This window comes from Triturus cristatus, chromosome 3_2 (assembly GCF_964204655.1).
Source record: "Triturus cristatus chromosome 3_2, aTriCri1.1, whole genome shotgun sequence".
Lineage (NCBI taxonomy): Eukaryota > Metazoa > Chordata > Amphibia > Caudata > Salamandridae > Triturus > Triturus cristatus.
In genome coordinates, this window is record NC_140584.1 from 183052686 (window position 1) to 183629401 (window position 576716).

Consider the following 576716-nt stretch of genomic DNA (forward strand, 5'->3'; position numbering starts at 1 on the left):
AAGCAACACATCACCAAACCACTTCAGACATGAGTGCTAACTGAATTCCAAAACAGTATGAATTTATTAACATTTAACCAAATAAACTACCCTAAACTGACACTAAGCACTACTACAACTAACCTAATCTAAACTTACTATGACAAAGTGAATAATAAATGTAACTATCTACCTCTAGTAATACTAAACACGCAACAACATATCTGAGACATCAACCCCCCTACCACCCTTAAAGCACATCAGAAGACAGGACAAATATATCTTATCTAAACATAAACTAACTACAAAGATATCATACACAAATATATATATATATATTTTTTTAAATATTTCTTTGAAGAACAAAGACATCAACCCCCCACCTTAAGGAAAAGGAAACGTATCCACAAATACTACAAGATAATATATATACAACTATGCTAAAATCTAACATTACCGATCACTACACTACAACTACACTACCTAACAATTTAAACACTAACCTATCACTAACTACTAAGTATAAATCACATTGGGGTAACATAGGAAAGGGGATGGGTCTCCATTGGCCCCTTCAAAATTGGAGACCCAGGGCAGCCTTTAAGTCCTGCGTGTGTTTGGTCTGCTCAGCCATCTAACGTTCTAAACGTGCCAACCTGACATTAGTGTCCATTATAGCACGGCGTTCCCGCACGGTAAACGGGACCACCTGGTGAGATCCTGCTGCTGCCAATGTAGCTTGTTCTTGGGTCTGTGAGGGGGCACCAGAATGTGTTCCAGAGACTGATGTTGCAGCCTGTCTCTGTGTTCTTCCAGGGGGATGTGCAGATCCCTGCCCATGTTGGGACCCACGCCTGTCGCCAGAAGTGCCCGGTCTGGCCTGTCTCACACTCTAGCTGTGTCCTTGGCCTACATTGGGCACCAATTTTAACCTACCAGCTGCTCGGTCAGCTCAATACCTCCTTGACATGTTTCGGTATCCCTTCGCCACCTTGCGGATGTGTAGATACCGGTCCTTCCTGACCTTGAATGCATGGGCCTCCTCTGGCGACATGTTGTCTGTCAAAGAAGAGCAATGAGCAAATGTGAGTCATGAGGACTATGTAAATTCTCTCCATTGAACACAGAAACACTGGGTCAGTTGAACATGGGAGCCTACACTCCAACAAAAGATTGTAAAGTTTGAAAAGAACATGTACAATGCAATGTAGAATCAATGATCAGTTACAACATGCTGGCAACACTGACATGACAGTGCATGGCATGTGACTGGTAGTGTTACAACCCCATGACCCTGTCAGGGGCGTATGTGCATCGCCACGATAACATCACTTCCGGTGACATTATTGTGGAGAAAGGGGCTGCACATTATGTACAAGGCAGCATTAAGACACGTAACGTGGCTTAACGCTGCCTTGTACATCAGGCACCCTTTCACACTATGGTTAGTGTGAAAGGTGCGTCCAGTGGGTGTTGTGTGGGTCGTTCCAGCGCAACACCCATTGTATTTGACGCTGTCCCCTATGTACAAGGCTGGACTACATATGAGGCAGCACCAGAAATAAGACCTTGAGAATCCAGGTCCAAAATAGTCAAAAGGAGGATAACCAATGCATTCCTCATTGTATTTGATTATTCAATGTGTGCAGCCTTGTGCAGCACAATGCAATATGCAAAAAGCCATGTTTTGTATATGTACACGAAGGTGTGCCTTCCTGTACATGAACAACGGGGGATATGTACTAGGAAGTGGCATAGCGTGTTGTTAGCCTCCTTGGCTCAACGACACTCTCCACCACTTTTGAAATGCAAGGCAGCACCTTATTCCCAAGCATATGGTGCAGCCTTGCCTTTCATCCTGCGATGATGCTAGGTTTAACTACTTTGCCTCAACGCAGGCACCCTTGCACCAGAGTGCAAGGGTGTCTGTGTGCATGTGACGATTGTTCATGGGTAGGAAGGTGTCCCTCCATGCACATGAACAATCATGGAGAAGCCCTACTTTCAATTTCACTGGTGCTGCATCGAGCATCACACATGGCAAAACAACATTTGGTGTATGAACACTGACTTGTACATGAGGCGCAGCCCCTCTCGCCACCACTACCTCACAATAGGTGACGTAGTGGTGGTGATCGGGACCAACGTGATTTAATCAACATCTTTGACCCTGCTGAAATTTCAAAATTCAGGACTGTAGACCACTAAATGTTACAAGACATTCCCAAAAGTCATGCCCCCCTCTTAGTCAGAATAGTAATTGAGATTTAATGGGGAATGAGTTGTAAAGAATTGTGTTTTAAAGCCAGCGTTGTAAAAGGTATTGTGTGTTAAAACATGTGTATTAGAAGCATGCCTGGAAAATGCATGTGGGGTAACGTCACAGATTCTGCAAGAGTGGCTTGTACATTAGACCTTGAGTCAAATGAGGGGGATGAGTCCAAGGAGACAGCTTTACAACACCATTACAGTGACAAAACATGCCAATTACATACATAGGCCCATCTTTGCTAGTTGGTGGGTGAACGTGCCATTGGAAGACTTGGCTTTAAGCAATGCCATATAAAACTTTTAAAGCTGTTATGCAGCATACATACAATAGTACTGTGCAGACTTGAATCTGACACGGCACAGTCAGGAAAACACTACCTACTAGTGCATAATCTGGCACACTTGTACAGTCATCTCAGCCAAGGATGTACAGCCATTCCATGTCAGGTCATACTCATCACCAAAACCACTCACATGTCCCCTCTCCTGTCTGTACACTCTGGATTCAGCATGCATGTGCTGTATAGGCAGAACACATTGATATTTCTTGACTGGGTATCAGTGACTGGGGATGTGCAAACATACATCTGGAAGACATATGCATTCCTCCATCTTCACTTACTAATTTTTACACCCTTCACATTTTTACCAAAGCCCATCACACTGGAGTCAATGTACATGTGATACCCACACATACTGCCTGGTACTTAGGACATGATTTGATCCTGACATTCATCACATCTCACATTGGCAACATTTAATGGGTGTACTCACCAGTGGCGTGTGGGTCCCTGAAGGTGTCAATATCCCCCTGTGTGATGAGTGGTCTTCTGGCTGTGAGACATAAAACAAAATGTGTGTTGGTAACCAAAAATATAATTCACACGTGACCGAGTCATCATCCAATTCATCACCTTCAATGTAAATACTCTGTTACTGTACTTTTGCAGTTCATGTGGCATACATGATTGTGTTGATTTTGCCTGTTATTCCAACAAGACATGATAATGCCCAGTGAGGGCAAACAAGACAATCATGCTTGCACATTCACACATTTTGCACAGGCGACTTGTGTGACACATTGCCAAGGCCCTGTTTGGCCAAACATAACCATGTCCTACATGCTTTTCTGACAATAACATCGATGGAGAATGCACAAGAGTGTGTCAAAACTATTGATGGTGTATGTCACTCTTGAGAAGTCATATGCTGAAAATTTATCTTTCATATCTCATACAATGGTACTCTAGCCAGAGGTACAAGGGCAGCGTACATTGTAGACTGCACCAACATGGGATGTTAGTGAATAGCTGTTCCTATCTCAGCAAAACTCAGAGAAAAGCATTAATCCTTATTTTGTATTAACTTTACATGTGTGCTGGCTTGTGCTGGCTTGTGCAGCACACATGGAATGATCATAAATAATGCATTGGATTGTTAAAGTCAAGTAAGGTCACACTTCATGTACATGAACAATACTTTCCCTGCACGCAGACACACTTGCACTATGGTACAAGGGTGCCTGGGTTGGCACTACACTGCAGCTTTTTTGCACCAGCGCTGGTGGAAACGCAAGCCTGCACCATATGCTTGTAAACATGGTGCAGCGTTGTGTCTCTGCAGTGGGAAAGTTAGGCCTGAAGGCATGATGTAGAACGCCTCACTCTGCAAAATACCTGCACATATACCCCACTGTGTTACAGACAGCACTTTTTATTAGTAACAACATTGTTCATTCAACTATTTTGAGGTTGTACTTACCACCTTGTTGGCCAATGAGGACTCCAAGGTGGTCCAACATCTCACCCTCACGGCCAACGCAATGCTGCCATTGATGTTTCCACTGTTGGACAGTCCTGTCCACACCGAAGTCCCCGCAGCATCTGGCTTCTCACATTCTCACACCTCACCTTCCTCACACGTACTGCGTAGCCCTGCAGGATCCGACCACCACTTTCTATCATCAAGGGCAGGTAGTGCTTTACCAGTCAGAGAAAGCCCCCCAATGCCCCTCCGATAACCTGCCCTCCCCACCCACACCAACATCTCCCAGCACACACCTAAACCCACTACCAAAAAATTAAAACCTCAATATATACCCCAACAACGATCAATAATTTAAAATACCCCTTGGACAAACACCTGACAAAATATAGTACTAGACGCAAAAAACAAGTAAGGACAACTACACAAGACTTCACAGGGACACTAGGGACAGTTCACATGACACAACCACACTCTTGAAACCAAATTCAGCAGCACAGAACACCAGAAACCTCCAACACTCTCCCCAATCACAAGAAGTGTGCTCAAAAGTGAAAGTGCGCAGTACTCCTCCAGACAACAGGATGCATGCTGACATCACTTCCTGTGTGTTTGCGGCCCGTTTTTTGAGTTTGCAATTATTTTCTGCATGCAAAATGGATTTTGATGTACTATTTAATGTTTTCACATGTATTTAGCTATATTTTCCTATCGCGGTTATGAAACAATTGTCGCGTTAGCGTTAAAGTTTTACCTCAGATGAACTCTGTTTGCTGTTATTTCATCTCTGACCCCAAAAGACACCCTAAATTTAATCTCTGACCCCAAAAGACACACTAAATTTCATCTCTGACCCCAAAAAACACGCTAAATATCACTATGACCCCAAAAACACATACCCACCCACAAACATACAATTCAACAATAATAAACGCACATGGTTAAACTTTCTCTTGTCAGTGTCAAATGTATGTACTCATGCAGAGTATGTACACAAGGTTTTTGTGTTGTGATGTTTTTTTTGAAGAACTATGCTCAGGTGCATTTTTCACAGTCTAAACAAAGAAAGTCTTGTCATATTTTTACATGGTCATGTGAAATAATTGTGGATTATTCTGTTCCTTTGTGCTGTTCCTGCAGCCATGGCTGGGGGGTGTGCATCAACTGTCTTCGTCATCATCAGGATTGTCCGGTTGATCTAGAACTTCTATCCATGATGCATTGTTGTGGATAAATATGTTTTGCAGCACACAACATGCCCCGATGATCTTGCAGACTATTTCAGGGCTATACAGCAGTCTGCCGCCTGAGATGTTGAGGCACCTGAACCGTGACTTGAATACACCAAATGTTCTCTCCACAGTGGACCTGGTGCGTCCAAGTGCGACATTGTAATGTCTCTGTGCCTGGGTGTTTGTGGCTCTGAGGGTTGTCATCAGCCATGGAGGTAGTGCATATTCTTGATCACCTGTAACATGAAATGGAGAGATGTGTCCATTAGTACATGTGCATGCTGTGTTTGCAGTGTTCCTATTTTTGTGTGTGTGATTTGTGCTACTTAGGTAAATTAGCTTTGCCATGTGTAGATTTAGACAATTGTCCAGCATCAATGCAAATTACATTGCTTCCCAGCTGCTCGTCCATCCCCTCTACCCTATGTAATGGCGGCGGCTGCACATTACCACCACTGGTGCACCAAAGGCACACAATAAGCAAGCACATCTGCGTCCGTCCGTGACCCAGACACAACCTGCGCCAGGGACCCTGGATCTCATCACGTCTACCTCTATGACTCATCCGCCATTGTCGCACTCAACCCCAGAAGGAAGTACAACAGACAACAGGCCACAATAAACCCCACCCACGGCCAGCTATCATGCCTCCCCTGCCGCAATACCTTCACCACCGCCACGGCCACCAACACCGCCAATGCACTAAGATGCATCCTCATCAACATGCACTCCCTGCACAGACAGACCGTGGACATCTGGTACCTCCGGGACACACTATCACCCAACATCGCCTTCTTTTTGGACAGCTGGACCACCAACTCCTCTGCCCCTGACATCGACCATCACAATCCCAGATGAGACAAGATCCGGAGGGAGGACTATCCCCAACACCCGGCAGGAGTCCTCACCATTGTGCATGAAAAAGTCTCTCTGCCTCTCCACCTCCAGCAACACATTTGCTGCCACAGAAGACATGCACTCTCAGGTCCAGCCCAGCCCAGAGTCCACACTCTGCGGCACACTTGCCTACAGACACCTGGACACATGGACTGCTTTGTCAACACCATCAAGACCTCTGTGCACCCCACGCCATCACCTCCATGGACTACCTAGTCATCTAAGACCTAAACTTCCACCTCAACATCCCCAAAGACACCAACACTGGATGAAGAGCTCACCAACATGTGAATGACACAACTCTTACACACACCGACCCACAAGGCAGGAGACACCCTCAGCCCCTCCTTTGCAGGAGGAAACAGCGTACCCTTCAACTAGGGGTGGGCGGAATTTGCGAAATTAACTTTCGCAAATTATCGCGAAAATGTTTAAAATTATCGCAAACAAGCGGAAATATCGCGAAGATGCAGAAGTTTTTTTCCGGCATGTTCGCGAGATTTTCTGCATGGTTGCGGGTCGCCAACTTACCCATGTGGTTGCTTGCGGGCGCGGCCATCTTGTTTTGAGTTGTCTCGCGGTGCATGTTCGCGAGAAAAAGACGTGATCGCGCTACGCATGACGTCACTGCGGGCGCGAACTGTCGCGAGACAGCGCAAATGGCTAAAAACAATACATCTCATGGAGAACGCGACCGGATCAAGAAAACTTGTCGGCGAACGCAGGGATTCAGGTAAGGCGATCGCGCGCGCGCGAGAATGTATTATTTTACAGCACGAGCAAGAAACAAATTATCGCCAAGCTGCGGAAACCGGAAATTTTGACATTTTCGCGCTCTCCGCGGAACGCGAAAATGTCAAATTATCGCAATTTCCGCGAACGGAACAAAATTTTCGCCCAGGCCTACCTTCAACCACACCACACAGCACCCATGAACCAACCATCACTCCATACACTTGCTTGGCAACATAACCAAGCCGGACACACCTACACATCGTGCAACGCAATAATACTGGAGCTGAGTCACCGATGAGCAGATATAATCAACCCTCAACTGCAACTCCCCCAACACTGCAGCAGACGCCAAACGAATCCCACACATGAATCTCCAAATGTGCAGACTGTTCCCATGAGGCACAGGGTCAGACTGATTTGCATCTGGCCATGTCTGAACTGGGGTGGCAGAGTGGGCTAAAGAACGGTGATGGATTAAACCCAGATCAGTTGACTGGGGGTGAGTGCTTGCAATGTTCAACACTCTGTCCATCATTTCCTTTGGTTTTTGCTTTGTTCGCCATAAGTTGGCAGGGTATGCTCAGACGTGAGTCCCTTGCTCACTTTGCCACTGGATTCAAGCAAGCCTGGCTGAAGACGGCTGAAATGTCAGAAACCGGTGCTAGGAAGCTTGTTTCCGGTCCAGGGAGACATGGCTTGGCAGTTCGGGCTGGACTGTTCCCATGAGGCACAGGGTCAGACTGATTTGCATATGGCCATGTCTGAACTGGGGTGGCAGAGTGGGCTAAAGAACGGTGATGGATTAAACCCAGATCAGTTGACTGGGGGTGAGTGCTTGCAATGTTCAACACTCCGTCCATCATTTCCTTTGGTTTTTGCGCAGTCATTGGGGGGGCGCCAACAGACATTGTCGCACAGGGCGCCACCAGCGCTAAAGCCGGCCCTGGGTAGAGGCACAACCAATGTTGGGTTTTTTTTGGTATATTTATTTATAAATTTTTCAAAAAGAATACAAAATAAGCAAAAAAAACACCATGCAATCACATACGAAAAGATATATGCAGGTCACATACAATATACATTATACAACATCAGTCTGACTGAAAAAACTAAAGAGAAGAGAGGGCTATTGGTACACAGTGGTATCGGCTACATAAACACTGCAGGCGCATCTCCCAGGGAGCTATGATCTTTTTAGGGAAACAATCACGTCTCACAGACGCGGAATTGGGGGATAACAGCCATGTCACAAAAGTGGAACGACAGGAAGACATTAAACAATATAACCACACGTTTTAGTCATCATGCATTTCTACCTCATTACGATTTGACTCCTGATATTTAGCAAAGAGGCCCCAAAAGCTTAATGGACGAGAGGTTGGAGGGAGCAGCTCATTATATCTATCTGACTGCGTTTTACAATACACCATATCTCTTTTCCACTCAGCCACAGTTGGTAGAGGCCCCCGCATCCATCTCATAGCTAGCCTACGCTTAGCTAAGAGGAGGCCCATGGCAATTAACTTACGCATATTTTTCCGCAGGGTTTTTGTGTAGCCTAGCAACGCTAACATTGATCGGGTGTGATGGGGATACCCACAATGTCAGTCAGAGTTTTAAAGATTTGACTCCAAAAATCAGCCACAGGGGGACACTGCCATGTCAAATGGTAAAAGCCAGCTCCCAGACTTTCGCAACGTTCACAGCAGTCTGAGTCTCGCAACCCATACCTATGTAGATGTTCTGGTGTATAGTGAACCCTATTCAGAAACTAAAAATGTGCCAGTCTATGCCTGACATTTAGAGAGATTTTACGGGTGAACTTGCAGCAATAAAACCATATGTCATCCGAAAGATGCTCCCCAATATCAGCCTGCCAGGCCAATCGGGCTTTCGTGTATGGGAAAATCTTAGTCTGTATGGCTGAAGCATACAATTTAGAGACCAACTTGATTGGGAACTGGGAGCAGAGTAAAATGGATAAAGGAGGGGTGTCCATAGGTTCTGTCAACTCATCTCCCACACCTCTCGAAGAGCGTGCTTTGTGCGAAAGAACTGAAACTGCGTCAGTGCAAAGGGCTGTTCCTTATTAGCAATCACAGCATCCCAAGTGACCATCTTACTATTTTTAAAAAGATCACCCATTTCAGACATACCGAGACTATGCAGTGATCAGAGCATGCCTTTTTCAGAGCTAAAGACGAACCAGTGGCACCATTCGATGCGCATTCGAGGTGAGTACAATCGGGCACCGGCAAACAAACCAAGGAGGACGTGCCACGCATGCGTCACGGAATTCATTCAATCTAGGACCCCACAACGTCTAATCGGAGCTTTGGCTATTAGCCAAGGTAATGGTTCGGGATCAGCAGCGACTCTCTCTATGTGAAGATGTGGGAGGTTTTGGGGGCCGTGAACCCAAGCATGTGCATGTGACGCCTGTGCTACCCTATAATAGAGCTCGAAATCTGGAGCTCCCAGACCACCAGCAGAGCATGGCAGCATAAGAGTGTCCATAGAAACAGGCAGCGATTTACCCACCCATGCTAGTCTGATCATCAACACACACAATTCCCTAAACAGGTGACAAGGGACTACAATGGGATAGTTAACAAACAGAAAGAGAAGGCCGGCAGCACCACCATCTTCATCAATTAAACATCAATTAAACTCTCCCTACTAGCGACAACGGTAGACTAATCCAACGGTCAACATCCTCACTTAATTTTGCTATTGCTCTGCCGTAATTTGCACGGATCACAAGTTCAGCATCTGAATGGACATGGATCCCCAGGTATCGAAGTGGATCAGAGGTCCACTGCAGAGGGAAGTCAAGCTGCAAGGGAGTCATGCAAGGTGTCAACAGGAAAATCAAAGACTTATCCCAATTAATTTTCAGTCCCTATAACCCACCAAATTGCAACACCTCACGTATAACAGGAGGGAGATGTACTTCCGGGTCTCTAATGTACAAGAGCGTGTCATCAGTATAGGCTGACACTATCAAATTATAGTTAGAGAAATGGAGGCCTCTACGGCCATGATATTCCCTCAACGCTCTCAACAAGGGCTCAGCCGCTAGTGTGTATAGGAGCGGGGATAGGGGGCATCCCTGCCTGGTACCTCTCGAAATGGCAATAGGGTCAGAAATTGTGTCTCTAACACGGATACAAGCCACCAGCAAATTATACAGGACCCCAACCAACTACAAGAATACTTCCCCAACCCCCTTATGGCACAAAACAGCATAATGAAATGGCCACTCAATAGAATCAAACGCCTTTTCGACATCTAAGACGACTGCCGCAGCAGGGACATCCGGGCGGGTATGCTGAAGAGCTCCAAACACCGTCCAAAGATTGTGTGAGAGCGTACAGCCCTGAATAAATCCAGCCTGCTCAGGACCAATTAACTGGGGTAATAATGGGGAGAGGCGGTTAGCAAGAACCTTAGCAAATACCTTAGTGTCCACATTCAACAAAGATAGCAGGTGATAGGAAGAGCATGTGTGGGGGTCCTTATCTGGCTTCAGTAAGGTAACAATCAGGGCTTCCCTCATTGTCTGCGGCATAATCCCGACAGCGCCAATCTCCTGGAACAGTGTGGCCGAATGAGGAATTAGCAGATCACTAAAAGCTTTATAAAACGCAACCGTGAGGCCGTCCTGGCCAGAGGCACTACCCTCTCTCACAGAATTTAATGCTAATCTTATCTCCGGAAGCTCTATAGGGCGCATCAAAAACTCCCTATGCCAGTTTTGTAACCAAGCAAAAGACACACAATTTATGGACGGAATGCAGAACAAATCAAAACATTCACCCCCAGTCAAGAGATCTGGGTTAAATCCATCATTCTTTTGCTCACCATGCCACCCAAGTTTAGACCTGGCCATATGCAAATCAGTCTTGACCCTGTGCCTCATGGGAACAGTCCAGCCCGAACTGCCAAGCCAGGTCTTCCCTGGACCGGAAACCAGCATCCTAGGACCGGTTTCGGGGTTTCACCCCTCTTCAGCCAGGATAGCTTGATTCCAGTGACACAGTGAGCCCAGGACTCACGTCTGAGCATACCTGGTGAACTTAGGGCGAGAAAGGAAAAGACACAATTGATGGAGATGTACGGAATGCAGAACAAATCAAAATATTCACCCCCAGTCAAGAGATCTGGGTTAAATCCATCATTCTTTTGCTCACCATGCCACCCCAGTTTAGACCTGGCCATATGCAAATCAGTCTTGACCCTGTGCCTCATGGGAACAGTGCAGCCCGAACTGCCAAGCCAGGACCTCGATGGACCGGAAACAAGCATCCTAGGACCGGTTTCGGGGTTTCGAGTGGGACGGGTATGCCCAGACATGGGTCCCGTGCTCTCCATGACACTGGAATCAAGCTATCCTGGCTGAAGAGGGGTGGAACCCCGAAACCGGTCCTAGGATGCTTGTTTCCAGTCTAGGGAGGACCTGGCTTGGCAGTTCGGGCTGGACTGTTCCCATGAGGCACAGGGTCAAGACTGATTTGCATATGGCTGGGTTCAGGTTGGAATGGCATGGTGAGCAAAAAAATGATGGATTTAGGCCCAGATCTCTGTACTGGGGAGAATGTATGACATTGTTCTGCATTCTGTCCATCAACTGTTGTTTTTGCACTTGTCACCCCAAGTGGGACGGGTATGCCCAGACGTGGGTCCCGCGCTCTCCATGCCACTGGAATCAAGTTATCCTGGCTGAAGAGGGGTGAAACCCCGAAACCGGTCCTAGGATGCTTGTTTCCAGTCTAGGGAGGACCTGGCTTGGCAGTTCGGGCTGGACTGTTCCCATGAGGCACAGGGTCAAGACTGATTTGCATATGGCTGGGTTCAGGTTGGAATGGCATGGTGAGCAAAAAATGATGGATTTAGGCCCAGATCTCTGTACTGGGGTGAATATATGACATTGTTCTGCATTCTGTCCATCAACTGTTGTTTTTGCACTTGTCACCCCAAGTGGGTCGGATATGCCCAGACGTGGGTCCCGTGCTCTCCATGCCACTGGAATCAAGCTATCCTGGCTGAAGAGGGGTGAAACCCCGAAACCGGTCCTAGGATGCTTGTTTCCAGTCTAGGGAGCACCTGGCTTGGCAGTTCAGGCTGGAGTGTTCCCATGAGGCACAGAGTCAAGACTGATTTGCATATGGCTGGGTTCAGGTTGGAATGGCTTGGTGAGCAAAACAATGATGGATTTAGGCCCAGATCTCTGTACTGGGGTGAATGTATGACATTGTTCTGCATTCTGTCCATCAACTGTTGTTTTTGCACTTGTCACCCCAAGTGGGTCGGATATGCCCAGACGTGGGTCCCGTGCTCTCCATGCAACTGGAATCAAGCTATCCTGGCTGAAGAGGGGTGAAACCCCGAAACCGGTCCTAGGATGCTTGTTTCCAGTCTCGGGAGGACCTGGCTTGGCAGTTCGGGCTGGACTGTTCCCATGAGGCACAGGGTCAAGACTGATTTGCATATGGCTGGGTTCAGGTTGGAATGGCATGGTGAGCAAAAAAATGATGGATTTAGGCCCAGATCTCTGTACTGGGGTGAATATATGACATTGTTCTGCATTCTGTCCATCAACTGTTGTTTTTGCACTTGTCACCCCAAGTGGGTCGGATATGCCCAGACGTGGGTCCCGTGCTGTCCATGCCACTGGAATCAAGCTATCCTGGCTGAAGAGGGGTGAAACCCCGAAACCGGTCCTAGGATGCTTGTTTCCAGTCTAGGGAGGACCTGGCTTGGCAGTTCGGGCTGGACTGTTCCCATGAGGCACAGGGTCAAGACTGATTTGCATATGGCTGGGTTCAGGTTGGAATGGCATGGTGAGCAGAAAATGATGGATTTAGGCCCAGATCTCTGTACTGGGGTGAATATATGACATTGTTCTGCATTCTGTCCATCAACTGTTGTTTTTGCACTTGTCACCCCAAGTGGGTCGGATATGCCCAGACGTGGGTCCCGTGCTCTCCATGCCACTGGAATCAAGCTATCCTGGCTGAAGAGGGGTGAAACCCCGAAACCGGTCCTAGGATGCTTGTTTCCAGTCTAGGGAGCACCTGGCTTGGCAGTTCGGGCTGGAGTGTTCCCATGAGGCACAGAGTCAAGATTGATTTGCATATGGCTGGGTTCAGGTTGGAATGGCTTGGTGAGCAAACAAATGATGGATTTAGGCCCAGATCTCTGTACTGGGGTGAATGTATGACATTGTTCTGCATTCTGTCCATCAACTGTTGTTTTTGCACTTGTCACCCCAAGTGGGTCGGATATGCCCAGACGTGGGTCCCGTGCTCTCCATGCCACTGGAATCAAGCTATCCTGGCTGAAGAGGGGTGAAACCCCGAAACCGGTCCTAGGATGCTTGTTTCCAGTCTAGGGAGGACAAGGCTTGGCAGTTCGGGCTGGACTGTTCCCATGAGGCACAGGGTCAAGACTGATTTGCATATGGCTGGGTTCAGGTTGGAATGGCATGGTGAGCAAAAAAATGATGGATTTAGGCCCAGATCTCTGTACTGGGGTGAATATATGACATTGTTCTGCATTCTGTCCATCAACTGTTGTTTTTGCACTTGTCACCCCAGGTGGGTCGGATATGCCCAGACGTGGGTCCCGTGCTGTCCATGCCACTGGAATCAAGCTATCCTGGCTGAAGAGGGGTGAAACCCCGAAACCGGTCCTAGGATGCTTGTTTCCAGTCTAGGGAGGACCTGGCTTGGCAGTTCGGGCTGGACTGTTCCCATGAGGCACAGGGTCAAGACTGATTTGCATATGGCTGGGTTCAGGTTGGAATGGCATGGTGAGCAAAAAATGATGGATTTAGGCCCAGATCTCTGTACTGGGGTGAATATATGACATTGTTCTGCATTCTGTCCATCAACTGTTGTTTTTGCACTTGTCACCCCAAGTGGGTCGGATATGCCCAGACATGGGTCCCGTGCTCTCCATGCCACTGGAATCAAGCTATCCCGGCTGAAGAGGGGTGAAACCCCGAAACCGGTCCTAGGATGCTTGTTTCCAGTCTAGGGAGCACCTGGCTTGGCAGTTCGGGCTGGAGTGTTCCCATGAGGCACAGAGTCAAGACTGATTTGCATATGGCTGGGTTCAGGTTGGAATGGCTTGGTGAGCAAAAAAATGATGGATTTAGGCCCAGATCTCTGTACTGGGGTGAATGTATGACATTGTTCTGCATTCTGTCCATCAACTGTTGTTTTTGCACTTGTCACCCCAAGTGGGTCGGATATGCCCAGACGTGGGTCCCGTGCTCTCCATGCAACTGGAATCAAGCTATCCTGGCTGAAGAGGGGTGAAACCCCGAAACCGGTCCTAGGATGCTTGTTTCCAGTCTAGGGGGGACCTGGCTTGGCAGTTCGGGCTGGACTGTTCCCATGAGGCACAGGGTCAAGACTGATTTGCATATGGCTGGGTTCAGGTTGGAATGGCATGGTGAGCAAAAAAATGATGGATTTAGGCCCAGATCTCTGTACTGGGGTGAATATATGACATTGTTCTGCATTCTGTCCATCAACTGTTGTTTTTGCACTTGTCACCCCAAGTGGGTCGGATATGCCCAGACGTGGGTCCCGTGCTGTCCATGCCACTGGAATCAAGCTATCCTGGCTGAAGAGGGGTGAAACCCCGAAACCGGTCCTAGGATGCTTGTTTCCAGACTAGGGAGCACCTGGCTTGGCAGTTCGGGCTGGAGTGTTCCCATGAGGCACAGAGTCAAGATTGATTTGCATATGGCTGGGTTCAGGTTGGAATGGCTTGGTGAGCAAACAAATGATGGATTTAGGCCCAGATCTCTGTACTGGGGTGAATGTATGACATTGTTCTGCATTCTGTCCATCAACTGTTGTTTTTGCACTTGTCACCCCAAGTGGGTCGGATATGCCCAGACGTGGGTCCCGTGCTCTCCATGCAACTGGAATCAAGCTATCCTGGCTGAAGAGGGGTGAAACCCCGAAACCGGTCCTAGGATGCTTGTTTCCAGTCTAGGGAGGACCTGGCTTGGCAGTTCGGGCTGGACTGTTCCCATGAGGCACAGGGTCAAGACTGATTTGCATATGGCTGGGTTCAGGTTGGAATGGCATGGTGAGCAAAAAAATGATGGATTTAGGCCCAGATCTCTGTACTGGGGTGAATATATGACATTCTTCTGCATTCTGTCCATCAACTGTTGTTTTTGCACTTGTCACCCCAAGTGGGTCGGATATGCCCAGACGTGGGTCCCGTGCTGTCCATGCCACTGGAATCAAGCTATCCTGGCTGAAGAGGGGTGAAACCCCGAAACCGGTCCTAGGATGCTTGTTTCCAGTCTAGGGAGGACCTGGCTTGGCAGTTCGGGCTGGACTGTTCCCATGAGGCACAGGGTCAAGACTGATTTGCATATGGCTGGGTTCAGGTTGGAATGGCATGGTGAGCAAAAAATGATGGATTTAGGCCCAGATCTCTGTACTGGGGTGAATATATGACATTGTTCTGCATTCTGTCCATCAACTGTTGTTTTTGCACTTGTCACCCCAAGTGGGTCGGATATGCCCAGACATGGGTCCTGTGCTCTCCATGCCACTGGAATCAAGCTATCCTGGCTGAAGAGGGGTGAAACCCCGAAACCGGTCCTAGGATGCTTGTTTCCAGTCTAGGGAGCACCTGGCTTGGCAGTTCGGGCTGGAGTGTTTCCATGCGGCACAGAGTCAAGACTGATTTGCATATGGCTGGGTTCAGGTTGGAATGGCTTGGTGAGCAAAAAAATGATGGATTTAGGCCCAGATCTCTGTACTGGCGTGAATGTATGACATTGTTCTGCATTCTGTCCATCAACTGTTGTTTTTGCACTTGTCACCCCAAGTGGGTCGGATATGCCCAGACGTGGGTCCCGTGCTCTCCATGCCACTGGAATCAAGCTATCCTGGCTGAAGAGGGGTGAAACCCCGAAACCGGTCCTAGGATGCTTGTTTCCAGTCCAGGGAGGACCTGGCTTGGCAGTTCGGGCTGGACTGTTCCCATGAGGCACAGGGTCAAGACTGATTTGCATATGGCTGGGTTCAGGTTGGAATGGCATGGTGAGCAAAAAAATGATGGATTTAGGCCCAGATCTCTGTACTGGGGTGAATATATGACATTGTTCTGCATTCTGTCCATCAACTATTGTTTTTGAGTTTTGTCACCAAGGCAGTTCGATATATTCTAGATAGTGTAGTATATCCTCGTCACTAGGGGAAACATTTGAGCTATAAAGCTCTTGATAATAATTCCGGAACTGATTAGTAATAGCGATCGGATCTGACCAAGTTGAGCCAGCAGTATCTGATAAGATTGGAACACCACTGGACTCTAGCCTGCGCTTTGCCATGGCTGCCAGAACCGAACCCGGTCGATCCGCCTCCCCATAGACCCTAGCGGTTGCATATTTTCCCATGTGTTTTACCTCCCTGTCAGCCTCTGTGTTAAACTCAGCTAACGTGGTTTTCAAGAGTTCAAGCAGTTGTGGTGAGGTTCCTCGAGACAGATCATCCTCCAAGGCAGCTACCCGGGTTTCCAAGAGTGACAGCCTATCCAGGATTTAACGGAGTAGTCCCATGTGTTTACTGATGGCCATACCCCTAATATAGGCCTTAAAGGATTCCCACATGGTAGCAAAAGAATCCACCGTGCCAATATCAATTGAAAAAAACCTCAGAGATAGCCTCGTGCAGCACCGCCTTAAAAACTGCGTCTAGCAACGAGTAGGGAGGGAACCGCCACAAGAAGGGAGGGGGCCTGCGCGGAGGTATGGAAATACTCAACAATATAGGTGAGTGGTCAGAGAACGTTCGTGCTAATACTTCACAATCCTGGACTGTGGTCATCAAGGTTTGGAAGATGAACCAATAATCTATATGTGTATTTATGTAATGAGGAGCTGAATAGTGCGTGAACCCTCCCATAACTTTTGAACGAGCCCTCCACATGTCCACCACTTGCAACTGCACAGACACATCAACAATCGCTCTTGCAGCTCCAGAAGGAGGTCTCAGTGGTCCCCTAGAGCGGTCTAACATTGGATCCACACCACAGACAACGGGGAATATGTTTTAATCGCCCAGGGGAGAGAGTAATAGAACTGCGGGTCATCGTAATTCAGGCCATAGGAATTAACTACATGTATATCCATAGAGGAATTGTAACAGCAAGTGATTACATATCTTCCGGAAGGGTCTGCTTCACAACCTTCTATCCGGAGCTTCGTGCTAGGATTAACCCAGGTCAAAACTCCCCTGGCGTGGGAAGTGAAGCAAGTGGCATGAAAACTCCCCAACAGACGACTCATCGTCAATAAACTGCAGCTTGGATGCAGCTGCGTTTTCTGCAATAAAGCTATATCTACCTCTTTCCTCTTTAAATAAGCCAGAATTTTACGCACCTTTCTATGGTCGTTGAGACCTCTTACATTCCACGTCAATAGTGTCAACCGCTTCCCATTACCCATATTGGCTCGAAATCAGTATGCAGCGTAAAAAGGTGTCCACCACTGAGTGACTGTACCACTCCCCCATTTCAAGGAATTAAAACACCGACATGTGACCTGCAAAAAGAGAAGACCATATACTTTTAAAAGAAATTCCCAGATACCCACCCACCTCCCACGCCTTGCATACCCCAAGTGTGCAGAGGCGACACTCAGCCCTCCCAATTTCAGCAACAACACATCATTCTCATAAAAGAATAAAAAAAACAAAAATAAGACTCCAAAGCATTATCAAGAACAGCGGGTAACGCCTAGGGGCAGATGTTACCCGGCAACTACAAACTACACTCTTCAACGCCATGCCACCTTAAGCAGATAATAAGCTTCAATAACACAGGATATACGTCTGAGGATGATCAGGTCCAACTATGGTACTGCAGAGAGCGTTACTCTAAAAGTATCCTACTGAATAACAATACAGCTGCTGTCTAACATCTTCTATCGCAGGGAAGAAATCCCTCCTCAGCAACAGGGAAAATAAGTAAGTGACAATACATTAACTGGCACTGCAAAATACAATGGGAAGAACAACTTGGGCTTGGTTCCTTGCGCTCAGTCATTGTCATTAAGGGTATGCGGCGAGGCAGCACCCCCAGCCTCTTCACCATGTTCTCTCCTTTATTTACCAGCTACCTCCCAGGACTTCAGAGCCTTCTGTAGAGACTGTGGATCAGAGAAAATTCTAGATTTGCCATCAAAGAGAACTTTCAACCTCGCTGGGTACAGCATAGCATACTCAATGTGATGATTTTGCAGCTTGCGCTTTAGGGGGACAAACTGCCTCCGGGCTTCCTGTATTTTCATGGTAAAGTCAGGGAAAAGAGAGGGAGGGGCCCTCATATTACAAGGTGCCCAGTTCTCTCTCGCTTTGCGAAGTGCTGCGTCCCTGTCATGATAGTTGAGGAGCTTAGCCCTAATGGGCCACAAGGGAGCACCAGACTGAGGTCTTGGGCCCAACAAACGACGTGCCCTCTCTACTACAAACATAGCAGAGAAGGTTTCAGCCCCAAGCAGTTTTTTGAGAAGCTGTTCGATGAAAACTTCCATGGGGCCCGTAGCTGTAGATTCAGGCAGGCCCGTGATACGAAGATTACACTGCCTCGACCTCGCTTCCAAATCTTCTGCACGATCCTGCAGCGTAACCAAAGCCATCTCTACTTGGCACTGGGTATTAGCGGTGTCAGTTTGGGCCTCTTCCGCTTCGGTGATAGGGCGCTCCGCCATATCAATGCGCTCCGCATGCTTGTCAACTCTTTCAGCCATTCTGTCCATTCTGTAGACCAACGTGTCTATCTTGGCGTCTATGGCTGTCAGACCACGCTGCATGGATGCAATTATTTGTTTAATGTCACTCACAGGGTCATCAGCAAGGTTATCAGTGTTGCCCAACGCTGAATCCGCCGCCTCCTCATGGTGCTTCGATTTGTGCTGCTCAAAGTTTAGCTTTGGCTGTGATTTATCCGGCTTGCCCATAATTGCACTTGTGGTATTTGCTACCTCCGCAGTAGATGTAGGACTAGGGCTGCGAAGCACCACTCACCAGTTCATATGCAAAACGGGCCAGGAGACCAAAGGGGGCCGAGGAGAAAAGGGCAGACTCGCAGTCAGGTCAGACAAACGACACCTTAGTAGAGGATAGGCACCCAAACAGGCGATTGCAATGATGTCAGCAGGACGCTCTATCACGCTCAGTGAAACAAGGCCTCTATCCGCCAACGGAGGACCAGCGCAGAGTTACAGTAAATCCACCCCCAAGGACTACGGGATCTGACACCGCAAAGTTGCGTGGGGCAGGTATCTCGGATTAGCAATGTTCCAGATCAATGCAGTCAGCAGCGGGGTATCAAATCAGCGCCAATTAGCAGGACAGCTAAACAGGTAGCAGGAGCGTGCCCGCCCAACTGCAGCTTCCCCCTTGTTCCATGGGTTAATGTTCCCCAGAGAACCCAGCTCACCCGCAGATCCTCACTGCCCAGGTTCATATCGACGGTCAACCCCGGATCCATGATGTCAGCGAGACAGCGCCGGATGACCACAGCTCTTCTGCCGGTCTCGGCCACGGGCGACTCCTACGGGACACTGCAGCACACACGCCGGCCATGTTTCTAGGCCGCGCGCCGGTGCGAAAAGTGGTGGCACAGATCTTCGGAGTCAATGGCGCCAAACTAGGCTGGGTCACCTCGGTCGATTCAGCGGGCAGTCAGGAGCTCCACAGTGGTATTCGCGCTCCTCCGTCTGGGCTGCAGAAGCTGTAAATTATGCTGGATAGTTACGGTGGATGGCGGAGCTCATTCACCGAGCGGCCATCTTGTAGTCAGGCAAGCTGCGCCCCCCACAACCAATGTTTTTAGAGAGTGTTTGGGTATCAGCCAAAGTTGTAACCACACCCCAGAATTTGTGCCCAGAAAGCTTGCCCTAGTTGAGTATAGTGTCGCAGAGTGGAGTGGCATAGAGTGTGGTAGAGTGAGGAGGCATAACGCAGAGTGGAATGGCATAGAGACAGTTGCATAGAGTGGAGTAGAGTGTTGTAGAATAGCATTGAGCGGACTAGATTTTTGTAGAGTGGAGTGGCATAGAGAGGAGAAGTATAGTAGAGTGGAATGGCATTGAATGAAGTAGAATGAAGTGACATAGATTAAAGTTGAGTATCATAGAGTGGAGTGGCATAGACTAATGTGGTAACTGGCACAGAGTGGAGTGGCATGGAATCAAGTGGAGTAGTGTGTCATAGAATAGAGTGAGGTAAAGTGGCTTGGAGTGACATAAAGGGAGTTGCATAGAGCGTCGCAGAGTGGAGTAGAGTGTCGTAGAATGGCACAGGTTGGAGTAGATTGTCATAGAGTGGAGTAGAGTTTAATGGGGCAGAGGAGAGTGGCGGAGAGTGCAGTGTTACAGAGTAGAGGGTCATAGAGTGTAGTGGTGTAGAGTGACATAGCGAGCAGTGGCATAAAGTGCAGTGATGCAGAGTAGAATAAAGTGGTGAAAATTGCAGTGGCATAGAGTAGAGTGTTGCAGAGTAGAGCATAGAGGCGTAGAGTTCTATGGTGCAGAGGAATGGCGTGGAGTGCAGTAGCGTAGAGTGTTGCAGAGTAAAGTGCAGTTGTGTAGAGTAGAACAGAGCACATACTGTAAAGTGACGTAGATTGCAGTGACGTAGGGTACATTAGAGTGGCGCAGGGTAGATTGGAGTTGCACAGGGCAGAGTGGAGTGGCAAAGAGTAGAGTGGCTATGAGTGCAGTGGTGTAGAGTAGCCTGCTTCAGAGTAGACTGAAGTGGCTTAGAGTAGAGTGGTGCAGGGTAGAGTGCAGTGGCACAGTGTAGAGTGGTGTAGAGTGCAGTATCGTAGTATAGAATTGTGTAGAGTTTAGTGTCACAGAGTGCAGTGGTACAGAGTAATTTAGAGTAGCATAGAATGTAGTGGCATAGAGTTCAGTGGCACAGAGTGGTGCAAAATAGAGTGCAGTGTCATAGAGTGCAGTGGTGTATAGTAGAGTGGCCTTGATTACATTACATACAGTGCATTGGCACAGAGTAGAGTGGTGTAGAGTAGAGTTGCTTAGAGAGCAGTGCCGTAGAGTACAGTGGTGCAGAGGAAAATAGTGTAGAGTAGAGTGCAGTCTTACAGAGTAAGTTGGCATAGAGTGCAATGGCACATACTGCATTGGTTTTTAGTGAAGTGGTGTAGAGTGCATTGGCATAGAGGAAAGTGGTGTAGAGTGCATTGGTTAGAGTAGAGTGGAAAAGAGTGCAGTTGCGTAGTTTAGAGTGGTGCAGAGTAGAGTGAAGTGGTGCAGTATAGAGTGGACTGGCATAGCGTAGAGTGGCACAGAGTGGCGCAGAGTGTAGTGGCATAGAGCAGATTGTTTCAGAGTACAGTGAAGTGCAGATGACTGGAATGGTGCAGGCTGGAGTGCAGGGGCATAGAGTGTAGTGTTGCAGAATGGAGTGGCATAGAGTAGAATGGTGCAGAGTAGAGTCCAGTGGTCTAGACTGGAGTGGTGTAGAGTGCAGTAGCGAAGAGTGCAGTGGTGCAGAGTAGAGTTGAGTGGAGTAGAGTGCATTGGCATAAATTAAAGCGGTGCAAACTAGAGTAGTGAGGCATAAAGTAGAGATACCTGGAGTGGCTTAGGGGGAGTGGCGTACAGTGTAATGGTGTAGAGTTGAGTGTAGTGACATGTAGTGGTACAGATTAGAGTGGAGTAGCATAAAGTGGAGTATGCATGGTGTAGTAGCACATTGCCATTACAGACAACTCGTCTTCAGTTGAAATGACCATTACATTTGCACAGACATACAGCATTACTCATAAAAGTATACACAAACGATAATGTGTGGAAATGTCATCACCTAGTTTATTGATTTGTTTTGATCCTATTAAAATATTTGTTTTTTCAAACTTCAGAATTACCACTACATTTGCTTTATTAGTGCTTTCCTAATTTTGATATATTCTTAAATATCTGTGAGGTACATTTACAGGCATTTATATTTTGTTGTGTGCTAGAAAAAGCATTCTACAGCCTCCCTCCAGCACACCCCCAGTAGTCCACATGATTGTGGCAGAAATTCTCTCACTATGAAGTCAGAAAAAGAAAGGTAAACACCACGCTCCCTCCAAAGCTAGAGCTTGACATTTGACCACTCTCTTTGAACGCACAGCAAATGTAACAAGATAAGAACAAGATTTAACCCGTTGTGTGCTCATGACAAGCTCAGTTCGTCATGAGCCACAGTGGAGCTGTGCTCATGACGAGCTGAGCTCGTCATAACGGCCGTGGCCCGCCCACGTGTGATTAATTCCCCGCCTGTGCGGGAGAATTAATGAGTGGTCGGGGTCGTGACGAGCTCAGCTCGTCATAACCACAGCTCCACTGTGAGTCATGACGAGCTGAACTCGTCACAAGCACAGTGGCGCGGAGGCCAACCCTCCGCACCACGGGGGAATTACCCCCGCAGGGAAGAGGTTACAGGCCTGTTTACAACAATCAAACACTGGTGGAAGGATCTAATAAAAAGGAAAACTTTACAGGGGAGACAATCTCAATCTGGACAGCCTAGAACAAATAAAGTCAACAAGTAGAAACCAAGCAAATGTGAGTTACAAAGCACAAAGCCAATGGTAAGCAATAGGTGGAATGCATTCCTAGAGAAGCTTTCCAAATGTCCCCAAGATGTCTTTAGCAAACCAGTAAGGTGCGCTCTCTGGTAGGTTTCAACCAAAAAAAGACTCTCACCAAAGCTACAGTATAATGCTTTACGGACAATGATAGTATTGACAACTAAATATTGTATATTTCAAATAATGTTATTGGAAGATAGTACCATCATAAGTGAGTTCAATTGCGTTGCAGTAATTTTGTATGATTTATTTCTACTTTTTTGATGTGGTGAGCCCTGACAATGCCAGTAGGCATGTGTTTTGATAGCAAGACACCCTTCTATTAGTTTAGTATAGATGGGGTGCCATGGTCTTAGGATTCTGGGCTTTCTGGGAATGAGAACTATTCTGAAGGTGTCACCGTGATATTTCCATCTGCTTACTTGTTGATATTTGTAAATTTGTGCAAACTATTCAGTAGTGTGTGCGTAATAAAGTAAATTTTCTTTTCAGAAGAAAAAGCACTGACTGGACAATGATTTATTGAGTGTTGTTTGTTGCGTTCCAGCTAATTGGGGTACTAGCCCACACTATCTCGCCTGAGTAGCCATTGAACTGCTCTGCCCTGCTGCCATGACAGAGTCAAGTGCTAGAACAGAGTTGACGGTGCCCAGTAAAGCAAGGGTACAGACGTATTATTTGTGACAGACTAACATTCTTTGAAACTCATAACCCACTTTCTTAAACTAGCTCACCAGCTACCTTGAATATTATCAAATGCAGATTACAATACGTTCAGAAAATCAAATCAAGAACGTGATTCAAAGTCTTTAGAAAGAATGTGAGATTTCCACTCTGCAGATGAAAAAAAAACCTTAGTTCAATAGCGTCTATAATAAAAATATACAACGTTCTTATATCGGCTATGTATTTGGGATGTTTGAAGCACTTATTGATATTGTGGGGACTGTGGAGATGCTAATACATAGCCGGGCTGTTTTTAAATATTGAAATTTGTAAATTTTCCCCTTTGATATGTGTGTACAGTGTTAAGGATGTAAACTTCTTTAAAAAAATTGTGAACATTTTTGTGGAACTTTAGTTTTAGTTTCAAATTAATATTATCATGTCTGTTCTAGACAAAGGGTGAAACCCTTTTTTATATATATAGTTCTACATTTTCATTCTTTTTTGCCCTAGGTACATAAAGAATCAAATGTTTGTACCATTTGTTGTAACGGAAGGAGTGAATCAAACCTTTTGTCCTGAAGAAGGTGGCTTGATCGAGGCTACGCCACCGAAATGCATTGACGCCTAAAACTTTGTTAAATTTGTTAAAAGACAGCAATAACAGAAAGACAGGAAAGTAATCATCCTGCACAGTGCTGTCTATTATCTCAAATTAGCAGTGACAAGACAAATATAACTGTCTCATTTTGTCCTTTCCAAGGAGTGAATAATGCAATGAATTTGAACAACTGTGATACATAGTTTTTTTTTTAAATATGTTATGTATGTCTTTTTATATCGCTCAGTTACACATAATTTTAATGTATTATTGAAGTACTGTGAATTGAAGTATTAATTAATTGAAATATCTTTATAAGTGCTTTCGTGTCAGAACTATTCAGAATCCTCTATTCCAGGGCCTTTCCAACTGCTCAATGGTAGTGAAGGGTAAACTGAGTAGAGTGCGTGGTCATTACTTACCGAGATTGCTAAAACGGAGGATATCCAAGATGGCTGCCAGGGAGTGACCATTGAGTCAGCAGTCTAGTTTACCAGAGCTTGAGGGCAATCAGGAATGTACAGGTGAAGCGCCCGCTGAAGTGCGCACTTCACCTGAAGACATCGCGGAAGAAGGGGTGTCGGTTCTTAGCGGCGCGAAAGTCAGTCAGGGACCTTCCGTGGCGCTATCTCTCGACGAGTCTCTGGTTCGGGAAGTTGTTTCCAGACCCGTATATTGCACTAGAGGAGCGCAAGTCAGTAAGCCAAGCAGTTTTGGGGAGAGATTTGTTTTTGAGTAATTTATCAGGTGCGGACCGCGTGCACTGTTGTCTTTACTGAATTTACAGTTTTTTTTAATATTTAGGCAAGTGTAACTTTGTTGCGAGGTCACTGTTCTTATTTAGGAGACACTTAGTCTTTTCTGCAAGGTGTTGCACGGAAGATACATTGTTGCTGAGTTTCTATTTAGCTGGCTTAGAGCAACCCCAGTGGCAAAGAGTTTGTTTCCACACGCTAGAATTTAATGTTGCTGTCGACTCAGGCACTGCACCCTCACTAGACAAATAGGAAGTTAGGTAGAGGGATATTTCATTTTCTATCTCATTACCTGAAAACTAGCTGTGGGGTCCACGAGGCGCTAGCTTGCGCAGTTATTATTTTTTAGTGAAGTTTTCTTACAAACTATTATTATTCACAAAACGATAGAATCCTAGTAAGAAAAGGAAGAATAACTTACCTGCTATCGATAGTTGAATTCCATAAGAGCCATCTGTACACATCGTAGGTAAGAGTTTGGAAGGAGAGAGCGAGTTGAATTTAACAAGGATTGGGAAGAACTATTGTTAACAGCACTTTAATTAACAGTTACAGCTAAGGCTACCATTACACACCCGAGAAGAAAGAAGAGAGGCACATGTCACCAGAGAATTGGGTAGGTGTAAGTGAAATATGTAATAAGACATTTGTTTAACTATGTAACGAGAAAGAAGTGTTTGGCACTAACAAAACGTTTATTGCAGTTCCAATTAAAAACTACACAGGGCAAGAACTAGAAGATAGCGGGTGAAGAGAAGACCCAGAAAAGGAACCAGAATTCGAAGTGTGGCAGTCTCTTCTCTGTCACCATCCCCTTTTCCCCCTGTGGATTCATTGGCAGTTCATGTGCTAGTGAACGTGCTGCTGCGAAGCTGTAGTGGGGCATTGGGAATATCACGTTGTTCTGCTCCTGTGCATCTGAGGTAAAGGACCTTCTGACATATAGCATCCTGAGTGGAGTATTTACGATTCCTAGTGTGAAAGTGAATGCCTGTGGTGAATAAGTGTATAGACAATATAATGAGCATTTCCAAAGGGAACACTTGTTTTTAACTTTACATTAGTGAGCACACTGTTTATTACACTGGATCCATGTTGCTAAACACATACACCATAAACGTTGTTGTGGTTAAAATATTGTGCGGCAGCAGGGGAACTAGATTTACAAGACATTGATGGCCACAACATGTATTCTGTTCATTCCCAAGAACAAAGATTTGAAATGTGGTGGGCAATCTTTTTCAGTATGTGCAGCCGCCCTTCGGAACTCCCTCCCACAAAGCGTGAGGGAGATGTTTAACCACAAGCTGAAAACATCCCTATTCCATAGTTTTACCTTTAGGTCCAACCATCAAAATGCACTCCATGTCTTTACCTTGCCAAAGGTTCTGTATGGTTCTTTCATTCTCACTCAGTGCCAAAATAGTGCCTCAGCATGTGTACATTGCACTTTATAAACCTCCGCTGTATACCAATGCATGACTACAGGTTCCAGAATGAAAAGAAAATACTTGGACTGGATAAACTGCTCACATGTAGAATCTGGAAACTTGACACTGTGGAAGGTAAGAATTGAGAGAATTTGAGTGACTCAATGTCTCCAAACTTCCTAAGGTTGAGGGGACCAGGGGCTGCTTGGTGGATGGAAGTGACTGAATAGGAACAAGGGGTGGAGGACTTGTTGATTCAAGAGGGTGCAATGGACTTAGGGATCGGTGTCATGAAATAATGTATTAGCAATCTGATACTTTGACCTATGATATTAAAAAAGCATGTGGGTTTGATATGTTATATAGCCACTAAGTCATCCTCAGAACACGTATTTATGTCACTAGCATCTCCAAGAAAAATCTTTTAATGAGGTTACATCCAAACTGAGAGGGAGAGGGAGTAAATGAGTGTACTTGCATGTGCAAAACAAATTGTTTCTAGACTCTGACAATTCTAGATTGGCATGGCAACTTTGTTTATACATAATTTCTAAGTCATAGCTTTGATTAGCCCAATGTCTAGGAGCGGCCTGTGCAGGAAGAGCGGTGGGGCAGGCTGGGGGTGCGCGGCTCAATAGATGACGAGGAAAAATTAAATAAATAATTAATTTTCCCTCGTCGTCTGCCGAGTTCCCTCCACCCCTCCCCACAACCCCACCACTCTTACCTGCATGGGCCTTTCCTGTCAATATCAGGGGGGTGACTTTCAAATTCCCTTTGTATTTTCAGCCAACAACATTGTGTATGCTGGATGCTATAGATTCACTTGTCCTATTGCAATAATGTTCTCACAATTTCCAGCATATTTTGTGAAGTCACTTTTATGCCCAGTCACCTTCGCCTACAGTTGACGGCAATGCCAAATCTCCCCACATCATATATGAGAACTTCAGACAGTCCTGGGTTTTTAGCAAATGGTCTTTTGCCAGCTGGGATGTTCTAGCTAATAAGTACAATAGAAAAAGCACAACTAACAGGCAAACAAAACAAAGTGGTGTTGCCTAAACATGAAAGCACTCTACATTTGAAATAGGTCAAATATAAATGCCAAATCAAATAATGTGGTCACATCCATTAAATAGCAGAATGAGTTTACGTACTAGTTCTCTGAGAAGGGTAGAAAAACCACTGTGTGTTTCCTGACCAAGTTATTTCCAGTCCAGTGTTTTCATTTCACACTCTAATATATTGTGCGAGTGAGTCTTGCTTTTATTTTATTGAACAAATTAAACTAATGCACAGATCATTAGTTATATAATAAGATAGGACTAGAAATGTGGCCCAAATTTACAAAAGGTTTGCATCAGGTTTGCATTAATTTTCCAACACAAACCCAATGCAAAGCTCTCCAGTGTAATTTACAATGTCACACAAATCGTGATTTGCACTAAATTGTAACCCAAAGTAAAACAAAGCTGTGAAATGTGCTGCCCTGTGTTACTTTGTGTCAGGGGGGCATTCCATGGGCGTTCCTATAAAACCACCCTTGATTTTTACACAAATTCCTATCTACAAATAATTGCAGAAAGGGGTTTGTGCCAAAATCCTCCGCCTATTCAAGGCAGGCATAAAGAGGCAAAATGTTCTAATTTCTCCCCTTTTTTCCCAATTTGCATGTGGGCTGCAATGTACAAATGTGGTAAAAGCCCTAACGCATAGTTTTTGTACCGAAGGAACACCCTTCAGTAGAAAAATGATGCTTCAGACAACAGAAACACCCTTGAGCTACAGTGCAAGGGTTTATGTGTTGGTGCATGGCTGCCTAAAGTGCGCCAGGGCAGAGAGGGAGCAGACTAACGCCACATTTAGTAGATATGGCTCTGTTCTAATCTCTCCCATTCATGCAATGCAGGTCAGCATCTTAACATGCTTCCCTGCGTTGGGTGACTTCTATATATGGGCCCTGGAATCCTGAAGACACGCAGCTAAGTAACAACCATGATAAACTGTGCAGGGGAGACAGCAAGAGATGTGCCCTACCAAAGAAGGAGGTGAGAACAAGGGAGGCTCAATGCAATGGTGCCAATGCCCTAGACATCAATTTATTAGGCAAATTATCATTTTCTATTAGAATATTTTAAAAAGTCACCCTGGTCAACAGGGCTACATATATCTCGCATCTCCATAGACTGTGAAAGTTGTGGCAAAACTTGTGGCTGCTTCACAAATTCTGTTGTGATGAGGGCATTTATAGATGGAAAGTGGCCCTATTTCATGGGTTACACTTTCACCAGTCCAAATCTCTTCAGCCAATGGCACACTGCAAGCACGTTTTTTATGCTTGTGCTATATGATGATGGGCACTGGTGCCTGATTGCCTGAAAGAAACATAAATGTGCCCAACTTGTCACTCTGAAAATGTGAAGACTGCTTGAAGTCGGTTTTGGCTTTAATTGATGCTGGCACTTGAAACTTCCAGGTAACACAGATTTATTCTGCTCCAGTGGTTTTGCAACAGTGTTACCAGCTGAACTGTGAAGTGCATGCTTTTAATGGACAGTTACAAAAAAAATGCACTACCTACAGTCTCGGTATTACTAAAATCTTAGAAGCATTTATTTATTGCATACCTTTTTTGCATATTTTGTAGCAGCCTATCTTATACCGTGTAATGCAAGTTTAAAATAATTACTTATATTTTCACAGTGCATTATGTAACGGACTGGAACCTCATAGCACTAAACAAACACAAGTCACTAGTCTCCACTCTTTAACCAGGATTCATTTCTGTGGCTCACTGGTTACAGACACAGACCTGTGTAGTTCATTAACTAATAGAGGTTTCCAAATGTACAACAGTGGATTAATATTGATCAAATTAACTTGCATCCTCTTGCTCCAGATTTTTTTGTGACTTAAATTTGCAAACTATGCAATAGATGGCAATTATGTGGAAAATGCACCGAAATCGCAGACGCCAGAGTATCACATAATTTCCTTGGCCCTGCTTATTATGCTAGTAAGGAAACAAGTGAACTCACTAAAAACACAGGTGTGACACAAGGGGCTGTTTGCCAGCTATGTTCTTGTTATTAATCACCAGTGTCGAATATGACTTCTTAGAAGCTATCTGAAGAGAACATTTTCATACAACAAAATAACAATGTGGCTATGTTTCATTTAAGGCAGAGAACTCCGTTTGGACGTTGGTATGTGTTCAGTCGGTGTTATTTCTCTGCGCGCTGGTTTCCTCCTTTTGCTTATCACTACACAAAAGCAGAACTGCAAAAGGACGGTGCGTTTTCGTATCTAGTGCATGTTGAGGTATCTCCTGTATATGACACTTTTGGACATGTGAAAAGCCCGTTTGTCTTCTTAACAGACCCTTTTTTATTTGATACAATATTGATGTTCAACAAGAACTAGCTCTCTTAAGTGATGATTTAGAATATTACATAAAGATAATTTCTTTGGGTCCCAGTGGGTCTTACTCGTCTGCGCGGTTCCCCTTGCACGGTGAGTGGTGGTGCTTTCAGGGAGACACCCCTGCCCGGCTGCGCCTCCCATTCGCCTGTCTGCGTTGCTCTCTGGTTCGATGGAGGGGAGGGTGCGTCGGCAGCAGCAGCCGGAGGTGTCTGCTCCCCGCACGGCTCCACAGCAGAGCCCCTCATCCAGCGCACGCTGACCACTTGAGCAGCATTTCCATAAATAAAGACGATGGATGGCAGTCAGCGCGCTCTTCCGACACGGGCTTCCTTTCTCCCCAAAGCTTTGAAATGGAAATACAGGACACCCAGAACCATCGTCTGCCTGCATTTCAGGCGCCGAACGCCCCCGGACTATGAACAGAGTACTGCGAGGAGCGCCACCGGGGGAGGACGGGAGCCGTAACTTGGATACCCTGAGAAGACCCGCGCGCGCCTGAGGAGGGAGTGGGATGAACAGCGAGGTTAGGTGCGAGATCTGAGGGAGAGGGTAGCCGGAGCCCGGCTCCTCTGAGAGGACCCACGCGCACCTGAGGAGGATTGGAGGGAGTGGATAAACGGGCTGAACAGCGAGGTTAGGTGCGAGACCTGAGGGAGAGGGTAGCCGGAGCCCCGCTCCTCTGAGAGGACCCACGCGCACCTGAGGAGGATTGGAGGGAGTGGGGTGAACGGGCTGAACAGCGAGGTTAGGTGCGACACCTGAGGGAGAGGGTAGCCGGAGCCCGGCTCCTCTGAGAGGACCCACGCGCACCTGAGGACTGGAGGGAGTGGGATGAACGGGCTGAACAGCGAGGTTAGGTGCAACACCTGAGGGACAGGGTAGCCGGAGCCCAGCTCCTCTGAGAGGACCCACGCGCACCTGACGGACAGGGCAGGGCGCATTTGGATACCCAAGGACAGGTGCGGCCTCCGAGGAGGATGGCAGACTGAAGTTCGCTGCACTGCGAAGCACACAGCATGACGAGGAAGGTTGAACTTCGCAGCTCGGCGAGGAAGTTTCAGCGTCACGGGAAGTGAGAAAGCTGCATTTGGCTGCTTTGTGTGAAACAGCACTTAAGGAAAAGGCGAGCCTAGTTTTGGAAGGACTGCCTGGCCAGCACCAGCGCAGGGGATGCCTGCACGTTGGCGCACCACGCAACACTGCCAGGAAAAGGCAATGCCTGAACTTTGCCTCACTGAGAGGAAAAGAACCTGTTGAGGGAGGAGGCAGAACTACCCTGTGAAGCGAGGACCATTACCTGCAGCTGATACTGACTGCACAGCACCGAACAGCCCTTGAGATCAGAAAGAGGAAATCTTGAACTTGGCTGCACTGCTTGGAACACCACCCGAGTGAAGGGTACGTCGGAACATTGTTGCACCGCGAGGAGCAGCTCCGGAAGAGGAAGATCCTTGCACTGGCTGCAGTGAGTGGTCAGCACCACATCCAGACCAAAGATAGTGGGCAGCCGGGGCTTAGGGCACCAAGGGCACAGCACCAGGGGAAGGAGGAGCTCGTCAGCCGCACTTTGAGGATCAGGTCTGCACTTGATGGAGGGGGGAGTCTGCACTTGGCTGCGCTAGCAACAGGGCAGACAGATATAGAAGCCTGGACCTGACTGCACTGTGGGCACTGTCACTCACCTGAAGAATCTTTACCTGTATCCAGTCTGGGAACTACGGAATAGAGGAAAGAGATTCCTAAATGTATTGCTGTAGGGGCCCTGCCCAATAACTGGTCTGCATTGCCTGTAATCTGTAACATCCCGTGGAAGGAAAAAATCCTAGCTCTTTGTGTGGGTAGCATCACCTGCGGTAGAAGGACACACAGCTTTGCTGCAATGATGTGGCATTCACACTTGGAAGAGTAACTCCTTTCCTGGGTTACCCTGCGGAGACCAGGATTTATGGAAGAAATAAAATTAATCTCAGCTTCATTGTGTGATCTTGGTCCTAGAAAAGTTGGGAACTTTAACTTGACTACCACTGATGGACCAAAGTAATGCGAGGAAGGCAGCTTGAATCTGTCTTCAACAGAGATGCTCTTGCTCGGATGTGAAGGAACCTCCACTGGACTATGCTTTTGGGATCCGACAGATTGGGGCATGACCTCCGAGGTGTAAGAATCTCTCCAGTGAACGAGTTGAATAATGCATGACAGTAACTACAGAGAAAAATCTAGAGCATGTGGCAAAGGAACCTGCGGAGCCACTGCCCCGTCACAACCAGGACTTGGTAAAAGGATTATAATGGGGAAAAAGTTGAAAGGTGACCGCAGTTCATGTCCACGTCTGGAGAAGAACAGAGTCTTGCACTGACCACAACATGGAATTGAGCAATGTGAGTAATGTGTTACATTCACTCCATTGATGTGACAAGAAATAGTTGAAACTTGTAATATTAATTTATTGCCAGACTTGGATGAGCAGGAGGAAATGTAGCTTAGTTTGTAGGGTGCACCAGTGCTTCTTGGAGATGGAATCCTAAGCAGAGATCACAATTGAAGCTACCGGGCTAGAAAGAATGGATCCATAGCTTGTCTCCAATTTTGGGGCAAGTGCCATGAACAACAGAACAAAAATAATTTTCCTGTATTGAGTGAGCTGTCTTCGGGGAAGAAATCTGTTGCTTAACTGCAGCGTGAAATTAGCTTTGGAAAAAGGGTTCTCTGACCACCTTCTCAGCTGTCAAGTTGGACCACCACCTACCGAAGAGAACGTAGGCATGCAAGAATGAAGCCCTTTTGAGCACCCTTGGTAGGGTCAGCATCTATTGATGACACTCTTGCTTGATTGACATATGAGGACGAGCACATGCCAATACTTCCACTTGGTAAATTCTACTTTAGCCTAAATGATGTTATAGCAAAAGTCAGAGGAAGGGCACTTGAGGTTTATCAAAGTCACTGGACCAAATTCTCAGTACGGGCATTCTAGCTTGACTCCTCTACTGGGCAAACAACTGGGGAAAACTCTTTAACTTGACTACTCTTTTGGTGTCAGTTCCTAGGGAGGATGGTCTAATTTATCGTCAAGTGAGGTTAGAGGGTTAAAGATGAAGACAGGCCTAGGGGGAAGTACACTCAAGACTGAAGTTTAACTGTCACTCCAGAGCCAGCTCTTAGGGATCAATGCCCTAGTTTGTTTTCTGTTTGTAAGCAACCCTAGGACTGTGGGGATACGCACATGCGTAGAAGGACACTAATCTGTGTGCTCAAAAAGGGCACTTTGGTGCCATTGATATGAAGATATACAAATATCAAAGGACTCCGTACCTCAAATGTTATTATAAGAGCTTGTATCGGTGGAAAGACTGTCTTCAGAAGGACTCAAATGCATGCTGAAGTGAACACCAAAAACACAGATTGTTCGGATACTTTCGCCTTATGGTGTGTGCTTGTTCTGATTATAAGGGGTGGATAAGCAATGCTACTGCACAGCCTTTTGTTATCATGGGGAATAAAAGAAATGTACCATGACAGCAACCACCTGGGTGACATCCCCACCAATCAGCTGAACTGTAGAGGATGAATGTGTTCAAAGCTATGGCCACAGCTGTGGACAGTATCAATGTGTCCGTGGTCAGCGTTAACCACAGCTCTGAGGACAACGTCCTGAAGAGGGGCAACTTCTCTATCTTCAGTATTCTCATTCTCACCCTGCTAGTCATCCTCATCATCGCCACCTTCCTGTGGAACCTGCTCATCTTGGTCACCATCCTGCGGGTGAAGACCTTCCACCGTGTGCCCCACAATCTGGTGGCATCTACAGCCGTGTCAGATGTGATGGTGGCGGCACTGGTCATGCCACTGAGCCTGGTGAACGAGCTCTCTGGCCGGCGGTGGCGGCTCGGCCATCACCTGTGCCACATATGGATCTCCTTTGATGTACTGTGTTGCACCGCCAGCATATGGAACGTAACAGCCATTGCCCTGGACCGGTACTGGTCCATCACAAGACACTTGGAGTACACCTTGAAAACCCGCAAGCGCATCTCCAACATCATGATTGCACTCACCTGGGCGCTCTCTGGCATCATCTCTTTCTCCCCACTCTTTGGCTGGGGGGAGGTTTACATCCCGGATCAGGAGAACTGCCACGTCAGCCAGGAGCCCTCCTACACAATCTTCTCCACCTTCGGGGCCTTTTACCTTCCGCTGTGTGTGGTGCTCTTTGTGTACTGGAAAATCTACAAGGCCGCCAAGTTCCGGATTGGGGGACGCAGGAGAAATGCAGTCATGCCTCTCCCTGAAATAGTGCAGGTAAGGACAAGTGGTATGTGGGCACCTGGGCTGATGGATGTTATCCCCGGCTCTTCAAATAAAATTGATGTGGTACAGCCTGGACATCCGCTTCAAATTCCAAATTAATAAAAACTGTGTCGTACCCTGGAGTAGCAAGGTTGCCATGAGCTCTGATGCAAGCAAGCAAAATAAGTTATGAGGCAGTCATAAGTCCCGGTGCCACTACACCTGTTGCACCAATGATAACGACCCCTGTATTTGTCATGTTACTGTTGTGGTAGACAACAGCCTTTCTAATATTTGAGTTGTATGCGTACCTGCTGTGATACTCTGTTTGCACCACATTTGTAGCAATGATGTTGGAATGTTTTACTGTAGCAAATTTGTACAGCGCCCAGATGCCCTTTGGCAGCCTAGTGCTGCTCACTCTAAAACTCATAATAATTTTAAATAAAGTTACTCCAGCAACCTATAAAAAATGTGTTGCAAGTGCAACATACATCACAGGTGTGTGCTGTGTCGGATTCCCGTACCTAAGCTAAACATCTGTGTACACTGGGTAACCTTTCACGTATATGTGAGCGGTTTCCTGATCCTGCCTGGTAGTAGATGCAAATCTTAACTAAGTATGCCAAAGTGGTGAGCAGTACTTGTGTATAGAAACAGCACCTCGCACATATGTGTAATAATAGAACCGACGTTGAATGTTAAGTTTTGAGAGAGCATGCTCTTGTAACCCTTGTCCAGTGGCTGAACCCCTCTGCTTTCTTCAGAGGCAATTTTACTGCAGCTTCGATTTACTGCTTGATAATCCCCAGCGTTCAGCCCGACGAGCAGCAGAAGTAACTGCGGTTTTGTTTTCGCTTTCTCCAGCCGGCAGTCACTGGAACCGCCAGAGCAGAACTCTTTTTCAATCCAGTTCTTTAGATCCCGCAAATAACTCTACCTCTAATAGGAATATTAAAGTGCACAGAGTTCTGGGGCGTAGCAGAAGCCCCTCCTGCGCAGGGGCCACCGACCCTTCAGAGGACTCTCAACGCTGGAGGGGCTCGCCTACACTCAGCCCAATGCCCATGAATAGCTGTGCGATATGGGAGACTCGGGGGGCCGCTCTTCACATTCGTTGGGGGGGGGGGGGGGGGCATTCTTTTTCATTAAGCCACTGACAGAACTCTACTGTATTGTAATTGGATTTATATGACGGTCTGTTGAGAATCTGTGGAGTAGCGATCCAAAGAACTCTAACTCTGTGGCACAGATTTTTTATTTGTTTGCAGTTTTGTATAGCAAGAACTCGACCCGCAGGTACTGGAGCGCGTTACATATGCACCTGTTAGGTTGCACAAGAACACATTCACTTTTGGTAGGCATGGGGAGATTGAGTGATTTGCCTAGAATCACAGGATGTTGACCTGACACCCAGCCTCGAATTGGTTTCCCAGGTCCAACGTCGCAGCTCTGACCGTTACGCCACATCCTCTCCCCTTTTCACATAGCATTGCAATCAAAATTGCTGTGGCATGTCGAGCAAGTGTGAAAACATTTAATAGCCACCTTTATTAAGTTCGGCCTGCTGCTGGTGTCATGCACAGTGCTTGGGCACTAATTAGGCTGTCTTGTATGATAAGCACAGCCCCGTACCCAGTGCACTGTCTAGCTTAGGATTTGTACTGGAAGTATACACTTGCAGTGAAAACTCCAATGCCTACGTAAACATAGGATCCCACTTACTGATGTGTACTGTGCACTTCAGCACATAAGCAATACAGCAGGTTTTTGGAGAAATTAATACATGTTTCTTTGTTAGCTTCTGCTTCAGTGAGGTGTTCTTTTGTGCTGCAGAACTTGGTCTGGCTGTTGCATTTACATTTTTTTTTTACAGAGTTTTGTATAGATCAAACTTGACCCGAAGATGTCGGGTATCAGAACGCTTTACATGAGCACCACTTGTGTTACATGAGGACACACTCATTAGGTCTCGCCTATGCAGCGCGCATGCGCTGCTTAGGAAAAAGACCTTTAGAAATCGATTCAGTTTTGCAGTAAAAAACGTGCACGCATTGCATTGCTTTGAATGGCAACGCATGCACGTTTGGCGATTCCCTTGCGGGAGCGAGCTTTCAAACCATCTATTTGTAATTAACTTTCAAACAGATGGTGCCCCTTGCTCTCTCCGAAAGGGAAACAGGTGCAGGCCCCCTCCTCTCTCCCCTACCCCTGCTGCCTCCTCCTCTCCTAGTCAAACTTGTTTGAAGTAGATCCGTAGATAAAGCTGAAGTGATGTTTAATCGCACCGGGCGCAAACAGTATCAGAAGTAAGTAACTCGAATCTCCAGGTTAAGTGCATTGTGTCCACCGCTAGCGTCTGGAAGAGGTACTATTTGTACCCCTGAATGGCAGTTGCATGACAGCGTCCCACCGAGACTTGAAGTTCCTCCTCGACTTCAAAGCCTTCAGAGTCGGCGCTCTACTTTCATTTTATTTCCACCATAATCAAAGCCTGGAAAATGATTATTACTGTCACTTTAGTTGAATACACCAAGGCTTGTGAATCAGGCAGTCCACACAGTCAAAAGCAGAGAGCTCTGCCAGGTCCCTGAAGCCCAGAGTTCCATGTAATGTGAGGTCTTCGCAGCCCCTTCAATGGCTCGCTCTCTTCTGTTTACTGCCAATTGTTTGACCCTTCTTTAATAAGCATGTTTTGCCCACTGAACAGAAAGAGAGTTTGGTGACCTTGTTATGAAGAAAAAAACATGACCAGCTTCGGTTATCATAAGGCTTTTTATCTGCGGCTCCTCCCCCTGCCCGCGCACAGGCGTTCCTAGTAACCACCACAAATCTGCATTTGTCAGGCAAGTGAGGGATAACTCCAGCTGGGCACATCTGTTGCCAGCTGTTCAAAGCATGCGTGGTTATCAGAGGGGTATTAGCCCCACCTGTTAATGTCTCTGGAAGGTGCGTTTTAAACTGGGACCTTGTTCACTAGTATTTGCTGGAGGTTTTTTTTACTGTCCCGAACTCAAGTGACGCGTCTTCTTTGTTGACATGAACCCTCTGTAGAGTGTGAGTGTGGTAACAGACTGAGTGTATGAATTTGGATGACGGTCGCACTCCTTATTACTCTTGCAATTCAAAAAAAGTAATCCGTTTTGTTCACTTTGGGTGCTGTGGGATCTTATCCCCTGTCCAAAGGGATGTGGCTTATGTAAATAACTGAATTCCCTCTGCAGTAGAAGGTATATCCCAATATGCACTCCTTTAAATTTCACACTTTAAAAACACATACTCCAATTTGTCTCTGTAGTTGTAACTGTTTTAATTTCACAGTGTTTAATGTTTTTCTTCAACGAATAATTTTCATTTTGCACAGATTCTACTGGTCAATGTTGAAAACATCAGTATTCGGGTCATAGATTTCAATCCCAGGTACTCGGGTCACAGGGTATTAATCCCAATGCATTTCGGGGTCCACCCTTCCTCAGGGGATACTTCCTATGAAAAATTGTATAGTCTATTAGTGGTATTGATGCCAGAACGTGCATTAAGAACAAGATAACAGAAATGCAAGCAAAGTGTGTGTTAGTCATGTTTTCGGTAGAATTCCAGTAGGATACTCCATACGGCGTGTTTAAGATTTCTAATATTAGCTCGACTGTACGTGATTCGTGAATAACTCAATAAGGATGTAAAGTAAGTGAACGGTGCTCGGTATACCGTTGTGCCTAACTCACTCGTGAAAGTTGTGCTGAATGCGGTATTGGCTTCACGAACGTGCGTGAACTGTGCTTAAGTTTCGAGGTGAAAAAAGTCGTGCTCGATTTACCGTTGTGATTGACTCGCTCGTGAAAGTAATTCTGAATGCGGTAGTGACTGTGTGGGTTTAAAGATCGTGATAAAAATTGTTCGCCCTAACTTAAAACGCTGTGCTCAATTGAATCTTAAACTGAAGTGCATACCTGTTTCAACCCGCCATTCGGCTATATCTCCTCCGCGTTCTGTGTTCATCGGAATCGGAAATGTGACTAGTGTGCCCCGGAAGTAAATAAGGAAACGTGCGTGGGCGTTATAGATGAATATAGAAGAAAGACTCTACCTCGACAAAATAGTTGTGACAAATATCATCGTAAAGTGCTTTTGTACCCTTATTCTACCATAATCATAAACTTTGAATTCATTCGTATGAGGTGTAATACTACACTAAAAAATATTGCGAAAAAAAGGCTAAACATTTCTTAAACAAATAATATGGAGAAAGGCTCCAATTTCGTTAAACAAACAAAAATAAAAATATACAGATAATTAAATCTAGGTTACATTGTCAGTACATTGATACTGGAATTTATAGGTGACAATTATACTCCACCCGGTCATTCAGCCCTTTTGGGTGTAGAGAGTCCAATTTAAAGATCCAATACAGTTCTCTTTGTAAAAGAAATTTCTTGTTGTCCCGCCCATTTTGTTGCTGAATTTGTTCGAGTATGAGAAATCGAAGCTGGCTGATATTATGTGAGAATTTGTTAAAGTGTGTGGCAATGACAGACTTAGGATTGTTTATTCGTATATTACTCTTATGTTCCGTGATACGAATTTTTATTTTTCGTTCTGTTTTGCCCACGTAAGTGAGACCACATGGGCACTTGAGGAGGTACACCACAAAACTGGAATCACAGGTCGCTGTTACACGTAATTTAATTGAAGTACCCTGGGTAGGGTGTGGTATTGTATTCCCTTTGATGATATTATTGCAGCTTCCGCAATTCAGGCAAGGGGTAGTGCCTTTGTATGTCTCTGTTGTATTGGTCTTGTATTGTTTCAACAGTTGTTGTAAATTCGTAGTGCGCTGGTATGCAAATATGGGATTTTGATTGAAAATGCCATTAAAATCCGTTTCAGCTTGGAGCATTGGCCAGTATTTTTTGATAGTTTGTTTGATCTTTTGGCTTCTTGTTGAGTATTTGGATACAAATACATTGCGTTCTTGACTTTCTCTCAAGTTTTTCATCATGAGTAGTTCGTGTCTACTTTTCTTGTTCGCTCTTTCATTTGCTTGTTGTAGCACCGATTCAGGATATGCTCTCTGTTTGAATTTCGTCAACATTTTGTCTTTATTTATTTGATATAGCTCTTCAGTTGATGATATCCTTTTGACTCTGAGCAGTTGGGAATATGGTAAATGCTGTTTAAGGCTCATTTGATGGAAACTTGAGAAATGTAACAGATTGTTTCTGTCTGTACTTTTGATGTGTAATGAAGTTACCAGTTCATGATCTTTTATCATTACTTCCACATCTAGAAAAGAGAGTTTTTGTTTGTCTATGGTATGTGTAAATTGAACCCGATGGTCAGCTTGGTTCAATTTTTGTATTGCGTTCAGTAGTTCCACTTCTGCTCCTTTCCAAATAAGAAAGATGTCATCAATGTATCGGGTGAATAAGACGGTGTTGTCCATCCATTGACCTTGCGATAAAATGTGATTGATTTCAAAATGATGCATGAACAAATTTGCATACGCAGGAGCTGCGCAATTACCCATTGAGGTACCGTTCAATTGTGTGTAGTATTGGTCTTTCCATGTGAAATAGCTATGATATAGCGTAAAGTGCATTAACTCCATTAGAAAAACACTGAGATTGTCGTCTTTGTCACTTCTTAAAAGGAAGTATTCAAGTGCCTCTAGTCCTAAGTTGTGTGGGATAGAGGTATATAATGCCTGTACATCCATGGTGCAAAGTGTGTAATCAATGTTTTCTGCCAGTTCAATTTTGTCTAATTTCATTAGGAAATCGGTGGTGTCCTGAATGTATGTTGTCATTTGCCGTACAATAGGTTGCAGATGCCGATCTATGTATTTACCAATTGGTTCGTGAATAGAGTTCCGAGTGCTCACAATTGGTCTGACTGGGGGGTGTCGTAAGTTTTTATGAATTTTCGGTATCATATATAGATACGGTATGCTAGGATTTTGTTTGATGAGAATTTTTTTGTCTCTCTCGTTGATTGTTCCTAGTTGTAGAGCTTTATCTATGATACATAACAAAACTTGTTTGAAAGAAGAAGTCGGATCAGTTAGCAATTGCATGTATACCTTGGTGTCTGAAACATGTAAATCCACACTGTTTTCGTAAAAAATTGTATCCAAAATTACTAACGCTCCACCTTTGTCGGCTTTACAGCATGTAATTGCCTGATTGTTAGCTAGTGCAGAAATGGCAGATCTTTTTTTCGTTGTCAAATTGCTGACTTTTGATGTTTTAGATTGAAATATATCATGAAGTTCTTTGCGTACAATTGTCTCAAAGTTGTCAAGTATTTTGTGACTCACAGGTGCTTGGAACGTACTTTCAGGCTTAAGATCCATTAGAGTTCCTTGATTTGTTGATTCCGTGAAAGTACTGACATTCTTGAAGAAATGTTTGAGGCGTAAGTTCCTCATAAATTTGAACAAGCTAATTTGTGACTCTAATTCGTTGCTTTGGTAGGTGCTTACATATGATGTTCCCTTTTGGAGCGTCTTAATTTGAAAATTGGATAACTCAGTAGTTGAAATGTTGATTACTAAGTTTTCTGGCTCCTTGTTGATTTGGCAATCGGTGTGGTGTTTTGTCCGCCTGGATCTCCGGGTGGGCCTTGGCTTTTTCCTAAAAAAGAACTAGATGTTGAAGGTGTTGTGCCACCATCTCTTAAAGTGGTTGATCGTTTGTCTTGGTTGCTTACTGGAACATTTTTGGATTGTAAATTGGGTTGTGATCTCTGTTGAGAATCTTCTGACGATGAAGTGTCTTCCATGGAGCGGTTATCAAACTTCCGTCGTTGTCTACGTATAGCGTATTCTTCTGCCCAGCTATACACTTCGCCCAACTTGTAATCCACTGTATCTCTCTTAAATTTACGTAATTTCCTCTCATTTATTTCCGTCGTGTATTTGTCGAGTTGCATGTTAATATCCTCTAAGGTCTTTTGCCAATCTTCTGCAGGCATCTTATCGCTTATGTCTTGTTTCAGTTGAACGACTTCTTTTTCAAGTTCTTCTAATGTTTTTGAAAGCTCCTCGATTATTAATAGTATAAGGTCTAATGAACACTTATTAAGAATACCATACCAACGTTCTGTGAAACGTACATTATTCTTACAAAGTGTGGATTTGAGTGGTATTCTCAAGCCTCTTGGTATTCTTTGTACCTTGTGGTAACATATCAATGTGCTGGCGTGTAACCTTTGGTTAATCTCTATTTTGGCAGCGAATAATGGTTGTCTTATGTTAGATTGTATGTATCCTGTACTGGTCGAAATGCATTCTGGCTCCTGGATAAGAGAATATATTCGATTGGTGTCTTCAGTGGTAAAATCGAAAGTGTCGGCTTTGTTTCCTGTAATGTTCGCAATATCTTCATATGACATGTTGTCACTGGGTGCTGACTCGTTTGGATCAAAAAATTGAATAAATGAATTTGGATCTAACATAAGACAACTATTATTCGCTGCCAAAAGAGAGATTAACCAAAGGTTACACGCCAGCACATTGATACGTTACGTCACAGAACGTTGGTATGGTATTCTTAATAAGTGTTCATTAGACCTTATACTATTAATAATCGAGGAGCTTTCAAAAACATTAGAAGAACTTGAAAAAGAAGTCGTTCAACTGAAACAAGACATAAGCGATAAGATGCCTGCAGAAGATTGGCAAAAGACCTTAGAGGATATTAACATGCAACTCGACAAATACACGACGGAAATAAATGAGAGGAAATTACGTAAATTTAAGAGAGATACAGTGGATTACAAGTTGGGCGAAGTGTATAGCTGGGCAGAAGAATACGCTATACGTAGACAACGACGGAAGTTTGATAACCGCTCCATGGAAGACACTTCATCGTCAGAAGATTCTCAACAGAGATCACAACCCAATTTACAATCCAAAAATGTTCCAGTAAGCAACCAAGACAAACGATCAACCACTTTAAGAGATGGTGGCACAACACCTTCAACATCTAGTTCTTTTTTAGGAAAAAGCCAAGGCCCACCCGGAGATCCAGGCGGACAAAACACCACACCGATTGCCAAATCAACAAGGAGCCAGAAAACTTAGTAATCAACATTTCAACTACTGAGTTATCCAATTTTCAAATTAAGACGCTCCAAAAGGGAACATCATATGTAAGCACCTACCAAAGCAACGAATTAGAGTCACAAATTAGCTTGTTCAAATTTATGAGGAACTTACGCCTCAAACATTTCTTCAAGAATGTCAGTACTTTCACGGAATCAACAAATCAAGGAACTCTAATGGATCTTAAGCCTGAAAGTACGTTCCAAGCACCTGTGAGTCACAAAATACTTGACAACTTTGAGACAATTGTACGCAAAGAACTTCATGATATATTTCAATCTAAAACATCAAAAGTCAGCAATTTGACAACGAAAGAAAGATCTGCCATTTCTGCACTAGCTAACAATCAGGCAATTACATGCTGTAAAGCCGACAAAGGTGGAGCGTTAGTAATTTTGGATACAATTTTTTACGAAAACAGTGTGGATTTACATGTTTCAGACACCAAGGTATACATGCAATTGCTAACTGATCCGACTTCTTCTTTCAAACAAGTTTTGTTATGTATCATAGATAAAGCTCTACAACTAGGAACAATCAACGAGAGAGACAAAAAATTTCTCATCAAACAAAATCCTAGCATACCGTATCTATATATGATACCGAAAATTCATAAAAACTTACGACACCCCCCATTCAGACCAATTGTGAGCACTCGGAACTCTATTCACGAACCAATTGGTAAATACATAGATCGGCATCTGCAACCTATTGTACGGCAAATGACAACATACATTCAGGACACCACCGATTTCCTAATGAAATTAGACAAAATTGAACTGGCAGAAAACATTGATTACACACTTTGCACCATGGATGTACAGGCATTATATACCTCTATCCCACACAACTTAGGACTAGAGGCACTTGAATACTTCCTTTTAAGAAGTGACAAAGACGACAATCTCAGTGTTTTTCTAATGGAGTTAATGCACTTTACGCTATATCATAGCTATTTCACATGGAAAGACCAATACTACACACAATTGAACGGTACCTCAATGGGTAATTGCGCAGCTCCTGCGTATGCAAATTTGTTCATGCATCATTTTGAAATCAATCACATTTTATCGCAAGGTCAATGGATGGACAACACCGTCTTATTCACCCGATACATTGATGACATCTTTCTTATTTGGAAAGGAGCAGAAGTGGAACTACTGAACGCAATACAAAAATTGAACCAAGCTGACCATCGGGTTCAATTTACACATACCATAGACAAACAAAAACTCTCTTTTCTAGATGTGGAAGTAATGATAAAAGATCATGAACTGGTAACTTCATTACACATCAAAAGTACAGACAGAAACAATCTGTTACATTTCTCAAGTTTCCATCAAATGAGCCTTAAACAGCATTTACCATATTCCCAACTGCTCAGAGTCAAAAGGATATCATCAACTGAAGAGCTATATCAAATAAATAAAGACAAAATGTTGACGAAATTCAAACAGAGAGCATATCCTGCATCGGTGCTACAACAAGCAAATGAAAGAGCGAACAAGAAAAGTAGACACGAACTACTCATGATGAAAAACTTGAGAGAAAGTCAAGAACGCAATGTATTTGTATCCAAATACTCAAGAAGAAGCCAAAAGATCATACAAACTATCAAAAAATACTGGCCAATGCTCCAAGCTGAAACGGATTTTAATGGCATTTTCTATCAAAATCCCATATTTGCATACCAGCGCACTACGAATTTACAACAACTGTTGAAACAATACAAGACCAATACAACAGAGACATACAAAGGCACTACCCCTTGCCTGAATTGCGGAAGCTGCAATAATATCATCAAAGGGAATACAATACCACACCCTACTCAGGGTACTTCAATTAAATTACGTGTAACAGCGACCTGTGATTCCAGTTTTGTGGTATACCTCCTCAAGTGCCCATGTGGTCTCACTTACGTGGGCAAAACAGAACGAAAAATAAAAATTCCTAACACGGAACATAAGAGTAATATACGAATAAACAATCCTAAGTCTGTCATTGCCACACACTTTAACAAATTCTCACATAATATCAGCCAGCTTCGATTTCTCATTCTCGAACAAATTCAGCAACAAAATGGGCGGGACAACAAGAAATTTCTTTTACAAAGAGAACTGTATTGGATCTTTAAATTGGACTCTCTACACCCAAAAGGGCTGAATGACCGGGTGGAGTATAATTGTCACCTATAAATTCCAGTATCAATGTACTGACAATGTAACCTAGATTTAATTATCTGTATATTTTTATTTTTGTTTATTTAACGAAATTGGAGCCTTTCTCCATATTATTTGTTTAAGAAATGTTTAGCCTTTTTTTCGCAATATTTTTTAGTGTAGTATTACACCTCATACGAATGAATTCAAAGTTTATGATTATGGTAGAATAAGGGTACAAAAGCACTTTACGATGATATTTGTCACAACTATTTTGTCGAGGTAGAGTCTTTCTTCTATATTCATCTATAACGCCCACGCACGTTTCCTTATTTACTTCCGGGGCACACTAGTCACATTTCCGATTCCGATGAACACAGAACGCGGAGGAGATATAGCCGAATGGCGGGTTGAAACAGGTATGCACTTCAGTTTAAGATTCAATTGAGCACAGCGTTTTAAGTTAGGGCGAACAATTTTTATCACGATCTTTAAACCCACACAGTCACTACCGCATTCAGAATTACTTTCACGAGCGAGTCAATCACAACGGTAAATCGAGCACGACTTTTTTCACCTCGAAACTTAAGCACAGTTCACGCACGTTCGTGAAGCCAATACCGCATTCAGCACAACTTTCACGAGTGAGTTAGGCACAACGGTAAACCGAGCACCGTTCACTTACTTTACATCCTTATTGAGTTATTCACGAATCACGTACAGTCGAGCTAATATTAGAAATCTTAAACACGCCGTATGGAGTATCCTACTGGAATTCTACCGAAAACATGACTAACACACACTTTGCTCGCATTTCTGTTATCTTGTTCTTAATGCACGTTCTGGCATCAATACCACTAATAGACTATACAATTTTTCATAGGGAGTATCCCCTGAGGAAGGGTGGACCCCGAAATGCATTGGGATTAATACCCTGTGACCCCAGTACCTGGGATTGAAATCTATGACCCGAATACTGATGTTTTCAACCTTGACCAGTAGAATCTGTGCAAAATGAAAATTATTCGTTGAAGAAAAACATTAAACACTGTGAAATTAAAACAGTTACAACTACAGAGACAAATTGGAGTATGTGTTTTTAAAGTGTGAAATTTAAAGGAGTGCATATTGGGATATACCTTCTACTGCAGAGGGAATTCAGTTATTAACAGACTGAGTGTAACAGCGGAGTGAGTGACTCCAGGCGTCGGCGAGGCGAGGGGTCACGTAAAAGAATAGCTTGTGTCACGGACTGAAAACCCACGCACTGTCGGTGACACCTTTACCTGCTGACATCTGCTTCTTTAACATCATTCATGGCCTCAGTTTTTTTTTCCCCCTGGCTGCCGCCCAACCTGTCCAGACTTTAGTTGCTGATACATTTAAACCCAGGCCTTGCTGTGTGTGAGTCCCTGCCCCAGATTACATCTGTTCCCTCGGTTCTCTCCCTTGCAAGGAGGGCTCGGCCTGGGGCCTTCCACGCTGCTAAACACCGATTTATTTTCACTTGACGCCTTTATTTGCCCCGGAGCACCCCTCCCGCTGTGTGTGGTGCCCACTGCCCAGTGACCCATGCACTCTCCATGCTGCCCACCCAGCACGTCGAAGGGTAGGTACAAAGCGCTCGACGATGCCAGGGGGACTGGGGTGAAAGTTTGGGATGGTAAACCTCTCTGGAGAGACGAGCCCCATCTCCGTGGCTTCTCTTTGCTCAGCTTCTCCAAGTGTTTTTCTGCAGACAGCCGTCCCAGGAGGGAGGGATCGCCACCTTTAGCTTTGCATGTTCGCCACCTACATTGCCCGCATTTACATGTTCACACCTGACAGCTTGTTTATATCTGCCCCAGCAGCTGGCAGCGGGCATGGCCACTGCACCCAGCCTTCCCAGAATCCTTTTGATGCTCACAGGCTCATTGAAGTGCAGTGACCTGCCCCAGCTCCAGTGCAGGGCGAGGCCTACTGTATACAGCGCTGCAGGTGGGGCCTGCAGCTTCGTGGAGCTTCGAAGCACAGCCCTGTGACCGCTGCACACCCAATGCTCCGATCTCCGTGCAGCGGGTAAGGTTAGTAAAGGTGTGTTCGGGTGGTGTTGGAGGGGCAGTTTCATGACCGGGGTAGAAGAGCCTCGTTATAGTAGAGAGGGGTAACGTGCAGGCGCACCGCGGATCAACTGCTGGGCGACGTAAAAAACACATCGGCAAAGCCAATACATTTGGCATAGGTGTAACCTTCTGGCTTTGCTAATTCTTGTTTTTGTCTGCTGGTGTCATTTAAAACTGTATACTTGTAGATTATAAAACGACGTTTTTTAACACCTCCCTCGATCAAGATTAACCCCTTCGCTGCCAGGCCTTTTCCCCCTCCTGTGCAACGCCCTTTTTTGGCTATTTGGGGTAGTGCGCGCTGAGGCCCCTGTAACTTTTTGACCACATAAGGTATCCACGCCAAATTTGCGTCCTTTTCTTCCAGCATCATGGGGATTCGGAAGGTACTTAGGGTTTGTGGATTCCCCTGGAGGGTCACAGAAATGAGCCAAAATACAGCAAAATTTAGTTTTTTGGGGGGAAAATGGGAAAAACGGGCTACAAATGAAAGCATCTGGGTTTTTCCCTGCAAATGTTATAAAAAAGGGTTTGTGGGGCTGAAATCACCATTTTCCCAGGTTTTAGGGGATACCAGACTTTTGTTAGAAACCCAACATTTTTTACACAGTTTTGGCATTTTTCTAGGACATAGCCTATTTTTGCTATTTTTTGTGCTTTCGACCTCCTTCCAGTTAATGGTAGAAATGGGTACAAAAGTAATAATGGATCCTGGAAAGCCATACATTTTAGAGAAGTAGACATAATTCTGAATTTAGCAAGGGGTCATTTGTGTAGATCCATCAAGGTTTCTTTGTAGAAACTAACAGTTAAATATAGGATAAATTGAAAATTAGTTGAAAAAACAGCCTTTTGTGTCAACGTTTTCACCTGTAACTTCTTCTAATTATGACAGCTTTTTGAAAGCAGTATACCGCTACATCCGCTTGACATTACTGGTTGTGGGGATATATAGGACGTGTAGGTTCACCAAGAACCCGACGAACCCAGAGCCAAAAACTGAGCAGCAACTTGCAATGGTTTTTTATTATGTACCAGGTATATAGTAGTTGTTCTGTAAAAATGTGTACATGGAAAAATCGGTATGAAAGACATCTATGTATTTCTGAAATGGGAACAAAATATAGAGTTTAGAAACAATAGATATTTGCACATTTCCGAAATTGGGAATACTCATACTAGCATGAGAATTAGCAGTCATTTTTTAGAATGACTTCTTTTTTACACAATGTCTTTCATTTGGAAGGCAGAAATGCATCGAAAGTCAATAGGTAATAACAGTTCCTTTACAAATATGAATTACCCTAAGTCTCCCGATAAAAATGGTACCTCACTTGTAGGGGTAGGCATACTGCCCACGACAGGAAATGGCTCAAAACCCAACGTGAACACACCACATTTTCACCATGCAAAATTACCCTTTTTTTGCAAAGTGCCTAGCTTTAGTTTTTTAACCCTAGCTCTGCCGGCACCTAGGGAAACCTAGCAAACCTATACATGTTTGAAAACTAGACACCCAGGGGAATCCAGGATGGGGTGACTTGACTGCCTCCCACCAGGTTCTGTTACCCAGAATCCCTTGCAAACATAAATAATTGCCAAAAAAACCACTTTTCCCCCACATTTCTCTGGTGGAAAGTTCTGGAATTTGCGTGGATCCACAAATTTCCACCCACCCCGCGTTCCTCAAAAGCTTCCGAGAAAAATGGTCCCTCACTTGTGTGGGTCAGCCTAGTGCCCTCGACAGGAAACGGCGCAAAACGTAACGTGGATACACCTCAATTTCGTAGTGAAAAATGACCCTTTTTTTGGCAAAGTGCCTAGCTGTAGTTTTAGAACCATAGCTCTTCCTGTACCTAGGGAAACCTAGCAAACCTATACATTTTTGAAAACTAGACACCCAGGGGAATCCAGGATGGGGTGACTTGACTGCCTCCCACCAGGGTCTGTTACCCAGAATCCCTTGCAAACCTAAACAATTGCCAAAAAAAACACATTTTCCCCATATTTCTGTGATGGAAAGTTCTGGAATCTACTTGGATCCACAAATTTCCACCCACCCAGTGTCCCCAAAGTCTTCCGAGAAAAATGGTGCCTCACTTGTGTGGGTCGGCCTAGTGCCCGCGACAGGAAACGGCACAAAACGCAACGTGGACACACCTCAATTTCACTGTGAAAAATGACCCTTTTTTGGCAAAGTGCCTAGCTGTAGTTTTTGAACCATAGCTCTGCCGGCACCTAGGGAAACCTAGCAAACCTATACATTTTTTAAAACTAGACACCTAGGGGAATCCAGGATGGGGTGACTTGACTGCCTCCCTCCAGGTTCTGTTACTCAGAATCCCTTGCAAACCTAAAAAATTGCCAAAAAAACGCATTTTCCCCACATTTCTCTGGTGGAAAGTTCTGGAATCTGTGTGGATCCACAAATTTCCACCCACCCCGCGTTCCCCAAAGTCTTCCGAGAAAAATAGTACCTCACTTGTGTGGGTCGGCCTAGTGCCCATGACAGGAAACGGCGCAAAACGCAACGTGGACACACCTCGATTTTGCTGTGAAAAATGACCCTTTTTTGGCAAAGTGCCTAGCTGTAGTTTTTTAACCATAGCTCTGCCGGCACCTAGGGAAACGTAGCAAACCTATACATTTTTGAAAACTAGACACCCAGGGGAATCCAGGATGGGGTGACTTGACTGCCTTCCACCAGGTTCTGCTACCCAGAATCCCTTGCAAACCTAAACAATTGCCAAAAAAACACATTTTCCCCACATTTCTGTGGTGGAAAGTTCTGGAATCTGCGTGGATCCACAAATTTCCACCCACCCCGTGTTCCCCAAAGTCTTCCAAAAAAAATGGTACCTCACTTGTGTGGGTCGGCCTAGTGCCCGCAACAGGAAACGGTGCAAAACGCATCGTGGACACACCTCAATTTCGCAGTGAAAAATGAACCTTTTTTGGCAAAGTGCCTAGCTGTAGTTTTTGAACACTAGCTCTGCCGGCACCTAGGGAACCCTACCAAACCTACACATTTCTGAAAACTAGACACCCGGGGAATTCCAGGGAGGTATGGCTTGCGTGGATCCCCCAACGTTTACTTACCCAGAATGCCCTGCAAACCTCAAATTTAGCTGAAAAAATCACCTTTTTCATACATTTTTGTGGGGGAAAGTTGTGGCATCACGGGGCTGACACAAATTTCCTACCACCAAGCGTTCCCCCGGGTCTCCTGATAAAAACGGTGCCTCACTCGTGTGGGAGGCCCAAGTACCCGCGACAGGCAAGGGCCCACAACGTAGTGAGGCGACATGAAAATTGCCTACCTCAAAACGACCTGGTTTTGCAAGGGGAGTCACCTGGGTTTTTGGCCCGGTGCTCGGCAGCCACCTAGGGGAACCTACCAAACCCACACATTTCTGAAAACTAGACACCCGGGGATTGCAGGGAGGTATGGTTTGCGTGGATCCCCCAACGTTTCCTTACCCAGAATGCCCTGCAAACCTCAAATTTAGCTGAAAAAATCACCTTTTTCACACATTTTTGTGTGGGAAAGTTGTGGCATCACCGGGCTGACACAAATTTCCTACCACCCAGTGTTCCCCCGGGTCTCCCAATAAAAACGGTGCCTCACTCATGTGGGAGGCCCAAGTACCCGCGACAGGCAAGGACCCAAAACGTATTGAGGCAAAATGAAAATTGCCTACCTCAAAACGACCTGGTTTTGCAAGGGGGGTCACCTGGGTTTTTGGCCCAGTGCTCGGTGGCCACCTAGGGGAACCTACCAAACCCACACATTTCTGAAAACTAGACACCCGGGGGATTCCAGGGAGGTATGGCTTGCGTGGATCCCCCAATGTTTCCTTACCCAGAATGCCCTGCAAACCTCAAATTTAGCTGAAAAAATCACCTTTTTCATACATTTTTGTGTGGGAAAGTTGTGGCATCACCGGGCTGACACAAATTTCCTACCACCCAGCGTTCCCCCGGGTCTCCCGATAAAACCGGTGCCTCACTCTTGTGGGAGGCCTAAGTACCCGCGACAGGCAAGGGCCCAAAACGTATTGAGGCGACATGAAAATTGCCTACCTCAAAACGACCTGGTTTTGCAAGGGGGGTCACCTGGGTTTTTGGCCCGGTGCTCGGCGGCCACCATGGGGAACCTACCAAACTCACACATTTCTGAAAACTAGACACCCGGGGGATTCCAGGGAGGTATTGCTTGCATGGATCCCCCAACGTTTCCTTACCCAGAATGCCCTGCAAACCTCAAATTTAGCTGAAAAAATCACCTTTTTCACACATTTTTATGTGGGAAAGTTGTTGCATCACCGGGCTGACACAAATTTCCTACCACCCAGCGTTCCCCCGGGTCTTCTGATAAAAACGGTGCCTCACTCGTGTGGGAGGCCCAAGTACCCGCGACAGGCAAGGGCTCAAAACGTATTGAGGCGACATGAAAATTGCCTACCTCAAAACGACCTGGTTTTGCAAGGGGGGTCACTTGGGTTTTTGGCCCGGTGCTCGGCGGCCACCTAGGGAAACCTATGAAACCCACACATTTCTGAAAACTAAACAGCCGGGTGATTCCAGGGAGGTATGGCTTGCGTGGATCCCCCAACGTTTCCTTACCCAGAATGCCCTGCAAACCTCAAAGTTAGCTGAAAAAATCACCTTTTTCACACATTTTTGTGTGGGAAAGTTGTGGCATCACGGGGCTGAAACAAATTTCCTACCACCCAGCGTTCCCCCGGGTTTCATGATAAAAACGGTGCCTCACTCTTGTGGGAGGCCTAAGGACCCGCCACGGGCAAGGGCCCAAAACGTAGTGAGGCGCACTACGTTTAGGACCCTTGCCTGTTGAGGCGCACTACGTTTTGGACCCTTGCCTGTCGCGGGTACTTGAGCCTCCCACACGAGTGAGGCTCCGTTTTTATCGGGAGACCCGGGGGAATGGTGGGTCGTAGGAAATTTGTGTCAGCCCGGTGATGCCACAACTTTCCCACACAAAAATGTGTGAAAAATTTGATTTTTTCCAGCTAAATTTGAGGTTTGCAGGGCTTTCTGGGTAAGGAAACGTTGGGGGATCCATGCAAGCCATACCTCCCTGGAAATCCCCAGGTGTCTAGTTTTCAGGAATGTGAGGGTTTGGTAGGTTTCCCTAGGTGGCCGCCGAGCACCGGGCCAAAAACTCAAGTGACCCCCCCTTGCAAAACCAGGTCCTTTTGAGATAGGCAATTTTCATGTCGCCTCACTACGTTGTGGGCCCTTGCCTGTCGCGGGTACTTGGGCCTCCCACACGAGTGAGGCACCGTTTTTATCGGGAGACCCGGGGGAACGCTGGGTGGTAGGAAATTTGTGTCAGCCCGGTGATGCCACAACTTTCCCCCACAAAAATGTGTGAAAAAGGTGATTTTTTTCAGCTAAATTTGAGGTTTGCAGGGCATTCTGGGTAAGGAAATGTTGGGGGATCCACGCAAGCCATACCTCCCTGGAATTCCCCGGGTGTCTAGTTTTCAGAAATGTGTGGGTTTGGTAGATTCCCCTAGGTGGCTGTCGAGCACCGGGCCAAAAACCCAGGTGACCCCCCTTGCAAAACCAGGTCGTTTTGAGGTAGGCAATTTTCATGTCGCCTCACTACGTTGTGGGCCCTTGCCTGTCGCGGGTACTTGAGCCTCCCACACGAGTGAGGCACCGTTTTTATTGGGAGACCCGGGGAAATGCTGGGTGGTAGGAAACTTGTGTCAGCCCGGTGATGCCACAACTTTCCCACACAAAAATGTGTGAAAAAGGTGATTTTTTTCAGCTAAATTTGAGGTTTGCAGGGCATTCTGGGTAAGGAAACGTTGGGGGATCCACGCAAGCCATACCTCCCTGGAATCCCCCGGGTGTCTAGTTTTTAGAAATGTGTGGGTTTGGTAGGTTCCCCTAGGTGGCCGTCGAGCATCGGGCCAAAAACCCAGGTGACCCTCCTTGCAAAACCAGGTCATTTTGAGGTAGGCTATTTTCATGTCGCCTCACTACGTTGTGGGCCCTTGCCTGCCGCGGGTACTTGGGCCTCCCACACGAGTGAGGCACCGTTTTTATCGGGAGACCCGGGGGAACGCTGGGTGGTAGGAAATTTGTGTCAGCCCGGTGATGCCACAACTTTCCCACACAAAAATGTGTGAAAAAGGTGATTTTTTCAGCTAAATTTGAGGTTTGCAGAGGATTCTGGGTAAGGAAACGTTGGGGGATCCATGCAAGCCATACCTCCCTGGAATCCCCCAGACGTCTAGATTTCAGAAATGTGTCGGTTTGGTAGGTTCCCCTAGGTGGCCGCCGAGCACCGGGCCAAAAACCCAGGTGACCCCCCTTGCAAAACCAGGTCGTTATGAGGTAGGCAATTTTCATGTCGCCTCACTACGTTGTGGGCCCTTGCCTGTCGTGGGTACTTGGGCCTCCCACACGAGTGAGGCACCGTTTTTATCAGGAGACCCGGGGGAACGCTGGGTGGTAGGAAATTTGTGTCAGTCCGTTGATGCCACAACTTTCCAACACGAAAATGTGTGAAAAAGGTGATTTTTTTCAGCTAAATTTGAGGTTTGCAGGGCATTCTGGGTAAGGAAACGTTGGGGGATCCACGCAAGCCATACCTCCCTGGAATCCCCCGGGTGTCTAGTTTTCAGAAATGTGTGGGTTTGGTAGGTTTCCCTAGGTGGCCGCTGAGCACCGGGCCAAAAACCCAAGTGACCCCCCTTGCAAAACCAGGTCGTTTTGAGATAGGCAAATTTCATGTCGCCTCACTACGTTGTGGGCCCTTGCCTGTCGCGGGTACTTGGGCCTCCCACACGAGTGAGGCCCCGTTTTTATCGGGAGACCCGGGGGAACGCTGGGTGGTAGGAAATTTGTGTCAGCCCGGTGATGCCACAACTTTCCCACACAAAAATGTGTGAAAAAGATGATTTTTTCCAGCTAAATTTGAGGTTTGCAGGGCATTCTAGGTAAGGAAACGTTGGGGGATCCAGGCAAGCCATACCTCCCTGGAATCCCCCGGGTGTCTAGTTTTCAGAAATGTGTGGGTTTGGTAGGTTTCCCTAGATGGCCGCCAATCCCGGGGCCAAAAACTCATGGGACCCCTTTTGCAAAACTAGGTTGTTTTGTGATAGGTAATTTTGATGTCTCCTCAATAGGTTTTGGGCCCTTGCCTGACGCGGGCACTAGGCCTACCCATGCAAGTGAGTACCATTTTTCTCTGAAGACTTTGGGGAACGCAGGGTGGGTGGAATTTTGTGGACCCACGCAGATTCCAGAACTTTCCACCACAGAAATGTGAGGAAAATGTGTTATTTTGGACACATTTTTAGGTTTGCAATGGATTCTGGGTAACAGAATATGGCGAGAGCCAGTGAAGTCACCCCATCCTGGATTCCCCTCGGTGTCTAGCTTTCAAAAATGTACAGGTTTGCTAGGTTTGCCTACGTGCCAACTGTGCTAGGGCCCAAAATCCACAGGTATGCACATTGCTAAAAAAAATTCTGAGCTTTCTGCCGCCCTGGGGGGGAATCGGGGAAGGGGGTTTCATCCCGATATGCCCCTAAAGGGGCAGAAAGACTGTGGCTATTTTTTGTGGGGGTGGGGGCATTGGTATGACCATTTTGGGCAGCCCCCACACCCACACATAAAAAAAGCCTATGTACTCGCTGGTGCCTAGTGGGCTTTCTGCCCCCCCAGGGGGCAGATCAGGGGCCACTGCCACAATCTGCCCTCCCGGGGGGGGGGGGGGGGCAGAACGACTGGAATTTCTCTGTGGGTGTGGTGGGGTATTGTCATGCTCATTTTGGGGAGCCCCTACCCCTACACTAATAAAACAAAAAAATCCATGGTTTCTAGTGGGCATTCTGCGCCCCCCAGGGGGGACCAGATTGGGGGCTAAAGCTCCCATCTGCCTCCTGGGGGGCAGAAAGACTGTCATTTTTGTGGGGGGAGGGTGGGGGCATTGGCGTGCCCGTTTCGGGCAGCCCACACCCTAAAAACTATTGCGCAAAAAAAATCCCTGGTGGATAGTGGGCTTTCTGCCCCTCCTGGGGGGGGCAGATTGGGGGCTACTGCCCCATCTGCCCCCGGGGGGCAGAAAGGCTGTAATAGTGGCGGGGGTGGGGGCATTGGCGTGCCCGTTTCGGGCAGCCTCCACCCTAAATAAAATCCATCACCCTAAATAAAATTGCGCAAAAAAAATCCCTGGATCAAGTGGGCGTTGCGCCCTCCCGAAGGGGCAGATTAGGGGCCAATGCCCCATCTCCCCCCAGGGGGGGTAGAAAGGCTGTAATGGTGGCGGGTGGGTGGGGGCATTGGCGTGCCCGTTTCAGGCAGCCCCCACCCTAAAATAAACCTGAAAACAAATCCCTGGTGTATAGTGGGCTTTCTGCCCCACCGAAGGGGCAGATTAGGGGCCAATGCCCCATCTGCCCCCCGGGGGGGGGGCAGAAAGACTGTGATAATTGGGGGGTGGGGTGGGGGCATGGGCCTGCCCGTTTTGGGCAGCCCCCACCCCTATTTTTTTTTTTTTTTAATTCCCTGGTGTCTAGTGGGCTTTTTGCCCCCCCCCCCCGGGGGGGCAGATTGGGGGCTACTGCCCCCATCTGCCCCCCGGGAGGGAAAAAAGACTAAATTATGCCAAAAGTTTTTGGGGGGAGCAAAGGCCCTTGCCCAAGGGGCCGCTCCCCCCTCCCTGGTGTCTAGTGGGTGGCTCCCTGCTTGGGGATCGCCCTCCTGTGGCGATCCCCAAGCAGGGATCCACTGGGGAGGGGTACCATTGGAAAGGGGAGATTCTCCCCTTTCCAACGATACCTCTCCCGTTTTTCTGCGTGCTCAGGGGGCTGAGATAGCCCCCTGAGCACGTAGAAAGTGAAACTGAAATGTGCCTCTTGGCTCATTTCAGTTTCAGTTTCAGTGTAATGACGTTGGCGCGACGTGCGCGCCGATCGTCATTACACTGAAAGCATGGGGGGGGCCTCAGGAGCTGGGGAAGCTCTTCCCCAGCTCCCGAGGCTATTTTCAGTGAAAGGGAATCCCTCTGGTGCCCGCACCAGAGGGATTCCCCAGGGAATGCCTCATGACGAGGTGGACTCGTCATGGGCACAGCGCAACTGTGCTCCATGACGAGTCCAGCTCCTCATGGGCACAGAAGGGGTTAAAAACAAACAAGCATTGGCATGGCCAATAGGTGTCGCCTTTGGGACCTTATAAGTGTTTAGCCATGCAACAGTTCATGTTGTTGCACCAAGGATATTGTGCTGCATAACTAAATACTTATAAGGTGCAAAAAGCGAGACCTATTGGCTACGCCAATGCTTGTTTTTTGTTAGGCACGGCGAGAATAAGTGATTTGCCCAGAATCACAGGATGATGTGCGTCCTTGCAAGACTCGAACCCTGTTCCCCATATTTGAGGTCGACCGCCCAGCCATTAGGCCAACTAGATCAGGATTTGTGTTAAAACCTATAAGTGCAGATGCAGAAATGTAACGCACCAGTACCTGCCCCTTGGCAAGATCGATCGAAAGCAGCATAAATTGTTTTTTGTGACGAGAAAAAGGCAACATTTGAGGGCAAAACAACCTTTGCACTGCAAATTAAATACCCTTGAGAGACTGCATGGCAAACCCTTAGTAAATATGGTCCTTCCTGTAGTATGTGCCTAGGGCAGTGCTCTGAATATGTGCTATATCTGTACACATACAATGCAACATGTAGTGTGTGCAGATCTCTGATGCCGACGTGCACATCATTCTGATGAGGACATGTGGATGAAATAGACAAACAGAAGTAAATGTATAAACTTGATGTGTACAGAGCTCTGAGAGTGTCCACAGTTAATGTATATGGAGCCCAGATGAGATTCTGCGTGCTTAAGTTCTAAAGGACCCAAATAATGTATTCAGGAACCGCACACAGAGATCAGGTTAGAATTTCTACTGTAATCAGAGCTCGGATGATATTTACAGTCAATTTAGACAGAACCCCGATGAGGGTGTACACAGACAGCCAGGTAGAGCCGTGAGAATTTGTACTCTGATGAGAATGTGTGCAATAAACTATATTAGTCTCAGGATGAGGTGTACATCAACTGGGTCTGGTGGATTAGTGGACTAATGCATCCACTGTAGAGTCTTGTGTTGGACCTCATGGTCACTGGTTCAAATACCAGTGGGTCCACTCAACCTTTCATAAAATGAGTACCATTGAGTTGGGTAACAATATGCATATTTTATTCAACGTCAAGATGCCCACAGGTAAACATGTGCTTTACAAATACATGTTAGAATGGAGTAAACGTATATAGAGCTTTGAGGGAATGGCGTACATCACATGTATGCAGAGCTCTGATGAGTATGAGTCCGATAAATGCAGACAGGGCTCCAACGAGAGTGTACTTGTAGAAAGCTTTGGAGAATATATGTACAGTAAAGGCTTACAGAGCTCCGATGCCAATGTGCTTAGTCTATATATAGGGAGCTCTGATAGATATATGCCCAGCGGTATAGTTTGCTAGAACTGTGGCGGTCATGTATGTAGCATAGTTCTAAAGAATGTGGACAGAGATGTGCACACATAATGCTTCTAGAATGCAGATGGGGGCGTGAATAATAGAAGTTTCCAAATCAGGTGCCTGAACAGCTTAGACAAATGTGCATAGGAGAGACAGACCGAGAGCTCTGTCGGCTGGATACGGTCAATATTTAATGAACTCTGTTGGGAATGTCTGCAATTTGTGTGTAAAGAACTCTGATGGGAAATGTACACAGTATACACATATAAGGCTGTTAGGAGGCTCTGTGAACAGAGCTGTATGTACCTTCCATGGGAATGTGAAGTGAGAGTATCCCATAGAGGTCTGATGAGTGCACTCAATAAGCATCCATGGAGCTCTTTCGCAGTCTGTGCACTATGTATGTACCGAGCTCAGTGAATGTGCACGACTGGTCAGGTCTTAAATTGTAAAATAATAAGTTGCAGCGTCCAACGATTTCCGAAAAACTATCCTCTGATGCTGCTCAATGTCTGAGTTGCTGAATACCAAAGCTGCATGGTCTTGATTCAACCACATGCCTCTTTCATCCACCACCAGACACTCTCAGCCTCTTTATCTTATTTTTGCAGGTTCTTTTTCATCCCTGCTTTCTCCTTTTGTCACTGTTGTTCTGTCTATTTTCCTGCTTCTTTCCCGTTTCTGTGTTTTTCTCTCTCTTGCACTGAGTCAAAGTATTTAGAGGAAAAAGTAAGTGCTGCCCCCCCCCAAAAATGTGTGCTGGTGGGGCCTACCTGCAACCACTGGCTCAAATTAAGCGCTGCAGTAGGCGCCAGTTGAGACCCGTGTTGATTAAAAACCCTGATTTCCCAATACCCTGGTGTTTCACCTATGATCCAAGACCAGTGCCTATCCATACAGCATAATTATTACTGAACACTATTTCACAGGCACACGTTGATCTCAAAATACGAACATTCTTTCTTTAGTTAGGGCTTTCCCTTCAACCATACAAGAGCAACCTCACTACCTGTGTCCCATTGTCGTAGGGTACTCGCCACTGTGTGCACAACCCTCTGTTGCCCTACGCTTTACAAGTGATCTACAAACAGACCTCCCAGGACAAACATGCTTACATATGCAGGTATCTTTTTAGTGAACATCTGAATATTATCAGTTTGCACATATAGCAAAGCTTGCATTGTAAACGTATCTAGAGTTTTATCGTAGATTATTGCAGACATAATGTTAATGACAGATTACGCTCCGTACAAAATCAAAATAGCAATCATTTCGTGTTTAACTGGTGCGATATAAGCTGAATAGAACCAGAGCATGTGTTTCTGGATATTGTGAATATGATTACAGTAGGAATGTGTGTAAGCTGCAGGCTAATTCGGGACCATGCTAAAATGTGAGTAGAGAATATTCATGTTTATCTGTAAACTATGTGTGAACAGTTGCAGTGGCCCATTGAGCTGCTAAAAAGATGTTTTTCTGTCGCTTGCTTTGAACTTTTTTAACGTATTATCCCCACGCCTGTCCTGTTTCTAAGATTCTTCTGAACCCACACAACCCACCCACACACTCTTGTCTTTCTGCTTAATTGGCAGGAGGCCACTATTGTGCTGGCTATTAAGGTAAAACTCAATTTTGAAACACATTTCCCTTGGAAATAATAACAAGCATTTGCAATGCAATAGGTCTCGCATTTGCGAGAATTTAAGCTATTGGCATTGTAAATAACAATGCCTATTATTTATGTATTAATTACTTTCTAGCCACCCTTCCCCATGTACACTTATGGCATGGCGCCGTTGGGCTGGGCAAAGGCCCTTACAGTTGGGACCCCTTCAAAGCAAGGGATCCGTTATTACTTTGGTTGCGGGGTCAAAGGGCTACAACACTGTGCTCAAATGCAAGCCTTCCACGGCGTCCAGGAAGGACCCGGGCATGCCCAGCTGTTCAGACTCCTGGCCACAATGCTAACACTTGTTAAATAGTCCAAATTAACCATTGACGAAATCCTAGGCCAGCCTCTGAGCTCGAGCGCTATGCTAAATGGCCCCTTGGTCCACTCTATAGGTCCAGTGCACCAACAAGAAGAGAGTTTCATCTAAATTGATGAGTCTCCTAGTAAGTTCACTTAGGTCAAAGAGGCCTTAATGCTTACCCCAGAATGTAAGACTTATATATTTGTAAGGGCTGATCTGAGATGTGATTGACAATGTCTGGAAGAATAGTCCCAATCCAAAGAAGTCAATGGATGAAGGAGCATGAATCATAGCGTATGTGTAAATTGCAATATGTTCACCATGAATAATGCGAGTACCATTATAAGTCAAACCTAAAAAAGCCAGGTAAATCTAACCATTCACATGCCAAGCATTGTTTTCTCAGGTCTGCTGTTCAACATTTGTATGCCCATATAAGCCTTTACAGCAGTACCAGGTTAAATTCCAAATGTACACTGATAACATCCAAGCCTATTTCTGGATGTGAAAACATACACAGGAGCACATTTAACATAATCTCTTGCCTAGACTGTGTGTTCCACTTTATCAATGAGAGCTTCTGCTACATGAACAGAGCCAAAACCAAGATTCTACTATTAGTAGGAAAAGAGACAAATTCACTCCCTTTCGACTGGTCTTCAGATCTACTCCATTAACCTCACTGTGAAAAGCTCGGTGTACTCTGACTCAGACTGACCATAGGGTGGAGCTTAAGAGTGCCCTTGTCTGGCACAACCTGACTACTGTAAAACCATCTGCAAATTTCTCGAAAAAAACATATTCCTAGCCTCAGAGCCTGCAAAACTAGACACACAAAATTGCCTTAAACCTTTAAAAGTGTGAACATAGCTTACTGGGGGTATAATCCCGGATTACCTGTAGAATGCATAACATTAATTCAATAACTGCACACTTGATCAACCAAGGATGCATCATTGGTCTTAAACAGGGCAGCAGATCCTTGAGAAATCAAAGTGAAAAACTGTGGAATTCCCTATATTCAAACATGAGAGCGGAACCAAAACAACAACCGGCTCAAAGATATTATGACAACTGAACTTTTCACACTCACATTCAACTGACTTTTGTACGGAGCAGGGCCATAAATGGAGAATATTATACATGGTGCTCACCTTATCTAAATGGAGTATATTTTCTCCTATCACTTCATAAAGCTTTTTGTGAAATAAAGGAAGTGAGAAGTAACGCATACAGCTATGTAAATCTATTAACATTTAACACTGTCCAATAGTACCAGCACCTCATTAAAGGCTCTCAGTATGAAACAAAAATACAGTATTCGTGTGTGCTTAAAGCCTTTAGCAGGAAATATGCAAATTATCAGATTAGTTAATGCTTAGCCTTTCTTCTGTAGTGTCCTCCAGTAAACTAATTAGTTTCTATTTGGGAAAAACATTACCTGCATTTCTTTCTTAGACTCCCCCCTCCTCCTTTTTATAATGGCTTTCTTGCTCCTCTTTCCAAACAAAAGCAGACTGCATAAATTATTCACCCTAGTTATGGGACAAAACAATTTCCATTCTGTTCTCGGATTTGTGGGGCGGCTAATCACTCCTGGGGGGCTCTAGGTGCTGTTCCTAGGCACGGGGTGGTTATGTGATTTGCCCAGAATCACAGGCTGTTGAGCAGACGCCGAGACTGAAGCCTGGATCGCCAGCTCCAAAGTGGGCGGCTCTGGCGTTACGCTACACCTTCGACTCTCAGCCCTTGCCCAATCCCAAGTTTTCAATCTTCTTTTCTGAGCACAATATGCTGGTGGCTAATCTTATGATACCACCAGCATTGCTTACATTGAGGCACTACCACAACCCCACCACATCAAACTAGAAGTCTCACATGCAGGTTGGTATGTATTATTTGTGTACAGAAGAGTTAATTGCTACTTTACATGCATCTCTTGTTATTATTATATTACGTTTTTAATTGTAATCGTGTAATAACTTTTGGAACATAATTTGCGAATTCAGTTGCAATGCTTTTTGGGAGATGTTCTGTTGTTGCCTCGAATCCATGATCAAAACCAGTAAAAAGAGCCTAGTCAAAACTGGAATCGAGAACAAGCAATGTAATATTAGATTGGTTTACATATACAATACAGCTCTCATCTAATTCCAATGAGTAGGAGTGTTTACAAAGAACATTTGATGGTAGAAAGAGCTTTTCAGACATTAGTTGGTGTGCATGAACAATATGGTGTATGTATAGCCTGATTGTGACCGGTTTATAGAAACCTGGGTGGAATTAAAGGGGACCGTAGCTGAAATAGTACTAGCCTATGTTATATACTAATTTTCTCCTTCACATTTACAGAATACGCAAGTACAGTTTAAAAAGGCGAAGAGAGCATACAGTTGACCCGCACTTACAGTGCAAGTGCCAAAACAGGAATTGGTATCCTGGTTCCATCATTAAAAATTGTGCCATATTTCCACCCTTCAGTGTAGACTTGTGCAACTCCAAACACATAAAATACTGTGTGAAAAAAGTAACGGAGAGTCTAGCAGTGTGATTTCATCTGATTACGGTATGGCAGAAAGCAAAACAATAAATGAAAACTGCGGCGGGCATGAGACAATTAAAACAGGGACGGGCTTGGCAAACACGGCGTGGAAGCTGGAGCCTGGTAACTGACTGCAAGAGAGGAGGAGGGGGGAGTGAGAGCAGAGAGAGTGGGGGGAGTGAGAGCAGAGCGAGTGGGGTGGAGGAGCAGGGAAAGGGACACAACAACGAAAGCATAACCAGCGCGGTGCGCGCTGATAGAGCTCATACCTCGAGTTGTTCAGGGAGATCAGAGCCAATCAATGGCTGTGGCAGCTGCGAGGAGCAGGGCAGGCACAAAGAGCACTGCCCCCTGCTCTGAGGCAAGCAGCACTCTGTCTCGTCCGCCAGCCGGCTCTGCTCTGGAGTTGGGAAAACAACCCAACAGTTAAAGCAAAACCAGTGTGGCGCTCTTGAAATGGGTGCTGCGCTGAGATGGCGCAGAGTGAAAGGGATCAGTGAGAAGGAAAGCAGACCTGGGAAAAGCAAAGAGGTAGAGGGGACGGGTTTGAAACACACACTCGAAGAGAAGAGGAACGGGGGAGAGACAAGATACAGACACAGGCGCATGAGAAGGCAGGCTTTGGAATCCCAGAGAACCAAATAGTGCTCACCCACCAGACAAGCACCGGTTTGCGGTGGTGGGACACGACAGAAGCCTCTCAGAGAAGGGGGGCTTGTGCGTGAGGCAAGGACCCAATGCACGCATGATGAGCAACAGATGATGGGTGGGCGGGCCCTAAGGGAGACAGGGCGTGCACCAACCCCACTTCCAAAGAAGCCAGACAGAAAACCAACAACAATAGATCTCGCAAGCGAGCAGCGCATGTGCTGCAACGCAGGCGAGACCCAACAAGCGAGGAGCGCATGCGCTGCAACGCAGGCAAGACCTAAAAATGAAGGGACACTTTAAAGGTACTCAATAGAAAACTTCATCTGAATCTAATTTAATATTTTATTTATCTGCTAAGTATCAGTGACAGAAACTCTGAAGAGCTTCCATTACCTTGTATGTGGTTAGGCATTACTTCTGTAAGGGAGAGAGTGTTGTGGAGGGAAATATTGCAGATTGGAGTAGCCGCTGAGCAAATAGGGTGACGTTGTCTCACAATAGTGTCCTTATAGGCCTAATTTATGACACTTTGCTGTAGGGCAGGGCCACAAGCTTTACTGCTGTGCTACCCTACTCCAAAAGAAAAGGGCAGGAATGCACTGTATCTATCAGATACGGCGCATTCCTGTCCTTTTCCCCTGTGCAGGCGCACAATGGACTGCTGTGCATTAACGCAGGCACCTTTTCACCATGGTGCACGGGTGCCTGCGTTGTAGGGATGATTGTTTTTGTGCAGGAAGGGATACCTTCCTGCAAAAAACAATCACAGGAGGCTTTATCGACTTTCTATGTGTGCTACAGAATGCAGCACACATAGAAATAGGAAAAACAAGGAGTATTAAAGACAATTTCTCCTCATTGTGCCTCCCTTACGCCTCCCCTGGAGAAGCGTACATTTTTGGCCCTGTTTCAGAGTTACGATTTCTCATAAATCTGGGGCAGTATCAAAAAGCCATTGATGTTGCTGGGAATGCCCCCAGCAAAACACCCACTGCACACCCCTTTAATGCAAAAAACTGTGTTAAAGGGAACAATATTTAAGAGGTAGCATTAAGCCGAAAAAAGTGGCTTACTGATGCCTTGTAAATATATGGAGCAGGCTCCTGCGCCACGGAATATCACAAAAAGTGCCGATCCGGCAGTGCAAGGGGCCTTATAAATGAGGCTCCTAGAGTTTTGCAGAGCACGAGCCCCAATCTAAATTTGAAGTGGTCCAGGTCCACCCTCATTCATTTTAGTTAGTACAAGAAGTGCTGAGTTTACATCGGTGTAGCCTCCGCTCAGCCAGTGTAAAGCTCTTAATCCATCGCAGGGTGTCACAGTCACGATCGCCCCTTTCACAAGGTATGGCAGTCACGGGTAGGGAAAAAGCAGAATGGTCAGCACACACCAGGGTCGGACTGGCTACCAGGCGTTTCAATCTAAATAAACAATGCAAAAACAAAGGGTTTTAAAAGTATCCTTTAAGCACGGTTTAACACCATTTGTTTAAGCATAGTATATTTAGGAGCGCTGGAAATTGGAACGTGGCCGGCAAATCCCCAGCAACAAAACTGGCCCCCACGGCAGTGAAACCGCCCCCTACCCTGCCAGCCACCAAAATGCCCAGTAGCCAGTCCAGCCCTGCAGGGCCGGACTGGGAACCAAAACAGGCCCTGGCAAAGTGCTTGGCTGGCCCCCCGGGGCTTGGGGGTGCCGCCGAGCGCTTTACCAGGGCCGGTTTTCGTCCGATTTTGTTACAGGGCCGATTTTACAGCTATGCTGCAAAAACGGCCCTGTAACTAAAACGGCCCCCAGGGGCCCAAAACCGGCCCCCACCCGTGCGGTGCACCGGGGGATTGCCACACAGAGGGAGAAATCCACCTTGCACTTTGGGACATTATTGATCTATTTTCCAGAGTCAGATCGCGCTTTGAGAGTTTGTTTTCAGAAAACAAAATACTTTGCGAATCAGAGGCTCAACTGAAGACTAAGAGATCCCTGCTTGGCTGGTGGCGGTCTCTAAATATGGGGAGAAGTCTTCCAATATGAGAGTAAAGGCCACACCTCTGCAAACATGGCAGGCTAGCTGGAAAACCACCATACTTTAAATGAGTTCTTTAATGCCCGGTAAATCCACACTAGGGCTGCACCTTAAAACCTGTATGAAGGGCTCCCCCACTAAGACATTCTTTCTTCCAGAAGTCTGAGCAGCTAGATCAATGAGCCCCCGCTCGCTACAGTCCTCCCCAGCCCTCCATACCTCTGCTTTCTTTTTCAGTATTGAAACTGCGGGAAGTGGCATGAGAGGTCTTACCGTAAACACTATTTGGCGGAGGCTGTCGTCTGAGTCCAGTGACTCTCTCTGGCCTGTACCATTATCTGTCGGTGTGCCATGATTTCTAACCCACTGCCATTGGCTGCCTGATTTACCAGACTGTTACCTTTTGCCCACACAACTTCTGACGTCCGCCTACTTCCTTAGCCTTTTCTCTTTTGCCTTCTCCTGCTTTCCTCTGACCTCTTCTCATCCACTGCCCTGTACCTTCGCTGCTTCTTTTCTCTGACCATGCTAGTCAGACGTCTATGCGAGGCAGTGCACAACACTATTGCTATGTGCAATGTGATATTAGCATTTTGAGGAAATCCACTCCATGGGATGTCTTCCTTATTCCCTCTTTCATGTCACTTCCTCTTTATTTCTTCTCTTCTGCCTCCTTTCTCTATTTTCAGGTGACCTTATGGTGATCTGAAATGGTGTACAAACAATTAACAAATAATATAACAGATGCTACGTCAAGTTTTATATATTGGAGTCCGGAGTACAGACAGGGGTGGTGGGGGGAGCAAAATATTTCAAAAACATGATGCTGTTCAGGATGGGGTGGGCCGGCCCGCTGTAAGGCATTTGCAATATGAGCTGGTGCCAAAGGTGTTGACAATGGGTCAGGGCCGGACTGGAGACCGTGAGCACCTTCGACAAACAAGTTCAAACCTGCCCTGCTTCGTTCTTTGCATCACTTTCTCTCTTTCCACCCATCCATTCTGTCTCTCTCCTTCCTATTCCTACTTCTTTCTTTCCTTCTGTTCTCTCTCTCTCTCACACACACACATACACACCCTATCACTCCCTTCTGAAGCCTCCCCCCCCATTCTTGTTGTGCCTGCTACAATAAACTATAGGAAACTGGAAAAGTGCCAGCAGTGCCAGTGGTGGCCCTTGGCATTTAAAAAAATCGGCCGCTAGTGGCTCCTGGTCCACAGACAATTCCAGATTGGATAAATGGCCAGTCTGTCCCTTCAAAGGGTGTATTTGTAAGCTTGTTGGAATGTTAATATTGGCAACAACCTTGTAGGATTTGAAGGCCTATTTAAGGAGGGCCCATAGATTCCCCTTCAGTAGTTTTCGCGTGCCCTGTCTCCTTTGGTCTTGTGTGCTGTCCTGTTGTAATTATGTCACTGTTCTGCGGTGAGCCCTTTGCTAGTGGAAAGTGAGTGTGTTTTGATATTGCAACACTGACTGTACAGACCACAGATGAAGATTGGCTAAGCTGGTGACAACACACCTCCCTCTGGAGGGCAATGCTATATACTTAACTTGCAACTGAACCTAGGCTTCTTGAAATAAAGCTTTCTAAAGTGCCTCTCTTGAGAAAGTAAAAACGCTAATGATTTTATTTAGGAAAGTCAAAAAATGCATTCATAAGCACAGTAGACCAGTAACATTTTCCACATTTACAAGGGGATTTGGGAGTTTTCCCACCAAAATGTTTGTCAAAAAAGTATCTGTAAATGCTGCATTCATAGTGCATTACGCAGTGACATTCGGCAGTCACTTTGGACAAACTCAGATATGAAGACTACTGGAAGTCTTAAAACAGGTGCCTGCAGCCTGCTGATCCATTCCTTGCCAGAGGATATTCTCAGGACGCTGGTCCTTGGAGAAGGCATTGTACAAATTTCACCAACAGCAAACAGCCAAGAAGTACATTGGTCAAGTGCAGGACATGTAGTTGCAGCATGTAGCACATCACATGCCATTTATGAAAAAGGCTTAAAAATGTCTAGCCCCTTCCTTTCTAGTGAGAGGAGAGTCTAATGTCAAAGTATGCCATTGGATGTGAATGTTTATTATATACTCAGTGGGTGGAGAAGACATCAACAGTTGCAATTCTGGAGAAAATGAGACTCCTTGAATGAAGGGAATGGCTGTTTGAAGGTCGAGAGGAACTGGGAGGGAAGAAAAACTTAATCAAACAAAGCGCAGTCGTTAAGGGTGTTAAGGCAAGGTTAGATTCGCAATTGAAATGAAAAGCTTGGGTTGTAGAGAGAGATGGATGGTACAAGTGATAGTGGGGCACGGTCATGAATTGATGTGAATAGTGGAATTAAAAACTTGCACGAGAACCTGTGCTATACCTTTAGCTAGACTGCCTGATGTCTATGCAGGAGGTAGTGAGCTTCTAGGACAATTGTACAGGGTGAAGGTGGTGCATCTGAAGACTTTTCAGGGGGTGTGTAGGAGTAACAGGGATGTAATGGATGAGACTTTCCCAGTATTAATCAGGATCTTTGCATGAATAGAATGAGAGGTTGGGTCATTTTTGGGGATGTTTGGGATATTGAGCTGGTGGGAGTGAAGGCGATATGGATATAGACCCTCATAGTGCTGCTGAATAATATTATAAGGTTGCAGTCCAACAGAAATGGGAGAATTGGGTGTGGTGTTGCAGTGACAATATGAAAGAATTTGGGCGCACAGATTAAAGGAAAGTAGAGTGTTTTATGGATTTGAGCAATAATTAACATGTAGTCACTTCTTACTAGAAGAGAAATATGGCCGATGCACTCTCACAAGTTTTTAATGCACCTTGAAAGGAGGGGGAGAAGATATGAGCCTTATCAGAAAAGATACGGTAGCAGAGCCTGAACGTTGAGATTATATCTCTGAAAGAAATTATTGATGGGAAGAACAGACTTGGGTATACCATAGCATAGCAGTGCAGCTTTCGGATCAGTCAGTAATGAGCAGCACAAGTAATACCAAGCTTAATATATGGATAGTAACAACTGTGTGTCATAATGACCAACAGTACCAAAGGTGGCAGAGATATCAAGGATGAGGATGGAGGATATATGGCTCTAGGTGGGCAAAGGGTGAAATAGAGCAATGCAGGACTCCTTTCTTGTTGAAGAGCTTTTGTTAGAACCACGGTGTCAAGAAAAACAAAAGCTGCTAGGACTTTAGAGAAGCCGAGGATTTGGTGGTTGTGGGGGTCAAGAAAGCTTTTTTCGATTCCAAAATTACCACAGTAACTTTCAAACATAGAAGGGAGGTACCAGAAATTAAGGCTCAGTTGTTTAAGCAACATAGTCAGGGAAATGTGAGCGAGTAGAGGGGTTTTAGGATCAGAGAGTGAAAGACGCGAGACCACAGAAGAATTAGCTGATTATTGAATAGGCAAGTTCATCTGGTGATGTGTGATACAATGCAAATAGGTATGACTGGGTTTAGTCAGAAAATTATAGGGTGAGGTTGTAGAATGGAGCGATAGAATTAGGCCATTCTTTTGGATTTCCTCTAACAAGGCTGGTCAGTCATTTGCAGGAACCAGAGACACTGTGATGGATATGATGGTGGTAATAAGGGTTAGTGCATATTGATAGAGAGCTGACATGTGTGCGTGGCATGTGTGTGTGTGTGTGTGTGTGTGTGTGTGTGTTTGGGTCTGTGGTTAGAGAGAGCAAGAGAGATCACATGGAGAACATGAGTGACTAGAAGTGGACGAATTTGTCAAATTCAGAAATATGGTTACGCAAGTGTGGCCATTTTTCTCTATAAAAACACTTGCATTGACACAACATTATTGTATAGTCACGCTCATGCTATTTGTAGAGAGAAATTACGTTTATTCATGTTTGGATTTATTATAGCTAATGTAGGCCTGAATTTCAAAATTAATTAACGTTGGTTCCCTTTTTTGCTATGCCACCTGATCATTTTATTTATAGTGAAGTTTAAGATCAAATGTTGTTGAAAACAATATTCTTTTTCCTTCTTTCCCATGTGAAGAAATGCTATTTTTCTTTGTAGTTATCGTGGATTGTTGCTTTAAGGAATATACTATTCAAGAGACACCTGCAGTGTGCAGATTAGTCCATGTATAATAACTTGTTACAGATAATGTAAGTTTGATGATGTGGAGAGAAGTTTGTTTAGTGAGAAGCCTTGGGAATCCATCAAGAATGCAATTGTATCATTTCACTTTAACCTGATTCATCGGTCTCTTTGAAAAAAGCATGTAACTGTGTTAAAATGTTACACTTTTTGTGTCTATAGGTCAGAACAGAATAGGAGATTTTTGAGTGCTTCTTAAAGCGAGAACTGACTTTCTCTTGTCCTTGTCCTTCACTGCAAGTCCTCTGATTTCTAAGACTTCAATTTAAATTGATTACATATTAATTGAAGCGCACACATTCTGATTACAATGTGCTGGAAACTAACCCTGGGCAGAGTATGCGGAGTGGTGCTCCGCGTAGTTCCACGGAGTTAAAAAAAACTCAGTGGAACTACGCTCCGCTCCACCTCGGGCCCACGAAAAGGGTTAAATAAAAAAAAAAAAATACTTACCTTCCCTTCTGCCTGCCATACTCCTCGCCGCGGTGTCTCCTTCCGTCGTCCTCCTCCTCGCGTCCCTGTACGTATTACGTCTTGCGTGAACTGCGCATGCGCTGTTCATGCAAGACATAATAAATACAGGAATGCTAGGAGGAGGACGATGGACTGAGGGAGACACCTTGGCAAGGAGGAGGGCAGGCAGAAGAGAAGGTAAGTATTTTTTATTTTTATTATTAAGGGGCTGGCCTCATACTCCGCTCCGCCACAGAGTCGGAGTTTTGCAGTAACTTCGCGTTCCCAGCGGAGCGGAGTACTCGGCCTGGGGTTACTGGAAACCTTATTTTGCCTTCTTTAAAACATTAACTTCAATAAATCTTAATGGTTTTAGTCTCTTTCCTTTTTGTGGAGTCTAATGTGCTTCACATATTATTGAATGCATTTAATTTGTTGACCAGGCTCAAGTGTGGAGCACGCAAATCCGTAGGAGATTCACACCGCTCTCGGTCCATCCAGAGAAGCACTTTAGGTCCTCCGAATGTGCCACTAAGAAAATAGCTGACACAGGAAAGTTGTAAGAAGTAAGCAGGTCATGGGAGTATATCTTTTGCTATTTGCTGCAAGGTATTTTTGGTAGGTTTTCACTTAATATATGGCAAAAGAGAATACAAAGTAATCTGCATGAACAGACTTTTAAATAATGTTTTGATTGTGAATAAATAACAAGTTAATGCATGAATAAAGTGACCAGAAGAAAACACATACTTAAGTCTGCTTTACAAACTATTTGCAGGTATCCACAGTGGGTGTCGGTTGACTGATTCGAGACCACAAGTTAAAAGTATTCACTCCAGTCCTATCAATTTGACTGAAGGGTCCCCTCTCCTATTATAGCATGCGAGAACGAAATCAAGAGCATAGTAGCAACCTGATTTTTATATAACTAGTCACCAAACTTCAATAGAGGTAGAAAAAAGAAAATGCATTCATTGAATAGATGGGCTGTGTTTGGTAAGAGATTGAATATGAATCTGCCTGTGTTCCTCTGTGAGCAGTGTATGTAAGATCCGAACCAAAAAACATGATATCTTCAAAAATTATTTATACATTTTCCCTACAAACATTCAGATGTATGCACAAACATGCAGTCTGACACACACACAGTTCGTTTACCATATTTGTATCACTGCAGATGAGCATTGTATATCATCTGATTTTTTTCCCTTTCACAAAATCCCACCTGATAGTCACATTTTGAATAAAAGTAGCACTTGACTCTCCATTTCTTTATCAGTCAGTGTACTTTATTAAGAGGATGGTATATTCTTAATAAACAACCATAAAAAATAATGATGGCTGTTAACTCGCATATGAAATTAAAAAATTAAATAGTATTTAAACATTACAATGTAGGAACCGAAAAACTTACCTAAATACGAAACATAGTTCCAAGAAAGAAGTCACTATTCTGGTGGTTGAAACGCGTATAATACGGAAAGAGCAGCATACTGCTTGTTCTCATAGTGAGATGAACCATGTTTCTATGCAGCACCTATGGCCAACATGTGATGATATGGATTTAATTTAGGGCCAGATGTACGACCACTCCATTTAGCTGGTCACAAATTGTGATTTTTTGCGACTCGCAAAACAGAATGTACTAATGTGTCACAGACACTTTTAGCATTTCCCAAAATGGTCGCAAATGACCTCCTCATCAATATTCATAAGGCAGGTCGCAATTTGTGACCCATCGTGAATGGCCTGCACTCAGCGATAGTGGCCTTTTGAAATAAAGCAGTTTTAAAGAAAAATGCATGCCGAAATCCAGGATCCATATAAAAAAGAAAAATGAAATGTTTCTGTTTAATTTTAAAGAGCAGGCAGTGGTCCCTGGGATCTGTCTGCTCTTAAAAAACGTTTCACTACCAGTCACAAAGGGGAAGGGTCCCCTCTGGACTCCTTCCCCTTTGCAAAATGGCTTACCACCTTCTTGAAATAGGTGGTAAACTGCGATTGTTTTGCGAACGCATTTGTGGTCGCAAAACAATTGTACATGGCCTTGCAACTTGCTATTATGAAGGGACGCCCTTGGAACGCCCCTTCCTAATATCGACCCTCAAACCGTATTTTGCGAGTCGGTAATAGGTTATCGACTCGCAAAATAGGGTTAGTACATGCTACATCCCTTTTTAGCTGTCGCAAATGGGCCGATTTTCCTTTGTGCCCGCTAAAAATGGTCGCACATCTGGCCCTTAGTTCGTTATTTAACATTATGGTGCCGATTCCGATCCTGTAAAACCCGGATACGAATGGTGGGACGGAAGCATTTTTGCCGTCCGAATGGTACCCGGGAAAAACACCTTACAAACTCGCAAGTACGATTTGCACAGAAATACCATTACCGCCCGAGTCGAAAAAAACCCCGACCGGCAAAATTTGTACATACGAATCACTGTCGGGACGGCGCACATGCGACGTCCAGACGGAGTCAGGCAGCGTTTCACGGACCAGCAAGTACGATTCGTGCCGACGTCACTCCACACGCTGCAGGTTTTACGGGAGCCAAAAACTGCCGGGAAAGTGAGGACACCGCGAACAAGGAGCCCCGGCACGCCAGGGACAGCGATGGACTCCAACCTATGCGTCGTCCCGGCCCTACCAGCCTACCACCTCGTATACAGAAACCGACGCAGACGCCGCAGAAGGTCAGAACAACCCCCAGGGGCAAAGGGGGGGTGTGTGTGTGCAAGGGCCAGGAATCATAACCCACACCCCGCAAATAACTACAACAGCATGCACAGCAATTGCCACCATGGACTGGTCACTTCGGGGGGCGTGTCCACCAATCCCACGTCCCACCATAACGGAAGTGGACGTGGACACGTACCCGTCACCACCACAATGGTGGTACGGCACATACCAGGCCCACCCCTACGTCACACCAACTACGCCGGTACAGCCGCACCCACGTCCCAAAGGCATGTGTATGGGCCGCACCCCCAAAGTTGGGGTGCCCTAGGGGCACGGGCCCCACCCAGACCATCAGCGCGTGGTTACGGCACATACCACGCCCACACCTACGTCACACGAACTACGCCGGTACGGCCGCACCCACGTCTCAAAGGCATGGGTACGGGCCGCACCCCCAAAGTTGGGGTGCCCTAGGGGCACGGGCCCCACCCAGGCCATCAGTGCGTGGTTACGGCACATACCACGCCCACCCCTACGTCACACGAACTACGCTGGTACGGCTGCACCCACGTCCCAAAGGCATGCGTACAGGCCGCACCCCCAAAGTTGGGGCGCCCTAGGGGCACGGGCCCCACCCAGGCCATCAGCGCGTGGTTACGGCACATACCACGCCCACCCCTACGTCACACCAACTACGCCGGTACGGCCGCACCCACGTCCCAAAGGCATGTGTACGGGCTGCACCCCCAAAGTTGGGGCGCCCTAGGGGCACAGGCCCCACCCAGGCCATCAGCGCGTGGTTACGGCACATACCACGCCCACCTCTACGTCACACCAATTACGCCGGTACGGCCGCACCCACGTCTCAAAGGCAAGGGTACGGGCCGCACCCCCAAAGTTGGGGTGCCATAGGGGCACGGGCCCCACCCAGGCCATCAGCGCGTGGTTACGGCACATACCACGCCCACCCCTACGTCACACTAACTACGCCGGTACGGCCGCACCCACGTCTCAAATGCATGGGTACGGGCCGCACCCCCAAAGTTGGGGTGCCCTAGGGGCACGGGCCCCACCCAGGCCATCAACGCGTGGTTACGGCACATACCACGCCCACCCTTACATCACACGAACTACGCCGGTACGGCCGCACCCACGTAAAATAAATGTAAATGTAAATGTTGTAGACTTGTAAAGCGCACAGCTACCCCAGCAACGGGGCGTCCCGGCGCTGTAGACCGCTGTGGAACCCGTCCTGGCTATCCCTGTGAGATGGTCCCTTTCTGGGTATCTCCCAGGTGAAACCAGGCATCCCTGGCGTCTGTGGGGGGCCGTTGTAGAGATGAGGCAAGCTTAATGCCCAGAGTTGCCGAGTGTGTTCCTGGTTAGAGTAGGTACCGAGGCGAGAATTATCGAGTCCGTTTTGACCCTGGTCCACGACCCTGCCGCGTCGGGAATTGAACCCTGGTCCCTGGCCGATTCTCTGATTACGGGTCTGCCACCTCTAACTAGTGAGCCACACCTCTCCACGTCCCAAAGGCATGTGTACGGGCCGCACCCCCAAAGTTGGGGCGCCCTAGGGGCACGGGCCCCACCCAAGCCATCAGCGCGTGGTTACGGCACATACTACGACAGTGGACAGATACATAGGGGTGTGTGCCTATCACTCCCAGCAGTGCCCAGACATATGAGGGGTGGGTGCCATCACTCCCAGCAGTGCCCAGACATATGAGGGGTGGGTGCCATCACTCCCAGCAGTGCCCAGACATATGAGGGGTGGGTGCCGAGGACCCCCAGCAATGGACAGAGACATGGGGGGGGCAACATCATTATCAGATGACCACAGCTCCATGGGTGAATGTACGTATCCCTAACTCAGGACAATGACGATAGTGCCATAACAACACATCACTGACAGCAGTGTCCCACTCCCAGGAGGATGGTCTGTCTACCCCCACTGCATGACACACCACATGTGGGTGTGAGGACAAATTACACATGCATACCCACCCCTGGCGGAGGCAGCACAATACACACACTGAGATTTTGCCACAAGACTGCACCCTCATGTCAAACACCACTAAACAATGCGAGCCAAAGGGAACACACACTGTCACGCACAGTCCACGAATGAGAGGAATGCACGGGTGCCGGGGCAGCCAACAAGTAGTTGCCCCCCATAGAAGTGAAAGGGTGGAGTACACACAGATACAATGCCCACAATTGTCAGGCAGGTGCCCAAATACCCTGCAGAACACGCAACACGTGTGTGAGGCAGGGAGTACACACATGCAAAGTGCGGAAAACGGAAAATGTCCACATGAAGTCATGTCAGTATACGCCATACACAAGTACAGTGACCAGCAAGGATGCCCCAAACGATGCAGGTGGAGACATTGCAGAGCATGCATGGCCAAAGTCGAAGGGATGTGTCACACACCAAGGCAATGTTGACACAGCTCAGCACAACAATTGGGAAACACCATGCAGGGAAGATGACAGGTGCCACAGAGGAAGGAACACACCTTGGGACAATGTCACCATGCAGTAAGAGCCAACATGACCTACGAATATATGCAGACACCATGTGACGGCATGCAGATACCAGGGTCCACCCCATGAGCAGGACACAACAACATTTACCAGACACCCAACACATCATCACCACCCCAACTCAGGGAGCAGCAGCACCAGCAGCAACAGCAGAATAGAAATAGTGTGCAAACGAGAAAATAACAACCACATTCAGCACCTCGAAGGAAAGTAGCCACAGTACACCATTCCACAAGCCCATAGGCCACACCAGATGCGAAGCACCGGGGGGGGACACGTAGGGACGCGTCTCCCCAGGCTCGACTGCACAGTACACTGTACCATATTATCCACAGAAGTGGGGGCATCATGTGGGGGGAAGAACCAGGCACCGCAGGGACAGGAGGGGCATGGGTAGGTGTCGTGGCTGCAGGGACGGACAACCCCACCACAGGGGGTGCGGTGCCTGGCACGAAGGAGACATGTTTGGCGTACCACAAACTCCCCTCAGAACCCAGAACCCCACATCCGACTAGCTAAGTGTCCCATTCGATATCCGAGGTTGGGCCCGGCAGTCCCAATGTATAGACAAGCCAGAACAAGCGACATACAACATCCCCATGAATGGTGTGAATCAGACATAGCTGTGCGTCATGATTCACAGATCAGTCCACAACAGAATAGACACAGACAAGGTAAAGTTTAATGAGTACATTCAATGAACCTCGCGTCCTAAGATGCAGGACTGTGGCCAACATAAGCAGACAAATGGTTAAGGCCAGAAACATCAGCATTGTTGCAATATCATAGACATTGAAAGGAGCAATCATAGAAACTGACAGAGGAAACAGCAACCTTCCTGTCGGCAGTAAACTAATAGTAGTATCATTCGACTAATAGCAGGTCCCTAAGCTAGAAGGGGGGACCCCCCACCGCACAGATCAGCTCAGTGGTATCACATCACAGGATCATCTAGTCCCATCTCCTGCAAAAGTCCTACATCCATTAGGGGCGCTAATTTGAGAACGCAGAGTTCAAGTTTGATAGAACGGAACCAAGGGCATGAACTGGAAGTCCATAGCAGGGAAGCGAAAAAGTCAGAAAAGAAATGTCAAACCTGAACAATGTTGCAGGGAAATCAATCATGTAAAAGGGGAGGAAAATATCACATCGTCGTATGCATCATGAAATGAGCAGGGCTAAAGTTAATCCATCAAGGCATAGGCACTATAAGTTGCAACAGCTTCCAAGAGGAAATCATCTGCACGTTCCGAAAAATTGTCTGCCATCCAGTTCAGCAGGGGGAAAGAACACACATGTTCCTCAACAATCGGGCCATCCAGCACAACTTGTGGACAACAGGTGGGGACATCAAGATAACTCCTGGTTAAGAACTCATTTGCTGCTGTTCCGATGTCCCAATTCCCCAGGACCCCATGTGCAGCAGCACAGGCCATGACACTGACGCCAGAACAGTCCAACTCATGAGCCACTAAGGGGCACATCAGTCCATCCAAATCCGGGTCAGGAGGCACCGAGTTACACAGGCACACATCCAGAGCCCATTCGAATGGACAGTCTAGGCAATGAAAGACAGGTTGCACGCAGGGAAAGAAGGGAAACCGGAAGGACAATCCATAGTCACTGCTTAAGGTCGCCAGCGGCAGAGTGCCGTACAATTCAAGCATCATGTTCCGAAGATAGAGCAGCCGGTGCATGCTGTCTTGTAACGCAAGAGGTGAAGCCACAGCGTAGTACGCTGATCTATTATGGCACCCCAGCTACGAGGGCGAGAAGCAAAGGGACACCTCCGAAGACGGTAGACAAAATCGAATGATGAAATGCGGGGAGCACACCAAACAGAGTTTGAAAGGAGGTCACGAGGCCGGAGACCACAATGTAAAAAAATACAGCCAGGCCACCTGTTGACGAGGCATGAAAGATAGTCTGAATCCGAGTCCCAAATATGTAGTGGGAGATCAGTGTTAAAAAGCCTCTTGCACCTCTGTGGGCATGTGATCTTCGTGAAGGCCAAATGTTTCTCGGGAAGAAGTCAACACGACTTGTGTTTGAGACAATGGAGCCCTTATACTGCTCATCTTGTTGAACTCCGCTTTCAAGGTTGCAATGGGAGGCCAGATGGATACATCCAGCCGGACATGCGGGGGTGGGAAAAGTCCGAAATGACAGAAAACCACTCGTAGTGATACAGTCACGATCTCAGGAATTGCCGGAAGCATCCCACAGCAAGCTTCTGCATTGAATAGCACATAATTGCCGTTAGCGAGCAGCGCACAAGATGGGGTCATGACTGGCACACAAATCCACTTCAGTATACAAGCTACATCATGAGCGTGCATGTAACAAGCACCATGCACTTAAATGTGCCTACACACCACAGAATGATCCGGAGTGGAAGTGCACCCTTCACCCCTTAAATACACCTCCTTGCCGTCTCTCACACACCTGTTGTCGCCTAGCACAGACACAAGGGACCCGAGCAACTGGGGGTCGGTGATGAGAATGGAGGGTGCGGCGAGGGATGGAGTGCTGCCTTCAGCACTGGGGGCAGCCTCCGCCCCCTCTGGGGGCTCAGCCTCGGACCAGTCAGCGTCATAGTCGGTGTTGGGACTGGACAGGTCCTCCGCCTGACTCCCCTCGGCCTCCGTGCCACATGCTGCGCCAGACTCCCCAGCACTGGTGGCCCCGGTGCTGGCTACCTCCCCCACGTCCGTGCCAGTTTCCCCCGACGATGCTGTGGCCAAGGTGAAGAGACAGGAAATGACCAGACACCTGTATACACATGACACATGAGTCCAATCTACATAGGACACAGCGCATGGCATTAACACCAACATGAGTTACAGCTACAAAACTATAAACATAAGTAGGTCCTGCACCACACAGTTGGTTTACCCACCATGCCACTGGGAAACAATGGGGAGCATGACACAACAGAAATGTACTTGTCCTAAATCGATACAGAGGAGCTACTCACTGGGGACAGTCGAGCACTGCATCACTGGCATGGCACGGTCACCTACACCCGCAACTGTCAGGGACACGGTTAATGACACCTCAAATGTTACTACCGGCGTTGCACGTTGTGACTATGTCATGTGAGTGTCATGTGATCCCATGAGCTAGCTGTATGAGTTCCGTGACATGCATCTGCATTTGCTGCATCCAACATGTGTGTGCGTGTCGATGGGCATGACACACTATTACGCACACCAGGCCACATGTGGAATCAGACGTAACGGGTGTATGTGTGCATCGCACATGCACTTGCGAGACAAGGACTATTCTGCGTAGTCTCAATGTATTTGTCATCATACCTGACATGTTCCCCTTCCTGCCAAGGTGTGGGGACTGTCCTGTTTCAAGGACATGCGACCTGTGCCTCTAGTGTCCCGCAACCGGTCTGTGTGATAATACATCCTTCTTATGCACATATGTGGATGTCTGTCACTCCTGTTATGCGTCAGCCTCTTCACTTACACTAGCCCACAGCTAGTTCCATGTCATGTCATGTTGACCTTGCGCACCCACGTGTGTAGCTGACTGTTGTTAGGGGTGTTACCTGGCTGGCATACGTGTCCTGGATGCATTGCACAGTACAGACTCTGTATGTAGCATATGTGTATTAGCTGTTGAACATGTGCTCAGTTCATCGACAGTGGTGTATTGCCGTACTCAGTCTTCGTTATTCCTTCCAAATTTCTGCAGGGCACCGCCTCTCCCCCGACCAATGCCAGACTTGGCTGCCATGAGGGAACGTGACTGTATACGCCGCTACCGCTTCACCCAACCGTTGATTGACGACTTGACCACAAGGCTCGAGCCACACCTCCAACCGCTACACAGGTATCCTACTGCCCTGACACCCAAGATGAAGGTGATGGCAGCCCTACATTTCTTTGCCACCGGTACGTTTCAATTGACTATAGCTGATGTAGGTGGCATGTCCCAGACCATGTTCAGCCGTGTCCTGCATGATGTGTTAGAGGCCATGTTGGTACACCTTGATGAATTCATTGCCTTTGCAACTCGTGAGCAGTTGACAGGTGTCAAGGGTGAGTTCTATGCCCTGGGTGGGATGCCCCATGTCATTGGGGCCATTGATGGGACACATGTGGCTTTGGTGCCACCACACGCACATGAGGTAGCCTTCCGTAACCGCAAGCATTACCACTCCATCAATGCCTTTGTGGTATGTCTTGCCAACATGATGATATCCCATGTCTGTTCACATTTTCAAGGATCAGCACACGATGCCTACATCATGAGGCGTAGCAGGGTGCCTGAAATGATGCTGCAGCTGCGCAACGAACGTGCATGTCTTGGTGGGTATGATCTGTTAGTCCTGTATTTAGCCGTTTCTTCATGTCTTACTGCTTCTCCTGACCCACTTCTGTCCATGATGTTTCCATGTAGGGGTCGCTGGCTATCCCAACATGCCATGGCTGATGGCTGATGACGCCTCTCCGCAACCCCAGAATAGCCGCAGAACACCGGTACAACGACACCCATGGGCAGACGAGGCGCGTGATTGAGAGGACGTTTGGACTCCTGAAGAGCAGATTCAGGTGCCTCCACAAGACCGGCGGCGCCCTCCCATATGCCCCGGTGAAGGTCTGCAAAATCTTCCTTGTGTGCTGCATGCTGCACAACATGGCAGTGGAGAAGGCCGTGCCACTCATCCTGGATCCTGATGAGCAAGATCATCCACCCGTGGAGGATGAAGGGCTTGGGCACGGGGCAAGTGAGGATGAGGATGAGGATGAGGATATCCGGAGTCAGCTGATCCGCAACTTCTTCTCATAATGGTGAGTTCCGGTGTCTGAGTGTGCACGCCTAGTGCCTTGTGTGGCATATGTTGCAGTGTGTGTGTCGAGCTGACTGTGTGCCAAGTGACTTGGAGGTGTATTCTGATGTGTCATACAAGTGCAAATGTCATTCCCCATATTTGTGCAGGAACACAAAAATCATTATTCCCATGGTGACAACATCAATCCTGTAGGGTGCATGTACATGTGTGCGGATTACTAGCTCCTCGCTGACTTGTTGTGTGTCTGTCCTCCCCAGGTTCCTGCGGCTGTCGTCTGCTCATGTCATCATTGCACTCCTGCTATTCCTCATGATTTTTCCAACGTGTGCTGGATCAGAGTTACATGCACAGAGATGGTGAGAAGTCTTTTTTGGTAAGGAGTGCAGCAAGGCCTTTTGTGGGTGGTACGAGTTTGTGATATGTGGGTACTGCTCCTGTGCATGTTGTGTTACCATGCATACATGTCGACTCACCATGGGCCATGTGACGTGTTGCATGGCTCCCATTAATTGATAGTCAACCTTCCTGACAGTCATCTGTCATGGATTGTGGATTCTAATGAAGGCATCAATGTGTGTCTAACGTCCCTCAGGAACATACGGGATGTCATGCTGGACATGGTGTGGTACATCCCCATATGAGGCTCAATGTGGAATTGTAGACTCGACGTGTGCAGCAAGGGGTGTGAGGTCAACCCCTTCACTTGTGTGCCAGCTCAGTAGGATTTACCACATCTGTGTGTTGCAGGGGGTGTCCAGTGTGGGTCACACATGTTCAGCCGAATGACCTGTGATTCTGTTCCAATGGATGCAACTCCATTAGTATGAGGCTGAGTAATAAAGGTGTTCGTCATACTCCAAGGTGCCTCGTCTCTGTCAATGCTAGTCTCTTGCCACTTGGCATGCGGCATCTCTGGAATACTTGCTGTAGATAATGCATAGGAGTCCTTGTGTAGTTTAGCGACATGCGTGCAGTTGCTCATGGATTTGGCTCCCTATTGGGCATGTAGTACATGGTCATGTATGTTTTTTAGCGAGGTCAACCACACAATGGGCCATCACCAGTTGCTGAGGGTGTGTCTCCAGTGCGCAGGTTGACCTTCAGTTTCCTGATCCTGTGTAATGGTTCTTTGGGGATTGGGCATGCATTGTCTCTGGGTGTGCCATGTGACACTGGACACTCCTCACTTTACACACGCGCCTGTTGCAGTTGTCCTTCTGACATCCTAGTGTTTGTGTGCAAGATGGGCCATTTGGCAGGGAGATGGCGCCTGCTGCTGCAGGCCCTGCACAGGCACACAGTGGCCACACTTACAAGATGTTGTGCATCATGTTTTGCTCGCTCACATTTGCCATGCTAGTCCACAGCATCTGTACCCCATGCTGCAACGCACTCTGCATCATACACATGATCCACAGATAGATCCACTCCAAGTTACGACAGACCATCCCCCAGGTCCATGACGACATCCATCTCATATACTGCCCTGCCCTCTACGGAGCAAGTACATCCACACTCCAAGGACACTGGTCCACTTCCAGGGGGCATCTGCACACCTCAGCTTCTACACCCTGCGCCCCAGCCACCTCACCATCCACCATAGCTGGCTGCAATGGATCACTGTCTGCTGCAGGATGTCCTCCGCACACCCCACCCACACTCAGGAGGCAGTCCACAAACCCGACCCCACACCAACCTTGTACGTCTGTCATCCTAGATCCCGTTGGTCCATCTCCGTGCATCCAACCTTTCCCTGGCCCCCTTTCTTCTCATCCACCGTACTCCAGCATACAGGACATAGTTCTCCCACCTGGCCACAAATCCCTGGGACTCCCTCCCCGGGTACCTCCACATGGGCCATGACCTCTACGCCTTGATGATGATCTCCCAAATAGGTCTGTCCGCACAGTTTAGCAAGCCCCCCCTCAGCAGCCAGAGGCCATCACAGGTGAGTGTTGTGCTCCATGCCTACATTGACTGATACTTGTGACCCATGTGTGTCCTGTACCAGACTCTGTTCCCAGGGGATGGATGGCTGGAGTTGGTTCAACACTCACGCATAGTTAGACATTTCCACACACATATGTCGTAGAATAATGCTAAATGACATCAACATCTCATGTGCAGAACAATGTGACTTTGTTTTTGGTGGGGTGCGTCTTTTGGTAGATGTGCTAAGGTGCACTACCGGGGGAATAGAATCCAAAGTTCACTGGGGGAGATGGCATCCTTGGCGTTGGAAGTCCTCAGAGTCCAGACCACAGTGTTGGTCATCATTGGTCAGACTGGGACCAGCAAGTCCATGTGGCAGAGAATGTCATTGGGTGAGGTGCTGCTGTTGCGCCCGAGGGCCAGGTGCCAGGCCAGGTGACCTGGGAGATGGGGATGGTCCGCTGACTCTCACGGTCTTTTACGTGGACGACCCACTTTCCTCCGGGGACATTCAGATGCAGGCCTTGACGATGCTAGGGACGCTCCGTCAGATGAATCCTCCTCCTCCTCCCTCCCTGTGTCTGGTGCTGGTCTACGCCTGGTGGCACAGGGAGGGTTTGCCAGACTTTGGGCGATCTGACGGAGTGATTGGCTCACGTCCCTGTGCACCGCCAGGAGCTCAGCCAGTCTTGCCTCCATCCGTCCTTGTTGTTGTTGGTGACTGGCATGATGCTCGACCTGCAGGTTCTTGATCTCATCAAGGGTCCCCTGCATCCCGGAAAGTATGACCACGACCTGGTCGATGCCTCTGGTGTCACACCGGTATGAGTCCAGGATGTTGCATAGGTGGGCCATACCGGGGTCCTGAGCTGGCTGTTCAGGTTCGCGCCTCAGCCTGCCTCCACTCCCGCCACCCCTGCCCACACGAGCCTGGCCTGCTGTTGTGAGCACATTGGGTCTACGGGACCCCTGAGGGATGGCATCGGCAGGGTTGTCTGCCTCCTCCTGGGTGCCCGCAGAACGTTGTCCCTCCTGGTCAGACTGGCTGTGTTGTTCAGTGCGAGCAGGGATCCTGGGTGTGTCCTGGGATGTGGCGGGAATGGGGGTGGGGGTTGGCACAGATGTACCTGATGCAGGTGCTGCAGGTGCTTGTACACCAGAGGGGCCAGGTTGGTCGGGGTCATCCACGGAGTGGTGAGAGTCGTCGCTGCCGGTGGGATCGTCGTCACGCGGTGCCTGGGACTGTGAATCTTTCCCCCCAGTGTTGGGGGGAGATCGTCGACGTCGCCCTGTGTGTGAGAGAGGGACAATGTTAATGCTGTTTCATGCCACATCCATGTTTCATACATATTCAAGTTGACACAGTTCCCCCAGGTATTTGGATGTCCCTGGCATTCCTCTCAGTGTCCACTTGGGGATGGGTATGTTGCGGGGGACAGATTGGGATGTTCTCCGGAGTGTGTGGCCTGTAGATAGTTGGCTCTGATCAGGCGCGCAACACCCATTGGGCTAACCAGGCTTCTGCCCCCCCGTCATGTGTGTCAGCCCGGCTGAGACAGCCTCGCGGGCTGGCATCCGTCTAATTGCATCCGGACCCGAGCACTTCACAGGTGTATGGTAGACCATTTACTCGTAAATTCGGCTTTTGTTGTGTTTTCACCATTCTTACAGCCACTCTGCCTAGGGCTGGTTGATTTGCCCCCCCCCCAATCTTTTACTGCCACCCCCGGAAGTTGGCTGTAGTTGCCCACCTGGCTCTGATGCTTACTTGGCTCCGGATTGGTCTTGTTGTGTCACATGTCCATTGTGGGAGTGGGTGTATCTGTTGCCTGCCCCGGGGGTGTGTGCTTGTGGGGGGGTGACCTGGTGAGCTGTGGTGTGTTGTGTGAGTCGTCATTGGGTCTCCCAGGTGATGTGTGTGTCCCCTTGTGGAAATATGGATTTTTATGGTCGGTTATGTCCCCTATCTTGGACCCCAACGGTTTCATGTATAAGTCACAAGTACATGTATGTTCCCTCCAGTTCCAGTTATGAAGACGCAAATACATGTGCGTCCACCGTCAACATGTCCTCTTTCAGATCCGCCATGAATGGGCCGGATATTCTATTCCTAAGTATGAAAGGCCACCGGCTTTATATGGTTCACTTCCCACATTTCTACAGATTCAGGCGAGTAGGCCCGAATTCTGTCATCAAGCCTTTTCTGCCTTCTGCCTCTGAAAGCTCCAGTCTGAGCCTGCATCTGTGACCATGAACTTTGTCTTACTCCCTGCGCGGCTAACGGTGCCTGATCCAGCCCGTCGCCTGCCAAAACTGTATTTCACCTTCGAGATTATCTCCTTCGCTCCTCATCCGATGCATTCCTGTCTAGTAGTTTAGGTAAACATTCCTCCAGCTACCGTGCAAAGGGCCAGGCTTCGCTGCCCTCATGCCAGTAATTCATAGCCCTGTTACCATGGAATATTCCTACCCCCTCGCATCTAGTGTAGACACTTAGACGCTTGTACACGCACTAACAGTCAGTATAGTCAGTATAGAATAAGATTCTATCCTAAGAGACCTCTCTTTTTGGATAACACAGTTCTTTAAACATAGGATATTAGATATGATTTGGGATTAGGTTGACATAACCCCAGACTTTTGTCTCCACATGTAGAGCTAAATGTCAAGTCCCATTCTCCCTCTAGTTGCATGTCAACTCACACGTCATGCTGCTGCGCGCGCATCTCTGCCAAGTATTTTTGCTGACATTGCGAAATTCTTTCATGGAACCATCCATTTGTGACATCATACCTAATGACGTTCTTTAGTTACGCCTAGTTACACCCATTTTGGTTACGCATGTATGCCTTTATCTCTGTTATCAACTGTTACGCCTCCTGCATCTGTTTCACTGTAATGCCTCTTCTATAAAAATGATTACCTGTCAATAATGTATTGTTCCTTCCTTCCTGAACTTTCGTGGTGATGGAATAGAAGGCCCATAATTCGAATTATGTTCCTTTGTATAGGAATAAAGCCCGTTCCGAACCTCTAATACCACGGATTCTGCCTCTTATTTTATTGAGCTATTCTTATTAATGTTCCGCATCAAATTAAGTTCCGGTAATTAAATTATTTACCACATATATGGCGCCCGAACAGGGACACTTTCTCATCTCACGCGCCGGAGGTGCGTTGCAGGCCCGGTCTCCTGCCACAGCTGGACGGACAACAACGCGTACCCACAGGATTTCCTGTATCTCCCTCCTGCCGAGCTGGGGTAACTGAGGCTGCGATCAACACCCAGACGAGGCGGTGAGAAGTGCGAAGTATCCCGACCAGAGCTTAGCTGAGAGAGCAAGATCCGAGGTATACAGAGGCCCACCAGGTTCCGAAGTTCCGAAGTTTCGAGTCGAGTCCAGTTCGGTCCAAGTCCAGTTCAGTTCAGTTCCGAGGCCTTCCGTTCCGAGCTACCCGGTGAGTACCATTGCCGGGGAGGCGTTCTGACGTGCACATTAGGTTGTGCCGGTCAAGACGGGTTTGGGTACACAAATCCGGTCTGCACTGTTTCAGCAGTGTATCTGTACTGTTCAGCAGTATATCTAGTATGTCTAGTATATAATTCAGAATTACCTAGTTAGTGCCGAGTATTATGCTTAGTGACTAGTTCCCTAAATGGCCATCATTGTTGTTCATTATTATGTTAAATGTTAGATGTTTTAAATACGTTCTGCATATTGTGGTGTGAATGACTGTTCATTATTGTGTTTTGTTGTATTAAACGTGTTCAAAATTAGGTATCAGATCAGTTCTCAATATGCCGCTCTTTTCGAAATTAAGACAGATCAAAACTAGAAAAGGGGTACTCGAAGAAGCTGTTCCCATTCCTCCTAGGGACACTCCAGGGTACTTCATGTATCATAAACATGGCCTAGACGCCATATTATTTCTTGATTTATGGGTAGACTACACCAAGGAATTACCAGAAAGTCAGAGGTGGCCCGCAGCTGGGACCTGGGATGCAGATTGCATCATGAAAGTAGAGGAAGAATTATGGAAAAAGAAAGCTAGACAATCACAGAAAGATGCCATTGAATTATGGCGTAAAGAATCGTATAGACGTACAGAAAAAGCACGCAGACAGGAAGAGAAGAGTAAGGAGAATTCAAATAAAGTCCGAGAAAATCTATTAATTGAAGAAGGTACCCGAACAAAAGCAGAACAAGTAGACAGACAAAGAAATGCCCTTATGAATGGTATGTATCCTCTTTTGGCCGAAGGGTTACCTAAGGCTACTCTGGAGATACCCAAAGACTTGCCACCTCCATTGTTTCCGATGAAAGCACATCCCAAAGGGCATCCCAGAACCGCAGAAGATGTTTTCCTTTCCTCTTATTTAGACGACGCAGCTCCCGAGTATGCTAATACTGCACCATATAGACCGCCTGCCGAGGGGGTTCAACGCCAAGACCCTCCGTCTGTACCTCCACAACAACAAACTCCGATACAAGTTCCGGCAAGCACATCTGTTTCTACAGCTGTACCCACACCTATGGTTGCTATATCACGTTCAACGAATCCTTTCACATCCAGCACCCCAGGCGGTGCTACAGGAGGTACAACAAACATTTTTTCCACGCCACCCAGAGTAAATAAACTTTCCTTCCAAGAATTAGCCCACCAACGTACGCCCAAACTAGTAACTCCCGACATGCTTAAGGAACTTCTAGTAGATTGTAGATATGACCCTGTGCCCGGCAAAAAGGATGAAATGCTGCTGGCCTCATTACGTATCCGACGAGCTGCAATATATTTAGGTAGGCTACCAGGAATGACTACACATTTAGAAAATATATATCATTTTATCCAGTCAGGGCGAGATTCTGAAAGTATTAATAGAGCCATGGAGTACCAGAAAGTGGAGATACAGGGGGAACTGTTACGTTTCCTCATAAATTGTGTGGTCAGAAATCAAGACCGACCAGGGGTAAATCCGGAAGAAATGCGAATTCTTACCACATGGAGTCGGAATATATCAGAGGGGAGACATGATAAACTACTAAGTATAGTAGCTATGTGCCGAAAGATCCGCAAAGAAGTAGAACGAATACACGAAGAAAGATTAGCGGTAGACCAGCCTGAACAAAACGAGGAGGAGGAAGAATTAGAACTGCCCACAGGACAGTTAGAAACTATGGCCTATGTAAGTAAAGGAAGACCCCATAATAATACCAGAGGCTTTACTGATCCGATACGTCCGATACGTCCAGAAAATAACAGAAATTTCCAAACCCCTATAATAAATATAAGGTCCCCCGAACATTCGTTCCAAGCCGCTGACAAATTACTCCGAGAACGAAGGGGTTATCATATACTCGATTCTATGGACGAACAAGAATTAGCCAGGTCAGCCGTTCACTGGGTTGACAGTGCCGGAAAATATAGTGATGATACACTAGCACACACGTTTTTGAACCTCACCCCAGATGAACAGCGTTTAGCTGGTATCTACATGATTCAACAACTCCTTATATTATATAAAAGCCAACACTCCGATCCTGGTCCCTTACCTGATATGTTAACCGAATTACTCGCGAATAAATGGAGAGGTTCAGGTACTGAGTTAATTAGAGAAATACTAGAATACAGAAAGCAGTACATTCTTTTTGTATGCCCCGAACATGTCTCACTGCCCATCAAGGAAAGAACGACGTATTATATGGATAGACAGAATCCCTTACGCGAAGTGCATCCGATAAAAGGTGATGACAATCAGTTTAAACGTGTGTTTGTATACACACCCATATCTAAAATGGAACTATTAGAAATGAAGAAAGTGGTACCCAGTCATGACAAAGACCCAGCGGGTTTCCACCGTGAAATTAAAGACATGTTGCTCATGGGAGAGTATACCTATCCCGACATTATGAAAATATTAAAGGTATTAATGCCTGCGGGCATTTATGAAAAACTCAAAGAAAAGGATTGGGAGGTGGGAGACCAAAAGATAGATTGGACAGCATTAGAAAACGAAGAAACAGCTCGAGGTCCAGGTTTAGGGCTTGGGGAAAAGACCAAAATACTACCAGGTTTACTAGTACAGGTACTGCCACGTTTATTAACTACGAAAAAGGAAGACTGGGGTGCAATCTCAGCCTGTAAACAAAAGCAAGATGAAGACACTAGTGACTTTTATGCCCGATTCGAAAAATGTTTTGGTATAAATAGTGGAATAAAAGCAAGTAGCGAATCTTATCCACATCTGTTTGTGACAAAATTAGTTGAAAATGCCTTGCCCCAAGTTAAGAATAGAGTATTGAAATTCGAGAGTACCTGGCAAGGTAACACTCCGTCACAAATGTTACAAATGCTACAGTACCATCACAATAGAATTAGAGAGGAACAAGAACATGAACAAAGACGCATGAAAGACACGAAAATGAAAATGCTAGTTTCCCAGACAGTTCCAGCTGACGGTCATAAAAAGGGTATGACACAGTCCAGTGTTTCAGCAGGTTCTGTAAAAGGGACATGCAACTATTGTAAACAGCCAGGTCATTATGTACACGATTGTCCGGTTTTAAAACATAATATCGCCATAGGTAATACAAAAGAAAGACCACGGCCACTTAGACAGGATCAGAACCAACAAGGAGCCCCGCAGCATGCACAGGCCATGCCAGCTCCGCAACAGTCTATGCCAGCTCCACCACCGCAGCCTATTGCTGCCACACCAACAACGACACGACAGATGTACCAGACCGCACAGTATGACTACCCTGATTATCAACGATACTCATGAAACAGCCTAGAGAGGGAAGTTGGTTTACCCCTTATCGAGGTCCCTGTAGATCAAGAAGGACCTTATGTACACAGTGAACTATTAGGCCAAAATAGAAAATTTTTACTTGATACAGGGGCAAGCCGAACAACCATAAAACGTAGTGAAGTTCCAGGGGCACCCCTCTCAGGCTCACAGAATATTTCCCTTGGTTTTTCAGGAAAACCTATCATTAACGAAGTATCACAGCCTCTTCCACTTACGATTGGTCCCTTGACACGAACTACAGATTTATTGCTTACTAAATCATGTCCAGAAAACCTGTTAGGTATAAAAACATTGAAAGCTCTAGGAGCTATAATGTGTTGTTCTCCGGAAGGAGTAAGATTGTTTTTACGTGATTTCAAAGGGCACTATGTGTCCCGAGACATGGATCACCGACTGCAGACTTTACCCACACATTTATGGGCACAAGGCCCTACAGACGTTGGTTGCATGAACATTACACCATATCGAGTCACACTAAAGACAGGAGTGGTACTACCACGAATGCGACAATACAAGTTACCCCCAGATGCTGTAGTGGCTTTACTGCAAATCATTGACGAGCTTATTACCCAAGGAGTGGTTGTGGAAACGGACTCCAATGTATGTAATTCCCCGATAATTCCGATTCTTAAACGAACTGATCCAAAAGCCCCGCCAGTATATCGATTGGTTATTGATCTGCGCGAATTAAATAAATGTATTGTACCACAATACCCCGTAGTTCCAGACATTTCTTCATTACTGACAGCCATTGATTCCGAAGCAACATTCTTTTCTGTAATTGATCTCAAGAATGCCTTTTTCAGCGTCCCAATAGATCCGGAAAGCCAATACTTGTTCGGATTTAGTTTAAATGGACGAAGCTTTAAATTCACACGCGCACCTCAAGGATTCACAGAAAGCCCCAGCATCTATAGCCAAGCACTGAAACGAGAACTTGACAGTATCCACATGCCAGTCAATACTGCCCTGCTTCAATATGTCGATGATCTGTTGATCACCGCTAGAAGCGAACCTGAATGTGAAAAAGCCTCACTGACGGTGTTACAATTTTTGGCCGAAAAGGGGCACAAGGTGTCCCCTTCTAAGCTGCAATTCTGTGTCCAGCGAGTTGTTTACCTTGGGCACTCGCTGTCCAAGGAGGGAAGGCAGCTTACGTCAGATCGCATCCAGTTAATTGCTAACATGCCAATACCCAAGACACAAAAGGAGGTACGGGATTTTATAGGCCTCACTTCATATTGTAGGCAGTGGATCCCTCAATATGCATTTCTAGCAAAACCACTCATTCAGTTGACAACACAGGAGGCGGCCACATCGACTGTCCTCCCTTGGACTCAGGAACATACACAAGCTTTTGAAAGCCTAAAGAAAGCTTTATGTCAAGCACCAGTCCTAGCAACACCATGTTACAGTAAACAGTTTACACTCTTTGTTACAGAACGCGAAGGTACTGCTTTATCAGTACTCACTCAGGAACAAGCAGGATCACATAAACCATGTGCTTATTTCTCTAGTACTTTAGATCCAGTAGCTCAGGCTCTGCCAGCGTGCCTGAAATCAGTGGCAGCAACAGCTTTAGCAATCAGACAAAGCGATGCCATAGTGTTAGGACACCAACTGACAGTACAAGTACCACACGCAGTAGAAGTTCTCTTGAACCGCACACAGACACAACACTTGACTATAGCGAGACTTACCGGTTACGAATTGACATTGTTTCAGCCACACATAGAAATCAGACGTTGTAGTACATTGAATCCTGCCACACTTTTGCCAGTAAACGGAACAGACCCACTAACACATGATTGTATTGAAGTTATTACTATCACGACGAAACCCAGACAAGACTTAACAGACGTCCCATTGTCAGATCCAGACCTGACGTTGTATGTAGACGGTTCATGCATGAGAACAAGTACAGGAGAGTTAGTGGCCGCTTATGCAGTCACAACAGAAACTGAAGTTATTGAAACAAATTGTATTAACACCTTGTCAGCTCAAGCAGCAGAGCTCATCGCTCTGACACAAGCCTGTATTCAAGCCACAAATAAGAAAGTCAACATATACACTGATTCACGTTATGCATTCGGAGTTGTACATGACTTCGGCGTGCTGTGGCGAGAGAGAGGTTATTTAACTTCTCACGGTGCCCACATTCAGCACGGACCCCTCATTCATGCCTTATTAGATGCAATACATCTACCTACTGCAATATCAATTATGAAATGTAAAGCTCATACGAAAGTTACTGATATCATTTCCCAAGGCAATGACCTAGCTGACAGAACAGCTAAACAGACTGCTCAGAATAAAACTCACACATCTGACATGACAAAGACAATAGTTCTGACACCAACACATTGCATGACGGTTAAGGATCCCGCTCTTGACGTAATCGACATACAGACACATGCTACACCAGATGAAATAAAGAAATGGACTGAATTAGGAGGGATCCAAACAGATCAGGGATGGATGACGAAGGAAAAATCTATATGGTTTCTTCCCGACTCAATGGTCCAAGTCATCATTAACACTATACATAGTCCAGCGCATCTAGGAGAAAAGGCTATGCTAGACAGCATTCAACACATTTGGTTCAACAAACATTTGCGAGCCGCAGCTAAACAAAAAGTTCGTACCTGTATGATCTGTTGTCAGTTTAACCCAGGTAAAAGCATTCCCGTGGAACAGGGTGGATTTCAGCCTCCTGATCACCCTTTTGAAGTCCTCCAGATGGATTATATCCAGATGGAACGATGTCGAGGATTCAAATATGTTCTCGTAGTTGTCTGTGCTCTTTCCCGTTGGACAGAAGCATACCCGGTTTCAGATTACACTGCCCCGACTACTGCCAAACAGTTAGTTCGAGAATTCTTCCCACGGTACGGTTTACCACGTGTTGTCTACTCAGATAACGGCCAGCCGTTCTCATCCGAACTAATGAAACCCGTTTCACTTTTGTTAGGCTATCAATGGAGATTTCACTGTGTCCGACACCCCGAGGCAGCAGGTCTCGTGGAACGACATAATCAAACTCTGAAAATTAGATTGTCCAAAATATGTAGACAGAAAGGTGTCGATTGGGTAGTAGCCTTACCAGTTGCACTCTTTTACATGAGAATGGTAGCACATTCTCGAACAGGGCTATCCCCGTATGAGGTGATCTTCGGTAGACTACCAAATATGTGGGGGACGCCTATACCACGCAAAATAACTGATGTTGACTGTAATATGCTGACAGATTACCTGGCTTCCTTGATGTCTGCACTACAATCTTGTCGTTCACAGGTAGCTGCAGCCTTTCCCGACAACACCGAGGTGAAACCCCATGACGTAGTTCCCGGGGACCTGGTGTTAGTGCGTAATTTTGACCGGAAGACTCAGCTGGATCCTAGGTGGAAATCGCCTCAACTTGTACTGCTCACCACGAGGACAGCCGTGAAGATCGAAGGTCGCAAAGGTTGGATACATTCAAGTCATATCAAGAAATTTTATGGACTACCATCCGATATAGAGACTAAACCCTGTATTCCCTCAAAGACAGACTCAAAGCTCCCCTTGGTTGAGCAATCGAACTCAGAACTATATAGACTAAAATTGAGGTCCAGTCAGTCAGACAATTTGATTGTTTAAGTCCTCCCCAAGGTGAATCGGTTGAATTTGTCTCTGACATGTATCCTCTGGACCGGAATAGAGAAAGAAATAATCGAATGCTGCTCAAGAAGCAAGCGTACTGTAAATCACTGCGTAGTCATTGCACAGTGACGTTGTTAATTTTGTTTTTCTTATGTCTTTTAATAATCGCTGCAAGTATATTGTTGCACATATATTATCCTATTTCTAAACATGTTTACAATGTTACTGCTGAACATTCTTTTAGTGAATTACCCCCGCATGAGTTGTCATATAGATTTGCGCTGCGCAACAACACTTTTATTAGTATGTTACATCATTCCCATCAGACTAGCAATGCTACAAATTGTTGGATATGTGGCCGACTCCCTCCCTATCAGAACTATAAGGGAGTTTTGCCCCTCTTTCCATATCCATTCACACACAATGGCTCCTGTGGAGCATGGTTTAGTTTAATTAATTCCTTGGATTCAAACTCAGCAGTTTATCAAGACAACTGGGTATGGGGAAACCTGAACTTAGTTTTGCTTAAAGTCTGCTACCCTAACAAGGAGGGACTTCCCAAAAGAACAGGAACTGATCTAGAAAATGAAGTATATGGATTAGGTAACTTTACACTTAACCTCATGATCCTGAACGTTGAATCTGAAGCTACACCAATCTTGCCCGCCATGTCAGTATTCCCAGTAAAGGGGGAATTATGTATAAGAAAGAATGGCTCCATACACATGGGCCATAGTAAATGCACCACTGTGATAAAATTCAGTGATCAAGGCAAGTCTACATTTAGAGCTTCTCGTCATTTCTACTTTATATGTGGCCAGACCGCATATATACGCCTACCTTTAGATTGGGATGGTACCTGTTACATAGCATTCCTCCTACCACCTGTTTTCCTAGCTCCTCCTGATTATCATAGAAACACTCATTTAGTACACAATAGGCAGCAGAGAGATCTCCCAATCGTCGATTACACTGAAACAGCATGGGAAAAATACACAGATTTCAATAAAGGTTTCTTTCCTTATATAGGTACAGTTACTAATAGTAAGCTAATACGTAGATTAACCAGAACCCTCGAAGCAGTAGTGAACGAAACTATTTCCGCCTTAGGCAATTTAACAGAAGAACAGTCTGCTATGCGGATTGTTGTGCTTCAAAATCGTCTTGTCCTTGACGTCATCCTGGCCGATAGGGGCGGAGCTTGTAGGGTCATCGGATCAAGTTGTTGCATTTTCATACCAGAAAATTCGCCGTCAGTATATAAAGCCATAACCCGCCTTCATAAGATTGTAAGCCAGATACACCAGAGTCCAGGCACCTGGACTTGGTCCGGTTGGTTCTGGGGCGTGTTGTCAGCCTGGGGATGGAGAATCCTATCCTTCCTAGGTATTGGCTTTCTCATACTATTCAGTTGCTGCTTATGTCTACAATGTGGGCCAGCGATTTGTGGTCTGTGTGCCACCTCGTGTATCCCACATCCAAGTTTTCGTTCGAGATCCCGGAAGAAGAAAGAAGAACAAATGATGTTATATGAACAGATCGATGGATTGATGAAGATTGATATCTCCTAAGGGCAAGTAGGGGACAAGGAGGGAATGTGGAAATATGGATTTTTATGGTCGGTTATGTCCCCTATCTTGGACCCCAACGGTTTCATGTATAAGTCACAAGTACATGTATGTTCCCTCCAGTTCCAGTTATGAAGACGCAAATACATGTGCGTCCACCGTCAACATGTCCTCTTTCAGATCCGCCATGAATGGGCCGGATATTCTATTCCTAAGTATGAAAGGCCACCGGCTTTATATGGTTCACTTCCCACATTTCTACAGATTCAGGCGAGTAGGCCCGAATTCTGTCATCAAGCCTTTTCTGCCTTCTGCCTCTGAAAGCTCCAGTCTGAGCCTGCATCTGTGACCATGAACTTTGTCTTACTCCCTGCGCGGCTAACGGTGCCTGATCCAGCCCGTCGCCTGCCAAAACTGTATTTCACCTTCGAGATTATCTCCTTCGCTCCTCATCCGATGCATTCCTGTCTAGTAGTTTAGGTAAACATTCCTCCAGCTACCGTGCAAAGGGCCAGGCTTCGCTGCCCTCATGCCAGTAATTCATAGCCCTGTTACCATGGAATATTCCTACCCCCTCGCATCTAGTGTAGACACTTAGACGCTTGTACACGCACTAACAGTCAGTATAGTCAGTATAGAATAAGATTCTATCCTAAGAGACCTCTCTTTTTGGATAACACAGTTCTTTAAACATAGGATATTAGATATGATTTGGGATTAGGTTGACATAACCCCAGACTTTTGTCTCCACATGTAGAGCTAAATGTCAAGTCCCATTCTCCCTCTAGTTGCATGTCAACTCACACGTCATGCTGCTGCGCGCGCATCTCTGCCAAGTATTTTTGCTGACATTGCGAAATTCTTTCATGGAACCATCCATTTGTGACATCATACCTAATGACGTTCTTTAGTTACGCCTAGTTACACCCATTTTGGTTACGCATGTATGCCTTTATCTCTGTTATCAACTGTTACGCCTCCTGCATCTGTTTCACTGTAATGCCTCTTCTATAAAAATGATTACCTGTCAATAATGTATTGTTCCTTCCTTCCTGAACTTTCGTGGTGATGGAATAGAAGGCCCATAATTCGAATTGTGTTCCTTTGTATAGGAATAAAGCCCGTTCCGAACCTCTAATACCACGGATTCTGCCTCTTATTTTATTGAGCTATTCTTATTAATGTTCCGCATCAAATTAAGTTCCGGTAATTAAATTATTTACCACACCCTCATGGTGTGTGCTGGCATGACAGTGTGTGTGGGTTCCTGTGCTGGATGCCTGTGCTTGTGGATTTGGTGTTTGAGTGTTCAGTGGTCCCAGGAGGGCCTTGTGCTGCATACAGCAGGGCCCAGTGTCAGCGACCTTGTTAGTAGTTTGCCAGTCCCTGTGCATTGTGCATGGGTATGTCCCTATGCCATATGGGCTGGGACATTGGTGTCTGCGTCTCATTTTCACGATGTGTTGTGTGGGGCCCACCCTCCCAGCCTCCCGGACATCCTGTCTTGTGTTTGTGGTTGTTGTGGGCTTGGACATGGCCTTGCCTTGATTTGTGAAGGGTGAATGGTGACGTTCGTGGCATGGCCATGGTTATTGAGTGTGGTTGTGTGCGGTGAGTGCTTGGGGGTGGGTGCGTGCATTTGTTGTGGTTGGCAGGCGCGCAACACCCATTGGACTCACAGGGCTTCAGCCCCACCTCCGTCGTCTGTGGCAGCTCGGGATGAGACAGCTTCCCGGTGCACTCACAGCCGCACCCGAACACTTCACAGGTCTTTCAGAGGCCATTTGCGTGTTAATGAGGCCTCGCGGTTGTTTCACCCCTTTGACAGCCCCTGCAGCTCCACTCTGCCTATGGCTTACAAGATTCATCCCCCGACGGCAATTTTTCTTAGCCTCCCCCGAAATTTTGCTATAGTTGCACCTCTGGTGGTTGGGGTGTGGATGCTATTCCCCCAAGTTACATGAGTTGTTTGTGTACTCACCAGGATCTGCGACTCCGTCCACTCCGTGTAGTCCCACCGGCGGTAGCATGGCCATCACCTTCTCCTCCCAGGGATGGTACTGTACGCGTCTGCGGGGCGGCCCACCTCCAGTGATGTTGGTCTGGGCATGTTCTTCATTCATCTTCCTCTTGACCGCCCTGCCCAGATCGTACCACCTGGCTTGGCATTCATGCCTGGTCCTTCGAACGGGCGCAACAGCATTCACCTTGTCGACGATCCTCTGCCACATGGCAGATTTTTCGGCTATGCTGGTCTGTCTGACCATTGTTCCAAACAGCTGTGGCTCGACTCTGATGACTTCGTCGACGAGGAGCTCCAGCTCCGCCGTAGTGAACTTTGGATTCTTGTCTGTGGGCATGGTGTGGGGTGTGGGCGGTTGTGGGTGTGTGGGTGTGAATGTGTGTTTGTGTGACTGTGAAGAGGGGGATGTTTGTGGGGGAGGTTGTGTGAAGGTGTGTGAGTGGCGGGGTAGCAAAGGTATGAGTTCTGTGGGGTGGTTTGTGTGTGAGCTCTTTCCGCAGTAGGTCTGTTGCAAGGGCTCATGGTTTGTGTGTGTGGGCCCTTTTTATTGGTCCATTTTTGGGTGTGGCTGTGTTTGAATTTTGGTGGGTGTGTTATAAGAGGTGGTTGTGTTTGGGGCCTCTGTTGGCCAGTTTGGATGTGGCAGGTCAGTCATTGAGTTGTGTTTTTTAGTGTGAACGGGTTTTGTGTGTTTGTGCGAGTCGCTTTGGACCTCCTTGTGCTGTTTTCCACTGTCCTGGTTCTGTATGTGTAATTTTCGCGTAGGTAGGAGCCGTACATTCGCGATGGTGTGAGGGTGCTGGGGTTCGGTGTTGGTGTGCTGCAAGTTAATGCGGTGGGGGGACTGGGGGTACAGTGCGGACAGGGTGGTGTACGGTGCAGACGTATTGGGGGGTCTGTGCGGCTCATACACGAGCATGAGTTTACCCGTGTACTTGTGTGCTTCAGCGTTGGCTCCGTACGGGCCTTTTTCCGTGCGATTGGGTTTTCGGACGGGCGGTCGGGATCGTACTTGCGCGCTCGGACTTGTGTTTTACGATTTGTAAGTGGAACTGTCCGGATCACTTTCGTACACTTTTCCAGACGATATTCGGACGTGGTCACTTTCCGACGCACGCTCGTAGACTTTTCCCAACACTATTCGTAGTTATTTTTCATGTCCCAATCGTACTTGCCAGTTTGTACGGTACTTGTGCGACTCGTACGTAAAAAAATACGGATGCGAGTCGTACGGTATTTTTTTTTACCGGATCGGAATCTACACCTATATGTTGCATGCACCCCAGAGAATAGTAGGGTGCTTTACATAGAACTTATTTGGAACTAGAAATGAATTTACATTGCAACAAACATGAGTAAACATCAAAACTAATTTATGGTATTAGTACAAAAACAGGTTTTACTGAGTAATAAAAATTAGGTAATAAATTGAGGGGCAGATTTACAAGAAAGTGACGCATCTGTAGTGAGGTAATTCAGTTTCCGATCTCGTTCGTATTTAGCCACCATTTTGTGTCTTTCTGCCATTTTGTGTTGCCCTCACTCAGGCGGCACGGTGAACGAAGAGTTGTTTTTCCTCATCCTACTGCAACGTGTCAAATAACCTCCTGCATCTGTTTATAGCTGGTGTCAGGGTCCGGCCGACTCCACTAATCCTCGTCTGGTCTGACTGATCCCTGTTTCAACTATTCGTTGGTTCGCACCATTCTTTCCTGACTTTATCTTATCCTCTGGCCTTCGCTATTCTTTACTCGTATTCTCTCATTTCACAACTGTCCTCTAGGCCATACAAATGTGTCCTGCCACCTGCAAGTCGACTTATAAACACTACCACTGATTAACTTGTGGGGAAGGGTGACAAACACTGTTGGGAGAGGGGCTTATTTGAGTTACTCAATATCTTGTTTTCACATTCTTCTCATTAGTTGACCCTGTATGCATTGGGAGTGTTCTTTGTGAATATGTATGTTATAAAAGATTGTGCGCCACGAAGTAAAGTGGCAGTCTCCTAAGAACATACCGAGTGTACTTCTGGGACAACTGTACTTAGCTGCAGCTAATAAACCTTATCTTCTACGCCTAATGGAGTGTCCCGTGTCTCTGTTCGACAAAGCAGGTGGACTCAGGAGATTAAAGCGTACCCTGCGCCGTCAGGCCCCTAAGGTCTTGGTTCTTCAATTGGCGCCCGAACGTGGGCCGGCTTCAGAGGTAGCAGTTCTTGCCTGAGGATCGTGAGGAGCCCTGCAGGAAAATTCTGGAGGAATCGCGAACCACGTCAAGCGACCCCTGTATGTCGAAGTGGTCCGAAGGTCTTTTGCAGCGCGGTTTCTCCTTTCTGACGGCTGCTGATGACTGCTGCCCTGACTGCCGCCCTGCTTTGGTCCCTTTGATGATGTTTGGTATCGCGAGACATTAGACGGGCCTCTGTTGGTGTAAGAAGACACTTAGTTAAGTATTGGTGGGTAGCTCCCACTATTTTTGTTTTGATTTGGGTCTTTGATTCGGCTATTGCAAAAGCCGAAGCCGAGGGGTGAGTACGTTTGTGCTATAGTATTTGATTTAACCCCTTGATGTTTGTAAACAGTCCAGTGAAATAACGGTGCCTGGTCGGAATAAGTTTAAGAAGTTTGTTTGCTTTGGTTGTAATAGGGATTCCCGGCTAAAGGACGCTTGTCTGATTCCTCCGGTTGGAACTCCCACCTATGAGCTTTATGCAAAACATGGTGTCGGCCCCATTGCCTTTAATAAGGCATGGATCCGATACACGAAGAACGATGGCGTTCTACAGTGGCCACTAAATGGTAGTTTTGAGCCTGACATATTAGACAATTTGGAGGCGATATTGTTCAAAAAACAAGCCTGGCCGGCAATGTTTGACTCTTTTCGCCTCTGGCGTAAGGAAGCCAAACAGAAAGAAATTAAGCCGGCAAAACGAGATAAGAAAGCACAAAATATGACGATTATACAGGCTGCACAGCAGTTTAAAGATAATGATATTGATAATGCCATGGAAATTTCAGAGAGACAGCATCGTATGGCAATAGATAGATGCTATCCGGTGTTGCCTAATTCCCCTTCTGATAAAAGTAAGGATCTGGAGGAAGACCCTTTGATGTCTCACCTATTTAGATTGCCTCCACCCTATGTACAAGGTGCTAATGCACCCCCGTTGTTACAACCTGTTCAGCTACCTGTTGTTCCCCCACCTGTTCCGGTTCTTCCACAATTGCCTCTTCCGGTATTGCCACCCCCACCTCTCGTGCCACCGATTCCTTTGTCTCCATCTCCTGAACCTCAATCTTCTTTGCCCTCGGCTCCCCTTATAACTGCCAGTTCCTCTCCTGTATTGCCTAATACCTTGTCCCCTGTCCTTATGTCTAATTCTCCTACTGTGCGCAAACGAATATCTGGTTTCTTGTCCCCTTTCTTTGAGACTCTAAACATGTCTCCGGCTTTTTCTCGAAGACAGTCTCGTAGTCAACTTCCAGGTTCCGACGAACGGGTGGTATTGGACACTCTCGCTCGCAAATGGATCGAGAAGGGTCCCCAGTATAGTGTGAAAGATATCATGGCCGCCTTTCATCAGTGGGAAGCGCCCACGCAGAGATATGTATTTAATGTTATGTGTGACACTCTCGCTAAAGAATGGGAGGATATGGGTTTACTTCCCCAGGGTTTGTTGGATGTTCAGGCTAATTTCGATAAAGGACTCATTGTGGGTTCTAAGATTGAGGACGCTGTAAGGACACTTGTTACCTTTAGGTCGTTATTTTATTCACAAACTTTTCTTGATTCTGATCCTGCTGTTCGGCAGACATTAAAACATTACCCAATGAGAAAGGTTCCTCCGATATGGAGGGAAGAGGTTGCGCAAGCAGGTAATAATCCAGCTATTCCCGCTCATTTCCAGCATATATGGGTACATGTGCCCTGGAAGAGATCTGATGTTTTGGCCCTCAAACAATCTTTACCGGATCCCCATAAAAACCCTGCTGGTTATTATAAAGAATTGTCTCAGACTGTTGATGCCTGTATTATGAACTTAGCGGATATTGACATGCTGATGGGAAATGTAGTCCCACAAGCGTTATGGGCTCGGATTAGAAGAGAGGATCACGTTCAAGAATTGGGTGGTACATGGGATGCTATAACTGCCTCGGATAGAGCACAAGTGGGTGGTGCTAAGCCTGATGTTTTGATCACAGAACTCCTTGGTAGGATTATTAGTTTAATGAAAACAATGATGCCCGCCTTACGAGTTAATTGGGATAAATTAGCCGCGTGTAAACAGAAGAAAGATGAGAGTGTCTCCGATTTCTTCACTCATTTTGAGGAGACGTTTATTGATCACAGTGGTCAGGATATGACTACGGAGGGTGGACAGCGATTATTTGTATATAAATTCGTATTCAATTTGCTTCCCGAGTTGTCACATAAGTTAAAAGACTCTGAAAGTTCATGGGCTGTTTCTTCTTCGGCTCAGATATTGGCTACTGCTCAATATTACGAAAACAGGGACAAAGAGGAAAAAGACAAACAAGAGAAAAAGACTAAAGAATTAAAAATGAAGGTTCTTCTGCAACAAGCTTATCCTCCTCGCTCTGCTCAGCGCCAGTTTCAACAGCCTCCCCAGTTTCAGAGGGTGTTTCAAAAACCTGAGCCCTATATTCCGCGGCCTTTGTTAGGTCCCAACCAATGCGCCTATTGTAGGGAGGAAGGTCATTTTAAGAATAGCTGCCCGGTTTTATTACAGCGTAATGGAGGACTATCTACTCAACGAGGTTGTGGTGGTTCCCAGTTAGCACCCAGGGGTAGAGGTCGAGGTATGTCGCCCCAGACACAGCGTTCCCCTCCACATTCTATGAACTACTTTGATCAACAAAATACTCAGTCTACACAGTATTACAATGATGATCACTATGTTGAAGGTGAGAATGACGGTCTTCACGCTAACTAGGACAGCCATAGACAAAGTAAGGGAGTTGTATCGATTCCAGTAGATCAGAATGGGCCTTATGTTAATGTCACTACAATGGGTGTTTCAGAGCCATTTCTTTTAGATACTGGTGCGATGAGAAGTTCTATTATTCACTCCAAACTCCCTGGGGCACCTTTGTCTGGCTTAACAAACGTATCGGTAGGATTTTCTGGCGCCCCAGTTCATAGCCCGGTCTCTTGTCCTCTGCCTATTTCAATTGGTTCTTATGATTTGGAAGCTCCGCTTCTTCTAACGACTGGTTGCGGCGAAAATCTGTTGGGTTTGGATTTATTGAAAAGACTGCATGCAACGATATATTGTTCTCCTTCTGGTGTACATCTTGTTTGGGGGCAGAAACTGACCTCCCCAATGTATTTGTATAAAGATCAATTTCCACAGGAATTGCTCTCTCTCCCTGCAACACTTTGGGCTATGGGTTCAAATGATGTTGGTTGTCTTGAGATCCCACCCTATGTTGTTACCCTCAAGCCCAATGCTAAATTGCCACGCATCCCTCAATACAAAATTCCCAATGATGGTGAAAGAGCACTTTTTGCTATTATTTATGATTTGGTTCAGAAGGGTGTGGTCGAGGAGACAAGGAGAAATGTATGCAACAGTCCTGTTCTTCCGGTTCTTAAACGCACCGATCCTTCTCAGCCTCCTGTTTATCGCTTTGCTATTGATCTCCGGGAGGTTAATAAAATTGTTGTACCGCAGTTTCCTGTTGTTCCAGATATCACTGCCCTGTTAACTATGATACTTGCCTCGGCAGCTTGGTTTTCTGTTATCGATCTGAAAAATGCTTTCTTCAGCATCCCCATTGCTGAAGAGAGTAGGGATATTTTTGGCTTCTCTTTAGGAGGCCGAAGGTTCCGGTTCAAGCGCGCACCCCAAGGCTATTGTGAAAGTCCCTCCATCTATAGCCAAGCTCTGAAATCCCAGCTTGATGCTTTTCCTTTGCCGTCAGGTGCTACCCTTATTCAGTATGTAGATGATTTATTAAATGCTGCTGATTCAGAGGATATTTGCAAAAACGTGACTATTGCACTACTGCGTCACTTGTCTGACCTTCACCATAAGGTTTCACCTTCTAAATTACAATATTCCCGCCAAGAGGTTACCTATCTAGGTCATCTCTTGTCGAAGGAGGGAAGGCGACTGACCCCAGAATGTATTCAAGCAATTGCACAAATGTCTGTGCCATCCACACAAAGAGAAGTGCGTGCCTTTCTGGGCATTACCTCTTATTGTAGACAATGGATTCCAAATTTATTTTTGTTGGCTAGACCTTTGTTGGCACTCACTTTGAAAGACACACCCCAACCCCTTCCTTGGACTGATGAATGTCCGAAGAGTTTTTCTCATTTACGTGCTGCTCTGTGCTCTGCTCCTGTGTTGGGTACCCCGGATTACAGTAAGCCCTTCACGCTCTATGTCCATGAAAGAGAGGGTTGTGCGTTGTCAGTCTTAACACAACGATTTGGAGACAAGCAGCGGCCATGTGCCTACTTTCGGCTACATTAGATCCAGTAGCCAAGGCATTGCCTAGTTGTCTTAAAGCTACAGCAGCAATTTCTATTCGTCAATCTGCTGGAGTGGTGCTTGATAACACTCTTATTGTCATGGTACCACATGCAGTGGATACCTTGCTAAATAGGACAAAAACGCAGCATCTTACAAGCGCCCGCTTGTCTGGGTATGAACTGACGCTCTTGGCTAGTCACGTGCACATCAAACGATGTAACACTTTAAATCCAGCCACATTGTTACCTCTTGCAGAAGAGAAAGGTATTCAGGAACAACATGATTGTTTTCTACGTACTGAGGAGGAGACAAAAGGTAGGATTGATTTGAAAGATACACCACTAATGGACCCGGATGGGATCCTATGGGTGGATGGTTCTTGTTTTAAACTCCCTAATGGTGAAACAACTTCCGCTTACGCTGTTACCACCTTGCATACAATTGTGGAGACAGCACGCATCAGACATAATTCAGCTCAGGCGGCTGAACTGATAGCTTTGACCAGAGCATGTGTGTTATCTAAGGGGAAGAGAGTGAATGTATATACCGACAGCCAGTATGCGTTTGGTGTGGCACATAGCTTTGGATGTTTGTGGAAGGAAAGAGGATTATTTACCTCCCACGGTACCAAAATACAGCATGGTCAGTTGGTAACTGATCTTCTTGAGTCACTTGCTTTGCCTACCCAGATAGCAATCATAAAGTGTAGTGCGCATAAGAGGATTACTGATGATGTTGGTCGCGGGAATGCTTTTGCGGATGAGGTAGCGAAAGAAACAGCCAGAGATGCTATGAGTCGCATGTATGTTGCAGGCCCTGCAAATTGGGTCAAGGAAAAAGGAATGTGTGAGGATACTATAGAAAGTGTGAGATCGATTCAAGAAGAGGCTACAGAGAAAGAGTTGAGTAAGTGGAAAGAGAGTACAGGAATGTTAGACGCGATGGGATGTTGGATAGAATTGTCAGAACATCAGCGTTGGCTGTTACCAGATGCCTATGTACTGCCTGTAGTTGCTATGGCACATGGTCCAGCCCACATCAGTGCGAAAGGAATATTTAGGCTTCTGGCTCCAGTGTGGCTAAACAAAGGGATTCCAAAATGTGCAGATAATTTAGTGAAGCATTGTATTGTTTGCTTGGTGCATAATCCAGGAAAGGGAACCCCAACTCCGGCAAGTCATTTTGCTCCCCCAACATATCCTTTTGAGGTGTTGCAAATTGATTATATTCACATGGAACAATGCAACAATCTCAAATATGCTTTGGTGGTGGTGTGTGCCTTCTCCAGATGGATAGAGGCCTACCCCCTGAAAGACAACACTGCTTTGTCCACTGCCAAAGTTCTTCTGAAAGAGTTCTTCCCTAGGTTTAGTTTGCCGCGCATTGTCTGGAGTGACAATGGAAGTGAATTTGTGGGCCAAATTATGAAAAAGGTGTGTGCCGGCCTTGGGATCGTCCAGAAATTCCATGCGGCGAACCATCCCCAATCAGCGGGTTTGGTAGAGTGCTATAACGGCACTCTCAAACTTAAGCTTGCAAAGGTACAGGCTAGCACGGGACTTGCCTGGCCCGATGCTTTACCTTTGGCTCTCCTATCCACTAGAACAGCTGTACATTCTCGTTTGGGACTCAGCCCATACGAGGGTGTTTTTGGGCGCCCGGCTAATGTTTGGGGAGTCCCTCACCCTAAAAAGTATTCTGACATACAGTATCCAATGCTGATTGATTATTTGCATGACCTCACCACTAAATTACGTGTTCTCCACCAACAGGTTCGAGACGCTTTACCAGAGGCCTCCACAGACCCAGGTCATTCTATCCAACCGGGAGACTGGGTCTGTGTGAAAAATTTTCAGAGGACAAGGAATTTGGAGCCTCGTTGGAGGGCGCCTCGACAGGTCCTTCTAGTCACGCGTACAGCAGTGAAGGTCGAAGGGAAAAAGAACTGGATCCATGGCGTGTACTGCAAAAAGGTGCCTTTGCCCTTGCCTTTTGACCAGTGGGTCCGTAAGGGTGTAGGTGATTTTGAAGGCGAAAGGGTCCCTCGGTTTGTACCTTTCAGTAGTGCACACCTAGATGGAGCTCGGTCTGAAAAAGAAGATGACGATGTTTTACAAGAAGCAGTACCGCCACATCTTCGATTGAACACGACAGATCCACAGACACTATTTCAGGACCAAACTGTACTGAACAGAACTCGATATAATTTAAGGCCTAGACTGGTCAAGGACACCTGAAATTTTCATCTCTTTCATGACATGTATCATCTGTCCAGGTTGCAGGGTCACGGTAGGAGTCTTGGTTTGTGACCTGTATAGTGGCTAGGCCCCCAGGACTTGCAGTGTCATAGGACGGCTAATAATCACAGCCAAGTGAGTAAGGAAGATAGCCGTGAGCAACAATTTTAGAGGATGGATGTCAAATTGCAGAAGAATAACAAGAAGGAAGAGATGAAAAAGAAATATTGTAAATTAGTGTACAGTCAATGTGGCATAACATTGTGTGTTCTTATGTTTTTTAGTATCTTATTGGCTTGTATAGGTTGGATTGTTCATGTTATGCAGCACAAATCTGTTCCTACTTCTATTTCCTTGCCTTTTCATTCTACTATCTCCCCACATCAATTATATACGCTTCCCCAACATGAACTAATCAGGAGAACAGAATATTTTAACAATTCATTTGTCCAGTTATTGCACCAACACCAATTGGTAGTCAACACAACCGACTGTTGGGTGTGTGGACTTATGCCTCATACCACAGAAAAAGGGATGCCATATTTAGCCCTTCCATTTTCCTACGAATGTTCCGCTTGGGCCTATTTTGTAATGTTTTCAAATGCATATCAGAACCGGTTTAGACGTCCAGTTGGTTCATATGGTAGTGGACAAGATTTTAGTCATAGTTCTCTGATAAAAGGAATAGTGGCAATGGCTAGAATCGTGGAGAATGGTAAGATTCCCGTTGATGAGAAACGGGCATACGATGCTTGGAACGTGACTCGTTACGCCACTAGCCTTACAGATAGGAGTAGACAGGGAAAATCTCCACCAATTTGGACTGTGCCTCATCGAGGTAACTTTTGTCTACAAATAAATGGCCAGACTACTGACACTGGACAAGGAAAGAGTGTTTGTTCCCATATGTACATTCACACATCTCAGAATTCACCACCGTTAGTGCCATCCCAGGGCACGTATTTTGTCTGCCACGATAGAGCCTACACGTGGCTACCGACGGATTTTTCACGAACATGCTATATAGCCTTTCTTCTCCCCCCTACATATACTGCTCCTTCGGGACGTCACAGAAACAGATATGGCAGAGGGATTATTGATTCTAAAGACACGGCAGGACAAGAGGGAGGTGATTTCCTTAAAGGATTTCTTCCTTTTTGGGGCCCAATGGCCAACAGTAGAAACATGAGACAATTGGTTTGTGTTGTTGAGACTACCATAGATGTCACTGTGGGAGCCTTGAGCAATCTCACAGCTGAACTTCAGGGGGATCGTCTCATGACATTGCAGAACCGGAATGCTTTGGATGTTATTCTTTCAGATCGTGGTGGAGTTTGTAAATTGATCGGATCTAGCTGTTGTATTTATATACCTGACGACGCCCCTATGGTATACCAAGCCATCTCCAAATTACATGTGATCTCCGAATCGATTCATCAGGATGAAGGAGATTGGTCTTTATTGGAATGGTTTTGGGGATTACTGTCCAAATGGGGATGGAAGGTATTAACATTCCTTGGAGTGATTTTGGCCATCATTTTTTCCTGTTGTCTCTGTATGCACTGTGGCCCCGCCATCTGTGGTCTTTGCGCCACTATGTGTGACCCAAGGCCTGTGCCACGGAAGACGGAGAGCATTAAAATGATGTTGCATCAACAGCTTGATGACCTCATGGCCATTGACGTCGACTCAGATTAAAATGAGTCTGTGTGTCTTGCCTGAGTAATGGCAAAAGGAGGGTCTGAGGTAATTCACTTTCCGATCTCATTCGTATTTAGCCACCATTTTGTGTCTTTCTGCCATTTTGTGTTGCCCTCACTCAGGCGGCACGGTGAACGAGGAGTTGTTTTTCCTCATCCTACTGCAACGTGTCAAATAACCTCCTGCCTTTGTTTATAGCTGGTGTCAGGGTCCAGCCGACTCCACTAATCCTCATCTGGTCTGACTGATCCCTGTTTCAACTATTCGTTGGTTCGCACCATTCTTTGCTGACTTTATCTTATCCTCTGGCCTTCGCTATTCTTTACTCGTATTCTCTCATTTCACAACTGTCCTCTAGGCCATACAAATGTGTCCTGCCACCTGCAAGTCGACTTATAAACACTACCACTGATTAACTTGTGGGGAAGGGTGACAAACACTGTTGGGAGAGGGGCTTATTTGAGTTACTCAATATCTTGTTTTCACATTCTTCTCATTGGTTGACCCTGTATGCATTGGGAGTGTACTTTGTGAATATGTATGTTATAAAAGATTGTGCGCCACGAAGTAAAGTGGCAGTCTCCTAAGAACATACCGAGTGTACTTCTGGGACAACTGTACTTAGCTGCAGCTAATAAACCTTATCTTCTACGCCTAACGGAGTGTCCCATGTCTCTGTTCAGCAAAGCAGGTGAACTCAGGAGATTAAGACGTACCCTGCGCCACCAGGCCCCTAAGGTCTTGGTTCTTCAGTAGAAATGCGTCACTTTCCCAGCGCCACCCTGAGAAACCCTTGCGCCACCATGGATGCGCCTTATTTATAATGCGGCGCACCATGGCTCATGGATTGACAGTCCACTTCTATTTAAGTGAATAGTCAGATTGGGTCAGAACGAAGCCCGTCACTCACAGTGCATATAAGAGAGAAAGTGGCTGAATTAGGCTGCTCCATTGCCCCTTGCTGTATGCAACATGAGAGAAGCAAAATGTGAATGACAGTTGAACAAACAGACCAATGGAAGTATGTATATTTCATTTATTATTTATTTTTATTGTATGAGGCTAACAAATCCGCTAAGCTGTGACTATGCCTACAAAGGACAGAATGAAGAGCTATGCTGAGGGATTTAAAGTGTTTATGATTAATTCAAGCACATCCAAACATCAGAGTTTTAGTATGTATCTTTGTCTCCCCAAGGGAGAGCACTATGCCCAGATATAGATGCTTGTTTAATGTTCTCCAAATGGTGCATTCCGTATGTCCAAATCCCCCCTCCCGTCCCTTCCCTTCCTTAGGTTTATTCACTGGAATCTTCAGGTAGAGCTTATTTAGAATGTTGAAGTCCTGTCAGACAAGATGGGAAAATACTGTTGACAAACCTGGAGACATTTGAGTGTTTACTCTGAGTAAAGACTTAAACTTCATCTTCGCTTCAGAATCATCTTTTCATTTGGTGATGAGGATGGAATCCTGTGGAGGGGGCAGCAAAACATCTCCACACCTGTGAAATTAATCTTACCAAATCTGAGGCGCAGCCAGATGTCATTGAGGCATTTCAGATGAACCCATATGTAGCAGGTGGCCCAGGATGATTGTGGTGCTTGTGAGACGATGAGGTTGAATGACCTCATGGGACACCTCTATCTGCTTAGGGTCTGACTTACATTCTATTCAAGTGCATGTCATTGGAATGGCTTTGTATGCTTCTGCTCACTTTGGGAGCATATTTCAAACACATACAAGTTGGAAGTGTTGACGGCTGGCAAGTACTTTAGCAACGTGGTAAGGTGTGAAACTCAATTTAATATAGTGTTTTACTTTTGTGTATGTTTCAAGCTACAGAAGTTGGTGGCCAGCCAAAGATGTATGATTCAGCAGCCAGTGTGCACTGTTTCAGTGGAGATCTGTGGATGCAGTGGCAGCTGGTGCACTTTGAGAGTGGTTAGGCACAAGCCCAACTAAATACCTTTGGCATGTGATTGAGCATAGTAAGCAAGCCAAACATTTCTCAGAGGGATACAGGGAAATTCTCCCTCAAGAAAAAAATCTAAAACTGGTGTAAAAGGATGCATTCTCCAGTGCAATTTCTTCACTACAGTGACAAGTCACCCCACTCATCCAAGGCATTTGGTGTGTGGGGAATGGATTGGACCAGGCTTAGGTGCTTTAACTGCTCCTGAAATGTTTGTCTGAAGAGGAGAGCTGGTGTCAATTGGCCTCTTTAGGTTGCTAATGGAGTGCTGGCATAGCTGGTGAAATACAAAAACAACAACACTTGTATGCTTTGTTGCACTGTGTAGTATCTTGGTTATTATGCTGTTCATGTCATCCATTGCTCCACCAGTGGAACCCTCTAGATATGATGTAACATAGAATGTTGGTGTATGAAATACACAGTTGGAGAAGGGTTTTAGTCCCGTCATTACAGTGCAATTGTCCTTACCTCCACACGAGGTGTCTCGCAAGGGTTTTTGTCCTGCTACTCTAGTGCACAACATTGACCTCTCCATGAGGTATTTGTCTCTTTTGTTTCAGTGCACACTTATCAAGGTTCACACGTTGCGTAGCTTCTCTCCTGCATTTTCAATTACACCAGGTGTTGTGCGGACTGTTGTCCAGCATCTACAATGCACAATCTCTTGACCTCTCCGGAGGTATGTTTGTTGGGTCTCCCCATCATCTTGTGCATAACATTGTACCTCCAGTCGAGGTGCGTCCTTACACGGACATGACATTATACATGTCATTACATGACTTATACCTTCACTGCAGTACACTTCCTACCTTACTTAAGGTGTCTAGTGTGGGTTGTTTGTTTTATTCTACAGTGCACAATATTTAGATCGCCACTCGAGGTCATTCCTGCACACGCTTATTCTTACCCTTACTGGGTGCATAGTTTGGGTTCTTCTTGTCCTATTTCTATGGTGCAGGGTTTCAGTACACTGGGTGTTATGTTTATCCTCTACGTATTGCTTCTTGTTTTAGTAGAGTGTTTCACCCAGTGCTGTTAACATTTTGTTATCTTAATATTTTTATTACAGGGAAGCATGAGTAATCCTTTGTATTTCTCTTCTTCTCTGTCATCTTGTTTCTTCCTGATGTGGATTGCTCTCACGCATACTTACCTGGCCAGTTGGTGTACAGAGAGTACTCATTGATGGTTTCTCTTTCTTTTCTTTATTTTTTTCTCTCATTTATAGAAAGGAGGTTGGGAAACAGGTTTTGTTTATCAGTTTCTATAAGATTTTTGGTTGCTTTCTTTCCTTCTACCTCTGCTTTGTTTCTCTCTAGTACTCTCCTCTCTATTTTGTTCTTTTAGCTTCTACATCTGATTCTATATTTCTTTTTTCTGTTTTCTTTCTGGAAGAAAGGAGGATATGTAGTATCTTGGTTATTATGCTGTTCATGTCATCCACTGCTCCACCAGTGGAACCCTCTAGATATGATGTAACATAGAATGTTGGTGTATGAAATACACAGTTAGAGAAGGGCTGAGCGCCTTGCTGGCTGCTCCTGGTGGGGCTGAATACTACTGTTCTACTCATCTGTAATCAAGTTGAATAAATCCTCTTGAAACATCACAATCAGCCTGGAATTGATTACTACACAGTGGTTCCATGAGGTGACAAACGCATTGCGTGATGTGTCCATGTCCAGTGAATTCTCAGACTGCCTCTTTCAGCCTTCCTTCCACAGTATATTCTGCTTTTTGGTGTCTTGGCGAGCAAGAAGTGGGCCGGAAACCTTGATGGATTGGCCAGCACTGCGTTTGCATCCCAAGGAGCCTATTTACCATCAGTCCTTAATTCCCCCTTCAGACAAACATTTTAGGCGCAACTAAAATGCCTAAGCCTGGTGCAATCAACTCACCCCAGATTAGAGTCATTCTGTGAGAGGGGGGGCTGCCAGAAAATGTGGACATATAGTGTTTAATGTAAAACAAGTGCTTCCTAAATATGTATTTTTGGTAGTCAATCAGATTGTCCCTGGTGCACACCTTTTATAGAACATATTCCCAAACTCTGCGGCTAACATCCTTGCATTATCTCTACTTCTTTGACTTCATCAATTAAAGCCATACACATATTGGTTCCCAAGCAGCCTTTGGATTTGCTAATTAGCCAACTGCACACATGGCTAGTTTCTTCTTTCACTTTTTGGCTCTCCTATGACTTGACAGTTCCAAAGACCTCATATAATTTCCTTTTCAGCAAGAGGCACCTCAAGGTCATCATTAAATTATACATTGGGTACTACAATTTTAAAACAATGACTTGCGTATTCACAGCACTTTTAGTCACAGACTTGGACTTAAAAACACGAAACAATGCATGTCACTATTACTCCCTACGCTGGGCAAAACACAATATAGTTCTGAGACTGACTAATTACAGAGACTGACACATGCACTGATCACATTAACTGACTGAGCTGCTATAAAGTATGACTGCAATTCCAAAAGTTTTTTTAAGTTGCATGTATTTTTCATTTTAGGTGTTTGTTTTAAATGTTGTTACCTAGAAGTGAAAGGCCAACAAAATAGCTGCAGAATATTGTGTCCTTTTTATTATATCTGAGACCACATCACCATAGTCAAGCAGTCCGTACTCAACCATCCCTTCCTCCCTAGCTCCCATACTTATTTGAATATACCTGGATGTGAGCTACTGGCAGAGCTTGCTGCCTGCCCAAGGCTTGCCTATGAAGGTGAGAGTCAAGCCGACGCCAGGCAATGGTAGTCTTCTGCTCCAAGTTTTGTGTCGTCCCTTTCCCATGGTGAGGGGTTGATGGCTTGCTGATACAACCTGACTGGGTGACGCTGATGCTAGGGGTCCGACAGGTATCTCGATAAATTAGTTGCAGTCCAATCCGAAACTCCCAACTGCTCAATATGAACTTCTCTAAATAGATACGTGTTTGCTCACACAAGCATTCACAGTGTATCTGATTGCAAGGTGCTGTCACACATGAAAATGAAGAAAAAAGAGGCAGGGGGAATAAAGTATTCGCTTAGGACCACGCAGTTTGTTAAAACAAGGAAGGTGGATTGAGGCCAGGGTTTCAGGTTTTACCTTGTGCAATACAGCCCATAGAAGTGTATGCCTTGATCAAAGGTTATTGCTTTATGTTTAATTCATTATGTATAAGGTGACAGGCAGAACGCCCATTTTTGACAGTTTTGCATAGCAGAAACCTGGTACAAGGGTGCTTCACAACAGACTACCTAACACTTTTTTTTGGCACATAGATAAGGTAATTACATGATGCTGATGTGAGGCTGAGATTCACTCTTGCCACTAGGAACAATCGATTGATTTGGGATTGTGTTTCCCAGAGGACCTTTAGTTGAGCCAGGCATCTGTCTCGAGCTTTCAGTAGCTAGCCATCTCTATTTTTTGTGTATTGATCTGTTAGTATTTTTACTCTGATAATTGCTTTCATGTGAGCAACCACCTTAAAGAACGTTCTTGAAACCAAATAAAAAGGACTGCTGACTGAATTATTTTTTTCCCGAGCCATTCAGTGTGCGAAAGCAAAACTGTATTAGGTACAATCTATTGTGCACTGTGTTTGCCCAAACATTTTTGCTGATTACTTATTTTCAGAAATTTTATTCATGTTTAAATTTCTGTCAACAATCCAAAGACATCCCGCCTGGATGCTGATGCTGATTTAGCACTTATTACGTGAACATGTTTTCAGTGCAGATATTTGAGTTAAAAAATGTTGAAAGCATTTAACTTTTTTGTAGTTTTATATAGCCCAAAGTCGACCAAAGGTATTGGAGAGCTTTACATGAGCGCCAATTACATTACATAAGGCCACACACATTTTTGTGTATTAGGCACGGAGAGATTAAGTGATTTTGAGCCGGCACCGGGATTCAAACCTTATTGCACTGCTCCAAAGTATGCAGTTCTGGCTGTTACACCACATTCTCGTCTGCATTCCATCTGGACGGCCTGTTGTTTGCTTCTAATGAGTCTATCAGGAAGGAGTTTCTGAATTTCATGACTGAAGTTTGGTTATTTAGAGACTAACAGGCTATTGTTCCAGCTTCACCTCCCATCATATCACTTGCTCACCTGCCTCTACCCACCGCCTCTACATAGGTAGCCTACGTGCACTCACTGTAATCCCACCCTTTCCCAACGCGTCACAGTGTGGGGTCAATGATGTTTGCTCATAAACACCCCATTCACCCTAGGATGACAGGAAAGGGTGGGAGGTAGCAGCAATGACTGATTAGCAGCCAGAGGCATTACCGAGCTGTTGCTGAAAATGCTCTAGGCTGCCTTAAAGAGCAGGGTTCCCCATGTCATATGGGGGTGGACCCCAAAGACCCCTGATCGTGGCAGGCATGGGCTGGTGTAGGTAAGCCCTTCGGTCTCAGCAATGTATGGCACATACACACTAGTGCACGTGTCTGGTTACTACCTGACCCTCACATAAGCAAGGATCAGAGCGTGACAGCAAGGCACAGGAAAAGCAATCGACACAAAGTGAATTGAAATTATTTAATAATATCACAAATGTGGATCCAGATGTTACATAATTACATAAAGGTTTTACGTGCCATCCGGATCGACATTTGTGGTAATAAATTTGAAAGTACACAATTTCCACGCTCAAAGTCATCAGCCGCCCCTCGGTGAGCACCTCCTATTGGTGGTATATAGTAATGCTCAAATTCCGTAATCTCTCTGAACCGCCATATCTGACTTGCCGATTTGGAGTCTGTAGGAACAAAGTGTGTGCAACCACATGAGCGCTGCTGATGGTGAGGGAAGGTGGAGTGCAAACCTCTGAGTCCTAACTGGCGATCTGGATCTCAGAATGCCTCAAGTAAAACCATAGGATTGCTGCTAGAAGGAAATAAGCGTGCAGCCTGCCCCGGTAGCACAGCGCTGCCAAAATGGAACAATCCTTCTGACAAGCCGGTGTCAGAAGATGTAGCCGGTGAATTTCGCACCAGCAAAGGTGTTTGGTTAGAGTGCGGTTTAGGAAGATACACAGCAGCCACACGATTTGTCTCCATGATACCTTCATTCTCGGAGTACCATTACAAGTAATAAAGAAGTCCAACTCTCCTTTATGGTGAGGGAGCTTATGGTATTGATGACTATTGTGGATGGCAGCTCTGGTTTCCACAGCAAGCATTACGGAGGAGCAGGCATCTTAGACATCAAACAAGCATAATTTCCACCTCTCAGCTTGAAACATTTCCCAGGTATCCAAGAGAGAAACTCCTCCCACTCTCTTTCATAGGGACTAAGAGAGGACTAATACTTACTGCTCTCCGTTAACTTTCTGTTAAACAAAAAAATATTGAAGCTTTTCTGAATTTGTGTTCCAATTTGTCCTGCTTGTATGTGGCATAGTGGTAATTTAAAATGTTATCTCGGTCTTTCTAATCTCAAATATGGCAGCAGCTAATATGAACAACTGCCTTCTTTTTTTTAATGAAGCAAGAGAACCTAAAATACCATAGGATAGGTGGCTAAAAATATCCAACTCATATTTAATTGCAATAGGTGGTGAGATATTGTCTTCTGTACATAAACAGCATATTTTGCTACATATTTAGTATTACAAGGAAGGAAAGTGTATGAGGATATAGCAGAACGTGATTCTAATGTAGCCAGTGGGGAGGAGAACATTGAGGAAGATGTTTTGGAGGCTACACAAAAGAAATTAGAAAATCACTTCAAAGATAGAATTAATGTAGTACTAGAAATGCATAGGTTCTTTAATAGAATGCAAACAAGGAAGGAAAGGTGACTACATATGTAGCTGTTTTAAGAGTCGTATCCACTACTTGTGATTTTGGTCCTCTCAAAGAATCCATAATCAGAGATAAACTAGGTTGCTGCACTACTGATGATAAGGTTCAGAAAAAATTATTAACTCAAAATCCTGATCTAATAGAGGCCATACATATTGAAGGGAAATTTAACATACTGCTTTTTATGTCAGAGAGATGAAATTATCTAATGGGACTCACAAGGACAATGAGGAGGTAAAGGCTTTCACTAGTGAGGAAAGTGTTTGCAACATTAACTAAAGAACAGCAGTGAAACCTAAAACCAAAAATGAGAATCTGAAAAGCTATATATGTGGGAACTACAACCATCTGGCCAATAATCTCAAATGCCATGCATGTGGATTTCTAGGTAGGAAATGCAACAAAAGCAGTCACTTTACCAAAGTTTGCAAAGTTCCTGAGAAAAATGTACATGTAATAATCAATATAGAAGGATTTCAGGATAAAAAACTTGATATTCCAAATTAACACTCCAGAAAAGGAAGAAAAATAAACTATTCCACCTGTGACATACTATGGGATGGCATAAGCATTAAAGCATATTCTGACTCTTGTTCCCATACACTTTAATTGACAGTAAAATATTTCACAACATTCCAAAAGAGGAGTACCAATTAGAAGTTCATGAATTTCAACCAGGGGGGTATACCTGATAACCCATTCACCTAGAGAGAATGATACAAAGGCATATTTCCTTCAAAGACAGATACACAGTAGGAAAAATGTATGTCACCAAACAAGGGTCCAACTTATTGAGATGAAAACACCAAAAAGATTTAGGGATTACACTCGATCCCAACAATGACAACATGTGCTTTTAGTTGACAGATCTTTAGTGTGTACAAACATATTTGAAGAATGTCCTGATGGTTTTACAGAAAACATGGGACTGCTAAACAACTACATACATACAATAAACTTAAAAGCCAAGGCCATTCCAGTGATTTACAAAATAAGGCCGATTCCTTTGCTGTTGAAGAGGCCTTTAAAAGAAGAATTACAGAAATGTGTAATGCAAGTTTTCATTGAAGAGATAGATTGTTCTGAAAGGATGCCCCCATAGACATCACACCAAAAGATGAAGGAAAAAATAGTCATCTTTTTGTGGACTTAAGAGATTTAAACACCAACATATGGGTGGATCGTCAACCCCTCCCTACGATACATGAAATGTTGAGCATCATAAATGAGGCTAAACATTACAGTGTCCTAGACTTATCCTCAGCATACCATCAAATATCACTCCATCCTGAATCACAAATGCTAACAGCCTTTTCTACACTGTTTGGTGTATATTAATTCCCCAGAATGCCATTTGGCTTGGCCTTAGCAGCCTCAGCATTCCAGAGGATAATGCAACATATTTTGAAGTAGTCTAAGAAAGCAATGTGCTTTCAAGATGGCATATTGGTTTACGGGTCAAATGAAGAAGAACATATTAGGAATTTCAGATCTGTATTGGGCAAGTTAAGAGACACAGGGCTCACTATTAACAAAAGTAAATTTGAAATAGGGGTCACTTCTGTGGAATAGCTTGGACAAACAGGGCCTCATTTTCAAAAAATTATGCAGCTCAGTGCTGCAATCCATTTTGCTGCGCCGAGCTGCATCATTTTAAAAGCACAGTGATTCATCGTATTAATTACAATATGATGGATCCATGTGGTTTCCCCTGTGCTGGCACACAATTGGCTGCCATGTGCCAGCGCAGGCATCCTTGTCATGTTGCAAGGATGCTTGCGTTGCAGGGATGATTGCTTTGTGCAGGAAGGGACACCTTCCTGCACAAAAACAATAATTGATTACATTTTCCTTTTTCTGTAGCACGCATAGAAAAAGGAAAGAAATAAGGAGAAATAAAAGTATTTTTGCTCACTGTGCCACTTCTATGCCTCCACTGGGACGCATAGGATTCTAACGCTTTCCCAGCTTTACAAAACTTTGTAAATCTGGGAATGTGTTAGGTTCCGTGGATGTTGTGTTGGAAAACCCACAGCAACACCCATGGAATGCACCTTTCACGTAGAGTAATGCATGAAATGGGCCTATTTGATTTGATTTATTATGTGTAAAGCGCTTAAATCACCCCCCAAGGGTTATCTCCGCGCTGTCGGATTGCTACTGCCAGCCACATAAAAGAGACAGATTAGAACAGTAAGGTTTTGAGGAGCCTTCTAAACTGTAGGTGATCTGAGCATTGTCGCAAGTGGACAGAGAGTGTGTTCCAAGAGAATGGGGCCAGGTGGGAGAAAGCTTTACCAGCTAAGCACGCTTTTTTATAACGAGGAACAACAAGGAGAGATTTGGACAGTGATCGAAGAGACCTGGGCGGCATGTATTTGGTAAATTTATCTGCTAAGTAACTGGGACCTTTTCCATTCAGAGATTTGCGCATAATGCAACAGATCTTGAACCTAATCCGCATCCACACCGGGAGCCAATGTAGCTGTCGCAGAAGGGTGAGGGAGGCTGTTCGAGGGGGGACATTGGATACCAGGCAAGCTGCTGTGTTCTGGCCTACTTGCATCCTGTTTAAGGATGATTCATTTGCTGAACTCAGCAGGGCATTGCAATAGTCCAGGCGGCTTAACACTAGAGCCTCTAAGTGTTTTCCACGTGGTTAGAGGCAAAAAGGGAAATACCTTACTGAAGAAGACTAAGCAAATGAAAACATGACCCAACAGTTGATGTGGCGTGCTCCTTCATTGTCAGTTTCTGGTCCAGACGGACGCCCAGATTTTAAACCACTAGTTTGGGAGTCGGTGTAATTCCCAATTCCTCTGGCCACCACCTAGGGGACCACTTCGACAATGCCTCTCCAAACAGCATGATCTCAGTTTTCCCCGCATTAAGCTGGAGGAAGTTGTTTCTTATCTAGCCAGCGATGGTCATCATACCCTCCAAAAAAGTAGACTGTGCATTTGGATTGTTCTTATAAAAGGAGAGTAGGAGCTGAGTATCATCAGCATAAGACATTGGAACAAATCTTACATTCCTTAGTAATCCAGCTAAGGGAGCAACATAGATGTTAAATAAGGTGGGGCTCAAACAGGAGCCCTGCGGTACTCCCTTAGTCAGTTTGGTAGTCTTTGAACGGAAAGGGCCAAGATTGATAGTTTGGGATCTGTCAGACAGAAAACACGTCATCCATTGCAGAGAGCAACCTTGGAGGCCAATTTCCCCGAGTCTCCTGAGCAGAATCTGGTGGGAGATCGTGACGAAGGCTGCTGATAAGTCAAGCACCACCAGAAGCACTGCTTGTCCTTTGTCCAGGGACAGTCTAATGTTGTCAGTAACCTCAATCAAAGCAGACTCCATACTGTGCCTGGGTCGGAAGCCTGACTGAGATGGTTCAAAACAGTTCGAATCTTAGGACAAATCAGACAGATGTTTATTGATATGTTTTTCTAATACCTTGCTCAGGAGAGGTAGCAAAGAAATGGGTCGATAATTGGATAAATCTTCCATAGGGGCTTTAGCATTTTTGCGGATGGGGATTATTTGTGCCACTTTCCAAACGCAGGGGAGGAGACCCTTTTCTATAGAACAGTTCAGGATTGAACAAATAGGGGCAGCAAGTTGTTTGGCAAGCAGTGTGGTGGTTTTGGCTGGATTGATGTCGAGCGGGGAGCCTGATTTTATAGTTTTTACACGAAAAGTCATGCAGTGTGACTTTACATTGCCTTGTAAATATGGGCAGGCATACTGCGCACCGGTGAATCAAAATAGTGACGCACTGGAGGCGCAATGGCCTTTGTAAATAAGGCCCACAATTTCTAATGAAGGTATTAAAAACCAAAATGGATTTTGTAGGATCAGTTTGCAAAGCTGCCACACCAACAAATAAAGATGAGGTTAAGATTTTCTTTGGATTGACGGATTATATGTCCAAATTCATGAAGAATTTTGCTGATTTGGTCCAACCCATTAGGGTCTTACTCAAAAAACATACACCATTTGAATGGGGTGATGAACACGTTAATACATTTGTCAAAAAAATGAATGCCACTGCCAGTGCTTCAAATATTGATAATTTCAATGTAAACCTGAAAACCATCTTGACTACTGATGTGAGCAATAAAGGAATGGGTGCCACATTATCGCAAGTTGTTGAAGGCAAGGAAAGAATAGCTGCACTCGTATCAAGAACACTTCATGACTCAGAATTAAACAATTCTACTGTAGAGAAAGGAGCCCTACCTTGTTTTGGGGCAATTAGCCACTTTAAGTTGTACCTCTGGGGTTTACCTTTTGTGTTGAGAACAGACCACAAACCCTTGCTATCTGTCCTGTGTAAGGAGGACATACAGAAAACCACACAAAGGATATCCAAATGGATTTTGAGCCTCCATGTTTACAATTATAAGGTAGAATATGTAGCAAAAAACTTTGCAGCAGATTTTTTGTCCAGATTACCTATTAAAAACAAATCCGACATCAGTGACCCAGAATTTCCCATCCCAGGTCTATTTTTCGAAGCCATTTTACAATTAAAATCGACAGACTACATGAGTAAAGATAAAACTTGGAACTCAGTTATACAAAAAGTCATAGAGGGTTGGCCCAAAAATGTAATAAACTTCAAACGGACTTGCAACCATACTGGAATGTTAGGTATGATTTGTCCATGGAGAGAAACCTAATTTTAAAGTCAGGTAAAATTGTGCCCCTATGGATTTAAGGGAACGCATCACTAACATTGCCAATGAGGGCCACTTATGAAGAAAACTCACAAAAACTAAAGTAAGAGCAGATTACTGTTTTCCCTACATGGATTCTATATAGAAGACAAAGTCCAGGACTGTCAGGCATGCAGCTTAAGTGACAAAACTAAGAATACCAGGAAAAGTCCACGCATCCCCATTAAGGTACCTGTTAGAAATGGGATTTCTGGTTGGCTAGGGCTTGCGCCAAAGCCAGGCAGAAACCACCACTCTAGTCAGGGCTGGGGAGTTACACGCCAAAGATAACCCCTGCTCACCCCCTTGGTAGCTTGGCACGAGCAGTCAGGCTTATCCCGGAGGCGATGTGTAAAGCGTTTGCGCGCGCACCCAGCAACAACACCCAAGGCCCACCACAAAAGAAACTCCACACAAGGTATTGTATAAAAATAACCTTTGTATTATACCACTACACATTAGATAAAAACACACACTCTACAATGTGCCAACAGGCAGGGGCAGAATTTACAAGGGATTATATGTACAGGGGACAGGGCCACATGGACCACTGTCAGGAATTAGCACTTTTGGAAATTAGCACAAATCACCAATAGTAAATGTAGAACATAACACAAAGTAACTGTAGAGCACAACCAGTAACTACTGGCGCAATAATGACCTCAGCGTCATCACACTAGCATCAGGTATAAAACCTATCCTGCATCTATCACAGGGGCATAAATCACATTATGCAATTCTCATTGGTCTAACGCATTAGACCTAACCACCTAAGTATAACTATACTAGGGGCGCACATCGCACAGGGAAGTACATTCTCCCTACCATCAACCTAAGCAGGTAAAACAACCTTCTAGGCAGAAATAACCACATTTAGAGGTATCAGACACAGGGTGCGCCAAACATACTATACACAGCACATTTCCTAGCACCAAAAGCATGAACACAGGGTGCGCAAAAACATACTACACAGTACATTTCCTAGCACCAAAATCACATTATAGTCCAGGTTGCGCCAAAACCTAAACGTAGCAGCTGCCCACTACTTGCTGGGCAGCTGGGGACAAAGCAGGGCCTAAACGCTGCAGCTGGCACTAAGTGCTGTGCAGCTGGGGAAGGCAAATAGGAGGCATGGGCTCTCACTGGCCCATGAACACATTATCCAAAACGCTGGAGCCACCTGGCTCAGAAAATAACATGTCCCCCTTGGAGTCCCTCTGGACTCTAGACAAATGATGCCCACTTCGTTGGAGCGCACGAGCGCTCTAAAACAAATATGCCCCCACCGTTGGAGCCAGCTGGCTCTGGGAATAATTGGCCCCCCAAGTCCCCCTGGGACTTCTAACTATCGAATGGCCCCCAAAGCTGGAGCCGTCTGGGGCTCAGAAATTCATTATGCCCCCATAGCGTTGGGGCCTCTCTGGCCTCCAAGATAACCATCATGCTCACGTTGGAGCTACGGGGCTTTTAAACAAACATGCCCCTGTACGTTGGAGCGGAGGGGCGCTCCACAACCATGCCTGCCTCGGTGGAGCGGCCCGCTGCCAGACGGGCCGCTCTGACCCTGCCTCCCCCCGACCCGGACTCTCTCGCACACTCACCGGCTGGGGGGCGGAGGCAGGACTCGGTCTCCGGAGCTGCGCTTTCCATGCGGGGCTCTCTCACTCCTGAGAGCCTCGCGGCATCGGCGGCCTTCGCCCGGGCCCCCTCCTGGGACCCGGGACTTAACTCGCGGAGGCGGGGTGGGCTCCCGTCCTCCGCATCGAAACCCTCTCTCGCGCTCTCCGGTGGCGGGCGGGACTTCCTGGCACAGCTTCCGGTCCTGCCGCCGGCCCCGCCCAGAAGCAGGCGATCCTGGCCTGGCTTCCGGGTCGGCGGCCATTACTCGGATCGCGGCGGTGATTTTCCTTCAATAATCGCGGGGTGGGCAGTGGGCACCCGAAATAATATAAACATAAGCGGGGTGGTACCCGCAAGATAAGCATAAGGCGGGGTGGGCTCCCGCTCACCAGGAAATCAATCAAAGAGGCACAAGCGCGGGGTGGGCTCCCGTTAAAGCACGCATCATGGGGGAATCCCTACGTCGGGATTCCCTCGGCGGAGATCGCAGCCCAGCGCTGCAAAGATCACACGCATTCCCCTTTCCTTGGGGGAAACCAGAAAAAAGCGCTCTCCAGGCGCTATGTTGAGGACCAGAAAAGCACCTTGCTGCAAGGAAAATAAAGCGCTCCCAGGGCGCTGGGCCAGCATCAAGCCTTGGCAAGGTAAAAGGAAAGTCACAAGGGTCCAGAAGGTCCAGAAGGCATCCAGGGGGCAAGGTACGGCCCAGGGGCCAGCACACAGGGCCCTCCAGCAGGGTGGTAGCCCCCATGGCGGTCCCTCCTGGGCCCCACCAGCAGCACGCCCCTGGTAGATTCAAGACAGAGCAAGAACATTTTGTAAGGGGACACAGCCCCTTTTTATACACAGGTTCCTTTGTCTGGGTTCAGGGTGAGGGGGAGAACCAGTCGCAGCTGGTTGGGGAGCACCCTTGATGTGCTCAGCCCCTCACTCTATTCACTGGCAGGGCTAGGGTCGTCAGTCACACCACAGGGGGCGGAGCCAGCATTGTGTGGGGGAAAGCCCTGCCCTATTCAGGTCGAAGGTGCACTCCTCCCCAGCCATCAGCATGCTAATCTCACACTCACCACTGGGGCAGACCCAACCAGACTCCTGGAGCCAGGCTCACCAGCCAGCTCCAGCCAATCACACGCCAGACACACTTTACACTAATATGCCAACTCCTAGAAGTGGCACTTCCGCACATGACATAATCACGCATCATACATCATTGCGAAGCATTCGATCACACTAGTCCGCACATACCAAACTCGGGCCTGCACACCCCACGCATCAGGAACTACTAGGGACACATACATTCCCCATGCATTCCTATGGGAGGGCAGGCCTATCTCGCCACACGCACTCAGAATGCGCACGCACTTTACCCTGGGACACAGGGAAAGTGCGCAGAAACCAAAAACCACTACCACCATGTCGTCAATAAAAGCAAAAAGTTTCAGAGGTGAACCTGCCAGAAGGGCCAAGTCCAACAGTACCCTTTATCACTTGGGAAAAATTAGGACTCAACATTGTAAGTCCCATTCATGCTCTGGGATTCCAAACCAAGTACAAAGTAATACTCAATGATTATTTCTCTCATTGGATATCTATGAAATTTGTAAACACCATCAAAACTATATCCCTCATCAACTTCTTATGCAACATGTTCACTTCTGAAGGCATTCACAGCACCCTAATTACAGATAATGGGGTCTAATTTGCATCTGAGGAAATTAAGGAATTAATTTTTGATCATACAACGAAACATTAAAAATAACCCTGTATTGTCCAAAAGTCAACAGAATGGTGGAAAGGGCTAATAGAAGGATCAAAGAGGTGGTACAGCTAGCTATTGCTAGGATATGCGTTGGTCTTATCATACCAGACCCAATAGTGTCATAGTTTTGTCACCATTTGTTCTGCTCAGAGACAAAAAACCTGAACCTAAATTGACACCTAATTGACTGTTCGAAAACAAAAGTATTACGATGAATAAAGACGAGTTGAGGGAAAAGTTCATAAAGCATAAAAACAAATGCAAAGAGTGGTATGATAAAAAAAACGGGGAGTGAGAAAACAAGAGTGGAAAGTTGGACAATTGGTTTTGGTTAAAAAACCTTTCCATAGCCAAAACACATTTGATCACAAACCATAAAGAATCAAAGAAGTGAAAAAACAATGTGGTGGTCATGGAATATGGTTGTATGTGTAGTATGGATAGATTAACACAATGTCCCAGAATGATGTAACAAGATGTTGATCCTTTTGAAAAATTAGAAGATTTTAAACAGAGCCACAGAAGCACCAGAAGGGAAAAAAAGGGAAATATAGCCCCATTGTGGCACATAGAATATCAAGTTAATTACCTTTAACCTTTAAGTGTTAAGGATGAATCATATTGATTAATTGTGCGAATACAAAAACATGAATATAGTCATATAAATGCAATACCTTGAATGGAATAATAAACAGAAAAAAAGAGAAGAAGAAAAAGAGTTTCTCTATGTCATATTCAGTTTTTCTCTCTATTATCTCTATGTTGTTCCTCGCATAATATTTTGTTATAATACTCCTTGGGAGGCAGTTTTGTTTCTCTATTATCAAAGGGAGATGTATTGTAATGTTCTTCCTAATAGTGTATCTCATTTGTCTAAATGCCCCTCGCTCCCCTTCTCTTGATTTATTCCCTGGAATATTCAGGTAGAGCATATTTAGAAGGTTAAAGTCCTTTCACAGAAGCTGAGAAAGTACTGTTGGCAAAACTGGAGACATTTAAGTGTTTACTCTGAAAAAAGACAATCATTGTTTTCACTTCAGAGTTATCTTTGTCTCCCTCACTGAGAGAGGTATGCCCAAATATAGATGCTCTTTGATGATAAAGTGTAAAAAACATGAAAATGTGAGTTGAAATAAAAAGTGTTCAGAACCTTTCTGTTTCTCTGTTGTGTTTAATCTTTTGTTTGTTTATCCATTAGCTTACTTTCCAGGACAGCTAAGTTCACCTCTCGCAAAGACATGTTGCAGCAGCCAGAAAAAACATGTATTGGCAAAGCCGGTTGGTCTGCAAACACAGGCATGTGCCAACTTTACTTTGCAAGCATTAGTGCAATAAAGACAGACCTATTGTTTTTGCCAACACTTTTAAAATGCAGAGCAGAATCAAACTGCAACAGTGCTTTAGATGCAGCATTTTGTTATTTTTAAATAGTTAAGAAATGTTCAAATTTTCACAAAAAGCCTCTAAGTTTTTTCAATGCTTTTTTTCTCCTTTGTTTCTGTTTTAGCTGAAGGGTTCTGTAAGCAAAATGAGAAACAAGCAGAGTTTCAAAAATGTTTTTTAGTGTGCTGCGTGTTTTTAGTGGTGTATTGACTTGCGATCACTGACTCAGAGCCATATTTTCTGGCATTCATTGAACTACATTGCTGACTTGCAAACACTAACTGAGTGACATATTTTCAGGCATTTATTGAACTACATTGTTGCACAAGATAATATCAAATAGTTTAATTTTGGGTTGTATGTAAATCACTTTTTTCTACATATAGGTGCCGATCACTATCCTGCAAAAACCGGGTACGAACCGTCGGACGGAGCACAATCTCCGCCCGACGCGTACCCGGTCGTCAATTTTCACAAACAAGGAATTACGATTCGCACGGGTACACCATTACCGTACGAATCGTAAAAAAGCCCGACCGAACAAAAAAACACCTACCAATGCGATCCGGGAAAGCGCCGACCTGACGTCGGGACGCTCGCAGCCAGCCATTCACGACCCAGGAATCACGATTCGCACCGACGTCACCCCGCACGGTGAATATTTTGCGGCAGCCAAAAACTGCCGGGAAATCAGGACGACGCGAACAAGGACCACCAGTACGCGACGGACAGACGACGACGCGAACAAGGAGGACCAGTACGTGACGGACACACAGGACGACGCCACCAAGGAGGACTCGTACGCGACAGGACGACGCGATCAAGGAGGACCCGTACGCGACAGGACGACGCGAGCAAGGAGTACCAGTACGCGACGGACAGACATGGACCCGAACCTACGAGTCATCCCTGCCCTCATAGCAGTACACCTCCTCTACAGGTTACGACGCAGACGCCGCAGAAGGTCAGAATAACTAAGGGAGGGGGGAAAGTGGGGTGGGGTGGGGGTGGCACGACCAGGGCAGGCCACAAAACAACCACATAAGTCACACACCACACATGGCCTAGACATACCTGACTCCCATGCCCTGGTCACCACGAGGGGGTGGGGGCGTGTCCTGATAAGCCAGCGACCGCCACAACGGAAGTCCGTCACCACGCGAACCGGCAACACAACCAGACAGGTACGTCCCGTACCCACGCCTGAAGAGCGTGGGTACGAGTCGGACCACGCCCACACACGTCACCCCAACAATGGCGGGACGGATCGCACCCACGTGGCAAAGGCCTGGGTACGGGCCGCACAAACATCACATAGCGTGGGGACGGACATGTACGGACCCTACCCCCACCCCGTATGCAAGGAGCGTACCCCCCAGCCCAACAGTGTAAGTACGACCCGTACCCCCACCCGCGTATGCATGGAGCGTACCCCCCAGCCCAACAGTGTAAGTACGACCCGTACCCCCACCCGCGTATGCATGGAGCGTACCCCCCATGCCAACAGTGTAAGTACGACTCGAACCCTCACCCGCGTATGCAAGGAGCGTACCCCCCAGCCCAACAGTGTAAGTACGACCCGTACCCCCACCCGCGTATGCATGGAGCGTACCCCCCAGCCCAACAGTGTAAGTACGACCCGTACCCCCACCCGCGTATGCATGGAGCGTACCCGCCATGCCAACAGTGTAAGTACGACTCGAACCCTCACCCGCGTATGCAAGGAGCGTACCCCCCAGCCCAACAGTGTAAGTACGACCCGTACCCCCACCCGCGTATGCATGGAGCGTACCCCTCATGCCAACAGTGTAAGTACGACTCGAACCCTCACCCGCGTATGCAAGGAGCGTACCCCCCAGACCAACAGTGTAAGTACGACCCGTACCCCCACCCGCGTATGCATGGAGCGTACCCCCCAGCCCAACAGTGTAAGTACGACCCGTACCCCCACCCGCGTATGCATGGAGCGTACCCCCCATGCCAACAGTGTAAGTACGACTCGAACCCTCACCCGCGTATGCAAGGAGCGTACCCCCCAGCCCAACAGTGTAAGTACGACCCGTACCCCCACCCGCGTATGCATGGAGCGTACCCCCCAGCCCAACAGTGTAAGTACGACCCGTACCCCCACCCGCGTATGCATGGAGCGTACCCCCACCACACCAGTGTAAGTACGACCCGTACCCCCACCCGCGTATGCATGGAGCGTACCCCCCAGCCCAACAGTGTAAGTACGACCCGTACCCCCACCCGCGTATGCATGGAGCGTACCCCCACCACACCAGTGTAAGTAGACTCGTACCCTCACCTCGAATGCATTGAGCGTACCCCCACCGTGTATGTTCCAAGCGTACATATCCTGAAATCGGAGGTGTTTGTGCAGAGTCCACCCAGCAGTGCCCTGAGACAGGAGGGGTGTGTGCAGAGTCCTCCCAGCAGTGCCCTGAGACAGGAGGGGTGGGTGCCTATCACTCCCAGCAGTGCCCTGAGACAGGAGGGGTGGGTGCAGAGTCCTCCCAGCAGTGCCCTGAGACAGGAGGGGTGGGTGTGGAGTCCTCCTAGCAGTGCCCTGAGACAGGAGGGGTGGGTGTGGAGTCCTCCCAGCAGTGCCCTGAGACAGGAGGGGTGGGTGCCTATCACTCCCAGCAGTGCCCTGAGACAGGAGGGGTGTGTGCAGAGTCCTCCCAGCAGTGCCCTGAGACAGGAGGGGTGTGTGTGGAGTCCTCCCAGCAGTGCCCTGAGACAGGAGGGGTGGGTGCAGAGTCCTCCCAGCAGTGCCCTGAGACAGGAGGGGTGTGTGCAGAGTCCTCCTAGCAGTGCCCTGAGACAGGAGGGGTGGGTGTGGAGTCCTCCCAGCAGTGCCCTGAGACAGGAGGGGTGGGTGCCTATCACTCCCAGCAGTGCCCTGAGACAGGAGGGGTGTGTGCAGAGTCCTCCCAGCAGTGCCCTGAGACAGGAGGGGTGGGTGTGGAGTCCTCCCAGCAGTGCCCTGAGACAGGAGGGGTGGGTGCAGAGTCCTCCCAGCAGTGCCCTGAGACAGGAGGGGTGTGTGCAGAGTCCTCCCAGCAGTGCCCTGAGACAGGAGGGGTGGGTGCCTATCACTCCCAGCAGTGCCCTGAGACAGGAGGGGTGTGTGCAGAGTCCTCCCAGCAGTGCCCTGAGACAGGAGGGGTGGGTGCCTATCACTCCCAGCAGTGCCCTGAGACAGGAGGGGTGTGTGCAGAGTCCTCCCAGCAGTGCCCTGAGACAGGAGAGGTGGGTGCCTATCACTCCCAGCAGTGCCCTGAGACCGGAGGGGTGGGTGCAGAGTCCTCCCAGCAGTGCCCTGAGACAGGAGGGGTGTGTGTGGAGTCCTCCCAGCAGTGCCCTGAGACAGGAGGGGTGGGTGTGGAGTCCTCCCAGCAGTGCCCTGAGACAGGAGGGGTGGGTGCCTATCACTCCCAGCAGTGCCCTGAGACAGGAGGGGTGTGTGCAGAGTCCTCCCAGCAGTGCCCTGAGACAGGAGGGGTGTGTGTGGAGTCCTCCCAGCAGTGCCCTGAGACAGGAGGGGTGGGTGTGGAGTCCTCCCAGCAGTGCCCTGAGACAGGAGGGGTGGGTGCCTATCACTCCCAGCAGTGCCCTGAGACAGGAGGGGTGTGTGCAGAGTCCTCCCAGCAGTGCCCTGAGACAGGAGGGGTGGGTGTGGAGTCCTCCCAGCAGTGCCCTGAGACAGGAGGGGTGGGTGCAGAGTCCTCCCAGCAGTGCCCTGAGACAGGAGGGGTGTGTGCAGAGTCCTCCCAGCAGTGCCCTGAGACAGGAGGGGTGGGTGCCTATCACTCCCAGCAGTGCCCTGAGACAGGAGGGGTGTGTGCAGAGTCCTCCCAGCAGTGCCCTGAGACAGGAGGGGTGGGTGCCTATCACTCCCAGCAGTGCCCTGAGACAGGAGGGGTGTGTGCAGAGTCCTCCCAGCAGTGCCCTGAGACAGGAGGGGTGTGTGTGGAGTCCTCCCAGCAGTGCCCTGAGACAGGAGGGGTGGGTGTGGAGTCCTCCCAGCAGTGCCCTGAGACAGGAGGGGTGGGTGCATATCACTCCCAGCATTGCCCTGAGACAGGAGGGGTGTGTGCAGAGTCCTCCCAGCAGTGCCCTGAGACAGGAGGGGTGGGTGTGGAGTCCTCCCAGCAGTTGCCTGAGACAGGAGGGGTGTGTGTGGAGTCCTCCCAGCAGTGCCCTGAGACAGGAGGGGTGTGTGCAGAGTCCTCCCAGCAGTGCCCTGAGACAGGAGGGGTGGGTGTGGAGTCCTCCCAGCAGTGCCCTGAGACAGGAGGGGTGTGTGTGGAGTCCTCCCAGCAGTGCCCTGAGACAGGAGGGGTGTGTGTGGAGTCCTCCCAGCAGTGCCCTGAGACAGGAGGGGTGTAACACATGTGTGTGAGGCCAGAATTATCCACATGCATACTGGCTACAAGGGAACATGTCCCCATGAACTCATGTCAACAGACTCCACACACAAGTACAGTGATCACCAAGGATGCCACGATTGTTGCAGGTGGAGACATGGCCCTGCATGCATGGCCAAAGTAGAAGGGCTCCGTCACACACACAGCTCATGTAGACACAGCTCTGCGCTAAACATTGGGAACACCCTGCAGGGAAGAAAGCTGGGTACACAGAGGAAGGAATACACCCTGGGACAAGTGCACCATGCAGTAACTGCTTACATGAACAAAGAAAGTTAGCCAACACCTTGTGATGGCACACAGATCCCAGGGTCCCACCAATGAGCAGTACACTACTACACATCCCACACACCCAAACCCTTACACACCACCCAAAACCATGTAGCAGCCCCACCAACACCAATACCAGCATAGCAGTAGTGTGATAATGAAAAAAAATTAAGCTTTATTCAGCATGAGCACAATGTCCGTGGATCGCAGGCAGTTCAATCTTCACAAAGCCCATAGGGCAGTCAATGATTCTCAGCTGGATGGGGGACACAGTGGGATGCGTGTCCCCTACCTTGCCTGCACAGTCAAATGGCATCGTCTTCCACACTGGTGAGGGCATCAGGGGGGGGGGGAAGCAACAGGCACCGCAGGGACATCAGGGCAAAGGGGCGGCGTTGTGGGTGCAGGGATGGAGGACTCCACCACAGGGGGTGGGGCAGGGCCAAAGGCGGAGGCCAGGATGGCACTACACACCTTTGCAAGGTCCTCCAGGGAGTCCCCTGCACCCGAAGGGACCTCAGGCCCCAAGGAGGGGGGGGGGTCAGAGGGATGGGTCGCAGCGCCACTGGGGGAGGGTGGAGACAGGGGGGGAGACTCAACCACCCTGACCGGGGACCTCCTTGACCGCTTGCGTGGTGGTGTAACCGTGGGGCTCAGGGACAGAGCGGCCATGAAGGAGTCCTTGGGGGAGATGTGGCCAGGAGAGCTGAGGGGAGGGGATTTGGAGGGAGTGGACTGGGTGGAATGCGGACTCCCACTATGGCTGCGTGTCACACGTTTGCCCCCCGACCCAGTGGGTGTGCCTACCTCACCCTGTGTGTGCGTGTCAGGAGGAGTGCGGTGGACCTTCCCTGCTGGTGTGGTGCCCGTGTCCGTTGATGTGGGTGCATGCCGACGTCTGGGTGTACGTGGGACAGGCATGGGAGTGGGAAGTGTGGATGGGGCAGGGGTAGGTGGGGGAAGGTCGCGCTGCAGGAGACCCACTGCTGCAGTCAGTGTGGAGTCTATGGACCTCAGCAAGTTGCGTTGGTCAGCCTGCGATGAATGAATGCCCTCCAAGAAAGCCTCGATGTTGGTGAGGGTTTTGCCGTGGGCATGGAGGACATTAAGGATCGCAGCCTGACCAACCTGCAGTTGCCGCTGGATGTCCACAGACTCTGCATTGGCGGCAGCAGTGGAGACAGGGGCAGGGGGTGCGGTGCCTGGCAGGAAGGAGACATGCTGTGACCGGGCACGCTGGGAAGGGACACGAGCAAGTGGGAGGCGGCTGATGGAAACTGAGGGGGCGGTGCGAGGTGTTGTTCCGCTGTCAGCTGCTGGTGCAGCCTCCGCCCACTCTGAGACATCCTCCTCGGACCTGTCAGCTTCGTAGTCTGATGTGCCAGTCGACAGGTCCTCGGCCACACTCTCCTCCGCCTCTGTCCCACTCGATGTGCCAGACCCGATGTCACGGCTGGCACTGGTGCTCGGTCCCTCCGCCTGGTCTGTGTCCATGTCTCCCTCTGTGTCCCCCGACGATGCTGTGGGCAGGGTGGAGAGACAGAAATTAATCAGACACCTGTACACATCTGTCACATGAGTCCAATCTACATAGGTAACATTGCATAGCCTGAAAAGGAAGATCCCTAACATCTACTGAACAGGGTACCGATGTAGGGCATGAAACACACAGTTGGTTGAGCCACCATGCCACTGAAATACCATGGAGAGCATGAGACAATAGCTAAAGACAGGAAACGGAGTCTGACATAGCACCCAGGCCCTGGGGACAATCCAGCACTGCATCTGCACCACACAGCGTTGGCGAAAATACCGATGACCAGGGACCATATCCATGAACTTGAGACACATGCTGCATAGGTAATGCTGAAAACATGCCCAACATGACTCGGTCACTGCACATTGCGTGTGTGTCCAGACACATCACACACTGCCCAGACCCAGCAAGTGGAAATCAGGATTTGACACATAGGCATTGCCCGCCCCAACAAGACCCTACACGAGGCAAATTGTTGAGACACAGGTGGCACCAACATCTCATAGTCTGGGTGATACACACAGGGGCAGGCAAAAAGCAAGATTGGACGCCAAACAGCCAAGGTGCGCCTGTACAAATAATGAGGTACCAGTGCCCATCCTCAGATGAGTATAACAAGACACACAGGCACTGGCAACTGTGAGTATGAAGAAGGACAATCAGGTCAGGCTGCACAGTGGACACCTGTACAAAATAGCACGTCAATATACATGGTGACAGGGGACAATGGCACAGAGCACAACCTACGCTGTAGACACTGAGATTGGCCACGTTTATGATGACACATACACCACTGAGGAAGAGCTGCCCCAGGGGACAGTAGTGGGCACACAACTACATGCTACTGAATGGTAATGACTGCAACACACGTCACCATCCCTGCAATATGTGTATCGCACACTCATGCACATCATGTCACAGGCCACTACATAGGACATGCGCGCTGTAAGGCATGACACATGAGAGACCAACTCCCATGTCTGGAGTCAGCATCAGTGCCAACTGACATGGAACCCACATGCAGTGAACTTGACAGTGCACAGGCAAGGTCCCACAACCTGTTACACACCACCCCCACACATGATGCTACAGTCATTGTTCTCGTGGACAAAGCGCCAGCCTACATTACCTTGTGAAGGAGTGACTACACACAGACCAGGGAACACATTGCAAGGAGGGGAAGGGTGGCAGGGGCACAGCGCTATACTGGGGCAAACAGGATCTGCACAGCACCTTTAAACACTGCCAGTGAATTCATGCTACTGTGCCCTTACAAATGCCGGTGACACACAACAAACACACATGTACCTACCCCCTTCCGGCTGCTGCATCGCCTGTAAGCGCCTCTCCAGGTCTGGAAAGACCACCGGCAGCACACGCCTGTGGAGGTGGCTCAGACGGCGGCGGCCGCGGTTCTTGTGGCTCTCAGGTGAGTCCCCCAGCAGGAGCCATGCAATCCTCCGCGTCCAGCACCGGATATCCTGCCAGCGTTTCCTCACCTGGGGCAGGCTCCGCCTCCGACCATCCACACCCCTCACGGCACTGACGGCGGTCAGCCAGATCTGCTCCTTGGCAGTGGCGCCTACCTGTGAGGAGGAACAAGTGACACCACATCAATACACCAGCCACATGTCACAGAGAGACATATGGGTACAAATTAGCTGGTTACAACAAGGCATGTCATGCAGCCAACGCATTGCACCTTTGTCATAGGGACATGATCCTCTGGGGAGGGAAAAAGCAGTACGTGCCACAGTGGGTACACAGGTGGAATGATGGCAATGTCACAATCAATGATCAAGGCTCACACTGTGCATCACACCCACCCCTCCTGTCTCAGGGCACTGCTGTGAGTGATAGGCCCCCACCCCTCCTGTCTCAGGGCACTGCTGTGAGTGATAGATCCCCACCCCTCCTGTCTCAGGGCACTGCTGTGAGTGATAGGCCCCCACCCCTCCTGTCTCAGGGCACTGCTGGGAGTGATAGGCCCCCACCCCTCCTGTCTCAGGGCACTGCTGGGAGTGATAGGCCCCCACCCCTCCTGTCTCAGGGCACTGCTGTGAGTGATAGGCCCCCACCCCTCCTGTCTCAGGGCACTGCTGTGAGTGATAGGCCCCCACCCCTCCTGTCTCAGGGCACTGCTGGGAGTGATAGGCCCCCACCCCTCCTGTCTCAGGGCACTGCTGTGAGTGATAGGCCCCCACCCCTCCTGTCTCAGGGCACTGCTGGGAGACATCAGGCACCCCCCCCCTGGGACCCCCCCGACAGTACATGGCATGTGTGTTACACCTGGACGCAATGGCAGAAGTCACAGTCACAACATAGGGACAGTCTGTGGCAGTGGCCTATGCACTCACCTGATACCCTGGTCGCCCATACAGCATGGAGTACTGTGGGAGGATCACATCCAGCAGAGCCATGTTCTCCTCCAGGGTGAATGGCTGTGTCCTCTCCACAGCCCTTGACATGGTTCCAGGGAATCAGTAGCAGCAGCTGGGTCGACGAATGCAAAGATGTGCAGGCAAGTGCTCCCTCATGGGACCTGGCTGCCTTATATGTGCCCTTCTGCCCAGTCTCATGCACAGGAGTACAGAGTGATTGGTCACTCACATTTGCATCCTATGTTTCCACCAATCCCTTCAAACCTAGCAGTCTGTGGGTTCTCTATCGGTTTCATTCTCCTGCATGATGTCAGCCCCACAAACACATTGCAACAAAGTAGAAGAATTCCAACTGACTTCTGCTGTGCACCTTCCAGAACAATTTCGAATTTTGAACTTGGTCTCCATGACAACCAGCATGCATGTAGGCCTTAATACTTGTCCCCTATGTAATTTGGAGCATCACACACAGGTACGGTGCGTTTCGGGGCCCTAGGGCACCCCAAATGCATGGCAACGGCCCGTACATGCATGCCTACGCTCACTATCACTATGGGTCTGCACGCGTATGCGTACCCGTAGTGGTACGGACCGTACACACGCATGTACGCTCACTATCACTATGGGTCTGCACGCGTATGCGTACCCGTAGTGGTACGGACCGTACACACGCATGTACGCTCACTATCACTATGGGTCTGCACGCGTATGCGTACCCGTAGTGCTACGGACCGTACACACGCATGTACGCTCTCTATCACTATGGGTCTGCACGCGTATGCGTACCCGTAGTGTTACGGACCGTACACACGCATGTACGCTCTATATCACTATGGGTCTGCACGCGTATGCGTACTCCTAGTGATAGTGAGCGTACATGCGAGTGTACGGTCCGTACCACTACGGGTACGCATACGCGTGCAGACCCATAGTGATAGTGAGCGTACATGCGTGTGTACGGTCCGTACCACTACGGGTACGCATACGCGTGCAGACCCATAGTGATAGGGCCGTACACACGCATCTACGCTCACTATCACTATGGGTCTGCACGCGTATGCGTACCCGTAGTGGTACGGAACGTACACACGCATCTACGCTCACTATCACTATGGGTCTGCACGCGTATGCGTACCCGTAGTGGTACGGACCGTACACACGCATCTACGCTCACTATCACTATGGGTCTGCACGCGTATGCGTACCCGTAGTGGTACGGACCGTACACACGCATGTACGCTCACTATCACTATGGGTCTGCACGCGTATGCGTACCCGTAGTGCTACGGACCGTACAAATGCCTGTACGCTCGCCATCACGATGGGTACACATACGGCAGCACTCCCACAGTGATTTGGGAACATGCACAGGCCCTCTCAGCAGCAGTACGGCGGTTTTTACACATCACTGTGGTGATAGGCGACACACATGTAGGAATAGGGCGGACATACTTGTCCATGGATGGACATACTTGTCCAGGAATGGACATCAAGGCATCGTCTGTGCATTACTACATGTGTGGGGCACAGGTGTCACAGGCTGTGATGTGGAACATGCCTCCTGAGTGGAGAAGGCACCAGATGTATGATGAGATGTGTACATGTGTACTGTGTGAGGGTGCAATGTGTGCCAGGCATGCCCTTGACTCCTTTGACATGTGTGCATGTGGGACTGCGCACTTAGGGTGAGCGTCACTGGCATGGCACGGACACCAACACACGGAAGTGTCCCATGATGCCCGGTACAGGGGTCATGACACATGACTTGTCACTACCCACAGTGCACAATGTGACTATGTCATATATGTGTCCGGGATTTACATCAGGTTGATGTTGTAGCACCCTCAAAAGCTGCAGCCGTTGCAGCAACCAACATGTGGCTGTGTGTAGATTGTCATTGCACACTGTTCCCAACACCATGCCACATGTGTTATCGGATGTGAGGTGCACATGTATGCATGGGACACGGAGTAGCGTGACAAGGCCATGTCAGCAAACTCACAAGGAATGTGTGGTGAGTCATGACATGTGCACCTTCATGGCAAGGTGTGTGGGCTGGACTAGTGTAATGTCATGTGACCTGTGGCTCCAGTGTTCCCCTACCAGTCTCTGCAATCGGCATCACACTTCTGCTGATGTGTGGGTGTATGTCACTCCTGTCTTGCATCGGGCAGTGCACTTGCACTGGGACACAGCTATTTCCATGGCGTGGCATGGGGAGGTTCTCAATCACCGTGTGTAGCTGGGTCTTGGAAGGAGTGTCACCTTGCATCCATACGTGTCCTGGGCATGTGGCACATGCCTGACTCCCTATGTGGCATGTGTGTATTGCCAGATTTACATGTGCTCAGTAGACATGAGTTGTTCTCGTAGTGCACTCACTCTTCCTTGTCACTTCCAAATTACTGCAGAGCGCCTCCTGTTGCCCGAAGAATTCCAGACTTGGCTACCATGCAGGAGAATGACAGGATCCGGCTCTACCGCTTCACCCAACCGTTGATTCTGGAGCTGACGGCGAGACTGGCACCACACCTGCAACCGCAGCACAGGTATCCTACGGCACTGACACCCCAGCTGAAGGTAATGGCTGCCCTACATTTTCTGGCCACGGGTACCTTCCAAAATACCATAGCTCATGTTGGTGGCATGTCCCAGAGCATGTTCAGCGGTGTGCTGCATGATTTCTTGGAGGCCATGTTGATTCACCTGGATGACTTCATCAAGTTCCCAACCCCTGAACAGATGACTGAGGTCAAGCGTGGATTCTATGCCCTGGGAGGGATGCCCCATGTCATTGGGTCCATAGATGGGACACATGTAGGTTTGGTACCACCACACGCACGGGAGGTGGCGTACCGCAATCGGAAGCACTACCACTCCATCAATGCCCTTGTGGTGTGTCTGTCCAATATGGTGATTTCACATGTCTGTGCTCGTTTCCCAGGATCAGCACACGATGCCTACATCATGAGGCGTAGCGGGATGCCTGATATGATGATGCAGCTGCGCAACGAACGGGCATGTGTTGTTGGTGGGTACACTCTGTCTGTCCTGTATTCTGTATAGCCGACCAGCACGACCGCTACACCAGTTCTAACGATGTCCATGTGCTTCCCATGTAGGGGACGCTGGCTATCCCAACATGCCTTGGCTGCTGACACCTCTCCGCAACCCCATCACGCCGGCCCAGCTCCGCTATAACACCGCCCATGGCCGGACAACGCGAGTGATAGAGAGGACGTTTGGCATGCTGAAGAGCCGATTCCGGTGCCTCCACAAGACCGGCGGTGCACTCCCTTATGCCCCGGCGAAGGTCTGCAAGATCTTCATGGTCTGCTGCATGCTGCACAACATGGCAGTTGAAAGAGCTGTGCCACTCATCCTGAATCAACATGACGAGGACCATCCACCCGTGGAGGACGAAGGGCTTGGCAATGGGGCTAGTGATGTGGAGGATGTGGAGCCGCAAGAGGACATCCGGACTCGGCTCATACGCGACTTCTTTGCTTAGTGGTGAGTACCAGGGTCTGAGTGTGCACGCATTGGTCCCCGTGTGGCATGCGTTGTGATGTGTGTCTCCACCTGCATGTATGGCACGTGGGTCAGAGGTGTGTGTGGGTGTGTCACTGGAGTGATGGTGGCAGTGATGGTAGTATTTCCCCAGTCATAATTGTGACCTAGCATGTTGTCATCCATACATGTGTCGAGTAACTGCACATGCAAGTGGCTGTGCTTTTTGTGGCTGACTTCTTGTGTGTCTCTCTTCCCCAGGTACCTGCGCATGCCGTTTGCTGGTTGCATTGTTGTGGCACTGCTATTCCTCATGGACATGACATCGTGGGCTGACTCAGCGTTACAGGCACGGACACGTTTGGAAGTCTCCATGGGGTAAGGGATGCATCTGGGGTGTATTGGGTGTGGCAGTTGTTCACGATGTGTGCACACTGCCCCGGTCGGGGTTTGGTTCCTCTGCAGACATGTGGCATCCCCATGGGACACGACATGCAGCTGGGTACACCTGAATAGATGGGCTGCCTGGTTGTCAGTCATCAGTGATGGGATAGTGGATTGTGATGATGGCATCAATGTGTGTGACACTGCCCTCGGACACATACGGTTAACATTGTCTTGACATGGCGTGGGACTTCCACATCAGCGGATGTATGGTGTATGGCAGGCTCTCCGTGAGCAGCTGTGGGTGTTTAGCTGTTAGCCGACGCTTGTGTGCCAGTTCCATGGCTATCACGCATTTGTGCTGCAGAAGGGGGGTGCCAGTGTTGGAGCCACATGTTACTCCACATGATGTGTTCATGTGTACTTCAAGTTGCCTCTGCAATCCCAAAAACATGACTAATAAAGGTGTCCCTATGCCTCCAAGGTGCCTCTTCTCAGTCAATGCTGGTGTGTTGGCACGGTGCATCCTGCATGTCTGGCATGGTATTCCCTGATTGTGGCTCTGTGTCAATGTGTCGAGTGGCAAGATGCAAGCTGTGTGTGTGTGCTGAGACTGTGTATTGGGCATGATGTCCATGACTGTGTGGGTATTGTGACATGTGCCATCCCCATGCATCCAACGTTGTCCATGACCCCATTCTCTGCATCCACCGGACTCAAGCTTGCAGGACATGGTTCTGCCACCTGTCTACACATACCTGGGTGCCCCCCAGGACACGGGCCAGGATCCCTGACCTCTGCGCATGACTGTTGCTGTACTCAATGTGTCTGTCAGCACGGTTGTTCGGCCACCCCCTCAGCTGGTTCTGACCATCACGGGTGTGTATGGTGCTCCATGTCTGTCTTGCCTAATAAACTGTGACCCATGTGTCCTGTGCCAGACTCAGGCCCCAGGGTGTGGATGGTTGAAGTGAACAGATGACTCAGGCATGTTTAGACTGTACAAGACACATGTTAGGTAATAATGCTACCAGCAGGCATCTACTCTTAATAGTGTGATTTATTATTGGGGGGGGGGGGACAAAGTGAGGGGCTTTCCGGGATTAGGGAATCCAAAGTTCAGTAGGGGAGTTGGTGTCCTTGCCATTGGAAATCCTCAGAGTCCATGCCACAGTCTTTGTCAACATTGGTCAGCCAGTGACCAGCAGGGCCATGTGGCAGAGAATGTCTCTTGATGCTGTGATGCTGTTGCTCCAGTGGGCCAGGTGCCAGGCCAGGTGTCCTGGGAGATGGTGATGTAGCAGCCACCCTCACGGTCCTTTCCGTGGACGACCCGGCTTCCTGCGGGGAACCTCAGCAGCAGGCCGTGACGACGTCTGGGATGCTCCGTCGGATGTTTCCTCCTCCTCCTCATGATCCCTCCCTGTGGGTGGTGATGTTCTCCGCCTTCTGGCACAGGGAGGGTCGGCCATGGTGTCGGCCATCCGACGGAGTTCAGCGTGAATCCCCTGGGACGCCGTCACTTGCTCAGCCTGTCTGTCCTCCATCCTCCGTTGGTGTACCTGTAGACAGGCTATTAGCTCCGCATGTTGCTGGGCCTGCTGGACCTTGATCCCCTCGAGGACGGACACAACCTGGGCCATGCCCGTGGTGTCCTGCCGGTATGAGTCCAGGATGTTACGGACATGGGAAAATACCGGATCCCCAGCCAACTGGTCAGGCTCGCGCCTCCGCCGTCCTCCACTCCCACCACCCCTGCCCACTTGCGTCTGGCCTGCACTTGTGGGAACATCGGGTCTCCGGGACCCCTGAGGGGTGACATTGGCGTTGTCGCCTGCCTCCTCCTGGGTGCCCGGGACACCGTGTCCCTCCTGGCGAGCCTGGCTGCATTGTGGTGTTGGGGCAGGGATCCTGGGTGTCTCCTGGGATGTGGCAGGAGTGGGGGTGGTGGTTGGCACGGTTGTACCTGACGCAGGTGCTGCAGGTGGTTGGACACCAGAGGGGCCAGGTCGGTCGGGGTCGTCCGCAGAGTGGTGAGAGTGGTCGCTGCCGGTGGGATCGGTCTCCTGCAGATCCGGGTCCTGTGAGTGTTCCCCCCCAGTGTTGGGGGGTGCAGCACGACGTTGACCTGTGTGTGAGAGAGAAAATGTTAATTTTGATCCATGCAACATCCATGTTTCATCCGTTACAAAGTTGGCACATTTCCTCTTGGAATTAGGATCTGTCTTGCATTCCACTCACAGTGCACTTGTGCATGGGTGTGTCCCTTGGGCACCAATTTGGCCCCTTTAACTATGTGTGGCACAGTCTTACTTGCTGCGTCAAGTGTGACTGCAGTCAGCAGTGGAGTGTGCATGTGTGGCGAGCCATGCATTTGCGCCTTCCTTGTAGCACTGTACATGTGCACATGGAGTGGATCCACACACTTATATGATGCAGGTGGCTGTCCTTGTGCTCGTGTACAGGTTGTGACATGGCCCTGCGTTTTGCCATGATGAAGAGGGGGGGTTCTGGCACTGGCCACCCTTGTCTACATGCACGCAGTCCACCTGCTGACGAGCAGACATTCCCACACACCAAAGGACTGATTTGCTCTCCCTGTGTCTCCCTCCTTCTCTGTCCCCCTCTCCCTCCCTCTCTGTCCCCCTCTCCCTCCCTCTGTGTGTCAGCCTCCTCCCTCTGTCCATCTTCCTGTGTCTCCCTCCCTCTCTGTCCCCCTCTCCCTCCCTCTCTGTCCCCCTCTCCCTCCCTCTGTGTGTCAGCCTCCTCCCTCTGTCCGTCTCCCTCCCTCAGTCCCCCTCTCCCTCCCTCTGTGTCCCCCTCTCCCTACCTCTCTGTCCCCCTCTCCCTCCCTCTCTGTCCCCCTCTCCCTCCCTCTCTGTCCCCCTCTCCCTCCCTCCGTGTGTCAGCCTCCTCCCTCTGTCCGTCTCCCTCCCTCTCTGTCCCCCTCTCCCTCCCTCTCTGTCCCCCTCTCCCTCCATCTCTGTCCCCCTCTCCCTCCCTCTGTCCCCCTCTCCCTCCCTCTCTGTCCCCCTCTCCCTCCCTCCGTGTGTCACCCTCTGTCACCTTGGCCCAGCTTCCTGGGCACACACTGTTGGCAGATCTTTGAGTGGCCCTTGGCCTGTTGATGTGAGTTTGTTTCTGATCTCCAGGCACCCATTTTGTCTGCTGTGTGTCTGTGCGCTGCTGCTGTGGTGGTGTGTGCTGCCACTCTTTCACAATGTTGGCTGTTCATTAGCTGCTGTCATGTGCAAAACAGTGCCTTCACCCCCATGTGTTGATGCAAGGCGTCCGCCATTTGCTGGCAAGTCATTCCTGTGTTGGGACACAGTGTTTGTCTGGCTGTGACCTAGGCCATATGGGCAGAGGGCATTGTTGTCTGCTTTGGAGTCGCACTATGTGATTTTTTGTGCCCAGCCTCCCGCCATCCGGGTTACCGTGTCATGTGTTGTTGTCTTCTGTGGCCTGTGACTTGACATTGTCCAGCTGGGTGCATGGGGCATGGTGGCAGCAGTGGCATGTGCCTGCTCATGGAGTGTGGTTGAGTCATGCTATGGCTTGTGGTGGTTGCGTGCCTGTTAGTAATTTTGGTTGTGGTTGCAGTTCCCCCCATGTGAGGTGCGTTGTTTGTGTACTCACCCGGGTCTCGGAGTCCTTCTACTCCTTCAACTGCCTCCACCGGCAGTATGGCCATCACCCTCTCCTCCCAGGGATGGTACTGTACGGGTCTGCGGGAGGGCCCTCCTCCGGTGGCGTTGGCCTGGTCGTGTTCCTCCTGCCTCTTGGCTCTGACCCTCCTCCGCAGATCGTACCACCTGTTCTGGCAATCCTGCTTGGTCCTCCTGGTGTCCGCAACGGCATTCACAGCATCGACGATTGTTGGACCTGGCCTCGTGGCGTGGTCCTTAACCCCCTAGATTGTGGCCGCTCCCCGCCCCAGCCGTCACGGGCCACCCGTCTGGACTGCACCAAGGCCCTTCACCCGGAGCTGCACGTGGTCGCATACTCCTCGTGGCTCCGCCGTCTTGTTGGCATCCACGTCACACCGTGCCCCAGCCGGCGCGACCCCGCTCAACCCAGCCTCGACCCCAGCGAAGCCCCGACATCGAGGCACCACGAACTGGCCAGGGGGTGCCGCAGGAACCATTCATCGCCCCGGCGGAGGACAGTATCGATGGGACCCCCAACTGTCCTCCCCTCTCGAGGTGTGATCGCCCTGCAACTCCCATGGGCCTGGCGCCTCTCCTGCTGGGCGTCTGGCCACCTCCACCCGGCCACGCCGCCCCCTCGGGCGCATAGGTCCGGACATCAAAGGGCTCCAGACCTATATCTGGGGCGACCCCACCACAGCTCGGCAGTTGTATCCCGGAGTCGAGAGCCCTGCTGATTGAATCGCGGCTGACCCTACGGAGAAGAACTCTTGTCGGAACCATCACGAGCCCTGCTGACTGCGTCGCGGCTCCTTCTTGTGAACCCTTTCTGAACCACCTGGAACATCGGAGCCCTGCTGACGCTGTCGCGGCCCAACCTCGCTGAAACCTTCCCCGGAGCCCTGCTGACGACGTCGCGGCTCGAGCCGAGCAGAAACCATCTTGAGAGCCCTGCTGATTGAATCGCGGCTCTCCACGAACTGTACGCCAGAGCCCTGCTGACGCCGTCGCGGCTCGACCCCTCCGAGATCGGAGGTCCTCCAGCTTGAGGATAAGAACTGGGCCCCAGGTACCCTCGTACCGCACTCCTGCCAAAGACTGACCCGCTACCCCTACCCTTCCAAAGAGACATTGAGACTTTTGGTGGATCCCTCGATCCCTTCGTGTAAATATTGAACTCGTAACTTTTTTATTGATGATAAAGAATTGCTTGTCTTGAGACAACCTCCTTGAGTCCGGTGTGGTGGTGTTACTGTGCTAGTACGGGATAGGAGAAGGATCTCTCAGGAGACTTCTCGGCAGCGCTCGGCTACTTCGTGCAGTGAGAGGGCCCCCCCCCTTGGTGGTCTCACCGACTCCTCGGGGTCCGCCTTCCAACATTTGGTGGCCAGCGACGGGATCCGAGCCGAACGCAGTACGTACCAGCCAGTACCCACTAGCTACCCATCCAAACGAATAGCATCATGAGCAGCCAGGAAAACAACGCGACAATGGAGTTCCAGCCCGAACGGCTGGAAGAATATACGCACAAAGAATTAAAACAGTTCTGCAGAGACAAAGGCATTGCAACCACCAGCCTCGGTACCAAGGAAGAGATGCAGAAAGCTCTGAGGGCATGGTTGGAGGCTGGGGCAGGCCCCTCCCAGGAAGAAGGGCCCTTGCCCCTGACGGAGACCACAGCAACCGCACTGACCCCGGCAACCGGAGGAAGAAAGAGCCTAGAAACCGGCCTCTCCGAGGAAGAAATACGAGAGCGGGAAAAGGTCCGGAGCCACGAGCTAGAGCTCGCCCGACTGCGACTGGACGGCGAACTCCAGCTGGCAGAAAAGAAACTGGCCCTCGAGCAGCTACGCCTTCAAGAAGAAATAGAAGAGAAAAGACGACACCGGGAGTTGGAGGAAAAGAAACTAACTCTTGAGCACGAGCGCAGTCTCAAGGAGCTCGAGATCAAGGCCAAGAACGGAGGGACCAACACCCCCAGTACTAGAGACACTCTACCACCCCCCGAGGCCAAGGTGCATATCCCGAAGGAGGTCGTCAAGGAGTATTACAAGAATGACGATATCCAACAATGGTTCAAGGCCTACGAGGTGGCCATGACCTCCCATCGAGTGCCCCGAAAAGACTGGGGCGCAGGCCTGTGGGGTCGATTCCTGAGTGAAGGGCGGGACACGCTGCTCCAGCTACCGGAGGAGGTGATGACCTCCTACGATCACATGAAGGAGGCCCTGCTCACCCGCTACGGGCTAACAGCGGAGATGTACCGCCAGCGGTTCCGAGACTGCAAGAAAATCCCGGGTACCACATGGGTGGAATATGTGGACTTTTTCAGTCGGGCCCTAGAAGGGTGGATCAAAGGCAGCAAAGTAACCACCTACGGGCAACTGGTCGACCTCATCGTCTGGGAACATCTTTCCAACAATTGCTTCGTGGAACTGAGACAGCACCTCCTCGACAGCAAAATGACCGACCCGCGAAAACTTGCCGTCGAAGCCGATCGATGGGTCAACTCCCGGGTCCCCCGGAGCTCAATGGGGGAGTACCAGAGGAACCCCAACGGACCCCCACGCCAGCGCGGTGGGGGGGGAGGGCCGAACAGGAACCGAGACCCTCCCGCTGGGGTCCCCAGGAGCCCCCCTCGAGGGCCACCGCAGCCACATCTCTCCCCGAGCCTAGCGCGAAGGGTGGGCCCGGCCCGACCCGGACCACGGCCACCAGTGACCTGCTATGGCTGCCAACAAACCGGACACTTTGCCAGCGACCCGGCCTGCCCCCTGAACCGAAGAAACGGGGCCGGCGGGCCCCCGCCCCGGCAGCTGACAGCCGCCGCCTTGGGGGGAGAGGAGGAAGAAGAGGCCCTCGACCGAGAAAACACTGAGTGGGAGCCGGCAGCCATGTCCCTGGTCTGCCTGGGTAGCCGAGAGATGGTACCCTGCACCCCCATCCCAACCAACACCCAGAAGTACCGGCAGCAGGTCACGGTCAACGGACAACGGGCCGAAGCCCTTCGCGACACCGGCGCCAGTATCACCGCTGTCCGCTGCCACCTGGTGACCCCTGAACAGATTCTACCGAATGTGCTGTGCCCTGTGCGGACGGCCGACAACAGTGAAAGCCTATGCCAGATGGCCCTGGTCCCCTTCGAGTGGGTAGGGGTGACGGGCCTGCTGAAGGTGACAGTGCGCGACGACGCCCCGGTCGACTGCCTCCTGGGGAACGACTTGGAGAGTTCCCCCTGGGCTCAAGTAGAACGACGAGAGCACCTCCGAATGTTGGGACTGGCTGATTGGGCCTGCGCCATCACCCGGTCCATGACCGCCCAGGCCCCCCGCTCATCCTCGACCTCCGGGACTGCCCGACCCGAGGGGCTCACACCCCCTCCCGCCAGCAGCGAGGAGGAGGCGGACACCGACCCCGGGCCCAGCGAATCCTCCCCCGAAGAGATGGCTTCTCTGAGCGCCCTACCAGAACTGACGCAATGGCAACATGAAGGGGGCCCCACCCGAGAGCAGTTCCAGCAAGAGCAACAGTCCTGTCCCTCTCTCGAAGGGGTCCGACAGCAGGCGACCGCGCAAGCCAACGGTGACCAGACCGGCACCCACTGGATCTACTGGGCCGAGGGCCTGTTGTACAGTGAACAGAAAGTGGCAGAACTCGGGGCCGGCCGCGTGTTGGTGGTCCCCCTCCGCTTCCGGGAGTTCCTTCTCAACCTGGCCCATGATGTGCCCCTCGCCGGACACTTGGGGCAAGACAAAACGTACAGTCGTCTGGTGACCCACTTCTACTGGCCCCGGATGCGGAGAGATGTGGACAACCACTGCCGGTCCTGCCAGACCTGCCAAGCCAGCGGAAAGACGGGGGGTCGGGTCAAGGCCCCCCTCCAGCCCTTTCCCGCCGTCAGCACTAGGCCTGGGCGGCAAATTCCGTTCCGCTCGCGGAATTTGCGTAATTTGCGTAATTTCATGTTCCGCGGAGAACGCAAAATTGCTCAAAAGTCTGCTTTCCGCGATTTCGCGAAATTTTTGCTTGTTCGCGTTCTCAAAATGCATGTTCGCGAGATATTTCTCCTCGAGCACGCAAGCAGCAATTGCGAACAGGAAAAAAGCATCGCGAACAAGCAATTCCGCGTGTTCGCGGAATTTCTGCGTGTTCGCGGAGATTTTTTACCGTTTCGCGGAGATTTGCGTAACGCAATTACGCAAATTCCGCCCACCCCTAGTCAGCACCCCGTTTGAACGAGTCGGAATCGACATTGTGGGACCCCTGGACCCCCAAACCGCCCTGGGCCACCGCTTCATCCTGGTCCTCGTGGACCACGCCACCAGGTACCCGGAGGCGGTCCCGCTCAGAACTATAACGGCCCCTGTGGTAGGCCGGGCCTTGATGGGGATCTTCTCCCGAGTGGGATTCCCCAGCGAAGTGGTGAGCGACCGTGGCACGAACTTTATCTCCAGGTACATGCGGTCCCTGTGGCAACAGTGCGGGGTCACATACAAGTTCACGACCCCATATCACCCTCAGGGGAACGGACTGGTTGAGCGGTTCAACCGAACATTGAAAGGGATGATCCAGGGCCTGGAAGAACCCCTCAGGCGGAAATGGGATTTCCTGCTGCCCTGCCTCCTGTTTGCCTATCGGGAGGTCCCGCAGAAGTCCCTGGGGTTCAGCCCGTTTGAACTATTGTATGGACACCCGGTCCGCGGACCACTCAGCCTGGTCAAGGAGGGCTGGGAGATGAAGCCCCGAGGCGCCCCTCCTGACGTCTACCGATACCTCCTGACCCTCCGAAACCAGACCCGCAAGTTCCGAGCCATAGCCGAAGCCAACCTCGAGGCCAGCCAGGAGGACATGAAGCGGTGGTACGATCGCAACACTTCTACGGTAGAATTCGAGCCAGGTCAGAAAGTATGGGTCATGGCCCCGGTCGAACCCGGCGCCCTCCAGGACAAATGGACCGGGCCCTTCAAGGTGGTGGAGAAGAAAAGTCCCGTCACCTACCTGGTCGATCTGGAGTCCCCCCGGAACCCCCTCCGGGTCCTACATGCGAACAGGCTAAAACCCCACTTCGCCCGGACCGAACTGAGCCTGCTGCTGGCGACCGACGAGGGGGGCGAGGACGACTCCGAGCCCTTGCCCGACCTCTTGCAATCCGACATTCACGATGGATCGATCGAAGGGGTCCAACTCGCCTCGTCCCTGACCCCGGAGCAGCGCAACGACTGCCAGCGATTACTGCGGGACTACGCAGCCCTCTTCTCTCTCACCCCGGGGGTGACCCACTGGTGCGTCCACGACGTCGACACCGGGGAGAACCCCCCCCATACGACACAGAGCCTACCGGGTGCCTGACCGAGTGCGGGCCTGCATCCAGGCCGAAGTAGCGAAGATGCTGGCCCTGGGGGTCATCGAGCCTTCCGACAGCCCGTGGGCCAGCCCTGTCGTCCTGGTGCCCAAGGCCGCAGCTCCCGGTCACCCCCCGGAGTTGCGATTCTGCGTGGACTACCGAGCCCTGAATGTAGTAACCAAGACGGACGCACACCCGATACCCCGGGCCGACGAACTGATCGACCGCCTAGGGGCCGCTCGCTACTTGAGCACGCTGGACCTCACCGCCGGGTACTGGCAAATCCAGCTCACCCCCGGCGCCCAAGAAAGATCCGCCTTTTCGACTCCGGATGGGCATTACCACATTCGGGTGATGCCCTTCGGAATGAAGAACGCCCCGGCCACCTTCCAAAGACTGGTGAACAAGGTTTTGGCCGGGCTTGAGGCCTTCAGTGCGGCCTACTTAGATGACATTGCCGTGTACAGCAACCACTGGGCCGAGCACCTCCTCCACCTGGAGGCCGTCCTGGCCGCCCTCCAGCGGGCCGGGCTCACAATCAAGGCCAGCAAATGCCAAATCGGCCACGGATCCGTGACCTACCTGGGCCATCAAGTGGGGAGCGGGCAGGTGGCCCCCCTCCAAGCGAAGATAGATGCCATCCAGACCTGGGAACCCCCCACTACCCAGACCGCTGTCCGGGCCTTCCTGGGCCTCACCGGATACTACCGGCGGTTTATCCGGGACTATGGGAGCATTGTTGGCCCCCTCACAGAGTTAACGTCCAAAAAACAGCCCAAGAAGGTACACTGGACACCCCGCTGCCAAACAGCCTTCGACACCCTCAAAACGGCCATGTGTACTGCGCCGGTGCTGCAAGCCCCGGACTACCAGAAGGAGTTTGTGGTACAGACGGACGCCTCCGAGTATGGGATCGGGGCCGTCCTCTCCCAAACTGACGAAAGGGGGCTCGACAGACCAGTGGCCTTCATCAGCCGGCGACTACTGCCCCGGGAGCAACGCTGGAGCACTATTGAGCGCGAGGCCTTCGCTGTGGTGTGGGCCCTCAAGAAGCTCCGGCCCTACCTCTTTGGCGCCCACTTCCGGGTCCAGACCGACCACCGGCCCTTGCAATGGTTAATGCGAATGCGGGGCGAGAACCCCAAGCTGCTGCGATGGTCCATCTCGCTACAAGGGATGGACTTTGACGTCGAACACCGGCCCGGCAATGACCACGCCAACGCCGACGGCCTGTCCCGCTTCTTCCGCCTTGACGAGGAGAATCCCCAAGGAGATGGGTGACTCTCCATGCCTTCGGCTGGGGGGGACGCCTGTTGGACCTGGCCTCGTGGCGTGGTCCTTAACCCCCTAGATTGTGGCCGCTCCCCGCCCCGGCCGTCACGGGCCACCCGTCTGGACTGCACCAAGGCCCTTCACCCGGAGCTGCACGTGGTCGCATACTCCTCGTGGCTCCGCCGTCTTGTTGGCATCCACGTCACACCGTGCCCCAGCCGGCGCGACCCCGCTCAACCCAGCCTCGACCCCAGCGAAGCCCCGACATCGAGGCACCACGAACTGGCCAGGGGGTGCCGCAGGAACCATTCATCGCCCCGGCGGAGGACAGTATCGATGGGACCCCCAACTGTCCTCCCCTCTCGAGGTGTGATCGCCCTGCAACTCCCATGGGCCTGGCGCCTCTCCTGCTGGGCGTCTGGCCACCTCCACCCGGCCACGCCGCCCCCTCGGGCGCATAGGTCCGGACATCAAAGGGCTCCAGACCTATATCTGGGGCGACCCCACCACAGCTCGGCAGTTGTATCCCGGAGTCGAGAGCCCTGCTGATTGAATCGCGGCTGACCCTACGGAGAAGAACTCTTGTCGGAACCATCACGAGCCCTGCTGACTGCGTCGCGGCTCCTTCTTGTGAACCCTTTCTGAACCACCTGGAACATCGGAGCCCTGCTGACGCTGTCGCGGCCCAACCTCGCTGAAACCTTCCTCGGAGCCCTGCTGACGACGTCGCGGCTCGAGCCGAGCTGAAACCATCTTGAGAGCCCTGCTGATTGAATCGCGGCTCTCCACGAACTGTACGCCAGAGCCCTGCTGACGCCGTCGCGGCTCGACCCCTCCGAGATCGGAGGTCCTCCAGCTTGAGGATAAGAACTGGGCCCCAGGTACCCTCGTACCGCACTCCTGCCAAAGACTGACCCGCTACCCCTACCCTTCCAAAGAGACATTGAGACTTTTGGTGGATCCCTCGATCCCTTCGTGTAAATATTGAACTCGTAACCTTTTTATTGATGATAAAGAATTGCTTGTCTTGAGACAACCTCCTTGAGTCCGGTGTGGTGGTGTTACTGTGCTAGTACGGGATAGGAGAAGGATCTCTCAGGAGACTTCTCGGCAGCGCTCGGCTACTTCGTGCAGTGAGAGGGCCCCCCCCTTGGTGGTCTCACCGACTCCTCGGGGTCCGCCTTCCAACAACGATGGTCTGCCACATGGCTGTTTTGGCTGCCTGGCTGGTGCTTCTGACCAATGTTCCAAAGATCTGTGGCTCAACTCTGAGGATTTGATCAACAAGGACCTCCAACTCTCGGTGACTGAACTTTGGGTTCTTGGTAGTGGGCATGGTGAGGGGTGTGGGTGGGGATGGTGTGGGTGTGGGTGTGGGGGGGGTGTGGATGTTGGGGGGGGGTGTGGATGGTTCTGTGTGTGTGTGAATGTGATGAGAGGGTGTTTGTGAGGGTGGTCGTGTGAAGGTGTGCAAGTGTAAGGTGTGGTGTAGCTTGTAGTCTGGTTCTGTGGTGTCTGGCAGCAGTGAGTCTGTTGCAAAGGCTCATGGTTTGTGTGTGTGGGCCCTTTTTATTGGTCCATGGGTGGGTGTGGCAGTGTTTGAATTTTGGGTGGGTGTGTTATAAGGAGTGGTGGTGTATTGGGCCTCTGTTTGTTTTTGACAGTTGCAGGTCAGTGATTGTGTTATTTTAGTGGTTGTTGGCCATGTTTAGTGGCTGTGTGCCTTTCGAATGGTGTATTCTTGTGTTGTTTTGTTTTGTCCTTGTTGTGTACGTGCGTTTTGAGCGTGTGTACGGTGTGTACATGGGCCATTTGGTTGTACGATTATGTCCTTGTGTGTGGCTTTGTACGACTCGTACATGCGGTTGTGATGTTGGGGCATGGGGTGCGCTCCGTACTTAGGAGGTTGTGTTGGGGGTGCGCCAGGAACGTACTGGGGTGTAGGTACACGGGGGGTATGACACGTACTGGGGTGGGGGTGTGGCTCGAACGTACTGGGGTGTAGGTACACGGGGGGTATGACACGTACTGGGGTGGGGGTGTGGCTCGAACGTACCCCAGTACGTTCGAGCCACACCCCCACCCCAGTATGTGTCATACCCCCCGTAGGTTCACGGTGGTACGACACGTACTGGGGTGGGGGTACGACTGGAACGTACTGGGGTGTACATGGACGGTGGTACGACACGTACTGGGGTGGGGGGGTGTACATTGACGGTGGTACGACACGTACTGGGGTGGGGGTATGACTCGAACGTACTGGGGTGTAGGTTCACGGTGGTACGACACGTCCAGGGGTGGGGTTACGACTGGAACGTACTGGGGTGTACATAGACGGTGGTACGACACGTACAGGGGTGGGGGGGTGTACATTGACGGTGGTACGACACGTACTGGGGTGGGGGTACGACTGGAACGTACTGGGGTGTAGGTACACGGGGGTATGACACGTACTGGGGTGGGGGTGTGGCTCGAACGTACTGGGGTGTAGGTACACGGTGGTACGACACGTACTGGGGTGGGGGTACGACTGGAACGTACTGGGGTGTCCATAGACGGTGGTACGACACGTACAGGGGTGGGGGGGTGTACATTGACGGTGGTACGACACGTACTGGGGTGGGGGTACGACTGGAACGTACTGGGGTGTCCATAGACGGTGGTACGACACGTACAGGGGTGGGGGGGTGTACATTGACGGTGGTACGACACGTACTGGGGTGGGGGTACGACTGGAACGTACTGGGGTGTACATAGACGGTGGTACGACACGTACAGGGGTGGGGGGGTGTACATTGACGGTGGTACGACACGTACTGGGGTGGGGGTACGACTGGAACGTACTGGGGTGTACATAGACGGTGGTACGACACGTACAGGGGTGGGGGGGTGTACATTGACGGTGGTACGACACGTACTGGGGTGGGGGTACGACTGGAACGTACTGGGGTGTGGGTAGACGGGGCTATGACACGTACTGGGGTGGGGGTGGGGCTCGAACGTACTGGGGTGTAGGTTCACGGTGGTACGACACGTACTGGGGTGGGGGTACGACTGGAACGTACTGGGGTGTACATAGACGGTGGTACGACACGTACAGGGGTGGGGGGGTGTACATTGACGGTGGTGCGACAGGTACTGGGGTGGGGGTACGACTGGAACGTACTGGGGTGTACATAGACGGGTGGGGGTATACATATACGGGGGGTACGTGTCGGACGTACGGGGGCTGGGGGGAGTGTTGGGCGCGTATGCGGGCACATGTCTCCATGGTTGCTGTAGGAGTTCGGTGCGGACGGTGTTTTTTCCATACGGTTGTAACCTCGGACGCACGGGATGGATCGTGATTCCTCGGTCGGACTTGGCTTTTCACGTTTGTAAGGTAAATCGTCCGAGGACATGTCGGACACATTTTCCGACCCGAGGACGTGTGGGGAATGATTCCCAGTGCGGTTCGTATGGACTTTTTACCATGCGAATCGTGATTGCCAGTTCGTACGGCACTTGTACGATTCGTACGGGAAAAAGACCCGATACGAGTCGCACGGGGGAATTTTTTACGGGATCGTGATCGGCACCATATTGTTCTCGTTGTGTTTTTACAGCTGTTCTAGTTCTAGTGATAACAATTTAGCCACATGCTAATAAAGATTCAGGGCCTGATTTAGAGTTTGGTGGAGGTTTACTCCATCACAAACGTGACAGATATCCTGTCTGCCAAAATTCTAATAGGATATAATGAGCTTCTAATAAACAGACAGGATATCTTCCATGTTTGCAATGGAGTAAGTCACCCATCAAATCCTAAATCAGGCACTAAGATACTTTTTTTTAAGTTAAAAAGAGAATTAATTAAATACATTTCATCAATTAGTAGACAGTCCTTTAATGATAATAAAAAAGAACATTTTAATTATTCTTGATATAACAAACAATTGTAATATGATACTACAAGGATAAATATCAATTTGAAGATAGAGTAAGAGAAAAAAGGAAGAAGAGAAAGGAATATCAAACAATAAATGAAGAGTGTAATAAGAAAAATGAACAAAGAAAAGATTGAGATAATTGTAAAGAGGTGTATAAAATATACCTATAATATAAGAACAAATTTAAATTTTACAATCATATAATCTAACCAATAAGTAACATTTCTTGGGAATTTGGGAACTTCTTCAGTTAAAGTATAGTGAGAAGTAAGATTTTGTAAGGTTGAGTCTAAAACGTTGGTATTGATGGCCAAATAATTTCTTTTTTGTTTTAAAGTGTAATGGGATTGATATGTGCTCTGTAGAATCTATGATTGTAATATATACCATACCACCAAGCTTGAAAGGAGATATGTGAAGAGTTTATCATATTTTTAGTAATCTGGTGAAAAGCAATCAATAAATCAACTAAATTAATATTGAGTGGCCAACAATTCCAAACATCTGAAAGAATACCTAAACATTATTTGTCAAAGAAAAAGGCACAATAAGGTAAAAAATATAATCAATTTCCACTAAAATGTTTATGTGTAGGGACAGGAAAATATAATATGTTAAAGTGGTGGAGATCATTTTTTTGTTTAAGGCAACTGGGGTAATCATGAGCCTGTTATAAATAAAAATAGGCTTCTAATGCTTTGCTAACTGAAAATGTAACTTTTAATGTACAGTTGCTTACTACCACTTACACCACGTAGTAAGCAGCAAATGTACAACATACTAATTCAAAGTAATAGCCTGTGAACCATCTTCTCACACACCTTGTTCAAATCAGACAAACTGTCACATTCTCATACACTCATAAAGCATCTAACTCACCTGTTAATAAACATATAAAGCCACTCACAAACCACTCATACATTACCTCATATAGCTTCAACTTTTTCTCAAAAATATTTGATATTCTCTTATAACATTTTCACACACACATGTACATTTTCAATAATTTTTTTCTCCAAATAAAATGTAATTCACATAACTCAAAATTGAGGTTGTTGATCAAATATTATTTTTGGGTCTCACCAAATAGATAACATACTGTCATGAAATATAAAAACTAAGCATAAGAATGGCAAACCACTCTCACACAAAGCAACCATAAATGGTAGGATTTTCAAATTTGCAACTTTTGATAGTGTGGAAGGCAGTAAATAAAAACATATTTTTTTTTTTTATTGTGTTACTCCATTCCTGAATGGTTAGTGTGTGTTAGCCCTTTCATGCACTTTTATAAAGACGCCCAATATGTGTGGGTGTTTTGCACACTTCTGACTTTGGGCTATATTTTGGGCTACATGTGGGGGATATTTGCACTACATTTGGGCTCTTTTCTCTCTAGTGGCTATCTTGGGAGACTTACTTGTTATGAAGCTCCCTAATCTCCTCTTTACTGCAGTATCCTCAGTAGAAAATGCTTTCAGTTTACCACTTCGATTCCATCAAGATGGCAGTCAGATGTGCCACACTTTTGGCATAAATTCATAATGTTAGCACTCTAGTTGCTCATCAGAACACTGTAGTAAACATCAGATCATCAGGAAGTTAACTGGCAGTTTGCTGCTGGTGTTAAAAGTACAGGCTTCAATCTACATGTCAGAATGTTTTAATAAAATAGAAGAGGACTATATTTGAGAACTCACTTAAAACGTGTCGTAATTATGCTCTCTACAGCACTAACCGTAATTTATATGATGTATTGATACCCCTCATTTTGTTCCTTTCTAAATCAAATGTTTTAAGTTTTAGCAGTTTGATTCAATCAAGATGGCTTCAGGTGTGCAATACCGTTGTCTTAAGTAAGACTGTTAGTGCTCTAGTAGCTGTTTAGAACACGCAGTAGAGCACAAGGGAAACAACTGTTGGAACGACATGTTTTACTGAGAATGTCAGATTTCATTCTCATGTGGCTGAGAAACATAGTGTCAATTTACAGAAAATATGCTCTCATTTTTGCTTCTGGAGCACCTTCTATAATCTCTATGAGAAAATCGTGATTGGCTGTTAACACTTCAACAAGGAAGTGTTGGCAGCCATCTTGTGGCTCGGATTCAGCTGAGTCCAACAAACAAATATAAAAAGAAAAAAGAGAAATGGTCTGGGTAGGAATACCCTGACACCCCTAGGCCTCTTTGGAAACAAATTCATAACTTTTTTAATTTTTGGCGGGAGAGACGCAGGATCCACGGCTCCTGGTAAAAAAGAGAAGCACTGGCTCCCTTGCCCCTGCAATGTTGAGCCCCTGGGTGGGCGAGTTCCCAGGGGCATGAGCAATTATGTAAAGGAGGGGAGAACACAGGCCCCTCCTTTACTTATGAAAGCCAAAGGGACCGCCACCTCCTTGGGGTAAGTTAAATTAATGCGGGGGGCCCACATTGCCCCTCCACAGCCACAGAGACTGCCAACCCCCCAGGGCACTATAAAAAATATATAGATGGGCATGCACCAGGGACCACCACCTCCCAGGGGCAAAACACATCAAATTAATGCAGGGAGCCACATGGTCCCCGCAACTCCAGGAAATGCCATCTCCCCAGGGCAATTTGTTGAATTTAAGGAGTGTCCATGTGACTCCCCCTTAGTTCCGGGGATTGCCACTTCCCCAGGGCTGAAATAAATTAATGTAGGGGGTCTGTCGCGGCATTGAGGCAAAGTTTTACCAATGGTATGCAGCCTCCCTCATGGAGCTATTTATGGCCCTGGAGACTGCCAGGCCCCAGGGCCGGCTTCGGCTACCTCCAGAAGTGCCCACCCACAGAAGGTAACTGTTTGTTTGATTAATGGGAGCTGACAGCACCCACCAAGCAAAAGCAAAGAAAACATAACTTCACTTTCTGCACGCTGGAGCTGTCAGCTTGCAGAAAGCAGAGTGTTCATCTGTTTCATTGCACGTACATTGGTGTGCAATGAAACAGATGAAAACATTGGTCCCACATGTAGGGAACTGCCATTTAAAGCAGCTCCCTGCTTGTGGAAGCAGTGTCGGCTCCCGCTGTAGATGTGAGCCAGCTGGGATCGCGGGGGGTTTGAGGCTTACCCCTGCGGTCCCCATATGCTTTAATGGGTGCCCTTGGCACTATTATATATATTGCTGGGCCCCAGGGGATGGGGTTCCCGGTGTTGAAATTGGCCTAGGGAGGGGGGCCTGGGGCCCCCTTCTTTAGAAAAAAGTATTAGGCCGCAGTGAGGTGGTGGGGCCTGGGGGGCTTCTGGCCCCCCTTAAAGTTTTTGAAGTAGCCCCCGGGAGATGGTGGTCTCTGGGGCCTTGAGGGGTCCACTTTTCCCCTCACATACTTATAAAATGTAGCCCCATGGAGCCAGTGGTCCCTGTGGGGTCCATGCGCCCCATTATATTTTTAGATATCCTATGGAGGTGGTGGTCCCTGGGACACCGGGGGGGTCTAAGAGGCCCCTAATTGTTTTTACTATGAAGCCGGGCAGATGGTGATTCTCAGGGGTCATGTGGCCCCTCCATATATTTTTTGCTGTTGTCCTGGGGAGGTGGTGGTTCACGAGATGGGAGGGTGGTCTGTGCGCCTCCCTAAGTTTTTTCATTTTGTAGCCACAGGGTTGTGGTGGTCCCTAGGGCCCCAGGGTCCATGCAGCCCCCTAAATATAAATATATATATATTTATCTATTTAATGTTGCCCCCGTTAAGCTACAATTCCCTTTGGCCATGCATGTAGTTTGTAGTTTAAATGGGATGAACTGCATGGCCTGGCCACAGGGCAGGCACTGTGGATAACCCCTACAACGCATGGTGGATGGGCATGCATGGTGTTGGATTGGGAGGTTATAGGAGGGTGGTTCCAAAGCTGACCTGCTGCAAACCCCGGCTGTGCACAACTAAAGGCTGTACATGGTGTGAGGTTGGATGGTTATATGAGGTTGACCGAACGCCGTCTGCTGCGGTGGTTGGACACATACAGCAGTGGTTGGATTAATTTATAGTAATTAAAATTACCTTGCATTAAAAAAACATAGAAATTCACTGAAAAAAACAAAGGTTACAGGGACGTTATTGTTAGGAAATAGAATTTAAAAAATCTTAGAAGTTCACTTAAAACAACAAATGTGACAGGAATTTTATAGTTAGGTTCACAATTTGCTCGTGCAAAACCAGAGAAATTCAGCAGGTGCTTGAGCTAACTATAACTTATGCCCCTGCAATGCACTTTTTATGACCTCACATATTACTTCACTCATGACATGGTCAGTGACATCACTGATTACATAATTGATGACATCTCAAATGACATCTCTGAAGACATCATCCACAGAACTACTCACACCCCATATAACCTCTCATTCACCCACTCACACAACCACTCACATACCCATACAACTACTGACACACACTCACTCACTCATGCAGCCACTCACACAACCACTCACTCCCCCATACAGCCACTCTCACAGCCACTCACAGACCCATACAGCCCCTCACACATCCACAAAACCACTCACACACCCACTCACAGACCCATACAGCTAACCACACACTCATTCAAACAGCCAAACAAGCGCTTGCTTGCCCATTCACACATCCACACAGCCATGTACATAACCACTCACTCAGACAAGTCTTTAGAGCCTTCCTGAACTTCAAAAGGTTAGACTATTGAAGCAAAGCAAGATGGCAGTAAGTTTTATCTCATTGTAGTCACCACAGAAATAGCCCAACTACCCAGGGACTTCTGGTGAAATCTGAGTACCTCAATAAGAAATTAGCCCCCTGATCTCAATCAATGTCTGGCATTGCACCACTTAAGATAGTGATAAGGGGAAACGGTCTTGTATGTAATACAGCTTTGTGCACAAAGCAAAGAGATTTAAACACAACATGTGTCAGTGGCTGGATGTGAAGGCACTTATCTTGGCTTGACCTGGTATGTCTGAGGTAAGGACAACACCCTCCAGAGGCCGCTTTGCTCAACAGTAAATCATTCATATGTAAGAGCTGGTGCCTGCAGAAGAGAATCTAAATAATTAAGGAAAAAGCAGATAGGACCCCAAGGGCAAGACAGGCCCAAATTTCAACCCTCTAGGCTTCATTGGAGAAGTCAGAGAAGGTGGCTGTAGGTGAAAACCATTAAAAAAGCAACAATTGGCCTGAAGAAAAGAGGGCAGAGAGTACCTTAAAAAAAGCTTGAAAGGAGCAAAAAAATAGCTACAAATATGTAGGTGTGGAAGGAGTGATGAACCCATTGAAAAATAACACTTCAACAGTGTTGCAGCGCAGAGAACTGGTCTTCACCTCCTTATACTCCAAAACAAGATCAGGAAGCTGGGAACTGGAAATTAGAAGACATGTTGGATTGAGAAAAATTAAATAGAACAAATGGAAACATTGTTGATAAATATCATGTGGAATGTTCTGGAAGTCCCAGTAATTTCCATACTACCTGTGAAAGAAAAGGAATTTTTAAGGAACGCTCATGATGTTCTGTTGCTGAATTGTAGGTCTGGAGGTGGCTATGGCTCAGGAGATCCATGTCAAGGATCAACTCTCCCAGAGAAGAAAACATGACCCGCCTTACTCTAGGAAGGCCTTCCTGCTCAAGCCATTCCTTGAAATTGCTGGAAAGGATGCAATCCTGTCACCGAACCTGTAACGCTTATCAACCCCACCCGGGTAAGGGTGATGAATTGCCGGTGGAGTGCGTATCAGTGCATCTGACAGTACGTTCCTCAACCAGTAACATGTGCGTAGTGGCCAGAATAGGAGAAATATAGGGCACAATTATGAGTTTAGTGGTTCGACCCCATGACTGTTGTTGCAGTGGTCAGGAAAACGCGGCCAAGTGGGCGGCTTCCTGACCGCCGTATTACAATTTCTCTGCCAGGCTGGCAATTTTGTGTCAGCGGTGTCACAGCGGTAGCATGCTTCCGTTCATAGAGAGCCTGAAGCATATGCCGCAGCTGCGGCATCGCCAATTGCACATCGGGTGCACTGTGTACCAAGCGCCATGTTGTGCATGGCACAAAGTGTACTCACATCACTGCAATAAAAGGAGGCACAACATGTGCCCCCATGCACTTTGCCCAATGGGGAATAATCACCCTGGTGCCCTGTTTGGGGACCCTTCCCTGCCTTTCTGCCAAATTTTAATGGCAGGGTCCCCACAATGAAAAGGTCGGCAGAAAGGCAGGTTGTGATTGGGATTGCAGTGCCAGCATCGGCACTGCCTCCCATCCTCACCACTTTACCCACTGCCATGGGATCCAGGATCCAGGCAGTGGCGGCGGTCTTGTGGCAGTCCGACCCCCATGGTCATAATAGCGCTGTTGGACCACTGAGGAGGTGGCGGTTGAACCACCACTGCGAGTGCATCGGTCTTCCGACCCCGGTACTCATAATCAGACCCACAATGTCTAACCTTCAAACCCAATGCTAACCTGGCAACATAATCTTGCATCAACTATTGCTTGGGAACCGCATATTAAGATACATACACCAAGTTGCAATACTTCAGATGCGCTGAAATAAAAGCTTACAGAATTTGCACTTCATGAGAAAAGGAAAGAATTGTGGTACCATAGAAAGTGGCCTTCTACTAGCCCTATTGTTTTCAGTACAGCCCCCTTTCCTAAAGGTATGAGTAGCTGTGTGGGTGGAAGTCTCTGGATTTCTGGTGCTACAGCTTTAAATGCCCATGGTTTATAGGTGGCACATTCCTCGTAAATGGCTACACCCAAGAGCCATTGTGAAAATAGTTATATAGAGGGATGGAGGATTGTGCCCTCTTAATATGTCAAAATGAGTCTGGATAAATCATCAAACGTCTTCTTATGTTATTCGCGCTTGGTTTTTCTTAGACTTTTTTCGTGAAGATGAAACAGACTATTGAAAGATAGCCGACACGTGTTTCACTCTAGTGGTCCATTGACCGTGGGCTTTTTCAAGGCTAAACAGTTGAAAGTTAGAATGGAAGGCGATTAAGGGTGATGACAGTATCGTAGGAGATATAGAAAGTGTGGAGGTCACAGAATAAGAGGTCATAGGATAGTTATTAGTGGACGATTAGTCATTAAAAGTCAGAGAGTGACGTGATGGAAGCCAAGTATATATGGGAGGGGGCGGGGCAGGGTGGGAGAGAAATGGAAAAGTGAAGGACGAGAGAGATAGAAGCAAAATATGAAAAGGGATAGTGAGGGGATGGGGAGGGAGAAGTTAACATAGATGTGTTAGATGAATATATAGTAACAGAGGGTAATCTGTAATAATCACGAGTATAAAGCAACCAGAAGTAAACTGTTACAATAATAAAGCGATATAGACATTTTAAGTAAAAGGAAAAAATTTGGTAATCACAATGAGACCATGTGCATAGAGACAACAAAGGTAAACGGGTACAGTTGCAAAGGCGTCCGCGTAATAGGAATATATATACAGATTCTATTTATCAAGGTGGATTAATCATTGTATGCATATGTATATATGTGCAGGTACGTCAGCTGGGAGGCATTTTCATAGAAAGATATAAACATATAAACATTGTCTCATGTAGTAATTTTAGTTTAAACATTTGAAACATAAAACATGGAAATGAGAAAGTTAGAAGAAGTTGGAAAAAGAAATAGGCAGAGAGAATGTAGGAAATATGTGTGATAGAATGGTTGCTTACCGAAGCGTGGTTATAAGCAGAAGTATTCTTCGTGTTTCTAAAATTGATAAAATGGAAAGAGAGGGACACTGTGGGTGGTTGAGGTTAAGGATACGAAATTACCAAAAATTCCTGAGAATAGGGGGAAACCAGGATGCAATTTGTTACAAATCCAAAGAGAGAACAGAAATAGAGCATTGCGCCAATCAGAGCAAGATTAACGGTGGAAAACTGGCCACGGAGATAAAGTTAAATTAAATTGGAACAAGTGCTCATAGCATTAAAAATATGAACGAGGACGACATGGAAGCACTCGTGAAAGGAGCAATGGCTTGACAGATCATGAGGCAAAGGGCAGACAGAGGTCGTGCTTACGGGGCCTAGGAGGCATAAACAAAATTGAAGATACAAGTTGGCTATTGCCGGTTAAAAGCATACCGGAGAGATTTCAGGATGCTGAAATTAAATAAAGGAAGGCCAAGAAGGTGCTGGGAGAGGCGTGTGGGATTAGGACACAAGCTCTCTAAAGGGGAAAAGGATCTCTCTTACCCCAGGAAAGGAAGTTGATTTAGTCTCTGCAGTCACGGAACAAAATGAGTTCTGTCAGGCGCCGTTATTTATGACCTGACATCAGAGTCAGCACAAGCAAAAAAGGAAGAGGGCGTGCTTTAGAGAGTGAATGCCAATGAAAAGTTACTATTGATGGTTGCAGAAAGCGAGGGATTTTAAAATGGCATGATACCAAGCTTCGGTAAGCAACCATCCTATCTCACATATTTCCTACATTCTCTCTGCCTATTTCTTTTTCCAACTTCTTCTAACTTTCTCTAAAATTGGATGCTTTACATGAGTCTCTGTTGCTGCCGTGACACCGCCGCCAGCTACGCGAGGACGCACGCCGCATCGCATCGGCTCTAGCTCTGCCCACCGACGGAACGAGGAACGCGAGGAGAGTGCTGTGCTGCAGCGAGCCAGCGATCTGGGATGCCAGCTTTTGTACTTCGATTTTTTTAAAAAACGTCGATAAAACGTTTTTTTAATCTTTGGATGATGCAGCAGACCCAGTGAAGTACTGCCACTTGGAAAGTATACTGTGGGACCGGGAGGTGGAGGCAAGAGCGGGAGAAAAAAAAAAGGCTCCAGGAGGAAAGTCCGGGGGGCAGATGGAAAAACGGTGATTGTCCCCAAAAAATAGACTTACCACAGCCTACGATTGCCTTCTACCACTGGCGCTGGCGCTGTGAGTGGGGGTGACGAGGCAAGTGGGTGAGGAGCAAGAGGCAGAGAGGTGAAACGTCGGAGGGACCTCCCCGGAAAGGAAGGGGGGACTGGTGAGGTTCCACGGACCGCTAATAAAAACAAAAAAAAAAGGGGTTTCAAAGGCGAGCTGGCTGGCAAGGCGTGAAAAACGGCACAACAGAGGTAAGATTTATGGACAGTTTTATGGTTTATAGTTTTTCTTAACAGCCTATCCGCCCCATTAAGCCCCTTTAAGTATTTTATAAGTATAAAATTTGAGTGGGCTGGGAGTAGAAAAGAAAAGAAAAAAAGAAAAAAAAGAGAATTAGGAAGCAGGAAAGTCAGCTGAAACATCCCACAAAATTGGAGTACATATTCCTATAGGAAAAAGGGACATATCTGTGACTCTTCCTACCTCAAAGTCAATGGCACCAAAAAGGAATCAAAAACCCCGTTGGGGGTTACGGAGCAGAACGGGGGAAGAAAGGATTGCTCCGGGGAGATTGTGGTCTCAGAAGAGAGCCGGGAGAGCCAAGTAAGCTCTAAAGAAAGGCCAGAAGCAGGAACAGGAACCCAAAAGAGGAAAAGTAAGAAAGCAATCAAAAGGAATCTGCAAAAAATCCAGGGAAATATGTCCGCTTCTAAGTCCATAAAGGATTTTTTAGGAAAACACTTTAAACAGCCAGAGCAAGTAATAACGTCAATGGAAATAGAGCAGTAAAATGAGTTTGACATGGCAGAACTCCCAGAAGGAACATTGGAGGCATCGCTTTCAATAGATCCTAGGACCTAGGAATAGCACCACGACTGTCTTCATCGCCAAAACTACTCTCGCTGCAAGTACAGGAACAAGAGACTCCAGGCCAAGCGGAGAATATTAGTCAAGTTTCAAGAGAAGATTGGGGGGACGTACAAAATATGTCAGGTCTACTAGTAAACGAAAGCAAAATTCAGACTCAACTCGAAATACCAAGTGCGGAAAGAATAGAGGACCCCGAGAGAAATAGTCGCCGGGAACTCGATTTTTCCGCAACTCCCTCATCTTCTATGATGGACCTATTGTTGATGCTACAGAAAACCCTCCAGGGAATCTTAGAAGTTACATTGCTAAATAATGAAGTCCAGAAAACGCAAAAGTTACATCTAAAAAACATTGAGGTGGAACTGCAAGGCATTAGAGGGCAACTGCCACATATGTTGAGACCTGTAGCAGACCTCCAGCCTACGTTACAGAGAGAATGCGCAGGCTTGGAAGATAATTCACACAGTGTATATATATCTAAATGCCCTATGTTGATAAAAAGAAGAGGGGACTATTCGAGATATAGCCTCCGGAACAATAGAGGTCAACCAAAAAGAAAGGCAGGAAGAGACTGCTGTAAAACCCCCTTTGAAGAAATCATTACCAGTAAAGATTCCAAGAGTTGAGAGTAAAAGAAAGGACTATAATAGTCAAGCAAAGGAACTAAGTGGTAAAAACCAGAGAAAGAGGACACTATAAACAAAACCTGATCTAGAAATAGATAAATCGGGATATAAAATACATTCCCAGAAGAACCAAGAGCAGGAAATAGAAATTCGGCAATCAGGTGAAATAGAAGGAAAAAACAAATAGGGGATTGCTAAGTGGGAAAACATCGAGCAACTAGGAATAGAATTCCCTAAGATAGAGGTAGAGGGGGGAAGGAACAAATGGCTGTATTTCGAACCTGACCAACTAGGAAAAAAGGGAAAGAAACCAAGGAAGCTTAAACCCTTAAATAGGTCTCAACTCCTATTTTCATTCTCTAAATGTCCAAGTTTGAGGGGAATAGGAACAAAAGATTTGAGACAGGTGGGTTTTATGGAAAACAGGAATGGAAAGGAGATTACAAGTGTTCTTTTTCACTTGGAGCTGGTAAAAACAGCAATTGGGAAGGCAGTGAGGGAGATAGAGCAGGAGGGTATCCGCCTAATCCCAGAGACAGAATTAAAGGGAAACGGACACCTTGGTAGTAATTTCTTAGACTGTCATGCAGGCCTGGGAAAGAGACAGGTGAGGTTACTGGATGAAAAAGACGAAGGGGGAAGTAATTTGAAGGTAGTTGTCAACAACTCAGCAATTGAGAATCCCTGGGGTATATAGAATCAAAGAAGTAGCTCAGCAGATCATTCCCAGTGGGATAAGGTTGATACGGATGAAGAGGGGGGCCAGAGTGAGGTGGAATAGGATGGAGGGGAGTCGCATAGCCTAAATTTTTTATCTTGGAATATAAATGGACTCGGAGATATAACAAAACAAGAATGTATAATTAAGATAGTAAATAATATCGAAATTATTTGCTTACAAGAAACTTGGCTATGCGACAAAACCCCGAAATTTGATGGGCTCCTCCAACTCCACCGTCCAGCCAGGAAAAAAAGATTTGGTCGTCCGGCTGGGGGGGGTTATGACGCTACTGTCTACAAAAGTAGCAAAGAATGTGAACTTGCTAAAAGTAAAATGTAAATGGCTCTTGGTATGTAGATCACTGTTGCCAATAATGGATAAAAAGTATGAAAATGTCATTATTATAAACGTGTATATGCAGTGGGATAATGTTGTAGAGTATGAAACAGAGATGGCACTTTTTAAAGAAGACATAGACTATCTATGTGGAAAGTACGAGGCAGATATAATTTTTATTATGGGTGATTTTAATCATAAATTGCATCCGAAAAAGGTGGACCTTTGGCACAGGGAAATTCTGAAAGCATATGGAGTGAAACAAGCAATTTTTCCAAGCTGTGAATCCCTGAAAAGAGATCAAGTCCTGGGGAATTATCTAGGGACGAAGGGCCTTTTCTGTCTGAATGGCAGAACTGAATTAGATCGCCCAGCAAAGAAAAGCTTTAATAAATGTACACAAAATTGCCCAATAGATTATATTTTTATGTTCGTATGGAATTTCCCTCTTGTGAGAGAATTTAAAATACACTGGAAAGAAGGCAGTGATCATAATCCCCTGCAATTGAAGATCCAAAAGAGCTCCCTGAAGTCCCGAGATATAGTAATTGCTCAACAAGTTGAATATCCTAAAAGAGTGACTACTAGATTAACTGAAGAATGTATGGGAAAATTAGAGAAACTCCAAGAGAAGATTGTTCTCGGAGATATAGGGGGCCAGACTCTGGAATGATATGAAGGAAAGATAGCAGAAGTAGTGCAGTGCCTACGAAAAGAACTAAAAAAGGATTACAAAAATCATTATATAATCCCTGCTGGACAACCAAAATGGTTTTTTGTGGATTGTTTAAAGAAAAAAAGAGAAATAAGGAAAGTAATAAGAAAAATAGGTAAAAAATACCATTACAAGAGGCAAAGCTACCTTAAAAAATTTAGAAGAGAGTATAAGAAGCTAACCGCAAATACAAAACGAGCGTATAAAGATAAGTGCTGGGAAAATTTGTTAAATTCTATTGAATCAAAAAATATAAGACAATTCTGGAAGCTGGTAAAAGCCGCGGCTGGTCACCATGAGGGGGAGATAAACTGCGTGGTAGATGAGGCAGTGTGGGAGAAGTACTTGAAAGATCTGTATAACCCCCGGAGGGATTTAGAAGCAGCAGAGTTCCAGCCTCGGCATGAGCTAATGGAAGAATTAAGACTTCACAGGAGAGAATGTAAAAAATACAATAACCAAGCTGAAATTAACACGAGCAGCAGGACCAGATAACCTCCCTGCAGTTATAATAAAGTCCCAGCTGGAGTGGTGGGTGAGATTTTTTTATTGTATGTTTTCAGTTATTCTAGAGGTAGGGAAAATGCCTAAAAATTGGAAGGGAGCTGTAATAAGACCAGTTCATAAAAAAGGTAATTTAAATGAACCACAAAATTATAGGCTGATTAATTTGTTAGACATCGGGGAAAAAGTTTTCTCGAAAATTATTTTAAATAGACTAAAGGATTGGGCGGAAGAATTATTGATTGTGCCAGTTGAACAAGGGGGCTTTAAGGAAGGCCATTCCATGGTTGATCATTGCTTTGCCCTGTGGACAATAGCATGTAAGTCAATAGAACAAAATGGTAAATGATGTTGTTGCTTCGTTGACTTTAGAGCAGCATTCAACTCAGTTGATCGGAATTCCCTGTGGCAGACCCTAGAAAATAAAAATATCCCTGCAGGTCTATTGGCAGTAATAAAAGAGCTGCATAGTGGTAACTGGGCACAAATAATTAAAGATACAGAGGGGGTCATTGATGCCCAAAATAGCAATAAAGAACGGGCTGAGACAGGGATGCGTGTTGGCTCCGTTGCTGTTTGCCTTATTTTTATCAGATATACCAACCGCCCTAGAAATTGTAAAAAGTGCAAGCCCGAGAATGGATGGAAATAAAGTGCCCTGCCTACTATATGCAGATGATCTGGTGATTCTGGATCAAATCGAAATAGGCCTGCAAAGAAAACTCAATGTTTTTAAAGAATATTGCGAAGGGAAATTTTTAACTGTAAATATGGACAAGACAAAAATGTTATGCTTTGGGAAAAAAGATATTAAATTTAAATGGTTTTTAGGTGATTTAAAATTGGAAATGGTAAACGAATATCGCTATCTCGGGATGTGGTTTGATAGGTCCTTAAAATGGCATATTCACTTAGAAGCTCAGAAAGCGAAGGCTTTGTCATCGATCTGTGGATTGAAAAAATGTAATAGCGAATATGGGGATATGTCCCACAGACCAGTGCTCAAAGCCTTTGAAGCGATGGTACCCCCACAAATGCTCTATGGGGCAGAGGTCCCTTGTTTAAACGGCAAAGAGGACTGGGACCGAGAGGAAGGGAAGTGTCTGAAAACACTGCTGTCTTTGCCCCTTTCATCGATGGTCCAAGCTATACGAATCGAGATAGGTACAATTGCTTGGAGCGTGCAGTCACAAGTGTCTCTAATTAGATTTTGGAAACGTTTAGATACAGAGTCAAACCAAAAGGTATCCCAATGGTGTAGGAAAGAGATCCAAACAAGTAGTTTGAAATGGGCTAAGAAGTCAAGGAAGAAAATATTATTGGCCTGTGAGAATATAAAAGTGGAAATTGACCAAGATTCCCTGCATGTAGATTTTACAAAAAGTGAACTCAGAAAGTATAGTCTGGAAGTATCTAGACGAGCAGATAGGGAATATCTGGCCAAGAAAAAGTCTGTGCAATTTATGAGGGTTGCATGGTCAAATGAAAATTGGTTCCCATACTTGGATATTCTACCAAATCGCTGGTATAGACAGGAGATCTTAGGAATGAGAATTGGTATAAATCCATGGTTGGTAAATCAAGAACAAAAAATAAAAATGCTGCTTGAAGATGGTAGTTGTAAGTGCACATTGGGAACAAAAGGTGACATATTGCACATTCTGTTAGATTGTGTAACAGTAGTAGAGCAGCGTAAACGATATCTTCACCCAATTTTGTTAAAATATGATATAAGGCGACGGACACAGGGGATAGAGCTATTCGCTGAAATGCCAAACCTTGAGATAGCAATTGCACTGGGGAAATATTTGAGGGCAATTAAAGTTTTCCTTAGCGAGAAGCAGGAGAATTTAAAAGATTTTAACTGGTCTAAATTTTTTTTATATAAGGTTGAATATTTTTTATTTTTTGAAATTGAATTGTATAGTACCTTTAAGAGAGTTTTAAAATATATATAATTTTTATAAAGAGTCGTGTCCCCGACTGTAGAAAGTAACTATGTGTACCTCATCTTTGATAAATCGTTACCCTTGATATGACTCTGCATAAAGTACGTGGTTTTAATTATTGCTGAGCTGAGAAAGTATAGATACTGTTTTTAATTGTTTTTATCTAATATTGTTTGTAGAATTGTGTGGAATTGTTTAGAGACCATGGTCTAAATAAACATTCCTTTTTGACTGACTGACTCTAATTTTCTCATTTCCATGTTTTATGTTTCAAATGTTTAAACTAAAATTACTACATGAGACGATGTTTATATGTTTATATCTTTCTATGAAAATGCCTCCAAGCTGACGTACCTGCACATATATACATATGCATACAATGATTAATCCACCTTGATAAATATAATCTGTATATATATTCCTGTTACGCGGACGCCTTTGCAACTGTACCCGTTTACCTTTGTTGGCTCTATGCACATGGTCTCATTGTGATTACCACATCCTATGACCTCTTATTCTGTGACCTCCACACTTTCTATATCTCCTATGATACTGTCATCACCCTTAATCACCTTCCATTCTAACTTTCAACTGTTTAGCCTTGAAAAAGCCCACAGTCAATGGACCACTAGGGCGAAACACGTGTCGGCTATCTTTCAATAGTCTGTTTCTCATCTTCACGAAAAAAGTCTAATAAAAAACCAAGCACGACTAACATAAGAAGACGTTTGATGATTTATCCAGACTCATTTTGACATATTAAGGGCACAATCCTCCATCCCTCTATATACCCTTTCCTAAAAGTGTTCAAAGTGCTTCTCAAGAGTTTTGAAAATGTAAGTGGCTAATGATTATACACTTTCACCTTTTAAAGTGGTCTTTTAAAAGTATGCAATCTAAGAAATGTACGTTATTTTTAATGAAATGTCAGTCGTCTGAAGTAGGGTGACCAACCAACCGTAAATTTAACGGACAGTCCGTAATTTGGATCTCAAGTTCATTGTCCGTGAGGACCCCTTTTACGGAAGCCATTTGTCCGTAACTTTGGGCATTCCAGGGAACAGCACTGTTCCCCTGCATGAAGCCTCAGCTCTCTAATGGGGCCACCTTGCACTCATCCTTGGAGCACAAGAGCCAAACCACCCGCCCATTGTCATTCTGTATGCAGCTGATTGCCACATACAGAATGACAATGGGCTAGTCTGGGCTCTTACAGTATGTGGTGGCCTCCTCCTGCCCCAGTCTAGGGCAAGGCATTCTATCAGATGGAAGAAATGTGCTAAAACGCCAGTGCTGCTACCTGAGAATCCAGTTCATTCAAAAAAGGCGGTGAAACAAGTTAAAAAGAAGGGGCTAGAGTTCTTACATAGTCTCATCATTTTAGAACTGGTGCATTTTCAATATTATATGCAACGAAGCCATGGTTGCTGCTTTAATATTTTATGCAACTACCAACCATTGACAAAGCCAATAGTTCTGACTTGTTGTAGGTGTAACGTTACTTGTTGTGTTATATATCTGGAAGCATTTACAAAAGAGGCAAAATACCAGTCAGGCAGCAGACCATGCAGGGGCATAGTGAACCCTAACGCCACCTCACCCCACCCCTTGCTTTAGGAACTACAGCAAGGGTGAAATTTGTGATGGGCCTCTTCTGTCTGCAACTCTGCATACAAAGGCTCAGCTGATAATTAATGTGAAAAGCTGGGTGAGTGTGTAAGTAAAGGGATGGGTGGGTGGATGGATGGATGGATTAGTGAAAGGTGAATGGATGAATGAAAGGGTGAATGGATGGATAACGAGAGAAAGGATGGATGGATGAGTGAGTGGAAGGATGGATGCGAGAAAAGGTAAATAGATGGATTTATGGATGGAAGGGTAGATGGATGGGTAAGAGGGTGGATGGATGAGTGAAAGGATGGGTGGATGAGCAAACGGGTAGATGATGGGCGAGTGAACGGGTGGATGGATGAGTGAAATGATGGATAGATTGAAGAATTGATAAGTGAAAGGGTGAATGGATGGATGGATGAGTGAAATGATGGATAGATTGAAGAATTGATAAGTGAAAGGGTGAATGGATGGATGGATGAGTGAAATGCTGGATGTAAGGATGGATGAGTGAACAAAAGATGGATAGATGAGTGAAGGAGTGAAAGTGTGAATGGATGAGAGAAAGGATGGATGGATGAGTGAAAGGATGGATAAGTGATAGGGTCAATGGATGGATTAATGAGTGGATGAGTAGTTGGATGGGTAGGTGGATGGATGGAAGGAAGGAAAGATGGCTAAGTAAAAGCGTTGATGGAGATAGAAAGGGAGAATGGATGGATGACTGAAAAAGGTGAATTGGTGAAAGGATGAGTGACTGAGTGGGTGGATGAGTAAGTGAAAGGATGGCTGGATGGATGAAAGGGTAAATGGCTGGATGGATGAGTTAATGAATGGGTGGAAGAGTGGATGAGTGTACTGATTGATAGGGTGAAAGGATGGATAATGGATGGATGAGTGAAAGGGTGGATGGAAACATGGATGAGTGAAATGATGGAAGGAAGGATACATGATGGATAGGTTTGCAAATGGTTGAAAGTGTTTGGATATAGATGGGCTTACCTATATACTATTGCGCGACCTTCTCTGATGTGTCTGTAAAATGTACCTTTTGTCCCGCAGTTTTGTTCTGAATTTTGACCTCCTGTCCTGAATTTTGACCCTTTTTCCTTAATTTTTACACTCACCATCCTGAATTTACATTCATGCCAGTTGGTCACCCTAGTCTGAAGGTTGTCGAGCATGGACTACGTTTATGGTTGTTTGCTAGTAGAACACTACTAGCTTATTTTAATAGTTAAAAGCCACCATTATTATATTTCTTGAGAAAATATATTATTTTTTTAAATGCAGAGGATTAAAAGTGAGCGGTATAATTTAACAACTGACATTGACTAATCGTGTTCAGGGAGTAAATGAGTAAAAAAATGTGCAACAGTTTGTATTATCAAAGAACTCAAATTCAAAATATACTTTATTTGATCATATAGCAAGACCATAAAAGCTCTTTACAATAAAAACACCCTCGGATACAGAAAGAAGGATGCATTTTGGTTAAAAATACAACAATCAGATAGTCATCTGATAAAAAAATGGGTGTGCGCAAAATCACAATTATTATAAGTTCTAACCTAAACAATCGGCTAGCTAAAATTTGGTCATGCTATATCCAAATAGTGGCAATGGAAATTCTTATGGGAGCTTCAACAGTGATTCTAGTTATCATATGGATGGGAAAGGAGGGGGAAAATTTGAGAGGGGAGAATGGTTGCCAAGGAAGTGCTAAAACCTAAGTGGTCTTATCCCCAAGCCGTCCGCCATCCTACTATCTAAGTAATACTACCTCCTAGCTGACATGGAACTACAAAATCTTGCTTAACGGAACTGCTTTCAGTATTTAGCTCGCAATGCTAAAGTACATCATCTTCTTGGTAGAATCATTTGGAGATACATAAAAGCTGGTTTAGCATGGAGGAAAAGTTTCCATCTCAAGAATAGAAGAATTAAACGTTTACGTAAATCAATAAAGTGCTCACAAAATAAAATAACGTAGGTTGTGTCTTTTGGGCAAAAATTATCACAGGAGCACAGCGATAAAATGTTCAGTTTGCTCATTATCATTGTTGAACTAGCACTGTATGTAATAGATTAACTTAAAACTAGTTAGGACAAACTCATGGTTTTTTTGTTTGTTATAAATATCTGAAAAGGTTCCTTAAAATACTGTGATTCTTAAAATTATGTGGGCATGCATTGACTTTTTATGTAATTCATCCGCTTCCCTCCTTATTGCGCACTGAAGTAAAAAATGTTTTTGGTCCAAACTAGATCTGCTTTGGGTATTTTGTCCAGTTTGAGGAATCAATCTGGGTGTCCCAGTAGTGCAAAACTCCTCTGAATGTACTTTAACCATGGCATTCCCTTACTACTAAATGATTTAAATATGCCGCCATATTAGACCACATAGAAATCCCTCAGTAAAGGATTCATTGATATTAAATCCGAGAGGTAAACCATCCCTAGTAAACCATATGTGGGGTAAACTGAGATAAGGACAACAAACGTCTAAGAAATATGTTTTCCTCTACTTATATGGCAGGCATCCTGGTATAACCCCCGATATTGGCGCGGTATAAGACTGTGGATAAGCATTTGGATTTAAATAATTTTAACAGTGTCTCCAGTAGTCTATTCCCAAGTCACTCAGAGAAATCAAAAATTGCTGCCTCACATCTAGTCATAATGAGATTCTTAGCTACCTGAACAGGTTACTAAGTGCCTCTATTGTCAAAGATGATGCACAGAATGTAAAATGCCTCTACTTTGGTTAATTCAACCCCTAACATATACCTTCTTGATTTCATGTTCTTTGAGCCTTTTACCATAATATTAGATTTTTTGTAATTGGTACTTCGGTCCAAAATATTCATGAATTGAACAAAGCTAGCTAATAGGATTTGCAAGTCCGAAGCGGTGCAGACAATCAAAACCGCGTCATCCGCGTGAAGAAGTGCTGGAATGTACCACTTCCCACCCTTGTACTATTAGTGGAGGCCTGACACAGAACCATGCCTAGTTTGTTAATGTACAATAAGAAAAGAAATGGGGTCAAGATACAACCTAACCGGACTCCACAATGGACTTTTAAAGAGTCTGTGCATGTACCCTCTGTGTCGTATCTCACTGCTACAGAGAGATCCTGGTGAGAATCTCTCAAAGAAATAACTAATGGCCCATCGACTCCCATATAGGACAGTATATCTCACAATTTCCCCTATTGACTCTGTTGAAGGCTGATGTTGGGTCCATGAAGGCAAGGTGGAGAGGGGCTCCCTTGACTTGAGTGTATTTCTCAACAAGTAGATGTAAGTTCAGGCACCGATTAAGGTTGCACTAGGCCAGCCTAAACCTATACTATATATCAGAAAGGGTTTTGTTCTCCTTTGCCCACGTCGACAACCTAGAGAGTATCACCCTCCCCACCACCATCACAACAGAAGCAATTAGGGAGATTGAGCGATAGCAAATGGGATCACTGCGGTCAACTGTATTCAAAACTGGAACGCTTATCAATTGCTTCGAAGGACTTCGGAATAGTCCCTCTAGCAACTGCATTCATGATGTTAGTCAAGATTAATGCCATCTGGAGAAACTGCGTCTTGCCCGGGGCTTAATTTATAAAAAGTAAATTAATAGTCTTGGATACCACCTCAACCTCAACTGTAAGGTTCCTCTCAGCTGGGGGTGGAGGGGTTGAGGAGGTGGCACAAGGCTGTTAGTATAGTCATTCTCCTATAGGTTTTAAAATGGGCTCGCCATATGGAAGGCATAATATGACAATCAGCTCTCTCTTTTTCATCATGAGAGAAGATTGGCCGATTCACTATTTCTCAAAACTGGCCACTATTTTTAAGGATACTAAATTTTAAAAAGTCATCACATGCATCCTCTTGCAATGATTTCCTTTTCTTTTTCAACACCATTTTATATTCCACACAATAACAAGATACCTATACCCTGTTGCAAAGCGAAGCTTTCAAGGCTGCTATGAGTCTACAATGCGCATCTCAAGCGTTGGCCGTCAAACCAACGACAAGCTACTTCTTTCGTATATGATTTAGGTAATGACAAACCCCTTTTTATTTATATCACAATATTATCAAAAGACTGCAATATTATCTCCGGGGCTAAGGCTCCATTATACTTTAGATGCTTTTAATTTGCTGACCCCTCACCAACAACAAACACCATCCATCCCTGACCCTTAAAAGCCTCTCGTCAGCCCAAAATGCCCCCATCCCGGATTCCAGTACTCCACCCAATTGGTGAATCGTAAAAGTGCATTCTACACCTAAATTACACCCACCCCTGCACTCAAAAAACCCTCTCTACATCTCAACTCAACCCATCCATGAACTATAAAAGCCCTTTTAACCCCAAAACTCCGTCCATATGGGAACCATAGAACCCCTCACTTCCAGTATGCTTCACCCATTCCCTGTTCTCAATACCCCTTTCAACACTTAGCCCCCCACCTATCCCTAAACCCTTAAACCCCTTACCACCCTTAAACACCACCCATCACTGGCCCCTACAATTTACTCACTTCCCCTAAACACCACTTATCCCTGAAACCTAAACCCCCTTCCAAGATCTAAATTGCAGCCATCTCTGAACCCTTAAAACTCCTCACACCCCAAACTCTACCTATTACTGAACCTTAAACTCCTTTTCAGCTATACACAGTATCCATCCCTGACCATAGAACTCTTCATCACCCCTAAACTCCACTTTTATTCTGAACCCTAAAAATGATTTCATCATCTCTAAGCTCTACCCATCATTGAACATTAAGACATCTTCACCAGGTCTAAACTCTTCAAATCTATGAACCTTAAAAACTCCTCAACACACCTACATTTTGCACATCCCTAAACCCTAAAAAAACCCTCCATCCCTCCGCCCATCCGTGAAACTTAACAAAAAAACCTCAATACACCTACATACCACCAATCCCTAAACCCTACAAACCAGTTACAACCCCTAAACTTCACTCAAATTTGAACACCCAAAAAACCCTTACCACCCATTCCTGACCCCTAAAACACTCTCATCATCCTTAAACTCCACTTATCTCTGACCCTTAAAAATCCCTCATCACCCCAAAACATCAACCATCACTGAACCCCAAAAAACCCTGACTAAACTCCACCCAAGTTCATTGCAATTTTGGATTTTACTTTAAAATGATCTCTCCTCTCAAATGTTCCCTTTAATTTTCCATTTTTTTGTATTTCCTTAAAATTATCTTTCTGAAAAAATGATTTTCCATGATTTGGTTTCCTCCAAAAGGGTTTCTCAGCCTTCATTTTTCTATTAATTCACATACATCAATCAATACGGATATCTCTCACAATTGTATACTACAATGCAAGGGTTTTATGTCCAGGAAGAAAATGGCGCACACATTAATCTACGCAATATTACTACAAAAGACAGTGAGGTATGGTGCTAACAGGGAGGGGGAAGCCCTCAACCCCTCAATCCGTATGGGAAAACCCACACTTACAACATGAAACAACAGTCCCGTGACTCAGTGTTCCTCTCCCCCGGGGATTGCGGGACGTCTTGCAATTGCAGGTGATGCCGTCTAGTGGTTGCCTTTGACGTAGTCCATCGACAGTGTTTATACTTCCGGTTCAATTCGGCCGGAGCCCCACTACCAGTCGGAGTGAGAAGCTACAGGACACGTACCCGTGTTTTGAGAGACTTAAGGTATTTGGGCCGCCTTTGAACAGCTGTGAGATTACAGAGCTCTTTTGGTCGTATGAGATTTAAGAATATTTGTAAGTGGGTGTGTTTTTTATCTTGGGTATTTATCCAGGTTGAGATAGACACACACACGTGTCCTCCAGTGAGATTAAGAACTGCGCAATTGCTGAGAATGTAAGTTTGAATTTGAGAAGATACAATATGGTGGAGGGACTCATTTGGTGTTTTTTAGATGGATAGGTCGACTGACATCGGTATATATATTGTTTTATTGGTTTTAGAGAATCGGACACTGTCGAAGGTTTTATAACTACATAGTCCATATGGACACAACTCGCGGGGATTATTATCCTGTCTCTGGAGGTAAGCCATGTCTATGGGTGGTATAAGCACATAATGAGGTTCATTTGGGACCATTGAATCATTATTAAAAATAATTTAAAGAATAGAATGGGTTTCAGGATAAGTTTGGAGTGATTTTATTTAATATTGACTTCAGGTGCTAGTTTTTGCTATATTGATTTGTTCACTTGCAGGACTGTTGATCATAGCTTGATATGAAGTCTTTGATTGAAATAAGACTGATTGAACGATTATCCGTGTTTTGTGGGGACACATGAGCATTACAGATTGCGTGAATTTTGGGATCACTTCCGGTCTTTTAGGTAAGATGGAAGTTCATGTGTCTCATTGCATTTTGTACAGTGCGCGTTTTGGTCTTTTTTTGTTCTGTATTGGTGTCTCAGTGGCAACATCAATTTGCGCTTATCAGGTACTCACTGGGTGTGGTGGTCTGTCAACGCATGGTCTTGGGATTGACAGTGGTTCTTTCTTTTGTGCTACACATGATCTATTGATAGGGCACCCAACACCAGTTGAGATGGTTTGCATGATTTTTGTCACACTTGGGGGATCTATGGTATTCTATCCCTCTTGTCCTCTGCTCTGCTTCCTTCGCACTTTAAATGCGCGGATGTCATGTCTAAGAATTGTAAAAAGATTTCATTTTGTATTATGTCAATTATGTGTTTGTATTGTTTCCAGCCCTGAAGAGTCAGAGTGTGACCTTCTCTCTGACGAAACACGTGTCGGCTGGCTTTTTGTGTTCACGTCTGATGACCTATTAAAGGATATACAAAACTGTGAAGCTTCAACATTTTCATGTCATACCAATGACACACAGACTCTGTGGAACCGATATTTGTATGAGTGCACGGGACTGTTGTTTCATCTCTCACAATTGTGACAAAGTAAACCTCCACCAAACTTGATATCACGCCTGTAGTCTTGCATCAGAAAGTGGCTAAAAAATAGGCAAATTGTCCTGCACCAGAATCAGACAGGGGGATATTCACAGACACGGCCATAATGGGGCTACGAGGCACTTTTGTTTTATGACAGGCTGGGGGCCTATTTCACTGCAAGTGAGGGTAGTTTTCGTTGCTGGGACTCATCCATTCATGTTACTGCTTTCAGCGCTTATAAAATAACAATGCATATGTGTTTAAATTGTGCTTTCATGATAGTCAGCATGGCATATTTTTTGCTGTTGTAAGTTAAGTGTTAGCAGCAAGAAAGGAGAATCATTGGAGTGTCTCTAACAACTGCATCAGAGCCTCAAAGTGTAGGTTTATTAGTATTCAGAAACACTTTTCTGGCCATTCCTACTCATAAATTCTCATAAAAAGGGTATGACCAATTGTGCCAATGTAAGATACCCTAAATTTAATTGGGGTGCGGGAAAGGATTTTTTTCTACAGGGAAAAATAGTTTTACAATGTAAATCTATTTGACTATTTCAAGTAGATTTTTTACACTGTCTATGGCAGCAACTCCCAAACTGTGGGTCACAACCCACTTGTGGGTCACAAGCAGATTTTTAGTGAGTCAGGAAAATCCTAGCAATAAATCAAGGTGCCTTTAAAGTCTGTGTTCAACTTGGCCATGGTGCTACAGAAGTCAAAACTCAGGTTATGTCTTTTTACAATCGCTACAAGATTGGTGTTTACTTTTCTTTCTTTGACAGCACACAGAGAGGAGTTTTCAAACTGAATTATGTGACAATCTTGATGGAGTACAGGGATTGTGAAAATAAAGGCAGTCATGTTTTTTGCAACACACAACAAAATGTAAATACCTGTAAATGAACTTATGCATTCAGCAGTTAGGAAAGCAAAGCAAAGATGAAATGCATTTTGTTTTTAATTTTGAAGTGTGCTGAAAACAGATTTTAATACGATCAAAACAAATTAAGATACTTACTTGTGTGATGCACAAATGATAAATATTCACAGAAACCGATTTCCACACATTGTCATGTGTGAGTATATAGTTTTATCAGTAAAACTGTATGTCTGTGCAAAGTTAATGGCCATTTACAATGTGCAAACACCATGCTTTAGTTACATTAAAAAACACACACCTTCTCATGTCCATAAAAGAGAGGTGGATCGCAAATATTTGTCATTCAAATAAGTGGGTCATGAATATGGGAACCACTTGCATAAAGGATTTCTAGGAGTACATCTTTAGGATATTTGAAATCCCACGCCTCCCCAAACAAAAGTTACAAATCTACTCCAAATGTGGAGGAAGCCTGTAATTATTAGCGTTTGATTTTTCTCAATGGAGATTCGTGAATCAAGCCCTACATTTTCATTTTTCTTGGCAATGCTTTGCAGTGATTACACTTGTGATAGATACCCTTGCTAACTTTTTGATTAAATATTTTAAGCACAAACTTACCTGAAACACAACAGGTAAGAAGAAATACAGGTGTTCATGTTGTATATCAGTGTATATGTAACGAATTTTGCTTTCAATTCCAACCTGAAGAAGGCACCTGTTAAAATGGGGAGGGGGCAGGTGTACAACCCCTATCACCACGGAAACGTCACTTTTTGTGACGTTTCCGTGGTGGTAGGGGCTTTTTTCCTTATTTACAAGGCAGCGTTAAGCCACTTAACATGGCTTAACGCTGCCTTGTAAATAAGGCCCCCTTTCACGCTCTACTTAGCATGAAAGGGGTGGGCAGTGGGTGTTGCGGTGGGTGTTCACCACAACACCCATTGATTTTTACGCTGCCTCCTATTTACAAGGGCAGCGTAAATAGGAGGCAGCGCCAAAATTAAGACCAGGGAAAACCTGATCTTAACTTGGCAAAACGAGGCACAATGCTTTATTTCTCCTGGTTTTTGCTTTTTCCATGTGTGCTGCCGTGTGCAGCACACATGGAAATAGCAAAAAGCCTTGGACTGTTTATGTGTAGGAAGGTGACCCTTCCCGCACATAAAAAATCCTTTAAAAAAATGACATTTTGTAACTTCCATGTGTGCTGCAGTTAGCAGCACACATATAAGTGACAAAATGGCATTTCAGGATTGTTTATGTGCAGGAAGGGTTCTTCCTTCCCTGCAGGGAGACATCCTCGCACTATGGTGCAAGGGTGCCAGCGTTGGCTCTGCACAGCTAAGTAAAGCACCAGCGCAGGAGGAAACGCAAAGCTGCACCATATCCTTGTAAATATGGCACAGCCTTGTGTTTCTAAAGAGGCGGAGTGAGGCTTTAGCCCATGACGGCTAACGCCTCACTCCACCACTTCTTTGAACATATCTCCCTCAGTTTGAGTGCAGTGCTTCCCTTTGGACTCAGTTCTCACTTTGGAGCTCCACAAGATTCACTGGCATGAAGTAAACCAACTGGTTTTAACTCTGCCCTTCCAACAGACCTAACACTGTTATATTTGACCTGAAAAAACTCTGGGGCATATTTATGAGAAAATGTTGGAGCATAGAGCTACGCCAAATTTGGCAGCGCCATGCTCTGACATTTTCAAAACATAGGGATGCGCTGTGTTCACAAGAATATGGCCCACCCCTGTTTTTTCGCCAGCGCTAAATTTAGTTGCCTAGCTCCAACGGGTGCCTGTGTTGCAGGGAATGATTGTTTATGTGGAGAAAGGTGTCTCTTCCTGCACATAAATAATCATTATCGGTGATTTGTTACTTCTATGTGTGGTGTAGAATGCAGCACACAAAGAAGTAGAAAATCGTCATTATTTAATGATTGGTTATGTGCAGGAAGGGACACCTTCCAGCACATAAGCAATCATTAATGGCATTTTGCTCTTTCTATGTGTGCTAGCAAATGCAAAAACGAGGAGAAATAAAAGTATTTCTTCCTCATTTTGCCATTCTAATGTCTTCTCTTGCATGGCATTAGTTTTGGGCGCTGCCTCAGATTGACACCTCCTTGTTAATCTGGGGCAGCGTCAAAAGCAATGGGTGTTGCGCTGGTACGCACACAGCAACACCCATTGCAAGCCCCTTTCATGGTAAGTGATGCGTGTAAAGGGGCTTATTTACAAGGCAGTGTTAAGCTATAAAAAGTGGCTTAACACCTCTTTGTAAATACGGAGAAGTGCATATCGCCACCAGAACGTCGCTAAAAGTGAAGTTCTGGTGGCGATCTCCCCTTGTAAATATGCCCCTTGTATTGAGCAGTGATGTACTCTACTTGAATCCTGCACTGCAGACTGGCCCATGAAATTAGCAACTAAAGTCAGGAACTGTTAACAAACTGACCTTCAAAGCACTGTTTGAAGAGAAAGGCCACACAGAATCTCATCTCAAAATATATTAGTGTATACAATCCGGGGCCGATACCAGTGCGGCTACATCATTATTCAGACTGACAGAAAGTACATGAGACAGCAAGGGAAAGCGTAACCTTGAGCTTATGTGCTCAGAAATATGACTTGTCTGAAACAATGCAAACGAGAACATCACTGGGGCAAATTTCCTCATAACTCAAAGAGACAAGGATGGGATGTAGTACAAACAGTCCAGATACACTGCATGTAACTGTGGAAAACATTATGAGGACACTTCTGGAATATAAATCTATATGTTCTCCGGATGTAATTCTGCGGTGTAGGAGGAGAGATGCCTATTTTACACAGTCATGTCTCTTTCAGTAGCAGTATGTGATGGTAGTATTAGTGATTAATTGTTAGCTAGTGGTTGCCTGGGGGGCCTACCAGCTCTCTTTTTTGGGAACCAGCCCTTATTTTTCTTCATCAAAAAAGGGAAAGAGAGAGTTGGAAAAACCGTCACAAACGGATAACGCAGGAACCCGCGACTGGGATAAAGAGACAGGGAGGGCCCGATTCACAGAAGTAATCTGCGACAAAATCCTAAACTTACTACTTTTGGTATTCACAGAAGGCATTTAGTAGTAGTAGAGTTAGGATTTTGTTTTAAGTCTGTCTTAAGTCTGTCCTAAGTTTGTCTTAATTTTGTCTTAAGTCTGTCTTAAGTCAAACTTAACAAACAGCACCTACTTCTTACCTCGTACTACACTTAGGTTAGGTACACTGGGGTAGAACTAGCTAGAAGCATCAGATGAGTATTAACATTTTAGCCTGTGTTATTTACGTATGTATTTTTATGAATATCTGTCATAGCTACAAGCCATGCTATTACAGAATTATTTTATCTTACTGCTAACACTGTACATATTTTACTTCGCATTCTGTCTTACGATTGTAGCAGTTCATATCTCTTGCACGAGAAATAAGACTGTTCAATAAACCCTTTTTATTGAAACGCCCATCTATCTATTTCTGTGTAACTCTGTAGAAACGAAGCATGCACGATTGACTGAGTGAAACTGTTATCTATTGTTTCCACGATTCTGAGATGGTTTTGATTCTAACAAAGTTGTCATGTTTATGAGGTTGTCAGAAATTAATCCCTTCTTCATCAATCGAGAAGTTTTCTAGTGACCTCTGAGTTAGCTGGCACACACAAGTAATTAAGTTTAATGTACTCGATAGAGACATACTAACCTCAGTCCTATGTCAAAACTATAGTGTATATTATTCCAATGCGCAGAGCCTATCAGGGATATAGGAACTACACTACACTGCTGGAGGGGGCTAAAGGTACACTGATGATCTTAAAGGGCTGGAAGGGGGGATGTTAGGAACAGGCGATGTGATTGAAGGTAGGCTCAGGGTCTCTATTGCACACAATGAAGGTATCTGGGGGCATGTCAATGGTCTCTGAAGGTTGACTGGGACGGTTTAAGTACCACTTGAGGGTACGGGCAGTCTAATGCTCAATGAGAGCATGCTTGTGGATTCTCGGGCATGCTGGGGGAATCTAAACACATTAAAGATCTCGACACCTGGTGGGATCGAATTGCCTGGTGGGGGTATCTGATAGTTGGACAAGGACTGGCTAAGGGAGAAATTACTAAATGAATGTCTGAAAGTTGGCTACACCTAAAGGAATGGTATGCTGAGGATCCCTGATGAATAGCGAAAGAATTTAAGGAATGGCCAGAGTTGTTTGAGAGTGGGATGAGGCCGGGGGTATCACAAGGCAAACAGACGATTTCTATAGCTTGGCTGAGTGTCTTTGAAGGCTGAAGGTTGGTCTTATCTGAGGGCATGTCAACGGACTCTGTGGGCTATATAAGGGTGCTGAAGGACCAGCTGGGAGACTCTGATAGAAAGTTGTGGGTCAGAAGAGGTGATATGAAACTCTTGATGAGCTGAGGGTTATTTGAGTTCTCCAAAACCCTTAAGGAGCTGACTGAGGGTGCCTATGGACCATCTGTCTCTGTCTAAAAGCTGACCAAGGCCTCTAAAGGCCAGCTAGTTATGTCTGAAGATCAGCTGATGATTGCAGATAGATAGCAGTGGCTGTTTGGAGGACTGGTTTGGGGTGGCTGAGGGCGGAATGAGGGTCTCTGAGGGCATTTTGGTGTTCTCACTTGTCCTGCTGGAGTTTTCCTGGTACACAGCAAAGGTGTCTGAGGATTGGCCAGTGGTGTTTATTTAGCTTCAGCCGGTAATTTAAGTTAAGGTGAGGCTATCTGATATTGTGCTGAGTACCTCTAATGGATAACTTGGGGTGTTTAAGGGCAAGCTGTGAGGAAACAGGCTGAGGTAATCTGATAAGGTCTAAGGACGACATGGGGGAAGCTTAAGGTAGATAAAGGGCTGCTAAGGGATATGTATTGATCAAATGGGGTATCAGTATGCTGGAGTAAAGTCCCTGAGAGTTTGCTGGTTTTGTCTGAAGATATTACGAGAGATTTTGAGGAACATCTGGAAGAATCTAATGACTAGTTTGAGATATTTTTATCTGGATTGAGATGGATGAGGTACTGAATGATCAAATGGAGGTGTTTCAAGTCTGGCTGTGCCTTAAAGTATATAAGGACAAATTTAGGATCTCTAAATATTGATCAAGAGTGTCTTATGGTAGGGTAGAGCTGTCTTTAAACTTAATGCCCATAAAACATTGAAGGAACAGTTGAGTGTGTTTGATAGACAGCTAGAGGTCTCGAACAGTGATATGGTTGTCTCTGAGGGCTATCTGGTGGTGACTGAGATCCAGTTGGGAGGTCTTTGAAACTCTATGATGGCAGACTGGTGGGTTTTATGGAGAAGGTGGAGTATCTGAAACTGCGGGGCAGATTTACAAGAAGGTACCGCAGCATGCATTGCACCTCAAGCCCTTTGGCTTCGCCGCGCTGCGGCACTTTCAGAGCACATGAATGTGACATATTTACAATGATATGTCGCATTCCTGTGCTCTCCTCTGTGCTGGTGCAGAAACAGTTGCCATGCACCGGCGCAGGCACCCTTGCACCATGGTGCAAGGATGTCTGTGTCATGGGGAGATTGTTTTTGTGCAAGAAGGGGCACCTTCCTGTATGAAAACAATCACTATATTCATTTTCCTCTTTCATTGCATGCTGTAGAATGCAGCACACTTTGAAAGAGGGAATAAAGAAGGAGAAATGAAAACATTTCTCCTCGTTGCGCCTCACTACGCCACCCCTAGGGTGGCGTAGCATACTGACGCATTTCCAAATCTACGAATCCTCGTAAATCTGGAAATGTGTCTAGTTCCATGGGTGTTGCTTGGAACACCCACAGCAACACCCATGGAATGCCCCTTTCACACAAAGTGCTGCGTGTAAATGGGCCGTATTTACAAGGACAGGATAAGCAGCACAGGGTGGCTTTTCCTGTCCTTGTAAATATATGGTAGACAAATGCGCTGCCAGTGGATCACAAAAAGTGAAGTACTGGCAGCGCAAGGGGCTTGTTATTCTGCCCCAGTGTATTTGGAGGGCAGCCAGATCATTTTTCTTAGGCCCAATGACTTTGAGAGCCACTGGCCTTTGGTTAATTTCAGATTACGAAGGGCAGTAAGAGATAAAGAGAATATAAAACCTCAATTTCTTCGGACCTTGGCCTGTGCTGACCAGGAATGTATAAAAGCACAACAGGTATTTCTTAAGCTATATTTCCGAGATATGCTCTTCTTGAGTCTAGGTGCTTTCACTTTCACTTTACACCAAGAGTAGTATGTTGAAGCCTTGCCGCCTGTAAGCTCCGCAGCTAATCCTTTGAGATATGTTTGTTATTGTCTCTCATATATACAATCTCTACGTTTGTTGGATGGTATATGGGTTCATTTGTTTTTTTAGGAATAGTTTTGATTTTTACATTGTGATTACATGTAATTTTTAATAAACTTTTGTACTGCACAATAATATTTGGATTATCACACATGTCAACATTTCCAAATTAGAAGGAAGACTGTTCTTTCTGCTAAAGATGGTGTCCCCTACCCCCTTTCATTCTTATAATCTTCCTTGTAGATGCTCACAATTGACATATGTATGAAAGGTTTACTTGTGTGGTGAAGATCGGGCTTGCTTTGTTGTGGATGCAGCAGCTGGCTAGTTTAAGCAGATACAAAAAGTAACTGTTTATGGGACAGTCCTACTTGACAAGTGGAAATATTCCTTTTATAATACCTTCAGCCGTCCTGCTTTTATTTTCAGCCAAAATCACTTTGCTTGTGGGGATCTTTTTAATATAAATAGAAAATGTTAAAATGAAATTAAAAGTCCTGGAATGCACATGTAATTGACTAAAAATCCATGTGGTTAACTGACATAATACTTTGTATGATCTTCTCTGAGAACCTCCTTAACACCTGGAGAGCTATCAGTTTACTTTTGTGTGCTTTGATTTGCCATTCTCTTGGGATCTTATGTCAGCTGCCATGTATATAATGGGGAAGAATAGATCTACCTGTGCAGAAGGTACTGCAGTGTGTGTATATAAGGAAATACCTCTTTTTGCATGATCACCTTCAACGTTCTGGACATCTGCTGCTGGTTTTTCGACTCTGAGAGTGCACAGAGGCCTGCTAGCCAGGCGTCAGTGCCAGTGCCTTGACTCTTAAAAGTATATGTTGAATTGGCTTGTACCCAGTTGGCTAAGTTAATTTACTTATATGTCCCTGGTATATGATACCAGGGGTACCTAGAGCCTGTAAGTTAAAGTGTTCCCCTCAAGGCTGCAGCATTATTGTGCCACCCTGAGTGTGACAAATTAAAACATGATTCCCAGCCTACCACTGCAGACTGCTAAACTCGACTTTGCCATTTAAAGTAATGACAAAGTCCAATCCTCCCTTTTTAATGCGCAGATGGCACCCCAGCAGCAGGTTTATCAAGTCCAAAGGCAGGGTGCTGTATATTAATAAGTAGGACATATATTTGCATGTGCCCTAACAGTAGAACTCCGAAATTGTCGTTTTTTACTGTGGAAAGGCCAGTAGCCCCATTTGGAGAACAGGGTTACACAATGACAACTCAGCTGTGCTAACTTCTGAATGGGACTACTAAAGTTGGTACTTCATGGTATCAAAATAATCATCACATTAGACCTGACTTGATGCCCAAGTAAAATTTAATGTCACTTTTAAGTAAAGGCAACTTTTAGAAAGTCACCACTCTGTGGCCCAAGTTTTACAGTGGCCTTCTGTACATGCTGGCCGCAAGACAGCCGTTTTTCCTCCTGGGGAGAAGTGTGAATGACTCCCAAGAAATGGAACAATAGAAGCCTGTTTTTGGAAGATATGGCATCTCTCACCAACAGGAAGCCATACAGGGTGTGAGCCCAAAAGGCGAGCTTCAGAGAGTGAAATGGCATTTGAAGGACAAAAGGTGGACACACACAAGGGAGGCTGCACTTTTGTTCAGGTAGACCAGTTGGCATGGGTGACAGGGAGTGGATAACAGTTGCCAAACTAGTTTGTCTGTGGGCATGCAGTTTCCAAATAGTGACACCTCTAGTGGGCTACCAAACTCTAAACACCAAGAAAAGGGTCCAGCCATTTTGGGAGTGGGCAGAATAGTGCACTCGGGGATAGTTAGATGCCACACATTGCAGGAAGACTATCAGGCGGGAAAGGACCTGGTAACCCATTAGGTACTATCTAGACTGGAGGGAGGACCACAGAAAGACTGACCTGCTGTTACTTGGACCTGGTAAGAAAGGCTGCACCAATCGCTTGACTGCACCAGCTGATCCTTGGGCTAGCAAAGAGAGGACTGTGCCTGTGGTACTTGGCTCATGGAAAAGTCACTCAAGGGGCCTAGACACAAGAGGTGATCCAAGAGTCAGTTGGATGGCATCCTGTTCCAGGACCACAAAAGGTGAAGAAGCCCATTTAACTAGTCAGTAGACCCAATAGCTTGAGTGCCTCTGACCGCTTGATGATTGAGTTCCGATGCTCAAAGTTGCATCCGGGTCTGCTGGAACTGGGAGAGTCATGATAACTTTATTTCGCCACTTCAAGTGACATAAAAAATATTCAACAGTAATCAGTCAATAACATTAAAAACATATTAAATATCAAACTGCATTCCGATGCATAAAACCATATTATAAAATACATATAAAAGATAGAACAAATAGCATCATAAAAATAATAATTCGTATGAATCATTACTCCTGTTATATGTACATTTAGTCGTATAGAATTGATTTTTTTCTCCTTATAGCGGACAAAAAAAAAGCTACACAATAACAGACAAAAGGGTTTGGCAACAGTTGAAGATAATATAAGGCTGGGCGGCATTGTCTAAAAGGAAGTTTACATAAAATTGCCAACATAAATGTTTTCCTTTCCTCCGCATAAAACTTACAGAAAAATAGAAAGTGAAGGTCATTCTGTGTAGATTGTGCGTCACATAGACAAAGTGGTAGTGCATCAACGGAGTATGTATTTCAGCTGGAATCGTAACAATACAAATAGATGCTGAGGGTTAGAGACAGATGTCAGATATGAATATGTAGTACTAGCCATAAGAGGTATTAAGGAACATTGCTTAACCATACTTTTATTGCAGTTCCTCATCCACCTGTCTCTGCTCAATCTATCCAATAACCAGCCTTTCACCCAAATCTTTTCTTGACATTGTCAAGCATGAGGTAGGATCTTTAAACAATTTTCCAAGGGCAAATATATCCAAATTTGTCTCGATGTATTTTACCCATCATATTATTTTTTTTTGTTCAAATATCTTTATTGCTTTTTTAAAAAAGAAATACATTTGTAATACAATAACAATGCAAGAGATTAGAATCAAATATATCATAAATAGTACCGAAGAATTTAAAAAAGGATTTCATAACCAAGAACCATTGAACTGGGATAAAAAGGGTAGCAAAAATATCATTTTAAAAAGTGAACAAATATATATCTCATGACAGATAATAAATATTATAAATTCATCAAATATTAGTATAAAACCCAGAAGTATGGAACCGGTGAAGCAACTACATATATCAAACATAGACATATTTTAGTTGTATTGCTTAATAGATAAGATAAATCAGCAAGTGGAACCGGGAAAAAGAAAAAGAAGAACGAGTACTAGGAGAAAGGCAGAAGGATAAAGAAGAAGGGGATAAAAAAAAGGTGGGAAAGGGACGTGCTACATTGGTAAGAAAATAAGTTAAGAAATGGAATCAAAAGGATATTGAGCTACCAACCCCTGAGAGGACATATTCATGTAGTTGTACAAAGACCTTAATATCACAAAGAGGACACTGTAACTAAAAGTAGGGTGCAAAAAGTCACCATACAATAAGGTGCAAAAAGTCACCATGTATTAAAAGAGGAAAAAAGAAAAGAAAAAGGAAAAGAAGAAATCCTAGGTGAAGAGACCCTCAAATAAAAAGAAAAACCATTATGTGTCCTCTGTTGCCCTCACACACCCCATAGGGTGTCATGCTTCATCATCGGGCAGTTGCTCCTCGTGGGGCCGGCGCTGCAATTCCCCACGGGTCCCCCGAAGGGTCTCTTTATCGGAGATCTTTTATAGGACTGCCGGATGGTGTATGTGGGTGTGTGGGATCCAACAACAGTGCGTGCAAGTGTTAAGAGAAATTCGTAAAGGGTAAACATGCAGCAGTTGTCTGAATCGTGTATCCTAAGCAAACTCAACTGCTAAATAAAATCTAGCCCCAATGGCATACTATGCCCGGGTATGGAAAGACATAGGTCAACATGTTTCGCGCCTGCGTCGCCTTAAGGGTCGTTGGCGCTTCGTCAGGACCAGAACTCTAAAATGTAATGTGCATGTGAAAACCAATTAAAATACCCTCAAACAATCAGGGCGGGCAGTAACCTGTATCACCCAAAATCTGGCTACAGATACATGATGTAACCGCTCCTGATCGGGTACCTAGGAAAGAAAAGCAAAGCAAGGTTAAGCATCAGGAACACCTTGATGCTACATGATGTGCCACCGCTGTGTGCAAATCCAGAACATAAAAAACACAAAAATAGATAGGCAGTACACCTGACCCTGTGATTTATTATAAATGTACCGCGTAAAGTTCCGTTGTCTTCTGGCAGATGCAACGATGGGGTAGGTGCGTAGGCGGCAGTATCCGAGGAAAAATGTGAGTAGCCTTGTTTTAAAGGGACACGGGCACCACGACTAGTGGGGGCTGAGTATATTAGGTTCCGTATCTGTATGTATAAACTCCTGGTGATCTCCTGTTTTCACAGCCCGTTAAACTAGGGGCATCCATTGCTTGTGCCAGCGGTTCTTCCTCAGCAGTGCGAGGTAAGCACTCATTAAGAACCAATTTTTTAATATTGATGAGGCGTTATATGTACAACACTTAGAGCGGTCGATACCTCTGGACTTAGTGTCCACAAGCACTATTCGGTGTGGGTTTATGTCTCATGCGCCTATCTATTTTTGTGTTTTTTATGTACTGGATGTGCACACAGCGGTGGCACATCATGTAGCATCAAGGTGTTCCTGATGCTTAACCTTGTTTTGCTTTTCTTTCCTAGGTACCCGATCAGGAGCGGTTACATCATGCAGCTGTAGCCAGATTTTGGGTGATACAGGTTACTGCCCGCCCTGATTGTTTGAGGGTATTTTAATTGGTTTTCACGTGCACATTACATTTTAGAGTTCTGGTCCTGACGAAGCGCCAACGACCCTTAAGGCGACGCAGGTGCGAAACATGTTGACCTATGTCTTTCCATACCCGGGCATAGTATGCCATTGGGGCTAGATTTTATTTAGCAGTTGAGTCTGCTTAGGGTACACGATTCAGACAACTGCTGCATGTTTACCCTTTACGAATTTCTCTTAACACTTGCACACACTTTTGTTTTCACCCTCATTGGACCCCCCCACCCCACACACCCACATACACCATCCGGCAGTCCTATAAAAGATCTCCGATAAAGAGACCCTTCGGGGGACCCGTGGGGAATTGCAGCGCCGGCCCCACGAGGAGCAACTGCCCGATGATGAAGCATGACACCCTATGGGGTGTGTGAGGGCAACAGAGGACACACAATGGTTTTTCCTTTTATTTGAGGGTCCCTTCACCTAGGATTTCTTCTTTTCCTTTTTCTTTTCTTTTTTCCTCTTTTAATACATGGTGACTTTTTGCACCTTATTGTATGGGTGACTTTTTGCACCCTACTTTTAGGAACAGTGTCCTCTTTGTGATATTAAGGTAGATATAAGGAGCATGGACACTGGACCTTGTATAAGCTCCTTGGTCCCCCCTCTTTTGTATAGTAATTGTTGTACAAAGACCACCAAACATTGCTAGAAATTGAAGGCGTGTAATGTTTTTTCCCAACCAATGTATGAGCTCCACGAAGGTATGAGACCCATGCCCACCATGTATGATAAGACAGGAGATGAAAAGATTTCCATTCTGTGAGTATAATTTTAACAGAAAAGGATAAAAGTAAATCAAAGAGCTTCAGATCTGTATTGTCAAGGGGTAAAGGAATAACTGTGGCCCATGGACCTAATAAAATCATAGGCAAAGAAAGAACTATAGATGTATTAAAGATTAAAATTGTTTCCGTATTAGTCCCCAGAAAGAATTTATTAACAAACATTCAAAAACACATATGTTGATGTGTGCCTGGTACTAAATTACAATTCCAACAAAGATCACTATCTCGTAGTTTCAACTTATGTAAACGAGCGGGGGTCCAATGTAGAAGATTTAGTGTGAAGAATTTAGATTGGATAAGTGAAGGAGCAATTTTATTACATAGGAATAATTTTCCAATCAATTGCCAGGTATCTTGTGAAATATGTTTAAAAATGTCGTCTTCAAAATGATGAGACCATTTAACATAAGTAACTGTAGACTGTGATCGTAGTGGAGCGGATAAGAATTTATACATTTTAAAAGTAGCATGGCCTGTATGTATCCACATAGAAAGAAGAGAAACAATAACCGGATCTGTAGAGAGGGATATTTTAGAAAGTTTAACCTTTAGTTAAAAAAAAGAATAAAAATCCATGTTGCTGAGATTATATTTCCTGGCTAAGAAAGAAAAAGGAAGCGGATCATGATTAGAATCATGGAGGTCTTTCACCAATCTAATACCTTTGGCAGCCCACGAAGAGGCCGTGCTAGTATCCATGTCAGTAAAGAGTTTAGGATTGCATCATAAAGATGACCATCTTGATTTATGAATAGGTTTGGATACTTTTTTATCAATATATTTTTTAATGCAATAATCGTATCTAATATAATACGTTGAGAATGAACTAGAGCAAGCTTAGAGACTGTGAGAAAAGAAAAAGTGGAAAAAGGAGCACATAGCTCTCGCTCACTAAGAATCCAAGGAGGTATATGTTGGGAATCTGGTAACCAAAGTGCACCTTGAGATGCTAGGAAGGCAATTTGATACAGATTCCAATCCGGAAGATTACAGCCACCTAAGACAGAAGGCTTCCTAAGGTATTTGGAAGCAATTCTAGCTCTCTTATCATTCCATAAAAATTTTGAAGAGATTAAATCAATATCATGGAAGAAGGCACAGGAAAGCTTTATATGTAACATGAAGGATCAAAAAATGATGATGGGGGTTATCCCCATCTGAAGAGTTTGCAATCTGCCCCGCCAAGAAATATATTGAGGAGACTAGGAAGACAAAAGATCCTTAACCATATATATGATTTGGGATTCATTATAGGTGATGGTATATGAGAGGTCTTTACAAAACCAAATCGCTAAATATTTAATACGAGTCAATTGCCATTTAAAACCTGAATCACCCATTTGAGAAGGAAAACACCGCAAATTTAGACGGAACAATTCAGTTTTTTCTTTGTTAAGAGTGTACCCAGAGACGAGCGAAAAATCACCAATGATGTTAGCGATAACAGGGATCGCTGTTACAATATCTTCTGAAAAAATAAGAACGTTATCAGCGTAAGTTGCAGTTTTAAGCGTATATGATCCAAATTGGAAACCCTTAATACCCTGGTTCAGATTAAGTAGACAAAGAAGTGGGTCTGTAGATAGGAGAAAAAGAAGGGGTGAGAGAGGGCACCCTTGTCTAGTGCCTTGGCGAAGATTAAAAAAGGAAGCGTAGCGCCATTAATTCTGATATTAGCTTTTGGTTGCGCATAAAGACATTAATAAAGGAATCACCAAGGTTATGGGATTCTAATACTGCTTGTAAAAAAAGCCAAGAGACTTTGCAATAGCCTTTTCGGCATCAAAGGGTGATCGCCGCCGATGGCAATAAGGAACATTTGCTATTTCTAAAATATGACAAAAGGTCTGAATATTATCTCTGGCCAGTCTACCCTTAACGAAACCTGTTTGGGAATCATGGATGAGATTGGGAATAAGACCTTCTAAGCGTCTAGGTAAGATCTTTGCAAAAATGTTAGCTTCCATGTTTAATAACGAAATTGGATAAACGTTTTTAGGATCAGAATGATCCTTAACTTCTTTTGGTATAGCTACAATAGTAGCCTCAGCAGCCAAGCCTGAGACCTTGCCAGTAAGAACATAATTATCAAAAATCTTCTTAAGATATTTGACTGTCGATGTAACAAATGTTTTATAGAAGGCAATAGGAAACCCATCCGGCCCTGGAGCTTTCCCCGAACTAGTAGCCTTAATAGCCTGAATGATCGTATCACTATCAATCTGTTTCCCCAGTTCAGTCATGTCAGTATGCGAAATAGTATTAGTAGGGATCAAGTTAAGAAACTGTTGGCAGATATTCCTGGTACATTGATCCCAAGGTGTATATAGCGTTTGATAGAATTCTTGAAAGACCCCAAGGATTTCTTGGGTATGAAACTTTTTCGATCGATTTTTATCAGTAAAATGGGTAATATGAGTAGCATTGGTATTCGTACTCTGATATTTTAGAGTGGCAACCAACAACTTGCCAGCTCTCTTAGGTTGACATAAGTGACGAGATTTTAGAGTGTGTACTCTAATATAAGCTCTTTTAGTGACTATGGAATTAAAGGAATATTTCAAATGTTTTATATCCTGCAGGAGTAATTTGTCGTTAGAGTGTCTATATAATTCCTCTTTGCGTTTAATGTCATCCCCCAAAGACTGAAGAAGATTTTCTAATGTCACTGCTCCTTTTGGCCATTTTTTTAATAATGTGACCCGTCTAGTACATTTAAATGCATCCCACAATACTATTGGGGAGTTCTTAGAGTAATCTTTATCTTTAAAGAAGTTATCAATCTCATCATTAAGTTCTTTAACTTCATCATTGTACTTTAAGATTTCTGTATTTAGACGCCATTATCCCTCAAGATTTCTGTATTTAGATGCCAGTTACGAGGACCGATAATATCCGGGGGATTAAGGATGGTTAAAGAAACTGCTATGTGGTCAGAAACAACTATTGGATGAATCATAACATTTATAGTATGTTTTAAAAGAGAGGTATCAATCAAAAGATAATCAATACGAGAGAAACTAGAGTGTGGAGAGAAAAAAAATGTGAAATCCCTACCCGTAGGATTATGTAATCTCCATGCAGCCACAAGATGATGAGATGAGCACATATTGAGCATATGCTTGTGCGCCCTAAGAGGTCCAAATTTAAAGGCAAGGTGTTTACACAAAATAGGATCAAGGGGGAGATTAAAATCCCCTCCAACAATTGTTCTTATATTCTGTCGAATATCAGTGAGTTTTTTATTTATAGTTCACCAGAAAAGTGGATCATCAATGTTTGGGGCCTATAAATTCATAATATATCGATCATCTGAACCATCAGTCAGGTGAATAAGTAACCATCTGCCACTGGTATTGTGTTCAGCAGTAACTATAGACAACCCAGAACTTTTAGAAAAAAGGGTAATAACCCCATTCCTCGTCCCAGACGCCTCGGAACATGTAACATCAAGTACCCAATCTATTCTCATTAAAGCCTATCTTAGTCTCTTGAAGTAGAACCACATCACCAGATAAACTCTTACAATAGTCCAAAATCTTGGCTGTCTTAACAGGGTGGTTGTTATATTATCACTTGGTCTATTCCTTTCTCCCACCCCTCTCCCTTTCCCCTGTTTAGTCTCTCCCGTGGAATCTTCAGGTGGAGGCAATTTAGAATGTTGATGTGCCCTCACACCGTGTCCTGTGACTGGCAAGTTGGAGGCGTTCTACTTATACTTAATAAAGAACTTACTACTTACATTCTGGCGTGCTCTCTTCACTTCATTTTGGCAAAGACGAGCAAGGAATGCTGTGACAGGGACAGCGTGACGCCTCCACCCTGTTGATGTACATCTTGCCAGCCTTCAAAGTCCTCTCTGAGGAACATTTTGCGATCCTTGCCCGATTTCAGGTCTGGATGGAAGCCGGTTGTGGTGTTTCCCAGATGTGGGGGTGAGTTGGCACTGTTCACTAAGGTTCAGTAGCCCTCCATGTTCATGGACAGTGTTGTCTAGTACCTCTTTGGAGCTCTTCGCTTATTGCTGCAGGACTGCTTCTCGCTTCCTGACTTTTCATCATTTCTGCACTTCGCTCCTGTTTAGCTGTGTTGTTGTGGGCTTCTGCGATGTGGGACCCTGCAGTATGAGGAGAGAGTGACGTCTGTGCACTGACCATCTTACTGCTGGTAGTATCCTCTGCTTTTTTCAGGGTGTGCCCGTGTTCACCCTACTCGCTCTCGTTTGATTACTGCATCTCCTGGTCCGGCATCATTTCCAACCCTGATTGCCTGCAGTCTCCACGTTATTCAAGCTCGGAAACCTTTGTCTACACCTCTGTGTCGGGTGCTGGTAGTGCATATTATCGATCTTCTTCAATTCCTGGGCCCAGCGCTGCATCTCTCAGCTAATTTCCTCTCTCGCTGTGCCACTCAGGGCGATGTTTATGCGTGTGTATTCACTATCTCATCATTTCTTCCTCGCAGTGTTTGGTTTTCCTGTCAGGACCCTTCAAGGACACCGTGTTTTCATGGCTTGGTAATCAAATTCCTGCTTTCACCTCAGCTCCTCTGGGTGGTGTCTCCGGATCTTCCTGATTGGGACTTTTCATCAGGGAGTGTCTTACTCACATCAAGAGGCATAGAAAGAGAACTGTTATTTCCTACTCATTCTAATTTGGAAACCTTCTAATGTTGTACATGGAATTGATTTTAAACTCAAATTAGCAAGTTATTTTGCTGCTTTACATTACTATTTAAGTGCTGTTACCCATTAACACTGTTTTTCTCCACAGGAGTAGAGTTCTGCACTTATTTTCTTTTAGTGAGGAAAGTGTGTTCTTCTCTCTGGTTTGTTTTTGTTCATTGTGGCAGCAGCAAGCATGACCCAACCCCCTCCTTTTCTTAATGATTTAGGTGAGCGAGACATACCATGGCGCAGGAGGCTAGGCATTTTCAAGTCTTATCTTATAGCCATAGTGGGAAAGAATTTTTCTTCAGTAAGAAAGCAGCACATATACACAATTTGGGCATTCATGGTAGGAAGGTGTAAGAGGACATAGCAGGGACCGATGTGGACGAAGAGATTGAGGGGGAGGAAGCAGGGGTAGTTGTATATGATTATACATTAAGAATATTGGAGACCCATTTCAAGGAGAAAATTAATGTAGTTTTGAAGAGGCATAAGTTTTTCAAAAGGGAACAAAGGAAAGATGAGAGAGTTACAGCGTATGTAGCTGTTTTGAGGGGCATGTCTGCTACCTGTGACTTTGGTACCCTTATGGATTCCCTTATAAGGGACTAGATTGTCAGATGTATCAACGATCAGAAAATACAGGCGGAACTGCTTACCAGAAATCCTGATTTAAATAAAGCCATCAGTATCACAAAAGGTATGGAACATACAGCATTATGTATCAGGGCGATGAAGAAGGTGTCTGTGTTGGACAGAGAGAAGGAAGAGGTTAAAATCCTGATTAGTGAAGATGCAGTGTGTAAGATCAGTGAGAGAAACAAGGAAGTTCAGCGGAACAAACAAGAAAACGTTTGATGCTGCAGGAGTGGTAACCATAAGCATTTAGAGTATAATTTGAAGTGCCCAGGGAGAAATGTTGTTTGCAGGAAATGCAATAAAAGAGGCCACTACGCCAAAATGTGAAAAACATCAAATGAGAAAATACATTGGATAAATGGTCCTGACCCTAAAGGGGATGAGAATAAGGACTATATATTTCAAATTAAGGAAGTGGAAGTGGATGAACCTGTACAATATCCCACTTGTGATATAACTCCTGAGGGGGTCAGTATCCAGGTGTATGCTGACTAATGCTCACCTTATACTCTCATAGAAGAGAAACTGTATGAGAAAATGTTTAGCACACATAATCTCGCTGTGGAGTCTGCTGACATTCATCCTGGTGGGTATAACAGGGAACCCATTCCTTTCGTGGACATGGTAAGAATAAGAATATCTTTTAATGGAAGACTATTGGTAGGAAAGGTATACATCACAAAGAAGGGTTCCAGTTTATTGGGGTGGAAACACCAAAAGAAACTTAGCATCACTCTCGATCCCAACAACATTGATCAAGTGTTACTAGTTGAACGACCGGAGGTAGGCAGCGACATTACCAAGGAATTCCCTGAAGTGTTCACTGAGCAACTGGGAAGATTGAAAAAATATGTGCAGAAGATCACTCTCAAGGCGGGAGCTGTCCCTGCGGTTCACAAAATCAGATCGATTCCCCTCCTTATGAGAGAACCTTTAAAGGAAGAGTTGCATAAACTGGTACAACAAGGGGTGATAAAAGAAATTGAGAGCTCAGAGTGGTTGGCGCCCATTGTTCTTACCACCAAGGACAATGGAAAGAATATTCGTCTTTGTGTAGACTTAAGAGACGTCAACGCCAACATCTGGGTAGACAGGCATCCCCTGCCAAGGATACATGAGATGCTGAGTACCATACAGGGTGCAAAGTATTTCAGTGTCTTGGATTTATCCTCAGTGTACCACCAAGTTACTCTGCATCCAGATTCCCAAATGCTGACTGCATTCACCACACCTTTTGGTAACTTTACATTTTTGAGAATGCCTTTTGGACTTGCATCAGCTGTGGCGGCATTCCAAAGAATAATGCAGCACATTTTGAGAGAGAGTGTAAAAACTTTGTGTCTTCAAGGTGATATACTGATTTATGGGTCCAGTGAAAGTGAACACAATTATAATCTTAGAAATGTTTTGAACAATTTAAAGGAAGCAGGTTTCACTACCAAGGAAAGCAAGTGTAAGCTGGGGGTAACTTCGGTGGACTATTTAGGTCACACCATTTCAGAGGAGGGAATAAAACCCAAAGCAGATTTGGTGGAAGAGGTACACAGAGCCCCTACACCCACATCTAAAGATGAGATAAAGTCCTTCTTAGGACTTGAAGAGTATATGGCTAAGTACATAAAATAATTGTCTGTTCTCACACAGCCTCTCAGGAACTTACTTATGAAAGGGTCAATATTTGAATGGGAGAGTGAGCATGATTCAGCCTTTGAGGAGATAAAAAGTTCAATTGCCAATGCCCCCCACATTGGTAATTTCAGTGCAGAGAGGGAAACATTCCATACCACAGATGCAAGCAACAAGGGTATAGGAGCCACACTGTCACAGAGAATAGACAACAGAGAGGGAATTGTTGCATTTGCCTCCAGAATTCTTACTAGTGCTGAAGCCAATTACTCGACAGTAGAGAAGGAGGCACTGGCTTGCTACTGGGCCATTACCCACTTCAAATTTTTATTGTGGGGTTTTCCGTTTGTACTGAGAACAGATCACAAACCTTTACTGTCTCTGTTTGCAAAAAAAAGAAATGGAGAACACCACGCCTGCATAGCCAAGTGGGTCCTGGGACTCCACATTTACAACTTCAGTATAACATATGTCCCTGGTTGCAAGAACAGTGCTGCAGATTATTTATCTAGGTCTCCTGTGACAAAGGAGGAAGGGTGTGAGCTCAGGGAGGATGCCATCTTGGAGGTTAGAGTACCCGCAGTGATATAGAGTCAGTGGGAGTCCATTTCTGAACAAGATGGTGAGCTCAAGTCAGTGAAAGGGTTCATTGTCAACGGATGGCCGCCATGAAACCGCCTGGTGTACGAGCGCTCAACAAATACTTTTAAATTCAAATTCAAATACAGATGCATGGATCTTCCAGAGGAACTACAGTGCTTCTGGAATGTAAGGGATGAATTATCTCTAGAGGGGGATTTGGTATTGATGTCTGGCAAGATAGTCCCACCAGAAGGCCTCAGGGGCCAAATATTGAATTTAGCTCATGAGGGGCATCAGGGGAGGAGTCTTTGCAAGGTCAAACTTTGATCTGGTTACTGGTTCCCTTTCATGGATCACCTCATGTAAGCGAAAGTCAGAGATTGTCAGGCATGTAGTCTTAGTGACAAATCAAAGTGTATCAGGCGTGCATCCCTCATCCCCGTTGAAGTGCCTACCATCCCGTGGGACAAGTTGTGTCTGGACATTGCGAGGCCACTACAGGCCATGGGTCCCCAGGGAAAGTACCTTATTGTACTTATTGATTATTTTTCTCACTGGATATCTCACAAATTCGTCAGTATTGTTAATTCTAAGACCCTCACTGACTTCTTAACTGAGGTATTCTCCAGGGAGGGCATCCCCAAGACTATCATCACAGACAATGGCGTCCAATTTGTGTCAGAAGAAATGAAAAACGTTCTTAAAGATCTTTCCATCTCACATGTGCGTACGCCTTTGTATTGCCCCAAGGCCAACGGCAAAGTTGAAAGGGCTAATAGAATGTTAAAAGAGTCCATTCAGTTAGCGGTGGCCTCAGGGAAAATTCATACAGTGTATAGTGCGAGACATGTTATGGTCATACCACACTACCCCCAATGCCATAACAGGTATGTCTCCATTAAGAAATGTTGATGAGGAGAAAGGCTAGATCTAAGCTTTCTCCCAGTTGGCTGTTCAAGAACAGGATGATCACCTTTGATCCTGAGGAAGTGGGAAGAAGGGTGGAAATCCAACAAAAGGCATACAAAGACACTTATGACAAGAAGTGGGGTGCCAAAAGGAAGTCCTGGAAACAGAGCAGTGGGTACTAATAATGAAGCCCCAGGTGGCGGGCAGCAAAGGTAACAAATTCTATGAACCTGAGAAGACAAAGCATGTTAAAAACAATGTAGTGGTTCTGGAAAATGGTAAAATGTGGAGCATGGACAGAATTACTGATTGCCCCCTTAATCTTATTCCCTCTGAGGGAAGGGAGGAGGAATCAGCTGAAACTCAGTGTGGTACAGGGTTAGAGAAGAAAGTCAAGAGAACTGTGTGTCCTCCCAGGTGGCAGAAAGATTTAGTAATGTCCTAGTTTGATGGCATCTGTTTTCCAATATCCTGTATTTCTTACCTCTTGCAAATATTATTTTATATTGGAACTACGGTTTTTATTGTAGTTTTGTTGCCAATTATTTCTCTTCTTTTCTGATGGACTCCTGCATCCCCGGGTATCTTTCTCTCGCTCACTCTCCTTCTTTCTCCTCCCCTTTTCTTCACCTATGGCTAGTTCTCTCCTTCTTGCTTTCTCTTCTTTCTGTTCTCCCTTCGGGGAGGGAGATATGTTAAACTATCACTTGATCTATTCCTTTCTACCACCCCTCTACCTTTCCCCTGTTCAGTCTCTCCCATGGAATCTTCAGGTGGAGGCAATCTAGAATGTTGGTGTGCCCTCACATCGTGTCCTGTGACTGGCAAGTTGGAGGCGTTCTACTTATACTTAATAAAGAACTTACTACTTACCTTCTGGCGTGCTCTCTTCACTTCAGTGATTCAGTCCCCTAACATTAAGGGAAACTACATTTAAGCCAGACATAGATATGTATGGAAAAAATAGAGTGAATGCATCTGATAAAAGGGTAAAAAGGCAGCCAAAATATAATTAAAAACTAAAGGAAATAAAGCATGTATCCCAAAGTAAGATGAAGCAGAACTGTAAGGTGGAGAGAGAGGAAGGGAATGAAGAATAGAAGGAAGACAAGAAAGAACAGGAGTACTCCAAGAAAAAATGGAGCATCAACAAAGTGCAACTCCACCAGGGGATGTCTGTAGGAGACAAATTGCATGGGGGAACAACATGGAGGAGCAACAGCAGAGGGTATCAACGTCAGTGTGGACAGCTCAAAGATAAACAGTCCGCTGAGCAGTGAAACAAGTATAACATTCTCAGATATATTACTATATTGCCTATACCTGTGCTAATAAAAATAAATAGTGTAAAACTCAATCAATATAATATACTTGAACATTTGATGAAAAAAGGTAACATTTCATAAGCAAATAAAGCAAAACTATAATAGCAGATAAATATCAACCTAAGCTATTATAAACCCGTCCAAAATGTTTATATAAATAAGATCTAAAGAAGATAAACACAGTATTCATAAGCAAACCATCATAACTATAATAGCGTAAAACTTCATGTTAGATATACTTAAAATGGCTAAATCACAAAATGAATAAATAGATTCTAAGTTGGTGCATATAATAATATACATCATCAAAATAATCATTTCTATGGTGATCAATAATATAATTAAATAGTATATACATATAAATAAATTACCACCAAGGCAGAGAACTGAGAAAAGATAAGAAATAGAATAAAAAGCAGAATATACAGGCCAAACAGAAAAGAGAGTAAAAGGTAGAATAAAGTGAAGAAAAGAGAATAGAATATAAAATATAGGATACTTACCTATATCAAAGAGATTATGAAAAGAAAAAGTTAATAATAAGTCAAAAGAGTAAATAGAAACATACAATTGTACAGATTTATAGGGAAGGAATCCCCAATAGGGATAAATACAAAACAAAGAATTGCATAGCTCTGTTATCCAAAAATACTTCGAGCAAGAGAGTAATAACACATAAATACCACCCTATACTTATTACAAATCCATCTATAAAATGTATGCGAATAAGATCTAAGAAGGTACGTATTATATATAGCATAAATGATCCACTGTAAAGATGTGAGATAAAAATATCTTGAACCATACCATTCAGTTAGAACAAATATTATGAAAGAATTAAATACAGTGTCTGTCATAAAATTTCATAAATGAAACATAATATAGCATAAAGAAATTTTACTTTTGCTTGTATTGTTCACTTTTTCTTCTATACGGTGTTTTTATAGCTTTTATGACATGTATTGTTGAAATAAACCTTATACAACAACACTAATTGTACAATTATCATGTCATTGGTGATCAATGATGTCATGAAATAATATTTCCCATGTAAATAGATTACAGTTTAAAAAAAACACTGAACAGAGAAAAGGCAAAACAAGAAGTAGAATAAAAAGTCGAATAAGCAATAGAATAAGGGATCAAATACCTACTAATAGCAAAGGATTAGAAAAGAGGAAAATTTAATAAGAGAATAAATATATACAAACAGTAATTCAAGTATAACAATATACCTGCAAAGAATCATATGAATTAGGTCTACCAGCATTGTACAGAACAATACTAGGGATATAATCCCAAGTAGAACTAAATACAGTACAAAGAGGTGCCTTGTCCTGTAAGAGAGAATAACAATTAACAAAGTGCCTAAACTAGAATGAGTTAAACACCAGTGTAAACATCACCAATTGTAGGATGTGCTCAAAATACAGCAACAACTACAAAGATTGTGGGCAAAACACAGAGGAGAGGTACCAGCGTATGTACTGGACAAATGAAGAACAAATTAGGCACAGACCATGTCAATAAATACAAATCATTAAAGTCGAGAAGTACCAGGAAGAGAGTCTGAGGCCATCTGCGATTCAAATTGATTATCCAAGAATGTCGAAAGATCTGAAGGTTCATAAAAAATCTGTGGGAGACCTTTGAAAGTGATCCGGAATCTTGAGGGACCAGCAAAAGAGAATGGGATATTCATATCATTGAGTCTCTTGCGAAGATTCAGGAAGCCTTTGCGGCGGATCACTGTGTCTCTGGCTAAATCTTGTGAAATGGATTTTCTGTGACCTTCCCATTATATCGATTTGATTTTCCTCATTTGTGCCAGAATTCGATCTGTATGTTGGTGACACAAGGGTTTAAAATCAAGGGCCTTGGAGAAGACACTGATTTTGGTTTAAAGGTTGGAACCCTGTGAGCGTGCTCTTGCTCAAAGTTTTTAATGAAAGAAATATTCCGGGTATTTGGTATCCAAATAAGCAAGAAATCAATTACTGGAGGAGCAGACTTTTCACAGTCTTCCGGTAATCCAAAAATACATATTTATTATCAGCTTTATTTCGGTCACTAGGACCATAAAAGAATAAAACAAATTTACATATTACTTTTTCGATTTCGATCTTCCTGTTCTGTGAGATCTCTCCTCGGTGGATGTGCTTCGCTTGTTTATTTGTAAAGTCTTCCACACTACTTATTCTCGTTTCTGCATTAGAAACATGTAGTCATTGCAAATTGCAGCCACCTCTACCTGAAGCAAATCAGTATTTGTTTTGGTACATTGTGCAATATCATGAGCAGTATTGAGTTTAAGTAAAATCGCTTCCAATGTTGAGGTAGACTCAAGACTACCCTTAGCTGGTGATTCCGGAGTAGGAGAAGTCTGCTTGAAGCGTTTTAAATTTCCCTTGGAGTCTCTGTCTTTGGTATTAACACCCATGCCTTCCACCATTAGATAAGAAAGTAACAACCGCCACCAGAAAGCCTTAAGATGGTTAGAAGGAGCAGATAAGGCGATGTATGACCTTAAAGCCAGAGTGAAGAATATACTCTCCAGTGGCCAACCAAATTATTCCTGTTGTGTCGCCAAATCACTAAGAAGCACCAAAGCAGAATACTATCATGGTCACTTTACATCACATGGAATGAACAACCAGCAATAGTGCTCCAGGCTCAATACCAGCTTATAGCCATTCAGTTGAATAATTCAGTATGAGACGAAATTTCTGTCAGCTGTCACCATTTTTAACCCCTTCAGTGCCCGCCCCTTTCCCCGCCCTGTGCCGGCCGTTGTATTAGCGGGCGGGGTTTATGACGAGCTGGTCTCGTCATGGGCACAGCGCAACCGCGGCCCATGACGAGACCAGCTCGTCATAGGCATTGAAGAGGTTAAGCTTCAAATCATGAAGAGAAAGCATCCTTACACAATACTTGATAACTATGAACACAGCGCTGTGTCAAGTAAAAATAATGCAGTCAAGTACCTTAGGCAGCATCAAATTAATACTTAGGAGCATTAGTAGTGAGACTCAGCATCCTCATGTTGTGTTGGGAGGACAATTACATAGACGGCAGCCATTTTGGAAAATATCACAACACCACATTTCATGTCACACCCTCAAATTAGGTGACTCGCGGGGGGAAAACACTCCTTGATATTCCTTAGCTGGTTCGCCGTTCTCAGGGGCTGAAGGGCAATTAGAAATACCCGGTAGTGTATAGGAATTAAGCGACTGTATAGACAATGTCACGAAGCTCAAGTGAATGTAGCCACTTCCGCAGTGTGATAAGCCACTCCCCTATATTTATGAACACAGCATTGTGTTGAACAAAAATAATATAGTACAGTATTTTAGGGAGCATCAATATAGCAAATAGGTGCATTAGTAATGAAATGCGGCTTCCATATGTTGTGTTGTGTGGAGAATTTCACCGGCAGTCGCCATTTTGAAAAATATTTCGACACCACACTTTTCGTGTCGCAGACTCAAATTGAGTGTTGCACTGAAATTAAACACTCTCTGATGTTCCTTGCCTATTCTGCTGCTCTCCGGAGCTGAAGGGCGATGAAAAATCACCCGTATCGCATGTTAAATGAGCGTGCCAACCGGCAGTGTCACGGAGCTCAAGAGAAAGCAGCCTTCTACGCTGCGCGTTAAGCCATGCCCCCCTCTCCATTGCGTGTCAAGCCACGCCCCCTGGCCATTGTATTTCTGATGTACCATCTAGGTTCAAACAGTCTTTTACAATATCTCTAGTTAGACTAAGTGTTTCTTTCTTCCAGATTGAGTGCCACATTAAAATAGGGGCTATGCAGATTTGGTCAGTAATAAGTTCAGAGTGACAGTTAAATGATGAGCAAGACTGCGGAAGGCAGCCCAGTCTCTTAAAAAAAACCATTGTCAATACTTTGAATTTTGGGAGCCTCCATTACACCCCATACAGCTGCCCCATAAGTTGCGACTGAAACTACCTTTGCCTGATAGATTTTTTTTATAGGATCAATTGGTTTCGATCCAAGATTTTTTATAAACCTAAAAAACCTTCCAATACTTTTTTCCATTTGCAACCCCCTAATAGTCACCATACTTTGCCAGTTACTCTCCCTATCAAATCTAACCCCTAAATAGTTAAAAGTACTCACAACCTCAAGGTTTCGTCCTTCTATGTGAAATCTTGGGTATTTCTTGAGCTTTGAACCTGCCACGAGAACAAAGGACTTGGATTCATTGACTTTTAGGGCTAAGTTCCCCATAAATCTTGTATACTGGACTATGAGTCTTTGCAGTGCATTGCCAGTTCGTGCCAGCAGCACCACGTCATCCTCATAGAGGAGTATTGGAACAGCAGATGAATTGACAAAGGGGTCATCTCTAGTGGATCCCACCAAGGCCAACTCTATGGCGTTGGTGTACAGCGCGAATAAGAAATGGGCGGGAACACAACCCTGCCGCACACCACAGGTAATACTAAAGTGTTTCGTGCACTCGCCCTCTCTGCCATGTCAGACGCATGCAGTAGTGTCAGTATACATCTCATGGATAAAATTCCTGTCCTAAAACCATATTGCGAGGGAATAATTATATTCCTTTCAGGAGCCTATTCCTCCAATCTGTTAAAAAGTAGTCGACCCATTAGTTTGGCTGTACTGTCCAATAAGGTAATGGGTCTATAATTTATTTGATTGGCTTTATCCCCTTTTTTATAAATAGAAATAATGAGAGTCTTTTTCCATGAAGGTAAAATACCTGTTTGTATTAGTACATTAAAAACATTTGTGAGAAGCGGGGCGCACAATTCCTCACTATCTAGAAAGATATCTATCGGGGCTCCATCAAGCCCCGGTGCTTTCAATCTGCTACAGTGTTTCAGAGCACCCTTCATTTCTTCCAGGGTAAATGGTATGAGGCCTCCTTTAGTGGGAACTAGTAAACCTATTTGCGGGGTAGATGTCTCTCCAGAATTTCCAAATACAGTGTTGAAATGGCCACCTAAGCATCCTCTATAGCAAATGTTTCTAACTGGGAGAGTCATCAGAGAGCATTTTTGTCACTCAAGACGGACACTGGCCATCACCAAAGAAAACCACTGGTTTCACTGTAACTGGAGATCAGTGGCACCTGGCCTTTTACTGGCACCCAGAGGACTACAAGGGACATCGACCCCTGAGGCCAAAATTGTTCCACCAGGACCATAGACCGAGGAATATTCCCAGGACCCACCCGTCGACAGCACAGCATCATCAACATCATACAGCCTTTTCAGCATCCTGTATCCCTTGCATCAACCCATTAATGTCTATGCCAGTTTGCCCATAGAGCCTGGAACTAGACTTGAGACTGCTTTGGTGACAAGGTAACTGTCCTAGAAATTTTTACTGGCCCCCTTGACCTACTCCCTGCCAGAGTTGGACACCCAAAGTGGCCTGGAGTAGCCGAACGCACCTTCATAAAAGTTCTACAAAGTTTCTGTTCACCATGGTTGTTACCAATGCTTGTTGGCTTTTTGAGTGAAAAGCAGCGATTTATGTTTTAGTTCAAAATCTATATCTACGGAACCCTCAGGTGAATTTTGTTCATTTTGGTGTCTAAGAATTCACCCAAAAAATCTATTCCTATCAATTGTTGTCAGATTTGTCACGTGTTGTATGGCTTTCTCATTTCGTTGTTTTGGTACTTCTAAATGTTTTACAATTATTCTTTTGTCTAAGCCTGACTGCTCGAAGCCACAGCTACCCAGGGTCGAGCTAAAGACTCTAAAAATGAGCCCGACTGGACCAAGAAGGCATAGTGAGTGTATAACATGGTGAGGTCTCACAACCACACCATATAATACACCACTTTCCTCACAATTTAGGAATAAGCGAAGCAGACTAATGTTTATGCATTGCATTCAGCCTGCCTCTATGGTGTTGTTTTATCGGCTGCTCTTAACTTGATTATCGCTTTATGATTTTATCTCATTGGATAAAATTTAATGGTACATGATGTCGCCTCATTTGAATGTGGTGTGTTTAATCTAATAATAAGATTCAACACATTCTTTAAAAACAGAATATAATACCGTAATTCTCATTTACTAGCAGGATAAAACTAAGTAATGTAAAGGCATGCTATTTGAATTGCTTATACTTTATACCTAGCAGAGACAGAGTGGCCCTTCTAGCACTCTGGTGTTTACTTGGGGGGCTGCAGGGTAGGGGATGGGCTACTTACAGAGCTGGATGGTTTGCCATGACACAATCATGTCACTATGGTCCTATTATAGGTGTGATTTCCTGGAGTGTGAGGCTGGTTTAAACATTTAGTCCATGGCCGATTTTGGTTTCCAGTCAGGCCTTCATGCCAGGTTCAGTCTGACTCACATATAAGTGTTAGCAAGGTTGCCATATTATGGCACCAACTAAGTGGCACAAACCGAGAAGAAAACATTTGCAACATGCTGGTTTCTTGAGTGGATGTTTAGCTCTCCAGCTAGAGGACATTGTTTTATCTACAGCATGGTCATCCTTGCACATTTCCTGGAAAAGTAAACTGGTCTGTATAAGATAAACCAATATTTCTCATTAAAAGTAGAATTAGGTAGTTGAAGCCATTCAGAATGCCATTTGGAATCGGGTAGACAGATTAGTATAGAAAGTTAGTGGTCGGCCAGGTCATTGCTAATGATATTGGTCAGTTTAAGGAAAGATTCTGATTCCATTTGTACCATTTCAGATTTAAAATCTGCTTTCTCCTCTGCTCAGTTTGTCCTTTAGTGGTCTGCCGATGTGGTGGCAGGATATAGCAGAGCTATCCACTCTTGAGACAATTTGCAATTACATAGGGCTGGTACATAAATGTCAGTGCCTGCATTAATTTAATTGTTAAGATTATTTCTTAAGGAAAATTAGTACCTAAAGGTCCATATTGAAATATCTTAAAGGCTTTAGTTTTTGTTTATTTACGCATCACTTTGGTGTTTTATTAGCATTCTGTACATTCTGAAGTGGGCTTTATAATGGCTAGAATTAGAAATCCGCTGCTGTGGCGTAAAGAAAAAAACAGTTTGCACTTACTGTAAGAGAATTGTTAGGAGAGGTATATTAGTTTCATACACCCACATCCAACATTACTGGAACAAAAGTTAAAGAGAAAGGTTAAATATGCATTCTTTATTTCAACTCAAGGATGGTTTAATTGCAATGGCAGCCAGTAATTTTAGCAGGGACTGGGACAGGACGGCCACACACGTACACCCATGCATTCAGACACCCGAACACATATTCACAACACTCACTCACAAATACACATACATTCATGCATAAACACATGCAGGCACCAAACATCAAAAAACATAAAACTAGTCTTCTCTGCAGCTCTCCTTGAGGGAAGCCTTGAATGTCCCAGGAGGGAAGGCAGCAGTCCCTCACTCGTCACAGAGTGCAATGGGGTCAGTGCGACTGCTGACTCCACCATACCCCACTCTGTGACGAGGTGTCACTGATTGATAATCTGCCCTGGGCACTTTAGTGCTTAAAACTGAAGCACCCAGGTCCGAGGTTATCAGTGACACTGCCCCTCCTCATGAGTGGAAGGGCCTTGAAGCACTTTTGCCATGCTGTGGAGGTCACAACCACAGGGCTGTGAAATCCTCAGTCTGGCACAGTTCAGCTCAGGCAGTCTTTTGCCTGTACATTTAGCACATCTTCAACTCCTGGCAGCCGGACATGAGCAAGAAGAGTGTCTGTCAGTCTGACCTTTATTTAGCCTGTCAGACACTCTTCTTGTGGGTTGAAAAAGCTAGGGGACGTGGCTCATACGGTCGGCCACAACTGTTTTATTGAGAGAAATTTATTAGAAGGCAAAATTGAGCAGCCGTACACCAATTTTAGTTCGGTTGGAGTACAAATGACCACATCAATGCTGCTCAAAAGGAGCTGGTTAGGAAAATTTGAAAAGGTGCACCAAACCAACTTAGACACAACAAAAGTGAAATTATTGCATGCAGACAGTCCAAGTAAGTATCAGATGATTCTTGCAGAACATATAGCACACCGAGGAATCACAGAATACTGCTGTTGACAGTGCCATGGAAATTGCTTTCTGTATGCATGTAGTTGTTCAAATTATTTCTTTCAAAGGCTCCAAAGGTCACCAATAATAACAACCCATTTGGGAAATATCAATTTTGTTCAAGAAGTACTGAACAGTTTATAAAGTGTGATCCCACACCCTTTGCTATATTTTCATAAAGTGCGTTAGGAGCAGTCAAGCCCAAATGATAAGTTGTACTTTTATCCTCTTGGCCTGATGTCACCAATGTATGGCACGTTCATATAAACTGGTCATCACTACGTTTCAACCACCTCCTGCTGATTATGTCCACCAGTCACCTGGTCTACCCACGTGCCTTACAGCAGCAGGACATTTTATGTAATTTGTCTAATTTACCCCACCTCCATCAGTCTGGCAATGATGGCTCACATCATACCACTAAGCTTGTGTTTGTGTCAATTCAAATTTAGAGCTTTCTCACTTTGTTTTTATAGGTCATGGTTATGAAGGAGCAATGGGCCAACATTTTGATTTTGCATGTATACCAATCTATAGATGTAGGAAGTTACTATATATTCTGTGGTGTATCCCAGATTGTAGCCCTAACTGTTTTTGTTGACTGTAGAATTATGTGATCATCATCACTGCTAACCAGCGTTAAAGTGCCTGTGCTCTTCCTTTCAAAATGTAATTGATATACCCCAAATTGATCTATTTATCTTACCTATAAGTCCCTCATATATGGTACAAAATGTACTCAGGGCCAGTAAGTTAAATGTCACTAGGAGAATGCAGCACCCACTGTACAATCTAGTACAATGACAGTGAAAAACATGGCTACAGGCCTTTAAACTGCCTTTCAATCCGTCAAAATAAATCCTTCTTACAGGTCTAAACCTCCTTTTGAAATAATAATAAATCAACCCTAAGTTGCGGCCAGGGCGACTGACTCCGGAATCTGGGGATCACGGTTCGATCCCCAGCGCCGGCTGCAGATTAGCCCAGCACCATGGGACTCTGCGCAATAGCTTGCTTAATCTTCCCAACGGCCCCCGCGCCTAGAGACCCTTACGGGTGATTGTTCGCGCTTTACAAATGTGGATTATTAAGTAGACCTTATTGAACATAAGGCAGGGTGTATGGTATTTAAAAGGACATGTTTAAATGTAATGTTAAACATATCCTTTAAGAGAAAAGGCCTCATAAGCTATTTACCTGTAACAAGCCTGGCTATTCCATAGGGAAAAATTAGGATGCAACATTAAATTTAATAATGCCATCTCTGGTGTTTTAATAAATATTAAGGAAAAGGTACTTTTAGAAAGTTAACTTTTACCTACATAAAAAAGCCCCTGGAAGCTAATTTGCATTAGCCTCAAGCTGTAACCCTCTGAATGTTCATCCATGAATGAGGTGTGAAAGCTGCTCCCAAAGCTGGGACAAAGGCTTGGATGTGGGGTGTAATTTCTGTTCCTCTGCAAGGATGACCATTTGTGCAGCGCCCAGCAACTTAATTACTTTCAAAGGAACCTCCCCAGTTACAGGGAGATGTCCGATGACACCTATACAGGCCCCTTATTGATCTCCAGTCAGGCACGTTCCAATACTACAGGGAAGGAAGCTCCCTCCAGAACTAGTTAGAAGTGACCACAGAGGAGGGTTTGCTCATTTCCTTGGATACACCTCAGTGTGGGCACAAAAGCTCAGCGCAAGGGGAGAAGAGTTTCACCATCTTGGAATTAGACAAAAAGGACACTGTGGGGTTGTTTGTAGTTGGGCACACAGGAAATGTTGCAAAAGTGGGTAGAATAACCCCTTGGAACATTTACCCCATTGGTTAGGAGGGCACCAGGAGTCATCCCCACCCACAAGCTGATGGCAGGCATAAATGTGGCATCCTTAGTACCCTCTTCAGAAAACGCTCCTAGACCTGAGGACGTTCAGAAGAGGACTGAACCTGCTGTCTGAGACCTGAGAAGAGCCTGAGGACTGGACCTGCTCTCTCTTGTGCCCAGAACAAAAAGGTGGACTCCAAGGGTCATACGACTGACCTCCTGTTCAGACACAGCAGGTTATAAGAGGCCTTTCCTGCAACAGCTCAACTGATCAGTTACAACTGGACCTACACAGACCATGCTTCTGGACCTTGCTGGAGTGAGTTTTGACCCACAAGTGCTGTCCCCAAGGTTCTGGGACCCTTGGCTGTATCGAAGTGTACTTCTCCTATGAACCCTGAACACCTAGAACTTAGAAACGTTTTGGCTCTAAACATCTCCAGAGGCCCAGGACCAACCTGCCAGCTGATCCAGACCAAGGTGCCTTGACACTGGGCTGGAAAAATGGGTTTCTCTTGCTCTGGATTTTTCTGCAGAAGACTAGAGGGCAGTTCCCTCTGTTCTATATTATTTGTGTATGTATTCTAGTGAACAATGTATTGTAACTTTATGTATGTATGTAGTTGTGTATCATTATGGTTGTTTGTTTGTCCATAGGTGTTGACAAATTTGCACTGTCTGGTGTTATGTTCTTTATTTTAATGTATTTATAATATTTGTTGTTCCTCATCATGTTAGCGGGGCTCTGTAATAATTGATGTGAGATATTGTGTTTTTTTAAAAAATTGTTGATGTATACATGTGACATCAAAAAACTAAATTAAAAAAAAGATTTATACTATTGATAATAAATGTTGAAAAACACTGGTTTGTGGGAAAATTTAATTTTTCTGATGTATTACCTTATTCTAAAATATTGATTTGGGAGAAGTGTCTTGTTGCCAAAAGTATCTAGCCAGCAAGGTACCTTCTTTAGGGGTGAAATTTGAATTCCATTAAAAGTCAGTGGTTTCATCTGAACCTCGTTCGGCAACTATCAAACCCCGTGGAGCCCTCCTCTGCATCAGCCTGAGGCCCTGCCACATTGAAGATTTCCGGCTTCAATTTCAGAGACTAAAACTGAAGGTAAAACTCCCAACCTTGTCCAACCTGGTTTTTGTAGGACCAAAGCTCCATCCAGATCGGCCTTAACTCATGCCTATGTCCTGATCTACTGCGACCAGTTAACGCTGATTGGTGCACAACGCTTTTTGGTACTATTTTTAAATTTCAGTTTAATAAGTTCTTCTCTCCAGTTCCTCTCATTAGATTTTTGTTGTTTTTGTGTCATTTTATGTAATAAAATGTACTCTATTTTCCTAAATTGGGGTTGGGATTTTGTTTATTTAGTGACTTTAGTGATTCATCCTGACAAGGATGGTGATTATTACTTGAGATTACTAATCGCCCCCCCCAACTAAAACTTAATTTTTACAATATTTGCTGTTTTGCTTGTCTATTTTATTTTGTGGTAGATTGTTACTTGTGATTTGCTTTGGCGCATTGGAAATTATAGAGCTCTGCCACCAATTTAAACACGAATTGTCAATGCCAGTAGGTTTCACTGGTGACACCAGGGCCCAGAGCTATTGGCTTTGACAATGCTAGTTTGAGTTTTTCAATCATTTATGGTAAAAACCCTTCAAAGATGGCCGCTGAGCATGTGTGCAAGCATGCACATTCAAGCATTGCCATCTTTCTATGCCTTCTGTTCTAAACTATCGATTTCCATAGTTAATTCCAGAAGGCATTGACAAAATATAGAGGCAGTAGCTGCTCTTACCGTGGATCCTCCTGCAGCAATTTCTGCTGCTTTAACAGGCAGGTTCCTAATAGAACAGGCTTCTCCAACAAGTAGCTCGTGAGCTACTTGTAGCGCTCAAGCTACCTGGAAGCAGCTCTCCTGTGAACACCTCACCCTACTAAATTAGATGCTTTCGCATGGTTGAATGGTTTTTATGTACAAAAAAATGGAAAAGTGTGTACTCAAGATGAAAATGTGTGTATTATCAGAGCAAATAAGCTGTTTTTCATAGAAACATTGTTACATTTCCAAAATACAAATATAAACAATTTGAGTGATAAATCATACGGTGCTGGAATGATTTATGTCTAATAAAATTTTAGTGACGGGGCATTGCAGCTATTTATGCTACGTACTGCACATTTAGAAGATTTCTACATTGACAAAGCTTTCTTTTTTCTTTACTTTGCTGCTTGCAACAATGCCTGGTGAACAGAAGTTACTGTTATATGTTTGCCACTAATGTAATCTTGTCGGTATTCCTCCAGAACATTGACTACAGAATATCGCGGGGGTCAAAATATTATGACAAAAATATCAGGGACCAAAATATTATGAAGGTAAGTTTATATAGTTGATCATAGGTTTACTATACTTAACTTCTCATTTACATACCTTGACCACATCCATATTTTCAAGGTACATACATGTAGCAAATCTATACTTACCTATATGAACTGGCCTGCTTGATATTTTGGTCCTCAATATTGTTGCCACCATATTTTGTCCCACAATTTTTTTGTCCTGGATAATCTGTCATTTGACCGATCTTCTTTGGCGTGGTCATTATTAAAATACAAATAAAATTAGTAGCTTGGGATGATTGTCACTGCCCTTAAGTAACTCTTATTACAGAAAAGGTTAGAGACTCCTGTATTTGAAGCTCAAGCCAAATGTGTTGCTGATAACCCCATTGCAGTTAGTTGTAAAACACAATCACAATTTGCATATGTAACTCCAGTGGTAGTCTGTGGAGAGCCTAGGGTCAATATACCATCATACCATCACACCCTCACCCATCTCCCATCGTAAAGCAACGAGGCAAGCAAGGAAAAGCAGAACCGACAGACTACGTAGTTGTATCAGGAGAACAAAAGAGTTTTCAGTTGTTTTGTGGAAATGATTAATATTTAGTGTGTAATAAACAAGAAGGTAAAGAGCAACAAAAACATTAAGACCCCAGGCCAAGTCTTTCAAAAGGAAGGAAAAGGAAGGGAAAGGAAGGAGGCTTGCAGAGGAAGTTCTCTGTATCCAGAGGTCCCTCCTGAGTCTCTTGTTTCCCCTTTTAGCGAAAGTGTGGAAGCAGAGCGAAACTTCGTGTCTGCTACATCATTTCAATAAAACTGATTTAATTAATGTGAGAAGGGATGCAGTATCTGGTGGCGTAGTAACGGTGCCATGGAACCCGGCGCAAACAAGGAAAATGTGCTCCCTGACGGCTGGTTGCGTAGTGAAGCACATTTGTGTGCTTGCCTGAAACTGTGTGTGTATGTATGTATGTCTGCTTGTGTGTGCAGTAAATGTCTGTCCCAGGGTTCGGCAAGGCCCGAGACAGAGTGCTGGGTCGTGCTGTTGGGCCGCACCACTTCCATAATGCACCAGCCGTCACTGACAAAATGTATCTTTAAATGAGCTGAACGGTAAATGTTTGCATCTATGGTGACAAAAGCCAGAGGAGAAGAATCCTCCCTTGTGTGATAGCTATGAAAGGCCACAGTGCTGGAAAATCTTATATTGTGTGACTCATGAGAAGAGGGCTGACACAGAAAGGTACATTAATGTTTAGTTTTGATTAGCTCCTTCTCTGTGGGAACTGTAAGAGTGGATACTTCGTGAAACTTTATGTTTTCATTGTTTTTGTCAGTTAGACTTGCCCTGTCCACTCTTAGCCCACCCTTGGAGATGGACGTCCCTCTCCCTGTCTTGAGATCCCTTGTTTCTTTTCTTTCTGCTCATAGAGATAATCTCTTAAGCGAGAGCATTTCTTCTATTCTTCATTGAAACCTTCATTTGATTCTGCCTTAGAGGCTTAATTTGCTGGCACCTACTGCTTAAACCTTTGCCATTTTTACCTGAAACTTTAGTTTAGTATTAGGAAGTTCCTTTAGGGGAACTGACTCTGTCATGATTTCAATATGAGATCTTTAAATAACTTGTCTTTGAATTTGCTGTGTGACCGGTCTGTATTATATTTACTTATGTACTAACCATTATTATTGGTTTACGATTAAACCGATTGATTGAGTTGTAACTTTACTATTCTGTTAATAAAACCTTCATAGTATGCAAAGCTATCACTCTCTGAAATTCTTATTGAGCGAAATGTGCTTCACTGTTATTGGCATGTTATTGAGTCAAAGATCCATCTTCAGTGGAAACACATCCCTACCTGATAAATCAGAGGTGCATAAAAATAGGTCTTCAGCTTAGCACTAAGGCAGCAGAGTCCATCATGAAACAACCCCAGCTAGGGGCATAAAGTCCCTGAGGTCCAACTCCATCTTATGTAGGCTTGACACCATCTTAGTACATGGAGGTCGCCATCTTCCTTAACTTAGACAATGGACATCACCACATTCCCTGATTTATGCAAAATCGTTGTTATGTCTGCCTTTAGACACAGATGTCGCCAGACCCTATCTTTCTAGGAACTGTGATATTGTCAAGTTCTTTGATTAATGACATAGATACAACATCTACTTCACCATTCTTTTGGGTCAAATGTCTCCTCCTGACCATGTCAAGCTTAAATAGTAACACATACAGACATATAACAAAAATATGTAGTCTGAATTGACGTCCTTTTGCCTTATATCTTCACAAGGAAACATCTGGGCCGCATACCTTGATGCACATAGTCTATGCCAGGCAGTCCTAAACTTATTCCAGAAATTCCAATTTTTGATAAGATTTAGGATATAAGGACTGCCACTTGACCACTTGTAAGGAGAGGACCTTTGCCCAGATTACCACCAGAGATTCTGCCGGAGACAGTCTCACCTGCTGCCAGTGCACTTCACCCTTCACGGCTTCTACATCTCATCCGAAGCCTGAAGTTTATAAAGCCAAGTCCCTGAGAAAAACTGTCTGACTGCTATCGCAGTGGTGGTTGCCCTTTGCAAGGAAACACCTTCTTCACGCTCCTGCCGATAACGACAGCCTTTGCTGTCAACAAGGTATGAAGCGTGTCTCTTCTCCCTAAGAAACTCTACACTGCAAGTTTCTCTGCCTTTCATGCTCACATAGAATAGTGCTTAGAGGTAGGCATTAGGGTTTTAGGTTCTAGATAACATTTTAAACAACATTTTAGCAATGCGGAAAATTTTAATTTTGACATTATTTATTTTATTTTATTTATTTATAAAGTTTTATATAGCGCGAACAAGATCCCAAGGGATATCAGAGCGCTACACAATAAAAGATGATCAGGGATGTACAGGCGTCAAATACAAATCAACAAAACGGTTGCAAAGGGTGCATCAAAGCATCACTGTCACTAACAATAGCGGATCTGGGAGGGGAAGAAAAGAATAAATAAGGAAATATAGCATATTAGTACAAGACATGAAGGTATAAGTCCAGTAACTTATAGCAGATGATCCAAATCCAATTAAGGTAAGAACTTGCTCATGAGGAATCTTTTTACTTCCAATTTGAAAACAACTGTGGAAGTCAGTTTGCGAACTTCAGGGGGGAGAGAGTTCAAGATCCTCGGGGTAGAGCCGGAGAAAGGTCTTTGACAAGTTCTCTTTTTGCGAAATATCTGTGGTTTCAGGAGGAAGGAGTTAGCGCTTCTTGAGGGTCTATCACCTCCAGATAATTCTAGCTTTTGGACAAGATACTTGGGGGGTTGGAAATGGAGAGCTTTGTGAGACAGGCAGGCAATCTTTAGCTGTATTCTTGCTTCAAAATCAGCCAATTTAGCAATTTTAAAACTGGGAAAATTTGCTCATTTCTTTTTGTGCCCATGGTCAGTCTGGCTACAGCATTCAATGCAGCCTTAAGTGGGGCCAAGGTATATTTAGGAAGGCCACAGAGCGTAGCACTGCCCTAGTTTAGCTCATCAAAACCAGCGCTTGGACCACCTGCTTGAAGTCAGATTTTGAAAGGAAAGGTTTGAGATTCCTGAGTAATCTCATCTGGTGATTCGCTCCCTTGCACACTATGCTAATAGGATTCTTCATATTTAAATGTTTGCCAAGGGTGATTCCGAGAGATTTGGCAGAATTAATAATGAGGGGGGAGCAGTTGAAGGCAGTGAGATGGGCTAATCCAGAGGTCTAGCTTGGGAGTAAGTTTCGGAGGAGAAATTAGCAGAAATTCGGTTTTGGAGGTGTTGAGTAGGAGGTAACTCTCGGTTAGCCAGTTTTGAGTATTCATGAGGGTAATATTGAGTGATATCAGATTTTCCGGGGAGGAGATTTTTTCAGGTAGAGTTGCGTGTCATCTGCGTACATATGGAAGAGAATGTTCATTGAGTTTAGTGCATTAGCCAGTAGTTTCAAGAATAAGGTGAATAATATGGGGGATAAGGCGGACCCTTGTGGAACCCCCATGGACACTGGCGTGGGCTGGGATTGGGAGTGGTTCACCTTTAATCCTTGTGATCTGTGGTGGAGGAAGGACGAGAACCATTGCAATACCAGACCGGAGAGGCCCATCCTATGCTCCAAAATAGATAGGAGGTTGTCGTAATTTACAGTGTCAAATGCAGAGGAAAGGTCAAGGAGGATTAGGAGGCAAGATTCATTGTGGTCGAGCATTTTTAAAATGTCATCGATAAGGTGAATGAGAGCCGATTCAGTGCTGCTTCCACTCCAAAAGCCATATTGGTGTTGGTCTAGGAGTTGGAAATTCTCAATGTTGGAGATAGGGTGGAAGTTGTTTAGGTCGGCACTATCATCATTCGTTTTTTTCAGAATAGGTTAAACCTCAGTTGCTTTTAGGCAGTTGGGGATCATGCCTTGAGACAGTGAGGCATTGATAATCTTTGTCCAAAGGGGGGTGACGACTTCCTTGATTTCTTTGAAGACGGTGGGTGGTAACGGGTCGCTAAAATGATTGGAGGGGTTGATACTCTGAAGAATCTTGTTAATGTCTCTTTTGCTGAAAGGAGTAAAGGTGCCCCATGAGGCATTGTTCTTGGTGCTCAGACTGGCTGGTTTGAGCTGTTCTGAGGGGGACTGAGGGTGCGCAAATGAATAGGATGGCAAAGAAGCTTTCTTGGAATCCAGTTCGATATTGATGAGGCTTGATTTCTCGGTGAAGAAAGCAGCCAGAGCGTCACATGAGGGTGGGCTGAGACCTGGGTCAGAGCGCATGGGTGCATCAACCGATTGTTGTTTAACAATTTCAAAAAGTTTCTTGGGACGATTAGAAGCTTGGTTAAGTTGGGATCTGAAGTAGTCGGCCTTGGTGCTCTTGATTTGCTTTTTATTGGAGCTCTATAGAGTTCTAAGGCCTTTCACCTGATCCAAGGATGGTTTGGATCTCCAAGATCGTTCAATTGCCCTTAGGTTGCGTCGCTCCAAATTTAGGTTGTCATTGAACCATGGTTTGGAGATTTTTGTTGAGGCATTTTTTTGTTGGAATGGTGCCATGGAATCCATGATACTTGAGATCATAAATGTTAATGTTAATGTTAATAATAATTTATAGAGCGCACGTACACTGGTTGGCTTCATGGCGCTATAAGGCTCAATATGCTGGAATGAATTTAGTTAATTGAAGGCTTGAGAGAATAACCACGTTTTAAGGGATTTCCTGAATTGCAGAAGGTCAGTACAGGACCGTATTTCTAGTGGGAAGGAGTTTCAAAGTTTAGGGACGAGAGTAGCAAATCTGCAACCGCCTAGACGTACTCGTTTGAAAGCCGGGGTGATTAGGAGAGCAAGGTGGGCAGATCTTAGATTGCATGATGGAATGTGCCTAAGAAGTAAGCTGTTGATAAATACGGGACTGTTGCCATGCAGAGCTTTAAAGATGAGACAGCCCGTTTTGAAGGCACAGTGCTGGGAAATGGGGAGCCAATGCAATTTCCTCAGTAGGGGAGTTGCTGATTGCCATCTCTGTTGTCGAGAGACCAGTCTGGCTGCATGGTTTTGAACCATCTGCAGTCGTTTAAAAAGGTCGAGTGGCATGCCTAAGTACACCGAGTTGGCATAGTCCAAGTGCGACAGGACTGTGGCAATTATAACCTGGATCAGGGCATCATGGGTGAGAAGACGATGTATCTTCCTGATCTTACGCAGTTGAAAAAAATACTTTGAGATAACTGTGCCAACCTGAGTTTTCAATGAAAGGTCATTGTTGATGGAGACTCCTAGTGTTTCGGCCAAGAGGGAAGGGGAGGGGTGGGTCCTAGCTCTGGAGGCAAATAGTGTGGGCCCCAGAACCTGTGGCTATCTCCAGTGAGAACAAGCTCTGTCTTACCAGGGTTTAATTCGAGGTGGTTATAGTCCATCCATTGTTGGATATGCAACATGGTGGACTGAAAATCGGAGACAGATCTAGGCGGATTGTCAGTCTTAAAGGCTAGCTGTAAGTCATCAGCATAGTTGAAGACCGTCACCTTTCTATCATTCAGGGACTGGATCAGGGGAGCGATGTAAAGATTAAACAAGTGAGGGGAGAGGGCTCAGCCCTGTGGAACACCACATGTAGTTTTATGCGGGGTAGCCAAGAAATGCTCTTGGCGAACGGCCTGGGAGCGATCCTCCAGAAATGAACTGAGCCAGCGGGCTGCCGCACCTTGAATACCCGCAGACCTGACACGGTCGGCCAAAATAGTATGGTCGACCGTGTCAAAGGCGGCAGACAGATCCAACAGTACCAGTGCCAGAGGGGAGTTTCTATCAGCGTTGTCCCGTAGAGTATCCAGGACAGCGAGAATGACAGTTTCGGTAGAGTAAGCCGGACGAAAACCTGCCTGATGGGGATCGAGGTATTTGGATTCTTCCAGAAATTTGCATAGGCATTTAGCCACGTGGGTCTCTAATACCTTTGCTAAAAATGGGAGCAAGGAGATCGGGCGGTAGTTCGATAGAAGCGCGGGGTCAGCTCCTGTTTTTTTTAAAAGGGGTACCACTATGGCTTTCTTGAAAGCCATAGGGACTTGACCGGATGAGAGTGACTCGTTCAGGAGGGCAATTGCCGGACCTGGATAAGCTGCCAAGCAGTCTTTAAGTAAGTGAGGTGGGCAACAATCGGAGGGGGAGCCGGATTTAACTTCCGCTAAGTGATCGTGTAAGGTCTCAATGCTAATACTGGGGAAATCATCAAGGGTACAATTGTTTTGGTGCGAGGCAGAAGGAGTGGAAGTGAGTGAGTATTTGGGGATGCTGGCCTTGATAGCAACAATTTTTTCGATAAAAAAATCGTTGAGAGAATTACACAGAGTTTGTGAGGGCATAACCTTTAGTAGAATTCTTTCTGGATTAGATAGTTCATTAATTATGGTAAAAATGTATTTGGAATTATTATTGGAATTGAGGATGCGTGAAGAAAAATGGTCAGCTTTAGCAATCAGGATGTTTTTCTTGTATTCTTGGCTACGATATAAAGGAGTTTTTTGTCAGGGTAGTATTTCTGTCGCCACTGCCTCTCTAGCTGGCACACGGCCAATTTCTGGGTTTTAAGTTCATTAGAGAACCATCTTTGTACATCGGCGCGGTGGGCTAATTTAAATCTTTTGAGGGGTGCATGTTTGTTACTAGCATTAAGTAGCCATTCGGATACGTTCATTTCTGTCGTGTTAATGTCAGTGCCAAGGGACGGGGCAGTTTTGGTTAACATATCCAGAAATTCTTTTTTTTTTGACAGTGTTCCACCTCCTAGCAAGGCTGCCTTCGGCCGTGCAGGTTTTCTTGATAGGCGGAAATCTAAGTATAAATTTTAACAAATGGTGATCTGACCTGATACAGGGAACAACAGTAGGAATGGAGGTGGTCAGGCCGTTGGTCCAGACTTGACTGAAATTTAGATTACTGAGAAGGTCAGATAACTCAGCCGATTGTGGGCCTTCATGAGGGTCTTTGTACCAGTAATTGAAGTCGCCTACGAGGAGGATCTTAGCATGGCCAATCACGAGTTTAGCCATCAATTCGCTGAGTGAGAGGGGGAAAAGAGGCATCTGATGGGGTGGCCTATAGAGTAGGACACAGACAAAGGAGTCGTTGATTGAGTCAAGTTTTTTAACTATGTTCTCAGTCTCCTTAAGAGGGAGACATGTTAGGGAGCAAAACCTGTGGCTAGTGTGAATGATGGCTGCAACCCCCTCTGATTTGCCAAGTGGGCGGTTGGCATGTATAATATAATAGTCAGGGGGTAGAGCCGCCAGCATATCAGGGGCAGAGTCAGCGGTAAGCCAGGTTTCAGTCAACAGTAGAATACTAGGTTTGTCTGTGAGCAGGAGAAGAAAAATGTCCAACTGGTGTTTGATAAGGGCACGAGTATTAATATAGTAGATAGAGAATGGGGTAGCCTCGGGTTTAGCCTGGCTCTGTGAGATGTGCTTGGGGATGGTTGGAGTCTGAAATTCTGGAAAAGTGCGCCGTTTGGTGTGAAATTCGAGTTCAGATATGCGAGCCAGGGTTTTATGGGCGAGATGTAGGTGAGTAGAATGCAATGTCGTCAGAGTTTCCCCGGAGTAGGTTGTGCGGCGGGCATAATGACAGGCCTCTGGGCCCGGCTGGGCGCGGACGGGCGCAGACGGGCTTGCCTTTGGCATGCCTTTGACACGCCGCCGGCGCGCCCGCTGCGCTCCCGCACTGCGTGTTGCATTTACCTCCATTCCACGCTCTCTGCTCCGCCCTCTCGTAGCGTGATTGGCTGCTACCGGGGGGAGTCTCTAGGAGCAATCAAGGGAGCCGGAAAGCAGTCGTCTTAGGCGAGGAGCACTACGGTAACAATTCACGTGCAAGATACAATTCTAAGTGCAATTTTTGTTTTTTAAAAGCAATGATTTTTAAAACTAAGCAGTAGCGTTTCCTGACAGGCCTATAATCAATTCAAGAGCACGGAAAGCCTAGTGAGGGACTCCTGCGCTGTGAACTGCTTTTACCTCCGTTCCCCGCCCTCTGCTCCGCCCTCTCGCAGCGTGATTGGCTGCTACCGGGGGAAGTCTCTAGGAGCAATCAAGGGAGCCAGAAAGCAGCAGTCTTAGGCGAGGAGCACTACGGTAACAATTCACGTGCAAAATACAATTCTAAGTGCAATTTTTGTCATAGAGTTGTAAAAGTCCGTGAGTACATGAACCTCAGACATGCCAGCTTGGGAGGAAAGGGCAGATTTACATTGGGCTGCTAGTTCAGCTGTGCTGATCTGTCTAAGGTCCCTTTTCCATATCTTCAACTTCATTGGTTGGGCCTTCCTCAGGGATACCTCCCGGTTGATATAAAAGAGGATGATGTGATGGTCAGACCAGTCACAAGGGGAGATGTTATCCAGTTAGATGGTGTTTCCTTTGGAGATGATGAGATCCAAGATTTTGCCTTTATTATGCGTTGGCCGGTCACAGTATTGAATCAGCTCGTGATCATCTAGGGAAGATTTAAGGCATGTAGCAGCTTGGTCATTGGCGTTGAACAGGTGACGGTTGAAATCGCCAAGGAAGATTTGTGACACTACGGAATCAACATTGCCGGAGATGATTTCCATTAATTGTTCGATGAAGGAGTGATTCTCCCCTGGGGGGTGATAGAATGTATGTAGTTTACATACCAGGAAGTGGTTACTTGAGATGTTGAGACAGGGGTATTCACTGGACTCAGAATGAGAGACCAAGTGTGTATTCTGATGTATACAGGCTAGACCACCGCCCTGCTTCTCCGCTCTGTCGAGACGAATTATGTCATGTGAAGGAGGCACTAGGAGGTCTTGGAAAGGAGTGGAAGAGGGATTCAACCAAGTTTCAGTGAGGATGATGATATCTATCTCATTGTAGTGGATGAGGTCGAAGATATCAGAGGCTTGTTTATTGGCTGATCTGCAGTTGAGCAGTATGCATTTAAGTCATCCCGGTGTGTGGAAGGAGACGACTGTGAGATGCTAACTCGCTTGAGGTTGTCTTTATTTATGAGTCGGAGGTTGTGTGGGGGTTCCCTGTTCGGTTTAGTGTGAATTACTTGAATTTGACCGAGAGGAGTTGTTGTAAATGCTTATTACCATGTATTTCTGTAAGCCCTTCCTTTGTGTCCTTCCCCTATTATTCCTCTAGAACTCAGTGGTGTTCTTAGCGTGTTTCTTTACCCAGCTGGATTCCAGCATTGACAGTTACGTGTCAGGTCAGCTGGGAAGCGGTATGCTGTCTCCTTTGCTCTTGAATAAATCCACACACCTACCTGTAGACGACATCGTGTCTTTCTTGAATGCATATACTTCATTTTGGCGACGATTTCAGCAGCTGACCGGACTCTGACTCCAGTGTGTTCTACGGTGTGGTTTCAGAGCATTTACAGGACGGTGACTTCTTCCCAACAGCGGATCCCACGTGCAACGCTACCTGCCTCGTATTGCTGCATCCACGGAACCTGGTTTCCACAGTTACAGCGATTTTGGCGTACCATATACTCTCCTTGAAGAGCGGAGCATCCACTTCATCACCAACGGTAGTAAAACGCGAGGGTTCACGCGCGTCAAGTGTTGCTTAGATACGCGTTGTCCCCGCGCGTTCAACACAGAGCGCCGATGCCAGTCACAGCGTAACGCTGCAACATCAAACCATCACGTTTGGGAGCCATTTTAGACCTATGTCAACTACAACGCTGACTCCTGCTTTATCCTTTAGTGCGCAATAAAAAGAAATTGTCTCTTTCTCCTCAACTAGCGCAACGGTGATGCGCTCACCTTTTGGTTAAATTTTAGCGTCTTCAAGCACATCGTCTGCACAGCGATTTCAGCTTGGATCCACAGGATAAACTGGTGACTCACTATTTTTTGATTACAGTTTATGGTAGTTATTATTTTTAATATTCGTTTACATTACTGAGGTGTGTAAAGTATCCTATTTGTTTAATAATGGCACAGCAAGTCACTGTTGCACTTCCCCCACCATTTCTACGTGAACCTGGTACACCTGAAATTCCGTGGGAGGACTGGATAGTTATGTTTGATAACTATCTTGATGCAGGATGGTCAGGAGTTTCCTGCAAAGCTAAAGAAACCCTTATAGCACAACGAATTTTCAAATATCTTCCTCAAGCATTACAAGCTAGTGGCCAATCAGCACCAGATGTATACAAAGATGCTATTACTAGACTGGAAGTTAGATTTGCAAAGGAAGAAAACTTGGTCATGAATAGGTACAAATTCTATACACACAAACAACGTGTTGAGGAGTCTATTGACGATTTTGTGGCTCGGTTAAGAGAATTATCTGTCAAGTGCAATTTTGGTTCAATGGCAGACGAAATGATACACGACCAACTGATTGTACAGTGCAATAATAAAAAGATTCAGGAGAGACTCTGGGCAGCTAAGAATCCTTCGTTGAAAGTTGCTGTGGATCTAGCGAAAGTTGTAGAACAGTCTGAAATTTGTATGAAAGAACTACAAAAGTCAGGTGCTCAAACACAAATATCTGAAGTATCTGAGAAATATTCAGAAGAAAGTGAATGCGTTGATGAGGAGTCTATCGCCGTAATTAAATCTAAAGGAAAGTATGTCGATAAACAAAAACATTTTGTAAAGATTCCCACAAAATTTTGCTCCAGATGTGGTAGTAATATACACGCATTGGATGCAAAATTCTGCTTTGCTAATAACAAAGAGTGTTTAAAATGTGGAAAAATGGGCCATTTTTCAAAAATGTGTAGGTACAAAGGAAAACCGAGGATAGCAGTCGTTGAGGAAAATACTATTGAGATCAAGAGAGAGAAAGACAAAATTTTAATTGTAAATTAACCCATCACTGATATGAATGTTGTTAACGAGAAGCGTGAAAAACGTCCGAAGGCAGATTTTGACATCAATGGTCATATGGTAACTTTAGCGGTAGACACTGGTTCAAGATATACCATAATTCCTGAACCCTTGTTTAAAAGAGAATGGTTGGACAAATCATTCACACCATGTGATATTTGTCCTACAGGTTATCAAGGTGAACGCATAGATATGTTAGGTTATTTCGATGCTACTATTTCCTTTTCAGGCAAGTCTACTGAAGGCAAAGTTTATGTTGCTCTAAATGGTCCTCCCATCCTTGCGTGGATTCACCAATATGATTTACATATCATTGTCAACCCTAGAGCACCCTGCCAAGTGATGGTGGTGGATGAGCTTTCACTTGATGACATAATACAGGGGGCCAGCAATGTTTTCAGAGATGAGTTAGGTGAACTGAGGAGTTACGTACACAAGATTTTGTTGAAGAATAATTCACTTCCAATTCAACACAAACTTAGGAGAGTTCTGTTGACTGTTAGGGATGAAGTCAAGTCTCTCATTAATGAAATGCAACAAGGTGGTATTATTGAACCAGTAGAAGCCTCAACCTGGATATCTCCGGTTGTGATTTCTCGCAAATCTGATGGGAAAATTAGGTTCTGTGTGGACCTCAGATCCCTTAATAAAAATGTAATAGCTGATACCTTTCCTCTTCCTAATATTGGAGAGTTAATTTCCACTTTAAAAGGTGTCACATTTTTCTCTAAACTAGACCTTAAAAGTGCGTACCACCAGATTCGTTTACATGACGAGTCTAAAAGCCTAACTGCATTTATTACCACAGAAGGTACGTTTCAATTTACTAGACTCCCATTTGGTTTAACTTCCGCCGCCAGCGTTTTTCAGCGTATGGTCACTGAACTGTTTAAAGGTATTAAGAAGGCAGTCTTTTTCAAGATGACATTTTGATCTTTAGCGAAACTGTTGGGGATCACAATTATGCACTCAAAGAGGTGTTACACAGAATTGAGAGCGCAGGATCAACACTACGTAAAGAGAAGTGTTCATTTTTAGTGCAACAGATTGCGTATCTAGGGTACGAGATTTCAGCACAAGGTGTTAAACCTAAAAAAAATTTGGTAGAAGCCATACGTTTAGCACCTTGCCCTGTTGACAAAGATCAACTCTGGTCTTTTATGGGACTTATTGAATTTTCTTCTAAGTTTGTGAAAACTTTGACCTTAAGGCTTCTTCTTAAAAAAGGTGTGAAATTTGCATGGGGTGATTCTCATACTGAGTGTTTCAATGCTATCAAAAAGGATTTGTGTGAAGCTAAAGTGTTCGCACCTTTTGACATTAAACGTCCCTCTATACTTATGGTAGATGCTAGCGCCACTGGTCTAGGGGCTGTTCTTCTCCAGAAGTATCATGATGGTGACAGAAACCTTGCATTTGCTTCACGCACCCTTTCTGCTTCATAAGTGAATTACTCTGTAATCGAAAAAGAAGCATTAGCCACCACATGGGGTGTGCAGTATTTTAGGATGTATCTTTGGGGCACGAGTTTTAAGCTTATGACTGACCATAAACCTTTGATTCGTGTTTTATCTCCTGGAGGGGCTGGTAAAGGATCTCCTAAGGTAGCAAGGCTTGCATCCAGACTACAGGATGATATTTCCTATATTCAAGGGTGGCGTAATATACAAGCCGATTGTTTGTCAAGGTTGTCTATTATGGCTGAAGGTGGCAAGGTTGATTCATGTGGAATTCAGGATGATGGGGCTATTGCTTGTGTTCAGGATGTTCTGGCATTGTGTGAAGGTACCTTTGATAGAGAAGAATGGTGTTCTGCCATGTCAAAAGACAGTGTACTTTTGAATGTCATGGATATGGTCAAATTGGGTGTTAGACTTGAGAGCTGCGTCCAACCCTCTGTCCGTCCGTATATTAAGGTTTATCGGTTTGTGATGATTATATCCTCATGAGTGGTGATAGGTTTATTCCTCCATTTAGCTTGAGACATAAGTTAGTAAAACTAGCCCATGAAGGCCATTTAGATCAGACTTTTACTCAGCGTAGAATTAAAGCGGATTTTTGGTGGCCGGCCTTGGATGCACAAGTTTCCTCTTGGGTTGAGAATTGCTCAGTTTGCAAGGACAGTGAAAAAAGGCTTAAGCTAGTTGCTACCCAAACCATGAACAGTATTTCTATTCCCGAACAACCTTGGCATAGTATATGCCTTGATTTCATTGGCCCCATGGGTGAACTTCCATTAGACCAGCGTTTCGCCATTGTAGTTGTTGATTTGTTTTCAAAATGGCTTACTGTTAGATTTGTTGGAGATATTACTACCGAATGTACCATAAAGTTCCTCAAAGATCTATTTCATGAGGAAGGGTGCCCTTCTATTTTAATAACCGATAATGGCACTCAACTTACTTCACATAATATGCGTACTTTTTTGTCTGGCTGTGGTGTGACACACCACCGTACTTCACTTTATAATCCCCGAGGAAATGGTGTTTGTGAGAGAGCTAATAGAGTTATCAAAGGCATTATACAAATGTCTTGTTCTTCTGGTGGTTTTGCAAATTAGATGGTACAAGATATGGTGTGGGCCTACCGCACTACTTCTCATGAACCTAGTGGTAAGTCTCCATTTGAGTTAATGAGGGGTAGACGTCCTGGTACTAAATTGAGTCCATCCTGGATTAAAAACAAAATTGGTAACACTTTGAACTCTAATTGTAGCGTTCCTTTAACCAATTCTATTTCTTCTGGCGATTTGGTTAAAGTTAAACCTGGCAGAATTACCAACGGTCTCAATAAGTTCAGGGGTCCTTATAGAGTTAGAGAATCTTTCCCAAATTATGTTGTGCTTGATAATGGGGAGAAGTGGAATCTTAGGAGAGTGGCTTTATATCAAAAGTCTGTTTCTTCTAACACTTTTACTGACGGTAATCAGGAACCCATGTCCAACTCTGGTTATATGCTATCCACTCCTGTTGAGTTCACTCCATCTTCTAACTCAACTTCTCGGAGGGAAGAAGGTGGTGGTGATGCCTTTCAAAGTGAGGGTCATCAAGAATGTTCTACATCTGTTGAATCCAGAAGTGTAAGAGCTCGTAGACCTCCTTTGTACTTGAATGACTATTTGTGTTAGCATTTATTTAAAAATGTTTATCCTCGCAGACTTCTTGTGTTTTTAAATCTCTATCTAAGTTTGCATTAATTTTCACTTATTGATTTTTGTGTTGCTTTCATTTGTAAGGGAGAAGATGTGTTGTAAATGCTTATTACCATGTATTTCTGTAAGCCCTTCCTTTGTGTCCTTCCCCTATTATTCCTCTAGAACTCAATGGTGTTCTTAGCGTGTTTCTTTACCCAGCTGGATTCCAGCATTGACAGTTACGTGTCTGGTCAGCTGGGAAGCGGTATGCTGTCTCCTTTGCTCTTGAATAAATCCACACACCTACCTGTAGACGACATCGTGTATTTCTTGAATGCATATACTTCAGGAGTCTTGATGGTGTCTAAGTTAGGGGAATAAGAGGAGAGCAGTGCATTCGTCCTTTTGGGCTGGGAGTGGGCATTAGGGAGAGGAAAGGTATTAAATGTGGAGAGGGGAGGATGCTGGGCAGGGCTAGATATCCTGCTAGAGGGGACTCTGAGCAGGTCTCGAAGGGAGCGGAGGGAGCTGATCAAGGGCAGATACTCAATTGAGAGGGCTTTCAAGACATGAAGTTCGGCCGTAAGAAGGTGCAACTGGAGGGATAAATCATCAAGGCGCACCACCAGATCTGAATTCTGGGTCAGGGTTAAAGGGTCTACAGGGGGATCAGGTGGAGAGGAGGGACCACGAAGGGAGCCAGAGAGGTCTAAGGCGATACTGATAAGTTCAGGAGAGGGGAGTTGGCCATTGAGGATTTGCAATGTTCCTGAAAGCTTGGAAAGAGGGGCTGAGGAATGTGATAGGACGGGTGGACGAAATGCCTGAATGTCGGTGGGTGGTCAAATGAGGGTAGAGTGAGTTTGGCTGATCAAGATCCGAGGAGAACCGTTGCCCAGTCTCCTGCCTAGCAGGTGGCATAGTTATAGGGATGAAGGAAGAGGGGTCATCAGTTAGGAGTGAAGATGGTAGGGCGTGAGAGAACCTCTATGCTCGATAGTCATCCTGTATCTGACCACTGGTCGGCGAGAAGAGTGAATTTGGCTGATCATGATCCGAGGAGGACTGTTGCCAAGTCTCCTGCCTAGCAGATCGCGTAGTTATAGGGATGATGGAAGGGGGAATATCTGTTAGGAGTAAAGATGGTAGGGAGTTGGTGAGAGGCGTGAGCCCATAGGTCCGCCAATCAGCTGAGAAGGTGATCGAGTGGATTGATATAGACCGACCGGGGACAGGGAGGCTCTGAGATCAACTAAAGGAGGATTAGAGTTTAGAGGGAGTGGGGTACTCTCAGCTGTGATAGGGGGAGTACTGGTTAAATCCAGCGTATTTGTAGGGTATGGGTAGGGGTCAGTGGATTTGGTGTGCATCGCTTTTCTGGGTGTAGGGAAACAATTGGCCATCTTAGCTAGGTTGATATTAGATGCTTGGATTAATATGATACCATTGTTGTAGATGGTGATAGTGTTGATAGCTTTGAAGGTGTACGAAGGTGACGTTGTTAATTTGAGACAATGTGGGGTTTTCCTACTGCCTGATATTCGAAGCATGGAGTAGAACACTGTCCGCCAGCATGCCTGTTTTCTAGTGTAGAAGATGAGGTCATTGACAAGAGTACCCTTGTTTTCACAGAAGAAAGGGTCTGAGATTAAAGTTTCGGGTCTGGCTTTGAGTATGCAGTGTTTGTGTTTTTTTGCCGCATTTTTGGAGAGGTTAGACGGGTAATTGATGATGAAAGCATTGGAGCCTGTGGGGTCAGGACTTATCTCCATTCTGAGAGCGTGTCCAAGTAGGGATGGCAGCCCAGTTAGGAGTATAAGGAGGTGAGAGAAAGTATATATATATTAACTATGACATGAGTAGGCAGGTAATATTCATAAGGGGCAGGCCAACTAAATTGGGAGCTGGAGGTACTGATGAGAGCTAATTTGGGCATCAGGGTTGTATGAACGGCGGAAGCCAGATGAATGAGGGGAAAGTGACCTACAGTACTTAGGAACCATAGGACTTAGGTAAAAAATCGAATGACTAATAGACAGGGGGCTAGGCCACGATTACATGCAGGTAGTGCTTGAGAAGGGAATACATCTTTATATGGAAGGCAGTTCAGGCAAGCAATTCACGACCTTAAAGGAAATAGGTACCTCAAGATGTGTGGAAATGGGACCGACTAAGCCAGGCCCCTCTCACTGTGAAGTAATTGGTATGATTCCAGTAGGTAATGAGCGCATGGCGTTTAGTGTAAGATCATGAGGGACTAATCAGATGCCAAGGGCGTTTGATATCCTGGGTGGTACATATGTAAGGCTGCAATTGTCCTATTGGCCGATGGCAATGTCTTATCAGTGGAAAATGGATGGTGTTAAGAGTAGAATTCCTGAACCAGATGTGTGGGATAATGCCAACATGTCCACTCCAATTTGGCCGCCTAATACAGAGGGTGGAGCCAGGCCATTTCTCTTTCTATGCCCGGCCGAGCATAGAGACCGGGGGGGGCACCCCTCTTCAGTTTCCGTGACCAGAGGACAAGATTGATGCCGAAAAGCAATAATAAAGATAAACTAAATGGGCGTCCCTCAATGTGTACAACAGAGCTAGGGAACACCACACCATCAAAGCAAACCTAGCAAGAGTCAAAGCATAGACCGGGCTCACATGTCAACAGCATTCCGGTAGGCAGATCGGTAGGATCAGGCAACTCCTGCATGCAAGCCAGAACAGTCCTGAATCGCCCAGCAATGCGACGTTCCTGAAGCCCCCAAGCCCACCTCTCACCTCATTCAAATGGGCAGAAGTGGTACGGAAGCAGGAGGGAAACACCGGCACTCAGGAGGGCATTCCAGGGCCTGCATCTCAGACCTCCGCCTACCCCCAGCTGGGGGGGTGGAGGCACCCGCCCATGACTTCTTCCGCTTCGTAGTGGGGACCAACGCGATGTTCAACAGGCACAGTCGGCCATGGGCTCCTCCGTCTCCCGTCAGGAGAAACGTGCACTCAGTGCGGTGGCCGGAAGAAAGGGATACGGCTATGGGATCCTCCTCCTCCCGTCAGGTGTAATGTGCAATCAGTGCTATGGCCGGAAGAAAGAGACACCTGTTATATTTTGTGTATGTAGCTTTAAGTGCATGCGCTTTGTTTGGGTGGCATGCGCTTGATTAGCATGTACAATGCATTCTAGGTTCTGTGTTAGAATTGTTTATATATGCCTGTGTAAATCAGTTATTGGGGAAGCCTTCACCTGGAAGGACATACTGCCGTGCTGTTGGAATAAAACATATCAGAAGATTATATTTGTTTGGATTTTAATATTGGCGACGAGCTGGGATACTCTCCTGTCAGTAGCAGCACGGGGACGGAGAGATTGAGAATCTACAGAAGCAAGGATTTTTTATTTTTTTTGCGTGGGATTACATATTTTTATTGTTGCTGAGGAATTCAAGAAAAGGAAGGAAAAGAAGGTAACCCGGATGGGAGAATTAACGATCATTTAAGTTATTTACCGATGGGAGCGACGCTTGTTCGTAAAGCGAGAAGTACATCGGTATGGATAAAAGGAAGTTACGATTTGAAAAGTAAACAAGTGTACCGTGAATCAAAGGAGCCTGGAGCGTTGGCCGTATCCTAGCACCGTGAGGAGGAGGCAGCAAAGGAAGGTGCGCGCTCAGGGAGGCTGCGTGGTGTGTCATCGAGACGGGCGTCTTCGTCAAGACGTTCGATGACGTTTGGAGCGTCGTGAGAGGCAACGTGGTTGCTGGGTTACCAACCTCAATCGAAAGGAGCATTAGTGCGTAACACGCACTGAAACGTGCAACGCGCAGTGGAGCCAAGGGTTGCTAAGCAACCAGTATACAACGGGAAAACAAGAGCGGCAAGCCGCGTAACGGGTAGCGCGATGAAGCAGCTTTGCGCATAAGGAAAGGAAGATCAGCGCTGTTAAGGTGGGGAACAGATGTGCATATTTTTTTTTCCTGTCGTTTGGGTAAACATGGTTGTTGAAGTGATATCTACATTATAAACTGAAAAGGGAAAAGATATTTGGTTCTACATTTTTTTTTTCTGTGAATTCATCATTTTGCCTTGACTTTTTACAATGTATTTTTTATTTTTAAGAGAAGAACAGAGGTTAAAAAAAAATATATATACACTTGGAGTAATGGGAGTTTAAGCAAATATTGATATATTTTTTTGTTGCGTGACTTATTTTCTCTGGAGAAGTCAGAAATATACAGTTGCACTTGAAATTGAGTCCGGAAAAAAAAAAAGAATTATCAACATCAGAGAGGAACTGGTTATCTGAACATAAGACACAATGCAGTTCGATCCACCAGCAAAATTCTTACAAAGTAAGGGAGATCCACCATTACCATGGACAAGGTGGAAGGAGGAGTTTCTGACGTATATGAAGGCAATAGACGGAGAACGTATGGGGGCAGAGAGAAAAAAAAGCATCTTATTGCACTGTTTAGGATCAGAAGGACAAGACATTTTCAGAGCATTACCACAAGTTTTACCACAGTTAGGTGAAGAAAATTTGAATGTGTATAACGAAGCTTTACAAAGACTGGAAAAGCGTTTTAAGCCAACCACCAGCATTGCTTTGAACAGATTTAAGTTTTATACAAGGGCACAGAAGGAGGATGAATCGTTTGATGATTTCTTAACCTCTTTAAGATCTTTATGTGTTCATTGCAAATTCGGAATGATGGCTGATGAAATGATTAGGGACCAAATTATTGTGCATGTGAGGAACAAAAAAATACAAGAGAATTTGTGGGTTTTGGGTGATCCTAGTTTATCTGAAGCAATAGCTAATGCAAAAGCGGTAGAACAGTCTGAAAGTTGGATGCAAACAGTTAGACAAAATACGAAGAAGAATGAAACTGTAGAGAGGTATGTGCTATAAAGAATCATACAGAGAATTATACTCAAGGGCGAAGTAGCAAGCCAGACGCTGTCCAAAAAAGGCCTTTTAGCAACAGGTATAGCAGTAGTAATACATTTAGAAGTAATGGGAATTTTGGAGGTCAGAGTGTGTGTTTCAGATGTGGGAGTAAAACACACATAGCGTCTTTTACAGGTTGTCCTGCTATTAACAGAGAATGCAGGAAGTGTGGAAGGTTTGGTCATTTTAGCAATGTTTGCAGAGAGAATAGAAGGAATAATTCGTCAAATTCTATTCCTAGGACAGTATCGACACTCAGTGGAAATGAAGTGAGTCACAGTGATGTTAAAAGTGAAGGAACTTTAGTCAGTGCTGAGTGTGAGAGAGGTTTTGTAGTGTCCATTATGAGCAGAAGTGTAAGTGAGGGAGATTTATTGGATTCTCCTAAATGTACGGTGGAAGTGTTACATGTGAAATTACAACACATGGCTGATTCAGGGTCACCATGGACGATAATTTCAAAAGAATATTTTGAAGAAAAACTAAAAGAAGTGTGTAAAGGCATGAAACTACATGCTAGTGACGTGATTGCAGAAAGCTTTGATGGAACAAGAATTGATATGGAAGGGTATTTTAGTGTCACGTTATACTTTAAAGGAAGGGGCGCTGAAATAAAATTGTACATCGCCGTTAAGGGAGTTAATGTTCTAGGATGGCGTGATCAGTGGAAACTGGGTATCATGTTAAATCCACGAGCTTTAGATCCGGTTATTCTAGGGGATTGTTTCCAAAAAGGAGAGGTGGCGGTTTTAGATCCTGATGACAAAGTGAAGAACTTGATTAACAAGTTCAGGAATGTGTTCAGTGATGGTTTGGGAAGACTCAAGGATTTTGAACATAAGATTTTACTAAAAGAGAATGCACGACCAGTTATACAAAAGTTGAGAGGTGTACCTATAAATGTGCGGGGTGAACTCAGAGACATGTTAAAAGAGCTTACCAGTGAAGGTATTATCGAGGAAATTGAGTCGTCTGAATGGGTTTCACCCATAGTTTTGGTACACAAGGCGGATACAAATTTGAGGGTGTGTGTGGACCTGAGAGCTTTAAACTCGAATATTGTAATTGACTGCCATCCTCTTCCAAACATAAATGAGGTCGTGTCAATGTTGGAAGGGGCAAAAGTGTTCTCAACATTAGATCTTAGGTCTGCGTACCATCAGATCAGTTTAGCTGAAGAGTCTAAAAATTTGAAAGCTTTCATAACTCCTCAAGGTCTGTATCGCTACACAAGGATGCCTTTTGGATTGGCATCTGCCGCTTCCGTATTTCAAAGAGTTGTGTTTAGAGATATTGATCATTATGTTAAATGTTTTCAAGACGACATTTTAGTTTTTTCTAAAAACGAAGAAGAACATAATGTACACCTCAAAGAGGTTTGTGGCAGGTTAGAAAAGAATGGCCTTACTCTCAAAGAAAACAAATGTAAGTTGTACAGGAAGTCTGTAGAGTATTTGGGACACACTCTGTCGGGTGATGGTGTTGTTCCAAAGCAATCTAATGTAGATCCTATCATTAATGCCCCAGCTCCTACAAACAAAGAACAATTGTTGAGTTTTGCGGGGATGTGTGAGTACTATAGTAAATTTGTAGATAATTTTGCTTCAAAAATGGAACCTTTGAGAGAATTGCTAAGGAAAAACTGTTTTTTTTTAAAAAAGAGTGCATCATCACAGTGGATGCAAGTCTTTATGGAGTTGGTGGGGTTTTGTCACAGAAACATGGTAGGGAAGAGTGGAATGTGGCTTTTGCTTCAAGAACGTTAAACAAGACAGAGAGGAAATACGCTGTGATCGAAAGGGAATTACTTGCTTGTGTCTGGGCCATTGAGCATTTCAAGCTGTATGTATGGGGTAGCAAGTTCACGTTAAGATCTTATCACAAGCCCTTAGTTAGCATCCTTTCATCCGGTGGAGGATGGAATTCTACTGCTAGGATTGCTAGACTTTCGTCTAGACTTCAAGAATACAATTTTAAAACGGAATATGTACCTGGGAAGAAACACGTAACAGCTGATTTCCTTTCAAGATTACCAGGTGCTCAAAATGGTGTGCATGTTTTTAAAGAAAAAGATTTTGTCCTCAACATTAGTGACATTATGCCTGAACAGTTTCAGGAGATTAGTGAGACATTGTGGGATGAATGTGTTAAAAAGGATAAGGATTGGTTAGAAATAAAAAAATATGTGATGGAAGGATGGCCAAGGAAACATCAGATTAGACCTGAGTTGTTACCGTTGTTCAAGGTTGCGGGAGAATTGGAATTTGAAGGAGAGTTTCTTTTTAAGAGCTGTAAATGTATACCCCCTAAAGGTATGCAAGATGTCATTCTTAAAATAGCTCATAAAACACATCCTGGGATTTCCTCCATGAAACGTCTTGTTAGAAAAATGTTTTGGTGGCCAGGGGTTGACAAATTTATTGATCGTGTAGTCAGGGAGTGTGATTTTTGTGTTTCAAGTGAAAGGATGCTCAGTGTGAAAGTTCCTCCTTTAAGAATGGTTGAGTGGCCAGAAGAACCTTGGCAGAAGTTAGCGTTTGATATTTCTGGCCCTTTTAACACGCTCCCAGAGAAGTTTAGATTTGCTTTGGTTTTGGTGGATTACCATTCCAAGTGGCCAGAAGTAAAGTTTGTTAATAAAATTACAACAGATGTGGTTTTAAATTTTTTAAGAGAAGTTTTTGCACGTGAAGGTTGTCCATCGTATCTGGTCACTGACAACGGCGTGCAATTTACATCTTCGGAGATGAAAAATTTTGTGAAAGAATGTGGAATTAGGCATGTGTTCACTTCTCTTTATGGGCCACATGAAAATGGTCAGGTGGAAAGGTTTAACAGAGTTTTGAAGGATTACATTGTTGAGTCTGTGAAATTTGGTGGGGAATGGTTGAGTAGAGTTAGAGAAAAGTTATGGTACTATAGAATCACTCCTCATACCATGACTGAGGTTAGCCCGTTCAAGTTGTTAAAAGGAAGAGAACCAGCATCTAAGATTTGTCCATGGTGGTTTCGAGAAAAGTGTATCAAAACAGTTTCAGGAGTGAGTGCGTCAAGGATATAGCTTATAAAGTAAAGAACAAACAACAAAATACTTGTAAGTGGTTTGATAAAAAGTGGAAAACTCGTGTACCATCTTTTAGAGTTGGTGATTGGGTTAGAATCTTAAAACCTGGTATAATCAGTAAAGGATCTAATAGATTTGGAAAACCCATTCAGATTAAAAGAGTTTTTAGGAACTCTGTTGCCACTCAAGATGGCAAGGTTTGGAATGTTAGGAGGGTAGCAAAGTGTCCAGTCAACATGCGAAGCAATTTTCCTGCAAACCTGTCTAAAGGGACAGACCACTGTCATGATAACAAGGTTTGTTTGCCTGATGATTCAAGTGTGTTGGATGAAAACATTTCTGCTGGTTACAAAACCAGGTGTTCCAACCATGTCAAATATTTTCCTAAAAAATTGAATGATTATGTCTAGTTGTATTTTATGTTGTTTTGTTTTTTTTATTTCAGTTTTTGGTTTTATTTTATTTACCTTTCTGCTTTCTTTTAATGAGGGAGATGTGTTATATTTTGTGTATGTAGCTTTAAGTGCATGCGCTTTGTTTGGGTGGCATGCGCTTGATTAGCATGTACAATGCATTCTAGGTTCTGTGTTAGAATTGTTTATATATGCCTGTGTAAATCAGTTATTGGGGAAGCCTTCACCTGGAAGGACATACTGCCGTGCTTTTGGAATAAAACATATCAGAAGATTATATTTGTTTGGATTTTAATAACACCCCTGGGCAGAACGGTCCCACGAGCAAGCCCCACAAGACTGGAGCCGCTCGGCACTATCATTCAGAAACAGGCTCAACCAGCAGCATCCAGAAGCCCGTGCACTCGACTCCACAGTGCAGTGAACATCAGCACAGCACAGCAGCAGAGGAAGTCCGTGCCCTCGAGCATTGAGCCAGCACCATAGCAAGGGTCACGGCAGCTGCGGGGGTGGCCCTGGACTGCAGAGGGACTCTGCGTCCACATAACCTAGACTTAGGAGGTTCCGAGCTCCTCTTGGGTCAGAGGCAGTCTCAGAGAGGTGTCGTCGTCAGAGAAAGTCTTCAGGTAAGATACCTGAGCTGAAATCTTTTATTTGTGGGGGTGAAGCAGGGACAGTTGCATTGCAGACACTTATCTTTCAGCAGGTATGTCGAGTAGAAGGGTGGATTGGGGGCATAACCAGGGAAATTAAAAAAAGAGTGATCCCTTGCCCTGGAGCTTCAATGGCGAGCTCCAGCACAGCAGCCATCTTTCTACTTGTGTGTTATTGGTATTTATAATGTGTCATGCTGCTGTTTTTATAATATTTTGTGTAGCTCTTTTACATGTACTGAGAAACAGATTGTTCCTTTAGTAATAAATACTTTTAATGTAAAAGTGTTCATTCTTCTTACACCAATGTGTGTGATACGGTGAATAACAAAATAAGGTTTGTTGTTGTTTCCACAGTGCCCCTGATCCCTTTATGGTATTGTTAGTAACCCAAAAGCACTACCTCTATGTCAAATACACTTTGAATAGTGTCTTGCAGGGCTACAATAACTTGTCTTTTACATTAATCGCTGGTGCATTTAACCAAGTTCACCTAGGTCACCCATGGGTGGGAAAGCATCCCTTGTAGAGTTATGCCAAAGTTGTAACTTATGTACTAGTAGGCTTTCAGGAACCTTTTCTAAGAGGCCAAGTAGCATTGTTCATATGACAAAAAACTGTCTCGGACCATAGTCATACTTACTTCCTAGAAGAGACATAAAAAAGGAAACTTTTCACCCCTGATAGGTGTATTTCACCATTCCTCTTGAGGAGTCAAAAGGTGTGGGTGAAGTTTCATGTTCAGGCAGACAGATCTGGACGAAAGGCATTGTATTGGTGTGTGTCCATATGTTTTACAGGGGAAGTGCCACAGTTGGAAAGGCAGCAAAAGTGCAGCTTGGGGTTTACAATATTGTGCCATGACCTGCACAGTCTATTCCTGATCTAACCACTGGCACTCCCCCCTAAACTCGGAAGCTGAAAGGAGAGTGGTGGAAGTTGTGGTATCACTCCGATTGGTTTCCGCGGCAGCTTGATGCATAACAACCAAGTTTAATTGTTCAGCTATTTGGTTCCAGAAGACTACAGCAGGTTGTAGTGATCATACTGAATGCTTCCTTTACCTCTGGTACTCCTGTGTGCTTGTTCTCAGGTGAGGTATAAAAAGGGAAGGGGCCCTGAGAGGAATGAAAAAGTCCAGGAGTGGAGCCACCTCTCAAAAGAAAGCATTAAGGCAGTGGTTGCACCCATCGGCCATAGTAGAGCTTGGAGTTTGGGGAAAGTTATTGGCAGCCCTGAGAATCCCAAAGTCTGAAATCTGGTAACATTTGGGGTTCGGTGTCTGGCCATTCCCTTTACTTCTTATAACTAAGAATAAGTGTTGAACATATTATAAGGGCACCAATTTCCTGTATAATAATAGTTTCTATCTTTTTCCCTTCTGTGTAGGAACTGTTTCAAAGAAAGGGTCAAAATGTCTTTCAGCAAAGCAAATCCTAATGCGGTGCCCAATTTTAAGATCTCATCTACACCACCTTTACCAAATACAGGTCCCTTGTTTAAGGAGAAATGTAAGAAGTTAAAGAGAACATAATAAAAGTGGAAAGTAGCCACAAAAACAATAGCTATTTTTTTTCTTCAAAAAAGGATTATAAAACCGGTCAGAATTAAAAATAAAATTGAATTCGAATTTGAGTCCTTTTATGTAACTCCTACGTTTGAAGGAAAATAATATCTGATTTCTTTCTGCATCTGTTGCACAGAGTGATATACCACACAAACATGTGTATGTCTCTATTGCAAAAACCAAGGATTTAACATTCTTTAAACTTTAAGCTTGTCTTGAACCAGCAGAGCCCCCCAGGCTATATAATGCAGTGGGTTTCCCGCTACCTGATATGCCTAGTCGAGAACAGCGATTGAATAAAAGAGTCAATGAAAGAGCCAATGTTTGCCCTAAGCACATTACTCTGTCTAAGGATACATTAAACTAGGCCTCCATCTTGGGCTGTTTGCTCATTGAATTGAAAGCACAGAAGCTGAAGGATATAGAGAAATTGTAGGAGTTAAATCCCATTCTGGAGGTCACCTTACCCTCACCATCTTTGGAGGATAGTCCACTCTCTTCTAATGTACATAGTATGTTTAACATCCTTCCCTCTATAACCAGGTTGCAGCAAAAGAAACAGCAACTGAGGATTATTGTTTTCCGATGATTGCTAGCATTCTGCAATGACTAGCTGTAAGGGGTACAGCTATTTCCATGTAGAAATAGTGAGCGTGGCAGTTAAATCAACCAAAACTCATGGCAGGTGGAAGAGCCAAACCAAATAAGACATTAAGACCGATATTCCCAAGTAGGGAGCCTGTTGAACTAGAATATGCCCAGAGATAAGCCTTCATCCAAATTAACTAAAGGAGGGCTAAAAGTGTGTCGTAGCTCAGAGGAGTCTACAACTTAAATTTTATAGTACATGATGAATCTCCTGTTCTCAGAGACCCCTGATAATATTACTCCAAGGGGATCTGAAGACAAAAGGAAGAAGAGTTTGAGGAAAAGAGAAAACAGTAGATGAGAATCCCCACTTTTTGCTGCTCACATACCTCAAGCAATGTATCAGAAACCTTGTACTCATTCTGGGAAGTTAAAGAGATCGACACTAAAAAGGATCAGATTAAAGGAAGTGTATAAAGTGAAGTTCCCCAACCTGGATGATACAGTGAAATCTGTAAAATCTCACACTTCTGGTTCACACTCTTAATGGCTTCAGTATCCATTACAAGCCCATCTGACCCTTCCCCAGAAAATATAGTTAAAAATCTCTTTCTTCCCCAAAATGGAAGCGATTGATTGGGGACCAATCTTAATTGACAGCCTTCATATCCCATGAATGGCAAAAGCATCTTACCTATAGGGAGATTCTTTGCTACTGATATGTAATTGAAGGACCTGGTCAACTGATTTTCAATAATATTACTGGAAATGTTCCCCTTGGACGTGGAGTGTCCCTGAGTAAACAGGTTTTTAGCATTGGACGTCTTTAAAAGAATAACCAATCTGAGGGTTTTTCGTCTCAGCGGATAGATCTCTGGTAAAGTTATTACGAACCCCTAAAACAAGTCCAGATATGGTGTCGCAGTTATAATATTCACTACAATGAATACCTTTTGGACTTGGCCCTTTCTGCAGGGTCATCCACAAAGGTTTTGCCTTCACCACTTGTTTCTGATCCTCTTTTTGTTGATTTTTAGAACTTTGAACACTTTACCACTGCTAGCCCGTGCTTAAGTGCTTGTGCTCTTTCCTGTAAACATGATGAAATTGGCTTACACCCAATTGGCATATTTAATTTACTTGTAAATCCCTAGTAAAGTGGTACTACCTGTGCCCAGGGCCTGAAAATTAAATTCTACTCGTGGGCCTGCAGCACTCATTGCGACACCCACTTAGGTAGTTTAAACCATCTTAGGCAGCCTGTGTGTGCAGTTTAAACTACCATTTTGTCCCGGAAAAATATATTTTTTCCGATGCCTAAACCTTCCTTCTGAATACATAAAATTCACCTCTAGGGTAGGCCCTGAATAGCCCATAGGGCAGAGTGACGTTTATTTAAAAAGTTGGACATATACTTTTATCTTTTAAATGTTCTGGTGGTAAAAAACTAATTTTCACTATTTTTCTCTACTGCAAGGCCTACCTCTCTCATAGGATAGCATTGGGTTAACTTATTATATTTTTATAAGTGCTAACTTTCAATTGGGAACAGGTAGGAATGACAAGTTTGCTGTATAAACAATTGCAATTTAAAAGCCTCTTTAATGGTAAAGTCAGATTTTAAGTCAGTATTCTGAAAATTACACTTTTAAAGAACTGACATTTACTTGGCCCAACCATTTGGTGCCAGCAGCCTGTATCCTGTGTCACATGATGAGGTGTAGCTGGCAGTTGGTCTTTATGTGTTGCTCCCAAACAGTGAGACAAATGAGAACAGGTGTTGGTAGGATGAGCCATCTCTGACTTGATGAGGGGTAGGAGCTGTCACCTACCACAATTGCACATCACAAAGGATCTGCCTGAGCACACTCAAAGAGGAATTGACATTAGTCTTTTCTAAGTTGAGCTCCTCTACAAAAAGAAATGACAAACCCTGTAATTTTAGGCTCTTTGCGACCCTGCATGGGTTTGCCCCGCCTGCCAAAGGGAAGCTCCATTGAACTTGACTCTTCGTGCAACCATGACAACCAGCAACACAAGGGGGCTGATTCACAGAACTAATCTGAGATAAAATCCTAAACTTACAACTTTTGCTATTCACAGAAGGCATTTAGTAGTAGTAAAGTTAGGACTCCTAACTTTACTATTACTAAACTGAGATACAATCCTAAACTTACTACTTTTGGTATTCACAGAAGGCATTTAGTAGTAGTAAAGTTAGGACTCCTAACTTTACTACTACTGAATGCCTCTCTGCACAGTGGTGTCTGCTTGTCGTGTAACTCTGATTATGGATACTGTGTCTGCAATTTTCCTGAGCTTTGTTAATAAAAAGATTTATAAAAAAAGAAAAGAAAAAAAAGAAATTAATCTACATATTCGCATCCCTAACATTTCCGACATAATATTGCTGAAATGACAGATACTTCAGCAATCTCGCTAAAATGGTCCAAGAATCTGGATTCAGTGGTCATTTAAGAAACCTGGCTCCTAAACCTATTCTTCTTGCCTGATTTCTGGATATTCTTGTCCCTGACTTTGCCAACAACTAAAGAGTACCACAAAGGGACTGATGAGCAATGTTGTTATCTGAAAGTAGAAAATGGGCCTATACCAAACTTAACTCTCCAACAAATTGTGAATTAAAACCAGCGATGACCTTCACTGTGAAAACTGTTGAAATCTTGTTCTTTCTATTAATATATACCATGTTGAGAGGGGTGGTATATTAGGACATATCACAAGGTGTAGGGAAAAAAAATGATAGAGTAAAGTTGGACTATAATTTAATGCACCCAAGACAGTGGAATAACATCAAAAACAGGACTGAGGTGTGCCATAAGGAGAGTGGTTATAATCCTCTACATTTAAAACTCAAAATAATCTCTCCACTGCGGCATAGCTGTGAGTTTACTTAGGGGAAGTTATTACTCTGGAAGGAACTAACCCTAATGAAAATGTTTCAAGTGCAGCCCTTTCTAAGCTTCCACCAAGAGGAATTCTTGAAACCCCCACTGAAGAAATCCAAAGCTGGTTCAATGAAATCATGCCTATAGATCAGGGTATATTGGCGGTTGAGGTGCGAAAAAGGGGCATCCACATTTGAACAGGGAAAGAGGGATAGTTGAAGCCCGTTTTTGAAGTTGAAGAAATTAATGCAGAGGAAAAGTACTTTCCTGTAGGGACAGTTAACTCGTTGCTACGTGAGGTCAAAAGAAATCACAAGATTAAATTGTCAAATAGCACAGGGTTCCAAGGAATGCAGAGAAGAAGAGCAGCTGATGAAGTGGGACAGTGTGTTTTCAGCTTTGAAAAGGAATTATGTGCATTTTGGGGGCTTAGTATTAAGGGCAATGGCTAAAGAGGGGGGCTTAAAGGTTTTCTCAATGGTTATAGAGATGGAAACTGCATCTCAGTTACATCTATAGAGAGAATGGGACCAATATGGGAGCAGCACTTATAATGGCAGCCAGGCCAACTACTGCAGAATACACCTTTGAATCTTCTCCAGAGGTGGAACCCATAAAACACTCACAGGAATGCAAGGACTAGACAAGGTCTATATAACAGTTTATAAAGCAAACATAAAGGAATGGTCTGTTTTATTAGAAAGACTATTCACAATGTAAGGCTTGTTCTTGTCTCTTGGCATGAAAGTTTAATTTATCCAAGTTACAAGAAAGTAGTTCATTCGACAGAACTTCTGCCTGATGCTTTGGCAGATATCAGGTCTAGGTCCCTGTATTTAGGGGTTGATAAGGGACAGATCACAAAACTTCAATCGCTTCAGAATGCCCCGGCCCAGGTTTTGCTTGGGTTACCTAAACACCACCCCACATCAGCGGTGATCAAGCAGTTACATTGCATAAGGCTATATATGGAGGAGAGGCTGTGGACATTCAAACCCTGTTTTCTGTATATCAGCTCCAACTCTGTCTTAGGTCGGCCAACACAGGATTGCTATGTGTTCCTAGAATAAAATGAGCCAGATGGGGAGGAAAGGGTTACTCCTACCAAGCATCCGTCTTATGGAATTCCCTTCCCGTCACTATCAGGTTAGAATCCAATAGGGCCTTATTCAGGAGACTGATAAAAACCTGGCTCTTTACAAGGTCTTAAGATCCATCAGCTGCCGGCATCATACTCACCCAGCGCCAAGACGCCTCGGCAAAAGTGAGCTTTATAAGTTTTTCAGTCAGTCAGTCAGGTCTCATAGAGAAAGGCTATGGACAAGGAAATGTAATTGAACGCTTGTGCTGCTTAATTTCTGATCTCAGGAAGCCCGCCCCCCCCCACCCACCCCCAACCCCAACATCACCAGAAGACTCCAGTTTCTAACAGGTTAAAATTGAATTTCCACAGATCCGCTCACATTCAATTGTTTCCAGGCCTCATCAGACCTCAGCTGATTTAGACCAGACCACACCCACGCAGACCACTTATTTATACCAATGCATTCCATTACAAACGTGTCTAGTGACCTGAGCTTAAAATTGAGTAAGTTAACCAATCTATTAAATGATATGCGATGTAAATGTAAACCTTCTACTCCCATAGTGAACCTCATTAAAATGAGTATCCTCCCAATTTATTTTTCTAGAATTTGTCACTCATATTATATCAACACGAAAACAAGAACTAACTCATTAAGGATTGGCAGGTATACTTAACTCTACATTAGCGAATACATTCTCTCTTTTTCTTTGAAGGGCACCACTAAAGCAGTCTAGAAAGATGTCTTTATTGGGTATGTTTATCCCCTTTTTTCACTCTAGATTTTTACCAGAGCCACAAGTATCTTTTGGACCATTTTTATCAATACAGCCCATCTTTCCTAATGTTTTCATCTAATAAATCCCTCCCCTAGTTTTTCCTTATTTTTAGTTACAGAAATTTCCCTAGAATAAAGTTTCATGTGACTTTCCAGGTACTCTTTCTGATCGCTATTTACCAAATGACTAGGTCCCTCTTGTGCTGCGCTCAGTTCACTCTGTCTTCATTTTAGACCTCAATCAAGCCATGAAGCAATAATATACATTATCCTAGCTTACACATCTACCAAGACTCTAATACTTGCCACTGAATCTACAGAGGTTCTAGCTTTTAAAACTATGTGCACGAAATACATTGTATGCTATTTGCTAAGAACCTGTACCTAATCTAGTTCTATCTAGCAATTGCCACATTGTCGAGTAGGCAATGCGGCAAGCGCAAGGTAAGTGGTTTTATTTATTTATTTTTCATTCTCCCGTCATATGTCGACTTCCACCACCATGCACTGCTCCCCGCCCCGCTTCACTGCCTTACCGTGCTTACCTGTGCGAGCCGCCACTTCGATTTTCTCAGCCATTTTTACCCAACCCACTCTTTAGCTTATTTCATACACATACCCCTTCTTCATCCAATTCACATGTGCAGCACAGATCTTCTTTCAAGTGAATTTTCTCACATCTGACTTGTAACATACAGCGCCATCACAAAGTATGAATCCAATATTTATTTTGTAATTATGTAATGTCTTAATTCTTATTTTTATGTTTCTCTTATGTTTTCCTTATTTTTATTTTTTGCTTCCTTCCTCCCTTTTATAAAGTAAGAATTTATACCATGTTAAACATGTAGGACGGGTTTGTGCGAATTTGATGAATTCATCACACATTTTAATGTATTCAGTTACTGAGTTCACAATTTGGACACAATTAGGGGCAGATTTATTATTATTTCATGCAGTGCAGCAAGCCACCTTGCTGTATGTACCGCGTGAAAGGGAAAGGGCAGTAATGGTCCGTATTTAACATGACACAGTGCATTCCTGGCCTTTCCTTGCATTGGTGCACAATGGGCTGCCTAGCACCAATTCAGTCACCCATGCTTTGTGGTTCCAGGGTGCCTGCGTTGGAGACAGGATTGTTGTTGTGTAGAAAGAGACACTTTCCTGCACATAAACAATCCTCTGAGGCATTTTCCTCTTTCAGTGTGTGCTGCATTCTGTAGCACACATCATTAAGCCTCGCCTAAGAAGGCATAGCATTTTGATGCATTCTTAAGTCTATCAGTAATAGCAAATCTGGGAATGCGCCAAAAACCATCGGTGGATGCGTGGAAACACCCATGCTCCACCCATGAAATGCCTCCCTGGGGTATAGTAACTCAACGCAGCGATTTGCGTTGTGTTGCTCTAGATTTATCATGCCACTCAGGGCCATGCATGGCCTTGCGTGATGACAATCTTAGTAATTGTGTTAACATGTGCCATGCATGGCACAAGGGCTACACAATTTAATAATAAATATGACCCTTAGTTCCCTGAAGCAAAATATTACTTCTCAGATAGTTTGCAGCAGAGGCTGGAACAGGTAAACGGTGTGGGGAGGGGCGAGGTGGGAAGGGGGTAAGTCGGTAGACGACGGAATAGGTATAATTAAATAAATAAATGATACCTATTCTGTCGTCCGTGGACTTCCCCCCCCACCGAGCCCTGCCCCTCCCCACCACGCTTACCTGTGCCAGCTGCTGCTAGTTGTTAGTAATGTATTAATTTAGAGTTTTTGTTAAATGACTAAGGTCCTGGTTTATATCCCAGCAGATGGCCTGTTTCTCAAGTAGGGCAACAGAGAAAAGAACTCTGTTGCTGTGATGGAGATACCGCCGCCATATTTAGAAATGTCCATCAGGACTGACAAACATTTCTAGAATTGGCTGGCACCGCCAACAGGGCAGTTCCTGTCAATGTGTTGTAACTATGATGGACAGCTACATCAAATATGATGGAGCCCTGCCAAAGTTACTGTTTTGTTTTCATAAAGAAAATCCTGAAGCTGAATTTTTGAAACAATAATGTCCTTCCTTCACCATAGGGGTCAGCTTTTGTGGCGAAAAGACTCCCAGGGCACGGGGGCATTTTTTGCTCTAGTCTTCTCAAAGAAAAACACATGTTCTTTTGGTAATATGCACTAGTTACCCCAGTGGCCTAAATCAGATCCCTCATTAAGATGTACAAGTATGTTTGAGTGGCACGCATTATTGAGGCATAGATGCTCAGATCATGAGATTTGTGTGCTTTCGTCAATAAGATATACAAGCCATCAGCAGTTGTTAATGCATTGTCTAAGAATCTTGAGGTAAATGTGCTTAGAATATGGAGTACAAGAGGAGAAGGGCTGTTTCATATACCTCACTCATCATTTAATGCCACATCTATGGTTAATAAAGTCTTAATCAGAATATGGATTGTGCATCAGATCTAGGTAAAGCTCTTTTAACCAGGGTATGTACAATATTTTTCAAGTGGAGATGCACTAAACAATCTTAGACAAAAAATATTCAGATATTGGTTACTATGATCTTGTATTTAGAACATAGCACAAGCAATCTTCAAACAATATCACAAGGTATTAATCCTATGTTTAATCAACAGAACTCAATATCCATTTGTATGATTTATTTGTTCTTCAGCCAACACATGTTTATAGCTGAGTTGCACCAAATTAAATCTCAATTTGCTACTGAAATTGCCAGTCACAGTAGCAAGGAAAGGAAATGTGAGATATTAGCTACATTGTTGATCTTGGAATCCAGAACACTATGGTCAGATTTACTAACACTTTAAATAGGCTTTGCGTGCAAATAATGCAAACTGCCACAACATTTTTATTTGGAAATTACTTTCCTGCATAAAACCAGCTTTGCGCTGATTTGCATTATTTTGCGAGGAGTGGACGTTCCATGGGTGGTACAAAAGCATTTCTGTGCAGCCACCTATAGTTAGCAAAGGTAGGTAGAGCTTTGCACCTAAAAATAATACTTCTTTGACCCAGACATTAAAAATGGGAGATTGTTTTTTTCTCTAAGTCTTTCTGAGTATGTATGTGTGCTTTAAAGTTTGTCCAAACATAGGGGTCCTAGCAGTGCTGGGACCGGCCGCCAGTGGTGCGGCGGTCCCGCACCGCCAATTAGGATGTGACTGCCACCGTGGCAGTCGCATCCCGCATATACAACATTGTGGCGGGCGGTGCTGTAAGCAGCACCTGCCAGAATGTAGTAGATGCATGTTGTGCATTGGCATGCACAACGTGACAGGCACCGCACGGTGCCTGCCACCTTGTGTATGCCAATGTAGGGGGATACCATGGGTATCCCCCAAGTGCATGCCCCCTACCCCCCCACCTCCTCGGGGGCCCGCAACAGGCCCCCAAATTAAACACTGCATGCCTTTTCATGGCAGAGTCTCCGCCATGGAAAGGCATTAGACCGCCAACATCATAATATGGATGGCGGTGCCTGTAAGGCACCGCCACCATATTGCAGGCCTTTTCCGCCCGGTAGGCAATCGCCACGATTGCCTGCCAGCGGAAAAGTGGCGGCCAGTCTTTCCGTCCGCCGCGGTACCCCCGATATGCTAATGTGGTGGGGGGTTAAAGGCCATCCGGCGGGGTGTTTTGGCGGGCGGATCACCACCACCGGACGGGAGGTGGCTATCCGCCCGCCATGCTAATGGGCCCCATAGCATGTTGTACTGGAGGTGTTGCTTTGCGGTGCAAACTCTATGCTAGACATGACACAGATTCATTTGCACCATGGCTCAAAGGTTTATGCGTAGCACTAGGCAGCCTGATTGTGTACCAGCACAAGGGAGAGAGGAGGTCAATGCCATGCCTTAGTAAATATGGTGTTGTTCTACTTTCTCCCTCTACCGCATTACTGCACAGCAACTTTGCATTGTGGTAAATTGCTAGTAAATGTACCACCTGGTTTCTAATGCTGCTTCTGACACTTGTGCAATTAAGTGTATGATTTTAGGCATTTACCCTTACCTCGTGGTGACTTTAATCATCCATATGTGTTCAGTACACTTTCACAATTACATTCTTCCTCCCCAGCCCATACTAATTTTTTGTGCTATGTACTGCACCTTACATTTAATATTCTGATTATGTAATACAAATGCATTCATTAAATAACTCTCCTGTTATTTAAAACCAAGTCTCTGCCTTGTCAAATAGATAAAATGAACTAAAACAACCAGAGATCACTTTTCTTACATTGGGGATATCTTTCTGTTATTTTTATATCTTGAATACAGAAAACGCTATTTGTCTGTTGTCAAAAGATCAATTTAATACAATGCAGTGGGTCAGCATACTGCATATTATTGGTTTGCTTTCTTGTCAATAACATATGCTTGCTTCTTATTTAATGGTGTTTCCTTTGTCTTCTCATGTTTGTCCTTCCCCTGGAGCATAGCTTGTTTACCACCCTTTTCACTGGTTGACGTGAATCTCTCACTTTTTAGATTGAGGGACTTGGTTTTCATTTTGTTTCAGCACTCTATTAGAGTGTGTTTTCTTGTCTATTTCTTTGTGTGCTGCCTCCCCATTCACATTGATTTCCATGTTGCTCTCCCTACCCCCACCTTAACTGTTGCCCATTTTGTACCACCCCCTTCTCCCTCCAGGCTCAGTCATTGCTTTGCTGCCCTTCTCTACTCACCCACATTCATATGGGCATTGACTCCCCCCACACATCACCCCCATCCTCGATTGCCCCTCCACCATTCTTCATCCAATTTGTTTTTCAAACTTGTTTTACTTTTGAAAATGGCTTTATCGCTGCAACTTGCTACCCAGCTGTATATTTACTCTAAATGGACCTTTTATTTATTTATTTTTACTGTAGTGCTCCCAGAAAGGCTTCTACCATCTTGGAACAGTGAATAAAAAAAATTGCTGCTGCATCATGACATATTTATGCACCAGCAAACACACATATCACCAGACTGGGCCATAATTGCTGCTGATTCACGATAGATGCATGTCATGCGTTGTTATGCATGTGCTCACACGTCACATCACACATAAGTCATTGCGCTGGGGCTGGATTTTAGTGAGGGGTGGGTTTGCTGATGCAGCAATATAATTTTTTTTTTCCATCAGCAACAACCCTTGTATTTTTCTTTTTTCAAATGCTGTCGAGCATCGGCAACAAGCATTGGAAAAGCATTGGCATTGGCAAGCATTGGAAAAGCCAAATGGACAGAGAACGCCTTTCAAAAGCAAAACAAAAAGACTTTGACAATGTTTTTTATTTCGAACAAGTTTATGCTCAAACGTCATGATCTAGATTCAAACACAAATGTTTCCTTTTGACATCTCAATGGCCCTCGAAGAGCCAACCGTTAATGGCAGTTTTGCTTCCTTTTAGGGAAAAAGTGTCTTACTCAGACATGCAAATTTCTGGTTTCTGACCTTTCCTTTAATGATGAAACAGACCGGTACGGTTTTCAATTATAGGCTGCTCATGAAAGGTATGAAACCAGAATAAAATATCTCGGCTTAGGTTTTTTATGAATCTGAGCTGCAGCTTCAGGAGCAGAAAAAGAATGATGAAAGATATTATCGGAGGAGTCAGGCTTTAATTGCTTGCTGTGTGGCAATGACTGCCAAGTAAACGCTTCATACTACCACATAAATCTTGCCTCACAGTTATCTGATGTTATTTTATTATTTTTCATCCTCCTTATGAATCAAATGATTCATTTTACGTATTCGGTCTTATGGGAAATCGACTTCCTAGAGGCTATTGAGAAAGCAAGATGCTTCCTGAAAATACATCCACAAGCATCCTCTTTAGAGAAAAAGTGTAAAAGCGAGGGGTTTTCTTCCAAGAGGATAAGTGGGTTGGATTCAGTATTGCTCTTTAGTAAAAGGAAGCTTTTGAAAAAGAACTTCAATCCTTACTCAAACGCAATATCATTGAGAATTCCACTGGTCCAACCCCTTGGGTTTCTCCCATAGTGGTAGTACCTAAAAAGATAGCGATGGAGCTATACACATCTGCATGGATTTGAGTCAAGTGAACAAGGCAATTGAAAGAGAATGACATCCAGGTCCACACATTGCTGACATGATAAAGACAATTGAATGGCACGATGGTATTCTCTCACTTTGATATCATCAGTTGGAACTCGAGTAGAATTGCAAGTACATTACAACCTTTTCTACACATGTTGGTATGCTCCGTTACAAAAGACTAGGTTTTGGTGTGTCATCTGCTGCAGAGCTATTTCAAGATGTCATTCAATGTAGCATACAGCCTGTCGTGAATGCTTTCAAATATAGTGATGACTTATTAGTTTTCGGAGCTACCCAGAAGGAGCGAGACAAAGCTCTCATGCAAGTGTGTCAGTTGCTCGTGATGACGGTTTAACTTTGAATGTCAATACATGTGAGTTCAATAAGACAAGTAAATTTTCTTTGGCCATATCTTTTCTGATGAGACTGCCAGTCCCCCACAAGATGTTTCCATGTTAGGTTAATTTCCTGGCATGGTGGGCTATTGCTCTAGATACATACAAGACTTTGCCACTGTCAGTGTGTCATTAAAATACTTGACGAAAAAGAATATTTATTTTCTCTGGTCACATGAATCCAAGCAAAGCTTACAGAAAATCAGACAAGATATTGAGAATGCTACTGAAATGGCATCCAAAGTTTCACACTGAGGTTGTTGTTGATGCTAGTCCTGTTGGGTTAGGTGCAATCCTTGAACAGCACAGCGGACACCCAAATGCTTGAAAAAATATTATGGTATATGGAAGTCAAAGTGTGTCCCAAACTGAATCTGCTTATTCACAACCTGAGAAAAAAAGTTTAACAGTGGTGTGGGCTTGTGAACATTTGCATGTATTCTTGAAATGGAAGCCTTTCACATATGTTACAGATCAACCAGCATTGTTGACTGTCTTTGGCAATTCAAAGGCAAAGATGCCTCCTCTCATTGCACTTCAGAGTCTGTGATTGCAAGAATACAACTACACTATTGTGTATCATCCAGCGAAGGATCAAAACCTTGCCAACTACTTCTCACAAGTGCCTTTACAGTGTCCTGGCACCCATTCTAAGACGGATGAAGCCTACATAAATGTAATTGTGAAATCCAGCACCCCAGCTGCTATTTTATTGGAACAAATTGTCATTGCCACGTGTCAAGATATTGACATGTTAAAACTGAAGGACATTATTATACATCAGTTTTGGTACCTGTACTCTCGACCTCTTACCAGTGGCAGTGAATACCAGAAGTATAAAAATGTCAAAGAGGAACTGTCCATTACTCAGGAAGGTACTATTTTTAGAGGTTCGAGAACTGTCATACTGGAGAGTCTGCGACAAGTGGACCATGAAGGACATTGTGGAATTATTGCCACCAAACAAGCTTTACGATACCGAGTCTGGTTTCCACATCTCAACGAGAGAGTTGAAAGAGAATTGAAGGTGTGTCATCTATGTCACTGCCTGTCATCGCACACCACTCAACAAACCTTAAACATGTCAGAGTTGCCAACACGTGCATGGGAAAGAATTGCTGTTGACATCTTCGGTCCTCTTGATAAAGGACTTCACCTGATAGTGATCATTCATGAATACTCTCATAATCCATTAATAAAAGATCTCTCATCTATCACTCAAGAACAAGTCATTGAGAGATTGGACAGCAGATTCACGACATGAGGTGTTCCTGCGATCTTAAAGTCAAACAACAGCCCACCTTTCAGCAAACGCGAATTCAGAGACTTTCTCAGTCATCTTAATGTGAAGCATCAGAAGAGCACACCTCTTTGGCCACAGGCTAATGGCCTTGTCGAATGTTTCATGAGTACTCTTAATAAAGCTCTCCAGCATGCTGTACTACAAAATCTCGACCCTATGACTGTATTAAATTTGACTCTTCGAGCTTACCTTTCGACTCCTCACTCTACCGCAGGTGAAAGCCCTGCAACTTTGATGTTCTGGATAGAAGTTGCCAACCAGGTTACCTAAATGGACCAACAGAAGGTCACACAGTGAAGAACAGTCCCGCATGAAAGACTTGGATCGTAAGAGGAAAATGAAGGCCTATGCAGACAAGCGTTGATATGCAAGAGACGTTACAATTGAGTGCTTGTTGGTCAGCAGAGAAAATGAAAGTCTGATGTTCCTTTTGATGCTGAACCATTTCATGTTGTGACCAGTAGAGGAGACATGGTGACTGCCCAACATCCTGGGAAGTCATTACACGAGATTCCTAGCATTTTTGACATGTGGCTCATTGATCATCAGGCACTGATGTCAATGTAGACACCGGGTTTGAAAGGACAAGTGAAGACCTCCTGACTCCTGCTGTTTCTACTTCACCAATGCTGGTAACGGACACTTCTACTGACTCTCCCCAGTTTCCGAAGACACTGTTGGGATGTGTAGTCAAAGCACCATTTAGACTCATTGAAGAGCTATGATTGTGTATATATTTGTAAAAAAAAAAAATTATTTAATTTAACAGAGGGGTAGATGTAGTGTCATATGATTTTGTAATAACAGAACCCTTGTGGCTTCTGATGGACTCTGTAGAACTGTGACATAAGCATTAGAGCGTAATGAAGTTAATGCAATGTTAGAATGCTGAGTTCGCTGGTACATGCCGAACAATAAAGGTGTGTTATACTAAGCTCTTTGTGTGGCATAGTCATTGGTGAGTACTTGGGGTGGGAAGGACACTATAGTGATCATTTTTTTTTCAAATTATTTATGAATCTTGTGGTTGCCTGACAATTTGTGTTGGACTTGGCCCTTCTGGCAGGTTCACCCCTGAACTTTTTGCTTTTACTGGTGACCTGGTGGTAGTGATTTTTGGTTTCTGCGCACTTTCCCTGTGTCCCAGAGTAAAGTGCGTGCACACTTTGAGTGCATTTGGTGAGATAGGCCTGCCCTCCCATAGGAATGCATGGGGAATGTATGTGTCCCTGGTAGTTCCTGATGCGTGGGGTATGCAGGCTTGAGTTTGGTATGTGCAGACTCGTGTGATTGAATGCTTCGCAATGATGTATAATGCATGATTAGGTCATGTGCGGAAGTGCCACTTCTAGGAGTTGGCATATTAGTGTAAAATGTGACTGGCGTGTGATTGGCTGGAGCTGGCTGGTGAGCTTGGCTCCAGGAGTCTGGGTGGGTCTGCCCCAGTGGTGAGTGTGAGATTAGCATGCTGATGGCTAGGGAGGAGTGCACCTTGGCCCTGAATAGGGCAGGGCTTTCCCTACACAATGCTGGCTCCGCCCCTTGTGGCTGAGCACATCAAGGGTGCTCCCCAACCAGCTGCGACTGGTTTTCCCCCTCACCCTGAACCAAGAACAAAGGGAAAAGGTGTATAAGAAGGGGCTGTGTCCCCTAACAAGTTGTTCTCTGCCAGGATCCTGCCTGAGGGGGCTTGCTGCTGTTGCTGGGCCAGAGGACCGCCACTTGGACTACCTCCCTGCCTGGAGGCCCAGTGAGCTGGCTCTGGACCCAGCCTTGCCCCCCCACCTGCCTTGCTGCATGCAGGGGAGAACTTTGCTGGACTTTGTGTTTATTCTCCCCTAAAGCGCTGGGAGCACTTTATTTGTATCCCTAAGCGCCTGGAAGCGCTTTTATTTGTCTTACAGCGCTAGGAGCACTTTATTTTGGACCCCAGCATCGAGAAGCGCTTTCTCTGAAAAGCGCCGTCATTGTGGCCAGCAGGGCTACAATAATTCACGAGGGGAACCCCGACGAAGGGATTCCCCCGTTTTGGCCGAGATCTAACGCGGGTGCCCACCCCGCCTATCGCCTCGTTTTAATTGAGGGAGCCCACCCCTCAGTGCCACCGGTTCGAAATCACCGCTGCAGCCCGGTCCGGGCGATCCAGGAAGTCAGGCAGGCCGGGGGCGGGCTCCCAGGACAACCAGAGCCGGAAGTAGGAGGGCGGGAGCCTACCCCGCCTCCCACCGAAGACTCGCGGCTGGTCTGGGCCCCAGAGCTGGCAGGCGCCTACCCCGTGACACCGGTCCGGCGGAAAGAGAAAGTCCCGGGTCCCAGGAGGGGGCCCGGGTGAAGAGGCACGTCTGCCCAGAAGAGTGAGGACGGCGGCGGCGGCTCCTCGCGCAGGGCCCCCGTGTGTGGAGGGAGCCCTGCAGGTCTTCAAGGAGAGAGAAGACCCAACCGGAGGAGCCTCGCGTCGGTCCAGTAAGTGGGGGTGCCCCCACCGATCTCTCCTCCACGCTGTGCTAGTTTAAGAGCCCCGAGAGGGCTCCAATGGTCAAGGGGGCATTTCTGTGGTGCCTACACAAGGCACGGGAGCCGTACGAGTGTCGGGCGGCCCCGGAAGGCAGAGGGCCGCCCCAAAATGTCCCGAGCCCCGAGCCTCCAACTACGGGGGCATTTTCCTTTTGTGAGAAGAGCGGCCCCAGAAGGTAGCGGGCTGCTCCACCGTTTTGGGGCGTATTTGTTTTAGAGCGCTAGGCGCTCCAACATAACTGGGCATTTGTTGACTAGTAAGAGCGGCCCCGGAAGGCAGCGGGACGCTCCAACGTTGCCCCCACATTTGGTCCAGAGCCCACGAAGCTCCCACGCCGGGCATTATTTGTTGCTCAGAGTCCAGAGGGACTCCAACGACGGCGCATTGTTTGTTTAGAGCCACGAAGGCTCTAGAGGGCATTTCGTGTGGTTAGAGCCCAGAGAGGCCCCTTGTGACTGCGATATTTGTGTTAAAAGGCACAGTGGTGCCCACGCTCATTTTCACAGCTGCCCAGCACTTAGTGGGCAGCTGCAACGTGTAGGTGGTGCCTTGTGCGCCCTGGTTTGCGCAGCCTGCGCAGCCTTGCCCTGACTCTGCTGGACACAGGGCGTTTGAGCCCCTGAAAGGCTAGGTTGGCCTGGGGACAGGTTGCTGTGTTGTGCCCTCACCTAGGGTACATGATTATTGTTATTGGTGTACTTTTGCGCCTGCTCAATGCCTTGATGCTATGTTCCTTTCTAGCTGTGCCTATGCGTAGGAGAGGGTTTTTCCTGGCATAGGTTGTGCCGAGGTGTTCATGATTCCCTGCGTAATATTCTCCTAAGGTGGTTGCGTAGGTGGTACTTACCTGTTTCCAGTAGTTACTGGTTGTGTGCTAAATGTGTTATTTTGTGCTACAGTAATTTTATATCCTAAGTTCTAAAAGTGCTAATTCCTGACAGTGGTCCATGTGGCCCTGTCCCCTGTACATATAATCCCTTGTAAATTCTGCCCGTGCCTGTTGGCACATTGTAAAGTGTGTGTTTTTATCTAATGTGTTTTGGTATAATACAAAGGCTATTTTTATATAATACCTTGTGTGAAGTTTCCTTTGTGGTGGGCCTTGGGTGTTGTTGCTGGGTGCGCGCGCAAACGCTTTACACATTGCCTCCGGGATAAGCCTGACTGCTCGTGCCAAGCTACCAAGGGGGTGAGCAGGGGTTATCTTTGGCGTGTAACTCCCCAGCCCTGACTAGAGTGGTGGTTTCTGCCTGGCTTTGGCGCAAGCCCTAGCCAACCAGAAATCCCATTTCTAACAATCTTGTGGTTGCCTGACAATTTAGAGGAAAAGCTTTGGGCAGGACTTGAAGTAAGTAACTGTTTCCAGCTGAGAATGTCTTTGGCTGTATCTGGAGAAGATGGGCAGGACTGGTAGTGCTTGCTCTACCCCATTCTTCGCTATCTGTCATATATGTTCTCATGACTAGAGAAACAGGCAGCAGTGCTTATCCTGCCATCCATCATGGTGAACTATTAGCATACAGTGTGCAGCAGTTTGCATTGCAAAATGAGCCTTTACAAGCAACTCATTCATTAGTACATAAATAGATCAATTGATAAAAGGGGGCTTTATCTCCCACAGTGTTAAATTTGAGCCTGTGGTTGCCGATGGGGCCCACCAGCCTGTGGTGGCCCGTAATTCGAGCAGGGAGGAGGCGGGCAGAGCACACATGCAGATATAGACACTTACTTACACCCATGCATTCACTCATGCACACACACCCATTCAAAACACTCACTTCCAAATACACATACATTCATACATACAGACACACAGGCACCAAACATTAAAAAACATAAAATCTACCAGCTGCAGCGTCTCTGGCACAAAGCCTTGGAGTTTCCAGGAGGGTTGGACTGCTGCCTCCTCTCATTGGCTGACCTTTCGTCAGCCAATTAGAGGATGCTGCAGTACCTACCTCATGTTCAAGTAGGATGGGGTCAGTGAGAGTTGCTGACCCCATCCCACTTTGTGACGATGTGTCAGTGAGAGATCCTCTGTCCTGCGATCTTAAAGGCTTAAAACTGAAGCATCCAGGTCCGAGGCTATTAGTGATGCTCACCCGAGGGCTATGATAGGCTGAAGAGGTCACGCCCACAGGAGTTGTGACATCTTTAGCCTTGCAAAGTTCAGCTCAAGCAGCTAGATTTCTGAGCATTTAGCACATGTCTGGGTCCTGGCAGCCTGACCTGAACATAAATAGCGTTTGTCAGGTTGACCTTTGCTCAGCCTGAAAGACATTCTTCTTACCTGCATAAAAGTGGGGGGGGGGGGCCTGGGCCCATAAGGAACGGTTTCAGTTGCCACTTTACTCCTTTTTGAGAACCAGACTTACTTTTTCATAGCAGAAATTTCACTAAGAAGAGAGGAAAAAGCACACAAAGCAGAAAGATGGAGGAAAAACTGTCACAAAGAACGAAAGCAGGAACTTGCAGGAGTGAAATAAGGTGAGGGAGTGGCTGGGATGGATTAAAGAGGCATGAGGTGGATTTAAGACTACACAGCCTTGATATTCAGTGCACCAACATTTAATTGCACCTGCCATGAGCTGCTGAGCAGAGCTTTGGGCATCGGCAACCATTCTTTTACAAATTAAGCACTGTCCACGCCATTGCAACACATCCAACAGACAGTGACGTCAACAAAAGCGTCCAACTTTAAATGTGTGCTGGTCTCTTAAGGGTCATATTTTACGCTGGCGTCCTCAGGACTCTAGTGTTTAAGAATCAAATGAACACATTTCACTGGCAATAAAGATGAAAGAGTGGAAAGCAGCAGTCTAACAGGAGACAAGGTTCATAAATAAATCGGTGAGGCAAGCTCAAAGGTATCATTCTGCAGCCCTTAAGGCCTTCAAAAGTGAAAATCTAGAGAGAATAATGTTGAGCAGACTTCAGGAGGTGAAAATTAAAAAATAGTCCTCCGAGTCCCTTCACTCACATAACGTTCCAGGAAACATTTTGCTGCATTAATATTTTTACAAATTCTTCGCCAGTTCCCAGTACCATTTACTTTGTTTCACACTCAAATTGTGATGTGTCTGAGTCCGGATCTATATGTGTCTCTTTATTAAATCTTTTTTGCTTTGTTTTGGAAATAAGTCAAATAAAAATGGCAGAAAAAGAGCCCGGCCCTGCAGCTCTCTAATTCCATGTGTTAAAGCGATACATATTGGACGTGCTAGATAGGAAGCGTTCCCTTTGACCTGTTCAGAATGACCAGGATATTCATTGGCTATCTCGGAGAGGACATGACAGTCGATTGGTGGAGGAAACTTGCAGGGTTGGGGTGAGACCCTTGCACTTTTGAAGAAAACGCAGCCGAGCAACTTTCTGATGGATTTATAGCGGCCCACTCTGGCCGCGAGGAAGCCCTGCTGCATATCGAGCAGATCCACAGCGCTGAGGAAAGTGTGCGCTGAAGGAACGATGTGTCCGGATTGGTAAGGACATAAAAAAGCATGGTGTGCTCAGTGGAGATGAAAGCAATCCACTATGGTTTTAAAACAGCGATAACTTTTGGGGGCATGGCAGCGCCCAATGGTAATAGCAATGGCTGAAGAACTCTATTTACCAGAATGCCGTCTGAGTACACGCCCATTGTGGCGGGATATTTAAAACGTTGCTGGTGCGGGGTGAACTTTGCTGCCAATCTCCTTTTTGCCGATGTCAGTGAGCAAGGGCTGTGCGAGCCAGAAACGCGTTTGGCGATGAAATAATTTCAAAAGGCAAAGCTGTGATTATGCTAATTGACACTGTTGTACTCTGTGCAGTCCTCCAATAAAAGGAAAAAAATCACAACGTGTGGGCGCCTCATGCTTGGAGCAACTTTCTGATGGATTTATAGCGTCCTGCTCTGGCCGCGAGGAAGCCCTGCTGCATATCGAGCAGATCCACAGCGCTGAGGAAAGTGTGCGCTGAAGGAACGACGATGTGTCCGGATTGGTAAGGACATGAAAAAGCATGGTGTGCTCAGTGGAGATGAAAGCAATCCACTATGGTTTTAAAACAGCGATAACTTTTGGGGGCATGGCAGCGCACAATGGTAATAGCAATGGCTGGAGAACTCTATTTACCAGAATGCTGTCTGAGTACACGCCCATTGGGGAAGGATATTTAAAGCCTTGCAGGTGCGGGGTGAACTTTGCTGCCAATCTCCTTTTTGCCGATGTCAGTGAGAAAGGGCTGTGCGAGCCTGAAACGCGTTTGGCGATGAAATAATTTCAAAAGGCAAAGCTGTGATTATGCTAATTGACACTGTTGTACTCCGTGCAGTCCTCCAATAAAAGAAAAAAATCACAACGTGTGGGCGCCTCATGCTTGGAGCAACTTTGTGATGGATATATATATATAGCGTAGACCAACTGTGTTCAGCATTATTTTATTTTCTCTGTGTCAGGACGCGTTTCGGCCGTCCAAGCGGCCTTGATCACCTGATCACACGTCACAGGATTACCCATTTTTAAAGTGCAAGTGCAGCATATTCATTGATAGATATGAAAGACATACTAATATTTGTATAAATACAATTCAACATCATTAAAACATTTTATAAGAATACATTGTCCCATATATATTGGAAATCTAAAAGATATGATAAAAGCATAAATGCCTTATTCTCCTCATACATGTATTCTTAAGTATATTGATCAGTCTTATGGTGGAACAATATATATTGCATTTTATCCAACCTTTCTCATGAATCAATTTGTTGCACAATATGCATCACATAATATTAAGTGCTCACCAAAACGATAATATATATATATATTAGCTCATATATATATATATATATATATATTTATATATACATATATATATTCAATGAAAAAACCATAGGTTTCACACATGTTATAGTTAGCTGGAAATTTTACTGATAAAAAACCAATGAAATTCCCCCGTTATAGTTACTGTGGGCAACTATAACTCACGCGACCGCAATCCTCTGCTGATGCTAATACTGTATTTAGACACTTATTTGCCCATGTCTTCTTCCATTAAATTTTAGCTATACATATATTACAAATATTTTTTTTTCATAAAGACACATATGTCATCAGCAGAGGATTGCGGTCGCGTGAGTTATAGTTGCCTACAGTAACTATAACGGGGGAATTTCATTGATTTTTTATCAGTAAAATTTCCAGCTAACTATAACATGTGTGAAACCTATGGTTTTTTCATTGAATTAGCAAGGTTTTTTAAATGCTAATTCCTAACTATAACGTGTGTGAAACCTATGGTTTTTTCAGTGAATTTGTACGTTTTTTTAAATGCTAAGTTACTTTACGCCATTCGTGGCGTGCACGCCCACTTAACGCAGTTCGTTCCGTGCGCGCACGGTGCGCTTCGCGCACCGTGCGCGCACAGTGAGCACGCGGTGCGCTTCGCGCACCGCGCGCCCACTTTACGCAGTTAGTGCCGGACACGCAAGGTGGGCACGCAGTGCGCTACGCGCACCGCGTGCCCACGTTACGCACCGTGCGCACATGGAGGACATTATGCGCTTCCTTGTGATAGGTAATCTGTTAAATTTAATTTGTAAGTGATGACAATAATATGCCATGCACAGAGTGTTTTTTTTTTTTATTACAATTTTTAGCGTAAGCGCACCGTACGCATACGGTAAGCGTAATCGGCGAAATTTTCAAAAAATAAAAATTTGCCGTTTTTGGCCTTGGGGGATCTTTGAGGACTCAACTAACATGGCTATGTGCATGGGTGCTGTCTAAACAGCCCCTTTATATGTTTTTTGCCTTTGTTTACAGCCCCCCCCTCAGAGTGCGAGAGAGAAAATGGCGGCCGCCGCTTCCTGGTTTCGACCGATTCGAATGTTTACTTAGATGTAACAGCCAATCAGAATCGCGCTCGCGCACGCCACCGTACGCGTACGGTAAGCGTACCGTAAGCTGGCTCAGATATATATATTGATTTAAAGGCTATTTTCTCAGAATCTACTGAACAGATTTACACCAAACCTACAAAAGGCACTTCCTTGACCTGAGGACTACCTCTCTGCCAAATTTCTAGTAATTCTGTTCAGCCGTTCGGGCTGTAGCCCTGTCTAAAGGTCCTATGGAAAAATGCATGGGAAAAACGCGTTTTGGGACCCCCCTTTTATCTCAGCCCCCGCTTGACGAATCCCCCCGAGACTTTCAGGGTAGGAGCGGAGCGTAGCGCCCCACCTATTTTGAGAAATTCGCGAGGATTCGTCGACCGGCGCCAAAGTTATTCAAAATAGAATGTTGCGGATTTCCTATGGAAACAGGGTCCTAACTATAACTACCTACTGGCGACCGCCAGTAGGTAATATATATATATATATATATATATATATATATATATATATATATATATATATATATATATATATATATATATATGAGCTAATTCCTTGCTAAAGAGCCACACACTGTCATAAAAGCAAAATTACAACAAAAAAAACAAGCTCTTGCTAAAGAGGACCTTTCACAACCTGTAGCATCCTACTGAAGGAGCCATCACTGAGCTCCATAAGAAAGGGAACCTCAGGATAATCAAAACGTGTCCCACCATCTTCAGCAGTATGAACATTTTGGGCCAGATTTACAAGCCCCTTGCGAGACTTTTACGCCGCCGTTGTGTCACTTTTGTGGCGCAGCGACGGCGTAAACCATGCGCATCGTTGCGACTTATTTTCCAAAGTGATGCATCTAGGCAGATGTGTCACATCGTAAAGCACTGCGCCACATGAAACCTGCGTCAGGTTTCATGTGGGCGTTCCATCGCAGTGTGGGCGTTCTGTCGGAGGAAAGCCTTGGAAAAGTGAGGCAGTGAAATCTACAATACCTTGCGCCTGCTTGAAGCAGGCGTAAGGCGTCACACAGCATGTTGGAGATAGGCTGGGTTGGAACAGTGATGGAGTTGCGTCACACCCGCGACACGACTCTCACACTGCGCCAACCTTACGCTGGCAGATACATCAGGCATCTGCCTATCCGTGCACCAGGGTGCGTCGCATTGTAAATGTGGTGCATCCATGGTGGCACACGGGTAGTTGTGCGTGACGCATCTTTCTTGGCGCATCCCTCCTGATTTGCAGAAGTTGTAAATCTGCCCCTTTGTTTGCAAACAATTGTAATCCCACATAAAACCCCATCTACGTCATGATACCCTGTAATCAGGCAATTTGATAAGTTATAGGTCAGAAAAACGTAGCACTTAGAAGCCAGCTATGAATGGTGAAATTGCTTTACTCTGTAGACTATTCTACTCTGATTTGTAGACTGACTATTGAGTTGGCTTATGTACTGGTGCTAGAAACACTATCATCCTCTTACAAAAATATATTATTTAAGCAAATTAGAGCACCTAGGTATGCCTCTGGGAGCCAAAGTAATTCCTTCAATAGAGCTTGTATTGTATTGTATTGTAATTGCATTTATGTAGAGCTTACTACCCCTGACGAGGCTTCGAAGCACTTTTTCGGCAAGTAGCGTGCTACCCTGGAACCTATAATGGATTAGTGGTGAATTAGTATAGTGAAATAAGAAAGTAATTTGAGTGGCGGATATGTTAGTCAGTTATTTGGATTGAGAAGGATAGTGGAGAGATAGAGAAGGGAAAATGTTTGCATCTATAGAGCGCTTGCCAACCCTGCTGGGGTGTTGAAGTACTTTTTCGGTGAGTAGCATGCTACTCTGATACCTATACAGTGTTAGTGGTGAATTAGTATAGTGAACTATGCAAGTAATTTGAGTGGTGGATTTCTAGGCACAAAATAAAACTCCTTCTTCCTCTGGTGGCCTTAGTTATTCTGGAATACAACTGGATCCGGTCACTTTGTCATATGCTCACCCCAAAGCACCTAGCTCATTTGTAGAATTTTCTTTGACCGGAGAGACAGCATTTAGCATCACCTTCTGTGATTGTCTGTCTCTCAACTCATCTCATCCTTAAAATTCCACCCACACTGCCCATTTATTATCTCTACTGCCAAATGCAGTGTAAAAGAGTAGGGCCCCCTGCAACTGGATATGAGTTCCTCTTGGCAGGTAAATGCAATCACCATACAGAAACCTAAGGTAACTCTTAAATGGTAATATAATTCAGAGAATACATATATATGACGGTGAGACGAGGGCAACAGAAGAGATGTACAAATTAGTTTATTCACATATCAAAATAGAACAGATATAATGATAAACAGGTATAATGATAAATACTACAAAAACAAAGTTCAGTCTAATAGTTCACATCAACCTTATATTCGCATCAACAGTCATGCTGCTCTGATCCAATCACTAAAAACAAGGTACACAAAGAACCAGCTATTTTTACAATGTACTAAAAGTATGGTGCTCCAAGCATTAAATACAATGATATACCATGACTTAAAAAATGGTTACCTTCAATGATTGATGATAACCATTTGTTAAGCCACAAATTGTTTTAGTAGTATGACTGTTGATGCAAATGTAAGGTGGATGTGAAAGCATTAGACTGCACTTTATTTTTTGCAGTGTTTATCATTATATCTGTTCTTTTTTGATATGTAAATAAACTCATGTGTACATCTCTTCTGTTGCCCTCTTTTCTCCGTCATATATGTATGCACTGAATTATATTTTGTTGACCATTTAAGAGTTGCCTTAGGTTATTGTACGCTATCTACTGCCAAATGGCCTTCAATGCCATCCATGCCGGATCCCCCTTGGGAACATTCCCCCTGCTCTCTTCCACTACAGACTCTACAAGTTCTTTGTCTTCATTACTCCACCCTGCCAGTAAAGGCCATTGACCATGGACTTCCAGAAGCTTCCAACTCCACAGCCATTCCACTGGTAAAATGAACCTGACTGAGGAGCTGGGGCCACTGTAGATTCTCTTGAGGGCTGTCACCTAGATGAAGTTGCCACATATGGTAAGAAATGTGCAGTTCAGAGAAACATAAACTCATGAGGAGTGGAAAGCAAATCCATAACTCCTGTAGACCCATAAGGAAGAAGGGCTTGATGGATGGATGGAATAGTGTAGTAGCAGCCATAGTTATGATGGCAGAGAAAGAGGGGTACATCTTTGTCACTCCCAGACGCTAAGGAGATGGAAATACCAAGTCATCTGAAGTTGTTAGAGAAAAGGTTCTGAAATGGTTCATGTCATTTTTGGAATGGAAACCTCAGTGAGGAGCATTTGAGGTCATATTTCAAACTCATTGCTAGTAGAATTCAGAATACTCAGTGTTGCCAAATGTCACCAGTTGTGTTCAATATTTAATTCACTGACTCCATAACATTCAGTAAAAGACATGAGTATGTATTCTCAAGCCAAGTCATGCTTGAACACAGGTGTAGAGGAAGAAGATAAGGCGTTGAGATCATGGATTTCCTCCACTCGTCACACACTGATCCCTATGACCACTTTGCACGCTTGTAGGAAACCGTCAGCTCCATGGTTTAACAGACAACTTTGTGCCCTAAAAACGGCTGCAAATCTTTAGAATGGACCTGGTGGAAAAAGAAAGACCCCTCAACAGATTGCAATGTTATAATGTAATTCATTGAAGCATATCAAAAAGCTATCAGGAGAGCTAACTCCAATTATTTTGCGATAAGAATTGATAACTACCCCAACTCATCCAATGAAATAGTCTCTATTGTGAAATCTATGCACAATCCATTTACAAAACTCTTTCTATTCTGCCTACTACATGTAATGAGCTTGTGAGATTTTTGAAGAATAAAATGTTGGAAATTACTGCATTTTTCCCACTGAGGCCCAGGACATCAAAGCCCATGAGTGGTTTGAGCCACTCAATATCAGCGGGTCATGAATGCCCACTTTCAACCCTATTCTAACCGAGGACTGACTCTTTTTAATATTATTAAATTTGCTCTTCCCCTTGATCCCACTCCACCTCATATAATTAACAAAGGCTCCACTATCTTTTATCGCATTTTTAGGGAATTACTTAACCTCTTCATTTTCACTGCCAAGCTCCCTCACTTCTAGAAACATTCTGTAGTTATAGTTATTCTATTCTGTAAAACAATGTCTAGATCCTGCATAAACTGCAAATTATCGCTCTTTTCTCTGTCCCAATTCCAGCGAAATTCAGGAAAAGCACAATAATGACCAATTCCCCAATGGTTCAGAAGCTAATAAATTATGTCATCCCTCACAGTTCGGTTTCGATCTATTTCATAGTCTGGAGTTTGCATTCCTAGCTGTGACAGAAAAGTTGAGATGGTCGCTTGACCATGGGGGTTTGGCGGCATTTATTCTATAGATTTCAGTGCCACTTTTGATATGGTCTGTCACAATTCTCAGTGACAGACAATTTTAGATTTCGGATCTAGAGCAGAGCTCTGGAGTGGTTTGCCTCCCTTTTGGAAAACTCTCACTTTAAGTCTCCATCAAGCCATTCTCTTTCACTACCGGTTCAGTACCTTTTGGGGTCCCTCATGGCTCCTCTCTGAGCTCCACACTTTTAAACATATGTGTTGGTGCTCTACAGACATTGTTGGAAGGTTTGGTTTCATCATATTATCATATACTGATGATACTCAAGTGGTGATCTCACTCACTCCTGATCCAGGCAACAGCTCAGAGCAAAAGAGAACTTGTCTGTCAGAAGTGGCAGACTGGATGATCCTCAAATATCTGCAACCTAATGGCAGAAAGACTGAAGTGATGGTGGTAGGGAACTAGCCTGGGACGGCTCCTCTGCTATGGCGGAGGAGCTTTGCCCTTCTGCTTTCTCACAGTGCGAGAAGCCAAAACATAAAATAGTAATAACTTTGATTTATTACCATTTTATGTTTGCTTTGTGGGCAGGTGGGTGGGCGGGGCTGCTCTGCTCTCCGAGCAGGGCAGGGAGGAATGGCGTGCCCACTCCTGAGTGTACAAAGACTGTTTGGTTGGCACCCTCGGGCAACCCAAAACATTCATGCGCACTTTGCCCTTCTCCATGCAGGCTGCATTGCAGAGAATCAGATTTCAATTGAATATTAATAGGTTTTATTACCATATTTAGTCCTGGGTGGTTGCCTGAGTGACTGCAAAATCAAAATATAAGAGTTATTTACTGAGGTTTTGTGTGGGCATTTGCATGCTACTAAGTGGTGCAAAGCATTGCAGCAATTATGTACCATTATAAAAAGGTGATGGCTCAGCACAAAATGGCGCTTCCCCACAGGAGCACCCTTGAAATCCTTAGTAATTAACACTCAAGGTGTTCTGTTACATTGTAAAAAATTCGCATCAGGACCAAAATTTACAAAGGGCTTGTGTTGTCCATGCATCACACAAGGTGACAAAAGGCAATGCAAGCTCTTTAGTGGGATTTACTAAGCCACTCAAAGCCGTCTTGTGTGGCTCTGCGTGGCCAAATAAATACCCAGTAATGCAAGGTAGCACAAATCGCCGCCCTGTGTTACTCTGCATTGGGAAGGCGTTCCATGGCTGGAGCACAGGCGTTTTCATGCATCCATCCATGGATTTTGACGCAATCACAGATTTACTAAGGTCAGTAAACTTGGGATTGCATCAAAATTATATAGCTTCCCAACAGAGCTGCAATAAGGAGAAATATCTTTATTTCTCCTTGTTATTTCCTCTTTCTACGTGTACTGCATTTCCTGTTTAAAAAACAGGAACAATTCTATAGTCCAAAATCTAATTAAAAGGCATCTGTACCATGCTAAGTCTAAGTCCAAATAAGAAAGCAAAATACAAAGGTAACTGCCTTTGAGTACAAGATCAAAACCTATGGAAAACTGTAGAGTGCTGTAAACCTTACCTTGAGAGGAATTCTAAACCACATGTTCTTAATGAGAATCTAGAATGCAACATTTATTTGGACAAGACTTTACCTAAAAGGTATTGCACAGGATCATGGTTTACCCATTCCAAACACATAGTGAAGCCCATAAACTCTTCACAGACAACAAACTCCCTCCAACTTTTACATGCATACTCACCTCAACCAGAAGCCTTGCATGAAACACCACAACCTCAAGTACACTGAGAGGAAGTTGCAAGGGTCCTACAGTATTCTGCAATCTGGTTTATGGTCTTCATATTGGCACTCTCCAGCAGAATACTGCAATTGTGCCATTTATAATCCATAAAGTGAAGGATCAATGTTCGTAAGACTAGATCCCAAGTCCCACATGTACCCACATGTAGGCATCTGCAATAATCTCAGGAATCTAGCAGGGTGCAAGGAAATGTCTTCAAATGTATATCTATGCAGAACAAGGAATTTCCATGTTGCAAGGCGAAGTCTTGTGGAAAGAAGCTCCTTAATTACATATCTTTCTGTTGAGATGTGTAGTGTAGTTCCTATATCCCTGATAGGCTCTGCGCATTGGAATAATATACACTATAGTTTTGACATAGGACTGAGGTCAGTATGTCTCTATTGAGTACATTAAACTTAATTACTTGTGTGTGCCAGCTAACTCAGAGGTCACTAGAAAATTTCTCGAATGATGAAGAAGGGATTCGTTTCTGACAACCGCATAAACATGACAGTTTGTTTCCCTTAGAGTCGAAACCATCTCAGAACCGTGGAAACAATAGATAACAGTTTCACTCAGTCAATCGTACATGCTTTGTTTCTACAGAGTTGCACAGAAATAGAGAGACGGGAGTTTCAATAAAAAGGATTTATTGAACAATCTTATTTCTCATGCAAGAGATATGAACTGCTACAATCGTAGACAGGATGCGAAGTATAATACGTACAGAGTTAGCAGTAGGATAAAATAATACTGCCATAGCATGGTTTGTAGCGATGACATATATTCATAAAATACATACATAAATAACACAGGCTAAAATGTGGATACTCATCTGATGCTTCTAAATAGGTCTACCCCAGTGTACCTTAACCTAAGTGCAGTACGAGGTAAGAAGTAGGTGCTGTTTTCTAAAGTATAGCTTTGCTATAGTTTTAGTTTTGCCATGAGTTGCCAAAAGTTTCTCTAAGTTCTAGTCTTCTCCATACCTTAGAATGTGTGAGGTTGGAATCTCCTTCCGGGACTCGATGTCTAACACCCCGCATGGGGAATCAGAAACACTGGAGCTGGATTCTCTGCGAGGAGGATGACAGTGTCTGGCCAGTGCACCAGGCGGGAACTCGATCTCCTTCCGAACTTGCTGTGGCAAACCGCAGGTAGGCAGTCGAACTGGACCGTACCGGAACCCTGGTTTGCCAGGGCAAGTGCAGGTATATTTATACCTTGAAAGTGTTTAGGAATGCCTGTATTGACGTAAAAGTCGGGCATTGGAACGTCATGAATGAACCCCTAAGGAATAGATGTTCATGCATACTAAATGAGTTCTTGGAGAAATCAATATCCAAGCAAGGGAAATTCCTAAAGGCTTAAGAGTCTGGTTTTCCAAGAACTCTTTGTGACGTGGATAGATGGATGTAGGAGACCGTGCCTGTATTTGGTTAGCATGGACAATGCCTAAATAAGGGCTGGATTTTCTATGCCTAAATAAGGGCAATATGAATTTTACCTATATAAGGGCATAAATCGGGAAACCTATATACAGAATCTAAATCTACACACAACAGATACTCTTTCTAACTCGAATAGTCTCTAAATTTCTAGGAAAATGCAGGAGACAGGCAATGGTATTGATATTCACTGAGTAACACTGGTGCACTCTCAGAGCACACTTGGTCACTAGTGAGTGAATATAAGTCACCCTAGGTATGCAAACCTCGGGAACTGCACCACCATTATTGCAACAGTATACCCTGCCAAGACCATCACTGAGTAGGCAGTTAAGAACATACCATGGTCTTTCCCACTTCTAAGCCTAGGCACTCTCTTCTTGAATGCATTTGTGAGATATCCAGTACCTTTCCTCCCTGGAGCTTCCTTCAGCTACTTTCCACTCCACATTTATCACCCATATTATTTTAGAGGTCTCACAAGTCAGCAGTGGTTAGTTAAGAAATTCTCCTGGAATGTATTTCTGAGATATCCATTACCTTTCTTCAATGGAGCCTACTTCAGCTACTTTCTCTCCACATCCCTCATTTAGAACTCTCACAACTCCGTCGGGGTTAGTTCAGAAATTCTAAATATGGTATGTTAAGGGTCCTGTAAAAAATCACATGCCAACTCTGGCAAACTTCCTCTCACATTAAACTGCTATAATCAACCCATCAAGATGGTCCCACTTTCGAGATCTTTCATATTTTTTAAATATTCAAAGACTTACTGCAACATTTTTATTCCTATACGTACTACTTAATTCATTACATAATTAAAGGTGGAACTGAATTTCTTTGAAGTTCTTCATATAACAAAAATCAAAGCAGATATATATACCTTGCTAATGCGCTCGTTTTCATACCGCTGCTCAGTTCTCTTTATATTGAAACTGTTTACCTATAACTAAAGAATACATAGATTGTGTGAAATTGCTGCAATTGTTCATTGATCTGGAATGCGGGAAAATGAAAAGAAGGAATTGCAGTAAGACAGCTTCAAATGATTAAGTATCATCAGCTATTGGCTTATCAAAAGACTCACTAACCATATTAACTTCTCAGGTACAGTTCCACTGTGGGACGACCACACCCACTCTATCTGCAGCTCCTCCTGCACTTCCATCTTAAGAGGTAGAAACCTTGTACTTGTAATCTGGCTTGGAAGGAGATTCATCAGGCAGATCCTGTTTATGGATGCTCTTCAAGGGAACATTTCATTTTTGGACATAAAAGAAGTGATCGATGGATTGAGAAATTCTCCACTGTGTGAGTCAATATTCGACACTAAGAAGAGACTTGAGTGAGAGTGTTTAACACTATTTAGCGAGAAAGGTTCTGTGACCAATCATTATAACATTTCTGCTATTGCAAGAGAAAGCAATTCAGATTTGCGGTTTGGCACCTAACTTTATTTTACATTTTAAGGCAGGACCTTGGGTACGGGTGATGGGGTGAGCTAGGAAGCCAGCGGCGACTCCTCCAATAAGGCAGAACAGTGCTGCACCACTGCATTTTGCACAGTGGGATAAGGAAAAATAAAATGATAACACTATGGTATTATGATTTTATTTTTCCGTTTTCGGGCAGGTCTGTGGGGCGGAGCTTGGCTGTCATCACAGCCAGCAAGGGAGGAATGGTGGGCACTTAAGTGCGCATGAATGTTTGGCCAGCCATCTTGGGCCAGTCAAACAGTCATGCGTACTTTGCATTTTCCCCACCAGGCTGTAATACACAGTATGGTGAGAAATATGCACAGGCTCCCACTGCCTGTCTGAGCGCCGAACCACAGTGCTCGGATCAGTCACCTCACTGCATTGCAGCATTGAGCCTGGCTTAGGGGAGCCAGGGTGTGCTTCTTGCTTCAAACATAACATTGTTAGGCGAGGCGGCAGCCCGGCAGCAAGGTAAGTAGTTTTTTTATTTATGTTTGTACCCCCGCACCCGCACCACCCATTGTACTCAGTGGCAGCCACCAATGAAAGAACCAAGGAAAAGCAAATTCTGCTTTTTCATAAACCATACTCTAGTGTTCCCTCTCATGCACAACATGGGCAATACACATACCCAGAACCGTGGCATCATCCGGTTCTATGCATATGTTTGTAGCTGACACTCCGGTCATATAGAACCCGAAATCATGGAGTCAAGCTTCGAGGTAAGAAACATCTGTGATTAGTAGAAACCATTAAACCTGGTGGTCCCACCCTACACGTTATTCTTTTAATGCAAGAGGCTGTCTTGAGGGAAAAACACTTTTCAGCCAATGTGCATACCCGCTTCTAAATGATTTGAGTAGTGGGACTGAACTGTAAGGCATGGTACTGGAAGTGGCATCACCAGAAGCTGCACAAATATAAGTGGTACAGAGAAAACCACTGGACAGATAGCCCAACACCCAGATTGTGATCACATTGAAATTAAAGAAAAGTCCTGTAGGAATGCAGGAGACAAGCACAAAGGAAAATTCTTAAAATATAAAGAATGCAAAATCCAGGCATGGATATAGAAAATGAGGTGCAGTGAGGTACAAAGGGTTGCCCAGGATCACAAAATTTAGGCAAGAAGGAAAATAGAGATGTATGCCCTGGATTTCCTATCACACCATTGTCAGCGCAGCCACATAACATATTTCATATTGACTGTAGTTTTATAGCATAGGGCAGCACTTTGCATTACACTGCTCCTGAAGAGCACAATGGAATAATGTTGCACTAAGTGTAACAAATTATGATTCTTGCAAAATATAATAAAAATATACGGAAAAATTGAGGTAAAACTGTTTGCCCCTGATCCACAATTGGATTAAGTGAAGAAAAAAGTACTTGAGCACAGGGGTCCGAGTGCACAGTAAACAGGATTTACCCATTCCTGCCTCTAGTTTCACAGACAAGTGTAATGCTGTATCTACATTTACCTGTCAAGAGCTATATTAGTTCAATTTGAGTGCTACGTATATACATATATCCTACTGCCGATAGCCAGTAGGTCATTATAGTTAGAACCAAAGTTTTCATAGGAAAAGTGTTTTATGTTTTTCCAATAAATTTGGAGCTGCTTGACGAATTTTCACAAAATTTACAAAAAACGTCCCCTTTTTGATTCAGCCGCTGTGTTGAAACACGCTTCCCTCATGTAATGTCTTCGGGGATTTTTCCTTTTTTTAACACGACTATAGCCCAAAACGCTTAATGTAATTACACTAAATTTGGCAGAAAGCTAGATGTTGGTCCAGAAACAATGCTTTTATGATTTGGTTTAAATCCGTTCAGTAGTTTCAGAGATATTTAAATTAAAAAAATATAGACAGCTAGGGATGCGAGTCCCACAGAAATGTGATTGGCCGCCAACTCTTTAACCAGGAAGTGTTGGCAGCCATCTTGAGACTTGGCTTGAAGACGAATCCGACAAAATTTTTTTAAAAATAAAGAATATTGGGTTCCCTGACCTCCCAGATATGCTGCGGGGATCCCAAAGGGACCGCGCCGGGGCTTAAAATCATTCTTTTAAATTCAATTTTGCTGCAAATGTGTGGGTGAACAGGTGGCAAAATTGGAAAAAAATGACATGAGGGCTCCCTTGCATCTTTTTCATGAAGCCCCCTGGGGGTACCTGGCTTGGCAGTTCGGGCTGGACTGTTCCCATGAGGTACAGGGTCAAGACTGATTTGCATATGGCTGGGTTCAAACTGGAATGGCATGGTGAGCAAAAAAACGTACTGTACTGTACTGGGGTGAATGTATGACATTGATCTGCATTAATTCCATCAACCGTTCTTTTTGCATTTGTCACCCCGAGTGAGAGGGTATGCCCAGACGTGGGTCCCGGTCCCTCCATGACACTGGAGTCAAGCTATCCTGGCTGATGAGGGGTGAAACCCCGAAACTGGTCCTAGGATGCTTGTTTCCAGTCTAGAGACGACCTGGCTTGGCAGTTCGGGCTGGACTGTTGCCATGAGACACAGGGTCAAGAATGATTTGCATATGGCTGGGTTTAAACTGGAATGGCATGGTGAGCACAAAAACGATGGATTTAGGCCCAGATCTCTCTGTACTGGGGTTAATGTATGACATTGTTCTGCATTCTGTCCATCAACTGTTCTTTTTACACGTGATACAGGAAGGGGCAGCAAGTCAAGCAAGGTCTAGAAATAAAAAAGAAAAAAACAAAAGTTGTGCAACTAGCAGGCCCTAGCCCAGGAAAACGCAGGTGGTTTGCCAAAAACGAACAAATAGAGGAAGTCAGTTCATATAAGTATTTGGGGATATATTTGGGACGAGGAATGTCATCCACTGAACGGAAAAGAGCAATAAAAGCAAGGGCACAATCACTAATCTTTGCTTACAAACAACTAAAACAAAAACTGAGTTGTCCATCATATAGTCATCTTTTGAAAGTAATGGCCTCACAATTAATTCCTGCACTTGCATATGGTTTGGAAATATGGCACAGCCGGGAATTTGAAGTTTTAAACGAACTACAGATAAAGGTGTATAAAGCCGTTTTTAACCTTCCAAAAAGTGCATCACCTGCACAGATCCGTCTGGAATTCTTTCTACAAAATCAGAAATTCCAACATCAATCTGTTTTTTCAAAATTATGCTGGAAACTTCGTTCCGCAGATCCTGGCTCTCTGAACAGCACTTGCTGGTCGGAAATAAAGGCTCAGTTTGATTCGCAAAAATCCCACTCAAGGGGCGAATATTTATGAACAGCACTGACTACACTAGACATACAAGAGGCATGGGATAGTAAGATGGAAAGGGCGGCATTCAATAAAGTGTGTAATAGTGCTGCAAAAAACCTGTCCGTTGTCGAAGATAAAAGATTATTGGTAAAACGCAAACAATTGTTTTAAAAAAAGAGTTTTATAATGTATCGGTTTGGAGAATATGAAACCAAGGATTTGCGACAATCATGGAAAGGAAAATTCCCAAACGAAAACTGCCGTTTATGTGGATACCATACCGAATCTTTATGTCATTTGATGTGCGTTTGCCCCATAGTGAAAGAAGCAAGAATGAGACTCTTAAACCAATTCTAAATGATCTTAACATACGCACCTGTAGACAAACTGTAAATTGCTGGATGGGGGGTGCATCAACCATTCTTATTTATCGAGGGTTTAGGTTTCTTACCTTGATTGGCAATCTCTTATGTAAAGTAGACAATATAAAATGAACTAGGCTATAAATGAGTTGGAAATAATGCATGAATTGTAAACACTTTATTTTAATGTTTTTTATTTGTAATCTAGTTTTAAATCATTTGAAACTGACTTTTAAACAAGTAATTTATCTTAAGTATATGCTTTATGGTTGTGATAACCAAATAAAGTTTTTCTTGAACATTAAGGACTCAAGGGCTCCACCTCCTCCCTTTTCCAAAGCATGATGAGTATCTGTCAGGCTAAGCAAAAGTTAGCCTGACAGACACTTACCATGTCAATGTCAAGCAACCAGGCGCTTGGCAGGCACCTTGACAGCCTGAGCCAAGCTTTGCAAGGCAGAAGATTTTACAGTCCTGAGGGCAGTCACCTCATCAGCACCACAAAGACCTATGAGGTCCTCCCCCTCTTTATGAGGGTAGAGGTCACCAATACAGTCCGCACTGGGCAGATTGAAGCACAATACTGACTGTCTACCAAAGATGCCTCGTCATAGAGTGGGGTGGAGTCAGCATGTCTCACTGATACCACCTCACTTTGTACCAGTTTGAGGAGGCCGTCTTTTCATTGGCAGACTCACGATAAGAACAGCCAATCAGAGGAGGCAGAGAGTTCTTCATGAGTCCCTTTCATCCCAAAATCCCAAGCAACCTCTGAGGCCTTTTTACTTCTCCTTCCTACCACCAGCTGTCACCGCCATGACCCAGTAAATGCTTGTTAAATGTCAGGTGTATGTTCATATTTGTGCGTGCATTGTTTGTGCATGTGTATTTGTGCTACGAATTATTGTTTGTGTGTATGTGTATGCACTTGATCAACACATATGCACATCCCAAAGTAAGAAAGAAAAAAGCCCATAACACCCTAATTGCCACAATAGCAGATGTAAGGTGCACACACCCCTCTTGGGACATAGTGCTGACAGGAGACTTTAATTGTAATCTAATTTACATCCCGAATGAAGACGAGAAACTAGTAGCTGATAATATACACTGGAATGTTCCTCTTCAATATTAGCTAAAGGTGGCGTGCCCGGATCATGCAGGCCAACACCTGGTAAAAGCTTTAGAGTTTCTGGGATTGAGAGTGATGAATGGCAGAACGATGGACGACACCCCGCCTAAACATACATTTCATGGAGGAAAAATGCGATCCAGACTGGATTATACAGTCATTTTATTACCACTGATGCCTTTCCTCTCCCATTTTGTGATAGAATATACAACTAGGAGTGATCACTCTTCTCAGCATATTTACTTAATTTAAATGTATCTAAACATCAGGTCAACCCCATTACAGAGGGTAGCATTCATCAGCTGATTTAAAACATCTAAAATGGTCAAACGAAACAATAGAAGAGCTTCAAAATAAATTAAAGGGGCTAATAACAACAAGGGGAAACAAAGGCCTAAACAACATACAATCTCACTGACATCTTAAGAGAGGCCATAGATCAGGTGGCACCCGCTCTGAGGGAAATAGTCAGGAACAAGGGCAGAGGGGCCCCTTGGTTTAATGAGGACTTGAGGGGAAGGAACAAACCCTTCGCCAATCTGAGAGGCTTTGGCGCAAATCTTATGATCCAGCTGTGCTCGAAAGCTACAAAACTATGCTAGCCACTCACAAAAACGCTATCATGGTCAGGAAGGTGGAATACAATGAGGCAAGAATCACAGATGCCACAAAGAAACAGAAAGAAACTGTCAGCATCCTGAAATAACTCAGCCAGAAACCAGACCAGAAATCCATACCCAAGCCGGCAGACTGTAACAAGTTTCAGGCCTTCTACCTCCAAAAAGTCAAGGACATTTTAGAAGATATTGGCAACATTCGAACTCCCCAGTGACCCGCTGGCAGGGGATCAAAGCCCCCCGCAACCCCAGCAAGCAACTCACTTCTCTTCCTTGCCTAGACCGTGCCTCCCTGTCACTCCTGATGAACCATGTTAAATCAGGCTCCCCTGCGGACCCCTGTCCCCCAAGGGTATTTTGAATGGTCCTTCCTGGGATAGAGAGGGAGATCCTTGATCTACTAAATGAAGGAAGCCAGGGCCATCCCCCTAATAAAACAAGCATTGGCATAGCCAATAGGACTCGCTTTTGGGACCTTATAAGTATTTAGTTATGCAGCACAATATACTTGGTGCAACAACATCAATTGTTGCATGGCTAAACATTTATAAGGTCCCAAAGGCGAGACCTATTGGCTATGCCACTGCTTGTTTACTTATGTTATTTTGTTTACAGTGGAGTGATCATCTAGAAAATGAGAGTTAGAACTACTGGCGTTGTAGATGTGAATATTTTTCTTAACACGTTTACAAAAAAATTTATTTTGGGTGGTGTTCTGACATGCTAGGCAGTTAACAAGCATCTTGTGAAGTGAAGACAAAATGCACTTGGTTACATAAAAACAGGCGGTGCCATGAGAAGCGTCAGCAGCAAAGATTATTTAAAAAAACTCAGCAAGTATTTTACAGTAAATATAATTTATGTAACATTTATGGACTTGCCTCAATTTTGAACAAAACACAAGAACAACCCCCTGCTCACAAAAACTTTTCCCTGCGTGTGTGAACGTTGGGACAGGCAAACAGAGGGAACCAAGCAAAATAATAATTTAGGTAATTTTATAATTTTCCTATTACTGTAAACAAAACTTAAAACGAGCGCTATTAGTTAATCACGACACCTGTGAATATTTACTTATGTTTTGCAGGTTTTTCAAGGCATGCACTGTCAGTCGTACTACAAGGAGGAAAGAGCAACATTTCCCTACATTTCACTAATTGTTCATTTTGAAACAGAAGAGGGGACACACAGGAAATCCTTTAATATTGAGCATTGGATTCCAGCAACAACCTCTATATTACTGCGTGGGCAGTCACTCATGGTTACACAGACAAGAAGGGCAGGGGTGAAAAGAAAATGAAGACTTGTGCACAAGCAGCCTGTGCGGCCGGGCCCAGTGTTTGCTGCACTCAGAGAGTCTGAAGCCAAGCATCGCTTCCCCTAGCAACTGAGGCGTGTTTTTAGCATGAGGTCAAAGGGCATCAACATAGCTGAAGCCGCGAGTGCAGCATTGGCTTATGAAGAACTTCAAAGCGGCCATGTGGCCGCTAAAGTGATCGCCGATCGCAATCAAACATCAAAGCGGCCGCGAAAGTGAAAGTAATCGCAACTAAGCACGGCGCGCACGCCCGCGCACATGCACTGTAGCTCTGGGCTGGACATGGTAGCACATTTTGGAGCCCTCACAAAAAGTTTCGCCAGATCAGCGCATGCGCTGGGTCAGGCGAGACCTAAAAACCAGGGGCAGATGTTGCTAATTTAAAGAACTACAAGCCCATCTCCCAGCTCCCTTTCCTGGCAAAAGTAGTGAAACAACAGGTCCTCAAAACACTCTTGTTGTTTACTGAGAAACAACAGCTACTGCAGGTACGGCATGCCACATTTAGGGCCCATCACAGCACAGAACTGGTGATGCTGTCAGTTCTGGACAAACTTAGGCTCAGGGCCAATAATACAAAGCCAAGTGCCCTGGTCCTATTGGATCTGTCAGTGGCGTTTGACACGGTCAGTCATCCACAGCTTCTGGCATGACTCTTCGATCTGGGCATCCATGGGCTGGTACACCAATAGCTCGAATCCTTTCTATCCGGTTGCTCTCAAAGGGTTCAACTGGGTGAACAGATATCGAACGTTGGCGCTCTCACCTGTGGTTTCCCGCAGGGCTCAGCTCTGTCGCCTCTCCTGTCCAACATCTACCTCCAGCCACTAGTGGCCACACTGATGCACCTGGACTGCCAAGTATTTAATTATGCAGACGATACACAACTGATTCTCCAGATCGATAACTCCCCTCAAGCCCACGCCCGTGTGCAAAACATACTCAGATACACAGTCAGTTGGATGACAGCCAACCCGCTAAAAATTAACCCTGAAAAAACTGAGGTCCTAGTTATACCCTCTAAAAATAATCCTTGGAGTGACCTCTTCTGGCCACAAGAGCTGGGCACCACCCCTACGCCAGTTCCGGTTGTAAAAAACCTAGGCATCAAGATTGATGCCAACCTCTCTAAGGCTAATCAAGTCACTGCCCTGGTCGGTACATGTGTGGGCTTACTGAGTCAGCTGCGGAGACTTGCCCTGCTCCTCTCTTCAGCCACACTACAGATGGTCGTGTCTAGACTAGATTATGGCAATGCCATATATATTGGTCTCCCAGAGAAATTTACCGAAAAGCTGCAGGTGACCATGAATGATGCAGCTAGGCTGATTTTCAGGCTCGCCAGACGAGCTCACGCTACCCCCCTGCTGCAACAACTGCACTGGCTCCCAATTAAACAGAGAGCTAAGTTGAAAGGCCTCTGCATCGCCCACAAAGCTGTTCATAGCCAGGCCCCAGTTTACATCAAGGAGCGCCTAGGGCACTACGTGCCAAGACGTACACTTCGATCGTTCGAGACAGGCCTCCTGGTCCATCCCCGGTTCAAAACCACATCCAAAGGTGGTAGAGCCTTTTCTGGTTTAATTCCCCAACTATGGAATCGTCTGCCTGAAAATCTCCACAAGGAACCCGCACTACTCCCATTTCAGGAAACAACTTAAGACTCTTGCTATTTAGGGAGGCTCTGGATACAGCATAAAATCCCTCCAAGAATTGTGCCTGTAACTGCTGGTGAGTTTGGCTACCTTCTCAAAGCGCTAAGAAACCTGCCAGTGATTATGCGCTATACAAACCCAAGTTAATAATAACAATAACAGTAACAACAATAGCTTGTGTATATTTTACAACAAAGTTAACAACACTAATGTCCGGAAAACATCAACAGGCTTTAAGAAATAATAATAAACTAACGGAAGAGGTCGGCCTCCAGAAACGTGAACTAAAGAAAGCCATCAGAAGACTAAAAATAACACACCTTGATCAAACAGCTTGGGACAACGTACGTCAATTGAGGAAGGCGTTTAAAAAAAGGAGAAGAAAAGAGAAATAGCAATGAAAAATTCTGGCCCAAATCACTTTACAGTGCTAAGAAAACCAATCCTAACACCTTTTGGGAAATGATAAATAATCTGAACAGGTCGGTGAACACTCTAACTTCAAATATACAAGAAGATGAGTAGGCTAATTTTCTAACAAACAGTTTACGGAAACTTCATATCCCGAACAACCATCTCGGAAGGACTAGGAGGGCCTATTTCACCAAGATCTTGTGGCGGCAAACTTAAAATCCGAAAACATCTCTCAAGGAGAAGACGGTGCATGCAATCTAATAGTAAAGAAAGCTTTTTCTGCTCATCCAACTGAAGAAAGCGTTCGGCAACATGGTATAAATGGCATTTGTTACCTCAAAATAAAAACGAATCCGATCTTTTACTCGGCAAATGAAATAACATGCATAATACGGAAAGGAAAAGGAGACCGTGCCCCAGGACCTAATGGCATTCCCCATGCAATCGTTAAGCATGATACATCCTTCTGAAGTGAGCATCTATCCACACTATTTAAAGAAACAGAGCTACTAAATTATATTCCATCCAATTGGCAAGGATCAATAATGACACCGATCTACAAGGGAGGAAACAGAACAAGTCAGTTGAACTACAGGCTAATCGCCCTATTTGACGTAGAAGCAAAATACTACGCCTCACTTATTCTGAAAGATCTGAGGAATGGTCAAACAAGCTTAACCTGATACCGGTTAACCAAACAGGTTTCAGGAAAAGGTATCAGGACGATTACAAATATTCTAGCTCTCTCATTAATAGCAAAAAAATGCAAGTGAAAGAAACAACAACAACTGCACCTTTGCTTTAAAGATCTAAAGGCAGCATTTGACAGTGTGGACTCTCACCTCCTATGGGAAAAACTAAGAGCTTAGAAAATCTCAGAGAGAATTTTAAGAGGAATATTGCAATTCTATTCCCAAACATGGATAAGAATAAAGTTGGGTGATGGTTTTAGACTATCCAGGAAGCTGAACACAAATAAAGGCCTAAAACAAGGTTGCGTATTGGCGCCGCACCTTTTTAACCTATTTGTGTCTGACCTGGCGCAAAGGCGTGATCATATCAATTCTCATCCATCGCAACTGGGAAAGTTATCATTATCACATCTCTCCTATGTGGATGACGTGGTTCTAATGAGCCTAACTAAGACCAGTCTCAGAAGATGTCTCAAGGAAATGACGGAATACTTTTCATCCAATAAATAAGAAATTAACACATTAAAAACCTAAACAATGCTTATTAGTAATCACCCAACAACCAAGCAGACTATATGGCTTGACAGCAACCAGATAAAGGAAGTTACTAGCTATAAATATCTGTGGTTCCATGTGGATAATAGACAAAACCATCTAGAGCAAAAAACATATATGTCACAGAGAACTAGTGCACTAACATTCGCCTTTAGGACTTTGGCAAAAAAACTGAAGGGGCCGTCATACAAACATGTGCTTGCAGTAATGTTGACCAAATGCTTCCAACTATAACGTACGCCAGTATTGCCCTACACGCAAAGACTCAGAACTTTTAAACAAACTATTAGTCTCAACCCACAAAAGGTCTTCCACGTACATCAGTCCACTTCACCAGCCCAGGTACGACTTGAATTTGGCCTTTTAAATGAAACAGTACTGAGAATGTATACTTCAATAAAGCTTTGGTATCGACTGAAACAGAACATAGCAAACTCCCCACTCAAGAAGGCACTTTGGACAGAATTGGAGGAGGACAAAAAATCCCCATATAATCAATATCTTTGTAAGGCTCTACTAACTACTTGCACGGCTGAGCTGTGGAACAACAACTTGCCTTATCTGTCCTTTAAGCAAATAATAAATAAAACAGCAAAATTCCAGTCTTTCCTATTTAACAAAAACGTCTTTAGCTCGAGGTTGCATGCCTGGATGGTGATCAACAACTACAGAACCCTTGCACCGGCACCTTACTTGAATATCACATTCTCTATATACCTAACGAGACAATTGATGGCCATATGCCTTGGGAAACTCCCATAGATTGCGGACCAGCCAACCCGGGTAAATAAAGAGCCTACATCATGCAGGCTCTGTGGGAACAACAAAGAGGACTTTATATATATATATATATATATATATATATATATATATATATATATATATATATATATATATATATATATATATATATATATATTACCTACTGGCGGTCGCCAGTAGGTAGTTATAGTTAGGACCGTGTTTCCATAGGAAATCTCAAAATTCTATTTTGAATAACTTTGGCGCCGGTTGACGAATCCTCAGCTCCTACCCTGAAAGTTTCGGGGTGATTCGTCAAGCGGGGGCTGAGAAAAAGGGGGGGTCCCAAAACGCATTTTCCCCATGGATTTTTCCATAGGGACTTTAGTCGCAGCTACAGCCCGAACGGCTGAACAGAATTATGTGAAATTTGGCAGAGAGGTAGCCATAAGGTCCATGAAGTGCCTTTTGCAGGTTTGGTGTAAATCTGTTCAGTATTTCCTGAGAAATTTGCATTTAAATCAATATATATATCTGTGAGCGCGCAGCGTGCGCGCACTGAGCAAGTCCTGTGCGCGCACCCTGCCGTGCGCGAGCGCACTTCTGATTGGTTGTTAGATGTCAGTAAACATTCAAATCGGTGGAAATCAGGAAGCGGCGGCCGCCATTTTGTCTCTCGCATAAAGAGGGGGTGATAAACAAAGGGGGAGAACGTGAAAAGGGGGCAGAGTGGGGAGATATTGACCCACTAGGCATTGTAAGGGGGTCACAGTAGGACCTTGTAGGGCAAAAATTTTTTTTATATTTTGAAAAAAAATATCGCCGAGTGCGCGCACCCAGCGCGCACCCGAATTTTTTTTTTTTTTTTAAAAAGAATAAAAAATCGCATTTAAGTGATTAGATATAAGGTGGCTCAAAAAAGAGCCCTTGTGTTTATTGTGTGTTTTTTGGTACCTACAAGTAAGTACCGATGCAGAGTCTAAAGTTCAAGAGGAAGACTCTGTTGCCTTCATCAGTGAAGTGTACACCATCTCCTCTATAAATGTCTTGCATGTTGTAACGCAAGTTGTTGTGGTATATAGAACCCATACCATAGTCTCTGAGGAAAGCAGAAATAGATTTGTTGACGTGCTTCCTTGCTTTGTCAATCTGTGGACAAAATTGGTTGGACCAGTTCCACTTTTGCCTTTGGCATATATTAGAATATACAAAGGCAGTTTGTGGAAAAAGCGACATCAATTGCACAAAGGTGTCCTTAATAAGCATTTCCAGACCTACCCCAGTTAAAGTGCCTAGGTCATTACCACCACAGTGCACAATAAAAAGGTTAGGCTGTGGGAGATGTAGAAAGGTTTTCACCAAAGGCATTAATTGGTGCCACTTTAACCCTCTCTGACCAATCCATTTAATGTGTACATTTGGCAAAGCAAGGTCTCTCACCATACCTCTTTTTTCTGCAAACTTTTCACTCCAGAAGACATAGCTGTGACCTACAATCCACACTGTGAACATCTTCCACGGAGATCTGGATGCACTCAGGAGGTGTCTTTCAGTAGAAAGGCAATATGAAATGAAAGACAGTTGAAATATGGAGGCACACATACTTTTTTTTAATAAAAAGAACTCATTGGCAGATTCAAACCATTTTACAGTTAAAACTAGGCTGTATGTTTAAATTTTTAAAAGCATGTTTTGTATTGGTTCAGAAAAATGTGTTACCACAGAACATTACTATGGATTTGCTGTTAGGTTTGAAAAGTCAAGCACTCTTGCTCTTTGGATATGAAACATTGTCTGCTGAACTTCTGACCTCTCTCCTCACAGCAGTGTTCCATGAGCTGTTGCTATGGAAGCAGGCAGAAGTCAAGTTGGGGGAAGGGTACATTTGGAAAGGGGTTGAAGTTTTCAACCAATAGAAATGTGTGATTTCATTTGAAAAAAAGTGGGAAGCACTGAGATTTGAAATTAACATGTATATGTGTGAAAAAAGAGAGGGAAACATTGCCATTTACTGGTTCTGGAGAGAGGAGAGAGGTGTAGAGCTCTGATATTCTGACTCTGATAGTCTGCTGTTTGAGTGCCACATTTCTTAAACAACTAACTAATTTTAAAGGTGAGTTATGAGTTTGAGAGGGAAAGTATGTGGTGATGTTTTAGATAAATATTAGAATTGTGAATCTTCTTCAAAAGTTATGTTTTACATTTTGAGGTTTGGGAGATATTTAACTGTTTTGAACTTGAAAGATATTATGGAGTATGTTTTCACCATAAGTTAATGTGTACTGGTAACAATGAGGAATACTGTTTTGTGCCTACCATCAAACCATGAGTCTGTGTGCAGAGAAGAATTGTTGACAGAGAATTAATTTGTGTTGATGTTGAAAAGTAAGACTTGCAGTTGAAAGAAAAGGACAGTTTATTTTTAATTGTGATGGTTAGGATTTAGCAGAAATCACTTTGAAAGAAAAGAGAGGAAAATGGCAACACATTTGAAATTAGCATTAGTTCTTTAAGAATTGCAGTCCCAGGAAAGGGGCAGCCTGTGTTTTGTGCCTACCAACACAGCATGAGTCTGTGTGCATATAGGAATTGTTGTCTGAGATTTAATTTGTGAAGTTGTTGTTCTGTAAGGATTGCAGACCCAGGAAAGGGGCAGCCTGTGTTTTGTGCCTACCAACACAGCATGAGTCTGTGTGCATATAGGAATTGTTGTCTGAGATGTAATTTGTGTTGCAGTTGTTCTGTAAAACATGCACTTGCAGGAAAGGGACAGCTTGTTGTCTTCAAATGTGGTGGTTAGCACTCAGCAGAAATCACTAAATCGCAAATGAGAGGCAAAAGCTAAAACATTTGAAACCAACAGGGTAGATTTTCCTTTCAAAATAGCAAAGGCACAGGTAGTTGCCATATGTTCAAAACTGAAAATAATACTTAGCACACATGCACTGTTGCATACATCCCAGCAGTGTTCATGCAGTTTTGGAAGTCTCTTTGTTCATCTGTCTTGCACCAGACAATACACCATCTCCAGAAACACACTCTTGGCACACATGCAGCAGCTTCTCCAACACTCCCATGCGTAGTACTCAGCTCTGTGTGATGTTTCAGATAGCAGTGTGTAACGCAAACACATTCGACGTCACCAAGGCCTCATTTTCTTTGATCCAGTCTAATCACTCACCCTATAACACATGGTCATGGTCTCAAGGAGCTGTTAGGACATGTGCTGTTTTCTGCCTCTGTAAATGATCAGGAAAATGTGTCAGGCTGTAACAGTAATTTGGTACTATCTAGGAACACTGTTTTGTGCCTAAAAACACAGCATGAGTTTGTGTGCATAAAGGAATTGTGGGCAGAGATTTAATTTGTGAAGTTGTTGTTCTGAAAGAATTGCAGTCCCAGGAAAGGGGCAGCCTGTGTTATGTGCCTAAAATGACGGCATGAGTCTGTGTGCGCACAGGAATTGTGGGCAGAGATTTAATTTAGGAGGTTGTTGTTCAGTAAGAATTGCAGTCCCAGGAAAGGGGCAGCCTGTGTTATGTGCCTAAAATGATGGCATGAGTCTGTGTGCACACAGGAATTGTGGGCAGAGATTTAATTTATGAAGTTGTTGTTCAGTAAGAATTGCAGTCCCAGGAAAGGGGCAGCCTGTTTTCTTTACTCAAATTATCCCTTAGCACACATGCACTGTTACATACATCCCTGCAGTCTTCATGCAGTTCTGGAAGTCTCCTTCTCATCTCTCTTGCACCAGAGAATACACAGTCTCCAGAAACACACTCTTGGCACACACGCAGCAGCTTCTCCAACACTCCCATGCGTAGTACTCAGTTCTGTGTGATGTTTCAGATAGCAGTGTGTAATGCAAACACATAAAAACATCATCAAGGCCTCATTTTCTTTGCTCTAGTCTAATCGCTCACCCAGGTTGCACATGCTCATGGTATGAAGTAGCTGTTAGGAAATGTGCTCTTTTCTGCCTCTCTAAATGATAAGGAAAATGTGTCAGGATGTAACAGTAATTTGGTACTATCCAGGAACACTGTTTTCTGCCTAAAATCACAGCATGAGTCTGTGTGTATACAGGAATTGTGGGCAGAGATTTAATTTGTGAAGTTGTTGTTCTGAAAGAATTCCAGTCCCAGGAAAGGGGCAGCCTGTTTTCTAAACTCAAATTATCCCTTAGCACACATGCACTGTTACATACATCCCTGCAGTCTTCATGCAGTTCTGGAAGTCTCCTTGCTCATCTCTCTTGCACCAGAGAATACACAGTCTCCAGAAACACACTCTTGGCACATATGCAGCAGCTTCTCCAACACTCCCATGCGTAGTACTCAGCTCTGTGTGATGTTTCAGATAGCAGTGTCTAACGCAAACACATAAAAACATCATCAAGGCCTCATTTTCTTTGCTCTAGTCTAATCACTCACCCAGGTTGCAGATGCTCATGGTATGAAGTAGCTGTTAGGAAATGTGCTCTTTTCTGTCTCTGTAAACTATAAGGAAAATGTGTCAGGCTGTAACAGCAATTATCACTTGCTCTACCACAGTAGTAAATGTGCATTTAAATTGCCAATTAAATATTGTTTTCTGCCTAGAATCACACCATGAGGCTGTGTGCGCACAGGAATTGTGGGCAGAGATTTAAAGTGTGTTGCAGTTGTTCTGAAAGACTTGCACTTGCAGGAAAGGGGCAGCTTGTTTTTTTCAACTGTGGTGGTTAGCACTCTGCACAAATCAGTAAATCACAAATGAGAGGCAAATGGTAAAACATTTGAAATTAATGAAAAGCTTAAAAAATATTTTAATGAATTATAATTACAAAAAGGAATTTTTTTTAAGTTTCTTGCAGGTATTGCTGAGCAACAGTGAAAAAATAAAAAAATGCCTTTAAGGACAAGAAAGAGGAAAGGAAAGCAACAACAAGTATATCTGGACAAAACTGGGAAAAAAAATAGGAGGAAAAGCTTCTGATGGAAAAAAGAAAAACTCTACTGGTAAGAAAACTAAAGTTTTCTTTAAAAATATCTTCAAAAAAACAGAAAATGGCAAAAATAAATGTAAAACAAACAGTGTTTTATGTACAAAGCAACAACAGAGTCAACAGCAAAAAAGAAAAAGCTAATGTACAATCAGAAGTAAGTAAAACTGATTTAACAGGAAAATTAGATTTTAAAAACATTCGTCGAAAAATGTTTCAGAGAAGAGTGATGTTAAATTTGCTAAAGGATGTGAAAAAATATAAGAAAAAATCTAAATTTATTAAGAAAAAATAATTTATAGAAAATATTGTAAGTAAGGCTTTGGAAATAAAAAGAAAACGTTTTATTCTAATTTTGAATAGGATGCGTAGATTAGATAAATTAGTCAATGCAATTAAGTCACAAAGCAAAAGGAAAAGAGAAGTGAAAAAAAGTAACTTTTGTAAAGTGTTCTTGGGAGAATGGAAGCACAGTTCAAGTACTGAACCATTTTTTAATGAAGAGAGTTATCTTCAAAGTAATAGTTTGTTGCATGCAGTTGACACCAATGGTAGAGCATATGAAGTTATGGATGGTTGTGTGATGGAAAAAGAGAAAATGGTCCCAAGAAATGAGGAAGAAGTAATGGCTGCGGAGGCTATGGGGAGACGTCCAAAAGCCCCAGTGTACACTTGGAACTGTAGTAGTATTTGTACTGTGCGTCAGGAATCTATTGATAAATTACGTGACTTTCTAAGAGAATATAGTAAAAAGAGTGTAAAACAGAAGATGAAGGTGCTTCAAACACTAGATCCATGCAGAGTGAGAGAGAATACTGGTTTGCAAGGGCATTCTCTGGCTTGTCTATCTAGAAAAGGGTGTAAAAGTGTTTTTCATCATTTTAGGATGCTGGCTGTTCATCATACTGAAATGAGAAAGTTTGTGAGAACATTGTATTTTGCTAAAAGTCCAGCAGTAAAGTTAAATGAGTTAAATAATGCTCTGTTCCGTGGATCTGTATCAGATGTAGTGAAGGTTTCCGATGAGATTCAGTTTTGTTACTTTGGTCCAGAACAAGAAAGTGCAGAAAAGGACACAGTTAATGAGGAAAATGAGGAACAGAATGTAGAACTCATTATTACTAAAGATTTTGAGGATGAAATGACAAAATTTACTATCATCTCTAATGAAAGACCAAATATTACTTGTATTTGTTGCTGCAGAAGCCATTATAAAATTCAAACAAGGAATGTTGATCTGTATAAAAAAAGTGAAAATGAAGATAATTATAAGTGGAAGGATTTTGCAACATATATATTTCTGGAAAATTGTTTTGAATTGGGTGAAGATCAGCGTATTTGTAAATACTGTTATAATAAGTTAGAAGAAAATAGAATGCCGACCAGAGCTGTACATAATAATTTAGAATTGGATGCTATTCCTGCTGAACTTTCTGTTTTAAATACATATGAGTCTATACTCATTCAATGTGTTCATCCGTTCCAGACCATAGTACGTATGGAGCCCAAAACTGGTAAATTACCTCCTTCAGATTTACTGAGAGGTTTAAAAGGAAGAGTGGTGTATTTGCCATTGGATTTGAAAAAAAATATGGAAACTATTGATGCAGATACTTTGGAAACTGAACCATTAGTTATTCTGGTTAATGGTGTACCTACAAAGAATAAGAAGATTTGGCAGGAGCTGGTAGATGTACGGAAAGTACAAAGAGCAAATTTATATTTGAAAAGGAATAATAAATGGTATGAATCAATTTATATAGATGAAGAAGAAGAAGATTTACAAGAAGACACAGAAACACCAACTGGACAAATTGAAAAAGTGGACAAGTCAAAAGAAGAAGAAATTTATGAACATTTCAGCATACATCCTCTTCATTCAAAAGAAGTTATGGGAGACACTATTGATCTGTTTCAGATGAAGAAAGCAAAAGGAACTCCCGTGAGTGTATGGGAGAAGAGCTTGGAAGCTCGATGTTTTCCCCAGCTGTTTCCTACAGGAAAAGGTGGACGATACGATGAACGCCCAGAACAGATTCCAGCTTCTGAGTATCGGACTACAAGATTATATGCAGAAGATCCAAGATTTCGTCGAAGTATTCCTTATTTGTTCCATCTTTTATTTGAAAGCGACTTGTCTGCACTATCTTATGCAGTAAATCACATTTTAAAAAGTGGAGTACATCTACATAATGTGTCTGCTAAGGATTTTATGGACAAAGTGCAGCACCGAGATGATCATTTGGAAACACAATTGATCAATCTGATGGCTTGTCAGCGTGGGACAAATGAATATTGGTACCGACGCCATGGAGAATTAAAATGCATGTTACGGAATTTAGGAACTCCTACATGGTTCGTAACCCTAAGCTGTGCCGAGTACGCTTGGGATGATTTATTGGATTTTCTACGAGAGGCAAATTCAAACATTAAAAACATTGAATACAAGACAGCAGGAGAACTGTGCTCATTGGATCCGGTTAATGTTTGCAGATATTTCAATCATAGATTTGAGGCTATGATGTCCTTCATCTGCAATAAAAAAAATCCACCTCTTGGAGAAGTAGTGGATTTCTTTTGGAGAAAAGAGTACCAAGCAAGAGGTGCTCCTCATATTCATAAGCTGTTGTGGATCAAGGATGCCCCAAAATTTGGAACAGATGCTGATGAAGCAGTGTTATCTTTCATTGAAGAATATGCAACATGTGCTATACCTAAAAGCACAGAAGAGAAAAAGTTAAAAGAGCAAGTTTTACGTTTCCAAAGTCATCGGTGTGGAAAATACTGTCGACGGAAGTACAAGACCAAAGATAAATTCTACACAAAGTGTCGATTTGGATTTCCTAGACCTGTTCTTTCAAAAGGAAGAGTCAACAGTTTTATGTCAGCTGTGCGACATACTATAACCAGAAAATCTCCCAAAAATACATACAACCTAAGAAGAAAAGAAGAGTCAAAATTTATAAATGACTACAACCCAGTCATTTTAACCATGTGGAATGCTAACATGGATATTCAGTATGTGGCAGACAATTCTATTGCTGTTGCTCGGTATGTCACATCTTACATCACTAAATCTGAGAAAACAGAATTGAAGGAAATGTGGGAAGAGATTTCTCACAAGAAGACTGTCAGTAAGAAGCTGTACAGTTTCAGTTTAAAGATGTTATCGCATCGAGAAATTGGATCCTACGAATGCTCAGATAGGTTATCATATGCAAGTCTTTACCCGAAATCAAGAAGAATAATTTGGGTCAGTTTAGGCCTTGCAGGAATGCGAAATCGGGTACTGAAATCTGTTGGAGAAATTGAATATTTGGCCGAGAATGACCCAGAAAGTACAGATATTTTGAAAACAAACATGTTGGACACATATTACCCAAAAAGAAGTCATCATCTTGAGAACATGTGTCTCTATGAAGTGCTGCAGAACTACATTTTTTCACGGAAAGCCACAGAAGACATCAACAATGGAAAATATAAAGTCATTGGTGAGGAAGGATGTTTGGTGAAGCAAACAAAAGGAAGTTTGATAAATCACAGGAAGCTGAGTTGCGACACTACTGACAAAAAGGAATTTTACTACTTGGCTCTTTTACAGCTGTTTAAACCATGGCGTTCAGAGGACGAACTACTGGGAGAATTTCAAAGCTATGAAGATTCTTTTAATGCTAGCAAAGACAGCATAGAATGCAGTACTTTCACAACTTATGTCCAAATGTTAAATGAAGAAAATGAACAGGAAGCAAAAATTGCAGCTGAAGTAGCTAGAGACAGTTCTCAAGACAGCCAAAGTTCTGGAACGCTCAGTCAAGATCCCCTAGGACAACCAATCGTAGAAAATGAAGCTGCAGTAGCCATGACTGAAGTAGAAACAGCTATGAATCAAGCACAGGAAGATTCAATAGATTTACTAAATCTGGAACAACAACTGAATGAAGAACAAAAACAAATTTATGAAGAAGTCACCAAAAAAATTGATCATGGATTACTACATGAAAAAAAACAGTGCTCATGCACATCATTTGAACCAATCAGGATGTATGTGAGTGGACAAGCTGGAACTGGTAAAAGTTTCTTAATAAAAGTCATCAGAAGCTACCTACAGCAAAAAACAGCTTCAAATTTGTCTTGTGTGGTAACTGCTCCAACTGGGTTAGCAGCCTATAACATAAAAGGAATTACCTTACATCGCTTGCTAATGTTACCAGTGGAGCATGCGAACAAAATAGAATACCACAAGCTAACTGGAGAAGCATGCTTCGAAGTTTCAAGAGTGTTGAAGAAGATGCAAGTTCTCATTATTGATGAGGTGAGCATGGTATCAAACTTAATGCTTGCCTTTGTGCATTTAAGAATGCAACAAATTCTTAAGAGAGACTATGACGTGTTATTTGGAGGTAAACACATCATAGTTTTTGGAGATCTTTTACAGCTCACTCCAGTTAAAGGACAACCCGTGTTTAATACTGTCACACATGAAGATACGAAGAAGTCATTAGGAAGCATTGGTAATGCGAATATTTGGTCGTTCTTTGAGTACAAAGAACTCACTACCAATATGAGACAAGCAAACGATGAAGATTATGCAAGTATTCTGAAAGATATCAGAATTGGACTACTCACAGAAGTTGGCAAAAAAGCATTACAGAGTAGGATGCTACATAATTTATTTCCAAATGAAGAAATAGTTGCAGAGAAAATATACAAGAACATTGCTGAAAAAAATACTGTAATCTGCTTAATGCCAAAACACTACGTGAGTGCTCAATATTCAATGAGGAACTTTTGAAATTGGAAAAGGAAGAGATTAAGAAAATGGAAGCAGAGGACAAAATTCAGCATGAAAGAATTACTATTACATTAACAGGCAAACTGAAAAATAAATTGGATTCACTAGAGAAGAACATTTCCAAAACAGCTGGATTAGAAAAAAATCTATATGTTTGCATGAATTGTCGAGTGATTTTAAGGAGAAATTTGGATGTAGAAAAAAGGTTTAGTGAATGGAGCTATGGGAAGAGTTGTGGGTTTTATTAATTACCAGAAAAAAGATGGAATTGAATGTTTAAAAATAAAATTTGATCAGATAGAAGAAGTAAAAGGCATTTGTCGTTGTTCAGTTCGTTTCATGCTTGTGAAAGACTTATATGTGCGTAGAAAGCAGTTTCCATTTTCTCTAGCATATGCTGTAACTATTCACAAGTCTCAAGGATTGACTGTAGATAGTGCTTTTGTAAACATTGGTTCTACTGTGTTCAAAGAAGGTATGGCATATGTTGCTCTGTCACGAGTAAAAACATCATCTGGTTTATTTATGATAGACTTTGATGACTCAAAAGTTAGTGCTGATACAAACTGTGTAAAGGAGTATAATAGATTAAGAAGAACCTATGCTCCTCATTTAGGTCAGTATCCTGTGATTGAAAAACATGTTGTTTCTCGGAAAAGGAGATTTGAAAATATCTGTAATGTGGATGAACAGAACAAAAAAAAAAAGGACAGTGATGTGATAGCAAGGAAAAAGAAAAAGGACAGTGTTGAAGAGGTTGTTGGTTGCCATTTTGAAAATAGCTCTGGTGTCAACTGCTATGCAAATGTAGTGCTGAATGTTGTATTTTATCTTGAAAAGTTGCAAGAACAGATAATAGTAAATCATGGAAAAAGATTGTGTTCTCTGCTGAGTCTCCTTTATGAGAAGCTGAGTAATGATAAAACTAAAATAGAAAGTGCTTCTGATGTTAGAAATCTTTTAGATGTATGTTCTGGATCTACACAGTTTAAAGAAAATGTCCAGCAAGATGCACAGGAATTCTTAATATATATACTGAGCGTACTTGAAGATGAAGGAGTAGAAGTAGAAAACTTATTTGGTGTCTCTTATAAATGGGAACATTGCTGTGAAAACTGTATGAACACATGCAGCACTAATGTTGATTCAGAAAGGTTCATATTTTTACCATTACCACAAAGTAAATCAGTGACTTTTAGTAAATTAGTTAAAGATGCCAATCACAACATGGAATGTTCTGAATGTAAATCTGACATGTTTTCCACGTTATTTTTACAGAAATATGGTCAGTATGTAATTTTAATGATGCAACGTTGTAGAGCTGATGGTTCAAAATTGGATACTTTAATAAAGAAGTTTATAGGACAACAATTATCAATTTCTGGAAAAACTTTTGTTACAGTTGCAATAATTTTTCATGAAGGACCTACTGTAACTTCTGGACATTACACAGTTTATCTTAAATGTGAAAAAGGCTGGACACTGTGTAATGATTCCCAATTGATTTACAAGCAACGTTTGCCTTATGATTTACCCAATTCTTAGTTAATTTTTCTGAAACCTAAATTTTGAAAAGTAAAAACTGCATCTGAAGAAAACATTTTTTGTAATTTTAAAGGATTATAATTGAAGATATCACTTAAAAAGGATTTTGAAATTACTATTTGGCCTAAAGGAAAAGTAATAAAAAAAATTATGGACTCCTTTGACAGAAATTATTTTGGCATGTGTGCTTTTGCGACAAGGTTTAAAGACGGTTTATCTATACAATTTTTATTCATCTAGAAAAGTATTTGTAATATATCTGTAATATTTCTAAAAAGGTATATTTCAGTGAGGATAGTTTTGGGGCTTTTTTTAAACAATCTTTCAGATTGTTTTTTTTTTGCCCGCTGTTAAATGATGAATACAATTGTTTTCACTATTTTAAGTGAAAATTAAAAAATTCTGAAAACAGCAAAAAAAGGGCAAAAAAATGCTTTGTTAAATATGTAAAAACATGTAATGCTTTTTAAAATTTATGATTGAATATTAATACTTTTTTCTTTTTTTGCAGAACTAGAAAGAAAAATAAAAAAAAGAAAATCTGTTCCCTTGCAAATTACAAAAAATTTTTTTTTTCAAAATAAGTTATTTTTTTTTTAAAAAATAAGTGAAAAGTATTTGTATTTCTCAATCCTCCCTTTTCATGCTTCCATTTCTTCACTTCTCTTTGTACATTAAATTTAAAAAAAAAAAAAAAATTTAAAAAACATCCTAGGGTGCGCGCAGGGTGCGCGCACCCCAAAAAAATAAATACATGAATAAATCCCCCAAAAAAATTTGGGGGTTTAGTTTTTAAGTGGCTCTTAAAAGAGCCCTTGAGTTAATGTAGGGAAACAGGAAGAGAAAAACGAAAAAAAAGAAAAAACATCTATGGCCTACTGCACTCATGCGCATCAAATTTTCTCTGAATGAGATCAAGACTGGTCTAACCCACAGAAATAAGTCGACCGCAATCAGTGCAGCGTGTGGACAACCTCGCCAAACAAGGTGGTCCAACAAGAGGTGTAGAAAAAGGTGAAGGCACCATCGCAGTAGAAGTGCTAGCCTGAGCTGCCGAAGATGTGCTCGGCTGAGCTGCTGCAGATGTCGTCTGCTGAGCAGGTGGAGGGTTTGCTCCAGAAGCTCGACGAAAAGTCACTGGATGCATTTTGTCAACATGCCTCAACATAGTGTGAATGCTAAAAGAATACTTCTTGTTAGGATTCCCACGTGACAAGACTTTTTGACAAAGTACACAAGTAACTTTCGGTGCATTCACCTTTCTTTGTCCCTCTGGGAAAGTAAAAAACTGCCATATAAAGCTGTCTTTCTGCTTCCTGTTCCTCTGCCTCTCAAGAGTGTCCTGGTCACTGTCTGAAGATGGTTGCTGTTCAGCCATTGTCTCTCAACAACAGAATAGCTCCTTCTCCAATGGAATCAGAACTAATAATGAGAGGAGTAAGTGTGGTTTGGGAAGAATCTGGAACTGAAAGTACTTCAAACCAATCAAAAGTGATGATTCATGATCACATGACTTGCCATGAGGGGATTGGGTGTGGTGTTGAAACAATCAGAAACTGAAAGTAATGATAACCAATTAGAAGTGTTGTTTTATTAAGCATATAACCCGAGGTGCGCGCACTGAGCAAGCTCCGAGCGCGCACCTTGTGATTACGCATGCGCGAACGCGTAGGAGCGCATGCGCATACGTCATATGCGCATACGTAATGCGCATACGGAGCACACGCGTATACGCGAACGTAAACGCGCGTAATTTAAGCGTATGCGGAAGTAAACCGCGTGGAGCGCGTACGACGCACGCACGCATGCGTACGTATGCACGCATGCGTACTGGGTGCGCGCTCCCAGCGCGCACTAAAACGTATGTATGCGTACGTAAATAACGTACGACGGTATTCATAAAAAACTTACGAAAACGTACTAGGTGCGCGCTCTGAGCGCGCACCCCAGGAATTTATAAAAAAAAAAAAAAGTGGAGAAAAATTAATAGAAAAAATTAAATATACTGTTCAACTTTATCCTAATTGAAAGTTAAAAAAAACAAAAAACAAATAAAAGGATACAGATAATATATAAATGAATACATAGGATTTTTTTTTTTTTAAATATATATAATTTAATAATTCAAAAATTAGCATTTAAAAAACCATACAAATTCACTGAAAAAAACATAGGTTTCACACACGTTATAGTTAGGAATTAGCATTTAAAAAACCTTGCAAATTAACTTAAAAAACCATAGGTTTCACACACGTTATAGTTAGCTGGACATTTCTCTCGTAAAAAACCATTGAAATTCCCCCGTTATAGTTAGTATAGCTAACTATAACTTGCGCGACCGCAATCCACTGCTGATGACGTCACATATTACATCACTCATGACATGGTCAGTGACATCACTCATGACATCACTGATGACATCTCAAATGACATCACTGATGATGTCACTGTTAAAGACATCAATGTGATAAATTACCACATCTTCTCACACTCTTATAAAACCTTTGAAATACCAACTGAAAATTACACAGTTCCATTGTCAAATCCATAAATAATGCAATACTAATAACTGCATACCCAAAAAATAACTTTTAGGTCTTCTTTCACCTCCACACACTCACCTGTACAGTCACTCATAGTTACATTCAGACCATAAAAAAGTGATAATATGAATTTATACATACAACTATATAGACACTCACACACTAACAATCATCTATAGAGGTACTCTCACACCTAGACATTCATACAAATAATCACAGCCATTTACTCACCTATGCAGTTATACACACTCAAGTTCACTCACTCACAAAAATAGTATCATATTCTTATGCTCTATTAGAATCATTGACACAAGTACATATTCATCCATACAGACACTGTCACAATCACACACTCTCACATCTAGCCACTTATATACTCTTACACACATATATAATGCCTTTTACATATTTAGTTAGTCACAAATATACCACTGAGATATACATTCAAACCATAACACACCCATACATACACTCACTCAACCATACAGTCCTTCAGAGATGCACTTTAAATAACATCCAGTCATAGAATCACACACTCACTCATCTATGCACACTCACACACACTTTACCCACACAAACACGCAGGAACTCATACAGATACTGAGACAAGCAATAAATAATCCATATAGACACTTATAAAGCTATTTACAAAACCATGCCACCCTTATACACCAACACACAGACACATACAAAACATTTATACAGTTTATGCACTAGTCTGAAGTAAGATGCAGTTAAAGGACTCACTTGTCGAGTCAGTTACGCAACACAGAAAATCATCCCTTTACACACTTGTACACCCACTCATTCTTTAACAGGCGTTTCCCTATATTTATAAACATTTTTGCAAATTAAATATTCACTGGGTGACATCATCAGTGACGTCATCAGTGATGTCATTTGAGATTTCATCAGTGATGTCATGAGTGATGTCACTGACCATGTCATGAGTGATGTAATAAGTGACGTCATCAGCAGTGGATTGCGGTCGCGCAAGTTATAGTTAGCTGTACTAACTATAACGGGGGAATTTCAATGTTTTTTTACGAGAGAAATGTCCAGCTAACTATAACGTGTGTGAAACCTATGGTTTTTTAAGTGAATATATATATATATATATATATATATATATATATATATATACATAAATATATATATATATATTCACAGAAAAAACCATAGGTTTCAGGCACGTTGTAGTTAAGAATTAGCATTTAAAAAACCTCAGAAATTCACAGAAAAAACCATAGGTTTCAGGGGTGTTATAGTTAGCTGGACTTTTCACTTGTACAAAACCATTGAAATTCCCCCGTTATAGTTAGTTCAGCTAACTATAACTCGCGCGCCCGCAATGCACTGCTGATGACGTCACATATTACATCACTCATGACATGGTCAGTGACATCACTCATGACATCACTGATGACATCTCAAATGACAAATCCTTGTGATAGAGTGGCAGACCTCCTCTCACCCTAATATAACCTTTGATACACACATTCAAAAATAGAGACTAAAATTTTCAAAACAATGGACATACCAATACCAGTTACAACAACCTCTTCAGTAATTCTAAGATCCACATACACATCCACTCATTCACCAACAGTCCTATACAGTCACTCATACATGTACTCACTCATCATATGTACTCATACACCTATACATCCTGTTACACAATGCCACTCATCCATAGAGTTACTCACACACATAGTCACTCAGGCTAATAAAGAATCAAACATACATTTACTTGCATATACAGTTATACACACACCACCACACTAACTTCTACGGAAACTTACACATACTTAGTCTTTTAAACAATCACTTATAGAAACACATACTTATTCATACAGGAACTCTTTCAATCTCTCACTCTCACATATACTCACTTATATACACCAATAGTCACATATACTAGTTTAAAACATATGTAGTTACTCATAAAGACACTATTGAGACAGTCATTCACTCACTAACACACCCATACACACACTCATCCACCCATACAGTCCTGCACACATGCTGTCTTCAACACATTCAAACAGTGAGTCACTCATTCATGCACCTATGCACTACGTAATACCCCCCACCGAACCATGCAGACACTCAGACTGATACTCAAAAAACCAACTAATAACCTATATAGACACCCATGTAGCTACTCACCAACCCATGCAGCCACTAATATCTGATATCATCAGCAAAGGATTGCGGTCGCGTGAGTTATAGTTGCCTGCACTAACTATAACGGGGGAATTTCATTGGTTTTTTACAAGGGAAATGTCCAGCTAACTATAACATGTGTGAAACCTATGGTTTTTTAAGTGAATATATATATATATATATATATATAAATTCACTGAAAAAAACATAGGTTTCAGGCACGTTATAGTTAGGAATTAGCATTTAAAAAACCTTAAAAATTCACTGAAAAAAACATAGGTTTCGGGGGCGTTATAGTTAGCTGGACTTTTTACTCGTACAAAACTATTCCCCCGTTATAGTTAGTTCAGCTAACTATAACTCGCGCGCCCGCAATGCACTGCTGATGACGTCACATATTACATCACTCATGACATGGTCAGTGACATGACTCATGACATCACTGATGACATCTCAAATGACATCACTGATGACATCACTGATGACATCATCCAGTGAATGTGTGTTTTTCTGAAAATTACATATGTTTTATATATGTATATCTCAAGGTCGATGGAAGAATAAATGGGTATATAAGTGTCTAAATGGATGACTTGTTTTTGAAAAATTGATTGTATAGCTGACTGATTAAGTGTATCTTAGTAAATACATGGCTTAGTGAGTAATGTTTAAATATGTAAATATCTGTATCAGTCTCTCACTTTGTGTATAAGTGGCTGCATGGGTTGGTGAGTAGCTACATGAGTGTCTATATAGGTTATTAGTTGTTTTTTTGAGTATCAGTATGAGTGTCTGAGTGTCTGTATGGTTCAGTGTGGGGTATTACGTAGTGCATAGTTGCATGAATGAGTGACTCACTGTTTGTATGTGTTGAAGACAGCATGTGTGCAGGACTGTATGGGTGGATGAGTGTGTGCATGGGTGTGTTAGTGAGTGAATGACTGTCTCAATAGTGTCTTTATGAGTAACTACATAGGTTTTAAACTAGTATATGTGACTATTGGTGTATATAAGTGAGTATATGTGAGAGTGAGAGATTGGAAGAGTTCCTGTATGAATAAGTATGTGTTTCTATAAGTGATTGTTTAAAAGACTAAGAATGTGTAAGTTTCTGTAGAAGTAAGTGTGGTGGTGTGTGTATAACTGTATATGCAAGTAAATGGATGTTTGATTCTTTATTAGCATGAGTGACTATGTGTGTGAGTAACTCTATGGATGACTGACGTTGTGTAACAGGATGTATAGGTGTATGACTACATATGATTTGGTCGCTCCGGCCCGCCTCGGAATGCAGATGAAAGGAAGGGCTGCTGCCAAGAGCAGCTTGTGATTCCACAAGGAGCCGATAATCACTGTATCCCGACCCGCGGCCCGCCAGGAATCCACATGAGGGGCTTGAATGTAAAGGGGACATAGGAAGCCGAAGGACACCATCTTTAACACACGGCCATCCGCCTTCATTATTTTCACCTTTACCCTGGCAAATTGGACATGAACTTTGTCTTCCCCATGCAAAGCCTATCCCGACCAAGTGTATCCTGGGACCTGTGGTTTAGATCTACAACTACAGAGGGCGTGCACACAGTCAATCTTGGGGTTGGGCTCTCAAACCAATGGGAGCACGGCAGGATATTCAAAAGTGCGGGCGGAGTAGTACCGTGAGTGCAGAGGCATCTGAAGAAGGCGATAGCGCCGAAATTCATAATGCCTTACAGTCCTAATAAATGGCTTCAAATTTGAACTCCCTGAGTGGCCTCTTACCTTTCGTGATTGGAGGGTTGTGTTTGAATATTTTACACGCTGCCAGCGGCGTGTTGAAGAGGCCCTATTCTACCAAGTGGCCGAGAGCTTGGCTGGTTCAGCTCTGCTGTTGTTTGCTTTACCAAGGATTTGGTCGCTCCGGCACACCTCGGACTGCAGATGAAACGAAGGGCTATTCAAAGGTGCGGGCGGAGTAGTACCGTGAGTGCAGAGGCATCTGAAGAAGGCGATAGCGCCGAAATGCATAATGCCTTACAGTCCTAATAAATGGCTTCAAATTTGAACTTCCCGAGTGGCCTCTAACCTTTCGTGATTGGAGGGTGTGTTTGAATATATATATATATATATTCACTGAAAAAAACATAGGTTTCAGGCACGTTATAGTTAGGAATTAGCATTTAAAAAACCTTAAAAATTCACTGAAAAAACCATAGGTTTCAGGGGCGTTATAGTTAGCTGGACATTTCCCTCGTACAAAACCCTAGAAATTCCCCTGTTATAGTTATTTCAGCTAACTATAACTTGCGCCGCCGCAATGCACTGCTGATGACGTCACATATTACATCACTCATGACATGGTCAGTGACATCACTGATGACATCACTGATGACATCTCAAATGACATCACTGATGATATCACTGATGACATCATCCATGTGATAAATTAGTGCATCTTCTCACACCCTAATTTAACCTTTGATACACCGACTCAAAATTTCAGACGGCCATTTTGAAAACCATAGATACTCCAATACCAATAACTACATACCCACTCATTAACTCTTAGGTCTACATACACCTCCACTCACTCACCTGTACAGTCACTCATACATACAGTCAATCCGTACAAGACTATCATATGCATTTATACACCTATATAGACACTCACACACCGCCAATCATCCATTGAGGTACTGACACACCTAGTCAGTCGTGCAAGTAATTAAAGACAGTCGAATTTACCTATACAGTTAAACACACTCAAGTTCACTTACTCATAAAAATAGTACCACATTCTTACGCTCTTATACAATCATTGATACAAGCACACACTCATTCATACAGCCACTCTCACAATTACACACTTTCACATATACCCACTTATATACTCTTACACACATATATACTACCTTTCAGATATGTAGTTAGTCACACATGTACCACTGAGATATACATTCAATCCCTAACACACCCATACATACACTCACCCAACCATACAGTTCATCACAGATGCACTCTTAAAACCATGCACCCATAGAATCACCCACTCACACATCTATGCATAGAGTCACATACACCCTACCCACACAAACACTCAGGCACCCATACAGATACTCAGACAACCAATCAATAACCCATATAGACACTCATATAGGTATTCACAAAACCATGCAGCCACATATACACCTACACACAGACACATACAGACATTCACACAGTTTAGTCACTAGTCTGCAGTAAGATACATTTAATGACTCACTTATAGAGTCAGTTACGCACCTAGAAAATCATCCATTCACACACTTGTACACCCACTCATTCTTCCACAGGTTCTTTCACTATAAATATATAAAACATATTTAAACTTTACAGAAACACACAGTCACTGGATGACGTCATCAGTGATGTCATTTGAGATGTCATCAGTGATGTCATCAGTAATGTCACTGACCATGTCATGAGTGATGTAATATGTGACGTCATCAGCAGTGCATTGCGGGGGCGCAAGTTATAGTTAGCTGAACTAACTATAACAGGGGAATTTCTAGGGTTTTGTACGAGGGAAATGTCCAGCTAACTATAACACCCCTGAAACCTATGGTTATTTCAGTGAATTTCAAAGGTTTTTTAAATGCCAATTCCTAACTATAACGTGCATGAAACCTTTGGTATTTTCAGTGAATTTCAAAGGTTTTTTAAATGCTAATTCCTATCTATAACTTATCTCTAAAGATATCATGTTTAATGATTTTGATAGGATTTCTATATTTTTCAAATTCAGTGTCTCAATTTCATTAATTATGTTTTTTTAAATTCTTTTTTATCACCATTTTTTAAATTAATTTTTTTAATTAATTCTTTTAAAAACTAAAAAATATTATTTGTTTTTATTGGCTTTTTCAAACATATTTTTTTATATTTGTAAAAATATTTTTGTAACTATATGTTCAAAACTTTATTTTATATATATTTTTTGCAATGTTTTTGGATCCGCGCACCCTATGCGCACCGTTCTCGATCCCTACGCATTAGCATCTGCGCATGGTATGCGTTGGGTACGTGTTTAGTGCGCAATCGCAATGCGACCGGTACGCGACTCCCAGCCTATACGCGACACGGTCGATGTACATAACGCGACGTTTACGCGCTTCCGCGATGCGTCATCTGCGTTTATGACGTGGTAGGTGCGCGGATACCACGAAGTATTGAACATTTTAAAAAACATATATATATGTATTTCATGTGAATATTAATTGAAGACAAACTCTAAACTAGTCTTAAAACTAATATATGCGCGCTGGGTGCGTGCTGCGTATGCGCAGGGTGTGCGGATCCCATGTGTCCTGCAAAAAAAGAGATTTGATTGGTTCATTACACTTCCTGTTCTAAGTATTGAAAGACCTCACCCAATTTAATTATTCTTCTTTCACCTTCTTTGGAGGAGCATCTCTTTGCAGAGAAGAAGATTTTTTAGACTAAGTTTACACTTAGCTCTAACTTTTTTCAACTAAAAATGGCTTCAGGGCAGCAGGCATCACCTTCATCTCCTCACTCATCTGATGATGAATTTTTGGTGGAGGCACCACCCAAAGAACGTTTTTCTTCAGTGGTGTGGACATTTTTTGCTTTTCCCTAGGGGCAGAATAAGACCAATGCCACCTTGGTCACGTGCAAGATTTGCAAAAGAGTGCTGTCGCGAGGGGATCCTAATAATAAATACTAGTGCGGCACGGCAAGTATGATGAAGCACCTGAGGACCCTTCATCCTAACTATCTTGCACGAGAAGAATGCTGACGGATGAGAAACACTCCTGCTCCTGCGCCTTCCACCTCATAGCAGCCGAGCACTTCAAGAGTGCATCCATCAGGCCAAAATTTGGACATCCGTCCTCAATTTCAATATTTAAAAGTGCTCTGCACTAAGTGCAATGCGACTTTGTGCTACGGTGAGCAGTCGATTGATCTGATCTGCCGCCGGCAAGAAAGTCACATTTGCTAGTTTTTTTTTTGTTCCCTGAAGTTCATTGCTTGGTTCCTCCTGGGTTTTATTTTCCAGAAAAACCAAAAAAATCACAAAATTGTTAGAAAAACCAAAAAAAATATAAAAGAAGAAAGAAGAAAAAAAAGTTCTTGTAAGAACTAACTTTCCTGGTTTAAAAAAAGAGCTAAATTTCTTTGTAGTGTGTGAAAGTTTAGATGAATGTATGTGTAGTAGGTAATTGAGTGAATGAATGCATTAGTAGCGTATGGTGAGTGTATAAGTGCAGAACTATGAGGATGTGCTGCAGCATCACACAGTAACCTCTTTAACTGCAGTGTGCTGTAGTACTTCCGAAGCACAGGGATGCAACATATGTACATAAATATGTTGCAAATCTATGCTTCTCTCTGCACGGCTGCTTAAACTGCAGCCATGTGGTGACACAGACAACCTTGCACCATAGTGCAAGGATATATCTGCCATGTGCTCTTTGTTTTTCTACAGGAAGACACACCATCCTGCACAAAAACAATGAGAAAATGCATTTTTCTCCTTCAATGTATGCTGAACATTTCAGCATGCATTGAAGATATAAAAATGTGGAGAAATTAAAACAATTATCCTTGTTGTGCTTTCCTACACCAGTTTTAGAATGGTGCAGCATTCACACACATATCGAGATTTATGATTTCTGATAAATCTAGACATGTGTCCTGTTCTATGAGTATTCAGTGCAATCACGCACAACAACACTTATAGAACACCCTTTCAACGCAAAGTGGTGTGCATAATGAGGTTGTATATACATGGAGTAGAAAAAGTACACAGAGTGCCTTTTCCTCTCTTTGTAAATATAAAAGAGTGTCTTGCGCAATAACTATGTTACAAAAAGTGACATATTTCCGGTTTTAAAATTCCTTGCAAATGATACAAGGTAAGCACAGAGTTTTGTCTGCAAAGATGTTCAAAGAAGAATGATTGAAATGATTGCGGTCCTTCAATAGCTAAAATGGGAAATATTATGAACCCCTCAAATCTCTTTTTTTGCAAGTCACATGGTATCTGATTATGGTCAGATTTCAAAACTACATAGGTATAAACAGAGTGTTTTTAGAAACATGTTTAAACTTTGTAGCTTCCTGCAGACCTCATCATTCTGCATATTGAGACTTAGTTAAACTTACCTTCACAATAATAGGAATAAAAAAGGGTATACATTTTGTTCATATATTCATTGCAATCTGAATTCATATAAATTGCTTGTTTTAAATTTGGATCTGTGAAAGAAAAGAAAAAAAACAATTATAACATGTAATAATCCATTTTTTACAACACAGCATAATTTCCACAAAGTAATTTGTTTGCCTTTTTCGCTGTTCTCAGAATATATTGAATTTCACCAGAAATTGTGATTCCAATCGTACTCATCACTTTACAGCGGGCAAAAAAAAAACAATCAGAAAGATTGTTAAAAAAACACCAACATACTATTCTCAGTAAAATACCAGAAAATACAAATCACACCTATATGAAATGCTTACAGATTACAAAATTTTATAACTTTAACTTATAAAAACTGTAAATGTTGCCGCATTAAAATAATCACCGAATGAATGACCACCAAAAAGTCCATAATTCAAAAATATACCTTTCCTTGAGGCCAAATGGTATTTTTGCACTTCTTCTTTATGTAAATTGTCCAATGGTAGTCCTATTAAAGTATAATAATAAAATACTCAGAGAGTGAATTATCTTCCTAAAACTTTGGCTTTAAAAATATTAGGTAGCAATTTGGTAATTCACTAGACAAACGTTGTTTGAAAACCAACTGGGCATCATTACAAAGTGTCCAGCCTTTGCCACATTTTAGATAGGCAGTGTAATGTCCAGTTGTGGTGGAAGGACCATCATGGAAAATTATTGCAATTGCTACAAAAGTCCTTCCTGAAATTGATAGTTGTGCTGCTACGAATTGCTTTATTAAAGTATCCAATTTCCTTCCGTCAGCTGTACAACGTTGCATCATTAAAATTATGTATTTTCCATATTTTGATAAGAATAATGTGGATAACATTTCTGATATACATTGGCTACACTCCATGTTTTGAATTGCACCTTTAACTAATTTATTGAAAGACACTGATTTACAGTCTGGTAATGTTAAATACAGAAATTTCTCAGTGTCTACATTGGTGCTACATGTATACATGCAATTTTCACAATAATGTTCCCATTTGTAAGAAAGGCCAAAAATATTTTCTATTTCTACACCTTCATTTTCAAAAAAGGTAAGCATATACATTAAAAATTCCTGAGCATCTTGTTGGATATTTTGTTTAAATTGTGTAGAACCACATCACATATCCAAAAGACTAGCAACATCTGAAACAGATTTTACTTCTATCTGTTGTCAATTTTTCATAAACAGAATGCAACAGAGAACAAAATCTTTTTTGCCAATTCTCCATAATTTGCTCTTGCAAGCCTTCAAGATAAAAAACAACATTGACCACTACATTAGTATAGCAGTTGACACCAGAACTATTTTCAAACTGATATCCAACAATCTCTCCAACAGTGTCCAATTTCTTTTTACCTGCAATCACATTATCTTGTTCTTTTCTTTTCTTGACACCTAAAGAACAGATATTCTCTAACCTTCTTTTTCGACCAACCACACGCTTTTCAAATACAGGATATTGACCTAAATTTGGAGCATACACCCTTCTTACCCTATTATACTCTTTTACACAGTTAGCATCTGCAGTAACCTTTGTCTCATCAAAATCAATCAAAAACAAACCAGATAATGTTCTGACTCGCGACAAAGCATCATATGCCATACCCTCTTTAAATACGGTAGATCCAATGTTCACCAATGCACTGTCTACACTTAATCCTTGAGATTTATGAATAGTCATTGCATATGCCAGAGAAAATGGAAATTGTTTCCTACGGACATATAAATCTTTAACAAGCAAAAAACGAACTGAACAACGACCAATTTCTTTAACTAGCTTCTTGATCAATTTCATCATTCAACATTTTGACATAATTTGCAAAAGCACTGCATTGTATGCTATCTTTCCAAACATTAAATGAATCTTCATAGCTGGAAAAATCTCCAAGTAATTCCAGTTCTGAACGCCATGGTTTGAACATTTGCAAAAGGGCTAAATAGTAGAATTCCCTTTTGTCAGCAGTGTCGCAACTCAGTTTTCTGTGATTAATTAAATTTCCTTTCCTTTGTTTCACCAGACATCCTTCGTAACCAATCACTCCATATTTTCCATCGTTGATGTTCTCTGTAGTATTCCATTTAAAAGTGTAGTTTTGCAGCATTTCATAGAGACACATGTTCTCAAGATGATGACTTCTATTTGGATAGTATGTGTCCAACATATTGGTTTTCAAAATATCTGTACTTTCAGGGTCATTTTCTGCTAAATATTCAATTTCTTAAACAGATCTCAGTACCCGATTTCGCATTCCTTCAAGACCTAGACTCACCCAAATGATTCTTCTACTTTTGGAATATAGACTTGCAGATGATAACCGATCTGAACATTCATATGCTCCAATTTCACGATGCGATAACATCTTCAAACTGAAACTGTATAATTTCTTACTTAGAGTCTTCTCGTGAGAAATCTCTTCCCACATTTCTTTCAATTCAGTCTTTTCTGATTTAGTAATGTAAGATGTTACATATCGAGCAACAGCAATGGAATTGTCCGCAACATACTGAATATCCATGTTAGCGTTCCACATGGATAAAATAACTGGATTGTAGTCATTTATGTATTTTGATTCTTTGCTTCTTCTTAAGTTGTAGGTGTTTTTCAGAGACTTTCTTGTGATGGTATGTCGTATAGCTGTTCACTCTTCCTTTGGATAATACAGGACGTGGAAATCCAAAATGACATTTGGTATAGAACTTATCCTTTGACTTGTACTTTCGTCGACAGTATTTTCCACACCTGTGGCTTTGAAATCATAAGACTTGTTGTTTTAAGTTTTTGTCTTCTCTGCTATTGGGGAGAGCACATGTAGCATAACCTTCAATGAAAGACAAAACAGTTTCATCTGAATCTGTTCCAGATTTTGGGGCGTTCTTGATCCATAATAACATATGTATGTAAGGAGCACCTCTTGCTTGATACTCCTTTCTCCAAAAGAAATCCACAACTTCTCCAAGAGGAGGATTCTTTTTATTGCAGATGAAAGACATCATAGCTTCAAATCTATGATTGAAATATCTGCATACATTGACAGGATCCAAAGAGCACAATTCTCCAGGTGTCTTTTATTCAATATATTTTATATTGGAATTTGCCTCTCGAAGAAATTCAAGTAAATCATCCCAAGCATACTCAGCACAGCTTAGTGTAACGAACCATGTAGGTGTTCCCAAGTTCCGTAGCATACATTTCAGTTCTCCATGTCGACAGTACCAATATTCATTAGTCCCACGCTGACATGCAATCAGATTAATCAACTGAGATTCTAAATGATCATCTCTCTGATGCACTTTATCCATAAAATCCTTTGCAGTTACATTTTGAAGATGCATTCCAGTTTTTAAAATGTGATTTACTGCATATGAAAGTCCAGACAAGTCACTTTCAAATAGAAGATGAAACATATAAGGGATACATTGACGAAATCTTGGATCTTCTGCATATAATCTTGTTGTCCGATATTCAGATGCAGGAATCTGCACAGGACGTTCATCATATCGTCCACCTTTTCCTGTTGGAAACAACTGCGGGAAACAACGAGCTTCCAAGCTCTCTTCCCATACACTCATGGGACTTCCTGTTGCTTTTTTCATTTGAAACAACTCAATCGTATTCCCCATCACCTCTTTGGAATGAAGTGGATGTACACTGTAATGTTCATAGATCTCTTCACATCTGGACATGTCCACTTTTTCAATTTGTCCACTTAATGTTTCAGTATCTTCTGCTAAACCAATTTCTTTTTCTCCAACAAACACATTTCTATAGTACTCATTAATTTTTAACTGATACAATGACGCCTTTTGCACTTTTCTAACATCCACTAACTCTTGCCAGATTTTCTTATTCTTAGTAGGAACACCATTAACTAGAATGACTAGTGGCTCATTTTCTGCATGGTCTACACCAATAGTTTCAATATTTTTCCTTAAATCTAATGGTAAATACACAACTCTTCCTTTCAATCCTCTTTGCAACTCTGATGGAGGTAATTTACTTGTTTTGGGCTCCATACGAACAATAGCCTGAAATGGGTGAACACATTGTATGAGAATAGACTCATACGTATTTAAATCTATCAGCTCTGGAGGAATAGCAACCTACTCTAGATTATTATGAACAGTTCTAGCAGGCATTTTATTCTCATCTAATTTGTTATAACAATATTTGCAAATACGCTGCTCACATCCCAAATCAAAACAATCCTCTACCAGCAAATAAGTTGCAAATTCCATCCACTTATCATTATCTTCTATTTCACTTTTTAAATACAGATTGACACCCCTAGTCTGATTTTTATAGTGACTTCGCCGACAACAAGTACAAGAAACATTTGGTCTTTCACCTTAAATTACCTTAAACTTCGTGATTTCATCTTCAAATTTTTCTGTAATTACGGGTTGTACATTGTCTTCAACATTTTGTTCTACTAATGTGTCAGTTTCTTCACTCTCTTGCTGAGGACCGACGTAACAGAACTCAATATCATCACAGACCTGCTTCACATCTGGTACTGACCCACGCAAAAGAGCACTGTTCAAATCACTTAACTTTAGTGCTGGACTTTTTGCATAATACAACCGTCTCACTAACTTCCGCATTTGAGTATGATGTACTGCCAGCATTCTGAAATGGTGGAAAACACTTTGACAAACTTTCCTAGAAAGACAAGCCAGAGAATGACCTTGCAAACCAGTATGTTTTCTCACTCTGCAAGGGTCTAGTCCTTGCAACAGCTTAATCTTTTGTTTTACACTTTTTTTTAGTATAGCCTCATAAAAAACGACATAATTTTTCAATAGATTCCTGTCGTACACTGCAAACACTACTGCAATCCCAAGTGTACACAGGGTTTTTAGCATGTCTCCCTAAAACTTCATCAGCTATCACTTCTTCTGCATTTCTTTCAACCATTTTCTCTTTCTCCATTGGACAACCGTCACTAACCTCATAACCTCTACCACTGGTGTCAACTGCACACAATAATTTTTCGCTCAGTGAATAACTCTCTTCATTAAAAAAAGGCTCTGAACTAGAACTGTGTTTCCATTCTCCCAAAAATACATCACACAAATTTATTTTTATAAATAACTCTTTCCCTCCTACTTTTGGCCTTCATTACATGTATTGGTTTATCTAGTGATCGAATTCTGTTTAACACTAAAATAAACAGTTTCCTTTTTACTTCAAAAGCCTTTTCCACAATGTTTTCAAAATGCTTCTTCTTTTTATAAAATAAAGCTCTCTTTTTATATTTCTTCACATCTTTCAGCAAATTATGCACTACTCTCTTGTAAAATATTTTTTGGCGTAATTCCTTATACTGATTTTGCCTTCTTTTACCATACTTTAGCTCCTTTGACTGACCATTTGCTTTTTTACTTTTCCTCTTATTTTGAATTTTTTTCTTACTTGAAGAATTCTCAGTAGTTACAGCATTATCTACTACATTCTGTTTGCTCCTACAAACATTTTTAATAAATTGCTTCGTGATCTTACCAGAAGATGTTTTCCTTTTAGCCACATTATCTTGTACATTCAATACTTGTGGTTGATGTTTCTTCAAATAATCCTCCTGTCCCTTTTCTTTTCTTTTTCTTTTTTTTTTCTGGCATGATTTCTCTATTTTAACGTTGAAAAACAGTATCTGTAAAAAAGAATCACAAATAAAAGTATATTAATAACTTTCAAATGTATACTATTCCATTACTGTACAAACACATTTTATATAAAAACTGACTAAGAAACTATAGCCCTGAACCACAAGTGTGACGATGGTTAAAACACTACATGCATAGTGCATACTACTTTGAAGCAGTTCATGCCCTAAACCCTACCTCACTAAAACACTACATGCTAACTGACTACATTATTACAGTACTATAAGGAGACACACTGGGTGAGTAACAGGGTGTTTGCTAGAAGTGTATGAATACTAACTGGGGAATTGAAGGTGTGAAAGACAACTGTGTAGGTGATTAGAGGACAACATGCATACTGGATTAGCATTTAAAGCAGTCCATGTACTAAGGCCTGGCTCACTGCATGAGTACTTGGGTACTGACTGAATGATTAGAGTACAGCAAGGAGAGTGCCTGGGTGAATTTATAAGTGGTAGGCTTTTGGCACAGGCAATGGATTAGTACTTGGTACTGAATGGGTCACTAGAGGACTGCAAAGGGAGTGACAGGGTGTTTCCTGGAAGTGTATGGATACTGACTAGGGAATTGAAGGTGTGAAAAACAACTGTGTATAGGTGGTTAGAGGACTACATGCATAGTGAATAGGCGTTTGAAGCAGTCTATGTGATAAGGCCTAGCTCACTGCATGAGTTCTTGGGTACTGACTGAATGATTAAAGTACAGCAAGAAGAGTGCCTGGGTGAATTTATAAGTGGTAGGCTTTTGGCGCAGGGAATGGATTAGTACTTGGTACTGAATGGATCACTAGAAGAGTGCAAAGGGAGTGACAGGATATTTGCTGGACTGTATGGATACTGACTAGGGAATTGAAAGTGTGAAAGACAAGTGTCTAGGTGGTTAGAAGACTGCATGCAGAGTGGATAGGGGTTTGAAGAAGTCCATGTGCTAAGGCCTAGCTCAGTGCATGAATACTTAGGCAGTGACTGAATAATTAGAGTACTGCAAAGAGAGTGTCTTGGTGAATTTATAAGTGTTTGGGTTTTGGCACAGTAAATGGATTAGTACATGATGCTGAATGGGTCACTAGAGGACTGCATAGGGAGTGACAGGGTGTTTCCTGGAAGTGTATGGATACTGAGTAGGGAATTGAAGGTGTAAAAGACAAGTGTATAGTATGTTAGAAGACTGCATGCATACTGCATAGACATTTGAAGCAGTCTATTTGGAAATGAATGGTTCACAACATAAGTACTTAGAAACTGACTAAATCATCAGACTACTTCTAGGACAGTGCCTGGGTAAAACTTTTAAATTTTCAGTTCTCGCACAGTGAAGAGAATAGTACATGGTACTGCACCTTAGTGTCAAACCCTGACTCATTTTATCAATGCATAAGCAAAGTCTAGCTTCTAATGCTACTAAAACTTGACAACATGACCAGTTTTAAAAGAGTTATCTGTCAGAAAATACACGATGTTACCCAATCCTTCTCTCACAGTGGTTCCCTAATGCACACACACTCACAGTGTGATTCTAGACAAGCACCACTATCCCTAGGAGTTTAACAAACCTCATTCACTACAGTGGAAGTGATAAGGGAACTGCACACAATTTACATATTTCAGAACTGCACTTTAGTGTCAATGCCTGACTCATTTAATCAAAGTATAAGCCATAACTGTCTTCTAATGCTACTAAAACTTGACAACATGACATGTTTTAAAACACTTACCTGTCTGCAAATACACAATGTTACCAAACGCTTCTCTCACAGTGGTTCCCAAATGCACACAGACTCACAGTGTGATTCTAGACAAACAACACTATCTCTAGCAGCTTACCAAAACTCATTCACTACTGTGCAAGGGATAAGGAGACTACACACAATCTACATATTTAAGTACTGCACTTTAGTGTCAAAGCATGCCTCATTTTATCAATGCATAAGCAAACACTGGCTTCTAATGCTACTAAAACTTGACAACATGACGGGTTTTAAAACAGTTATCTGTCACCAAATACATGATGTTACCAAATGCTTCTCTCACAGTGGTTCCCAAATGTACACAGACTCACTGTGTGATTCTAGACAACAACCACTATCCCTAGACGTTTACCAAAACTCATTCACTACTGTGGAAGTGCTAAGGGAACTGCACACAATCTACATATTTCAGGGCTGCACTTTTGTGTCAAAGCCTGACTCATTTAATCAAAGCATAAGCAAAGACTGGCTTCTAATGCTACTAAACCTTGACAACATGACCGGTTTTAAAAGAGTTATCTGTCACAAAATACACGATGTTACCCAATCCTTCCCTCACAGTCGTCCCCAAATGCACACACACTCACAGTGTGATTCTAGACAAGCACCACTATCCCTAGGAGTTTACCAAAACTCATTCACTACAGTGGAAGTGGTAAGGGAACTGCACACAATCTACATATTTCAGGACTGCACTTTAGTGTCAATGCCTGACTCATTGAATCAAAGCATAAGCCATAACTGTCTGCTAATGCTACTAAAACTTGACAACATGACATGTTTTAAAACAGTTATCTGTCAGCAAATACACAATGTTACCAAACGCTTCTCTCACAGTGGTTCCCAAATGCACAAGACTCACAGTGTGATTCTAGACAAACAACACTATCCCTAGCAGCTTACCAAAACTCATTCACTACTGTGCAAGGGACAAGGAGACTACACACAATCTACATATTTAAGTACTGCACTTTAGTGTCAAAGCATGACTCATTTTATCAATGCATAAGCAAACACTGGCTTCTAATGCTACTAAAACTTAACAACATGACAGGTTTTAAAACAGTTATCTGTCACCAAATACATGATGTTACCAAATGCTTCTCTCACAGTGGTTCCCAAATGCACACAGACTCACAGTGTGATTCTAGACAAGCACCACTATCCCTAGGAGTTTACCAAAACTCATTCACTACTATGGAAGTGGTAAGGGAACTGCACACAATGCACATATTTCAAGACTGCACTTTTGTGTCAAAGCCTGACTCATTTAATCAACGCATAAGCAAAGACTGGCTTCTAATGCTACTAAAACTTGACAACATGACAGGTTTTAAAAGAGTTATATGTCAGAAAATACACAATGTTACCAAATGCTTCTCTCACAGTGGTTCCCAAATGCACACAGACTCACAGTATGATTCTAGACAAGCACCACTATCGCTAGGAATTTACCAAAACTCATTCACTACAGTAGAAGTGGTAAGGGAACTGCACACAATCTACATATTTCAGGACTGCGCTTTTGTGTCAAAGCCTGACTCATTTAATCAAAGCATAAGCAAAGACTGGCTTCTAATGCTGCTAAAACTTGACAACATGACAGGTTTTAAAACAGTTATCTGTCAGCAAATACACGATGTTACCAAATGCTTCTCTTACAGTGGTTCCCAAATGCACACAGACTCACAGTGTGATTCTAGACAACAACCACTATCCCTAGGAGTTTACCAAAACGTATTCACTACTATGGAAGTGGTAAGGGAACTGCACACAATATACATATTTCAAGACTGCACTTTTGTGTCAAAGCCTGACTCATTTAATCAACGTATAAGCAAACACTGGCATCTAATGCTACTTAAACTTGACAACATGACAGGTTTTAAAAGAGTTATCTGTCAGCAAATACACGATGTTACCAAATGCTTCTCTCACAGTGGTTCCCAAATGCACACAGACTCACAGTATGATTCTAGACAAGCACCACTATCGCTAGGAATTTACCAAAACTCATTCACTACAGTAGAAGTGGTAAGGGAACTGCACACAATCTACATATTTCAGGACTGCGCTTTTGTGTCAAAGCCTGACTCATTTAATCAAAGCATAAGCAAAGACTGGCTTCTAATGCTGCTAAAACTTGACAACATGACAGGTTTTAAAACAGTTATCTGTCAGCAAATACACGATGTTACCAAATGCTTCTCTTACAGTGGTTCCCAAATGCACACAGACTCACAGTGTGATTCTAGACAACAACCACTATCCCTAGGAGTTTACCAAAACGTATTCACTACTATGGAAGTGGTAAGGGAACTGCACACAATATACATATTTCAAGACTGCACTTTTGTGTCAAAGCCTGACTCATTTAATCAACGTATAAGCAAACACTGGCATCTAATGCTACTTAAACTTGACAACATGACAGGTTTTAAAAGAGTTATCTGTCAGCAAATACACGATGTTACCAAATGCTTCTCTCACAGTGGTTCCCAAATGCACACAGACTCACTGTGTGATTCTAGACAAACAACACTATCCCTTGCACTATACCAAAACACATTTCTTCATCTAGAAGGAGTACTACATTTTAGTGCAGAAACCTAACTCATTTCACGAATTCATAAACAATGACTGGTTTCTCGTTCTGCCAAAATATAAAAACTGCACAGTTATCTGTCTGCAAACACATGAAAAACACAAATGCTTATCACAGAATGGTTTCTACATGCACACACACTGTCAATAAGATTTTACAGAAAAAAAGTACTCCCTACACTTTAGCAGGAGAAATACATTAGTCTGATTAAAATCTAAATAGTCTACATACATCCCCTCACAATTAAATAACTCACCTTTCAAGTTGTTTTGTAGATTAAGAAGTATATCAGTCACACACCAGATTTTCTTATACAGAATCTCTGCACTGTGCACCTGTCAGCAGAACCAAAGAATGGCAAAGTTTCCCTCTCATTTTCCACACATATACATGTAAACATCAAATCACATTCCTTCCCACATAAATTCAAAACCAAACACACATTTCTATTGGTTAAAAATGTCAACCCTTTCCAAATGACATAACTTTGAACCCTTCCCCCAATCTGCCTTCAGCCCGTTACCATAGAAACAGGTCATGGAACACTGTACTGAGCACACAGGTCACAAGTTCAGCACACAATGTTGCTAATCAAGACAGCAAGTGTGCTTGACTTTTCAACATATCAGCTTATCATATATAATGTTCCTTACAATCAGTTTTTGTTAACCAATAAGAATCATGCGTTTAAAAAACAGAAATATACACCCTACCTTTCAGTGTAGAAGGTTGTCAAACAACCAATGATTTCTTGTCTTTTTTCAAAATTGCAACTTAGCCACCATTTTAGAAATATCTTACTTTCCAAACTGGCATTCACAAAGACCTAGGTTTGCCAAATGTAGACATTAAATGGATTGGACAGAGAGGGTTAAAGTCGCACCAATTGATGCTATTGGTGAAATCCTTCATGCAAATCCAACACCCTGACCTCATAATAGTGCACTGTGGTGGCAATGACCTAGGCACTTTGACTGGGGTAGGTCTGGAAATGCTTATGAAGGACACCTTCGCAGAACTGATTTCACTTTTCCCTAAAACTGCCTTTGTGTATTCTAACATATGCCAAAGGCAGAAATGGAACTGGTCCGATCATTTTTGTCCACAGATTGAGAAAGCTAGGAAACATGTGAATAAATCTGTTTCTGCTTTTCTCCGAGACTACAGAATGGGGTCCATTTACAATAACAATCTGCGCTTTCATATGCAAGAGATGTATAGGAGAGATGGAGTACACTTTACTGATTAAGGAAACAGAATCTTCCTCAACAACTTTAGACTCTGTATAGGTACTTACTTATAAGTACCAAAAACTCTGAATGAACACAACGGCTCTTTTTAGAGCCACTCAAGAAGAAAACACTTAACCTTGATCTTTATCTCCCAACAATTTCATTTTTTTTTTCCTTGGATCCGCGAACCCAACGCAAGAGAATCCGTGCATCCAACGCGATAGGATGCGCGCACCGTGCGCGCATTTCGCCGTTTTTTTTTTTTAAAGGAGGCCCCAGGGGGTCCTTCTGAGACCCCCTAAGCACCTCTAGAGGGTCCGAGTATTTCCACTCTGCCCCCTTTATATGTTTCACACACTTATTCCCCTTGCTTCTTCAGCCTCGCTTCTACCCAGGCAGAAAATGGCCGCCTACAGTTCCTGATTTTGAATGTAGACAGACACTCGACAGCCAATTAGCATTCAGTGCGCGATCGGGGGGGTGCGCGCTCGGTTCAGGGAGGGTGCGCTTACCGTGCGGGTAGGGTCCGCGGATCCTCCCAGGCCATAGATATATATGTACTTTTAAATCTAATTTTCTCAGGAACTACTCAACAGATTCACACCATTTATGCAAAAGGCACGAGTCTTTGCCAAATTTGATGCCATTCCGTTCAGCGGTTCGGGCTGTAGCTGCGACTACAGATCCTATGGGAAATTGCATGGGGAAAACGCGTTTTGGGACCCCCCTTTTTTCTCGGCCCCCGCTTGACGAATCGCCACGAAACTTTCAGGGTAGGAGCGGAGCGAAGATGGCCAAAAGTTTGGAAAAGTTTGCGAGGATTCATCAACCGGCGCTAGACTTATTGGGAATAGAATGTTGCGGATTTCCTATGGAAAATAGGTGCTAACTATAACTATCTACTGGCGACCGCCAGTAGATAATATATATATATATATACACGCACATATATGCAGCTCGCTTTCTTGCTTCCGAGGTATCGGATCAGCTCCTGCTCGCCTCCACTACGGACAATGCTATGGATGTTGCCTGAAAGGGCCCGTGACTGCACGAGGAGCCGAGTGCACTTTCACTCTGTCTCACATCTTGCCAAAAACCTGTGTTGGAGGTTAGAGCATCAATGGGGACCCAAGGGAACTTGAGGATATCAATCTTGCCTGAATCACCTACCCCAGAACAACGCGCCTTTTTCCTGCAGCCTTCCCCTCGCAACCCGTCACCAGGAACACTGCTTTCTGGGACCTGTAGTTGGCAGTGGAACACAGTAACAGCGAGGTCATGTGACGAGGGGGCGGCATTTTCCATCCTATGGTGGTATAGCTGGACACATAAAGGCAGGACTAAAAGGTGAATCCAGGTGACAGCGGCGTCTGAAGAAGGCTACAACGCCGAAATGCATTATGCCTATGCTGTTTGTTAATAAAGGTTCCCGTGATTTCCCCAAAGAGGCCTCTTACCTTTTCTTTCATGAAGGGGATTTGATCATGGACATTTTGCACGCTAGCCAGCAGCGTGGAAGGGGCTCCGCTCTGTCAAGTGGCGGGAGTTATGTTGGCGTCAGCTGTTGCAGCTCGCTTTCTTGCTTCCGAGGTATCGGATCAGCTCCTGCTCGCCTCCACTACGGACAATGCTATCGATGTTGCCTGAAAGGGCCCGTGACTGCACGAGGAGCCAAGTGCACTTTCACTCTGTCTCACATCTTGCCAAAAACCTGTGTTGGAGGTTGGATCGTCAATGGGGACCCAAGGGAACTTGAGGATATCAATCTTGCCTGAATCACCTACCCCAGAACAACGCGCCTTTTTCCTGCAGCCTTCCCCTCGCAACCCGTCACCAGGAACACTGCTTTCTGGGACCTGTAGTTGGCAGTGGAACACAGTAACAGCGAGGTCATTGACGAGGGGGCGGCATTTTCCATCGTATGGTGGTATAGCTGGACACATAAAGGCAGGACTAAAAGGTGAATCCAGGTGACAGCGGTGTCTGAAGAAGGCTACAACGCCGAAATGCATTATGCCTATGCTGTTTGTTAATAAAGGTTCCCGTGATTTCCCCAAAGAGGCCTCTTACCTTTTCTTTCATGAAGGGGATTTGATCATGGACATTTTGCACGCTAGCCAGCAGCGTGGAAGGGGCTCCGCTCTGTCAAGTGGCGGGAGTTATGTTGGCGTCAGCTGTTGCAGCTCGCTTTCTTGCTTCCGAGGTATCGGATCAGCTCCTGCTCGCCTCCACTACGGACAATGCTATGGATGTTGCCTGAAAGGGCCCGTGACTGCACGAGGAGCCGAGTGCACTTTCACTCTGTCTCACATCCTGCCAAAAACCTGTGTTGGAGGTTAGAGCGTCAATGGGGACCCAAGGGAACTTGAGGATATCAATCTTGCCTGAATCACCTACCCCAGAACAACGCACCTTTTTCCTGCAGCCTTCCCCTCGAAACCCGTCACCAGGAACACTGCTTTCTGGGACCTGTAGTTGGCAGTGGAACACAGTAACAGCGAAGTCATGTGACGAGGGGGCGGCATTTTCCATCCTATGGTGGTATAGCTGGACACATAAAGGCAGGACTAAAAGGTGAATCCAGGTGACAGCGGCGTCTGAAGAAGGCTACAACGCCGAAATGCATTATGCCTATGCTGTTTGTTTATAAAGGTTCCCGTGATTTCCCCAAAGAGGCCTCTTACCTTTTCTTTCATGAAGGGGATTTGATATTTGATCATATATATATTAATATATATATATATATATATATATATATATATATATATATATATATATATATATATATATATATATATATATATATATATATATATATATATATATATATATATATATATATATATATAGTCACAGAAAAAACATAGGTTTTAGGGGTGTTAAAGTTAGCTGGGCATTTCACTCGTACAAAACCATAGAAATTCCTCCGTTATAGTTAGTTCTGCTAACTATAACTCGTGGGCCCGCAATGCACTGCTGATGATGTCACATATTACATCATTCATGACATGGTCAGTGACATCACTGATTTTTTTTTTAAAATAAATTTTTTATTATTTTCCATTTCCATCTCCACACCATCTCTTACACAGGTGTTGTAAGCATTATTCAGGTAGATTGTGCTCCACCCTTCATCCCTACAAAGTTGTCATATTATGCAACCACAATGATTTACATTATTACCCACAGTCTCGTTGCCTATTATTCGCCAACTTCCGCCCTACCATCCCCCTTAAGCCCTTTTCCCCACAACCCTCCCAAAATCTAGAACTACTATTTCTACCCACCCCTACCCTCCCCACCAGTGTGCCCCCCCAAGTCGTTAATCTCAATGTGCCTTGATCTATAGGTGTGTGTTCTCTGTGCACTCTTGCAGTTGCTCGGCTTCTCTCCCCCTGCCACCCATCTTCCTCTCCTTCGGTTGTGCTTTCGATCCCCTCATTCTCCCTTGCGCTGTTAACCACCCGTGGTCTAACTGTGGGCCGGCTCATCGTCTTGGTCTCCTCCAGAACCGCGTAACGCTTCAATTAGCGCCTCCCAGGCTCGTGCCACTTCCAACATTGTCTCCTTCTGGGACCTATGCGCCAGTCGTAGCTTGATCACACTCTCACTCGCCGCCCACTTAAGGAATTCGTGTCTCCACCTCTGCCTTCTAGGTCCCTGACTATGCTTCCAGTGGCTGGTTATTTCCCTTTTGGCTAGTATCAGTCCCAAATCTACGAATTTTCTGGTTACTTTATTGCGTTTCGTCCGCGGGAACCAGTGCAATAAACCCACCGCCATATCTTTATTAAGTGTTCGCTCTGTTGCCAGCTCCAACGCCCCGATCATGTCTTCCCAATACGCCGTCAGCTTCGGGCAGGACCACAGCATATGCTGGAAATCCGCCTCCTCTAGTCCACATCTAGGGCAGAGAGCCTCGTCCGCCCCGAAGATCCGTTTGATATGGCTCGGGGTCATGTATGCCCTGTGCAGAGCATAAAACTGTATGAGCTGGAACCTGGCATTTCTCGTGCTCTTCCATGCCCTTTCTACTAGCTTGGGCCAAGTAGTGGTCAGTGACATCACTGATGACATCTCAAATGACATCACCGATGACATCACTGATGACATCATCCAGTGAATGTGGTATAGTTTGAAATTTAAATATTTATTATATATATACCAATCTGCATTGAAGATTGAGTGGATATATAACTGTCTGGATGGAGGATTAAGTAGCTGTCTGAATGTCTGTTTAAGTGAGTAATTAAAAGTGTCTCACTTAATACATGGATTAGTAACTAAACTATGTGAATGTGTGCATCACTGTCTCTTTTATTGTATAACATGCTGCATCAGTTGGTCACTAACTACATGAGTGTGTATTTTAGTTATTGATTAGTTGGGTGAGTATTTGTATGGGACACTGAGTTTGTGTGTGGTTGGATGGGGTGTGTGTAACTCTATGCATAGATGTGTGAACGGTTGATTGACTAGGTGTATAGGTTTAAGAGTGCCTGTGGAAACAGTTGTTTGGGTGACTGAGTGTATTTATTTGTGTGTTGGTGAGCGAATAGATGTTTTAGTTGTACATCTTCAACAAAGTAAAAAAATAAAAGGCATTGTATGTGAGAGTTGGTGTATATAAATAAGTATACAGAAGAGTCAGTGATTGTGAGAGTAACTATATGAATGAGTGCATAATGGTAATGGTGATTTTTTTTAACATATTAACTATGAGTTACTATGTGTGTGAATAAATGAGGTGTTGTGTGTATAATTGTGTAAGTGAGTAAATGTAAGTGTGATTAATTTTTTTCATAAGTGAGTAGGATGACTGCATAACCGACTAAGATGACTGCTGATGTGTCAATGTCTATATATGTGTATAAGTGCATTTGATAGTGTTCTATTAATTAGTGACTGCATGTATAAGTGATTCTGTTGTTGAATGGGTAGTTGTGTGTGTAGACTTAGGAATCAGTGAGTGGGTATGGAGTAACTGGTATTGGTGTGTCAATGGTTTCAAATATGGTACTCTGTATTTTACAGTAAGTGATGAAAGGTTCTACTAGTGTATTATGAGGTGTATCAGATTGTCACGTGGATGATGTCATCAGTAATGTCATCAGTGATGTCATTTGAGATGTCATCAGTGATGTTATCAGTGATGTCACTGACCATGTCATGAATGATGTAATATGTGACATCATCAGCAGTGCATTGCGGATCCGCGAGTTATAGTTAGCAGAACTAACAATAACGGAGGAACTTCTATGGTTTTGTACGAGTGAAATGTCCAGCTAACTATAAAACCCCTAAAACCTATGGTTTTTTCCTATGAATTTCTAAGGTTTTTTAAATGCTAATTTCTAACTAAAACGTCTATGAAACTTTTGGTTTTTTCATTGAATTTCAAAGGTTTTTTTAAATGCTAATTTGTAAGTGTAATAGTAGTTATACCTATTTTTTTGTACTGAGTTTCTACCGTTTTTTAACTGTTTATTTATAAATATTTTATTCATTAAATAACATTATATATATTATATATTTTTCTGTATATTGCAAAAAAAATGTTTAAATTAAAACTGAAATATTGTTTAATTTTTTTGTTTAATTTTTTTCTTTTAATATATTCATATTATTTTCTTTTTTCATTTATTTTTTTCCCAAAATTTTTCAGAGTCGTGCACCCAAAGCGTGCACATCACGGTGGGTGTGCGGATTATAGCCCTCATTTTAGAAACATCGTGAAGGATCCGCGTACGGTGTGCGACGGCTGCATGTTTTTCAGTTACATCATATACATTTAATATTACGTGATGTGCGCGATTGGTATGCAACCAGTCCGCGACTCCTGCTCCCGCGCATTCGCGACACATGCGCATTACGGTACATGACACTTGCGCGGTGGCGGGTCCCGCGTGACGTCATATACATACTGGGGCGCGCTGGGTGCGTGACTCCCGCAAATTTCTTTTATGTTCTAATATTATATGTATGTGTGTTTAATATACATATTAGGGCAAGAGACTATCTAAGATATTCATAAAAATAATATATTTGTACTCGCGTCGGGTGCGTGCTTCGTGAGCGCAGAGTGCGCAGATCCCATGTGTCCTCAAAAAAAAAGATTTTATTGGTTCATACCATTTCCCACTGTATTGAAGGACCCCACCCATTTTAATCATTCTTGTTGGAGCATCTTTAGAGAGACATCTCTTTTCCTACAAGAACCCTTTCAAAAAATATCAAACAAAATGGCATCTGGACAGCAGCAGCAGCAGCAGGAAGTATGTTCTGAAGAAGAATTCTTGCAGGAGGCACCACGTCCACAGAGGCCGGAATCTGTCGTGTGGAAATTCTTCACTTTTCCAGCTGGAGGGAAGGAAGTAAATGCGAGAAAGGTGACGTGCAAAATTTGTGACCGAGTCCTGTCAAGAGGCAGTGAAAAAAAATACTCTTGTGGCACTGCTTCTATATACAAGCATCTACGGACCACACATCCTCTCAATCTTGCTCGGGAGGAAATGAGGCGAGCTGCTTTGAACCCCTCACCTGCTATGGCAAGTACATCTGGAGCATCCTCAGGAACACCTGCAATAGACATTAAGCCATTAAACAATGAGAAGAAATTAGAACAATTCTCCTCGTTGCACCTTGCTACACCAACTCTAGGATGGCGCAGTATTCCCACACATCTCCAGATTTACGATTTCTCATAAATCTGGAGATGTGTCTTGTTCTATGGGTGTTGCGTGGGAACACCCACGGCAACACCTATGGGACGCCCCTCCAACGCAAAGTTCTGTGTATGAAGGGGTCGTATTTACAAGGAGAGGAAAAACCACGCAGGGTGGCTTTTCCTCTCCTTGTAAATATGAAGGAGTGCCTGGCGCCATCACTACATTACAAAAAGTGACATACTGGTAGCACAGGGTGCTTGTAAATCTGCCCCATAAGTGCTTAGGTATTGGCAGACTGATACAATAAGAACATAGTGCTGGATGAGTGATTGAAGAATTGCATGAGACTGACAGGAGGTATCCTACGCTGCATGGGTACTACTTCTGTATTTAATGGAGTGGACCAATAGTATGTATCTGCTTAGAGATTTGTAGGGATTATGCACAGAATATTTTATGTGTACTTGTGTTGGTGCCTAGGTCATTTTATAGGAATACCACTAGTAACTGGAATGATGACAGAGCTGCAAACAGAGTGAACACTTAATTTATTATAAGTGCTTACGTATTGGTGGAGTGATAGGATAAGTAGATAGTGGTAGATAAGTGATTAAAGAAGTGCATGGGACAGACTGGACAATTCCTACACTGCATGAATACTAACTGGGTATTTAGAAGAGTGTATCAATAGTATGTAGCTAGTTAGAGGTCTGCTTGGATAGTGCACAAAATATTATAGATGTACTTGTGTTAGTAGCTAGGCCATTCCATAAGTTCATGACTAGTAACTAGAATAATTACAGTATTACAAACAAAGTGTATAGTGAATGTATAATTGCTTAGGTATTGGTGGAGTAATACTGGATGGGTGATTGGAGAAAGGCATGGGACAGACAGGAGGATTCCTACACTGCATAAGTACTAACTGGGTATTTAGAAGAGCGTATCAATAGTTTGTAGCTGGTTAGAGGTGTGCATGCATAGTGTACAAAATATTGTACCTCCACTTGTATTAGTGGGTAGGCCATTCCTTAGGTACATGACTAGTAACTAGAATAATTTCAGAGCTGCAAAGAGAGTACATGTTGAATTTATAAGTGCTTAGGTATTGGCGGAGTGATAGGATACGTAGATAGTGCTGGATGGGTGATTGGAGAAATACATGGCACAGACAGAAGGATTCCAACACTGCATAGGTATTAACTGGGTATTTAGAAGAGCGTATTAATAGTATGTAGCTTGTTAGAGATCTGCATGCATAATGTACAAAACATTGTACCTGTACTTGGGTTAGTGGCTAGGCCATTCCTTAAGTATATGACTAATAACTGGAGTAATTTCAGTGCTGCAAAGAGAGTACATGCTAAATTTATAAGTGCTTAGGTATTGGCAGAGTGATAGGATATGTACATAGTGCTGGATGGGTGAATGGACAAGTGCATGGGACAGACAGAAGGATTCCTAGACTGCATAGGTACTAACTGAGTATTTAAAAGACTCTATCAATGCTATATAGCTGATTAGAGGTCTGCATGGATAGTGCACAGAATATTGTAGCTGTACTAGTATTGGTGTGTCTATGGTTTCGAGAATGGTAGTCTGTATTTTAGTGTGTGAGGAGGTGCATCAGATGATCATGTAGATGATGTTATCAGTGATGCCATTTGAGATGTAATCAGTGATGTCACTGACCATGAAATGAGTGATGTAATATGTAACGTCACAACAAACAAATGATGGACGGAATGCTGACAATGCAGACATTCTCCCCCAGTCAAGAGATCTGGGTTAAATCCATCGTTCTTTTGCTCACTACACCACCCCAGTTTAGACATGGCCATATGCAAATCAGTCATGACCCTGTGCCTCATGGGAACAGTCCAGCCCGAATTGCCAAGCCATGTCTTCCCTGGACCGGAATCAAGCATCCTAGGACCGGTTTCTGGCTATCAGCCGTCATCAGCCAGGATAGCTTGACTCCAGTGGCGTAGTGAGCACGGGTCCCACGTCTGGGAATACCCATTCCACTTAGGGCGAAAAGCGTTACAACAAACAAATGATGGACGGAATGCTGACAATGCAGACATTCTCCCCCAGTCAAGAGATCTGGGTTAAATCCATCGTTCTTTTGCTCACTACACCACCCCAGTTTAGACATGGCCATATGCAAATCAGTCTTGACCCTGTGCCTCATGGGAACAGTCCAGCCCGAATTGCCAAGCCATGTCTTCCCTGGACCGGAATCAAGCATCCTAGGAGCGGTTTCTGGCTATCAGCCGTCATCAGCCAGGATAGCTTGACTCCAGTGGCGTGGTGAGCATGGGTCCCACGTCTGGGAATACCCATTCCACTTAGGGCGAAAAGCGTTACAACAAACAAATGATGGACGGAATGCTGACAATGCAGACATTCTCCCCCAGTCAAGAGATCTGGGTTAAATCCATCGTTCTTTTGCTCACTACACCACCCCAGTTTAGACATGGCCATATGCAACAGTCTTGACCCTGTGCCTCATGGGAACAGTCCAGCCCGAATTGCCAAGCCATGTCTTCCCTGGACCGGAATCAAGCATCCTAGGACCGGTTTCTGGCTATCAGCCGTCATCAGCCAGGATAGCTTGACTCCAGTGGCGTAGTGAGCACGGGTCCCACGTCTGGGAATACCCATTCCACTTAGGGCGAAAAGCGTTACAACAAACAAATGATGGACGGAATGCTGACAATGCAGACATTCTCCCCCAGTCAAGAGATCTGGGTTAAATCCATCGTTCTTTTGCTCACTACACCACCCCAGTTTAGACATGGCCATATGCAAATCAGTCTTACTCTTGACCCTGTGCCTCATGGGAACAGTCCAGCCCGAATTGCCAAGCCATGTCTTCCCTGGACCGGAATCAAGCATCCTAGGACCGGTTTCTCGCTATCAGCCGTCATCAGCCAGGATAGCTTGACTCCAGTGGCGTAGTGAGCACGGGTCCCACGTCTGGGAATACCCATTCCACTTAGGGCGAAAAGCGTTACAACAAACAAATGATGGACGGAATGCTGACAATGCAGTCATTCTCCCCCAGTCAAGAGATCTGGGTTAAATCCATCGTTCTTTTGCTCACTACACCACCCCAGTTTAGACATGGCCATATGCAAATCAGTCTTGACCCTGTGCCTCATGGGAACAGTCCAGCCCGAATTGCCAAGCCATGTCTTCCCTGGACCAGAATCAAGCATCCTAGGACCGGTTTCTGGCTATCAGCCGTCATCAGCCAGGATAGCTTGACTCCAGTGGCGTAGTGAGCACGGGTCCCACGTCTGGGAATACCCATTCCACTTAGGGCGAAAAGCGTTACAACAAACAAATGATGGACGGAATGCTGACAATGCAGACATTCTCCCCCAGTCAAGAGATCTGGGTTAAATCCATCGTTCTTTTGCCCACTACGCCACCCCAGTTCAGACATGGCCATATGCAAATCAGTCTTGACCCTGTGCCTGATGGGAACAGTCCAGCCCGAACTGCTAAGCCATGACCCTGATCCGTCCCTCCTGCCCTTTATGGTCTGTTATGCTGCAACTTTCTCTCCTGTCTGTCCATTATGGTCAGCTAGCTACCATTGACGCTTTCCCCTCTGTTCTCTGTTGTCCGTGTGCATGGTCCTGTCCCCTCCCTATTGCTTTCTATGGATTGTTGTGCTGCAGTCCTGTCCCGCATGCCCTGTGTGGTGTATTGTGCTGATGCAAACCCTGATGCCTGCCCTGTAGGGTCAGTTTGGTGCACCTCTCCATGTCCCTCCTGTCCTCTGTTATCCGAGTCCATGTCCCTACCCCAATTCCTCCTGCCTTCCATGATCCAATGTACTATACTTGCTAACATTTTGAACTTGGTAAGAGGGAGATTTTGAAAAAAAACTGGGGTATTGATGTTCCCCTTTGACTTACATTGAAAAAGAGGAGATTGTAGACAGGAGACCGATCAAATAAATCCCATTTGGGTTTTAAAACATTGGACGTTTCCTGGCTGAATCGGGTCTGTTGGCATGTATGGTTGTACTACCACTTCCTCTTCCTTCTGCCCACAATGGTCAATTATATTGCCCCAGCCTCTCTTGCCAGTCCTGTATTGTTGGTTTGTTGCCCCTGCCCCTCTTTCCACTGCCCTCCATAGTCTGTTGTGCTGCCACTGCCCTTCCTGCCTGCCCAGTGTGGTAAATTGTTGCCTCTGCACCCTCCTACCTGCCTTCAATTTTCAGACTCCGTGCCCCTGGCCTCTGCCTCTCAACAGTATCCTACTGAACAACTAGATTGCTAACATTCTATATTTATTACAAAAGTGTGGAACGCCTGACCTCATCTTGATGTAATCAAAACTGTAATACCTAGAGCATTTCCTTTAGAAATTACATATATGAGAGGGTCCTATTTGCATCAAAATTATGGTTAGTGCTCTACAAAACTCAAATAAGGAAATATTTTCTGAGTTTTCAAATAGCAACAAAGCACTTTTAAATTATTTGTTATCTTTATGTTTTTTTATCCAGTTGACCACTTGATTAAATATTGCACTTAGGGGAGAGGATGTGGTGTTACTTCCAGAGCTGCAGACTTTGCAACTGGGGAACCAGGTTGGAGTTTCTGTCTCAGCTCGACATTCTGTGATTCTGGTCAAATCACTTAATCTCCCCATGTCTACAACCAAAATCAATTTGTTCTTGTGTAATGTACCCAATGCTCATGTAAAGCACTCCAATACCTGACAAGTCTGCATTATATAAAACTGCAAAAACACAAAAAATGCACACTTCTGTCATTGGGCTACATGTGGGCTACATCTGGGTGATATTTGTGCTACATTTGGGCTCTTTTGTCTCTGGTGGCCATCTTGGGAGAATTATTTGTTATGAAGTTTCCTAATTTCCTCATTTACTGCAGTCTCCTCAGTAGGAAAAGCGTTCAGTTTTTTACTTTGATTCCATCAAGAAGGTATTCAGATATGTCACACATTTGCCATAAATTCTGAATGTTAGCACTCTTGTTGCTCATTCGATCACTGTAGTAAAGCTACTGCTCACCACAGAAGTCTGATGCTGGTATTAAAAGTGCATGTTTCAGTCTGCATGTCAGAATATTTTAATTAAATAGAAGAGGATTTGAGAAGTCACTCAAAATGTGCCCTAATTTTTCTTTCGTCAGCACTAATCATAATTTCTATGGCAAAATGAACCCCCTCATTGTGTTCCTTTTTAAATTAAATGTTTTAAGTGTTACCAGTTTATTCCAATCAAGATGGCTTCAGGTGTGCCATACTTTTGTCATAAGTAAGACAGTAAGTTCCCTAGTTGTTCTTAAGAACACTCTGGGACATTCTGTCATTGAGCTATACGTGGGCTACATCTGGCTGATATTTCTGCTACATTTGGGCTCTTTTGTCTCTGGTGGCCAACTTGGGAGACTTATTTGTTATGAAGTTTCCTAATTACCTCAATTACTGCAGTCACCTCAGTGGGAAATACTTTCAGTTTTTTACTTTGGTTCCATAAAGAAGGCATTCGGATGTGTCACACATTTGCCATAAATTCTGAATGTTAGCACTCTAGTTGCTCATTAGATCACTGTAGTAAAGCTCACCAGGGAAGTCTGCTGCTGGTATTCAAAGTGCATGTTTCAGTCTGCATGTCAGAATTTTTTAATGAAATAGAAGAGGATTTGAGAAGTCAAAATGTGCCCTAATTTTTCTTTCTGCAGCACTAATCAAAATTTCTATGGCAAAATTAACCCCCTCATTTTGTTCCTTTGCAAATTAAATGTTTTAAGTGTTACCACTTTATTCCAATCAAGATGGCTTCAGGTGTGCCATACTTTTGTCATAAGTAAGACTGTTAGCGCTCTAGTTGTTCTTTAGAACACTCTGGGATATTCTGTCTTTGGACTTTACTTGGGCTACATCTGGGTGATATTTGTGCTACATTTGGGCTCTTTTGTCTCTGGTGGCCATCTTGGGAGACTTATTTGTTATGAAGTTTCCTAATTTCCTCATTTACTACAGTCTCCACAGTAGGAAATACTTTCAGTTTTTTACTTTGATTCCATCAAGAAGGCATTCAGATGTGTCACACATTTGCCATAAATTCAGAATGTTAGCACTCTAGTTGCTCATTAGATCACTGTAGTAAAGCTACTGCTCACCACAGAAGTCTGATGCTGGTATTAAAAGTGCATGTTTCAGTCTGCATGTCAGAATTTTTTAATGAAATAGAAGAGGATTTGAGAAGTCACTCAATATGTGCCCTAATTTTTCTTTTTGCAGCACTAATCATACTTTCTATGGTAAAATGAACCCCTCATTTTGTTCCTTTTTAAATTAAATATTTTAAGAGTTACCGCTTTATTCCAATCAAGATGGCTTCAGGTGTGTAATACGTTTGTCATAAGTAGGACTGTTGGCGCTCTAGTTGTTCTTTAGAACACTCTGGGAAGATGCAGAAGAACACAAAGGAATCAACTGACAGCCTCTGCCCTTGTTGAATGTACATGTTTTACTGAGAATGTCAGACTTCATTCTCACATGACTGATTAAGATAATGTGAATTTACAGAAAATATGCTCTCAGTTTGGCTTATAGATGACCTTCCAAACCTCTGTGGGAAAAGCATGAGAAAATAGTTTTCTCTCAAACATGATTCATGATATCCCAGCAGAAGGCTTTTTCACATGGTAATATCACCTTAGAACACACCACAATTCCTAAAATGGGCATGGTACCATCAACAAATGATTTATAATGTAATTAAAGTCTTAAAACCTTCTATTAACTGCAATGCTTTTTTATGAGGTGCTATCATGTATATTGGTCCCAAGATGGCTGCCAACACTTCTTGGATGAAATGCTGACAGCCAATCAGATCTCACGATGAGATGTGTGGTTAGGTTCCGTTCAGATATATATATTTCTTTTTCCATTAATATTTTTAAAACTACTGATGGATTTACACCATTTAACTAAAAGTTACGACTCTGAACCAAGGACTACCTTTTTTCCAAATTTGGTGTGAATTCTGTTCAGCAGTTCGGGCTATAGCTGCGACTAAAGGATCCTATGGAAAATTGCATTGGGAAAACACGTTTTAGGACCCCCCTTTTTTCTCAGCCCCTGCTTGCCGAATCATTCCAGAACTTTCAAGATAGGAGCGGACCGGAGCGCCCCACAAGTTTTGAAAATTTAGCGAAGATTCGTCAATCGGTGCCAAAGTTATTGGGAATAGAATGTTGCGATATTCCTATGGTAACTAGGTCCTAACTATAACTACCTACTGGCGACTGGCAGTAGGTAATATATGTATATATATGTATATATATATATATATATATATATATATATATATGGGATTCAGCTTTTCCCGTGGGGAAGTTTTTTCCTCGTGCACTCCCGTGTAACGAAATCAAGGAAACCAACACCGGGTTTTTAAATCGAATTTCCATGCGTTTATTACAGCATCCAGCAAAACCTTACGCGTTTCGGTCTCTACGGAGACCTTGCTCACAGGTAAAGTGTTTGGCCGAAATTGTGTTTTTTAAATCAAAAGACAAACGGAAAAACCATAAAAAGTTAAATTTACAGATCCACGAGTTTTATATCAAGGCCCTCCAGTGGGCGAACCTAGTTTACATTGCAAATTTTTATCGTCAATTTGAATGCTCGTGCAAGCGTTCACCAGTGTTTTTCAAAATTGTTATCATATATTTCAGATAGTGTGTTATTTAGACAAATTAAATTAAATAAAATAGAGCCCTCTAGTGGGCGAAACATTCCACCTCATGATGCATATTATAACGTGTTCACTGTGCCAAATAAATGATTATTCAAACATGTCCCAAAAGAAAAAAGTTTTTGTGTGAAAAAAAGGTTTTAAAAATTTGTAAAGAGTAAGCAACAGTCACTATCTGATAGGTGTCTTTACAGGTGGCAGTGTAGTTCTTCATCTTGATTATGCCCGTATGGGCTCAAGGTCCGGAAGTTCATAATATGTTTAGACTCTTTTTGTCTCATCACCAGTTCGCGATCTCCGCCTCTTCTGTTTGGTCCAACACTTTCAATACCATAAAATTTTAAGGATTTCCAATCACCTTTGTGTTCCTTCTCCATGTGTCTTGCCATAGCATTGCTGCGATCAAAATTGATTGTAGCACGAACATGCTCCAAAATCCGTAATTTAAGTTCTTTTTTGGTGCTTCCAATATATTTCTTAAGGCATGGACATTCAAGGGCATAAACAACAAACTGAGTTTTGCAGTTAATTAATTGTTCAATTTTCCATGTTTTGTTGTTTGCCATCTGTAGTTCCTTCGTTGTCTTCGCGATGCAACAAACTTTACATCCTGAACATTTGTAGAATCCTTTAGGTCTACGCCATGCCTCGGGTTTTTTTGGTTCCTGAAAATGACTATGGATCAATTTGTCCTTCAGGTTTTTTGCCCTTCGGTAAGTCACATTTGGGTGGTCTCCTACAATTTGAGACACTGTGGGGTCCATATGGAGAATATGCCAGTTTTTTTTAAGAATCCTCGTGATTGCATGGTTGGCCGTTGAATGGGTGGTAATGAAGCGTATTTTGTCTGATTCATCTTTTGTTGATTGTTGTTTATCCATCAGTAAGTCAGTTCTGTTAATCATTGTGGAGCGATTGGAGGCAATTTGAATCCAAGCTGGGTTATATTTTCATTTGAAAAATCTGTTTATGGATAGTTTTTTTTGTTCTTGCCAATCGTTCTCGTTTGAACAGATTCTTTTAATTCGGAGAAATTCTCCATACGGGATGTTTTGTAGAAGACTGGGTTGATGAAAGCTCTGAGCATGTAGAACCGCATTTGTCGCGGTGCTTTTGCGGTGTAGAGTGGTATGTAATACATTGTCTTTAACAAAAATCTCCGTGTCCAAAAACACAACCCTCGAGTCACTGATTGTGTAAGTGAAGTTTAAACCAAAATTGGAGTTATTCAAAATTTCAAAATACCTTTCAAATTCTTCATTTGTTCCTTCCCAAATTAGCAATAAATCGTCTATATACCTTAGCCATGCTATGGTTTTTTGGACTGCTTGATCGTTTTCCGATCTCCATGCCCATGTTTTTTCCCATTGCCCCATTGTCAGGCAGGCGTACGACGGGCTAAAGGAAAAGCCCATTGCGGTACCTTTTGCTTGCCGGTAGATTTCATTTCCAAATAAGAAGATATTTTGCTCCAGGCACATCGAGATCATCTCCAACAACATGTTGTTATAGTAATTCAGCTGTATGCTTCTGTCTTTAAGAAAGGATTTAACTGCTTCAATGCCAATTTTGTTTTCAATGTTGGAGTATAGGGATATTACATCCATTGTGATCAGTTTATACGTTGGTTGCCACGGAGTGTCCTGTAATCTTCTTAACATGTCACCCGTGTCTTTTATGTAAGATGTTAAGCCCTTTACATAGGGTAATAGAAACACATCAATGTAATTGGCAATAGGTTCTAATAATGCCCCTTTGGCGGAAATTATTGGTCTTCCTGGCGGTCTAGTGGCATGTTTGTGGATCTTCGGCAAGAAGTAAATTGTTGCCATTTTGGGGTGTTTTGTTTGAAGATATTTGTGTTCATCAATGTCTAAAAGTTTTTGTGAGAACCAAAAATCCAATTTTGTATCTAAGTCTTCCTTTAATTTTGGCAGAGGGTTGGTTTTTAATTTTTCATAGTATTCCTTATTGTCTAGTTGAGAATGAGCTTCCCGCATGTATGCCTCCTTGTCTAGAACAACAACATTGCCACCCTTATCAGCAATTTTAATTTCGATGGTATCATCTTTTTGCAGTGAGTTCAGAGCCTGGCATTCTTGTCTGGATAAATTATCCTTAGTGAATGGTATGTTTAATTGGTAAAGATCTTTTACAACACATTCCTGGAAGAAATCAATTTTGTTCCCAGGGGGGAGTTGTGGATAAAATCTGGATTTTGGTTTTATATTGGAAATTCCAGCACCTAACTGTACACAATATGTTTGTACTTGTCCACCTCCTTCTTGGGGCGTTTGGCTTAGTTCCATCAAATTTACAAAGTGTTCTGCGTCCTCTATGGGAGTTTGGAGGGTTGGTAGGATGATGTTTTTTCTATAAACAGCCATGTCCGGTTTGTCAATAAATAGTTTAGCAAGTTTGATCTTCCTTATAAACTTGTAAAGGTCAATTCTGGTTTCCGCTAAATTTATGCCACTGGTGGGGCAGAAATTCATGCCTCGTTTGAGAACCTGTAATTCCAATTCACTAAGTTGTTTCGTAGATAAGTTGATGACTTGTAGTTCTTGATCAGTAGATGTGTCATATTGGTTTGTTTCGATATTTGCCATATTTTGATTTCTTGCTGGATTTTTATCATCTGGATTTATGCGTTCCATTTTTTCCTCATGTTGCGTGTCATGGTTCCTACGCGGTCTGGGCCAGAAGCTTGTGCCGTATTTTCGCTTGCCTCTCCTTGTTTATTTTGGGGTATGTTTCCCCGTCCTCTTCCCCTCCCTCTTCCTCTGGGATTTGTATATCTGGGGGGACCCATTGTTTTTTCCCAAGTCTTTTGGTTGAAAGCCAGTTTCAGATCGCCTAAAAAAGAATTCCTTGCTCTGGCTTCTTTTTGCTCTTCTTCCCCCCCACTGAGGCTTGGTTCAGTTGAGGCCATGGAGGATACTGAGGACATACTTCCAAATTCATTATTTCTGAACCTTTCATATTTTTTGGCATATGTGAAAATACGTCCATCCTCATAATCTTCTTTATCTCTCTGGAACTTAGTTTGTTTCCGGATTCTGACACTTTCCTCATGTTTTTCAATGAATTTTTCCAGGTCCTCTTTGAATTTTTTCATTTCGGGATTTAAGTCAATTGTGGCTAGTTCTTTTTCCATTTCTTTTAGCTGTTGAGTGATTTTGTTCAAGGCTATTTCTACATGTTTCACAAGAATCTCCATTAATCCCAGTGAGGATTTTAAAATAAATTCACCCCACTCTGTTAATAGTTCATTGCTTGTATCCTGGTGGCTAGGCATGAGATTAATACGTAATCCACGCGGTATGCGTTTCACATCCAAGTATTTTTTTAGGGCTGCAACCTCCCACCACTTGTTGATTTCTTTCTTAGATAGTTTTTCCCATGCACGTAATAGGTTTCTTACATCTGATTTACGTGCGCCGGCTCCATTGCTAGTTGTAGCAAGGTCATCCTCAAAGCAAGTTTGAATCAGATTGGTTCGTGATGCCTCTCTTTTCTCCATGATTTGCTGGTGTGACCAAATTCAAGCTGATTTAAACAATAATTTGAAAGTTTGTAAGTTTGTACACGGCTCCTTCAGTCGCAATGAAACTAAGGCAAGTTTCATTTACACTGTAATTATTATCAGGATCTGGTTCCCCGAGTATTTTCTCACTCGTATTGATTAAATACAGTGAGTATGACTGAATTGGAGGCCAACCGACATTTCTGTATCGATACAAAGTAACGTTGAAAAACAATACAGACGGGACACGCCCAGGTCGCTTACCGGCTGCAGGGTACTTTGGAAAGACTCGCTCCCCTCCGGAACCGCCGTCTCCCGTTTCCAGCCTGCGCCAGCAGGTTTCCTCTCGTGTTTCTTCGCCAAACTCGACTGTCCGTTGTTCAGTGTCGGCGTTCACCCGAGCCTTCTTTATGGATTAATTCAGTCTGGCCCAAGTTCGGAGGCTCCCGGGTTCTCTAAGGCGGTGCACGCGAGGCGCAGCAGGACCCGCTGCGAATAATAGGATTCAGCTTTTCCCGTGGGGAAGTTTTTTCCTCGTGCACTCCTGTGTAACGAAATCAAGGAAACCAACACCGGGTTTTTAAATCGAATTTCCATGCGTTTATTACAGCATCCAGCAAAACCTTACGCGTTTCGGTCTCTACGGAGACCTTGCTCACAGGTAAAGTGTTTGGCCGAAATTGTGTTTTTTAAATCAAAAGACAAACGGAAAAACCAATAGGGTTACATCACTTCCTGTAGGTTATACAGGCATTATGGGACATGTAGTTTATTCAACAACTTCCGAAAACTTGCGAAAACGTTGATAATGTCTTTTAACACAAAAAGGAATTACTTTCAAACTGAGTAGTTTTTGCATTTAACTCAAACATTAGTTGTCGTCCTTGTTAACATAAAAAGTTAAATTTACAGATCCACGAGCTTGGGCCAGACTGAATTAATATATATATATATATATATATATATATATATATATATATATATATATATATATATATATATATATATATATATCTCTTTTTAAAAAAACGGAGTTCCAACTGTGCTCTTAGGTCTTAAGAAAAAGACACCACAACGCTCCAAGGACACTTCAAAGGGGGTTTATTTACTTCATAAACCCAACGTTGGGTTTATGAAGTAAATAAACCCCCTTTGAAGTGTCCTTGGAGCGTTGTGGTGTCTTTTTCTTATGACCTAAGAGCACAGTTGGAACTCAGTTTTTTTAAAAAGAAATTACTACCGGCTTACTCCACCGGCGCTGTGCCACCCCTCAAAGGGCTACGCTCTCCGGCAGGAGTGCATCTTGTTTGGATATATGGATATATATATATATATCTATCTATCTATATATATATATATATTCACTGAAAAAACCATAGGTTTCACACATGTTATAGTTAGCTGGACATTTCACTCGTAAAAAACCAATGAAATTCCCCCGTTATAGTTAGTGCAGGCAACTATAACTCACGCGACCGCAATCCTCTGCTGATGATGTCAGATATTACATCACTGATGACATATGTGTCTTTATGAAAAATAAATATTTGTAATATATGTATAGCTAAAGATACAGTATTAGCATCAACAGAGGATTGCGGTCGCGTGAGTTATAGTTGCCTGCACTAACTATAACGGGGGAATTTCATTGGTTTTTTACGAGTGAAATGTCCAGCTAACTATAACATGTGTGAAACCTATGGTTTTTTCAGTGAATTTGCAAGGTTTTTTAAATGCTAATTCCTAACTATAACGTGTGTGAAACCTATGGTTTTTTCAGTGAATTTGTACGGTTTTTTAAATGCAAATTTTTTTTTGATATTTTTTGTAAACCTATGTATAAAATAATATATGTACTATATCCTGCATTATGGAATGCTTAATTTTTTTTTTATGCATTTTTTTTCCGTGCGTGTACGGTAAGCTGACGCTACGCGCTCCGTACGTCATACGTACGGTGCGCGTACGGTAAGCTGACGCTCCGCACGTCATAAGTACAGCGCGCTTACGTGATACGTACGTGACGTACGCGTACACGCGGAAGCAACGTCGCGGTTACGCAGGGGCGTGTAATGCGCATGCGCGAGTGCATCTTACGTACGCGCTCCGTAAGCGCTCCGTAAGCGTCATATTTGCGCATGCGTACTTGTTTGCGAGCGCGTACCGTAAGCTTACGGAGCGTGCACAGTAGGTCATGTGATCCACAAAGAACACTTTTCATTGGTTGAAACTACTTTCAGTTCCAGAAACTTCCCACACCACACCCATTCCCCTCATTACTGCTTGAGATCCCCTAGGAGAAGGAGCTGAATTGACATTGAGATACAATGGCAGAGCAGCAGACCTCTTCTGAGAGTGAGGCTAGCAGCACCACCATCATCCAGAGAAGGAGGAAACAAAAGAATTCTTTTGTATGGGAGTATTTTACTTTTCCAGAGGGGGAAAAAAAGGTCAATGCTCCATTGGTCACTTGCACACTTTGTGACCGTGTTTTATCTAGAGGAAATCCAAGGAAGAAGTATTCCTTTGGAAATCACTCTATGATGAGACACCTTAGGGATAGACATCCCAGGACCTTTGCTCGACATCCTGGAGAAAACTCTTCAGTAAGTCACCAGAGCCCAACCTCAGAAGCTCAGCCGAGTACATCATCGGCAGCTCAGCTGAGCCCTTCCTCTGAGGTGGGAGCATCACCTTCTTCTGCTCCTCTGGACGTTAACCCTCGATTTGGGAGGGTTGTAATGAGGTGTATAACGTGTTCTGGTCTTATTGTTTTTGGGGAGACCAGTGTTCCCCTTATTAACAATAAGATAGATCAGCACGTTTGTAGACGCTCATAATATTCCCATTCTTTCTTTCCTCCATCCCTGTATTAACCCAACGGCTAGAGCCAACCTTACCTCACAATTTTTGTAATTTTTTTTTAAGCTTTCCTTTTTGAAATTTTTTTTTTGCCGTGCGCGCACGGTACGCGTAATTACGCGAAGTTCGCGGAATTTCTCCGTTTACGCCGTGCGCGTGCGCTGCGCGCATTCGGCGTTTAAAAAAAAAAAAAAAAATAATCTTTTTTTTCCCTTTGGGGTCCTTCTGAGACCCCCTGACCAAGGCTAGGGGGTCAGGAACTGTCCAGCCTGCCCCCTTTTCACGTTATCCTCCTTTGTTTTTCACCCCCTCAGACTGCGAGAGACAAAATGGCGGCCGACACTTCCTGGTTTCGACCGATTCGAATGTTTACTTTGATCTATCAACCAATCAGAATCGCGCTCGCGCACGGCACCGTACGCGTACGGTAAGCTTACCGTAAGCGCACGGAGCGCGCCCATAGATATATATATTGATTTAAATGCTATTTTCTCTAGAAATACTGAACAGATTTACACAAGACCTTCAAAAGGCACATCCCTGACCTGAGGGCTACGTCTCTGCCAAATTTCACATAATTCTGTTCAGCCGTTCGGGCTGTAGCTCGGACTAAAGGTCCTATGGAAAAATGCATGGGAAAAACGTGTTTTGGGACCCCCCTTTTTTCTCAGCCCCCGCTTGACGAATCCCCCCGAGACTTTCAGGGTAGGAGCGGAGCGTAGCGCCCCATTAGTTTTGAAAATTTCGCGAGGATTCGTCAACCGGCGCCAAAGTTATTCAAAATAGAATTTTGAGATTTCCTATGGAAACACGGTCCTAACTATAACTATCTACTGGCGACCGCCAGTAGATTATATATATATATATATATATATATATATATATATATATATATATATATGTATATATATGTATATATATGTATATATATATATATATTCACTGAAAAAACCATAGGTTTCACACATGTTATAGTTAGCTGGACATTTCACTCGTACAAAACCATTGAAATTCCCCCGTTATAGTTAGTTTAGCTAACTATAACTCGAGCGACCGCAATCCACTGCTGATGACGTCATATATTACATCACTCATGACATGATCAGTGACATCACTCATGACATCACTGATGACATCTCAAATGACATCACTGATGACATCACTGATGACATCATCCTTGTGTAAGAGTGGCAGACCTCCTCTTATCCTAATATAAACTTTGATACACACATTGAAAAATACAAACTAAAGTTTTGAAAACTATAGAGATACCAATACCAGTTAGAACAACCTATTCAGTAATTCCAAAATCTACATACGCATCCACTCATTCATCAACACTTCTATATAGTCACTCATACATGTACTCAGTGATCATATGTACTCATACACCTATACATCCTGTTACACACCTACACTCATACATAGAGTTACTCACACACATACTCACACATGCAAATAAACATCCATTTACTTGCATATACAGCTATACACATATCACTACACTTACTTCTACAGAAACGTACACATACTTACTCTCTTAAACAATCACTTATAGAAACACATACTTATTTATACAGGAACTCTTCCAATCTCTCACTCTCATATATCCTCACTTATATACATCAATACTCACATATACTAGTTTAAAACATATGGACTTACTCATAAAGACACTATTGAGACAGTCATTCACTCTCTTACTCACCCATACACACACTCATCCACCCATACTGTCCTGCTCACATACTGTCTTCAAAACACATACAAACAGTGAGTCACTCATTCATGCATCTATACTCTAAGTAACATCCCCCACTGAACCATACAGACACTCATACTGATACTCTAAAATTGAACTAATAACCCATATACACACTCATGTAGCTACTCACCAACCCATGCAGCCACTTATACACAAAGTGCGACACTGATACAGATATTTAAATATTTAAACATTACTCACTAATACTTGTATTCACTAAGATACTGTTAATAAGTCAGTTATACAATTAATTTTACAAAAAAACCATCCATTTAGACACTTATTTACCCATTTATTCTTCCATTAACCTTTAGATATACATATATAAAAAATATTTATTTTTCAGAAAGACACATATTCACTGGATGATGTCATCAAAGATGTCATCAGTGATGTCATTTGAGATGTCATCAGTGATGTCATGAGTGATGTCACTGGCCATGTCATGAGTGATGTAATATGTGACGTCATCAGCAGTGGATTGCGGTCGCGCGAGTTATAGTTAGCTGAACTAACTATAACGAGGGAATTTCAATGGTTTTGTATGAGTGAAATGTCCAGCTAACTATAACATGTGTGAAACCTATGGTTTTTTCAGTGAATTTGCAAGGTTTTTTAAATGCTTATTCCTAACTATAACATGTGTGAAACCTATGTTTTTTTTTTGTGAATTTGCAAGGTTTTTTAAATGCTAATTTATGTATGTATTATTATATTTTTTATATATTTATTTTACAATAAACTACCTATGTATATAGTTATAGATTGACTGTATCCTGTAATATGGAATGGCTCAGCTCTTTTTTTTTTAATTTGCATAAAGTTGAACAGCATAGTTAATATCTTCTATAAACTTATAAACAGTTTAAAATGTTTTTTTAAGGGTTTTTCACGTGCGTGCACCGGCAATTTTTTTTATTAAACGAAATGTTTTTTTTTTATTTACGAGGTCCTTTAGGGACCCCCTGAGAAGGTCTAGGGGGTCAGGGAGTGTCTTCCCTGCCTCCTTTTCATGTTTTAGAAATCGGGTTAAAAGTAATTCATTTCTGATGCATGCGTGCACCGTGCGCGCACCGCGCAATATTTAAAAAATGTTTGGTTTTTTTTTGGGGACCTTAGGGGTCTTTCCTGGTCCTTCTGAGAAGGCCTAGGTGGTCAGGGACACTCTACCCTGCCCCCTTTTCATGCTCTCCACTTGTGTTTTTAGCTCTCTTCTACCTCTAAAACTCAAAATGGCGGCTGGGGGTGCGCGCACCGTGCGCGCACCCCGCGATTTTTTGAAAAAAAATAAAATGTTTTTTTCACCCTTCGGGGTCCTTCAGGGACCCCCTGACAAAGGCTAGGGGGTCAGGAACTCTCTACCCTGCCCCCTTTTCACGTTCTCCACCTTTCTTTTTCACTGTCACACACAAAATGGCGTCCGACACTTCCTGATTTCGACCGATTGGAATGTTGACTGACATCTAACCACCAATCAGAATTACGCTCGCGGACATTTGGTGCGCGCATATAGATATTTATGTACTTTTAACTGCAATTTTCTCAGGAACTACTGAACAGATTGACACCATATATGCAAAAGGCACATGCCTGACCTGAGGACTACCTCTTTGCCAAATTTCAAGTAATTGTGTTCAGCCGTTCAGGCTGTACCTTCGACTAAAGGTCCTATGGGAAAATGCATGGTGAAAATGCGTTTTGGGACCCCCCTTTTTTCTCAGTCCCCGCTTGACGAATCACCCCGAGACTTTCAGGGTAGGAGCTGAGCGGAGCGCCCCATTAGTTTTGAAAATTACACGAAGATAAGTCAACCGGCGCCAAAGTTATTCAAAATAGAATTTTCAGATTTCCTATATGGGAACTCGGTCCTAACTATAACTATCTACTGGCGACCGCCAGTAGATAATATATATATTACCTACTGGCGGTCGCCAGTAGGTAGTTATAGTTAGGACCCTGTTTCCATAGGAAATCCGCAACATTCTATTTGGAATAACTTTGGCGCCGGTCGACGAATCCTCGCGAAATTTTCAAAATAGGTGGGGCGCTACGCTCCGCTCCTACCCTGAAAGTCTCGGGGGGATTCGTCAAGCGGGGGCTGAGAAAAAAGGGGGTCCCAAAACGCGTTTTTCCCATGCATTTTTCCATAGGACCTTTAGACACAACTACAGCCCGAACGGCCGAACAGAGTTACTTGAAATTTGGCAGAGAGGTAGTCCTCAGGTCAAGGAAGTGCCTTTTGTAGGTCTGGTGTAAATCTGTTCAGTAGAGCCTGAGAAAATAGCATTTAAATCAATATATATATCTGAGCCAGCTTACGGTGCGCTTACCGTGCGCTTACGGTAAGCTTACAGTACGCGTACGGTGACGTGCGCGAGCTCGATTCTGATTGGCTGTTAGATCTTAGTAAACATTCGAATCGGTCGAAACCAGGAAGCGGCGGCCGCCATTTTCTCTCTCGCACTCTGAGGAGGGGAGGAAAAACAAAGGCAAAAAACATGTAAAGGGGCTGTTTAGACAGCTCCTAACCACCTAGCCTTGATGAAGGTGTCCCCAAAGCACCCCCAAGGCCAAAAAGTCATTTTTTTTTTTTGAAAAATCGCCGATTACGTTTACCGTACGCGTACGGTACAAAATTAAAAAAAAAAAAAAATTAACCATACTCTCCACACCCCGTGTGCAAATGGTGGCTGAAGGGCACCATTTTTGCATGGCATAGAAATGTAATGAAAATGTAAAAGTTTACCTTGCACAACGAAGCACATAATATGCCCTCCATGTGCGCACGGTGCGCGAAGCGCATCGTGCGTACATGGGCCATCCAGCGTAACGTGGGCACGTGGTGCGCGTAGCGCACCGCGTGCCCAACGTGCGTGCACGGCACTAACTGTGTAAAGTGGGCGCGCACGGTGCGCGAAGCGCACCGTGCGCGCACGGAACGAACTGCGTTAAGTGGGCGCGCACGCCACGAATGGTGTAAAGTAACTTAGCATTTAAAAAAACGTACAAATTCACTGAAAAAACCATAGGTTTCACACACGTTATAGTTAGGAATTAGCATTTAAAAAACCTTGCAAATTCACTGAAAAAACCATAGGTTTCACACATGTTATAGTTAGCTGGACATTTTACTGATAAAAAACCTATGAAATTCCCCCGTTATAGTTAGTGCAGGCAACTATAACTCACGCGACCGCAATCCTCTGCTGATGACATATGTGTCTTTATGAAAAAAAAAATATTTGTAATATATTTATTTATTTTATAATTTTATATAGCGCTGAATCACCCCTTAGGGTATCTCTGCGCTTGCAACAACAGTCTATCTTGAACTAGAAGAGGTATGTTTTCATCAGCTTTCTAAAACAGAAGAGGGACATTTTCATACGAAGATAATGTGGGAGGCTGTTCCAAAACAAAGGGGCCAGGTACGAAAAGGCCCTGCCGCCAGAACGGGCTTTATATATTCTGGGAACAGCGAGAAAAGTTTTTGATCCTGATCTGAGTGAGGATATAGGATTGTAGGCCTTTAGTTTCTTTGTTAGGTAGCAGGGACTCAGCTCATTTAGAGCCTTGAAAATCATGCAACCTGTTTTGAATTGCACTCTTTTTCTTATTGGCAACCAATGTAATACATGCAGTAAAGGCAGAGAAGGGGTTCTGGCCGGAGAATTCGTAACCAGGCGAGCAGCAGTATTTTGAATGACCTGCAGTTTGTCCAAGGAGGCAGCATGAGCAGAGAGAAGAAGGGCATTGCAGTAATCAATCTTGCTCATGAGCAAGGCCTGAATTAGAGTCTTCCTGGTGGATACTGGAAGCAATGGAAAAACTCTTCTAAGTAAACTTAGAATGTGATAGCATGACCCAGCAATGGTGTTAACATGGGTCTGCAAAGTGAGTTTGTTATCAAGCTTAATGCCCAGATTTTTAGCTACCTCTTTGGGAGCGGGAGCTTTACCCAACTCCTCCGGCCACCAGCTAGGTGACCAACAGATGTCAGCCCCTCCGAACAGCAGGATCTCAGATTTTTCAGAGTTTAACTGGAGATAGTTGGTTTTCATCCAGGAGGCAATAGCCATCATACCCCGAGAAAAGATGGATTGTATATCTGGACTCCTTTTGTCGAAGGTGAGGAGGAGTTGAGTGTCATCTGCGTAAGAGATGGGGTTAAACCCCAAGTCCCTCATCAGTATTGCCAGGGGCGTCACATAGATGTTAAATAAAGTAGGGCTCAAACAAGAGCCCTGCGGGACGCCTCTGGTAATCTGTGAACGAGCAGATGTAAACGGACCCATTGACACTGCCTGAGTACGGTTGGACAAAAAATCTGACAACCAACTCAGTGCGGATCCGTGGATGCCACACTCCAATAGTCTATGCAAGAGAACCTGGTGGGAGATGGTATCGAATGCTGCTGAAAGGTCAAGCAGCACCAAAAGTGCCGCTTGACCTTGATCCAGAGCCATTCTGATGTTATCCGTCACCTCCACCAAGGCCGTCTCAGTGCTATGCTTAGCTCGAAAGCCTGACTGCGAGATGTCTAGAGCACCAGAAGCCTCAAGAAAAGCAGATAAGTGCTTATTGATGTGTTTCTCAGTGATCTTACTCTGAAGCGGAAGCAACGAGATTGGGCGATAATTTGACACTTCCTCGGGAGAGATGTTGGCATTTTTGCGGATGGGCAAAATTTGTGCGTGTTTCCACGTCTGAGGAAGACAGGCAGATCTTAAAGAAGTGTTGATTATGGAGCAAAAAGGAGGCGCCAACTGAGCCGCAAATCTGGAGGAGATTTTAGCAGGAATAATATCCAGGGGAGATCCAGATCTAGTGGATTCCAAAAGGGTTTGTACTTCTGAGATGGTAATAGCAGGAAATGTAGTCAGACAAGGTCCTTCCCTATTGGGGAGAGGAGTAATCTCCGCAGGAATAGGAGTAAGAATATTAGAAAGAATGATATTTTGATAGATTCTCTCAATTTTTTGTACAAAAAAAGAGGAAATATCATCACATAATGTCTGAGAAAAACTAACCGTAGTCTGACAGGATTTTGGGTTAGTAAAATCCTCCACTATTTGAAAAAGCATCCTAGCATTATTACCTGCCTGTTCTAAAGTTTCAGCAATATGAGTTTTACGAGCTAATTTAACATTTTTATGATAGATTGCCATGGCAGCTTTGTAAGAAATTTTAGCTTGCTCATTATGTGAGCGACGCCAAGTCCGTTCCAGTTTTTTACAGGCACTTTTCTCTACCCGTAAACTAGGCGTGTACCAGCCAGTGGCAGACCTTTTAGGTGAAAATCTAAGAGGCTTAAGAGGAATTATTCTATCAAGAAAATTAACAACTGTCGAATCAAATAATTTCAGCTGCTGATCCAGATCCCCCTGCGTACTGTTCCAGTCCCACTCAGCAAACAGTGAGGAAAGATGGTTGACCGTTAGTTTGTGCCAAGGTCTGTATTGGCGGGTACCAGAGTTGTTAATAGTCGCCGGAGGATGTTCAGTTGTACCCATCAGTTGGAAATTAATCATAAAATGGTCTGACCAGGTAAGTGGCAGAGTTTCACCACATTTAATGTCTGAGGAATTGGTAAGAATGAGATCCAGAGTGTGACCAGCAATGTGAGTGGGAGCAGTGTTAATGATCTTTAGTCCCCCAACAGCTAGATCTTGTAAGCACAGTCTGGCATCTTGATTGGAGACATCTTCACTGTGGATGTTAAAATCCCCAATCAAGAGAAATTTACGCGTGGTGATTAGATAGGGAGATATAAAATCAAGCAGTTGGCTAGTGAAGTTTGATATTGATCCAGGCGGTCTATAAACCAGAGCACCTTTCCAAATACAGCCTGCAGATAGATCCAGTCTAAAAACAATACATTCAAATATTTCTGTCCCCATCTGATCAAGGATAGTGACGGTTAGTTCCTCTTTATAAATTAAGGCTATACCCCCACCCATTTTGCTTATTCTATCCCGCCTAAGAATCCGATAGCCCTCGGGTATAGCGAGAGCAATAGCCGGAGTAGAGGAGGGTTTTAGCCAGGTTTCAGTAATGAAACCCATATCTGGCTTCTGATCAGTTAGCACGTCCCATATCTCTGCAGAATGTTTGACCAAAGATCTTACATTGGCTAAAATACAATTCCATACCTGGTGCTGCACAATGGGAGGTGAATAACTGTGATGGAGCAACTGAGGAGAGTCAGGTGGGCTCAGGCAATCAGATGATAAAATAGTAGGTAGAGTGGGGCTACAGCAATGCATGCTTTGATACCTGAAGTTCGAACATGAGAAGGGACCTTCAAAAGGACCATTGTGCAGCGTATAACAGCACATCTTGTTTAATGATAGCAACTGCTCACGTGAATATGTCTGAGCTAGATTGTTCGCAGGTCCCAATTCTAACTGCAAACTATCAGGGTGTATGGCGGCTGGCGGCGACCTGGCGCGGACGGGCGCAGACGGGCTTGCCTCTGGCGCGTATATATGTATAGCTAAAATTTAATGGAAGAAGACATGGGCAAATAAGTGTCTAAATACAGTATTAGCATCAGCAGAGGATTGCGGTCGCGTGAGTTATAGTTGCCTGCACTAACTATAACGGGGGAATTTCATAGGTTTTTTATCAGTAAAATGTCCAGCTAACTATAACATGTGTGAAACCTATGGTTTTTTCAGTGAATATATATATACACAAAACCCTGACAAAACTCCCTTCCAAAGGAAATCAGGTACGGACCACAGCAAGTTTCGAATACAGCGGTGTTTTATTGCATATCTCTCACAGCGTAACGCGTTTCGACGAGGTTTCCCCGGTATTGATACACACATATATATATATATATATATATATATATATATAGGTTTTTTTTAAGAACAAGAGTTGTGCACTAGGATGTTGGAAAAATGCATCAGAAACTGAAATTTTGTCTACGTTTCACTACTGTTACTGTGGTTTGCGTTTCTTGAAACCATCATTTTATTAATATGTGGTTCATTTTTACTGTAGACAATGAAACATTTCAGTTATTAATTGTTGCATTCCCTAACATGGCACAGTTTTCCTATTTCACTGTACAACTTCTTTCTCTGACCTGTTTCTCTGGCCATATTGGTTACATGTGTCCTCACTCCTACCGCTCTTTACTTCTCCCTACATCGGCCTCTGTCAGCCTGCACCCATCCCGCACCAATCTTTATATGTACCTCTCCCTGTCTGCGCTGCTTGCCATTCTACACTCGTTTCACATCTGTCTCTGTTTACAACTCTACTTGGGTGCACCTTTTTTCAGCTTGTACCTTACTGAGCTCCTTCCTCTCTTAGTCTGCATCCATATTTCACCAACGCTTTCCTAGCTATGCATCTTTTAGCTCATGCCGTACCCTGCCCATACTTCTCCCTGCCCGCCTGCACCGCTCCGCGCCAGCGCCATTCCCTACCCTCACCTCTTCCTCTTGCTCCCTGCCTATATCTTTCCATGCTCATACATCTACATCAGTGCTTAATTTGTGTAAAAAAAAATAAGTGCCTGGGCTCTCGTCAGAAGGTCACTGCAGCTTGAACCACACATTTCCACTGTCATGTTGCCAATGATAGTAACAACACAACTACCAACCATCATGCTTCTACAAGTGTGACAATTCAGACTATTACAGACTCCTAAAGCTATAAGAATGGATGGCTTGGGCATCAGATAATAGTCATTTTAATGTATATTTAATTAACAATTAACTATTGTGGTTATCTCTAAATTAGCAAGACAGCCCTGGTGCAGATTGGGGTGTACAAATCCTCCCTACTTCCACGGATAGAGTAATTTCATAGATACACGCACACATACACATCATACGCTTGGGCCCATTTCACTAACATACGCTCAGATACTCTACCTTCACTGAACCTGTGGAAAGAAAAACTCCTAAACACCCTGCATCTACACTGAGGTCGATAGGACCTAGTTATTGTAACTGTCTTGAGTCATGATCTAAACAATCTATACAACAATAATCAAAATAGAGTACTCAATAATTGACACGAAATAACCACCGACACTGTAATTAAAAATTATGGTACTTTATCTAAAATTAGTCAAAGTAAATCAATCAGAGTAAATCATCATTCTCATAATTACCTATTCTAGCTAAATGTCAGAATGGGTCAGGACAGGTCTCTCAGTAGAAGTCTCCCGAGTCGCCGTCCTCACAGCATCGATCCTCACCAACGCGGATTTGGGAAGGAGTGGCAAAGTGGCAAAGACCCTCTCTAGGCTAACAATATTTATAATAATTCTAACAAAAGAAAGCAACATAAAATGTTTTAGATATCCGCTGAGCCGCTGAGCAGAGCGAGCAGGAAAGGATGTAGCATCGCTACATTTGGAAAACCTCCGCTCAGAAAAATCACAAAAATAAAAAGACGGAAAGTGGAACTAAACTTTCGAAAGTATCGCCTCATGTTCATATTTCCTCTGCACCAACATTATGATTCAGAGTCCTTTCAGTTCATTCATTATGGCTCCTTTGTCCTCCAAGGTTGCTCAAATGTGTCTGGAGACTTGCCCAGAACTGCTGCTGTCCTCACGGAAAATTTTAACCAGGCGAAGACTGTGGTCAGATGACTCTCGACCATGTTCAGCAAGGCCTTCTCATCACAAATTTTACTCGAGCCCAGGCTGCAAACGGCAGCCATCTTATATTAGGCCAAGACGTACCATCTTAATTAAAAGAGACAAAAACAACGTTACTACAGCATAGTGATTAAACAGTGTTAACCCCACTAATACCCTTATGTGTATGTAATTATCTAGCCTTTGCAACACAGAAAAGCATTAATACATGACAATCCAAAAGCGTTTTGTGCTTTAAAATAAACAGCACCCAGCAACGTTTATTTAACAAAACATGCACATTATTAATAAGCAAAACGAAAGCATTCCCACGTGTCGTTTTTCTCTCATTAGTACATATTGGTTAGTTAAAACATTTACACAAAACAAATAATTAGTAATTATTAGTTAATATTTTTAATTATGACAAATAGACAAACCGGAGCTTAAAAACCCAATAGATTTTCAACAGAAAACTCTGTTCCAGCAATCCCCCCTTTGGTGATTTTATCACCAAATAAACAACCCAAAAAAAGAAATTTGTGAAATTTTAGTCCCATTTTAGGAGAAATTGGAAATGTCTTTTTCTCCTTACACAACACTACACACCAGACACCCTTTCATCATCCCTCTTTGTCTCCAAGTAAACACTCTCCCTCAATTTTTCTAATTCTATTTCTTGTGGTTCTCTTTTCAACCTTTTATTTCTCTTTTCATTATTTCTTTTAATTAATTTCTTTTTCCCTCCCCTGTTTTTACAACACAAACACACCAATCTTAGTATCAATAAAGCAACAATTATACAAGTCAAAGGAAACAATATCTTACCTATAATAGTACTACCTATTTTTGCAATAAAACTCTTAACAGTAACTATTTTATTAGCCATTTTGGTCCAAATACTCTCAGCTTCAAGTGGTACTAATTCTTCATGCAAATCAGTAATATTTTTGATATAGACCTTCAGGTCTTTGCTTTCGTCTGGAATGTAAGTGCAACAATGTTGAACTTTCAGCATTCCACAAACTCCACCCTCCTTGGCTAATAGAATATCAAGGGCAAGTCGATTTTGCATTGACATGGCACGTACGGCAATTAATTCCGTATTCACCAAAAGAAACCCTCCAGCGGTATTTGTCGATAAGCGATCCACCACTGTTGACAGTTTCCGAATTCCATAAGCATTCAAAGAAATTCCCACTGCAGGAATTAAAGCTCCAAAAATGTCACCTACTATTTCAGACCAAGTTTCTCTCTTAAAACGCGTTAGTAAATTAATATGTTCTACATCCTCTATTCTATCTATATGAAAGATCTTTGGAAAGACCAGGCCCACATAACACGTGCCATACCAATGGTCAGGCAGCTTGTAATAAGCCTTGTTCCCACAAACATAATACACTCCTGGGAAAATCGTATCCTCTCCTCCCTTGAAACCCCATCCTGTCGCAATGAAGTATGTATCATGACACTCACTAGTCCCAACAAAATATGTATCATATTGAGATTTCCTTCTTGTAATGCACAGCTTACCCTTCTGTGGTGCATCTAGAGCTAAAGTTGGACAAGCCCCATTTCTCAATTCTTTTCCCATTTCAATGTCCCAAATTGTCTCACTCACTTTGTATTTCCCTGCCTTTTCATGCATGCTCAATCTCCTTTCTTCCACCATATTTAGGAAAGCTTTCTCCTCTTCTTTCAGACTGCAAGTTAAATTGTTCTTAAAAATGTAATCTAATGTTAATTCTTCTTTCTCAATAAAAATCTCACCAAAAATGTTAGCATCTCTAGCTGGATTCAGCTCTTTGTTCATTGGCAATTGCCCAAAAATGTTATCTTTGTTAGACATCTCATAATCTATTTTCCCTAACAAATAAAAAACACTACTTAACACACTACAAGAAATTCCATACGTAGCTGGTAAATGGTGATAAGTAACACCCTCTGAAACGGATGCAGGTAATTGCATACAAACGTAGCAATCCCTAACTTCCATTGTCTTCACATATTCGTATAACAGCTTTGAAAAAACATTACTAGAAAAATCATTAATTGACCTATCTTTATGTACGTAAGTGTTACTAATTCTAGTCGGAACTACTTTTTGTGAACTTTTCTCTGCAAAAGTCACATTCTCAGTGTGTATTCCTAAAGTGTCTAATGTAACCCTAAAGGTAACTAATAAAGCTAGAACACCCCACAATAGCATTAATAATCCAGTACAGCAGCAGCACATTCTACACCATCTTTTCAAGAAGGCACATCTACTTTGGTTATTCTCTATGTTAGCCATTTTACTACTTTGACCGTGTCTTTTGGCTTAGCCTCTACTACTCCACTACTTGAGTTTCTGGAACTCTAAGTTACTTCAAACAACTAATTTTCAGTCTTTCTTCTTTTCACTTTCTCCAAGTGATTTCTCCTGTTCACTCAGTTTGGATACTCATCATTCTTCACTCCAATTTCTTCGACATCAAATTGTATTAGATCTCCAACAATATCCTCAGTATCCGACTTTTCATCAATGTCAGTCAAGATTACTTTCAGGATTTCACCTGTATCTTCTTCAACCACTTCTCGTACGGTCTCCTCTGGATTTCCTTGACTTTCTGCCTCTTCACCTTCAGACAGTGCCACGTACGTCCATTCCGGCGGCCTACACTTCTGGTTAGGTTTTCTGATTCTCTTGATCCCCTCTGGTTCCTGTTCTTTTGACTCTTTTCTCTTTTCACCTTTTACTGGATTCTGACTCGACACCTCATTCACTTGTTCAGCTTTCGAGGTATTTGCTCTTATCAGTCTATATCTCAGCCTCTTTATTCTGTTGTTAGGCCAAAGATCTCCACTTACAACCTTTTTCGGTCTTGTTTCTGTATTATTTCTCTCTCCAATCCAAGTTCTCTTTCTCAGAACTCGACCCTCTGATTTCTCATTCTCACTTTCATCCGATTCTGTTTCAAATGCCTCTTGTTCTTCAGCAGCTTTCTTTTGCTCCACAGTCTTTTTCACCACTGTTTGAGACTTCCCTAACTCTTTCCCTCCTCGGGTCTCCGACACGCAATCTTCTTGCTGTCTACTTGTCCCTTTACCTAGCTTATCAGGAATGTTCCCTACACCTCCTCGGGGGTCTTCCGCAATCTGTCCCTCTCTATCTTCTTCTGACCCTGCTTCTTCAGGTGTAATCTCAAGTGGTTCTTCAATCTCCTCTTCTGATTCAGGAGTCTCTGTGGAATTGCTCTTTTCTCTTCTTTTCTCTTCACTGCTTTTCGGAACTTCAGGCTCTTTTGCAGAATCTGATCTTTTTCCCAAGACTTTCAATGGTTCTCTTGAAGTCTTCTCTGATTCTTTTACTGGTTCTGTTTCTTCATCATCACTGGAATCTGACTCTTCAAAATACTCCTTACCAGTCCCGTCTTTTGGGTTAGGAACTCTCAGAGTATGACTCGCATGTACCCAGTTTTTCACACCAGCACACTTTACTGCAGTTGTCGTAGTCAGAATAACTTGTCTCGGCCTTCCCCACCTTGGAACCAAGCAATTTCTTCTTCTGTGTACTTTAATCCTCACCCAGTCCCCTGGACTCAGATCATGAGCTTGCTTCTTCTCAAGTGTGGTAGCTTCTTCTCCAACCTGGTGAAACACAGAATGAACTGCGTCAGCCAGGCCTTTACAGTAATCCAAAATCATGTCATCAGTTATTGTCATCAACTTATTTGCAGGTACATATGCATGTCGCATTGCACGTCCCATTAAGATTTCATGTGGACTTAAACCAGTAGTTCTATCTGGAGTAGATCTAATAGTCATTAGCACTAGAGGCAAGACATCAGGCCATTTCATTCCAGTGGCTAAACACATCTTACCAATCCTGTTCTTGATTGTGCCATTTATCTGCTCAACAACGCCAGAAGCCTCTGGCCTGTATGCACAATGTAGCTTCTGCTGTATGCTTAATGCTTCACAAATCAAACTCATGAGTTCATTATAGAAGTGTCCACCTCTATCAGACTCAATCGTTACTGGAAACCCGTACCTAGGAATCAATTCTCTTAACAGTAACTTTGCCACTGTTATTCCATCATTTCTCCTAGTTGGATAGGCCTCCACCCATCTTGAAAACAAGCAGACTACCACTAGAACATACCTCAGTCTGTTCACTTGGGGCATTTCAATGAAATCAATCTGCATTCTTGTGAAAGGACCACCTTCTCTGCCTATTGTTCCCAGACTCACCACTGTCTTTTTCCCAGTCTTAAATTGCTGGCAAATCAAACATCTTTGGCAGATGCTTTCTGCAATTGTCCTGAACTTTGCATTGTACCAAGTCTGTTTAAAAGACCTGATCATCGCATCCCTTCCCAAATGTCCCTGGCCATGATACATCCTTGCCATTGTCGACAACATGGAGTTCGGCATGACTGGTCTGCCATCTCTATAGACCCAAACATGGTCTGTTTCTCTTGGGGCACAACCTGCCTTGATCCAGTCTTTCTTTTCTTCCTTTCCTGCCTCATCCTGCAACTGTTTCACTTCATCCCACGTTTCTAGGACATTAGTAAACATCACAGAACAAAAAGACATTTCACTTTCTCATTCCCGATTAATTGACTGATTGTTTTTCGCACAATATTGTGCAATGTCATTTGCGTATCTATTGCCAACTGTCACAAAATCATCTCCTTGTCCATGAGCAGCACATTTCACAACTGCCAATTCTTTAGGCAACTGTATTGCCTCAAGTAATTTCCCAATCACTTCAGCATTCTTTATTGGAGTCCCACTCGACGTCAAGAAACCTCTTTGTAGCCAAAGCTGGCCAAAATCATGCACAACTCCAAATCCATACTGACTGTCAGTTATCACAGTCACTCTCAGATTCTCTCCAATTTTGCAAGCTTTTGTCAATGCCACCAATTCAGCAACTTGTGCAGATTTCACTCCTTTCAATGGTGATGCTTCCATAACCTCTGAAACCTTGCACACTGCATATGCTGCACACAGCACACCCTCATCATTCCTTAGACATGAACCATCCACAAACAGCACATGATCACTCTCAAGCAAGGGAAGATCCCTTATGTCTGGTCTCGGTTTTGTACAGTAATCAAGCACATCCAAACAATTGTGATCATCTTCTGTCTTCACACCCACATTTTCAATATCCGGCAACAATGTCGCTGGATTCACATTCACACATCTTTCAAGAGTCACATTTGATGCTCCCAGAATGACTTTCTCATATTTAGTCAGCCGACTATGTGACATGTACTGGGTTCTGCTTCTTGTCAAAAGAATTGCCACATTATGAGGTACGAATACCCTTACAGGATACCCCATTATGATTCCCTCACTTTGTTCCAGGCTTCTGCATGTTGCAGCCACAGATTTCAAACAACCTGGTAAACCTACAGCTACAGGGTCAAGTGTCGATGAGAAGTACGCAATAGGCCTTCTCAGTAATCCATGCTTCTGAATTAACACTGAAAGTGCACATCCATTTCTCTCACTGCAGTACAACTCAAACTCCTTTTCATAGTCTGGCATACCCAAAGCAGGGGCTTCACACATTCTGTTTTTCAGCTCCTCAAATGCTGCCATTTGTTCTCCATCTAGTTCCAATGGGTCTGTCATCTCACTTTTTGTCAGCTTAATCAGTGGCTTTGCTATCAGAGAAAAATTAATCATCCACTGACGACAATAACCCACCATACCCAGGAACATTCTCACTTCCCTCTGGGTCTTTGGGGCCTTCATTTCCCTGATGATTTTGATCCTGTCATCAGTCACCTTTCTCAGACCTTTTTCATTATTGTGTCCAAGATAATGCACCTCTTTCTTGCAAAATTGCAATTTGGCTGGAGATACCTTTAACCCTCCATCTGCCAGATGATTCAGTAAAGCTATGGTATCTACTTCACAAGCTTCACGTGTCTTTGATGCCACAAGCAGGTCATCAATATACTGCACTAGTACCGAGTTTTCAGGCATAATCAAGCTCTCCAATGATTTTTTCAATAACTGATTGAATATCGAAGGACTCTCTGTATACCCCTGTGGGATACGACACCATGCTAAAATACGCTGGCCAAATCTAAATGCAAAAATCGGCTGGCTGTCATGATGCAATGGAATTGAAAAGAAAGCATGACACAAATCAATCACTGTGTACCACTCAGCATCATGTGGAATCTGATACAAAATCACTGACGGATTTGGCACAATAGGACAACATGCCACCACAATTTGGTTAATTTTTCTCAAATCTTGTACAATCCTGAATTTCCCATTAGGTTTCTTTAGCCCCATTATCGGTGAGTTACACGGGCTACTCAGTAGTTCTCTCAGAACTCCCTGCTGAATCATTTTCTCAATTATAGGAGTTATTCCTTCAATTATTTCTGGTGTCATTTTGTACTGAGGAATGTTAGGATAAGTAATTCCCTCTTTCACTGAAATTTTCACAGGATCTACATTATTCATCAATCCCACATCCTCTCCAGTAAAATCCCAAACTGTTCTTTTCACTGTGTCTCTCAGCTCTTGAGGCAAATCCTCCGGATTAAACACAGCAAATGCACCAACCATTTCACTCTCTCTATTTCCTAGAGTCATTCGGTACAAAACATCCTCATCTGGTGTTTCAAAAGCTATTCCATCCGGTGTACAAAAAATTGTACAGTTCATCTTACATAGCAAGTCCCTACCTAACAAGTTCACTGGACTAGTGTCACAAACAATAAACCTGTGCATGTCTGAAAATTTCCCTATTTGTACTCTTACTGGTTCAGTAAGACGTGTCCTGATTTGTGTATTGGCTACACCAACTACTTGGATTGCTTCATCCGAGAGAGGAAGATTTCTAATATCTGTTGACCTGACAGTCGATCTTGTCGCACCTGTGTCTACTAAAAAAGTAACACTTTCTTCATTTATTTTCCCATCTACAAATGGTCCTGCCTGGTCTATTTCTAGAGTTGCACCAAGTATGCACTCTTCCTCCTCTCTTCGGCACCGTCAATAATCACCTTCAGACTCACTCCCTTCATTCTTTAACAAGTACTGTTGTACCTGGTTAGAACGCCTTGGTTTGTTTACCTGCTCATCATTGTAGAATCCTGATTGTACTTTTGTGACCCTCTATTCTGCGGCAAGGGCGGTTTTGGCTTTTGACTCTGCTGTCTCACAACAGAAGGTTGTTGCTGCTGTCGATTACTCCCTTCGTTCTGCACCTGTTGATTCAAGGGTTTACCTTCATTATTCGCTAATGGTGGATTGGTACACTCAGATCTCCAATGTCCCAGTTGGCCACAGTTGTGACATGGGAACTTCTTTTTGGCTTCCTCAAGATTCCCTTTTCCTTTCCCCGTATACCTGGGCCTATTCCCTGCATTATTTCCTGCACTATTCGCCTGTTCCACCAACTGTGCTTCTTGTCTTTCTGCAACTTTCACTTGTGCCCACATTGCTTTCTCTTTCAGCTTTTTCTGTTTTGCTTCAATTTCATCACTGAAGTATTTTGCATGTCTCAGAATCTCATCTATTTTCTTACTCTGCCAGTCCACTGTGTGTTCACGAATTCTCTCACTAATCTCAGGTCTCAGGCCATATACAAATCTGTATACAAAATGACTCAAATCTTTGTCACCCAGGTGTTCATCTCCACTGAATTGTTTAAAAGCCAGTATCAGCCTCTCGTAAAAAACATGAACTGATTCTTTTGCTTCCTGTTGTGTTCGATCTATTTTAACCTAGTCTGTTTCTTTTGGAGGTACCTTACTCTTCAGGTATACCATCACCTGTTCATACTTTCTCATTACCTCTGGATCTGGTGCTCCTGTTCTCTGATCTCTTGGATATTCCTCAGTAGGCCAACTCACAACTATTTTACACTCAGTCCACAAGTCTGCTGGAACAATTATATCAAACAGACTATTCAGGTCAATCCACAGCACTTTTGACAATTTCACAAACCTGTCTACCTGCCTATACCACTCGACGGGCTTTTCTCTCAGTCGAGGGAAATCATTCGTAAATGATAAAATATCCTGTCTGGTCCATGGAACATGTACATATCCTCCTCCAGGTATTTCTCTCATAGGATAAGCAACAGTGGATGTTTTCTCTTTTTCTCTCACAGGAAATGCTGAATAAGTCCTATCCTCTGATTCTTCTCTTTTCTTGTACCACCTATCCTTCCACTTTTCTACATCACCCCATCTTCGCAACAATGCGACCATTTCTTTAATCTGTCCTGTTCTACCAGCACCATTCAGATTTTCCATGTCTTTATCCGTGAAATCCATCCTGTAAGACTTCTGTAAAGCTTTTACTTTATCAATATCAACTCCCTGTTCATTCGCTACTGCTCTTAACCTGTCATGTGTATTTCTTGTTCTCCAGGTGATATTTTTGCACATGAACAACAGCTCACCTTCATGATGGTTTTTCAGAATTTCTGTAGGAACTGTCCCTGCAACAAGCTCTTCTAATTCTACACGTAACCTAGCCACATCAATTGCCTGTGAATCTTTATCCCTCTTCTGAAGAACTTTCATCCAATCATTCAAATCTTCAGCTGTAATTTCAGTAGTTTTTCTCACTGGAACCACTTTCTTTTGCGGTTCTAAAAACGGCATCCCTGAACAACTAGCTTCACTAGCATCCATTCTTGAATTAGACTGTACCTCTAATCCTTCACTACAGGTATCATGTCTGGATTGTCTCAGACCACTATTTTCTGTCCTTGTTCCTGAATCTCCTGAAGGACCAGCAAAACTTGTTATCTTATTTCCAACATATGGAATCACCAAACCATTTTCACCTGTCCTCTGCTTATCAAAAACAGGCATAACTGGACCTATAGTTACAGGTACCGTAACAGCTTCCAGATTCTTTGTTAGCTCTCTAATCTTTTCAGTCAACTCTGATGTAGTTCTGGCTAATTCTCTTCTATTCTCGTCACCACATCGATTCTCTCTCTCTCTGAAAGGATTACCACTTCTTAACTCAGGTATCACATTTTCTGTCTCAATGATACGCAATGTATCTCTTATTGGAGAGACAATTGGTGTGCTTTCTTCTGGTTTTGGTCTATATGGAGGTGGTCTTTTGTAAATCATGTCATTCAAGACCTCATCCTCATACTCATTAACTCCATACCTTCTCATTTCTGCCTCAGGAACCCTTTCTGCTCCCTTCCTTTCTTCTTCAACAGTCCTCATAGGATATAATCCCTCTGACATGCTAGCATCTCGCCATCTTTTCATTCGATCATTATGAGTTTCACGATCATGTCTCCTTCCAAACATGTGTCTGTAATTTCCTCCAGACCTCTGCTTTTCTCGCTCATGTACTTCTTCTTCCCATTCCACTAAAGCCTCAAACTGTGTCAGCCTTGGTCTTGGGTCAAGACATAACATCTTTTCCCGTAAATTTCTCAACACGGCCAGATTAAATGAACCATGTTCCGGAAATGCTAGGACACCATCTTCCTTTGTATACCTAACCCAATTCTCCAACCATATACAGGTATGATACCCATATCTCGCAGCCATGAAGGATGCAGGTGTTTTCGCTGGAGGTAACAATTCACCCTCTCTTGTTTTAACATCTTTATCTTTGTCAAACCAGCGCTTTATCTTTCCAAACAAAGATTTTTTCTTTTTCTCTTCTTGGTAATACATTTTAACGTTTACCAAAACTTTCTAATCCCTTCCGTATTACAACTACACAATACGGTTTTTATCCAATAACAGCGCGACTCACACTAACGCACCAATCCTGGAGCGCCTACGTCACTAGAATATCTCTTCCAATCCTTGCGCGGCTCACACCAACGCTTCAATCCTAGCGCGAGCACTATCCTGATCCAATATCCAATATCCAATCAGAGCGCGGTCTCTATGACGTCAGCAGCCGCTGCAGTCACTTCTGTCTCCTGTCTCCTGTCACTCGTCTACCCCTCCTTTACAAAATTTCTCAGTAGACTTCGTGTCAAATTTCTACAAAATCTATTAGTTACAACATATAAACATCTCCATTGTCTGCTTCGCTAACTACAGAATAGTAAAGAAAATCTATTTCACAAGAATCCCGTTGACACAGTAGCACATCCCTCTACTCTGCCCTTCTAACATACATTCATTAACTGCTTCCTCTAGGACTTATCCAAAAGAGTTTTACAATCAACTAAATGTATCAGCATTCACGCACATTCATACAAGAAAATCTAGTACATACACACAGAATCCTGCTTCCCCGAGAACAGCGAACAATCTGTCCCGCTACAGAATTATAACACACGTTAACCAAGCAGCTTACCTCTGCCCAGTCCTTCAGACAAGCTCAGAGAATACCTATTACTTCCCCCGTGATAAGCTTTAACGGTGAACCTTACGGATCCCTGGGACTTAAGACCAGAGTTTCACAGATAACCTTCGCTATCATACGCACTCCTTTTATACCAGAAATATTTCTAATAGTAACATACGACAAATGTCACTGATTCCGAACCCAGACAATGTGACGCGCAACTTCAATTGTCACACGTTTTTCCTACAATCCCGTCTTTCCCGAGAGCAGTATATACTTCCCTCTGCCCTACTACGGAACTGCTACTAGCTCCCAAGTTCCAGAAGCACTACATATAACTCAACATGACAACTTCAACATATAGTATTAGTACATATACCAACATCGATCAATAATCAATAATCAATAAGCCAATGTACAAGCAATCTAATCAGATCAAGACAATCATCAATAACCATCAAATTCTGCTACCAGGAAATTGGTGCAGATTGGGGTGTACAAATCCTCCCTACTTCCACGGATAGAGTAATTTCACAGATACACGCACACATACACATCATACGCTTGGGCCCATTTCACTAACATACGCTCAGATACTCTACCATCACTGAACCTGTGGAAAGAAAAACTCCTAAACACCCTGCATCTACACTGAGGTCGATAGGACCTAGTTATTGTAACTGTCTTGAGTCATGATCTAAACAATCTATACAACAATAATCAAAATAGAGTACTCAATAATTGACAAGAAATAACCACCGACACTGTAATTAAAAATTATGGTACTTTATCTAAAATTAGTCAATTAAATCAATCAGAGTAAATCATCATTCTCATAATTACCTATTCTAGCTAAATGTCAGAATGGGTCAGGACAGGTCTCTCAGTAGAAGTCTCCCGAGTCGCCGTCCTCACAGCATCGATCCTCACCAACGCGGATTTGGGAAGGAGTGGCAAAGTGGCAAAGACCCTCTCTAGGCTAACAATATTTATAATAATTCTAACAAAAGAAAGCAACATAAAATGTTTTAGATATCCGCTGAGCCGCTGAGCAGAGCGAGCAGGAAAGGATGTAGCATCGCTACATTTGGAAAACCTCCGCTCAGAAAAATCACAAAAATAAAAAGACGGAAAGTGGAACTAAACTTTCGAAAGTATCGCCTCATGTTCATATTTCCTCTGCACCAACATTATGATTCAGAGTCCATTCAGTTCATTCATTATGGCTCCTTTGTCCTCCAAGGTTGCTCAAATGTGTCTGGAGACTTGCCCAGAACTGCTGCTGTCCTCACGGAAAATTTTAACCAGGCGAAGACTGTGGTCAGATGACTCTCGACCATGTTCAGCAAGGCCTTCTCATCACAAATTTTACTCAAGCCCAGGCTGCAAACGGCAGCCATCTTATATTAGGCCAAGACGTACCATCTTAATTAAAAGAGACAAAAACAACGTTACTACAGCATAGTGATTAAACAGTGTTAACCCCACTAATACCCTTATGTGTATGTAATTATCTAGCCTTTGCAACACAGAAAAGCATTAATACATGACAATCCAAAAGCGTTTTGTGCTTTAAAATAAACAGCACCCAGCAACGTTTATTTAACAAAACATGCACATTATTAATAAGCAAAACGAAAGCATTCCCACGTGTCGTTTTTCTCTCATTAGTACATATTGGTTAGTTAAAACATTTACACAAAACAAATAATTAGTAATTATTAATTAATATTTTTAATTATGACAAATAGACAAACCGGAGCTTAAAAACCCAATAGATTTTCAACGGAAAACTCTGCTCCAGCAGCCCCACCTTGTGGCAGACTGTCACAAGCTCCAGTGTTGACAATTAAGTGCTGGTGCTGCGTACCGGAAACCATGGCTCAAATTAAGCACTGATTTTCTTGCTGTACCCCTGACTGTCTGCACCTCACCCACCCTGCACTTCTTGCTGCCCATACCTCGACTTGCCCAAATCCATCATTGCCTGTACTTCTTTGCATGTATCCCCCCTGACCAGCACCTCTCCCAGTCGGGACCTTTCTCCATCCGCACCTATTTCAGTCTGCTAGCCTCCCAGCCTGCACCTATCATCCCTGGTCATTTCCCTGGCTGCACATTTCGCTTTACATCTTTATGCCTGCATGTCTCTCTCCCTGTCCGTACCTCTCACTGCCCCTACCCTTTCCTGTCTTCACTTTTCCTGCCTTTCACCTCCCCTTACCTGTACATGGTCTTTCACGAACATCTCTCTGCCCATACCTCTCCCTGCCCAGCCATTTCGCAGCCAGTCCACACCTCCCCGAGCCATATTTTTCCCCTTATGTACCGCTTCCTAACCATGATTCTCCCTGAACATATTCCAGCCCTTAGCTCTACCTGAACCTACATCTCCCAGCCTACATTTTTTCCAGCACTCACTTCTCTCTGCCCATATCCCTCCCTACCGCTAATTCTTTCTGTTCATCTCTCTCCAAATCCGCCCCTCTTACAGTCTCTTCCAAGCCTGCTCGGATTTCATTCCATATCTTTCACCAGTCGATTCCCTACCTGCCTGCATCTGTGCATGCTCACACTTCTCCCAGCCCACATCTTTCTCTGCCCCTACCTCTCACCGACAGCACTTCTGTCAAATGCACTTCTCTCTGAATGTACATCTTCCTGCTCACTCCTCTTCCTCTACACCGCTCCCTGCCTCTACATCTTCCTGCCTCTCCCTCTACACATCTCTCCCACCCCACAGGTCTCCTTGCCTGCTGATCTCCCAGCCTGCACACACCTCGAATCTCACTGGCCACACCTATCTTTGACCCTTCCTCTGCCTGCCCATACTTTTCAATTGTATGCATACATTATTTAGGCATCAGGATTTCAACCAATAATGATGGCTCATAAATGAAAATGCAAGGCAGACATATTGGCTTTGTCAAGGTATGTTGTCTACTGGTGAAGGCAATTGTGCATTTGAATTTGTGCTGAGAAGCCAGTGTCAAAGGCAATTTTTAGTGCACTAATCATACGGATTAAATGTCAGTTCTTCAGTGCAAATGCTGATGCAAAATTGCCTGATCAACAGTGTGAAAGTGCTCAGTCACCAGAGCATTAAGTGTAATTTAGCCCAGTTTGACAAACACTGTCCACTTGTAGCCTCCCTCTTGAGCCATTGCTTCTACTTCATCGGGCACTCCTTGCTGCTCTCCTTGAAGTGTCAGTATTCAGCTGCCCTTTACCTAAGTAGAAGGCAAGTGATAGTTGCAGGAGTAGAATGTCATTGGCTGTGGCACCTCACGTCTATCTGGTATTGGACCAAGATGTACCCAAGGGCTGGGACTGAGGTGAAACTTCGCTGGGGGAACTGGAGGATTCAATGCAGCAGAAAGGTCGGTGAGGGCAGACCCCCTTTATTTGAACTCTGTTGAAAGAAATCTCTTTAAAGTTTGAAGAAAGAAATGTGCATATTGCATAGGAAGACTAGCTTTAACTTATACAAAGTATTATGAAAAGAATGAGAAGCCAATTTTCAAACAATTTGCTCTGGGTTAGCGTCAGAAAAGTAACACTAACCAGCACAAAATGTTTTTTTACCAATTTACTTTCCAGCACAAAACTTGTTTTACGTTGGAAAGTAACTACAAGTAGCGCAAAACAACACAAAGTATTACTTTGTGTTTCTTGGCGCCAAAGGGGTGTTACATGGGTGGTACATGGGCGTTCCCATGCAACAATCTATGCCGTTTGATGCAAAACCCTATCTACAAACAATTGTAGACAGGGTTTAACAACAAACATTGACTCCATCTGAAAGGAGGAATTAAGAGGAGAAATGTTTTCACTTCTTTTTTCATCTCCTACTTTGCATGCATGCTGCACTGTGTAGCACACATACAAAGTTGGAAAAGTGTGTGAAGTTATCTGGGCATAGTACTTTGTACAGGAAGGGTACCCTTCCCCTAAAAAACCTATGCTAGACTCAGGCACGCACCTTAGCGCTATAGTGCTAAAGCGTGTGCCTGACACACGGCAGCTGAAATCACCGCTAGCGAGAGGGGAGGAGCGATATGGCGCTCTTCTGCTCCCACTCTGTCATGCAACGCTGCATTGCGTGACTTCTTTGAAAATCCACCCCAGATGGTGTTGGAACACACAATTGCATGGAAGAATATTATTGAAAACAGAATGCTTTCTTCTAAATCCCATATTTTTCATATTTTAAATATAGACTGGGAAGGAGGATGAAACCAAGTGGATAAGGAAGGGCACCTTTACCTGTACTGCACCTGGAGGGGTGTTCCATACTACTCTAATTAAAGGCCCCACAATTCCAGTATTCTCGAAGAGCTGTCGCATAATGAATTCACAAAACAACGTACCCCTTAACAAGGCTGTGCCCATTCACCTGCTGCTTCAAAAACAAGAACATGCTCAAGAAACTGTAAACGCACCGTTCCGTTATCATCACAGTGTGGATAGCACACCTGGCTGCCACTATTCAATAGGCACAGCTTATTCAAACATGCAAGGCAAACACCCACAATAGAGAGCCAAGCAAACTGCTGCCTCTTGTTTACACTGAACATCTGCAAAGGAAATAAATTGTGTCATATATAGGACAGACGTGTATGTCGGGGCAATGAACAGCTTCTCACCCTTAGCCGAAGGGATTTTCTAGGGAAGTTATTTACAAAAAAGTATTTTTACGAACTTCCCTGGAAGATCGGACCATAATGCTAGCAGCATATCTGTCTTTCATAAAGCAGCAGGGACCGTACTATGAACAGGTGTACAGGCTCATCGCAGAGCTCAGCGCCTGTTTTAAGTGTTTGCACTGTCTAAAGTGCTTACGTGTAACTCAGATTTGTTTCCTATGCATGATCTCCATATTGTACAGCTTAGAAACAGAGAGAGACAGTCACTTCTCATTTTACTGTCTTGCACTGCCTGCAGCTAACCCGTTAACTCGAAGATTCTGAGTTACATTAACTCTGCGTCCTCCAGTCCCTTTCCCATTGCTTACTAATGCTTGACATGGGGATCATTCTCACAAGAGGAGGCATGCAATCTCTCACGGCAGCGTGTCCTCTTCATCCTCTCCCCGAAGCATGGCAGGGAAGGAGATGATGATCGCCTTCGCATTAGAGAGACTTTATTCGAATTAAATGTGGCCATGGCTCCTGCCAGGCTCGGTGTAGGAGACAGTTGTGCATACGTTCCCTCTGGTTCAGACGAGGACCTGCCTGCTTCTGTGGAGGAACAACATGGGAAGTATATTGGAAAAGACCTACTTCCTGAGCTCCTAACCCATCTTAATCGCATAATGGGTTTTCAGGATGACAACCCCCTGAGACCTCTTCTTCGGGTCTCTTGAGACAATTCCAGCAGTCATCACAATTAGATTTTGCGGTGCATCCTGACATTATGGAGTCTTGCGTAGGGAATGGAAGGATCCTGATAGGATTATGATGCCTCGCTTCATGTCTAAACTATATCTGATTACTGACATGCAAATGGTTCTGCCAGAATCAATTCCTATTGATTCCTTTGTGGTGAGTCTGGTGGGATGCACTTCTCTAACAGAGGAGTCTTTGATAAAAGACCAGACAAACAAGAAGGTGGATTCTTCTTTGAAGAAGATTTACGTGGGTGCCGTTCTGGCTCTGAGGGTTGGTATCCACAGTTCGTATGTCTCCCAGTTGTTGATTTCTGACCTTAAACTGCTCTTCAAGGCTGTGGGAGATGGTACTGAGTGTTTGTTTTTGCTAGAGTGGATTGAGAGGCAGGTGGAGTTCATGTCGGACATTTTATTTGATGTGGTCAGGGCCTCAGTACTGTCTACTGGGGCTTCAATTGCAGCTCGTTTCAACCTTGTTCTGAAAGATTGGTGCACAGACTCTGGCCAAAAATCTTGTGCTCTGCGATTTCCTTTTGAAGGATCCCATCTGTTTCGGTGAAGGGCTGGAATCTAAGCTGCAGAAGCTTTCTAAGTAGAAGAAACACTCCTCTTAATTGAAACAACTATTTTTTTCCCATCTGACAAAGTCTTTCTCCGTGCTTTAGCCATCCCGACACACGTTTCCAGTTCTGCAGCGATGGGTTTGACCCAGGAAATAGCAGGATGAGAAACCGAAGTCTCCAAACAATCAGTGTTCCTGACTATCTCAGTGATGGCCTGCCTTATGTGGTTGGAGGCAGGCTCCAGTTTTTTCTACTGGTGTGGATCAGGTCTACTTCAGACTCTTGGGTGCTTCAGATAAACCGTTCATGCCACCAACAGAGTCCATGTCTCTTTCTCAGGACTCAGGACTCCAACCTACTCCTTGGCCATCTCACAAGGACAAGAAGCTGGCGCTGCAGGAGGGTGTGGCAGCCCTTTTGCAGAAGGAGGCTGTTTCAGAGGTTCTCCTGTTGTCCATAGGTCAGGGTTTCTTCATCTTTCTAGTCCAGGATGCCACGTGGGGGGTTCTGTGTGGTGCTGGACTTCAAGCGCCTGAATAAGTTCATCCAGTGCATTCCTTTGAAGATGGAAACATTTTAGAGAATTATTCTTCGACACAGAGCCACACCGTACCCTAGCCTACAGACTCCACAATGCAGGAATCCGGGACACAGCCCTTGGCTAGATTCGCTCATTCCTCTCCGGCAGAACGCAATGGGTCAGACACGCTCCCTTCATCTCGGAGCCCACGCCAACCACCTGCGGAGTCCCCCAAGGATCCCCCATCAACCCCACTGTGTTAAACTTCTACATGGCCCCTCTTGCTTCCATAGTCAGATTACACGGATTCAACATCATTTCATACGCAGACAACTCACAACTCATCCTCTCAATATCCAACAAACCCAACATCTCGAAACACAACTTTCAAGAAGGAATGGAAGCAGTCGCCAGGTGGATGAAGAACAGCTGCCTACAACTGAACACAGACAAAACTGAAGTCCTCATATTAGGCCCACATCCTGATGCTTGGAATGACACCTGGTGGCCCCAGCCCTCGGGAACCCACCCACACCCGTGGACCACACGCGCAATCTCAGAATCATCCGAGACTTCGAACTCAAAATGGACCGCCATATCAACGCCGTCACCTCGTCCTGTTTTCACACCCTCTGTCTCCTACGTAAAACCTTTAACTGGATCCCCCTCAAACACAAGAAAACCGTCACCCACGCCCTCATCAGCAGCAGACTGGACTACGGCAATACACCCTATTCCGGGATCAACAAGAACCTCACCCGCAAACTCCAAAACATCCAGAAGGCCGCCGCTAGACTAGTCCTTAACCTACTGTGCCATTGCCACATCACCCAATACATGTGGGCACCACACTGGCTCCCCGTCAAGAAGAGAATCACCTTCAAGCTTCTCACCCATGCCCACAAAGCCCGCCACAACACCGGCCTCACCTACATAAACCACTGCCTCTTCTTCCACGCACCCCAAAGATCCCTCCACTCAGCCCAGCTTTTCCTCGCCACGATACTGGTTCTGGTCTGGTCAAGAAGACCAGAACAGGAGGTCGTTCCTTCTCCTTCCTCGCGGCCAAGGCATGGAACACCCTTCCTCTCCACCTCCGCCAGACACCAACTCTCTCCAAGTTCCTGAAGGACCTCAAGACCTGGCTCTTCAATGAATAACCATGAGCGTCCGGCACCACACGTAACCTGATTGGCCAGGGAAGACCACTGAACCCTCTTGCCTCTGACAATACTCCGTGAGTGCCTAGGAGCTGCGCCCCCAAACCCACCCAGTGCCTTGCGGGTGAATATCTGCCCTTAACCAACCCTTGATTGATTGATTGATTCTGTTGGTCTGCAGGGGTCATTGGTTGGTCACCATGGACCTTCAAGATGCCTACTTCCATGTTCTGATCCACTCAGAGCACTGTCAGTATCTTCAGTTCTGTGTAAACAATGTGCATTACCAGTTCAATGTCCTACCCTTCGGACTGAAGTCTTCCCTTTGAGTTTTTACCAAGGTGGGGGCTCCTTTGGTGGCCTCTTTTTATCTCCAGGGGGTCCGCTTTATCTATGCCTGGACGGCTGGCTTCTTCATGCTCCAACTGAACAACAACTCTTGCAGATCCTGGATTCAGTACTACATCAGGTCCAGGAACACAGGTTAGTGTTGAGTTAGGTGAAATGTCAACTTCAGCCTGCTCAGGAGAGGCTCTTCCTCTGGGCATGTTTCAGGACAGACTTGAACAGAGTATTCTTCCAGGAGAAGAGAGCCAAAACAATGAGATGTCTGGTATACCAGCTTTGCTGAGTCAGTCCCTGTCTTTTCATCAATTGCTATTCCTTCAGGGGCACATGCCGGCCTCTGTATTTACTGTCCCTTGGGCCAGGGTCCACCTTCTCCCCCTTTGCATTCATCTTCATGCCTTCTGGGCCCAGAACTTGGAGGACTTTGACATTCGGGTTCCCTTATCTCCAGCCTTAAAGAAGGAATGGCCATGGTGGGTGCTGCCAGATTCCTTGACCGGGGGATTGAGCTTCAGCCAAAAAAACCCTTGGTTCTAACATGAGATGCCTGCTCCTTCGGGTGGGAGCTACTTTGGGTCCATCTTCAGTTCAGGCTTGTTGGTCGCCGGTGGAGAGCAGGAGGTCTTTCAACCGGACATAATTGATGGCAGTCAGAAGGGCTATGCTGCATTTCCAGGTCATGCTTTTGGAGCAGCATGTGATGGTCAGGTCAGACAATATGGAGACAGTGGCCTATATGAACAACCAGAGAGGTAAAAGAATCTGTTGGCCAGGCAATTGATGGGTTGGGCAGAGGTCAGGCTTCTGTCTATTTTGGATGTCCACATCAAGGGGGTGGACAATGTGGTTGCAGACTTTCTCAGTCTCATTTTTCCTCCCTCTCAGGAGTTGTCGTGGAAGTGTCCATATTCCTGGAGATCTGTCAGCTCCTTGGGCTCCTTTTTCTGGATTTGTTTGCCTCCCGGGGCAATGCCCAGCCTTGGAGATTTAACATAAGGGCCAGCGGGAGGGAGTCTGGGGATGGATGCTCTTCAGATTCCCTGGCTCAACCAGATCCTTTATGCTGTTCCGCTTTCCTCTGATTCCCAGGTTACTGTCCAGGCTCCAGCGGGAGGACAGGGTGATGATCCTTGTGGTTCCCTTTTGGCCCAGGAGGTCATGGTTCCCGATTCTCAGGTCCTTGGCTCTTCAGCATCCATGGTTTCTTCTTCTTCTTTGCCCCTCTCCTCTCTGGTTCTCATCCAGAGTCCTCTCCCAGAAGCTGCAAGTATCAATGTGGTCGGTTGAGACTAGGGGGTGGTTAACACAAGCATTGTCAGGCCAGTTGGCTGTGGCTGTTCAAAATTCCTGCCATCCTTCTATTTTGTCTTCTTATGGATGTCATTGGGCTAACTTTCAGTCTTGGTGTGAGACTCATTTGGTTTCTCCAGTTGCCTGTTCTCTTCCAGAGATGTTGTGCTTTCTTTGGGATGGGCATGAGAAGAGTTTGGTTTTCTCTATCTTGCTGGCCCTCTGGGTTTTTCGGGCTCCATTGGGTAATCTGGCAGATTCTGAGGCCTCTGTGTCCCAGTTGTTGAAAGGTTTTTCTCATGCTTGTTCTTTGATTGAAACACTTTTTTCTTTGTGGGATTTTACATTGGTGCTCAGGGCTTTGACCTTGGATTATTTTGAGCCTCTGAGGTAGTCTGATATTAAGGGGCCCATTAGCATAGCGGGCGGATCAGCACCGCCCGACCGGCGGTGGCGATCCGCCCACCAACACACCCCACCGGACGGCCTTTTACCCCCACCACATTAGCATGACAGGGGGTACTGCGGCGGACGGAAAGACCGTCCACTGCTTTTTCGCCTGTAGGCAATCGTCCCGATTTCCTACCAGACAGAAAAGGCCCATAATATGCGGTTTTTGCTTCGGAGGCCCCTTGTGAGCCCCCAGGGGGGGGGGGTGGGGAGCTGCATTTGGGGGGTACCTATGGTACCCCCCAACATTGGCATGGACAAGGTGGCAGGCACCGCGTGGTGCCTGTCACCTTGTACATGCCAAAGCACAACATGCATATACTGCATTGTGGCGGGTACTGCTTACAGCACCGCCCGCCGCAATGCAATATATGCGGGATGCCACCATGGCGGTGGCATCCTAATTGCCATGGCGGGACCGCCGCACCTGTGGCAGTCGGTCCCATGTACCGTTACGGTGTCTGCCCGCCATCTTAATGGAGCCCTAAGTTTGTAACCCTGAAGGTTGTTTTATCTCGTGGCTATCACTTCGGCCAGGAGGATTTGTGAGTTGGCTGTTCTTATGACTAGGTAGCCTGTTCTCTCTTTTTTCGAGGATGGGTTGTGCTTAGGTTGAATCTTTCTTTTGTACCTAAGGTCGCTTCTTCTTTCCACTGGAATCAGGAGGCAGTGTTGCCAGCTCTGTTAGAGGTTTCTGAGGCTTCTCAGAAGTTGGGGTGGCATCTTTTGGTTGTGAAGAGAGCTTTGCAGGTCTATCTGGATAAGACTTTCTCCTTTCGGAAATTTGATTCTCTTTTTGGGGTCTTTTCATAGGGGTGAGAAGGCTTCTCTGGTTTCCATTAGCAGATCAAGCAGGCCATTTTTCAGCTTACTCTGGGCCTGATTCACAGAACTAACTTAAGACAAAATCCTAAACTTACTACTTTTGGTATTCACAGAAGTTAGGATTTTGTCTTAAGTTTGTCTTAAGACAAACTTAAGACAGACTTAAGACAGACTTAAGACAGACTTAAGACAAACTTAAGACAGACTTAAGACAGACTTAAGACAGACTTAAGACAGACTTAAGACAAACTTAAGACAGACTTAAGACAGGATTGTGTCTTAAGTTTGTCGTAAGTCTGTCTTAAGTCTGTCTTAAGACAAACTTAAGACATAATCCTAACTTCTGTGAATACCAAAAGTAGTAAGTTTAGGATTTTGTCTTAAGTTAGTTCTGTGAATTGGCCCCTCTGTATCTGGGGTTCCCCTCCCCCTCGTGTGGTGTGCAAAGACTAGGAGTCTTTCCTCTTCTTGGGCTGATACAAAGGCGGTGTCCATTGCTGAAATTTGACAAGCTGCTACCTGGTCTGTTCTGAATACTTTTGTACACCTTTATCGCTTGCAGAATGTTATGCATAGGAATTTTGGGCTTGGTGTGTTTGATTCCGCCTTGTCCTAATTTCTTTTCTGTTTGCGCTTTTTCTCTTGATTAAACCTTTTTGTGTTTGCAGTATTTTGGTCTATTGGTGTCCTTTTTGTTTAGGCGTCTACTGTCTGCAGTTCTGGCTAAGACACTTTGGTATTCCTCATTAGTAAGGAATGGAACGGGGACTGGAGGATGTAGAGGTAATTCCTGGATTCCTTACCAGTAATCTTCATTACTCCTAGTCCGGAAGTCCCAAACCCATTCCTTACAACACTCCTGATTACTGATACCTTCAGACGTTGAGGCTTTGCTTGTTATTTCAGGAGGAATGCTGTGAAGGGTATACCCTTATAGGCTATGCTCCTCTAGGAGAGGGTCACCCTGCAGCATTTCCTGTTATTTGTTCCGTCTCTAGAGGTGTAACACCCCATGAGTAAAGAATGGGACGGGGACTTCCGGACTAGGAGTAATGAAGATTACAGGTAAGTATCCCAGGCATGTACACATCTTAGACAATGCGAACACATAAGAATATGGGGCTTGCCATTTGCGCCACCTGTGCGTCACTTTTTTTTTTTTTAAGTTTGAGTTTATTGAGGCCAGCAAAATAATACAATACACAATCAAAATACGTTAAGAAAACATAAGTAACTATGGTACATACAATAAAGGGTAAGTAAGCATACTGGTGACAATAAGCACTATATCCTAGAGGAAGAAAAAAGGGGGAAAAGGGGGAGAAATGGGAAGAAGGAAGGCAGCATAAATATCATTGGAAAGAGTTCAGAACGAGCATTGCATGAAACTAAAAATCTCTAAAAAGTATATATTGTATACAACTACGTAAATATAATATATGAAACAGCATTAGATTGTTCATGAAAAAGACAACGAAACAAAATCAGGGTGGTTTACGAACATCGTCCGACGTTCTCATAGTAGTAGAAAGTGACACATGTGAAGAAGCGGCATCAGATAAATAAGCAGTAAGAGGAAGCCATAACAGATCTCTTTTAATAGCTAAAGATATCGGGGTAACATAGTTGGTATCAAGCCTATGATGAAAACAAAGGGCGTTCCACCAGGCTCTGTAAGTAACTTTATCCGCATGTTTCCAGTTTGAAGTAATTAAGTGTGGGGCTATAGCAATCATTAGATCTACTAGATGAAAATGTGATGGGGACTGAGGCCAAGAAGGGAACAAGGAGCCTAGAAAAATATTTGAGAGGGAAAAGGAAACCTCAGTGTTAAATACTTTATTGATTTGAGACCAAACTAAGTGCCAAAATGTAATAATATTGGGATATTCAAAAAGCATGTGCTTTAAATCAGCCTTTAAGCTGGACATGACCAGCATTGCGATGAGGTGTTAGAAGAGAAGGAAGCTAAGTTTGCGGGCGAGTATAATAAACATTGATATATAAAATAAAGAGTTTGAGTATCGTTGGCTGCCCGTGAAGTCTTGTGGATCTTTAACCATAATTTATCCCAAATAGAGATAGACCAGGATTGCAATATGTCCTTTTCCCAAGCCAATTCAGTTTCCGTCTTACATCGTGTCGAAAAAGATAAAAAACATTTGTAAAGGGAAGAGGCAGAAGGGGAGGCGTTTAATAATGGAAATAATGTAGAACATGGCATAGGTAAAGTCGGAGAAGGTGGAAGAAGTAAGAGATATTGACGTAGAGAGGGGAGTAGAAGGTCATACTGTTTCTTAAAAGAAGTAGGAAGAGCAAAGGTAGATTTAAGGGCTGAAAAGGATAAGGGTTTATTATCAGCCAAGAGCTGAGAAATCCACATCAGTCCCTTAGAGTGCCATGCTTTCCAATAGAGAGTACGATTTTTAATGCGTAATAATTTATTGTGCCAGATGGGTTGTTGAGAAAGTGAACTAAGGGAAGAATAGGAAGATGGTAGGAGAGGAGTTAAAAGTTTATGGGTGTAAGAAACAACAGAATGACGCAAAGAAGAGTTACGTGCAGAGAGAGCAAGGGACTATAGAAAGGTGAAAGGAGAAGTGAAAAACTTCTCAATGCGGAGCCAAAGCGGAGGATAAGTAGGAGAATCAGAAGAGAGCCAAGAGGCTTGTTTTAGAGAAAACACGTAATGATAAGATTGAAAATCAGGGAATTTAAGCCCACCATTTGATTTATCTTTTTTAAGGGTAGATAAAGCTATTCAAGGAGGTTTACCCTTCCAGAGAAATTTTAATAAAATGCGGTCTAGTCTCTTAAAATAATAGCCAGGGATATGCACAGGAATCATTGAAAGAGAGTACAAAATAATGGGAGCAAGCATCATCTTAATAGAGTCTAATCTATCCCACCAAGAGAGGAAAAGAGGTTGCCATTAGTAAGCGAGTCATTTAGCTTCTTAGTTATATAGTCAAAATTTTGTTTTAAAGTTTCCGAAATAGTTGGGGAGAACCATAATCCTAAATATTTCAATTTGGATGATTGCCAGGAGAAGCCAGTATGAACAAAATAGTGTTTGAGACACAAAACATTAAGGGGCAAGACTTCACATTTATCTCGATTTAGGCGATATCCTGACAATTTTGAAAACGAATCAACCTGAGAGAAAAAAGGGGGAAGAGAAGCGGCCGGATTGGAACAGTATAAGAGAATGTCGTCTGCATAAACAGACATTTTGACTTGGTGAGAACACAAGTGGAATCCCGTAATTTGAGAATCCTGCCTAATTTTGGTGAGGAAAGGCTCCAATGCAACTACAATTAGAAGAGGGGATAGGGGACAACCCTGACGTACTCCTCCAGAAAGAGAGAAATAATCAGATACTTTGCCATTAGCAAAAATAGATGCTCTGGGACCAGAATAAAAAAGAGAAACAAAGAAATTAATTTAGAAGGAAACCCTATCCACTTAAGAGCATGGAACATAAAGTCCCAACCAATCCTATCAAAAGCCTTTTCAGCGTCTAAAGCTATGGCAGCAAGCGGATAATATAAGGAAGAGGCTTTACTAAGAATATTGAAAAAGACCCTGGAATTATCAGACGACAAACGACCCTTTAAAAAACCCGATTGTTCCGAACCAAGAAGTTCAGGTAAGACTGGGTCAATACGATGTGCAAGAATCTTAGCAAAAATCTTGTAGTCCGTATTTACTAAAGATATGGGGCGATCATTTTTACAGAAAGAAGGGTCCTTGCCTTCTTTAGGAATTAAGCAAATCATAGCATCTTGGAAGGTGCCCTGAGATGCTCCAGTCTCAATAAAGGAGGTGAAGAGAAGAAGAAGTTGAGGGAGAAGAAGTTTCGAAAAATGCTCATAAAATTCAATGGTAAATCCGTCAGGCCCAGGGATTTTTCCTCGCCTTAAGACTGATACAGCAGTGGGAATTTCTGTCAATGTAATATCTAGTTGTAGTAAGTCAAAATCAATGTGTTGCGAGGGGGGGGGGACTGATAGATTGAAAATACGAAGATAAGTGAGTCTCAGGAGTATAAAGATTTTTATAAAATGAGACAAATTCATTTAAAATATCTTCATCTTTAAGAAAAACGTCACCATTAGAATTAGTCAGAGAATCTATCCTAACTCTATCCCGACGAGTTTTTAGATAATTAGCCAGTAATTTCCCCATTTTATTTTGACCACCGTAGTAACGAGCACTACTTTTCAAAAGATAAGAAGATGCCGCTTCGGTGGATAACTTATTAAAGGTAATTTTAGCAGAAACAAGATCTTTCAAAGAAGTTTCAGAATATGAATGATAATAAGCGTATTCCAACTTTTTGATTTGGGCAAGCAATTGAGCCGAGTGTTTCTCAAAGGTTCTTTTCTTCCGAGAGACAAAATTAATAATGAAACCTCTGCCAGCTGCCTTGAAAGAATCCCAAATCATCGCAGGAGAGGAATCGGGAGTTGTGTCTATGGCGAAGAATTCCGAAGCAAACAAACTGAATTGGCTGGAAAAGTTAGAATCCAAAAGTAATGAGTTATTAAAACGCCAACCTCCAGCAGACGGGGTTTACTCAAAAAGAGGTAGTCAATACGAGATTGTGATTTGTGAGTGGGGAGAAAAAGCTGTATTCTCGAAGATCAGGATGACATAATCTCCAGACGTCAACTAAAGATTTTTGATGAATGGTGGAGGTAAATTGTAAGTGCATTCTGTTAGGTACAAATCTAACTGGGGAGTTCCTATCCAAAACGGGATCACAAATTTGATTACAATCACCACCAAAAACAATATAATCGTCCTCAAGAGAGAGTAATTTATCAGAAATCTGTAACCAAAAAACATTGTCAACTGAGACTGGAGCATAAACATTAAAAAAGACCAACGGTATCTTATCAATAAGTAACTTAACAATTACCCAACGACCCTCAGAGTCAGTTTCTTGAGAAGTCACCTAAACATTAAACTTTTTATGAGAAAGAATGGGAACCCCATTCTTCTTACCTAGAGCAGGAGAAAAGAAGACATGGCCCACCCAACATCTCTTTAGTTTGGACACTTCAGCCTCAGATAGGTGGGTTTCTTGAAGAAAAGCAACATCAGTTTTTAATCTAGCCAAATGGGATAAAACTCGTTGTCTTTTAATAGGATTATTCAATCCTTTAATGTTCCATGTAGTAACTCTGAACTTGATTGGATAAGGTTAAAATCAAAAAACCATGAACATACAATGCAATAAACAATTATGAAATGGAAAGGAGTAAATAAACGAGAACTCAGAAGCATAGTAACAGAAGGGAGAAAAAGGAGAAAACAAAAGATAATTACTTTGAAAAACGCAATAGAGGAAAGTAACAATAAGCAAGGAGTATGAATTTGTGACTGACCGTAGAGAGGAGGGAGAGGAGAAAGAGAATAAAATGAGGAAAGCGCCGGGAAGAAAAAAGGAGGGGGAAAGAGAGATAAGAAAAAGAGGAGGAGAAAAACAATAAGAAAAAACAGCAAAAAAGGGATAAAAAGAAAGAGTGAACAGGAGACATACTTACATGAAGAAGATCCAAGGATTCGAGGGGGAAGGGGTGGGGCCACACGAGACAGACAGCCCATCCAGGCTAACCAGACGGAGAAGGAAGGGCAGAATGCCAAAAATATATAGAATATCTACGGATGCGAAAGAGCAGAAAACATTAAAACTATTAACATAATGAATGATGAAAAATAGGAAACATAAAATAAAACGAAGCAATTAACATATGAGGTCTCAGATCAAAAATACATGACTGATAGAGCCAGGAAAAAACAACAGAAGCTAAACAAAGAACGACCATAAAAGGAGGCAACAAATAGAAACACCATAAGAAAGAACATCATAACATCAAGTAACATTTGAGGACATAGAACCCGAAGCCTCCATGGCTTCCGACTTGTGAAAATGTATGAAACTCTGTAATTGCTGCGGATCTTCATGGGATGTCGTCTTGTTATTAAACGTAACCTTGAATAGGCAGGGGTGAAAGAGTCCGTAGCGTGCACCCATGGTACGAAGAGTAGGTCTCATGTCAAGAAAGGCCTTATGCCTGGTAGCTGTACACTTGGCATAATCTTGAGCAAAAAACAATGTGGAGCCAGACCAGGTGATGCGCTTGGAGGATTTAGCTGCAGACAAAACATTTAGTAAATCTGTGTACTCCAAGAAGTACAAAATGACACCTCTCGGTCTCTGTGAAGATGAAGCGGTCGAGGGGGGATGACCCAACCTATGGGCTCGCTGGATGTTGAGAGCAGTTCCCTCTGGCATGTGAATAATCTTGGGTAGAAAAGATTTAAAGAAGGTGAGAGGGTCCGACCCCTCCACCAGACCATAAATGCGCAAATTGTTCCGCCTGTTGCGATTTTCAAGATCCTCGACTTGGTGCTGAAGAACAGATACCTGAGATTGGAGACGAGATACGTTGACATTAGTATCTTTAAAAGAAGACACACAACTTTCAACTGCAGTAATTCTCGTGTCAAGTTGAGACCAAGAGTCAGTAAGAACTTGTAGTTTAGTATTTGTTTCCTCCATAAAGGGACGAAGAGCCCTGATCTCTTCCAGCAATGTCTCCATGGAGACTGGCGAAGTCGCTTTAGGTGGAGAAGGCGGGTTTTGCTTTAAATGCTTGGTGACAGACTTTACAGGAGGTACCGGTGAGGGAGAGGGATCCATGTTTGTCACGAGGTCTGGCGATGATAACAAAGAATCCTCCAGTTTGGAAAAAGCAGTGAAAATCTCAGAGTTTTTAAGGAAGATATGCTTAGGAGTGGGTTGTTTAGAAAAAGTCCCTTTAATTCTACCCATGGAAAACAAGTCCAACACCCTAGCTGAGAGGAGCAAAGACGTGGCCTCAAACCATAATGTTAGGTCAGTATTACACTGAGATGTAAGAAGATAGCATCAATGAGGCAAAGCCACAAAATAAGATGTAAAAATATATCCATCAGATCCTCATGTCAGGAAAAATAAGGCAGTTCCATAAAAAACAAGTCCAATATCCTAAACGAGGTACTTGTAAGGACTAGTCATAGGCAAAAAGAAAACTGTCTCCATTGAGAAAAACAGCACTGGAAGATACTCTTGTGAGGCGCATACACAAAATGGCTGCAGACTCAGTGAAAGAATGCGTCACAAACTATACATCTTCTTCAAATTCCAGAAATGCAGCGAGGAATTTGTTAATAAGTGGTAAATAGATGAAAAATAGGACAACAGGAAAAAGCCAGAAACAACCAAAAACAGCAAAGTCCGCTTTTAAAGCATATTCTTTTCACTGACTGGCTCATAGATCACGTCAGGTGGAAAAACAAAATGGCGGCCGTTCCGAAAACGGGACCGTCAGGAGAGGAAAGAGATAAAATGCTGCTTACGGGAAGATGCAGGCACAGTAGAGCTCCATTTCAGCGCTCTGAGTATTCAGGAGACGGGTCCTCTCGCTGTAGCATCCGTGCACTCGCCATTACGCGAGAAAAAATCGGCGCTGCTCCCTCGATCCCGAGAGCGTCAAGGACGAGCCGCCATCTTCGCCGGGCGCTGACCAGGCCCCCCCTGTGCGTCACTTTTAATATGGGAAAAAGTGACGTACTGGAGGCGCAAGGTGCTTGTAAATAAATCCCTATGTGTTTGAATCTGTGCTGATCCAGCACACCTTTTAATGGTATGGCCCGAGGCACATACAGTACCATGGTAAAATTCAACTGGAGCGCTCTTGAGTTTTGCCGTCATTGAAATTATTGGTATCTAATTTAATAGCCTGTTGTTTTCAGAATGGAAATATGAAGTGCACATAATAATTTTTGATTCATGCCCTGTCTAATGATCTATGGTTACAAAATAAACATATATTTCAATTACTTCAAGTCTCCTTTATCTCTTCTATGGCAGTTAGACTTGGGTTTCCAGTTCAGGTTAGTCCATGCCTAATGCTTAATTTGTTCCCGTAGTTGCAGGTGGTTGGCACTGCCACTCATTTTTGGAGACTGGGAAATATATTGGACCATCAGACCCTGAACAATGGGGAGAGAAGGGTAGGAAAGAGAGGCAGAAGATGGAAGAGAACGGGCAGAAAACTGACAAACAGAGGAAGCAGGGACCGATACGAACCTCCAAGAAACATGCAAAGAGGGAGGAAGTGTGAGGTGGTAGAGGGAAGAAGCATGAGGAGGAATCAAGACTAGCCATCCTTGGAATTCAGCATCAACAGCATTTGGCTGCAACAGCGGCAGACTCCTAAGAAAAAGTTTGGGTCCTACACGCATTTGTTATTACAAAATTATGCTTTGAACGTACCTGACATTGTGGAAATCATACAGGGGCTTGGGACCAAAGATCATTGTTTCTGATGTGATAAGTTGAGAACTCGCCACGCCAAAGAGCTAAGATCAGACCATTAATGGAATGAAGCAAACAGAATAGGGAGCCTGAGGGGGGAAAACTTAGAGTGGGTCTGGTATAGAAGTTTGGGGCTGGTCAGTGGTACCTGCTGGCAGCGGGAACAGAGAGGGAAAATCTTCATCTAAAACATGAACTCTCGATGTCCAGTGTGGTGGAACAGGGAAAGGTGTTCGTCAAGGCGCCTCATCAGCATCGGCCCATGCAGAAAAGAGCGGTGGGCGGTGGGGTCGGGGGGATTTCGACAGACAACCACAAGGGAAAATTAAATAAATATTTAAGTTTTCGTCGTCTGTCGAAATCCCCCTATCTGGCCCCACCACTCCACCGCTCTTACCTGCACGGGCCGCTGCTGTGCCTCATGTTAGGGAGACCTGTGTGCAGATGTGCACCCTCTAGCAAAAAGCAGTAAATATGTGGTCTTTGGGCGTTCTACTGTTTGAAACTCTATATGTAACAGAGTAAGCAAGCCAAATGCAGGTGAAAGGGAATGGCCTGGGAATTTGGCCAACAGTATGGTTGAAGTTTTGAGGGCTGTCTTTACTTCTAATGTGCAAAGTACATTTGTTGTCTGGTAGATGACGAGCGACCCTATAATTCCAGTGTGGTGGGGGAAATGAAAAGGCACAGGGCATATGACAACATACAGGTGTGCTGTGATATGTCTAGGATATATTATTTATACAGAATTATATAGCGCATGTATAGATTCTCTTTACAGGGGACTATACATGTGATGCAAGGTCTTATATCAAAATACAGTGTTCTGGGGAGAAGCGTGGGTTGGCATGAAGAAGCGAGAGAACGGTGAAGATGAAAGGTTGGAAGGTGACAGATGGGAAGATGGGAAGGGTGAAGTGATCTAGGGGCCGGGGCAAGCCAGAAGGAGGGTGGAGACAAGATATGGGGTAGAGGAGGAGCTGGATAAAGAAGGGGTGTTGAGGTAGGGGTTAGAGTGGAAGCAGGTGGCAACGGGGTGAGGGATATAGCAGGAGCAGAGGCGGGGGTAGAGCAGGAACATAAATGAATGAACAGTGAAGGGAAAAAGGGAGGTAGAAATTGGTAAGTAAAGCTTGAACTCAGTATGATTTAACGTGAATAGGGTAACCTGGGCAATTTAGACAGCAATCACTCTGCGCAGGTGGCAACATCGTTAAACTGTGATGGAACAGACAGTTATGTCAATGTAATGTGTCTATTTCACACGCAATTATACTTAACAAATGCATTCACTCCATTTCTTTTATATAAAATCCTAAAGCTTGTATACCTGTACTGCACTGTCCTTTATTAGCAGCACCCCCACCTGGGTATCAGCTGCATACTATGTCACTATATTTCATTCTTATTGCTGCATTAATTCTTGTTTTTCCATCTGAGGCCCACATTACGAGTTTCTCGGCGTGGGGTGTGGTAAATCTGCACCCTAGTGTTAACAATACCAATGGTCCTTGACTCTGGTCGTGTTAAACAAACTCGGGCTCTGTGTAGAACCTTGAGAGTTCTCTGAAGAAGTTATTAACAGGGTCAATCCTTCATTCCAGGGCTGATTCCCCTGGTAATTGTGTCTTCTTTCTGTAACAGCCTTCTCGCAATTATGCGGGCATTCGTATTGAGGGCTGGAGTGCAGTTCTGAGAACAAAAGACGTGGACTGCAGCAGGTTTCTCTGATAATCTGTCTCTGCTTTTGTTTTCAGGTAAAGGAGGCTTCCCGTGAACCGCAGATGCTGTTTACCGGCCGCCACGCCACTATCACGTTCCAAACAGATGGGGAAACATGGCGGGAACAAAAAGAGAAAAAAGCCGCGCTAATGGTGGGGATTTTAATTGGAGTCTTTGTACTTTGCTGGATACCGTTCTTCATCACGGAACTAATAAGCCCCCTCTGCTCCTGCAACATCCCCCCTGTCTGGAAAAGCATCTTCCTCTGGCTAGGCTATTCAAATTCATTTTTCAATCCTCTCATTTATACGGCTTTCAACAAGAACTACAACAATGCCTTCAAGAGCCTTTTTGTCAGGCAGCGGTAAGGAAACAAAGCTGTTTTGGAACTCAAGAAGCTGCATTCCAACTCTCCTCTCAGTCTTTGCCCCTAAAGCAACTCTTAAGGCAGCAGTGGGCATCAGGGCTGCCGCCATTTTGTGGAGCGGGAAAGAAAATCATTGCATGTCCAGACAACTCAGTGTACTGCCATTGATGTTATCAGCAAGGCAGACCTCACTCTTTCAAGAGCGGTGGGGTTAGCAGAAAGTGAAGAGCAGACATTTCCTGGCAATGCACTAAAAGTATCTGCTATTAAACACTGTTGCCAATTATCTTGCAGTTGCGAGGACAATGTCAATGCTGCAAGACCCGGCCATTAATTATACTTGTTAAAAGAAAAATAAAGCTTGATACAGAATCGTAGCTTTGTCAGGAAATTATATAGATTCAAATATTCCTTGCCGCACAAATAGAGCATTCACATTTGTTAAGTCTCTACAACAGGACCCATTTCTTAGTTTTTATTTCAAAGTATGCCGCATCAATAGACTGTGCACTGCCTGATGTTTTTTTTATGCCTGCATGTTGATGTTTGACACCAGCTTGTAAACAAAGTACTTCAATGGCCGTCCCACTGTGACTGAATCAGTCAGAACACCCACAGTGATACACAAAGAGCAAAACATTTCCGGTGTTGTCAATGCCTCAGTGATTCATATTTAGCTACTTTGAATTACAATTTTTGGATGGGTGATTATTCATTTTATTTATGTTCGCTTGTTGTACATCTGAGTGAAGAGCTCTGTGTGCGGGAAAGGATCTGAGAGGTAAGGAGAAACACACTTTGAAGGATCAAGAGGGTAACTGAGGTTTTATGACCCAAGGGTGTAGATCCTTTTTGAACTACTTCAAATCAACTGGGCCAGGTCTGGGTTGGAGTGGAGCGAGAGTCGACTGGTGAAACCGTGGAAATCTAAAGATCTTTCCCAAAGCGCATGTACTGGGGCTGACATAGATCCAGATGTTTTTGGTGGGTAACCTTCGTCCTCCAGTCAACTGAACAGACGTCAGATAGATTATCCAGGCACATGGCTCTATACAGCTTTGTGAGTGTAAAGCTAAAATGTACAATTGTTTTGCACTGGAGGCTGGACCTAGCAAAGTTACCCTAAGTAACACAAACAACAGAGTTCACCTACTGTTGCACAGAAAATGATTTTTGCACCGAAAGCTATCGCAAGCACAGAGGTGAACAGCATTGAGTCGCATTAGAGTAAAAAACCTGATAGTTCATGTAAAGTGGGCATAACAGGACAGGAACATGACAAACACTCCTAGGATTCCGCACGAAGCCATACAACCTAAAGTTATGTAATGTATCATCAATAATAAGTGCCACAAAAAATAGGCACACGTAATGGACATATAATAGTAGAGTGATATTGCTATGGATAATAAGTGTACTTTTTGCCTAAATTACACATACTATGAGAGTTGGAACGGGCCTGTCTTGCATGGTAAACGGGACCCCTGCCCCGAGTGCCGAATACATTTGAAACTAGTATCCTGACTTTCTGTTTGACACTAGAGTCAGAGCATGTACACAGAGGCCATGGCCTGTCCTTGGTAATACAAGACCCAGAAATTATTCTGTAACCTGAAGGGAAGCATTAAACATGCCTCCCTAGTGAGAATAGGACTATTTTCCATGACCTCAGTAAAACGCATAAAGCGGTGGTGGCAGCAAGCCATATTTTGTGACTCTTTAGTGTGACCAGACTTTGTCTCTGTGTCAGAGAAAGTGTGATCTATTGACCCCTCTTGTGTATAGTTCTGTTGTTATGTAAACCTGCAGAACACACTTTTTCAATAATGCCTTTTGATTCCTTCACACATCTTCTTAAGAGCCAGAGTTGGGTTTATTATCAGCAGTCTGAAGGTTCAACCAGTGGAGCCCAGATACATTTATTCTATTTTATTCTATTGTTTGTTAGTGTGGCACATTATCTCCATTAGTGTGGCCTTGAAGCACTGTTGCATACCTGTTTGGTTGTGACAAACCTTCCTCATCTTCATTGGAAGAGTATATATTTATAATGTGGTATATGTCAGAAGCATTTAGTGCCTTGAGAAAGGCCCTAAGGAAAGTTCCAGTCATGCTGCTGGACGTGAGCATGATGGTGATGCAGTAGATTGGGAGGAGAATGGGTCCTGCAAGAAGAATCGCTACTTGGCTAGCTAGTTGGAAGAATGTATAATTATCGAGGAAATGGGCGAAACTGCAGGCCTGATGTACTGATTCCAGATATGTAGGTAATCCCAGCCCACGTCTTGCTGGAAACTCATAGCAGTTGTGCCACCTTTGTCCAAATATTGGCTGCATCAAATGTCTCAAATATTAGGCTAAGTTTCATTTATAAAAAAGAGGCACCCTTCTTCGTTAAGTCTATTGCTATAATTTTTTTCTGGAATCTGCTTACTTACCAGAGTAAGGTATGATGCTTATTTTCACTCTTACTCATGAAAAGATTTTTCTATAGACTTTTTTCACAGTACAAAAGTAAGATGAACAATCATTTGCAATCTAATAGGTCTCGCATTTGTGAGACTTTTAGCTATTTACATTGTAAATGACAACGCCTTGTATTTCTGTTTTAAAAACAAACACGTAAATAAAATGAATTGTCATTTAACAATGCCTATAGCTCAAAGTCTCGCAAATGCGAGACCTATTGCATTGCAAATGCTTCTTGTGCTTCCACTGCCGTACTTTGCTGCTCCTCAGATTTCAGTACATAGTGTGAGGAGGAGGGGCGAGGGCTGAGCCTGAGAATTCTTTCAGCACCGCTGCTTGGCTTTGGCTTTGGTTGATCAGAAAGCACCGCGCTGAGAAGGAAAAGCAATTCATTAACTAAATACAAGCACAGGATTGGGCTACCAAACAATACAAAAGTCTGGAAAGTGAAAGCGCACATGGCACACTGAATGCAAAAATCGGGAAAGTGAAAGTGTGCATGGCGCACTGAATGTAAGGAAAGCACTTACAGCCTGCAGTTGGGCAAAACCCATTAAAGTAAATAGTGCATACAGACTAAAGCATGTACCATTAGAAGTAAAAGGGCCAGTCGCCATGGGAGGTTTCAAATGAAGACAAGGCAGTACTAAGGAGGGACCAACAAGGCGATGAAGGAATCAGAAGTCAGCATTTAAGAAGTACAACTTCACAAGCCAATTAAAAATATGGGCAGAGAGTGGGTGGAGCTTCACATCCCTAACTCAATACCACATGCCTCACAGAGCAGCGCAGGTGCACTGCCCATACTCGACCTAAAAACCATTGATCCCAGGAACTTCCCAGATGTCCTTTTACTAAACAGCATAGCATCTCTCACCTCTAGAATTTTAAGTTTTATTCATGTAAACTGTACCGTTGCTCCTTATGTTTCCTTCAAATAATAATCACTCTCTGACCCTCGCAAATACTTCTTCACACGGTGTGTCTCTCTTCTCCGGTCGTCGCACACTTCTGTAATGAACACTCCACACAATGATTGCATAGAAGTTGTAGTTTAATCAACAGCATTGTAATACATCCAACTTCAAGGGGGCACAGGAGTAACTGACACTCTTATGAATCTCTCAGGTGACATCCTTGCATTCCACATTCCATGATGTCAACCCTCTCACCTACACATCACCACAGGACCTTGACACCAAAAGCTTAACCAACCAACCAACCACAAATAGAAGCAACTAAAAGATGAGCACATTTTGATAGCAGTAAGCTCCACAGAGAGACCAGCGGGCATCTTTTATGTTCCTGTCTGCATACTCACCCTTCTGCTGTGTTCTTACCTGGCAGCTTGGTTTTATCGCTGTTTGTCAACTGTGTTATTTTTACTAATTGCAGTAGTGCTTGCAACCCTGGCTGTAAATCTTTGTTTCGGATTCTCTTGTCCACTCGGTCTTCTCCTACTCTGCCGCCTTAGTTTTGGGTGCCTAAGTCCCTCAGTGAGACATAACACCTCAGGTAGGGTCTCGCACTAGTGTCGGTGCGTAGTAACATGCTGGTTTCCACACAGTTATATTCTACTTGCATACTCTATCCCTACTGGAACATGTGAAGTAGTGTGCTGTTCTTTGATCTCCACAGCATTGTGCCTTTTTGTAGCTCATTGCTCCATCTATCATTCTCAGCATGCCTGCAGCTATTGACGTCATTAGTCCGAGTCCTTGTCTTCCTCGCCACAGTCCTTACTAAGAAGGCTTTTTCCTCAGCCTTAGGCCTTGTTAACTACCTTAAAAAATTAAATGAATGCTGGTCTAGGCTCTATTATGGTAAACCCCATCCCCAAAACAGAGATACAAAAGAGAGACTAATCCTCCTACAAATTCTGTAATACCAAAGCAGATGACGAAATCTATAAGCTATAGAGAAGGGCAAAGTAGGGACGGAGGGCACATAAGACTGTCACAAGGAAGATCATGACTTGGAGTAATGAAGATTACCAGTAAGTAATCAAAGCATTATCTCATCTGTCTTTATCATCCCTGTCCTTAGTAATGGTTGTGCCCGAGCTGTTCTCCCTTTTTACGGCTCTAGTGGCATAAATAAAGATACCACAAAGTAATATATGCTACACTATGTGTATTTATTACCATACTTAGACCAAAACTGCAGAAATAATACTTGAACCAAAAACTGTGAATTTAGATTCCCCCATCAGTAATCTATGATGTAAAATAAAAGTATTTGGGGAAGACCATGTGGCAGCATATATATATATATATATTTGTATTTGTAAGTTGATTTATATAGCGAGTGTATACCAACAGGTCTCTTAGCGCTGACAGAAGGAGATTAGCATTCAACCCAGTGCGGACAGTCCTGGTGGCGGAGAAGTTAGAATATGTCTTTGAACAGCAAAGTTTTCAGCAGCTTCCGAAAGGGGAGCAGACCTGGTTCTTTTCGTAAAGCATCTGGCAATTGGTTCCAAAGTCGTCCACCCTTGGTAGCCAAATTGCTCCGAGGGCAGACTGGCTGAAAGGCGTCTGCAGAACGGAGTGATAGTCCTGGAACATACTTGACCAGGCGTTCCCTAATATAGCTAGGGGCGTGACCATAAAGGGTTTTATGAGCAATACATAGGCCGTTGAATTTTGCGCGCTGTCTAACGGGCAGCCAGTGTAGCTTAAGCAACAGGGGTGAAGCATGGGTCCTCCTAGGAAGGCTAAAGACCAGCCTAGCGGTGTCATTCTGTACAACTTGGAGTCGGTTTGTGAGTTTCAGAGGGAGTCCAAGATAGAGTGCATTCCCATAGTCAAGGCGCGATAAAATGGTAGCCGAGACTATGGATTTCATAGAGGAAACTGATAGGAGGGGAACCAGTTTCCTCAGTAGTCTCAGGACGCCGGTGCAAATGCCCACCACTGAGGAGACTTGGTGACTCAAAGAAAGTTCTGCATCAATCTTGATTCCCAGGCTTTTCACATCTGGTGATGGGCATGGAGGGGCCCCAAGTTCTTTGGGCCAGAACAAGCCACTCCAAGAGTTGTTAATTGATGGAATGGCGAGAACCTCCGTTTTGTCAGGGTTAATTTTTAAGGAATTAACCGTCATCCAGTTAGTGGTAAATCTTAGGATACTTTGGACCGTCTCTTGAGCATGGGCAGAGTTGTCGATCCTCAGGATAAGCTGAGTGTCATCAGCGTAATTAAAAACTCGGCAGTCCAAGTTAGACAGTGCAGTCACTAAGGGTTGTAAGTATATATATATAAGGGATACCCACTTGTATGCTGTCAAAGCGGCAGTAGATACTTGTCTTGTTGATACACCCTGAACTGAATTATGCAGGACTAAACCATTCAATTTATACGCAAGAGACACAGTTTGTTTTATCCATCTACTTAAGGTGGTAGAAGCTGGATGAAGCATTTTCTTTGGGTTGCCAGGTTAGGATTTGTTCCATTTGCTGAAGAAAAGAATGCACTGCCCTCTCACAGGCTCAGCATAATCTGGATTTATAAGCCGGCTATTGAGAGGCTCAGCATGGCTAAGACTAGGATTTTTCTGAGGAAGGATGACCCCAGCCAGGCCACTACCTCGGAAGGGCTGAAAAGATCCCCTGAATGCCCTTTGGGGATCAAAGTTCCTATTGTTGGGAAACCACTGCCTTCTTCCATGCGGACTTGGTGGAGTCATCAACTTCCTATCCTCAGCTGATTTCTGTATCAGATCCTCTAATTGGACACCAAACAACTTGACACCAGTCAATAAAAGACGTCTCAACAAAGCTCCTTGACCAGCGCCCACCTTCCGTGAATGCATCCATATATGTCTTCTTCCACATATGGCAGAGGCTGAGGCAGAATCTGAAGCCCTCAACATTCATTTCTTTACATGTAAAAGTTGCAATATTACCCTGCACCAGAAGAGGGCTCCCAAAGCTCTATTGCACATGTGTCAGGCATGGGCTGTTACCGCCCATCTTTTCATAGATGCAATACATATCTGACATGCTGCACTAGCCTCAGGCAGTCCTTATCCCCTATCAGAAGTCATGATAAACGAAAAAGGACAACCTTCCGTCCTTTCTGAGCTTCTGATTGGACATAAGGGTGGGAGCCTCGTTCTGGCGCCTTGTTTGTGCTTTCTGAAAGTCGGTAATCGATGTGAAGAGGAAACTGCGCTGAGGACTACTCCAGGTAAGTTTCCACGTTGTGTGTATGAGTGATAATGTGTTTATGTTTGTGTATGTTCCTGTCTGCAAGCATGCACCAGTGTGTGTGTTTATGTGAGCGTTTGTTTGTATGTGTCCTTAATAATGTTTTATGACATTTCATTTAATTGATAGCCCCGCTGTATTATAAAGTGACCAGCTGCCACTGGTGAAGTATCTTCTGATATGATAGAGCCCTGTGATGCCAATCCTGCCATCAGAGTCAACTTTAAATGAAGACACAAAGGAGCATATTTACAAGCCCCTATCGCCTCCGCAGCATCACTTTTTCTGACGCTCCAGTGGCGTTGCTCCATACCCCATATTTACAAGAAGGAGTTAAGTCACTTAATGCCACCTTGTAAATATGCCCCTTTTTGCAGCAGTCCGCTAAGGTAAAGCACTGGGCAATGGGTGTTGCAGTGGGAGTTCCACCGCAACACCCATTGCTTTTTAATGGTGCCCAATATTTACAAGGATGGGGCAGTGCCAAAAACTAAGGCCATGTAAAACGAGGAATTATTAATTTCTCCTCGTATTTTTCTCTTTCTGTGTGTTCAGCACACATACAAACAGCAAATCGCCTTTAAAGATTGTTTAAGTGCAGAAAAGTGTCTCTTCCTGCACATAAACAATCACCTCTGCAGTGCAGGCACCCTTGCAACATGGCGCAAGGGTGCCTGCACTGGTGCAAAGCAGCTTTTTTACGCCAGCGCTATGGGAAATGGAGGTGTGCACTGTATTTATGGAAATTCATCACATCCCTGCTTTTTGAAAATGTAAGAGCGTGGCGTTACCAAATTTGGCGTTCCACCATGCTCTCACATTTTCTTGTGTATATTCCCCAAACCCTTCTTGGGGATTGTCCAACTGGTATCTTTGAGATAGAAATCAGGGAAACAATGCATTCTCAATATCCTTCCATTCTTTAGTCAGAACTTTTTTAATTGCAGCATGTACCTGTGGAGAACCAGACTTTTTCCTGCGCAAAAATCTTGTTCCTCAATCAGAGAAGGTTTTGGAAAACATAACTTCCTTGTCATGTGAGTAAGCAGTACATTGACTTATGCACCCTGTTTATAGCGACCTTTCTTCTCAGCATCAGCAGCATCTAACGACTCAAACTATACTGCTTACATGGAGGTTCCTGTTTTTTTAACGCAGCTCCCACTGACTTATTTCTCACATCTTGCACATCATGTGGGGGAAGGGTATAGCTGTCTGATGGTCTTCTCCTGACCCACAAACTCCACCTCAGGATCCCCCTCCATAAGTTTCTTCTTGGCAGTCACCTTAGAACTCTCTTCATCCATGTTAGGCAACACCACAACTGAGGACTTTGCAAAGTAAACTCCTCCTTTCATCTGAAACAAATCTCATGCCGGAAATCTCTTGAGATTTGTTGGTTTTACATTCACCCCCTTTCTGAAGTTCATTGCCTTACGAGAAGAAGAAGCAAACCAGCGGGTAGGATAACTAAACCCCTGAAGGTTATAGCTTATTAAAAAGATAATAGACATACATTTTAGTTTAATGAAATAAGCCGGCTCTGCATAGTTATGACTCTCATGGACATTAAGAAAATACACTGCCTCATAGGTTGTTTGACCCTCTCTTTTAAGAAATCCCTGTGATTTTTAAGTAAAAGAGCATCTCTTTCAAGGCCAAAAATTTGTGAAGACGTCACTTGTGTAGATTCACCAATTTGCTAAGGGTAGCGAAAGTGACATCATACAAATGTTCAACCACTGATGACATCACAGGAAATTACTTTTGATGATGTTTGAGATGGTGTTGCCACATGGGCGTAGACATAATGGTATTAAGGTAGTGACAACGCTGAACTAAAAAAAAAGCAACAATAAATGAAAGATTACCCATTAAGTTCAACATAAATAAAATAATGCAACAGGTTTCTAAAGCAGATAAAAATCTATTTTTTGCACCACATATCTATGAATTTGTCTGTGCGGTATTAAAATGAATTTGTATCTTGTACCGGCTTTTGAAACTTATTGCATTCATATATTAATTTATAAATTAATGTATATAATATGCACATGCACACATTCCTGATGAATGCACTTTGTAGGCGGCACCACCAGTTTTATCTGTGATCCCCTTGTGTTCCTCCTAAAAAAATGAGCCCAGTTTCCTTTAGCTCCTGCCACTGCTTTTGGGATCTTTCACGCCGGGGTAACAAAAACAGGATGAGGGTTGTTGGACTTGGCCCTTTTGCCAGGTTCACCCCTAAACTTTTTGCATTGTCCTAGCCTTTTTCTGTAACCTGGTGTTGGTGATTTTAGACCTCTGGGCACTTTAGCACTGTGGTCCAGTGTAAAGCGTGTGCACTCTCAGTGTCCATTAGTGAGATTGGCCTGCCCTCCCATAGGAATGCATTGGGGATTCCCTGATCAGTGTGTGTCAGTGGTAATTTATGGTATGGGAGGAGCAGAGTGGTCGAGTTTGGTATGTATGAAATTGTGAGAATAAATGCTGCGCAATGGTGTGCGCAGATTAATTATGACTGTTGGAGAAATGCCCCTTTTAGAAGTTGGCATTTCTGTGTGCTATGTGTCTGCCTGCCTGATGTGAATTGCATGTCTGGCTTGTGAGTGACAGGGGCTGGGAGGTGTGTGTGGCTCCAGGAGGGGCAGGGAGAGTCAGCGCTGGGCTCAATAGGACATCTGTGCTGGGAGTAGTGGGAGGAGTAATCCCCTGACTCTGAATAGAAGTGTGCCTGCCCTGTACAATGCTGACTCCGCCCCCTCTGGTGTGTCTGATCACCTAGCCCCCACCTGACAAAAGGGAAGAGGAGCTTCCAAACAAAGTGCTCCAAATCCCCCCCGAACCAGTTGCATCTGGTTCCCCCATGCCCTGCACTACAGACAAAGAGCTTCTTGGTATAAGTAAGGGGCTGTGACCCCATGAAACTGGTCAGCTCTTGTTCAGTTCTATGCTATTCCTGGACCTTTGGGGGCTTGCTGCTACTGCTGGGGCCGGGAGGAACTGCCATAGGGGCTTGCCTCCCTGCTGGAGGGCCCTGTGTGCTGGCCTCCGTGGGACCAGCTATGCCCCTTGGACTTATTCTTTCACATGCAGGATCTTTGCTGCATCCAGCGCCTCGTGAGCGCTATGCTTTATTTTTATTTTCCCCAAGAGAAGGAGAAGAACGTACGGGCTGCGCAGCACTGTGCTGCAGCCCATTTCAGAACGAATTCCAACGTAGGGATTGCCTCGTGGTACCTCATGGAACAGGTGCCCAGCCCGCATTCTTTCCATGCTGAGCGGGACCCCTCCCCGCTATATAGGTGTCTGGAATGGCGGGTGCCTACCCCGTATTGTGCACCATGTGATTCGGCGGGTGCCCACCCCGCCACTATCTTTGTTTAAAAACGGGAGCCTACCCCGTAATGACTGAGAATCACCGCTGCGGCCGGGGTGACAATCGGAAGTCAGGCAAAGTTGCCTGGCGTAGGGCGGAGCAAAGACAGGAAGTCCCGCCTGCCGCCGGTAAAGCCGCCTGGAGCCTCGCGGGCTCCACAGCGAAGTCCCGGGTCCCAGGAGGGGGCCCGGGTGAAGTGCGGAGAGGAGCGGGCAAGGCGGAGCCAACAAGGCCTCGCCAGCAAGAGAGGAGACCAGGAGCAGTCTTCCGCTGGTCCCGCAGCGAGAGGAAACGAAGTCTGCACACAGCGAAGTCCCAGTGAGTGGGGACTGAATTGGACAGCAATGTTGAATCCGAGGCACAGTGTCGGTACCTGTGCGGTCCTGCCGTTGCGGGCCGCTCCAACGATGGGGCAGGTTTTTAGAGTCACGTGGGGGTCCAGAGGGCACAGAGGTGCCGGGCCCCCTTAATGAGTGCCCATTGTGTTCCTCAGTTGCGCCGCCGTAGCGGGCAACTGCCACGTTGGAGGGCACAGTGAATTAGCGTCAGTTGCACCGTTTAGGTCTGCACAATGGCGCACGTTGTGAGGTTGCTGCGTTGGCAGCCACAATCCCTGACTTTGCTGGACATAGGGCATTTGAGCCCTGCGAGAAGGCCAGTTGGTCTGGTGTCATAGGTAGGATGGTGAAAGGGCGCAAGGCCCTCAGGTGATGTATGCACCTGGTGGTGGTGTTACTGCGGTGCACTGCTGAGTTCCTGCCTGAGATGTATTATGTGGTGCTAGGAAATGTGATTCATGTCCTGAGAATTATGCACCGTGAGTTATGCCTCTATTTTGGTTTATGTTATGAGGCTTTGCATAATGCGTTTTATGCAATGTGATTTATGCACCCTGATTTATGCCTCTAATGATGTTTAGGCTCATGAGGTTATTGCATAATGTGTTTATGCGGGTGAGGCCTAATATGTAAGAGGTTTATGATTAGGAGGGTGTCTAATGCTAATATGAGAATGCTTAGGTCATTATGGTACCGGTAGTTACTGGTTGTATTTTATAATTATTCTATGTCCTACATTTGCTGAGTTCACTTTGTGATGGTGCTGACAGTGGTCCCAGTGGCCCTGTCAGGTGTACATAATCTCCTGTAGATATTGCCCAGCACCGTTGGCTCAGTGTAAATGTGTGATTACTATTCTGTGTGTTTATGATAATACAAAGGCTATTTTTTATATAACCTGGTGTGGAGTTTCCTTTGTGGTGTGCCTACTGTGTTGCTGCTGTGTGTGTGTGTTGCGCAAATGCTTTACACATTGCCTCTGAGATAAGCCTGACTGCTCGTGCCAAGCTGCCATGGGGGGAGCAGGGGTTATCTTCGGCGTGTAACTACCTCGCCCTGACTAGAGTGGTGGTTTCGTCCTGGATTTGGCACAAGCCTTAGCCAACCAGATATCCCATTTCTAATAGGGGGATGCAAGGAGCAAGCCAGAGGTCGCAGCTGCAACCCCCGGCGACCCCTAAATTACGTCCAAGGAAGACACACTAGCTCTAGCATAGCTACGTCTTCCCATTTTAATTATCTAAAAGAAGATGCGCTGGACTAGACTAGCGGCGTCTACTTGTACTAAAAAAAGACACATAGATAAAGTCACCTTACCATGGGAGGTATCGCCAGAGACAAAAGAAAATAGGGTTTGCAGGAGTGTTAGGGCCACATGTATCAACATTTGTAATAGTCATTACCTAATTGGGATTTTCATGGAATCGCAATTAGGTAATTGCTAATACAAATCTGTGAAACTCCAAGAGTTTCATTTAGCGATTTCTAGAGGGGTCGCAAATCGACCTATCTCATTAATATTAATGAAGAAGGTCGCAATTTGTGATCCCCTAGGAATTGCTACAATCACAGAGATGATGGCCGGCTGGGGTCAGCCGACCACCATGTCCGTGATTGCTTTTAAATAAAGCAATCTTTTTTTTTTGTAAAGCAGCCCGTTTTCCTTAAAGAAAAACAGGATGCTTTACAAAATGAAAAATGAATAGTTTACATTTCATTTTTTAAGAGCAAGCAGTGGTCCGTGGGACTACTGCCTGCTCTCCAAAATTTTTTTTTCATACATTCACAAAGGGGAAGGGGGACCCTTGGGGACCCCTTCCTGTTTGCGAATAGGTTACCACCAACTTGAAGTTGGTGGTAAATTGCAAAATGTTGTGCGACCGCATTCACCGGCACAAAACATTCATACATACTGTTACGATTTGGTATTTGGAAGGAACTCCCTAAACACACCCCTTCCAAATACCGAATTGCAAACTTATTTTGTGATCGGTAACAGGTTACCGAATCTCAAAATAGGGGTTGTTACATGTGAAAAGCATTTTTGACGTTCAGTAATGGGCTGTTTTGTGAACGCAAAAAATGTTTGATACATGTGGCCCTTAGTCCCTTATTTGTATTCGTGTGCTGGGGTTCTGGGTTCTACCAGACTAGAAACTAGACCAGTATTATTTTTAGAGTGAACAAGTTATGTGGCTGTGGCAAAAGCCTTATTAGTAAGGACTGGGATGATAAAAGATGAGGAGGTAAGGGTCCATTACTTTTCACTGACCAAGAAAGAAGTGGTCTGTGCGTCTCCTTTTTTCAGTTAATGTACATGCCCTTCTGACAGCAGAGCTCAGAAATAGGAAGAAGTCAGTAGAGCACCTGTTTCTGAGTTTTTTTTTTGTCTGCACTTATTCTGAGGATTTTAAAGAAAAGGTATACGCTGTAAACTGGAAAAAGAAAAGCACAAAAGGCTTAAGTGACGGTACAGGTGGAGAACGAGATCGGGACAAGGCCCTAGATGTTTTCATTTACTAACCAGTCCAACCTTCAGATATGATTGCATTTGGGTCCATTTATCATAGACCTTGTAATTGTACTGAAAGGATCAAATCCTGGACCTTTTTTGATATTTAAAGTGGAACAGAGCAACGGGTCTTGGCATAGGGGCAAAACACAAAACTGAAGATAATTTGAAACAATTTTTTCTTTTTACATTCTGAGGATCAGCAGATAAAATGCATTTCCTCCACTCCATGTAATGCAAATTATGGGTCTGTTTGAGTCAAAATCTTTTTACATGGTAATTTCTAAATTAAAATGTATTTGTTAAATTCTCTACGGCTCTCTTAAAATAAGTGTTTCGTGTGGAGTCACAACCCATTTTGTCAGAAAGAAACATTAATTCTACAATGCTCCAGTCTGCATTACCCAAGCAGCAAAACTTTGCATATGGATTTCCCTTTTTTTGCACCACTGCATAGTGTCTCTTAGATAAATATCGTAACAGTATGTGAAAAACGACTTTATCTATATATTTTTTTAGCAATTTACTTTCAAGGCAAAACTTATTTTGCATTTGCAAGCACCCTACAAGTAACGCAAAGCAGCGCAAAGCAGTGGCGTAGCAAGGTGGGGCGGGGGAGTGCTCTGCCCCATGCGGCACGAGTTTTGGGGGCGGCATCATCCCCCCGCCCTTACATGCAGTCTCTGGGCGGACATCTACCCCTCACTTTTCAATCAACCGCCACAGGGTGGCAAACGAAATGGAGATCTCGCCATCACCCCCCCCACTTCACTCCGGCCGCGGGGTGGCAAGCGCAGGGACCACCACTGGTGGCCACAGGGCTAGCTACGCCACTGGCGCAAAGCATTGCTTTGCAATACCTAGCGCCAAGGGGGCATACATGGGTGGTACATGGATGTTCCCATGCAACTACCCATGCCTTTTGTAGACCGGTTTAGCACCAAAAGTTAATGCCATCTGAAAGGAGGGATTAAGAGAAGAATTGTTTTCATTTCTCCTTTCTTTTCCTACTTTGCATGCGTGCTGCTATGTGCAGCACACATACAAAGTGGGAAAAGTGTTCGAACTTGAATAGGCATAGTATTTTGTACAGGAAGGGTGTGCTAGACTCAGGCACGCATCTAAGCGCTAAGGTGCTAAAGTGTGTGCCTGGCACACAGCAGCTGAAACCAGCGCTGGCTCTGAGGAGAGTGGCGAGAGAGCCATATCTCGGTAGATATGATGCTCTCCTGCTCCTTCCCTGTCACACAATGGAGCGCAGCATCTCTGGGGTCTGTGCTGCGTGCCTTTTTAAAAAATCTGGCCCTTAATATTGGAACTGTCCTCTATCAAGAAAGGCAAATAATTGAAGTGCCATTTTCTCAGACTGCGAAATGTTAGGAACCAATTAAGCTTCTGGTCATAGATCAAAGTCATGATGATATATGCCAGCAAATGTTTCTATGTGCCAGTGTGGTGGCTCTGTGACATGAAAGGTCATTACTGACATCTTCAGGTGGCAAGCAGTGCAAGAATTTGAAAGCCAGCAAGACAAACTCCAACTTCCATCCATCTAAAGCAGATCATCTCAGGGCAGAGCAATTTAATTAGGTAATAATAACACCAGTTATTTGCAGTGCTAAAAATAACTCAGTTAATTTTTTAGCCATTTTTTAAAAACAAGTTGTTGTTAAATCTAGGTACAATTTTCATTTGGTTGTGAGAATTATTCAAAAATGAATTATTCTTTTGCTTCTAAAGATACTGCCAGCTGTCCTTGGGACAGGCGGAATCCTGTGTTAAAAAAAACAGTAAAATCAGTGAGTTGATAGATAACTTCATCCAAATCAAGCGCGAGGAAAAATACACTTTGATGGTATCCACTATGTGTAAACTATAAAACACACTCATTAGATGATCTCATCAGTGATGCCATCAGTGATTAATTAAATTACTTAATTTGAGATGTCAAAAGTTGTGTCATAAATCATGTCCTAGAAAATGTCATGAGTGATGTAATATGTGAGGTCATTTTCAGTGCATGGCGGGGGCACAGGTTATAGTTAGCTCTGCTAACTGTAACTGGTGAATTTCTGTGTTGTTTTAGTTCAAAACATTATGTTAGCACTGACATGTTCACCTAATTATAACGCCAATTTAATCTAACTATAATATCACATTAACCTTTGTTTTTTCAGTGAATTTCTAGGTTTTTTTCTTTACATAAAGTAATATTTTATTACCATACACAAAGCCAACCCCACCATGCACGGCCTTTGGCCTTGCTTGGCAGAAGATCAGTTGCACATTGCCTGCTGTCAGACCCTTCAGCCAACCACTCACAGTCAAGCTGCTCCATCCTGCACATAGTTTAGGCTGTGTGTGGTGTGGGTGGCCACAGGCCTTGTATCCAACCGAAAGCAAGCACCCAAACCCCTACTGGAGGAAGGGGTCACGCTGCCTCCTTCCCAAGGGACCCTGGGGGCCTTTGTTATCAAAAACAAGAGGGATTGGTTACCCCCCTCCCAAAGAAACATTACATTAGTAGGGAATGTAGATGGGAAGCCCCCCCTGAACCTATGGAGTGAAACCATCACGCAGAGAAAAATACATTAACATTAGAGGAGGGGGTGTTTGGGCACCCCCTCCCCAAATATTTTTAAAATTAATGGTGGGCCATCATTTCTTTTTTTTTGGGGGGGGGGGGATTGGTGCAAAAACCTCAGATTTTTTGGGGTCTTCAGAGAGCATCACTTTGCCCCCCCCCACAGCCTAGGTGGGCAGGGTATCCCAACCCTGTCCCCATACATTATTTTTATTGTTACACTTAAGGACAGGGGACCAACTCCTTGAGTTCTGTAATGGCTGACAGCAATATTTTTTGCATGCTGCTGCCAGCCAATCAGAGCATGGCTCCAATTCAAGCAAATTGGCCCAAGGAAAAGAAAGCTCAGAAGACTATATTTTTATAAATTGGGCCTGAGGGACTCTTCTGAAATTCCCTCAAACCAAACCATCCAGATACAAATATTTTGGAGCCTAATATCTCCAAAACTACCGAACAAATATACACCAAATCACAAAAAGCACAGTTTCTGGATCTAGATCTAGCTTCCTGACAATTTTGGTGTAAATATATTTAGCATTGCCTAAAAAACGCCTTTGGAAAATGCATGGGGATGTTGCAACCTTTTTGCTTGGTCCCCTCTTGGCAGATCACCCCGAAACGTTCTATGCATTAACCAGTCAAAAAAACAAAAAGAGCTCTTTTTTGGGACGTTTCATGAACATTCTTCAAAGGGTGCCAAAAGTTATAAGATAAACAGAAAATACATTTTGTTTGAAAATGCTGACTCAACTATAACTACTCAGTGGCTTCCGCCACACTGTAAAACCCCCAGTAGGTAATTATAGTTAGGACCTAGTTTCCATAGGAAAAGCTTTTTTGACTTGCCTATATCTTTTGCACCGGTTGACACATCTTCACAAAATCTTCTCCTAAAAGTGGTCCACTGGTTCTTATTTTGCATGGAAAGTTTGGGGATGATCCATCAAGCAGGGGCAGAGAAAAGGGTGTGTGTAAAAAAAAGTGTGTTTCCCATTTTAATTCCCATAGTAAATTTGAACACGGCCAGAGCCTTAACTGATGGACAGAATCACTCCAAATTTGTCAGAAAGGTAGCTCTTGGTCAAAAAGCACAGTTTTGGTTAATTGGTGTAAATACATTCCATAGTGTTAGAGTTATTAAAAGAAAACCAAATTTGTATATCTAAGGATGCGACCCCTCCACAAATTGCAGAGATCTGATTGACTGCCAACACTTCAACCAGGAAGTGCAGATAGCTATCTTGGAACTCAGACTCAGCTGATCCCCAAAGAAAAAAAATTAAATGAAGCAGGGGGCAGGGAAGGAAGGTCTTGACCCCCAAGGCCTGGTGGGGGGAGACAACAAAGACCCTGTGAGGGCCAAAAAGCATTGTTTTTTAAATTAACTAAAAAGGTATATTAAAAAGAAGAGTATGAAAGGGCTAGGCAGAACAAGCCTATGGGCGGTAGCTGAGAAGTGTAAAAGTACAGATTAGATGGCACTGCAGCAGTAGCTGTTTATCCTGGTTGAAAGGTTCGGGCGGTGCATATTGTGTCGGTCTGCCCCCTAGGGTCGGAGAATTTCAATGTGCACAAAGGGTGCAAAGACCACAAGGTTACAGGTCCATTTCCGTGGGCTATTTTCAGCAGGTGGAATTGCGTGATTGCAGTGTGATATCTGGAGGCAGGGACAGTCACTCCCTAAGGTTTTAGGTCTCAAGGTGTGCTGATAGTATGAGGGGTCAAACAGACAAGGAGTGTGAGGGCCATGCATGGGTGTTGTAGTGGTATGGTAAACCAGGTGTAGGCAGTGTGAAGCTCTGAGGCTTACAAATTCTCACTGCCTCCCCATCTCGTTGCTATTCTACAGCCCATCCACCCCCCTCAAACAGAGCACCAGATTTGGCCTTGTGGTGTAGACCTGTGGCTGCAGCATTATCCTTCTCGGTTGCAGGTGAGAGCCCTGTTCAGAGCACCATCTCTTCTTTAGAGGAATTATTGCTGCCCTTTGCCATGGACTGTGTTATATGTGTGTGTGTTAGAAATGGGGGTCTCTAGTTGGCAATGGTTTGCACCTTTGTCCTAATAGGGACCCTTGCTTCTAGTCAGGGCAAGGGGGATACATTCCTAAAATAACCCCTGCTCATCCCCTTGGTAGCTTGGCATGAGCAGACAGGCTTATCTCAGAGGCAGTGTGTAAAGCATTTGTGAACACATACAGTAATTCTGTGAAAACACTACAAATGGACACCACACTAGTTTAGAAAAATAAGTAATCTTTACTAGACTTAAAACAAGACCAAACGAAACAAAATCCACAATACAACATCAAGAATATGACTTTAAAATGGTTGAAATAGCTTTGATCAATGTAGATGGTAAATGCGACACTTTACTCTCAAAGTACCTTGGATGCGTAACGCAAAACAAACAAAAGGGTCGCAGGGAAAGTGATGCGTCAGTTCCTTGCTTCGGGGAGGTGATGCACCGGTTTCTTACTGCAGCACAGGGGAGGTGATGCATCGGTTCCTTATCGGAAAGGAGGTGAGGCGTTGGTTTCTTACTGCATTCCGGTTACGATGCAACATGATGGCGCCTTGATGCGATGCGACGATCCGGTGTGATGCGACAAAATGGCTTCTTTGATGTGATGCGACAACTTGGATGCAATGCGCGCACGCCTGACGGCCGTGCGGCAAAATCGATGGTTTCTTGAGCCACAACAGGCCCTGCGACACGCTTCTCCAGTGATGCGGCGGCAACCTCTGCGGCGGCGGCACGCTTCTCTGTTGATGCAACACGCTTCTTCTGTGATGCGACGGTGAACAGCTGCAGTGGCGCCACGTTTCCTTGGCGATGCGACGGCAACTGCAGCGGCGGCTTCATGCTTCTTCCTCGTTGCGTCACGCTTCCAGCTCCCAGCGACATGCAGTCTCTAGAGGGCCCAAAACAATAGCAGTCACCTCTCTGCAGGTAGAATTTCCAGCAAGGAAATTCAGGGGGAGCTGGTGGTGAAGTCTTTGTGTCCCTGAGACTTCAGGACAGGAGGCAAGCTCAGCTTCAAGCACTTGGAGATCTTCCTCAAGATAGTAAAAGTACACACAAAGTTCCTTTTCTCCTTTCCTTGGGAATAAGTAACCACTGCAGGCCAACCCCAAACAGCACACAGCACAGTGGCAGTCTCCTCCTTCAACTTTTTTGGTTTCTCTCCTTGGCAAAGGGGTTGTCTTGATTCCCAGAAGTGATCTAATGTTCTGAGGTCTAGACCCCAATATTTATACTACTAAATCCTTTGTTCTCTCAAGGCAGAGCGTGTCTGTACCTAGTCAAAAATAGTTCTGTCCTCTTTGGTACAGCTGCCTGGCAGGAGGTGGAGACAGCATTGTTGAAAATTGACCTGGCCCAGGTAGCTGAAAGGAAAACTCCTTCCCCTACTCTCTATTCTATGAAGGCTCAGGCAAGTGAAAGGAAATCTCCTCCCCATACTCTCTATTCAATGCAGAACCTATACAGCACAGCCCTGACCCATCAGACTGCTTGATCCAAGGCCCTCTCTAGCCCCCTGTCACTCACAAACCAGACATGGAATACACAAACCTAGCAGAGGCATACTGGATGGTTAGACAAGAAAATACCTACTTTCTAAAAGTGGTATTTTCAAACACAGAATGTAAAAATCACCCTCACTAAAAGATGTATTTTAACATTCTGAGTTCAGGCATACTAAACTCATTTTTCTACCTTGTTCCCTGGGTCAGTTAGAATTATAAGATGTTATAATCAAACTGCCCATTCTTGCCTATGGGAACAGGTAGCCTTGCAATAGTGAAAAACGAAATTGGCTGTAATTCACCATCAGGCCAGGCCACACACACCAGGGCATGTCCTACCTTTCACATACAATGCACCCTGCCCATATGGGTAACTAACATGTAGAAAAGGGAAGGTTTAGGGACTGGCAAGTGGGTGCACTTGCCAAGTCGACATGGCAGTCTCCGACTGCACACAGGCTCTGCAATGGCAGGCCTGAGCCACACTTTACAAGCTGCTTCTGTGGGTGGCACAACCAGTGCTGTAAGCCCACCAGCAGCATTTGATTTACAGGCCCTGGGCGCACATGGTGCATTGTACTAGGGTCTGACAAGTAAATCAAATAATTCAATCATGGAGTCACTAATCCATTACAACAATTTACAATAGGGGGCACTTGCACTATGGCACTCAACAGCAGTGGCAAAGTGCCCAAAGCATCTAGACCAGTAAAAACATAGCAAAAACACAGGAGGCAACAGCAAAAAATTGGAAGGGAGACCCACGCCAATGGTGCCAGGTCTAACAGTGTGCATCAGCGAAAGGCAGCCCAGGGCCAGAACGTACCACTTCTGCTCGAGAGAGGGGAGCATTTCCTGCTGAAGCAGAAAGATGTTTATTATTATTTATTATTAGTGCAGGGGTGTCCAATTCAGCTTCCCTGCCACCATGTAATATCTGTTCTCATGTTCACATGTCTCAACTTTTTCCTACCCTAAACACACCTACACTGCCCTATACTGTAAATTATCCCAAGGCCCACCCCAACAGACATTGTAGGTGGATCATCAAAATTTGTTGTGTCACGTTCAAGGCCGCAGCACTGAGAAAACGTGTGATGTGGAGCTAAGCGCTTTGCCTCACTGGAATCCTGCTTACCAGTGTTCATGTGGACCAGAGCTGATTCCTATGGTACAGCAACAGAATGTAAGAAGACTACCTTAGTAAGTAATTGTTTCCTTTTTAGTTTCTATACGTTAATATGTGGTATGTTATGTAGTGCTGAATTCTGCTGATGCTTCTTCTGGGTGCCTGAGAGACCACCTGGACAGAACGGATGCAGCTTGTCCTCACGTAGGGCTTCCCATGCATGACCTTGTTAAAATGTAGTGAATAGTGCTTTCCTTCCGGGGAAAGAAGGCGCTTTATTTTTTGCTAGATTTGAACCATGTTTTTTATTTTTCGGAGAATGCCAGGAGATCACGGAGGAGTGAGCACTGGGAAGATTGCAATACTTTTCAGAGCAGAAAGTGAGAACCCAAGATGAAAAGAGTGTTGGTCGGTTCAGATAATTGAGAGGCCAGAGAGAGACAGAAAGAGGCTGGAGAGATACAGAGGGGGGCAGAGAGAGAGGCTGGAAAGAAATGGAGGAGCCGGGAGAGACAAAGGGGCCAGAGAGAGACAGAGAGGAGCCGGAGAGAGACTGTGGGGCAGGAGAGTACAGGTGTGGAGAGAGAGGGAGTGAGTGGGGCAGAAAAGAGACAAAGAAGGACAAAGAGGGACTGGCAAGAGAGTGAGGCCATAGTGAGTCAGAAAACGTGATAGGTCCTGAAAGTGTCATTTGTGATGCCCAAGTGCTGGCGATGGACAACCCTCAGCTGTTGCCTGCAACTAAGTTAACTAACAGAAAGCATGCTGTGATGTGTTGGGTTCGTGTGGAGATGTGGACAGATGTTTTCTGAATACCAAGGCAGCACCCCTTAATATAATAGAAAATGCACTAGGCATTTACCCCTCAAGGTAGCATTTACAAATTAACCAGTAGAAAGTACTCCATTTGAAACACAGTGGGTGCCCCAGTTGAAGCTCCACTTCTGTAAAGCACAAATGGTTATAACTTTTTGGGTTTGGCGCAGGCAAAGCAAGTGTATTTCCTTTCGTATTCCACCTTGAAAAAAGATCTGGAATCCAAAAAGGAGGTGGATGCATTGTTGATCTATTGTAGCGCACAATCTGATATGTAGTAACTGTGATGAGTGGCTTGTTTCATGTCTTGAGAGCAGAGTCCAAAGTTCTCCCGTCTAATTACCCTGAGAATGCAAATAACCAAAATCATCTTCAAGGTCTGCCCATTTGGACCCGCCCTGTTATCCTTAGTAGTATGCAAAGGTCTTGCCCCCTTTTCTCATGCTGATGGACAGCTTGCCAAGAGGCCTCTGAACGTATTTCCCTCCGATTTTGGTGATGCGTTCTTAATCCAGTGGATTTTTTAGGACATCTCCACCAAACAAAAACATGCTTAGTTCATATAGTTAAGAGGAAGTACCCTTGTTTGGTGGAGATTACCCTCTTTGTAGTCTAGTCCTGTTCTCTAGATGAGGATTCATGCTATCACAGAGTTTTGGATCAAGACGCCCGAGGAACAATCAGATTGCCAAAATTACATGCACACAAGGTCACTGGAGATATTTCCTCGTGGTCCATTATGCAGCTGTACTGTAGATTATGCACTAGTTATTACCCAATGAGATAGCACTTAATAATTAAGCAGTAGACAGTACTTCGGTTGTGTAGACATTTTGTGCAAAACTGTGACCTCTTGTTGGATATCTGGACAGGTGAGGTTCAGTCCTGGCCCAGTCACTCCCACAGCTACTAACACACCCCGACAGACACTCAAACACACATTCAGTCACTCTCAGATACACTCACAGACCCACACAGCCACTCAGACACCTACTCACTCACCCATACAGTAACTGGCATACACATTTACTTATCCATACATCCAATGACACACCCACTGACTCACCCATACAGACACTCACACAGTCATTCACACACCTATACAGTCACTCATATACCCACAAAACACAAAGCTGTGACCCACAATCCACACTCTAGTTTAGAAATAGAATTGAAAAACACCTTAGAAATATACTGCAAAAACCAAAGGTTAGAGCGGTGTTATAGCTAGGTGATAGAATTAAAAAAACCTTTGAAAGTTCATGAAAAAAACAAAGGTTACAGGGACGTTATAGTTAGGGAATGGAATTTAACTAATCTTAGAAATAAACTGAAAAATCAAAGATTACAGGGACGTTATGGTTAGGCTGAGATTTTACTCATACAAAAACAGTGAAATTCAGCAGTACTAATTACCTGAGTTAACTATAACTTATGCTCCCGCAATGCACAGCTTGTGACCTCACATTTTACATCACTCATAACATAGTCAGTGATATCACTCATAACATCACTGTTCGCATCTCAAATGACATCACTGATGTCATCCTCCACAGAACCACCCACACATCTACTCATGCACTCACTCACATACCCATACAACTACTTAAATACCCACTCATGCACCCATACAGCCACTCACTTCTCATATTCCTACTCACACACCTACTCACTCACCCATACAGTCACTCACACAGCCACTCACACATCCACACACTCACCCATACAGATACTCACACACCCATCTATTCACCCATCCAACTACTCACACACCCAGTCACTCACCCATACAGCCTCTTAACAGTTACTCATGCACCCATACAAACAATTACTCATGTACTCACTCATCCATACAGCCACTCACACAGACACTCACTCTCCAATACCACCACTCACACAATCAGCTAACCAAACACCCACTTAAACAGTAACTCAGTCTCCCATACAGCCACTTACACACAAAGACACTCATCCATACAGCCACTCACACAGTCACTTAGTCATCGATACACCTACTCATATATGCACTCACAGACCCATACACCCACTCACGCACCCACTCACTCAGCAATGCAGCCAGTCACACAGCCACTCCGGCAACCATACAACTTACATACCCACGTATTCACCCATACAGCCACTCACACTCCTATACAGCCACTCAGACATCTACTCACACATGGATACACATAGTCACTCAACCACTCACATAATATATGTTAGAAATAATATCAAGTCAATTTATTGTTTCCAGTTATTAAAAACTATTACAAAATACAATAAGATACATTCATTAAAATACTCTTATTTATACCGCTAAAAAATCAAATTGTCCATAAATTTATTTATACATTTATCTATGTAGTGTTGGTTTAAAATCAACTTGTCCATAAGTTATTTGAACATTTATCTATATAATGTTAGTTTTGAGTTTTTCGGGCTATTTTATCCCCCTCTGTTCCACTTGTTGTAGGAGGGATTGTACCTGTCTCATATATTTAACCCCCCTACAGGCCAACATGGGAGATGTTCCATCTAACCATTGAATAACAGCTTGCCTGCATGTGCGAATATTCAGTTTGTTAAAGATGTTTTTTAAAAATTGTCTCCTTATGTCCAATAATGCTGGGCAAGCGCATAGCAAGTGGGGTAGTGTTTCATTTTTTATAGCCGCATAAGCGACAACAGGAATCCATATAGCTGCCTTTATAAGTTAATAACAAATCTTTTGAAAAATGTAAGCCCAACCGATATTCAATGTATCTCTGTTTTAATGTCACGTTAAAATGACTTCTTAGATAAGAATCCCGGAATATGAGTTTATTACTGTCCACCCATGTCGTCGCTTCGTGATTAATGATTGATCTTCCAAAAACGACATCCGTTTGACAGCATTGTTTATTATTTTATTAAAAGTCGGTCTATCTGGATTAGAGTCCCATAATGGTTGAATTTCAAGGACCTTCAAAGATTGAGCCAAATAATTTCCCCAACTGCCTTGCGTGTCTTTACTCAGCTGGTTTCTTATTTCCTTCCAGCATAGACTATCCAATGTTCCTTCTTCGGATAGGCGTATTTTGTGACAAAATTTTACAAAAGTGCCCCTGCTACAGAACTTCTGGTTCAGAAGACCAAATTCTAAGCGAACCTGGGCCGGTGAGGCTGATTTTGGAAGATTTAAAACTGCTTTATATGCCCTCATTTGAAGGTTATTTAACAGCCCCGCCTCTTTACCGCACCAGGTTACCAAAGCATATGACAAGGTTGGCAAATCTGTGATTTCATCACGTTTAACTGGTGGGTATAATTTGGGCAACTCAACTTTTTTTGTAGTATCCGGTGTGCATAAATCAAAGAGTGGGTTTTTGCCTTTAGGTCTATTTTGAGTTCTTTGTTCGATGAACCTCTTTCTATTTTTAGACCTAGATATTTATATGATGGTTCTTCCTTTATTTGTAGAAATAATATCAGTATTAGTAGTACAAAAAGTATAGTATTTTAACCTTTATAATGCATTAGTACATATTAACACTCCTCCGTGGGCGCTCGTGCATGCGTATTTCTCCCGAGAAATGCGCATGCGCCGGCGTCCGCGCATGCGCATCTGTGAGGAAGAAGCTAGCGAGGAATCAGGAAGATGGAGCCCGGGACGCGGCAGCTCAGGTAAGTATTTTCTTTATTTTTAACTTTCTAAGTAATTTTAAAATGAGGGCGGGAGAAGGTGGGTGGCGGGCAACTCTGCTCCGCTGTGGTGTGTGTGCCTGCTACGCCTACTTTGCGAAGCACGAAGTAGGCAGCACTACGCACACTCCACGGGCGGAGCAGAGCACTGCGCCCACCCTTAATTAAAACTACCTCTTAAAACGCACCACAGGGTGCGTTTGCACACTGGTGAAGGGAGTGGGGGCCTGAGGTTACATGTGTGCAAACACGCCCTGTGCCCGTTTTAAGTTGTGGGATAAAGTCCCCTTGAATCCTGAGGGTCCTTGGGGTCCAACTAGCCCACCAGGTACCTCCAGTAAGCACCACAGAGCTGCATTGCAGAGAGGTGTAAAAAGGGGCATTGTCTGGACCACCTCTCTGCAACGCAGCGCAGTGGCGCTTACTGGAAGCACCTGGTGGTCTAGTTGGCCCCCAGGGGCCCTCAGGATTGAAGGGGAATTAATTCCCCAACTTAAAACGCGCCACAGGGCGTGTTTGCACACGTCACCTCAGGCCCGCCCCCTCCCTTCAGCACTGTACAAACGCACCCCGTGGCGTGTTTTGAGTTGGGGGATAAAGTCCCCTTGAATCCTGAGAGTCCCTGGAGTCCAACTATCCCACGAGGTACCTCCAGTAAGCGACACAGAGCTGCGTTGCAGAAAGGTGTAAAAAGGGGCGTGGCTTCTGAACACCTCTCTGCAACGCAGCTCGCTGACGCGTACTGGAGGTACCTGGTGGGCTAGTTGGCCCCCAGGGACCCTCAGTATTCAACGGGAATACATTCCCCAACTTACAACTCGCCAGGGGGAGCGTTTGCACAGTGGTGAAGGAAGGGGGCGGGCCCGGAGGTGACATGTGTGCAAACACGCCCTTTTGTGAGTTTTAAGTTGAGGAATTAATTCCTGTTCAATCCTGGGGGTCCCTGGGGGCCAACTAGCCCACCAGGTACCTCCAGTATGCGCCAGGGAGCTGCGTTGCAGAGAGGGGTTCAGAGGCCACGCCCCTTTTGACACCACTCTGCAACGCAGCTCTGTGGCACTTACTGTCGGTTTTTTAAATGCTAATTTCTAACTATAACGCGCCTGAAACCTATGGTTTGTTCAGTAAATTTCAAAGGTTTTTTAAATGCTCATTTTTAAGTGTAATAGTACTTATACCTGTGTTATTTGTACTGAATTTGTAGATTTTTTAAACTGTTGTTTTGTAAATATATTCAATCAATCAATCAAAAACCACTTTATTCGATTATTTAAAATCATAAAAGTATACAGTACATGATTAAACAGTTTAAAAACATTCCAACAGTTTCATAGTTAAAAAAGATAATTCATCTCGGTGGATCAGATTTATAAAAGCTAATTAATTTCCTCCAATGCTGCCTGTCTATTCCTTCTTGACCTAATGGCTGCAACGAGGAAGCTGGCAACACCAAACATAGTTGCAAGGGATTCCATTAATTGTAAAAACAACAATGCAGGTTTAACTTGTGCAAAGGCTTTCCCCCTCAGAATAGGGAAAATAAACCTTTTCCTAGCTTCCAGGTACAAAGGACATAAAAACATAAAGTGCATTGTATCTTGGAGAGAAAAATCATCACATTTACAAGGGGCCATATCTTCCGGCCTAGACCAACCCTGGGGGGACACTTAATACTAAATGGATCTGATTGAAGCGGAATTTAGTCAATAGCCATCTATGATAAAAGTTCGTAACAGTTGACAAATATGGGTGCATAGCTATAGATAAAATAAGCAAGAGGTGAGCCCTTACTGTAGGTTTACATAACTCCTGGGATTCTCGCTCAACCTCGCAGTGCTTAATATAATAAGTTTTAACCCACATTAAATCGGCTTTACATAGGCCTTCGGGATTGGTAAAAAGTTCCGGGCGTCCAATTTTCTTAGATATCAGTTTAATGTAGGACAGCCACTGAATTTCCTTCATATTATCTAATTTAATACAATCTTTCAGGATACTATGGTTCAACGTGAGATCCGAATTCAACCAGGTTCTGATCCATAACAGAATTGGAGCAATTTTTATAATGTCAGAAATATATCCTGTCCCCAATTCAAGATGGACCGAATGTGTCGCAGTGGATTGGGGGAGACCAAGAAGAGCACGTAAGAATTTATTCTCTTCTGTTTGTAAGGGATCAGGTTTAATGTACCCCCAAATGGCGGCCCCATACCTAGCTATTGAAACCGTTTTAGCTTGGTATATATTTAGAATAGCCTCACAGGGTTTCCCTCCCAACCTTTTCGCGAAACCCAATATTGCAGCCGAGGAGCTACGCACCGCATTCACCTTGATAGATAATTGAGGTGCCCAGGTACCTTTATCGTCAAAGACGACTCCTAGGTAGGTGAACACTTTCACTCTAGTGATAACTTCTCCATTGCAATAAAAAGTTTTGGGGAGGTTCTTTCCCTTACCCAGAGCCATAATGTGGGATTTACCATTGTTAACCACAAGGTCCAAAGATTTCATAAAATCCCCAAAAGAATTCAATAATCTTTGTAGCCCGAGCAGAGTCCGGGCCAATAAAACTGTGTCATCCGCATAAAGAAGTACGGGTATAGGAATTCCTTCTACCCGTGGAATGTCAAGAGATGCAGATAACAAATTATCTTCAAGGGAATATATGTTCAATGTGAATAACATAGGGGCAAGAATACAACCCTGGCGTACCCCTCTACCAGATTTAAAACTAGCAGTACATTTCCCCTCCTGAGTCATCCTTATTGAGGCTTTCAAATCTTTATGTAATTCTGCCAGAAAGTACACAAGGGGCCTATCCAGACCCAATTCCAGGAGCATAGACCAAAGCTTAGACCTGTTAATCAGGTCAAAAGCCGTGGACAGGTCCATAAATCCTAGAAAAATCGAGCCCCCTGAAGCTTTTGTGTACTTTGCAACGATTAGGTGTAAATTAAGACATTGATCCTCTGTTCCCCTCCCTGATCTAAAACCATACTGGGCGTTGGAGATTGCTCCTTTCTCTGTAGCCCAGTTTGATATCCTAGCCAAGATAACCTTTCCTAGGATTTTAAACCAAGAGTCCAACAGGGATATGTGCCTATAGCATCTAGGGTCTCCCCTTTGGCCCTTTTTAAACACAGGGATTATAATCGATTGGGACCACGACTGTAAATATATTATTTATTAAACAATGTTATATACTTTTCTGAAAATTGTAAAAAAAACATTTAAACTGAAAAAAACTATAATTATTATTTTTTTTTTTTTTTTTTTATTTTTTTTTTTAAAAACCTTTATTTAGCACTGTGTACAAGACAAATACGGGCCTACAACCATCCGGCCGGCCTCGACACTTCTGAAGCTTGATAGCAAAGTATATGTCCACTCGGTGGCACGGCAGCACCTAAAAGCATACGACCTAAGTTACAATAAATCCACGTGCACCGAGTGGCAGGAGACAGCAAGGTGAATTTTAAAAAATTTTTGTAAGGAGATACAGAAACTAGAACGGATCAGTGTACAGAACAGACGATCATATGATAAATGGGTAACAGCCAACAGGAGAGTCAACTAACAGTGAACACATCTAAAATGGAGGCACGAAACTATAATACCAGGATATAGATACGCAGCGAGGTGTGCCTCCCAGCCGCTACCCTCCTAACAGCAGTCCCCCCCACTGACCCTAGAAAAAGACGTAAGAAAAGGACGGAAAAAGGAAAAAGGAGGCCCATAGAAATAAAAAAAAATGTGCCGAAGAAGACCCCCCACCCTACACGCATGCCGAGGCTATGGCCTACCCCCCCCCTAGCTACGTGTCTGTCGCCCCATAGGAACCCGAAATGTAGAATTAAGAAAGAAGAAAGGAAAAAGAACCATAGAAAAGGAAGAGTGCACTACCCTATTACTCCCAGGAAAAGGAAGAGCGGGGAGGAGCCCACCCCACTGCCGAACTCCCGGACTCCCGCGCCGCCCGTACCTCCTGCGCCATGTACAGCACAGTATCAAAAGACCCACGTAAACCCGGTGGTCTCGAATCAATACCCCCCAGCACTTCAGTACGTCACAAGTCTGCCCCCCGGCAGAAGAAGGAAACAGGGGGCGAAATCACAGCGACATGTAGCAAAAAACAGGTCATTAAAAACTACTCAGCCAATATAGCAAAACGTGTATCAGCCCAGGTCTCCGTCCGCCGATCCAACCAAAGCGACAACGAGCCTGCCATCACCCCTGTCCGGACCGGCAGATGTGGTTCAGGCCCGTCCATTGCTGCGAGTCACCTTCAGCCAGGACAAAGAGACAAGATGGCCGCTCTCGAGGAAAGGGGACAATAAAGCCGTATCGTACCTCAGGGTCCCAAACGCAGCAGTAACATGCCACCGAAGCTCCAGCGATAGGTGCCTTCAGGGTAACATCTGGCAAGGGAAGTGAAAGGCTAGGTCTCAACAGGTAGTTCGTAGGCAGAGTCACAGCGTTCAAAATGGAGGGTGTCCCTGCAACTGTATCCGTGTCGATGGGTTGACGCGTTACATTGTAGCCAGGAGGACTCCGCGCCACCGCCCCTCCGCTCTGCAACATTGTTTCACCTCCAGGAGAAAACATGGGCGGCGGGGGATCCTCCAGCCGGGAACGTCCCGTTGCGAACAGTGCCTCATCGATTCTCCGGGTCAGCGCCCAGCAAGTACTCCGCATCGCCACTTTTAACGCCACGAGGGCGGCCAATACATCCCCACAGGTCGGGTCTCTCTGTAACATGCATCGGTCCGCCCTATCCCGCTGCTCCTCCGATGCGGCAATCAGCTCCGGGGCACATGGGCGCGCAGACCCTGCGAGTCCAGGGTCAGCCAGCGTCTCAGCAAGAAGAACAGGCGCCATCGTCATCTCCACTGCAGGCACTTAGTAGCGGGACAAAAGTGACCATGTATACCGGAGATCCGAGGATGTAGACACCGGAAAAACTTCGTGCTCCACTCGGGAACTGCACAGGGCGAGAGCGCCCCACGGTTGCCGTGAGGACCGGCCGTTCGCCGCAGGAAGACACTTCAAAATGGAGTCCGCTCGCTGTTCTTCAGGGTGGCTGAGGAGAGCTAGTATTAGGGGGCTCCAACGTCGTCCACACCACTGCCAGCGCGGGGGGGAGTCCGACCCGGACGTAAGGGTCCGACTCCAGTCGCACAGCCAGCGTGGTCACCCCCGCGACCACCCGCAGTAATCCAGCTCAGCACCCCGTCCACATCCCTCGGCGTCCAGCGGCGGCCATACACGCAGGGACCAGGGGGAGCGCCGGAGGTCGAAGCAAACACCGAGTCTGCTACCAAACCCGCCGACAAAGGTGTCAGGAGAACGCCAGTCACTTCAGTGCCGGTAATCCGCGGCGGTAGAGCGGCGCAGGTCAGAAGAATTGATCAGGATTATCAAAGGAAGCCGGACGGTCCACGGAGCCGGGAGCTCAAGCGTCCGTCCCGTCGGCCATCTTGGCTCCTCCCCTATAATTATTTTGTTTTATTTTTTATTTTAATATATTTATATTATTATTATTTTTATTTTTTTTAATTCTGGAGTCCTGCACCCAAAGCGCACCTAACACGACGGGTGCGCGTATTGAAGCTGCCATTTTGGAAAAGTCGTGAAGGATCCGCGTACGGGTGTGTGTTTTTCAGTTACGTGATATATGTATAATATTACGTGGTGTGCGCGATTGGTATGCGACCGCTGCACGACTCCTGCTCCCGCGTATTCGCGACACATGCGCATTACGGTACGCGATGTTTGTGCGGTGGCGGGCCCCGTGTGACATCATATGCGGGGCGCGCTGGGTGTGTGGTTCCCTGTGAAAGTTTTTATATATTAAAATGATATGTATGTGTCTTTAATGTACATATTAGGGCAAGAGATTATCTAAGGTATTAATAAAAATTAAATATTTCTACTTGTAATAAACTAATATTATTTTTAAATATATTTTCGCAGAGTCGCGTCAGGTGCGTTCTTCGTGAGCGCAGGGTGCGCGACTCCTATGTGACCTCAAAAAAAAAGGATTTGATTGGTTCATAACATTTCCCACTGTAACTATTGAAGGACCCCCACCCATTTTAATCATTCTTCTTGGACCATCTTCAGAGAAGCATCTCTTCTCCAACTTGAACCTGTTTTGTTTTTTTGGGTGCTTTTTGTCAACTCTGAACAAAAATGGCATCTGAAGAGGAGCAGAAGGTGCAACTACTATCAGAAGAAGAAGTGTTGGAGGAAGACCCACCCAAAAAGAGACCAGAGGCTGTTGTCTGGAAGTTCTTCACTTTTCCTGCCGGACAAAAGAAGGTGAATTCAACAAAGGTAACATGCTTGCTGTGTGGCAGGGTCCTGTCGCGAAGCAGCGAGAAGAAATACTTCTGTGGAACAGCGAGTATGTACAAATATTTGCGCACCGTTCACCCCCGGAACCTTGCTCGGGAGGAAATGAGGTGAGCTGCGGAAAATCAAGCACCAGCAGTTGCTAGCACCTCAGAAGTGTCACAACCTACACCTCCTATGGACATAAGGGCAGAATTTGTGTTTTTGGAGCAGCACTGTGTGAAGTGCAAAAAAATCATCTGCTATGGTGAGCAGTCGGTGGATGCAGTTTGTGCTGCCCAACGCAACCACCGCTGTTAATTTTTGTTGTTGTTGTTGGTTTTGGAATGATAACTAATTCCAAAAGTTACCTGTTTACTTTGTTCTTTTTTTTGTTCAGTTTTTGAAAAAACACCCAAAAAATACAAAAGAAAAAAGAAGAAAAAAAAAGTTCTTGTCAGAACTACCTTATCTGGTTAAAAAAAAAGAACTATAATTGCATGGTAATGTCTGAAAGTTTGGATGAATATAAGTGTAGAGCATGATTGACTGAAAGAATGCATTAGTAGTGTATGGTGAATTTATAGGGGCAGATGTATAAGTGCTGTAGTGTGGCATCGCAAGCCCTTTTGCTGCACTGCACTGCAGCACTTCTGAAGCACAGGGATGCGACATATTTACATGAATATGTTGCATCTATGTGCTTCCCTCTGCACTGGCGCACGAACTGTAGCCATGTGCTAGCACAGGCACCCTTGCACCATGGTGCAAGGATGCCTGCATCGTGGGCAGATTGTTTTTGTGCAGGAAGGAACACCTTCCTGTACAAAAACAATCACTAAAGGCATTTTCCTCCTTCACTGCGTGGCGTAGAATGCAGCATGCATTGAAAGAGGAAAAAATGAGGAGAAATGAAAACATTTCTCCTCGTTGCGCCTTGCTGCGCCATCTCTAGGGTGGTGCAGCATACACACACATGTCCAGATTTATGATTTCTTGTAAATCTAGACGTGTCTTGTTCCATGGGTGTTGTGTGGGAACATACACAGCAACACCCATGGAACGCCCCTTCAACAAAAAGTGCTGCGTATGAAGGGGCCGTATTTATAAGGAGAAAAAAAGCCATGCAGGGTGGCTTTTCCTCTCCTTGTAAATTTGGAGGTGCCCCAGCACCACCACTATGTCACAAAACGTGATGTATTAGTGGCGCAGGGGGCTTGTAAATCTGCTCCATAAGTGCTTATGTATTGGCAGAGTAATACGATAAGTACATAGTGCTGGATGGGTGATTGAGGAAGTGCATGAAACTGACAGGAGGAATCCTAGAATATATAGGTAATACTTCAGTATTTAGTGGAGTGTACCAATAGTATGTATATGCTTAGATGTTTGTTGGGATTATGCACAGAATATTGTAGGTGTACTTGTGTTAGTGCCTATGCCATTCCATAAGAACATCATTAGAAATTTGAATTATCACAGTGTTGTAAATAGAGTACATGGCCAATTTATAAGTGCTTAGGTATTGATGGAGTGATAGGATAATAAAATAGTGCTGGATGGATGATTGAGGAAATGCATGAGACTAACAGGAGGAATCCTAGGCTGCATGGGTACTACTTCAGCATTTAGTGGAGTATACCAATAGTATGTATGTGGCTAGAGGTTTGTAGGCATTGTGCACAGAATACTGTAGGTGTATGTATGTTAGAGCCTATGTCATTCTATAAGTACATGACTAGTAACTGGAAAGATTACACTGCTACAAACAGGGTGCTTGAAGAATTTATAAGTGGATAGATATTGGCAAAGTGATAGCATTAGTAGATAGTGGTGGATGGGTTATTGGAGAACTGCATGGGACTGACAGGAGGATTCTTAGCCTGCATGGGTACTAACTGGGTGTTTACAAGAGTGTATCAATAGTATGTATGTGGTTACAGCTCTGTATGTATATTGTACAGAATATTATACCTGTAATTGTGTTAGTGACTAGGCCATTCCATAAGTGCATCACTAATAACTGGAATGATTACAGTGGTGCAAACAGAGTGCATGGTGAACTTATAAGTGCTTAGGTATTGGTGAAGTGATAGGATAGCTAGATAGTTCTGGATGGGTGATTGAGGAAGTGCATGGGAATGACAGGAGGATTCCTAGGTTGAATAGGTAGTACCTTAGTATTTACAAGAGTATTATAATAGTATGTATGTGGAAAGAGTTCTGCATGCATAGTGCAGAGAATATTGTAGGTGTACTTGTGTTAGTGGCTAGGGTACTCCATAAGTACATCACTAGTAATTGGAATGATTACAGTGCTGCAAAGAGAGTACCTAGTCAATTTATAAGTGCTTAGCTATTGGTGGATTGATAGGATAAGAAGATAGTGCTGGATGGGTGATTGAGGAAGTGCATGGGAGTAACAGGAGGATTCCTAGGCTGCATGGGTAGTAAGTGGGAATTTGCATGAATGTATAAATAGTATATACCTGGTTGGAAGTCTGCATGCATATTGTACAGAATATTGTAGGTGTACTTGTGTTAGTGGTTAGGCCACTCTATAAGTACATTACTAGTAATTGGAATGATTACAGTGCTGCAAATAGAAAACATGGTCAATTTATGAGTGCTGAGATATTGGCAGAGTGATAGGATAAGAAGATAGTGCTGGTATTGGCAGAGTAATAGGATAAGTAGATAGTGGTGGATAAGTGATTGGAGAAGTGTATGGGATAGACAGGAGGATACCTAGACTGCATAGTTAGAGTGCTGGTAGTTGACAGTAGGGTGAGTTTATAAGTGCTTGTGTTTTGGTACAGTGATTAGATAAGGACATAGTTCTACTGAATGATTAGAGTATTGCAAGGAGATCATCAGTGAAAATGCATAACTGCTTGGGTCCTGACAGAGGTATTTAATCAGTACATGCTAGTAGTAAATGACGTAAAAACTGTATTACCAGTAACATAGTGATTGGTAGAATGTATGGTTAGTACCTAAGGTATTTTAGACATTAATAAGCAGTGAGTAGGTGTTTAAAGGGGTGTGTGAATAGTGCCTGGATGAATGTAGTAGTGGATGGATAGTGTTTGAATTACTTAAGCTTACCTTTACAGTAGTAGATATCAAAATATTGTACACATTTTTTGCAGTTGTTTGTTATATTTTAAAGTTTAAAAACTTTTTAACTTTAGAATTAGGATCTGTAAAAGAGAAGAAAAAACACATTTATAATATTATTATTTTATAAATACAACATAATTTAAACATAATATAAATTATTTTGTTTGCCTTTTTTGCTGATCTCAGAATATACTGAATTTCACTATAAATAGTGATTTCAATGTTACTCATCACATAACAGCGGGCAAAAAAAACCAATCAAGAAGATTGTTTAAAAAAAACCAAATCTGTGTCTTTTCAACATAGTGAACTATCTCTGCACATTGCATAAAAATAACATCCTCATTAACATAGCATATAATACAAATCACACATATATAAAATGCTTCTTTGTAAGAGAATTTTGTTACTACAATATGAAAGAACTGAAACAATAATTCAATCAACAATTCTTTATAATTTCCATATACTCTAAATGATCTTCTTTACAATGTATGCTGTCAGAATATCCCAGAAGAAGTGCTTAAGTCATTTAAATATCTTTCCTCTAGGCCAAATGATATTCCTGAAATCCTTTATACTGAAATTCTCCAAAGAAATCGTATTAATACAGTTTAACATATTCCCAATAGGCCAAATTATGTTCTTAGAACTTTGGCTTTAAAAATATTAGGTATTAATTTGGTAATTCGTTCGGCAAACGATATCTAAAAACTAAATGAACATCATTACAATATGTCCATCCTTTATTGCATTTTAAATAGACAGTGTAATGTCCAGATGTTGTAGAAGGTCCATCGTGGAAAATAATTGCTACTGCTACAAAAGTTCTACCTGATATTGATAGTTGACTTGCTACAAAATTCGTAATTAAAGTTTCCAATTTTCTTCCATCAGCTGTTCAACGTTGTATCATTAAAATGATATACTGTCCAAATTTTTCAATAAATAGTGTTGATAACATTTCTGATTTGCATTGGGTACACTCCATGTTTTGATTTGCTGCTTTAACTAATTTGTTGAAAGACACTGTTTTACAGTCTGGTATTGTTAAATGTATAAATCTTTCAGTGTCTATGTTAGTAGTAGAAGTAAACCTACAATTTTCACATTCATGTTCCCAGTTATAACGAAGTCCAAATAGATTTTCAATTTGTAGTCCCTCCTCTTCTAATACTGCAAGTATATACATTAGAAATTCCTGAGCATCTTGTTGCACATTCTGTGTAAATTGCATAGAACCAGAACATATATCCAAAAGATTCAGAATATCAGTAACACTTTGTATTTTACTTTTATCAGTTCTCAATTTTGTAAAAATAGAATGCAACAAGGAACAAAACCTTTTTTCATGATTCTCCATAATTTGCCATTGCAGATATTCTAGAAAAAATACAACATTTACCACTACATTAGCATAGCAGTTGATACCTGAACTATTTTCTAACTGATATCCGACAATCTCTTCAATAGTGTCCTTTTTCTTTTTGCTCGGAATTTCAACATTATCCTGATTTTTTTTCTTCTCTTTAACTTCACTACAGATATTCTCATACCTTCTTTTTTGACCTACTACATGCTTTTCATATACAGGATATTCACCTAAATTGGGAGCATATAGTCTCTTTAACCGATTGTACTCTCTTACACAATTTACATCTGAACTAATTATTCTCTCATCAAAATCAATCAAATGCAATCCAAATAAAGTTCTGACTTGGGATAAAGCAACCCATGCCATACCCTCTTTAAATATGGTACTGCCAATATTTACCAAAGCACTATCTACACTTAAACCTTGAGATTTATGAACAGTCTCCGCATATGCCAAAGGAAGAGGAAACTGTTTTCTACAAACATACAAATCTTTAACAAGCAAAAAACAAGCAGAACATTTGTTTTACTTCTTCAATCTGATCAAATTTGATTTTCAAACATTCAATTCCATCTTTTTTTTGATAATTAACAAAATCAAAAACTTTTCCCATTGCTCCATTTACTAAACTTTTTCCACATCCAAATTATGCTGTAAAATAACCCAACAGTTTACACATACATATAAATTCTTTTCTAAACCAGCAGTTTTAGTTATAGATTTTTCTAAAGAATCCAATTTTGTTTTCAGTTTTTCTTTCAAAATATTCGTAATTCCTTCATGCTCTATTTTATCTATGGCTTCCATTTTTATTATTTGTTCATTTTCCACTTTTAAAAGTTCTTCATTGAATGTACAACACTCTCGCATTGTTGGCATGAGGCAGATTATAGATTTATTTTCTGCAACTTTTTTTGTATATTTTTGCAGGAACTATATTTTCATTTGGAAACAAGTTGGTAAGTAGCCGACTTTGCAAAGCTTGTTTGCCATGTTCTGTCAATACTCCAATTCTTATATCTTAAAGAATGGTTCCATAATCTTCAATTTTTGCTACTCGCATATTTTAATGAGTTCTTTGTACTCAAAATATGACCAAATGTTAACGTTTCCAACACTTCCCAAGGACTTTCTGGTGTCTTTGTGCACAAGCATTTTAAATACTGGTTGCCCTTTTACAGGAGTAAGTTGCAGTAGATCACCAAAAACTATCACATGTTTTCCTCCAAATAAGACATCGTATTCTGTTTTTTAAATTTGCGGCACTCTTAAATGCACAAAGGCAAGCGTTAAGTTTGAGACCATGCTCACCTCATCAATAATCAGAAGTTTTATTTTCTTTAGCACTCTTGAAACTTCATAACAAGCTTCTCCAGATAGCTTGTGATATTCCAATTTATTTTCATGTTCCACAGGTAGCATTAGTAAACGATGTAATGTAATTCCTTTAATGTTGTGTGCTGCCAATCCAGTTGGAGCAGTTACAACACAAGACAAATGTGAGTCAGTTTTTTCCGTAGATAAGTGCTCAAAACTTTAATCAAGAAACTTTTTCCTGTACCAGCTTGACCACTGATATACATTCGGATAGGTTGAAATGATGTGCATGTGCATTCTTTCTTTTCATGATGAAAACCATGATCGATCTGTTGTCTAACTTGCTGATACATTTCTTTCTGTTCAATATTTAGTTGTTCTTCCAAGTTTTCTAAGTCCATAATATCTTCTTGAGCTTGATGCATTGCTGTTTCCACTTCATTCATGGCGATTGCTGCTTAATTTTCAAGAATTGGTTGTCCTAGTGGATATGGACTCAAGGGAGCAGGACTTTGACAGTCTTGAGAACTGTCTCTAGCAATCTCAGCTGCAATAGTAGCTTCTTGATCAATTTCTTCATTCAACATTTTGAGATAATTTGCAAAAACTGGGCATTCAATGCTATCTTTACATGCATTGAAAGAATCTTCAAAGCACTGAAAATCTCCAAGTAATTCCAATTCCATACGCCAAGGCTTGAACAGTTGTAAAAGTGCTAAATAGTAAAATTCTCTTCTATCAGCAGTATCACAACTCAGTTTCCTGTGATTAATCAGATTTCCTTTACTACCTTTCACCAAATATCCTTCTGAACCAATCACTGCATATTTTCCTTCATTTATGTTTTCTGTAGTATTTTTCTTAAAACTGTAAAATTGCAGCACTTCATAGAGACATATGTTCTCAAGATGACGACTTCTATTTGGATAGTATGTATCCAACATGTTTGTTTTGACAATATCTGTCCTTCCCGGTTAATTTACTGCTTAATATTTGATTTCTTGTATAGGTTTAAGTACTCGATTTCGCGTTGCAGCAAGACCTAGACTCACCCAAATGATCCCTCTTGGCTTTGAATATAAACTTGCAGACAACAACCGATCCGAGCATTCGTACGCTCCAATCTCTCGATGGGATAACATCTTTAAACTAAAACTGTACAATTTCTTACTAAGACTCTTCTCGAGGGAAATTTCTTCCCACATTTCTTTCAACTCCGTCTTTTCTGATTTTGTTATGTATGATGTTACATACCGAGCAACAGCAATGGAATTGTCCGCAACATACTGGATATCCATATTAGCATTCCACATTGAGAGAATAACTGGATTATAACCATTGATATACTTTGATTCTACACTTCTTCTCAAATTGTACATATTTTTGGGAGATTTTCTAATGATAGTATGTCTCACTGCTGACATGAAACTCTTTAATCTTCCTTTGGATATTACTGGACTTGGAAATCCAAAACGACATTTGGCATAAAACTTTTCCTTCGACTTGTATTTCCGTCGACAATATTTGCCACATCGATGACTTTGGAATCGTAACACTTGTTGCCTTAAGGTGTTTTCGTCTGTTCTTTTTGGTATAACACATGTAACATAATCTTGTATAAAAGATAAAATAGTGTCATCCGAATCAGTTCCAAATTTGGGTGCATCCTTGATCCATAACAGCATATGTATATGAGGAGCACCTCTAGCTTGATACTCCTTTCTCCAAAAGAAATCAATAACTTCTCCAAGTGGAGGATTCTTTTTATTGCAGATAAAAGACATCATAGCTTCAAACCTATGGTTGAAATATCTGCATACATTTACAGGCTCCAAAGAGCACAATTCTCCAGGTGTCTTGTATTGAATATTTTTAATATTTGAATTTGCTTCTCGAAGAAATTCAAGTAAATCATCCCAGGCGTATTCAGCACAGCTTAGGGTAACAAACCATGTAGGAGTTCCTAAGTTCCTTAGCATACATTTAAGTTCTCCATGGGGACGATACCAATACTCATTAGTACCGCGCTGACATGCCATCAAATTAATCAGTTGAGATTCTAAATGATCGTCTCTCTGATGTACTTTATCCATAAATTCCTTTGCAGAAACATTTTGAAGATGTACTCCTGTTTTTAATATGTGGTTGACTGCATATGAAAGTCCAGACAAGTCATTCTCAAACAAAAGATGAAATATATATGGGATACATTGTCGAAATCTTGGATCTTCTGAATACAATCTTGTTGTCTGATATTCTGATGCAGGAATCTGTACTGATCGTTCGTCATATCGTCCACCTTTTCCAGTGGGGAAGAGCTGTGGAAAACAACGAGCTTCCAAACTTTTTTCCCATACACTCATGGGAGTCCCCTTCGCTTTTTTCATTTGGAATAATTCAATAGTATTCCCCATCACTTCTTTTGAATGAAGCCGATGTACACTATAATGTTAATACATTTCTTCACTTTTGGACATGTCAACTTTTTCAATTTGACCACTTGACGTTTCACTATCCTCTCCTAAAACTATTTCTTCTTCTTCTACATACACATTTTTGTAGTAATCATTGTTTTGATAAGATATAATGTTGCCTTTTGCACTTTCCTAACATCAACTAATTCCTGCTAAATTGTCCTACTCTTAGTAGGAACACCATTAACTAGAATAACTAGTGGTTTACTTTCTACATTTTCTACACCAATATAGTTTCAATATTTTTCTTTAAATCTAGAGGTAAATATACAACTCTTCCTTTTAATCGTCGCTGTAAATCTGTAGGAGGCAATTTACCTATTTTAGGCTCCAGACGAACAATAGCTTGAAATAGGTGCACACATTGAATCAGAAGACTCATACGTGTTTAAATCTATCAGTTCTGGAGAAATAGTTACGAACTTTAGATTATTATAGACAGCTCTAGCAGGCATTTTATTATCGTCTAATTTGTTATAACAATATTTACAAATACGCTGATCAGTACCCAAATCAAAGCAATCCTCTACCAACAAATAAGTTGCAAATTCCTTCCATTTATCATTATTTTCTCTTTCACTTTTTAAATACAGATCAACAGTCCTAGTCTGATTTCTATAGTGAGTTCATCGGCAACAAATATAAGTGTAATTTGGTCTTTCACACGAAATTACCTTAAACTTTGTAATTTGCTCTTCAATCTTCTCTGTACTACTATTTTCCACATTTTCTTCAACACCTACTTCTATCAATGTTTCACTTTGCCCACTCTCTTCTTCAGGACCAAAGTAACAAAACTCTATTTCATCACAAACTTTTTTAACATCTGATACTGTTCCATGCAAAAGAGCACTGTTTAAGTCATTTAAATTTATTCCTGGACTTTTTGTGTAATACAATCTTCTCACTAACTTCCGCATTTGAGAATGATGTACTGCTAACATTCTAAAATGATGAAAAATACTTTGACATACTTTTCTTGAAAGACAAGCCAGTGAATGACCTTGCAACCCAGTTTTTTTTCTCACTCTGCAAGGATCTAGTCCTTGCAACATCTTAATCTTTTGTTTAACATTTTTGTTACTATACTTTCGTAAGAAATTGCGAAAAATATCAATAGATACTACAAATACTACTGCAATCCCAAGCATACACTGGAGCTTTAGAACGTCTCCCTAGAACTTCATCAGCTATCACTTCTTCTACATTTCTGGGAGCCATCTTCTCTTTCTCAATTGGACAACCATTTCTAACCTCATAAGCTCGACCACTGGTATCAACTGCAAGCAATAATGTATTGGTTTGAAAATAACACTCTTCATTAAAAAAAGGCTCTGAGCTTGAACTGTGTTTCCATTCACCCAAACAAATATCACAAAGTTACTTCTGGTAATTAGTCTACTTTTGGCCTTCATAAAATGTATTGGCTTATCAAGTGATCAAATTCTATTTAAAACTTAAATGAATCATTTCTTTTCTATTTGAAAAGCCTTCTCCACAATACTTTCAATCTGTTTCTTCTTTTTATAAAATGCTGATTTTTTTTTATATTTCTTCACATCTTTCAACAACTCTATTGTAAAATATTCTCTTTCTAATTTCTTCATACTGAGTCTTCCTCCTTTTACCATACATTATTTCTTTAGAATGTGATTTCCCATTATGCTTGCTTTTTTTCTTATTCTTTTTTGTTGTTACGGCATTCTTTGTACTTTCCACACAGTTTCTAGGCTTTGAATTTTTTAAATAAATTGTGTGGTTCTCTTACCGCAAGATTTTTTCTTTTTCCCCACATGTTGTTGTTCATCTAATTCTTGCTGTTGGCTTTTCTTCAAATAAAACTCCTTTGTTTGTTGTTTCCTCTTTTCCTTTTTTTTTTGCCATGGTAATTTTTTTTTAATGATGATGAACAATATCTGTTTATAAAATATATATATATTATATTATTAAAATAAATCTATAAAATATACTATTGTACTAGTAAACAAACATGTTCTACATATAAACAATTTAAATACTTTGGGATCCATTAGGATGTAGGGCGGTGAGACCACCGCGGCGCTGGCGGTGCGGAAAAATGAATTTTTCCGCCCACCAGCAACGGATATCACGCCCGCCATATTAGTATGGTCAAACATAGGCCAATTTCCGACCGCCACGGTGCGACGCGCACCGCCATCAAAGTGCGCCTGCCACCGCGGCGGTGGGAGCCAATGGAGACCCTCTGCTGTGCGGAATGACGTCCGCCCCGCTCCACAAATTAGGATGACTCAAGCAAGCAAGCCCACCGCAGTGGAGACACCGCCCAACCAGAGATGGCGGAAGCATGACAGCGGAGCATGAAACCAGAGTCCCGGTCACGACCGCCATGGACCCAGCTCTACACGTCTTTCCGGTGCTGTACCTGCTACATCACCAGGAACTCATGGACCACCGCGGACGACGACGCAGGTACGCAATAACACAACACACAACACACAACCCACGGCCTGACACAGGGTCCAAATCCACATCAGACACCCTAGGGGGGACAGGGACACATCCACAAGGGCACCCACACATCACCCACCTGCCACAAAGTCACCCCGCTGCATCCTGGACACACAGCTACCGCCACCATGAAGCAATGTCCCGGTCACGTCACCGCAGCGGCGAACACAAGCAAATACATGTGCACAATGTAGAAGGCAGTGCCAGGCATGGGCAGGGCACAAAGACCACAGGGCACCACCCACTCCCACCACACACTAGCACACCCCATGAAGGCACATGCCATGTGCCCCCCTGTGCACCCCATGCACAACAACAAGCCAGGGCAATACATACCCTCCACCACACAACAAACAATCATAGATACACACAATGCAGGAGTGGCTGCACAGGAACACACAACACACAGCACATTAGCACAGGACCAGGGAAACACACAACACCACACTCAGGGAAAAAGCAATGAGGACAAGCAACAAATGAACACACACAAGGAATCAACATCCAAATGGACACACAGCCTGCACAGTCACACATACATATCACAGACTGACACACACACACATACACACCCCACATGCCAACAGCAATGGAGCACAACAAATAGGGACACCAAAGTGGGCTGCACACAAATGGAAGGCCATGAAGACACACAACAAGCATGTGTACATCACATCAACACAAGGAAAAGAGCATAACACCCTCGCACCATCAAAGCCCACATAGCTAGCACAGTCAGTGAAATCAAACCACAGATAGCTCAGTGCTACAACACAGGGAGACAGCAAGGCAAACCATGCATAGGCACAAGAATGAAAGGATGAAAGGAAGGCCCTGAAGTCAAACTGGGAACAGCCACACATCCATACAACTACTTCACAGGAGTACACCAGCAGCACTACACACAGGGACCATTTACACACCTCAGGACTGACAAACACCAGTAAAAATCTACACACATACCCCCTCACACCAGCAGCACACAACACCAGTGCCAAACACACTGAAGGCCGGCAATTCTTGACAAACAGCACACACACAAACAACCACACACCCTGGGCTCAGCCACAAACATCACAGACACACACACACACACACACACACACACAGGGATGCCACCACAAATGTGTAAACAAATACAACAGACAAAAACATAACCCAACAGAAACACACACAGAGCCACAACAACAACAGACATGCCCTGTGCAGCTAAACTGGGGAAAGGGAATGGGAGCACAGACACAACAGGAGTGCACAACCTCATCACTCAGGAACTCAGGTCACACAGACGGCATACCACAACACACACAAGAAGTGCACCATCACAGAACAACACAGCCACAGCAAACAACAGATGCAAAGGCAGAACAATCACATAGCAAATATAGCACAAAATCAGGGGATGTACACCAGGCAATCACAAGGCAACATACACACACAGCACTGCATGCACAACAAGCTGTGTGTGCACACCAAGCATACCAGACACACAAAGACATCAGTGACAGAACAACAACCCACACAACACCACACAGCATAAAGACAACAGCACACCCAGGAAGTGAAGCAATAACACAAACAACACACATACATCCAACACAACACCCAATAGATGCACAAGTCTGGGACACAAAGGTGGAAACAACTTGACCACAGGACTGGGCAGCACTCACAGTTTAACTTCATATCAGCAACCATGACTGACAAACAGCACCAGAACATCACACATGACCCATTGGGGAAATACACTGAGTGACACATTGACCCTGGACAAAGAACTGTACCACAAAGCACGCTGGCACAAATGAAGTCATGGGGAGGCACACACACATACAAACCAAGGGGACAGCTCACACCAAAGTGAAGTGTACTGCATGTCAGTAGGGGACATGGCAGGAGTGTACCATACACAAAGAGAGGGAGTGCAGACCCACAATGGGTAGGCAGCTGAAGCACAGATAGGGGATGGCATGACAACACACACAACATGCCACACTGGAGGCAAGAAGGCACCATGGGACAGCAAGGCATGAGAAAACACAACCACAATGGCAGTGTGGAGCAGCAGGTCTGCACAGATCCCACAAACAGCCCCCAGACACATGGATGTGCAACAAAACACAACACTGAATTGCCAGTAACACCCTCTGCATACTCACAAGTGACAAAAACAACAAGTAGGAGTCAGACAGAACTGCAAGGACACACCAACACACTGCACAGTGCACAACATACAACTCACACATGGGCATACAACCACATCCACAGGGATGAACAATCAAAACAACAGGCACACAACTCCTGTGTGACACATGTGTGTGGCTGACATTGCATAGGCATGTTACGACGCCTGGTTTACAGCGGAGCTGGTCTTTTTGGGGCAGGTACAGGGATGTGAGTGTTTGGGAGTGAAATACAGTTTGAAAGGTGACGGGTTCTATCCAAAAATGAATTTTAATGGTGGAGAAACCAGTGACCGTTAAAAGAGAGTGACGGATGTTAGCTGGCTGGTTAGGTTCACCAGGACCATCCGGTTTGATAAAGTGAATATAAACAAATGGTCACTTTATCAAACCGGATGGTCCTGGTGAACCTAACCACGCAGCTAACATCCGTCACTCTCTTCTAACGGTCACTGGTTTCTCCACCATTAAAATTCATTTTTGGATAGAACCCGTCACCTTTTAAACTGTATTTCACTTCCAAACACTCACATCCCCGCACCTGCCCCAAAAAGACCAGCTCCGCTGTAAACCAGGCGTCGTAGCACACCAGGGAGGCACTCGGCCTCCTTGGTGGGAACCCGATGATGAAGCATGTCACAAACCAGGTTGGTGAGTGAGGGTTCTTTTAAAAGAAACACTTTTTTCCTCTGTGCTACCCTAACTTTTTAAGTTCTCATAGTTGCTCTTTTGTTGATTCTGAATACATAGTCAAGGGGGATTAAGAGTGACTCACTTTCCCTCTCTCTCCTGTTGTTCTTTACATTGCATAGGCATGCACACATCAACACTCCCCACAAACTCACCCCCTTCACACTGCACACTACCTGGCCATACAAGAGCACAAATGGAAAGTAAGCCATGGGACTAGGATGACTGGCCATCACAAGATGACCACACACATACACCACAGGGCACACATATAGGAAGAACACACACATGATGACCCTGGACAGCCTGCCTGCAATACTGTGTGCAGAAACCCACCCTGTGCTGGCAGTGCCCCCCAACCTGACATGTGTACAATAGAGCCAACATGAACTAATCAAGAAAATGACTACTGCTAACCATTCTAAATTGACACTATTGCCACCACAAATATCTGGGCCAAGAAGAACTGAAGACCCTGTCACCCCTGAAATAAAGAGAGCAAGTGAGCCCAAGCATTGACCATGTTGAAGTGCCACACAGACCATGTGGCACAGTAAACCATTTACACACAGCAAAATAACTTTATTTAGTAAGGACACTGACAAAATAGACAACTGGACCAATTGTCTTTATTCACACATTGCACAGATAGGCACCATGACAAGAGAAGAGTAAGGCACAAAATGCAGAGCATGTCCATGAGAAGCTGCACAGGCAAGGGCAAAACAACAAGGCAGATGGTCAGCTGCTAAAACGCTGCCTCTTTTTATTTTTAAAACGCTTACAAACTTTTAACGTTATTACTGTTGCTGCTAATTCTGTTGCTAACTTCGTATTTAATTTCTTTTGCACTATAATCTTTAAAACAAAGCGTCTTTATTTTATGTAGAAATGTGATATTGTTTTACCTGCCGCATCAATCCTGTTCGCACCCTCCGTTCCGCCACGGTTATTCCGGTTGTGCGGAGAGGGTTTGCCTCCAGCTTGCAATTGTTTCAGGGCTCACGCTGGGCGGCACCATCTTGGTGGTGGTTGGCGCTCAGCTGGGGAAAGCCCTCATTTCCGGGTGGGAAACCATAAATTGGTAATGCAAGGGCGAGCGCGCAGCGGATGGTCAGCTGCTAAAACGCTGTATCTTTTTTTTAAAAATACGCTTACAAACTTTTAACGTTATTTCTGTTGCTGCTAATTCTGCTGCTAACTTCGTATTTTATTTCTTTTGCACTATAATCTTTAAAACAAAGCGAGGGGCAAGATGGCGCCTGCGCGAGTTTCCGTGCCGGCTGCTTGAGCTGATCCTCCTCTGTCCCGCAGGTCTACGACATGCTGTGTGCTACCGGCGGTTCTTGAAAGCGGACCATTTTTTTCTTGTGAAAGGCGTTCTTATTGAAGGAAGAAATTGTCGTTCGTTTCACCTTCCGTGCCCTGATATACGGGGATGCTGAGAAGTCTGCGAAGTCTGCAACGCCGATACCGAGTTAAGGGCTGATGCTGGAGGCGATAGCCGCTGCAGCCGCACTGTGGAGGCTACGAAGAGCGTGGTGGGCGGTGACTGACACAGGTGTACCGGCTTGGCTTCGCGGCGAGTATTCCGCCAGAGCAGAGTTGGATCGACTGCAGAAAGGTGCAATGGCCCCAAAACAACCTCGGAAAGCCCGCGGCCAGGAAGCAAAGACTTCTATCTTAACAACTAAACAAGGTGAGAGAGAGACGGGCGTTCATCCACAGTCAGGGAAGGTCAAGCAAACTATAATGACATTATTTTCAAATACCGAGCAAAAACGCCAAGGGTTACTAACTAATGAGCTTCAAACAGATAATACCCCCTTTACACCTCGGCTTGAAGTCTCTGCTGTAGATGATGTTTTAAAGGGCACAGGAGACGATAACGTATCAAAAAAAATGGCGAATTATAATGAAATAAAAGAAAAAGAAAAAGAATCTCAATGTTTATTACCCTCGGAGACTGAAAGTGTAATCCCCGAAGAGTCTGATAGGGTCATGCCGCCAGAGTTTGAATCCGGGGATTTTTTTTCTGTCTCAGAAAACTCTGCCTCCTCGTCTGAGGATCTGGCTATGCAATATACGAGACAAATGTCTATTGAGGGAGAAGCTGACTCCATTGACGATGAGGTGAACGCTAGCGGTGAGCTTGGGGAAGAGGATACCCCCATTATCGTTAGAGGTCGCGATACATCTTTAGTTGTGGGCGCTGGTGATTCTCAAGATGGTCAAGCGACGGATATTACTCTCACCACAATATATCAAACTTTTTTGAGCCATATGGATAAAACCGCATTAGACAGTCAAAATATCCAAAATTCCTGCCGAAAGCTACAGGGCTCGATTAGAAGACTGGTCAAAGCACAATCAGACTTTGGAGAACGATTCACAGAAGTTGAAACGCGAATATCTAACATTGAGGATGATTTGTCTAAGCAAAAAAAGGCTACTGAGTTTTTGAGTAGTAATAGAGATGATGTGCTTTGGCGAATGGCTGATATGGAAAATCGATCTCGCCGCAATAACTTAAGAATAATGCAGATTGCTGAAGGCGACGAAGGACAAGATCCACGGAAGTTTATAGTAGATCTTTTCCAGAAAGCGTTTCCTAGTTTAAGCAAATGGGATTGGGACCGAGATTCCCTTTTAATATTCAGTCTCGTCCCGGGCAAAACCTAAGATCAAAACCAAGACCGATTCTGGTAGCTTTTAATAGCTTCCGAGCTAGAGAAGATGTTTATTTGCAAACTCGTCTGAACAGTAAAACCATGGCGGAAGGATTTACTTTTTTCACAGTACCTGATTATTCCAAATATACAATGGATGTTCGCTGGCAATTGAGACAGTTGGTGGACTTATTTAAAAAAAAAGGCGCGCAGGCTTATATTATGAACCCCGCAAAACTTAAAGAAATTTACAACGAAAAAATGAGATTCTTTACCAATGTCGCCCGAGCTAAAGAGTATCTACATTCTCTGAAGGACCGCTAAATGGATATTGTTTTTTGTTTTCTTTTTATTTCTGACATGGAGCATTTTCATAATAACGTATGGATGCGATACTCTATGATATATCATGTTTAGTAATGTCTTGGGAGTTAGCCTTTGATTAGGTTAGAGAGTCAAAGATCTCTAATTTAGATAGACTCTGGTGGCACATAGCAGGAAGGGGTTTCCCCCATGGTATTGTTTTCCTTTGTAACAGAATAAATAGAGCTGTCGGAATCGACAGAGGGGCTGACGCTCATCTCCATCCATAGGACTGGGTCCTAAAGCCTCGATTAAGGGAGGGGGGAAGGGGACACTGGGGTTGGGGAGGGGGAAGAGGGGGAGGGGAAGGTGGTGGGCTTGGGGTTGGGTTGGGAATAAAGGGAAAAATTCCTTGGCGGTTCCAAATGGTAGCTATGAAATGAATATTTTTGAACGATGTACTTATGAGACGAAATTAGTCTTGTATAATTTTCAATCTGGTTGGAATAATACTGTATCTTGGATATTGATTTTGATATTGATTTTGAGAATAAGGTTTAATGTCTCGCAATATAAAAATTTGTTCTTTTAATGTATCGGGGCTCATCTCTAGTAATAAAAGACGGAGAATAGCTGCAGAAATTCGCTTTATCCAACCTGATATTCTCTGCCTCCAGGAAACACATCTCTCTTGGGATAATAGGTTTCTTATAGCGGATCTTGGCTATGTGTTGAATGTAGCCTCTCAACAAATCAACAATACAAGAGGGGTTATGATCCTTTCTAGACCTGGATATTGTATAATGGGCCGTAAACTAGCTGATAAATGGGGTAGATGGGTTATAGCTGAGGTCACAGTACGGGGCAGGGTTTTTACAATCTGCTCAATAGATGGCTCTAATGCGGATGAAGCTGAAGTTCTAGAATTATTAAATATAGAGTTAGCTAATTGGAGAGCTCCGTTAATCTTATGTGGAGATCTGAATATTAATTTAAGCACCACGGAACTAATGAGAGGTTCAGTATATTATCAGGGACGGAAACCTCGGGTTTTTAAAGCCTTATATAATCTAGTTAATGATCACGGCCTGGTGGACATATGGAGTAAGAAATATCCCTCCCTTCCAGGCTACACGTACTACTCTGCACCACACAAGAAACTCGTTCGATTAGATTACATTTTCACATCTTCAACTATTCATACACACATAAGGATACAGACTTTTCCCAGAGTTACTTCGGATCATTCTCCTCTCATGATTGATTGGTCATGTTTGGCCGAGATAAATACTATGAGAAATTTTTCATTTGATAGGAAGCTCTGTCTTAACGAACATTATCGAGATTATATGACGAAGTGGATGAAAGAATTCTTTAGTATTAATTTAGGGTCAGCTAATATTGCAATAGTTTGGGACACATTTAAAGCCTGTTTTAGAGGAGAAACGATAAAATTTGGATTATACCATCAAAACAAATTACGATTACAAATGAGGGTGTTTTATCAGCAATTAGAGCTAGCGGAAGTTGGTCTCGCTAAGGCTTTGATAAAAAACGATAATTTAACTCAAATATCGCTTATGGAGGAAAAAATTGCACAATGTAAAGCGACTATAACAGGAGTTTGGGCCGAAGAGATTGCCTCTAAATATTTGACGAATAAGAGACATACCTACGAATATGGCGAATCCATTGGCCGATCCTTAGCCTTGAGATTAAAAATGAAGTCTACTTCTCGTACGATCACGAGATTACGGGACCAATCTGGGATGATCCGGGAAGATCCGACAGAAATTTTAGATGTGTTTCACCAATTTTATTCGGAACTTTACACCAGACAATCAAACTTCACTTCGGTCCAGATTCCTGATGCCGCTGTTGTAAATCAATTAAAAGATGTAGAGGCAGATACTCTAGACAGCCCTTTCACCATGGAGGAATTAGAGGAGGCAGTTAGGCAAATACCAAATGGAAAAGCAACCGGCCCCGACTTTATCCCTGGGGAAGTATATAAATGCTTCTTTGAGCCACTGAAGAATGTATTGTTAGCAATGTTCAGGAAGGCACAAACGGGGATAGCACCAGATACATGGAATGATGCTTCCATAGTTATTTTCAGTAAAAAAGGGAAACCCCCTGAACTACCTGGATCTTACCGTCCTATATCTTTGCTTAATTGCGATAGTAAGTTATATTCCAAAATGTTAGCTAACCGTATATCTAAAGTCATATCCTCACTAGTAACTATAAATCAGCATGGTTTTATACCTAAAAGAGGAACGGTATCTCACATTAACAAAGTTATTACTTTATTTGATTTTGCAGATGTTGAAAAGATGGATTTAGCTTTGATATTGCTTGATGCTGAAAAAGCTTTCGATCGTGTAGAGTGGGTGTATTTATGGGAAGTGTTGAGAAGGATGGGTTTTGGGGAAACTTTTCTAACGGCAATTCAGGTATTATATAATGCACCAATTGCTAGGATTACAGTTATGGGTTTAAAATCTGAAAAGATCAACATTACTAGAGGAACAAGACAAGGGTGTCCCTGCTCCCCTTTGCTTTTCGCTTTATATATTCACCCTTTTATTATTAGTTTACAGAACTCCCCATATATTAAGCCTTTTTCAGCTACAGGCATTTTATATACCGTATTTGCTTATGCAGATGACATAGCTATAGTGACTACTGACCCCAGAGAGGCCATGGTGGAGATCGAATTATTATCTAAAAATTTTGGAATAATGTCTGGGTATAAGTTAAATGCTGAAAAAACCCAAATTCTCTGTACAAAGAACATACAATTTAATGACTCTCGGGTTACAAATGAGGTTACTTATTTAGGCATTCAGATTAAAACCCAGATGCAAGAGATTGTTGAAAGTAATTGGGAGGTGACTATAACCCAAATTAAAGATTCATTAGACAGATGGAATAGACTTCAATTATCAATAATTGGAAGAGGGAACATAATTAAGATGAATATTTTAGCCAAAATCTTGTATGTATTTCGAAGTATACCTCTGGAATTTTCACCCAAGCATATACAGCAATTACAAAATATATGTGGGAAGTTTGTGTGGTCTCCTGGTAAACCTCGTAGAGCCATGAAATGGCTCTCGTTACCGGAAGAAAGAGGAGGCCGGGGCTTGCCTGATTTTCTCTGTTATTATTATATTTGCTTTATACAAAAAATGGGCTATCTATTGACAGGAGAATCTCCAAAAAATGAGGCAGATGCCCCTTCTATCTTTTTTTTACTTTTAGGAGAACAGGCGAAAGGTTGTTTATTAAAAGAACTAGAGGGTAACTACTATAAACATACAAGATTTAAGGTATTTGCTGCAGCATTTAAAGTCTGGAGAAACGTTAAGAAAATGATTAAACTAGGTAAAATCATATATTATACCCCATTTAATGCTAATAAAATACTTCCCTCTGTGTTTTGGGACGACAATGTTAAGATTTGGATTAGAAAAGGGATTTCAAGAATTGGTGATTTATATGACACAAATGCAAAATTTCTAACTTATGCAGAATTAGTGGATAAATATCAGCTTCCACGGACGCTATTCTTTAAATATCTTCAACTTCGCGACTTTTGTTTGAAAAAACAGATTGACGCTCTCCCTAATGACTTAATTGAGGGGATCCGTCTGCAAAAAAGAATTGGCCCACTTTATGCGATTTTAATGGAACATAGGAACGATGATATTCAAAAATATAACCACTATTGGATTAACCAACTGGGAGACTCCCAAATTGAAATAGTGGAATCACTATGCTTCGCTAAAAAAATCTGTCTGGCAGCCAATCTAAAAGCTCAGGTTTATAAAACGATTTTTAGGCTATACTATACTCCTAAACGTATGGCAACTTGGGGAGATAAATACAATGGTAAATGTTTTAGATGCGGAGATCAGGAAGCTGACATGCTCCATATTTTTTATAACTGTGCAAAACTTTCGCATTTTCTTGCGGATATTGAAAGATTCTTATCGCTGGTACTGGCTTGTCCTTTGAAGATTTCCCCTTCACTTATGATACTGGGCTGCTGTCAAAAAACATACAGTTATCAGATCTTAAAAGAACACCGGTATTTTCTATTCCTTGCAATGACGGTTGCCCGGTTATGTATTGCAACAGAATGGTTATCACCAGAACCTCCTACTTTTGAATTTTGGAGAGCGAAGTTATATCGTATTTATGAAATTGAAATGCATTTGTATCTCTTGAAAGGAACAAGGAAGAAATGTCTGGGAATGTTAATTTGGGGTGCCCTGATGAATTTTCTCTCTGATAACACTAGTACATCGTAGTATCTGTGATTCGGCTTTTTTGTGGTCTGCTGCTTTGTCAAGTCATGTCTTTTTTTTCCTTTTCTGAAGGTAGCTATGTATGTTTATAATAATGGAACTGTCATGGAAATAAAAAAAAAAAAAAAAAAAAAAAGATATTGTTTTACCTGCCGCATCAATCCTGTTCGCACCCTCCGTTCCGCCACGGTTATTACGGTTGTGCGGAGAGGGTTTGCCTCCAGCTTGCAATTGTTTCAGGGCTCACGCTGGGCGGCGCCATCTTGGTGGTGGTTGGCGCTCAGCTGGGGAAAGCCCTCATTTCCGGGTGGGAAACCATAAATTGGTAATGCAAGGGCGAGGCCCAAGACCCTGCTTACCGCCAGGTTTATTCCTCTCTTAATCTTAGATCCCTGTGGGGAAACTGGGCTTTGGACCCTCTTATCCAACAACGGATAGACTTTTTGGAGATCCCTAGCACTGTTTGCACGGACTGTACATTACCTTCTATTTCTCCTGTTTCGAATACCCCTCGTATGTCCAATGCACATCCCATCCCCTTTTCTGATATCTTACATACGGTACAGGAGCAGCTGCTTATTTGCTATCTCAACACCCGATCTATGGTGAAACACCAACTCGAGATATTTTACTTTTTGGAGTCCAATAAACCGGATATCCTCCTTTTATCCGAAACCTGGCTGACGGAAGATTCCAGTCCTGATATTTCAGCCGCACTTCCAGACAACTATTACATTCTCCAATCTAATAGACGGGGGAATAGAAATGGAGGAGGTGTGGCAGCCATAATTTCTCACAAACACAAATTAATTTCCTTTCATACTCAGTGTATCCCTTCAGTTGATTATCTTCTGTTTAAATTTGAATCTGATCATTCCTCTTTTGTTTGTACTGTATTCTATCGGCCTCCGGATTCCATGCCCACCTTTGCGCAAACACTGAGTGAAGTCATTGCCACCTTAACCATCAATCATGCGAGTATATTAATCGTTGGCGATTTTAACTATTGGCCTAATAACTCACAGGAAGGTCCTCATTCACGTGAGTTCACAGACTTGCTGACAGAACTGAACCTCTATCAACACATTAAAGTCCCTACTCACGTCAAGGGTAATACATTAGATCAGGTTTGGACATCTAATCTGGAACTGGGCAAACTAAATATTTTTCCTTGTGCATGGTCAGATCATTCGTTTATCACCTTTTCCATTCTTAGCTTTCCCGCTATTAAATCTTCTCCTACAGTTTCACTCTCGGCCAGAAACTGGAGCCAGGCTAACATCAAAGATTATTGCTCTTTGTTAATTGCATCCCAACCTTGTAGCACAGCGCCCTCTCTTCACTCCCAGGCAGAAAACATCAACACCTGGTTAGAATCGGCTAGAGATAGTATTGCTCCGCTCCGTACCATCAAAAATAAAAGAGCTCATGACGCACAGCGCTGGTTCTCGGACAAGCTGAAGTCCATGAAACTGGCTCAGCGTCAAACTGAGCGTAAGTGGAGGCAGGATTACTGTCCCCACAAGCAGCTCCTATTCACTGCCGCACTTAAAGATTATAAAAACGCTATCATTAATGCAAAATCTGAATATTTCTCATCTAAAATTTTGGCATCCACCAATAGGTCCAAAGACATCTTTGCAATAGTGGATGAACTTGTCACACCTGATCGTGTTGCTGTCAAACCCACCCCTTCCCAATCTCTTTGTGACTCACTTAATGATTATTTTATCGAGAAAATTGTCAACATCAAATTAAGCATTCACCATTCTCCTGCTTCCGTGGCCTTTTCTGTTCCTAATATCAACCCCTATTGCCTGGACTGTTTTCCTCCTATCACGCAAGAAGCCTTTTTCTTTCTACTCAAAAGAGTGAAGTCAGGATCCCCCTCAGATAGTTGTCCTTCCTCCATTCTTCGAGAAGTTTATCTTTCCTGTCCGGCGCCCCCTATGACTCTCCTTAACAATTCCCTCTCTCGGGGCATTGTTCCCAATCTTTTCAAATGTGCTGAGGTGGTTCCTATTTTTAAAAAAACAGGTTCTGATTCCTCCATCCTCAGCAATTTCCGCCCCATTTCACTGTTGCCTTTCTTGGGCAAAATCTCGGAGACCTATGTTGCTGACTGTCTCAGCTCCTTTATTGAACAGTCATCTTACTTAGACCCCCATCAAGCGGGGTTTAGACCCAAACACTCTACGGAATCTGTTATTCTGGCGGTTCTTGATGAACTTCGTAGAGGGGCCGACTTGAGTTCCACGCAAGCCCTGGTACTCTTAGATCTTTCGGCTGCTTTCGACACGGTCGACCATGCTCTTTTGGTCGATCGGGTCGAGAGCGCCGGGATTCGGGGTCCCCCGTTGGATTGGATCTCCTCATTTCTCTGTGACCGCTTTCAAGCGGCTCGTCTGGCCAGTTTTCTGGCTCAGAAAAAGAGATTGACATGCGGTGTGCCCCAGGGCTCGGCACTCTCCCCCCTCCTTTTCAATCTGTACATTCTCCCTTTAATCTCGGTCCTCCAAAATAGAGAGGTGACTGTTTTTAACTATGCCGATGATCTCCAATTAGTTTTTCACATTGACTCCTCTCCTTCCTCTATTGAAAATTTTCAATCCGTTATGCTATTTATTCACAACTGGATGAGTGCCAGCCAGCTTAAGCTAAACCCAGATAAAACTGAGCTGATCCTCACGGGGGGCCCAGGGAACCCCTGGAACTCCAACTTTTGGCCTGACTCCCTGGGTCGTCCTCCATCTCCAGCGAAATCAGTCAAGAGTCTGGGAATTGTAATCAGTAGCGATCTCTCGATGAAAGCACAGATTAAATCTGCAGTATCCGCCTGTTTCTTCCATCTTCGAAGAATTCGCTAAATTACCAGATTTCTGACCTTTGAGGCTCGGACTCAGGCTGTCCTTGCCCTGGTGATGTCGCGTATTGACTACGCTAATTCTCTCTACGCCGGCATTCCCGCCTATCAATTACATCAACTTCAACTGGTACAGAACCAAGCCGCACGACTTGTATACGGCCAGCCTAAATTTCACCATGTGAAACCCCTTTTGAAGGATCTTCATTGGCTTCCCGTATTTCAACGTTGCCTTTTCAAACTAGGATGCACCATTTTTAAAGCCCTCTGGGATCTTGGCCCGACTTTTATTCGGTCTAGACTGTCACGCTATACCCTTTCTCGTGTACTACGCTCTTCAAACATGAATCTTCTGACGCCTTGTCCCTTTAAGCGCAAGAAACACGGTGGTCTTTGTTTTTCATTCTTGGCGCCTCAGTTTTGGAACAACCTTCCCTCTAATCTTCGCTCATTCTCTTCTTATGCTCAGTTCAGGTCCGCTCTTAAGACCTGGCTGTTCATTCAAGCTCAGAACTAAAACTTCTTTTCCCTCTCTATTCCCTTTATGCAACTGTCTGACTCTGCTTAGCGCCAAGAAACCGGTTGCTGAACGTGCGCTGAATAAATGTCTTTTAGCATAACATAACATAACAGTGGCAAGGGCAGAGTGCAGAGGCAAGGGCAAAACAACAAGGCCAGTGGCCAGGGCAGAGTGCAGAGTATGTCCATGAGAAGCTGCACAGGCAAACCAGCAGTGAACAACAAGGCCAGTGGCCAGGGCAGAGTGCAGAGTATGTCCATGAGAAGCTGCACAGGCAAGGGCAAAACAACAAGGCCAGTGGCCAGGGCAGAGTGCAGAGTATGTCCATGAGAAGCTGCATAGGCAAGGGCATAACAGCAAGGCCAGTGGCCAGGGCAGAGTGTAGAGCATGTCCATAAAAAGCTGCACAGACAAGGGCATAACAGCAGTGAACGACAAGACGAGTGGGCATGACAAACTGCAGACTGAGTCCATGAGAAGCTGCACAGGGAATGTGTGCAACTGTGCCTTTCCATAGTCAGCAACACAGTCAGGGGGGCAACAATGTGCAGTACAGGCCCACCTGTGTGAGACACAGGTGTGTGAGGGTGACTATCACTCAGACTTGGCTGTCAGGCGGACTGGGAGCTGGCTGTGTCTCGGGGACTGTCGGGGGACTTCATGGGGCACTTGACGAGGGAGAGAGCGGAACAGCTGAGGTAGAGCTACCAGTGACTTGGCAAGCTGGAGGGCTGTTTGGACCAGGTGGTGTAGTGGCACGTGGAGGTGGAGTCATGCAGACGGGAGTCACGGTGTGGCGGGGAGATTGTGGAGGGGTGCCCTTCCACTTCTTGGGGATTCTAAATGGCTTGACTGACTGTGGATCAATGGGAACAACAGGCACACTCACCATCACTGCTGCAGCAGGTGCAGGCGCTGGCAACCCCTCTGGTGATGTGCTGGACCCAGCGAAAAGCTTTGCCTTGCTTTGCCTCTGCCCCCCTTCCCCTGTTTACTAGGTGTTACCCCAACAGTGCTCTCCGGCCCCTGCTTCACTGGGCTTGGAATGGGAGTCGAGGTGGTTGGTGATACTGCCTTTGAGCCCTTCCTAGGTGTACCCTTGGCATGTACCACCTCCTTGGTGGGCACAGACACTGTATGATTATCTTTGCCCGATGCTTTAGGGGCAGGAGAGTCCTTGGATGGGGATGCCACTGAGGCATGTGTGCCTGAGGTTTGCTGCTTTGCTAATTGTCCACTGGTGTCGCCTGAGGGGCTTTTCTCCCTGCGCTCTGGGGTGCCTTTGGTCTTCTGTGGAGATGGTGTCTGCGCCCGGGACCGCTTGGGTTGCTGCTGCTGTTTGCTCCGTGTGCTGTATCGTGACTTTGATGTATGTGGACCGTGGTCACTATCGTCAGACGTGGCCACTGCCCGGGGGGTGGACAAAGGGACTGGAGCTGGACTGTGAGAATGTGCCTGTTGCAGGGCAGACGTCACTGTTGATGACAAAGCCTGGACTGTCCGGTGCAGCCCACCCACGTCGGAATGTATGCCCTCCATGAAAGCAACCACCTGGGCCATTGAGGAGAGCTGTCTGGCCTACACACAGCTGGCGCAAAAGGTCCACAGACTCAGCACTGATGGCAGCAGGGGGGACAGGTGCAGGGGCAGCGGTGCCAGGGGTGAAGGACACTCTTCCCCCCTTACTGAGGCGGACACGGGCAGCACCAGAGGAAGTGGCTGGGAGGGTGGGCAATGGTCCCTGTGTGGTGGAAGTCGATGCAGGGTCCCCGTTCCCTGTGCCCTCCAACATGGATGCATTCCCACTGGCATCGGATGATGTGATGCTGTGCGTCTCAGGCTGGGACTCCTCCAGCAGACTCCTGTCCCCCTCTGAGGCGCTGGTGACATCTGTGTCACTGGGCTCCTGGGCAGCTGTGGTGCTAGTTTTCCCCACTGGTGTCCATCTCCTGTCCCTCCGTAACCACAGGTGATACTGCATGGGAGAGAGAGATGTAGGGTCAGGTCAGTGGCAAAAACAGAACAAACATATGCAAGCAATGCATGACAAAAGTTGAGCAAATCTACATGTTGCACACCACCCTGTGCAATCACATCATGCCAACTCACTACATAGACTCAAGCAGTGCGTGGAAACTGGAAACTCGGGCATGAGTGAGCCATGTGATGACCACACAGCACAACACTCTGCTTGTGGCTCTGTTCAAACAGATACACAACTAGTTCTGAGCACACCTAGGGACATGATGGGGTACACTACTTGTTGCCAATGACAGAACTGGATGGGACAGGAGGGGACAACACAGACCCAGACTACAACATGACAGTCCACAATGGACATTAGTCCATGCCACCCACCATGTCGTACCTTGGGGACAATAGAATGCTGCACATTGCTGTAAGATGTCTAGCCCTCCCCAATATGGGTGCATGCAATGGACGCATTGATGTACGCACAGTCAGATTGGGCACACTGCCGTTCCCTCCCATGGGATTCCCAAGACTACACCAATGCAGAAGAAACCTGAAGAGCACAACTCAGAATGTAATGTTAAGGCACAGCATCCGAATCACCTTTGCAAGTACAGGTAGTGCAAATGCATGCCACAGGCACCCAGGCCAGCAGCCACTTACATGCCACAGCATCACACTACCAACATCACAGAGGCCAGCGCTGGCACAGGCTCTGTACACATGCAGCCACTCCCAGCCAAAGTCAGACTCCCCAAATGCTCACTATAACAACAAGTGGCCTGCCCTGCGGTACACCTAGTCCTAGAATACCGACACTAACAGGGTTTCCAATCCTTTCTGATTCCCTAGAGTGTGTTCCCTATCACTACTCAAAAGGTTGTGGTGTATCAAATTAAAAGTGTCATAAGAACCATCATAGCACTACTTCTACTAAAAATTAGCTAGAAAAAATGTGAGGAAAGAGAAAGAGCACCTCACAGTAGTAACACCAAGGGGGTTGCTGGCTGGTACTCGCCAGCATACCCAATTATCATCATAGGTTGCTCTTACTCAATGTGAAAAACAAAAGGTGTAATGTTTTAATACACGAATCTCAACCCCAGTAAAGTGAGGTTGTGAAAAAATTAAAAACTACCAGTGCCTGGTGCTTTTACACGTGCCCTTTGGACCCCAGTGAGAATATGGAAATCTAATTCTCACCATTAAAAACTGGTAACGCTTACTAGCTTGACGTAACTTTATTGACAGCTGTAAGCTCCCACAATTAAAAATGGTTTCAATCAAACCATAGTCAACTCTATAATGCCAAATGCTCACCCCTGGCTTGCTGCTGATGCTCCTTCAAGCGTGCATCCAGCTCAGGCTGTCACCGCCAAGCTGCGCCCCATTAGTGGTGTCATACTGTGCCGTGCCAGAAGCCCAGTGCGAGGAAGCAGCCCTAGGGTCATCTCCGCCACATTCTTTGCCAGCCGGCTGATGTCGTCCCATCTCTTGTGGTAGTGGGAGCACCGTCGGTTTGAGACCCCCAGGGCTCGCACCTTTGCTGCATGGCCCTCCACACGGCCTTACGCTGGTGTACCGTGAGCTGCAGGCATAGGAGACAAGAGGGAGAAATGATCTGGGACACAGTGTCATGTACCAATATCTATCAGTATAGCAGCAAGATACAAAATCATCACATATCCAACGATAGGTCAATCAGACACTATAGTACAGACCACATGGGACCCCTGCATGGGAAAAGCTGATGTTAAAGCATGTAGGTGTGAGGGGGAACACAGTCCCTGCACTTCTCACACACATGCAGGATGCCAGCACTGAAACACCCATATAGCCTGCCCACATCTCCAGTCCATTGTTGGCTTGAGCAACACATACATCACATGTCAACCTGTGTTTGGGGGTGGACTCAATGTGTCCAAGACTGCGCAGCCATCAATGTCCCTGTCTTGTGAATATTTGAATGTGTCATGGTGGTCACATGGATGGACATGATATCACAAATACAAAATGCCAATCACAAGGGCAGTTGTGTGCAAACCACAGTGCTGAGATGGACCATAGCTGGAGTGCAATGTGACAAGACTGATGTCATACTCTGTAAGTTCAGTGATTTGTCCTTGTCTTTGTAGGAGGGGACTGTGCAGGCCAGCTGGGCTCACACTGAGATGGACTACAGGGGCACACACAGCCATCCAGCTAAGCAATCACTGTCCTGACTACAGCATGAACAACCTTCTGTGTCACTGTATGGCTGACAACACAACACAGGTCACTCATACATACATGTGCAGGGAGGGAAAGCTGTGGCATTAGGTACATACACCCTCCCACTGGAAACAGCATGTCAGGCAGTGCATGACACTACCCCACACTCCCAGGCATATACTGCATCAGTCCAACTACATGTGTGGCCCCCCTGCCCTACCCCACCACTGTTGAAGACTTACCATGACATTTGGAGCACCATATACTGGGTACTGTGTGAGCACCTCGTCCACCAGGACTTCCAGCTCCTCGCCCGTGAACAGACTTACACGGATCGTCTCTGTCCTTGCCATCACTTTGGACGTAAGACAACAGCAAGGGATTTTGGTGGTGAGGGGTCTCAGGCAGCAGTCCCTGGAGGCAGCAACAGGTGAGGGGTCTCAGGCAGCAGTCCCTGGAGGCAGCAGCAGGTGAGGGGTCTCAGTCAGCAGTCCCTGGAGGCAGCAGCAGGTGAGGGGTCTCAGGCAGCAGTCCATAGAGGCAGCAGCAGGTGAGGGGTCCCAGGCAGCAGTCTCTGGAGGCAGCAGCAGGTCAGGGATCCCAGGCAGCAGTCCCTGGAGGCAGCAGCAGGTGAGAGGTCTCAGGCAGCAGTCCCTGGAGGCAGCAGCCGGTGAGGGGTCTCAGGCAGCAGGCTCTGTGATTAGTGGCAATGTGAGGCTCACTCCCACATATATAGCCCCCTGGGGTCGTTTCAAAGGTGCCAAGCTGCAGCAATTGGTGGTCCAGGTCTGCCTCTTTCAAATGCATCCAATGACTGCCTCCGCGGTGGCGGAGCACGCCTACCGCGATCTTCAAAATTGCATCATGTCACCACAATCATAGCTCCCATTGGCTGTAAGGGCATGCTCCATGGCGGTGATACAACACTGGTGCCCGGGGTGCGCTACCGCGATGATGCATCTTTCAAATCCAGCCAATGTTCGCCTACACGGTGGCGGAGCACGCCTATCGCGATCTTCAAAAATGCATCATGCCACCGCTATCGAGCTTCGCAATGGCTCTAGGGTGAGCTCCATGGCGGTGAAACACCGCTGGGGCCCGGTGTGTGCTACCGCGATTTTAGTGGCGGAGCATGCCAACCGCCATTTCCACATGTCTCCATGCCTATGACTACCGTACTTGTGTGTGAATGGGGATGCTGGTAACACACCGCCGTTACCAGGCGGTAGCTACTGCGATATGTGTGCCATGCATTGACACGAGGCACCGCCATTCAGGTGGCGGAGCATGCCAAACGCCATATGAGCATGTCTCCATGCCTATGACTACCACACTTGTGTGAATGGGGGTGCTGGTGACACACCGCCAGTGCCAGGCAGTAGCTACCGCAATATGTGTGCCATGCATTGACACGAGGCACCGACATTCAGGCGGCAGAGCATGCCAACCACCATATGGGCATGTCTCCATGCCTATGACTACCGCACTTGTGTGAATGGGGGTGCTGGTGACACACCGCCGGGGCCAGGCGGTAGCTACCGCGATATGGGTGCCATGCACTGACACGAGGCCCCGCGATTTGGGTGGCGGAGCATGCCATTTCCACATGTCTCCATGCCTATGACTACCGCACTTGTGTGAATGGGGGTGCTGGTGACACACCGCCGGGGCCAGGCGGTAGATACCGCGATATGGGTGCCACATAATGGCGATGACCATCTGTCAAACATCACCAGTGCACAGTGCCAACATGTTCAATGGCACATCATTGTGCACACAATGCCAATGTTCAATTTACTCCACTGATGGCTACACATGCCATGTTTGTGTGTGTCACATAGATTTGCCCCTACCCACACACATGTCATTTTAGGATTTGATGTTGGTTTAGGCAGGACAGTGTAGTCCTGGACTGTACAATGTGTACACATGTCAATGTGTTGAGGTCCAGTGACAATGACAGCAATGCTCGTCTCAATGAATGATGATCTATTTAAAATTGCCTCTCATGTCTGCTCTTGAACACATTCGTCATTCCAGCACCGACTGCTGTGCACATCTCCTGATGTATTGCATTGACATGTGCCCACTATCATCTCCAATAGGAGGAGGCCAAATTTGATTCGTCACTTGATGGTGCTGGAGGACATGGAGGATGTTGCGATCATACGGAAATGCCGCCTGGACAGAGCCACCCTGAAAACCCTTTGTGATCTGTTGGAGCGCCACCTGCAGCCACGCAGGACATATGCAACAGCTTTCACCCCTAGTTATAAGGTGATGGCAGCCCTGCATTTTTTTGACACTGGATCGTTCCAGGAGACCGTGGCCAGCGCTGGTGGGATGTCACAACCGATGTTCAGCATGGTGCTGCGTGATGTACTGTCCGCCATGATGCTATACAAGGACAGATACATCCATTTCCCCAGGGGTGCTGAATTGCCAGCTGTGAAGGGAGACTTCTATCCCCTTGGACACATCCCCAATGTTGTTGGGGCCATTGATTGCACCCATGTCGGTCTTGTGCCACCACAGGCAAGTGAGCACATTTACCGCAATCACAAGCACTACCACTCCATCAATGTGCAGGTGGTGTGCCTGGCAGATATGACCATCTCACAGGTGTTTGCCAATTCACAGGCTCGGCCCACAATTCCTACATCCTGCGGAACAGCATAGTGCCCCAGCTGATGGCTAATCTTCTTCCTGAGCGTGCATGGATTGTGGGTGAGTATGCCTGGTCGTGTGGTGTGCTGTGTGTGTGACCTGCTGCCCTGAGCTTCTGTGACGTTGCAATGTCTATTTGTGTTTGTCATACCTAGGTGACTCTGCATATCCCAACCGTCCCTGGTTGCTGAGCCCACTGCGGAATCCCAGGTCCCCAGCTTAAGTCCGCTACAATAAGGTCCATGGGAGGATACGTCGTGTGGTGGAGCGTACTTTTGGCCTTTTTCCGGTGCCTGGACAAGATCGGAGGTGCACTGGCATACTCGCCCACGAAGGTGTGTCAGATTGTTGTAGCAGGGTGCATGCTCCACAACCTAGCCATTCACAAGGAGATTCCCCTGCTCCTGGATGATGGTGAGGACCCAAGGCCCCAGCCTGCAAACCAAGCCGTGTCAAGTGATGAGGACAGTGGAGAGGAGGAAGGTGTTGACCTGCGTGAACAGCTCATCACCCGCTACTTCACTTGACGGTGGGTGTCAATGTGCAACATACCCATTGTCTGATGATATTGCTGTTGTCGTGAAGGGGCATGTGAGAATTGTAGCATCAGCCAGTTGTAGACTCAGTGGTGGTTGGAAATGTTTCTAGGACATGTCATTTGGGAACATCAGCAGGACGTGTATGTTGACACTTGGTGGCAATTGTGACATGTGCATGTTGGGTTATCCTGGTGTTAGGGCTTGTGTGATGTCTGTGATGCCACACCCAGACCAGTGATAGTTGTTCTGTTGTGTTTCCCGAGGTGCCTTTGACTTCTCCATGCCTACATACAGCCCATGCTCCTGGTACATTGAGATCATGTTGAAGACTGTATACCCTGAAATAAATACGGAACAGACACAACAACATGTGTCTGAGAATATTTTATTTACTATGGTGAGATACGAGGGGGGGGTGTACATTTCCATTGGGGGGTGAGGTGGAGTAGTGAGTTGTCAGTCGTGGTAGATGAGATAGTCGAGTAGTCACCACATTGCTGTGGTGACCCAGTCCAACAGACAGATGCCATTCACAAGGCAGTGTGGGGAAGGACAGTCCAAAGAGTCAATGCAGTGGTGGAGAGGGTTGCCATCATGGCTGGCTCCGTGACTGGCGTTTGGCAGGTGCTTGGCCTCCAGATACTCCCAGGGTCTTCTTGGGACGACCCCTTCGTCGTTTGGTGGGGGGGGCCCTGCTGCAGGGCCAGTGAGGTCTGAGGACTCACCCCTCTCTGTGGGCGCAAGGGAGGATGGTGAACTGTCTTTGTGCAGCCCACTAGAGGGAGGTGGAGGTGTTGTCTTTGGCGCTTGCCTGTCCCTCAGTGCTTCAGATCATTGACTTTGCAATTTATACCACACCGTTCCAACTCTGTTAGCACCCAGACGATAAAAATAAGTAAAATTGGAGAATATAAGTTCACGTCAAAGGCAATGGACCATAATTCACTAACACGGAAGAATGCACATTTATCACTTATTGAACTTGATATAATTCATTGGAATAATTTTTTCTTTGGAATTTTTTCTTTGCCATTATGATAGTTTAAGCTTCTTCAATAACATGTATTAGAACGTACGGGTCTTATTGTAAATGCAGTTTGGAGTAGCGATATTGTTTGTAATGAAGATGGGGTCAGGTGCTCAAAAGGGGTGGATCATTAGAAGACGTGATGTATTACGTTTGGTTCACGGGAGGGGCGGGCTATTTATTTAAATTCACTTTGTTTATTTCGGGCGGGTGAGACTTACAGTGCACACTCGGGGAGGAACGGATAAATCCGAAAGTGTGAGGTTGCGGAGGGTAGGTTGTGGAATTAAGGGCACTTATGTTAAAACGGGGTAATAACTGGGGTGAGCTTGAATGCTGATGATAATACATCAGTGTAAAGCAGCATATGTGCTTGACTTAATAGGAAAGGAGATTTGGTGAGGAGGGACTTCAACATAGTACGTTATAACGTTTTCGTTTCACTTGGCACAGGTTATTTTGGAGTAGTTAATGGAGGTGTATGAAGGAGGTTTATCGTTTTTCTTACTTATTTTTCTGGTTAAGGGAGGGCTGACTTGTTAGGCTGTGCTTTGGGCGGGTTAACTATATAATATATGACTGATATATGTGTCTTTTATAAAATTGCAGATACCCCTGACAAAGGTTATTTAGGAACCGAAATGCATTGGGTTTTTTATGTTCGTGTTGATTGGGAGAATCTGAGATTTCTCAATGTCCATGAGTAGGCCTGGATGGGCAATTCTGGGATAGATAAATACGCAAAAGTTTATTGAAATCTCATACCTTTGACGTGATGGATTAATTTTGGAAAACAACGTGAGAAATAAAATGGATAAAAATTGGATTACCATGGTTTAAGATTGTTAATGAACACTAAAGTGTATCAGGCTGTGCAACCCGTTTGGAATTCGCAACCCCGCGGATAACAAGTTGTTAATTTGTCCCTCAGTACCGCCACTTGCTGGCCCAAGAGGTCCACGATTTGTCCCATGCGGGTGTCGATGGACCTCATCAGCAGGATGAGCTCAAGCAACAGATCGTCCGACCGACCCATTCGTCCCTGGACCTGTTCGTATGCGCCCAGGACTCTGGTGATGTGTTCCAGGGAGTGGGTCCCAGCCTCCTGGTGTCCCTGGGTGACCCTGCCCCTCCCACCTGCCCTGATGCCATTGACCTGTTGCCTCACCACTGTGGGCACCCGCATCCTCTCCCTGCCCTCCTCCGTCGGTGGTGTCTGCTGGGCATCCTCTGGGACAGGGAGGGTGTTGCAGGCAGCACTGGTGGTGGTGGTGGTGTTGGCAGTGGCCGCACAGGCCGTGACAGCAGGGGTCTGCTGTGGAGTTGTTGTTGCCGCAGATGTGGTGTGGGGGATGATGGGGTCCTGGGACCTGGTGCTCCCTGGCACACCAGATGGGCCAGCCTCAAGCTCATCGTCCATGGAATCCTGGGAGTCAACATCCGAGAGTCCTTGTACCGGGGGTGGAGACTGGCTCTGCAGGTTGCTGGTGTTGTCCTTGGCAATGAGTTCTTGGTCACCTGTGGGTCAGATGTGAAATGGTCATTGCAGTGCACCCGGCAAGCTTTGTGTTAGCTGTTTGTCATTCACTTTTTGTACACTGCACAATTGACATATCATCACATTGTTGACTATGTGCAATACTGTGCTTCCTGACATGATGCGGTGGTAGAAGCATTACTCCCATGGTGTGAGGTGTCAAGGCATACCATGCGAACCGTGCACAATTGAGGTTTACATGGACTTGTTGCCATCTAGGGCCTCGCACAACATTGGTTTAATTGAAGAATCATAGTTTATTTGTCTGACCTAGCAGACGTCACATCTGGCCATGGACTGGCCATTGTCATCTCCTGCATCCCTTTGTCCTGTCATGTGCATATCTTGATTTATGCCACCACACATGCTTTCATATTTTTCGAATGGTCCTTGTTGTACTTGCCCCATGGTGATGCACATGTAACTAGTTGCTGTGCATGATTGTGCCCTGACTTTCTTCTACTTGTGCATTGTTGTGTCACACTTTGGTGGTTGTGACAGTTTCCTTAGCTTATCTGTGTGCACACTGTGCTTGGCAATGGGGTGGGTATGCCTCTTTGTGCAATGAGAGGGCTGGTTTTGTCATATGGCACCATTTAATTTGTGAAATATGGGTGGGTGCACGTACTGTCTACCTACCTGTAAGTTTGTTTGGTCTACTGCAATGGCTTCCAACTGCTCCTGGGGGGGTGGAGGAGGGTCCATCCTGCTGAGGTATGGGACAGAGGGAATGTTGGGAGTAGTAGCGCAGGCCTCCCACCCCCAAACACCCTCCCAGGGAAGATGGCTACCTACCTGTAAGTTTGTTTGGTGTACTGCAATGGCTTACAACTGCTCCTGGGTGGGGTGGGGGAGGGCTCCATCCTGCTGTGGTGTGGGACAGAGGGAATGTTGGGAGTAGTAGTGCAGGCCTCCCACTGCCAAACACCCTCCCAGGGAAGATGGCTACCTACCTGTAAGTTTGATGAGGGCTGTGTAATGGCTGACACATGCTTCTGGGTGGGATGGTGGGAGGGATCCATCTTGCTAGGCTGTGGGACAGGGGGCATGGTGGGAGTAGTGGTGCAGGCCCCCCACCCCCAGACACCCTCATTGTGAAGATGGCTACCTACCTGTAAGTTTGTTTGGTGTACTGAAATGGCTTCCAACTGCTCCTGGGTGGGGTGGGGGAGGGCTCCATCCTGATCAGGTGTGGGAGAGGGGGCAGTGTGGGAGTGGAGGGTTGTGTAATTGCTGACACATGCTTCTGGGTGGGGTGGTGGGAGGGATCCATCTTGCTAGGCTGTGGGACAGGGGGCCTTGTGTGAGTTGTAGTGCTTTCTGCCTATACACATGCCCCCATGGTTATGTTGTTAGCTATGTTTGTGGTGAATGGGAGTGGGTGAATGTTAGATCTGTGAGCCATGTTTTTGTGAGTGTGTGGTGCAGATGGATGTGTCCTAGGTGGTGTAGCTTTGTAGTTGTGCAAGGCAGTACATTGCAGAGTGGCGGTAGTCATTTGTTTGTACTTACCAGCCTCCACTCACCCGGCCACTCCTGTGAGACTCTCTGGATGCAGTATGGCAAGCACCTCCTCCTCCCATCGTGTGAATGGTTTTGGTGGAATGGGAGGGCCACCGCCAGTCCTCTGAGCCAGCTCACGGTTCTTGCTCCTCCTCTCCTTGACCACCCTCTTCGGATCATGCCAACGCTTCATGATCTCTTTTTTTGATCTTGGGGTGGTCCCTACTTCATTGACCCTTTGGACTATCCTAGCCCACATTTGTGTCCTTGTGGCTAATGGTGTGTTGGACCAGGGTACCAAAAAGCTATGGTTCCACTGTGACTATCTCATCTACCATGACCTTCAACTCACTCTCAGTGAATTTGGGCATTTTCTGTGTGGCCATGGTGTGTGGTGTGCAAAGTGATTGTGGGTGCAGGAGTGTGACTGATGGCTGTGGTTGTGTTGTGTATGGTGTGTGTTGTGCAGGGGGTTTAGTTGTGCTGGTGTGGAGGTGGTAGTGGTGCTGTGTGTGGTGTGGCTAGTGATGTTGTGTCCTTTGCCTCTCCTGTCAGCTGGGGTTTGTGTCCCTTCTCTCCTGAAATTTTGCAAGGGATTGTGGTCAGGGAAGGGGCTGGTTTTATACTCAGCTATGTGGGTGTGTCCAATTGGGGTGTTGCTGACAGGTGTGTTGTCCTGGGATTTGTATTTTTCGTTTTGCCATGTGATTGTGTCATTGGGGTGTGTTTTGTGTATTTGGGAGACATGGCTAGTTTTCTGTGTGCACTTTTTGGCCTTCTTGTGGGGTTTTGGCTTTGTCCGCCATATTTTTGACGGTTCGTCCGCCGCTTGGCTGTGCTTCAGCTCTTCCACTGGCTCTCCCATTCATCCCATTGTGCAACCGCTGCGGTCAGAGACAGCGGTACGTACCGCGGGACCTTCGGGGATATACTCATTTCCGGTGCGGTGTCTCCCCTATACTTGCAGCAGATTGTTGTTTTTCCGCCGCGAGTCTGGCCGCCGCAGACGGATTTTGGCCATCTCCGCCCGCTACGGGCGGTATTTCTTGGCCTCGTACCGCCGCGGTCTGATTTTTGGGCGGTTAATCCTAATTTGGCTGCCGGTTTTCCCACGGTACAGGCGGGTTGTTGTTTTCTGCTTCCATGGCGGCCGGGGTGCTTTTCTGCCCGCCATCCTAATGGACCTCTTTGTTTTGAAATCACAATCCATTTACTGCAGTGTACAGGTACTAATTGGATAATTCTAGGACTGAATAAGTGAATAAGTAGTGTTCACATGTTTAGAGGACTGCATCAATATTGGATAGATGATTGTAATACTGCAAGTTTTAGTACCTGGGTCATTGCATAAGTACATAGGTACTGACTGGATAATTAGAGTACTGCATGAAAAGAGAATGGAGAAATCATTAATGCTTGGATTTTGCACAGTGATTAGATAAGGACATGATACTGGCTGCATAATTAGAAGACTGCACAGAGACTGACAGTGTGATTACTGCACTTCATGAGTACTACCTGGATTTTTGCAGGAGCGAATCAGTAGTCTGCAGGGGGTTAGCGGCCTGCATAGATTGTGCACATTTGACTGTAGCACTGTGTGTCTTAATGCCTGAGTCATTGTACAAGTCCATGGACAGTGACTGGGTAGATAGAGTGCTGGTAGTTGACAGCAGGGTGAGTTTAGAAGTGCTTGTGTTTCGGTACAGAGATTAGATAAGGATATAGTTCTGTCAGGATGATTGCAAGAGTGGACAGAGAGTGTCAGTGTGATTTGGGCGCTGCATGAGTACTATCTGGATTATTGCAGGAGCGAATCAGTAGTCTGCAGGGGGTTAGGGGCCTGCATAGATTGTGCACATTTGACTGCAGCACAGTGTCTTTTCATGCCTGAATCATTGTACAGGTGCATAGACAGTGACTGAGTAGGTAGAGTGCTGGTAGTCGACAGCAAGGTGAGTTTATAAGTGCTTATGTTTCGGCACAGAGATTAGATAAGGACATGGTTCTGTCAGGATGGTTGCAAAAGTGGACAAAGACTGATAGTTTAATAGGGGCACTGCATTGGTTCTATCGGGAATATTGCAAGAGTGAGTCAGTAGTCTACAGGGGGATAGGGGCCTGCATTGATTGTGCACATTTGACTGTAGCACGGTGTTTCTTCATGCCTCAGTCATTGTACAAGTGCATAGACAGTGACTGAGTAGGTAGAGAGCTGGTAGTTGACAGCTGGGTTAGTTTATGAGTGCTTGTGTTTTGGCACAGAGATTAGATAAGGACATAGTTCTGTCAGGATGATTGCAAGAGTGGACAGAGAGTGACAGTTTGATTGGGGCACTGCACTGGTACTATCTCGATTAATACAAGAGCAAATCAGTAGTCTACAGGGGGTTATTGGCCTGCATAGATTGTGCACATTTGACTGTAGCACGGTGTCTCTTCATGCCTGAGTCATTGTACATGTGCATAGACAGTGACTGAGTAGGTAGAGTGCTGGTAGTTGACAGCAGGGTGAGTTTATAAGTGCTTGTGTTTCGGTACAGAGATTAGATAAGGACATGGTTCTGTCAGGATAATTGCAAGAGTGGACAGTGAGTGACAGTGTGATTGGGGCACTGCATGAGTACTATCTGGATTATTGCAGTAGTGAATTAGTAGTCTGCTGGGGGTTAGGGGCCTGCATAGATTGTGCACATTTGACTGTAGCACTGCGTGTGTTAGTGCCTGAGTCATTGTACAAGTGCAAGGACAGTGACTAGGTAGGTAGAGAGAGTGCTGGTAGTTGACAGCAGGGTGAGTTTATAAGTGCTTGTGTTTCGGCACAGAGATTAGATAAGGACATGGTTCTGTCAGAATAGTTGCAAGAGTAGACAGAGAGTGACAGTGTGATTAGGGCACTGCATGAGTACTATATGGATTATTGCAGGAGTGAATCAGTAGTCTGCAGGGGGTTAGGGGCCTGCATAGATTGTGCACATTTGACTGTAGCACAGTGTCTCTTTATGCCTGAATCATTGTACAAGTGCATAGACAGTGACTGAGTAGGTAGAGTGCTGGTAGTTGACAGCAGGGTGAGTTTATAAATGCTTATGTTTCAGCACAGAGATTAGATAAGGACATGGTTCTGTCAGGATGGTTGCAAAAGTGGACAAAGACTGATAGTTTAATAGGGGCACTGCATTGGTTCTATCGGGAATATTGCAAGAGTGAGTCAGTAGTCTACAGGGGGATAGGGGCCTGCATTGATTGTGCACATTTGACTGTAGCACGGTGTTTCTTCATGCCTCAGTCATTGTACAAGTGCATAGACAGTGACTGAGTAGGTAGAGAGCTGGTAGTTGACAGCTGGGTTAGTTTATGAGTGCTTGTGTTTTGGCACAGAGATTAGATAAGGACATAGTTCTGTCAGGATGATTGCAAGAGTGGACAGAGAGTGACAGTTTGATTGGGGCACTGCACTGGTACTATCTCGATTAATACAAGAGCAAATCAGTAGTCTACAGGGGGTTATTGGCCTGCATAGATTGTGCACATTTGACTGTAGCACGGTGTCTCTTCATGCCTGAGTCATTGTACATGTGCATAGACAGTGACTGAGTAGGTAGAGTGCTGGTAGTTGACAGCAGGGTGAGTTTATAAGTGCTTGTGTTTCGGTACAGAGATTAGATAAGGACATGGTTCTGTCAGGATAATTGCAAGAGTGGACAGTGAGTGACAGTGTGATTGGGGCACTGCATGAGTACTATCTGGATTATTGCAGTAGTGAATTAGTAGTCTGCTGGGGGTTAGGGGCCTGCATAGATTGTGCACATTTGACTGTAGCACTGCGTGTGTTAGTGCCTGAGTCATTGTACAAGTGCAAGGACAGTGACTAGGTAGGTAGAGAGAGTGCTGGTAGTTGACAGCAGGGTGAGTTTATAAGTGCTTGTGTTTCGGCACAGAGATTAGATAAGGACATGGTTCTGTCAGAATAGTTGCAAGAGTAGACAGAGAGTGACAGTGTGATTAGGGCACTGCATGAGTACTATATGGATTATTGCAGGAGTGAATCAGTAGTCTGCAGGGGGTTAGGGGCCTGCATAGATTGTGCACATTTGACTGTAGCACAGTGTCTCTTTATGCCTGAATCATTGTACAAGTGCATAGACAGTGACTGAGTAGGTAGAGTGCTGGTAGTTGACAGCAGGGTGAGTTTATAAATGCTTGTGTTTCGGCACAGAGATTAGATAAGGACATGGTATTGTCAAGATAATTTCAAGAGTGGACAGAGAGTGACAGTGTGATTCGGGCACTGCATGAGTACTATCTGGATTATTGAAGGGGTGAATCAGTAGTCTGCTGGGGGTTAGGGGCTTGCATATGCACCCTATATTTGAATGTAGAGTGTTCTTAAACAGCCAATAAAATCTCTACTTTCTTAAAAACAGCATATTGTCCACCATTATAGATAGATTTTATTCTACCACCTGCCTACCTCACCTACAGACATCTTTTGATTACCTTCAGAGATCCCTTCAAGATGCTTTCAGTGTGGATTGTTGGACACAGCTATGTTTTCTGGTGCAAAAGGTATGCTGAAAGCAGAGGTATTGACAAAGACCTAGCTTTGCAAAATGTAGATATTAAATGGATTGGACAAAGAGGATTAAAGTGCCACCAATTGATGCCATTGGTTAAACACGTTATGCACCTCCAACCCCCTGACCTCATCATTGTGCACTGTGGTGGCAATGGCCTAGGCACATTGACTGGGGTAGGTCTGGAAATGCTAATAAAGGACACCTTTGCAGAATTGATGTTGCTTTTCCCCCAAACTGCCTTTGTCTACTCTAACATATGCCAAAGACAGAAATGGAACTGGTCCAATCAATTTTGTCCACAGATTGAGAAAGCTAGAAAAAATGTCAATAAAGCTGTTTCTGCTTATATCAGAGACCATAGTATGGGGTCCATTTACAACAACAATCTGCATTTTGATATGGATGGTATCTACAGGAGTGATGGTGTACACTTCACAGATAAGGGAAACAGAGTCCTTCTCAACAACTTAAGACTCTGCATCGGCACTTGCATGTAGCTACAAAAGTCTCCCAATAAACACAAGGGCTCTTTTTAGAGCCACTTGAGATGCTAACATATAATATAGGTTTTTAATTAAAAAATCTAAAAATTTTGTGTTAGGAGTCGCCACCCAGCACGATTAGGAGCCGCACACCCCTCGCGTTCACAACAGGGTGCCGCGTTGGGAGTCGCGCACCCCTTGTGTTCACACCAGGGGCCGTGCTGGGAGCTGGTGTTAATGTACACTAGAGTATTGCATTGATATAGTGGGAACCGGTAGAACTTGTTGGCCCACTTTGTGTCTGTTTGTTGCCATTTATTGGACTTAGCTTTTAATTAGTTATGGCGCGCTACATTATATCTCACATAATTTGTTATCACTGCTTAATGGAGCCAATTAGTCGACGCTTCGTATCAGTGAGACACATGCCTTAAATATACTTGTTTCAATGAATCTCTGCTTTACACAGATTAGATAGTGTTTTTAGCAGTTGTTTGACCTATTTGTTTGGTTATTTATTTTTAGATACGTTAACCTCCCCCTTCAACTGATATTTTGACTGGGATTGAGAAAGTGCCTAAAGGTAATATTTTAATGTTTGTAATATATCTGTTAACCGATATTCAGAGTGGTTTATGCCCTTTGAGAATATCGCCTTCTATTAGGTATTGGTCTAGCAAGAAAGGTTCTAATTTGACTCTTTCACTTTGTCTTCCACTTTATTGTTACTCTCCATATATAGGGAGTATAATGCCTTGATAGAAGGGGTTTTTCTATAATGCTATAATTCTTATGGAAATTGTGGTCTTTGTCTTGGTTTGTGTTTTGTCTAGTGTGGAGTAGGACACAAGCTGATGTCCTTCCCTTATCCTCTCCCTTTTAGATATATTTTTTGTACACACGCGACCGAAAGTGTATGGACCCACATTATATATAAATATATTGTAGATGTGGCGGATCAACAAACATATACTGTGTATGTGACTTACTTTTATGGTGAGTAACGTTTAGAGATTTTTCTTGGGATGTAACTGGATATCTTATGTTATATACCTTGTATGACATATCAGAAATAGTTGGGCCTCTTTATAATTTCACATTGTTGGGAACCAAATAGAGGTGCAGTTTGGAGTCGCTTTCCTTTTCTTACGAGGTGATCCTCTACTGTGAGCATTTTTTCTTGGTTACGGGTGTGGCTTAGCACCTTCAGTTTCTGCTTTTTCACTGGGTGAATATCTCCCTGCTCTTCTCAATTTATGGCCTTTTATTTTTTCCATCTGAATTACACCATACTAATGGTCTGTTTCTAATTTTAGTTGATTTTGTGAGAAATGTAACTAGAAGTGGCTAAGATTCTGAATAGAACGATTTCTATTGTTATTGTTGTAGCCCTGAGGAAGTCGCCGGGCAACTTACCCGAGACGAAACACGTGTTGGCTACTGTCCTTATCTTGGTGCTGCTAATGAGAACACAGAAGACTAAAGGAATAAAAGAAGAAACCTGTTTGTGTGATTCACTGGACTCTGGATTATTCTTGTTACTCTTATTGAGAACTGTTGCTTACTGACTTAACTGCCTTGTTCTTTCTCGGGAACGTCTATTTGGTTTTCCGTGCTGGGAGTTGCACACCCCTCGCGTGAACACCAGGGGGCCACGCTGGGAGTCACGCACCCCTCGCGTTCACACCAGGGGGCCGTGCTGAGCATAGCGCTGGTGACGCGACTCCAATTTAAAAAAAAAAAAATCCAGCTCCTACCACTAATTTTTATTCGCCCTGGGGACCCCATCCCCCAGGGCCTACTCACTTCGTTGAGGACCTTGGGGGAGCCCCAATGCCCCCACGGTCCCGCCGGCTCCCTGCGTCCTGCGAGAGCCGTCATTGCTTTTCCACATGGGGAGCTGCTGACATGCAGCTCCCCATGTGGAAAAGCAATTCTGCTTTGGATTATGGACGAGAGAGCAGGTTTCCCTGCTCTCTCTTCCAAAATCCAAACCAGAGTTTGCTATGGTAGGGAAGGAGACATGCTCCCGCCCTACCATAGCAAACAGTAGTGTCCCGGGGTGGGTACCTCGGAGCACTGCAGGAGCCGGCCCTATGGGGTGGCGGTCCCCAGCACCATCGTAGGCTCCATGACGGGGCCCCACGGCCCCCTCATATCTTTTGCAAAGCCCCGGGGAGGTGGTGGTCCCCGGGGCTGCGGGGACCTCCATGGGCCTCCGCTTTACATTATACAAATGCCCCCGGGACCTGGCCCACCCAGGGGGTTAAAAATAACGAAGCGAGAAAACCCTAGCTTAGTTTTTTCTAAAAAAAATTCACCGGGATCCGCGCACCCAGTGCACATTCCGCATTTTTTTTTAAAAAAATGCTTTTTTGAGCCCTGGAGGTCCTTGTGGGACCCCCTGAGCAGGCCTAGGGGGTCAGGGTGTTTCTACCCTGCCCCCTTTTCTTCTTTGTCACCTGTGTTTCCCTGTTTACTTCTGACTCGGTTCTACCAAGTCACAAAATGGCTGCCAACACTTCCTGGTTTGGAGTGTTGACAGCCAATTAGAATAAAGCTCGTGGTCGGGAGGGTCCGCGTATCCACCGCGGCCATAAATATCAAAACTTTTATTTTTTGATTTTCTCAGCAACTACTGAACGGATTTATACCATTTAAAAAAGGTCTCTTTCTGAACCAAGAACTACATTTTTGCCAAATTTGGTGTAATTCCGTTCACCAGTTTCAGCTGTAACCGTGTCTAAAGTTTCCTATGGGAAATTAATTTTTTCACCACTATTTTTGGAAATTCTCACGAACTACTGAACCATTTTAAAAAAAGGGCTCTTTCTGAATCAAGGGCTACCTTTTTGCCAAATGTGGTGTAATTCCATTCAGCAGTTTGGGTTGTAGTCGAGTCTAAAGTTTCCTATGGGAAATAACATGGAGAAAACACGTTTTGGGATCCCCCTTTTTTCTCGGCCCCCGCTTGCCGAATCTCCCTGAAACTTTCAATACAGGAGGTGACCGGAGCGCCCCACTAGTTTTGAAAATTTCGCGAAGATTCATCAACCGTCACCAAAGTTATTGGGAAAACAAAAAAACGCTTTTCCTATGGAAACTAGGTCCTAACTATAACTACCTACTGGCGACCGCCAATAGGTAATATATATATATATCAAAAGAATACCCTTTCAGGCATGGAGTGACACATAAATTATGCAAAAAAAGAAGCAGAGAACTTGGGGTAGTTCTCAAGTTTAGGTGGAAAGCAGCTCCAGTATAGAGTACTCTCAACACCAGCGACACTCTAAATTTACTCACCTCAAATGTCTGCTTTTCTATCAAAGTCTTAAAGTGTAGGATTAGCACAGTATCATCCATGCCGAGATAGACAGGGGCAACGTCTTTTACCATTTTCACAGCAAAGTCTTTAAGCATAGGATTAGCACAGTGCTATCCTTGCCGAGCTGTAAAATGGCCAAAGCCTTTTTCCACTCAAGGGACAGTATTACAGCTTTGGTTTGGTAAAATACCATCCAAGCCAACCTGAAATGAATAAAAGCAACCCTGACACGTGTTTTGCTCTCATTAGAGCTCTTCAGAGAGGTATAGCTTTGTCCAGACACAAGGGAGCACCCAGTATAAGTCAAAAGAATACCCTTTCAGGCATAGAGTTTTATAAATTATGCAAAAAAAGAAGCAGAGAACTTTGGGTAGTTCTCAAGTTTAGGTGGAAAGCAGCTTCAGTATAGAGCACTCTCAACACCAGCGACACTCTAAATTTACTCACCTCAAATGTCTGCTTTTCTATCAAAGTTTTTAAGCGTACGATTAGCACAGTGCCATCCACGTGAGATAGAATGGGACAAAGGGAGATATTCACAAGGAGCTATCGCTGAGTTAACGGCACTTTATCGCAGCCAAAGTTGCGATAAATCGATCGCCCCATTCACAAGCTGGTGTTAACAGCCACAGCACCAGTTTACCCGCGATAGGAGCTGCAAAAAATATTGCCACAGAAGACCCCGGCAACTATCGCTAATGATATGCAGAGTAGGCGTTCCCGTGCCCAAAGCCGCAACAACACCACTCCACAACGACCAGCCAGAACTGCGATAAGAACACAAAACAGGTGATAAGGAGCGTTAGCAGCAGGAAAATATCACCTGCTCTGACCTGGTGCAAAGACAGACCACAGCCTGCACCACAAAAGGGAGTACAGCCTACAGCCACATCAGAAGGGCAACTGATGCCATGGAACCACTGGTCATGTGGCCCGGACACCCAAGAGGGCCACAACACTCACCGCCACCACCCCAGGATCCCAACCCCCACCCGGAACACCCCCACGGACCACCACAGAGGCAGTGCAGACAAAGACAGCGGACCTCCAGGAAACGCACCAGCCACACAGACCCAACACCTGACAATGTCATTGCCCACTACAGGCTCAAAAGGAAAACCATCCTACGCATCCTGACCAACAACACCCAACAAGCCGACGGCACCAACACAGCGGACAACCAACATCCTACCCCACACAAAGCTGCTGGCTGTGCTGCACCTGTTGGCCCTGTTACCCCCCAACCAACACCCGCCACAGTCAGAGGAGTCACACAGCCAGCCACATCCAAGGCCCTCACACCTGACCTGGACATCACCATCAGCCTGTTACCCCAGTCCCTATAAGTACAACACAATGCGCAGGATCCGCTGGACACCAAGCAAGGCCCATACGCCATAGCTGGATGCACGCACGTGTCAGGGTGCAATCCACAGCACACATGTCATAACTGTGCCTTCTGCCGACACAGCACACAATCACCGCAACAGAAAGCACACGTCTCACATCAATGTGCAGGCAACAACTGAACACCGTGGAACCCCCACCAATCTCACCTCCAAATACCCAGCCGCTGTGCACGATTCCTCCATCCTCTGACAGTCCATCAGCAACCAGCGTCCCTAGAATGGCACCAAGGGAAATGAACAGCCCCTTGGCAAGTTCCAAATGAACACTCAACTCCACAACCATGCAACTCACAACTCTGGCAATGCACACATCACACAATCAAAACCAACATGCTAAACAACATGCTCACCCACCAGACACGACAGAACAACTCACAATGGTAACCTGGGCAAGCCGTGAACATGAGCCATCAACGGCATGGCACCTCAGCCACACACTAGCCCAATGTGAGGAGAGGTGGCAACCAGGCATGTGTGAAGGAGTAAGGAGAACCATGACAGGAAAAGCACAGAATGCCAAGAGTGGCGGAGATGTGCTGGACAGACCGCAGTATGCAGAACACACCCATATCCATGGCGACATATACCTCTGGTATATGGAGTGTAGTGGACAGTGGACCCAACCATGTCACCTCGGCCAGTGGGGGAGTTCACGGAAATGTTGCCTGTTACATCCTCCCATAAGCGTGAGTGGAGTGGGATGGCCTGCGTAGGGGTGTGGATAAAAAGCACGTAGCCCTGGGCTTGGTCCTCTTCCGGAAAGCCCAACGTCTCTGCCAGGGAGGCCCCTCTCACCACGCCACAAGGCCGATGCCATCCTTGTGAGCAGAGTTGCCTGCGATCCTGTGCGCCTGCTGTACCCCGGCCTGCTGGACCCCGAACCCGTCAGGCACACCCCTGCACAGCCAGGCCACACTGATCACCTTCTGACACCGGCGTGTGTCAAGGAGGGTCCACCATGTGCCGGTGCAAGCACCAGTTCCGTGGCCTCTGCAGCCTCCGCAGACCATCGCTTGCCCCCCGACGCTGGCCCACATTACTCCTTCATCATTCACATACTACACCGGTGTCCTCTTCGGCTCAGTAGGTTCTATATGTGAAACTGTGTCCTGAGTCCTGAATGGCAGTTACCCCAAAGCCGGGGCAGCGGCCACAGCACCAGACCCCCCCCAATCAGTGAGGCATAGTTCCATATGGGCATCTTGCGACACATGGTGCCACTCACCCTGTTCAATGCCAGCCAGTGACACGTGGTGCCACAAACCCTGTTCAACGCCAGCCGGAGAAACGTGGTGCCACTAACCCTGTTCAACGCCAGCCGAAAACACATGGTGCCTGTTGGAAATACCCCACTCCCACACCGGTAAGGGTTGGTGGTAACGGGGTACTTCCAGGGGACACACACAGTGGTAGCTTGGCTCGAGTGGTCAGGAATCAGGCACCGTGCTAAGCATACGACATACCCATACAATAACCATGCGTGCATCCGTTCCAAAAACGACTCTACACCGTAAAAATTTCTTGGACGTGAGCTCCGTGAGGGGGGCTACGATGGTACCGTACCCCTTCACGAAGCGGCGGTAGTATCCCGTGAGGCCCAAAAATGCTCGGACCTCAGTCTGAGTCTTGGGGGGTTCCCAGGCCATGATGGCCTCGATCTTCGCCTGGAGGGGTTGCACCGCTCCCCTACCCACCAAGTGTCCAAGGTACACTACCGACCCCTGCCCGATCTGGCACTTGCTGGCCTTGATCGTCAATCCAGCTTGTCTCAGGGCCTGGAGAACAGCTTGCAGGTGACGCAAGTGATCCTCCCAGCTGTTACTGAAGACGGCTATGTCATCCAGATAAGCAGCAGAGAAACTCTCCATTCCGGTGAGGATCTGGTTTACCAGGCGCTGAAACGTGGCAGGTGCGTTCTTGAGCCCAAAGGGCATCACACAGAACTGGTAGTGGCCATTGGGCGTGGAGAAGGCTGACCTTTCCCTTGCTCCATCAGTCAAAGAGATCTGCCAGTACCCAGAAGTAAGGTCAAAGGTACTTAGATATTGGGCAGCTCCCAGCCGGTCAATTAATTCATCCGCCCTAGGGATCGGATGAGCATCAGTTTTGGTCACTGAATTCAGTCCCCGGTAGTCCACACAGAACCTCAGTTCCGGTTGGGCACCCGGTGGTGCAGCTTTTGGTACTAGTACCACCGGACTGGACCAGGGGCTGCTAGAAGGTTCGATCACTCCTAGCTCCAGCATCTTAGTGACTTCACTATGAATGCTGGCCTTCACCTTGTCTGACATCCGGTAGATCTTGGACTTCACAGGTGGGCTGTCTCCTGTGTCCACGTCATGGACGCACAGGTGAGTCCTACCCGGGACAAGGGAGAACAGCGAAGAGTACTGCCCCAGGACCTGGCGACAGTCCTCTTGCTGTTCAGGAGTTAGAGATGGGGAGAGAATCACTCCCTCCACCGACCCATCCTTTTCTTGAGACGCAAACAGATCAGGGAGAGGCTCGCTTTCCACGTCCTCTCCTCCGTCAGTCACCATCATCAAGATGACTTCGGGCCTCTCGTGGTGGGGTTTGAGGCGGTTGGCATGCAGCACCCGCAGGGGCTGACGAGGGGTCTTCAGGTCCACCAAGTAGGTAGCCTTACCCTTCTTCTCCAACACCTCAAAGGGTCCTGACCAGTGATCCTGGAGGGCACTGAGCTCTCCTGGTTCGATCACCCACACCTTCTGGCCAGGCTCCAACTCCACCGGGTGAGCATTGTGGTCATACCACGCCTTCATCACTGCTTGGCTGGCTTCCAAGTTGTCAGAAGCTTGCTTCCACAACTTAGCCATTTGGCTCCGGAAGGCCAGCATGTAGCTCACCACATCCTGGGGAAGCTTTCTGGGAGTTCTTTCCCATCCGTCTCTCACCAGGTTGAGAGGTCCACGTACAGGGTGCCCATACAGAAGCTCGAAGGGGCTGAAGCCCACTCCCTTCTGTGGCACTTCCCTGTAGGAAAAAAGTAGACAGGGTAGGAGGACGTCCCATTTCCTCCGCAGGCTTTCAGGCAGACTTCTGATCATGCCCTTCAAGGTTTTGTTAAACCTCTCCACCAGACCATTGGTCTGGGGGTGGTAAGGAGTTGTGAACCGGTAGGTCACTCCACACTCCTTCCACATCGCCCGCATGTACGCTGACATGAAGTTGGTCCCCCTGTCGGACACAACTTCCTTGGGAAAACCCACTCGGGTAAAGATTCCCATCAGGGCCCTAGCCACAACAGGTGCTGTTATGGTCCTCAGAGGTATTGCCTCTGGGTACCGTGTGGCATGATCCACCAGAACCAGGATAAACCTGTGATCAGCTGATGTTGGCGGATCTAACGGACCCACAATGTCGATGCCCACCCTTTCAAAGGGGGTGCTAATGACAGGAAGTGGTTCCAGGGGAGCTTTCAGCTTCACCCCTGTTTTCCCACTGGCTTGGCAAGACACACATGTCCGGCAGTAGGTATCGGACGACACTTTCATCTGAGGCCAATAAAAGTGTGGGACAAGACGGGCGAAGGTCTTGTCTTGCCCCAAGTGTCCTGCCAATGGGATCTCGTGAGCCAACTCCAGAAGGAAGGCTCGATAACGTTGAGGGACTACCAAGGCTCGTGACGATCCGTGTAGGGGTGCCTTGGGTTCACTGTAGAGGAGGCCATCCTCCCAGTAAACACTGTAGTTCCCTTCAACGTTCCCTGCTGCCTGGGCTTCGGCCTGTCGCCTCAGCCCCTCAAGGGTAGGGCACTCCCTCTGGCCCTGGCAGAATTCCTCCCTGGACGGGCCTCCCTCCACGTGCCACTCGGCCGGGATGGGTAGGTCCTCCAGGTTGGTAACGTCCCCCACCGCAGACTCCTGGTCCACCACCTCCGGTGGCCTATCCGTCCTACGGGGTGCGGACGCCGAGGCAGGCTCCTCCTGTCCTCGGTTCTTCCCTTGACTGGCAGCCGGCTGGGCCTTTGTTCCAGGCTCCAGCCGAAACGAACTCCCTCTCCGGGTAGTCGCGGACCTTGTGCTAACACAGGCCCAGTCAGGTGTACCCAGCATCTCGGTGTGAGTCCGGTATTCCACCTCCTTCCAAGCGTTGTGCTCCATGTCATTCCCCAGCAGACAATCGACTGGCACGGCAGGGCTTACGGCAACTTGAAGTGAACCTGCAACCCCCCCCCATTCAAAGGGAACCTCGGCCACTGGATAGTGGCCTGTTCTGCCGTCAGCCATCGCGGCTGGGTGGAGTACATCGGGAATTACCTGCTCTGGAGACACCAGTTGGCTACGCACCATAGTCATACTGGCTCCTGTGTCTCTCAGAGCCTCCCCTCTTTGGCCGTTGATGGTGACCCACTGCCCATACTTTACAGTATTTGCGGGCACCTGGATCTTAGGAACCATCTCCCGTTCTCCCAGGGACACTAAAGTGACACCCGCCCACTCCCTTCCCTTAGTTAAAGGCATCTCCTCCCCGAGCACTACACTAGCTACTCCGGGGGTCTTTCCTCCAATGGGAGGGGGTGGTCGTTTCAGGCACTTCGGATCTCCTTTATAGTGTCCAACGCCACCGCACTCGTAGCAATGGACAACCCTTGGCTGCTGACTCTGGCCAGGATTAGGGTTTCTGGGTGGGTTAGCCCTAGGGGTGAATCCTGTTCCCTTCCCTTGGAAGTTATTTTGGGGGCCTTTGGAGAACTCCTTTTTCTTTTCCCCTCCCTCTTTCTTCTGGGGGGTGTCCTGTCCGGCCTTTTGAGTATCCCCTCCAGTCCCCCTTGTGGACACCCGGGTACTAGCCCAAATGTCCGCCTCCTCAGCAAGCTTCCGGGGACTGGTCAGCTTGCTATCCACCAGGTGTTGACGCAGTTCAGGGAAACATTTCTTGAGCAGGTGTTCCTTCAGTACTAGATCAAACAACCCCTCGTAGTTTCTCACTTCACTGCCCTGAATCCAACCCTCTAGTGCCTTCTTTGCATAGTCCAGGAAGTCCACCCAATTCTGTGTGCCCAGTTTGTGACTACCCCTGAACTTCTGTCTGTACTTTTCGGGTGTTAGTCCAAACTTCCTTATGAGCGCCAGTTTCATGGTGGCCAATAATGCATCCCTACCAGCTGGAGGCATGTACTTGTACAATCCCCCTCCCCAGTACTTCTCTGGAACCCCATGGGCCCTTAACGAGACCTCATAGGCCGCTAGCCACTTGGCGATATCGTCGCCCACCCCATAGCTAGCTACTATGTCCTTCGGCAGGTAGGGTTTGGGTTCCCTGGTGTACTCTCGTTCTTCGCTGCCACCGTTAGGTACAGGGTGTGCCCAGATTCTCAGGATCTGAAGATCTATCTCTTTCAGCCTTATCTCACGAGCCATCCTCTGTTCCTCCTTCTCCTTCTCCAGCCTTGCTAAGTCCCATGTGAGCTGCCTTTTCTCCCTCCGGTCTGTTAGCTCCACTTCAGACAAGCCACCGCTAGAGGCACTGCTGCCCTTCCTGGAAAGTGTCCTGGGCCCCGCTGACAGGTTCCCCACCTCCGGTTGGTACAAACCAGCTCCCTCACTGTCGGGCTCTCTATCCCTGTCCTCCTCCTCAGCCTTGCTTTCTCGGCGTGCCTCCCCCCAAGCCCTTAAGCTGGTTTGGAGTGCACCCTTCTTTGCTCCTGGGGGACAATACACCCCCTCCCGCTGGCAAAACTCCCTGAGTTGGGCCACAGTGTACGTTTCTAAATTCTCCAGTACAAACTCCATCTTGCCCACTCAGGTCAGAGGACAGTTATTTGCAGTAACAATGCAGGGGGGTACCTTTAATAATACCTCCTCCCACCACCAGAGTAAATTTGGAAAAAACAAAAACCCACAATTAGGAAGGCCGCTTTGAGAAAACTCCCGGTGTAGGCCTATGGACTACCCACAGTTATTGTTGAGTATACGTAGGCACAGCTCTATCCCACCACTGAACACCAATTAATGTTGGAAATACCCCACTCCCACACCGGTAAGGGTTGGTGGTAACGGGGTACTTCCAGGGGACACACACAGTGGTAGCTTGGCTCGAGTGGTCAGGAATCAGGCACCGTGCTAAGCATACGACATACCCATACAATAACCATGCGTGCATCCGTTCCAAAAACGACTCTACACCGTAAAAATTATGAAAGTAACTTTCTTTATCTTCTTTTTCTCTTAGTTGCTGATTAGATAAATAATAACACAATCACAATATACAAGCTTTTTAAATAGTGCAGGTCAAATAAATACTGGCTTAATGATTCAATAAATAGGGGTGATCATAAATAAGGAAGGTATAAATATAAGTGCAATACATACAGGCAATTAAATATTCTGAGGCAATAAATACTGTAAACCAATAAATATTGTGCATCAATAAATACTGTGGACCAATACATACAGTGAAGCAATAAATAGGTTAAATACAATAAATACAGTGCCCCCAATAAATAATTAAAAGCTGACAGTGACACTCATAGAATCAGATCACATTTGAGATTACTATGGGCTAATTTGGCCCAGGCACAGCTTGTGGGGATGTGGAAGGCTTGAGGGTGTCTACTCCCTGGCTTGGACAAGGCTGAGGCCTAAACTGAGGTAGATCAAGGGGGGAATACCAGAGACCTGGCTCTCTCACTCTACACAACCCCTCTAAATTAGTCTCAGCTCACCCCTGGCTCAGTCCAGCTGGTTCCAGCACCTCTCTAACCCCTAGAGTAGTCTCTTAGGATTCCACAGGGCCTTTGGCGCCCTCTATTCCACTTACTGCCCTTTTTATGATGCTCCGACGCCGCTGGAGTCGTGTCGACGCCGTGAGGCGGTTCCGGTTCGATGTCGGCGGCCTCGGCACAATGTCAGTACTTGACGACGCCGGTAGGCGGTTCCGGTTCGATGTCGGTGGCCTCGGCACAATGTCAGTACTTGACGACGCCGGTAGGCGGTTCCGGTTCGATGTCGGCGGCCTCGGCTCGACCTCGACCTCCGATTCGATGGCGTCGGGCAGTCTTGACTCGATGTCGACTTCGGGCGGCTCCGGTCCGATGGCGACCTCTGTTTCGATGATGTCGGCCGGCCTTGGCTCGATGTCGACTTCCGGCGGCTCCGGAGTGCGATCCTCACTCCCGACCTCCGGTGCTCCTCTCCTCAAGTTTCCGGCGACTCCGGAGTGCGACCTCCACTCCCGACCTCTGGCACGATTCTCTCAGGTTCCGGCGACTCCGGAGTGCGATCTCCACTCCCGACCTCCAGCACACTTCACCTCGGTCTCCGGCGACTCCGGAGGGCGGACTTCACTCCCCCGTTGACGCCGCTCACTCGACCTTGGGTGACTTCCTCCTCGACCTCTGGGACTCCTCACGACCTCCGTCGGTGCCCTTTCTGGATCTCTGGCGGCTCCGGGTACAACGTCTGCTTTTCCAGTCAGCGCCGCTTCTCCACCTCGGGCTCCAGGTCTCCAGGCTACTCGACGTCCGGCTCCAGGGAAACCAGTAACCAGGTCAGGTACTTGCTTTCTTGACTTCTAAGGCCTGTTCCTGCTGTCCAGGTCCTTAAGATGGTTTTTCTTGCTTCTTCCCACACAGGGCTCCAGGCTGGGCTCAGTCAGTAGGGACTAGTATCAAGGGTGGGTTTATGGACCCCACTCCAGGCACAAGTTTCCACCCCTGCTGCCTCACTCCTTCCTCCTTCAGGTTTCTGCTGCTCCCTCTTCACCAGTCAGGTGCCAACTGCCAGCTCCAACTGTCAACTCTCTGTCTTAGCTTCCCAACATTCTAAACCGCCTCCAACTGTCACAGGGTTCTGGAATGTTCTGGAAGGTGCTGGTAGGTTCCAGTGGATGCTGGTGATGTCACAGCTGGCCACCATTTTGTGCTCCAGGCCCTCAGACAGAAGTTTCAGGGGTAGATAAAATGGCTCCCTGAATCCGCAGCAACACTAAAAAGTCTGGTGGTTCCCAAAAAGGAAAAATTCCAACAGGGTTTGAGGCAAAAGTGGGACAAAATAAATAATGATGAGGAGGGACCACCCAAAGGGCTGACAGGTCTAACAGTGCCACTAACCCTGTTCAACACCAGCCGGAGACACGTGGTGCCACTAACCCTGTTCAATGCCAGCCGGGGACACGTGGTGCCACTAACCCTGTTCAATGCCAGCCGGAGACACGTGGATGGGGGACCAGGACTACCCTGCAGACCAGTATGTCCCACATCCAGCACCTAGTCACGAATCACGAATGGCAGAGTCCACACCAGTGGTCACTTGGAGAGGAGTAAGAGGAAGATGCGGCTCAGTCCGGAAAAAACCCGGGTCACAGTCACGGAGATGACGAACACTATCAACAGCTGCCCTGGTGCCATCAACCCTGTTCATCTCAAGTCCGCGTCCCGTGGTGCCACTGAACCTGAATTACGCAGGCCAATGGGGCCATCCAACCTATGCCAGTGACACTTGGTGAATGGCCCATGCTGACCGCTGCCTCAGGCCTGCACTGCGGTCCAGTAGGTCACACATGTGGAACTGTATTTTGGGTAAGATGTGGAGGAATCCACACCATTGGACACACCTCATTGCAGGTGGCATTCCCCAACTGCACTGGTGCCACTAACTCTGTGCGCATTGAGTCATGGGCACCATCTGGTTAGACCATGGTGGCATCAGTGCCCATGGCCTGGTGGATGTCTGCATCTTCTTCTGGCTGGACCGGACTTGGTGTCCGACATGTGTCTGTTCCATTCATCTCCACCATAGTGACTGTATCAGCGTGGGCCTGCCCTCTGCATCCTGCCCTGGGGGTACACCTTCCACTGTCCATCGAGACACTTCATGACAAGGCCCCTTGTCATCCTGTGAACCTGCTCTGCACCCGCGACCCTGCCCCAGTGCACTGCAAGTCAGCGGCCCCTGTGGCAGATCCATGCAGGACGCTGTGTATCGGGGCTACTAATTCTGTGCAGCACAAATCATGGGGCCTTTATGGTTGTATGGTTGTGTCCTTTACAATGTACACTGTTGTCAATTTCTGACGGCACCAGGCAGCCCATACACATCCAACACAGGTGTCACTTGGTAAGTGTGCCTGATAATAAATGTGGCTGTGCGCACATGCCCATAGCCATTCACACCATCTGAGCAAGTGTGTCCATGTGTTCATTGTGTCAGCTTGATGGGCACGGGCCCTGCAACATCACAGTGTGCTGTCTTCTGCAGACGTTGGCATGTCACCTCAGCGTTAGCAGTGACCCTGGACATGTACACCCGCACCTGCCCCCCTGCGTGCACAGGCTGCGTGTGCTGGTTCGGCAGGGGGGGGCAGGGCATGGTCCGGACCAGGCCCGGTGCAGGAAGTGCGGTAAGTGTGTCTCTGTTTTGGGGTGTTATCACCAACAGGGCCACAGTACATGATGTTGAAATGTGGCATGTAGCAGGAGGGCGGGCCTGCAAGTAAAGGGACATGAAGGAGCACTAGGACATTCAGGGTGTTGGGACTTGCATGCCAGGTGTGATGTGTATCAGTCTTGCAGATGCATGAGTCTGTTGTCTGGCCTCATTCGCAGCGCAATCCCATCCAGCCATGGGCTGGACACCTGTGTCCGCCCTGTCCGGGCCATTGGCCTACACTCAAGTGGACGCACACCTTCGAAGGCCAGCGTCGTGGTGTTGTTGGCATGGTGCTGGGCGTGTGCAGACAGGCATTAGAATGGTGTCCTGTAGGAGTGCACGTGATGCAACCGTGCACAGCACACAAGTATTGGTGCCTGTGGCAGAGAGTAGCAGCTGTGTGGCAACGTGACACACAGTGAGTCCGCTCATGTGCATCGTACTGGGCATATCATCCATGATTCCCAGGGTTGCAGATGTCCCACCACCCCCACGACCATCCTATGTATGGCTCCTGTATGCATGCAGCTGGTGAAGTTACTGTAGGGATGAAAGGTCCTTTGTCTGTACTATCAGGCGGTAGCACATCTGCACCTCTGAGCAGGAACTTGGATGTGCCCAGCACCCCTGACAGATTTGATACCATTTGCTTGCAACTCCCACACTACGCACTGCCTGGCATGAGACCAACGTGTACACATCCCACACGCAATAGTCCTTGGTCATAGTTGGTGTACGTGATATGGCCTTCACGCATACTCCCATCCCACCCAAGGCCTGCACGCGTTGCACACATACACTGCTCATTGCACCGAGCTGTGCCATTTCATCCACAGGACTGTCTCAGGGCAAACCAGTGCCGCTTCAAGCAGAGCCACTGACGCAATGGCAGAGCATCCCAGACACATGGTCTACTACAGTCACGTGGAGCTGTACCATGCACTTCTGCTGCATGTACTGGGGGCACTGCCGTTGGCAGTGCTGCGGATCAGTTACCGGCTGAGCTTCCGCCTTGCGCACATCACCTGTGTGCAGCCTGTGTTGCATTGTCGCTCGTGCATATTCGAGTGGTCTATGGATGTCTGACTCTCCAACGTAACAGTAGCTGACCTAGATTTTGACGTGTGTGTGCGCCCCCTGTTGGCCCACGACCAGGAGTGTCACCAGGATGACTGCTTATGGCATGCATGGATGTTTGGCAGTGAGCACACTGAGCCACTACGCGATTGGGCTTTGGTGCACATTGGGTCCAGTGGTTGGAGTCGGCACATCTGTCCGGGTCAGCTGATGGATTACGTCGACGACATGTCAGATGTGGTGGACGACGATCGTTCATTGGAGATTTTGGCCTACGCAGCTGCACTTGCATTCATGGACGAGTGACAAGGTACCTGCAGCCACAACTGGATGTGAGCCATTGCACTTGTCACGACACATGGTTGCATGTTGTGCATAAGGTCACAAGTCCCGAGACGACAGTGGACATGGCTGCATTGGCCAGGACTCATGTTCCAGGCGCGGACAACCAACGCTGGTTGGCACTGACTTGTGTTGGTGAGGGACTCCCCTGAGGTGGACATGGGCGCTTTCCTACGTTCCTCATTCAGACATGCTGCTGCATTTGTCTGCATATCGTGGCACTTTGCTTGGCCGTACTGACTCGCACTTGATGATAAAGTTTCCGCACTTTCACTTGTCTCCAACTGTGTTGTGTCTTGATTTGTATACCAATGTGTGTGTCACAGACTCTCTGGCTCCCTGCCATCCGTGCATGGCTTCCCCATCAGGACTGTGTGTTTGTACTTGTGCATTATCATGTCCCTGTTTCGTGCTTTGCCTGATGCGTATGGCTGTTTACCGGCCACAAGCGGGTGCACTTGTGTGTTGTGTTTGGTTGTGCACAAGTTGGTGTTTGTACCACATTGTGTTCGATGTTGGGGTGCTCTGCTTCCTATGTGTGTGTGCTGCATTGTGTGTGAGATGTCCCTTCAGCTCTGATTTGGCTCACCCTTCTCCCTTTCAGGTGGTGTTGTCTTCACTTCCGTGCTTGTTCAATGTTGTGACATTGCCGGGTTGTGTGACTAGTGCTCCTGGTTGGTGTTGTTACTCTTGGGCATGGTTTGTCTGCAGTTATGCTGTGCTTAGTTGTGCATGTGTGTCATCATGCCCGTCTCCCCCCATCCCCCCATCCCCCAGTCCCTGCTGGTTCCTCTCCCTGTTGCTGTTGTGTCTGTTGTTTGGTGCAGTTTCCGGTCCCCGAGTCCTGCCACCATCTCCAGACTGATGTGGTGGAGACCATTTCCTCCATGTCATCCAGCTCCTGGTGTGGCGCTGGACTCCCACCTCTGGTGTGCATTGCTGCCTTCTTGTTGTGGCGTGTTTCTGCTTGTTTGTGCCTTTCGCATCATTGCTGGAGTTCTGGTTTTCTGCCATTGTCCTCCTCCGCTCTCAGGCTGCATTCATCTTGTCCAAGTTGGCCTGCCATGTACAATGTTTTGTTGCCAATGGGTTTGGTGGGATTATCTGCTGGCTCGGGTTGCCTCCATTGTGGTTGGCTGTTGTTTTCTGTTTTGTCTGTCTTACTTTTTCAGGCTTTTGTTGTGCTGATTCCCGCCTGCCGTGTGTTTCCTGGTCCTGGTGGTGCTTATCCCTGCTTTCCTCATCGCAGATGGGCTCATCGCAAGTTTTCTGGTGTTGTGGTTTGTGTTTTTATCTCTGTCAGGGTGGTTGTACTGCGGACATTGACTGCCTTTTAGGCGGACTATCGCATGCTACCGCCGCGTTGTGAATACTTGGTTGGCACGGCAATATTTCCCACGATAGGCTGCGATGTTGAGAGTTGCGTTAAGCTACTCTTGCGGTAGTCATCACACGTTCTTGTGAATATACCCCAAAGTCTTTTACCATTTTCACAGCAAAGTCTTTAAGCATATGATTAGCTCATGCTATCCTTGCCGAGATGTAAAATGGCCAAAGCCTTTTACCACTCCAGGCACAGTATCACAGCTTTGGATTGGTAAAATACCATCCAAGCCAACCTGAAATGGATAAAATCAACGCTTGACATGTGTTTTGCTCTCATTAGAGCTCTTCAGAGAGGTATAGCTTTGTCCAGACACAAGGGAGCACCCAGTATAAGTTAAAAGAATACACTTTCAGGCATAGAGTGACACATAAATTATGCAAAAAAGAAGCAGAGAACTCTGGGTAGTTCTCAAGTTTAGGTGGAAAGCAGCTCCAGAGCATTCTCAACACCAGCGACACTAAATTTACTCACCTCATATGTCTGCTTTTCTATCAAACTCTTTCAGCATAGAAAGGGGCAAAGTCTTTTACCATTTTCTCTCTTTTTTGTATATATATATATATATATATATATATATATATATATATATATATATATATATATATATATATCATCATCATCACGCTCCAAGTATCACCCAGCTGCTGAACTCTTATTCGACGGGTGCTGCTGTCCGCCAACGTGAGGGTGAAATCACGTAAATTATTCCAGCTACCAAAATGCGGAGCACTCCCAGGACGTTTTCAAAGGTATTTATTAGAGCAAATGCATTTCAGCGTTTAGCCTTCCTCAGTGCTCATCAACTTAGCCCCAAGCACAAAGCACATTCAAATACAACCGCAAATGGTTTCATTGGAGTAGCAATTATCATGGCCAGTGATGAAGGACTAATTCAGTTCACAGTATATTGTTAAACCTTGTGGCTGCCATGTTAGTGTGTACTTTACTGCTTACAGCCTTATGGTGAATACCTCATTGTGTTTAAAAGGCGGCATTTCCTCTCGAATGAAGAGAGCCACAAGGTTTAACAATATACTGTGAACTGAATTAGTCCTTCGTCACTGGTAGCTATATGGGTATATGAGTGGATATGTCAGTGGCTGTATCAGTGAGTTTGTAGGTGTGTAAGTGGCTGCATAGGTGAGTGAGTGGATGTGTATGTGGTTCTATGAATTAGTGAGTGGGTATGCAAGTGCTGGTATGGGTCTATGAATGGGTTTGCGAATGGTTGTGTGGGAGTGCGTGTATGAAAGGTTCCAGGGGGTGATAGTGGTGTTTTAGTCATTTTCTAGATGATGTCATCAGTGATGTCATTAGTGATATCACTGACCATGTCATGAGTGATGTAATATGTGAGTTCATAAGCAGTGCATTGTGGGGGCACGAGTTATAGTTAGCTCAGCTAACTATAATTGCTGAATTTCACTGGTTTGTATGAGTGAAACCTGAGCCTAACTATACCGTCTCTGTAACCTTAGGTTTTTTCAGTGAATTTCTATGTTTTTTTAATTCCATTTCCTAACTATAATTTCCCTGTAACCTTTGTTTTTTCAGTGAATTTCTAAGGTTTATTAAATGCTAGTTCCTAACTATAACATCCCTGTAACCTTTGGTTTTCTCAGAGAATATCTATGGTTTTCGAAGTAGTAGTCATTTTTGCAGAGTGGTAGAGAAAGGGGGCTGTGCCTCCGACCAGCTCTCAGGAATCCTGCTGTGTAAGAGTTACGGGTGGTACCAGGAAGGCTCCTTGGCCCCAAGGTCCCGCAGGAGTAAAGTGGACTTCAACCCCCAACCAGTAGTACACCAGGAGGCACACTAGGCATACATCTCCCTCTGTCCAAAAGCAATTCTGCTCTACTTCGAGTAAGCAAAAGCATTGTACATGCTCTCGCTTACCTGAAGCAGAGCATGTTTTTATTTTATCTCTTTATTCAGGGGGAGGGGGACCAAGTGGCCCCCCTCCCAGGCCATTCCGGCCTCAGGGACCTCATCCCCTGGGGCTTACCCTTTTTTATATCCTTTTCGTTTATAAATACCCCGGGGTCAGGCCTTTATATATTTTTTTTTAAAGGGAAAAAAGCAGTGATCAATCCACCAATTGAACCCACAATCATCATCGCATAACCAAGCAACTCACAACAGAAATCCAGCTCACAAACTCATACTTCAATATGCACTCATAAAATCACTAATCCATTTTGAAATGTCAGGGCGGACTCCTATTTTAAAGCCATCACACCAACATCTAGGACAGGGAGTGGAGTAGACCTGATATGAACTTTGGTGTTCCCCGACTGGAGCAGTCACTATTGCTATCTGTTTAAGTTCAATGGCACAAGGTGAAGCATTCTTGTAATACCGACAGACAAGAGTTGTTGTTCAAAGTTTTGTATAAAGAATTCATAGGCAATTACATGAAACACGCCATCAGTAAATTTAGCAGCAAAGTGCACAGATGATAAGTACAAAGAGCTCAGTACCTTTCTAAGTGGAATTCGGCATATATTCATCTTTCGAAGGTGGGGGAATAAGGTCTCCTAAATACAGAAGTCTACATATCCTTTTACAGGACTTCGAACAAAGACATACATACATTCTACACGAGTACATGATTCTGAGGAAATGCACCAATAGAAAGCGAGCATGACGGAACATTTTACTAGAGAATACATATGAACATTCTCTCATTGTAGTAATACATTGGATTTTAGTCATTCTCACAGTTTACTCGAGCAGGTCAATTGATACATTATATAGCAATAGCCTGGGACAGTTGAAATGTCCTTGGTTAGGAGAGAAGGTTTGATTTTGGTGAGAGAAGGTACCTGGGAACCCACTCTGTTTTTAGTGTGGACCCTTTCAATGCTTTATTTAGAATACAAAGAACAACAACATACATTACATGATATATTTTGACGTTGGTGCAAGATGGAGGACAGTGTAAGTACAATCAAGGTTAGCGTAAGCTCAATTTATAATGTTTTCAATGTGAATGAAAAAAAATGACACCCACAGATGCTTACACTCCTGATTGGTCAGGAACGTTCAGTCACTTCTTGGGAAAGTCCAGTGCAGAAAAATGTTGGCACCCTTGGGCCGGGCAATAAAGACTCAGAAATCACAGGAAAATGTTTGGGGAATATGCCAATAAGGAGGTGCACTTACACAACCATCCTCTGCTACCAAAATTGCGGGAAACTGAACCCTAATATTTCACTGAACGTCAATATTTCTATAACCCCAAAATGTACCTCTGGCAGTTCGGCTCCAGCACCCTTGATCTAGCAAGAAGCGTCACCAACCTCTATGACATCAGACTCAATAAAATTAGCAGATTAAATTAATTAGTGACTGGGACCACTCAATAACTGAGTTCTAGATTAAATAAAGGTTAAAAGTGTTGTATTATAAATTTCATAATAGGCAATGCAGAGAAATTCAGTAAAGACCTTGAAGGCTCAGACACAGAGTACATAGTCAGAAATCTGAACTATATTCAAGTCCCAAAAAGCAGCAAACATTCTAAATAGAATAATTTGCATCCCTAAAAGAAGAGGCCCTAAAATTTTGCTGTCAGAATCATAAAAAAACAACAGTATCTCAAGTAGAAAAGGAAAGCAACCTCTTAAATGAACAGAGTCCAATGTGGAAAGTCCTTAAATAACCGGACAGAGTTCTCGGAGGATAATGAAAAAGTCTCTCACCACTACCAAAACCAAGGTTTTAAATACACATTTTATGCCTAAACAATGAGTAAAATACATATTGGACAAATCAGAAGTAAGATCATCTTTAAAAGTATTAGAACACTAACCCGTTTCTAAGGTAGTCAGGAATCTTCCATTAGCTTTCACAGCAATAGCAGTCCAGAGATGCAAAATACAATATGGAACATTCTCAAACTAAGACTAATACACGAGCATACTAGCAAGCCTGCATCAGAACATTCAGCAGAAGCGTCCTTCAAAATGATGATTTGGGAACACAAAAAAAGTTTCATTCACAATACATGCTGTCTAAGGAAAATAATCAATTGCGTCTGTGTCTTGTGCTCCGCAAAAACTGTGGGGAGAAAAGACTCACAGAGGGCCATTGATTGTAAGGGGTAACAAGCAGGAGCAAAACTCTAGAATCTGATTCCAACTCAATAAAATGGTGTGCTACGAAAATGTGGCATAACTAAACTAAATTTAGAATTCACACTTCTAAACATCACAATTAAATCATTTGAAGTGCAATATCATTAATTAATTCGTTACAACTATATTCATCATAAAAATCATTAGCATGCACAAATTATTTGTTACCCAAAATTGCACATCTGAAAAAACGTTAACATATCCTGCAGAGTGATATAAACTTCATTGGCCAGACTCCTATCCAGGATGAAAAAAATGCAAGGATCAAATAAATTATTTAAAGAACGCTGATAAGCAATACATTGTTTCTCCAATCAAAAGGTGGAAACAAATAAACCACCCGAGCAAAGAAGCACACTTACACAATATGCAACAAGATGAACAAGTTACTTGCCTTCGGTAACGCATTATCTGGTAGAGACGATATCTAGCTTCAGATTCCTTACCTTTGGATTTCTGGTGTGGAAAAGTGAAAAGTTCTGACATCCGCGCACCTGGGTGGCACCTCTATAGGTAACCGCGATGTCATAACCAACGACAACGATGCCGCTGACATCAGGCGGAGCCGAATGGAGCCACCTGATGGCACACGCAAGGGGTACTGCTCATGCAAAAGTTTCTGGATCCAGCCTGACGCCTGGGAAATTCAAAGGTAAGGAATCTGCAACTAGAAGTCGCTATCAGATGCTTTTATTAACTATAGTCTTTGGTTACCTTAGTTACAATGTGTAGCACATTATCCTTTATGTTAAGTCGACGACTGGAAAAGTGCAGAAGTCATGCCCCTCCTCAAGAAACCCTCTGCAGACCCAACGGACCTGAAGAACTACCGACCCATATCTCTCCTTCCCTTCGCAGCCAAAGTCACCGAGAGGATCGCCAACGCCCAGCTGACAAACTTCCTCGAAGGTAACGCCATCCGCGACCACTCCCAATCCGGATTCCGCAGTAACCACAGCACTGAGACTGCCCTCCTCGCTGCCACAGACATATGCACGCTCCTCGACCAAGGCCACATCACAGCCCTCATCCTACTGGACCTCTCCAAAGCTTTCAACACTGTCTGCAACCCACTCTCGCAGCCAGGCTTCACGACACCAGCATATAGGGAACCGCCCTCGACTGGCTCTGCTCCTTCCTCGCTGGCAGAGCCCAAAGGATCAGACTCCCGCCTTTCCTCTCCAAACCCACAGAGACCAACTGTGGAGTACCCCAAGGATCATCGCTCAGTCCCACGCCCTTCAACATCTACATGGCCCCCCTCGCTGCCATCGTCAGACAGCATGGACTCAGCATAATATCCTACACCGACTACACCCAGCTCATCCTCTCCCTCATGAAGGACCCCGATACCACCAGACTAAGCTTACAAGAAGGAATGAAAGACGTTGCAGCTTGGATGAGCAGCAGCTATCTGAAACTCAACTTGGAGAAGACTGAAGTCTTCGTCCTCGGACCCACCCCCTCAGCTTGGGACAACTCCTGGTGGCTCACCGCCCTCGGCAAACCCACCACCCTCACGGACCATGCCAGGAACCTCCTCATCATACTCGACTCCTCCCTCACCATGACCCGACAGATCAACGCCGTCGCCTCCACCTGCTTCAACACCCTCTGCATCCTCCACAAGACCTTCAAGTGGATCAGCCGAAGCCAGAAAGACTGTTACCCACACACTCATAACAAGCAGACTGGACTACGGAAATGCCCTTTAGGCTGGAATAAGCAATTCCCTACTACACAAACTCCAGACTATCCATAACACCGCAGCGAGACCCGTCCTTTGCATCCCACAACATGAGCACATCACCCAACACCAGCGAGAACTCCACTGGGTCCCCGTCGAGGAGAGAGTAACCTTCAAGCTACTCACCCACACCTACAAATCCCTCCTTCACGTACCCAATAGAAACCTCCGTTCTGCCGACCTCACCCTAGCAGAAACTCAGTGCATCCACAGAACCAGAGCGGGTGAAAGAGCCTTCTCCAACATCGCAACCAAAGCCTGGAACGAGCTCCCGATCAACGTCAGACGCTCCCCTACTCGGCACACCTTCAGGAAGAGCATCAAGCCCTGGGGTTTTCGGAAGAGCTGCAGCCCCATCCCCCCCCCCCCCCCCCAGCGCCTTGAGACCCTCACGGGTGAGTAGCATGCTTTAAACCCCCTGATTGAGTAATTGATTAGGTGAAAGCCAGCCACACCTCACCTGCTTTTCCAGTTTACTCATCTGAAGAGATAAGACCACTCCTAACGAACATAGGCAAACTAAAGAATCAATTCATTAATCTGAAAAAGTAGACTAGAATTGGCAAACAAGAGAGTGATGTCCCTGCAAGCAGAACTCACACAAGTTCCGCTTAGAAAGAAATCAAGTGCAGCTTGAGAAATATATTCAAGCTTCAAATAGTTAATTAAGCACCTTGTTTTACAGAAACAATTAATGAAATCATGAGTGATAAGTGGTACACAAGATAAGAACCCCATCATCTCCCACTGCATTGGGCTTGACTTATTGACTGATGTGGCAATCACTTCAAAATCATTCCTATCTCCATTTTTTAAAAATAATTCATAGTGAATTTGAATGGATTTGAATGCATTTACTGTGATGCATCGGGGCAAACTGAGTGCTGGGATGTGAGGCAGTGTGCGCCCACCCCCCTTCTGTGTGAATTTGAATGGGTTCAAAAGAGCCGGCCTGCTAACACTGCTCTTGTTTATTAAATCATTTAAACAATCCTGTTCATTAGTACCTTAAATTAAAATAACACATTACACACCTTTATGTTTATCAGGACAGACGTAATGCTATCAAGATCCAAATCCTGAGGAAGCCCTCTGTTTATTCAAGTCGACCCAGAGATGGTGAAACTAAATACTGATTAGTACTAGGGCTTTGTGGACAATTTCACAGTATAGAACCTCACTGAGAAAGCATTAAAGTTTTTGAAATTACATTCGATTCTGTATCGTCAGTGTGACTCATTAAATGAACGAAATCCAAAAGAAAGAATGATTTTTATGTATCATCCTTTGTGCTCTGATGCAGACATTTAATTCACACACAGAATTGCGGCATCTTAATAAATGTCAGATGTCTCGCGACATACAGGTGTGTTTTGTCAATTAAGACAAGGAATCAAAGCAAATACCAAAGGCACTAACTAGTAAAAAGTCATTGTGTCATGTTGCCACTAAGTATATGTTAGAAATGATGGTGCATCGAAGGTCCTTATATTTCTAAATGTGCTTAATGATGTTGATCAATGTTTTCTCCCTGTTACTGATGAAGACATTGATCGATGCCTTATCTACCAGTGTGGCCAGAGTGGGCTCCTAACTCTATTGTGGTCGGCATGTGTCTGGGTCCCAGGAAGATCACTAGACCATGAGTAGGTCAACTTGAGAATGCCTGCTCTACCACTGATACTGGCTCTGCCAACGCTCGCCTGATTGGCTGTGTGCACTAAACAAGGACTGCAGCAACGTCAACCAAGCAGGTGCAGTTTCCATTCGTTCTCTGCTAGGTGGGCCCTGCAAGGATGCACATCAACCGGAGGGGTGCTGCCCTCACCAACTGCGACACCTGTAAGCTAGGACTGCAGCTCATGAGCACCAAAGAGGGCATAAGGTACTGTCCAATTGTGACACCAGGTCTCTAATCAGGGGTGGCTCCATCATTTAAGCGAAAGGAGCGTCGCCCCACAAACCCCAGAGCTGAAACAAAATGGTCATTACCATTTTATTTTTCAGCAACCTGTCTTGAACTAAGTGTCAGGAGGAGGCCAGTGTACTGCCGGGTTTCAGCAGCAGGGAACTGTGTGCATTAAAATGCTCATTTCTTTTTGGCCAGCCATCTTGGGATGGCCAGCCAGATATGCGCATTTAAAGTTCTCTAACCTTTCTGTCTTAGACGGCCGGGTTAGAGAATGTACAGGCCTCCAGTGCTCTTAGAACTGAAAGAACCTGCTCTATCCAATCCTGGTGCTGCTCTCAGGCTCAGAGAACAGCACCAGGATTGGGTAGTGCGGTTTCCTGCCTCCGAAGCTTCCTGAAGACACCTGAGGGAGGAGCACGTCACACTGCAAGTTAAGAAGGTAAGTCTATTTTATTTATTTATTTATTTATTGTGCAAACCTACCACCCTCGGTACAAGCCAACCACACTGTCTCTAATGATCATTGGAATGTTGAGATAGGGACAACTTAAGGCTTCTTTGGCTCCATGGGACACTCCATGAAGTGCAGGGGTCAACAGAGGCCTAAGTGTATTTACCTTTCTTACTAAAGTGACAGTAAGTCAAGGAACTTACCTTGATAAGGAGCTATGGGGCACATTATCAAGAAACTGCGTTAAAATTATCGCCGCTTTAGCGGCAGAAAACTGCCGCTAAAGCGGCGATAATGGGCTTGATAATATGCCCTTGAGAATTTCCATAGAAGCCAATGTTCTGGTGTCAGCATGGGCTTCTATGGGAATTCTCTGCTGCATATTATCAAGCCCATTATCGCCGCTTTAGCGGCAGTTTTCTGCCGCTAAAGCGGCGATCATTTTAACGCTGTGCTTGATAATATGCCCCCAAGGAAGTTATCTTGCTTACTGAAATGACAAGAACGATAAATTGAGCTTTATCTTAAAGCAGGGGCTAACACAGGCCCCCGCAGCCCCTGCGGTGGGGGGGTTAGCTCCAGGGGGCTCCCTCCGCAGAAGCACTCATACAACCTCTGTGAAGGGAGGGGGGTGTTCTCAGTCAGTGCACAGGGAGGGGCGGGAACCCCATGGTTCTTGTAAGGAAGGCCCTCATCCCGTGTCTCACTCTTTCGGCAGGCTCGGCTCGCCTGCCTCTGGAATCTGTGCCCCCGGGCTCGAGAGTTGACAGCGCTGGATTCTGTGCCTCGGAGGTGCGTTGTTTGCAGAGTCCCGACCCGAGACCGCTCGGGCAGGTCTGTGTGGAAACTATGTGTGGTTTGTGGAGCACTGGGGGATGTGAGTGGGTGCAGGGCCAGCCAGGGGCGTAGATATCTGAGTTGCGGAGGGTGCAGCTGCACTGGGCCCCAGTGAGGGTTAGACGGGAAGCGTTGGGGGCGTTATTTATTTATTTTACTTCCCAAAAGCAGGTGAGGGGCCCTTTTTCCGTGTTTGCATTAATGCCCATGGCAACGTGGCTACCCATCCGCCCAGGGCAGCGGCTCAAAGATTATCTGTGCTGGAGTCCAATGCACGAGGCGGGTGCCTCTCCTGGACCGGCCCATGGTGCCGAGTCTCAGCCTTGCACACTCATCTGGTGTTAGAGCCACGTGACTGAATAACTAGGAAGCGGACAGACCCTGCCGGTGAAACTCGAGCTTTGAGCCCATTTCATGCTCCAAGAAGGAAACGTGGACGTGGTTTCTATAGGTCACAAACGCAGCCTCTTATAAAACGGGGCCACAGCATTAGCTGTAGCCAGGGCTTGAAGTGGCCCGTGTCTCAAACCCAAGTAATTCAAAACAGACATTGAAACGGGTCCCTTTTCGGCCCTGTATTCAGTTTTCAACTTTACTGGCCAAAACGTCAAACGATTTCTGAACAAAGAATGTAAAAAACATCAAGGTAATCCGTGTCGGTCCTATTTATTATGTTTTCACATGCTTTACTTAGTCGTGCGTACCCTCAGAGTGTTGGCTTTTCCCAGGATGTTGTTACGGTATATTTTTTTCCGGCAACATATTATGCTTGTAGTGCATACTTTGAGCAGAGTTGGCTTCAGGTGTCTATAACAGGACTCACAGGAGAGCTACAGGGTTTCAGCTGGAGGCAGTTTGACACTTTCGCTCGGGGCCTGACCGGTGGTGAAAAACATATTCAAAATACACGACCATCCAATCCTTGGTCTCTCTGCAAAGCTGGTTATATATGCCAAGTGTAGTTGTGATGCTATGCGTGTGAAGGAGGTTATACAGTTGTCAAAATGTTGACCAGCTGCAATGAGAAGAAAATGCAGCGCTTACAGGTGAGTGCGTGCTATGTGTATGTGGTGGTGAAGTGAATGAGATGCTAGGCAGCTCATGCAGGAGAGAGTGAAAAGAGTGCAGAAGATGGAGGAGATGAGGTGTGAGATAAGCATATGGAGGATTTTAGAAAGATGTGGAGAAAGAAAGAGCACAAGTGACTAACAGAGGCTGCAGAGGAATGTTTTGGGAAGGAAAGAAAATGGGTGATTGAAACACTCTGAAGGCCACAACCCCTTCCGTTGACTATAGCAATATTTAATTCACAGTCCCACGATTTCAGAATTGAAACGTTTTAAATATTAATTATTTACAACAACATCACTGTTGTTACTCATTTCTCTTTCACAGCTAATAACTATAGGCAAAGCCAATAGTCCTGGCTGGTTTTAGATGTGTTTCAGCGGTGTTATGTCCCTGGATGCAGTAAAAGAAAGCTCAGAAAGGCACCAAAGTACTGGTTGAGTGGTCGTCTGTGGGACGCACAGAATTTTAGTTTACATGTTTTAGCCAAACAACCTTAATTACATAGACCACACCCCTTTTAGGGACACCCACTTTTTTCATCACACTTAAATCTCTGCCTGTAGTATGCTGGCTTCTAACTAACCTGCTGTTACTCTGGCCTAGGGGCATAGTTTTGCACTAGTGGCGGGAGCGGTGCTCCACACTAGCACCCATCCCCCCTCAAAGCGCTCGCGGGGCCGGTGGAGCAGCAATCTGCCAGGGCTGGTTGCTGTTTCCAGTCAGGCTGTGTGAGTGTTGCCCTCCTCTGGCTGGCTGGCCTTGGGCCTTTAAGTACAGTACAGGATTATAATAGGCGCTTGTTGGATCCGTGCTTACAAATATTGTTGGGCCCATGCTAAGTCCCTGTGGAGCAGGGGCGTAACACAGCCCCCCCCCCACCCCGCGGGGCGGGGAGGCCCCCACGCTACAGGGGCCCCCTCACTCTCAGCGGAGGGAGACGGCTGCAAGCAAGCCTTTGTATTTGTGCAGGTTTGATTTGAGCCGGAGGTTAGTGGTGGGGGCCGTCAGCTTTCATTTTTGGGGATCGGCACTTATTTTTCCTCATCAGAATTTTACCACGAGTTAGAGAAGGAAAAAACACAAAGGGAAAAGAAGTAGGAAGAGAAAGACGGAAAACCCGTCACGAATGGAGAAAGCAGAAACCTGCAATAGTGAGATAAAGGGGCAGGGAGTGTCTGATATGGGCGGAAGAGCAATTAGGTCAATTAAAGATAAAGCAGCTTTGGTATTTGGTGTGCAAACCTTTAAAGCACCTGCCGCGGATTTCAGCGTAGAGCTTTGGGCACCAGCACTCATTCTCTTACAAATTAAGCACTGGCATGAAAGGGCACCTTCCTGCAAAAAAAAAACCTATCCTTAGAGGCATATTCCTCTTTCTATGTGTATTTCAGAATGTAACAAATATAGAATGAGGACGTAACAAGGAGACATAAAGATATTTCTCCTTGTTATACCTCTTTTGTGTAGGTGCACCATTTTGGGCAAAACTCAGGTTTACAAGTCTTTGCAAATCTTAGTTGGCATCAAAATACATGGGTTGATGCATGGGAGCGCCCATGCGCCACCTATGTAGCACACACCAGACGCAAAGTAAGGGAAGGCAGCGTGTATTTACTAAGCCACGCAAAGCCATTTAAAGTGGCTTTACATGGCTTGCTAAATGTCAAATAGGATTTTGCGTAGGGCTGCAACACAAAAGTGCTGCAAACCTAGTCCCAAATCATGGTAAATGTGGGCCTTAGCACCTTAAAAATGGCTACAGTCCAGGCCTGCTAATCTTTCAACGTCCTCTTTTTTGCTGCACAACTTGTCCTGGTTTATCAAGCACAAAGCTGTTTTGAATTTATGCTTGAAAAAAGTTTCAACACCATTTTTTAGAAGAAAATATATTCTGTAAAGGTGCTGACTAGCCTAGATAATAACCACAACACCTTAAAAGTTGCCCATTCAAGCATCAGCACAATTTAGAGTGGGCAGTGAAGGGCCAGTTTCTACTATCCCTTACTGCATTGAAAAACCTGGCATTAGCGGTCAGTAAAACCGTTTAAATAACTCCCACACCATGAAAAAACTTCCATGGTGTGGGGGGAAGTTGGGTTTGTTTTTTCAAAAACAAAATCTGGCTTTGGGATTTTGTTTTTGAAGGATCAAAAACAAGTTAAAAGTTTGGCATGCAACTGTCATGTTTGATGGAGCCATTCATCAAACTTTTAACATATTAACAGGAACCGTCCGTTGAGCCAGCGGACAAATCTAAATTCCGTTAGGGTGAAGGAGTACATGATGGAGTAAATACTATCCTCTGAACTCCAAGTCAGGCACTTTATCTTTGCAACCTGTCGGTGCAGTCCGGGTCACTTGTATCACTTCGACTTAGGTTCCGGGATGTAGTTATTGTCATTGGCCAAGATCTGTGTAAAATCTAAAAGACTCCGATGATATCACCCCATTATTAATATCTTAATATCCTAGGCTGACATGGGTGTTTTTGTACTCAGTTTTTTTTTTAACTCAGTAAAGAAATGTTAAGTGCAATGAGAGGATCTCTTAATAGGAATACATTAGATGATGGGAAGTATGTCCCTAACTGAAGCGTGATTAAGATAAGTCATTGAGTTGAGATAAGCTGCTATGCAAATTGCACTATATAAATGCCTATTTTGGGTCAAACGTATTGTTTGTAATTGGCAAAAAAATGTATTATTCTTTCTAAAGTGTTTTAATCATGTGCGAGTTCTTAGGCTGGACCTATATTGCGCCTTGGTATGGAGAAATTGTAATGTTTATATGCTTGGAATTGTACAATTTGTAAGCATGTGTGGTTGAAAGATATTACCATGAATTGTTGTGTTAGTCTATTTAAAAAAAAGTGAAATGTGTGTATATTTCTATAAGGATAGATTTCTTGGAAATAAAGTGTTTGACTTGATTTGACTTGAATGGGAACTACACTTAAGTTCTCATACATGCAGGGGCGATCAGTTTCTTTGCTAATGCCTTTACATTTCCAAATGGTGATAGCATGCAAGGGATTACATGTGCTGAGTTTGCCTCGCTAGAGTGTTTAAAAAAAAAAACAGGCCTTTATCAATTTTACCAATTGCGCATTTAAAGTTAATTCCTAGTTCCCAGTCATATGCAATTAATGTTGGAGTCAAAGCAGTAGGCAGAAACATTCCTCCTCTCCTTATTCTAACTGTAGCACATACTTTCAGGTTAGAAGGGGAGTACCTGCCCAATGTGCCTTCAAGGGACAACAATCACACAGTTCCTCCTCAAAAATATACCCTTCTCTAAATTGTCCAACTTCTAGACCTTTGGCTTTAAGGTATACCTTAAACCCGCCTGGTGCTAATCCACCTTTGGTAATTCGGACACCATTAGGAGTTGACATAATGGCTCATTGATCTACTCAATGCGCCTTAGTGGAGGTCACAATTTATTTAGTCATGAAAACATCTAGAAATTGTTACAGACTCCTCCCAATTTAAAGTATCTGTAGATAATTGATTTGTAGGCGGTGGGCATTAAACCATTAACCACCGGTTTAGCCAAGGAATCAACTACTATTATTTGGGGATCCACAGACATTGCTGATGTTCCATTTATTTATTCACAGTGAGACATTTGGTAAATGGAAGATCAATGTTTGCAGAATTGCCCCTGAGCCTTTTGAAGCAACTTTAGCGAACAAGCAGCGTTGTTGGTCCACTTCTTCAGATACTACCGCTGTGACAGGAGGGCCTCCATTTTAAAACATCTGGAGTTTCCTAGAGTGGAGCCATGTTTCCATGTCTGAGATGAAAATTTCCTGGGACAAAAGACACAGTTGGCATCGTTTTGAGAATGTGATACAGCCTAGCGGCCATAGGATGCGTCATCAATAAAGCTAATTGAGTTGTAGAATGCCTAGAAAGTTTACTTTAGAACGTTGATGGTTTACAAAGGTTCCTGAACGAAACTGACACTTACGTCTATAACACTTCCTTATAGGATTTCATAGGGTTTTTGTTCCTGCTTCACATGATCATAAATTTGTGTGTGCTATGGGAAGATTGTCAATTCCTGGGTCTACATGCATGAAAGTTAGGGTCAAGAACGTCTTAGAGAGAAGTGGTCATTTTATTGCTGTGAAAATGCCAGTGTGCTCATCAAGTCTCAGAGCGCTGTCACGTCTACTGGTAAAAACCTATATCAATCCAGGCACAAGTACAAGAAAGTAATGTTGGCCCAATTAGTTGACACCTTAAGCAGTATTATTGGTAAAAATAAATATATGGGGTTGGTGTTACCGGTGGGTATTAATTCCATCTTGATAATTGCAGGTGATGAATTAGTGGAATGGCATGAGTATTTTTGGAATAGTTCCTTTTTTTTATTCCAACTCAAATGTTTCATAAACGGGGGGAAGGGCATGCTGTACAAGAACTGAACCTGAGTGAATTAAATAATCGATGCCTCCCAAAGTGCCCTATACCTTTCCTAGTGTTCCACTTATTGCCACCTGTTTCTGTAATACACCTTTATTTTTCGGGACTTTTTTTAATTGGTGTGAAAGTTTTAGAATAGTGATAGATTGGAAGTGATCACCTCCCTGAAGTTATTACTGTTTAGCCCCTTTTACTGTACAGGACAAAGGATCCCCTGCCACGCATTAAAAGGACCGTTGTTAGAAATAGAGGGGCTGATTACAATGCAGGCCATCGGTGGCGGTCCCACCGACAGACAGCCCTCCATTCGACCGCCGTATTACGATGCAGGGGGTCGGACCATTGTCGGATGGGGGACAGACCGTCTCCTCCGACAGGATCTTCTGATCCCGATGGGGCGGCAGTAGGAACTGTGATCCGATGTCCCTTTTTCCTACAGCCTTTTCATGGCGGTCCAACCACCATGAAAAGGCTGTTTTGAAACAGATTTTGAGGGCCCAAACAGGTCCCCGCCCCCCACTGGCCACTGCAAAGAGGCCCTGGGTGCACATGCAGTGCTCCCTCATTCATCCATGCACCCTGTGCCAGGCACGGACCGCAATCACAGTGTTCCTATTGTAATTAAGCAGTCAGACCGGCACAATCTTGTTGGTCGGTCTAATGATCGCTTTGATAGCAGGCGGCGGTCTGACCGCTCGCCATCATAATCAGGGCCAGAGTCTCTAGTTGGCAGAGGAATGCACCCTCTCAAGTAGGGACCACAATTCAAGTCAGAGTAAGTCAGTTACACATCATAAATTATCCTGTGCTCACCCTCTGGTAGCTTGGCACTGAGCAGGCAAGACTTACTTAGGAGGGAATGTGTAAAGTACATGTATAAATCAACACACAGTTACACAATGAAAATGCAAAAAAATACTCCTCACAATAGAAGTCGAGATATGATTTTTTAAAGAATAAAAATGTCTGTAGAGCTTAGAAGCAATAATCACCAATGGGGGTATCTGGTCGCACTGGACTGGAACAAAGTCAAGAGTTCAGGTCGACCGCGATGGAGCATGGGCCGGATACAAGAGTCACGCAGGCCCGTTAAACACAGTCCCTTGATCCTGGTCGCAACAGCGAGATATGGTGTGCAGCCGAGCGATGTGTCAGTGATGACCGCGTTGTAGAGTTTATGCGTCGATTTTCTTCATTCAGTGGCGGCGATGAGTCGGTTCCAAAGACGAAGCGCCGAAGTCAAGAGGCGTTGATTATGAGTGCAAAATGACGGGTTTCTCCACACAATCCTGGGGATACGCCGAACTTCCAACACTTCTGTGGTGTCAATGAGCGGTTCTGATGAGTCAGTTTATGGAAGCAATACACTGGATCCACGTGCGATGCGCTGGGTCCACTCCTGCAACAGGGGCGGTGCGTCGGTTCTGCTTCACGCAAGCAGAGGATGCGTTGGTTCCAATAGAGGAAGCCTCTGGGTTCACTTCCAATGGACCAGGCACAGGAGCAGATGATGAGACTTTGATATCCCTGAGTCTCAGAAAACAGGAGGCAAGACAACTAGCCCTTGGAGATCACTCTGGGTTCAAAACAGAGTCCAGATCTCCTCAGCACGGTCTGAGAGCAGGAGGTAACAAGGCAGCACAGCAGAAATTCAATCCTTCAAGGGCACAAGTCCAGCAGAGTGACAGTCCTTGTATCAGCACAGCAGTCCTTCTGACATAGGCTCTTTAGAGGTCCAGAATTGTCTGATTTGATGGGGTTAGAGACCCAGTACTTATACCCAGTTGTGTCTTTGAAGTGTGGTGACTTTGAAGTGCAAAATAAGTCCTTTCTTCCCACCCCTGTCTCCAGACTCACTGCAAGGCATAATCAACCCTATGTGTGGGGACAGGACACTGCCTATTCAGGTGCGTCAGCTCCTCCCTCCCATCCTGCCTAGGATGAGCCATCAGGATGCCAATGGGCACTCAGACACACTTAATCTTCCTTTGTGTATGGCTTTCTAGAGGGAATGCACAAAGTTAAGCTGGTACGCATCCCAGGCGTGTAATGGAGACAGGCTGCAGGCACACAGAGCTTCAAGAGCAGAGAAATGTCCCTAAAAGTGGCATTTCTAAAATAGTAATGTTAAATCCAACTTTACTAATAAAGAGGATTTATTATTACCATTCCAAAGATATAAAACATTGCATAGCTACTCCTTCTCAATCAGTCTCAATCAGGAAATACTGCTTAAAAGTGTCATAAGGAATTCCCAATGTTAAACTATGAGAGGAGTACGCCTCATAGTATTGAAAAATTAATTTAGTTGTTTTTCACTACCAGGACTTGCAAACTTAAAAGTGCATGTCCTGCCTTTTACTTACACAACATCCTGCATTATGGTCTACCTAGGGCCTACCTTAGTGGTGACTTATGTGTAATAAAAGGGAAGTTTAAGGCTTGGCAAAGGGTTTCAAATGCCAAGTCGAAATGGCAGTAAAACAGCACACACAGACTCTACAGTTGCAGGCCTGAGACATGTTTAAAGGGCTAATTGTGTGGGAAGCACAATCAGTGCTGGTGGCAGGCCCACTAGTAGCATTTAATTTACAGACCCTGGGCACAGGTAGTGCCCTCTACTGAGGACTTACAGATACATTAAACATCCCAATAGTGGATGCACTAAATGTAACCATGTTTAGGGGAGAGGCACATGCACTTTAGCACTGGTCAGCAGTGGTAAAGTGCAGAGAGTCCTAAAGCCAACAAAAAGAAGGTCAGAAAAATAGGAAGAGGAAGGCAAAACAAAAATTTGGTGACCCTTCAGATAGAGTCATTTTTCAACAACAGTTCAAGTCACTAAGGAGCTCTCTGACCATATAGAGAGGAACAAAGCCAAAAGCCAAGTTTCATTAAGGGCCATGAAACTTTGAGGTGTTTTGAAAAATCCTTGTGATATATTGCAGGGGTACCTTACTACTTATAAGTAAGGCTCCCTGTTTTCCGTTTTTACTGATTTTTACAGATAAATACAGACAGAAAACATTCATTTTCTTGCCTATATTTATTTTTAAATGTGTATAAAAACGGAAATTGGGTTGCTTTTTGAGTAATTCTAAATACTGTCTGCCATGCCTGCCAAGCCAATAGATGTGTGGATTGATAGATAAGAAGGTAAACAAGGAAGGAATTTTAGTAAAGAGGCTGTAACGGAAGTTACACAAGGTTGATATTGAAATTTACATATTTTCATTTAAGTGCACTGATTTATCTTCTGTAGGTGTTCACAGCACTGAAACCTAGCAGACATTCAAGCATAAGTGCATATTTATTCGTTAAATAAATGTGGAAATATACTAATTTCACCTTCCTTTTTCCACAAAACCCAAAATAAATATGGATGAATACAGACTAAAATGTCTAAAAAATAAATACCATAAAACCGAGAGCCCTACTTATAAGATATGGTCATACCATCACCCTTCCCACAAACCACTTAAATCCTTGGTGTATTGCTCTTTCATGTTCATTGCAGACAAGAAGAATAAGAGCAGAATATGTACTGCATATTGTTTTTTAAATATCTTTATTTTTGTTTTATGAAACAACAAAATGATCAAACACATGGATCGTCCAGAGCAATGCTTCCAGAGAATACATACATTAAAACAGTGAAGCAACAGAAGAGGGAGAAAAATGTCCTGTAACATCCATTACAATAAAAACCACAATGCTGAGCACCCAGCGGCATGGCAGACCTAGCAGCACAGGGCATTCAACTGGAGGTGCCAGTCTGGCCTGACACCCCGGACACATCATCATCAATTCCCAGTCCAAGATACCATCCTCATCAGTCCCAGGCCCAAACGCGACTCTTCCGCAATGGTGGAGAAGTGTCGCCCCACTGGCTCAGAGCCAGCAGGTGAAAAATAAAACAATGTTCTATCATCATTTTATTTTTCATTTACTGGCTCTGAGCACGCGTGTGCAGGAAGGGGCGGGGCTCGGGCATGGGAGGGGAGAGGAGTAGGGCTATGTGCACTTCTAAGAGGGCATGTGTGTTTGGCCGGCCTTATTAGGCTGGCCAAACACAGATGCACACTTAAGTATCACCAACCTGGCTGTATTGTACAGCTGGGCTGGAGAAACTGCACAGACTACCTGTCCTGACTGGAGTGTCTTTTCAGCTCGCTCAGGCCAATCCCCACACTGCTCTCATAGCATGAGAGCAGCGCGGGGATTGCACAGGGAGTCTGTCCCAGTGTATGCTGGGAACCTGGGACCAGGAAGGGCATACGGAGGTGCGACGCTGGAGGCGCCCAGAAGCTTAAAATAACTTCCATTTTATAAAAAAATATTATTAAATCCCGCGCTCCACCCCACTCCCCCTCCCGTGCTTCCTCCACACTTTGTTTGTAGTGGCCTCCACTGTCCAGACCCCAAGACATAGTACCGCAACCAGGGTCCCTATACTCTGCTGAATTTGTGAGGGCACCCACTGCTTTTATACGCGACACGCTCAAAAGCCATGTACATATCCATGTCCGACTTCCATTCACGCAGAGTGGGAACCTCCTGCATGCCCCAGTATTTGGCCACATCTCCCTTTGCCACAATCTAACCCAGATTACAAAACAGGAGTGGAGCCCTCGGGACATCCATCTTCGTTGGTATCCCCAGAAGGATATAGTTCGGGTCAAGTCAAACATCAACCTCTAGGAGAGCCTGGAGTTCTTGTACAACCTTGGTCCAATAAGTCTGGATAATGGAGTAACTTTAGGGTGTGTGCAGGAAGTCATTCCTGAGCCCCACAAATTGCAAACAATCCAGGGAAGTTGCCCTCCCCATCCTATGCAGCCTGGCTCAGTCGTAGTAAATCTGATAGAGGACCTTAACCTGTATAAGCCAGAGCCTTGACTTTATCGCAACTTCCCAGGGATGCATAAAGGCTGCCGCCCAATCAGGTTCATCAATTTTCCCAATATCAATCACCCATCTACCTTGCAGTGTGCCTAATGTGTCAGGGATATTATTGTTAATGGCTTTTTAAGTGTATGAGACAGCCGTGCTACCCAGCTCCTCCATAAGCAACCTACCATCAAGCGGGGAGTATTTGGGTATATCAACAGTGTCTAACCCCCTTAGCCAACCAGGCATGCCAGGACTGCACAACTTTCAGGTATTGATTCAGATAAAGGTGATATTTCCGTCTCAGGGAGGGGAAGGGCATTAAGTCCCCATCTTCCGGAACATCTCCTACTCTGGAGATCCCTATCAAATCCCAGGGCTCAAATCCAAGTAATTTCCCCAATTCTCTCATCATGCCCCCTTCCCATAATGGAGTTCCCTGGCAACCCTAGATGCCCAATCCATAGTCTTAGAGGCTCAACGCTTCACTCCCAACATCACCTGCATCACCAGTAGCAACCTGCCCACACTAGTCCCATCATATATGTAGTGTAGAGGGGAATGCAGCTGTATCAGGGCCCCCTCCAACAGGAAAGTTGGGTAAACCCATGGTGCAAACATCCAGCTGTTAATGGGTATCAGGTGTGGTAGTAGTAGGAGCATATGTCTGGAAGGGAAATGGCCCCATTGTAAGAATTCCTCTGGAGCGTCATTAATGCCGCCCTAGAGTGCCTTCCACTCCACAGTAATGTCTGCACCTCTCTATTTTGTTGAAAATCTCTCCTGGGATAGTGTAATATGTATTTTGGAGGCTATATAGCAACTTGGGGAGCATAATCATCTTGAAGATGGTGGCCCTCTCCAGAATTGTGAAGGGCTGCCCATGCCAACGTTCTGCATCTCCGTAAAAGGTAGTGTACACTTTCCCAAGTTTGGCAGCTAGACATAGGTCTCTATCAGGCGTGACATAAATACCCAGGTATTTGAAACTCGTGGTCTCAATCCTTAGTAGAGCAGGCAAGGCGGTGGCATCAAAGGTGCCATAAGGTTGGAATAGCCCAAATTTGCCATAAGGTTGAAATAGCACAAATTTCCCCTGAGTGGCCACCAAACAATTCTATGGTCAGGAAGATTACAGGAATGGTAGCATGAGACTCTGTAAAGTAAAGAAGGATATCATCTGCATAGAGTTAGATTTTCTCCTCCAGCGGGCTGGAATATGAGTCCCAGAATCGCCGAATAGCAGGGTCTGCGCAAAACATGCATGTCAGCATTTACAACATTAGAGCAAGAGGAGCTGGGATAAGGGACTGCCCTGCAGCTTCTCCCGCCTAATCGGGAATTTCTCTGAGAGGATCCCATTCATTTGCACCGGGGCCTTGGGGGCTATATATAGTAAAGCCACCTACTGACTGTATTTAGGACCCAAACCAAATTCTACCAGTGTTTGGTGTAAATAGGGCCAACATATAGCATCAATTGCCTTCTCTGCATCCAGCTATAGAAAGATATGGGGCATCTCCCTGACCCAAATGTCTGCAAGCCAATTGTTTAAGCATCTTAAGTTAAGTCGGTGGCTCTGCTTCGCATGACACCTGATTGGTCTCCATGTATCAGTGGGGTTATAATGTTTAACAATCTAGGTGCCAGGACCGTGGCGAGCACCCTAGCCTCTACGTTTAGAAGTGAAATCCGGTGGTATGAGTGACAGCTGGTCTGAGGTTTGCCCTTATTGTACTTGCAGTTATAGTTGCACATTGTAAGTCTGGTGGCAGTGCCCCCTGGTTTCTTGCCTCTCTAAATATGTTCAGGAGATGGGGAGCCAGAGTGCAAGTGTACCTTTGAAAATTCAGCCGGAAGACCGTTAGGCACCATGGTCTTCCCAGACCTGAGCCTCACAATGGCTGCATGAATCTCGAAGAGGTCTATGTCCCCTCAAAGTCCATGCGATCTTCCGCAGAGAGAACCAGGGTTGTCATAGTTGTGAGAAAGTCCTGGATCTGGTCAGCTCCTGGAAGCAAACAAGCCCAGTAGAACTGAGGCAAATTACTCCACTATTTGGGTGGCAGTCGTGTAGGACACCCCTGTGGGTGCCGTGATTGTCCCCACCCAGCGCAGCTCTGCCTTTTTCCTTCAGAGCCACGCCAGCAGTTTTCCTGCCTTATCGCCAATATCATAGAGACAGTGAGGGGTGCTAGCTGACTCTGCTTCACGTCTTCCTGGCCTAATTACTGGTATTGCGTCTGCGGCCCTTCATATTGCCAAAGAGTCTGTGGAGTAGGATGACCCTGGTGAGATGCTTCCAGGGTTTGCTGCTGGCACTCATGTCCTTCTATCTGTGCAACCTCGTGCCTTTTTTATGCACAAGAATATTTTGCGCTTGGTCCTGAAGAACCTTTTTTTCAGAGAAGCCCTCATTTTCAGAGAAGCACTGCTTCGTGTCAATTTCCAATTCTCTGACCATGTCTGCCTCCCTCAGGTCAAATGCATTCAACTTCCAACCCACGGATCCCACTTGCTTCTTCTTCCCTACTGAGACCAATAGTGGGGAATGGTCCAAAAGGCTCTGTGCTAGATATTCTGCCCTGGCTACTGCCCCTAATTCCCCTTCCAGAGCAAAAACATAATTGAGCAAGAAAAAACCCCATGTACCCCAAAAAAGTACGAATAACCTCTCACGCTAGGGTGGCAGCGTCGCCAAAGATCAGAGAGCCCCAGCGCTGCCGCAAATCGCACCATGGACGTGCCACAGGTCCATATCGCTGCCTGCCCAGAACAATCCACATCAGGTGCAATAACATTGATAAAACCCCCACCTATAATGTGCACAGAGGAGGAGGCCTCCATAAGGATGTCTGACACCTTATTCAGTGTGGGAGCTTGAAATCTTGGGGGCACATATACACTAACCAGGGTGATAACCATTCTTCCCCACAGCCCTTGAACCCCCAACATATATGCCATTGGGATCGATCCATTTCCAGGTAACCTGAAATGGAGGGGACTTTTGTATCAATACAGCCATCCGCCGGAAACAGGAGTAAATCCCACATCCACCAGTGTGATATATGCACCCTACCCCATTTAATTTACCCAGACAGCCTTTCTGCCACGGGGGGGCAGACAGCACCCTAGACGCCAGGGATTGTTTTTATGCGCCAGGGGTGGGGGCTGCCCAGAATGCGCATGCCAAAACCCCCACCGACCACCCAAAGTAAGAATAAGACATTCTAACCCCTTCAGGAGGCAGATGGGGCAATAGCCCCTGATCTGCCCCCGGGGCGCCAGAAAGCCCACTTGGCCCCAGGGATTTTTTATATATATAAGTTGGGGTGGGGGCTGCCCAGAATGGGCATGCAAATACCCCCACCCAAAATTTAAAATTCTACAGCCTTTCTGCCCCCCTGGGGGGCAGATGTGGGCAATATCCCCCAATCTGCCCCCCCGGGGGGCAGAAAGCACCCTAGATGCCAGGGATTTTTTTTAAGCGCCAGGGGTGGGGGCTGCCCAGAATGGGCATGCCAAAGCCCCACCCTACCCCTCCAAAGTAAGAATAAGGCATTCTGCCCCCCTCAGAAGGCAGATGGGGGCAATAGACCCTGATCTGCTCCCCGGGGGGCTGAAAGCCCACTAGGCCCCAGGGATTTTTTACATATATATAAGTAGGGGTGGAGGTTGCCCAGAATGGGCATGCAAATACCCCACCAAAAATAAAAAAATTCTACAGCCTTTCTGCCCCCTCTGGGGGGCAGATGAGGGCAGTAGCCCCCAATCTGCCCCCCGGGGGGGCAGAAAGCACCTAAGACGCCAGGGATTTTTTAAACCGTGCCAGGTGTGGGGGCTGCCCAGAATGGGCATGCCAAAGCCCCGCCCTATCCCCCAAAGTAAGAATAGGACTTTCTGCCCTCCCCAGGAGGCAGATGGGGGCCATAGCCCCTGATCTGCCCCCCGGGGGGGCAGAAAGCACACTAGGCACCAGGGATATTTATTTTTCCAAATTTCGGGGTGGGGGCTGCCCAGAATGGGCATGCCAATGCCCCGACCCCCACAGAAAATGTTACAGTCTTTCTGCCCCCCTTCTGCAGGCAGATAGGGGCAGTAGCCTCTGATCTGCCCCCCCCCCCGGGGGGGCAGAGAGCTCATGAGGCGACAGCGATTATGCTGGCTTTTTTATATGTAGGGGTGGGGCTGCCCAGAATGGGCATCCCAATGTCTCCACCCACCCAAACAAAATAGCCAATCTCTCTGCCCCTCTTGGGGGCATGTCAGGCCAATAGCCCCCGATTTACCCCATTCCCGGGGCGGCAGAAAGCCCACTAGGTACAGACTTCTTTGCAGAATGTGCCTACGTCTGGATTTTGGGTCCTAGCGCAGATAGCACACGACTGAGGCACCATTTTTATCAGGAGACCCGGCGAAATGCTGGGTGGTAGGAAATTTGTGTCAGCCTGGTAATGCCACAACTTTCCCACACAAAAATGGGTGGAAAAAGTGATTTTTTCAGCTAAATTTGAGGTTTGCAGGGAATTCTTGGTAAGAAAACTTTGGGGGATTCACGCAAGCCATACCTCCCTGGAATCCCCTGGGTTTCTAGTTTTCAGAAATGTGTGTGTTTGGTAGGTTTCCCAAGCTGGCCACCGAGCATGGGGCCAAATAACCAGGTGACCCCCCTTGCAAAACCAGGTTGTTTTGTAAAGGCAATTTTGTTGTTGCCTCAATACATTTTAGGCTCTTGCCTGTCGTGGGTTCTTGGGTTTCCCACACGAGTGAGGCACCATTTTTATCAGAAGACCTGGGGGAACGCTGGGTGGTAGGAAATTTGTGTCAACCCAGTGATGCAACAACTTTCCCACACAAAAATGTGTGGAAAAAGTTATTTTTTTCAGCTAAATTTGACGTTTGCAGGGGATTCTGGGTAAGAATACGTTGGGGGATCCACGCAAGCCATACCTCCCTGGAATTCCCCGGGTGTCTAGTTTTCAGAAATGTGTAGGTTTTGGAGGTTTCCCTAGCTGGCTGCCGAGCACGGGGACAAAAACCCCTTGCAAAACCAGGTCGTTTTGTGCTAGGCAATTTTGATGTCGCCTCAATATGTTTTGGGCCCTTGCCAGTCGCGGGTACTTGGGCAACCACCACGAGTGAGGCACCATTTTTATCAGGAGACCTTGGGGAATGCTGGGTGGTAGGAAATGTGTATCAGCCCAGAGATGCAACAACTTTCCCACTCAAAAATGTGTGGAAAAAGTTATCTTTTTCAGCTAAATTTGACGTTTGCAGGTGATTCTGGGTAAGAAAAAGTTGGGGGATCCATGCAAGCCATACCTCCCTGGAATACCCTGGGTGTCTAGTTTACAGAAATGTGTGGGTTTGGTAGGTTTCCCTAGATATCTGCCAAGCACAGGGCCAAAAACCCATGTGACCCCCCTTGCAAAACCAGGTCATTTTGTGATAGGCAATTTTGATGTCACCTCAATACGTTTTGGGCCCTTGCCTCTCACGGGTACTTGGCCTCCCACACGAGTGAGGCACCATTTGTATCAGGAGACCTGGGGGAACGCTGGGTGGTAGGAAATTTGTGTCAGCCCGGTGGTGCCACAACTTTCCCACACAAAAATGTGTGGAAAAAGTGATTTTTTTTCAGCGAAATTTGACGTTTGCAGGGGATTCTGGGTAAGAAAAGTTTGGGGGATCCACACAAGCCATACTTCCCTGGAATCCCCCGGGTGTCTAGCTATAAAAAATGTATAGGTTTGCTAGGTTTTTCCTAGGTGTCGGCAGAGCTAGTGTTCAGAACCTACAGCTAGGCACTTTGCAAATAAATTGTCAGTTTTCACTGTGAAAATGTGGTGTGTCCATGTTGCGTTTTGGGCTGTTTTGTGCCGCGGGCACTAGGCCTACCCACACAAGTGAGGTACCATTGTTCTCGGAAGACTTTGGGGAATGCAGGGTGGGTGGAATTTTGTGGATCCATGCAGATTCCAGAACTTTCCACCACAGAAAGGTGAGGAAAATTTGTTTTTTTGGACACATTTTTAGGTTTGCAAGGGATTCTGGGTAACAGAACCTGGTGACAGCCAGTTATGTCACCCCATCCTGGATTCCCCTTGGTGTCTAGTTTTCAAAAATGTATAGGTTTGCTAGGTTTCCCTAGATGCTGGCAGAGCTAGGGTTCAAAATCAACAGCTAGGTACTTTGCAAAAAAAGGGTTGGTTTTCACTGTGAAAATGTGTTGTGTCCACGTTGAGTTTTGGGACGTTTTCTGTCATGGGCCATAGGCCTACCCACACAAGTGAGGTACCAGTTTTCTTGGAAGACTTTAGGGAACGAGGGGTGGGTGTAATTTTGTGGTTCCACGCAGATTCCAGAACTTTCCACCACAGAAATTTTAGGAAAATGTGGGTTTTTTTAAAACACATTTTGTAGGTTTGAAAGGGATTCTGGGTAATAGAACCTGGTGAGAGCCAGTGAAGTCACCCCATCCTGGATTCCCCTGGGTGTCTAGTTTTAAAAAATGTATAGGTTTGCAAGGTTTCCCTAGGTGCCGGCAAAGCTGGGGTTCAAAACCTACAGCTAGGCACTTTGCAAAAAAAGGGTCAGTTTTCACTGTGAAAATGTGGTGTGTCCACGTTACGTTTTGGGCCGTTTCCTGTCTCGGGCACTAGGCCTACCAACACAAGTGAGGTACCATTTTTCTCTGAAGATGTTAGGGAAAGAGGGGTGGGTGAAATTTTGTGGATCCACGCAGATTCCAGAACTTTCCACTACAGAAATGTTAGGAAAATATGTTTTTTTGTCAAATTTTTAGGTTTGCAAGGGATTCTGGGTAACAGAACCTGGTGAGAGCCAGCCATGTCACCCCATCCTGGATTCCCCTGCGTGTCTATTTATAAAAAATGTATAGGTTTGCTAGATTTCCCTAGGTGCCAGCAGAGCTAGGGTTCAAGATCTACAGCCTGGCACTTTGCAAAAAAAGGGTCCGTTTTCACTGTGAAAATGTGGTGTGTCCACGTTGCGTTTTGGGTCATTTCCTGTAGCGGGCACTAGGCCTACCCACACAAGTGAGGTGCCATTTTTCCCGGACGACTTTGGGGAACACAGGGTGGGGAGAATTTTGTGGATCCACACAGGATTCCAGAACTTTCCACCTCAGAAATTTGAGGAAAATGTGTTTTTTTAAACACATTTCGTAGGTTTGCAAGGGATTCTGGGTAATAGAAACTGGTGAGAGCCAGTCAAGTCATCCCATCCTGGATTCCCCTGGGTGTCTAGTCTTCAAAAATGTATAGGTGTTCTAGGTTTACCTAGGTGCCGGCAGAGCTAGGGTTCAAAATCTACAGCTAGGCACTTTGCAAAAAAAGGGTCCGTTTTCACTGTGAAAATGTGTTGTGTCCACGTTACGTTTTGGGCCGTTTCCTGTCACGGGCACTAGGCCTACCAACACAAGTGAGGTACCATTTTTCTCAGAAGACGCTAGGGAAAGAGGGGTGGGTGGAATTTTGTGGATCCACGCAGATTCCAGAACTTTCCACCACAGAAATGTTAGGAAAATGTGTTTTTTGGACAAATATTTAGGTTTGCAAGGGATTCTGGGTAACAGAACCTGTTGAGAGCCAGACAAGTCACCACATCCTTGATTCCCCTGCGTGTCTATTTTTCCAAAAGGTATAGGTTTGCTAGATTTCCCTAGGTGCCGGCAGAGCTAGGGTTCAAGATCTACAGCTAGGCACTTTACAAAAAAAGGGTCAGTTTTCACAGTGAAAATGTGGTATGTTCACATTGCGTTTTGGGTCATTTCCTGTCGCCGGCACTAGGCCTACCCACAGAAGTGAGGTACTATTTTTCTCAGAAGACTTTGGAGAACGCGGGGTTGGGGGAATTTTGTGGATCCACACAGATTCCAGAACTTTCCACCACAGAAATGTGAGGAAAATTAGTTTTTTTTTTTACAAATGTTTAGGTTTGCAAGGGATTCTGGGTAATAGAACCTGGTGAGAGCCAGTCAAGTCACCCCATCCTGGATTCCCCTGGGTGTCTAGTTTTCAAAAATGTATAGGTTTGCTAGGTTTCCTTAGGTGCTGGCAGAGCTAGGGTTCAAAATCTACAGCTAGGCACTCTACAAAAAAAGGGTCAGTTTCACTGTAAAACTAAAGTGTGTCCACATTGCGTTTTGAGCCGTTTCCTGTCACGGGCACTAGGCCTACCCACAAAAGTGAGGTACCATTTTTATCGGAAGACTTAGGGTAACACAGAATTGTAGAGCAACTGTTATTAACTATTGACTTTTGATGCATTTCTCCCTTCCAAATGAAAAACAATGTGTAAAAAAGAAGTCATTTTGAAAAATTACCTATAATTCTCATGCTAGTATGGGTACTCACAATTTCGGAAAAGTGCAAATATCTACTGTTTCTAAACTCTATATTTTGTTCCAATTTCAGAAATGCATAGGTGTCTTTCATACCGATTTTTCCATGTATATATTTTCCTAAATTAATTGCTATATACCCGGTACATAATAAAAAAACATTGCAAGACACTGCTCAGTTATTGGCCCTGAGTTCATCGGGTACTTGGTGAACCTACAAGTCCTATATATCCCCACAACCAGAAATTCCAGCAGATGTAACGGTATATTGCTTTCAAACAGCTGTCATAATTAGAAGAAGTTACTGATGAAAACTTTGACACGAATGGCTGTTTTTTTCAACTAATTTTCAATTTTTCCTATATTCAACGGTTAGTTTCTATAAAGAAACCTTGAAGGATCTTCACAAGTGACCCCTTGCTGAATTCAGAATTTTGTCCACTTTTCTAAAATGTATAGCTTTCCATTATTGCTTTTATACCCATTTCTTCCATTAACTGGAAAGAGGTTGAAAGCACAAAAAATAGCAAAAATAGGCTATGTCCCAGAAAAATGCCAAAACTGTGTAAAAAATATTGGTTTTCTGACAAAAGTCTGCTTGTCCCTGAAAGCTGGGAAGATTGTGATTTCATCACCACAACCCCTTTTTTGATACCATTTGCAGGGAAAAAACCAGAAGCTTTCATCCTTAGCCTTTTTTTCCAATTAAAAAAATAAATAAAATGTTACTATATTTTGGCTAATTTCTGGGTCCCTTCCAGGGATATCCACAAACCTTGGGTACCTTTAGAATCCCCATGATGTTGGAAAAAAAGGACGCAAACTTGAATGAATAGCTTATGTGGTCAAAAAGTTACAGGGGCCTAAGCGCGAACTACCCCAAATAGCCAAAAAAAAGGCTTAGCACAGGGGGGAAAAGGCCTAGCAGCGAAGGGGTTAATGTAAATAACACAATCTTGTTTCTAGCACTCCGAAACATACATTACACATACCAAAACACACCAAATGGGAGGGGGGGGTGGGGAGTCACCTTAGCAAGCAGCAACCACAGACCAAACATTATGCTTCAGTTAGTGCAAAAATATATCGCCCTAGTGGACCCCTGTAGAATTAAGAGTCCACAGGATCACAGTTTCTCTGTGCACCAGTTAGAGTTTGATGCCAACCCATCAGAGTCATGACCCAGATCGTCCTCTGTTGTCTGCTGGGCCAGCGGTCATCCCCCCCAGTGAAAAATGCTGGCTCCCCCCGAAGAAGAACCTCTTCCTCCGAGTCTGTCGACCTCTAACCCCCAACTCGCCCACCGGCAGCTCCGTGTGCGGGTCTACACCCACCTCTCGCAGGTCTGGCTCTTCTATTGCATATCGAGGACCAAAGCTTTGGACTGGCCCGAGTCCTCTGCTGCCAGCAGTCTCGCATGTGTGACCATGTGATGGCCGAGGCCTCTCTTCAATCCAGTGCAAGGTGTCCTCAGGTGTTGGAAAGTATTTGCCTTGTCCTGGAACAAGTCTTTCAGTTTGGCAGGGAAAAGCAACATGTATTGCAGCTGCATGGATCGCAGATTGGCCTTCGCTGCATCAAACGTTTTCCTTTACTTCTGCACCTCCCTAGAAGAGCCCAGGAACAGCATAATCATGGAGGCATCGTACTTGATTACCTCATTCTGCCTCACTTCTCTACGGATTACATCCCGATCCTGGAAGTTCAAGAAGCGTTCAGTTATTAGACAAGGGGGCGCATGGGGTGGTCTGTGTGCCTGTTCGAGGACAAAACAGGTGAAAAAGCTGTAAAGGTGGCATGGATCAATTGCCCCAGAAAGTCAATCATATTGGTGCCCTCAACCTCCTCCGGGAATCCCACCAGTCTCAACTTTATAACCAGGTCCTTAGTGATCGCCTTGACCTCCAAGTTCAGATACCCTATCCTCTGCAACTGTCACATGGTCTACAACATTGCGAACATCCTGACTCAAAAGTAATACCTCAGACCAGACTTCAGCAATCCTGGCCTCTAGGACCGTCCTAGAGGTTTGAATCACTCATAAGAGAGCTGCATTATCAGTCAAGGAGGGAGCAGTAGGGCAATCTGGTTGAGAGTCAACCACTGTAGTATATTTATCAATTTTCCCTTGGTGGGGCAGTTTAGGATCCTTATCTTTTGCCATTGTGAAAAACAAAATAAGTAACTCATTATTACATCTGTTGCCTCTGCTTTATACGCTGTCCAGGAGATGATGAGGGATGAAGGGTAGGGCAACAGTGCCATGGATTGAGTCTTCTGAGCCATAGTGCCCAGTATGCCCTAAATCAGTTGAATTCCAAAACTCCCACACAAGGGGGCAGAAAGGGGGTCATGGGGAAAAGAGCTGTCTGTCGAGTTTCTACTCCACAAGCACAGGTACCCTGAATCACTGCTCCATGGTAGGCATCGTCATAATGTATCATGTCAAATACTGCCCACTTCTCGCAGCCTCAAGCAGCCAACGCTGCTCCAACACGTTGTCTCCCATGACTCGCTGGCTCAGCCTCTCAGTGATCCCTGGGGCAGTGCCATGCTCAGACCCCATTCCATTAGTGAGGTTCAGAGGCAAAAGCAGCGCCACAGAAAATGATTCCCATGGGGTGGTGCTACATGTAGCCTCTTCAGGGGAACATAGCTTATGCCAGGGCACTGCCCACCTCTCTCTCGCCCCTAGGCCTGCAAATCCCACTCCCACCTGCACGGGCACAGTTCAGTGACACCAACAGCTAGTAAGGGCGGCTGGGAAGAGGGCTTCAATCCAATCACTGCATGCTCCCTGCATCCCTGCATATCAATCAGATGATTGGGAGGGGATAGAGCCTCATCGCATAGCCTGGCTGGGTCTGACAACAATATTGCCCATCGCTGGGTCCAGAGATGGCCCCCTCCCCACTGTCACCCTGAAACGTGGCTGCAATGTCACACCCTCCGCAGCATGCCATATAGGAGTCCGGAAGAACCAACAGCCAAGGATGCACTCTGCGACCAACCACAGGTGCAAGGATAGCACTTCGGGGCACAATTCCCCCGGGACTCAGTCTCAGACAGCCTCCGTCAGTGCCTGCACTCCCAACCAGGTTCCCTTAATTCGCCAGCTCCAGCCTGGCCCCCAACCCACAACATGCAGCACTCTGGGACATATGGTCCCACTTCGTCACTGGCATCCAGGGAGATCACATCAGGGGGCTCAGATCAGGCGCAGCACCTCAAAAACCCCAGGGCACACTTCAGGAGAAACAAAGGGCCTGACCGCTCAGCTGAACCAGGGTCGGAGGTAGGCAGCCACCATCGTATGACTGCAGGGCCCTCTTCCCATCGGAGTCTGCAGTTCAGCAGGCAGCAGCCGTGCTCCTCCAAGGGCTGCAAAACTCATCTCAGGGCACATCCTCCACTTCATCAAGCACAGTTCAGAACAATTGTGGGTCCAATAGGCACATGGGAGGCAGGATTCTGACAGGATTTTGTGGGCCTGAATGGAGCACTGCAAAGTTATGGCCAGCCCACCATCTTGCTGGCCACGCCCCCTCAAGTATTGTATAATTTAAAACCGTAAAAAGAGTTCCTGATTTTTTATAAAAAGGATAATAGAATTACTTTAATGTACGTAAGGTAGAAAATGCTGTGGTTCAGATAGTGTAGAAACATGCAGAGATTCCATCTTTCCTGTATTGATCTATAGTGTGAAAAAATAAGCATGTTACCATAAATATGATCACTTTCTGATATCTTTAGGAAAAGATATCAGAAGGAAAATTCAGTACACGTTTTCATTCAAACTGCAGGTGTAAATATGCTTTGTGGCCTGCCTTTCAATGTGGCTCCTTTACAAGGCAGCAGACATTGTTACACCAATAATTTAGTACAGTTGAGCAGCTATTTTGTTTCTTTATTACAAACGTCAAGGCTCAACTGTAAGAAAATTAGAGACCAGGTTTTATACAGAAGGTGGAAGCATCCATGTATTCTACAGCCATAAACACTCTTCAGCTTAGACATACAGCAGGTACAGAAGGCATGAAGCAAATTAAATTATGGAGTAAGTTAGGGTCCAATGCAGTTGTCTAGAAGGCACTTCCTTAAACTAAAGATCTAGTAAATACGTCTACATGTGTATAAGATAGTCAATTATGTGTTAATTCTTGGATAATGTACTTTCTTCTCTTCCGTCCCAGGTGATACCCCCAAGATCAGGTAGGGGCCTGGACCCTGGATTTTCTATGCTCTTGATTGCCATTTGATATTGAACAAAGAAGCTAAATTAAACCCTCAATGAGGGCCATATTTATCAAATATTCGCACAAGGCAATGCAGCAAGCCTCCTTGCTGCATTGCACTGCATGAAAGAGAAGGGCAGGAATGCACCTTATTTAACATTATACAGCGCATTCCTGCTCTCTGCCTGTGCAGGTGCAAAAACTGCTACCTAGCGCCAATGCAGGCACCCTTGCACCATGGAGCAAGGGTGCCTGCGTTAGGCCAGATTGTTTTTGTGCAGATGGGACCATGCTGCACAAAAACAATCTTCTGAGGTTTTTTCCTGTTTTTCTCTGTGTGCTAATGCAGCACATGTAGAAATAGGAAAACACTATGAGAAGTAAAGATATTTCCCTTCATTACGCCTTCCCTGGGGAGGCGTAGCATTTTGATGCATTCCCCGGCTTACCATCAGTGGCTGCATGGGAATGCCCACACTCCACCCATGGAATACCTCCTTGGGGCAGAGTAACGCGAGGCATTAACTTGCGCTACCTTGCGTTACTCCAGATTTACCCAGCCACGCCGGGTGGCCTTGCGTGGCTTGGTAAATCTCATTTAGGTTTTGCGTTGCCCTTCCATCCCCTTGTGTGGCGCAAGGAAAACCTTGATAAATATGGGCCAGAATATATTTGGTGTGAGCTTATGTCTAAATGAAGTATTGATTGATCAGTTTGAGTAAGTAGACTTTTGTGATGGTTGGGTTCGTTGTGAAATTTATGGGCCCGATATTAAATATCTACCTCAACCACCATCATATCTGAATATAGATGTCTGATTGGTTCTTTTATTTGAGTCCGAATGAACACTGATCCACTGTCAGCTTAATAAAGATGTATTTATTCATGTATTGATTCACTGTATTTTCCGAAAATATTTTAAATTCAATGTTATTCTTGATCATGATGTATTTTTGTGCTGTTGTGTGCTGATTTTAATTCAGCAACATTAAATAATCTGCCTACCCACATATACATCATTTCTTTTGAGCAAACCAGAGAGCTACGAGCCACAGGTGAATCACTGTATAAACGGCTCAACCGGTTTTTAAAGTTTTTAGGGCACCTCACCTACCTCAAAAACTCTCATGTTATATGTGCATACTGCACTAAAATACCCATAAATATCCTACATGCACCCAAATTACCCTGTTCCTTATGCAGGTTTAGGTCCTTTTAACTGCTTAGACCCTATCACTTAAGCTCTGGGCTAATCCTTTTGTTCCACATTAATTGCTGCACCTCAAAAGCCCATGTCTCTACGATTTAGGGCCAAGACAGCAGAGGTGAAGGACACTCTATGGGCCTCATTTATGAAAGTGTTGCATCGCTGGTGGAAAACAGTGATGCAACACTTTTCATTGAGCCTGCCTTGCGACACCTTATAGTACGGTGCTCCATGTCGCACAAATTGACCAGATATGTCAGGAATCCTGACCACTCAGGTGGCATAGTAATGACGCATTGCTGGAGTGTGTCACAAAATAGACTCAACTCCAGCAATTTGTCATTACACAACTGCGAGTCCCATGTAAAAGGGCCTGCGTCAGTCCTTACGCCTGCTGTGAAGCAGGTGTAAGGATTTGACGCAGTGAACTCGTAGAAGTGGTGCAATGAAATCTCATAGATTTCACTGCACCACTTCCGCAAGCCTTTTTTACGGAGAAACGCCCACCCTACATACATTATACCTGATGCAGGAATAATGTAGCTGAGGGGTTTACAAAGTGACGCAACTGCCTAGATGCGTCACTTTGTAAATATGGCGCAGTGTGGCGCATTGTTTACACTGCCAAAGCGCCACAAAAAGTGACGCAACGGTGGTGTAGGGTCTCATAAATAAGGTCCTATGTCCTTTACAACCTGGCCTGCCTCCTGCTCGCCCCATAGCATAAAGTAAATAAAAGTGTAATCTAGTGAGCTGTGTCTGGTGAATGTACTGCTGCTGTTTATTGCTCATTAGTCAGTTTCCCACCATCTCCATAGCCTCTCATTCGACAATCTTCTTTAGAAAGAGTTCCTCCTTCTCTCAATGCTTTTGCTCATATTGAACGCAAAAAGATACAAAATGCAAATGGTACCTACAAGTTTTACCTTCTCCAGTATAATTTCAATTTTAAATTCAATATTTCGCCTTTCACGCTTTAACATCAAACCGCCTCTTGAATATATTGCATTTACTTTCATGTTTATGACAGAAATATTATATGCAAATACAGCTCAGAAGCGACAAGGGTTTTAGCGATGAGCCTTAAGCTCATACAGAACAATGTTTTGGGTTTTAAAATTAAATGAATGTTGCTCCTTTTCTCCAACTCAGTCAGTAGGCTAAAATATTGAGATCTGCAAAAGAAGAACATAACCCCGAGGGCAGCTTCTCACCCTATGACAGCTCAGCAGGAATGTTCTTATCATGTGGTTCTCTGCTCCTCAAAGGCAGGCTTTGTAATGGATCGTCTTACAGCCGAGGAACAATTCAACAGTTTGTGTTGTACAGTAAAATATCCAGATTATAAACCCAGCGGGGATGTATCTGTGTTGTGAATTTGCCGTCTACATCAGGCTACATAGAATGAAAAAGTCCTAATCACCAAAATCACTGCAACCCAATCATAATGGAGTTGTGGCACAGAAAGGCTAAGGAACACAATCTTTGAACTTTGTGGCATACAGAGAACAGGTTCTGATCCCCAGAGCCTTAAGTGGGATGAAAGAGGTGATGGGTTCTATGAGAGGGGTGAGACCACAGAAGTGTAACTAGCAGTGGTTGCTCCTCCGCTAAGGCGGAGAAGCGTCACCCAACTGCCCTCAAGCAGGAAAAGAAAGGAAAAAATAAAATGATAACAACAATGTTATCATCATTTTATTTTGTCCTCCATCTGCGGCAGCTTGTGTGAGGGGGTGGGGCAAGGCTGAAAAGCACGGGAGGAGGGCACAACCCTCCTAAGTGCGTAATGACTGTTAAGTCGGCCCTCTCTGGCCGCCCAAAACAGTCATGCGCACTTTCCCTGTTCTCCATGCAGGCTGCATTACAGCCTGCATGGAGAACATGCCCACCCCTACAGCCCCAGGCTGAGCGCAGTGTCACAGTGCTCAGACTAATCACAACACTGCATTTGAGCGTTGTGATTGGTCAGGGAAGCCTGTGATTCCTGTTCCTGGAAGACGAGAGACAGAGCAGGGATGCACCGGATCCGGAGGGAAGCTAAGTGTGTTTTTTTATTTTTTATTTTGCCCATCGCGACCCCTATATGGGTGGATTTCTGTGTGTTCTCTTTGAGTGCATCCAGTCTCTTAAAGAAAAAAAAAACTGTCTTTTCACAAAAGAACAACTAAGAATCGGTTGGCCAGGGGTCCCAAGGCAAACCATTTTGGAGCGTGTACTATAGGCTTCAACAAATAGACTTGCAAAAAACTCCCATGACTTGGTGTCTGAGTCCAAGATCATGAGAAAGAAGATCTTAAGGATGTATAATTATTCTGACGAGCTAGCTAAACTTATTTTTTACTCTCAAGAGCCTAGGCCTCAAAGAAAGCCTAGAAACTTCATAGACGGGTACTTCCTTTAGGCATAGCTAGCATGAGCACGAAAACATGTCGGCAGCAGTTACAGTTGTGCAAAGAAAATAACTCACAGTTCACTATCTCTCCCTTTTTTGCTATTTGTTAGTGCAAATAAGGATACATCAATGACCATTAAATAATTCACACCCAATTCCACATCAGATTCAAAACTATACACAATTAGATTTCCATTCCAATTCATCATCATCATTCTCACTTCCAGTGGATAAGTGGAGAAGATGGAGAGGCATCATTGCCTCTATTGCATCTATTGGTGGAATATACAGACTTGGACAATAATGTAAATCAGTACAAGCAGGACAAAGCCAACCAATGCAATTTCAACAATTTTAATTCCCCAACTTCCAAAAATACTTTTTAGCCATGACCAAATAATCCAGCATTCAAAACTCATCCAGTGATCTATCTTGTCTAGGCATCTTAATGTTTTCACGTACATGATCTATCTGTTCATAAAAGCATGTTTTTTCAGTTAAATTCTAAGGTTTTCTAAACTTTTATTTCATAACTGTAACCTTTAAACTTTGAGAGAGGGTGTGTTAGTGGCTGTTTAGGCTGCTGCCTGGGGGTGTAAGTGGCTGTATGGGTCTGTGATTGAGTATGTGAGTGGTTGTATGGGTCTGTGAGTGGCTATATGAGTCTGTGAGTGGGTGTATGAGTGGCTGTATGGGTCTGTGAGTGGATGTGTAAGTGGATGGATGGGCCTGTGAGAGGGTGTGTGAGTGCCTGTGTGGGTCTGTGACTGGGTGTGTGAGTCGTTATGTGGGTATCTGAGTGGGTGTGTGAGTAGCTGTGTGGGTCTGTAAGTGGGTTTGTGAGTGGCTGTATGGGTTTGTGAGTGGGTATGTAAGTGGCTTTATGGGTCTCAGAGTGGGTGTGTGAGTAGCTGTGTGGGTGTGTGAGTGGGTTTGTGAGTGGCTTTATGATATGTGAGTGGTGTGTGAGTGGCTGTATGGGTCTGTACAGTGGGGGACCAAAGAGGGCAGGGCCTTTGATGAGCTCTCTTACTGGCGGTAACAGGAGGGGTTTGTGGCCCCCAACAATCCTCAGTATCCAAGGGGACTTCATCCCCCAACCAATAGTGCACCAGGAGGCATGTTTGCATAGTGCTGGACAAAGGGGGCAGGGTCTCCAACAACCTCTCAGTAATCCAACTGTGTGCTACTTAAACTGTTGGTAACAGGAGGGGTTCTTGGCCCCAAATGAACCTCAGCATCCAAGGTGAGTTCATTTCCCAAACAGTAGTGTGCGAGGAGGTGCATTTGCAGAGTGGTGGAGAAAGGAGGCGGAACCACCAACTAGCTCTCAGCAATCCCACTGTGTGGGAATTAGTTACTGGTAGTAACAGGAGGGGTTCTTGGCCCCTAACAATCTGCAGCATCCAAGGGTACTTCATGCCTCAACCAGCAGTGAACTAGGAGGTATTTTTTGGTAGAGTGCTGGACAAAGGGGGCAGGCCTCTGATAAAATCCCAGCAATCCTGCTGTGTGGGACATACTGGTGGTATCAGGTGGGGTTCTAGGCCCCTAAGGAGCCTCAGCATCCAAGGAGGCTTCACCCCCCCAACCAGAAGTGCACCAGGAGGCATGTTTGCAGAGTGGTGGAGATAGGGGGTGTGACCTCCAACGAGCGCTTAGCAATCCTGCTGTGATGGTCTTACTGGAGGTAAAAGGAGGGGTTCTTTGCCCCTAAGGACCCTAAGCATCCAAGGAGACTTCGTCCCCCAACAAGCAGTTCACCAGCAGGCATGTTAGCAGAGTGGTGAGAAAGGGGAACAGACCGTTGATGAGCTCTCAGAAATCCCGCTTTGTGCAACTTACTGGTGGTAACAGGAGGTCCACCCCCTACCACAAGTATTTTATTAGCTGGCCCCAGGGAAGTGGTGGCCCCCAGGGTGCAGGGCTCCATGTAGACCACACTCTATTTTTGCTGTAAAGCCCCGGGGAGGTGGTGCTCCCCAGGGCTCTAAAGAGCCCATAATGGGAGGTCTGTGTGGCCCCCATCCACTATTGTTTTTTTAAACCCAGAGAGGTGGTGCTCCCCAAGGCTCAAAAGAGCCCATGCAGGGGGTCCATGCAGTCCCCTTCCAATATGTAAATTAAGACCCAGGGAAGTGGTGGTCCCCAGGGCTCAGAGAGCCTTAGGAGGGGGGTTCCGTGTGCCCCTGTCCTTTTTGAACAAGTGCCCCGGATCCTGGTCCACCCAAGGGCTAATTTCAAAACAAGCGAGGGAGCCAACGCTTGTTTCTTTTTTAATCTTCACAGGAGCCGACGCTTTTTTCAGCCAAATGTTTAAAAAAATATGTTCTGGCCCTGTCAGGGTCGCAGAGGGACCGCAAAACCAGATGTAAAGGGTCAGGGTACTCCTAGCCTGCCCCCTTTTATTTATTTTTTAACGTTTCTTCTGAGACTCAGCTTAAGTCGAGTCCCAAGATGGCTGCCAACACTTGCTGGTTGAAGTGTTGGCAGTCAATCAGATCTCAGCACGAGATCGGGAGGGTTTGTGGACCCTTTGCATCCCTATATAGACAAATTTGTTTTTCTCTTAATGTCGCAAACACTACTGAAAGCATTCACACCAATTTACAAAAAGGTCGCTTTCTGGAACTACAACTACCTTTCTGTAAAATTTGGTGTAATTCCAGTCAGCAGTTTGGGCTGTAGTCAGGGAAAATGCATTTTGGGACCCACCCTTTTTATTGACCTCCCACTTGACGAATAACCCAAAACTTCCAAAGTATGAACTGAACCAACTGTCTTACTAGTTTCGAAAATTTCATGAAGATTTATCAATTGGCACCAAAGTTGTTGGCAAAACGAAAAATGTTTTTCCTATGGAAAGTAGGTCCCAACTATAACTACCTACTGACAACTGCTAGTAGGTGATATAAGGACTTTATTAACATTACGGGGGCCACACAGCCCCTGCAGCCCCGGGAACCGCCACCCCGGGGCTTTTTTAAATAAATAAATACCCTGTGTGGGGGGGCCAAGCCCCCCACACGCCCCGGGGACCGCCACCTCCCCGGGGCACTAAAGATTCAAATTGGGGAGTCTGTGACGGAGCCCCCAGCCCCGGGGACCACCACCCCACAGGGTTTTGTAAAAGATGGGAGGGGGGCCACTCGGCCCCCTCCTGGAGCCTTGTTGTGGCCCTGGGGACCGCCAACCCCCAGGGCCGGCTCCTGCAGTGTCCCGGGGGACACATAGCAAACTGCTTTGCTATTTGGAAGAGTGAACAGGAAACCTGCTCTCTCTTCCAAATAGCAAAGCAAATTGCTTTTCCACAGGGGGAGCTGCATCTTAGCAGCTCCCCGTGTGGAAAAGCAATGCCGGCTCCCGCAGGAGGTGGGGAGCCGACAGGACCATGGGGGGATTGGGGACCCCCCACGGTCCCCAACGGAGAGGGCCAGCCCTGGGTGATGGGGTCCCCGGGGCTACAAGTGGCCCGGTATGAGGGCCACGCGCCCCCTCCTCAAAATATAATTTAAAAAATTCTTTTTTTTAAAAAAGCCCGGCCCGGGGGATATGGTCCCTGGGGCCATAAAGGGCCTAAGGAGGGGGGCAAGGCAGCCCCCCTCCTATATTAAAAAAATAAATAAATAAAGGTCCATGCCCCGGGGGATGGGGTCCCCAGGCGATTATGGCCTTCAGAGGGGGGGTCACGCAGTCCCTTCCCGATTTTTTTATTAAAAAAATAAAAATTAGGGGGCAGGCCCTGGGGGATGGGGTCCCCAGGGCCAAAATATTAGGAAAAGAAGGGGGGCCACACAGCCCCCCTTCTTAAACAAAAAAAAAGAAACAGACAGGCATTACGCCGGAGGCCACGCCCCCTTCTTGTAGCACTCTGCAAATGCGCCCCCTGGCGCATTTGCAGAGGGGGAACGAATTCCCCTTGAATACTGGGGGTCCCTGGGGGCCAACTAACCCACCAGAAACCTCCAGTATGCACCAGGGGGCTGTGTTGCAGAGAGGTGGTCTGAGGCCACGCCCCTTTTTACACCTCTCTGCAACGCAACTCTGTGGTGCTTACTGGAGGTAGCTGGTGGGCTAGTTGCACCCCAGGGACCCTCAGTATTCAAGGGGAGTTAATCTCCCAACTTAAACCGCGCCACAGGGCACGTTTGCACAGTGGTGAAGGGAGGGGGCGGGGCCTGAGTTCACATGTGTGCAAACACATCCTGTGGCACGGTTTAAGTTGGGGAATTAATTCCTTGTCAATCCTGAGGGTCCCTAGCACACCAGGTACCTCCTGTAAGCACCACGGAGCTGTGTTGCAGAGTGTTGTAAAAAAGGGGTGTGGCCTCTGAACACCTCTCTGCAACGCAGAACCCTGGCGCATACTGGAGGTACCTGGTGGGCTAGTTGGCCCCCAGAGACCCACAGGATTGAGGAGGAATTAATTCTATAACTTAAAACACGCAACAGGGCGTGTTTGCAGACATGCCACCTTAGGCCACGCCTCCTTCCTTCACCACTGTGCAAACCCGCCCTGTGGCGCGTTTTAAGTTGGGGAATTAATTCTCTTTCAATACTGAGGGTCCCTGAGGGCCAAATAGCCCAACAGGTATCTCCAGTATGCGCCAGGGAGCTGCGTTGCAGACAGGTGTTCAGAGGCCATGCCCCTTTTTACACCTCTCTGCAACGCAGCTCTGTGGCGCTTACTGGATGTACCTAGTGGGCTAGTTGGACTCTAGGGACCCTCAGGATTGAAGGGGAATAATTTCCCCAACTTAAAACGTGCCACAGGGCGTGTTTGCACAGTGGTGAAGGGAGGGGATGGTGTAGGAAAGTGGCTCTATATATACTGGACCGAAGTAAAATCAGCCAAACTACGAATTCCGATTTACTCACCTGTTATCAGGAGAGACCTCAGTGCTGCATCTTTGAGCCCAGTACTGATCCTGAAAAGTAATTCTAACTGTACTTACCAGTAACTTGAATTTCCTTCCATAGGCTAACATTGATTTGTTTCACTTGGAAATTCTTCTAAGTGTGGAGTTTTGGAACTTTAAAATATTCACCTGAAATCATCCGAACAACGAATTCCGATTTACTCACCTGTTATAAGGAGAGACCTCTGTGCTGCATCTTTGAGCCGAGTACTGATCCTGAAAAGTTATTCTAACCGTACTTACCAGTAACTTGAATTTCCTTCCATAGGCAAACATTGACTGGTTTCACTTGGAAATTCTTCTAAGTGTGGAGTTTTGGAACTTTAAAATATTCACCTGAAATCATCCGAACAACGAAATCCGATTTACTCACCTGTTATAAGGAGAGACCTCTGTGCTGCATCTTTGAGCCGAGTACTGATCCTGAAAAGTAATTCTAACCGTACTTACCAGTAACTTGAATTTCCTTCCATAGGCAAACATTGACTGGTTTCACTTGGAAATTCTTCTAAGTGTGGAGTTTTGGAACTTTAAAATATTCACCTAAAATCATCCGAACAACGAATTCCGATTTACTCACCTGTTATCAGGAGAGAAGCCAGTGCTGCATCTTTTAGCCCAGCACTGACCCTGAAAAGTATTTCTAACCGTACTTACCAGTAACTTGTATTTCCTTCCATAGGATATCATTGACTGGTTTCACTTGTTAATTCTTTTAAGTGTGGAGTTTTGGAACTTTAAAATATTCACCTAAAATCATCCGAACAACGAATTCCGATTTACTCACCTGTTATCAGGAGAGACCTCAGTGCTGCATCTTTGAGCCCAGTACTGATCCTGAAAAGTAATTCTAACCGTACATACCAGTAACTTGAATTTCCTTCCATAGGCTAACATTGACTGGTTTCACTTGGAAATTCTTCTAAGTGTGGAGTTTCGGAACATTAAAATATTCACCTAAAATCATCCGAACAACGAATTCTGATTTACTCACCTGTTATCAGGAGTGAAGTCAGTGCTGCATCTTTTAGCCCAGCACTGACCCTGAAAAGTAATTCTAACCGTACTTACCAATAACTTGTATTTTCTTCCATAGGAATCCATTGTCTGGTTTTCACCAGAAAAGTTTCTAAGTGTCAACTTTTAAAATACAATAAAATTCATAAAAAATCACTAGTGTAACCAAAACGCTTTTACTCAACTGTTTACAGGAGATGTCCCAGGACTGCATCTAGGATCCAGTCCTGTGGTTACAAAAGTAATCCATAAAGTAACTAATTGCATTTAACTAGAAATTCCAATTGAGCTCAAAGTGGCATTGGGTTTGAAATTGTGTTGCCCATTGCAACAACTGTAACTACTGTACTTAAAAGTGTATTGCCTATTTGCAAAGTATTTAAACTAAAGTAATTCATTCTGAGAAAGTATATTTTGTAATGTAATGTATAATGTAATTAGAATGTAATTTAAAAAATAAAATATCTAAAAATAAATAGTTTAAAAAAATGTAGCAAATCAGTATCAAAAAAATAAATATAACATTTAATATATTTAAAAATTGTCATTTACAGAACCTTTGAAATTCACTGAAAAAACATAGGTTCCAGACATGTTATAGTTAGGAATTAGCATTTAAAAAACCTTAGAAATTCACTGAAAAAACCATAGGTTTCAGGGGCGTTATAGTTAGCTGGACATTTCACTCGTACAAAACCATTGAAATTCCCCCGTTATAGTTAGTTCAGCTAACTATAACTCGAGCGCCCGCAATGCACTGCTGATGATGTCACATATTACATCACTTATGACATGGTCAGTGACATCACTCATGACATCACTGATGACATCTCAGATGACATCACTGATGACATCATACTTGTGATAGAGTGGCAGACCTCCTCTCACGCTAATATAACCTTTGATACACACACTCAAAAATAAAAACTAACATTTTCTAAACAATGGTCATACTAATACCAGTTACAACCTATTCAGTAATTCTAAGATCTACATAGACCAACAGTCCTATATAGTCACTAATACATGTACTCACTCATCATATGTACTCATACACCTATACATCCTGTTACACACCGCAACTCATCCATAGAGTTACTCACACACATAGTCACTCATGCTAATAAAGAATTAAACATCCATTTACTTGCATATACAGTTATACACAGACCAGCACACTTACTTCTACAGAAAGTTACACATACTTACTCTTTTAAAAAATCACTTAAAGAAACACATACTTATTCATACAGGAACTCTTCCAATCTCTCACTCTCACATATACTCACTTATATACAGCAATATTCACATATACTAGTCTAAAACATATGTAGTTACTTATAAAGACACTATTGAGAGAGTCATTCACTCACTAACACACCTATTCACACAATCATCCACCCATACAGTCCTGCACACATACTGTCTTCAACACATACAAACAGTGGCGTACTCATTCATGCATGTATGCACTAAGTAATACCCTCCACTGAACCATACAGACACTCAGACACTCATACTGATACTCGAAAAACCAAGTAATAACCCATATAGACACTCATGTAGCTACTCACCAACCCATGCAGTCACAAAGTGAGAGACTGATACAGATATTTACATATTTAAACATTACTCAGTAACCTATGTATTCACTAAGATACACTTAATCAGTCCGTTATACAATCAATTTTACAAAAAAGAAATTCATCCATTTAGACACTTATATACCCATTTATTCTTCCATCGACCTTGAGATCTACATATATAAAAAATATTTGCGTTTTTCGCTCTTGTTTACATAATTTCTTGTGCCTCGGTTCTCCAGTAGACTGCCAGTAGGTAATATAAATATATCAGGCCTTGTTCGTTCTTATTATGGAATTTGTCAAAATGGCGCACTACTGGACATGTTTTATCACCATTTTTAATTGCTCTGAGGTGCTGTAGCACCCTTTTGTGTACAGGCAAAATAGTACTCCCAACAAACTTAAGTTTACATGGGCATTCAAGCACATAGATCGCATATTCGGTCTTACAATCATAATGTCCCTTGATTTTTCTTTGATTTTGAGATAACCCTGGGATATATGTGCTAGTATTCTTACCATGCCGACAGGCCTTGCATTTCATGCATTTAATGAAGCCTTCCTTCCGTTGCAACCATGTGACTTTAGATTTAACCATGTTGGATTTTGACAAATTCCATAATAAGAACGAACAAGGCCTGATATATTTATATTACCTACTGGCGGTCGCCAGTAGGTAGTTATAGTTAGGACCTTGTTTCTATTCAAAAAGCGTTTTTTCTTTTCCCAATAACTTTGGCGCCGGTTGATGAATCTTCGCACAATTTTCAAAACGTTGGTCCCGCTCCAGTCAGCTCCGATCCTGAAAGTTTCGGGGTGATTCGCCAAGCGGGGGCCGAGAAAAAAGGGGGAACCCAAAACGCATTTACTCCATGTTATTTCCAATAGGAAACTTTAGACACGACTACAGCCCGAACTGCTGAACGGAATTACACCAAATTTGGCAAAAAGGTAGTGCTTGGTTCATAAAGCGGACTTTTTTTTAAAATGGTGTAAATCCGTTCGGTAGTTTTCGAGATATTCAAGGAAAAATATCTTTATATAGCTGGGCGGGACCTAGCTACACAAGCACGAGCTTGGCTCTAATTGGCTGCCAACACTTCAATCCAGGAAGTGTTGGCAGTCATCTTGGTGCAATGCTTTTTAGGTCTCGCCTAGCGACGCAGCGCATGTGCTGCGCACTACACAAACACCACTGCGCTGCCCTAAACCCTAAAACACTACCCCAGCATGACCCCCTACACTGCCCGAACACCACTGCACTGCCCTAAACCCTGAAACACTACCCCAGCACGACCCCTACACTGCCTGAACACCACTGCATTGCCCTAAACCCTCAAACACCACCCCCAGCACGACCCCCTACACTCCCCGAACAACACTGCACTATCCTAAACCCTGAAACACTACCCCAGCAAGCAGCCTACACTGCCCAAACACAACTGCGCTGCCCTAAACCCTGAAACACCACCCGCAGCAACACCCCCTACACTGCCCAAACACCACTGCCCTAAATCCTGAAACACCACCCCAGCATGACCCCCTACTCTGCCCGAACACCACTGCACTGCCCTAAACCCTGAAACACCAGCCCCAGCATGAACCCCTACACTGCCCGAACACCATTGCACTGCCCTAAACCCTGAAACACCAGCCCCAGCAAGACCCCCTACACTGCTCAAACACCACTGCACTGCCCTAAACCCTGAAACACCAGCCCCAGCAAGACCCCCTACACTGCCCGAACATGAATGCACTGCCCTAAACCCTGAAACACCAGCCCCAGCAAGACCCCCTTATCTGCCCGAACACCACTGCACTGCCCTAACCCCTGAAACACCAGCCCAGCAACACCCCCTACACTGCTCGAACACCACTGCCCTACACCCTGAAAAACGAACCCCAGCAAGACCCCCTACACTGCTTCAACACCACTGCACTGCCCTAAACCCTGAAACACCACCCCTGCACTGCCCCCTACACTGCCCGAACACCACTGCACTGCCCTAAACCCTGAAACACCAGCCCCAGCAAGACCCCCTTATCTGCCCGAACACCACTGCACTGCCCTAACCCCTGAAACACCAGCCCAGCAACACCCCCTACACTGCTCGAACACCACTGCCCTACACCCTGAAAAACGAACCCCAGCAAGACCCCCTACACTGCTTCAACACCACTGCACTGCCCTAAACCCTGAAACACCACCCCTGCACTGCCCCCTACACTGCCCGAACACCACTGCACTGCCCTAAACCCTGAAACACCACCACCAGCATGACCCCTACACTGCCCGAACATCACTGCACTGCCCTAAACCCTGAAACACCACCCCCAGCAAGACCCCCTACACTGCCCGAACACCACTGCCTTAAATCCTGAAACACCACCCCCAACAAGACCCCCTACACTGCCCGAACACCACTGCACTGCCCTAAACCCTAAAACACCACCCCCTGCAGGATCCCTGTTTTGAATGTGGCTTCTCACCAATAAGCCACACCCAGTACCTGCACTGCCACCTGGGAGGCAAATATACCACTGCACCTTTGAATAATATACACTTTTGAGCATGTCTTACCACCCCTGGCACAGCAAGACTTCAACACAAAACAAACAGCACCTTTTGAAAAGGGGTTTTATTTAGCAAAATGCAAAGACTCTATCACTTTTAGACTAAGGCTTGGGGTTTATTACATAATACTCTCTAAACAAAGGCTATCTCAGATACCAAATGCATAAGATTCAAATATATGTAACAAACTTATAATAATCAATAACTGAGCAAACTATAATACTGAATAATAAACAAGCAATAACTGATATAAGATAAGATACACTGGACGTCCTGCAAGAAATCAGAAAGATATATATATATATATATTACCTACTGGCAGTCACCAGTAGGTAGTTATAGTTAGGACCTATTTTCCATAGGAAATCCGCAACATTCTATTTGGAAAAACGTTGGCGCCGATTGAAGAATCATCGCAAACTTTTCCAAACTTTTGGCCAGCTCCGGTCCGCTCCCATCCTGAAAATTTCACAGTGATTCATCAACCAGGGGCCGAGATAAAAGGGGGGTCCCAAAACGCGTTTTCCCCATGCATTTTCCCCTAGGACCTGTTGACGCAGCTACAGCCCGAACTGCTGAACGGAATTACACCAAATTTGGCAAAGAGGTAGTCCTCAGTTCAGACTCGTGCCTTTTGCTTAAATGGTGTAAATCCATTCAGTAGTTCCTGAGAAAATTAGAGTTAAAAAGATAGATATATCTGGGCGGAGCCTAACCACACATCTCATCGTGAGATCTGATTGGCTGTCAGTACTTCATCCAAGAAGTGTTGGCAGCCATCTTGGGACCAATATACATGATAGCACCTCATTAAAGAGCATTGCAGTTAATAGAAGATTTTAAGACTTTAGTTACATTATAAATCATTTGTTGATGGTACCATACTCATTTTAGGAATTGTGGTGTGTTCTAAGGTGATTTTACCATGTGAAAAAGCCTTCTGCTGTGATATCATGAATCATGTTTGAGAGAAAACTATTTTGTCATGCTTTTCCCACAGAGGTTTGGAAGGTGATCTATAAGCTAAACTGAGAGCATATTTTCTGTAAATTCACATTATCTTTCTCAGTCATGTGAGAATGAAGTCTGACATTCTCAGTAAAACATGTACATCCAACAAGGGCAGATACTGTCAGTTGATTCCTTTGTGTTCTATTGCAGCTTCCCAGAGTGTTCTAACGAACAACTACAGCACTAACAGTCTTACTTATGACAAAAGTATGGCACACCTGAAGCCATCTTGATTGGATTAAAGTGGTAACACTTAAAACATTTAATTTACAAAGGAACAAAATGAGGGGGTTCATTTTGCTATAGAGATTATGATTAGTGCTGCAGAAAGAAAAAATAGGGCACATTTTGACTTCTCAAATCCTCTTCTATTTCATAAAACAATTCTGACATGCAGACTGAAACATGCACTTTGAATACCAGAAGCAGACTTCCCTGGTGAGCAGTAGCTTTACTACAGTGATCGAATGAGCAACTAGAGTGCTAACATTCAGAATTTATGGCAAATGTGTGACACATCTGAATGCCTTCTTGATGGAACCAAAGTAAAAAACTGAAAGTACTTCCCACTAAGGAGACTGCAGTAAATGAGGAAATTAGGAAACTTCATAACAAATAAATCTCCCAAGATGGCCACCAGAGACAAAAGAGCCCAAATGTAGCCCAAATATCACCCAGATGTAGCCCAAGTATAGCCCAATGACAGAATGTCCCAGAGTGTTCTTAAGAACAACCAGAGCGCTTACTGTCTTACTTATGACAAAAGTATGGCACACCTGAAGCCATCTTGATTGGAATAAACTGGTAACACTTAAAACATTTAATTTAAAAAGGAACACAATAAGGGGGTTCATTTTGCCATAGAAATTATGATTAGTGCTGAAGAAAGAAAAATGAGGGCACATTTTAAGTGACTTCTCAAATCCTCTTTTATTTCATTAAAAAATTCTGATATGCAGACTGAAACATGCAATTTTAATACCAGCAGCAGACTTCCGTGGTGAGCAGTAGCTTTACTACAGTGATATAATGAGCAACTAGAGTGCTAACATTCAGAATTTATGGCAAATGTGTGACATATCTGAATACCTTCTTGATGGAATCAAAGTAAAAAACTGAAAGCATTTCCTACTGAGGAGACTGCAGTAAATGAGGAAATTAGGGAACTTCATAACAAATAAATCTCCCAAGATGGCCACCAGAGACAAAAGAGCCCAAATGCAGCACAAATATCACCCAGATGTAGCCCACATGTAACCCACATGTAACCCAAGTGCAAAACATGTATTTTTTGTGTATTTGCAGTTTTATATAGTGCAGACTTGTCAGGTATTGGAGTGCTTTACATGAGCATTGGTTACATCACACAAGATCAAATTCATTTTGGTTGTAGACATGGGGAGATTAAGTAATTTGACCAGAATCACAGAATGTTGAGCTGAAGCAGAAACTCCAACCTGGTTCCCCAGTTGCAAAGTCTGCAGCTCTGGAAGTAACACCATATCCTCTACCCTAAGTGCAACATTTAATCAAGTGGTCAACTGGATAAAAAAACCATAAAGATTACAAATAATTTAAAAATTCTTTGTCGCTATTTGAGAACATTTTAGTTTTTTAGAGCACTAACCATAATTTTGATGCAAATATGACCCTCTCATATATGTAATTTCTAAAGGAAATGCTCTAGGTATTACAGTTTTTATTACATCAAGATGACGTCAGGCGTTTCACACTTTTGTAATAAAGATAGAATGTTAGCAATCTAGTTGTTCATTGGGATACTGTTGAGAGGCAGAGGCCAGGGGCACGGACTCTGAAAATTGAAGGCAGGTAGGAGAGTGCAGAGGCAACAATTTGACCACACTGGGCAGGCAGAAAGGGCAGTGGCAGCACAACAGACTATGGAGGGCAGTGGAAAGGGGGGCAGGGGCAACAATCCAACAATACAGGACTGGCAAGAGAGGCTGTGGCAATATAATAGTCCATTGTGGGCAGAAGGAAGAGGCAGTGGTAGTACAACCATACATGCCAACAGACCCGTTCCAGCCAGGAAATGTCCAATGTTTTTAAGCTCAAATGGGCTATATTTGATCTGTCTCCTGTCTACAATCTCCTCTTTTTCAATGTAACTCAAAGGGGAAAATCAATACCCAGTTTTTTTTCCAAAATCTCCCTCTTACCAAGTTCAAAATGTTTGCAAGTATGGTACATTGGATCATGGTAGGCAGGAGGAATTGGGGTAGGGACATGGACTCGGATAACAGAGGACGGGAGGGACATGGAGAGGTGCACCAAACTGACCCTACAGGGCAGGCATCAGGGTTTGCAGCAGCACAATACACCACACAGGGGAGGCGGGATGGGGACAGGACCATGCACATGGACAACAGAGAACAGAGGGGAAAGAGGCAATGGTAGCTAGCTGACCATAATGGACAGACAGGAGAGAAAGCTGCAGCATAACAGACCATAAAGGGCAGGAGGGACGGATCAGGGGCATTACAATGGAACAGACAAGCCAGGAGGGATCATGCCCTAAATCCTGAAACACCACCCCAGCATGACCCCCTACTCTGCCCGAACACCACTGCACTGCCCTAAACCCTGAAACACCAGCCCCAGCATGAACCCCTACACTGCCCGAACACCACTGCACTGCCCTAAACCCTGAAACACCAGCCCCAGCAAGACCCCCTACACTGCTCAAACACCACTGCACTGCCCTAAACCCTGAAACACCAGCCCCAGCAAGACCCCCTACACTGCCCGAACATGAATGCACTGCCCTAAACCCTGAAACACCAGCCCCAGCAAGACCCCCTTATCTGCCCGAACACCACTGCACTGCCCTAACCCCTGAAACACCAGCCCAGCAACACCCCCTACACTGCTCGAACACCACTGCCCTACACCCTGAAAAACGAACCCCAGCAAGACCCCCTACACTGCTTCAACACCACTGCACTGCCCTAAACCCTGAAACACCACCCCTGCACTGCCCCCTACACTGCCCGAACACCACTGCACTGCCCTAAACCCTGAAACACCACCACCAGCATGACCCCTACACTGCCCGAACACCACGGCACTGCCCTAAACCCTGAAACACCACCCCCAGCAAGACCCCCTACACTGCCCGAACACCACTGCCTTAAATCCTGAAACACCACCCCCAACAAGACCCCCTACACTGCCCGAACACCACTGCACTGCCCTAAACCCTGAAACACCACCCCCTGCAGGACCCCTGTTTTGAATGTGGCTTCTCACCAATGAGCCACACCCAGTACCTGCACTCCCACCTGGGAGGCAAATATACCACTGCACCTTTGAATAATATATACTTTTGAGCATGTCTGCACATGGAAACAGATGGCTGGGGGCAAGGGAGCAGAGCAGGAGCAGCAAGATGACCATGGAGGTCAGGCAGGATGGGCACTAGAAACTAGACACACCATGGAGAGCAACAGTGAGACTATGATGTAATACACACAGACCATGGAGGGAAGGTGGGAGGGGGCCAGGGGCAGCAGGCTGACCACACAGGGAAGGTGGGCGGGTCATGGCAGCACAGAAGACCATGCATGGCAAGCAGGAGGGTTAGTGGCAGCACAATGGCTATGATGGGCAAGAAGGAGGGTGCAGGGGCATGCACAAAGGACCATGGAGGATAGAAGGGAGGGTCAGGACCTGGGCACAGACAAGAGAGTTCAGGGGAAGGGGCCTCACAACAGATCGCGCGGGGCAGGCAGGAGGAGCAGTTGTAGCACAACAGACCAGGGAGGGCAGAAGGGTGTGGCAGTATAATGGACCATGGAGGACAGGAGGAAGGGGATAGGGGCATGGCATGTGGAGAGGCAGGGTGGAGGTGGCAGGGACAGGTTACAGTCATCTGACAATGCTAGGCAGGTGGGAGGGGAGTGGCAGCTCAACAGAACACTCAGAAGAGATAGGAGTGGCAGGTCCATGGAACATGGTGGGCAAAAAGGATGGAGCAGGGGCATGCACAAAGACATCAGAGGGCAGGGGAAGGAGAATAAGCTAAGCACAGAGGCTAAGCAGGAGGTCAATGATGGGCCACAAATTGGGCAATGCAGGGCAGGAGGAGTGGACTGGTACATCATGCTAAATGGAGGGCAGTGGCAGCACATCAGACCATGCATGGCAGAGGGGAGGAGGCTAGTCCATGAATTCAGACAACAGAGGATAGGGAAGAGGTGGATGGGGCAGCAAGCTAACTGTTCAGAGAAGGTGGGTATTAGGAACTTTATTGTTTTTAAAATGTGTGTCTGTGTGAACTACTTAAAATATGAACAAGTATGCAGCATAATCTCACTTTTATTCAGGAAGAAGAGGACGTTGTGACTGTGACTCCGGGCTCACTTGGCAGAAACACCCCCTGACCCTCCACCCCCATCGCAAAATGTAATGCCTGTGAAAAGGGTAGCTGCATGCAGTGTTATATAGAACATAGTCCTGAGAGCACGATTGAAAATGAAAACTAGATATAGTATATGGTATAAACTATGAATCAAAAAGTGTGATATAAGATGAACCGGGGTGTGAAATATAATATGGAATACATTGTGCGCAATGACAGATTCATTGGAGAGCACGAGATAGCACAGGCACTAGCGCATGCTATGCGATATGCGCCTTGGAGTGTAATATGCACAGGGCAGTGTTGTGTAACCTAACTAGTCTCTAAAGTTGTAATATAAAATATGTGCTGGGGAGTGTAACGTTGCATATGCACTGTGACAAAGATATGGATCCCAGATTGTAATATGTATGGCATAGCGCTGTGCGTTATAACATAGGCATCGAGGAAGGCACGTTAGATGGGGCAATATAACCCGTGCGAAGGCAAGTGTGGCATGACACATTCACGGGGTGGTGTTACAGTGCACATGGTCTAGAGAGTGTCATAGCATACGCACTAGCTGGTGGAATACAACACAGAGGTGTGTGGCACTCAGCGGGCACTGGTGGGTGTAACACAGCAGTGGGCTCAGCCAGGAGCACGCTGTGACTCCCAAGTGAGGTTCGTCTCCTTTCCAGAGAGTAAAATAAAAAGTATTACACATCCGGCGGTGGATGTGTGTTTTATTAACCATGAGGGGGGTTTCTTGCATAGTTTGGTCGAATTTATGTCGAATCCCCTTTGAATGGCTTGGTGTGCGTGTGTATTAAATGTGCCCGTCAATAGCTACCCATGTTTGTATAAATAAATGACAAGGGTGTCTACTTGGAGAGCACCCACCGGTGGGGGCGCCGGGATTAGGCACAGTTTGGTGTCAGATACGTCAGAGCTTCACTAGCAGTGTAAATACATTCCACGTGGATTCATTGTATGCATAGTCGCCTTTTAATGAATATCACGCAAATCGTCATGGTGATAGGTACATACGGTTTGTCCAGCATGTCCTAGGTGTTTCTATAAATATATATTTTTTAAAAATAATAAAAAACAAAGGCCGGCCCCGGGGGATGGGGTCCCCGGGGCCATAATTGGCCTGAGGAGGGGGGCAACGCAGCCCCCCTCCAAAGAGTTTTTTAAAAAAAGACCATGACCCGGGGGTTGGGGTCTCCGGGGCCGATTAAGGCCTTGAGAGGGGGGCCATGCGGCCCCCTTCCAAATTTATTTTTTTCAACAGAAAAAATGAGGGTGCAGGCCCTGGGGAATGGGGTCCCCAGGGCTAATATATTAGAAAAAGAAGAGGGGCCACACAGCCCTCCTTCTTAAAAAAATAGAATAAATAAAAGACCGGCATCGCGCTGGAGGCCACGCCCCCTCCTTGCAGCACTCTGCAAATGCGCCCCCTGGCCAGTTGTAAGTTGGGGAATTAATTCCCCTTCAATACTGAGGGTCCCTGAGGGCCAACTAGCCCAACAGGTATCTCCAGTATGCGCCAGGGAGCTGCATTGCAGACAGGTGTTCTGAGGCCACGCCCCTTTTTACACCTCTATTCAACGCAGCTCTGTGGCGCTTACTGGAGGTACTTAGTGGGCTAGTTTGACCCTAGGGACCCCTAGGATTCAAGGGGACTTAATCTCTCAACTTAGAACGGCCACAGGGCGCGTTTACACAGTGGTGAAGGGAGGGACGGGGCCTGAGGTGACGTGTGCAAACACGCCCTATGGCGCGTTTTAAGTTGGGGAAATAATTCCCCTTCAATCCTGAGGGCCCCTGGTCCAGGCCGTGCAACTTTTTGCACCTCTCTGCAACGCAGCTCTATGGCGCTTACTGGAGGTACCTAGTGGGCTAGTTGGACCCTAGGGACCCTCAGGATTCAAATGAACTTAATCTCCCAACTAAAAACGGCCACAGGGTATGTTTACACAGTGGTGAAGGGAGGGGACGGGGCCTGAGTTAACGGGTGCAAACACGCCCTGTGGCGCGTTTTAAGTTGGGGAAATAATTCCCCTTCAATCCTGAGGTACCCTGGGGGCCAACTAGCCCATCAAGTGCTTCCAGTAAGCGCCACTGCGCTGCGTTGCAGAGAGGTGGTCTAGGCTGTGCCCCTTTTTACATCTCTCTGAAACGCAGCTCTGTGGCGCTTACTGGAGGTACCTGGTGGTCTAGTTGGACCCTAGGGACCCTCAGGATTCAAGGGGACTTAATCTCCCAACTTAAAACGGCCACAGGGCGTGTTTACACAGTGAGGAAGGGAGGGGACGGGGCCTGAGGTGACGTGTGCAAACACGCCCTGTGGCACATTTTAAGAGGTAGTTTTAATCCCCTGCCCTATTATATACTAGGGGCTTACAGAGAAGGTCATGCTAATCACAGGGGGACCCCAACGCATAGTGTTCCCTAGTGTATGTAGGTGTTTTCACTGTATTCTGAGTGTCTTTTAACATAGCACTGGCTATAGGACTGGTTAGTCAGACTCAGTTACCACCAGTATCCGTCTGACAAAGTTGAGGGTACAGGATGATTTTGCAACAAGGCTTCTTTCTGCTCTTCTGTTTGTACTTTCTGCACGTTATCCTTCTTCCTGCACTTTTCTTCGTCTATGAGGACTTCTTTTGCTTCTTTCTACATTTCTTTTTTTTCTTTCTGTGCGTTTTTTTTTCTTTCTTAACTTGTCCTATCTCTGTAGGCATAGTTAGAAATTAGCATTTAAAAAACCTTCGAAATTCACTGAAAAAACCATAGGTTTCAGGCACGTTATAGTTAGGAATTAGTATTTAAAAAACCTTAGAAATTAACTGAAAAACCATAGGTTTCAGGGGCGTTATAGTTAGCTGGACTTTTCACTCGTACAAAACCATTGAAATTCCCCAGTTATAGTTAGTTCAGCTAACTATAACTCGCGCGCCCACAATGCACTGCTGATGATATCACATATTACATCACTCATGACATGGTCAGTGACATCACTCACAACATCACTCATGACATCTCAAATGACATCACTGATGACATCACTGATTACATCATCCTTGTGATAGAGTGGCAGACCTCCTCTCCCCCTAATATAACCTTTGATACACATTCAAAAATAGAAACTAAAATTTTCAAAACAATGGACATACCAATACCAGTTACAACAACCTATTCAGTAATTCTAAGATCCACATACACATCCACTCATTCACCAACTTTCCTATACAGTCACTCATACATGTACTCACTCATCATATGTATTCATACACCTATACATCCTGTTACACAATGCTACTCATCCATAGAGTTACTCACACACATAGTCACTCATGCTAATAAAGAATCAAACATCCATTTACTTGCATATACAGTTAGACACACACCACCACACTTACTTCTACAGAAACTTACACATACGTAGTCTTTCAAACAATCACTTATAGAAACACATACTTATTCATATAGGAACTCTTCCAATCTCTCACTCTCACATATACTCACTTATATACACCAATAGTCACATATACTAGTTTAAAACATATGTAGTTACTCATAAAGACACTATTGAGACAGTCATTCACTCACTAACACACCCATGCTCACACTCATCCACCCATACAGTCCTACACACATGCTGTCTTCAACACATACAAACAGTGAGTCACTCATTCATGCACCTATGCACTACGTAATACCCCCCACAGAACCATACAGACACTCAGACACTCATACTGATACTCAAAAAACCAACTAATAACCTATATAGACTGTTGGACCTGTCAGCCCTAGGGTGGTCTCCCCATTTATTTTTGATCGTGCCTCATTTTTTCCACCCTCATTTTTATGTTGGACTAGGTCTCCGGGCGCCTTTTCATTGCCAATCAGAGTTAAGGTGCAGGTGCTCCCTTCTCCCAAGATGGCTGCCACAGGCCCCTGCTACTGCAGAGTGGTCTTCATAGTAGCACCCTAGCTGCCAGGAGCTGGCTGGAACCCCACAACAATGTTACAACACCAGCCTGCCTTTTTTGTCCCATAGGTAGAATGGGGAAGCTCCTGGAATGTGCTGGACCCTTCTAGAAGGGAGGTGTGGTTTTTACTTTTGCCGCCTTGGCTAGAGGTCACCTGACCTAGGAATACATGAGTGAGGGAGGGAACTTTTTGTAGTTAGTTGGCCAGTGGGGTGAAGCAGAGTTGGAGAATCCACACAGGAGTGTAGGCGGTAGGGCCTAGCCAGGGACTTATGCCTCTGAGAGTGACAGGATTTAGGTGCTGCCTCTTAAGTGAGTGAGGGACCCTGTGAAACCCACTGATCTTGCCCAGCAGTAGGAGGACCCAGGACACCTCTGCCCAGCCTGACTAGGAAGGACCTAGTCGTCAACTCACTCCCTACCCCCCTGTAACAGAACCCCTTAAGGGCGCCAGATACATCTGCGCCATCAAGATTTGCTAGTGCAACTGATTGCAGGAACTGAATGCTGAGACTGCGTGTCCAGACTGAACATTGACCCTAAATGCCAAGCTGATGGTGGAATCGCTGAGGATCAACCAGGTCTTAGCGCTGTGACCCCTGCGCTCCCCAGCCTGGCCTGGGATCCCCGGCAGCGTGCTCCGTGGAGTGCGGGGCCCCACTGCTTAATTTGAGCCCCCCTGTGTTGTGGAGGCTGAAGCGCGCTCACCGCTGTGGCCCGGAGGCCGGAAGAGTGCCAACCGTCGTCGCGAGGCCCGAAGAGAAGCCCGGGGCCCCGCCAATGCCGTCGCAGCTGTGGTGAAGGCGTGCGAGGCTGTGACCGGCCCCTCTGTCGCAACAGGATCGCCTGTGGACTGTTGAGCCGGTGAGGACGCCTTCCGACATCGAGCTAGGTAAGCCCGGAGGCTTGGGACTGGTCCCGGTGCGCCCCCTGTTGGCTGGGAGCCACACCGCACCCTGAGCCCGGGTTCCCTCTCCGTGAGAGTCCCCCGGTCACCTCGACTGAGAGACCCCGCCGAGGGATTCGCCCCTTTTTCCCCCGTGACTGTTAAGGAGCGTGGTGCCCCACGAACTGCACCGGAGTACGGGAGATTCGCTCCGTAAGGCTCGATGTGCTCCGTGGACTGCTCCGGTCTGAAACGTGCATCGCCAATGATTACGAGTAGCGCTTTATTCCAAATGCTCCGTTGTGAAGTGTTCAGTGCTATTGATTACGAGTAGCGCTTTATTCCAAATGCTCCGTTGTGAAGTGCTCAGTGCTATTGATTACGAGTAGCGCTTTATTTCAAATAATCCGTTGTGAAGTGTTCAGTGCTATTGATTACGAGTAGCGCTCTATTCCAAATGATCCATTGTAAAGTGTTCAGTGCTATTGATTACGAGTAGCGCTTTAGTCTAGATGCTCCGTTCTGAGGTATTCACCGCTTAGCGCGTATAACGCGGTAATGGCCCCTGAGGCGCTACAGGTAAAGCAGCGGGCCCGCGAGGTCTGCCCTGGGTCCCTGCACACCCCAGGAGTGGCGCTACGTTCCCCCGAGCCCTACCAAGGGGAGTCAGACAGGCCTAGGGCCTTCAGGAACCATCCTGGTAGATAATGTGTTGGTGAATAGGGTGCTGGCGAGTCCAACGCCAGAATAAGTGGAGCTGGCATGTACCTATCATTGATTTGCAGTTATATCTCCTGTAGGGCATTGATATCTCAGGAATTGTATTTATAGTCCATGAATTGCATGTATATCTCTTGACTTGCAGGTACATCTCAATGAATTGCGTTTATAGCTCATGCCTTGCACCTATGTCTCATGAACTGCATCTATCTTGAACTGCTTGGATAAACTTGAATTATTTTGCATAAAATATCCCGTGTGGCGTCCCTTATTGTGTGTGTCCCCCGTTCCATGAGAGGTGCGTGTTGTATGGTTGCTTTACACACAGGCCTTTGGGTGCCCAGCCGCTCGTGTCACGTTACCGCCTTAGGGACTGGAGACCCCAGGTCTTACATTGTTGGCGAGCGGTGGGATATTAGGACCTGTGACCATACAGCACCCTTCCGTGAAGCGGAGGGCGCCACAATTAAACGCCTGTTGTTTCAAAGCTCTACAACTAGTAATTGCTGTATTTATTGATTCCACTGTCCAGGCTGAGAGTGCAAGAATCCTGGTTAGCTGGTACCTGTCACCCATATCCTAGGAATTTCTTCCTTAGTAGCTAGGTCCCCACCTGTCAAGATGGAATTCCGGTTAGCTGACCTCGAGGGGTACTCGGTGAAGCAACTGAGAGAGTTCGGGCAGGGGATGGGTGTGCCTGGGGTACGGAGGGCCAAGGACCGGAACTCCGCACCGCCATTAGGGCATGGGTAGAGGCCCACCCAGAAGGGAGAGAGGATGAGGGACAGGAGGCGCCAGATGCACCTCAGGAAGAGAGCGCCCAGGAAGTACTAGACATACCAAATGTGGATGGGTCTGAAAATGTGCCCCCAGGGAGACGTTCTGGGGCCAGTAGTAGGACAGGGTCTAGGAGGAGCGCGTCTCAAGAGGAGTACGAGGACAGGAGGGAAGAGAGGCAATTAAAATGGGAGCTAGCAAAATTGGAACATGAAAGAGAAAGAGAAAGAGAAAGGGAAAATAAGAGATGGGCAATGGAGGAAAAGAAGCTGGCGCACGAGCTTCAGCTAAAAGAGCTGGAGCTACGCGCCCTCCAATTGAATGCGTCCAATAAAGACAATGGTGGCAGCATACCTAAAGAGTCTCACGAATCAAAATTTTACCTACCCAAGGAAGTCATTGCCAATTACACAGTGGGGGACGACATTGTTAAATGGTTGGAGGCATACGAGGTAGCCTTGACTGCCCATGGGGTACCCGAGAGTAATTGGGGAGGTGGTTTATATCGGTATATACCTCCCAATGTCAGGGACACCCTGCTATATTTGGCCAAGGCGGATCAGGTCAGTTATGCCCCCATGAAAGAGGCCTTGCTCAAAAAGTTTGGTCTTAACCCCGAGAGGTACAGGCAGAAGTTCCGTGGCAGCCATAAGCTGTCCACACAGACGTGGGTGGATTTTTTTGATTATGCAAGGAAGGCACTAGATGGTTGGGTGCGTGGCAGCGAGGTGCAGGACTACCAAGGGTTGTACAATCTTTTTTTAAGGGAGCACCTCTTGGATAAGAGCTTTCCGGAGCTGCGCCAACATCTGGTGGACCGCAAGTTGATGGATCCCCGTGAGCTTGCGGAGTAGGCAGATATTTGGGTGAGCACCCGGGTGTCTCACAAGGGCCCCGGGGGAGATGGCTCGAAAGGCGGACAGGGTTTCCCCCAGAAGAAAGAGGGGGAGATAAAAAGGTGGAGTTCTCGAAAGGTCCCCAAAATAAGTTTGGGAAGGGAGTAGGAACCCCACCCCCGTCCAATTCCACAAGACCCACTTACCCTGACAGGAGTCAGCAGCCAAGGATTGTGCGGTGCTACGAATGTGGGGAGATTGGACACTACAAGGGAGATCCCAAGTGTCGCAAGCGACCCCCAGCCCCAACGGGCGGGAAAAGTCCCGGGGTGAGTAGTATAGCGCTTGGGGCGGAGCTGCCCTTAGATAGGGAAGCGGAGTGGACAGGCCTCACGCTGGTTTCACTCGGGGATAGAGAGGGGGTTCCCGTAGTGTCCCTGCCCCCGAACACTGCTAAATATCAGCAGAGGGTGAGAGTTAACGGGGAGGAGGTGGATGCTCTGAGGGACACAGGGGCCAGCATGACCACTGTCGTGCGGCGGCTGGTGTCCCCAGACCAAGTAGTCCCCGAGGAGTTCCATCCTGCCATATTGGCTGACGGCAGTCTGAGTCACTATCCAGTGACTCGTGTTCCATTTGAGTGGGGAGGAGTCAAAGGCCTACTGAGAGTTGCTGTGAGCCCTGCCTTGCCTGTGGGGTGCTTGCTAGGGAACGACCTGGAGCACACCAAATGGAAAGATGTCGAGTTTAAAGCTCACACCGAGATGCTGGGATTACCAGGGTGGACTTGCGTAGTCATGCGGTCCATGGCTGCCCGGCATGGAACTCACCCTGGGTTGGAGTCTGGGAGCAGGGCCCAACCCGAAGCCAAACATGGAAAGAAGAAGGTGGTAGAGGACATGCCCCGTGAGATGGATGGGGAGGCCGCAGAGGTGCCCCCGGAGTCCGCGGAGGTGGATGTCGTTCCTGTGGAGGACATGCCGACCATTGCTGACTGGCATGTGGGTGGAGGGCCTACCCGGGAGGAATTTTGTCAGGCACAAAGGGCGTGCCCCACGCTTGAAGGCATGCGGCGACAGGCCGAAGCCCAAGTGGCCAGTCAGGAGTTGGGAGGATATCATGTGTATTGGGAGGATGGTCTCCTATACAGTGAGCCCAGGGTGCCGGTACATGGATCTTCGAGGGCCATAGTGGTCCCCCAATGTTACCGGGCCTTCCTGCTGGAGTTAGCGCACGAGATACACTTAGCCAGACATCTGGGTCAGGACAAAACCTTTGCACGGTTGGTCCCGCATTTTTATTGGCCCAGGATGAGGATCGCCTCAGACACCTTTTGTAAGACCTGTAAGTCTTGCCAGGCCAGTGGCAAGACTGGGACTAAATTGAAAGTCCCGTTGGAACCGCTCCCGGTGGTCGGGACCCCTTTTGAGAGGGTCGGTATTGACATTGTAGGGCCATTGGGCCCTCCGACCGCAGCGGGACACCGGTTCATTCTGGTCTTGGTGGACCACGCCACAAGGTACCCAGAGGCTATTCCTCTGAGGACCATCACTGCACCGGTGGTGGCGCGTTCACTGTTGGGGATTTTTACCCGAGTGGGATTCCCCAAGGTCGTGGTGTCGGACAGGGGCACGAATTTCATGTCGGCCTACATGCAGGCCATGTGGAAGGAGTGTGGAGTGACCTACTGGTTCTCCACCCCTTACCACCCCCAGACTAACGGACTTGTAGAGCGCTTCAATAAGCAATTGAAGGGAATGATCCGAAGCCTGCCCGAAGGCTTGAGGCATAAATGGGACGTCCTCCTCCCCTGCTTGTTATTCTCCTATCGGGAGGTACCGCAGAAGGGAGTCGGGTTCAGCCCGTTCGAGCTGCTCCATGGCCATCCCGTTAGGGGTCCCCTCAGTTTAGTGAAAGAGGGGTGGGAGAAGACTTCGCAGAAGCTTCCCCGTGACATTGTCAGCTACATGCTGGCGTTCCGCAGCCAGATGGCCAAGCTGTGGAAGGCGGCCTCAGAGAACCTGGAGGATAGCCAGACCGTGATGAAGGAGTGGTATGACCGCAACGCTCGGACGGTCGAGTTGGACGTTGGACAGAAGGTGTGGGTTATGGAACCTGGGGAGCTTTGTGCCCTCCAGGACCGGTGGACTGGTCCGTACGACATTGTGGAGCGACGAGGCCAGACCACATAAGTAGTGGATTTGAAGACCCCCCGACAGCCCCTAAGGGTGCTCCACGTCAACCGCCTGAAGCCGCACCATGAGCGATCAGAGCTTGCTCTCCTGATGGTGACGGATGGGAGCGAAGAGGAAGATAGTGAAGCTCTTCCTGACCTTCTAGCGGTACAAGAGAAGGATGGTTCGGTGGAAGGTGTAGTCCTCTCCCCATCCTTGACCCCAGAGCAACAGAGGGACTGTCGCCATGTCCTGGGACGGTTCGCCTCGTTGTTCTCCCTCACGCCTGGAATCACTCATCTGTGTACCCATGATGTGGACACAGGGGACAGCCCCCCGGTGAAGAACAAGTCTTACCGGCTCTCTGACCGAGTGAAAGATAGCATCCAGCGTGAGGTAGCCAAAATGTTGCAGCTGGTGGTGATAGAACCTTCCAGCAGCCTGTGGGCTAGTCCAGTGGTGTTGGTGCCGAAAGCGGCCCCACCGGGTCCGACGCCGGAGCTTCGGTTCTGTGTGGACTACCGGGGGTTGAACTCTGTCACGAAGACAGATGCTCACCTCATTCCACGTGCAGACGAGCTGGTGGACCGGCTGGGAGCAGCCCGGTACCTCAGCACCATTGATCTGACATCCGGATATTGGCAGATTGCCATTGCCAAAGGAGCAAGGGAGAAGACAGCGTTCTCCACCCCCGAGGGCCACTACCAGTTCCGAGTGATGCCCTTTGGGCTCAAAAATGCTCCGGCCAGGGGCGTGGCCAAGCCGAGCCGCAAGATGGCCGCCGTGTAACGGGGCTCTGCCAGCCGAACACATTATCCGTCCACCCATCCGGCTGATGCCTCCTTTCCTCTGCAGCAAAGATGAGGCGGGAGGTGCCTGAGTGCTGAGGACCCGGCGGTGGCTTTCGCGGCCGCGATCGGCGACGGCGTTCCGACGCTGTGACCCTCACTGCTCCAGCGGCCTGCTCACGTCGCGCTAGACGGCCACGCAAACTACGTGAGTCCCCGGTCGCGGGCCGGAGACCTGACGCGCAAAGTGGTGCTGCTGCGAGGAATTACGGGGGCGGGACTGGCCCGCCGTATACGGCCGAATCGCTGCAGCAGGACACCTGGCAGGCTGCAAGCTTGCCGACTCACACTAGCGGCGGAGAAGAGTGACGGGGTGCGCTGCGAGCTGCTGGGGCCTTGGGAGAGGAAGAGCGCCCTGACCTGTTGTGCCCACTGACGCCCACGCCAGCACGGTGAGCACTGACTGCTGAGCCCCTGAGGTGAGAGCCACTTAGCTCCTGCTTGTGTGTGGCGCCTGATTGCCCCTCCACGAATGTGACCATCCTGGGGAGAGGCGGATTGACGGCGGAGGTGCAGGCGAGGTGACTGCACTGCGAGGTCGGAGTGCCATGCCCATGGTGATTGCCCATATGCAGCGCGACCAATGCACACGTACCTAGTGCGACGAAGCCGACACGTACCTGAGGGCAGAGCGCGCTGGTGACCTGCTGGACCTGACCGGCTTGGAGGGGACTGTACCCACGGCGGGGGCTGCGGGGGCGGCCCGGTGCGGGCGGGAATCGGGCACCTGCAAGGCCTGCTGATTTAAATGAGGGCCAGAACTGAAGTGACCCATCGGGGACCTCCCCCCTGAGACCCCCCCGAGGTGTCTCCCCCGCAGAAACATGGGGAAGCCGGATGCCAAGCAGTCGAAGCTGCATTTCGAGCGCCGCAGTGCCCGGAACGTTGAGGTGGAAACGGTGTCCCAGACGGTGGTCCCTGAAACACAGATGGACCCCACGCAAGAGGATGACATAAAAAGTATGTTTCGCGACCTCAAAGGCTGCCTCAAGGAAATAGACAACAAACTGGACTCCATGGCTCAGCGCATGGACGGCATTTCGCACAAGGTCGATCAACACAAGGAGCGACTGGTGGCGGCGGAGACGCGTATTGCTCAATGTGAGGAGGGCCTCAGTGACACCCGAGAAAAACTGTTGCACATGGATAAGGTCCTGGAAGTAATACGTGGGCGCAACGAAGATTTGGAAGCTCGCTCCCGCAGAAATAACGTACGTATTGTTGGGATTGCGGAATCCACAAATATTGGTAATATGGAGCAGTTCGTGGAGGGTATGTTCTGCGACTTGTTTGGTGCGGACCTGTCGGCCATGTTCCTGGTCGAACGCGCACACCGAACGCTTGGCCCGCGTCCAGTGCCGGGGGAGCCGCCGCGCCCGATCTTTGCCCGAGTTCTAAATTACAGAGACCGTGACACGATCTTGAGGCTGTCCCGTGAAAAAGGCGAACTCACCTTCCAAAACATGGCTGTCTCCTTATACCCTGACTTTACACAGGCTGTGCAATCTGCGAGGCGTGAATTCCTGCCGGCCAAAAAGATCTTTCAAAAAGTGGGGACCAAGTACGCCATGCTGTACCCTGCCAAGTTGAGGATTCAGATCAAGGGGAAGCCGATGATCTTCACGGAGGCGAAGGAGGCGCTGAAATTTGCACGTCAGGCAGAGCGGGCGCACCGGGAGCCGCGCGATGGCCGAGGGACACCCCCGGCTAGCCAGCTGAGTGACATTGAGTAGCACAGTCTACTGCTATGAGGACTATGGCTGTTGGAGGGAGGACCACCGGGGAGTCGGGGAGACTACTCCGGGGCACCTTCCTACCGCAAAGTTATAGCCGAGCGCCATTGAGAAGCCCCCTAGGGGAGGTCCTTCTCCTATGATCGTACTAGGCCCAGTAACACCACCACACAGGACTCCGTATCAGTTGCTTATCTTGGTTCTTTATCAATAGTAGCACGTTCAATATTTACAGTGGGATCGAGTGATCCAGTAAGAGTCAATGTCTTTCGGAGGGATAGGGTAGCGGGACAGTCTTAGTACCAGCCAGGTACGGGAAGGCTCTGCGCCAGACCTTGAGTGCTGGTCTCAGAGCGGCTCGGACGTGGAGAGCCGCGACGGCGTCTGCAGGGCTCGGGTGGTAGTTCCGCTTGGGTCGAGCCGCGACACAGTCAGCAGGGCTCCGGTGGTAGGTCTGCTTCGGTCGAGCCGCGACGAGGTCAGCTGGGCTCTGATGGTACGTTTCAACAAGGTCGGGCCGCGACAGCGTCAGCAGGGCCCCAAAGGTTCGTGAAGGTCTTTAAGCACGGTGGAGCCGCGACGTCGTCAGCAGGGCTCAGAGTGTGACTTCAGGATGATTTCTTCTCCGTAGGGTCAGCCGCGATCCGATCAGCAGGGCTCTTGACTCCAGGATACAACTGACGTCTTGTTGCCGGGTCGCCCCAGATATAGGTCTGGAGCCCTTTGATGTCCGGACCCTTGCGCCCGGGGGGGCGGATAGGCCGGGTAGGAGCGGCCAGACGCCCAGCAGGAGAGGCGCCAGGCCCCAGAGAGCTGTGGGGCGATCGCACCTAGGTGTGGAAGGACGGTTGGGGGTCCCATCGATACTGCCCTCCGCCGGGAGTGGGAAGGGTTCACGTGGTATCCCCCGGGCCAGGGGTTGGCGCCTCGATGTCGGGCCTCGCTGGGACCGAGGCCGGGTGGAGCGGGGTCACGTAGGTGGTTACGTAGAGTCATGTACAATCCAAAATGGAGGAGCCCCGAGGTGCATGGGACCTCGTGCGGCTTAGCGAGGGGGAACAGGACCACGCCACGAGGCCGGCTCCAACACGCGTCCCCCCCAGCTGAAGGCAGGGAGAGTCACCCATCTCCTTGGGGGTTCTCCTCGCCGAGGCGGAAGAATCTGGACAGGCCGTCAGCATTGGCGTGGTCGTTGCCGGGCCGGTGTTCCACGGTGAAGTCCATCCCTTGCAGCGAGATGGACCATCGCAACAACTTGGGGTTCTCGCCCCGCATTTGCATGAGCCACCGCAAGGGCCGGTGGTCAGTTTGGACCCTGAAGTGGGTGCCGAAAAGGTAGGGCCGGAGCTTCTTGAGAGCCCATACCACAGCGAAGGCTTCCCGCTCGATGGTGCTCCACCTCTGTTCTCGTGGCAGCAGTCGGCGGCTGATAAAGGCCACAGGTCGGTCGAGGCCCTCTGCGTCCATCTGGGAGAGGACCGCCCCGACCCCGTACTCCGAGGCATCGGTCTGAACCACAAATTCCTTGCTGTAGTCAGGGGCCTGTAGCACAGGGGCAGCACACATGGCCGCATTGAGGGCTTCAAAAGCGGTCTGACAGCGGGGCGTCCAGTGCACCGCCTTGGGCTGTTTCTTGGAAGTGAGCTCCGTAAGGGGGCCCACAATGCTGCCATAATCCTTAATAAATCGCCGGTAGTAGCCTGTGAGGCCTAAGAAGGCCCGGACAGCGGTTTGGGTTGCGGGGGGCTCCCACGCCTGGATGGCATCGACCTTTAACTGGAGGGGCGCCACCTGGCCACTCCCCACCTGGTGGCCCAGATAGGTCACAGATCCTTGACCGATCTGGCATTTGCTGGCTCTAATTGTGAGCCCGGCTCTTTGGAGAGCGGTCAGGACCTCTCCGAGGTGTCCTAGGTGCACGGCCCAGTGGTCGCTGAAGACTGCAATGTCGTCGAGATAGGCCGCGCTGAAGGCTTCTAGCCCGGCCAGGACCTTGTTCACCAGCCTCTGAAAGGTCGCTGGGGCGTTCTTCATACCGAAGGGCATTACCCGAAAGTGGTAGTGCCCATCGGGGGTGGAAAAGGCGGATCGTTCCTGGGCGCCGGGAGTGAGTTTGATCTGCCAGTACCCAGCGGTGAGATCAAAGGTGCTTAGGTAGCGGGCGGCCCCTAAGCGATCGATCAGCTCGTCTGTCCGTGGCAAGGGGTGGGCATCGGTCTTGGTGACTGCGTTCAGGCCCCGGTAATCTACACAAAATCTGAGTTCCGGGGCAGTGCCGGGGGCGGCGGCCTTCGGCACCAAGACCACCGGACTGGCCCACAGGCTGTCTGATGGCTCGATGACTCCGAGGGCGAGCATCTTGGAGACCTCGGTCTGGATGCAGTCTCGGACTCGGTCAGGTACTCTGTAGGCGCGGTGTCGCACAGGGGGGCTGTCCCCGGTATCCACGTCGTGGATGCACCAGGGGGTCACCCCGGGCGTGAGAGAGAAGAGGGCAGCGAAGGGTTGCAGCAGCTTCTGGCAGTCATGGCGCTGTTCTGGTGTCAGGGTGGCGGAGAGGTGGACGCCCTCCAAGGAGCCGTGTTGGCCCGAGGACCCCAGGAGGTCTGGTAGGGGCTCGGAGTCGCTTTCGCCCCCATCGTCGGTAGCCAGCAGCAGGCTTAGTTCAGTTCGGGCAAAGTGGGGCTTGAGCCGGTTGGCGTGTAGGACCCGGAGGGGGTTCCTCGGGGACTCCATGTCGACCAGGTAAGTGACGGGGCTCTTCCTCTCAACCACCTTGAAGGGCCCGGTCCACTTGTCCTGCAGGGCGCAGGGGTCCACGGGTGACATGACCCAGACTTGCTGGCCCGGCTCGAACTCGATGGTCGAGGCATTTTCGTCATACCAGCGTTTCATGTCTTCTTGGCTGGCTTCGAGGTTGGCTTCTGCCAGGGCCCGGAACTTCCGAGTCTGGTTCCGCAGGGTCAGGAGGTACCGGTAGACGTCGGGGGGGCATCTTGGACGTTCGCCTCCCAGCCCTCCTTGACCAGGCTGAGGGGCCCTCGGACGGGGTGCCCATACAATAGTTCGAAGGGGCTGAAGCCCAGAGATTTCTGTGGTACCTCTCGATAGGCGAACAGGAGGCAGGGCAGCAGGACATCCCATCTCCTCCTCAGGGGCTCTTCCAGGCCCTTGATCATCCCCTTCAGGGTTCTGTTGAACCGCTCGACCAGTCCGTTCCCCTGGGGGTGGTAAGGGGTGGTGAATTTGTAGGTGACCCCACATTGTTGCCAGAGGGATCTCATGTACTTTGAAATAAAGTTTGTGCCCCTGCCGCTCACCACTTCTCGGGGGAACCCCACCCTGGAGAAGATGCCCATCAGGGCCCGGCCCACCACTGGAGCTGTCACGGTGCGGAGTGGGATGGCCTCGGGGTATCGGGTGGCGTGGTCGACCAGTACCAGGATGAAGCGGTGTCCCAGGGCGGTTTGGGGGTCGAGGGGCCCACGATGTCGATCCCCACTCGTTCGAACGGGGTGTGGACGGCTGGAAATGGTTGGAGGGGGGCTTTAACTCGACCCCCAGTCTTTCCGCTAGCCTGGCAGGTCGGGCAGGACCGGCAGTGATGGTCCACGTCTCTCCGCATTCGGGGCCAATAGAAATGGGTTACTAGGCGGCTGTAAGTTTTGTCCCGCCCGAGGTGTCCGGCGAGGGGCACGTCATGCGCCAGGTTCAGGAGGAACTCTCGGAATCGGAGGGGAACCACCAACACCCGGCCGGCCCCCAATTTGGCGACTTTCTGCTCGCTATACAATAAGTCATTGTCCCAATAGATCCAGTGGGTTCCCGTGGGGTCCCCCGCGGCCTGGGCGGCCACTTGCTGTCGGGCCCCCTCGAGGGACGGGCAGGCCTTCTGCTCTTGCTGGAATTGTTCGCGGGTGGGGCCCCCGTCGTGGCGCCACTGGGCCAGCTCGGGGATCTCGCTGAGGGAGGCGGCCTCGTCGGGAGAAAGTTCGGATGGCCTGGCCTCATCGTCAGGTTCCTCCGTGCCGGAGGAGGGTGGTAGTTCGGGGCCCGTCGGCTTGTTGGGGGCCGCGGCAGCGGCTGGTTGGGCGGTCATGGACCGGGTGGTGGCGAAGGCCCACTCGGGCAGCCCTAGCATCCCCGGATGCTCTCGGCGCTCCACCTGGGCCAAGGGGGAGCTCTCTAGGTCATTCCCCAGGAGGCAGTCCACTGGGGCGTCGTCGCGGACAGTTACTTTTAGGGTGCCGGACATTCCTCCCCACTCGAAGGGGATCCTGGCCATCCGGCACATGCTTTCGGTGTTGTCCGCGGTCCGGACAGGGCATAGGACATGCGGCAGGATTTGTTCGGGGGTCACTAGGTGGCAGCGGACAGCGGTCACACTGGCCCCAGTGTCCCGGAGGGCTTCGGCCCATCGTCCATTGATGGTGACCCACTGCTGGTACTTCTGGGTGTGGCTTGGGATGGCAGCCCGGGGCACCATTTCTCGGGAGCCCAGGCATACGAGCGACATGGCAGCTGGTTCCCACTCGGGGGACCCGTCGTCGCGGTTTTCCTCTTCGTCCTCTCCTTCCCCCAGGGCTGCGGCGGCTATTTGCCGGGGAGGGGGCCCAGCGGTCCCGTTCCGTCGGTTCACGGGGCAGGCCGGGTCGCTCGCATAGTGGCCGGTCTGCTGGCAGCCGAAGCAGGTCACTGTTGGTCGGGGTCCAGGCCGGGCGATAGGGGTCCCCCTTCGGCCCAGGGTCGGGGACGTGTGGTTGGCGGCTTGGCCTCGTGGCGGGCTTCTGGGCGGCCCGGCTGGGAATTCTCGACTGCGGTGGGACCCCCCTCCTCCGCCCCGCTGGCGAGGAGGTCCCGTGGTACTCCGTTGGTAGTCCCCCACGGGGTTCCGGGGGACCCGGGTGTTGACCCATCGGTCGGCTTCGGCGGCGAGCTTCCGGGGCTCGGTCAGCTTACTGTCCAGGAGGTGTTGCCTTAGTTCAACAAAGCAGTTGTTGGCGAGGTGCTCCCAGACAATGAGGTCGAACAGTTCATTGTACGAGGTGACCTTGCTCCCTTTTATCCACCCTTCAAAGGCTCGGCTGAAGAAGTCCACGTATTCGACCCACGTGGTACCGGGGAGCTGCTTGCAGTCCCGGAAGCGCTGCCGGTACATCTCGGCTGATAGTTCGTAGCGTGTGAGTAGGGCTTCCTTCATGTGGTCGTATGATGTCATCACCGCGTCGGGGAGTTGCAGCAGGGTATCCCGGCCCTCGCTGAGGAACCTCCCCCATAGGCCGGCACCCCAATCCTTCCGGGGTACCCGATGGGAGGTCATGGCTACCTCGTATGCTCGGAACCATTGCTGGATGTCGTCATTTTTATAGTACTCCTTGACGACATCCTTGGGGATATGAACCTTTGGCTCGGTCAGTGGCAGAGCGTCCCGGGATCCGGGGGTGCTGGTCTCCCCCGTTTTGGATTTTAGTTCAAGTTCCTTGAGGCTCCTCTCGTGCTCGAGGGTTAGCCGTCTCTCTTCTAGTTCCTGATGCTGTTTCTTTTCTTCAATTTCCTCTTGCAGCCGTAGTTGATCCAAGGCTATTTTCTTCTCCGCCAGTAGGAGCTCACCGTCCAGCCGGAGTCAGGCGAGGTCCATTTCGTGTGTCCGGACCCTCTCCCGTTCTCGCATTTCTTCGTGGGATAGGCTGGCTTCCGGGATGCTTCGCCCCCCATCTGTCGGGGTTGGGGTCGGCAGGTTTCCGTCCCGGGCCGAGGTCCCTTCGGCTCGGGGTGGAGTGGTCTCGGGTTCTGCCCAGGCTTTCAGGGCTTTCTGCATTTCTTCCTTGGTGCCCAATCCTGTGGTTGGGATCCCTTTGTCCTTGCAGAATTGTTTCAGTTCTTTGTGGGTGTATTCTTCCAGTCTTTCCGGCTGGAAGGTTGCTCCCACGGTTGCTTCTTGGCCGTCCATGGTTCCCTTTTCTTTTTCCGTCTGGTTAGGTAGTGGGTGCGTTACTTGCCTGTACGATTGCGTCTGGCTCGGATCCCATCGCTGCTACCAAATGTTGGAGGGAGGACCACCGGGGAGTCGGGGAGACTACTCCGGGGCACCTTCCTACCGCAAAGTTATAGCCGAGTGCTGTTGAGAAGCCCCCTAGGGGAGGTCCTTCTCCTATGATCGTACTAGGCCCAGTAACACCACCACACAGGACTCCGTATCAGTTGCTTATCTTGGTTCTTTATCAATAGTAGCACGTTCAATATTTACAGTGGGATCGAGTGATCCAGTAAGAGTCTCAATGTCTTTCAGAGGGATAGGGTAGCGGGACAGTCTTAGTACCAGCCAGGTACGGGAAGGCTCTGCGCCAGACCTTGAGTGCTGGTCTCAGAGCGGCTCGGACGTGGAGAGCCGCGACGGCGTCTGCAGGGCTCGGGTGGTAGTTCCGCTTGGGTCGAGCCGCGACACAGTCAGCAGGGCTCCGGTGGTAGGTCCGCTTCGGTCGAGCCGCGACGAGGTCAGCTGGGCTCTGATGGTACGTTTCAACAAGGTCGGGCCGCGACAGCGTCAGGAGGGCCCCAAAGGTTCGTGAAGGTCTTTAAGCGCGGTGGAGCCGCGACGTCGTCAGCAGGGCTCAGAGTGTGAGTTCAGGATGAGTTCTTCTCCGTAGGGTCAGCCGCGATCCGATCAGCAGGGCTCTTGACTCCAGGATACAACTGACGTCTTGTTGCCGGGTCGCCCCAGATATAGGTCTGGAGCCCTTTGATGTCCGGACCCTTGCGCCCGGGGGGGGCGGAGAGGCCGGGTAGGAGCGGCCAGACACCCAGCAGGAGAGGCGCCAGGCCCCAGAGAGCTGTGGGGCGATCCCACCTAGGTGTGGAAGGAAGGTTGGGGGTCCCATCGATACTGCCCTCCGCTGGGAGTGGGAAGGGTTCACGTGGTATCCCCCAGGCCAGGGGTTGGCGCCTCGATGTCGGGCCTCGCTGAGACCGAGGCCGGGTGGAGCGGGGTCACGTAGGTGGTTACGTAAAGTCACGTACAATCCAAAATGGAGGAGCCCCGAGGTGCATGGGACCTCATGCGGCTTAGCGAGGGGGAACAGGACCACGCCACGAGGCCGGCTCCAACAATGGCTATTTGCAGCACTGAGAGACGCCCTGCGGCTTTGTTGTTAAGTATACGCCATTTTCACTGCTAATATTGTCCTGAGACCTGGAATGGGCTAGGGGCGCAGGGATGGGCCGCCGGGGACGGTTGGACACGGTGCAGAGACTATTTTTGATCTGTGGCTGAGTACCAATACTGTGCAGGGTGATGCGTAGGGCATGTCCTGCTGAACTTGGACGAATTGCGAATATGGAAGGCGGAAATGTTCGGCCACCCTGTCGCTTTCAGACGGGGGAGTGTGCCGGTGACCCCACGTCCTCGAAGGGATGATTCCCATGATATTGTTACAGGAGAGTAGTTGTTGGGCCTGTTTGGGGGGGGGTAATGAATCTCAACCTGATTGGGGGCTGGAGTGGGAGGAGGGGGGGTATGTTTTTTGTTGGTTTGTATTAATGTACTGCAGCATTCTACTACACAACTGATTGATGGGACGGCGCTGTCCCCTGCCGCCTATACGTTGCTGTTGGGTGCGAGACATGATGCACTCGGGCTCTCACCGCATGCCCCCCCTCTTGTGCCGCAGATAGACACACCGCTAAGTAAGACACATCTCCATACACATCTCTGACCGCGCTGCGCTGCCTGACATGGAATATTCGCGGTCTAAATGATCACCGCAAGATCCGACTGACTCACGCACACTTGACCAGACACCACATAGACATATGTCTCTTACAGGAGACCCACCTTCTGCAGAGGGCTGGGGAGAAGCTCAGGCATGCCAGATGGGGCTAGGTGCACACTATTCCTGGGGAGTGGGATACTCCCCAGGAATACTCGAATACCCCAGGCCCGCAGGATGGCCTTGTGATCCAGAAATACCCCTGCCCAATAGGCCGACTTGAATGCTACCAGTGTTACCTCTGATGGTTGTGTGCCTCTTGGTGGAAGGAATTCTATAGATTCTATATCATCAGTCGCCAAGCCTGCAAACCCCGGGGTACCGTCCACTAGTCACATTATGTTGGATCTATTGAGGGTGTCTTGCCGTCCTTTTGATTTATAGTCGGGAGCCAGTATAATATAAAAGAGTTTAGAGTACTTTTTGCTACATGAGCTTTGGATTGAATTGTTGGTTTTGTTAGTTGGCGGGCCTGCATCAATGACCTGCTCCTGTTGAGGTTGGTGTCTGGAGGCCTGCATCACAGACTGATTGTTGATACGTAGGGGTGTTTTATAGTTATAAATAGTTTTTGTTAAATTTAATTTAGTCATTAACTTGTCTGACCGTGATGGAATTATAGCAGGCACTGGTTTGGAATTAATTGCAATTGCTGTAGACTCTGACAAGTTTAGATCGTTACTTTTCACCCTTAGCTTTTCATTAGTTGAACTGTGGTCTTCTATTGCTATTCCCACAGATGGGAACCCTAACTGGCTTGAGTCGTTAGTTTTCACCTTTAGCTTTTCTTTACCAGAGCTCAGATCGACAATCTCTGTTCCCATAGCTAGCTTAGTTGCGACTTAATTACTACCCGAAGTCCGATTTATGTCAGTTTCTAATGGGACCCCTATCTGTTTGATTTCACTTCGGTTTGTTGAAGGTGGTGATACGTCGGATTCGCTAGAGGCTTTTTTGCTAGAGGCTTTTTTGCTAGTGGCTGTTGCAAAGAGAGGAAAGAAATTTGTCGAGGCAGCTGTTGTTTTAGTCCTTGATTTATTTCTATGTTTACGCTGGCGTTTGCGCTCTCTCTTGCTGCAAGGTGGAAAAGGGACTGGCTGCACTTCCAAAATTGAGGTTATCTGAGTAGCTGGACTAGCTGCTAACTCACACTCAATATAGTCTGCGCAGATTGTGCCCCCACTTGGAGATCGGGCGTTTTTGATCATTGCTTCGGTCAAGTTAGAGCTCGTTGTTCCAATTTGGGATCGGTCAGAAAGTGACTGCTCCTTTAGCTGTTTTGAGGGGGGAGCTGTGCCCTCCTTCACCTCGATGCCTTGATTTGGTGAAATCCTAGGATTGGCTTGTTTTTGAGACATATTTGGCAGGATTTGCGATTGTGGGCAAAGAGTTGTTAATGAGTCGCTTCTCTTCAGCAACTTGACCTCGTCTATGACTTTTGATAAAAAGGCAGGAAGAGACGAGAGGGAGTCTATAATTGGGGAACAGCAACAAACGGCCTGGACAAGCTTTGCAGAGGATTGAGCTCCTATTATTAAATTATTCAATTTGTCCAATTTGTTGTCTATGCCTGCTGTGAATAATGCTAAGGTGTTCAGAAGGTCTATCTGTACGTCCAGTTTGTCAGAGTGGCAATTCAGAGCATTAACCGTTTGTTGGAAAGTTTGAAGAAGTTGGGGCCAGACACCAATTGCATTAGAGTCTTCTAAGTTGGGCTTTGTAATTGACGTATGTTTGGGTGAATTTTGGTTTTTTTTTAAGAAAAATGACAAGTCCGCCAAAAACTGGTCATCTTGAACTGTTTTTTTAGGTGTTTGTTGTGATGGTGTCACTGTTGCTGTTGTCGGAGTAAGTGCCGTGAGCTGAGGACTTGACCCTTCCAGATAATCCTTTGGTGTACTTATAGTTTGAGATAGTTCTGCCAATCGTGGATTTTTATTACAAGAGTGGGTATTTTGGACATGGATTTGAGGGAAAATAACGTGGCTGTGTAGTGCTTTTGTGGAGTCCTTTAGTACAACAGGATCATGGCATGACAGGGTTGCTGATGATTCTATATTCGAAATTTGGGCTATAAGAATGCCTGAATTGTGTAAAGCAGTGGTTCCCAAACTTTTGACTCCTGAGGACCCCACTGAGTCACCACTGGAAGTCGGGGACCACCAAGCAATTTGTATGACTTAAATTTCAAACGTTAAAACTGTAATTCGAAAAAAATAAACACGTGTGCACACAAAACAAATACTCGAATTACTAAGGATTTTAGAGGCATATTTGCAAACCCCTACTACCATGGAAACATCACTTTTTGCAACGTTCGCGTGTCGATAGGGGCTTCGCCTTATTTACAAGGCAGCGGTAAGCCACTTAACATGGCTTAACGCTGCCTTGTAAATAAGGCCCCCTTTCGTGCAATGCTTAGCGTGAAAGGGGTGGGTAGTGAGTTTTGCAGTGGGCGTTCCACCGCAAAACCCATTGATTTTGATGCTGTCCCCTATTCACGGGGGCAGCGTAAACAGAAGGCAGCGCCAAAATTAACACAAGGGAAAACCAGGTCTTAACTTTGCGAAACGAGGAGAAATGCTTTATTTCTCCTCATTTTTGCTTTTTCCATGTGTGCTGCCTTGTGCAGCACACATGGAAAAAGCAAAACGCCTTGCATTGTTTATGTTCAGGAAGGTGACCCTTCCTGCACATAAATAATCATTAAAAAAAATTGCATTTTGTAACTTCCATGTGTGCTGCATTAAGCTGCACACATACAAGTGACAAAACCCCATTTCAAGATTGTTTATGTGCAGGAAGGGGGGACCTTCCTTTACATAAACAATCTTCCCCTGCACGCAGACACCCTTGCACTGTGTTGCAAGGGTGCCTGCATTGGCGCTACACTGCTAAGTGTAGCACCAGCACAGGGCGAAATGTAGGGCTGCACTATATTCTTGTAAATGTGGTGCAGCCCTGCGTTTTTGAAGTGGTGGCGCGTGTCGTTAAGCCACAGAGGCTAACAACACGCTCCACCACTACTTTTGTAAATATCCCCCTTAGTATTTTATATTGAAAGAATTTGCAAAAAACTAAACTTTTAATGGGAAGGTTGGTGCTGCATCTCTGTGACTAATAACTTTTAAATGGTTGGTTTTATTTCGCAGTACAAGGCTCCTACTTCTGCCAGGGCCAGACTGGAAACCCAAAGCAGCCCTGGCAAATGTTTTCAGACCAGTCCCCATACGGTGCACACCAAGTGCATTGAGTGTGCCTGACCACTACAAAGGGGGCTTTGGGAGGCTCTACCCCAAAAGAAATTTAGAAAACAATGGTGCAGTCTACAACACGTTTATCACTTTACATCACACACATATAGAGACAATTAATCATAAGTTGAAATCAGTGTATAGAAAATGTTACATAAGGCAAAGGGGACTACAAGGTGTAGGATTCACATGTCATTTATACTGGTAGGCATTTTTAAAGAGTGCTTGGTCTGGAGAAGCACAAAAAACTCGGGATTCAGAACATAAGACAGTGGTTAGCATTGACTTTAACAATAAAAATGTATTTCCACCCTGATAAACTTTTTTAGCAGCATCGGGATAATGAAAGACCGGAAAAAAACATAAGTTACTAGCTTGTACCATGCAGTTTGCAAGCAGCTCTTTGATGACAGTTTATATGTCACTGTGCTAGATTACGGTTGTCACTTATGTACTGCACAGTAACAAAATAATCTTTGTGACAAAAGCAGTAACCCACTCGCCTATGCACATAAAATACTGTTATTTAAAATGCATGGTACACGTTCTTTGCAATAGGCATATTAACCCTCTGTGCTACATTAGATAACTCCAAGCTGCCATAGGACAAAACTCTAATCTCTCTCCAGCAGGTACATTAATCACTGTGTTATCTTGACACTTTTATTGTTGCTGGAAAACTGCTAATCATACAAGTGCAGTGCTTTTTAAACTGCTGCCTGCAGACCCCCCTGGGAAAGTGTCAGGGACCCCTGGGGGTCCCCGGACCACAGTTTCGGAAACACTGGTGTTAAGGACTCGGCGCAAGTGCTTGTTTCTTTATTGCGCATAGCCAATGGTGAAAGAGGTAAACCTGTTTGCAATTGTGAAGGATGATCATATTGCGAGTTTTGTTTTAAAGTTACCCCCTCTGACTGAGCTGGGATTGCATCATTTTGTGTGGATCCGAAGGTAAAGACTTCCGGAAATTGGGGCAGGTTTTTGCTAAGCAAGGTCTTTAATGGCTGTTGTAAAGGTAGAGGTGGTGGTGAGAACATGATTATTTCAGCCGTTTGGTCCAGTATTCCGAAATTAGATGCCTCCAGTGCTTGCGATTGCGGGTGTGAAGGAATATTCTCCATTGGTGGATTTTTCTTGAACTAATCCAACAAGTTCAAAGATTTCAAAGAGTTTGATGAAACCTTACTCTTGCCGTAATGACCAAGACTACTCTTGTCGTTGCTATTTGACCTCGGGTTTGCCACATTCACTGAGTCGTTACAAGCCCCTGGGGAGCCATGCCTAGCTTGGTCAAGCTCCTCGTCAGATGACATCTGTTTAGGTTTCCTCTTTTTTGAAGCCGTTATAGTTTTCCTGACTCTCCCAGATCTCATGACTTATATGGATTGAAATACCTATTAAAGGTCTGCTAGGGCTTGCCAGGGGTCCCCCGAGGATCCACCGAAGATCTGCCAAAGTCACTCTTCCAAATTGTTAAAATACTGAAGGTCTGATGATCTTATAATTCCTCAAATATTTTCGCCAACAGCTGAGTATTGTGAGATTTATCCTCTATTTGAGTTCTGAACGATCTTGCAGACTTAGTCTGAATTACAGAAGGTTCCTGGCCTGATGTTAAATGAGGTTTTTTGTTGTTTGCTTCTGTTTTTGCCGCATTCAGTGGGATTTGCGCCAGGTTTTTTATTATAACCTTACTTGTAGCACTCGAAGCACCCCCCCGCTCATATATGTGACCCCTCCCTTATCCACCAGCCCGTGACCGACCGCTCACCACACCGCTCGGGATAGAGACCGGGAGACCGGGAAACTGTGCCCGTGGATGACAATGGAACTCGCCGGTCAGTAATCACAGAGTCAGTGAGAGTGTCAGCTGCTAGGCGGCTTCACAGAGGCAGGGAAGGAGCAGGGGGAGCAGCCCCAGTGCTGGACAGAGCTGGATAGGACTGCCCGTGCCCCCCGAATGCCCTGCAACCGAGCAATCGGGAGGAACAGAGGAGAAGAATGAGCGGGCCGCAGGTAGTAGGTAGTAGGTAGTAAAATGGGCAAAGAAAGCTATGGGAGCAGAGGAGCAGAAGAGCAAAGGGGAAGCAGGCTTATAAGAAACGGAAACTGAGGGGTTGAGGAGGACCGGGCAGGGTCTTAGCAGCAGTGTTGGGCAACACCTCACCGTGCGACTCTTGGGGGAGGGGGGGAGGGATTTTCCAAGGCTTATGGCTTATGGCATAAGGTTCCTCGCGCCTATCAGGCAGTCAGCCTATCAGCCAGCCTGCTCGAGACTCGAGGCTCCCAAACACCCAAGCACCCCAAATGCACCCCTGACCCCTAGCTTGGATGGCTTCGGTGGCCGCACTCCCGGATCTGCCGTCTTACCGGGAATTCTCGGTGTGCCACTGCTGCTACCGCCACAGGTCCTCCAAAATCCCGTCCCTCCGATACCCAGATAGGAGACCGGCTCTCCCGGCTCTCCCGCTCACTCGCCGCTCGCTTGCTCAGCCCAACCGCGGCCAAACGCCCAAACTCCGCCTCCTCCTCCACGTCTGCCTCAGCTGCCGGCGCGTCGAGATACGTCCAACTGCAGCTCTTCCGTTATTATTTTATATGTAGCTATCTGCATTGCTGGGCAGGCCAGAGTACTGAAGGACATAAGAAATACGCTCAAGGGGAGTGAGGACCGACTGCATGACCTGGAAGTGCAGTACTGCTCTGACCCCTCGGCAACAGCGCTAGCGGAGACGCGCACCAAACTTACGGAATACCAAACTGAGGCAGATAGGGAGCTTACATTTTTACATAAAAACGTGACGGCCCGCGGATATGGTGAGGGTGATCGTCCGGGCAAAACGCTCGCCCATTTGTTACGATCGCAAAGAAATTCCTCCTACATCTCCTTAGTCGAAACGCCGCAAGGTAACCTTGCATGCACTCCTCCAGAAATCCTGGATACATTTCGGACATTCTATAAAGACTTGTACCGATCACTGGGAGCGCCTCCATTGGAGGACCTGTCCGATTACCTAGACACGGTACAGTTGATCTGGTTCAATGCGCACCAACCGGGATATTTCGATCGCCCCTTTGCGGTAGAAGATGTCAAGGAAGCAATAGGGTCCTTGGCAGCCGGAAAAGCGCCAGGACCGGATGGCCTGCCAGCGCAGTTCTACAAGGAATACGCTGATCTTCTAGCCCCCAGTCTTTTGGCCGTATATGCCGAGGCAGTGGAGGCGGGTATACTCCCAGCATCAATGAGAGAGGCTATCGTCATTGCCCTCTTAAAACCAGATAAGGATGCCCAGAAGTGCGACTCATATCGGCCACTGTCCTTAATCAACACAGATGCGAAAATATTCGCTAAGATGCTCGCCACGCGGCTACAGCCGGTGCTGCCGCTCATGATACGCCCAGATCAGTCGGGATTTGTGCCGGGCCGCTCCACGTCTCACAACCTTCGTACCCTTTTTGGGGTGCTGCATTATTTGGCCCCGCACGTAAAAGCTGTGGCGGTACTACTAGACGCCACGAAAGCGTTCAATTCCCTGGAATGGGGATTCCTATTTCCTTCACTGCAGCGAATGGGGATGAGTAAGGCTTTTATTCACTATATCAGATTACTCTACACTACCATCACTGCCCGAGTGCGGGTGAACGGGCTTATCTCTGAGCCCTTTGCCATTAGCAGGGGCACGAGACAGGGCTGCCCCCTGTCACCCCTGCTATTTGCGATCGCCACCGAGCCATTGGCGGCCCGGATTAGGCAACATCATGCAGCCAGGGGCATCGGGTTCTCGTCCCGGGCACTGACAGTGTCTATGAACTCGGATGACATTACACTCTATGTGGTTGATCCACAGGAAAATCTCTCCCCCATGACGAGAGAGTTGCTGCTCTATGGTCTGCTATCGGGGTGACTATAAACTGGGAGAAATCGGTCATTCTACCCCTGACGACTGGGACGCCCCGCTTTACACCGGACTGCCCGCTGGAGTGGGCGACCGGTCCGGTGCACTACCTGGGGATGTGGATTAGCACGGACATGCAGGAATTGTGGGCAGAAAACTATGGGCGTGCGCTGCGGTGGGTAGAGGAAAGGGTTAACCGCTGGAAGCACTTGCCCCTTTCGCTGGCAGGGCGAATAGCTGTGGCCAAAATGGTCATCCTACCCAAGCTACTATATTTATTTGTAAACATCCCGCTGCCTCTGACTACACATTTTCTGAACCAAGTGCGTTCGCAGATGATAGAGCTGGCGTGGGGTGGAAGGCAGCCGAGGGTGGCCTGGGAGACCCTTACTCTCCCACAGAGACAGGGAGGTATGGCAGCCCCGGATTTCACGCTGTATGCTTACTGCGCACAGGCGCAGTTCTTCCACTACTGGGTACACCCCACGCCATTTCAGTCGCATGTGGCGATAGAGACGGATAGGGTTGCCCCGTTACCGCTCGACACGGCCCTATACGCACCACGCAAGAGGAGATGCAAAGAAATTGACACTGTGCACGCACTAAAGTGGGCCTGGGACGGGTTGCGTCGCCGAGCCCAGTTGGACCTTCTCTATACCAAATCGGTGCCCCTGCGCGGGAACCCCATGTGGCCCCTGCTGCTGAACATGAAGACAGGGGAGCGTGCAGCGTCACACGGCCTTAAGACTGGGGGGACCTCTTCCCGGGCGATACCTTCATCACGCCGGGACAGTTGTGCGGTGCGGAGGCCCCGACGATGCTCGACACACTGCTCTATTATCAGCTTCGCCACACATGTCAAAAGCTGTTTCCCACATTTCCGGCGCCACCGCCGGACTTGTTGGCCCTGGAGAATGAGCTCAAAGTGGACTCAGGGCGTAAACTAATATCCCGATTGTACGGAAGCATGCAAAGCAATCATCCAATTGGTGTCCCATCGGCACGCTGTATGTGGGATACGGAACTGGGTACCGAAATCACTGACGACCACTGGGATATTTGCTGTAGACTGCTTGAGACCCTTTCCCCTAATTATCGACTCCGACTGATACATTTTAAATACATACACATGATCTACCGCACGCCTAGCCGGCTCTGTCGCATGGGCTTGAGGGACACAGACAACTGCTGGCGTTGTAGTGCACACGGAGCTACGTTCTTACATATGGCATGGGAGTGTCCCACGTTGGCCTCCTTCTGGGCCAGGGTAATGGAGCTGGTGCGTGCAATCACTGGCCTACTGATCCCCTGCACTCCGCAGACTACACTACTAGGGATCTTACACATGGTCAAGCCTAAACACCGTAAACTGCCAGCCATTCTCATTTTGCTTGCCAAAAGACAGGTTGCGATGCACTGGGGAGCTACTACATCGCCGAACATTAGGGAATGGATTAAAAGCGCTGTCTACTGCCAGACGCAACTCGCTCTGTATTGGGAGCTCTTGCCAGTGAGAACCATCTGCAACACCTCCAGGAGGTATTGCAGGCGCTGCAACGTGCTGGCCTAACAATTAAAGCCAGCAAGTGCCAGATTGGACAGGGATCTGTTGTGTACCTGGGACACCTGGTGGGCGGAGGTAAGGTGCAACCCCTCCAGGCCAAAATAGAGACCATCTTGGCTTGGGAGCCCCCCAAGACCCAAACAGAGGTCCGAGCTTTCCTCGGCCTCACTGGGTATTACCGCCGGTTCGTCAAGGGATATGGTACCATCGTGACCCCCTTGGCGGAATTGACCTCGAAGAAGCAACCTCGCAAGGTCATATAGACAGCTGCATGCCAAGAAGCCTTTGACACGCTGAAACATGCGATGTGTACCGCTCCAGTACTAGCAACACCAGATTTCAGCAAGGAATTTATTGTGCAGACAGACGCCTCAGAGCACGGCATAGGTGCGGTGCTCTCGCAACTCAATACCGAGGGCCAAGATGAACCAGTGGCCTTCATATCCAGAAGACTCCTCCCTCGGGAACGGCGATGGAGCACCATTGAGAGAGAAGCCTTCGCGGTGGTCTGGGCTCTGAAGAAGTTGAGGCCATATCTCTTTGGAACTCACTTCCTCATTCAGACCGACCACCGCCCCCTTCGCTGGCTCATGCAGATGAGAGGCGAAAACCCCAAGTTGTTGAGGTGGTCCATTTCCCTACAGGGGATGGACTTTCGGGTGGAACATCGGCCCGGAGTTGACCACGCCAATGCTGACGGTCTCTCCAGGTTTTTCCGCCTTAGCGATGAGAACTCCCTAGAGGTTGGGTAGCTCTCCCCACTTTCGGCTGGGGGGGACGCGTGTTGGACCTGTCAGCCCTAGGGTGGTCTCCCCATTTATTTTTGATCGTGCCTCATTTTTTCCACCCTCATTTTTATGTTGGACTAGGTCTCCAGGCGCCTTTTCATTGCCAATCAGTGTTAAGGTGCAGGTGCTCCCTTCTCCCAAGATGGCTGCCACAGGCCCCTGCTACTGCAGAGTGGTCTTCATAGTAGCACCCTAGCTGCCAGGAGCTGGCTGGAACCCCACAACAATGTTGCGACACCAGCCCGCCTTTTTTGTCCCATAGGTAGAATGGGGAAGCTCCTGGAATGTGCTGGAACCTTCTAGAAGGGAGGTGTGGTTTTTACTTTTGCCGCCTTGGCTAGAGGTCACCTGACCTAGGGATACATAAGTGAGGGAGGGAACTTTTTGTAGTTAGTTGGCCAGTGGGGTGAAGCGGAGTTGGAGAATCCACACAGGAGTGTAGGCGGTAGGGCCTAGCCAGGGACTTATGCCTCTGAGAGTGACAGGATTTAGGTGCTGCCTCTTAAGTGAGTGAGGGACCCTGTGAAACCCACTGATCTTGCCCAGCAGTAGGAGGACCCAGGACACCTCTGCCCAGCCTGACTAGGAAGGACCTAGTCGCCAACTCACTCCCTACCCCCCTGTAACAGAACCCCTTAAGGGCGCCAGATACTGATTGCAGGAACTGAATGCTGAGACTGCGTGTCCAGACTGAACATTGACCCTAAATACCAAGCTGATGGTGGAATCGCTGAGGATCCACCAGGTCTTAGCGCTGTGACCCCTGCGCTCCCCAACCTGGCATGGGATCCCCGGCAGCGTGCTCCGTGGAGTGCGGGGCCCCACTGCTTAATTTGAGCCCCCCTGTGTTGTGGAGGCTGAAGCGCGCTCACCGCTGTGGCCCGGAGGCCGGAAGAGTGCCCCCCGTCGTCACGAGGCCCGAAGAGAAGCCCGGGGCCCCGCCGATGCCGTCGCAGCTGTGGTGAAGGCGTGCGAGGCTGTGACCGGCCCCTCCGTCGCAACAGGATCGCCTGCGGACTGTGGAGCCGGTGAGGACGCCTCCCGACGTCGAGCAAGGTAAGCCCGGAGGCTTGGGACTGGTCCCGGTGCGCCCCCTGTTGGCTGGGAGCCACACCGCACCCTGAGCCCGGGTTCCCTCTCCATGGGAGTCCCCCGGTCACCTCGACTGAGAGACCCCGCCGAGGGATTCGCCCCTTTTTCCCCCGTGACTGTTAAGGAGCGTGGTGCCCCACGAACTGCACCGGAGTACGGGAGATTCGCTCCGTAAGACTCGATGTGCTCCGTGGACTGCTCCGGTCTGAAATGTGCATCGCCAATGATTACGAGTAGCGCTTTATTCCAAATGCTCCGTTGTGAAGAGTTCAGTGCTATTGATTACGAGTAGCGCTTTATTCCAAATGCTCCGTTGTGAAGTGCTCAGTGCTATTGATTACGAGTAGCGCTTTCTTCCAAATTTTACGTTGTAAAGTGTTCAGTGCTATTGATTACGAGTAGCGCTTTATTTCAAATGATCCGTTGTGGTGTTCAGTGCTATTGATTACGAGAAGCGCTCTATTCCAAATGATCCATTGTAAAATGTTCAGTGCTATTGATTACGAGTAGCGCTTTAGTCTAGATGCTCCGTTCTGAGGTATTCACCGCTTAGCGCGTATAACGCGGTAATCGCCCCTGAGGCGCTACAGGTAAAGCGGCGGGCCCGCGAGGTCTGCCCTGGGTCCCTGCACGCCCCAGGAGTGGCACTACGTTCCCCCGAGCCCTACCAAGGGGAGTCAGACACACGAGGGTGGCCTAGGGCCTTCAGGAACCATCCTGGTAGATAATGTGTTGGTGAATAGGGTGCTGGCGAGTCCAACGCCAGAATAAGTGGAGCTGGCATGTACTTATCATTGATTTGCAGTTATATCTCCTGTAGGGCATTGATATCTCAGGAATTGTATTTATAGTCCATGAATTGCATGTATATCTCTTGACTTGCAGGTACATCTCAATGAATTGCGTTTATAGCTCATGCCTTGCACCTATGTCTCATGAACTGCATCTATCTTGAACTGCTTGGATAAACTTGAATTATTTTGCATAAAATATCCCGTGTGGCGTCCCTTATTGTGTGTGTCCCCCGTTCCATGAGAGGTGCGTGTTTTATGGTTGCTTTACACACAGGCCTTTGGGTGCCCAGCCGCTCGTGTCACGTTACCGCCTTAGGGACTGGAGACCCCAGGTCTTACAAAGACACTCATGTAGCTACTCACCAACCCATGCAGCCACTTATACACAAAGTGAGAAACTGATACAGATATTTACATATTTAAACATTATTCACTAAGATACACTTAATCAGTCAGTTATACAATCAATTTTTCAAAAACAAATCATCCATTTAGACACTTATTTACCCATTTATTCTTCCATCGACCTTGAGATATACATATATAAAACATATGTAATTTTCAGAAAAATACACATTCACTGGATGATGTCATCAGTGATGTCATTTGAGATGTCATCAGTGATGTCATGAGTGATGTCACTAACCATGTCATGAGTGATGTAATATGTGACGTCATCAGCAGTGCATTGCGGGCGCGCGAGTTATAGTTAGCTGAACTAACTATAACGGGGGAATTTCAATGGTTTTGTATGAGTGAAAAGTCCAGCTAACTATAACGCCCCTGAAACCTATGGTTTTTTCAGTGAATTTATAAGGTTTTTTAAATGCTAATTCCTAACTATAACGTGCCTGAAACCTATGGTTTTTTCAGTTAATATATATATACACACAGTAGAGGATCACTCTGGATGTGCACCTCCCACACCACAAAGAAAACACCTCAAATTATCAAAGCCACTGGCCACACATCACAATGGCAATAACCACTAAACTTAATACATCACCTGATGCATACACTGCCCACTTCTGGCCGGGGGAGGTCTTCACACAGCCGGGGATCAGAGCTCAGCAATCAGGGTTCAATCCGAGATAGACACGTCTGCCCTCGCTTGGAATCCAAACTCCCAGTTTCTCAGCCTGCAACCCTCAGCTTTAAACACACAAGAAGATTTGTGAAAGACCTCCTCCCACTGCCAGAGGAATTTTACCAGAACTGGCCAAGTTCCAAGCAAGCATCCTCATGGCAGTAAAGAGCTCTCAAGTTTCTTCCTCCATTCGCACTTCTTCCAGCCTCTGTCTTGACGAAGCTCTCACATGACCTTCCACAGTACACTAGACAAAAACAATCGCTCAGTAAAACAGCAAGACCTTGGATGTGAATAACCCAAACAACTTGCAAGCACTGCTGTGCACGCAGCAGAAAGGCAGAGTCAGACATGAGGCCCTGTCAAAGGCAATAGTCAGCACCTATAATTCTCATCCAAACAACTTATAAGCACCACTGTGCACGCAGAAAAGTTTGAAGCAAGGTAAAGTCAGAAAGCAGGATGACATTAGGCCATGTCATAGCCAATAGTAAAGACAGCAAGATTACAGGACGGAAGAGAAGCAGGCATATGCAGGACCATCCTACATTAAGGCTAGGGTAAAATAACGCACTAAAATAAATTAAAATGGTGGTAGTTGGAGGTCATCATAGGGTGCCAGACTACAAAAGTGGCTCTTTCACTACATTCCACCCCATGACCATCGACTATCACCATTCACATATATCAAAAACAAAATTCCTCAACTAAAGGCACAACTATGTCATTTCTTAATTGAAAGCAAAACCATCTAAAACTACATGTCATAATTAAAAGAAGACTGCATTTCCCAAATACATGTAAAAGCAATAACTTTGATGCTAAAGTGAAAAGCACAAAATAACTCATACATATCTGGATACTTGTTGAATGGATCGACAAAATAAATGAATCAAGCTTTTGAACGCTCCTAATGTCTCTAATGGTTAAACTGGAACTTCTACTGCTAAGGCAGCCAAACTAATATGAATTGCCCGCTGAAAAATAAAAGCAACATCAACAGTTTTTTCTCTGTTCAGTCTCTAGCTCAGATAATATCTGCTCAAATTGCAGCACAACGTCTCAGTTGTTTACCTTCTTTTGTGTTTTCACCAACAGTTCTTCTGTGTGAAAGACACACAGCTCTCATTCATTATCTTTTCATCTCATGTCAATAAAACAACTCCAATTGCAGCACATTCTGCTGCTCACTATTCACTTGAAAACGAAGCAGTCTGTCTGTGTGAAAGACACACAGCCTTCTCGCTTGTCGCGTCATCTCCATCTCCAACATATCAGCACAGTTTGCTCGGCAAAGGAGGACCCCGTCCAGTCCGTTCAGCAAAGGAGGACCCCATCCGGCCCAGTCAGCCACAGAACTCCAGCTTCCACTGTCCGGCGATCACTCCAGGCTTGGGGAGATAAGGGGAATGGGGGGAAGGGGAGGGGAGAAGGGGGGGAATCCCACTCATACGGGGACTGGGCACCACGCATACCAAGGCGCCACAGTACGATGATCTGAAAAAAGGAACAAGCATCACTTTTCTTGCAAAAAACATTTTTGAAAAAGCACACGTTTTTTCCTGTCCCTATCTTGAAAGTACGATATTTTCATTCTTGTCTGCATAGCTCTCCTCTAGCTCTGGGGAATTGTTTGAGAATTCTACCCACACTTTAATCTCTGAATCCTTGGTATGAGAATGAAACTCTCCTTTTCCCTGCACAGCAAGAAGGGCTGGGGCAGTCTACTTCCTGACTATTTTTTCACTCACTGCTGAATACGTGCTCCCTTTATCAATTGGCAGCAGCCCAAGGCACTTAATCTGCTCTGGTAATTTTCCTTACTCCAACACGCCCTTCACCATCGGTGGGGCTGGTCTGGCTTGTGCATTCTGACACATAAGAATCACAAATCTGAGGAACTCTAGGGGGATATACATCCCTTCATTGTCTGCCCACCTGTTTGTATGGTCTTTATCTCCTAGGTGCTCGAAATTAATCATGCACACCAAATTTGAATCCTGTATCACCACCTCTGTTAGCCTTTTCATCTGTAAGGAAATTAAATGCTCTGTCATGCACAGTAGCTGCTTTCTGGGGAATCCTATATCTCAATTTCCACCACTGGACTTTTCATTAGGACCTGAGAAATCACATAGTATTATATTTTATTGCCCTCTGTCCAGGATCTGTCAATGCGCAATAACACATAAAAGTATCTGTAAACTTTTTAAAAAAACATATTTTTCCTTTCCCTATTCATTACAAAAACTATAAAGAACACATTTCTCTTGAACTGGCACACAAAATACACTGTCACATTTCTCAATTGACTACATTTTATAACCATTCTGCACAAACTGCTCGTGCAGAGTTAAAAACATTGCTGCACCTTTGCAAGCCTCCCAAACATCTATCTCAAAGAAACTGTCTCTGTCTACTGGGGCGAGGAGCTGGGGATGAGCCCTCCCGTAGGAATTCCTCCTCAGTCTTCACAGAAAGCCTGACCTCTTCTCAGCATTGCTGGATGATCTCACTGCAAGCCTCCCAAACATCTATCTTAAAGACACAAGCACTTCACCATCACTAAAATACAGACTGTGTATTTCATTTCTCCTCCTGCACCAGATTTTTACGTTCCATCCACTCCCAGGACGCATTTCATGTCTAAGACGGAAAACATCCTCACATTTATTTTCTCAACCCTTTCACCTCTGTCAGAATACACTGCAGTCTCCCTTTCTTCTGTTCTTTTCCCAAAGCTATAAACTGCCCCCGGTCAGACCATGAGTCTGTATTTCACTTGTCCTAGTGCACATTCACACTGGCCTGAACAGTCACAGAACTGCCTTTGATTTAAACGCACATTTATTTTTTACATTCTAGCACTTCTAATCAAACCATATATTTAAATTTGTTACACTTTACAAATTAAGAACAACCAGTACAACAAGAAACTAATTCCAGGCATTTTCAGAAAAGGACCAGAATTCATTAGTTTGCCTGGGAAAGCAATTGCAAGTGCTCCTTTTATTTTATCATGTTCTCAAAGAAACCAAACAATTTCAAGCGCTTTTTCCAAAAATGTCAAACAAAGAACATCCCATATTTCAAGGTTCCAGTCAATTCCAACCTTTAAACGCACTGTTCTCCTATTGACCCTTCCTCTGCTTTTCCTATACTTATTTTGCATGATACAAACCATATCCTTTTTCTGCCACAGTCTGGTAGATTTCCCACTTATCTTTGCAATAATTTATTCTGACAGGTTAACATTGCAGAGGTATTTTTGGCTCCACAAACTGTGTCTCTCATGTCTCAAATTCACACTGTAGCTGAACATATTTTGTATACATTTCTTAATACCGAAAAACAAAATTGATTGGAGGGTCTAAGGGAGTTTAAAGACCAGCGCGGACAAATCCCCAAATACTGAAACTAGAACAACAACAGGGTCCGTGGGTCTATAACGGTCTACCTAAAGCATAAGCGGAACATGCCAGCTACAAACACAAAATAGGAAATCCTTTCAAGAGGGACCAAGTCCCATCACCCACCGAGGTGGCATGCTTCATCATCTGGGACCTCCCTTAACCACACCTGGTGAGGTTAAAGAGCTACAACTCCTTAAGTTACTGTAAAAAGGAGGAGCTCAAGGATGTTTTAACAGATACAAATAGGAGGAAATTACTCCCAAAGTAGGAGGAAGCTGCCAATAGTGTAGTGAAGTTGAGTGCAGTGTGTGAAAACGTAATGTTAAAATTGATTATCACTAGAAAAATCCTTTATTCAATATCCAGTGATATCAAAAATAAAAACGCAGAAATAGTAGAGTAAAGCGTGTACACCGAAAGATTAGGAACACGTACTCTGTGTGTAGGTCTACATGTTTCAGCCAACTAGCGTCTCAACGGGATGACAGTGGCTTTCTTCAGGACCATGACAAAACACTACTGCAATGTGACAAAGTGTGAACAAAAACATAAAAAGAATGATACAACCAACCGTGGTACCTACTTATCGAAAGATATAGGGCACCATCGGGAAGTATAAAAGTCACCTGTAAAGAAAAACAAAATAATTTCAACTTAAATTGAGTAAGCTGTTTACAGGGACAAACATACAAAGTAGGTAAGAGCTGGACAAGGTAGCGAATGTAGGTGGCCTAATACAAACGTCTCAAAAGTAAATGTCTGTCAGAGAGGAATCCAAAATGCCTCCTTACCCGTCAAAGGATCGGGGAAGGTCCCACACTCCTGGTCACAACTCAGGGCGTGAAGCAGCGCTCTAAAACACAGAAGGTACAGACCAATACTCACAAGGCAAGGTATTGTCTGCTCACTGACATCAATATAAAAAGGGTTCAGCTATACGAACTCAGACAATGCAAGGCTGTTGATATACTGACTGGGAATCAAAGATTATATCGGGACCCTTGACGGGGGTCTAGGTATTGGCCCAAACAGTAACTAAAGACATGCCCGGCTCCTACCTCAGGTCTACTTGAGAGAAGCACGAGTGTCTGAGCCTCGCCAGGATTAGCATGTTGACTAGTATGTAAATCAGCATCGCGAGGCGGTAAACATGGTGATTTAAAATGGAAAACTGGAGCGGGCCCCTTAAAAGGGGTCCTAATGTATACCCAAAAATTAACTGAGTACATATCCGATTGAAACCCCAAAACCACTTACAAAGAGGCAGGAGTGTCGGAGCAACGCCAGGGTTACCATGTTGCCTAAAGTAATGCCCCATACCCTGAATGTACTATTATGCCTGGGTCAGTAAGACAAATAGCGTAACTTGGTACCCCGTCACGGGCTTCACAAGATAATACACACAACGCACTCGAGTCCACCATTAAAACTCTGGACTATCTGCGCGGACCGGGACATCATTGCTGAAAGAAATGTCCAAAAAACGATAATAGCTTGAATAACAACACAACTACAAGCTGCTTCAAGGTTTGCTTACCTGTCCGTCGCTACCCCGGACTTTCTTCCTGATTGTTCCGAGTGGTAACCGGAATAGTGTAAGCAAGAAGCTCTTGAAGCCTCAATGAGTCACGCCCCAAATCGTGAGCCAATCACGCGTGTGACCCCAATCACGTGATCCGGGAGTTTACCACATCGAGCGTGAAATTAGTCACGTAGATAGGAGCATGTCGGATATTGTAGTTAAAAAACGCACGAAGCCCACTCGGGGCACGTCGTAATTCATTACACCAAACTAACTATAAGTAAGGGTATCGATCATGCTTCTAATGAGGTCTCGACCTCGAAGACAGTACGGGAAAGGGTACAGAGTGATCAAATTCATAGGAATTGACAGTTGGTGTGTCTCAGTCCCAAATAGCGCTCAACTGGTTCCCTTATTCTACGGGGGAAATATGCTGAGCTACCCCGCAGCACAGATGTGAGAAAGCGGTTCGTAGTGTGTCAGACATAGCAGCAGGACAAGAGGATCGTTACACCCTAGTCATGTGGACAAATTATCATAACAGTTAACTTGAAAACAGTCAAAGGTCATATTGTGTCAGACAGGGCAACAGGACCAAAAAGGTGCAGGGCACAAATGAATGAAGCATCCCAAAGTATCAAAATGAACAAAACACAACACTGTCACTGTGAGGTCCACGGGATTGCCTCATTAAGCCCTACCTGGTCACTGCTCGGTTTAAAGACCCAACGTTGTTCTTTCCTGAACAGGAATTTGGAAATATCTGTGACATGAGACGGGATCAGAGGTCCACCTTATGTCATCAGGACTATGTTTGAGATCCAAGAAATGTCTGGTTAAACGTGTCGCCTGTCTCTGGCATCTAATGGTGCTTTTATGCTCCATTATCCGTATTTTGACCTTCCTGATGGTCATACCCACATATTTCTTTTGGCAGGGACAGGTGATCAAATAGATAACTCTCTCGCTGTTACAATTAGTGTGTTTCAGTTGTCTCCAGGGTTTGTTTGTGCCGATATCAATTTCAGTGGTATGTTGTGTGTGTGCACAAACCCCACAATTACCACAAGCATAGTGGCCCTGGACAGGTGGCAAATTCCAAAGTGTATTAACTGTGGGAACCAAGGTGTTCCTTGGGCGTGTATGCACCAAGGTATCGCGCAAGTTAGCGCTTCTCTTGAATGAAAAAAGTGGAGGAGCTAAATGTACCTGCCCTACATTAAGAATGCGCCAATGTTTGCGTATGATCTTCTGCAGTTGATTCGACCGGGTACTAAACGTTTGTACACAAGTCAGTCTGTCCATAGGGGGCTTGGGTATTGAGGGCTCAAGTAAAGCCTCTCGGTTGTTGTTGCTAGCTCGTTTGAATGAACGACGAATCAGATTATGGGGGTACTGACGAGCCTTCAAATTCCGAGACAGGACAGCGGCATGCTGTTTGAAACTGTCAGTGGTGGAACAATTGCGCCTAAGTCTCAGGAATTGCCTAAAGGGTAGACCTGCACGGAGTGACTTGGGATGAAAGCTGTCAAAAGACAGAAGAGAATTCCTCGCCATAGGCTTAGTGTACAACTCACTAGCCAGGCCATTGTCCGAAGGAAAGACCCGAAGGTCTAGAAATGGCAGGCTGAGTTTGCTAGCTTCCATGGTGAAATTAAGAAAAGTGTTTCGGTCATTAATCATTAAGCCAAGAATGGAAGATTTCAAGGGTGGCTAGATCACCTCGCCAAACGACAAAAATGTCGTCAATATAACGCTTCCATACGACTATGCTGTCGCGAAAGGGATTGGTGGCATTGAGAACACAACTTTGTTCGAATAGATGTACATAGAGATTGGCCAGGCTGGGGGCGAAAACACTGCCCATTGATGTACCCGATGTTTGGAGGTAGAATTGATTTTCGAACTTAAAAAAGTTCTCAGTCATGGCCAGCCTGGCACAATTCATAATAAATGCCACTGGCGAACTCAGCCCGATGGTGTTTGCTTCGAGGAGCCCTCTGATGGCTTCAAGGGTCTCTGTCTGGGGAATACAGGTATATAGTGATTCCACATCAAAACTGACAAGGAAATCAGTGTCAGTATTGAAATCCAGACCGGGGAGCAACTGTAATACATCTTTGGTGTCCTGCAAATACGTAGGCATGGTTCTCACCAAGGGCCTAAGGAAGATGTCAACAAAAGTGGACAAAGGTTCAAGGAGCGAACCTAACCCAGAGATGATAGGTCTACCCGGCGGGGGACGCTGTACCTTATGTAGTTTGGGTAGCACGTAGAAGTAGGGGGTGATAGGGTGTTCAGTCACCAAATATTCTGCTTCCCGTGCTGAAATCCAACCCTCCAATTTGGCCTCAGTGACCAGCTCAAGGATTTATTTTTTAATGCGTGTTGTAGAGTCAGTCTCCAGACATTGTAGAATCTCTCATTGCTAAGTTGTCTCAAGCACTCTGTTCTGTAGTCCTGGGCGTTAAGGACCACAATGGCACAGCCCTTATCGGCGGGCTTAATGATGATATGAGGATTGGTAGAAAGAGCGGTGAGAGCCTGTTTTTCAAGGTTAGGTAGGTTGTGATAATATCTTGTAGGTTCGCTCATAAGAGCTGAAATGTCTTTATTCACCGCTGTCTCATATGCAAGGACATGTGCAGGTACCAGATGGGCAGGTGGATTGAAAGTGGATTTGTTTCTCAAACCACTATCGCTCTCACCATCTTCTGCATCTCTGGTGGCGTCATCTTTGTCTTTGAAAAAGAAATGTAGCCTGATTTTTCGAAAAATGTTGGCTACCTCACATTGCAAGGTGAAGGGGGCTCCTGGACTGGTCGGCACAAAACCTAATCCTCTATTAAGGACTTTGTCTTCAATGTCCGTCAAGGTGTAAGAACTCAAATTTACCACTAGCTGCTGCTGGACCCTGCCCCTGTCTGTGCTTTCGCCGCACTGCGGAGATTGCGAGGTGATGTTGTGGGGCTCCAATGGACCCGTGTCTGGTTTTGAGATTGATTGTTTTGACCTCTTCTCCGCCCCCTCGAGCGGCCACGGCCCTGGCCTAAAAAGGCTGATTGTGAAAAAACTGTGGTGGCGGATTGAAGGGCATCATGTTGGGAAGGAAGGGAGGGTTGGGATATTGCCATGGTGGAGGTTGCCACCATTGGGGTTGTTGACTGCCACGCCAATTGCGTCTGGAGCGGTTGCCTCTACCTCTTGAATGAGATGGTTCATGAGTGGTTGAATCGGAATCACTAGACCAATCCTCAGACCCAGATGAGGAGTAATTAGAACCATAGCGTCTGCCTTTCCTATTGAACACTGGTGGCACATAGTTCTCTTGAGTGTAAGGATACACTTTCTCCATGGAAAACTTGGCTAGGTCTTTCTTAAACTTTTCAATTTTAGAGGAAAGAATGCCATCCCTGAAGTCTTTATTGGATTTGTTGCTCTCATCGAGATTTTTCTTGTAGAGGGAGTTGGACAGTGTGGTCTTAATCTGCCCCTCCAGCACTTGAATCTCAATCAGGATAGCATCGGCGATGCGCTTCGCAGTGCTGATGATTAAAATCAACCAGTCGCGAGTGCATCGCCAGGCTATCAGTGACCAGTCTTTTAGGAAGGTCTTATCTTGTAGGAAGAGGCGAGGTGTATTGGTGACAATAAGGCCAGTTGGTGCGCAATTACTGCATAAATATTCAGTCATAATAGCCCCATGGATACCAGTCCGGGTGTGTGATTTTTTCAAAATGAGGAGTTGAGCCCAATCATCTCCTGATCCCCCTCCCGGATTCACCACATTATCAAGAATACTGGGGGTAGTGGTCAAAATGAGTCTAGCAATGTCATCATCGAAAGCTAACCCGGTGAGTTCAGCCATGTTGACACCGTAAAAGTGCCACACCTAAAAATACAGCAAAAGCTAGAGTGCAAGAACAATCAAACGACAGAACTCCTGCGTGACAAATAGCAAATGACCCGCAGCCGTAGCTGCACAAGATAACGAAAAACAAAATTGATTGGAGGGTCTAAGGGAGTTTAAAGACCAGCGCGGACAAATCCTCAAATACTGAAACTAGAACAACAACAGGGTCCGTGGGTCTATAACGGTCTACCTAAAGCATAAGCGGAACATGCCAGCTACAAACACAAAATAGGAAATCCTTTCAAGAGGGACCAAGTCCCATCACCCACCGAGGTGGCATGCTTCATCATCTGGGACCTCCCTTAACCACACCTGGTGAGGTTAAAGAGCTACAACTCCTTAAGTTACTGTAAAACGGAGGAGCTCAAGGATGTTTTAACTGATACAAATAGGAGGAAATCACTCCCAAAGTAGGAGGAAGCTGCCAATAGTGTAGTGAAGTTGAGTGCAGTGTGTGAAAACGTAATGTTAAAATTGATTATCACTAGAAAAATCCTTTATTCAATATCCAGTGATATCAAAAATAAAAACGCAGAAATAGTAGAGTAAAGCATGTACACCGAAAGATTAGGAACACGTACTCTGTGTGTAGGTCTACATGTTTCAGCCAACTAGCGTGTCAACGGGATGACAGTGGCTTTCTTCAGGACCATGACAAAACACTACTGCAATGTGACAAAGTGTGAACAAAAACATAAAAGGAACGATACAACCAACCGTGGTACCTACTTATCAAAAGATATAGGGCACTATCGGGAAGTATAAAAGTCACCTGTAAAGAAAAACAAAATAATTTCAACTTAAATTGAGTAAGCTGTTTACAGGGACAAACATACAAAGTAGGTAAGAGCTGGACAAGGTAGCGAATGTAGGTGGCCTAATACACACGTCTCAAAAGTAAACGTCTGTCAGAGAGGAATCCAAAATGCCTCCTTACCTGTCAAAGGATCGGGGAACGTCCCACACTCCTGGTCTCAACTCAGGGCGTGAAGCAGCACTCTAAAAGACAGAAGGAACAGACCAATACTCACAAGGCAAGGTATTGTCTGCTCACTGACATCAATATAAAAAGGGTTCAGCTATACGAACTCATACAATGCAAGGCTGTTGATATACTGACTGGGAATCAAAGATTATATCGGGCTCCTTGACGGGGGATTATAGGTATTGGCCCAAACAGTAACTAAAGACATGCCCGGCTCCTACCTCAGGTCTACTTGAGAGAAGCACGAGTGTCTGAGCCTCGCCAGGATTAGCATGTTGACTAGTATGTAAATCAGCATCGCGAGGCGGTAAACATGGTGATTTAAAATGGAAAACTGGAGCGGGCCCCTTAAAAGGGGTCCTAATATATACCCAAAAATTAACTGAGTACATATCCGATTGAAACCCCAAAACCACTTATAAAGAGGCAGGAGTGTCGGAGCAACGCCACGGTTACCGTGTTGCCTAAAGTAATGCCCCATACCCTGAATGTACTATTATGCCTGGGTCAGTAAGACAAATAGCGTAACTTGGTACCCCGTCACGGGCTTCACAAGATAATACACACAACGCACTCGAGTCCACCATTCAAACTCTGGACTATCTGCGCGGACCGGGACATCATTGCTGAAAGAAATGTCCAAAAAGCGATAATAGCTTGAATAACAACACAACTACAAGCTGCTTCAAGGTTTGCTTACCTGTCCGTCGCTACCCCGGACTTTCTTCCTGATTGTTCCGAGTGGTAACCGGAACAGTGTAAGCAAGAAGCTCTTGAAGCCTCAATGAGTCACGCCCCAAATCGTGAGCCAATCACGCGTGTGACCCCAATCACGTGATCCGGGAGTTTACCACATCGAGCGTGAAATTAGTCACGTAGATAGGAGCATGTCGGATATTGTAGTTAAAAAACGCACGAAGCCCACTCGGGGCACGTCGTAATTCATTACACCAAACTAACTATAAGTAAGGGTATCGATCTGTAGTCCTGGGCGTTAAGGACCACAATGGCACCGCCCTTATCGGCGGGCTTAATGATGATATGAGGATTGTGGAAAGAGCGGTGAGAGCCTGTTTTTCAAGGTTAGGTAGGTTGTGATAATATCTTGTAGGTTCGCTCATAAGAGCTGAAATGTCTTTATTCACCGCTGTCTCATATGTGTCAAGAACGGCAAAACGTGTTCCTGCACGGTTTCCCCTGGTTCTGATCGCAAAAGAAAACTTTTCAATTACCCTTGGAGTCGGCTGTTTCACTTCCCTTCCTTCAGACGTTCCCAAAAGAAGACTAGTCTGTTAAAAACTATTACCAACAGGGCGCCCGTTCTCAGGGCGGTCTGTGGGTTAGCGGTCTAGTGTTTGACAGGCAGTTGTTTGAACGTGCGCGCGTTCCCTGACCGCGGCGCACTTCAACTGTAGAAATTTGTGAGGAGGCTGTGTCGTTCGAGTCTCTCACAGAACTTCCAGAAAGTATTCGTTGGGGGTAGAGAAAGTTATTCTTCGCTGCCCAACAGATTCCGGAGGTGGAGTTAGTAGTCTTCTATCTCATCTCGTGTCACAAGAACTTTCCTGTTATTTCCAGTGAGTGGAAATTCTCCAGAGTCTCTACCAGCGGTGTCTTGTGGAAGGTCTTTCAAGGCAGGAACTATTTCAGAGAAAAGGTCAACAGTCATTCCTCGGTGAGTGACCTAATGCATAAATGCGCTGGTATAAAAGCAGTGTAGCGTATTGAAGCATAAAACAACTTGAGACTGTCAGGCTGCTAATATTCCCTTACAACGTTCCTGGTTGTAGAACAAGAAGCAGTCCCCATAGACTTCCTTAATCATTGTTTGGGGTTCCTGACAGAAATTTCAAGAGAGTACAATTCAGGCTACAGGCTTCTAGTTTCCATGAGGAACTTTCTTCTGCAGTTCTGATAACAAGAAAAGAATCTACTTCATCTCGTTGTATGTTAAATATATATATATATATATATTGCTTACCACCAATTGCCGCAGCAGTAATCATCAAGTGTAGCAGCAGCCATCAAGTGCAGCAGTAACCAACAAGCGCAGCAGCACCATCAAGCGCAGCAGCAATCATCAAGCATAGTAGCGCTTGCTTAGCGCGGAGCACAGAAAAAGGCAACTAAAAGAGAGAGGCAAATCCACAGTAGAAATCAGGTAAAGGTCAGGGCGTAGGGAGTGGGTAGGGAGTAGTGAGGGCCTTTAAGGGGACTTCCACTAATTCTCTGTTAACTTCATTCACAGATGCCAGAGTAACCACACTAGTCCAGGAGAGGCAGGCATCACAGTGGAGTCTCTCTATTATCCCATTCCCCTTTCCCCCTTCTTGCTGGAAGTGAATTTTATTCGCTGTAGCGAGGCAGGGGAGCTGGGAAATTATCATCAATTGAGTCCAGGTCTTCAGTCCAGCTGTTCCCGTGGTGGAAGGGAATTTCAGGTGCGTGGTACCTTCTTTCGCTTGTCTTGACAGATTGAAGTGCCATTCAACTAAATCCCACCTGAGCAGTATGGCTGAGGGTCTGGATGTTAAGACATTGGCAGCAGTGCTAGAAAGAATTCAGGAACAGTTAAATGTCACCATGGAGGCAAATAAGACTCTCAGTGAGGAGGTCAGGAAGTCTAGTCAGGAAGCGAATTTCCTTAGGCAGAGGGTGGAAGAATTGGTTTCCGGAGATAGTGCTGAGTTTAAGGCCCCAAAATCTTTCCATTTCTCGCCCACGTCATCTACGTCTGAACTGACCACTCAGGTTATCCATGCCATGTCTCCCACTATACCTTTGGCAGCCCCAGAAAGATTTACAGGTGACCCCCATAAGGCGCAAATTTTCCTCACACAATGCTCTTTGCATTTCCTTTGCAAGCCTATCGTTTTTAAAGAGGACCAATCCAAGGTGGCCTTTGTACTGTCTTACCTGAGCGGAGATGCGGCAGCCTGGTCTATGCCGCTTGTGAGTTGCAATGACTCAATTCTGTATAACTTTGAGGAATTCAAGGAAGAATTTCTTCGCATCTTTGATCGGCGCACAGTGTCACAAACGACAGACAATGAACTTTTGGATCTCAGACAAGGGAGTCGGGAGTTAGTAGCCTATATTGCCCAGTTCAATAAACTAATAGTGGAAACCAAGTGGCCTAAGGAAAAGAGGGCGGCCATTTTTTATCGAGGACTGAAAGATGAAATAAAAGATGGGTTGGCACAAATCCCTAGGAGACCCACAGATGTGTCAGAATTGATGGACCTTGTACTTCAGATTGATTCGAGGCAAAATGAGAGGCGGAGTGAGCGTCGCAAGGAGGTACGGCCTTTCCTTCCGCGTTTCGACAGAGCCAGGTCTGATCCGGTTAAGTCATCTGAGACAACTTCGGGGGAAGAACCAATGCAAATTGGTTCAATTAGAGGCCCATTAACAAAGGAGGAAAGGGAGAGGCGACGTAGTGGAAAATTGTGTATGTATTGTGGAACTGCCGGGCATTTTGTCAAGGAATGTCCACGAAAGCCTAAGATTAGCACAGTGCCAAAAGACAAGCCCCACCAGTAGGAGGAGTTGCTCTGGTGGGCGCAGAAGAGAAGTCAACTCCAGATCCACAAATGCTTGCAAATACCCTTCAGTCCGCGGCCCCTCATTTGATTATCCCCTGTGGGATTAAATTTGGAATAAAAGCTATGGAGAACATTTCTGTTATGATTGATTCTGGGGCAACAGGGAATTTCTGCGACATAAAATTTGCCAAATCCCTAGGAATCCAGTTTGTCCGCAAAATCAAGCCGGAACCGGTGCGGGCTGTTGACGGAACAAATCTCTCTTCTGGCCCCATCACTTGGGATACTGAAGAAATCATCTTGGAAGGTCCAGGGAGCCATAGGAGCATTTTAAAGTTTGCTTTGATTGATGCCCCTCAGTTTCAGCTGATTTTGGGTTTGCCCTGGCTCACGGAACACAACCCAAGGATTGACTGGGCAAGAAGATCGGTGGAAATGAGCTCGGATTATTGCAAGGAACATTGCTTTCAAGGAGAGGAAACCCATCTCCAGCCCTCCCAAGCAACGTTATTGGCGGAGCCGTCTTTGGTGGTCTGTGCTTTGGAGGTTCCAGCGATTCCAAGCGAATATCTGGATTTGAGAGATGTTTTTGATGAACAGGAGGCCAATAAATTGCCCCCACATAGGGAGTATGATTGTACCATAGAATTGGAACCAGGGGCACTCTTGCCGTGCAGTAGAATCTATGCCCTCTCTGAAGCTGAGAATGTACATCTGAAGGAGTATCTGGATCGATATCTAGCTAATGGATTCATCCGACCCTCTCAGTCTCCGGCATCTTCTCCTTTATTTTTCATTCCTAAGAAGGATGGGAAGCTTCGCACATGCATAGATTATCGTGCCTTGAACCAGGTGACAAAGAAGAACCGATACCCGCTACCACTGATTTCGGAACTTTTAGATCAGGTGAAGGATGCTTGCATCTATACTAAGTTGGACCTTCGCGGAGCCTACCATTTGGTTAGAATGGCTGAGGGGCATGAGTGGAAGACAGCTTTTCGGACGCGATTCGGCCTCTTTGAGTACCAGGTAATGCCATTCGGCCTGTGCAATGCCCCAGCTGCCTTTCAGCATTTTGTAAATGATATCCTTCGAGAATTCCTTGACCGCTTTGCAGTGGTATATATTGATGACATCCTTGTTTTCTCTGCTAATATGGAAGAACATGTACAACATGTGCGCGCCATTTTGAAGAAGTTGCTAGATCATCAGCTTTTTGTCAAGTTGGAAAAATGCGTTTTTCACACCACAGAGGTTGAATTTCTGGGATTCATTTTGTCTCCTGAAGGAGTGGCCATGGACGATTCCAAGGTAAAAGCAATAAGAGACTGGCCCCCTCCACAAAATGTCAAGGAAATACAAAGATTCATTGGATTTGCTAATTTCTACAGGCGATTCATTTCAAATTTTTCGGAGAAAGTTCGTCCAATCACTCTTCTTTTGAGGAAAAAAGAACCTTTTGTGTGGGGACCAGTGACTGAGGAAGCCTTTCAGTCTTTAAAAAGGGCCTTCATTTCCGCTCCAATTCTGCAGCATCCAAACATAGAGGAACCATTCTATGTGGAGGCGGATGCTTCTGATCAGGCGATTGGAGGAATTTTGTCGCAGAGACATCGAGAGACTGGCCAACTTCATCCCGTTGCTTACAGGTCACGGAAGTTAACAGCGGCTGAAGTCAATTATTCCATTGCAGACAAGGAACTTTTGGCAGTGAAAGATGCTTTTCAGGACTGGCGACATTACTTATTAGGGGCCAAGCATGAAGTAACAGTCTATACAGACCATAGAAATCTGCAGTTCCTGAAGTCTGCGCGAACACTCTCGCCACGACAATTGCGATGGTCATTGTTTTTCGCAGATTACAACTTTGTTTTGACATACAAACCAGGAGCAGACAATGGAAAGGCGGATGCCTTGTCCCGGCTAAATTCAAGTGAGCAAAGAGAAACTTCCCGAGAAGTTCACATAATTCCTGAGGAAAAGATAATTGGGGCAATACTTTACTCAGAATTGGAAGAGAAGATCAGAGATTCAATGTCGCAAGAAGATCTGGCAAAATGGTTGAAAGAGGACCCAGAGAGAGAAAGCAGAGATGGGAAACCCTATCATCACGGAGTATTGTTCGTTCCACAGGCTGATCTACAAGAAAGAGTCATACAGCATTGTCATGATGATCCTTTGGCCGGCCACAAAGGGGTCACGAAGACCATTGAATTGATCAAACGAGACTTTTGGTGGCCCGGTCTGGAAGCTCAAGTGAGACAGTATGTGGCATCTTGTGCTAGTTGTGTCAAGGGGAAGGCCGTAAGACAAGCCCCACAAGGGTTACTTCAACCTTTGCCCATAGCACCAGCTCCTTGGCACACCATCTCAATGGATTTTATTGTGGATCTTCCTTCTAGTCAGGGGTTGTCCGTTATATGGGTGGTGGTAGATCATTTCACCAAGATGGCTCATTTTGTTCCATTGAAATCCCTCCCAACTTCAACTCAGCTTTCCACTCTGTTTACTCGACACATAGTCAAGGCACATGGGATTCCAAAGGTGGTCATATCCGATAGGGGTCCTCAATTCATTTCACGATTCTGGAGAGCCTTCCTAGGCAAATTAGGGGTGGACTCTCGTTTGTCCACCAGTTTTCACCCACAGGCTGATGGGCAAACGGAGAGAGTAAATCAAGAACTGGAGCAATATTTGCGCTTGTACTTGATGGATCAGGAGGGAGATTGGCCAGAGTTAATTTGGGCCGCTGAATTTGCATATAATAACGCAGTTCACTCTTCTACCGGATTTTCCCCGTTCTTTTTGAATTCAGGTCGACACCCCAATACCTTAGTGAATAGGTCTGAAAGTCTAGTACCAGCTGTGGAAGAGAAGGTGCGTAAATTACAAGAGACTTATAAGGTAGCAACTCAGAACTTGATTAAGGCAAAGGCAACACAGAAGGTGCAGGCAGACAAGAAAAGAAGGAAGAATCCCGTTTTTGAGCCAGGGGACAAGGTTTGGCTATCCACTCGATACATGCGCCTCAAGGGGAATCGTAAATTCCAGCCTAGATTTGTAGGTCCATATGAGGTAGAAAGGATGATGAACTCCGTTACAGTGAAACTCAAGCTTCCCATTAGTCTAAAGATTCACCCAGTGTTCCATGTATCGTTAGTAAAGAAAAACCCCGTGGGTATGAGAATGGGTTTGCCTCCAGCTCCAGTTCACAGACAGGCTGGAGAAGAATTTGAAGTCAAGAGGATTCTAGACTCAAAACTGAAGAAAGGAGAAGTTTTCTATTTAATTGACTGGAAAGGGTTTGGTCCGGAGGATCGTTCTTGGGAGCCCAGTTCAAATATCCATGCCCCCAGATTGGTTCGTGAGTTTCATAGGACATATCCCAATAAACCAAAGGAGAGCGGATGGGAGTTCTTGGTGGGGGGTACTGTCAAGAACGGCAAAACGTGTTCCTGCACGGTTTCCCCTGGTTCTGATCGCAAAAGAAAACTTTTCAATTACCCTTGGAGTCGGCTGTTTCACTTCCCTTCCTTCAGACGTTCCCAAAAGAAGACTAGTCTGTTAAAAACTATTACCAACAGGGTGCCCGTTCTCAGGGCGGTCTGTGGGTTAGCGGTCTAGTGTTTGACAGGCAGTTGTTTGAACGTGCGCGCGTTCCCTGACCGCGGCGCACTTCAACTGTAGAAATTTGTGAGGAGGCTGTGTCGTTCGAGTCTCTCACAGAACTTCCAGAAAGTATTCGTTGGGGGTAGAGAAAGTTATTCTTCGCTGCCCAACAGATTCCGGAGGTGGAGTTAGTAGTCTTCTATCTCATCTCGTGTCACAAGAACTTTCCTGTTATTTCCAGTGAGTGGAAATTCTCCAGAGTCTCTACCAGCGGTGTCTTGTGGAAGGTCTTTCAAGGCAGGAACTATTTCAGAGAAAAGGTCAACAGTCATTCCTCGGTGAGTGACCTAATGCATAAATGCGCTGGTATAAAAGCAGTGTAGCGTATTGAAGCATAAAACAACTTGAGACTGTCAGGCTGCTAATATTCCCTTACAACGTTCCTGGTTGTAGAACAAGAAGCAGTCCCCATAGACTTCCTTAATCATTGTTTGGGGTTCCTGACAGAAATTTCAAGAGAGTACAATTCAGGCTACAGGCTTCTAGTTTCCATGAGGAACTTTCTTCTGCAGTTCTGATAACAAGAAAAGAATCTACTTCATCTCGTTGTATGTTAAATATATATATATATATATATTGCTTACCACCAATTGCCGCAGCAGTAATCATCAAGTGTAGCAGCAGCCATCAAGTGCAGCAGTAACCAACAAGCGCAGCAGCACCATCAAGCGCAGCAGCAATCATCAAGCATAGTAGCGCTTGCTTAGCGCGGAGCACAGAAAAAGGCAACTAAAAGAGAGAGGCAAATCCACAGTAGAAATCAGGTAAAGGTCAGGGCGTAGGGAGTGGGTAGGGAGTAGTGAGGGCCTTTAAGGGGACTTCCACTAATTCTCTGTTAACTTCATTCACAGATGCCAGAGTAACCACACTAGTCCAGGAGAGGCAGGCATCACAGTGGAGTCTCTCTATTATCCCATTCCCCTTTCCCCCTTCTTGCTGGAAGTGAATTTTATTCGCTGTAGCGAGGCAGGGGAGCTGGGAAATTATCATCAATTGAGTCCAGGTCTTCAGTCCAGCTGTTCCCGTGGTGGAAGGGAATTTCAGGTGCGTGGTACCTTCTTTCGCTTGTCTTGACAATATGCAAGGACACGTGCAGGTACCAAATGGGCAGGTGGATTCCCGTCTCATGTCACAGATATTTCCAAATTCCTGTTCAGGAAAGAACAACGTTGGGTCTTTAAACTGAGCAGTGACCAGGTAGGGCTTAATGAGGCAATCCCGTGGACCTCACAGTGACAGTGTTGTGTTTTGTTCATTTTGATACTTTGGGATGCTTCATTCATTTGTGCCCTGCACCTTTTTGGTCCTGTTGCCCTGTCTGACACAATATGACCTCTGACTGTTTTCAAGTTAACTGTTATGATAATTTGTCCACATGACTAGGGTGTAACGATCCTCTTGTCCTGCTGCTATGTCTGACACACTACGATCCGCTTTCTCACATCTGTGCTGCGGGGTAGCTCAGCATATTTCCCCCGTAGAATAAGGGAACCAGTTGAGCGCTATTTGGGACTGAGACACACCAACTGTCACTTCCTATGAATTTGATCACTCTGTACCCTTTCCCCTACTGTCTTCGAGGTCGAGACCTCATTAGAAGCATGAGCGATACCCTTACTTATAGTTAGTTTGGTGTAATGAATTACGACGTGCCCCGAGTGGGCTTCGTGCGTTTTTTAACTACAATATCCGACATGCTCCTATCTACGTGACTAATTTCACGCTCGATGTGGTAAACTCCCGGATCACGTGATTGGGGTCACACGCGTGATTGGCTCATGATTTGGGGCGTGACTCATTGAGGCTTCAAGGGCTTCTTGCTTACACTGTTCCGGTTACCACTCGGAACAATCAGGAAGAAAGTCCGGGGTAGCGACGGACAGGTAAGCAAACCTTGAAGCAGCTTGTAGTTGTGTTGTTATTCAAGCTATTATCGCTTTTTGGACATTTCTTTCAGCAATGATGTCCCGGTCCGCGCAGATAGTCCAGAGTTTTAATGGTGGACTCGAGTGCGTTGTGTGTATTATCTTGTGAAGCCCGTGACGGGGTACCCAGTTACGCTATTTGTCTTACTGACCCAGGCATAATAGTACATTCAGGGTATGGGGCATTACTTTAGGCAACACGGTAACCGTGGCGTTGCTCCGACACTCCTGCCTCTTTGTAAGTGGTTTTAGGGTTTCAATCCGATATGTACTCAGTTAATTTTTGGGTATATATTAGGACCCCTTTTAAGGGGCCCGCTCCAGTTTTCCATTTTAAATCACCATGTTTACCGCCTCGCGATGCTGATTTACATACTAGTCAACATGCTAATCCTGGCGAGGCTCAGACACTCGTGCTTCTCTCAAGTAGACCTGAGGTAGGAGCCGGGCATGTCTTTAGTTACTGTTTGGGCCAATACCTAGACCCCCGTCAAGGGGCCCGATATAATCTTTGATTCCCAGTCAGTATATCAACAGCCTTGCATTGTCTGAGTTCGTATAGCTGAACCCTTTTTATATTGATGTCAGTGAGCAGACAATACCTTGCCTTGTGAGTATTGGTCTGTTCCTTCTGTCTTTTAGAGCGCTGCTTCACGCCCTGAGTTGTGACCAGGAGTGTGGGACATTCCCCGATCCTTTGACGGGTAAGGAGGCATTTTGGATTCCTCTCTGACAGACGTTTACTTTTGAGACGTGTGTATTAGGACACCTACATTCGCTACCTTGTCCAGCTCTTACCTACTTTGTATGTTTGCCCCTGTAAACAGCTTACTCAATTTAAGTTGAAATTATTTTGTTTTTCTTTACAGGTGACTTTTATACTTCCCGATGGTGCCCTATATCTTTCGATAAGTAGGTACCACGGTTGGTTGTATCGTTCCTTTTATGTTTTTGTTCACAGTTTGTCACATTGCAGTAGTGTTTTGTCATGGCCCTGAAGAAAGCCACTGTCATCCCGTTGAGACGCTAGTTGGCTGAAACATGTAGACCTACACACAGAGTACGTGTTCCTAATCTTTCGGTGTACACGCTTTACCCTACTATTTCTGCGTTTTTATTTTTGATATCACTGGATATTGAATAAAGGATTTTTCTAGTGATAATCAATTTTAACATTACGTTTTCACACACTGCACTCAACTTCACTACACTATTGGCAGCTTCCTCCTACTTTGGGAGTGATTTCCTCCTATTTGTATCAGTTAAAACATCCTTGAGCTCCTCCTTTTTACAGTAACTTAAGGAGTTGTAGCTCTTTAACCTCACCAGGTGTGGTTAAGGGAGGTCCCAGATGAAGAAGCATGCCACCTCGGTGGGTGATGGGACTTGGTCCCTCTTGAAAGGATTTCCTATTTTGTGTTTGTAGCTGGCATGTTCCGCTTATGCTTTAGGTAGACCGTTATAGACCCACGGACCCTGTTGTTGTTCTACATTTCTTAATAAACACTTGAAAGGGATCCAGACCCTTTTGCCTTACGTAGCAAATTATTTATAAGCACTTTTTACAAAACACACTTAAACACACACTCCAATTCTCACTCAACCCAGCACAATGAGCTCACTCACGGGCTAGAACACCATATGGGCTACCTCCCATCCAAATATATACATATATCATTTGGTATCTGAGAGTCCGCTTTTAATTTCTAGAAAACATATTTCTTCCCCTTTTAAATCAACGTTCACATCCTGCCGACTACGCCAAAAATGTTTTCAATGTGGCTTCTCACCAATAAGCCACACCCAATCCCTGCACTCCCACCTGGGAGGCAAATATACCACTGCACCTTTGAATAATATACACTTTTGAGCATGTCTTACCACCCCTGGTACAGCAAGACTTCAACACAAAACAAACAGCACCTTTTGAAAAGGGGTTTTATTTAACAAAATGCATAGACTATATCACTTTTAGACTAAGGCTTGGGGTTTATTACATAATACTCTCTAAACAAAGGCTATCTCAGATACCAAATGCATAAGATTCAAATATATGTAGCAAACTTATAATAATCAATAACTGAGCACACTATAATGCTGAATAATAAACAAGCAATTACTGATATAAGATAAGATACATTGGACGTCCTGCAAGAGATCAGAAAGAGATATATATATATATATATATATATATATATATATATATATATATATATATATATATATATATATATATATATATATTCACTGAAAAAAACAAAGGTTTCAGGGGCGTTATAGTTAGGAATTGGCATTTAAAAAACCTTAGAAATTCACTGAAAAAACAATAGGTTTCAGGGGTGTTATAGTTAGCTGGACATTTCCCTCATCCAAAACCCTAGATATTCCTCTGTTATAGTTAGTTCAGCTAACTATAACACTAACTCGCGCCCCCGCAATGCACTGCTGATGACGTCACATATTACATCACTCATGACATGGTCAGTGACATCACTGATGACATCACTGATGACATCTCAAATGACATCACTGATGACATCACTGATGACGTCATCCAGTGAGTCTGTGTTTCTGTAAAGTTTTAATATGTTTAATATATATAGGGAAAGGCCTGTTGAAGAATGAGTGGATGTACAAGTGTGTGAATGGATAATATTCTAGGTGCATAACTGACTCTATAAGTGAGTCATTAAATGTATCTTACTGCAGACTAGTGACTAAACTGTGTGAATGTCTGTATGTGTCTGTGTGTTGGTGTATAAGTGGCTGCATGGTTTTGTGAATAGCTATATGAGTGTCTATATGGGTTATTGATTGGTTGTCTGAGTATCTGTATGGGTGCCTGAGTGTTTGTGTGGGTAGGGTGTGTGTGACTCTGTGCATAGATGTGTGAGTGGGTGCTTGTATGGGTGCATGGTTTTAAGAGTGCAACTGTGATGGACTGTATGGTTGGGTGAGTGTATGTATGGGTGTGTTAGTGATTGAATGTATATCTCAGTTGTACATGTGTCAGTAACTAGATATATGAAACGCAGTGTATATGTGTGTAAGAGTATATAACTATCTATATGTGAGAGTGTGTGATTGCGGGAGTGGCTGTATGGATGAGTGTGTGCTTGTATCAGTAATTGTATAAGAGCGTCAGAATGTGTTAGTATTTTTATGAGTAAGTGAACTTGAGTGTGTTTAACTGTATAGGTGAGTAAATTGGACTGTGATTAATTATTTGCAAGAGTGACTAGGTGTGTCAGTACCTCAATGGATGATTGGCGGTGTGTGAGTGTCTATATAGGTGTATAAATGCATATGATAGTCCTGTACGGAGTGACTGTAAGTATGAGTGACTGCACAGGTGAGTGAGTGGAGGTGTATGTAGACCTAAGAGTCAATGAGTGGGTATGTAGTTATTGGTATTGGAGTATCTATGGTTTTAAAAATGGCCGTCTGAAATATCGGTGTATCAAAGGTTATATTAGGGTGTGAAAAGATGCACTAATTTTATCACATGGATGACGTCATCAGTGATGTCATTTGAGATGTCATCAGTGATGTCATCAGTGATGTCACTGACCATGTCATGAGTGATGTAATATGTGACGTCATCAGCAGTGCATTGCGGGGCACGAGTTATAGTTAGCTGAACTAACTATAACGGAGGAATTTCTAGGGTTTTGTACGAGGGAAATGTCCAGCTAACTATAACACCCCTGAAACCTATGGTTGTTTCAGTGAATTTCTAAGGTTTTTTAAATGCCAATTCCTAACTATAACGCCCCTGAAACCTTTGGTTTTTTCAGTGAGTTTCAAAGGTTTTTTAAATGCCAATTCCTAACTATAACGTGCATGAAACCTATGGTTTTTTCAGTGAATTTCAAAGGTTTGTTAAATGCTAATTCCTATCTATAACTTATCTCTGAAGATATCATGTTTAATGATTTTGATTGGATTTGTATATTTTTCAAATTCAGTGTGTCAATTTTATAAATTACATTTTTTTTTAAAATACTTTTTCATCACCATTTTTTAAACTTATTTTTTCAATTAATTCTTTTAAAAATTAAAAAATATTATTTGAACTTAATGGGTTTTTCAAACATATTTATTTATATTTTTCAAAATATTTTTTTAACTATATGTGCAAAACTTTATTTTATATATTTTTTCAATGTTTTTGGATAAGCGCACCCTAAGCGCACCGTTCCCGATCCCTACGCGATAGCATCCGTGCATGGTATGTGTCGGGTACGTGTTTAGTGCGCGATCGCAATGCGACCGGTACGCGACTTCCAGCCTATATGCGACACGTTCGATGTACGTAAAGTGACATTTACACGCTTCCGCGACGCGTCATCTGCATCTATGACGCGGTAGGTGCGCGGATCCCGCAAAGTATTTAACATTTAAAAAAACATATGTATGTATTTCATGTGAATATTAATTGAAGACAAACTCTAAACTAGTCTTAAAACTAATATATTTTTACATCTAATCCTATAAAAAAAATTTATTCAATTTCGCCGATGCGCGCTGGGTGCGTGCTGCGTACGCGCAGGGTGCGCAGATCCCATGTGACTTGCAAAAAAAGAGATTTGATTGGTTCATTACACTTCCTCTTCTAACTATTGAAAGACCCCACCCATTTCAATCATTCTTCTTTGACCTTCTTTAGAGCACCATCTCTTTGGAGAGAAGAAGATTTTTTAGACAAAGTTTACACTTAGCTCTAACTTTTTTCAACCAAAAATGGCTTCAGGGCAGCAGGCATTACCTGCATCACCTCATACTTCTGAGGATGAATTTTTGGTGGAGGCACCACCCAAAAAAACGTTTTTCTTCAGTGGTGTGGAAATGTTTTACTTTTCCCGAGGGGCAGAATAAGACCAATGCCACCTTGGTCACGTGCAAGATTTGCAAAAGAGTCCTGTCGCGAGGGGATCCTAACAAGAAATACTCTTGCGGCACGGCAAGTATGATGAAGCACATGAGGACCCTTCATCCGAACAATCTTGCACGAGAAGAGTGCCGACGGATGAGAAACACTCCTGCTCCTGCGCCATCCACCTCATCGCAGCCGAGCACATCAAGAGTGCATCCATCAGCCCAAACCTTGGACATCCGTCCTCAAACTAAGTGCAATGCGACTTTGTGCTATGGTGAGCAGTCGATCGATCTGATCTGCCGCCGCCAAGAAAGTCACATTTGCTAGTTTATTTTTTTACTGTTCCCTGAAGTTCATTGTTTGGTTTCTCCTGTTTTTTTTGTGTTTGTTTTTGTTTTTGCAGAAAAACCAAAAAAATGTAACAATTGTTCAGAAAACCCCAAAAAAAATTATGAAAGAAGAAAGAAGGAAAAAAAAGTTCTTGTAAGAACTAACTTTCCTGGTTTAAAAAAAGAGCTACATTTCTTTGTTAGTGTTAGTTTAGATGAATGTATGTGTAGTACGTAATTGAGTGAATGAATGCATTAGTAGTGTATGGTGAATGTATAAATGCAGAAGTATGAGGAAGTGCTGCAGCATCACACAGTAACCTCTTTAACTGCAGTGTGCTGTAGTACTTCCAAAGCACAGGGATGCAACATATGTACATAAATATGTTGCAAATCTATGCTTCTGTCTGCATGGCTGCTTAAACTGCAGCCATGTGGTGACACAGGCACCCTTGCACCATAGTGCAAGGATATCTGTGTCATGCGCTGTTTGTTTTTCTGCAGGAAGACACACCTTCCTGCACAAAAACAGTGAGAAAATGCATTTTTCTCCTTCAATGTATGCTGAACATTTCAGCATGCATTGAAGATAGAAAAATGTGGAGAAATGAAAACAATTCTCCTTGTTGTGCTTTCCTACACCAATTTTAGAATGCTGCACCATTCACACACATATCGAGATTTATGATTTCTGATAAATCTAGACTTGTGTCTTGTTCTAAGAGTATTCAGTGCAATCATGCACAACAACACTTATAGAACACCCTTTCAAAACAAAGTGGTCTGCATGATGAGGTTGTATTTACATGGAGTATAAAAAGTGCACACAGTGCATTTTCCTCTCTTTGTAAATATGAAAGAGTATCTTACACAATAACTATGTTACAAAAAGTGACATATTTCCGTTTTTAAAATTCCTTACGAATGAAAAAAAGTAAACACAGAGTTTTGTCTGCAAAGATGTTCAAAGAAGAATGATTGAAATAATTGCGGTCCTTCAATAGCTAAAATAGGAAATATTATGAACCCCTCAAATCTCTTTTTTTGCAGGTCACATGATATCTGATTATGGTCAGATTTCAGAACTACATAGGTATAAACAGAGTGTTTTCAGAAACATGTTTCCACTTTGTAGCTTCTTCCAGACCTCCTCATTCTGCATATTGAGACTTACGTTCACAGTAATAGGAATAAAAAATGGTACACATTTTTTTCACATTTTCATTCCAAACTAAATTCTTAAAAATTGCTTATTTTAAAATTTGGATCTGTGAAAGAAAAGGAAAAAAAAATGATAACATGTAATAATACATTTTTTACAACACAGCATAATTTTCCACAAAGTAATTATTTTGCCTTATTTGCTGTTCTCAGAATATATTATATTTCACTAAAAATAGTGATTTCAATCGTACTCATCACTTAACAGCGGGCAAAAAAAAAACAATCACAAAGATTGTTAAAAAAAACAACATGCTATTCTCAACAAAATACCACAAGATACAAATCACAGATATATAAAATGCTTACAGCTAACAAAATGTTATAAGTTTAACTTACAAAAACTGTAAATGTTGTCGCTTTAAAATATTCACCGAATCTAAGGATGAATTTTTGGAGGACGAACCACGCCCACAACGTTTTCCTCCAGTGATGTGGAAACGTTCTACTTTTCTCGAGGGGCAAACAAAGACCCATGCCACCTTTGTCACGCGCAAGATTTGCAAAAGAGTTCTGTTACGAGGGGATCCTAACAAAAAATACTCGCGCGGCACGGCAAGTATGATGAAACACCTGAGGACCCTTCATCCAAACAATCTTGAAAGAGAAGAGTGCAAACAGATGAGAAACACTCCTGTTCTGTACCTGTAAAAAAGAATCACAAATAAATGTATATTAATGACTTTCAAATTTATACTATTCCATTACTGTACAAACACATTTTATATAAATACTGACTAAGAAACTATAGCCCTGAACCACAAGTGTGACGATCGTTAAAACACTACATGCATAGTGCATACTACTTTGAAGCAGTTCATGCTCTAAAGCCTACCTCACTAAAACACTACATGCTAACTGACTAAATGACTACAGTACTATAAGGAGACACACTGGGTGAGTGACAGGGTGTTTGCTAGAAGTGTATGAATACTAACTAGGGAATTGAAGGTGTGAAACACAACTGTGTAGGTGATTAGATGCCTGCATGCATAGTGAATAGGGATTTAAAGCAGTCCATGTGATAAGGCCTGGCTCACTGCATGACTACTTGGTTACTGACTGAATGATTAGAGTACAGCAAGGAGAGTGCCTAGGTGAATTTATAAGTGGTAGGCTTTTCGCACAGGGAATGGATTAGTGCTTGGTACTGAATGGGTCACTAGAGGAGTGCAAAGGCAGTGACAGGATGTTTGCTGGACTGTACGGATTCTGACTAGGGAATTGAAAGTGTGAAAGACAAGTGTCTAGGTGGTTACAAGACTGCATACATAGTGGATAGGGGTTTGAAGCAGTCCATGTGCTAACGCATGGATCAGTGCATGAATACTTAGGCACTGACTGAATGATTAGAGTACTGCAAAGATAGTATCTTGGTGAATTTATAAGTGTTTGAGTTTTCGCACAGTGAATGGATTAGTACATGATGCTGAATGGGTCACTAGAGGACTGCAAAGGGAGTTACAGGGTGTTTCCTGGAAGTGTATGGATACTGACTAGTGAATTGAAAATGTGAAAGACAAGTGTATAGTATGTTAGAAGACTGCATGCAGACTGCATAGACATTTGAAACAATCTATGTGATAATGTATGGTTCACAACATGAGAACTTGGAAACTGACTAAATCATCAGACTACTACTAGGTTAGTGCCTGGGTAAAACTTTTAAATTTTCAGTTCTGGCACAGTGAATAGAATAGTCTATGGTACTGCACTGTAGTGTCAAACCCTGGCTCATTTTATCAATGCATAAGCAAAGAATAGATTCTAAAGATACTAAAACTTGACAACAGGACCTATTTTAAAACAGTTATCTGTCATCAAATACACTATGTTACCAAATGCTTCTCTCACAATCCTTACCCAAATGTACACAGACTCACAGTGTGATTTTAGACAAGCAACACTATCCCTAGCAGTTTACCAAAACTCATTCACTAGTTTAGAACAGTTAATGATACTGCACACAATCTACATATCTCAGGACTGCACTTTTGTGTCAAAGCCTAACTCATTTAATCAACCCATAAGCAAAGTCTGGCTTCTAATCCTTCTAAAACTTGACAACATGACAGGTTTTAAAACAGTTATCTGTCAGCAAATACATGATGTTACCAAATGCTTCTCTCACAGTGATCCCAAATACACACTAACTCACAGTGTGATTCTAGACAAGCACCTCTATCCCTAGCAGTTTACCAAAACTCATTCAGTACAGTGCAAATGGTAAGGGAACTGCACACAATCTACATATTTCAGGACTGCACTTTTCTGTCAAAGCCTGACTCATTTAATCACAGCATAAGCCATAACTGTCTTCTAATGCTACTAAAACTTCACAACATAACAGGTTAAAACAGTTATCTGTCAGCAAATACACGATGTTACCAAATGCTTCTCTCACAGTGGTTCCCAAATGCACACAGACTCACAGTGTGATTCTAGACAACAACCACTATCCCTAGGAGTTTACCAAAACTTATTCACTACTATGGAAGTGGTAAGGGAACTGCACACAATCTACATATTTCAGGACTGCACTTTTCTGTCAAAGCCTGACTCATTTAATCAAAGCATAAGCCATAATTGTCTTCTAATGCTACTAAAACTTCACAACATGACAGGATAAAACAGTTATCTGTCAGTAAATACACAATGTTACCAAATGCTTCTCTCACAGTGGTTCCCAAATACACACAGACTCACAGTGTGATTCTAGACAAGCACCACTATCCCTAGGAGTTTACCAAAACTCATGCACTACAGTGCAAGTGGTAAGGGAACTGCACACAATCTACATATTTCAGTACTGCACTTTAGTGTCAAAGCAAGAATCATTTTATCAATGCATAACCAAAGACTGGCTTCTAATGCTACTAAAACTTGACAACATGATAGGTTTTAAAAGAGTTATCTGCTACAAAATACACGATATTACCAAATGCTTCTCTCACAGTGGTTCCCAAATGCACACAGACTTACAGTGTGATTCTAGACAACAACCACTATACCTAGGACTTTACCAAAAATCATTCACTACTGTGGAACTGATAAGGAACTGCACACAATCTACATATTTCAGGCCTTCACTTTTCTGTGAAAGCCTGACTCATTTAATAAAAGCATAAGCAAAAACTGGCTTCTAATTCTACTAAAACTTGACAACATGACAGGTTTTAAAAAAGTTATCTGTCAGAAAATACACAATGTTACCAAATGCTTCTCTCACAGTGATCCCAAATACACACTAACTTACAGTGTGATTCTAGACAAGCACCACTATCCCTAGGAGTTTACCAAAACTCATTCACTACAGTGCAAGTGGTAAGGGAACAGCACACAATCTACATATTTCAGGACTGCACTTTTGTGTCAAAGCCTGACTCATTTAATCAAAGCATAAGCAAAAACTGCCTTCTAATGCTACTAAAACTTGACAACAAGACAGATTTTAAAACATGTATCTGTCAGCAAATACACAATGTTACCAAATGCTTCTCTCACAGTGGTTCCCAAATGCACACACACTCACTGTGTGAATCTAGACAAACAACACTATCCCTTGCACTATACCAAAACACATTTCTTCATCTAGAAGAAGTACTACATTTTAGTATAGAAACATAACATAACTCATGTCACAAATTCATAAACAATGACTGGTTTCTAATTCTACCAAAATATAAAAACTGCACAGTTATCTGTCTGCAAACACATGAAAAACACAAATGCTTATCACAGAATGGTTTCTACATGCACACACACTGTCAATAAGATTGTAGAGAAAAAAAAGTACTCCCTACACTTGCAGGAGAAAAACATTAGTCTGATTAAAATCAAAATAGTCTACATACATCCCCTCACAATTAAATAACTCATCTTTCAAGTTGTTTTGTAGATTAAGAAGTATATAAGTCACTCACCATATTTTCTTTTACAGAATCTCTGCACTGTGCCCCTCTCAGCAAAAACAAAGAATGGAAAAGTTTCCCTTTCATTTTCCACACATATACATGTAAACATCAAATCACAATCCTTCACACATAAACTCAAAAGCAAACACACATTTCAATTGGTTAAACATTTCAACCCTTTCCAGCTGAAATACATTTCAACCCTTCCCCCAATCTGCCTTCTGCCTGTTACCATAGAAACAGGTCATTGAACACTGCACTGAGCACACAGGTCCGAAGTTCAGCACACAATGTTGCTAAACAAGAGAAGAATTGTGCTTCACTTTTCAACATATCAGCTTATCATATATAATGTTCCTTACATTCTGTTTTTGTTAACCAATAAGAATCATATCTTTAAAAAACAGAAATATACACCCTTCCTTTCAGTGTACAAAGTAGTCATACAACCAATGATTTCTTGTCTTTTAAAAAATAAAAATCTGTGGATCCGCGCACCCAACGCGATAGGATGCGCGCACCTCTAGAGGGTCAGAGTATTTCTACTCTGCCCCCTTTATATGTTTTACACACTTTTCCCCCTTGCTTCTTCAGCCTTGCTTCTACCGACGCAGAAAATGGCCGCCAACAGTTCCTGGTTTCGAATGTAGACAGGACACTCGACAGCCAATTAGCATTCAGTGTGTGATCGGGAGGGTGCGCGCTCGGTTCGGGGAGGGTGCGCTTACGGTGCGGGTAGGTTCCCCGGATCCTCCCCAGCCATAGATATTTACGTACTTTTAACTCTAATTTTCTTAGGAACTACTGAACGGATTCACACCATTTATGCAAAAGGCACGAATCTGAACTGAGGACTACCTCTTTGCCAAATTTGGTGTCATTCCGTTCAGCGGTTCGGGCGGTAGCTGCGACAACAGATCGTATGGGAAATTGCATGGGGAAAATGCGTTTTGGGACCCCCCTTTTTTCTCGGCTCCCGCTTGACGAATCACCACAAAACTTTCAGGGTAGGAGCGGTGCGGAGCTGGCCAAAAGTTTGGAAAATTTCGCGAGGATTCGTCAACCGGCGCCATTTGAGATGTCATCAGTGATGTCATCAGTGATATCACTGACCATGTCATGAGTGATGTAATATGTGACATCATCAGCAGTGCATTGCGGGGGCGCGAGTTATAATTAGCTGAACTAACTATAACGGGGGAATTTCTAAGGTTTTGTACGAGGGAAATGTCCAGCTAACTATAACGCCCCTGAAACCTATGGTTTTTTCAGTGAATTTCAAAGGTTTTTTAAATGCTAATTCCTATCTATAACTTATCTCTGAAGATATCATGTTTAATGATTTTGATTGGATTTCTAGATTTTTCAAATTCAGTGTGTCAATTTCATTAATTATGTTTTTTTTAAATACTTTTTTATCACCATTTTTTAAACTTATTTTTTCAATTAATTCTTTTAAAAATTTTCAAAATATTTTTTTAACTACATGTTCAAAACTTTATTTTATATATTTTTTTCCATGTTTTTGGATCCGCGCACCCTATGCGCACCGTTCTCGATCCCTACGCGTTAGCATCCGCGCATGGTATGCGTTGGGTACGTGTTTAGTGCACGATTGCAATGCGACTGGTACGCGACTCCCAGCCTATACGCGACACGTTCGATGTACGTAACGCGACGTTTACGCGCTTCCGCGATGCATCATATGCGTCTCTGACGCGGTAGCTGCGCGGATCCCGCGAAATATTTAACATTTAAAAAAACATATATATGTATTTCATGTGAATATTAATTGAAGACAAACTCTAAACTAGTCTTAAAACTAATATATTTTTACATCTAATCCTATAATTTTTTTAAATTCAATTTTGCGAATCCGCGCTGGGTGCGTGCTGCGTAAGCGCAGGGTGCGCGGATCCCATGTGACCTGCAAAAAAAGAGATTTGATTGGTTCATTACACTTCCTGTTCTAACTATTGAAATACCCCGCCCAATTCAATCATTCTTCTTTGACCTTCTTTGGAGGAGCATCTCTTTGCAGAGAAGAAGATTTTTTTAGACTAAGTTTACACTTAGCTCTAACTTTTTTCTACTAAAAATGGCTTCAGGGAAGCAGGCATCACCTGCATCTCCTCATACATCTGAGGATGAATTTTTGTAGGAGTTACCACGCAAAGAACATTTTTCTTCAGTGGTGTGGAAATTTTTACTTTTCCCGAGGGGCAGAATAAGACCAAAGCCACCTTGGTCACGTGCAAGATTTGCAAACGAGTGCTGTCGTGAGGGGATCCTAACAAGAAATACTCGTGCGGCACGGCAAGTATGATGAAGCACCTGAGGACCCTTCATCCGAACAATCTTGCACGACAAGAGTGCCGACGGATGAGAAACACTCCTGCTCCTGCACCTTCCACCTCATCGCAGCCGAGCACTTCAAGAGTGCATCCATCAGCCCAAAACTTGGACATCCGTCCTCAATTTCAATATTTAAAAGTGCTCTGCACTAAGTGCAATGCGACTTTGTGCTACGGTGAGCAGTCGATCGATCTGATCTGCCACCGGCAAGAAAGTCACATTTGCTAGGTTTTTTTTTAGTTTATTTTTGTTCCCTGAAGTTCATTGTTTGGTTCCTCCTGTTTTGTTTTTTGTTTTTTTCCAGAAAAACCAAAAAAATCACAAAATTGTTAGAAAAACCAAAATAAAATATAAAAGAAGAAAAAAAAAGTTCTTGTAAGAACTGACATTCCTGGTTTAAAAAAAGAGCTACATTTCTTTGTTAGTTTGTGAAAGTTTAGATGAATGTATGTGTAGTACGTAATTGAGTGAATGAATGCATTAGTAGCGTATGGTGAATGTATAAGTGCAGAACTATGAGGAAGTGCTGCAGCATCACACAGTAACCTCTTTAACTACAGTGTGCTGTAGTACTTCCGAAGCACAGGGATTCAACATATGTACATAAATATGTGGCAAATCTATGCTTCTCTCTGCACGGCTGCTTAAACTGCAGCCATGTGGTGACACAGGCACTCTTGCACCATAGTGCAAGGATATCTGTGTCATGTGCTGTTTCTTTTTCTGCAGGAAGACACACCTTCCTGCACAAAAACAATGAGAAAATGCATTTTTCTCCTTCAATGTATGCTGAACATTTTAGCATGCATTGAAGATATAAAAATGTGGAGAAAGAAAAATAATTTTCCTTATTGTACTTTCCTACACCAATTTTAGAATGGTGCAGCATTCACATACATATCGAGATTTATGATTTAGGATAAATCTAGAGATATATCTTGTTCTATGAGTATTCAGTGCAATCATGCACAACAACACTTATAGAACACCCTTTCAATGCAAAGTGGTGTGTATGATAAAGGTTGTATTTACATGGAGTAGAAAAAGTACACAGAGTGCCTTTTCCTCTCTTTGTAAATATAAAAGAGTGTCTTGCGCAATGACTATGTTACAAAAAGTGACATATTTCCGGTTTTAAAATTCCTTGCGAATGATAGAAGGTAAGCACAGAGTTTTGTCTGCAAAGATGCTCAAAGAAGAATGATTGAAATGATTCAATAGGTACAATGGGAAATATTATGAACCCCTCAAATCTCTTTTTTTGCAGGTCACATGATATCTGATTATGGTCAGATTTCAAAACTACATAGGTATAAACAGAGTGTTTTTAGAAACGTGTTTCAACTTTGTAGCTTCTTGCATACCTCGTCATTCTGCATATTGAGACTTAGTTAAACTTACCTTCACAATAATAGGAATAAAAAATGGTATATATTTTTTTCATATTTTCATTGCAATCTAAATTCATATAAATTGCTTATTTTAAAATTTGGATCTGTGAAAGAAAAGAAAAAAAAAATTATAACATGTAATAATAAATTTTTTACAACACAGCATAATTTCCACAAAGTAATTTGTTTGCCTTTTTTGCTGTTCTCAGAATATATTGAATTTCACTAGAAATAGTGATTTCAATCGTACTCATCACTTAACAGCGGGCAAAAAAAATAATCAGAAAGATTATTAAAAAAAACCAACATACTATTCTCTTTAAAATACCAGAAAATACAAATCACACATATATGAAATGCTTACAGCTTACAAAATCTTATAACTTTAACTTATAAAAACTGTAAATGTTGCCGCATTAAAATAATCACCGAATGAATGACCACCAAAAAGTCCATAATTCAAAAATATACCTTTCCTTGAGGCCAAATGGTATTTTTGCACTCCTTCTTTATGTAAATTGTCCAATGGTAGTCCTATTAAATTATAATAATAAAATACTCAGAGAGTGAATTATCTTCCTAAAACTTTGGCTTTAAAAATATTAGGTAGAAATTTGGTAATTCACTAGGCAAACGTTGTTTGAAAACCAACTGGGCATCATTACAAAGTGTTCAGCCTTTGTCACATTTTAGATAGGCAGTGTAATGTCCAGATGTTGTGGAAGGACCATCATGGAAAATTATTGCAATTACTACAAAAGTCCTTCCTGATATTGATAGTTGTGCTGCTACAAATTGCTTTATTAAAGTATCCAATTTTCTTCCGTCAGCTGTACAACGTTGCATCATTAAAATTATGTATTTTCCATATTTCGTTAAGAATAATGTGGATAACATTTCTGGCTACATTACATGTTTTGAATTGCACCTTTAACTATTTTATTGAACGACACTGATTTACAGTCTGGTAATTTTAAATACAGAAATCGCTCAGTGTCTACATTGGTGCTCCATGTATACATGCAATTTTCACAACAATGTTCCCATTTGTAAGAAAGGCCAAAAATATTTTCTATTTCTACACCTTCATTTTCAAAAATGGTAAGCATATACATTAAAAATTCCTGAGCATCTTGTTGGATATTTTGTGTAAATTGTGTAGAACCAGAACACACATCCAAAGACTATGAACATCTGAAACAGATTGTATTTTACTTCTATCTGTTGTCAATTTTTCATAAACAGAATGCAACAGAGAACAAAATCTTTTTTGCCGATTCTGCATAATTTGTTCTTGCAAACCTTCAAGATAAAAAACAACATTGACCACTACATTAGCATAGCAGTTGACACCAGAAGTATTTCAAACTGATAACCAACAATCTCTCCAACAGTGTCCAATTTCTTTTTACCTGCAATCACAACATTATCTTGTTCTTTTCCCTTCTTGACACCTTCAGAACAGATATTCTCTAACCTTCTTTCTCGACCAATCACACGCTTTTCAAATACAGGATATTGAACTAAATTTGGAGCATACACCCTTCTTAACCTATTATACTCTTTTACACAGTTTGCATCTGCAGTAACCTTTGTCTCATCAAAATCAATCAAAAACAAACCAGATAATGTTCTGACTCGCGACAAAGCAACATATGCCATACCCTCTTTAAATACGGTAGATCCAATGTTCACCAATGCACTGTCTACACTTAATCCTTGAGATTTATGAATAGTCACTGCATATGCCAGAGAAAATGGAAATTGTTTCCTACGGACATATAAATCTTTAACAAGCAAAAAACGAACTGAACAACGACCAATTTCTTTAACTTCATCAATCTGATCAAATTTAATTTTTAAAAATTCAATTCCTTCTTTTTTCTGATAATTCACAAAATCCACCACTTTACCCATTGCACCATTAACGAAACCTTTCTCTACATCCATATTACGCCTTAAAATTACCCGACAGTTTACACACGCATATAGTGTCTTTTCTAAACCAGCAGTTTTAGATATTTTTTTTTCTAAACAATCCAGTTTTGATCTCAACTTTCCCATCAAAATAATAGTGATTCCTTCATGCAGTATTTTATCGATGGCTTCCATTTTTACAATTTCTTCATTTTCCAGTTTTAATAATTCTTTGTTGAATATTGAACACTCACGCAGTGTTGGCATTAAGCAAATCAGTGACTTATTTTTAGCAATTTCCACGTACACTTTTGCAGGAACTGCATTTTCATTTGAAAAGACATTGCA

General features: G+C 44.8%; 1 protein-coding gene across 2 annotated transcripts; it reads left to right on the forward strand.

Moving 5' to 3' along the window:
- Positions 1-29577: 29577 nt before the first annotated feature.
- On the forward strand, positions 29578-369590 carry LOC146856979 (5-hydroxytryptamine receptor 5A-like). 2 transcript variants are annotated; one of them, XM_085647461.1, is made up of 2 exons: positions 29578-33700; positions 368940-369590. In XM_085647461.1, the coding sequence occupies exons 1-2, from the start codon at positions 32966-32968 to the stop codon at positions 369270-369272; spliced, it is 1068 nt and encodes a 355-aa protein (XP_085503587.1). In that variant the 5' UTR covers positions 29578-32965; the 3' UTR covers positions 369273-369590. The 2 variants fall into 2 exon arrangements, 1 of the variants encoding a protein (XP_085503587.1); XR_014979839.1 differs by lacking the exon at positions 29578-33700 and adding an exon at positions 157406-157878 and having other exon boundaries at positions 368940-369077.
- The last annotated feature ends 207126 nt before the right edge of the window (positions 369591-576716 follow it).

Coding starts and splice junctions, on each gene's coding strand:
- LOC146856979 (XM_085647461.1), top strand. CDS start 32,966: ATGAATGTGTTCAAAGCTATGGCCACAGCTGTGGACAGTATCAATGTG. Junction 33,701..368,939: donor CTCTCCCTGAAATAGTGCAG/GTAAGGACAAGT, acceptor TTTTGTTTTCAG/GTAAAGGAGGCTTCCCGTGA.